The 576,716-nt window shown below is 41.4% G+C and overlaps 6 protein-coding genes across 10 annotated transcripts; 2 read left to right on the top strand and 4 right to left on the bottom strand.

The window, feature by feature from the left end:
- Positions 1-31,530: 31,530 nt before the first annotated feature.
- KCNQ1 (potassium voltage-gated channel subfamily Q member 1) lies at positions 31,531-391,888 on the bottom strand. Its single transcript, XM_076344173.1, has 16 exons — positions 391,549-391,888; positions 342,152-342,242; positions 300,664-300,790; positions 298,793-298,871; positions 297,736-297,832; positions 296,964-297,104; positions 286,672-286,782; positions 284,054-284,149; positions 281,649-281,771; positions 280,476-280,617; positions 273,307-273,427; positions 145,310-145,385; positions 137,597-137,691; positions 136,861-136,907; positions 135,925-135,986; positions 31,531-32,088 (listed from the first exon to the last, which is right to left on the bottom strand). Exons 1-16 carry the CDS (start codon positions 391,863-391,865, stop codon positions 31,888-31,890), a joined length of 1,926 nt encoding a protein of 641 aa, XP_076200288.1. The 5' UTR covers positions 391,866-391,888; the 3' UTR covers positions 31,531-31,887.
- Positions 391,889-417,882: 25,994 nt separating this feature from the next.
- TRPM5 (transient receptor potential cation channel subfamily M member 5) lies at positions 417,883-457,632 on the top strand. Its single transcript, XM_076343387.1, has 24 exons — positions 417,883-417,999; positions 419,001-419,181; positions 420,743-420,909; positions 424,308-424,488; positions 426,910-426,974; positions 428,830-429,021; positions 430,352-430,454; positions 431,302-431,420; positions 432,056-432,406; positions 434,839-434,970; positions 436,140-436,263; positions 438,321-438,466; positions 439,245-439,357; positions 440,840-440,935; positions 443,312-443,570; positions 444,739-444,857; positions 445,328-445,460; positions 447,903-448,077; positions 450,619-450,787; positions 451,457-451,635; positions 452,984-453,116; positions 455,250-455,322; positions 456,341-456,431; positions 457,532-457,632. Exons 1-24 carry the CDS (start codon positions 417,883-417,885, stop codon positions 457,630-457,632), a joined length of 3,519 nt encoding a protein of 1,172 aa, XP_076199502.1.
- Positions 457,633-459,818: 2,186 nt separating this feature from the next.
- Positions 459,819-464,663, bottom strand: TSSC4 (tumor suppressing subtransferable candidate 4). Of its 5 annotated transcripts, XM_076344177.1 has the most exons (4): positions 464,501-464,590; positions 463,896-464,022; positions 462,974-463,046; positions 459,819-461,945 (listed from the first exon to the last, which is right to left on the bottom strand). In XM_076344177.1, the coding sequence occupies exon 4, from the start codon at positions 461,855-461,857 to the stop codon at positions 460,817-460,819; it is 1,041 nt and encodes a 346-aa protein (XP_076200292.1). In that variant the 5' UTR covers positions 461,858-461,945; positions 462,974-463,046; positions 463,896-464,022; positions 464,501-464,590; the 3' UTR covers positions 459,819-460,816. The 5 variants fall into 5 exon arrangements, with proteins under 5 accessions (XP_076200292.1, XP_076200294.1, XP_076200290.1 ...); XM_076344179.1 differs by lacking the exons at positions 462,974-463,046; positions 464,501-464,590 and adding an exon at positions 464,621-464,663; XM_076344175.1 differs by lacking the exon at positions 462,974-463,046.
- A 5,984-nt stretch (positions 464,664-470,647) lies between these two features.
- On the bottom strand, positions 470,648-507,285 carry CD81 (CD81 molecule). The gene is made up of 8 exons (XM_076344180.1): positions 507,152-507,285; positions 495,429-495,543; positions 483,023-483,120; positions 479,970-480,044; positions 477,073-477,180; positions 476,032-476,133; positions 475,634-475,723; positions 470,648-474,920 (listed from the first exon to the last, which is right to left on the bottom strand). The coding sequence occupies exons 1-8, from the start codon at positions 507,215-507,217 to the stop codon at positions 474,858-474,860; spliced, it is 717 nt and encodes a 238-aa protein (XP_076200295.1). The 5' UTR covers positions 507,218-507,285; the 3' UTR covers positions 470,648-474,857.
- Positions 507,286-517,368: 10,083 nt separating this feature from the next.
- Positions 517,369-547,927, bottom strand: TSPAN32 (tetraspanin 32). Its single transcript, XM_076343388.1, has 8 exons — positions 547,862-547,927; positions 545,693-545,807; positions 544,275-544,372; positions 537,252-537,326; positions 522,737-522,838; positions 521,688-521,780; positions 520,000-520,083; positions 517,369-517,715 (listed from the first exon to the last, which is right to left on the bottom strand). The coding sequence occupies exons 1-8, from the start codon at positions 547,925-547,927 to the stop codon at positions 517,620-517,622; spliced, it is 729 nt and encodes a 242-aa protein (XP_076199503.1). The 3' UTR covers positions 517,369-517,619.
- An 8,294-nt stretch (positions 547,928-556,221) lies between these two features.
- On the top strand, positions 556,222-557,765 carry ASCL2 (achaete-scute family bHLH transcription factor 2). The gene is made up of 2 exons (XM_076343389.1): positions 556,222-556,862; positions 556,974-557,765. Exon 1 carries the CDS (start codon positions 556,333-556,335, stop codon positions 556,849-556,851), a length of 519 nt encoding a protein of 172 aa, XP_076199504.1. The 5' UTR covers positions 556,222-556,332; the 3' UTR covers positions 556,852-556,862; positions 556,974-557,765.
- The last annotated feature ends 18,951 nt before the right edge of the window (positions 557,766-576,716 follow it).

Consider the following 576,716-nt stretch of genomic DNA (forward strand, 5'->3'; position numbering starts at 1 on the left):
GCCGGGGCCGCCAAGCACCAGGCTCTGCACATGTTTTTGGCCAGACGAAGCCCAGGGCTTGGAAGGGGTCGGCTACGGGGTACCTTGGACCAGCACTCCAAATTAATTATTAGCTTTTTATGTTGGCTCCCCATCATTAAACAGGGACAAAAACACTCACCATTTATATTTTAATCCATTAATGTTTGGAAGGCGCTTGGATACTACCGTGAGCAGCACCGTATAAATCCGGCAAGGAAATTAATAATGTCTTTGAGCAGGGTTTGAATAGTGCACAGTTAATAAGACATAGTACCGTCCATTGAATGTTGAGAAAAACAAAATTGAGCAACTGCTCATTAAGCGAGCACCGTTCACTCTGTGCACTCAATGCGATCATTTAATTAAAAGATTTTATCATCGTGCACAGACACAAGGGGGCAGAGCCAAGGCCCCGTCTTCCCTCATCCTCGCCTGCTCAGCATCAAACACATCAGAGTATTTCTTGGATGTAACCTAGAACAGGAACCTAAAAAACATTCAGTATTTTTTTTCAAGCCCTTACACTAACAGAAATCAATACCTGAGCTTTGACAAGTCTTTTCACCTCGCCACATCTTTTTTCCCCTGCCTGTCATGCATCAGTCCCACCCTCACCCTGCCAACTCTCCAGAAGGGGGGAGACAGGACAACCTCCAAAACTCCTGCAGGCGCAGCACCTCAACCCCAGACTATGGTCTCCACCACCCTCACCATCACAGCAAGCCTAGGAAATCACCACTGTGATGAAGGAGAAGAGTTTTTCAGAGCTGGAAGATGCTTTGATCAGGGCCGTTTTCGAGTGATATTGGATTAGAGGGACATGAGCATGCAGCTCCCCTTGCTGTTGCTCTCTGCAAGGGCTGGTGGCAATACATATGCAAACCAGCCACCTGAAAAACAAACAAATGAAACCAAAACCACCCTCCCCCCCCAAGAATACACTACCACCATCCCATCATTTTTTATATGAAAACACCAAGGAGAAGTCCCTGTTTGGGTCACATTAAGCAGCTTGAGACATACTGGGACCTGAAGTCTACAGCAATTTACTCTGGAAGACAATGGGCATGAATTAAGTTGTTTTCATACATCCAAGGGTAACTTGTTTAGCAAAGCCTGCTTCTCCTAGGACCTTCATTCAAGAAGTTTTCAAACATGGCTCTAGTTAACATAGCTTCAGTTTTGCTGGGGCTGTACAACATCCCATATGCTCGCTGGTGGTCCCAAAAGCTTTGAAATTCTTTTTTTTTTAAGGTTTTGCTGTCACCCAGAAGAGTAAGCACCTGGTTCTCCCACTTTGTTCTGCACATCTTTAGGCCAAACCTGTTTCTTCATCCCGCTAACCAAGGGGGAGTCTGAATGCTTATCCCTCCAGAGAAGGAAGCCCGCCTTTTGTGCCAAGACCAAACCTTTTGGAGCTGTTATGACCAGGCTTTTCTGCCCGGAGAGCTGCTGGAGAGGGTGTGGTGGTACCTGAAACCCACCTCTGCACTCCCAGACTGTCATCCCTTCTCTCTGCCAGCCGCCACGCAGGACCGCTGTTCCATGCCCCGCGGCCAAGGAGCGCAGCAGGTTATTGGATGTTACAGGGGTTTGGCAGCACTGGGGAACACGCATGTTTAATTTGCACTGGGATGGCAGAAGGCACCTCCCTGACAAAGTCCACCTCCCTGTCAAATTTCACATTCCCCCTCCAGCACCTGGGGGCACGAGTAGGGCAGCAGGGCACGGCCAGGGGGGGATAGAGGGAACCCCTTCTCCCCATCAGCACAACTCCCGAGCTGGGGCAGTGCCCTGAGAAATGGCCAGGCACAGCCTTTCTACAGCGTAAATAAAGTAGCAGTTTGCAGTTGCTATTAGGTGTGCAGCACAGGACAGCACAGCTCCAAGCAGCAGCAACCACCTCTGCGGGGGAATACAGCAGGAGATTTGGGGATAATTTCCATAATAATCACTGTTACCAAACGCCCATAAAACACAGTGTGCAAAGACATTTTATCAGATGGAATTAGCTGCAAATTAAAAGATACACTTGTTGGTTTCGGGTTTGTGCCTGTCTGCAGGATTTCGAGGACTTGGTGCAAAAATTCTCTTTAACCATATTAAATTAAAAAACCAAATAAATCCTAGTTTCATTTGGGAGCTATTAACAAGCAGAGACAAAATACGGAATTTATATTTGAAGCTTGATCTGTGTTCACTGAACTATTCTGTCAGAGGAATAGAAGGGGAGAAAAAAAAAAAAGAAAGGAAGAGAATAAAACTTTCCCAATTATCATATTTCCTTGAAGTTAGGCTATACAGAACCAGGATAATTACAGGCTGAGGAGAAATATTGCAAAAAGTCAGCACAGAAAGGTTTTTTTTCTTGACCCTGCAGACTATAATGGGAGATAAAGAGATTGACCATTTTGGGAGGAGGATGCCTTCATTTCTCGACGTGACTGTAGATTATTTCGGCTTCAGGAGACAAGAATGTCCCTTTAACATCTGACCTGGCCTTTATTTAAGAGCAGCACTTCACGGTTCAGGAAAGACAGACAATTTTCTAATTCCCAGCTCTGCTGGAGGCTGAGGCAGCAACTTCCAGACAGGACACCTGCTAACACTAGAGAAATGGCATTATTATGTCTACAAGTTTACAAATCTGAGGATCAAAAAGCCTTTGCTTCTGCTGCTACTCCACAGGCCAAGGACAACGACTGCTTCAAAACAGAGTTTCACAGAGGTTTTTCTTCCCCCCTCCAAGAAATGGTTTCTTTTCACTTTCAGCAGATCGGTTTCCACGTGAAAAAGTCAATAGTCAAAGAGTTTCCTAAGTTTCATTGGTGTGTAGCAGAAAGGGGATTAGACCTGGGGCCTTTTTACTGGCAAGCCTTTAAGCAAATAAATGTTCTTGAATTCTTAGAGAAACAAATCTAACTTAAACAAAAATCCAGAATATATGGGATTTGCCCCCCCTGCCCCGAATTAAAAAAAAAGGGAGAGAGAGAAATAATTACTGAAGATTTAAGGGATACTAGAGTTAAATCTTTGTCTACTGTAATTTTGCTTTTATTTTTACTAGTTATCCCAAAGCAAATGGCTGTTTCCGCATTAGACCATATTCACAATGAGTTATTAAGCCCTAATATCCAGTGTAATGCAATTGTTCATTTTTAACAGATCAATTCAATCCAGAGCTGTGATTCCCCAGCAGTGAGAGAGGCAAAAAGCAGACTGCATGCACACTGCACACCCCCCCCCCCCCCCCCCGCCCAGTTCAGAGCCCTACCTGGTAGGCAAAGGCATCACTTAATTCCTTCCCACCCACAAGTCCCAAAGCTGAAGCCTGCAGTTTCTCTCTTAGTGCACTATCAAATCACAATAGATGATGATTTTTTTTTTAATGGGTGCTTTTCTTAAGCTCCAAAAATCACAATAGGCAGATCATTCAAAACCCAAAAGTTTAAAATGTATGTCTATATACATATATATATATATATATATATATAAACATTTTGTACTACCTGACAGCCAACCACTGCTCCAGAGCAGCTCCCCCAGGCTGCAGACACGGATCCAGGTGTCTGTGTCAGTAATTCGCCAGCACGCATAACACCTGGGTCAGCGTTTGCAGGCTGGCTTTAATGAGGCCAGAAAACTAAGGAGAACTCAGGAAACACAGTTGGCTAATATGCCCTGAAGTCAGCAAGAAAACATCAGCAACTTGCTCTAACAAAACAAAGCATACAGGAAAAATAAAGTGTAGATTTGTGACTGAACAGAAAATGATAAGCTGTCTGATGTTTGTCTCTCTCCACTGTTAAATAGTTTTAAAGACTTTTCTAACTTTAATATACTTTTCCCACTTCCCCTCCATCACGGGAACAGGCTTGTAGCATTTTTAAGAGGCCCATGTACCTCTGTAAGCCCAGATTGCAACTGTCCCCTGCCAAGCTACTACTGCTCTGTGAAGGTGCCACCTCTGTTTTCACTATGAGCCATCCTACAGCTCTGCCTCTGCAAGCCCCCAGGGCCCCCAGCCTTGGTCCAGCTGAAAAGCTTGGTGGTGCCTAATCATGTACAGCCCCATCTGCAACTGGGGCAGATCCCCGGACCTTGCCTGCCACTGAGGGATTTGCTGTTGAACACACTTCCAAACCCAGTGCCACACAAAATGCAGAAGTGCCTTAAAAATATGGCTGAGGGCAAAGGAATTGGGAGCTTTGCTTGCTGTGTTAGCAGCACAGCAGTTGGAATGCTTACCCGGCTGACATGCCCTGAATAAACCTCCTTCTAGCTGAAAATACAGGAGCCGAACCCACACATCCTACCCCAGGGCAAAATCATCCTGCTGCTGGGCAAAGAAGAGGAGCACAGCCTCCTTTCCTTCCCCCCACATTACAAAGCCTTGAGTGGGGGGCTTAAATACCCACAAGAAGAGGCAGCCCCAGCCCACAGCTCTGCCCTGAGCTACCCCTGCGCAGCTGAGCCAGCATGCAGTGAGACACGTTAATTTGTGCCCCGATGAAAAGGAGGCGGAAAGGAGTCTGGGTTTCATCCTGTGCAATTGCTGCAAGCACTGTCTAACTGTCTTCAAAGAGGGAAAACCCCCCACTTTTGCTCTTTTTGCACTTTTTCCCTTGTTGAGAGCAAGCATTTAGGTGTGACCACTTTTAAGGCATTTCAAAGGCCACAGATCCCATTTGGGGACAAGCTCATCCTACTAAAACTGAGTGAGACCCTGGAGACCCCCGGGGAGGAGAGCACACCTCTCTCAGCATCTCTTCCTGACCTGTTTCGGTGGCTCCCCCCTCTGCGCCACACGTTTGGAGGTGGTCGGGTCCCCCCAGGGGGTTTTGCATGCCGCAGTGCCGGCAGCTGTCCACGGCTGCCCTTCCGTATGCCCCGGTCCCCATCCTGATACCCAGACCTATGGTGGCACCCGCTCCCCTCTTCCCATCAACAGCAACACTTGCCTTTTCGAAAGGAAGTTTTAAAGAGAGAAAACACTTATTTTCATGCCAGATCCAGCTTTATGACCCTACTGATGGCAAGATGCTAGCTAAAGGAAGCTTATTTTCCCATCACCCCAAGAAGATGAATTTTCCCTGGATTCAGGCAAAATCTATGCTGCCTCCCACCCCAAATTGCTCACGCTAGCTCAGGAAAGAGAAGGATTTGCCTTTTTCCTGGGAGGAAAGTGGTGGGTGAGGCGGGGAAGGAGGAGAGCTTTAAAGGGAGGGAGCGAGGAGGCCGAGCTCATGCACAGATTTTAATCTGATCACTTCCCTGTCAAACTAATCCCTGCCTGACTCAGATCGGACTTTTAGAAACGTGCCTGGAAACCAAAAAGCAAACCTCATTTGAATGAAGCACACACTCCGCAGCCCCCATCTGCAAAGGGCCGCAATTAAATGCAAAAAAAAAAAAAAAAAAAAAAAAGAAAAAAGAAAAAAAAAGGGGGGGGGGAGAGAAAATTAGCATTTTCCGCGGCCATCTGGCATGAGGAGCAGGCGATGGTGAACAAAAGGAGATTTAGGCAAAGGGGAGAGGCGAGTGTGCCATGGCATTGACCTGCAAATGAGCCTTTGTGAGCGAATTAAAGCTTCCCGGACCCCCCGGGACACCCCAAAACAGGCACCATTACAAACCATCCGGACAAAAACCCACTCATCAAAATTGTCTGCGTTTGGGGCGGGGGGGGGGGAGAGAACATTTAAATCTGCACCTTCCCTGCCCCCACCCCCTGTAATAGGCGGTTAATAGGGGCTTGGCGGGGGGGGGGGCTGCCCCGCTGCACCTCTGGCTCTACACCCCGCTCTGACGGTATAACGGGGGGGTGACACCTTAGAAACGTGTCTCGTCCGTAAAACCCAACCGAAACGTTATTTATAGCCCTAGCGCTAAACAATAGGGAAGGAAAAAATAAAAGGAGGGGGGCATTTGGTGATATATTAGCTTCCAGATGCTGTTTATTTAATTCCGGGGGGGGGGGGGGGGGCGGGGAGGAAAGGTTGTTTGAAAGTATATTTCTAAAGCAAATATTAATCATTTTTTTCCCCGGGGATGGTAGAGAGGAAAGGGATAATCAGGGATGCCATGGCCCAAAAAGAAATGGAAAACCGTCACGGTTAGAGCTTTTGTCTCCTACCCCCTTCCCCCATGACTCTTGCCTTTAAACTGGGAAAGCTTGAGGATTTTGAAGTGAAAGCAAAGATTTTGGCCTGGGGTAGATACATGAAAAGGGAGGGGGGGGAAGACATCTCCCCCCATCCCCTCTCCAGAAAGGGAATAAGGACTAAAGTCGGGGGCCAGCTGGGGGAAACTTGTAAATGAAACGTGTTTCTTTTATGGTCCTCCCCCCCGGGGGACAGCCCCATTATAACCCACCAGCTATATAGACTCAGCTGCCGCCTCCCCGGCCTGCGGCAGGTACACGGGGGAGAGCAGGGCCGGGCCGGGCCAGGCCGGGGGGGGCTGCAGCCAGCCGGACCCCTCCGCCCGGGCCGGGGCTGCACGGCCCCCCGCCCTGGCTGGGCCGGGCTTTGCAAAGCCGAGCGGAGACCCCTTGCTCGGGGTGGGGGAACGTGCATGTGCGTGCGTGCGCGGATGTGTGCATGTAAGCGCGTGCATTTGTGTATGCATGCGTGCATGTTTGTGCGTGCATGTTTGTGCGTGCATGTTTGTGCGTGCATGTGCCCCTGCGCCTCCGCGCCCTGCAGCAGGTGAGCGCGCTCCCCCCTCCATGCCCCGCGGGCTGAGGGGGGGCCGGCGCTCGCAGCCCCCCAGGTGCCGCTCCCCCGGGGTTTGTTTGCAGTCAATATTCATGTGTTTCTGTCACCGGGGCGGCTCTTTTCACAGTGATCAGCCGGGCAGAAGGCTGAATGACAGGAGACTCGTGGCTCGGCTGCTTTCGGGGAGCGGGGAGGGATAGATTCAAGCCGCCCAACCCGCTGCCTTTGCGGTTTTTTTTGGGGGGGCTCTCAGCCCCTGGGGGAAGGGTTGCCCTGCTGGGGGCCGCCACCCTGCCCTGGGTGTGGAGCAGGCAGCGGTGCTGGGCGCCGGGCACCATGCGCCTGCCCCTGTGAGCAAACAGGTGGGGCTCCGGGGGGACCCCCACCCCAAATACACACACACACATGGAGCCTGTGAGCTGCAAGGGCTGTGGGCCTGGTCGGTCACCCCCCATACCGTGTGGCGTGGGTGACCCATGGGTGCCCGGGGATGGGGTCCTCCACGGTGGCCGCTGTGGGGTGGCTGGAGGCTGGTGGGGGCCTGCAGACCCACAGTGCAGAGGGTAGCCCCAGGATGGCCACAGGCCAGGCTGGCCTGAGCAGGTAGGGTGGCACCAGGGCTGGAAGGTGAGCTACCAAAACCTTTTGGGTTTTTCTAGGCACTGAGCACCAGGAGGCTAGCAGAAGCCTGCACCTCACACCCCCGTTGCGCAGGGCACTGTGGTGCCATGGAGTGGCAACGCTCCTCTGGGGTGCACGGCTCTCCTCCTCCCCCCCCCCCCCCAGGTTATTTCCAGGCTGTGCCAGCAGTGAGGGGGGAGGGAAGAAACTCCGCTCCCAGCGGGGCATGGCCGGGGGCTGCCTGCCACGATGGTGTGTGGATCCCTGCGATGGAGGAGTTGTGTTTTGTTCCTTCCCGCTTGCCCAGGCGCCTTCCCCTCGCCTCTCAGCGCTGCTCTGTGTGTGTGTGTTTTGTTTGGTTTTGTTGTTTTAAAAGTCCACAAACTTGTGATTTTCTGTGCAACTTGCGGGGGGCAAATCAGTATGAGGGAGCGCCCTTCTCATTGAAACCGGAGGTGAATAAATTATGAACAGGCGAAAATTGGAACAATGTCTCCGAGCGAGTATTTTCTAGAGAGTTACTATTCCAGGCTTTGAAATCAATTGATACATAATTAGATTCCTCAAGAGAGGACAAACAAGGGCTGTCATTCACCCCCTCCTTCTCCCACATACATCCCAAAGAGAGACTGGAGGCTTTAGCAGAAACCAGACAGCCAGCATTCTCCAACACTAAAAACATATTCTGGCTTTGGGTGTTCATTTAACAAACAGATCCTTGAACCTTGCTTCTGTTTTCAGTTTATTTCGACCATGTTTCTTTGTGTTCAGTTCATTAAAACATGTCTCTTTTGAGATCTATTTTTACATTTCAAGAATCCAGTATTGTACTTTTGTGGTGGCAGATGGCCCTAGACATCCAAGCATAAGCTCTTTCCTGCTTTTTTCCCCTCTTTCTTAGGTCCTTTCTGCGCCACACTTGAAGCTGTTAGCAGCAACCATTCCTCTTTGCAACGTCTGGGGCTGGCACGAGGTTCAGCACTGTAACACAAACATGTTACAGTCCCCACTGTACTCTCAAGGTGTATTTTAAGCAGAGCAGATGCTACTTTCTGTAAGATAAGAGCGCTCCACAGCTGGATAGATCCTGGTCATGTGGGTGGCATGCTAACTAACTTTACATCTTCACCTCATGTTTACCTCTTGTTAATGTTCTGTAGTCCCCCAAACGACTTTATTAGCTGTTAAGGTTGAGTTTCATTCTTGAGGGAGAGAAAAGCTAGGTACGATAGCAAGGGCACACAATAGGATGCCTGAAAATAAAGATTTGGGTTTGTGAAAGCGCTCTGAAGGAACGGGAAAAAGCATACCGCGATTAGAAAAGACATTTTTAGGGTTATTGAACAAAACAGCAGCACCCCTGGCCAAGTGGGCCACCTAACTGAAGGCAATGGCTTAGCTCCTCTGTCTACCCTCACGACTGATGTACTAGCAACAGCTGCTTCATAAACCTGGTATCAGGCATGGATTGGAGTGCTGCAGCCATTAGCATAATTTATGCCAGATATGAATAGGATTAAAAAAACCCACCTGTACCAGCAATGAGGAAAAAAAAAAGCTGCCTGAGCTGCCATAGACCCATCTCTTAGGTAAGGTGCCAGTATTGTAGCCTATGATGATTTGCACGTCTTAAAGACATTACAAACAGAATGACAAATTCCTACATCTTATTAAATAGCAGGATCTTTAGGAGGCGGTAAGGTAAATCTGACATAGGTGTCATTTGTAAACTTAGGCAGAGGTAAATCTGTGTCCCCTGTAGTAAAAAGAAAAAAAGGCTGAGAAGTTTTCCAACAAAGATATTTGGCTGGATAATAACCAAAGCAGAAGTGCTCAAATATATACAAGAGGAGACGATTTTGTTTATGTTTGATGCATAGATGGTATATATTTATATCTGCATGTGTGTACGTGTTTATTTCAGTATCTGATTTTGTGTGGTTCACTGTTTTACCTGGGTTAAGCAACAGGCTACAGGCAGAGCCAGCTGGTAGATCTTGGTCAGTGCAGGCGAGACTGGATTTTGCTGCTCCACGGACGAGGCACACACGTGCCGACACAGGCTGCTCCCTGGTGGGAAGTGGGACAAGCTCAGGAGCACGCAATGCTACCTCTGCAAGGCGGTGCTCTTCCTTGATGCCTGCTCCTGTATCCCAGCCTTGACCACAGCAGTCACAGTGCTCTGGCATAGGCAAAACAGCCTGCAGGCCAGTTTGCTGAATTGAGCAGTCCATTGCTTTAAGTAATTGCCCACTTCGTGTCTTGAGGCAGCCCTGGCAAACTCTAAAGGAGGAGAATATGGGTTTGAGTTAGCCTCAAAGGTTTTTGTTTTTTTCCCCTCCAACCTTAGTGTAGTCTAGAAATCCCAGCGTACATCTTTTTGCCTTTCTGGTGAATTAGGCCAGGAGATTAATATATATAACTTGGCAGAACAGGTTTCCATTGCTGCTGCAATTCCTCTTGTGTTGCTGGCCCCAGCTACAACATGGAGTGCAGCCGGGACCATCAGCAACTCCTGGCTGGATATACGAAATGCTTCAGCTGCACCAGGAGAATATAACCCAGGATGGCACAGCAGCAGAACCTGTACTGGCAATCCCAGGCTCCTCCAGGACGAGCCTATTTCAGGTTTGCCTTGGGTCAGCCTCCAAAGAGTCCCAGGTTTCTGGGAGAGCGCAGGATGGGAAACAGCAACACAAGCTCCTTCCTTTCCCCTCCATGTGGTTTCCCTCAACCTTCTTTTGACAGGACCACACTCAGAAGTGAGAAGTGGCAGAAGAAATCTCTGTGTTAGAAGCTATTTCCACCTCACAAAACACCTTGGACTTCTGCAGAAACCAGAAACCACTCTTTTTACCTCCTTTCAATCGCCTCCTCCCCCCACTCTCCAAGTTCAGGAGGAGCATGCAGGCGGAGACCATTTGGGAATGGAACAACCCACAGACTTACAGCCTGGATAGAGGGGACCTTGGCAGCTGGGAGTCTTAGAGAGGTCAGAGAAAGGCAGTAAGAAGACAGAAGTAGTAATCAGGAAGTGCTCACGGGGCAGGGAGTGTTTTGGGCTTGTCAGGAGAGGAAAGAAAAAAACCGAACAACTCTGCAGATCCAAGCTTGATTACTCTTAATCCTTCTCAAAAATATCCAGGTCTTTCCAACATTTGCTTTTTTCCTTCCCCATTATCTTTGTTATTGCTTGTCTTGATGATTCGCTTAAAGTATATTAGACAACTCTAGATCTTTACTGGTAGAAGCATCAAAATAGAAGATAGGTAGTATATATCTGCTACAAACTCTCCCACAGTTAGCACAGTCATCCAGAGAGACCTCCAGATAATGGCTTTTGAGAAGAGCTTAGAGACATCTGGAGTGGCTGTTTTCCCCCGCTGTACATAGAAAACAAAGATTAGATAGGGCATGAGGATGGGCTGAGACTATAATCAAGGGCAATGGACACACTGATGTCACATCGCTTATCTGTGTTGCTGACTTCAGGTCCACTCCTGCAAAATGGTTTGTGCAGACTCCCCTGAAGTCAGTGGGTTTCCGCGCAGGTGGAAGAGTTCACCGTCAAGCATCGGTTTGTGAGTCTGGGGTCTCAGATCACAGGCTCTTTGGGGTGGTTTTTGTCTACAAAGCAGCTGGTCCTTTCCAAGTGTTAGATGCAGAAACCATTTTTTTCGATGCATAGGTCTTTTCATAAGTCTTTTCTTTGTATGACCTGGTTTTCTTTTTAAATTCCGATCATTTTAATGCAAAAGACATATTCAAACCAGTCCTGCATCAAGGACCACTAGAGTTTGGGACTGAGGACAGTTGTTAGCACTGTTTGGGCCCTGTCCCCCATCAGAGCGTGGTAGCTCCAGCACCTGTAATCAGGGATGTTAACAGTGACCGCGGAGGTGATGGTCACCACATTTCAAGCACCAACGGCATATTGCAGATGGCATTCCCAGAAACAGCGTCTGCTTAAAAAGGAAAGTGTCTATTTGTGGATTTTTTAGTACGGTTAAAGAGATGCTCTGACAGACAAAGCACAGCCTTACAATTCTTAGTGTGACGTTTCGGCCCCGCAGCAGGAACTGCCCAAATCACGTCGCAACGTAAAATGATGGAAAAATCACATTGCGCGGACTACAGCCGGGGTGGGGAAAGGGCCAAACGCGGCGGTTTCGGAAATACCTCCGCTTTCCCCAAATACACCCAACTCCCGCCGGCAGCGGCAGCGGGGCCGGGGCCGCAACAGCACCGCGTCGCGTGCGCTCCCTCTGCTGGCCCCGCCGCGGCAGCGCGCCCCTCCGCGCCCCTCCGCGCCCCCGGGGCGGGGGGAGACCGATCACCCTTCCAAAGGGCCCCCGGCCGCTCTGCTGGGCGGCGGCGCGGCTGAAGGCAAACGCCGCAATTAAAAAAAAAAAAAAAAAAAAAAAAAGCACACAGCAAATTTCTTCTGGGGGGGATTACAATCCCCAGAGCAGCCCTCGGCCTCACTGGGGTGCTGCTGTGGGTGGGAGCGTGGCACCCAGAGGTGGGAGGGGATGGGAGTCTCAGTGCGCGGCCCCCGTACTTAGGCATTCTAGATAAAAAGTGGTTTGAGCCATTTCCCAAAATCCGCGTTGCAATCAACTCGCACAAATGCATTCCCCCCGAGGCTGCTGAGCATCCACCTCGAAAAGGAGAGCAGAGGAAAAAACACGTTAAGCTCACACCATGTCTGGCTGCAATCTCACCTCCCACCTTGGGTGAATAAGCCCAAAGTGAGCGAGGGGGAAGACAAGCAGAGGCACTACGGTACATTTTCCCACATGCTGCCGCGTTTCTGGGTGAAGACGTGTGTGTGGAGCCCCGCTTTTGCTCCTGTTGTGGAGGCCTTAATGTTGAGCAAGAAGTGAAGCTGCGATTCTGGACTAGCTAAATTGGGCTGTGGAGACAACCCGCCCTGTCTCTAGTTACAAGGGAAATGAGAGTAACAGGTGAAAGGGCAACAAAAAAGCAAGTGCATTTTGGGACTGAGACACATGTCCAAAGCCACCCACCAGGAATTAAAGTCACCTGCTCAACTCCAGTGAGATACAACTCCAGTGCCAGTGCTAAGCTTAACACAGCTGATTTTAAGAACAGCTACAAGATGCTAAGGGGGAGAGCTAATTATACTGGAGTGGGAAAATTTAAGTGTTTGTACTGCTCCTGTGCTCACAACAGTTGGACTTTTCAACCGAGATGTTTGGCGCTGGAACAGTTCGTATCTAATACTACCTTTTCAATGCAGCACTTCAGAATTACCCTGTCTTTGAGATAAAGGGGGCAAACGGCATCAGCTTTAAGACTACCAGTGCAGATCCTCAGGTGCACTTTCAGAACCTTGACAGTTCCGCCTGTCTTCTCAGACCAAAGAAGGCAATAAAAAAACCCCTTCTGACTCATTTGATATTGAAGATGTTTATCCACATGGTAGGGCTAGGAGTTTTGGTTTCTTAATTTTTTTTTTTTGTATTTCACTGAAATGTGTTCCTGTATTTTGTGCAGGAATAAACAGAGAAATTTTTGCCTTTGTTGCCCATCCCACATCCCACCTGCTCCACCCATCCCAAACCCCTCCAAACCCAGACTCCAATCTGACTGCTGCAATTAGAACAGAAATCACAGAAAGTGTTTTAATTGGCCACAGAGCATGTGGCATGTTTAAATCTCTAGTGATAACGTAGAGAACATAATGAGTAACCTTGATGATTTTTTTTTTTTTTTTAAGATGAGTATGTACAGTTTTAATTTTATTACACAAAGAAAACACCTGAAGTGATTTTAAAATGAGGATAATGCTTTTTCACAATAGCCAGGTGAGTGATGGTAAAATTAAAGCATTTAAATGTTCATTTTTTGGATAGATTTTAAATACTGTGTCATGTTAGATAGTGTTTCATTAACAAGAACTGATGTACATGTAATTTGGCCAAAGAGAGGTGGCAGAGTTGTTCCAGGAGCAAAATCTACCATTATACAAAACCAAATGCAGTATTTTCAAGGGGAGTATTTAGTAAAAGGAAGAGGTAATAAAATGTACAGAATCCCAGACTGGCAAATGGGGAAAAAAGGGATGGGAGGAATATTCAAACAGGGGAGATAAAGCTCAAATAACAAAAGCTACTTGAATAAACATATTAGAGATCTAAAAAAAATCAGACAACTAGTGAGGCCAACACTAGGATTGTAAAGAGAAAAAGGTTTTAATCAAAGTAGTGAAGAACTGAAGGGTAGGATTGTGACCGTGTTTGGAAGATTTGGGTGCCTCATGGGGGGGATCTCAACTGGTCCCAATTTTCAGCTGGCTGGTGCTTTGTTCTTGCTAAAATCCATCTTCAAGAGGGTTCAGGCTAGGTTCATTGAAACACAGGGACCTAACATTGCTGATTACGTATGGAAAACTTGCCTTAACTTGTTTTTGTGCTGTTGAATATGGAAAGGGAGGAAAAATAAGCAAATGGAATTGCGATGAGTGGGGCTGTGGAAGAGGCAGCAGCCCCAGGGGAGTGGGGAGCCCTGAGCTGGAGAAGGAGCACACAGGTTATAAATGGATAGATTGGGGGTCAAGTCATTGCGTTGTGAAGAAGGAGGCTCTAAAAAAACCAGCCCAATCTGATCTGTCTTGGCTCTTTCCTAGATGACAGCCACCCTCAGCTGAGCAACTGCTGAGACCCTGTCTAACACTTGAAATATTTCTCCATCAGTAGCAGCTTGCAGCATTGGTGTATCTGCCAAATAGCATATTGCAGGATACCCCTACACAGTATACCTGGTTAAAACCTAGATGTGTATCTGTGGATAACATCAGAGACGGTGGTGCTTTTTTTAACAGCTCAGTACATGTTTTCTGCCCTTGATTTTTGCCTGATAAACCAGCATGGAGTAGGTTTCTCAACTAGGGGCAAACCTATTTAGCTAACAACTCCAAAACACACCAAAAGGAAAATACCAGCCTAAACTCTCCTTGCTTGCGGTTATGAGAAAAAGGAGTTGATGAGGTGTTTTGTAGACTCTATATAAGCAAATACAGACAGATTAAAACAATAACACCACCCCCTAGACAGCTGTCCCCCCATCCTCCTTGGGAACAGCTTAGTAGTGCTACTACTCACCTAGGACATGGTCTTTTCCAAGGCTCCCTGCAGAGAGAATTAGGTAAGTAGGGTCAGCAAAGGATCAATAGGGAGAAGGGGAACTTTATTCACAGGGCTATTCCTGCTTCTCAAATTGCTGGCCATCCCACATCTGTGAGCACCCTGGATCTAGCAAAGGGCACAGCAGCACTCAGAGGCTGCAAGCTGAAGTTAATCACAGGCCAGGTGCATACAAATCAGGTTTTGCTGGCTTTCAGGATGCTTTGGAATCTGATCACACTTCCTAGCTTCTTTTTTTTCCCCAAATAGAGAGCTAAGAAGCTTTTTGTAACAAAAGACCTAAGACTTTCATGTGCTTCTATGACTTCAGAAGCTGTGACTCTCAGAAAACAAGTCACCAGATGATCATTGGTCACAAGTAATGGCAATGCTGCCATTTTAAGCAGCTGTGTTTTCCCTGTTCATAGCCTAAACACCATTCATTTCAAGCTGTAGCGTAATATCTAGCAGTGAATTGGTGTGGCAGGCTGGTTTCCTGGGAGACATTGACCTTCATCCTACAATTTGTGTAACCAGAAGAACACTGAGCCTGGCTCAGCTCCCACTGCATCCCCATACAGTATTTTCACCAACTCCAGCAGGAGGTACATCAGGCCTGGACGAACAGTATGTTTGTGCAATCTGTGCAATCTCAGCGAGTCCTCATTGCGACGAGAGTAGAAAACGCCTTTTTACTTTACCTGTGAGTAGTGAATGTGTCAGAGAGGAGGCACAAGGCAGCTGGAGGAGAAACAGTCCTTTCTGTTTTGCAGACAGCACGTTACCTAACAGGAGCTTCCAATATGTTTGTAGCTTTCTATCCTAACCTTTAAGGCAGGATAAAGCTGGAAGCGCCACCTATACTCTCAAAATAAGTCCAGAGGAAACTACCATCTGGAGAGTCCTTGTATCTGGCATTTTCTCAGTACACTTAGTAAAGGACAACACATTTTACTGTACGTTTTGCGTTTTGTGTAACGTTTTGAAGAAATACAAATTGTTCTCCTGATAAACCTGCATTTTCCCATGCACAACTAGTTTTGAAGGAATCCTACCCCTATCAGTTGGTTACCCAGCAACTTCTCAAGAACCCAAAATAGTATTGGGCCATAAAACACTTTCTCGTGCTCTTTTTCTGATGACAAGAGCTTAGAAGAGGAGGGACTGGACAGTTCTAAGTTACAGTTCAGTAGGCAGATAATTCTTCTAAACGTGTAACAGGACATTAACCAATACAGAAATGAGAAATTCTTATGGATAGCTTATTCTCCAGTTAGAAACTGTAGGGTTTTGTATGATTTTTTTTTTCCCTAAATATAAGCCGTTGTCTACTGCAGAGACAGCGGATGATGGACAACAGTCTGACCCCTCCTGGCAATTACTGTTTTTCTATAGAGAGGTTTTTGCAGGCTGGAGCCTGATACATTCACCATCAGCTGCTGGATTTTACACCATATTAAATGTTCTCTTTTGCAGAGCTGTTACTTACACAAGCTTCACTGGCACAGTGAAACTGTTGCCCTAAAATTCAGATTAAAAACAGTTTCCAGGAATCATCAAGTAATTTTACTGCTAGAATGATCTTGTATAGCTCTGCCCTACAAAACACGGAGCCAAATTCATGTCGATGTAAACCGTCCAAATCCATGCTGCATTTCAGATCTGTCCAGTGGGTTTATCTCACTGTACACATGATGCGTGTCTGCTCACTTCATAAAACTCCTTTTCATTCCTGGAATCGTGAAGCAAACTCCATCCTTTCCTGGAATACCTGTATTGGTAGGCTTATCCAACAACTTTAAATACTAATTTTGGTTACTAGGCAACTTACTCCTCAACAACAGAGAAAACCCCATCCCTTTTCCAGTTGTTTTTCTTATTTAAGTATATGGGTTACCTTGTTGTAACTCATTGGTTATGACAGCTAGCCACAAGCAGAGCAAAACTGTCATTCTCATTTTTGGGGTATATTAATTAAAGCCAGGCTTTTGACCAATATTTTAGACAGAACGAGGACTTAACAGCCTCTGCAGGGCAAAGGTGGGAGGATGCAGGGAGCGGGCAGTGGGAGGAGGACTGCTGCTGCTGCGGTAGGGTCCTGAACTCCTCCTGCAGGTAAAATCTCTCCCAAACTCTATCTGAAACGGCACTGGTAAACATAGCTACATCAAATACAAAAATCTAAGTTAAAACAATGTGAAGGCTTCTACAGTTCAGAACAGATTTTAACCTTACTGTATAATTTACAGGTTTGGCTGCATGCTTTCTAAAGCAATTGAAGACACTTGCTCTGTGCTTCTTACTTTCTGCTCATTTGTCTCTTTGCCTGGATCGTACACCTAGAGTGCCACGACCCATATTTCTACTTCAACCCTTAAAGAGTTATTTTTAAGTGAATGCCCTGCCTTGGCCCCATTTCCACACCAGCCAGCGGCTGTTTCCGGACGTGTTGTAATCGTGCCCCGCTTACGCTGTGGCAAGTTGGTCTCAAACTTTGTACCAGGCTTCCTGGATTCCTTTTGGTCTGGCAGAAACAAAATTCTGCAAGAGGATTTCTGCGAGCTTGAGATGAAAAGAAAGAATAAAATAATTTACAATCTCTGCCAGTGGTTTTGATACAAAATTCAGTGACTTACTCTGCCTACTCTCCTCCAGTTTCCTGGAGAGCTGCATGGTTTTGCAGTATCGGCACCCGGGTGTGCAGCAGGAGGAGGTCCGGGCAGTTGAGCAGGGACTGTTGGGGCATGCAGCACGTGGTGAAGCCCAGGGCTTGTGTCACGAGCGCATTAGTTGGGTAATCCTGGTATTATGATTGGCCTCAGAATCGTTAATGTTGGTATTATCATGGGCTCACAGTACCTCTGGGAGATGCCAAGTATGAGCACTCAGACTGGTACAATGTGGAGACCACTCAACACCTAACGAGGAAAAAAAAAACCCAAAGGATTCACCAGATTGTTTACAAATGACATATTTTAGCTTCTGTGTTTTCCCTCTAGCTTATAAGGCTGTGTTATACAGTGTCAATGCCAACAATACCATAGTCCGACAGCAGAAGCGCACATAATCAGGAAGTTATTTACTATTTATCAAACATTTCCTCCCCCTGCCTCCCCCTTTCCTGCATTTGCTGCTCATTTTCTTATCCAGCCCAGCTTGCATCTTGCAAATGGCATCTCATTTGGTAGGACACCCGCTCGGAGTGAATCCAGACACGTTCACCCAGTCACACAGATGTCAGACTTTACAAGAGCATCCATAGTGATGCAATAATATGATAATTAAATATAATAATGATTACAAGCCCAATCCAAACCTCCCTTGATGTGAGGGGAGCTGTATCAAGTCCAACGGCACTTGCCAGTGCCAATAGTCTGCATGGGACGATGTGTAGTTAAAGAGTAAGAGGATGCTGGTTACAGCTGTGGAGGTGACAAGGCTGATGTAGTTCAGGCTGTTGGAGTTTTCTTTCCACAAACCTAGAAACAGGACTTTGGAGAAACTATCAAGTTTTGGAGCATTCTCTGATGGTTTGCAGAAACATCTTTCATTAACTGCCACAAAAATGTCACCTGCGGCTCCCCTCTCACAGATTAGTATTGCACACAGGTTGTAATAGCATCTGTGTGGGCTTTGAAGGACCTAAATGTGTCATCTGGCACACTGCTAGTGCTGGCTAGAGAGCGGTGAAAGGTGGTGGGAACTGGAGATGGGAACCCAGCCTGGAGTGCAGCTGGAAACAGTGCCAGTTGCATTGCTGTGCAATTTTACAGACTATAGATGCTGTTTTGCTGCAGATGTTGACTGCAGTAAAACACACACAAATTGTACATTACAAATGCTGCTGGATTTAAAAGCTTCCTGGAGAAGCAATGCAAGTTTGCAACTCCGGAAAGAATATTGTTGGGACTTGTTAAAGTGCTTAATATGAACTGTAACATGCAAGCCATTAAAATGAAGATGTTTGGCATTTGCAGTCACACATATGGGCCTTTCAAAACCATTCTTCTGGTCTGGCAGCTCCTACGGTCCTTGAATGATGCACAACCTCCTTTTATATGTTCCTGTAAGATGCTTCTGCAAAGTTGGCATTTTTTTAAAAACTTGTGGAGAAGAAATCTGATGAAGAAACACAGATCTGGTCTAAAGGAAACTTGGGAAACCTACTTCATTTGCATGATTACTTTTGCAAATCCCAGCTGATATCTGTGCTTTATGTTCGGTTTTTTGTTTGGCTGCTTCTAGATGCGCAAATCTGGAAGCAGACTTGTTCGAAGCAGCCCTGAGCCAGGCTTTGCAAATGAAATGTCAGCACTCTCCGAGGCTGGGACACTTTCTGTGCTGATAAGCAACTCCTCTGAGTGGCCAAACTGATCCATCTCCTGCTCTGACAGTGCCATTATCTAACCTGACTGTTGAGCGAGGCTTTAAGGCTAAGCAGAGGATAAAACCCTACAATTGACCATGTCCAATGACTGCCTCCATCATGTGACGTTTCCCCCACGTACATAAAGGCATAATTGACACTTTGGACCTTGCAGATGTTTTGCAATTCATTTGGTTCCCACAAAGATACCAGAAAGTAAGTCTCGTGAACTGGCAATACTGTGTTTTCCTCTGAACACGTTCTTATCTCTAAAACGTGTTTAAGTGCAAATTGCATCATGTCTCATGGCCCCACTTGTTTTGTTTTGCCTTTTCCTCTAAACAGACTGTGCCATTATTTTTTTTAAAGTATAAAAATATTCAGATGTTCCTGAAAAAACTGAGCACATTTGACTCCTTAGCAAGTGATCTGCTTCACACGTGAACAGCAGTATATTCTTCTGCCCTCTGCTCATGGCACTCTGCTTTATGCTTCCTAATTTAATTTGCCTTTCTGACTCTTCAGCGATCCTTTCCAAAGAGAAACCTCTTTGCTAAGAAGCCATTTGCTGTGCTCTCAACAGAAGCAGATGTTGCAAACAACTGGTTGGCTTCCTCTGGGTCTCAGAGGTCTGGACAAAAGCATAGCAGCGTGGTCAGTTGTGTCCCTCATACAGTACAGAAATGTCTTAGTACAAACCTAGCAAAATAATGACCTCTTCATGTAATTGAGCAAAGCTTTATCCTCTGTGGCTTGTCCTTCCTCTGTAAAATGGGAAAGATGGTAATTCCCTCCTGATTCGGTTAAGATTTTTTCTATAAGCAGCCTTTGCTTTCACAGATGGAGACCCCTTGTACTTAGCCTTACGATCACAACTCTTTTCGCCCTATTTGCTCCTAATTAGCTGCCCTGAAGTGACAGGGCAGTAAAGGCAGGGATATTGCTAGATGCAGCGACTGCCTGGTTTACCTTTCTCACTCTGGATTTACCACAGGCAAGGAAATGGTAGCTCCTTTTTTCCACAAGAGAAATAAAAATAGCTCCTTTGGACAAACTGTTCTAGGCTGAGTCTGCAGGTGATAATGAAGTGAGTTCTGTGGTGTCTTTCCATACTTTCCATACTATCACTTGTGCCTCTGCCTGCGTGGCTTCACATTTCTCTAAATAATGATCAATAATAATATATATATGTGTATATATATATATATAAAAATCATTTCTTCTCTGATGATGGATACTACATGTGCACACATACATCCATATACACACACTCTCCTCACTTTCTCAGATGATGAAGTTAATGACAGTCTGACTGACACTCATTAAAACAGCTTGGATCAGCAGAGGACAGGGAACTCCCCATCATATTATACAGGAAAGAAAGCAGGGCCAGGCTTGCCCATCAGGCAGCACGATGCTCTGGCCAGTGAAAAAAAAAGGAAAGCACAGATCCCATTTTATTTTTCTCTGAAAAGATGTGGGGAGACCCATCCTCATTCAGGAGTCCAACTCTGGGTCTTATTGTCCTGCATATTTTCCTTTCCTAAGTATTTAAAAAATGTTTTCAAATACACTCAGTGCTGTTGTAAGTACGGACTGACAGCCATGGTAACTGAGGTCCTCTGGTCACTGCCTGCAGATAACCTGGGCAGCTGGCATGTCTAGAGATACTGCAGTATCTCCTTTTCTACCTGCCCCTCCCTTTCCTCTGCCCCCACAATGCACATGAAGAATATTTAAGGATCCCAAAGCCTTACCACTGAATTGTGCAAAACCCACAGTCACCAAGGCAAACCTGGGTGATTCTGCTGCAACATGGCACTGAGGCAATTTTATCGCTTTCAAACAAGCTTCTAAAATACCAAAGTACGTCAGAAGGATGACTAAACATGGAAGGTACAGCACAGAATGAATGGCTAAAATCTTCAACTTTTCTGGGTCAGTTAGTGTATTTACCCTAGTCTTCACTCGTAGACCAGGCTTATTGTAATCTTTGCTAAGGCAGGATCATTTCCTATGCTAGAAGGCTTTTTAATTTGTCTGTGGAAAGCCTAATAAGAATCAAAGATACTGGTGAACAAATTCGGACCAAAACAAGAAAACCTGTCTGTTTTAATAGTGGGGGGATTAAGGCTGTGACAAACCTCAGGGAAAGAAGTGGGTCTTGGTGTCTTCATGTCAAGACTGAATGACTTCTTGTAAGATAATGCTTAAGTCGGACAAATTGCTGGGCTCAGTAAAGAGCAACTGGGTGAGATCTATGGCCTGTGTCATACAGAAGTTCGGACCAGATGGTCTAATGGGCTTTTCTGCTTTTAAAACCTACGAAATACTGGAGCAGCAGGGATGTCCTGAGTCACGTGGACAAGTTCCCTGCCTTTGCAGGCAATCATAGCCTATGATCTCTTTCACAAATTAATCAAGTGGCATCTTAAAGCTGGGAGTTTTGGTCCCTGTATTTACACTGGGGTGCTGTTGCCCCTTCTCTGATGTTTAGAAACCTTCAAGAATGTATTCATGGACAGCTTACATATTTGTTCTTGCAGTAATATTGTCCTTTGGGTGAAACAGTGCTTTTCCTTCCTGTATATATTTATAGAGAGCAACCTTAGCCTTTTGCTTTGCTAGGTTAGACAGAGAAACTCCTAATACCGACTCTCAGTTGCTCTGACTGCCCTTGTTACCCTACTTCTGCTCCGTGCCACTTTCAGGAAAGACTCATCCAGCTCAAGTAACCAGAATGCTACACAGCACTCCAGCTGAAGGCTCAGTACTGCGGGCAGCTTCCACAATTTCTAAAGAAATAAGTCATTGGATACTAGTCTCAAACCAAGAGTACCTTTTGCAGGAGGGGGCTGCCTGCTCTGGTTCACTTTCAGTTGTTCTCATGCTCTGAAGCTGGAGAGATGCTGAGGGAACCTCAGGGCTGCAGCCCCCCTTCTCTGAGGCTGGAAGAGGGGCGGTAGGGAGGGCTGCGAGAGGGGGAGAAGGGTTGCACGACTGAGACCCAGTTTCCAATCTATGAGATATCAATGTACAGACCTTTCTTGCATACTCACAAACACCACAAGCACAGGTGCTTTGCCTGTACCTTCCCAGCTGGCCCTGCTCTGTTGGCCAGGACAGAGGGCTTCGCACCTACAAAGATAATGCAGAGACTCCGGTGGAGCAAATTGCTGATAACTTTCAATAGTTAGATAGAAAAATAGGAACTCTGTCCAAATCTATAACAAAGCGAGGATATTTCCAGCCCCTCCTCCTCACTATTGAAAGCTGCCAAGCAAAACACGGCTAAGCAAGCCTTGCTCACGATCAGCTCTATCTCCTCTTGCAGATGCACTCTAGAGTGGTCTCTACTTTTATGATCACGTTCCATCTCAAGCTTGTGATGAAGTAAATGCGCTTACTGCCATGGCACACCTAACAAACAGGTCAGGGGCAAAACATGCTGCAAATCAAAACTGAATTTCATGAGAATATTTAAAAACAGTCTTCTGGCTCAGGTTTACATCTCATTGTCATTTTCTGCCACTAGTTCTGAGGTCTACAAAACAAAGGTTGTTTCATGCTGGGAAAACCCTAAATTTTTTTCCTCTTTTCCTCATAGTAGATCTGAAACATTTTAGGCAAATCTTTTTTAAAAATTGCCTTTAGGTCATATATATATATTTTAAAAGTGTTACTTTGAAAGTAAAATCTCTAGGGAGTTATAAGTGAGTGAAAATAATGAATCAGATTTGACATTACAACAAACTTACCACCATATCAACATAGATATATATGTTATTATTATTTGATACATAGATACAGAACCTCTCTTAACTGTTACTGCTGGTTTTCTAGTACTTGACCTTAACCTGAGATACAATGCAGTATTTTAAAGTTACTCATAACTTGACTGAGGAAAGCACTTAGGCTTGCAGTTCAGCGTATTTATGCTTAGAGATCACTGGTATTTCCTTAATTGTGTGTTTTCAATACTTATTTAAACCTCATGCTTGATGTTTTAATTTTTTAAACAAGTACTTTCAACTCCATTGAATGAACAGTCTACTCCATGCAGATAAAAGATGAAGTTTGGGGGATTTTGGCTAGCTGCGACAATTACAGATATCTGAGGAAGGTAACACTGCTAATATAATTGTTCTGCAACAGAGTAAAGGATTCAGTGAGACATATGTCTTTCATTGACGGAGAATACATCTATCTACTACTTCTTTTTGCCGATGTAACTATCTATCTGACTTACATTGCTAAAACTGAATTTCAGAGTACTATGCATAGTCCCTGTGCTTGATCATGGTTATAGTCCAGACCTTGGCTCTTCAAATAAGCGGAGAATATAGGCACTCAAAAGTAAAAGACACTTCAGAAGAAACCTCTTAGAAATCCAAAAGGAAGGTGAAACCCATTATTTTTTTCAAATAGTTCCCAGCAAGGAAAAATCCAGAGACCTCCAGTCAATGAGCAGACCTACTTCTTCAAGAGCTGACTTATCTATGGAGGCTTTAAGCTTTTTTTTGGTCTGGATTAAAAGATGCGAGCACCTAAAAAAACTGAAGCAGACAAATAAATAAAGTCACCTCAGCACTTCACGGATACACTGGCTTTTGCAAAGGCTTGTCCAACCACAACCTAAATAATTCAAACCATCGTTGTCAGGCAGCAGCGCTGTCCTCCTCAATAGGCACTTGCCTTATCACTCTACAGCAGATGCTTCAGCCAACCATTGGATATTGAAAACATAAATAATGAAACAAAATTTGGAGACAATAGTTTCTGGGCCAGGGACAAAATACTGATGGATATTGTCAGTCTCGGAGTAACCAAGCAGCAAAAGCTCAAGTGACAACAATAGGGAGGAGAAGAATAGGGACAAGTGAGGAGCCCTGAATCTCAATAAGGCCTGGAGCTGCACATGCTGCTGTTACCCTAGAAACTAACCTCTCCCCTGAAGAGGTTTGCCGGGGCATTGTCCAGGGGACACAAGATGTGTCATACACCAGATGGTCGTGTGCTGTATAACTCAGTTATCTGGGCGTCGGAGTGGAGGAATGCACGCCGCAGAGCGCTCCGGAGGGCCGCCCAGGGCACCATCTGTTCTTTCAGACCCAAGGCACTGCTTTGGCTTTTTTTTTCTCCTTCCAAGAAAGCAGGGGAAAACAAAATTAAAATGATTCACCATTCAGCAGAGGGGAAAAAGAAAAAAAAAAAAAGCCTAATACAGTTACCATATCTAGCTTTCATTTAGCTAATTTTATCCCTGGGTTTTATGTCAGGTGAATTGCTTTTTTACGCCTGGGAGAGCAGCAATTATTTCTCTCTCAGGAGTCTATCATTTATAAATAAAACCCCTTTGAGACCTCATCGGTCATTTACCATCTGAAAACCTTCAAATGTTTTTAGCCATATGTTCTCCAAAGTCTCCTCTCTCCTCCCCGAAGCTCCCTGTGAAGGTTTCGGCAACGTGGGGGAAAGGGCATTTTTCTTTTCCAGGAATTGTTCTCCCCTTTGGCCGGGAAGGGGGGAAGGAGGAAAACAAAAAGTCAGAGTTGAAGCAGCGGTCTGAAGGACTGGTGTAGGAAGGAAATGTTAATCACAGGCTGTGCGATGCCAAGGAGCAATGACTAACGCGCCTGTGAGGTGCAGGCACCAGGAAACATCCTGGGGGTCCGTCCCAAGTGCCACCGGAGCCAGCCGAAAGCCTTGCTGCCTTCTGCCGGCTTTGGATTGAGCCCCGAATCAACTCATGTGAGTGGGAGAACCAGATGGAAATTAAGGTTCAGGACACTTCAGGGTACTTTAAAGGTGTATTAAGGCTTAGCACGTGGATGCAAGAAGATCAAGACAGGGTAGTAAAAGCGATGCTCATGTTGCAAGAAACAGGGACTGAAACGTGTGTGCCTGGGGCAGTACTTTTTGCTTAATGACAGGACCTGTCTTCTGGTGCATCTTTCTGCTCCCCTGCTTCTGGTTTCTGTCCCGTGGCTGCTGAGGATCCCCCACCTCACAGCACAGGAGAGAAAATAAATGGAAAATAAAATACTTGCTTGATTGCCAACTGAAATAACAGAGAAACATTTGCAACCGTTTAAGCAAACACGTTATTTAAAATCCACTCTGTAATGGCTGCAAGTGAGCACATGTTGTGCTGGCTGCGAGTCCGCAGCTCCTGCAGCACAGGCAGAGGAGGGTTTCAGCAGGGTAAGCACATCTTCTGTCATTCAGATTTTAAAAGACAAACTATGATTAAAAAGATGTTGCGGCTTGCAGAAAACTCCCTCGTGCAGTTGTGATCAGTTGTCATGTGTGTAACTCTTACCTGATGATTCCCAAAAGCGATCTGAAGGGCACGTATCCCTCTGCCCATCAAACCAGCATCCAGTGTTTCAATTAACACTTAGAAGGAAATCCCTAGGGAAATCAAGGAAAAGGGACAGAATCAAAGCAGAAGATTTACATGCAGAATAAGTGGGATGGATGCAAAAGGAGTAAAATCTGAATCACATTTACATTTAGGTTGCATTTATAGACAGCTCACTTAATAACCCCATTAGGCGATCATTAGGACTAACAGAGTATTAGGCAATGCTTAAACAACAGTTGCAGATGATAGCATCTCACAAGCTGCTTGTAATCCTAATACTTCATACATGCTTATCGTTCTTACAGCACTGGTAGTGCTTGTAACAACTCTATCTAACATATTAATCTTTACAAATTAATGATCAATATACTCCTAAGGATATAACATACAGCAGAACTGAAAATTGAATTTATTTTCCTCCTTGGCTTCTTATTTTTTATTTCCCTATAAGATTGCCAGCACAGAAAGCAGCAACGATGCATTTCAGCACAGCTGGCTTTAAAGGTTGTGTGAAACGCACAGGCACCAGGGGCTCGGAGCGTGACACTCCCAGACTTGAGAAATTATGGCAAGAAAATCTCTAAAGATTCACCTGCTCACTCCCGCCAGGGATTTGTCCCTCTCTGATCCCAAAGAGCTCGCTGAAGGCTGCCTAGCCCACTTTCTGCACCTGGCCGAGTGATTGACCAGCAACTCGACAGGGTCGTGGAAGCTTTATTTCCTTTGTTCCACGGGTGTCTGCCATGGAAAGCCAAGCTTGGATTAACTGAGCCTAAATCCCTGGGCAGCTCGCCAGAGCTGAAGCAAATGCAGCTTCAAGATGGTTTCAAGACCAGCTTTATAGATGAGTTCTTCTTAGGCGCAAATCCGCGGGCAGAGAGCATAATGCCTCATGTCAGGCCCCCAGGAAGCCTCTCCCCACAGGCAGCAGTTGCCAGCCCATGCGGGAGCAATGTGAACTTGGACAATGCCGTTTCTTTCAGGCCAGCCCTTCCCCGGGAGTGCTCCCTCGCCAGCGATGTAGACATCTTTTCACTGGACACCACACCATATTACAATAATGCACATGGATGTGTTTCATAATACGCCTATCCGGCACCTGCATTTTCTTTGTTGCAGTGCCAAGTATTTTGTCCTATTAGCTTTTAGGTCACTGTCATTGGGAGCAATATAAGAAAAATTATATTTTCCAGCATTTTTCAATAGGTGATCCAAAGGCAAGGTGCACCAAGCCTTGCAGGAGCCACCAACTCCCAATAACATGTCTTCTGCAAGTCTCCTCCTCACCCCAGGAGTTAGAGGATGTCTTCCGCTCCAAAGTGAGGGGTTACATCTCTTCCAGACCTCTGTTTTGTGGGGGGGGAGAGAGGACTTTTAGCCTACTTCCTGTGAAAAACAAGGTTAATGCACTCACGTTGTGTTTGTTTTGCCTCCCCCTAATAACTTCTGAACCTGTCGACCTTGTTCAACTCAACTTGACAGAAGGGAGAGATCTACAACATAATCAAGTTCTTGTAAGTTTTGTGAAAATAGGCACTGAAGTACAAGGGAGAGGGGCCCGGTACCAACGTCCTCGCCAAGGAAAGGCTGAGCACGAATGCACATCTCATTGGGCACCAGGGGAATGACACAGAAAACAAACCTGCTCTACATTGCAACCTCAAAAAAAAAATAAAAAAGCTTCAGCTGAAATTTGCACTCCTTAGACATCAAAGTCAGCCCATGGACAAGACAGAAAAAAGCCAGCGTTCATAGAATTACTTGTTATTTTCGATTTGAACGCAACAACTTTTGCTTATTGCATGGGAGCAAATCCTTCTTGGGACGTAGCTAAGTGTCACCTCCACATTGCACTGGTGTAACAACTCGCTGCCTTTCGTGCACCTTCATCACAGCTGCCGCTGCGCAGGGAGCCCAGGATGCAAAACGTTACACAAGCTGTTTTAAATTAAATTGGAGGGCATTTAAAAAGCCTTTGCTCTGTGTGCAGAAACATTACATTGCGTGTGTTCAAGTGTGGTAGGTAAGGAAATTCATATCGCTGAAGTGGAAAGAAATACCTCTAATTGTTGTGGCTTGAAAACACCAGTGGCATGCAAAAGTGTTATAAACCGATGATTTGAAAACAGAAATGGGAAACAGAAACTTGTGTATTCACATGGCTCTGTGACCACGAGGAAAGCAACGCTGCATACACAGCTGAGCCCAGCTTCCACTGAAAGACCATGGAAAGGTGTCTCTACTACACATTTTGAACTTGCAAAGGCTTACATTGACCCGCATGGACTGAGTAGTCCCACTGCAGGCAATAGCCCAACTCCTGTGCACAAATGAAGCACACAAGTACATTTTCACAGGAGTGGGACATAAATGGGAGTTGCATCAGACCTTTAATCTTTTTTCTTTTCTTCTCAATGCCCCTCTTCTTCCCAAACCATGACCCCATCAGTAAAATGAGAACAGTAATACCCACCTCAGCAGGGTACATGAGGATTAGCTTAAAACTGTTTTTACTTTTTCTCCTTTAAACTCCCAGAAAAGAAAATCTTCCTGTATTTTACATTTTATATTTCAAAAAGCAATTTGTTTCTTGCCCAGACCTTTTCAGCTCAGTGGTCTGGAATTATTTCCACCTTCCTCAGAACTGATGGGTGATAAATCAGCCCAGAGGTGTCTGCTAGCAACAACAGCCCTTAACTTGCTGCAGTAAAATGGCTATTTAATCCGCTGACATCCAAAGATTTCTGCCTCAGCTAGTATTCGAGCATAGTGCTGGCCAATTGCATTATTTGAAACGAACCTGCTTTAAAATACAAGAGTGAAAATGAGTGATGGCTGGACTTCTGGTCTTCTTTTGTAAGATACTATGTCAAAGGGAATCTAAAATCCAACATCCGCTAATTGTCAGTTTGGCAGCAGCCGCTTCCAACTCTGAAACACCTTGGGCTCAGAATAATAAAGGCTTTGCATATAGCAGGGCTCCAGGGTGGCTTTTACCTCCTGATAATTATTTATATGAGAGTGGTGCCTCAAGTCCCCAGAGTGCAGGTCCCTTTGTGCTAGGCACTGAGCAAACATATAGAAAGGGACCGTCCCTGTCCCAAGGAATTTGTGGTCTAAATAGGCAAGAGGGCTGAGCGGAGGAGAGGGGGCAACAGATGTGGCCCAACAGGTGAAATGACTCGCCCTGAGGTCACACTGTAGATTAATGCTGATGCCAGACACAGTGCTTCTCTCTCTTGAATCCCAACACAGCCCCCTAACCAGCAGCCCATGCTTTTGCTCACCTCCTAAACCTCCTTCCTTGCACACATGGCCCTGCTCCTCCCATTAATCTTTCTTTTTGCAAACTTGCACGGTCATCTGCCTCTGCTGTGGACTGAGACGGGGTGAGCTTTCATCACCACCTTCAGCTGGGCAGCCCCACGTTTTTCCTCCTCTCCTATTCACTGGCTTCCTACCTTCTGTATCTATCTGGCATAGCACCCAAACCCTGGTAGGCTGGGGAAGCTGAGCCAGCTCACATTTTTTTAGATGACTTTCTTTTAGCTGATCTTTTTTTTTTTAGGCAGGGATGGGGGTCCAGGCCTAGCTTACACCAGTCTTGAAATGCAAACTGCTATTGAGCTGCTTTAAGAAAGAGACTCCTTTCTGCGGCCTCAGATGCCTTTATTTTAACACAGTTTACAAAAACGGGGTAGAAAATTATAGTCAAGGCTTTGCCTACCTTACAGTTTCCTTAGCTCCCCTTCAAGCTATTTACAAACATTTCCTAGCCACTTAAAAAAACCACTCTGGACAGTTTGGATGAACAGCAGACACCAGCAGATAAGGTTTCAGCAGAAACACATACTCATTGCATACTGGTTACTTCAGGCTGGTCCAGCATTGAACTGTTCAGCTCATCTTCCTGCTGCTGCTGTTCCACAATGCTCTGTGAAAGAAAGATGCTGAGGCACCTACTTCCAGGAGAAGTCGTTGAGGTATGAAGCCCCAGCAGGCAACATAAATCCAGTCCAGTCCTCCGAGCAGAGAGGTCAGACCTGTGTCCGGTGAGCACTTGGGGATGGCTAGCTCCAGGCAGCTGCACAGCAAATTTGGATGGCTCATTTTATGACATCCCTCTTCTGCCAGAAAAATGGATCATCTTCTTTTTCTTAGGGTGAGGTGGATTATCAGATTTGAAGTAGCAGGTCTCAGGTGCTCTTTCTGAAAGGATCAGCTGGACCCACGCGAGGAATCAATGACCTTGCGACAACTCACCACCAGCCTTGAGAATCCGTAAAACCTGGTTATTCCCAGGATTCTGGTAATGGTGATTTTCAGATAGATATAGACCAACTGACACATCAAGAAAGGGAAATTATCTTTCACATGAAATGTTTGCTATGCCAGACTGTTATCACCAAGATTAGCTGCCAAACAGAAAATGTAGGTATGATCTTGGGAACAAACAGGTAGAAATGGATGCACTTTCTGGTTAACACAACGCCCCTAGAAATGCACAGACCTGGCTGCTTTCAGCAAGGACTACAAGACACACCTTTCTCCCCAAGGCCACCGCAGCTGATTCAGTCCTGTTTTTCTTTTATTTCTCCAGTAAAGAATCAGCAGGTTTCCAGTCCTGCATTGCAAATAAGGCATCTGTACACTGTACAGTGGACTAAGAGAAAAAAGAAGAGCAAAGCCAACAGCTTTCTTGTGTTTATCAAGTGTCTGGATTTTAGAATAATCAAAAGACATGGCGCTCTTGTCCTGTATTTTATTAGGAAATTAACAGGCTGATTGATAACCTGAAATCACATAGTGAATCTCATTTTAAAAATGTTCAAAATCATGACAATAATTTTGATTTCTATAAAACATAATGCCCAGATACAATTCCTGTTTATGCCTGTAAATTTCTACACCCTTAACATTTATCTAGGGTACAGCAGCGAGGCTGGATAATTGTAACATAATCTGTAAAGTTAAATACAGTATACTTTTCTCTGCAGTCCAAGTGAAAGACGAAATGTTGAAAAGAAAGCCCGGAATATGAGCAGCACTATGAGAAGGTTCCCTGCGATCTCAGTTCATTACACATCAGCATTTCAGACTGCTCAAAGATATTCAAGACTGGTGACGTTAACTGCTGTGCAAAGTTACGAGGCTTTAGGGCATCAGTTTTCCAGGAGAGGGAGAGAGACCGCTGTGGGGTACAGGCTCTGCAGTGAGGGGAATAGGGTGCACCAGATGTGTACGATGCTGAAAGTGCAAGATGTCTACGTCTCCCTCTTTTGCCAGTGGTATGGGCTACCACCACCACCACATTGGACTAAATAGCTTTTCCTGACACTCTGTCAGCTTTAAAGATGTTCCACGTTCAAAGCAGGGCTATTATGGTACAGGTGCTGACTATCTGCAAGGGCTGAATTTCAACCTTAGCAATCAAAGCCCAAATCCTGCTCATGTTGTGTATGTGAAAAATCACACGGAGCCAAACACTGCTGGCTTTATTGCAACTGTCATGTGGGGTAATGTGTTCAACTCTGTGGGTTGTAGCTGAGGCCCTCGGTCCTCTAAGTTAGAGCTGGCACTTTTCAATACCAAATGACTCTTGTAGAGAGTTGAATTTCTCAAGACATTATTCAGGAAACTATTCAAATTGTCATATATGCTCTCTGGATGAGAGATGCTCTCCTGAACTGGGGCCTCGATTCCTGCGAGGATTATGGATGCTCAGTAAGTGGCCAGCCCCAGCACTTGACCAGCAAGTCCAGTCACTTCAGCCTCTTGTACTACTTTTGCTGACTGTAAGCTAAAACCCAGTACATTTAAGAAGTAGTGGGCCTTCTTTTTAAAAAGCTATTTCAGGACAAGTACATTCAGACCACTGTGTTTTCTATTTATATATAAATTCTTTGGCAACAATTTTCTAGAAAGCAGAATCATTTTTTCTATGTAATACTTTATTGTCTCCCCATGAAAAACTGATCTCTTAAAAAATCTATAGCACTTTCCACTATAAATAGTATTGTTCCAGATTAAGGATTAGTTCCTCCCTGAAGAAAAACAGATTTAAAAAACCTGGTCATTTTCTGATAACTGTTTATGTAGTAACGTTAAAATAAAACAGAAAAAGAAAATCATTCAGTATGTGGTTTGTCATTCCCTAGAATGTTAGTGTACGTTTATACAATAAAAACAACATAAGTTATCCTAGTTTGTTTTAAAAACCTTAGTAGTAGAAATATATTGCTATCTGCAGATTCATAAACAGAATGCACTTCTTCCATCTAAGTTCAAGTATTATTAGAATATTATTATTACTACTATTATTATTATTAAAGGAGCTCTAAATCCTTGCCATTTTGCCTGCCTTTACATTGTTTTGGTCTTTCTGAGAAATAACGAGTTGTGATCATTTGTTCGTGAACAAAATCAACATGGAGCTTCAGTAAGTTTTGCCTGGTAGAAGGCAGCCTGGCAATCCTTCGGCTATTACGAGTGGCTTTAGAAGAGCGTATTTGAGACTAGTGGTATAGATAAAGTGGTCGCGTGTTTTCTTGGATGGCTGATGAACTTAATTCCTTCCAGGTTCTCAACATTCAGTCCCATTTAAAGGAGAAAGGTGGGAAGAACCCAACCCAGACTTATACCACATCAGGATATATCATCTTCATTTCTTCTCGGTACTGTCAGTTGCTCGTAGGTCGGCAGGGTGTTATTAGGGAGGAAAAGATCCGAATTGACGTTGTTGCCTCTCTGAGATGATCTGTTGTTCCCTTGATCCCCCTGCCGATGGGAAACCAGATGATGTAGCATATCTGTAATGAGGTTCAGTTTCTGGTCCATTTGTGTAACCTATGAAGGCAAAGGGAAGGTTTGTTTCGTAGCAGCACGTGAAAAAATTGCAGCAAACCATGTGATGCAAATGCAATATTAAAATTACAGTTTTCTTAATTAGGATCACAACCACCTCTACGAAGACACCAGAGAGTCGCAGTCCATCAAACAAAGCATTAGAAACTTAATGCAATAGGTCAAAGTCGGATGAGGACAGGCCTGTTAATACTCACCTCTGGTATGTGCTTTGACACTCATTTTATACCTGGATGAATGCATGACAAACGGGCTTTTAAAGAGATGTGCTGGGATAGAGAACTAAGTGCCAGAGTTTCTGTGGGTTTTTTGTTATTATTATGTCCCTATTTTTTTGAAACATGATAAACTTCTAACATGCTTATATGCCTTAATAACATCAATATGCTCTAGTAAATATCTGCTCTACTTGCAGTGATCTAATCAACTCTAAGCTAGGACTGACTGATGCTCTTTGTTACATTTGGGCCCAATTACCAGCTCAGGCCACAATATGCCCCACAGATAATTTTGCCAATGCAAGTGTATAGCAGCTGGGGTGTGTGGCAAGGGCTGGGAGTGGGGCATGGTTCAGTTTTACGCTCTCACCCCCCCAAAGACACAGTGTTCACTAGGATTGCCGTTTGAATGGCATGATTCACAGCAAGCCAGAAACTCTTCTAAGAGGGGTGAAAGCTAATTTATCAACTGGGGGGCTGCAGGGGAAGGTTCAGCCTAAATCCATAATGCTCATTTTCTTCTGCCTTTAGACAGAAGCCCCTTAAATTATTTATTTCCTCTTTTTTGCTTTTTCTGCTCTTTCTTTTAATCTTTGGGAGAAATATAATTAAAAAACCAGGATACTTAATAGAGACTAGGTTATGGATTTGTCCAAAATTTAGACTCTATTTGGTGTAAACTTGTGGTACTCAGAGGAAAATCAAGAACGAAATGTTTCTAGGAGCACCACAGATCAGCCTTTGGTTTCTTGCATTTTCCCATCAAGAAGTAATCTGTACCACCTCTTTTATCTGGCATGGGAAGCCTCCTCTCTGTGCTGCCTCCAATGTACTGAGCCAGACGTCCTGAGGGGAAGATGGGCACTTCCAGCTTCAAAGTCATGCCCACTCTCTGCCCCTTGGCATGGCAAGCATTGAAATTGGGCAGTAAGAGTCTTTCTTATGGCCTCCTACTCCCTTCTACAGGCCTAAAGAGAAAGCCATGATTTTGCCATTGTAGTCTCTGACCCATTGATCCCCAGGGATCCTAAAACACTAAGTAAATTCTAGGCAAAAAGATGTAATAGGTTTTAAAAAGGGGAAAAAAAGTAAGCAGAAAAAAACCTGATAGGAATAAATTGCTGCCTAAAATATCTGCTAGAAAGTAGTGAAAGGCACATAAAACCGCCAGAGAGAGCATGAGTGGGAGCAATTTATATGTGCCTGGCTATCATCCAAGTATCACACAGGATAGTAAAAGACAGTAAGGCTGAGCAGAACATCAACAAACCTGGAGGATTTCAGCAGAGACTAAAATGTTTTTCCACCGTAGAGAAAATGCTGTTTTTTTCAAACATTTTGTACAACTGGTAGGGAAGCAGATACAGTGATTTAAAAATATGAGGTGCCAGAGATTTATACTTTGCAGCTGGTTTTGAAAACATTAGGCAAAGCACTCTAGATGGTACATGAAACACTAGTAATTCTGGATGGAGCTGGCTGTTGAAAGATGAGATTCTTCAAATGAGGAAGCTGAAGAACACATAAGTTCAAGATTTCTAGAAGAAAATACAGATGGAAAATCGAGCAGATCATCAGGTTGTCGTTTCATCGCTATTTGTTCGCTCCCTTAAAGAAAGGCATGCTTTGCCCAAATGGTGCCCATCACAGATGGCAAACTCATAATGCTCCAAGCGTGACAGTACAAATCAGTGCTAGTGAAGCCTGAAGAATACCTCATTCCTCCATCCCCCACTGCCCAGGTATCACTTGCTTTCTGAGACAGCTGCGCTGGAAGGACTGCAGTGGAAGACTGCAGACAAACAGCTATCTTCAGAGTCCAAAGGACAACTTTTCCTCTAACAAGAAATGTCTTTTTGTTAATTATTCTAAACTAACTATGGGATTTTTGTAGATATATTTCTTAATTTGTGATTCCAGGCAGGGATTACCAGAGAAAACACAGACTGAAGATATATCTGGAAAATGTGCATTTATGAAACTCTTGCAGTGATGAGCTATTGAACATGACAGTAGATTGGACTGAGATCTGGATAGTCCTTCAAGAGCTGTGCATCTTGGTGATGAAGTACTGGAGAGAAGTGAGATGTGAATATTCTTGCTGGGAAATAAATTCCCAGAGATAATTGTCTAATTTTTTCTAGGGAACAAGGTTTGGCTGCTGCAGCTGTGGAGTGCAGGAGGCCCACAGAAGCAGAGGCAGAAGCTAATTACTATTGAGCTGAGCCATATGAGGTAAAAAGTAAAGAACTTCGTCTTCCACGTTCCTGCTTATCGGGGTAGGGCTCTAAAGCCACAAAGGTTTTGTGGAGGGAGGTCCAGATAGCTGGTTGTGTTTAATTGTTGTTTAATCAGTTTTGCTTTCCAATATAGCAAGCCATTTCCCAGGGAGTTCTGTGCCCGTGAAGGGCTTGCTCCAAGACACACTGAAGTCAGTGGTAGTTTTTGGCAATCACAGACTTCCAGTGACTTCAGTGGGCTCTGGATCAATCTTGGACTGAATTGTCAATCCCAAATAGTAACATATTCTTTGGATATTAAAAGAGAAGGAGCAATCTGGATTTCTGTTCATTGCTCTGCTCATGCTTCTTGGGGCTGGATCAGAAAAGATGACATTTGCAAATGAGATGGCAATACGACGATGGGCCCCCATCCTCGGTTCTGCCAAAGGGGTGTCTGCTTAAAGTATGAGACATTTTAAAGAGAGAATTAAAAGCCACCAGAAAGCAACTTCTACTGTCATCGCAGGCCTCTGATGTACAAGAATAAGAGGCTTGCTGGTGAACGGCCTTGCTTGTTAGCGTGCCCAATCAGCCCGTCGTCATCCAAACACACATCCTGAAATACATCATTCACTTGTTTGCTGCAGAGATAATTATACCCACTAGAAAATTGTCATTGTGTGCAATACCCTTTTTATTAAACTAGCTTTATGCACTTAGCATGGAGAAGTGTATCATCACCCCTGAATCATACTTTCAAACACATTTACTTAATTAGAAATTAGCTATGATGCCAGAATGAATAAAAGTAAAGCAAACAGAAAAACTGCTGATGTTGCTATAATCTTAACTGCTTTGGACAACTCTGATCCCTCTACTTAAAACAGCAAACAGTGTTAATTATGCAGAAAAATAACTCAGACTGATTTGTTTCTTTTATGAAAAACTAAGTAAGCTCTTTCTAGCTGATTTATGTTTCATTAAAGCATGATGTTTGGATGATCAAATTCTTTATATGCAAATAATTCCCTTTGTATTTTATAGATGTTGGGGAGAGGAAGCAGTGTTTGAAACTCTTCAGAAATTACACAACACAGTTACTCCTAAGTTTTACTGAAATATTGTATGAAAATGAGATTTTTCCATCCTCCGAGATAAGTTTTTTTAAAAAAAGATCCAAGGATCATAGATTGAGCACAGATGGAGAGAAGCAGATTTAAACAAGTTTTGAACCTAGCTCTTAGAAATGAATAAAAAAATCCCATCCATGCAGTGTGCTGAGAAAAAAAACCCCAAACCAAATAGTTCTTCACAAAGGCTGAAATATTAGAGCACAAATCTTAAATGGCACATCATGAAGAAATACAGCTATGTTACAGAACAGATTTTTGCTTTCCCTAAAAAGTCACAGAGGCACATGACTACTGTGACACTCCACACAATAGATTAGTGGTGATGACATAGTTCCTATGAACCACAAGGTCCTCTTAGGTCATGTTTTCAGGAGCAGCAGTCCTCTACAACTGGATATAAAGTGACATGCCAACTTTTATAAAGGTATCAAAGGCATTCCAGGAGGTGCTAGTGAACAAGACAGAGACTGTTCTTCTGATGAGAGGAGAGAACAAAATAACGAGCAATTTATCTATTAAAATTCTCCAGATCGTCTCATTATATTCTTTTTAAATGCCCTATAATTTTAAGCATTCATAACAAATTCATGGTATGATTCAGAACATAAAATGTAACAATGAAGTTCTTTCCTTGCTTTTTAAAAAAAAAAACAAACAAAGAAGCCTGAGTGGCTCCAGGGACATCTGGAGGAGAGTGTCCTTCATGCACACCTGTAATGGAGAACTAAAGAGCAGCACTCTGGAGACCTACTCCCAAAACTAATTATAGGGATTTACCGGGAAGGGGCAAGGACAGGTGGAATTACGGAGCTCAGGGGAATGGTATTTTCAGCCATGGCTATTCAGGAGAGTGGGGAAGCCGAAGGACAAAATTAGGAGTTTGGCATAATTTAGACTACAAAGATCACAAATTACTAATAAGTTATGCCAAGCGCTGCTCCATGATCTGGAGGGATCAAGGTTGATTAATGCTGTCGATTAAAGCTGTCTTACCTGCCCTTCATTCTCATTCTCAGAGATTTCAAAAGTAAATATTATTAAGGGTAAAAATCATAGTCCCTTTGGACAGAATGGTGGTTTATAACTACCTATGTTCTTAACATGCTTGACTGATTAAGCAAATAATTTGTGCTTAATCAAGAGATTTTTTTATCAGCACAGTGCTTACTCAGTGGGTTCAGGGGGACTGTGCTTGTTCTTAATATGGAAAGCCAAGCGTGAAGCTGCTAAAGGAGAATAGGAAAACCAGAACGCAAGCTACACTTGGCTGAACAAAAATGTGATAAAGGAAAATTTCAGCTACTTTTCTAACATTAGACTCCCAAGTCTGCTATCCTGACTTATCTTGAGTAGCATTCATTCCTGAGGGTGCAGCTTTTTAGCTCAAAGGAAACCAACTCTTTAAGGCACTTTTTCAAAATAGCTGAAGATGACTGGGGAGATCTTCATGTATTTATCACTCCTGGTGGCCTCTTAATAAGGAGGACCCTAATGCTCTGTAGCGTGGCAAACTTCTAGGGAAAGAAAACAATGCTTTCTTCATCTGTGCATCCTCGTAAGCGGTGTTGTATAGAATCCGTAATGTGTTCACTATTCAATACTATACTCAGTAATGAGCTAGCTTTATATTTCAGAAAAACACACAAAAAAGTCCTTTCTGTTAACAAAATCATCATCAGGCATGCTAATGACTCAGTTGACAAAAAGATTAGAGGCAAAAAATATTCCAGAATTTATGATACCTGTTAATGGCAATGATATGAAGGAAGGTATCAGTATCAAGCGGTACTTAAGAAAACAGTGAGTGTGTTCTGCAACAGAAGGTGTGGTTATAAATCATGTTTTTCTTTGGTGGGATCCGTCCTATTTAAGTACTGTTCTTGAGAATATTTGAGGAAGCCTCAGAGAGCAGCTTCCCTGGCTCCTCTTCTGCTAAGTCCCTGCACGTTTTAGTGTCTCAATATTTCTAAAAGTTAATGCTTTAATTTGAGGGCCCTGTGGACAGGAACAAATACAATGTTAGGAGTGGCTTTTTAGAGAAGCTCAGGGATAGGTATGGGAATCTTCATAGAGGATTTATTTTGAACATTTCTGTATAACTATAATAGTGGCAGGAGAGATCAATAATTTCAGCTTTATTAAAGAAAGTTTCTTTCTTCAGTTACATGATTCTTCAAAAATCTTGGAAAGACTCTTCCTTCCATTTACAGTACCCAAGATCCCAGATTCTTGCAAATCCCCTTATCAAAGCTTCTGGCTTTGATTTGTTTATTTTGTTGCCAGAGATTAGGCGGCAGTCTTGCTGGAGGTTATATACCTGTCGCTGAGGTGTTTATAGGAGAATGTAATCTGCATGAAGGAAGATTTGTTCTCCAGACTGTCTGTACTTTCTCTTGAGAGTTGGCCAAAGAAGGGAGTATGTGTGCAGTGTCTGGGGGAAGGATAGAGGAAGTGGAGCCAGTGAGAAAACACTCTCTTCTAAGATTAGTCATTGCTAGAAAAATATAAAGGCTGAGCTTCTGAGAAACAGAATTAACAGGTTTTGAGGGTTGCATGTGACAAGTCACTTTCTAGTCAATGAAAATACTATATGAACACTGTAACCACTGTCTGTCTTAACTGACAAATAAAATGGATAACTTTGGAATCTTTGGAAAGAAAGGCACTTGCTACACACTGTGTCCTAAAATCAGCTCTCTTGCATATAGCTATCATGGCCAATCTCTTCTTCGCTTTGAGATACTAAAAATTGTTCTGTTTTTTCAGTAAACTGAGACTGTTGCAGGTCTCATCTTACTCTGTATTTTTATAGTAAAATTTTTCTCCTACACTTATCAAAAGTGTAAAAAACCCCTTATTTTTTGTAGTAGTAACCCTTAAATGGCTGCTGATAATTCACCATTAATCAGGGTGTGCCACTTGTGCTTTCAACAGAGGGTGATGACCTGGGACTGGGAAGAAACTTCTGAGTCGTTGAGTCAGGGCCAGAGCTCAGAAACAACCAGGATTTATAAGCCAGTCGCTGGCTCCAGTTCTCCAGAAGCTATCTTGATATCAGTGAACGGCTATTAAAAAGAGCTGGACTTGGCATAGTAAATACCTAATGCATCGTATAGAAATTCAGTTTTGTCACACATTTTTCTTAATTATGTTGGGAAGTAAAACAAACTGGTAACACCAGCATGTGGCCATTTGACTACTGATTATAATACTTGTGGCATTTTACAGTAATTTTTGTTTGTTTGAAGAATTTTGTCCTGATTGTGCAGCACAAGGTCTAGGGTACCAGATGCTCAAGCTATAGGAAATGGGAGAAATGACAGAGTTGATTTATGCATTCTTTCTTTCCATTAGAATTGGGAAAGCAATTTTGATAAGCAAGTAACTATACTGCAGAGAATTATTTTTCTTTTCCAAATGTCCTTTTCCCCGAAGAAAGACATCTTTTTCTAAAAGCTTCCTCAAAGTTTCTGGAAATACGACATCTCTGGTTCACTATTCACTCAGCTCCATTTCTTTCATGTGGATTCTCATGATTCTTAGAAGAGCGTAGATTACAACCATAATGCCATTTTTCAGATTAGACATCTCCCTTGAATTCTATTTGAAACCGACAATAGTAAGAGACATGCTCCGACAAGTCAAAAACTGAAAAACTCATATGAAAAAGCCACTTCAGTCACATGTGATTAAATAAATAATATAATATAAAATACAGCATATATGTTACCAAACACAGAATATTGGCAGCATGTTTTTATAACTGCTTCTTTTATGATACTGCCATTTTCCCCCAAATGAAAAAGAAGATACAACCTTCAGGAACAGCAGTAGCTGAAGAAGATATTATGCAATAAAACAGAAACCTTCACAGATATCTTTGACTATTTCCAGCCACTTACTTACACACAACGCATGTACATAATCCTTATGTGAATAAACACTGCAGATCAGCAGCAGGCAAAACTTCAGGTACAAAAGGAACTATTAAGTGAGACCTACAAAGAAACAAGTGGCAACAACAGATGCTGTGCATATATGAGAGCAATTCCTTTAAGATCTTAAAAATTATGAGAAATAAATAGAAACCAAAAGTTACAAACAAACAAGTTGATTTGTTTTTTACAAGTCACCTTCATAAAATTATCTGGCTATAACGTGCTGCTTGACTAAAGGAAGTAAGGTAAGATGAATATATACCTCTCCTTCTAACAAGGAGGTCGGTAGGACACTGGCAAATGGAAGAATTAAGTTACTGGAGAGTGAAATACACTTGGCCATGGACTGTTATAGAGTACAAGACCTCAGAAGGTGGAAAACTTTTGGGGCAGTGCTTATTTTAGAAGTGGAGAGGATTCAGAAAGGCCTGAGGGTAAAAAAAGTTGGAAAGGGATGACCTAAAATGCTGCTAGTCAAGACAGAAATGAGGACCACGATGGAAGTGTCTGGAGGAGATGGTAAGAAGCAGAGACTGGATACGGCTGCTACTTGAGAAGAGAGAGCTGAGAACAGTGGCCTCGGTTCAGTGCTTTTGTTGCTGCTATTAACAACTTATTGCAAAAATATTTGGCTTATTTAAAACACCCAAACCGTTGGAAATCAGCTCTTCCTGAGAATATTTCTTTAGTTCTAGGTGTAGATTTGGGCCACGAAGCCCCTCTGCTTGCTCATCATTCCCCAAGCTACCAGGCCAGTCCTGCTAGCCTTGCAGTACTGAGTGCATGCCCAGATGTGTGCAACGCTCGCAGATCTATCTGGCATCCAGAAGGCTATAGCCAAGCAATTAAAATTTGTGGTTGACTCTTGTTGTAGATAAATGAGACAAGACTTAAAACACATGGAAATTTTCAAGTTAGGACAGTGTCCAAAATCTCCAGTCTTTGGCCCAGCACTGCCTCAGGATACAGCATTTTTTTCTCTAAAATATTACAAAGGTCAGATATTTATTTTTTTAACCCTTTCCTCTAAACTAACAGAGTATCGGTAGATGAACAATGGAGCTTGGAATGTTTTTCTCTCCTTGCATGAAGCCAGGAAAGTGAAGTTTAGGGTCTTGTCTCTAAATATAACTTTTATCAGAAGCTACTAAAGAAGATAAAATCCCCCTATCCTATTAACTGAACAGTCTGGATTTTTTAGAAATTTGCTTATCTTCATTTACTATAGCCCCACCTTCAGGAAATAATATGTCTTTGATCAGACACAACTGTCTTCCATCTCCATTTAAAAATAAGACACAAGTTGGCAAGAAGAGAGGGATCCTTTCCTTACAAGTGAATCAATGATACCAAAAGTATGAGAAGTTTATGTATCCACAAAAATCACTGGACATCCATCTAGCACCATCATCATAAACAGTTTCCCAAATTACGGTTAAATTGAAATCCAGCCTTACGGAGGATGTCAAACAGGCTTGAGATAACGAGAAATGTAAGGGAAGTATTGATCAAAGAAACCAGGGAAAAAAAGCTCCTTATCTTTATGCAATAGTTTGGATATAGTTACAGAATAAATGGCGGTCATTAGTGCATCTTATATCCAAAGCACTGTGTGAACCTTTGTGTACCTGTACAGTAGAACACTGCAGTAGATATTGCTAGCACAAAGTGGGGAAGACTGAGGCAGTAAAGTTAATGGCCCACCTTCAGATACGTTAAACATCTTTAACTTCAACTTGGAAGGAGGAGCTCTAACAAAACCTTAAAAACCTTTTACCCTGTCCTGGGCAGATCTTCAGATCTCAAAGAAAACTTCAAAGCACTTTTCTGTTTTTTTAATGAGACAGAAGGTTGGAAAACTGATTGCTTTCTCATTCTCAATCACATTCTTGTTCAGCAAAACATTCCTACGTTGGGTCCTTCTGGTTGAGCACCCCAGTACCTATCTGCAGAGGAAAGACAGACTCTCTGTTTGGCTAACAGGCACTTATATTTCAGATGCTTCAGTTCCACAGATGTGAAGAAAACTCCCCATGGTACTTGCCTCTGGAGGACTCTTTCTGCTGGTTTAATCACGGCAGTACAGCCTCTGAATATCACTCCATATTTTTGTTGTCAGAAGTTTGGCTATCAGACAACAGCTTTCTCCTAGCTGTAGATTCCCGTTTCCAGTGTGGAACAGTGGCATATTTACAACACTTTAAGGTTAAAAAAAGTAAAAGACCCAACTAGCATAAAAATATGTCCCAAACTCTTCTCCACAACAACATAAACCCCAACCCAACCCAACCCCCCCTACCACTCTCACCAATTAAAGAAAACAAAAGTGACTAATCTTGACCTCTCTCCAAAGGGGAATGTTTTGCTTCTTGAATCCTTGGCTCTGGCTCTCGTATGATACTGGGACTATGACTAATAACCTCTTGCCGGAGTACTGCTGATAATTTCACCATTGAGTAGCTGTTCTCGTTCTGGATCATCATAGTATGCACTTAAGTTGCCAAGATTTTATTTTAAAAAAAACAAAGAATAAGATATACACTCATAATCCCCAGTGTTAGAAATACATTTTTCAGCTTTAACTGTTAGGTTTTGCCTGACAATTTTTCCTCCTTCCTCCAAACTGTTATTTTTCAGATGCCTGCTACGAAACGGTTCCCTTTTTCCTTTCTTTCTCTCGAACACTTTTCCTAATTCAAAACAGATTTGAGACTGCTGCTCTTTTTAAAGCAAATATGCCATGTATCACATCGAGTTAGGTCAGAATCGCTTATGTTATGTTTCACACTTCACCCAAATGAGGCATCCATACTGCTTTTCAAAGGGAATAAAGCCAGACTAGGTGCACTGGGTTTTCTTGTTGGAACAGAAAGTGAGACACATCCACAGGTTATGGATCTGATCTTATGGCATGGCATCAGTAGGGAAGGGTGCCACTATCTGCTTTTTGCTTAAAATGTTAAAAAGCAAGATGACTTCAACTGTTTTTTCAAAAAAAGATTTTTGGCCAGTTCCTTTTTTAGCATCCATAATCTACTCATTATTTATGATTTGATAGTTACTGTATGGGCAAAAAAGGACATAAACTCCTTTGTACCTAAAATGAGCTTAAAAAATTAATAACCATACGGTGACTTCTGCAGCAATCAAAAATGGAAGGGGAAAAGGAGTCGGGGAGAGAAAGGGAGAGAAGCAATTATAACAACAGTGAGTTTTGAGATTCCCTGAGGGCTGCTGGTAATTAAACCAACGGCAACATGAATCTCTGTTTGATGTGGTCATGAATTTGTTTTCAAAAGAAAAATCTTTAAAAATATTCTTTCAAGAGAAATTTTTAGAGAACAAGCTCAGCATGAATAATTAGACCAGAAATACTTTGATAAATATTATTATGGAGAAGTCATTTATGGGCCATGGCATCTGAAGGTTAGAAATCCTGGTGATAAATAAGGTGGTGAGTTTGCACCCATTCTGAACACACAAAACCAGGGCTGTATTCTCGTATGCTTGAGTTTGCTCCTCAGAAAGAAGGCAGCCTCTTGTTTTGCCGTTGCAATAAGCTTTACAAAGACACAGATGCAAGACAGAAAATTTCAGTGGGAAAGCTCAGTGGAACGAAAGAAAACCACACACAATTCCAAAGGCACTTTTCATTCCCAGGGGCTGCACAGAGATCAGAGGTGAAATTTATTGGTGATAAAAAGTCTGTGAGCCCACTCTACTCCCCCAGCCTTTCCAACCACCATTCACTTCTGCTGAAATCATATCCTCGGAAATATCTCCTTCAGCATACTCTAAAAATAAAAATGCTTTAATTTTGTAGAAATGTAAGCACCCAGCAAAACCACTGAAATCCAGAGAAGATGCAGGTGCTCTGCACCCTCTATAATCAAGTTGCCTTGGACACCCCAAAACTGCTTTTCATTCATTCACTGATCGCTTCAAAAAGTGGAGGCAGACACAATCAATCACAAGCCAGCAAGTAACCAAGTGAACTAGAACGTAATATATTTACTAGTGGAAACCCATGTTTAAAACAAAAAGAAACTGCTTGTTGGCTGTCATGGTATTATTCATAAAGGCAAACTAGTAGATCTTATGGATACCAGAAGCAAAACTACAACAAAGGCAACCAACTGCTAATGAAGAAGGGTTTTCAGTCAAATTTCATGGGTCATACAAAGTCATTACCATGCCTGCAGGAGTTCAACAGCTCTGCCAGTTGAATTTGGGGGAAATAAAGTGATTATTTTGTTATGCATTTTGTAGTTTTAGACATTTTTCTCTAAATTCCGAGTTCTGAAGCCAACCAGCTATGCGAGAATACCAGCTTCAATTTCCAGAGTTAGCTTCTAACCAACATTATTGCAGAGGAAACCTTGAAAATAGGTCTTCTGTGTACAGCAAGGTCTCAGAAACTAGATTTTAAAGGCTCTGATATCTGTTTCTTTTTTCTTGCTTAAACAGAACCTTATGGCTTTAAGCCAATTTCCTAACACTTTGGAGGCTTGACTCATTTTGAAAACTAAGGGACAGAACATTTGGCTGCTGCCGGTAACAAGTTCTGCATGGGTTAACTTTCCAAATTGGTTCTATTGCAGGTTTCCCTCTGGTTTTGAGTCAGTTAAAATATCAAGGCTCTTCTCCATAACATTTTAAGCTATAATGACTTCAAAAGTAAGCAAATGTTTCTGATAAAATAATGTGTTTGAAAAATTTAATGGATGACAAAGATAACAAAAAATCCTTAGCGCTTTTCTTTGTCAATAACTTCTTCTAGGAATATAGCCAGGCTGGGCATTTATTTGGACTGGTAAACCGTGACTGAAAAAGTGAATCTATTGGCAGTGTAAGCAACTGCTCAGTGGTGTAAGCAACTGCTCAGTGGTGTAAGCAAAAGGCTCACAGTCTTTCCTAGCTGATTAATCATCATGACAGGCTTGAAGACTAAATGATCTGCCCAGCTCCAGATGTTAGATGTGCATCCACCTCTTGCTATTCTTCTGGTTCGTAGGCAGTAGCCTGGATTGTTCATTCTTAAGATACTGATGATCATTACTGTTCAAAACAAAAAGGATTTAGACTGTAATTTTATCCTATGATAGAGGAGGCTTCTACACAAGATAACACAGTACATATAGTCTAGACATGATGAAATACTGGAAGATCCTTCAGGCAGAGGTGGTGACAGTCTTGCACATAAAGCTTTGTGACATTTCCCTTCTCCAATCCCACCTCCTACAAGAACTGTTATCTATTGCACAAAGGAGGAGCATGAATATGTAGCTGGATCTCTCCCCTCAAGCCCCTGCCATTAAGGGCTGCACTAGCCCCTGTTAAATCAATAACAAAATGTAGCTACTCTGCGATGGGAGGCAGCATCTGTTTCACAGCACACAGTAACACTCCACAGCATTTACAGATAGGAACAAAGAGTAGTGATATGATGAAAGCATAGGAGAACATCATGGTGGCAGAAAGAAGCTACCCAACCCTGCCTAAGACAGACAAAGAGTGCTACAAGATCTTCAGTGGTTGCAGGTGATGAGAGACATCACTTTAATTGTCAGCTAAAGGATGGTCCTCCACAGAGGGACCAAGTTTGTCTTGGGCATCAGTCAGGAAGGACTTCATTGACAGTGGCACTCTGGGAAGGGAACACCAGAGAATCAGCACCCTGCTTTCTGAAGCAAGCTGCAGCCTGCTCCTCCTGGAAATTGACCATTTGTGTTCGCAGAAGCCAGATCGTGCTTTACTTGGAAGATCTGAGTATCACCGCACAAACTGGCTTAGCTGCAGGCATTTCTTATTTTCCCTTTGCATATTTTCCTTGAAAGAGTGAAAGCAGTTACTATGGAGTTATTTATTTTCTTTCTTCTGCTAATCTCTCTGCTAAGTAGCATCTCCCCCCCCCCCCCCCCCCCCCCCCCTTCAACAGAGAGAGTAATCAGCTACTCAGTGGATAAATTCATTCACTCCTAATCATGCAACCTTTGAAAAAAGGTTGTCAGGTAGCACCTACTAAGGACTTTACAGATTAAAATGCTAACACCATTCTGAATTAATTAAGACATTTTCATCCATTTTCATGGATGGCTTTATGTGATTCGGCTAACAATTTTAGCTCTGACACATCTGCTCTGAAATGTGAAAGGAGTTTAATTCAGTCTCAAGCATCACGGTTCCTTTCAGGTACAAGTTGCTCCTTTTTACTTTATAGTACCTGCATTGTTGATTTATATATTCAAGCAACAGTCTTTTCAAATCAAGAAATAATCTTCTCAAATTATATCTAGGTTTTAAGACAGATGATGAACAACAGTGGGAATAATAAAAATGATGAAAATACCAAGTGCTTCTGTTTTCATTTTTGACCTCCAAGCCTCAAAATGCTTTATGATAGCCAGTACTCACGGCTGAGGAAATGGAAACAACAGGAGGTGAAATGACTCGCCTCAAGTCCTGCAGAAAATGACGGCTGAGTCAGGAACAGCACCCACACTGCCTGAAAACCCCACAATAGCCACACCGGTGCATCTTTCTAGATGGGACATGGACTGTCGTGACGACACAAGTGTCTGGCACTGCCTTTTAAAAGCTGATTTACAAAGAAGGCAGTGGAGGTCTGGTTGCATTTGTTCCTCTCTGGCTCAGACAGTACTCGCAGTGTACATGTGCAAGGGAGAAGACCATGTGTGACCAGCTCTGATATGCATTATTTATATAACAGTTCTACTGACTGAAAAACTAATAAATCCACAGCCTGCAGATGATGTGCAGACATACAGACACATCATCACAAATATCACTTTATCTTGATTCTTTTGTCTTTTTTCTTTCTCCCTGCTGTGGCACAACAGAGCATCTAGTACAATAGCAAAATAAGCCTCTGGCTAAAAAAGAAGCTTGTTTAAATCACAGCGTTTCTCCACATACAGCTGACACCTAGGAATAAGTGTCATTTTCCAGGGAAACATTTCTATATGAATATTTCACATAGGTCAAACTTTGTCAAACCCGCTTGCGACGCAGTGCTGCAAGGTGCTCGACACTTCCCTTACTCTCTGAGTGCCCTTGACTCCCAGTGAGCTGTTTAGTAAGGAAGATCCATGTATTTGGGAAGAAGTATATTTGAAACACATAGTCTATAATTTTCTGTAACAGTGATTGCACAATACAAGAGGTCAAAACGAGGTTTCTCTCCTTATGTACTGTAACTATGGTCTATTTATAATTCTACAGTTAATTTAGGGCTTGTATATCCATGCTGGACAAAGAAGCTTGCCATGTGTAGAAAATGACATGAACTCAATCTTTGCAGACAGTCCCAGAGCCTAAAAATGCTTTTGTTAGTACAGTGAACACCTGTACTAATTACGCACTTCACTCACTCGGGGGTCATTGCTCATGGCAAAGGTTTTAAATCAGCCACCCCAGGAGACAGACATCATTATATTTCTAGAGCAGTCATTCTGATGCTGCAAAACTAGGCAACCCTGGAAATAGACTCACACTCTGAAGTCTCTAAAGGTGAAAGACTGTAATACCCCATTGCTGGGCACAAGAAGACAGTCCAGAATGTTTGAATGAATAGAGAAAATTAAGAGAGTAATCAGATACTGTTGTTGAAATCTGAAGTTTAGCATTATTTTTAGGTTTAAGCATACGTTCTTCTGACTTTCATGTAAACGACATTTTTTTCCATCTCTCATATACCAATACCTGACCCAGCAAAACTTGTAAGCATGTGAGAAACGTCAAATAATTTCATTTTATTCACTCTGTGATTCATAGGTGCTATTTGTGTACCTAACATTATGCTGGAACTCAAATGCCAAGGTCAGCATTCATTTTTTTTCACTGATGTAGTTCCCCAGCTGAAGTCATCTGCAGTTCTCCCCAGACCAGTCCCTGCTCACACTGGTGCTAATCAGTGCGGGTACTTCCCTTAGCTCGGTATGCAAAACTTGAAGAATCAATGGTATATAATCTGCAAACCAGCGTCTAACTGGTCAGAGGGGGCAGAGGTACCTGCATTTCACATTCCTCTTCTCCTAAGCTGTCAGACTGCACGTAAAACTCGTCAGCAGATTTCTCACTGGGAAATCACAGAGCAGAAAGTTACTTTAGGTAGGTGCTTCCTTCAATTAAATACACCCTGAGGTTTCATGCTGTCCTCAATATAAAAGTAACACCATTTCTACCAAAAGCAAGGAGCACTGACGGCGTGGGCAGGGTTCTCCACCCAGCTGTTTACAGCCATTCTGCACCGCAGTACCATACAGCAGGGTAAGTAAAAGGGGAGCGGGAGAAGAATTTGTTCAGAAACAGCAAAGAACAGGAGCAAGGGCAGAAAAATAATGGAGCAAGGGCAGAGAAGGGATCTTGGAAGCGTTCAGCATTTTCACAACTGCCTCCTAGATGAATGCTAAAAAGGTTTTCAAGGATGCAAATGACCAAATACACAAATTCTTCATAAGGTGCCTAGGAACTCTAACATTCAAGCTAAAGGCAATGAATCAATTCATTTTCTATCAAATTATCTCTAAACTCTTTAATTCGTACTTCATCTTGTAGTTTACCAGCACGCAGTATAAATTTTCAGGGACATGTAAATGCAAATTTTTTCTACCATTTGTGTGACCCTTTTCAGTCAGATCTTCAGGCAACATTAGGAAAAAAATAATCCCTTGAGCTCTGTGTACCCCATGAACCTCTCTTGCTCCCTCCGCTGTGACTCAGGAAGGGGACATGTTTTGCAACAATGTCTCCTAAATATACAATAGTCCCAGTTCGCTTCTCTTTCACCCCAGAGTAAATGAGGAGTAAATTTATTGATGTCAGTGGGATTAAGGCAATATAAATGGCCTGAAAACACGGATCACTGTTAGCACTCAGAAGAGTACACTCCAAAGGCTTGTCCACTTGCATACAACATGTCTCCTACAGTAACAGTATATAGTAAATAGCACACATCACTGCAAAGAACTCATATGACTAAATGGTGCGTTGTTTAAAGCAGATCTTTCTTCAGTGTGCAGAGACAGCGTTTTCTTTACTTTTTTAAAAACAAACCCAGTCATGCAAATTCTAGCTATGTCTTCATTCTTCTGTTATTTAAGTTTCCTAAAACTTCACAACTTCATAGGAAATATACATTAAAAGAAAAAAAAAAAAACAAAGCCAAACAGAAAACACCAAACCTGGCAGGTTATATTCAGAGAATCTATCATTTTGGAAAAGCAATTGCAAGGTTTTTAGCATACACTGTAAAAGTAACGATAACCAAAAGGTTATCTGAAGTGTAATTTAAAGAAATGTGTTTGCATTGTTTTCAGATAAAACAATCCTGAGGCCAAGTGTAAAAGTCCCGGACTGCAAGACAGTAATGAGTTTGTGAATCAGGACTGTAAATTCCCTGTGCTGCGAATGTGGGAGCCATCAGGAGCACACACGATTGAGTCAGCAGTTACCAAGACAGATACATACAGTACAGGCCACTCAAGTCTCCAAACTGCCATTTATCATTTCCTGAGAGAACAGTTTCTTGGCAAGCCTCCTTTAAAAACATTTTTTTTCCAAAACAACCAACCATTCCAGCAGGCTATGAATACCACTGTAATTTGGTCTATTTTTCATATCAAGTAGACTATGGCCTCTGGTTTTCAGTTAATTAAAGAAACCTTCTTTTCAGATTTCCAAACGTTGTTTGCAGCAGGGTAGATCCCACAACGAGCCAGCTCTAAAGCAGTGCCAGTCACAGACTGAACCATATGGAGATGGAGAAAAAAAAACCCATAAATAAAACCACGGTTTGAAGTTGCAAAGCCCAGCTTATATAACGCCAAATTCAGTCGCCCTGCCAAACTGTTAACTTTCGTCTCTGATGAAAATAGCTGTCTTGGGCTCGACTGTATTTCATACTCCCGAATGTGTAATAGCTCAGAGCTGTCTGTCAGAATCTGAACTCCATCTGTTGTTATTATTATTATTGTTATTATTATTATTATTATTACTACTACACACTAATAGCACTTAGGGGCCTCGTCTGAGATCAGAGCCCTGATGGGCTATGAGTTGTCCGCACAGACAGAGAGAAACAGCCCTTGCCTTGAAAAATGCATGATCTAAATAGATGAGATAAAAAAAGGGGTGGGACAGAGATCGTATTTTCATTCCTGTTTTATACATATGGAACTGAGATACGGAGGGATTAAATGTCTTGCCTGTGCTCACACAAAAAATATCTGGGGCAAAAGCTAGGAATTGAACCAAAGTTTTCAAGTTCAAATCAACTTCATCTTTCTTCATTAACCCTATGCTTACTAACTACAAGACTGTACTCAAATCTGTATTTATAAGCTGAGACATCAGAGCCACATTCAGCCTTTGGGCATACAGGGCCTAAGCACAGGAGAGGAACAACATGCCTCTAACCTCTTGCAAGAATATATATGTTCGCATAGCAATAGTTACTTGTGGCTTTGCTTCTTGAAGCTTTAGAAAAATCAAACTTAGGAAATAAAGTCCCATATTTTGATTTCCTATTTGATGAAGGAAGTCTGGATTCTGCTATTTCTCTGCAGAGTCCTCTGTGCAAGCAGTCACAGAAACAACAAACTGTGCCATGCTTCAGGAAAAAAGTAAATAATCACTTAATGGGTTTCTCAAAATATCTGACCTGCAGTTCACACATTCTTACTAAAAAAAGAAAAGAAAAAAAGAGCTATATGTAGATATACATGTTTTAGTAAAGAACTATTATATCACTTTGTCTTCAGAAGACTTTTGTCTTCTGAAAAAAACTAGTAGTTTTCTACTTCAGAAGTAGTTTCCTTCTGAAAATCAAGTAGTTTTATTTATTTTTTAAATTGTGATTTAGAATCATAGAATTATAGAATATCTCAAGTTGGAAGGGACCCATAAGGACCACCGAGTCCAACTCCCTGCTCCTCGCAGGACTACCTAAAACTAAACCATATGACTAAAAGCATCGTCCAGACGCTCCTTGAACTCTGACAGGCTCGATGCCCTGACCACGTCACTGGAGAGCCTGTTCCAGGGATCAACCACTCTCTCAGTGAAGAACCTTTCCCTAATGTCCAGCCTGAACTTCCCCTGATGCAGCTTCATTCCATTTCCTCATGTCCTATCGCTGGTCACCAGAGAGAGGAGATCAGCACCTCCCCCTCCGCTGCCCCCCTCTACGCTAAGAATGTGTGATGTTACAGGCTCTTACTTTGGCCAAATAAAAAGTGAAAGTTTTGGGGTTTTGTTGGTTGGTTTGTTTGGGGTTTTTTTAAGAGAAAGAATAAATGTACATGAAATTAGGACAACTTCCAGTTAAACTTCAAGTCTTCATTCCAAAGCATGGATGTAGGAGAGCATCTCAAAACACTTACAAGATTTAAAAATAAACACAATAATATGGGCGAAATTATGTATCTCTTCCTAACTTTCTTCTTGGAATGGCTGAAGCTTTTCAGCTGAAACATTCCCAAACATTTTAGTCTGAGATGCCCAAAATGCAAAACTTCAGGTCAGATGGTTATAGTTGCACACAACTAAAACAAAGTCTTATAGTGGGAAATGTCTTATAAAGTTTTGGTAAGGCTCCAAAGCACTCCAAAGCAGGTGAGTACACATAATAAATCCCAAAATACATTTACACGGGAGACAAACTGTGCTTCATTACTTGGCTTCAATACCACACTTTTGGTTACTTTTGCAGAAAAGACAACTGTCATTATTTGCCTCGGTCAGTATATAGAGTTTCTGTTGTATGGGAAATTATGGCATATCACAATTTTTTTAACCTCTCAAAACATTGAGGTATTTCAAGGAGTGGAAATTGCAAACTATTTTAATTTGGAAACACATAAATGGCTTCAGCTTCATAATGAATGTTGATAGTACTGAAACATTTCATTAAAAAAGTAAAAACACTATCACTATCCCAAAGTGCCTAAAAGGAATAAAAAGAGAACAAAACACACTAAGTGCAGCATTTCAATGTCCTTGGATTAAAATGCTGATCACAATGAAAAAGTCTAAATCAATTATTCCAGGAAGGTTTGACTGAAAATTTTATTCAAGTAGCCTTGTTCACATGTGACAACACAGAGGTCTCTAATGGGACTTCTGTTTTTTTCTAAAAGGCTAATTTTTGCCAGCTCTATCTAAAATAAGGCATTTAGGACTTCATACTTTTTGAATAACATCCCCTCTCCCCGACAAAACCCCACCATTTCTCAGTCCTTACTTGCCATTAGCTTGCCCTCCTGAGATGTTGACACAAGTGCCTGCTCATTGGGGAGGTGCTTTGGAGTGGGCCTCTGAAGAACCGCCTGTCATGAGGGCTATCAGTTTTAAAATCATTTACAAAACTGCAGAATTTCCTGTTTCTGTAAGTGGCTCTAACTAGCTCTTTCCAGCAGAAATCCCTGGAGAGGCAAATTGTTTTTCCCTGTACAGAACTGCAACTGCTAATGCTGCAAAGTAACAGGACTGCCAAAAACCTATGTATGGTCCTTGGACGGTTGAAGTGCACCTTTCCATCTTCAGCTTTGCCCAAGGTGAGCAGGTAGCAAGTCCTGCCTGGGAGCCTTCTAAACCAGACTGTGTTTTGGGATCACTATGTGAAAGTACGATAGGATGGGTGTCCTCTAAAGCCAGTGAGACCTTTGCCATTGACTTCAAAAGGAGCAGAATCACAGTCGAGAATAATTATTTTTTATCAACAACATATTTACTTTAGGATTAGCCACAGGAGCATTCAGGTCAGGGCTGGCCCTGGAGGTGCTTCAATCTGAGCAGTCAATTAGTGTCAATGCTAGTCTACTTTTTCAAGTTTTGATAAAAAAGTCTCTCCAAGACTTTTAGTTGTGGAAATGGATGGAAAATATAAATCCATCCAATTATTAGGTGTGAAAATTTTCCAGTAAACTCTGGTATTGTTCAGTTTCGGTGATACAAGAAACCATCTTGATCCTATAGCCCAATTTGTTAAGCCAGTCTTGTACACATTGATCTGATTACCAGGGAAAATACAGAGGGGAGAGAAAACAGTAAGAGCTGGTCATGTGGTTTTATGAGACACGGGTCAAAAATCTTAGCCCAGATTGTCTCTTGAGGACTGTATCAAACTGGGGTTTACCAAGAATATCCCCGCTCAAGAAGAAATGCAGCAAGATCTGTAAGCTGCACAGGCTAACACCGAGCTCCATGACGCAACCGGCAATACCAACGGAGATTCGCAGCCACACCTGATGAGACTAAGGTACCACCAGAAACACTGTGTAGAGGGAATTTAACATAGAAAAGGAAGATGCTGAGGATCGCTGTGTGGACAATCCAGTTGCACAGGGCAATTCTGGAAAACATGGGGGCATCGCCCTTTGAAGGAACCTTGTTTGGGGACTCCAGCATGTTCTGTCCACTTCCCAGGAATGCTGGCACCTTGATTTGTATTCAAGGAGTTAATAAGGATAACATTGCCTGGAAATCAGGGTGTGCCTGCTGACTGTCTGAAATGCTTTCTTAATGAAACCTTTACCTCTGTTTCTGATAGGACTCTTGTACCAGGCCGCCAACTCGGCTGCTGGAGACCCTCCTCCGCCATCCATAGGGATCTCCCTCTTTGGCTATAGAGGTTTCTATATAATTTTTAAAATCTTGTTTTCTAGACAGGCTCTCTACTCTGTGTAGTTATGACATTGTTTCTGATATGAATGGTTGTCCTTGCCACCAACCTCCTCCCTGCCTTTCCCCCAAAATAAAAAATCCTGGTTGAAAACCAAAACAAATAGTAGATTTTTATCACATAGAATTTGTTAATAATACTTTCCCTGAAATAGTTCCCAGGCCTTTTTTAATGCTCAAATAAAGGCCCAAACATTTACAGCCAGCACTCTAAGCCAACTAATAATTTACCTGAGCCATACTGAAAAGCTCAATAGGGATTTTGAATGAAAAATCTCGTGAATAAACTGATAGCCAAATACTGCCTTGGAGTCCTGCCACTGTAATACACAGGATGCATGGAGCTCTGTCGGTGACCAAGGCATATGCTGAAAAACAAACAGTCAATCAGATCATAGTTAAGTCTTATCAATCTAAAGCAGAAAAGATAATGTCTTCGAGTAAACTGTGAGCTTTAATATTTCCTAACTTCAGTGGCACACATGTGACTAGGTGTTAAACTCCTACTGCTTTAAATTTTTTTGTTTTTAAAAAAGATATTTAATCATTTGACAATAAGATAAGAAAGGCAAAACTCTGCTTTCAGAACTTCATGGGAAACTTACTACATGGAGAATTCCCAAAGATTTTACCGAGTGTTACAGAACATGCATGTACAGACCAGGATTAAATCTCATAGTATTAGATCAGAAAAGACAGATCTTTTTAAAGTCACTTCAGAACTTTAAAATTGCTTTGACGTAGCTAAAACAGGATGATTTTCAGGGCTCAGGCTGCCATCTTGCCAAATGTAAAATAAAATATATGTCAAGAAGTAAAGAATTTTAGGTCATGTAAAGAAACTATCTTCTCAACTTTGTTTAAAATTTCTTTAAATTCACTATTTTGCAGCACTGTGAACTTAAGACCATGAAAAGGGTCATTCTGTAACTGAAAAGATTTTTTCTTCCTCCTTTTGTTTTGTCTCAGATTTTTCGCCCTATTTTGTAGCTGAAAGAAAATGAATTCATATGAGAGCAGCAACATGAAAAAATAGTCTTTACAATTTACTGCACGGTAGTTTGTTTCCAATATTGCAATAGATTGGAGTTTCAAGCACCCTGTGGCTTTGGCTGGACCAAGAGGACTGGTTTAGCCTTGATTTGAACCTGCTGTTTACAACACACTGTAAGCCCTTTCCATACGGAAGACTGTAGTGAGGGCTGTGTGAAAAAAACCTCACTGCAAACCAAACCCAGGAAAAAGTAAAACATTTTGCATGTGTATATTTCTTTTTACAATTACATTTGAGTGCAAAATGAAAGAATTTATATTCTGAGAAAATGTACATTTTACTCTGACAAAATAATCGTGCTGCTCTTTTGCTTGCTTTTTGGCTTGCATATAACATACAAAAGATGTGAGAAATTTCAGTTGTAGCCTAAGAAGAGACTGGATGTCCAAACTGTTGCGGTCTTTGCAGCTTTACTGAACTGGGCTCCTGGTGCCTTTTAAACATTCTGCCCCATGAACCACCTCAGGGATATTCTATGCATGTGTGTATGCACATGAGTGTATTTAATTGATTGTTTCACCTTCTGAACTACTCGGAGATCTGGAAATTACTTTCAACAAGCAAACAAGCCGTTGGAATCATCTCTGGAACTTATCTCAACCTCTGGAGACTCCAATGTTGAGCTAAATACACCAGGAAGCCTGGATTTGTATTTCAGCACTTCTGTTTCTAACTAGAACCCAGAATCAGAGATGAAAATCAACAGGAAAAACGATTTATAGCTAGAAACAATTCAAAGATAATTTAGCAAGGCTAAATTGTATAGTATTTCATGTGTCCCAACCGTCCCTTTGCTGTGTACGCTTAAGCCCTAACCAAGACTTAAGGATGTGAACAACTATGTGCACTGAGAATATTCCTCATCCACTTCAACAGTATTTCTCAGGGTGCAGAGGTAAGCGCAAAGGTACGTCTTGGCGATGCCTGGGCTCTAGAGCACACTCCATCTGAGCATTGCAAAACAACTTTAAGAAGAAAGATGCTGTCATAATTGAAAGTATACAGCGTGGGCTCATGAGATTTGGGTTAGTAGGATCTTGAGTGGATTGTTTTAGAGAGAGATCTCTGAAATAGGTAAAGAATTTAACTACTAGTCCCATGGTTTCGCTTCAATTTTTCATCCTCAGCTGTGCACGCTTTTCCCTGTTGCCACAGTTCCCAAAGTGTAACATACTTCTTTTGACTCATAACGACACTGTCGTGGCCATAAACGCATCTTGTCTGCTGAGTGTTCACAATAGGCCTATAGACACCTACCAGCTACAGAGGTGGGAGGAGAACATATTTACAATTGCAAAGGTGGAGTTGAGCCTCCCAAATAGAAATGAACTGGAAGCAAACTTCTGAACTTTGGGAAAGTTTAAATCTGTCTTTTCTCAACTCACAGCACTCTGACTCAATACTCATCTCAATGGCTCACCGCAGTATGGGGAGACAGGGAATAATATTTTTATTATTCCCATTCTACAGATGGTCGAACTGAAGCACTGCAAGGTTTATTGACTTACTCAGAGTTGCACAGCATGCTTGAATGGAAGCAGAACCCCGGCTGGCCTGATTCCCACTCCTGGGCTTTTAGCCGTTACACTGTATTTGCTCCTTTTAACATCTGATTATTTTACTGCTCTAATCAGCTCCCCATTTTATACTCAAATTATTTCTTTAAGTTACATTAAACCTCTCTGTCACAATACCCAGACAAAACTCTAGACATTTTTTTCCAGCAATGTCTGGGCAGAAATTTAGTATCTTTCATTTCAACGCAAACATGCATAGGGTCAGTGAGAGGATCCAGCCACTGAGAAATTAATTCTCTCCTCATTTTCATGTTCACAACATGAATTAAATTAAGAGCAGAAATTAGTCACTAGTATCTTCCCTGTATTTACTGCAAAACTAATAAAACATCACATTTTAAGTGCTTGTTACTGCATACTTTTGTTAGCATATCACCTCTCCCAGTACCAATGACTAAACAACTAACATAGCACAGTAATGTTTTCCCTGTATGACTCTCTTGCTTAAGCAAATATGAAATAGCTGGATCTTGGCTGAGGCTGTTATATAACAGCAGGAACACTGGTGAAGCATCTTCCAAAACTGAGTTATTTATCTGGCCAGGGAGCTGTCTTTTTTTTTTTCCTTTCTCTCTTTCTTTCTGTGCGCGCTCATGAACCTGACCCAACTTGTTTCCAGAAGAGACTCTGCGGTTGTTGTTGCCAGACAATGCCTGCAATCATTTTTCTCCAGCCATACATCCAAACTGGGGGGAGGGCGAGGGGGAAGGAAGAGAGAAAAGCTCTTTTGTTTGGAAGTGTGAAGAGCTCTGTCGAAACACTTCTCTTCAGGGTAGTTTTAAGTTGCAGAACTGATAAGGAAAAAAACAACATAATGATTTCCTTCTGCTTGCTGTGCCTACCCTCCCAGCCCTCTCCTCTGCTCCTGGTGCCCATTAGGAATGAGATAACTCTTGAAGAAAAGACCCTCCCATACCTCAGCAGGATGAATACATTTGCTACACACTTTTTTTGTTAGGTTTTCTAACGTTTGACAAAAATCTTGTCCCTATAATTCTCCCCCACACCACCACCAGGTACTTCCCAAAAGGGCTTCTGTCTCCACATTAAATTGATGGAGTGTCCCAACGTATCTGACAATCTCTGCTGAGTAGGCTGTTGTGTTCAAAACTGATGGACTGTGGGGCTTCCACAGGGGAGGGCCAGTGCTTATTTGGAGGCTCCCTTCCATCCAGAGTCTGAAACTTATGAGCTGGGGAAACTGCTGCTGGCCAGAAACCAGCCCAGAGAAGTTTTAATTGAAAAAAAAATCTCTTAATGACTTAGCAATAAAACCATGGGATCTGCTGGAGCATCTGAGAGTTAGAGAGAGTTAGCTTGCTGCTGATTCAATTTGGTTCACAAAATTGAAGGAAAAGCATCATGCATAAGCAAAAAGGGAGTAGGTTGCAAAAGTGGTATGTAAGAAGCGATGGAACATCCAACAGGCAAAAGCTCTTGAGTGTAAGGAGAGCGGGGAAACAAGCCAAATGGTTCTTTCCACACTAATTAATTAAATAAATAATATTCCTGCCAAAAAGTTGCCAACCACCTTCAAACTGAAGAGTAACATGTTCACACTGGATCAGCCTAGGAACATAGCAGTTCCTGTCCATTCCTGTTTACAAATTTCTTTTTTTTTTAATTGAATAAAAAAAGCACCTTTGCTTTGGAGAGAATTTTCTAGTGTGTGACTACTGTAATACATAATAAATTAGTCTGCTTAATCTTCTTATGAAAGATGAACAAAATAGATCGGTTTTTGTTCAAGTTTGTTCTAGAAAAGAGCTGGACCTAATCCTTTCATAACAAGCCCTGAATCTGTTCATACACTACTTTAGCCATTTTTCAGAGAAAAAAATACATACCTAAACTCCAAGGTAGCCATGCCGCTAATCTGGATCCTGCTATGCTAGCTAATTTGTTAGACCAGGTTTCTTTTCTCTTTATGAACATACCAGAAGAAACAAACGGGAATGAACAATCAGAGGAAAAAGTACAGTTAGCTTGGGGAAAGGGTATTTTCTAGTTTAAATGGATGTGCAGCCAATAATAAGCGTAAGCTGTTTCTGCAACGAGCATCATAATTTTACCAAGCCTCTACCAGGCTGCACTGTCTCACTGTTTAAAATGAAAATTCAATGCATCTGTGTTACTCTTGTCTTTCTGGCCCAGGTGAATAATGTCCTTCAGAAAGGCAGGATGGCTTTTTTCCTAAAGGCTGTGGAAACCTTTTCACCTTTGGAGTGCTCGTCTGAACCCAATGTTCCTCTGAACCTTGGACATGTAGTTCTGGATTGATGAACTCTGCTAAAATACATGGGAGAGCCTTGAATTGACTAGAGTTTATCTCCAGCGCAGTCAAACCTGCCTGTACTAACTTTGCAAAGAAAAGGAAAATGCTTAGACTTCCCCTCCTCTCTACCTCAAGGATAGAGTTTTGCCTTTCTACATGGTTAAAACCAGGTATAAGGTAGTCTTCAGCTTTCCTCATGTGGTAGGGAGGAAAATATGCCTAGAGGATACTTCTCTCACCAATCTTAATCAAGTTAATCAGTTACTTCTATGGATTAGTAACTTAAGGAAAAATAGGCAGGCTGAGATAGGGACTTATGTAGATGAAAGTATCTACCACATCATGAAGAAACTTGATATATTCTTCCTTTACAAAGTATGTCTCAATAGTCTGGGGACATCTGGAAACTCACACGTTCCTTTTGAAAAGGTTTTACTTTCATTTTCTTCAAAATTACTAACAATTTTAATGTGGGTTTTTTTTTTTTTCCCAACTCGGGGAAAAAACCCCCACCCAAAATCCAGAAAAATTTTCATGGCTTTAAGGAATAGCCACAAACAACTTCAGGGGCTTTTCTTGGACATCTGATGCCCACAGACCTTTCTCCACAAATACAGACGGTGACGATAACATGAACCTTTGGCACTGATGGAACCAAAGGAATGCATAAGTTTGTACTGCTGCTGATACCATCTTCCTCCTCACAACTTCTGTAAAGGACATGGGAGAAGAATAACGTCCCCATCCCTTTACGCTGATCCAATGAGTAGGTCAGATAGTACGCAGCTGACAAACATTTCTTGAGGGCAGGGAAGATTGCTTTTGTTTCCACACGCAGCCCAGGGTCTTGGCTTCAGACCAGACCTCCCTCCTGTGACATCTCTTGGGCCTGCGGACTTTGCTCTTACCTAGATGCAATTCAGAGGCCAGTAGAACTCAACTAGAGATCAATATTTTTTTATTCTTCAGTTTTCTGGGGCAAATTGTACAACAACTTCATATATCGAGCTCTGCAGATGTGTCAGCACACTGCTGTTTTTACACAACATGCAATGATAAATCACTGATCCCAAACTAGCTTCTGTCCTTCACAGAAGTTTCCTGTTCTGAAAGCCCTCCTGTGCCTGATAGGTTCATCAGCTGCCAGAGAGATTGTGAATAAACTGTTCTTTATTTATGATGTGCTGTTCACTTCTCTGGACATGTGTTCTGCTTAGTTTTACAGCTGTAGAAATCCTTCAGTAAACGGATTCCCGTTTAATCATGGCATAGGACAAGAGTGTCAGAAAACGCTGTTACTCCAGGAGCAGAGAAGTGACTGATACAGGGGCTGAGTCCTGAGGCTTATACACTGTATACTACCCCAAACAACGCTCATGTATTTCACACCAAATAGTACCTTTGACACACTTACATGTCATGAACAAGCCACTTTGTAAACCAGCGCTTGGAGAGTGTAAATTTTTGCATTAACTAAATACAACAGTGGGAAATAACACTGTAAGTTCGCTGCTCACATAGCTAACGGCTAGACTTTATGAAGGGAGTTATTCAGATAAGTAATAGCCTCCAGCTAATCTTTTCCTGAAACCGTACAGAAGGCAATAACCTCATACAAGCCTGAGCCAGCTGTCCCTTCCACTTACATCTTCAACTTGCCTGACGGTAAATTTATTTTTCCTTTTATGAAAGAACCCTTAACTGACCATTTTATAGGGTCTGATCCAGCTTTCAATGAAGTCAATGGCAGTTGAATTGTGTCCTTAAAATACTTAGAGAAGAAATGAAAATTATCTGAAACCACTATGTAGGCAGAAAACATTGCAGTGAGTACATACATTAAGCAAAGTAACAGGCACATACAACAGTGTATATAATTCTAAAGGACACAGAGGCAAGTTCAGAAATTGTTCTGGTTCTACATGATAGCTCAAACCAAAGGTAGATTTACTTTCATCTTAGTTAAAAGACACAGAGGAAAATCCCTTCTCAATCATAAGTGAATAATCACAAGATGCTTCCAGTGACAAACATTTTCCATTTCAAATCCTTTCTTAAAAGTTAATTTCACAAGTATGAAGTCTATGTGTCAATGTCTAACCTAGCCCTCTTTTGAACTTAGTTTCCTATGAATGCAATGACCCCCAATCTTCCTCGGGAGTTAGCAGGTCTGCTCCCAACAACAGTAAACCTGGAGAAGCTTAAGAAGCCACAGGAAAAGTGCTGTGCGGAAATGCTGTGTGAATGTACACTGGAGGAGTCCTTTACACACTTATACCACGTGCATGAACAATAACAACCATTATGATCATTTGTATTATGTATTTATTATCATAGTTCCGGGAAAGACTAACCTGATCAGGACTTCAGGTATGCTAGACTCCATATTAAAAAAAGAAAGAGAACAAGGGGAAAGACAGTTCCTGCTTCATATATCTTCTAGTCCAAGTGTCATACAGTGACAACAAATAGATGGGGGACAACAAGGACATAATAGGCAGCACGATAGGCAGTTTTTACTGGCATGAGTTTTACAGAAGGATCTGAAAAAGCAGAATATCTTTAAGGTATTTATGGAGACCGACTCCGAGCAGAGAGAGAGAGAGAGAGAGATGAGACAAAGTACAAATGGGCTTCTCTAACGATCTAGGAAGTAGGTGATGCAAGCTGGTGTGAGTGATGAAGCAAAGGCAAGATGACAGACAGGAAGGACATAGATCATGAAAGGTCTTGAAAATGAATATAAGTGCCATATGCTCAGTATTGATGGCAAAGGAGTTAGAAGGATGCAAAGAGAAGGATGAAACATCAAAGCTGTGGACTTGAAAACAGCAAGAGATACTTTCATGAATTAAGCCAGGGTGAAATTGTTTCTTTTAACATCAGATAAAATAATGTTGCAATAACTGACATTTCGATGGCAACAGCCTAAACAAGCGTTAATATTAATTGACAACAATAATTAATATGGTACAATCCAACTGAAAACAAAATGCTAGAGATTTTAGGCTGGGTTTTCATCTGGGATAAATCACTATTTCCACTGAGTACATGGTGTTACAGCAGCTTACACCAGGTAAATACCTATGTCCTCACAATTCAACAAAATCAAAACATGTTAAAAAACGTATCAAGATTTTGAAGAAGTTACTCTGTCTTGCTTGGCAAGGGATAGGCTGAGTCTGCTTTTAACATAATTGAAGAAAAGTCACATGAGTTTCTATGCTGTTACTCAGTTTTGTAGTATTAAGTTCTGTACTATAAAAACACACCCTTTAAAGATTACAAATTCTGGCATCCCATGTCCATAACTCATGTTACAAATGTTTACAATTACAGCTATTTACTTTTCTTCTGTTGTTTTTTTTTTTTTTTCTTACAGTGAAGCTGATTTATGTTAGCACTGACAATAAGAAGTAGGAAGAAAAATAAAATTTTCATCATCTTTAGTTTATTCAGTTTGTGATGGCTATTACAAAGACAGATGAAAGCATGAAATAATCACCCATGGATTCTTCGTAGTCAATTGGATTTTAAAAGGAAATGGCATAGGGACTCTCTGGCAACTTGGAAGCTCAGTTGAAAAAGATTTGGAGCTTTGAAGAAGATTTCACCGTCTTCTTCATGGTTTGTGCTTTGTGTCAGGTTAAGTACAGTCTTTGGAATCATCTGTACTTGTGTGTCAGTACAGCATATTCCATAAGAAGGACTGGATTTAATGCATGACAGTGAGTCAGTATTAGCCTTTAAAGGCATGTTTTAACAAATATTTGTGTCAGCATACAAGTATATGTTTTAAGAAATATCTATTTTACATTCAAAAATGACAAAATGTATAATTTTCATACTTAGAAAATCCCAGTAATCAAAACCAATTACTTGAGAAAGCTGCACAGATGAAATAGCTATTAAAAGACCCAAACATGATGCTTTTGAAATGTAGAACAAACTTCATCCATCCAAACTTTAGAAACTAGCAAGTAAGTTAGGGAGATTCACACATCCTATAAAGCCTTGCTTTTAATTTCTAAGAAACACTTGTTGTTCAACGTACTCAAAAGCTTAACAAAAACTTCCACAGAGATCTTGTGTATCTTTGTTTTTTATATATTAATAAGTATTATGTATGTTAAACATATATTAACAAATCTACACTTCCAAATGTTGCACAGTCCATGCTTTTGGGAAATTGTTTTGTCTTCACACTGCTGAGGACACTGAAAGATTCATCCATCAAATAAAAATGTGGTGGCGTCTACTTGGTACAGTATGAATTTGTTCTGGATATAACACAATTCAGCACCTCTGGAGCAATGCTGTATGAGTGGTCTAGATTACTGGCAAAGGTATATAAAGAAAAGTGAATGATTTGCCAAGACAAATTGGAGAATAACCTATTTCTCAATGATTCAACTTTCAAGAATGTAAAGCTATGTCATCAGAAAACCCAAATTAAACTAAAAAAAAGTGAACATTATAACTTATAATAAAAGCTATGCAACTTCTTGCTGGGTGGAACTTGTTTTGAAATGGAGATTACCTTGAAGTAACCTCTCTTCCTTTTACAAGATCACATTTCCAGCCACGTCAGCTACTGTTGCTCACATGGAAAATTAGCACTAGAACAGTCGATGAGGCTTTCAAACTCTGCATGACTATTTACATGGTAAGACCACCAGTGGGAAACACACCATAGTTTGAATAGGCTATACTAATTTTATGTGCCTTATGTAACAATAGTTGGCCATTCATATGGACAATTCGCATAATTATATACCATGTTAACTGAGAAATCCAACCTACAGACAGTTTGTGTTTCTATCCCCTTTTTCACCTGAAAGAAATTGATTGTGATGTATCCTTCAAATTCCTACTGTAAAATTAGGACTTAACACTGTAAAATCTCACAGATTTTTACACCAGAGACTCTAAAGCAAACTCTGGAGCTGAGCAACACAGGACTGTCTTGAAGTTAGGGCTCTAGAGTAAAGCTTTACTCATAGCTCTTAACTACATCATATCTCAACTGTTTCCCAAATTCTGAGAGATTTCAAACCCAAGTATTGGCTTATCACCAGTTCATACTTTTAAAATACCATTTATTAAAATCATTGAAGATCTCTCCTTTGACTTCAATGAATTTTGAGTCAGACCCATAATCCATCAATCTCTGGTCTTCCCCCTAATCACAAAATTACCTGCAGGAATAAATTTTTGCAATACAGACCTCTGTTTACCAGAACACTGGCGTGGCTCCACAAAGCTCACTTCAGAGACGATACAAGTTCTTACCTCTTTCCATCCTCTTATGTTAGAAGAGAAACACTTGCTGAGTTCATGGCCCTCGGATTAAGAGCTATGACATGCACAAACCAACAATATACTTTTTTTGGTATTGTAGGTGCCTTGAATGTTAGACTATGAGAGAGACTGGGGTGTGGGAGAGGGGAAGGGACACAAAAACCTCCAATGGCCTGAAATACATGAAGAAATACAAGTTAAGAGTGGGATCCGAAAGTTGGTGTCTACTCATTGTGGAAAAGCCTTAAGGTTAATGTATTTATAGGAATTTATAAAAAATTAGTTCCCTTTTCGTGCTTCACTTTATTTTTGGAATCTGCAGAAAGCTGGATTTGGCAATTGATCAATCAATACAAGTGAATTGAGTTTCTGATGTCAAATAGCCCGTGTCAGTACTGAATCATCTTTATGTAACAAAACCACTACCAAACCCATCATGTTAGATGTCACAAACCAAAAGCCAAAGCAAACCCTTGGATAAATCTGACTTTCCTTCAGTCATGTTTTGTACTAAACTTCTCCTCCTTGCTTGGAAGTTCAGTTAAGCCTTATAAACATACCAGGGCAGAAATAGTTGCAATTAATTACTGGAAAATGGGGATCTATATAATTAATTCTTTTATTGGCAAAAACATACCAAATGCTTTCCTACACCTCATATGAATATAAAACAACAGTCGATTATGCCACAACTGACAGGCACTATTACTTATTTTGGAGAATTTCTTTCCTGTTTAGCTGTCTCTCAAGACTCCTGCTTTGGGACTGGAGAAACAGTGCTCTGTTAACCTTACATTACTTGACAAGTTACTTTTCATTGCACGTGTTTCTTCCTGGAGTTACAGCTACAGGCTCACAAAATCGCCTGAGCCTGGAGAGATAAAAATCAAAATAAACCCCAAAACAAACAACCTCCCCATCTTTGCCTCATCCTGAAATATCTCAGTTTGATAATAATGCAAATAAAGGGAGATACATCTCTCCCATGAATAAATTTTTTTCTTTCCTCTCCCTGCAAATCTTCACAGTAGTGGCAGGCTTTATTAAACTGCCTCTTGCAAAATTGAGTTGCTAAAGTGACTTGGGCATGACTGGAGCTCAAGATTTCTAAGTCTTTTGTCAAACAGTTAATAAGCGTGCTTTCCTCTAGGCAAGAAGGAACAGATGCAAAATCCTCTTCCTTCTGCTTCTGAAGAAATGACAGATCTGAGCTAGGAAATGAGCTCACTTCTGCACCGGCACGCTCCACTTCACTTCAGACACTAGCCTCCTTTGTGATTGCAACACCTGAAGTCAAAAAATTTCATTTCAACCACAGTAGTCATTCCAGTTCTCATAAAATTCAGGGCACTGACCCATTCAAGCAACCAATGGCAGTTCCATGTGGCAACATATGGCTCTTAGTTTTGGAAAGGAAATTTTAACGTTATAATCCTCACGAGGGAAATCAGTCTGGCAGTCGAGAGTACCATCTCCTATCATTATGGGGTTAAGGACATACTAAGTGGGTCTCATGATCTATACAAATCTCATTAAGTGGGCATAGACGTAAACATAATAGTAATGAAATACTTTTGGTGGAAATGTGACAGCTCCAAGCTACCCTATGTTTCTGCACTGATTATGATCTTGGAAAGAAACACCTGCTTGTCAAGGAAGCCTCTTCCAAGAAAAGTAGAATAAAAACATAGAAATAATTTAGTAATTCAATGGCTTGATTAACACAACAAGCATCATCACCAGTCATTGCCTCACCAGTATGTCAGACAGAAGCTCAAACATGGTAGTTTTATGGCTAGATGTAGACTCCCCATGATCTATTTGTTTAAGTCCTTTGGATGACATAATTTCCAACAAATAACAGGGCATTACTAAAAAGAAGCCAAGAACAATTTGACTTAAAGTGGGGTATATTTTAAAATTTCCAGTGCAAAGAATTAATCAAATTCATAAGATTTAAGAATATATCATCCTGACAGAGTTAAATCCTGGAGCAGCGGTGCATACTTGCTTGCTGCTTGCATTCCCTGCCCAGCTGGAGGATTCCCTTTCTCCAGGAGAGTCCTGGGTGGTGGAGAAAGTTGGCATAGCTGATTATATCACTATAGGGAAGTGCTGTGTGGAGGAAGCACGACCAAAAGCTAATGATTATTTGTGAAGCAAACAGCTCCTTAGCTGATGCTGCAGCTGAGGTTAGATGACAACTGCATGAAGGCTGCTCCATGTAATATCCAAGCTCTAGGGCACAGACCACCTATTTAAAGCTGCCTTTCCACACTTTTAGCCAGATCAGATGAAGTACCAGCCCCGAAGGAGAAGCAATAATGCTGGTCAAACATCACAAAGTATTGTTTTAATCAAAAGTTATTTAAAAGCACCAGTGTACCCACTTACTAGAGGACACACAGACACAATAAGAAATTAAGTTGCTTTCACATGGAGCTGGGTAGAAAATGGCTTCCCTATCTGTTCAAAACATAAAATATTTTTTATTTTTCCCTTTCCACTGGGGACAACCTCAAAACCTTGCAAATCTGTAAGCATAAAGCCACAGAGACAATCTCAACTCCTTCCTCCCTGGGACAGCAGAGTCTAGTGGTGAGGAAGTTATGGGGAAGGGGGGAAAGCCAGGCCCACATCGGTGCTCTGTGCAATTCCAACCAAGAACCAGCCTTTCGCACCCCAGGTGATGGCTCCAGCCACCATGACATTACCAAGTCCCACAACCTCCTCTTTATGCAAAACATTTGCTGGAGCAGAGATCTCAACCACAGCCTCCTCCAGTGCATGTGAACACTACTGGCTGCCCTAGAAGAGGCAAGAGGGGGAGGTCACTTACTTTCTGGTTTTCCAGGAATTCCAACCTGGGCCCCTGAATCATCTTCCCATTAAAGCTTTGTTGAAACTGGCATGCTCTTGATTTTTTTTTCTCCTTATTTTCAGTTTTTACTAATTTGACACTCTCTAAGGAAGAAAAACCAACAGCATGTTGCTGGAAAATTTTTAAACAGCTCTTGTTACAAAGCGCGGTGGTGCCAAACCCAGGAGCAGAACCTAGGGAGTCTAGCGAATGGTCACAGCTCTAATCACTCAGCTGCGTGCTTTCATACTACTAATTTGTCATAGAAAAACAGATGGTGATGGTGGTGAGCTGGGCCAGATTCTTACACCTCTTTAACATTTATGACTTGTATTGCAACAGCATCTTTGGGACTTCAGGAAGCCTGGGGCCCTGTTATGTTAGGTACTGTACAAACAAAGTAAGATACAGACTCTGCTCTTAAGAGCTTCCTAAGAGACTAAATAGACAAGGCAGATAAAGGAGGGAGGAGAAGCAGAGAAGTGATTTGCCCAAGGTCACATAGGAAGAGCTTGCAGAGCTAGGAGTAGGTCTCAGATCGCAGGTCAGTATATTTCCACTTGTCCAAACCCCCTCTGCAGACAAACAGCTGTGACCATTAAATCACTTGCTGAGCCTCCAGGAACTTTAATGCAACTCACCACTCCGTAACTACCCTGTGTATTTTTTCCTACAAAGATACCAGGAGAAGTTCACCAGCATGGCAAAGATGGGCATCATCGTTGCTGTACTCCCCAAGGACACAATCAATCCCAGAACACGGGGTATGCAGTAGCAAAGTGCTGTGCAAAGGGGGATTTTCACATCAGAGCAGCTTTATGCAGAAAGTTACATTAAAATACACTGACACCGAGGACTAGAGAAAATGCCTGCTTCCAGTAGACCCCAAATACCATATAAAGTCAGCTGGCCAAAGGCAGAGGCACCCTTTGCCCTCTGGTGTTTTGCTCTTATAACAGGTTCACTGGAGAGGCCAAGTGCACTTTAACCCCTTTTGTATCATGTGTTCATAAAAATACTCAGCAGACGCAGAAGAGTGTGCATAAAGTTTCCGTCTTTTAAAGGTTAAAAGAACTGTCTTATAATGAAGGCATTATTTTTTGTGTGGAATAACTGAAATGTAATCTTATGGGAGGCCACAACTACCTAACTGCAAGGATGTCCATTGTATTCCACAATACATGTGTTCTACTCAGGCTGACAAAAATCATGATTTTTCACAAGAATTTTAGTAGACGCCAATTAACAAATGCTTTCCCAGAACATCCTGAAAAATTACATATATTCTACTAAGTTCAGATGTAGTCCAAATGTTTCACTGTAGGCTTGCTCTGTTCCATGCTGTTCACTGCCGTGGGCAGGACAGTCAGCTAGATGGATTTCCCTTCTGATCAATACATCCCCTCTCATGTCTCATGATAAATAGGGACCTGAGGCATGATGGCACCAAGGCCTGGACTCATCCTACCCAGAGGTGCTTTATGTCAGAAGCGGAATTGGTTTAGATTCCCAGTGTGGCCAATGCGACACACTCTGGAGGTCCCTATTTCTAGAGGACTTTAGGCGACAGGAGGGTAAACTCGTATGGAATGAGTCCAGGCTGTGCGACCGTATAGCTTTGCCTACAATAATGCAGGAAAATATATAAGATTAGAAACTGAATCTAGGCCAGCTGAGTCCAAGGGGTTCTAACCACAGAGCTATCTTTGTTAGCTAAGAATAATAACTAAATAAAGCATAATCACAAAACAAGTCATGGATATGTGCACCATCTCCCTCTTACCCTTCAGACTGGGTATTCCCATGTGGTGCAGAATAAAAGGTAAGGGGAGAGAGTTTTCTGAGTTTGGGAAGCAGCAGCTGGCTCTGCATCAGCAAGTGAGGCAGTGCAGGTGAGGGAGATCTCTGCAGCAGAGCAGCTGGTGTGGCAGAGCCGTCATTGCCACCACATGCCTCTGGAAGTGGGTTTGCTCTGGACTGGCTGTAGTCCGGACCCAGGGCGGGAATGCCCCTTAGGGGTGGGAGGGCGCTAAGTGTACTCCTGGAGCATATGTACAGTTTGATTTCATTCATAACTCTCTCATGTTCTGAGGCTGCTCTCAACAAAAACAAAACCGTAATAAATGGGGATTGTCAGATGATTGCTTCAAAAGTGCATTCCTGCTCTGAGCTAAAGCACCAAGGCAACCAGTGAGACCTACACTGCAGTATTACCACTGATTTTTTAAACCCAAACAATATCAAGTAATTTAGCGTTCAAATTGACATTAGGTTCTGTTAAAAACAAAAGGCAAACAAAACCCAAATTCTTATTATCCTTAGGAATGTTTTCATCGCTCATTTAATTGACTTTTCCCCTAGAGCTTTTGCAATCCCACTGCACTAAATTGTGAAGCGAGAAAGCGGATCTTCACTATAATAAAGTCTGACAAGTTAAATTCTCCCAAATTGAGCAAGCAGAACAAAGCTAGACAAGATTTAGAACAACTGTATTAACCCAGGATATCATAAGCAAAAAAAAAAAAAAAAAAGCAAGCACTTAAAAAAAATCTTGATAACCATCCTTACAAATTATTGGAGTAAACAGTGATGGGTACTGGTAGCAGCTCTCATTGGGAAGTTTATGTCTCCCTGTCACCATACACTTGACTGCCCATCCTAACGTCCCACTGAGCGTGGCAAAAGCAACAGCAAGAGTTTACAGAAGAATCTTTGGCTCTCTCAGTTAACAGTATTTTTTTCTTCTACTCTTTGCTAGTTAGTGTTGTAATGCTTGCAGCATATTAGGCTATCACTAGACATTCCTGAAGCAGAAGGATCAAAAAGGAGTGTTTTTGGCACTTGGCTAGAAGGCAGCAAGATTCTCCTCTTTGCGTAAGGACACTGCCACACATGTAGTGCAACTGCTGCCCTTTCAGGCTGGGTATTTGCCCTGTGCTCCACTTGGGATGCACTTTTAAAGCACCTGGATACCTCTAGTAATGCAGAAAATGACTGGTTGTGCATTGAGCAGTATTTAATGGACCGAAACGTTACAGATACCGATTTTGATCTATAAATCGTTATGCAGCTAAGAGGAAAAGGGGAGGAACTACCATATTCCGTAATTGCCTGCAGCACTAAAGGCAGCTGGGATCTGAGTCCTAACAAGAAATGTTGAGCAGATTGAGGGTGCTGGCTTTGGGGAGTGGTTTCTTGCTGGCACGGGAGCTGGGTGTTGATTCAGTGCTGGCAAAAGCTTTCCTCTGCACCCACAGAAGTTAAATCCTCTATCACCTCTAAATGAGTACATAACAATGGCAGAAGGCTTTTTTTCCTAGCTGATGACAAGGAAGCCTGTGAGGCTTTTCGAGGATCAGAGGAAAAAAAACACAACCTGATAATGCCTTCTGTTTCTCTAAGGTGATTTTCAGCTCCACGTAATCTTGTTTGGGGAGTGAACGAGATACCATGGTGAGCTGGCAGGGAGCTGTGCAGAGCTCCTCTGAGTGGGAGCGGGGAGAGGATGGGTGGGCAGGATGTCAGATGGGAGGTATCACTCACAGCCCATGTCTGAGTGACTCCCATCCTGTGCTGCTGAAACAAGGAAGCTGCCAGTATGGATTTTATATTTTCAGAATTTATGACTTGCATGTTAAATTTAAGGAGGCAACAAAGAAATAAAGAACAACCATCCTTCGTGATAAAGCATGGCAAGTCTCTCCAACAGCAGTCACCTTGTGCTGCCTTAGAGAATACCTGGGGGACTAGCTGATTTTTACATGAGAGCATATAAAAAGTGACTGCAGGGTTGTATTTGTTACATGCACACATACCACTCCAGGAGTTGTGCTTCTGTGTCCGCTGCTGTTGGGACCCAGGGAAACTACTTTCTGCAGTGTGTGGTTATACTCAATAACCAGAAAGACAGACCTTGCAGGGGCAGAGCTGGACCCAAGAGAAAGATCAGGTGGCAAAATGCTGCCTAAAGGAACAAATTAGCCAACAGAAGATGAGATTAGTTTTAGTTTCTTCTACTACAGTATAACTTTTTCACCATATGTCTTTGGATGAGGTAAGAGAGATTAGCTGTATCTCAGGTGCAAAATTTCAGTATAATTTGCTGATCAAAAATTTAATAATCACATTTTTATAATTAAAAATTGAGGCTTAAAGGGAAAACTATTAGTGATCTGTCAAATTCAGCACCGTGGGACACAGCCTTTGTGTAAATCTTTTGCTTTGGTTGGGTTTGTGGGCTGAAAGTTAGGTGTCCCTCGGTTTCAGTTCGAGGTTTTGACCCACAAACCACGTGGGAGCTGGATTTTCCTCATGTTGCCATGTGAAACCAGAAATCAGCTCCAGTCTGAGTGCAAGAGGGCCCAGTTTTGCTGAGCAGTCTGGAGAACAGTCGCAAAATTTTCCACACACCTGGACTGAGCTTTGAGTCTGTAACAAAGCTGAAAGCTGGCCAAGTTTCTCCTGGCTTTGTAACCAGGCTTTTTGCACAGATCTATTATTCACTGCATTAATTTTTTTTTTCTTCTTTTAAAACTGAACCATTGGGGAAAAAGGTTTGGGGAGGCGGGGAGAGAATGTAAAAGAAACAAGAGCGCGTGTTTGCCTGCGGCAGGGAGATGCAACGCTGCAACAATCAGTACCACTGCACGCACCAGCAGCTACAAACAGGCTGATAGCTTCAAATGTAGGACAGTTCAGGGGAAGGAAAAAAAAAAAAAGAAAAAAAGATAGAAGGCAGCATGAGCGCTGTTTGTCTTGGCTGGTTAGCACATAATCCCCACCTGCATTTGATTCTGCTCAGTCTCCGGACTCCTCCCTCACTTTGGAGCCATGGCAATACAGGAAGGCGGGAGGGGAAGGGAGACAGAACACTTTGTACTAGCAGCCAGACCACTGTTTAACTTCTTCAGCCAAAAAACAAATATGAATATAGAAAGATTTTATGGCGAGATACATCAACAGACTGAAGTGGTTCTGAAAATCCTTCTACGGTTGCTCATTCAAGGTTTTCAACCTGCGGACTTTTCTTATGATTAATCCCAGTGTTTGTTTTGTAGTAGTAGTACTAAGTATTTACCAAGTGATGTGAACCATCAGTTCTGCCATACAGAGCTCTATCTGCTGCGAGTATTTTCTGGTCTTCATAATTTGTACTCATATCCAGCCCTCGTTGCTTTTTCAGTTTCACTATGGTTTGAAAATGAAACCCAGAAATAATTTCTGTGCTTACCAGCATCGAAGCCTGGGTGCAGTGCACTAGAAATACAGCAGCCTCGAGAAAAAGCACAGAGCAAGCAAAAATTCTGTTGCAAACTGTATTTTTGTATGTATGGTAAAAATTAAATCACTCCTTTATTTACTTTAAAAAATTCTTTTATGTCAGCCTGCTTTTGCAGATTTTCTCCCTCTAAATGCAGAGCAAATTTTAGCAGCACAACTGCTGTGCACAGGCCTTAACTATGCTGAATCTGGCAATATACCCCAAAATGATGCCGTGCAGAGCAGACAGAACGACAGGCATCTTCCTCCCTCATGCCATAAGAGATCTCAGAACTAAAAGTTCTTTTTTTTAATGGAGATGCCTCACATAAACAGACATCAGAGATATTAGAAGTAAAACCTGCAGGGCACCTGATGGTGCTGTGACAAGCGCTTTTCGTGAACCAGAAAGTCTCAGAAACTGGGGACAGCTAGATAACAACAAAGTGTCTCTCTGCATCCACAGGCATCACATCATTGAAATATCCTGATCTCTTCTAAAGCCTTGGGGATGGTAAACTAGTATCAACTTTTCATCTCACACACAGAAAAAACAAAGCTTCTGAAAAGTTGAGCAAAATAGAATTAGAAATGTGAAAACCACTATTTCCATGAGTCATGAGATTTTGTACAAAAGCCCGTCACTGCAAAACCATGGCATCTAAAAGCAATTGCTTAAAAACTGTTGAAAGTGAATATCCAAATAGATATTCTAGTACAACTTTACAGCTATCCTGCATTTTACATATAGATTATTGATTTTTTTCATTCATTTATTTTGAATTGAGGGAGGGAATGGCACTCTTTAGTGGAAGCTGCAATGTTAAATTACAAACATTTGAAAATGAGGAAACACAAAATTAAGATAAGTATTAAATGAAAAAAAAAAAACAGCTAGAAAGAAAGGAAGCAGGATAAAGACCAATTCAACATGCCTTCCTCCTTCCCATCTCCTCCCCCTCACAGGCACAGGGGAGCGTGCAAATGGAGGGGTTAGGAACCACAAACAAACAATCCTGATCCCTGAGTCACTCCTGAGTCTCACATAGAGGAATGTTGCCCAATATTGCTATACATACTGTATCGTTGTCCATAATGTAACACCACTAATAGGGTGACTTTCCAGCTAACTACCATGGTGGGACTTTTTTCATGTCATTTCAGTCCTCTCCAGCAAATGATCTTTCTGTTGGTATCAACATAGGTGTGTGTTTTGGAGCTAGTCATATTGATGTTTTTTACAGTCAGCAGACAGAAATGGGCAGCTAGGTTGTAGCTTATGCAATTTATTTTAGATGTCTATTTTAGGATGAGACGCATCATGCTCTAGATATGCCTTTTTCCCTCCCTTGACCATAAAGTCTAGACTTACAGATCAGAGGTCATCACTTAGAGTAAAATACCCAGAAAGTCAAGATGAATCACCCTCCCTCTGGGTTGAAACCTTTGCCCTGTTACAGTGAATAAGGTTCTGCCATTGATTCTGATGAAACCAGAACCTCACTTATCATTGCTGTCGGCATTTCAGCTGCATTGCCATACCATGCCGTATCACAGTCAACAGACCAAGAGTCAACAACCTCTTGAGGTTGTGGGCATAGCCTTTTCCAGTTTAGAAGCTAAGCATCTTGTCCAAAACCCAGTGGGAACAGGGATAAGCTGCGAGCAATAATAACTTGCCTCGGCCAAGGCAGTGGCTCCTACAGACCTGGAGCTCAGAGAGAGGTGAGAATAGGGAGGTAGTGCCTAGGTTCCCAACAGCAATAATCCAAACCTTTACACCTCAGCTGGAACTGCACAGCCAGGAAGCTTGCAGTGCTCATCCTTTGCCTTCCCCATTACAGGAACATTCACCAACACAACTTTCTAATATCTACAAGAATCTGGCTTTTGGTAGTTCTTTAACTGGAACATCTTGAACGCAGCAGTGAAAGAAACAAACGTGGACTTTCGAAGCAGAGCCATTTTTGTGACAGCCTTCCAAAAAACTATGAAGACATACTCATTTTTCTCAAATCAAAAATACCTTTTCTTATTCTTCCCAAATTTCATTATCAAAGCTTAAGGGGATGGGGTTGAACATAAATTTTTGAAGACTGGTGTCTAAGAAAAAACCTAAAGAGAGTCAGAAGAAGAAAAAATAGTTTTCTAATGAAAAAGTTTGACGCACTATTCAGGAAAGAGAAGCTATGGGATCACAATAACAGACCATTTTCAAACAAAATTTCATTGCCTTTCACTCAGCTAATTATGCTTCAAATTGCCCTAGATGGTGCCAGAAGCAGTCTTAGAAGTAGAATAAATGATGATAATAACGCCAGTTTGGTTTTGTGGAGCCTCCATAACTGGGTGGCACCTAAATAAAAGCATCTAAAGCACCAGAAGCCAATTTGCGGTTTGGTTTTGGATTCATTTACAATTTGGTTTGGCTTTCAAACAGATCTAAGTATGATTGGGGTAGGGTACGAGAACACAGGGCTCTCTTATTTCTGTGGGGTGCACAAGGTTTATATTTCACCATCACTGATTCGTGGTTAGCCTTTTCTTTTGGCTATTACATTTAATCAAGATTATAGAACTGTTGGTTGCTCAAAGCACTGCTAGAGTTAATGATGCTCTGCATATGTATACATCTAGACTTGTGCGTATGTGGTTGCAGACTCAGGCCCAGGATTTGGGTAGCCTTTAAGTACATACAGAACAGAATATGGTGACATTTACTAAAATACAAGACGGGCAGGTTAAGTAAGTGCTGACTGCCTTAACAAGGTGACCCAGGAGAAGTCATCCAAAATACCATTTTAAGTCTTCCACAACGTAGTAGTTTCAGTGCACAGCTTTGTATCACGAATTTGCAGGTAATGAAATCAGGGGAAAGTACTGACAGCTATATGAGCATTTAAGCCGTATGCATTTATAAGAGGCTTAAACAAGGAAAATTAAAACTAGAATGGCAGAGTTTAGTGTTTTTGACAATGTTTAAAATATTAATAAGATCCTTATGATTTGTGAAATCCCTTAAGATGACTGGAGTATGAAAAGTGACATGATAACATGCCTAGTTCTAGGGTTTCTTTATGCTGTAAGCCATACGTGTGGGGGCACATACCAACTTTCTAAAAATATAACTAGGTCAGGTTACACAATTCTCCGAAGAGAAGAGGAGGTGGTTATTGTTTATTGTATTTAGATCTGCTTTGATTGTCTTTGTGCTGCAGCTTCCATCTTGCTACTTAAACTGAGAAAATGGGGACTCCAAGAGGTCTGTCCAGCCCAAGTATAGGGGTAAGAGCTTGGCAAGACCCTGAACCTTGATACTTTTTCCTTCATTTTAAAATACATGTGTAGATATATGTGAGAGTGCATAATTTATATGTTTTAACACATGCACACACACAACTTACTGAACATTCATGGTCTCAAGTTTTCCTGGATACTTTTTTTCTAAATATCTTAAGGATGATCACAGCATTTTAGAAGAAACCATGTTTCAAAGAAGGGTCACAGAGATTATTAAGGGAGAGAGAATGCATCCTGTGACAGGAAAATAGGAGAAGTTGGCTTGTTCAGCCTCATAAAGCAAAGGCAGAGAAAAGATATCATGGCCCTATATGACTATGTCCGTAGAGCATAAGATCAAATTGCGATAAACAGGTCATGAATAAATGTAGTTAAAGCTAGAAAAAGGTTTCTAGCTGTCTGAAGAGTGAAATTCTGTAAGTTGCTTCCACATGAGGCTCATGGTGACAGAATGCCTAAATGCCTTTCAGATGGATTTTGAGGGGATTAGGGAAGGGACTGATTAATTTATAGAGAAAAATTCTCAGAAAATATGTTTCTGAGGCACATCTGTAGGTATCCAGTGTATTGGTACATACAAGGGAGTTTGAAAGGGGAATGTATCTCTGTAGTGTATTTATACCAAATTAACTTCAAGCTTTCATACTTTGTGGTGGCCAGGAAGAATTATTCACCCTCCTGCCCTTGTTTCTGATGTTTTCCTCCCTCCGCTGAATGACTGGAGACTGGCAATAAGAGACACACTCACACTTCACACCATTACATTCCCTTCAGTGTCTACTTGGCACGTCCCATTGGCACTCAAGAAACAGCACAGATTTTTCCTTCAGGTCATACTGGCAGGTGCCCTACTGGGTTTCCCTCTTTCCTCAGAAGCAAAGGTTATTAGTCAGCTTTCTTGTCACCTGGGAGATGTACTTCGCACACAATCTCATTTTTCAATGCCCTTGGTCTCTCCTGTTATCTTCCTATGGCACATTATAGCATGGCTTTTGACCTTCCACTATAAATTTGTATTTTTAGAAGCTGATAAGAAGTATTTTGTGTGTTATAATTACAGGAATGGAAGGTCTGTGCACTCCTGAACTGGGCATCTCTCTCATGGTTGCAACTGTAAGAGATTAGCCTCAAAGGCAGAAGGTGGTTCTTTCCAGCCTGATGTTCCTGAATACCATGACAAACTATTATAAAAGACCTGCATATCCATGAACACAGGGACTGGAAAAAAGTCAACAGACAAGTCTTTTTGGCTTGGGTGGCATTCAATAATTGCATCTGAGAAAACAGCTGAAAACAGGTTTAGCATGGATTCACCTGAATTAAGTAGAACATCCAGTTCCTTCCTCACTTTGGCCCCTCTGAGGGCAACTTTCATCCCAGACATTTCAGAGCCTCAGCTTTGAAATGCACATAAAGAGAGATAAAAAAGACAGCTATCTGGCAGGCAAGAAATACAAGTGGAACAGTGATAGCAAGTAGAAAAGGGAAAGCGAAGTCTGGCTTGGGAAGAGAAGACAATGAGGTTGGAACTGCAGTACCCCGAGGAATGGAAAGGCCAGGAGGACCCTGGCATTTTGTGATGTGCCTCTACTACGAAAAAACACCTTCTGGATCTTCAAAGAACCAGAGAAGCTGCAGCTAGTTTATATTCAGAGACATGCTTTGAAACAGGAACGTTTCATTTTAGCGTCAGGAGAAAGCAACAGAGAGATTTTCCTACCGAGACATGAAAAATCACCCAAAGTGCATATCAGAACTCAGGACCTTTTTCTCTCTGTCCCAAATATATTCCTCTAGAGGACACTGTTGTATAAGAGCAGATGCACAGTAAATGCTAAAAAACACCTTTTCTTTTTTTTCTTTTAAGAGACAAGACCCATGAATGTCTGGTATTCCAGGAAAGTATCACTCCTGAATGATGTCTGCAGCGCACATACATGTTTTTTGGGCATGAGAACTTGCTGAAGCTCTGGGTAGGTAATACGAAGGTTTACCTCTCTGTAACAGCACGCTGCCATTGCCATCACTAAACCATCCATGGAGCCGCCATATATGCAATGGTGCCTTCTTCAAAGCACCACCTTGCCATCCTGATCTTTAGTTGAGGGGGATTGGGTTGGGTGCAGTGGTCAGTCCTTCCTCTGTGCTCCTCTTTCTGACTTAAAAACCAGCACAATGACCACATAATTGCACCATGGAAAGAAATGTTTAGAATTTATTAATGGGGAAAGAAAAAGGAAAGAAAAAGCCTGTAGCTTCCTCAGGTATTAGGGTGAAAATGGGGTAGATGCTAACTTGGGTACAGTTCTTTAATGACTGAATAAATAGCAGTAATGAGGCGGTTCCAAAGTTTATCAGATGACTGTATTCATTTGCTCTAAATATCATATTTAGTGATTTGTGCTGATTCTTCAGTTTGTGGGATTAGTTACAGTTCATTGTAAGTTCTAACTGTATTTCCATGTATTGTGTTAAGACCTGATTCAAGAGTAGTTTTATTTGATAAAAACCAGATGTTCTTAAAAGAGACTCTCTCCTTCACAGTACAAAACATTATTCTTAGCAATTGTACGTACCTTACAAAATTAATAAGCACAGCATCTCCCTGCATGACATATGACATTATTATATTTTTCCCTGTTGAGGGACTTTTAAGCCGTTGGGGTCACGACCTCTGTGCCTTATGAGAAATGGAGAAGCACATGGTTCTAATTTTATCTTCAACCCTGCCCTCCTGCTGACATGTATGTTTACAATACGGTTCATCTGTTGACCCTTCACTCACATCTAAAATATTAGCTAACATTTTTTGGTCCCAATCACAATGGTGCATGGCAATTAGCTTTTAAGACCAGTTGTTTTCTTTATTGCCTTTTGACATGCACATCTTATCCGAAAGCCCTTGACTGTTTTTCTAATTTGAAAACAGTACCAGCCACAAAACCATCTCCAGTTTGCCTGGATGGTTCTGCTCTCGTTATGACGCAGGGCACTTCAGATCTTTAAATACATGATATCGCCCCACTTGCAGAGGAGACGGGAAACGTCCTGCAGTGGTTAGAGATATCCCTGAGGAGCCGCTCGGCTCAAACCCTGCTCTTGGCCGCCCTTCAGTCCCGAGCCAAAGCGGCTCGGGGTGAGCTCAGCCTGATGCATGTCCCGGGGGACACAGTCTGCCCCTCCAAGTGCCCCTGCACAAGGTTCCCTGGAGAGAATGGTTGGATCCTACTACAGGCAGGTCGGGAAGAAAACCCTTCCAGAGAAACTAGCCCTTTCCCTGGTTCGTGTCGGGTGCTGAAAGAACACGCGCTCACTTTTCAGCATGAAGCGAAAGAAAGTGCAACCAGATAAGGCTGACTTTTTGAAGGGGGGCCCTAAGAAATGAGAGAGCTGTTTATTCTCCACTCCGTTTTCCCTTACATCAGAAGGAAGGTGAAGGAAAAAGGAAAGAAGGAGGAGGGTGGGGGGGGAGAGAGAGGGAGAGAAATAATCTCATTTTATTTTCTTTTTAAAAAGGGAAAAATTTTAACAAGAAAAATAACAAGTACTTTCCTTTTAAATTAAAATAACAGAAAATGTAGAAAGATACCTTTAGCACTTGAATCTCTTCAAGATTTTTTTTTCCTATTTTAAATTATATTTTTAAATTTTAATCATTTACATCAACAACATATAACGTGCTCTGGTAACATGATTGTGAAAAGAGCATAGAGCACTTTCACTTATATAAAGCAAAATTATTTACTTCGTTATTTTCACCATACTGTATTAAATGATACCATATTAAATGAGCTCATATAAATGTATGCCTTAGTTTAACCTGCATAATAGGGCATCACATTCATAATTTCAAAATATTTTCATAATTCTGAAGCTCAGCACTTTCAGTTTCCCTATAATCCGCTGTCCCAGTAGGTATTTTCAATGTGTTTATTGAGGTATTTGGCTTCCCATAAAAATTCTGTAAATAATTTCCAGGCCTGAAACGTACCAAGCTTATTACACTGCTAAAGAGTCCTTCAGAAGTGTTAATGCCTTGTTTTTAGGGAGTGAGAGGAGGGTCTCTTTTCAGTGGTTGTTATGGGAAGACATTTCAATGAAAATTGGGCAGATTCAGGATTACCGTGTTCCTTGGAGGAAGGGATATGGATATTGCAGCTGTAAGTCAGGCTCTGAAAACACCTGGTTCCTGCAGGTTTCAACCATCACATATATGTCCTCAAAAACCTTTAGAACGGCTGAACAACAAGGTAGGGGAATGACAGAGAGAAAAAAGCTTCAGACAGCTGTAGGCTGGAGCCATCGCTTTGTACTGTGGAAAGAACCAGCAGAGAAAACTGAAGAAAGATGCTATCTTCACTCTAATAAGCACAGAAGTACATCTAGACACCATGGAGACATTGTTGTGTACAGCTATAATCTCATGATAACTGCAGAGAGATTTCCTATTCTATATATTCGGGTAATCCCATGCATCCCCAGGTTGTAATTTGGCTATATATACATACAAATATCCATATGTATATTTGTTTAATAGCAACTGATGTACTCCCAAGCTATCTTGTAAGAGTCCAATCCATAAATAATCCTGTTGAAGTGTTGAAGTAATTGCTGTTCACAGTGAGTTGATATTAGCTGGAGAACCAGACCCTAAAATTGTCTTGTTCATCACTCCTATAATTCCTTTAATCGGGTTTTTTCCCCGCCCTTTTTCTTGATGGCTCCAATTGCCAGAACAGCAGATATCAGCCAAGAGACTTGGCAACCCTGTGTCTCAGGAGCTGATGCCAGTGGCAGTTGGGGGAGCAGCACTGGTGTTCAGCATATTTGGCTTTTTTTCCTTTGAGTAATGAAGACATCATACTGCTTCTGCCCTTCCATCCCCATAACCTCTGATCCTGGATGTGGAGTCTCTGGGCATGAAACATGGAGCTTCTCACGGCTGCATAAAATCAATCAAAGCCAATGCCACCAGGGAGGCTGTTACTTGCCATGTTGGCAATTCACTAATCGCTTCCATTATCACTCCGGCAAGGAGGACAGATGGATGTAGCACTCCTGAGTCAGCTGCAAACTGTGATCAGTTTCCACATACAACTATTTCAAAAAACTTCTAACACAACCCATCTTTTCTTGTTTGCATCTTTGGCTTATGCAGAATTTAAAACTGCATCATTAGCACGTTGGATCTGTGCCAGTTAGACAGGAATGACAAAGCCGCATTTTTCCCTTCAATAGTTGGGTGCAACTCAGCTTTTGAAGAGGAAAAAACAATCCATAAATTCAACAGCTCAAAATTATACTGTAATTTATTAATCTGTCACTGTAGGAGGTTGGATTTCCTGCCTTCATTTCCACCAATACATAGCAATGCAAGTAGAGTACTTGAAGTTTTCTTAATGCCTGCTCGCTCACAATTCCTATAATCTCGTGACAACAAAGAGCAGATAGATTTGTTGCATAATACTGTCAATAATGATCAAATAATTAAAACATGGCCATACAAGTATTCTTTACATGCTTAAAGAAAGGGATCAGTAGCAGTAAGGCATAGCGATCACACAGTATTTCACATCAAAGCCTTTCTATTGTACCTTTTCCACAATTTCTGAGCTCACTATGGAACTACTCATATTTTATCAATAAGGAAAAAGACACAGAAATTTTTCCAAAGAAAATCTAGTATGTCTCAGCTCTCAGTCCTCTGCTCTTTGCTTTCCACTCTGTCATTCCACTCCCATAGCCATAACTTAATGGACATTTTACTCTTCATGCAATGGTTTACAATGCTGAAGCTACTTCCTAGAGTAGTTCATGGGAACATACAGCATTAAGCTATGAAAAACAGGCAGGAAAACTACACCAACAGCTACTTCTACTAAGGCCTGCCTTTATGCCAGAAAAGGTCTTTGACTGCTCTGGTTCTGATACAAATCTTTATTTTTGGTATGTGGAAGAAGAACAAGTTCTTAACCTTCTCATAACAACACGAGCATGAAAGCCATCACATAGGACCCTGCAAGATGATGAAGTGCTTTCATGGATGGCTAAGATACAGAAGGAGAGGCTGATGTACATGAATACAAACACTTCCATGAACAAGTCTACCACTATCAGCACAGTTTGCAAAATGTCAGAGAGTTGTCTGCATAAACTGAGTAAAAACATTACACAATATAAATTCCAATATAAAATAAACTACTTTCATATGTAAAAGTTTACCACCCTTGAAATAAATACTGTTAAGAAAATCCCCATTTTTGCTTTAAAAGAATCTACTTGTTTATATCCACCAACTCTTTAGAAGATGGAGTCTTTCTAGCTTTGTAGTCATGTGAACAGACTCCTAGAAAAAAAGATCCTCATACAGAACATCTCTCCACTCAAACCTTTGCTTCCCTGATGCTGAAGAGCACCACTAAGCATCATGTATCACTGCTGACCCATGAGTTAATTTCTGTTCCACTGTAACATGGATATTTATGTGATTAGGAAAGGTGATTAGTAAAACACATGAGAAGCCATGTTTTGCTCATTTTTTATGTCAGCCTCATGGTTTCAGGGCTTCTGTGGAACAAGTTCACTGGGAAGACACAGTAAACGGTGATGCTGTAGCAAGCAAAGTGATCTGCAAGAACGTGCTTTGCAGTCACATTAGCTAAGGCCCAGTATATCCAGAAATAAACAGGTGGGGCTGTTTCATCGTACGTCTTTATGCTGGTTGCATTTCCTTGTTGTCTGTCTCTGGTGTACAAATCAGCACTAACTTACAGTCACTCACACGGATTTACTTGCATATAGTATATCCCCAATTACATCTGATTTGAATTCGACACCACATGCTTCAAGCCTGAGGCTTAAACCATTAAACCAGTCCTTTTTGATTTCAGGTTGGTAAACCCAAACCAGACCTGCAGGGGCTTCTTTGAATAAGCCCTCGAAACAGAGTCCTTCCAAGGGGAGTGGAGGGAAGTCAGGCGCAAGGGCAGGTTGCTGGGTGCTGCAGGGAGTCCTGCCAGCAGGGAGGGGAGATGGGCAGCAGCAGGGACCCTGGGCTGGAGCAGGGACCCCGGGGCTGGAGCGGGGACCCCAGGGCGTACTGGGGAAGGAGCTGCAATGTCAGCAGCAACAGCACAGCAGGCTCTGGCTGGGAAGAGTGCACTTGTCCTCTGTACTCATAGGGGGATTGCTGAACAATTCAGTATCGGTTACTGCAGTAAGGCATACAAGATCAGATCTTCAGTGGGGATCAATGTAACTCCTCTTTAAGCCAATATATAAGGGATTAAGACTCATCCTTCTGTTTTTCATGCACTCTTGACAGCTCCTCATTGCCACAGACCTCCTCTCTGCTCCCACTGCTAGTCAAGAAAAGGATGTACAAGACTCCTAAAAGCTGCTTGACCTACTTAATTGCTTCTTGGCCATGGCTGAAAAGCCTGAGGTACTGATCTGAGGTCAATACAAGTACCAGCGGTTCAACCACATTGCTACAACACATGCAAGAGCATTCAGATGTATTTGACTCTCCAAATCAATCAGACTTGATTATTTCTCATTCTTCTGACACAAGTGGCATCATCACCATCGGCTCAGCTCTTCTCCTGATCTGCTGCATCTCACTGTTCCTCCTCTCCATGCTGGGTTTCCAGCTGATCTTTTGTCTGGGACGGGACCTTCTCTTTACTCTTTTTTGTAAAAACTTAGTGAGAAGAGGGCTGGGCCTTGAGGTACTACCATAATTCAAATATTATGGTTACTATTAACAATAACAAGAGCAACAAGAATACGCATATATGTCACGTTAATATTAGAAGCGCTGTGTTGACAGCTTCACTTATGCAGAGGTAAACACTGATGTTTAAAACCATAAAAAGCAAGGGAACGTTAAGTGTATGCTGACTTAAAAGGAGCTTGCTTGAACTGTTACAGCACTGTGGAAGACATAACAAGAAATGCTTCAGATACTACATACGCACAGATTTATGCACACATATACTTTATCCATTTTTGCGTGATAGATTTTCACACAAATCCTTTCCTGAAATTCAGAAAACCATCAAGTTTTCCATTTACTCAGATAAAACCATTACAAAACATTAACTCTACCAAGGGTGATTTCAGCAGAGAAAGGAACTCAACAAAGTGAAAAAGTACTTTCAAATTCTAACTGTAGCAGATGTTGTTTTGGTCATTTCTAGCTGGCTGTGAAGTTAGAGCCCCAGAACTGTGGTTTCGTATGTGGTTCAAGCGTTGGCTGCATTTATGCCGGGGGAAAAAAAAAAAAAAAGACGCTTGCATGCAGGACCTGGCATGCATTGTTTAAAAAAAAACAAAACAAAAACCCGAACTGTGGCTGTCTTCAATTATTTTCCATTACAGCATTGTCTGCATATAATTGCTCCATGTTTTCCACTAAGGAGTGCCAAATGAATGAGTATGTTAGAGTATAGGATGTACAAATTCCACTGGTAATGCTGCCCTGTATCAGTAAATAACATGAAACACAATCTCCCTTGACCTGTATGATGTTTTCATACAATTAATCTGTGTTTTTCAAGTATCCAACATTATTTACCATATCTTCCATCAACAGCTGAGATTGGGGACTCAGAGAAAATCCAGGCAATGGGAAGTTAGACAGTGATTTCAAAGAGGTCTTAACTGGGGCTAAATGGTCAAATGCCTTGTAAATGGGCTGTTGCCAGAACATGCAGACAGGGCTTGGGGGTTTGTCTTTTTTGTCTTGTTTTTAAAATCTGAGAGAACTACACATCGCATAGGTCTTTTCTGTGCATGACAGTAAACGACTTCCACAGGTTTCCACAGATTTGAAGATCAGGCCCCACATGTCATTTTGGTTGCTCCGCAAAATCAACATTTTTATCATTAGTCTTTCTGTAAAAGGTTTTGTCTGCTTCTATATCCTGGCTACTTGGATCAGACTCATTAGACTGAGGACAACAGGAGCCCCCAGGAGCTGGTGCCTAGGGATCCCTAGCAGCCCCCGATTTGAGCAGGGCTTGGGCATCCCTTCCCAAAAGCAGAAGGCATGCAGTAGCAATGCACACTAGGAAGCATATTGTGCCAAACACGATGCAGGGTAATTTCTATGATGGAAGAATCCAGGAGACATACTGTCATTTGCCAGCTGTTAACGTCCTCCTGCACAGAGCTGAGCCTGGACTCATCTCAGCTATAGTGAAGTTTTGCTTTTTAATGTCAATACTTATTAACACCTATAACCAGAAAATATAGTACGTGGCCCAAAATAATTACATTGTACAGCGGAAGTTAATATACCTGACCTATAACAATACACTCATGACTACTTCTGCCAAAGGGGTCTCAGTGAGCAAATTGGTTAGGCTTGGCAGTTCATAAATAAGTTGTAATTACACACTGGAAACAGCATAATTACACCTTAACTGCAACATAGCAATACCCTTCCCTTATCACTCTGACCAAGCTATCCAGATATATACGTCTAAACAAAATAAATCCACGATCTTCACATTATAAAGATTGTACAACTGCATCCCTTCCTTTTTCCTCACCTGTTCACTACCCCCCTCAGCAGTGTTAGTTGTAAACTCGAGACTGCACACTCTTGGGTATACCCAGCTGTGCTGCGAGATGGGAAATTTGAATGTATGCACACTCTAAAATGAAACTCAAATAACAGCAGAGAAAACGAAACAAAGCTTCTCATGTAGAAGAAGACACAGTCACACTATTTTACATTAATGAGGGAATGATGCCCAAATGAAGACTGATACTCCGTCATAGAAACAGCTGCAGAAGACGTTTTGAGAAGGTGAAGAAGTTATGATTTGCTATGGAAGAATACTCAACTGCTATCTGAGCTATTCTTAATTGAACTTGACAGAAGACGTGTGCACTGACACTACTAGGACATTCAGAAACTGAAGCTGGATCAGCTTCCTAATGGAGCAAGAGAGAAATATATCGACTGTTAAAGAGGCTGAATTTTCACTGGATTGGTTGTTTTTTTTTAAAAATTGATGTGATGAGGAACAGCAATTACAGCACACATTGAACAGAATACATTTTAAGTACAGCCACTAATTCTTACTTATTTTGAGGGGAAAAAATTAAAGATACAAAATATACACAGAGTTTCTAACCTAGTGGTATGATTGTAGCTGAATATTTGGTTAAAAAAACGTAATTGGTTATTTGTTCAGACTACTTCCAAAAAACAAGTGCTTACTCTGAAAGCAAACAGCCATTGTGCTAACAGAGCAGACTTTTTCTCTTACATGTACAACAGCTTTCTGTGTGCTATGAGCTTTGAGCTTCTTCAGGCAGGATAGCTGCCTTCTGTGCCTTCAAGTAACTCCTAATACAATGGGGTCCTGATGCTGGCTGGATCCTAGAGAAAAGAGAAACTATGCCTCCTTCCCCTCCTGCCAAAAAAAAAGGGGAAAAAAAGAAAAAGACTATATCTGAATCTATTTGATTACAAGGATCTGCTTCAAAAACACACTTACACTGCAAAATGGAACCAAGTCCTATTCTTGTGCCCATTTGGCATACAAATTGCATCTAGTTAGCAGCTAAAAACACATTCCTTAAATATTTTCCTTTCCAGAAAGAAGACACCTCCAGTATCAACTTTCTCTAGCCCTTATCATGGTGAAGTAGCCTTTCCCAGAGCTTTTCATTCTACCTCAAGCACTTTATTCTGTGAGCAATCTCACCAACTACAGAGAAAAACTACTAGTACTGCTCAGCATGTTGGGATGCACGCAAGGATACAGTTTTAGACAGCCAACTTTGAAACAGGCTAGCTGGCCTTATTTTTTTGAGATGGGAATCATTAGATTCTCTCCTCAGATGCATGTGCATAAAACCAGAACTTTTCCCATGGAAGGCAACAGTGAGGGCTGGTACATGGGCTCAGCTGGGTGGGGACCAGAAGACCCCTTGCAGCTCTTTGGGAGTATGCCGCTGTCTGCAAGTGCTTTGTAGCATTGGGCCTTCAGTGGTAGATGCTAACGCTTGCACAATCTTGCCATCATTTCTTTTGAGAAAGGGGTAAGAGTAAAATCCTGATCTAGCTGAAGTTAAAGGAATTTTTTCATCAACTTAATTGACTTACATTTGGATGTCCCAATCTGTGCTTTGGAGTTTTTCACAAAATGGAAGTAACAGAAATCAAAGGTGCGGAAGTGTGACCGGCACAAAACAGCACGTGGAAATGACTCCGACTGAAATGCAGAAGCTGGTTCCACATGCAGCATTCCCTGCCACGTCTGAACTTAAACCTGCCGTGTCTGAGCTCAAACCTGGGCTTCAGAATAGGGGATCAGAAAACAAGACATAAGGAACTCTGTAATCTATAGTGACCTAAAGAAGAACAAGAATAAAAGCCCCAAGTTTCTCATGGTAGGTGAAAAATAAGGTGAGTAAACCACGCGTTTCCTTTTACCCCTAACTCTACCAGTACCTTTCCATGTCTTTTCTACATGTAGGAATGGCATGTGTAACTGGGAATTAATCATTTTCTACAGCGTGCCTTTTTAGCAGCTGTTAGGACATCTGGATAGAAATCCATCTGGTGCTTAACATAGCAAATGCCACCATAAATTTCAGAGTCCCCTTCTTTTTGCACAGTTACATGAACATGAAACAGCAGCAGGACTCTGAAGTAAGTGCTGCTTCCAGGACAGGAGGTGGGGAGCTGTGAAGAGAAGGCAGCTTTCAACATGGAGCTTCAGATACTAACAGAAAAAGTCCTGATTCCCTACAGAGTCTCAGAGACAAGCTTTTGACTAGGTACTCCCTCCACCCCAGGTCCTCCCCAAAGGCAGCAGCATCTCCAAAGAACTGTAGAGAGTTTGATTTCATCTCATCCCATCTTTTCCTGGGTATTTTTCCATTAGGGTTTTGCACAGAGCCTGCAGGATTAGGGAAGAGCCAGATCTGAGTCTGTCAAGTTGTGGTTCTGTTTTCAATGGTTATATATATTGTGCTCTGTGTTGAATTAAAACTACAATAAAAGTCCTCTCACTTGTTACTGTATTTGTGTAATGTTCAAATTAGACAGGAACAGTTATTTGAGAGAAACTAATCCAGTGCATATCCAAAACCACATCAGGTTTTAATACAGAAGCTATCTACTAACACACTGCATGGTCGAGTGGGGAAATTCAACCAGATCTGTATTACTCAAAGACTGGCAAAATGGGCCCTTCTGACTATCATCTCCCCCACTGCCCAGGATAACAACATGAGTTCATATAAATGCACAGTGTGAAAATGTTCTATGCAGGATGATAGCTTAACATGATTTTGTGCTTCAAATGATCAGTTGGCTGCCTTCACGTTCATGATGGAAGTCCTGGCACCTGAGAGGTGAAATCTTAGGAGGTGGCTGAGCTATGCAAGAGTTACAGGTGTGTGTTACTAGAAGCAGAAACATCTGAAATCTGGAAGGAGGATACCAATTCAAGTTCCTGAGCAGTGTCATATTAATGGATACGGGACTGAGTTGCGAAAGAGCCATGGTTAGAAGATATGCGGAGGAGTTTATAGGCTCCTTGAAATATTTTGGCCCTTCATTTTCTGTATATGTGTAGCCTGGCCTATATAATTTGGGTGGGGTCCAGAGTCCCAGATAGCCGGCTGCTACAAGGGATGCTGATAACACAGGATCTGTTAATCAGGTTTTGAGTTCGGCTACGTTAAACAACTTACTATTTTAAGCCAAAAAAAGATTTGCTACTTTTTTTCAAAAGCAATGTGGATTGCCTTGCGTACACACACTGGACTTGCACTGCACACGCAGAAGTCAGGTATGCGGTTTTAAAAAATTATCCTTCATATTTACATAATACCTATTACAACAGTTTTTGATGTTTAAATTGGTATAAGTCATCTTTCATTAATGAGCTGTTCACTGCTAGCAGTAGAGATCAGAAATACTAATTGCAATCGAAAGTTAAAGATGACATGGGAAAAGTCCAGAAAGTTTAAAACTGGAACTGAACTGCAAAAATTAGGAACATATATGAACTGGAGCTTTTGTTCAACCATTCAGAAGATGGACAAAGACTGGGGGGTGTTTGCATTGGCAGTTATGAGTTGAGGACTTGTGGGGACTGGTACACTTGTAAAGTTGGATCAGAACTTCAGTACATTACTGAATATTCATTACATATACATACTGAATACATTACATATATTCAGTTTAAACAGTAACATCTCCAAACTGAACAAGCCTTTTGGCAGATCAACACCGGCACGGTTTTGTTTTTAGAAAGAGACAATTAAAACAAGCGCTGCCCATGACTACATTCTGCCCTGAAGCTCCGACTGAATTCATTTCTTATGTTACGTAGTTTATCAGGATCTTATCCATGGAATAGTTTGCTAAATTAACAGCTCAAATAGAACAGACTGCATTAAAACGTTGCGGGTCAGGGGAAAATTAACTCCAAAGTATTACACTCCCAAGCCCAAATCCTACACTTACGTTACTGTGGATTTACGCCAGTGTAAATGAGAGTAGAATTTGGCCCCTGACCTTCTCCAAGCAGGTCATTATAGTTGAAATAGTAACTGATCTTAGAAAAACATTTTTGCTGCGAGGTATTTATTTCTGTATAGAGGTTTATGGAACATCATATTCTTCGCCCTTTAAGACTGATACTGACATATGTAAACACCACTGGGCTTGGTGTGCCATAGCTTAATCCAGCCTCTCTAAATCTGGCTAAAACAATGGAAATATCTTCTGAAACCATTGTGGGTTATATCCAATATAGTTAAAAACATCTGACTGCAACCACAAATATGCTGGTATTTGGTTGTGCTATAAAAACATTTTTATGTCAAATACAACTGGGACTAATACAGTAAACTACAAGTACAGTTAACCCTTGGAATGAACCACATTTAGACGCTTGAAGGTTAAGGTAGTCTGCATTGGTTGCATTTTCTTATGAAGAGCATAAAATGAATGTAGGGTACAAAAACTAATTACTAGTACTAATAGAGTAATTGATATTTACATAGCACCTTCCATGCTATACTATAAACACACCAGCAATCAGCAATCACACAACCAACACACTGTCAGCTCACCGTTGTGTGGATCATTTATGAATACATTGAATAGCTCAAGCTCCAGCAATGTTTTACACTCCTGTAGCTACTAGCTATGGACCTGATCATGTCCTGTGTGCTTGAAGAAAATCCCCAGGAGTGCCCAAATGCTGCTTGTGTTAAGTGAATAAACTTGTGCCCCCTTTCCCCTCCACACCTACATGTACTCACGTGCAAACACACACAAGGACCGTTTCAACTCTCACCAAAATGTGGTGCTGCCAGAGGGCTAATCAATGCTTAGAAAGGCACAAATGAGGAGAGAAAGGGAAAGCAGAGTTAGGTGGGGTTGCAAGGGGAGCGTGTAGCTGGCAGAGTGGTATTACGCAGAGAGGCAGGTAGAACACCAGGGGCTCTTGGTTACAACTAAACAAAAAATTCAATTTAAATAGGAGTTACTGAGAAACTTTGTTGAGAAAAGTGTTTTCCAAGTAAGAGGTGTTCCAGCATGAGACAAGGGATAGTGCTGAGCATACTGCAGGATCTCGGTTTGCTGCTCTGCAGTTCAAGGCCCCTGGCAGCACTGTGCTGGGCACTGGCTCAGTAAGTGCATCTCTTGCGACAGTTCAGTCCACCATCTACTGTTCAATACACAAATAATGGAAATGTATGTGGTGTACAAATACTTAATGTATATTTTTAGATAAAACTGGTATCTGAAAGTTAAACTCACATAGATGCATAATCTACAATAACATGTTAAGACATGCTTAGGAGCCCATGTACCATTACCTAAATGGACTCAAGCACCGCAAATCCTACATCTCATCAAAAGCCCTTTTGGACAGAGGTTGCTGAAAAGTCTTGCTACAGTGATACAAGAAGATACTACCCCTAACTCCCCCCTCTAGGTGAAGTTGTTGGTCTTCTAGCAAAGTAGGTAGAAGGGAGCATTGTGCCACTCCAGGGACACCTCCCTGCTAGTACAGGCATCGTGGCTCAGAGCCCTGATCTGTCTGCAGTGCAGATACTCAAACACTTGATAAAGCAGGGCTTGCGCACCATGGCAATGCTTTGGAAATCTACATTTGTTCTGTATTATATTAATAAGATAATTATTATGTATAAAATGTGTGTTTCATTCTTTGTGCCGTTCCTAATTCTTCTCTGTACAGCATTTGGGGAGTGAATGGATGTTTTCATCTACAGCGACCCCTCATCTCTTCCCTGAGTGGTAACAGCTAATTCACAGCAAGCCTTGTATATAGCAAGAATGTTTCTCTCTGTGTACGTTGCCTTGTATTTATTTACACTGAATTTCATCTGCCAGTCACTCAGTATCATGCAACTCCACACAATTCGTTTTAATTGCCTTTAGCTGGAATAATCTTGGATCACTAGCAAACGCTGTCAGCTCACCGTTGTGTGGATCATTTATGAATACATTGAACAGCTCAAGCTCCAGGCCAGATCCCTGTGGGAATGCACCACTAACTCTCTAGCCATTTACTCACAGCCATTGTTTCCCATCTTTCAAATCTGTGGGTGATCCAAGAGACCATTCTGAGTCCTTTAGCAGGGATCTTGTCAAACCCCTCTGGCAATCCATGCAGAGCATTTCCAACAGGTCACTCTTGTCCATGTGAGTGGTGGTTCATGTATGTGCTCTTACACTATTCCCTGGCTAGGAAGTAATTAAAATAATTTCCTGCTATAATATAAATGTCAGTTTTACACTTCTAAAATATATAAACAGGGTTGCTACAGACTTCAGCAGTAGTCGTTTTACAGTTATGTGTAGAAACAGTGTAAATAAGATGACTTTCTCCAGCTGCCTGCAAATCCAAACCTGCCCAAGTTTCCTTGACCTTCACTACTAAGTTATCAGTAACTTATTTCAATTAACTTACAAATACTAGTGCCATCTGGTTTTGTATCAGGAAGCAGCCAGTGGTTTTTATTTGCACATTCGCCACAAACTTCTTCATCCTCACAGTCTAGCTACTTGCATAACTTCAGTAAGATTGTATGTACGGCTGAAGACACTGAATACCCTGACATCAATTCATCAAAGCAGGTACACAAGCAGGTTCCTCACTTAACTGCTATCCCCATCCAGCCACACACTGAGTCTCACTGACCTTCTTACACGTCTCTGCCTGTGAAGAACGTGAACAACACCCGGACCTGGACCTGATCCTACTCCATTCAAGTCAAGGGCAGTTTTTCCAGCAATGCTATAGAAGTACAAGTGTAATACTACGAGAGTTGTCAGCTGCTCAGTTAAAGCTCTCAGCACCTTCCAGAGTTAAGCCAACATCTCCCTAACAGTTACATGATGAACCTGGATGCTAATAACTCAAATTGCCGTGTCTGAAAATACTACTAGGAAGCACAGTTAATTGTTACGGAGTTTAACTCAACCATTCAGCCTTTTCCTTCCATAACAACTTTGTAATTTGATGGTGAGTACTGAGCTCCTGTCTTAGATCGATGGTCAATATCCACCACAGCGAGAAAACAAATAACATCCCTTAATGCACTTCATCATTAGGCACCCTTTTTAAATGAGCTGTCAGCATTGTTAAATGCTGACATATGAATTGCAGATTGGTTGATCCTTATTTTCTAGGTGGATAAAGCTGAACAGACCCAAACGTCAAAGGTTCTGTTATCAGTTCACATCATGGTTTACCAATAGCTTCAACTGCATTTTGTTAATCAAGAATATGAGTCTCTGGTTTAATACCCAACACAGAAGAACCAAAGTTATCCTCCACAAAATGACCAACAAAATTTTAGTAGCTTATCACAGTGATGCATTTGCTTACTTCATGTTTTGATTTGAGTATTTAAACTCATATTTATATGTTCCAGTATAGAAAAGCTTTGCGAACTAGGTAAGAAAGCATAACGTGTATTTTACTTTTTGATATCAATGAAATAGAGAAGCAGGCTTGTTGTGTAACTCCTCTGATCTTCATAATTGAGACCATCCCATTTGTACTGTATCTCATATGTAACTAATGAAAGCAAATGAGTGGGGATGAATTTATTTTATTTTCAGAACTGTAACAGCAGCTGGTCAGCAGGCTCAGTCTAGTCCTCTCTAGTAAAAGTAGTTCAGGAGCAATGAGGTTTAGATCTTTTATTAGAAGACGTTTGGGAGGAAATGCAAATTATTATTCAAAACCAGACAGCTGGAGGGCAGGAAAAGTGGGGAGCAACCATGAAGCATTAATATGTAGTTGCTGCTCTAATTAGTCTGCCAATGAGAAAAGAGTGGGATATGTTGTGTCTATTACCCTCTGCCTATATATATATTTTATAGGGTATTTATATATACCCTACTAAAGCTATATATATTTTAACTTGTTTCTTTTAAGCAAGGGTCAAATTATACCAAAATAAAAATCCTGCCAAGTTCTGCTGAAAAGTCCATCCCCTTCCTGCTTCTCTTCCTTCCCTCAAATGGATACTGCCAGCACGCTAGTGCTGAACAACAGCTGAGAGACAGACAAAGAAAGCACAAACCGATCTTAGTGTAACAGCAGTCAAACACTCAGATACAGGAGTGATCCCCCCAAATAAATATCATTCTGGCTTCCACAGAAGAAATTAGAAGGATGAGTTAGCACAGCTGAGCTCATGTATACGGAGGACAACACCACGTATCTCTGTAGGAAAGGAAAGAGCATAACAAACAGTCCTTTCTGCATTCATCTGATTGCCAAATGTCTTAGCTGTGTGGGGGCACCTTCAGTTTTTCCCCAGGACTGAGGGTAGGAAGCCCACAGCCTTCTGCTGGGCCTGGAGAGAACTTAAAAGTGGACTGCGATTTTCCAAACTGAAGGTAACTTGTCCTGTATTATCTCTAGGCTGCCTTCCTGGAGAACATGTACAGAAAATAAACTGCACGGTGGAGGAATACTTTTCATGCTTTCCATACTGGAGCACACAAAGACTCCAAAGATTTTATTAATTCAGTTCATCCGCGCTTTCAAACCTTTAGGCAGTAGGGAGTAAGCTATTTATCTTTTGGTTTCTTGTAAGGAATTCACACTAGACTCTCTGCTAAATCATTTTCCCTGTACTACTAGTACAGGAAATTAACTATAAATGAACTATGAAAACAAATCATTCTGCTACAATTTTCCACTGATATTACTTTACAGTTTTAATACATTTAGGAAAAGCAATATAGATTCAAAAAAAGAGTTACAACTTATTTATATACTGATCCTTAAATTATGCTTTTTCCTCTTTTAACAGGCCCTACTTATAAGATACTTCTTGCTTATTCTGCAGTGCAATACTGAAGTTGGAAGCGTCCTTATGACTACAGCATCATAGCATGGTTTCATAGATAATGCTGAACACGATTTTACTTTGAGACTACTATTTACTGAAATCTGTGGGGGAGGAGATAAAAGTCAGTTCCTTGTATTCTTTACTATAAAGCAAACCGCTTCTGACTGTTTATACAAATGGCGATATTGAGATATTCTGCGTTTTTTCAGCAGTTAGTGATTTTTTCATAATTTCCTCCCTGCACAAACACTACTGCATTTCTTTAGAAAGATTAAACACCAAAGATTTGCCTTCATTAAGGTCTATGTTTTTCACCTGTTTGAAGAAATAAGAGATTGCGTACTCTAAATATGGAATATGCAATTTGCTCTGAAAATGTTTTTTAAGCAACACACAGGGGTAATTGTGGAGAAGTTCTACAGTTCTGGTGGGGGTGGATCTACTCCATACTGTTTGAAGCTCCCTTGATAAAGTCTTCAACCAACAGATTGCCAAATTATTTAACATAGAATATTTGCCGAGAGATACTTACTGAAATTTAAGGTTAAACTATGAGTATGCTACAAGTTGGGGTTTTTTATGCGTATTTACAGGACAAAGAAATCAGAAATGACAATGCTCTGATCTGAACACAAACAACAAAATATAAATTCTGCTCCACTGTAATGCAGTCATTTCGGGAAATATAAAGTATTTAGCTTACACATTTGTGCGTTCGCATCAGGGCTGTGTGCTCTGAAGCACTAAGTGCTAGCTGGAGTGGAAGCAGTGGGCAGCAAACTGAGTGCTTTTGAGTTGATGGCAAGGGTAAGTCTCCCGTGCTGCAGAAAACAGGCAATAAATATCTTGTTCTCCACACTTTACAGTAGACGAGCCATGTGGAAATGAGGTTTTCCACTGCTACAGATTGCAGGCTGGGACTGGTGGCTACAGTTGTGCCCATCCATTTTAATGTAGTTTACCATTTAAATAGCTAGGGTCAAATTCTACAGTGAGGATTTGGAGTTGAAGTCTTTACAGGGGTGAGTGGGAGCAAAACGTGCTCCTGTTTTTTTTCTAGCAGTATGGTGGTAGCTGTTAGAACTGGTGGAGAAACCGATTTTTTTAAATGGAAAAAAACGTAAATCTGCAAATGTAAATCTGCAATTCAAAAAGCAGTTTTCTGTGATAAATCCTGAGGCAAATAGTTTTGTGTGAAATCCTGACTCCACTGAACTCATTGGAAAACCCTCACTTCCTTCAGTAGAGGCAGCGTTTCACTTTTTGTTGGAATTTCTTTCAAATTAACATTTCCCTGCAGAAAATGTTTAAACTACCTTTCCCCCCGCCCCCCTCAGTAGGAATTGTTTTTTTGCCAGAAGCATTTTGGTCAGACCTACAATGGAGCTGTAGACAGAAGCCATGAACAGATGTACTCTTCAGGACCCTGCTGTGAGTTGGAAGAGGTTACTACTCTCAGCTGCTCAGCACCGTTCCCTGCTCTCCTCATTAGGGATCACCCCCACTGATGTGCTCATTGAACAGTTTGTATGAACACTTCCTACGAGGCCCAGCTTCAGGCTGAGCCAGTTATCTTGGTGCAGACCAATGACGAACAAAACAAATGGAGCTGATTTTGCTTAAAACAAATGAGGGAGCTCCTACACAACTTGTTGCCTGAGTAGATGGAGAGGGCAGCAGCCTTTGACAGGGGAAGAGCAGTGAGCGGCTAAAGGCGGTAACTTCTTCCGGTGACGTGGCTGGATTTGGAGAGGTCTGTCCACGGTTTGAAAACTAGCAGTCCCTCCAATATGTAATGCATGTAGAGTTAGCTTGACTTCAGGAGGAACCTGGCTGCAAGACATTCAACTAAAAGAGCATTTGTCCCAGAAGTGATACTACAGACATTAAAAGCTACTAACGAATAATAGAAAGCAGCTACCCAACCTGTAGTTCAACAGGAACCAGAAGTAAACTAAATGACGGTGTAACCTCCCACTGAAAGACACATTCTTGTAGATTCCTCAACATCAGCATCCTCCAACTACTTTGCAACTCTCGGGTGTATTTTGGCCTGTGAAATCTGCCCCACGTAAGCCTTGTGCTGGAACCCAACTGCCTTCACCAGACAAGCAAACAAGCAAACCTCCACGGCCACACACTCCTTTCAGGAATCCAGAAACATTCATCTTCTCACATCTTCCTAACCACAACAAATAGTTAGTCAAGTTACCTTTGTTAAGCAAACCAATTTTCATTGCTTTCATTCAAACGGCCTTAAAATAGAATTCTTGCCTGCTTTATTTTGTCAGATGTAAAGAAAACTGAGAAACTGTATCCATTGTTCCTTAAAAGAGCTTATTAGTGAAACAAAGACCTTTTTTTTCCAGTGAGTGCTGTTTGTGCAGTTACTTCATGACATTTATTTGGATTCGGTCCCAGGGGAAAAAGGCCAAATTCAGTTTCAGCATTTGCCTACTACAGCATAAACACAGTCATTAGTTAACAGATCTTTTTTGGCGGTCTTTATGTAGCCTCCAACATCAAAGCACGTGATATTCATGAAATAATCAAAGCAACATATGTACACTGAAGTGCTGTACGTACGTTATTTTTCAGTAGCCTAGCAATCCTCAGAAATTTGAAGAGGTTCTCCCAGGCCTTGAGCCAAAGCTCTTGGAAGTTGATGGAATTTTTTTTTTTTCCTTTGACTTCAATGGATGCCGAATCTGGCCCTCAGATAATCACTGCCATGTTAATGGCAAACTACTTTCCATTTTTGTATTAATTTCCTGCTCGAGGAAGATACAGGGCCAAAAGCACTGGAGAATGAAATCATTTGCCCTGTTTCTACGCAGGGCAGAGAAAGCCTGGGTAACGGCAGTCAGATCACCCCCTTAGGGCTTCACTGATTCATCCTAACCACGGGATGGAAGAGCAAGTGGATACTTCCTTTGCCACAGCTCTTCCCCTTACTAAGGACACTGTTAGCAGTGCAAATAACTGCAAACCGTCATGGAGATTTTTGTGCTGTGTCCTCTAGAATTGGGAACAAGGCCAATTGCTTTTCTCCTCTAACACCAAGCTGCTGGTGGTCTAGGTGCAAGTTCTTAGGGAGATCCTAGCTATCTTATACCTGACTTTTCCTCCCATTTTTCTACATCCTGCCAAGGTACTGGCACTGCCTGTACTTTCAGCTCCTGTGTAACATCACAGCTCCTTTCCAGGTCCTTCAAAGCAAAAAAAAAAAAAAAAAAAAAAAAAAATCCAACCAAAACCAATAATGTATTTGCCAATCCCTCCTAACATGAACGAGTGACATTATTTGACATGAGTCAGGTAGGGGAATAACCCTTCCCTGCTGTTAGCATCAGAGGGTGCATCTGTCCCTCTGCTCTTGCTCTGCATCTGCTTTTGGGCACTGCTGAGAAGGTCTGGTTTTTGAACAATGCAGAAATATATCTATATAAGTGGGGTGTATTTCCCTTTAATGAGATTCTGAACTATCAAATTCCTTTTTGACTATTTAGCAAAAAACCAAACCAACAAGAAGGTTTGTTAAAGCTGCTGAAAGGGGGACCTTGAAAGAACAGTTTTTACAGAAATTAACTGGGTTGATTAGATCCTGCTTTAATGACCATTAACTAGTCTTGAGTCCAAGAAAACTGCTAAGACAGCAGAAAAATTGCAGACGTGAAAATTAGAGGATAATGGGTGGCAGACGGATTAGGAGGGACATTTGCAAAGGCACCAGTATGACCGACCTCTCTTAGTACCACTGTGGTACTTGAAGAAAGGTGATTTTTATATTGCTAGGAGTCTAGTTTGGAAGATTGAATGCACATTCAATCAGAAAAAACTACATGCTAGCACTGAGAGGTGGTAAGTGATAGCAGCCTTTAGGCTTGAAAGGTTAAATTCAGTTTTGCAATACTGGAAAAGAAAGCCAATGACTTTGAATTAAAAAAAACCCACCAAACCCCCAAACACACACATGGGGAGCCACACACACACACACACACACTTACTTTAACATGGAAAAGGAAGGTGGACTGGTAAAGATTTTATTTTGAACTGCTGGCCAGTCACTTCAGCTGTTTGAGAAGGAACTTTACTTTTGCTCTCACACCATGTCTGTCCTGTCTGGTTCAACACTGCAACAGGGGCTGCTCCTTCCCTGTGTGCGCGCATCAGTCCGACGCAACCAAGCACGGATCTTGGTTGTAGGCCCTCCTGCGCTGCAGTGTTACAACTAATAAATAAGGTGTTGATTAAGCAAGGTGTGGAAAACAAGACTAATATTTAATAAGGCTCTCAAGTTCGCTGTCTGAAATGATAGTGAATACCTGGCCTGGTTTGATTAAATGAAATCTATTTTAATGAAAGAAATCTGCAATGTTTACTGGCAAAGAGGCACAGTAGACAAGATTTGCTGAAGTTGAAAGAGGTGGCGGAGTTGGCTTGGGAGGGACATATATCCTCATGGAGAGTGAAACCTAAAACTAAACCCCCGTAAGGACCAATGATAAGTAGTTTATTGTTAGCTGAGTGAAAACAGAGTTCTGAAAAAGAGACTGAGAGAGCGGGAGAGTGAGTGCATGGGCAAAAGACTGCAACAAGGTTTGAATTTTACAAGAAGCAACTGATGGAATATAAAGACGGTATTCAAAAACATATAAAATCCATGAAGGTCAAATGGCAAATCATAATGAATTTTAAAATAAAATAACTTTGAGACGTACTTGAAGGTTGAAATAAAATGTATTTAGTGGAACTATTAAAGACAAGATCCAAGTCCCAATGAAGTTGGTGGAAAGACAATCACCGACTCCTACAGAGTTGGACCGGGACCAAAGAGAACAACAAAGAAATTTCCAATGACTGAAAAAGAATCAAGAAAATCTCAGTGGTTTCTTCACATCTGTGTTTGATAACAAAGAACACTGGCGACATTCATGAAAGATGTGTTTGTGGGTACTAATGAGGACAAAATAAAGGAATCTGTGAAGTAACCAAATACAGGAACAAAATAAAGACAGATAATAAGTAGTAATGGATTACACCCAGAGATGAAGCACAGCATTTTGTGAGTGCACGCTGTAATATTTGTCCTGCTCTGTTGAGGAAAGTCCTAGAAATAGAGACTATATAGTGTTTCTGAGCACATTGTGAACCTGATAATTAAATGTCAGTAGCTAAAAATCAAATAGAAGGCTAATATTTTTAAATACTTTGTGTTTTTAAAAGATTAATATATATTTTGGCAAGAAATTAGTAAATGAAATCGACATTTTTAGCTATTACTTTCAGAAATACTTCCTTCCTACAAAAAACAAGTCATGGTATGATTTGTGGTGAAACAGGAAGGATTTGGATTGAAGGTCTGGACTCCTACTTGTTTCTGGTGACTTTTTTTTTTTTTTTCATAAAAAAGATCATGTCATCAATACACAAGCTAAAACATTTTTGAATATGAAATACCATGTGTGATATGGGCATAGAGCACACTCATTACATTTAAATATGTCATTATCAGAAGGCGCTTAGGCATGTCTGAAAAAAATTCTCTGTATCTTTGTGTACGAACATGCCCACTGGCAATCCACGGTTCTTTGTCTCAACACATCTTTAGGAATTGCAATGAATTGGAGAAGTATAATTTCCTAGGCTATCACCTTAATCATCCTTTCCTACATGCTATGTTGTTCCTTTGTTCCTGCAGGACACTGTCACAGCTGAATGCAAAAGTCTGGACTGGTGAATGCTGCGGGTTAAGTGCAAATTGCTAAATGTGCTTTGTACTGTGCTTTTGTAGTGTACTTTTCCGTTAATCATCCTTTACCTGCTATGCCTTTTCCAGCTGAAGAAGTTGGGAAGACAGGACAGACCCCAGTAAAGCATGCATATGCAGTGTAGTGGAAGAAATAAAGTGGTATTTGCAAAGTCAGATGCTAACGCTGTTTAAGAGAAAACCATCAGGATGTTATTCCTTTGGGTAAAACAGAAAAGAACAGATCATTCAGTGCTACTCCACGAGCCCAAACTGACTGCAATTCTTCCATCAGTCAGTCCCTGTGAAACTGTTAAAATCTCATGACCCAACTGTGAACTGTTCCCTTCAAAAGCAATTCCTCTGGGCATCGGGCTTCTGATTATCCAAGAGAGCCAGATGCAAACAGAAGACCTGCACCACATAGTTTAGGTGCTATTGAAATGCAAATATGTATAAGGTATATTCCTCCTACTTCTCCTGGAGACACATATTTCAAGTCATTTCATTTGCAATGCAAATTTATTATGGGAAAATATTGTGCTCTAAAGTCACAAAGTGGTAGCTTATTCTTAAAGGTCTACAGGCATTATCCTGATTTCTGCCTTTCAAGAACCAGGAAGACTTTAGACCTCTGTGGTTTCATAGGTAGGATTGCAAAATGCCCTGCGGTACAAGCTCCTACGCTTCAGTCTGAGCTGTTTTAAATGTCCAAAAAGATGTAGCCTCTGGCTCTCCACCATTTCCTCCGGGAGACGAGTTCTACTGTGTCAGAACTTTTCTCCCTGTTCTGTAATGCATAGCCTCTACTGATATTTAATGATATAAACCACAACAGATGGCTAGCGGAGCACTGTGCTAAACTAATAGCAACTCTTTTAGGCATTTAGAAGCTTGAAAAATCTTGGAAGAATGCTCGAGTATGGATTGTAACTAACATAAAAGGTTATGATATTATAGATATTTTTGTCCTACTTGAAACGTAGGAACTGTCAGTGTTACCAAAAAAACAAGAAAGATTTTATTAATAAACTGAAAGGGAGTCAAGGAAAAACTCTCCCAATACATAAACTGAGTTTTCTTTGTGCACGTAGTAACATTTTGGCCTGCTTTCACAAAAAAAACCATTTTGTAGATGCTGCTCATTCAAGGAAAGGCAAAGTAGCAGGTGATGGTGTTTCATGGTGTTACATGTCCTGGCTGCAAATTCCTGAGGGAACATCCCAGTTTGAGACCCCAACAGGGAGCATCAGCCCAGTGTCTATTCCCGACTAGCTGACTGTGCAGATTTGGCGGGTGCCAGGTACAGGTTTGGAGCTGGATACCTGAACCAACGAAGAAGCACATCACTAAATCTGACCTTGAGACAAAAGCCTCCAACACATTTGCTCTATCAAGGTGAGGTGAAGTTCAGTGTCTCTGAAATCCTTCTCCTGAACTCTAACAATAACCTCTGAAAGATATTTACGTGTTCCACTCCCACTGACTTCGACAGCGTTTAGGTACCTAAATATCTCTCACTACCTGTCCGACAAGAACAAGAGCTACTTGCTTGAATAATTTAAAATCTCAATCAAGAGCCATTTTTGCCTCTTAGTCCTCCCAGTCCTTCCAAAACCCAGACATTTTACTTTCTTTAGACCAGAGCTACCAAAAATCAAGTACAGCATTTTAAAATCCTTTCCCTTTTGCTCCTCACGTTTCACTGGCTGTGAAAGAGGACAGTGATGTATTATGTGCTTTGCCTAACGATGCTCCAGCCTGCGCTGCTGCGGCGCTGCACAGCTCGGCCAATAACCCGTCACTGCGCCGCCCCAGCTCAATCCGTTTCATGAAATGCTACTGTATTTTCTTACATGGAAAACAAACAATGCCCCCGAGCTGCGTCCCGATCCCCAGCAGCAATGCTGGGGAAACTAATAACTCCAAAGCTCAAGCTACAGGAGTGCGAGGCTGAGTTTTTGTCATAACTTGCGTAGTATAACAAGGTCTGGAAAGCTGCTGATTTCTGAGCAAGAGTGTATTAAATAGACTTTTATAGCTTGAAGGGCGGGGGGACAACGACTTCTGTGAGATTTTAATGAACAGACATTAAGGCTCAGACTATAAATAAGTCACTTGGAGGACTGGTATGTACACACACTCGTGTAACATTTCTGTTGATTTTATTTCCTGCGATTACAGCCCCTGCGTGGAATGACAGCTCACAGTTACGGGGCAGGGGCTGGCCTGGCCAAGCACCCTCTCCAAGGTGGGAGCTCTCCTCCACGCAGGCTCGGCACGCAGAAAGGGATGGGCTGAACTCAAGCAAACGGAAGTTTAAAAAAATAAACACTTCAATATTTCAGTACTTTCAAAACTTCACAAGGTTTGTAAAAGGGAATATGAAATGCTTGTCTATATTTAGGTCACTTATGTAGGGCTGCATTTACTTTGTAAAACTACCACCTCTCTTTTTTTCCCCACTCCTCTCCATTCAAGCCAGGTGCCTTTCATTTTTCCTTTATATACTTAAAAGCACTGGTTTGGTGTCTGGCACAGTCTTCTGGCACGCCATCCTACCTTAAACTTTTGGTAGGGAAAGCTGGAAGGATTTGCAGGTAAAGCGTGAGAAAGTTCCTTTCTATAAAAATCCCCTTTTAAATTCAAAATTTCAGAAAGTAGCAAAACTTGTTATAGAAGGGTTCAGTTCTGAGGTCCACACCAGAGGCTGGAGGACCACTGGGTCTGGGCCTTCTCCTTGGAGCCTTTTCTCTCCCAAGCTACCAGCTGGGCTGGAAGAACATTCCTGAGATGAGTGGGTAAAGCTGGTGTATCTTTATACTTTGACGGATTTTCCCTCCTTTTTAGTGTTTGCCGAACCAGAAAATCTAGGTCATGGAGAAATGTCCAAATCAAATAGCAAACTGCATTGGCAAGGGAATCCAGAAATGACCACGCCAGGGGAAAAAGGTGCAGCTTTAACATATTTATCGGTTGGTTATATGATTTTTCTTGTTCCTGGGGACACCAAAGCGTGGAAAAAACAGGAAGGCAGAGATTTGAAAGAGAAACAGTGATAGATCAGTAAACACATAGTCAGTACTTTATATTAAGTACTTTTTTAGTGCTTTTCCAAAGTATGCCTGAATTTTTATATGTTCAGCTCTGAGATCTATTTTTGGTAGTTGAATTAAACAGGAGTTTTGCCAGTGATGTCCGATCAACTAGGGCCTGACCATGGCTTTGTCATGCATTATTTAAGTCCAAGTTTCTAAAGCATGGGGTTCCTTGTGCGTTAGAAAAATCCATGTAGCCTAAAGTAGTTTCCTTGTACTGCCACTGTATTGCTTTTTGCCACTGACTTCTACCACTTACCAGTTTATTTAAAAATTTTTGGAGAACGCATATTGAGTACCTCTGAATATTCCTAGTGCTCTGACTGCCGGATCTTCAGAGAAGTCTAAAACCAGCCTGGACTCGGTGAGAGTTACACACCAGCTGGAAAGTTTCTTTTTGGCTTGCTATTGCCAAATGTAGGTGCAGTGCTACAAAGTAGTTAGTCTCTTTCATTTTTATGTTCTCAGTAAACACTAACAGATGTCAGCACCCATCTACCCTTAATCTAAAAATAAAACTCATTCACACGCTACAAAAACACTCTTCACTATTACCATAACGTAAAACGGCCTTGCCTTCAAAAGCTCTGAACTGCTGATGAATGTAGTGGCATAGTTTTAAAGCCAGCTTAAAAAGAATGAACAGCAGCAAGTATTTAGCTTTTTTTTTTGGTAGCTCTTTCCACTTGCAGATCAAAAAGTGCTTTAAAAAGCAAGGAAAGTATCATTATCTTGGTTGCATAGACAGGTAAACTGAAAAAAAGGGAGGTTGTTCTCCTAGAGACTCCCCCACAAAGCCAGCGCTGGAATACAACCTCACGGACATCGCCCAGGCTGATGGCCTGCCTGGTTCAAGCAAGCCCCTGGGTGGTAAGGCACCTCAGCTGCCTGCTAACTAAACAAACATTTGCCTAGGACTTTGGTGCCTGTGCATCTTCTATGAAAACCTGACTATTCACGATCCCAAGTTAATGACGGGTCTAACTCCCCTTGTTCCTGCTGATTTCAGTAGAACCTGAAGACCTTTCAAGACATGCTCGGCACGCTGCACAGCAGGGCTTTTCTTTAAGAAGAGAAAACAAGGATGCTAAAAGTACAGAATAATGTACCTTTATTCCCATTTTAAACAAGAAAATGAACCGAGTCAAGCTAGGATATCAGTGAATAAAAATAACTTTCTTCAGTAACATGCAAGAATCACTCAGGTAAATTAAAAATCTTTCAGAACTAAAGATCATTCTGGTCAGAGAAGTTGTGAGCTGAAGGTTCCTCACTAGAGCAAACTCAGCATCACTACCTGAAGCTAGATTTAACAGAAACACAACCTCTCTGTGCGGCTGGTAGGGCTAGCCTTGGTTTCTTGAGTGGTCACTTTGATGTTACTAATTGTGCACTATATTTAAGAATTCAGAATAAAACAGTGACCAGTTGGCTCTTTGATGAGCTATTATTCATAAACAAATGGGGAGGTGACTGTGAGGACATTCTGGGCATAGCTGAGGTTAAACACACCAAAACAACCGTTCTGATTTCTAATTTGAGCAACACAGCAATTACTTCTCCCTGATCTACCTGGAAACTAAACAGAAGAGTTCATCCCCTCCTTTTATTGACCAGACAAGTTCAGTCGCACTTTTTACTTAAGCTATCATCACCACATAATTGCTTAAAAATTTTTGAAATTAGCCTGATACTCTGACAGACTTAATATGGAAATGGTAACAAAAATACATTATAGAGTTGCTGCCTTCATCCAAACTAAACGAAACGTAACCTCACTTTAGGGTCTTCATTTTTCCTTAATGTTAATGCAAAATTCTTTTTCAAATCATTATACTTTTACTCAGTTGACTGCTATATCCTTTGAGCGCAGGATGAGCAGGAACAACCCAGGAGGCAGGTGACCCTACGCTCAGAACCTGATCTAGGGGTTGGCGACTGTATGCTGCAGAGGTAGGATGCCAAAGAAACTACAGGCTGTATAATTCATTTATTCCAGAGCCCTGAAAAATCACATTTGTTAAGGAAAGGCAAGACTGCGAAAACTAGGGACTAGTATGGAGGACAAAGAGGACAGAAACAAAAGAACCAAAGCATACCCTTGGGTGAGAAGAGCATAATAACCCCTGCCTCTTCACTGGGTCTTGCTCATTCATTTAGCGGCATCTGGTTCAGTCAACCCATACTACCTCTGGTCTTTACCCCTGCTGTGATGATAAATACTGAGCCCGTTACTGTGGATGGGTTTGTGAATGCATCGCCCACATACATATGTCAGCTCTCAGGCACACGTATAGTTTTTGGCCCACTTTGCAACACTTGCTGCTAAATGCAGAAAAGGTGCCGGTTTAACTCAAGTTTCTAGCATACACATGACTTGTCTACTCCTGAAGTAAACAATGCTGATTGTTGAGGTATACAACTCTGATGTCCTAAGCCAGGAGCTTCAAAAGGACCCAGAGATATTGAAGGACCTCTTCTCAAGATACTCTTCCCTCAGAAAGCAGGCTGACATGGTTTCTAGCATTCCTACTTACTAGTCGCTTCAAGTTCAAGCCCTTGCTACAAGCAACATCACTCCAGAAAGCAAGCAGCAGGTTGACCTGACGTGCCACACAGGCTCCATGATATTGCCCCTGGGACAAATATGACCCCTTCGAACTGCAGTTATCAGTCTGCTGGGGCACACCTGAACAAGCAGAGCTTTCTCTTCTGCAACCTGCCCAGGCTTGCCCAGTGTGGACGTGTGCCAGAGGCTTTCTGCCCAGTGCTAGGGGAGGTTGAATTTTGTGGAGGCCAGTGCTTCATTTTGAACTTAGAGGTGGCACTTCCTATGCAAAATGGAGATACCCATCACAGCCCGTGAGGTGGTGCTCAGACCCCCGTCCCTCCTACATGCTCCCACTTTCAGTGGCCATTAAGAAGCTGAGCCCCTTAGATTTGTTTGGAAATCCAAGCCATAATCATAGGAACGACATATATTGCTTTTCTATTTCCAACCTGACATATTTTCTGCCATTGTATGACTTGCTTCCAGCCTAATAGTACCTGTGTTAAAATCCTGCCCGCCCCAGAGCTCACACCATGTATGTGGATGGATATTGTCCAAAGATCTCTGCGTAAAATGCACTCTCCACAGCGCGTCTTACTGGTAAAAACAGTTAAATGTTTTACCATCTGACCAACTGCTGATGCGCATATTTGATTTTCCTGGCATTGAGCAAATTTAAGTGTTCTGGGCACAGAATCAACATTCTGGTAATTTTCTTATATTTTGCCTTTCCCAAGGGCAAAGGCAGAAGAACACAGAAACTATTCCACGGGCAGAGTCGCTCCGGATTCAATTCTGCATGTTCAATCGGTATTAACGCAACAAAAAAACCAGGAAATCTTTTCATATTGGTATTGCAATGCATGCTTTTCTTTTTTGTAATGTTATTTTCATCCTGTATCAGACAAAAATTTACTACAAATCTGAAATACTGAACATATTTTCAGAGAATGTTATTAAACAGAAAAAACCCAAACAGAAAATAAAATCCACCCAAAGATAAATAATACAGCGTTCCTCACGCCATGAAGTAAAAGCCCCATTTACCTAGGCATGCAGAACTGAAGCTTTACAAGCTAAGGGAATGTCAGCATCTTTTAATTCCTGTCTTATAAACATCCTTTTCTAATACTGTCAAAACACAAAACAGACTCCGATCTTTAAATTAACTTGTCAGCATTTGTGAGATGCTAAGCTAAAGAGAAAAATACAGAAGCTGTATGAGGCCACATATGCAGATTTTGTATATTCATGATGTTTTCTTTTGCTACGTTGACGACCTCAGTCCTTCATTCCCATTAACCACAAGAGAGATGCACCTGTAGCAACTCAGAGCCTGGAAATCAAGCCTTTAAAAATCAACTTCAATTAGCATGCCTCTGTGTCACCTGATGTACCTCTGAGGCGAAAAAAGTGGATATGAAAGTGTGTTTGTTTTCCTTTGCCATGCCTTGCAATAAGAAATTTCATTCACTATTTATCTAAGGATTTCAGTAGTAAGTAGAGAGTTTGTGGCAGTTCAGTGAATATTTTCACAGCGCTGTTGTTACTGCAGTTGTCAAGTTTCACTTATGATTGAATGTTCGGGCCTAGTAAAAACCTGTGTCTCTTTACTGCTCACAGATGTGTCAGAAAAAAATTTACTAAATGCCTGGGTTTTATTACTGCTCCACTGATCCTTTTTCTGTGGACATTCCAAAATGCAAGTTAAATCCGATGGTGAATGTATCTTCCAGATATTCACATTAAAGGACGTAATTCATGTAACATAAAACATACTACCATAACAAAGCTGTAAGATTTAAAAACAGATTTTTTGGAAGCAAGATTTAATTTCATCTCTCACAAATGTTCTCAGTTCAATTCTTGAAATAAATATATATGTGTGTATATATGGTTTATATTTATCTACTTCATAAAAATATATGCAGATAAATGTAGCTATCTGCAAAAGGTACCCACAGTTTCTTGCCAGTTAGATCTAGATGTAACTGCCTGCCTCCGAGGGAGCGTTTTACAAATTCGTACACGGACATTAAAGTTGACTTTGGCGTTTTGTTCATTTACTTCATCTGACTTTGAATCATTTATGTAGCGACTCCTGATATTTCATAGCATCACAGCCGAATCTCAGAACTCATCATACATCCAGCGTAAATAATCCTTTGGTTGGACAAAGCTGCCAGGAATTTTCTGCAAGTCAAAGGTCAAACACACACTGACTGTTCAAGGTCCTATTTTTATAAACATTAATGACCAGTGAATACTGCAAATTTCTTTTCCTCTTTTAGGCTGATAACACATCTTTTTAAATAATAAATTTTAGAAGGATGGGGAGCCTGCCATCCCCTCCTGAATGATATCAGAGTCTATTCCACCAGTGACACAGGGCTATCATATCGGTTCATGTCTTGGGTTTTTTAATCCCATTATGACTTCTGAGGCCAATTGCACAGAACAGATATAACTGGACAGTTTTTTTCTGGAAACAGATGGGGAAAAAACCCCACTTTTTCAATAATCAGAGAGAAGAAATCATTGGCATCTCGCAAGACCAATTAATTTAATGAACTGTATTCGCCTATAACACTGATACTGGTAGAAAAATGTTTTAAAAATACAGCAGCCCAATACAACTTTACAGGCTCTTAATCTTTTATATAACTGAGATGATGTAAATTTGTAAAAATTTGTAAAACCTGTAATGTGTTTCATCTAATAAAGTACAGATAAGACTGAGACAAAAAAATGTCCATACCACCATCCAGACTGGATGTTGGATGTACCACAGAGCAATGCTACAATCAACATCTTGATTTAATAATTTTACTCTGCTTTTGTGAACATACAATCAGTTATTTACATTACCAAAATGGATTTTCCTGTGATATATGACTAATAAACACTGATGCTCAAGCACCTGCAAAGGAAACATTGCTGCTTTGTAGTCTCTGCCATGAACATTTCACCTTCTATCATCTGAAATGATCTTAAACTCTTCTCATCAAAGTATATGTTACTGAGGCGAGGAACCTACTTTAGTACATTAAACACATGTTATAACATCCACTCTATTTAATCTTCCTGCCTTTTCCCTCTGAAAAGGATGTTGTCATGTATGAATATACTGTTCCTTTATGCAACTTCTGCCACGAAGCCAACCATGTATTCCACGCAAGCTTTTCCCTTTGTTGTGGTTCACTGTCTTTCAAAATGATCTTTTCAGCTGCATTGGAATTAGTTGTCATCCATCATGCTACAGACCCAAACAATAGATTTAATGAAACCAAAGCTTAATTTCATAGATTTTGTTCAATGGAAACAAATCTTTTTTATGCCTATGCTGTTGCTAACTAGATGACAATGCAGATACTAAACATCCACTGAGGTGCTAGAGGGGGAGAGAAGTAGTATCTCCTTCCAGCTCTCAGGAAAACGATCTGTGTCGGTATTACAGAAAGAAATTAATGTTAACCATACTGAGGTAAATGCCATTTGTATAGTGCTAGCACAAGATAGAGCTGTCTTATCGGATTGAGTCTCCGTGACCAAGTACCTGCTTCTTTTGCTCAGAGCGCACTTACTGTCCTTTAACAAAAACATCTGTGAAATACATCAACTGTTATGAGATGAGATCTACCATATACAAAAAAAATGCTGCAGCAGTTCAGTATTAACTAGTTTTGATACAAATTACATGTGGCACACATCATCTGGCTTCCTCAAAAAAAAAAAAAGCAGACAAGACAAGGAATAGGCTGGGAGACTCCACCGCCTTTCGTGACTGAGTATGATCAGAGAAAAGCAAGCTCGAGCAGTGGAGATTTGCTGCAGGTAATGGTATCAGGGTATAAAAAATGGCAGCTGTCAGAGAGATCCTGAACTTCTTTCAAAAGGCGCAGAAACAGAAGGACCTTTGCTAATTAAATATTCTATAAAGCAAAGGAAAAGTACAGGACAAACAATAAATCACACAGCTCCTTAGAAGTCATTGCGCTTTGAAAAAAAAAAACCCGGTGATTTTTATGTGAGGAAAAATATTTCAAAGTGAGTATTCTGTGCAAAGCCATATGCAGAAAGTGTTTCTGTGTCATGTAAACTTGATAGAGTTCTTCTGTTCTCTGCTCTGTGCCTCTGGGACCCAGTCTGGCACCATTTGACCTCCAAGGAGCTTTAATGAAAAGCACATCAAGCCCAAGAGAGGGACTTTTTGATGTTAGCACTGCACATCACTAAAGAAACCAATGCTTTTCAAGTGGTGTTGCACCTCCTCTGGTAAAAGCAGCTTATACTCAAGACAGCAGCATAAGAATTTGAAAATGCAGCCACTAACTCTTGCAGCTCTCACGCTTGCACAGAAGTGCCCATGAGTCCACTCACGACAATTCCCACAGGGAAAAAGACTAGCAATGCGTTTATCTTACGGTCAAAGTATACCTCAGGACAAAACACAAAGTGCCACAGTGTTGTACGTGAATTCAAACTCCTTTTTGAATGAGTAGAATAGACATTGTCAAAATACTATTTCTGAGATTGGCAAGACATTACATGATGTCCACCTGTCCCATGGCTAAAGCAGTTCAGATGGTCAAACCCCACCCCCCCATCCTTCCAGATGGACCGGGCTCTTTAGCTGAAATGCATTCCCCGTAATGCACCTGACCGACCAGCCCTACATCACAGAAATCCCTAACCACAGAACTTTATAGGGTCTTAATCCAGAAGGGAACCTGATGGGATGGGATAATGAAGATGTGACTTCCAAACTGCAGTTAGATAATGCAGTAGCTCACCTGCACACGCCAGTACAAACTTAGCTGACCTCCGGAGACATTTTAAATAGTGTTTAAGCAGCAGGCAGCGTTGCCTGGTCATCAGAATTTTAGACTGATTCCTCAAATGAAACTTAAGCACTTCAGCCAAAATGTACTTTTACAAATATAAAATATACATTGCAAAATGTATTTTTGCAAAAATAATTTTTTTCTGATAAAAGTACCATACTAAATCTTTCTTGCACAAAATTCTCAAATAGCTTTTGAAAACAAATGTAAAAATAATTTAAAATTATGAAAAATGTAATTAGATATCTCCCAAGCATAATTACATACATATTTATAATCAGTGTTCTGTTCTCCTCAGAGCAGAATACAGGTCACTGAAATTTACTGGCTCTATAGGTCCTACTGTCCTGAAGTGTAACATTGCCTCATTGCCTAACTTGCTACTTGTGATCCTACTTCTGATCTTAGAAGCAAGGTCATGATCCTACAACCTTAAAGTTAATTGGCAGTTTTTCCACACACTTTGATGTGAACTGAACGGGGGCTCAAGGCAATCCTGGATATACTTAAGTTCCTTTAAATCAAAGTGACTGCGGGGAGGGGAAGATGGCAGAAGCACTGCTCTTCGGAGCCACCCTGTAAAAATGGAAATTCTCCCTTCCTGAAGCAACTCCCATTCCCTGCATATCTGGAGACTTTGTCAGCAGTTAGTTAATTAGTTATACTTTCTCTCCCATTTTTCTCTTTCGACTGTAAGACATATTTAAAAGTTCAGAGCTTGCACTATGAAAATGTACATGTAATAATATTCAGTGGAAAATGCTCAGTGTCATAGCTCCTCCTCAGTATTTATTTAACAAACTATTCTTGATGGACAAGTAGTTACTCCATTTAGAAAAGAAGCCAGCACGTTATCCAGAGAACAGTTGGGAGAAATGCCAGATTATGTACAAGCACACAGATGAGTGCTTTCATTGGAAAACAATAGAAAGAGATGTCATGTTTGGCTTAGGAAGAAGCAACAGCTATTGATATAATCACATTAAATGCAGAATTTGCCACTTCATATCAGTAATTATTATTGTTCTTATTTTTTACTCTTTCAGGGCTTTCTGAGTTGTATCTTTTTGAAGGAGCTGCTGAAGGAACCTCGTATTTTCAGTAAAATAGCGATTTCATTGTAAAATAATGAATTTTGGGGTTCAAATGTAAAGTTCACAGCGATTTAGCTCATGGCCTTTTTTTTTTTGCCATAATTTCTGTAAAGTTACACTGATTGCATGTAACCAAATGACTTAATTCTACAATAGTCCCATGAATTTGATACAGTTGTTGTGACTCTGATGGGTGCACCGCGACCCAGGTGTCTCTTTGAGCAAGCGGCATTTAATTCAGAGACCAGGGGTCAACAAGAATGAAATGATACAGGAAAACAGAAACAAAAATACCAAATGCCCAAAATGCCAAATGTCAAAACATGGGGAAACCCTCTAGAGAATGTGAAACTTTGGTTGGTTATGAGTCAATTAACACATTTGAAAAAAAAATACTATGACACAAAGTCTTTCCTGGACCGTGTGTGCTTCCCTGCAACGTCAACACCTTCTCCCATTCCAGCTCCTTCCCTGTTGTCTCAGCCAGCCTGGGTTCTCATACTCTCCTTTGGGCACATCCCGTTTCAACCTGCCTCCTGGGGATGCCTGCCAAGTCACACTTCATGCCTTGCACTGCTTCTGCACATGTCCGCCAGCAGATTCAAATCACTAAATGGTAGGAGCATGGAAATGACTTATTTAGATTTTTGGCCTCCCTCTCCCAGTTTTCTATTTATTATCAGTTACACTGACAGTAGAGCAAAGAGGGTTATCAGCCATGACCTGAATGCTGTTGAGCCAGCTGCAAAGAACTTTTTGGTTTAAAAAAACAAAGCAAGCAATAAGCAGAAAGAAGGAAATACCCCATCACCCATTACATAGATAGGGATTTGACACACCCATATAATGAAGACTAGATCTGCAGGTAGACTTGGGCCTTGCCAAACCTAGTGTCAGAACCCCCAACCTTTACATAGGTGGCCTGTGATTTGAGTTTGGTATTTAGGCTCCCTACGCAATGTGCGGTGAGAGACAGGTGGCTCAGACTGGGGATGCCATGTTTTGAGCTGTTTTAACCAGCCAAATGTAGCAGCGTTGAGAGGAGTGTGTGCCACATCCCACCCCTCTGCAGCTGTAGGGATCTAGCAGGCTGCTGGGAAACATCCAGCTAATCTCAAGGTTGACTGCCCATGACACACCAGGAGATGCCAACATCTGGCTCTGAATTTATTTACTGTGAAAAATATCGTCGGGAAGGAACTCCCATGCAAGCCTTCTGAGCTTTACTGATGCCTAAAACTCATCACTGTTCCTCCTTACACACCCAAGAAGCAGCAACTTTCTTATTTTTGTAACCAATTTCTTTCTAAGCAGCCTTCACAGATTTTTCACTATGAGAGATCCTTTCTTTGACTAAGATGTGATAAGACTTTTTCATTGCAGAAGACGAGAGAAATTACACATGGACCTACCTTGCAGACGTCTCAAAAGCACTTCCAGCTCTAATCATACCCTGTTTCCACTAATCTGTACTGCCATGTGAGATTTATCAGTGACTTCCTAAATACTATACAACAGTGCTGACTGCTGAAAAGGAGTAAAGGGCTGGAAGGAAATCTCATGAGTCCCACATAAATGAATGGGACACATGGGACTCTGCTGCTTTTCAGCAGTCAACACTGTAATATGTAACTTATTGGCACATAAAGCGAGCTTCTGAAGTTGTTTAGCCCTGATTTCACTGCAGTGATCTGATCTTTGGGAATCTGAAGTTTTTGTCCTGGCAAACTGTCTAGTCCTTATCCCCAGAGATAAGGAAGTTAAAAAATTCTAGCCATACGTAGATTTTAGGACATGTGGTTGGAGTCCTCTGCTTTCACACACTAAGCAGGATTTATACGTACAGAGACAAAAGGCCACGGCAGTTGTGATTCAGCTCTCCTTGTAAAAGCTGGAAGCTTCTTAAAAACAGTAAAGTCACAGTTGTTTTTAAAGTTAGGAAAGAAAAAAAGAAACCTAACTACAAATGAGGACCTTTGTTCAACAAGCTACTTAAGCAGAATATAAATCTGAAGCAATAGTACTTCCAACTGAAGTGGACAGTAATCATTTATACTTACACATGGCATGTACTTAAGTACCTTGCTGAATTAAAGCCAAGTGTGCAACATTAAATTTGGGAACAGTCTTTTTCAAACAAAATGTTTTTACAATGAGCAAATAACCTCGAAATGTGCTACGGCTTAAGCTAGCACTTCCAGAGAACACAATCTGCTACAGTGAAGGTCAGCAGAGTCCAGTGGGTTAAAGCAGCATAATTAAACCAGTGTGTAATTGTTCACTTGTAGTTCGGTCAGACTCGCAAGCAAACGCCAAGCAATTCTGTATTATCCTAATGTCGACTCTCTAGCTCTGATAAGTTTTATCAGTCACATGCATTTTATTTTTTCATGTTTCAGGGAAGTATTTAAAGGGGAGCATCTCTCCTTTAGATTAAGGGTTAAATACAGCTATTGCTGTTCAGTTCCTGGTGCTTTTCAGAGCCAGCTCTAGAAACTTAATGCCCTTTTCTCTTGCGTGCTTGTAGCCCTCTTGACATTAATGAGACTTACACACAGGAAGGTAGAGTGAAAACAATCTTTGAAATGGCTGGCTGATTTTTAAGCGCCAGTGTATTGCAACATCATCGTTAATACTGAGGAAAGAGCCCGGCAATTTTACTCAGATGGATTGTTGTAAAGGTACCCACAACAGTAGCACACGGCAAGTTTGCCTTTCTCTTTTACCTCCTGGCTTCCCTTTTACTTTTTAATTCCACTTCAGCTCACCCTCCTTTGAAGATGCTATCTGGCTGGTTACAAGGAGGCACAGGGACCCAGAGTCCCCCTGCATATAGTCTGCTGTGCTTACTACAGAGATGTGCTGCCTGACACAGTCCAAGAGGACAGTGGCAGATTCAAGGCACTTGCAGCTATGGATATTTATTTATTTATTTTTACTACAGCTAATGTTTCAAAATCTTCTACAAAAAACCAAGTAACACTTAGCTAGACATGTATATGTATGCATGTACACACACACTTTTAGCACAGAACTATTTTTTCATTTCACTAAATCTTCCTATTTTTTGAGCTTTCCTAGAACTATAGCCCTATTTACCCAGTGCAGTGACTTGCTTGTTGACTGATAAATAATACTGGCTCACCAATATTGGTTTTTTGGCAGAAGAAAATACTAAAGGCTTCAGAAGACTGACAAGAAAACTCACTTTCTACGGTCATAAAATCAAATCCTTAAGGAGCATTGTATTTCCTCCTTCAGTTAGCATTTGACATGCCCAATTGTAAAAGGTTTTATAATCATCATCAAAATGTATATTTAGAATTGTAAAATGGGTCACACAGTCACTCAGGTAATAAGAACGGTTGTAACTAATACATTAGCAGTTGTATAGTCTATCCCATGCTTCCTGTTAGATGATAACTCTTTAGTAATTCTGCCAAAGTACAACTCTTGGGCCCGATTTTGTTCACGCTGAATATCTGCCTCAAAGTCTTTGGGAAATTTCAGACAAATTAATTGCCTTTTCTAAGAGCGATGTCAGGGAAAAATGAATTCATGTAAAAAAAACCCCAAGACTCTTTAGGAAAGCTCTGGCCCTCCATCTTCTGAAGCAGTAACTTCAATTCTGATAAGACAACATTTTGGACAAAGGATGTGCTTTCTTGCTAGTCATGTGAAAACCACAGTATACTGTCTGGAAAGGCAGGTTTTACCTTCCCAGTACAGAAATGCCAGCGGCAAATATCCCTTAGCAGTCCGTTAGCCCATGCTCCCAAGCAGCAAAAACCCCGTGACTTTCACTTTGCCTGATATTCAGGTCTGGCGTGGATTATGCCAAGACTGAGATCACCGCAAGTGAGTGCAGGAGACTTACCCAGCACTGCCAATGAATCCTGTCTGAGCCAAGACAACACAGAAAAAAACTCTGATTCAAATGCAAACAAAAGAAAAAACACATATAAGGATGGAGTGGAAAGCACCTGGAAAAAAGTTATGGCAGAGGTGAGCCTGGGAACAGTGGGGAAATGAGATGATAAACAAGACTGGAGAGAGTAAAGGAAGTCAACTTCCAGGCCTCAGGGCTTCAGAAGAAAAAAAAATCTGGGAAAAAATCATTAAGGAGTACACAGTAGAAGACATCAAATCTGGCAGAAAATAGAAAGAAAAGCCTGCATCCATCGAAACGCCACTGCCTACGGTAGCCTTGAATGGAAACCACAGTTATCAAGGCTCACCAGTCCCTGATGGCAGCAAGCAACAGCAAACAAGTAGGTTGTGTGTCTGGCCCCGGGGCTGGTCTGTGGAGTGGATAATAAACCACTATGGTTTATTAAGCTGCTTTATTCATGTAGGCAATAGAAGTTTGTGTGGTTGGTAGAGGAGTCTCCAGCCCAGTTGACAAGACATAACATAACCATACAGCTGCATTTAATGAACTTTCTCCTTTGTTCTGTTAAATTTCTGAAAACCTAGTAAGTAACAATTTCACTGCACGCTTGTCTTTTATTTTTTTCCCCCAAGCTTTCTCTGTCTCACTAACACCCAGGATGGACAGCATTCAGGGAGTTAAATAGTAGGGACTAACAAAGAACATGTTACTTATGGGATCCTGCTTCATCCACTACAAAAACTGTAGGTGCAACTTTAATTTTGTTTTCTTTTTTTTTTTTGTTTTCTCCACTCTATTTAAGGACGTGCATCACGATATTATCTTGCAAATGTATTGATTCTGTAAATGAGATGGTCCACTTCTTAACACAACCTTTACTACAGAAATTTTCCTCATTCCCTATAGTCCCTATGGCTTACATCTGCTCCCATTGTATTCCAAGTGAGGTACATCACAGACCTATGTAAGAATGCTACTGTATTCTCATTACTGAAGCTATTAAATTGCATTTAATGTATTTGTGATCAAGAGTACTTCCACAACATGAGAAAACTCAGTAACTCTTTTCCCAAATCCTACTGTGTCAAGCAAGTTATTAAAAATAACTCCCTCTACAAACAGAAAGGCAGAATGATAATCTGTCTATTCAAGGATTTTCCTTATCTAGCAAAACAATTTTATTATTCACTCATAGCCTATAAGAATTTCTTTAGGAAAAACAGAACCCCAAATCTAGGCACTTCTAGATATTAACCGTAATCTCCTTTGCAAAATTAAGAAGAAAATGTTTCTTCAATAGGCAGTATTAAATTATTTCCTCGAAAAGTCTATTGAGGTGCTGGACAACATCATAGCAGAAAGCGACATAATAGCAGAAAAAGTCAGCTTTGTGGTGCCTGCATGTGATATTGTGTGGCACTTGCACCCAAAGGAAGAATTTGGACCTGAACACGGTATAGTCTGGGTATTCCCATACATCTCTGTCAATAGGAGGAATGCCTCACCAATGCTTTCTGTCCCACTTGTCATCATGTGCATTGTATCCCTCCTGTTGGCCACCATTTATCATTAACCTTGCGACTCTGCACCGACTGCTGACAAGAAACAATAAAATACCAATATAATAATAAAAAAGTGGTTTATGTGCTTTGACTTCTTTTTATTTATGCATTAACAAGCTGGAAGAAAGGAGTAAAAGCCTGAACTATGTGACTGTCCAGACCTCGACTGGACCTGAGTGGACAGCCCACAGGCTGCCTTCTAGAAATTGTTATATTACAGTATGTAGCTCAATATTGGCACAACGTCTATAGCTCAGGGGCTAGGATTATGTGATGCTACTGCCTCAGAACAGACAAAACTGTAGCTTGATCTAGACAAACCAAAGAGTGGTGGACCTACCAAAATTAGTCAGAAAAAAACCCCAAAACCAAAACCCTTCAGCTAGAGGTTGAAGAAACAAATCTCATGAGTTCCACATTTGTATAGTTTTTATCTGGATTTTTGCCCAACAAGAGAACACGAATAAGAAATAGATGAAGCACAAACTGTACACGAGTCAAGGCAGGGCAGAGCTTCTTTAATTCCTGGGGGATGGAGGGAAAGGTAGAAAGAGGGTATCAAGAATGATACAACAGGATACAAACATTAAAATGCAAATTCTGCTATATGTAGATGAAGGCTTTTTTTTTTTAATTTGGAGAAGATATATCTTTCAAACATAGCAGAAACACGGTTCTGATGACAAATTATATTTTTAATTGTATTATAATTATTGTGTATGTGAATTCAGAGCTGCTTCTCTGATAACACTTTATGTGCTTTATTGAGACAAGTTGTATCATCCCAGAAACCAAATTACTTGCTTCTTCCCCTCCCAGGAATTCCTCCTTGCAAGGCACTTGCAACACAAGATCAATATAATTCATTTCCCAGGGCTGTTCTGACTAGCACAGTTTTGTAATTGGTACAGACGCTAAACTTGTAACCAGAGATGTAGATAGATACATTATTGCTGAATAAACATCACTTAAGTGCAATGAAAAACAGGATGAATACTAGAATTGGGTCAGAATTCTCTGCTATAAATATGTATATTAAGAGTATGTGTGCGTGTATATATATATAAGAAACTGCTGACACAGCACTGTGGAAAGCACTGCTAGAGAGCTTTCGGCTGTTGCCAACAATGTCATCATAAATCAGAAGGATTCTCAGGAGCAACTCTGCGGTTAACCTGCATGAGGATACTGAACAACAGCCCATTGTTGCCAGAAGAGGACTACTTGACACCGCTTGGCATCACCTCGCACACTTAGTGAACTAGACTTTATACCCATTTCATATTTCTTGCTTAGTTTAAGCAGAGAACAAAAAATAATTAGTATTTCATAAGAATCAAAACAAAACAGGCACCAGTCAATATCAGGAAAAACACAATACTCTCTCCCCGATGGCTAGCACTTCTCCAGCCCATTTGTTTAAAGACAAATAGTCAAACACCTTTGTATCAGATGTACTTTTAGAAAACCAGGAACTGAGAGAAAAAGACCACAAGAAATGCTTACTTCTGGAAAGGTTTTATTGCAAGACGTACCATCTCCGGATATCCCTGCAAAAATCCAGCTCAGAATGGACCAGCTTGTAATATGAGCAAGATCAAGAGATTGCCAGGACCTCGCAAAGTCACCTGGCAATTGCAGCTCAGCAGTGCACGTTGCAGCAGCCTGAGGTTCACCCCACCTACTTTGCAGAAGCTGTCTTGAAGATAAAGTCTTTCTCAGCTGCCTGGAAAGGGATGTTAGGGCTATGGTTCCCCGTGACTGCAATTGCATGAAATTAATTCAGGCCTTAACCTCATGGTTTTACCAAAACCAAGGTCCCACAAATACTCCAAAAATACTGGGGCTTGCATGAGTTTGCTAAATAAACCATCATTAATTTGGTGATGTTTTCTGCGCAGCAACTGATAGTGGAAGAGATGCATGGTGCTCAGGAGCAGTGAAACATCAAGTTTTCTAATATTTTAAAGATACATACTGTAAATGGCAAAGTTTAGACAACTGTCCTGGCGGAGGTAACTTGCTGATATTCAAGGATGAGCTTACGCACATTGAGACAATTCGCAAACTTCTCCAAACCATGTGAAAAGATGGCCAAAATCAGATTCCTAGCATTTTATTTTCTTCATGATGGAATTTATTCTGTAAATTACTACAAAGAAAGAATCAAATAGTATGCAACTTGAAACTTACTGAAAGGCTACAATGTACCAACGGATAAATGAGCAAACAAAATAGGAGATGCATTTCCTCACTAATTTGATGAAATCAGGAAAACAAGATTACAAAAACACAGAGCTTCACTACTGCATCTGTCCCAACGGAACTCTAAGTTGTACTTGAATGCAATGTTTCTAAGAGCATGTTTCTTTTCTTCCTGCCTTCTATTCTGCCTGAGGCAAAGCTTCTGTACCCTGGAGTAACATATGAATATGATTTAGTAATTGTAGAGTGACACCTTCAGTTTCAGGAAGATGGGAGCAAGGTGAATCCTCTATTTGCAGGAATAACTATTTAAGATCCTTAATCCTCAGACTCAAGTTGCATCAGTGCATTTGCTCCCAGAACAATAGTGCATCAAGATATTTTGCATAAGATACCATTTCCCATGTGTATGCAAGTGAACAACCAAAGCACACAGGATTCACTGGGAAGGAAATCAAGATGTGGGTAGCCCTCACCTCTTCTGATTCCCCAAGAGCCAAGGAACTTCATAAGGATCATCAGATTTGCAAGAAATTTCTTCCTGTTTAGTATTTTCTGAAGTTTTGTTTTGTTTTGTTCAAGGGTGGTTATTTTGCCCCCCTGAAGGTTTTAGGAATTTTGGCTGCTCAACACTGTCTTGAGACAAGGCACTGCTGGGATCTTAAAGACCCCAAACTGATTTCATTGTTGAAAGAGCCATTCACCCTGCAGCCTTCATGTACCTTGCCTGGTTACCTTCTGACCGAATACAGATCTCTCTTTATACAGGAAACTTGAGACTCCATGGCACTGTTCCAGAGGCTAAACAAAAAGAGCTTGTAAACTTTAACCAATCTGCCTCCCTACAACTAGCTACAGAGACTAATTTTCTGAAATCAAATCCTCTTGACTGGAAACAGAACACACTTTTGGAAGGGCTTTAGGTCTACAGACTACCGTGAACCAAAACCAAGCTATGCTCCTCTTCTTGCCTCTGGTAAACAAGGATAATGTCAGAAAGTCTATGACAGAAGCAGTCAAATCTGAACACTTAGGGAAAGCATCACCACCAGCAGTCATAGGGAATGGACAAATCTGAGGTGAAAAGGAAGATGAGAAAAAAAGGATGCAACATACCGTTTCCCATTGTGGGGAAAAGCCCTATTCTCAGAGTGGAGAAAAAAAACCACTGGGGAAAATATGGAAACTTTTGATCACAGCCATCTCTTTCAATATTGTATTTTAGAGCAGTTGATTACCGATGCATAGGAAATAGCTAGGGATGACCAAATAATGCGTGCACAAGAAGTTCTCATTTGTAAAATTCTAATACTACAGTGATGGATCTCTAGCAAAAAAAGGCAAATAAAACCTCATTAGTCAACTCCCCCTCACCCGCTTTTTTTGGGGCAGTTTCCTGTACCTATATAGGAAAAGCAAGGTGTATTAGCAGGAGATACTCTTCCTCAGCCTCATCCCTAATAGCATAGGTAGCATTTACCAATTTCATACAATGAATAGAAAACAGGAGCAGAAAGGTCCCTCTTAGCTACTTTCCAGTTGAAGTTGGGTTTCCTGTTTGTGCTTGAATGGAGCCTGATACAGCTACCCATGCTTACACATTTCGTGCTATTATCATAAGGTTAATTACACCATTATCCCAAATTACAGATCGTTTGAGAGCCTTGTTGAACTCTACTCTTTCTGTTTTCATAGAGATTAGCAAGGGTGGGTTTAGCTCCTCTGATGCTCAGTGTCCTCAGTGTGAAAAGCAGCTGTCTCTCCAACCGTGCGCAGGCAATACAGCATTTTATATTCCTTTCCAGAGGAGAGGTAGGGGCTGATTTTTAAAGTGATGCTGAGCACCCACAGTGTCTGCCACCACCTCTGAAAACCAGGCTACTGGGAGATGAAATGAGGAGCAACAGAACTAGATCCTCCTATCTTGACTTTACTTCCTTCAGCAGCACGAACAATGGAAATCGACACAGAATAAATTGCGTCCATTAGATAATTCTTCTAGAGTAAGTCAGTTCAGCTGACCACTATGACAGCACATACTTGGCTTTTCAGGTTTTTCGTGAAAGGTTATCACTTATTTCTAGCTGTCCTGAGTGACCCAGTCACTGTAAGCATACTAGCAGAGGACCAAAATCATGGTAGAAAAAACACCTGGACAGTCTTGCCAAAAAAATCTCAAAACGTGCCCCACAATCATAGTGTTTCTTTTTCCTTTTTTTCCCCAGTAACTTTCTTTGTTCTTAAACATCTATAGCTGTTAAAGGAATATTATCAATCTAAAGGCAAAGAATGTTTGTTGTTGTGTTTTTCTTTAAAAAAAAATTCTTATACATCCAGTGGAGCTTTTTGATTCTATGCCCAGATACCTACATTACAAAATATAAGACAAAATTATAGGTACATAGCGTGCCAAGAAAATCAACCCAGCATGGCTTGCCCAGGCTTTTTGAAAGAAAGCATGCATACTGTGTCACCATTATGATTTAAAATAGCTGGGCTTCCAAAGTCATAACACTACTGTACTATAGTACAAGGTGCCTGCAGATGCCTGTAGCAGCAAGCCAACCGATTAGCTTCAGGACTGCGATGAAAGCACGACTTTGATTTCTGTTCAATGTGTGTATTTCACAGCTTCATTTCAGTACAAAACAAACCTATGATGAAATGAAAGAAAGCTTAGGAGGAGGGCGGAAATAACCTAAGTCTTTTACAATAATCTTCATTATTATTTACCATGGAGTACAAACTTCTCAGTTTCAATGGAGAGGGGGATTTTCTATGGTAAAGCAGAAAAAAATGGGGGTTTGCATTGTAAAAGGACTTCTGCTTCTTTTGGGTTTAAAACAGAGGTCAGAAAAGCTTGCAATTCTCTGAGCTCAAGGCTTGCTAGAGGTAAACAGGAGTGTGTACGTATGTGCACACACATTGTCCTGCCAGAGAGAGACCTCTCGCATGCTTTCAACGTTACCTTCTGCCTTCTGCATCGCTGAGGATGAGGACAACACCCAAGGAGCTTTTGGATGTGCTCTGATACTTTACCAGATAATTTTTTTGAAACTGGAAGGAATTTTTATTTGTCGGCACTGGTTTTTTTTTTTTTTTTACAATGCCCTCCAGCTGCTCTGGGATCCAGGTTAGAAGCAAGGTTCAAGCTGCGGCAAGTTCACAGATGTAACAGGATTCAATACAAATACTCACTAGCACAGCGAGGAGACATGTTCTGGCCCTAGCTCCCTCAGCCTCATGCGAGGGAGAGCTATTCAGCAGTGAGAAGAGGATATAGAAACAACAGAGGAAGGAGAGAAGATCCCTATTCCATGAGTTATTGCCCGATAATTGCCAGCTGAGCTTAGCTAATACAATTTCATCCTTAATTAAACCAGTCTCTGCCCTTACCTTCATACCACCTTCAATTTGTGTTAGCTTTCTTAGGTCATTTAAAAAAGATATCTAGCTGTCTCTTAAACTGATGGGTACCATATTCTTCCAAGGGCTTCCTGGATGCTTTGCTGACTAAAATATTGGTACTGTTCCTACACTTTTCCACCTGTGGCCTAAAAAGAAAGCATTTCTGAGTGTGACCAGTATGCACCCTACTCTGCAGACATCAATTTACTCTGAAGAAATACTTCTATGTCATTAAGGAAGTCGTCTAAATTACTCAAAATACTCACTTTTATTGTGAATTAATAATAGACTTGTGAGAGTTTTGTACTGGAAGGAATCTCAATTTAAAGTTGTCCTGCCTGCCTTTTCCAAGGTTAGCAATAACTTCCTCCAGAAGAAACAGTGATCAAAACGTCACACAAAATTTTTGAAATAGTACTATATATGTAGCAATTGCATTTTTCTGGACTTACATTTAACCCAATTTACCTCTAATAATTCATCTTGGTAACTGGTTTCCTTGGGGTTTTTTTCCTCACTACAATCATACTACAAAAATGGATGAATCCACGTTTTTCTATGACAATTTCTGAAGTTCTTTACTGCTTTTTAGAGTACTACTAGCTATCTACTAGTTATTTATCTAGCATAGAAAATACCTATGTTTTGATTTGTTACTGCTGTATTTACATTGTTTATATTTTATGTTTAAAAGCCTAGGCATCTATAATACAGAAATCTTCTGGGCTAGAATACTGTTTTACTGTTTGGCATTGATAATATCCAAATTCCAGCACCACTGGAGAACAGAAAAGTCCCATCTAAACACATGAAAAGGCTGGAGCTCAGAGAGCTTAAAGCCTAGATGAGCACCCCAGGCTTCACTCAGGAGAAGAAGTTGAGAGGGGTGAAGGTACCTATTCAAGGTTATGATACAGGTCAAAGCTGTGGAGAAACACAGGGCAGCTGGAGAGAAAAATAAACTTAAATTATTATCAGGTGGGGGCTGGACTAATTCCATTACATTATAATGTTTCTGTACTGCAAAGAAGCCATAGATCCCAAAGACTTCAACTCCCTGAGTGCATCTCTGTGCCTCTGAAGACAGAACAATTCATTTTTCTCTAAGTTTTTCTGCTGCATTTACCAGTTTAACACTTATTTGATTCACAGGTATTAATTAGCACAAGCCTCTCTCAGGAAAGGTGTGGGGAGTGTACAGATGGGGAACTTCAGTGCAGAAAAATTAAGGTCAATTGTTTTTAGGGCTTTGTTTCATAATATAATTCACACTCCTCTAACATGTAGCTCTTTGAATAATAATATAAATGTAGCAGCCACTGATGTATCTAATGAATTTGCTTGCGTCTTAATTTAATTATACCTTCAGATATGCCATACAATAAAAATGAAGTTGTAAAGGCTGCTGCTTTCCTCCTTGTATCTCACAGACCTTCCACCAGCAGTGGAAAGAAAAGATGCCAATCCTGTAGTCATCAAAATCAGTGAAGCATTTGTAAACAACTGCTGTGCATGTGCACTGTGTTTGATTAGGCTTTTATTACAGCAGCCATCTCAGGACTGAATGGCAGGTGGCCCGTGTGTTCACTGATAATAAATACCAAAGGGACAGGAGAAAAAAAGGAAACCATTTGTTTGGACTTAGCACAAAATAATACACATCAAGCTGGGCTCTCTGGATTTACCACAAATAACATAACCAAAAAACCCACTCCAAACCACCACCACCAAAGTTCTCATTTTGTTTCAGGTCTGATACGATGATCCATAATTGATTTTTCACTGAAGTTGTACAACCAGTGCACAGAAAACAAACTGAAGGTGACCTTGCTTGCAGGACAATCACTGCCCTTTTGGTTCTCAAATATAGCACCATTAACTGATCCTCCTCCTCCCCTTTCTCTATGCAAAGGAAATTACTCTCCACTACCTTTTTTTCTAGCTGCCATGAGATTCAGAAATTCCTCTGCACAGAGATTCAGAGGGCTCGGACTCAAAACCAGCTTTGTCAACCACTACCTTGGAGCAGCCTATGAATGACCCATTCATTCTGAGCATCGTGTCAAGTTGGCTACAATCAAAAGCATGCTGCAAAGATAGCTGAACCAGTGCTGCCCAAGCTTAAACCAGAAACAGCTGGACCTTTGCAAAGTATCATGCCCAAGCTAAAAAACTATGCATGGATGCAGTGCCACCCAAACGCTGCTAGATGGATCTCTGGGCCCCAGGCCAGCACGCCTGCAGTGCGCTGTGTTAGATGAAAGAGTATGGGGTTAGTGCTATAGCAGAAACCACTTCTCCTTTGCGTCGGTGAATAGGCACTGTGTTCCTCCCCAGTCACTTCTGCTACCAAAATTCTGCTGAGAGTTTTTGGCAGTATCTCTGTGGAACTGATTATTTGACCTTAAATATGAGGTCAAATGTGACCTTGGCCAAAACTCCCTAACGTAACATGAGGCAATCACAGAGGTAGAGGATCCATGATTATTGCTCAGCCAGTCCCTTTTTGAGAAGCAGCAAAAATTATCCTTACCCACTTCCTTTCTAAGGTGTTCTCCTGTAAAACTCCTCTGGTTGAAACTCTCTAGAAACTTGGGAGCAGCAGAATAAAGGCTTCCTTCTGTACCCTGACGACCACAGCATGCAATCACAGACACTGGTGGCACAACTGGAAAGTTTCCAGAAAACTTCAGCTATGATGAAGCAAGGACCCCATCTCCATTCAAGCTGACATTTTGAATATATTTTACTCTTGGGGTTTTGTTTAGACTGCCTCATTTGGCAGGATTATCATACATGATAATCAAGCCAAGTCAGATGTCTTTGTTGCTAACATTAACTAGAATGGCACAACTAATACTCACATATCCAATACCCCGGGACACATAAGTTATGACAACCAGCGACAAAGAAATGTCAAAGAATCTACACAAAGCTCAAGTAAACAGGAGGAAAATCACACATGAATGGTGGCTCCGTCATGAAATGATAAAACAGAAAAAGGACAGCCCAGGCAGGGCAAAGAGCCAACCCACACTTGGGTTGGTAGACATGTACAAACACAGACATATATGTACATGTAACTTCTATTGTCAACATTTTTTTAAAATAGGGATAATTTTAGAATATTTATCAGGCTGTACACATTTTCAGTTTTGAAACAATGTATTTATTCACTCTTTTTCTATGGCTGGACAAAGGGCAGTATTTATTAGGTGTAGTGTCTGACAAAGCCTTTAGTGCTGTTAATCACACCAGCTTCCTTGATATATTAAGGCTATTAGGACATAACTAGATAAAGATGCACATGTTACTAAGTGAATCACCTTCTATCTGTCTAATGGAAACCAAGTGTTGATTTAAGTGGAGTCATCTGTTTAAAAAAGAGAGAGAAAGAAATTGAAATAAACCCAAGATTAACAGATGTCGGAGAAGGGTCAATGGCGAGCAATGCTGGATCCAAGACTTTTTAAATAGAAACCTACACGAATATTTGAACACACTTGAATATTTCTCTCTGCTTGACTGTGTAAATATAGCATTTAATATAATTTGTTTAGCTTTAACTATTACATGCATAATTATCTATATGTAGGACAGTTTCTGTGTCATGTAAGCATGTTCAGTCCTCTCCACCCCTAGGCTCCTGGGCTACAAAATGATGTTAGGAGATTGATTTCTAGATGATTTAAAATCTACTGTCTAAAATAGTCCCAGTACATTTATATTGGCTGGGTTGGTGTGGCTTATGTGTTTATATATGCTGTTCTCAAGTACTGGATGGTTTTAGTATTAATGGGCTATGATTATGTTGAACACTGCACTGGCCAATATAACTATTCAAAACCAGAGGGGCTTTTAAACACAATAACAAAAAGGAATGCTGATTTGTGGTTAAGTCCCAGACACGGCTTAAGTTAAATTCCTGGCTGTGCCACAGGTGCCACTGTGATACCTCGGGCAAGTCACTTCCTGCACCTTAGCTGTAAGAGAGGGAAACAATATTTTCTTTTTCCCTTCCTTTCTCTCTTTTTTTGTGTTTAGTCTGTCAGAGCAGGAGCTCTCATGCTATGATGAACCTACTGAAGCTACCACAAAGAAGGTCCATCCTAAAGAGAGGCACCTCATCAGACTATCATGCCCATGGCATACAAGGGCAATCACGCTCTGCCAGGTTGGGCTGCTGGCTGATCACTGGAGCTACCGAGTGTAGCATCAGTTGCTTTGGGATAGAAAGAGAACCTGTGACACAGGTTCACAGCCCTGTGCTAACTGCTGAAACAGTGGGATACTTTAAAGATGTGTAAAAAGTTGTTGTAATCATATTTGTTCCAGATTTTTACAGAAGTAATGCAAATCTTGATTTTCTTATTGAAAGATGAATTGTGGTTTTGTCACAACCCCAGTGGGTAGGATGCAGGAACAGAGAAGGATTTGAGGAAACTATATTTGCCATCTTGGTTTCCTGAGCTTTAGGAGGGGTAGGTATACTTTGAGCCAGGTGTTCATATTCTACTTTTTATTGACTGCCTATTTTCCTTATCTTCCCTCTGACTCCCATAGCTCTAAGTAGGAGTCAGACAGCAAAGGCTCCTTCTCCTATTTCTCTTCCTGCAATCTAAGCAGCACAGGATCATTTCTGTTTTGCAATTTTTATTTGGGGGGCGGGGGGGGGGCAGGGGGAGCAGATAAGGTGACAGAAGGTATGGACTTTGCATAAGAAAGGGAGTATACCTTCCTTTACTCTGAATCTTTTCCAAGAGCTGAATAGATTCCAACCTGAAAAGACTGCAGCCTGAATAAAGTCCTTTCAACTCCATGCACTTTTCCTCCCTGATACTCAACTGCAAATGAAAATAGAATATTTTAATTCCAGTGAGATCACTCTAAAAACAGATCTTTGACAAGGAACAATTTCAACTTTGATGCAACTCTATCCCTGCCGAAACGAGGACACTTCAGTAGAGGTTCATCCTAGTATATCAAAACCAAAATTTGCCATTTATGTTAGAATACTTTTTGGTCGCTCATCTGCAACACCCACAAAAAAAATAAAATGCAGAGGTGATCTTATGGTCATTTCTTTTCCTTTAACCTATAAGAAAGACAAATAAAAGTCTTCTGTGTAGCACACTTTGAACATATGTTGTTCACTTAAATCCCTTTTCTCTGATCCGCTCTACAGCGTATTTAGTCCATACAACTGTTCCACATTCTCTCTCGGCATATTCACCATGCATTTCCATTCCACATCAAATGTAAACAGTCTATGCACAAGAATGATGGAGGCTACGTTTCAAATCTTGCTTGGGTTTATCTTTGAATGCCAGATAAAACAGACTTTATACGGTTTAATAAAAGATCGAGTCATCTCAATTTGCAGACCTTACATCCACTTGCATACCTACTCAAATATAAACACAAACAGCCGATCCCCAAACCAGCGACTAATCTGAAGATTGTTTAAAAGATTATCAACTGGTAACACATTATTTCATTCCTCCATTTCCCCCCACAAATTCCTAGATTTTATAGGATATATTGCATGTTACCTAAAATTCCTCTGGGATTTCTGCTCTTAACAAGCAAGTAGACAGCTATGCAGATCACACGCATGTGGCCGTTGCCAGTGTTAAGAATTCAAAAGTCATTAATCAGATCCCAAACAGGGAAGAAATCAATGAGATTAAAAAAAAAAAAAATATATATATATAAAAAAAACACTTTGTAAAGGTTTACACTCTGCCTTCAGCATCATGCTTCCAAACTACTGTCTGCGTCTAGACGCGTTAGAAATTCGGGGTAAAATCTACAGCAACTCACTTAAACAGGAAGTCTTTTCTTTAGGAGTATTTCACTTTTGCTGTTTTAATAAAATCTGTAGAGGAATATCACAGATGACTGCATGTGACCATATGACCAGAGCTTAATTAATCATTGCTTTTGAACACTAGCACAGCAACTGTGTGCTAGCTTGAACTACCTTCAGTCACTATTCTCTAGGATACAGTAAATATTTCATCTTGCTTAACTCTATTTTACAGGGTTGAGAGAGTGTATACTCTCAATTCCTGCAAATAAGCTGAGCTGCAGTATCCTCACCGTCTGTGGCTACTTATGTTCAGATGCTAGATTCTTTTTTTTTTTATCATCACATTTCCCATGATCCAAGAGCTGACACTACAGAAACAGACCATAAAACATCATGATAGCTTGTGTCCTAGTTTTGTCTGGGATAGGGTTAATCTTCTTCCTAGTAGCTGGTACAGTGCTGTGTTTTGGATTTAGCATGAGAATAATGTTGATAACACACCGATGTTTTAGTTGTTGCTAAGCAGTGCTTAGACTAGTCAAGGACTTTTCAACTTCTCATGCTTTGCCAGGTGCACAAGAAGCTGGGAGGGGGCACAGCCAGGACAGCTGACCCAAACTGGCCACAGGGATATTCCACACCATGTGACGTCATGCTCAGTACATAAACTGGGGGGAGTTGGCTGGGGGGCGGTGACCGCTGCTCGGGGACTGGCTGGGCATCAGTCGGTGGGTGGTGAGCAATTGCATTGTGCATCACTTGCTTTGTATATTCTTTTATCATTATTATTATTTTCCTTTCCTTTTCTGTCTTATTAAACTGTCTTTATCTCAACCCGTGAATTTTACTTTTTTTTTCTGATTCTCTCCCCCATCCCACTGCTGGGGGGGGGGAGTGAGCCAACGGCTGTGTGGTGTTTAGCTGCCTGCCGGGTTAAACCACAACAGCTTGTAACACTGCTCTGTAGGCCACGTCCGTAACTATATCTAAGCTACTGCACCTAGATAATAGCCTACAGGTTACAGTTAGTACTTAACACTGAGTATATTAAACAATTGCAGCATTAACACAAAAATTGTTTTTCATTTGTGCTGCAGCAGGATCTAGTGATCTTCAAACAGGTAAAATTAGTGCTAACAAATGGATGCAAGTGAAGGCTATTCCAAAGACCTTCAAGGCACAGTGCTGCAAAACCTCGCGTGAATGTCCTCTAGACAGGCATAGTGGTCTGCTTGCATGGCCTTCATAAACAGATCAGGTGTAAGACACTGTACAGCAACGTTCAGCTGCATGGGGCTGTATGGGTGACCAAATCCAGTGGCAAGCAGCTGTAACAACCTAGCGTAAAAAGGGCTATATCGAAGAAGACTAAAGTTTATCTCATCCAGTTATCTTGTATCTGGTGCAAGGCTTGTAGCAGAGCCTTAAAAAAAGAGTGTAAGAAAGTACATATACATAAAATCATGCTTTTCCTCTTTTTACCAACTCATCACTGACTACTGTTTAAAGTACTTGCTAAACTGGAGTTTACATACAGACATCCTGTTTAATAATCCTCAAGCAAGCCCTTCTCCATGACTTTCCCTCATCTGTCTCTCAGTTTGTTTCTATTCTGGCTACCAAAGCTTCTAGCAGCAGTGAATCCCACAAGTAATTATTTTTTGTTTTCATTTTTAACGTGTATGTCTGATAATTTTATTTCACTGTAGCTAGGGAGATGGAAAGCATAGGACACTGGAAATGGAGATCTGCAGTGTTTCTTTGTTTACCCACTGAAATATTATCAGATTGGTGAGAGAAAAGCTATTAAAATTTTAAGGCTGCCTAATGACCTAGATTGATGAAAGATGTGCTTAGCTGCAGTCCAATTTATAGAAAATGGGCATCCTCCATCACAAAGTTCAGCACCAAAATTGCTTCCGTATGCTTGTGCTTCAGCATCTGGAAAAAGACTAAGGATTAAATTAATAGGGATACTTAATCTTCCATATGCCTCTTCGTATTCCTCCACATCCCCCAGGTTATTACTTCTGCATTATTGCAAGATCCATATACAAGATGAGTAACTGCTTGGCGGTGGTTGTTTTGATTTTTATTGATTTTGCATATATTTTAAAATTTTGATCCAAACCCGCAGTTTTTTTGTTCCGTTTCTAGCTATCAAGAAGGCAAATCCTCACACAGCTATTGCAGAAGCTGCCAATATTCAATACCTGAGCTGCCTCACATATGTTCAGCCTGCAAAGTGCTGAATATTTCCACACCTGACACTTTCTGAAGCCGTCTCTTCCAACTGATGACTCATGGCTCTAACCATGGTTTCCAGCACTGACCAGAAATTCAGAAGATGGTTGGTTGTCAGTCTTTTACCATCCATTTTTCAGCATCATTATTCAATTAAAAATAAAGCCAAAATGTCCCTAATCATTACACACTGATGTGCAAGAAGGCCATCGTCAGTCAAGGCCTTTTTCGAAGTTTGCACTAATTGCTATGTTACAGCAGGAAGCAGAGTAACTGTTCCCACAGGCTACAGAATGCCATAAAAAATAGACAGAAAAACCCACCAAGGTTTGATCCTATGTTAGATAAGGCAGATATTTCACATAAAATTGGAAGACTGGCCACACACGAAGAATTCTTTTAGGTGAACAAGCTGTCAATATGAAACCTGGTATTTGTGAACCCAGGAAGAGGTAGATGAGATAATATTTTTCTAAGTAAAATGTTAAACTACCTAATGTACGCTCTTAGGATTGTAAATATGGAGCATCCAATAATGAGACACACATATATACAGATTTATGCCTTAATTTATGACAGAAATGCTGGCATGCAAGTAACATATTTGTGTTACTGAGCAAAACTGTATCACATGAACCAAAAGAAAAAATCCTCTCGAAGGCATACAACTTTGATAAAACTTAATGCTTCTGCCTACCCTGATGAAGGAAGGCTGAAATGTTGACTCATCGAGGCTACCTTCTGTTTTGATTAAAAGGCCTGCTTCACAGCCTGCCAGGTCAAAGGAAAGACTCCCATCACCTTTAACGGGCTCTGGAGTATGTCCTAAACCTTTCTGTGTTGAATGGGCTGGGAATTCATTATTATAAATGGCATGATTACAACTTACCTCGTGTTACAATGAAACATCGAATTTATTAACATTACAGTGAAATTCCTCTGCAATATATAACTCAAGTTCATGTATTTTTGAGCAAATCAACAAGAGAAATAAGTTAGATATGAAACCTTTTGCAATGGGGAACTATTACTTGATCAGGAAGCAAGAGCAGGAAAGAGCAAGAGTAAAATTAGTAACTAGACCTTGACTTATCAATGGTCATTCTGTTCAGCTGGACTGTGTTTAACAGGGTTCCAGCCAAAGTGGTTTCTGATACACGAATGGATAGAATCAATGCTCTGGTGAAACAATTACAGAAAATTATTTAGCCAGAAGAAAATATCATACCACATAGATAAATGTTGTAACATACAGGTCTCTACCACTTTTTGAAAGTCACCCCAAATAAAGCCTTTGCGCTTACTTCGCTTTAAAAGTTTCATACTCGGCACTCACAATGAAAAACGTATCAAATATATATCATATCCTTAGAGTTTTATTGAACATGGGATCTATACGTTTGACAACCAAAGACATTGTAGATGGAAGACAGAAAACCGAATCACCATAACCAGAACTCAAAAGAACTGTGCAAAGAAGAGAACTTCCTTTCAGTTTTGGTTTCCAAGATCAGTTCAGATTTCCAGTGGGCAACTCAAGCAGCACAGTAGCATCTATTTTAGGGCAGATGTTTTCACATGATAGATTTGTTTTTAATTGATTTAAAAAGTGGTGCAATCTGCTTACAAAGTGAATCTGAAAAAGTGAAATGATTCTCTCTTCAGTGCTGTGCTGCATGTTTGAAGTTCTGCATGTTGCTCTTTGGGTTGATACTAGTCAGAATACAAGGGTTCACATTTTCAGCTGTGAGCAGGAAAAATGTGCATATGCTTGGAATGAATATTGTCTTGCAGAATTGTTGGATTCATATTAAAAGTTGTCACATGTCTCACTACTACATACCTTCTGTATAAACAGAAATCTCCATTTAATTCTCTACAACTTAAAATTTAGCAGTAGATAGCATTACTCCTAATGTCCCATATAATTGAAAAATACTATTATAAGATGTTAGTAGTGACCTTGGCAATACTGATATTAATACTGTACTTCCTGTCAGGTACAGGACTAGTTCTGAGTATATAGAAGGGACACCAGAAAATTGTTTTGGGTTGCTATAGCTATTCTTAAAAGGCAAATTTTAAAGTGTCCAAATCATTGCAGAAGGTTAAGTTGTATTTTTAAAACAACTTAACAGATAATAGAGCATAATGTCTATTGCTCAGAATGGTTTTTAAATTTTTTTTGTAAATCTGGGTTCTGTTATTCTGCTCTGGGAGGTCCACAGGCAGGACCTACTGACATCTGGGGGAGTCTGGTATGTAGGCACAACAGACTGTCAAGAGTCCAGGGACTGCCAATTTTAGCCCTTGCTGTATATTCCAGGTTATTTTGCGCAGTGCCCATATTTAAGACTGAATTATCTTAGGGCAGCCAAGCAACAAGCCCAGCTGATTACCTGAAAAGTGCAAGTTGCGCCTGTTACATCTAAATTAATGGCCAGCAAAAGCTTGAAAAAGAACAGATTAATTTATTCTGAAAAGTTAGCATTACAGTCATTTATAGCCAAGCTACAATTAAAGCAGTGAAAAGAAAAGGGAGATGTAGCATACAGAAGTTCTTGAGTGCACCGTGGGCTTGTTCCTGGATCGAGCTGCTGGGCACACCCTGAATTAAACCACTGGCATGCAGTGCTCTCTGCGTGAGGATTAACAGCACTGTGCACACACAGCTGTGCCTATCTGGAAAAACTGTTTTTGATTTTGATTCTGGCAGCAAGCCAGCAGTGGGCAGGTTTCTTGAGGGTAGGCTGAGCAGTCATTCACAGATGTTTCAGGATAAAAAGAGAGAAGGCTGGTCACCACAAATAAATTGATTTGCTGCTGTAATCCTGCTCAACAGCATTCTCTGAGGGACCGGATCGGCGTATCTACATGCGCACACTTGGACCATTGCTACTCAGCGGGGTTTATGAGCTCAGTCCAGGCACTGCATTACTGCAGCTACTTGCCTTCTGGACCAAAGCTGGCCGGTGTCCCAACAGATCAGGGTGTGGGCACGGCGGGTGCCTGCAACTGCCTGCACTCAGCCACGGCAATACAGCTTTAGGACATAGCATTTGCTACACTCAGGTTTATAAGCAACAGAGAACAATGGCAAAGTCAAAATATGCTGTGATTACATGTTGGATTGTGTTTTCTTTTCACCAAGGCCTATCAGGTTGTGCAGTTTCTAGTTACACTTACAAAACCACCTTTTCAGTTGCTTGCCAAAATTAAAAAATTCTACAGGAAGGAATCTGCAGGAAGGTTCCTGCAAGTATGATTCATCCTCCTGGCTTTTGCATATTAGGAAACAATCTTTAATTACATTATCACAAACTGTATATATTACAAGGTCAAAGTTTCACTCAGTGCACAAGATGAACAGGCTCTACAGACATTGTCCCCCCCTCCAAATAAATATGTTCCTAAATTTAAAAGAAGAAAACATGATTTTTTGCTGATTTCAATACTTCGAAATACAGATTTGTGCCATAAAGTATCATAATTCCTGTCAATATACTGCTGTTTGACTCTAAGCATTTTCTTTTTAAAATGTCCCTTTCAGGTGCCGTCCCCCCTGTACTGCCAGCCACACATGGGCCTCTAGAGCGTGTTTGCTTGTGCCACAAGTACAAAAGCTTTGCAAGAGTGACATGATGTCCCAGAAAAATGATTAAATACACTCAAACACAGAATTAGCTTTATTTGTAAAAGCTTCTTGAGTTAAAATCCACCTCCACAAAAGCCTATCAGAATATACATAAAATTGGATTCTGCCTCTGTGATGTACAAGTAGCAGATCCTGTGCTGACAGCAGACATCCATAAGCAGAAGCACCCAAAAGTTTAAAAAATGAAGGTTCAGGGTTTCTTCTCTGACTTTCTGCTTTAACACAGACTTTCTGACAACCATACACCAGCCTTCTGCTGCAGTGAGCATACTAACAAACATTGAGGAAGATCTTTTAGAAGAACTCAGCTTATTCCTGTGGTGTGGGAAGTACCGTGTAATTTCTTGCTGTAGCAGGAGTGTCCAAATAATTTCAGAAGGCTACGGCTCATTTTAAAATGACTTAAAGGAGATTTTTCAAATGCACAAAAGGTGCTTAGATGCCAACACTAGCCTGCACCCCTGAAAATCTCTCCTTCAGAAGTCCAAGATTCAAAACTAATTCACAAACCAAATGGGATGTAACTGTTTAAAATATGTAGTCACCTTAAAAACCAGCTGATATAGATATCCTTTATATAGTGCTTAGTTCAGGAGGGATTTAACTGTATGTTGAAAGCACACCATTTTACGGGAAAGAGGCGGCCAATCTCAAAGAGCAAAAATACCAGAAAACTCGCTTTGGCCATCATCTGCAGCTGCAGCAAAAATGTGATCTCAGCACTGCCAGTGTGTTGTCATGTACACCACTGTTTGCCGAGTCCAACCGAAATTCTCTATTTTTAGCCTTTCAGCTACTTTCAGATAAAATTCCTGCAGATAGGACTAGCTGTATAGGGCAGATAACATACAACTCTGAAACCACAGATGACCTCATACAACTGCAAAGAAAGAAGGGTCTGTTACTTAAAACAAGGCTAAAATTTAACCCGGCTATACTAAAATTAAACAGGGAGTGTTTTACAGTCCCATTACAAGATATAAAACAACAGTCACTATAAATTCACGGTGTACTTACTTGTAAGGATGTAAAAAGAGTAATTAATAACCCCCAAACAGCTTATCTCTGAGCCAGTACAACACCAAAGCTTTCCCAGGCTCATTGGAGATTTTACAAATAGCACTGAGAAGCTATTTTAGCTGTCACTTGAGAATTATTTGTCCAAACTGAAAAGTCATTGCTCTTTGTCACAAGTCACAAGGCATTTTTTAGTGTTCCACACTTTTAGTTGACATTACGGAGAGAAAATAAATAAACGTAATCCAAACTTTCTGGAAGGGCTTCCATGTGTAAGAACACTTACCAACTACAGATCCGAGCGAGCACTGCACAGTGATTCTTCTTTGCGCAAAATGCACTGTACCTTCCTATCTTCTACTTCACCTTTTCTGTGTGTCACCCTATATATCAAAAGGCACCTGTTGCCTTTGAAATGCCGTTTATTTCCAATAGATTGAAGTACAGTTCAATAGATTGAGTACTATCATTCAAGTTTATCTTAAGTATTTAAGGAGAAATGTGTAAGGAACGGATATGTCACAAGCGAATCAATACAGATCAGGGTGATCAGTTTGCATCCTTTGGGATATGTTGGTCACACCTCTCCTGGTTTGCAGAATATTTGCTGGATATTTCTTCAGAACAAATCCTTCATGAGGTTATCACATCCTTCCAGTTGTGGAAGAAACTCTCTGAAAGCTCTTCTCCTCAAGAAAAATTTTCACTCCTTAATACCAAATGGACAGTTTAGATACAGGAGTGAAATAATCCTAAGGTAAAGAAATTCTTTCACCCCCTCACCAAATCACTATAAGAGATCAGTAAAGGATTCAAATCATTTCTCTTAACTCTTCCTTTCTTTCCTTAATACTAACATAGGCAAACCTATATTTTTTAACAATGACATAGCCTCTACTTGTCATCCAATTTTTCAAGCACAGCCAGCATTGAAATAAAGGGTTACAAAGCACTTAACTGTTAATTTGAGATTATAGAACAAGTCTGATATTTTCTGGCTTCACGTCACTTGAAAGGAGAAACTCCATTTGTCATAAGGAATGAAAACCAGGACAGAACAAGGTTTGCTATCACTCTCTCTAAGGAATTGTGGGTGGAGTTATATAGACAACAGAGAAACGATCAAAGGGAAATCTTAGGGACCGTAATATACTGAGGTCTTTTATCTATTGTGGAGGAAGGAAGTAGAGCATTGAGACATGTGTAATATATACAATTAAAAATCAAAACCCCAAGCGAGTCCCAAAAGAGACCAAAATCCATTAAAATCTTTTTTTTTCTTATTTTGTTAAAATGACAAGAAAGAACCAAAAATGCAATCCGCCACAAAAATTACGCTCCATCACCTGGAAAAGCCAAGCATTCAACTCTCTCTTAAGCTGAGTTTTTCCCTACATCCTATGAAACAAGCACTGTTCGATCACAGCCCATGTCCTCATTCACTGCCAGTCTAACTGAGGCTTACCTTGTCCTCCACTCTGTTCAGCCTGGCACCAATTGTGTTATTCCCTCGATCTTTGCTTTTTTCTGTGGATCAAGAAACATTTTCAAATTAATATATGGTGGTATAACAAAATAGCAGCAAGCCACAACAGGGTGTGTTTAACTAGCCCACCAACGCAGTGTAACTGAACACCTTTGTCAGGCTGGTAGTTCTATTCCTTAAAAGCAACTTTTTGGTTTTTTATAACATTAGCCCATGCCATGGCTTTTAATAGCCCTTAAAGTTTAAGGCACTTTCAACCTTAGTTTTATGCTTTAACCTGGGAGAACAAGGTTCTGTTCCCAATTGAGTTAATGTTTTAATTGCCATTTAAAAATAATCTGCCACTATGCAAAAGACTCTAAAGCCAACTTGAACAATGCATGTAGTAACATTTTATCTTTTTTCCCCCTATAAACTATATAGAAACATGAGTTTGAAAATGCCATTAACAGAGAGTTTTCATTAGCCAGGCTTGTCACAAACATAGTACTTTGTGCTCCTTTTCCACTCTTTTTTCATAGAATCATAGAATCGTTTAGGTTGGAAAAGACCTTTAAGATCATCAAGTCCAACTGTTTTGGAGCTATCAAAGCTCTATGTGAGTATTACTGATTTCATAGAAACTCTGTAATCATAGCATGCCATTTTATTGGAAATAAGGTGAGTCTTGGAGAAATTAGAGCCAACATTTTGAAAACTTCAGTGAAAGTAGGTGCTTTAAATATCTAAATAAGAACAAGCGTATTTTAAAGGTGTTGATGACTAAATATTATTGTGGATGCCTAAACTTCAGATCACAACTGGTTGGCACTGATTAAAAATTTGGCAACAAAATAAAAAGTATTTTTACAAGTATTTTCCATTAATTATATCTTCATCAGATTAACTTTAGACACATCGTTCATACTAACTTACCTGAGACAGAGATAAAAAGAGATGGTTTCCCTATGGATTGGTCTAACCTATAAAACAAAAAGAATCATTTTTAGTTTTTACCAGCCTGAACCAGCATCTTCATTTTCTCTAGCTGGAGTGGGGACACCTCTTCACAAACAAGCAAAGTGAAGTTCAAATAGTTCTGGTTTGTATCCAGTTGCTCTGGGCTAGGAATAGCTTGAAATTAAAAAAACAATAATAAAATGAGATTAGACTTAGATTGGTCTTTAGCTTCTTTAACCATTGTAAAATTTTACCATGCCCGTTGCTTTTCCATGTGAACAGCATTGTTTCCTCTTTTCCTTGTTCTTCTGCAGCTTACTTGTTGCATCTATCTGTCGTCTCTTAGTTTGCTCTTAAGTGCAATTCTACCAGAGCAGGCAGCAGTATTTCAGTCTGTACATATAATACAGCCCCTAACATATAGGGATTACAGTGTATAGTCAAAGCTAGCAGGGACTGAGGCAATACATGCAAATATAATGAAAATTGTAAGTCCTGATCATCAGATTTTTAAGCTCTTTGCCTTTTCCTTCCTTTGTGAAAAGGAAACTTTACTGGAATGCCATTTTACATTCCATAACTTTGCACAGTTCTACCAATATGGCACCTGTAACCCTGTCAGTTTTTGATCCCTGGCCCCAATCACTGACTTATTTACGAACATCCCTCTGCTGGTGTTTACAAATACAGACACTGAACTTTATTGACATACCTCCTCTGTAACTCCTTGATTCGCACCATCAGGTTGAGGTGACCCTGCGAATACTGCTCAATAACATCTCGGACATCATAGGGCTTTCTAGCTTGCTGTAAAATAAAAACCCATGCCTTTAAGACACAAGGATGTAGGAACGGTCTATGGTAATGTAGATTTTTTTCAAGATGTCATGGTTTAACCCCAGTCTGCAACTAAGAACCACCCAGCCACTCTCTCACCCTCCCCCCAGCCCTGGTGGGATGGGGGACAGAATTGGAAGAGCAAAAGTAAGAAAACTCATGGGTTGAGATAAGAACAGTTTAATACTTGAAATAATAATAAAATAATAACAGCAACAACAACAACAACAATAATAAATTGTAATGGAAAGTAAAACAACGAGAGAGAGAGAGAGAGAGGAACAAAATCCAGGAAGCAGGAAAAAAAACCCAAACATAAAACCAAGAGGTGATGCAACTGCTCACTGTCTGCCAACCGACGCCCAGTCAGCCCCTGAGCGGCGACCGCTGCCCCCCCAGCCAACTCCCCCCAGCTTGTATACTGAGCATGATATCATATGGTATGGAATATCCCTTTGGCCAGTTTGGGTCAGCTGTCCTGGCTGTGCCCCCTCCCAGCTTCTTGTGCACCTCCTCACTGGCAGAGTATGGGAAGCTGAAAAGTCCTTGACTTAGTATAAACACTGCTTAGCAACAACAAAAACATCAGTGTGTTATCACATTATTCTCATGCTAAATCCAAAACACAGCACTATACCAGCTACTAGGAAGAAAATTAACTCTATCTCAGCAGAAACCAGGACACAAGAGAAAACAGTAAGTTCTTTTAACCCCTTTTAACACTGTGTAAACATTTGAGATATTTTAATTGTTGCCATGATCATACATTTTTTGTGGAATAATTATGACAGTCCTGATTTCATCCACCTTTTTGTTACTGCAGGTCTACATGCCTTTCAAGACTCTATCCACCGAGCTCGAGGCCAAAAGAACTTGGGGCCAAAAAAGTATATCTGACACTTTGCTCAGAAGTTTGTGGTCCCTCTGGTTTCTTCTGGAAATAAGGTTCATACTCCTTGGCCACCGAACAGTAAAGAGGTCTTTCACACGCACAAGCCCTTATTCTCAGTCAGCAGCAAGACAGCTGGAGTCCTCAGTTCAGCTCTTACCATGGGAAGGTTAAAGCAGAGTTCTGGCTGAAGAGACATGACTGATTTCCTCTTCCAGAAAGACTGGTTGAGCTTTCAATACTGGGAAATACTGGGAAAATATTGGTGCAAGGAATGACCAGGGAGAAAGCCCTGTGTCTGTAATTTGCACTTCGTACATCGGAAAGCCTTAATCTGACCTATTAGTAATAAAAACACTTTTCTGTAGTATTAAAGATAAAGAAAAAGACCATAATTTTAACCAATAAACACCAAGACTAACTGGAAAGCAAGTGAATGAACTTGTTGAAGTGCAGTGATAAATTAAAAATATCTTAATCCTACATCTAGAAACTAGAGTCCAATTAGTGCCAGAGCTACATATGAGAAGCAGCAATGAAGCTCTAACACAACCGAGAAGAGGAGAGAGGAGAGGAGTAGGATGCAAACTTCACACATTAGACTGAACAGTAACACCTGAACTTACGGTTTGGTAGAAAACTTTTTCTTAAAGGTAATAATATACCTTGACTGATAATCAAATCAGTCAAACAATACAGTAACAATCAATTATATGCCAACAGGTCAAGGGAGGTGATTCTGCCTCTCTACTCTGCCCTGGTGAGACCCCACCTGGAGTACTGCATCCAGCTTTGGAGTCCTCAGCACAAGACATGGACCTGTTAGAGCAGGTCCAGAGGAGGGCTGCAAAAATGATCAGAGGGATGGAACACCTCTCCTATGAGGAAAATCTGAGAGAGTTCAGGTTCTTCAGCCTGGAGAAGTGAAGGCTCTGGGGAGACCTTATTGTGGCCTTTCAATACTTAAAGGAGGCTTATAAGAAAGATGGGGACAGACTTTTTAGCAGGGCCTGTTGCAATAGGACAAGGGGTAGTGGTTTTAAACTAAAGGGGAGTAGGTTTAGACTAGATATATGGAAGAAATTTTTACAATGAGGGTGGTGAAGCACTGGAACAGGTTGCCCAGAGAGGTGGTAGATGCCCCACCCCTGGAAACATTCCAGGTCAGGTTGGACAGGGCTCTGAGCAATCTGCTGTATTTGAAGATGTCCCTGCTCATTGCAGGGGGGTTGGACCTTTAAAGGTCCCTTCCAACCTAAACCATTCTATGATTTTATATTTCTGACTCATTCATTATGCTGTCTATATATACTCTGTAGATAATTTTCAAGGTTTGATAAAAACCTTGGTAACACTAAGTTACAACTTTTCCTTTCTTGCATCTTTTGAGAACAAGGAAAAGAGTTTACAGCGGTAGCTTCTAACATACCAGAATTTGTATCCCATTTGAGGTCTCAGAAATATTTTATCACCTGTACTTCAAAAGCAGGAGATGTCTCTGCACTGCTTAAACTTATTTCTTATGCTGCAGGCTTTCCTCAATTCCATGCCACAAATACCTTCTTTTTTAAGGCAAAGAAAAGTGGGATACAATATAAAAACCAGGCTGAGGCACCTTCATGCAGTCTGCACCTGCCTGGGAGGTAGCTCCCACATTTTAGGAATCATTACTTTAATAATCATTATTTTAATAATATCACTTCATCAAACAAATTATATTTCAGTCTGCCAGATTCCCCAAAGTCAACTGCAAACCTTGGGTGAATGTGAGATGCTCCCTAGTGGAAGGCTAAACAGGAACGGGAATTACTTCAGTCTAACCAAAGAGCACACAGAAGAATTCCCAAGAACCCCGACTGCTTACACACATATAAATCATAACTAACATCCACAAAGAAAGAAGTATGATTTAATGATGGCATAAGCCCATAAGTCTTTCCATGGACTAGTACTGTAAACATTATGATATAAAAAAAAAAGAATTCTTGGATTATTTTTGTACTATAAATAAGCAAGAGAGAAATCTGCAGGATCAGCTTGAAAACTCCAGATTCAGAAAAGCAGTTCTGTAAGAATAAAGATGCAGAGCTTTCTCCTGCTGCCCTCGTACTCTGATGCAGGTGTCTGACAGTAGAAAGAGTAGGTATGTCGCTGCCTGTTTTTCATTTACTGGGCTGCTGCTTTCTCTTTAAAACAAGAACTGAAAACCTGGAGTAAACAGAATTTATGAATGAAGCTTAATTTCTGAGTAGGATAGGGTATTTAATAGTCAGTACTGATTATTCTGTAATTACTACATATTGAAAGCTGATCTTTCAAGAGAAAATACTCTTGATGTTGACAATGTGTTAGTTTTGTAAAAGGAAAAAAAACTGCAGCAGGTAATGGATGAGTATTGAAGAAACAAAAGTAGAAGCCAGCACCACGGCTTTCCTTAACTACTTTGCTTTACTTTCGTCCCTCTGCTAATTAACCAATACTCATGGCAAAAATCTTCTTATATGAGTTAAAATTTCCCCCATCATAGATGAAAGTTTGCAAAAGGCACAAAAGCCAAGGCCAAATAGTAAATGTGCACCACTGGCTGTTGCTGTTCCCTAGTAACTGCATGCGCAGGGAGGCAGACCTGGGAAAGGGAGAGGAGAATCCGTGCAAGGGGAATTTGTGGGAAATGTAACCAAATAACAGTCAAATAAAATGGGTAGAACATCCTTTGAAGCACAGGACGCTCTGAACTACATTGTTTGGTACAGCTCGGTACGGAGATTAGAAAAGATTACACACACAATTCATGATTCATACCATGACAAATGAATTACATAAGGTGATTAATTATAAGACTATAAATGCAAGATTTTCCAGTGAAATCGTAACAAACCAGGCAACAGTTACTCACGTCATCGGTGAAACTCCAACCTGTATTTTTAGTTTATACTATGTATAGAATATTCGCCATGGTGAAAAACATAACACAAGTTAAAAACATATTTTAGAAGGAAATTGATTTACTGAACAGGAAGAATTTACATGGAAAGAGAAAAAAAAGATTTCAAAATGACAATGGGAAATCAGATCAAATCCCTGGTGTCTGGATCTGTGATGGATATCACAGTTGTATGCATGTGCATAAGTCTTAAGACATGTAGAAACTTTCCTAATTGGAAGACAAAGGTTATTTTCTCATGAATCCGGCTAATGGAATAACCGAGTATGGTGATTTTCTTTCTGAAATTCAGTTGTAAGCTTAGACTGTGCCAAAGACATCTGATTTATAACAAATATATGAAATTCATTTTTGGTAGGTGGAGTGAACAAAGCCTAGAAAAGCATTAATTTCTAAGTATTGTTTTCCCTATAATCTACAGGATCTTTCCTTAACCGTGAGCCATTCACCTTAACAGATGCACAGGACTTGTATTGACTACTAGCAGAATATAATCTTTCCTGCAAATTTGAAACAGTCCTACAGACTTTACAAGAGCATAAACACATCCATAAAAAAGGTATTAATTCTTTATAATATTATGCTGGGTTCTTACATGGACATCATCGTATGGACAGTATTCAAACCTGGACTTTAAAGCAGAGCATAAATTTCTCTCCTTCTTTTAAAGAGGAAATGATGCCCAAGTGTAATGCTTCACAAAGAACTGCTTTTCATGTCCTTTGAAATTTCTTTGTATCCCTGTTTACCTTCTCTTTATTTTATTTATTTTTTTTAAACAGGAAGTCTCTGCTTTCTAACTGACTTTTGTTCTTGTGGTGCCATCACCCCCCGTTATTAATTGAGCTCTTAAAAAAAATGTATCTACACAAATTCAGGCATGCAGGTGTATCCTGCAAACAGCTGGTACAGTTCAAGAACCATGTTGGGTTCATGCTGGGACCTATTTTGCAAAATCTTCCTCTTCCTCTCCTTCTTCCTATGCTTCCCCTCCCCAAAAGCTTCGGAGGCACCTCTAAAAAATACTCCTTTTAAGTGCTGGCCTTGCAATTACTTATGTTCCAGCTAATTTTAAGCATAAATAGTCCAATGGACTTCAGCTGGTTTTTTTTCAATAGATATAGCAAAAAAATCTGAATTTTCTTTTAGGAAGATACATTTCACATAAACACAAAAAGCTTAGAAGGCAAATACCTACCAGAAAACACCTATGCAGACCTCTGAAATGCTGAAAGATAAATTTTTAAAATGCATCTTCTGCTTTACCCTGATTTCAGATATTGTGTTGGACTGGTTATTAGAAACTGTATAGTGATTACTTGGCACATGTTTAAACATTCCAATTTCTTATGACTATTTTATATGCATACAATAGAAGAAAGCAGATTTACAACATACTTTTGAGGAAAGAACAATGACAGTGGTTATCTCTTAATTATAGGAGAGATTTTCAAAAGCACCTTGTGGCTTGAATTTCAAGGTGACTTTGTGCATTAATTTACTTAGGTGCTTTTGAAAACTGTACCTTTGGTGCTCTCCGAATTTTTAAACTTGGGCATAACCTTGTATTCAGAAATTATGGAGAAGTATCAGATATCCCCCTATTGGAAGATTCTGCTTCTGACAGAAACAGCAGCGTATCACTTGTACGCAGGAGTGACTTGAGATAATTTTCACTTCAGCTTAACTGACATTTTTAGTTCTTTAATAACAGCTAATATTGATAGCTCAGGATGAAGAAAGACTACTAAAGAAGGATGAGAGACAACCTTGTTGAGGGATTTTGTAGATGGCCAGAAGCAGGTCTTTTGCAGATGCGAAAGTGAGAGTACAACTGAGAAGCCAGATTAGCAACCGGGATACCGAGTACAAACAAGTTTTAAGTATGAACTGAATAGTCCCATTCTATTCAGTCAAATGCTTTCTTAGCTTCTATCAAGTCATCTGCCGCAGGGGAGTTTTGTTTATTTGCCAGGTGGATAATGTTGCACACAGCATTCAGGCATTTTCAAAATCTGTTTTTGACAAATACCATTTGGGAGGTAGATATATAATGTGTAGATTTCTTGTTTCTAAGCGGTTTAGTTAATACCATGGCAAATATTTTATGATCTGAATTTATGAGAGCAATGATTCAGTAATTACCACAGAGCAAAGGATCACAATCAGGTTTTAGAATGAGAATAAATCAAAGTTTAATGTAACTGGCCACATTTAGGCAGTTTTCACAGAGTCGCAGTGGACACATCACTGGAATGGGCCACGTCCCTTGTCAAGTTACAAGTGCTGAGCAGCAAGTGTTAAGGAGCTTCTCAACAAAATTACTATAAAAATTATTTTCAAGTAGTCCAGACATTGTGCCTTTCTTAATTTTAGTCTAATAAAAAAAAAAAACAGGCGAAATGTGCTAGCAGAAACTTTCTGAAAGTGCTCCCTCCATGACCCCGGAGATGGGAGAACCCCGGACGTGGGAGACGTCAGCCTATATGGTGACAGTCTGAATACATTATATATAACTGAAACACATTTCTGAAAAGCTCAGGCAACCTTAGCCATAAATTAGCTCATCAATTTTAGTAAAAATAAAAAGATTCAAAGTAGGAAACTGCTCAAGAATTCAGGCAGTTCTAAATTTCAGTGAGGAAGTCAGAATCACAGTTTTGAAGTAGCAGCAAGCATCGTCTTACAGAAATGATGCTCTCTTGGACTGTTAGTCATCATCACCATCATCATCGTCTTTTTGATCCTAAACTTTTGCGCCCTTCAAGTATTTGACAGAAAAAGGACACCCCCCTTTTTTGGGGGGATAGATTAAGGGCAGGAAAGCTTTTTAGTCTATCGTAAGCAGTAGTGCTGCGGTCATATATGAAAATGGATGTTAAGGGGGGGAAGTTAAGCCCCTCTGTTTCTTTGCATTTTCAGTTGTGAAGCCTGTTCTCCAGGGATTGTCCCTTATTAATTAATTTTAAGTAAAGTAATATATTTCTTACATATATATTCACCTGGTTTAAATCAAGCTGAAGGCTGTTGACACATGGATGTTTACTGGATTGATGAAATTGATTTAGAAACCACATTCTTAGAAAGTTTGCAGTCAGAATTTTTTATTCAGATGAGTCAACAGGGTTGATTAGCTACTGTTAAATGCTTATGGTATGGCAATATCACAGCAAGTGAAGTGGCACACAGGAAACATATGCCAGTGAGGGCTAGAGGAGTAAAGAGAACCGAGATCTCTCAAACTCGGAAGGAGGTCTCCTACTTATGCAGAGGGGTGAAGGGAAAAGGAAGGAGAAACCTTCCAATACGCTAACAAATTTCCACCCCAGTTTCTTATCAGGACTTCATTATCATTGAGTAAGAGACAGAAACAAGGCTGAGGTATTATTTTAATCTCTAATCCTACTGACTCGGCATGACAGTAACATACAGCTCAGAATTAATGGAGACATATGAGAATGTTTGCACTGCGAGAAAGAGACAGCGATAACAGAGGGTTAAGGGTCAAGTCCATTAGCAGAAAATAATGTTTTAATTCAGACTGCATTTCAGAAGTTTAGCCTATTTCCAGTGCATCCACAGTTGTCTAACCTGCTGCTAAACAACCACCCTATTGAAGGAGGGAGAGAATAGTGGGTGTAGCTCACCATTACTGAAATGAATTGTGTTAGTCTCTCTTAAGTTTCTAAAAGAAACAACGAATCAGGAGAATAAAAGGGTTTATTTAGAAAAGAAGCTTTCTATTCACAACTCACCTGAAACTTTTTCTTGGCCACAAAATACTGCATCCTACGAATCACCTTAATTGCAGCACGGTGGTGTTCTCGCAGCCTGTGGGAAAAAGGAGGAAGGTGGGTGGGGGGAAAGAGCATCTCCATCCAGACAATAAAAACAACAGCCTGCAGTAAATGCTTCACTAACATGTGAATGTGTAATGTAAGCAGTTGCGATTCACCCTGGGAGCACAACACTCTATTATGTTGACCTTCCCCACCTTCCAAGGGGGCTATAAAAATCCGGGATTTTATCTGACCTATGCTAGGTATGCATACCTTTGACAGTAAAAAGCAGTGTCCACATAACCTCCTCCTATGTCTAAGCAAACCTCCACGCATCTTTCCCAATTTCTTCTCTGAAAAAAACCCAGCTATCAAGTTCCTGCATATTCAGCCATACACAGCTTTTATACACGGTCACTCTAGAATTCCAGCTTTTGGTTTTTTGGTTAGGTTTTTGTTGGTTTTTTGCTTGGTTGGTTGGGGGTTTTTTGTTGTTTTTTTTTTTCCTAAGTCTTGTACAATACGTTTCTTCACTTATATGAATTTGTTTTTCAAAATTTATTAAAAAAACCCCATTTTGAAGATTTTTGCATTGACTGCTAAACAATCCAAATGATCTTGTGGTAGCTGAATGTACATCTACATACACACGTATCCCAAAACCAAACTGTAAGTGTATGTAAAGACAAAATAATCTGGAAGGTCTTTAAGCAAACTTATCTCCCTTTTCAAGCACATGCATATGAACTGAAAACAGAATTAAAAAATAATCATTTGCTCTTTGTACTTTAAAATAAGATTTTCATAGTATCTGACATGAGTTTTTAAACTATTCATTAAGAGCAGAAAAAATTTAAATTTTTCAAAGTTTGCAAAGATGATGGATTTTTCTTCTTAACATTAACATATGAAATCAAACATTAAGCTATGCTGATGATTTATTCTGCTTGCTCATTCCATTACTCTTATCAGACACGCTTGTATGACATTATTGCACAATCTTTCTTTCCTTTTTAAATGCATGAACGTCTAGTATTTCTAACTCTCATCCCAAACAGACTTCTAGTGATGGTTTTGGGGAAGCAGCAGTAAAAGCAGAGTTAGATATTCCAGATGTTTTGTCTTTATAAAATTATTATTAACAATGATGATAGACAGGCATATTGAGATGTCACTAGGCAGTACTTTCTGTCTGTACTGAACCTGACAGCTTTCATACTCACTATGGGATGGAAAAATCATATTCAAGTTCTGTACAGGTTTGGGTCTTTGGTATGATATAGCATGGTATCACCCAAGCCTCTTCAGTTAAACATAACCTGGAATTTTAGTGAGTATTCACGTATTTCCTCAGGACAAATTTCCCCCAGCAAACAGAAGTTCTGCATGTGCAAATGGTGGATGTCTGTCCTCTGAACAGCATGGCAAGTGTAGCTGGGGCATTCCCTTTCTGAAAACTCACACTTTTCAGTGGGAAAATAGCTTTCTGCAAAGCCAAAAAAAGCTCTCATTTTCTACTTGTAGATACTCACTCTCAGGTGGTTTCTTTTTGTTACAGAAAGTGTTTAGATTTAGCAATGACATCAAGAAAAGATTGCTTTCTCCAGATACAGTGTAAAATATGGTTGCTTTTCAAACTAATGATGTACAGCTTTTCACCACAGGTCTACAGATCGCTAAGAGCGTAAGTGCATTTATATAAAGTGACTGTGCCTCAATAATTATGCACCGATCCATGAATCTGCAGTTGGATCTATATAGGAAGGCCCTTCCCTCTTAATACCTTACTGAGGTGTCTCAGTGAGACTCTCTCTAGGTCCCTGCTCCCGCAGATTTGACCGCAAGATCATGGTTCATGTTATAAAAATGGAAATTCGCTCCTCCTAACTGGGATGGCTGCCTGTTTGGATCGAGTCCCGGTGAACGGAGTTAGCCTGATGCTAGTTCATGGTATTCCTGTTCTGTGAGCCCTGGCTGCATCACTCTGCTGCTAGGGACAAGGACGACTTCCCCAAAAACCGAAGGAAATAAAGTGTTTGGGCTTTTTAAGTTCTGCTTCACAGAGATGGGACCTAAAAAGATAAACGCTGCTTAATTTGCTATTAAATAAGGTGTGAAAGTGTAACTGTCGTGCAGCTATACATCCTATACATAAACGCACATAAAAACATCTCATGACAAATAGAAATAAATTTCAATTGCAATAAAACTGCTTGTAGTATTTTGGTTTATGCCTCATTTCCTCCGGGGTGTTCTTCACAGTCCATTATTTCTGAGTAAAATATTTTTCTTTGGGACAGACGGTCACTAGTAAATTACACCAAATCCCTCGTTCTCTATCTAGATGATGAGTCTCATCTATAAGCAAGACAGCCAGATAATAAAAATTATATTCACCATTCAGTGAAATAAAAAAAACTATGCCACCAAAATGACTTTCCAATGCAGCTATTTTACATCAATCATTGTTCAGTGCTAACATGAACTTCCATGCCAGGAGGGAAAGTTAATATTCTCATTTTATTCCTTCCCATTTCCAGCTCCAGTAGGAAACCTTACAGTAAGCTTGTTTCTGCTTATGCTGTAAAATCTAATTCTGCACAACAGGCTGTCCCGATTCCCCAAGATTAAATGCTTCAGCGATGAGGGAAGGGAATAAAGGATTTAATTAGTAGCCAAGGTTATGATTCACGGTTGTTTGATCTCTTTCGCAAACTAGTAACAAATGCTTTAGTAAATTGAGAGTTTAACCATTAACTGGCGATATTTGTTTGTTCAGCCACTTGTGACATCTCCAAATTCTGGTTACAGAATGTCTGTCTGCAACCTCTGGGGACATACAGCGTGCTTAGATGTCAGATAGCCACTCAATACATTACCGTCCTCAGAGCAAGAGTTTCATGAATACTTATTTTTTTAGGAGTGTGGCGGGAAATGACATCATCTGAGAGTGCTCACAGACAGCAGCAACATACCTTCGCTGTGCATGCATCCCCACAGTAAGCGGGAGACAACACCCTTTGGAGAAGTACTGCCGTGCAGAGCGAGTCTCCGATGCCAAAGTCGCCCTCCCTCAGCCCCTACGGACACAGTTTTCAGGGACTACTGGGGTACTCCAGAGAGCCCGCCTGCTTCAACGTAGCCGTGGGAGCTAAGCTCTCTTGTGATTGAAATCCCTCATTTTTTTTACACATTTGGTTTTGCCTGACTTTGGGAGAAAGCTTGTTTGATAAATTGTTATACATTTATAAATGCCCCAAACTATTGCAATGGAGCCATTTGTACATTTGATTGCAATATTATTCATTTTTCATGACACATCCAACCAAAACCTCAATAGGTTTCCCAAGGTGTGGCTCATTCCCCAGTCCAGCACTCACCAACAGCCATAGTGAATGTCACCGGCTTCAGCCAGCACCCGCCTGCCTCCTTCCTGCAAGGGGACCTGCAGGGCCACCCCAGAAGAATGCTTTCTGGGACCAAGGCTAAGATTTTTAGTTACAAAAAACAGGTGGCTTTACAAAAAAGGAAGTAAGCAGTTGCATGGTTTGGTGGTTTTATGTTTCAAGAAAAATAAAAACTTTTTTTTTTTTAAATGACGTTTTACAAGATTAATCCCTATTCTGAAATACACAGTTCTTTCATTAAAGAACAAGAAAGGAAAAACAATTACTAATTAGAAATATTTATTGTACTTATAAAGCTGCTGAATTTTATATCAAATCCTTAGTAATGCCATTAGAAGTTTGTTCCCCTTTTCATCTCAGGAAGGTGTTCTACATATTGGTTTAGTGTTAACAGAAATATTGAAGCAACAAGACAGAGGAAAGGTGGTGCTAATTTCCCATTTATAACACTTGCCTTTTTGTTCATGTGTAGAACATTTTATTATGAGGACCATAATGTCTGGCACAGACCTCCCAACGTACATGGACGCTGATGTTATCAGAGTTAAAAGGTCAACGCTGTCTATTCAGAATGAGTTTAACAAGAATGAAAACTCAGTAGGAGAGCGCCACAGATTTGTAATATCTTTTACAAAATGCCCATTTCTCAGTAAACCTAACACTGATTTGAAGTCAAGCTCAGTTTTCAAACATATTTAAATTCTCTGCAGTCATCTTAAATTTCTGACTTAGGACAGAGCTAAAGTATTAAGAAAGAAGGCTGAAGTTGGTTGGCCTGGAGTTTTTGGCACTAATCATTATTTAGACTTGAACTTTAACACATCAGATTTTAATAATATGTTGTGCATGTGAAAAATATTTTTTCCATTCAGGCACTAGAAAGTGTTCCTTGTCACAGAATCTGGTGGACGAGATTCAGAGTAACTACATTAAGCCATTTCATTAGTGCATTTATGTCTAATTAAATCTGTCATCATTAGTCCTCCAGGGGCTTTTGGTATAGAATTTGCTGTGGCTCGAGGTTATTCTTGTCTTTTCACACATTCTGTCACTCCCTGCCCATTACAGTTGATGGGAGCCTCTCTGAACTGGGCAACATTTTAGATGCGATAAGGTGGAAGGGATTAGGTTGCATCGCTGTGTATTCTGTAATAGGAAATGCTTGATCATCGTACCCAGGAACAAAATCAGAATCGCTGATTATTTCAAATAATGTGGGCTACCCAGCTTTTACTTTCATTTGTTGCTAGAGCTTGGCAACTGTTGTTTGCCATCATCATGATACATTTATCGGGGGCTCTCAAAATATACCCACACCCATAAATGATTCACAAAAACCATCTTAAGGACAAACCAGTAAAAGCTGCCCAGAAGCGTTAGAAAAGCATGACGACGCTTGAAGAGCAAACCAGTTACAAAGCTGAAGTTTTATTAAATGGGCTTCAGCCAAGCTTAGTGTTTACATAAATGCTCCCACAACATTTTCAACGTATGAATGTGTTTATTTTTAATGGACAAACATTCTTTACTAGACTTTGCCCTCTAGACTTCCCATCCATTCGTGAATGTAAAATTAGAAACTAGTGACAAGACAAATGAAATTAATTCAGCTACCTCCAGTCCTCACCTCCAGGGTCTCCACAGGTTTAAATGCAAAAGGAATACAGAAATAAAAGATATATGTAGAACAAGGAGAATCACAAATAGCTGGTAAGCTAGATTTTTAAAACTTCTTTGGTCTTAGCAGTCAAAGGCATTCTAGTAATTATTGGCAAGCAAGTCATCTGGTTACGAAAGATCTGTCTACTGAACTCTTATTCATGCTTGCAAATTGGTCATGAACAGGTAAGACTTCATCAAATGCATTTGTCCATCTAAGCACTGGATAATTCAATGTCAGCAGCAAATAATTTCTATGAAGACATTTGCTTAATAATTTCTATAGAATAGTATGTTTTGAGTGTTTAATTTTGAAAATATCACCTGCTTTGACTTAAATGATGTGTCTTATAATGCAATTTCTGTTCCCCACCTAGGGGAATGCAGGGGCTAACTTCCCACAGGAGTATTAGCTATTATAAATTAAAAAAATTGCTCTGCAAGGATACTCTGTAAACAGAGTAATGTCAAATTCACTCGTTTGGTGAACCCTTCAGCCAGTAAACATCTTGGTTATTTTTTACTGAATGTGAACGTAGCCCCAGGGGAATTAGCTTAAGCTGAATTAACATTTGTAAGCTCCTCCCCCCACTATGTATTCTCCCAACTATTTGTGGTTGGTCTTTTTTTTTATTTAAAATATGTAATTTTAAATCCACAGTCATCTTTTAATGGATTTGTATTTTATTTTACAGCAGCTTTCATGTCTCCTTTCTCAAAAGTCATGGGCTTAACTCAGAAATTCTTTCATGTAGTTACAGCAATCCTCTTTTCTTTACAGATAGTCTAGTTTAGCTTGGTTTGTGGATTTTTAATAGATACACAAAAAAGAACAAGTTTAAAAAATAACATTGCCTTTGGAGGATTCTGATGTTTTAATATCTTCAGTTAGCAATAAAAATAGTCTACTAATATAAGAAATGTTTTAAAAAGGAAAAAAATTGTGTAGGTTTTTCATAGTCATGCCATTGGAGCATGGTATATAAATGGAGGAAGTCGTCGGAACAATGCAGCCTCCCCGTGGGGCGGGCAGCTCAGCAACCACAACTTGGAGCGTGATGTGATCTCCCCAGCTCTCAGCTGCATCTCAGCAGAGATGTAACACTGGCGTACAGCTGGAGAAGGGCACACACGCTGGCTTCAGCACAGCACTGGGGATTTTCTCCTGCTTTGGGAGCCTTTGTGCCGCTGGTGGGAAACCTGATCAGACGCATTTGGCAGCTCAGGAAGAATCCCGAGCTCTGCATCGGTGGACTGGAAGAGGTGTCCAAGGGGCAACGGGCAAGCAGGAGGTGGGGGTTCATACGGAAAGGGGAAAACAAGCTCAAGTGACTTGACTTGTTTCAGGCATTAATGGCAATTTGAGACTCAGAATGACTCTGGAAAATACAGCTAATCAGTCTAGCCCTTTAAAATATGCTCGTATCAAGGCAATCTGAAATGAATATTTAAATGCAGGCCTGAGAAGGGAAAGAACCATTGCTCTCCTGACCTGGAGTTAACACAGGTAAAAATAATAGCTGCCATGTGGATCAGCAAGAGATGGCACGAAGTGCAGAAGTTTTTGGAAGCTGTTTTTCTGACAGGGAAAACAAGTCTCACAAGGGGCTTGGCTTTATAACTCACCCGAAGTCCAAACTCTCTAATATCTATACTGCTGTGCAATGACTATATTGCTATAACTCAAGGTGGATCATTTTACAACCGAATTTTCAAGAACAGCTTTCTGCAAAGCATTCAGGTGATACTGGGAGACTGGACATAGGATAAGGACGATAACTGCACCATTAAGAGCAAAGTTCTCAGCATGCTGACCCTCTGCTCCATCCCCAGTTGCCCCTCTATTCCCCAGCACATCCTGACAAACAAAAAAAAACCTGGTTTCCAACTAAACAGAAGAGATCCAGAATAGCTAAACAGCACAGGATTTTGGAGTGCAACACTCAAATTTATTCAACTTCTCTTAAGGGAAATGGTCCAACACATAGTATGTCTAGAACCAAGACAAATTGCTGTAGCTAGAATAAAGATCATGCATACGTTTTCAGAACTAATGGTATGCTGAGGCAAACAGATGTAGCATCAGAGATTTCCTTTGTGGTCTGCCCACAATGATGCTAGCTAAGAACATAACCCTTACTATAAAAGTTTGTGTTGAAATCAGGCAAGAGCATGAGATTTCTTGTACATCCTAAGTCGCCTTTGTTCTGTTTTTTGTTATGAAGAGTTGCGCAAAGGACATGGGGGGAAAAAAATAGGAAGGCAAAATTATTTTTGGAAAGGGCTGAAATACCCTGTAGAGAAAGCAGGACAAATATAAAAACCAGTTCCCATTTTGTCAGAATTGGCTGTTGTTCCCCAACCTTGGTGATATCATTATCAAATACCGATTGATATTGATACCCATATCCAATCACAGTGAACCTTTATTCAGCTCTTCACTCTGCATCTTGTTGAGTCAGAAGGCAGTTGCTTTTTTACACGGTTTCAAGACCAAGCAATTTGAAATTAACTAGACACAAATGCGAACACAGATAAGTAAATAATAATGTACGGCATTGTCTTACAGACATAGTCTGACACGTTAAACTCCTTTTCTAAAGAAGTTGAAGACAGAACACAACTGTTCTGAGCTGTAGCTCAGTGCACACAGAAAGCCATGGATATTATTATTTTGCAGCATCTGGTTAAGAGCAATCTTTTCAGATTAAAAATATATTTTTTGCAGAGCTTGTCATTCATGGCTCTGAATTATACAAGGTTATGCAGGGCTACGTTCAGTGATACTAGGAAGAAATAACCATATTGCCTATAGTTACTTGCCTCTCTATTGTTGGCCTATTAAACTTACAATAACCTTTGAATATTAAACCGGTTGATGTTACACTACTTCATTATGCTCAACAAGCTGTTAACACTACACGGTAGCTCTTTGTTGTATTCGCCGTAGGGAGTTACAAGACCACTGCAAACTAAAGGCTGAGTTTGGCTTTTCTGTTTGGCTTAAATTGCACTGCCTAGAACACACATCAGATACAACCTGTACACAAAAATATCTAATGTCGAGTACAAGATGTAAAAGCACCAAAATTATGATCAAGTCATTAAGAATTCTCAATTATTTGTTTCCACTCTACATAATACTTTAACGTGCTAATTTAATATATGCTGTATCCCACGTCTTAATTCAGACTCATCATGTAATACTACTAATAACATCCCATTTAACCTTTTGTTTTCAGACAAAAGAAATGAGCTTTTATTAGGTCAACTACTGACGCAGTTCCTAAGGGATCCATAGAAGGTCAAAACAATATTGCATTGCTACTTATTTGACCTCACACAATGACTTTAGCCAGAACCTCCTTCAGTTTTTCCTTCATCTCAGTAATCTGTGTATTTTTAAATAATGGTGAATAGAGACAAAAAAGTTGTTTTTTCTTTGTAAAATCAATCATAGGCAAGAGGTTAGATTCACTCATACACCCTCACAAGTTCAGGCTATTCTGCCAAGGCAAAGTAGGTAAATTGAGAAAGTATCTCAGCTGTTCAACACAAATGAAAGTCATTACACAGTTATGACTGACAAAATAAAGCAGCTCTTCTGTTGCAGAGAGCGGAATTACAGCAAAAAAAGATATCTGGAAGGAAAAGGCCATTGACCTGAATAGCAACATTTACATTACCAAAATCAGTGATAATACTATTTCAGAAATCCTAACATTTTCCATGTTGTTTTCTACTATAGAGATGATTGGCAAATTCTCCTGCCATTTAATAATGAAAAAGAGAAATGGATGTTGCTGCTGTGAAGTTGTCTCTAAGCACTATATTCTGAAATCATACCGTATCAAAAAATACCCCATCATTGCCACAGAAATCAACTGAAAAACACAAGGCCAAATTCTGCGCTGATTTACACCATGAGACACTAGAAGGGACTGGAAGCTGATGGACTGTTAGGTCACTGTGGCTTCTGGCCTGCCATCTCTGTAGGGGCTCTGGATGTAACTTATGAAGAATGATAGAAGTGTCTGCTCACAGCTGCACTTTTTAGTGGGTGTATCCTCCAAAAATAAAGTGATAGAAGACTATAAACATAAGGCTGTCGCTACAGTTTGTGTAAGCTGCAATGAAAAGCATGGCAAACCTTGAACACATAGCATTAGGACAAGGGGACTTCACTTCCCATGCCAATGCCATCACTTTTGAAAAAAAAAAGCAGTTACAAATGTAGTTCAAAACTGCAATTTTTGCAACTGGAAGCATTCTCAAGGATTTGTTATTTTACAATGGTGGAGAAACACATGGGATTTCAACTTGTGGAGAACAGCCTTTTCCTATAAATCAGAGAGTGTAATCTGAAACCTAGAAACAGCACAGGGGCTCACATTTATGGATTTAAAACAGATGAAGAGCAAGCATGCTCTTAACCCTTTCCCCATTATTTCTTCCCAGTACAAAATGAAAATGAACATGCAAGTGCTGAACAGAAATTAACTTGGTAAAAATCAAGATGAATACAATTCTGTAAACACTGAAAACTTCAGCTCTTCGACTGACTTCCCTAAGGACACAAGCACAGAATTGTCCTAAAGCAAAGCACTGTAAAACAGTTAGAGCATAATCCACTATTCGGACTGTTCTTTCATCAACTTTTATTTAAGCAGTTTATCTTGTTGAGATTAGGATCTCTCTTATAGAGCAAGACCTGGCAAACACAGGCCTCTGGTTTTGAATATCAGGCTATATTTCACTGGGAAGGAAGTAACTAGCAGCCTGTAGTCTCACCATAAAGTTATAAACTCCTTAATCAGGCAATAGGAGAACTAATACTAACACATTAGCGGTAAATTCTCTTCAGAAATATGTAAGAGCATTAAGACGATATAAAGAGCGTTTATTTATTGTCTTTTAAGATCCCCAGCCATTTCCCTATCATTTTAGCCTTTCTTATGGCTCACTGGACAAAAAAACCCCAAACCCAGCATAGCCTGTTCAATCTTGAATCCTAAGATCCAGCCTTTTTTTCCTTTTTTCAATAAAAAACAGTGTAAAAGAATGGATTGGAATATCAGCATTGCCAAGAAGCGTTAGTCTATACCTTGTCAGGGTCAGAGTTCCAGTACTTCCAGAAATTCACTCACATACATGACACAACAGTATGATTAAAAACAGGAACAGGATCGTACTGAAATGAAGTATGATGGTATGCCATATTAAATCTCTACACCAATGTAATACTTTAGAGCAAATCCTAAACCAACCAACCCAGGACAATTGAAAGGAGAAGAGGAGAGAGAATTTTAAGCTTACTGCAGCATCACTCATCTGCATACACAATATTTGCCCGTGTTAATCCAACCCCTGTCCCTTTATTGGCTGCAGTTCAGTGAAGTGGTACTTTTGTCCATGTCTCCTGATGAAAATCTAGGGTGTTTCTGTACTTCAGTGAAAAGGTTGCAATTCATAGGAAAAACGTCTCTAAAGTGGCAATGATGGGCAGTTGAATCTTTTTCAAGTGAAGAAGTAGCTACCTGAGAACACTAGAAAAACACTGCATGAAAATTAATTCAGTCTTAGCTACTGGGCATGTTGTGGGAGCATCCAGAAAATGCAGTCATAGCTAAAATTTTGTGCTACAATAATCAGAGAGACAACCTAAAAAAATCTGAGTCCTTTTTTTTAAATAGCTTGCTAAAACTGTTTTATGTAATTGTACTTGCAAAGAAAGATTTGGGGAAAACAGAAAGTATAAGAGAGAATTTATGTTATTAGCACAATTCTCTCTTATGACCAACATTTGATATGTCAAATCATGTGTTAGCAAATCTCAATAACCAGAATAGTCACCACATCTTTTTTTTTTGGAAATTGTTTCAAACCAAAGACTGACTTTTTCACAGACTCCTACTTTGTTGAAAATTTAAGATTAGACCCTCAACTGCTTCACCTTCATCCTATTATTGCTACAAGTTTTTAAAGCCACAGTCCAATTTCAAATACAATCTCCCTTGCTTCACTTTAATCCCGCAGATGCTCAGATCCAGATCTCATCTTTGTCTCTTGTGAACCCAAGATCATATTTGTATACAGACACTTATAGATGTCCCCACTGGGATTTCCAAAGATGTCTATTAGCCCATCTAATTAGTTGGGATACATAGCTGTGAAAAATCTCATGAGGTACCTAAATTATTGTGACAGTCTGACCTATTCCATACGTAACCAGATTTGCAAATTGTGTGAGTATGAAGGAAGAGGCACTTTGCAGCTTGAAAGCCACTAAAAATATGGACTGTATCACATTTACTGAATTATCTGTTCAAAATAGCTAACTAGATAACCCTTCTTTAAAGCACATCCTGTGCAAAAGTTCCTGCCTAAAGGTATCAAGTTGCTTTGAAGCCCCCTATCTCACCAAAGCGGGTGTAGGACTTGATGTGCATGAGCAGCCCTACTGAAGTCAAGGGGAGAACATGCACCTGAACTTACACACTTGCTTAGCATATCGAGGGATCAGCAGAAACTTGAAAAATTTGTACCTATAAGAAAACTTTTAAGATAGTAAATATAGGTTATATATTGAGGAGAATTCTAGATACACACTTACTAATTAGGTTCATATCTTTTGTGTGGAAAATCTGACCTGAAACATCTGAGTTCTCCTGTTCCATCTAATAGTTAAAGAATATGCTGTGTTATTACTATTGCAAAAAGACAGGGGAAATTTTATGAGCTGATATACTGGAGACAGAAACTGGCTGGGACTAACTACTCTGGAATGTGAACTCCGTTTCTTTCCATGGCTTCAAAGCACAAGCATAGCTCAACAACGTATTTTTTGGACTAGAATTATTCTCTAGTAAGTTAGATACAGAAAACAGCATGTGTTTTAATTAATTTCTCCCTCTCAATTCAGAAACTGGTAACAAACCTGTTGTACCTTTCAACTTAAGTTCTGTTACACAGAAAAAAATATTTGCTTACTATTCCTATCTCATTGTTTAAATATGTGGTGATGTTTATAGAATGATTTACAGTCAAGTATTTTGTTAAAAATATCATCCCACTTTGTAACTTTACAGTTTTGCAACACACATTTCTGCAAAGCAACATTTCCTCGATAAGGATTGAGCATCAGCTCAAGTACACTCAGCATAGCGGACAGGAATCTCTTGATCCTAGCCAGTTTTAGCTGGGCTCTATTTATTCTAGAAATCTTCTTTCCAGTGTTATCAACACAGTCAAGGAATCCAGTATTCAAAGAACTAATAGGACCATGCGTTTCTCTAGGCAGTATCAGCACAGAGAGGGTTAAATGGAAATGAAAAGTAAACTACCAATGTTCAGAAGAGTGACTACAGTCCAGGATGTACAGTCATTCGAGGGAACATACTGGTAGTGGAATTAAGGAGGGCTCAGCATTGCCACCATTTGTGTTATACCTGTCTGAGAATCAGGAGATTCCCACCTCCAGATTAATATTGTACATCATACCACAAAACACATGGCAAATGTTACCTGGGAAAGTGGAGAGATATCTTGCTTGGCTATGATACTGTGAACTATTGTGATAATTTACTTTTTTTGGGTGTGAGATAAGACACATATAACGTGCATATATATACACACACGTATATATATACACACACATAACTCGCAAATGTCTTACCTGCAAAAGAGGTAGAATCAGAAGCAATTAGCCAAACCCTCAGCTGGTTCAAATCAGAGCTCCACTCATTTAATTAGATAAGCAATCCTGAAAGTATTTAAAAGAGCACTGCATCAGACTATCATCTCCTCTTTTCCCTCCATGCCATTGTGAGCCAGCTCTCTTCTCTAGCTGCCTTCCTTCACATTAGCTCTTGGCCCCTCTCTTCTTCTCCTCTGACTTTCCTACGCTTTCCAATTACATTTTTCTCCCCTTTACCTTTATGTTTTCTGCATCTGTCCTGTGGTTCCTCCTCTCTGTTGCATCAGTCGTAAGTTACTTATCTCCATTTTCACAGCCCTTCACAGCCTACTGTGACCCTAGCTATCAAATCTCATGCGTGTCTTCCTCTGTGTGCCATCGCTCAATAATCATGCAGGCATGTTTCCACATGTCCTTCCTTGCCATCTTTGTACCAAACAACACTGCAGTATAACTTTTTTCTATTTCTCCTTACTCTTTGGCTGCACGGCATCTCTTCACAAGGGAACACAACTCAGAGAATATACCCCTCATATTTTGAGGAGCCCAAATGCTAAATAGAAACATAGCAAATTTAGGCTTTCAATGTAGTTATTAGTTTTGCAGCTGTGCTTTCTGTGTTAAACTAATGATAGGGATGCCCTAAAACCAAGCAAAAACTTGTGCATTCAAACTTTTGTGAGATCCCAAGACCAGGGGTTTTTTTGAGGGAAAAGGACATAACAAACCACACTAGCACTTCATAGTAAGCACTCTACAGGTACACTGGTAGTACAAGACCATAAATTATTTCCAGTTTTGAATGATTATTTCATAAAAATATCCATTTATATAAGCTAACATACACAGTAATACCTTTATATGAAAGCATTCATTTAATACAAGGCAAGTAGGTTAATGCAAGTTGCAGACAAGAACTGGAAAGAAAAGGAGTAAATTTTGATTTTGAAAATACCAGAATTGAGAAGGTATTTTAAGGTGATGAGAAATCAAAATCATGATTAACAAGAAGACTTTCAATAGACATCAGCAGTGATTCCTCACTGAAAATCTCCTGAGAAAGTGGGGAAAATCAGTAGTACTTTCCGACCAGCTACTTTTACACCTTGTATATGCCTCTATATCCATGAGTTCTGCACAGGCCGAGAGGAGAGTAGGCTAAGCATACGCAGGACCACTGAAGCAAAATTAATCTCCTTTGTATTCTAGTGCATTATAGAGTTTTTACCAGCACTGAAGGTGCTAATATGTGATGCCACCCTCAACTGAAGAGCAGAGAGTTGACTTGACAGTTTACATTATTCAGGTCTTTAATTTTTGTCTTTATTATTACAACTTCGCTCACTTTGGGGATTGAAAAACAATTAGGAATTTTGAAACAATGCTGAAAATCATGGGAGTAGGCATGTCCTTATTGAGTCCATTGAGCGGCTTTCTGTGCAGGTTTAATACCGCTTTCCTCCCTGGCTTGTATGGAAAGAGAAAGCAAGCCAAGTGTATTCTGCCTGCGGATGGTGCAGTTTCAGCTAAGCCAGGCTCTGAGGCTGTATTTGTTCTTCCCCCTCATACGCTCTTTTTATTCATATTATTTTCCTCTCCTTTCAGTTTATGAAAGCATACTCTCACTGGATTAATCTACTGAGAGCTTAACTAGAGCCTGAGCAATACCATAGGTATTTGTGCAAATAGATAATCACGAGGATCTAGGATTTTCCACATTCAAAAGTGGAAGCGCATGGGATATTCCCCCCCTTTTCTCTTCCTCTACATATTTTTATTACTTAACTTTTGCAAGGCATTTAAAATACAGAAGAAAGAACAAACATTAGAAGAAAATTAAAGTTGCCTTTTCTCCCAGCGTTTCTGAGTTTGTATTAATTTTCCTGGAGATTTGCTGATGAACAATTCATGTATCCTGAATTCCACTTAAAAACCCTATTATATGTCCTATAGTAAGCAACTACTAGGTTATCATAAGAGTTAATGTCACATCATTAATGCTGTTTTAAATATGAACTGACAGCCTGGTCAGAACACAAGGGAAAACACGCTGATAAATTGCTTAAAATTCAACCAAAACCAGACAAATCGCAAACAAGTTTGGGTAATGGAGTAGGTGACTACAGGCGGAGACTCCACCCTGGAGTGCTGTAATGGGAAGCTGTTAAAAATCGATGTTTGTTTGCTGGCTTACGCAAAAAGGCAGAGCCAGGCACAGCCAGCTCCTCGTGGGCAGAAAATGCCTGATGACAGCGTGCACGACATGGTGACTCCATTGTGCATTTCAGAGGTCAGGGACTCAGCGATGACTTTTTTCAAGCCAGGCCTGATGTCTGTTGGCAAGCAGCTTTGTGGAGCTGTGACTGCTGCTCATCTTGTGGGCAATTTATGCCTGTAGCAATGCCAGTGTGAGACCTATGAAAAGTTACATGTCTTAAGAATAGCAGGGCTTAACACACAAGGCAAATGTGCTTTTTGCAAGTAACTGACAATTTCAACCTCTAGCACTTCTTAGTAACATTGGATTTTTTTAAACACACTTAATAAATTCCTAAAGAAGCAGACAGACAACTAACTACAAAACACTTAGGCAAATCCTACCTATTACCCATCTGTCTTAGAGTTGCTTTGCACCTTTAAAAGTCTGGTCTTTCATGCAAACAGAAATAATTTCACTTAATCTCAGACCAAACCAGAAACAAATGGTTTGGTCTTTGGAAAAGTCTTGGACTTTTCCCATTTAAAAAGGTTTAAGAATCTTTTCTTCATACTATTTTTTCTGTTTGCAAGCCAAGACCTAAAGCACCAATGATGAAATGCCACAATAAAGAACATTTTCACAGAATTTCCAGTCTGAATTGGAAGCAGGAAAAAACAAACAAAAAATCAGCTCAAACTCTTTTCCCACAAGACTTTCATGACCCAGATTGAAAACTCATGAGATTTGGATGTGTCTGAGAGACTCCATATGAGGCAATCTTTACTCAAATCTCCAAATGTTTATCCACTGCTAATTTTACTGAGAAGACTAAGATGACATTGCTCTCTAGAATGGATTATCAATTTGGTATTGTTTGTCCTGTAATCAGATGGCCTCTGCCTAGGTTTAAGTGGAAGTCTAAATATACCTAACTATACTTTCCTCCCCATTTTGTAAGTTTAAATATTGTTCTCTTGAACAGCATTTACATGTGTTGTCTGTGTGTATATGTACATAAACCACATAAAATAGAGCAACGCCAAATGAATTATTTGTATTTGTATAATTAGGTGACTAAATTGAATTTGTGCTCTTTATTTCATGTGGTTCCTTTTTTCTCCAGCGGTATGGAATGCCCTGAAATTTTTTATCCTACACAGGAGCCTGTACTGACACCTCTAGCTGCTGCTTCCCAAGGACACATTAATACCAAGCTATTAGGGCAATTATTTGCTTGCAGTCAGGGCTAAAATAACGGCCACATAAAATGATTTTTTATATTAGAATGTTTTCCTGAATCTGGGCGGAAGCGAATGCTGTTATGACGTATATTACCGAAGGGCAACTGCAGGGTCCTTAAACAATACTTGCTGCTTAAGATTCACATTCAGATAAAATTAAAGCGCTAATAGGCTAAAGACAGTTTTTTATAGTACAAAGAGCTGTCCCAAAGCTTGTTTTTATTCTTATACTTGAAATTATTAAAGCAAAGCACTGTAAAAGTTCACCTTCAATTACCATAATGGGCATTTCTTAAAAAATTATAGCTGCATCACAAATTAAACTATGTCCAAACTATATCCAGACAGTCCTTTACCATATTGACTTCTTACAAAATAAGTGTATCTAACAAGGCTAAAAAACCCTATCTAGTTTTCAAAAGATAGTTTTTTATTATTTTGAATTTCATCAACATGAACGTCTAAATAAAAAAATGGAATCTCACTTCCTTTCATGTTAAACAGTACACCACAAAATGATTTATCAGTAGCAATAGCACAATCCTCACAGTTTTAACAGAAAAACAGCTTTATTTTCTTCTCCTGTGTGTGTATATAAATGTATATAAATTTGCTTGATTATTGTTGGAGTTTAGTTCACTTTTTTTCATGTAAGGAGAATATTAAAGCAGTTGGTTTGAAGGAAAAAAGAAGTGGAACACAAAATGGAGGAAATGCTGTATCCTGTAAATGAGCTCAGTCCCTTTCAAGTTTGTTGATTCTTGCAAGGATTTTATATACAAGACCAATGTGTAAGCTTCAAGGTGCTTTTCCACTTAAAAACAAAGCAGATATACATCTAACTCGAAGGCCCAAAAGACAGAAGTCCAAGTATCCTCTTCAGTCGGTGGCAATTCAGAGAATTTAAGTGAGATAGCTAAAATAACTGTATGAATCCACTGGAATAAAAAACCTGCCCTATTATGTGTTACTCATATGTTACTCAGTTACTAAGACAGCCTTAAATAAAAACATGTGGATTATATAATAACATATAATTGTTTAGTTTTTGTAATGTACTCTCACCTAAGTAGATAATTGGCAACGAGGACTGAACATGAGAACTTTTGACCTGAAAGCACATAGTTTTTTTCTGAATTCAACAAGAACATACTCTCTCTTTTCTCAAGACTTCAAACAATTTACAATGGTAATGAATTTTTTATTAAAAAAATGTGCTTGGAGAAGATTGAATAGTTCTTGGAAGCTCAGGAAAGGTATCCAGCATGGTGGTATCTATCTTTAAATAGGAAAAATGACAACATAGATGCTGGCAGTGCCAGTGCTCAAATCAGTGTTCAGGAAGTATCAAATCTATAATCACCTGTTAGTGAAAAAGAACCAAAGGAATGTCAAGAAGAGCATTTATGCTTTGTTTTTCTCACACATCCTAAAGTTAAGTGTTCAACTACGCATTCACACCAGTTCTTGAAGAGAACATAAAAGGCAGAGAGGTCATAATACAAGAGGATGCGCTCTAAAATTATTTCGCATCTTCATCCATTTGCAGAGAGCTGTTCTTTCACAAGGGTTAGCACAGATCTGTGACAGGGTAAAATCTTGGCCTGCCGAAGTCAATAAAAGTTTTGCTATTGACGTCACTGGGTTGGAATTCCTTCTATTATCTTTAGATACCTGGATAGCTGCCTGAACATCTGCTGAGGTTGTCTCTAAAAAGGCAAAGTGCAGTTTCTTAGAAATACTCAGATCTGCTGGTGAGGATAATTTCATCCCATTAAAGAACACTTACAAATTCAGGGTTCATTAGAAGTTGCTGTGTCTGACTTGTTTGGTAGATTTATTATGGAGATATCTCATTTGAGAAAACATAATCAAATACTTCCTTGCTTCATTTAACCACCTTTTCCAGACCCTTGTCAAAATGTGATATATTAAGAAACTTGTCCAAGGTTACACAGGAAGCCTGTGGCAAAACCAAAAATTCTGAGTCCCATGGAATTATTTGAACACCTTCCTTTTTTATGAAATACTAATCAAGAATGAGATCATGAGGAAAAAAAAAGGGAGGTATATATTGGTGAACTAACATTTTTCTAGCCCAACATTTCGTACAAACACAATGAATTAAAGTGCAAAGAAAACATTGTACACGCATATATACACAAATATAAAACAGGTAATTTCCAAATTTATGATCAGATATATATCAATATTCAGCCATAACATATCTGGGCATCTCTGCTTATAAATACACAAAGAACAAGTAGTGGTCTGCACAGGAAGAAAGCCTGGTTTATGGTTAGAGCCAAAGCGCAAAAGCCAAGTGCACCACTGCATCTGCTCTCAAACCTGCCTCTACAACAGATTTTCTCAGTCCCCAGCTCTCCTACCTTTTTCTGTGCCTATGAATGGCAACATTTGTGTGACCATTTATAGCACGCTGACAAAACAAGAATGCAAAATCTGTATTAAAAGAAAAAAGAGAGTTTAGATAGATTTCTTTATACCTGCTAATATTCTCTCCTATTAACACCTCTAGTCACTTTTCACTTCCATTGCTCACTTTTTCTATTTAATGTAGTTTTCTTAACTAAGCTTTGCAATTATACAGATTTCCCTTTAAATTTGTTGTTCCATGCAAGAAATCAATGCATTTTCTAAAAATGACTGGTTTTATAAAAACAGGGTCATTGGCAGGAACACAGCCTCACTACGCTCGCTGATGTTAAAAATAAATGAATGATATAGTCTAAGTTCATTAGTCCAAAGCAGAGTTGACTGATATATAGGTGACATTAAACACTGTTCGGCCACACGCTCTTGCTATGTTGATGTTCATGCAAACTTAACAGTACTTGCCTGTCTCAAGGGTGCATGTCCTGAAGAATGTTTTCATTCTTTTAACATTTCATTTTATCTGCAATCACTTCAAGCAACTTGTATTCAGCTGAGCTAATACAAGACGAGTAATTTGACAGAACATTTTCAGAAATATAGCAAGAAACATCCAGCCTTGCTACAAGACTGTTCAATGCTTCAGCAGGACATACAGCCCCTCCCCAGCCCACAAATCTCCTTTTCCCCAGACTGCAATGCACTTGCTTAAGGGAGCATAAGGCATCACAACAGCAACAAAACATACAATAGTGTTTAAACTCTGACATTAAGCTCAACCAAGTATGTTCAGGGACTCAAGAAAGATCTTGGCTGAGAGAAAAAAAAAATTGCTCGGAGGACTGAGGAACATAAAATTAAAAACTTCTGTAAATGACCATACTGTCAGCATGTTGGAATCAGACATGTATAGGGCTCCAAACTATGTGATTTATTTCCTCTTAAAGAAAAAAAAAAAAAAAGAAAAAGAAAAAGAAGTGTTTCCGGCATTTAAAGCATTAGGGCAAATTCAATGTTTTCTTTCAATTACTTCTTCATGGGAAATTACAAATCAATTGTCTTGAAGAGCTGGGACTTGAACTGATAAAATGACCCAAAATAGACATGATGAGACTGGCCACAAAAAGTCATGAGAGTTGACCCACGTTAAAGATAGAAAAGCAGGTCCCAAACTATCTTTTAGCAATGCATTTACCACCGGCTGAGGAAAAGCAGGATTAAAGCTGGGGGGTCGCATACAGATGACTTCCCTGCTCTCTCCATTAAAACATGGCTCCCAGTACGAAAAGCAAGATGTTAATACTCACTGCATACAATGATGTACACGTACGCTGAATTTTTAAGTTCGACTCATTTGGACTGCTTTGTCACCTAAATATCAAGAGTCATTCAAAATTTCCATGGAGTTTGCACACACAAAAGCTTGATGCGTTTATATGAGAAAGAGTTTCTCCAGGAGTCAGAAACAAAAGATATTCTAATTTAACTAAAAAGATCTTGCAGTTGCAATTCCATGTTGCTTTGAATATATGAACACTTCCACTAAGTGCACTGGGCAATACCTCATGCGAGGTAAAGCACCCTTGTTAGATTTTGCAGGGATGAGGCCTAAGGTTTTTTGCCCTCTTGTAAAGAGGAAACAGCTCACCGAAAGATTGTTTTAGGAAAAAGCAGGTTAAACAGAGGACTAACACTAATTTTGCAGATCTTGACATTAACCAAAAGCCTGTGGACTGTGCTGAGGTACAAATATTCAGCCTGATAATATTTATATAGTGAAGTTAACACTTACAAATACAGTGATAAAATACAAAATACACAAAGCCCATGCAAGAAGACCCTCCAGATAAAGAGGCAGTGTGAGATGGCATGTTTCTACTTGAGGCGTTTTGTCACCTACTTTGAAATTTAAGAAACCTCCGACACACCTTCTATCCCAAGTACCGAGGTCTTGCAATGTCCAAAGCACTTCAAGACAAAATTTACAGCTGCTTGGGAAATGCTGGTGCGAGTAAAAACTTCACAGCGGAAGCATTAATACAGCGAAGGGAAATACCCCTGGTAATTTTAAATTCAGATCAAACCTTTGTTCCAAGCTCATTTTCAAAGTGCAGTATGTCACTAGCAATTGTCTATTACAATGCCATGCTGTTAAATTTAAAGTGGTTTACCAGATTTATGGAAATCTGATATACTAAAAAAATACAAATAAGAATGCACTGAATAATACAAATAAGAATTGCAATGAGTAATAATCTTTTTTTTTCAGCTTTGCCTTCAGCATATCGCTGTCACTGGTAGGAAGGTAGAATTCAAGCAAGAGAAAGCAAGATTTTACTTTTGTCCTGCTTAATTTGCCAAGCAATTCCGTTTCTTGTGAATTTAGTAACATACTACAGCCTTTAGTAATCATTGGAAGCATTAGGAAACAGAAGCTAAGGATTAACCTTGCATTAAAACTACTGTTGACCTTATAAGAGTGATTATTTATTAGTCTGTGAAAATCATGACATAACCTCACAGCTCATATAACTATTCAGGTGTATTATAAAAATAAATAAATACCATCCTTCTCCCACCACCACCAGTACTACACTTGAAATCACTTGCACTTAAATCACTTGAAGTTTTAATGTTGATGTTTAACAGGTCAACACAAATACAGCATTCAGATGATTGTTAAGATTAAAAAGTAAGTTAATCAGTAAATTTAATAATTGCTGCATGATTAAAGTCTGCCCACAAAAAAGAAAGACTCAAGCTTGCTTTGTATTTAAGATGTGTAAGGAATTTTGCTTAGAATATATAGAGTTAAAAAGCAACTACTTGGTCGTACTCAGTTGTTTGTGCAGCACCAAATTTAAATCCAAGAGAGATTATGAGAAAATGTGCTGCAGGCTGTCAGACCTCATTAAGTTAATGGAACTGGTAAATTGGCACATTTCCAGCACATTGTAGAAAGAAAAGCGCTTTCAGCTCAAGAGTGAAGGAGATCTAGTTTCGGTTTGGCAGCTAAAGGAGATTATTAGCTATAAATAATGGCTGCACTGAGATGACTTATATGGGATCACTTGACCAAAATGAAGGCAAAGAGACAAAAAACATTAACATTTTGAAATGAAGGATACAGTCTCTTTGTTGGATGGAATCTAGAACAGTTTTGTAGACGTTTTCCTTTTAAAGCCTTACTATTTACAAAATAATCTAAAAGTCTTCGTAACAAGCTTAGCTATCACTACACTCATTAACGGAGAAAAAATTCTTCTCTTTGTTGGGTCTTTGAATCTCTTTAAAGGATGTTATGAAACCAATGGTTCAGTGTGAGGTGGTGATGTGCTGTGATGTACTCACTAATATAAAAGTATTATATTATTTTGGTCTGAAATACTGTGGAGTGTTTTCAGAGCCAGGACAGCAGAAGGGTATCGGTACCCAGGCAGGGCAGGGAGCAAAAATCAGTAGACTCAAGAGATGCTAGTTTCCTGAGCAACCAGGGAAGACAAAATGCTGAAGAATGTGACAGAGAGAAATTTCTCTTCGGACAATGAGATGTGCGTGGTAAGACATTTTTCTTACCCAAATTTCTAAATGGTAAACAGGCTTTGAACTAAAGACGACCAGATTATCCTCTGAATTTATACCAATAAACCCAAAATTGTATATGCAAAAATTGACAGTAGAACATGTGTCTGGATTGCAAACACTTCAAAATTCTAGAGCTTACTTTGATACTGAGCTGCAAAGTTCAAGTCAAGATTTTAAACATCCCTATGGCCAGGAACTGGTTCTATTTATTTATTTATAGTTAGATGTATCTCTGCTTTGAAGTCAACTGGGTATTCTTCCATTCTTCAGTGGTGAAGTTTTTTGAAACAGGTGTTGATTCACAGCACTAAAAAAAAAGCGCAAGCCCTATTTCTTCTGCATAAAATGAGAACAGGAATTCTACTGTTTACTTAATTCATTCTTTCTTTGTCCTCTTACTGTTTCTCAGGAACACATTTTAAAAGAAAATTAGGTCAGTTTCTATGTGTACTTTGGCTTCAGCTTCGCTGTCAAGCAGTTGGTGCAGGGGTGCGTATGCGCCCGTGAGCTAGTCAGGTAAGAGCACCTGTCACCTTGCAAACTGGATTAACATCACATAGATCCCTTGTCAGCATTGCACGGGAGTGACTTTTACTTCTGAGCAACTCAGTCCAAATTGAAGCCAACTACCTTCACTCATGATACGACCAATTTCCCCAGGTACCCAGTCACAGTGGGTATAGGAGGCACTTCAATATTTGTATGCGTCTGCTTTTACTTTAGATTTACTGGTGAGTGACTGGTGAATTCTGCCAAAAAAAGTAAACATCAGGTTCCCTCCTTATGAATGAACGCTTTATTATGCTCTAAAAATTTCCGCACAGAAAAGGCTGCCTCCAACAACCAGCTGAGCGAAACATGAAAAAAACCCCAATAATACATTAATGCGGTAACACGCCCCGCTTTCACCAGGGATCTGGGGGAGGAAGGTATCAGACCGTAGGAACACCAGTCATGTTCTGATGCTGTGGTGCCAATTTGAAGAGTTAGGCATACTAAAAAAACCTTAATTCACTGCATCCCTTATACACACGGTGGAAATTCTGCATCTAACACTATTACTTACACTCCCACCCCCCAGCCCAAACCCAACCTGAAACCACATTTTATTTTTTATGCTGTTCTAGAATAGGTTACCTCCTGTAGACAATAAAACACAGCGTGTGAATGTTTCTGGAGGCATACTCACTACAAAAATTTAGTGCTTAGCTACTCTGAAACATGATACCAATTTACGTACATTAAGAACAGCATTCCTGCATAAAGTCCTCTCTACCCTTTCGGAAAGGATACATGAAGATCATAGCTAAATAGCTTACCCAAGTATTCAGTTTGAATAGAAAACAAAATTGATTGTTTCTTTTCTGAGCGCCCTGCATGACAGAAGCCAGAGAGAAGGCATATAGAATTAACAGCTACCATCATGAAGACTGAAGATCACACATCCAAAAAAAGCTACTCTAGCTTTGAAACAGTTTTAACCTTTTTCTTCCTTACACACACAAAGGAGTGAAGAAAGACTGACCACAGTTTCAACTTAATGTTAAATGTCAATTTAATATTCAAACAACTAAATAATAAAACCTCAAGCAAATATAAACAGGTAGTTTGTCCTACTCATCTCATCAAATAATGCACGAAAACAACTTTTTCCCTTGTAACTTTTCAAGTACATAAGTAGACTTAATTCTCTCCCATTACAAGATTATACACTTTGTGTACTACAGATTTATAACAAAATATCTCACTAATATATCCAAGTAATGCACACAGGATCCTGGTCAGCAAATACACCCCAAGAGACCTGAAGCACTAAGTACCTTCTGATATTCTTCTCTAAACATCTAAAGTAAATGAAGTAAAACATAAATGACAAGGTTCTCCAAACCTAGCAGCATATGAGATTTTGCAGCCTAGTCAACCTCGTCTTTTAACTGAACTTTTTTGAACACTTACGGATTATGCATTAAATTTAGGCAAATCTTCTAAACAGCTGAACATTATAAATCTTGACAGGAGTGAGGACTGTTCATATTTCTCATGATAAAGTTACATCACTGCTTTATATGGATACTATAAGCCAGAAAAAGTAAACAGATGCCTGAAGGCAGGAGTCTCCTAATGAAGGTAAAGAGTAAGAATGGTTATTGAGGATTATTAACCTAGGTTATTAACCTAGGAGAGAGGGAAGGAGACGATGCAGTCCCATCCGCAGGTGGGGCGGGAGCCCAGTGCCCAGCCACAAGGAAAGAAAGGCAGGGAAACAGGGTGAGACAGGAAGGAGTAGAGAAAGACAACTGAGAGCTGCTTGAGTTGAGGGAAAACAATTCAGGAAGATATTCGAGCACATGTATAGACTTACTTGATAGAGACTCAGTTATGTAGTTCATTTCTTTGAGGAAACAAATTTATAACAACCTGAATAAAGTGTCCTATTTTGAGTGCAGGATATTCCAGAAAAAGCAATATTCAAAGAACTGTAACATTGTTGCTTTGATATGCACTGTTTTTTCTGTAGCTGAAAGTGTCAGTATACTGAATTTTACTGACTTTGTAGATCAAACTATAACCTTGCATACAGCAGCGTTACACACTGCATTGTATCAACTGCCTTCCTACTTGGACATATTAACGGGGCATTCTTTGACCACCTGTCTACTGTAATTACATTGATTTCCATAGAGTTTTCACCCTCTTCCAGTTGCTAATCATGAACTTTTCTGTCTTTAATGTATTCCAAACAAAACAGAAGCCAAAATTACTTGTTTGCTATTCCTCATCTGTCTTTCGGGTGCATATCAAGACTGCTACCCCAAAGATATAGTCATTAAAGTCCACGTGCTTGTTCATTATGACGATGACAGATAAACAAATAAGATTCTTATGGTAAACTTAGTTAAAAATAAAAGTCTTCTTCAGTCACAAATTGCTAATTAATATACAGATAAGCAATAGGAAAACAATAGGATACTACAGCAATCATACAACCTGGTGACTCAGAAATATCCATCTGGCTGTCTAAAATATGGGTGAGTGGTACCTGAATGTCAGCTTCCATGAAACATCTCAGTGGTTCAAGGCTGATACAATTTATCAATGTAAATAAGCTGAAATAGTTCATTCAGCTCTACCTCAAACACAGAAACGTAGTAAAAATCTTACACCTGCTAAAAATTTCCTAGAAGAAAAAAAACATTGATTTTGCACATCCTGAATTTTAATCTGAAGTTATTCCAGTCACTTCCATACATCCATTTCTTGATGACATTTAGTTTAATTTTCTGCCTCCATATAGACAGATACTCATAAATAGTAAAGAGTGAAAAAATATTTTATAAATAATATATACCTATATATAGCCTAAGTGTGAAAGATTCAAACTATTTACAAAAAGGAATACATCTAAAAAAATAAATTACAGCCAAACACGTGTTTTCAAAGTGCCACATGTACTGCTTTGCAGAAGTCTGGACATGTGGAGGGGAGTTTTTATAAAAACTATAAATGAGGAACTTCCTTCCAGGAATGAATTACTGTGAGTATGTATTTAGAGATACTTGAAATTAAACTGAGAGTAGAAGAGCATACCAAATACATCTTATTATAGCCACTTCTTTTAGAAAAATAAATATATCTGGCACCAATTGAAAACTAATGCCTGCATACACAGATCTAGGACACAGAAAACGTACAGATATCCTACCCTCTACATATAGTCAGATATGTTTGAAGCAATGTATCACTTATACTCAAGGTAAGATAGGACAAAACGAATAGGCCTACATTCCTTCACAGAACTTAATTTTCACCATTGAAATTAATTTTTTAGAACTATTCAGGATTAAAAAGAGGTCAATAAACCAATTACTTTGGGCAATGGCGCAAAATAAGTACTAGTAAAGTAATTAATGCCCTTTTCATTGTTTCCACATCATGGAGTGTTAATAAATTGGGCTTTTGTCACTATCCAGTATTTTCTTTACAACAAATTTCTTCATTCCAATCCATCTTTTTTATGGCTCCCTGTTAATACTTTAAAATACCAGACTAATTAGATTTGCATTTCAACTGTTAAGTCACAAGCTCCATTTTCATCTCTGTTCAGACTCTCTATTTTCTGATATTCCTAATGAGGCAATACTTTTATTTAAAGGATGTGATCCTTTAAAGAATTTCTAGTGGCTTATTAGTTATGTGAAGAGGATCTTTCAGGAGTTCCCACGTATATCGCTTAAGCACAGCGGCACACGCATTAGCGATGAACGCTAGCACACCATTAAATCCAAGACCTCCTATAACCTGGAGTTCATCTTTTTACAGGATCAGCCTGTTTGTAACTGCAGCACTCTAATTACTCCCTTCCTTGATATGATATTTTGATTCATTTCACGCATTTGAAATGCATTCGCTTGACCATGGCACTAGTTAAACATCTTATTTTCCTCCAGGAAAGGTGAAGAGAAAAAGCAGGACTGGGCAGTGTCATCACCTATGAAGACTGCTGGGCAGAAAAGAGTGCTTTCCCTGTATTTCAACTGAGTTCTGCATCTTCCACGGGAAACATCAATAAAGACACAACTCAGTAAGGAGGCCGGTGTCACAGACAGCAATCCACCCAGGAATTTTATAGAGCCACCCACATAAAAAAGGTTCTTTTCTGTAAAACACAACTTATCTCTCCTGTCAGGAACAGGAAAATGGGAAAAGACAGTGATTTCTCTTCTGCAACATGAACTGATGTGAATTTTTACTCTGAAAGGGACAGAAGTAAATACCTTAAGCATCTGCCTTTGAAAAGGGAATTGCAACAGTAAGAGGAGCCCTTTTGCTGAAAACACTGCATAAAAAAATCTTTTAAGGAATTTTTCTTCCTGGTAATAAACATAAAATTTAAAAAAATGCTAAACTCTTCCACCTAGCTGCTACTACTGAGATTTACAGAGAGAAAACCAAGGTCACACCAATAGCAAGGCTTGGACCTCGTCATGTATATGGAAGAGTGAGAAACCTCGCTCCAAGCAGGCAAGCCAACCAAACTGCAGAACAACTGGGCTTCCTCCAGTCCCTGATGAAAACTCAAAGATCTCTGCAATCCAGGCCTTTTATACCGTAAAATACTCTGCATGGCAGCATCATGAGTTAAATCAATGGTCAGTATCACTGTACCCCAAATGCTTCTCATGCCTTGGAAGCATGTTTGGAATTAGCCCTTCATCATCAGATGCTGAGATCCTACACGTTGACATAAATGCTGTGATGAGTTAATATACAGGCAGCACTGAGATCTGAGCACACACGTCAAGCGTTTCTGAAGCCAACAAGAATTACGCCTGTATCTTAAATGTAACTTTGGCTGATGTGCATTTCTGGTCCTTCTCCCATTTCTGAGCGGCTTGCGGTGAAGAGAAGGAAGGGATAAGAGCCAAGCATGCCAAATGCAGCCTACATCACCACCTCTGCTTCACTCAGTGGTGAATGAAGTCATTAGCTTGAAAATCTGGATCTGGAAGAGGCTTTGAAACCACTTACAGCCTCCAGAATTCCACCTGGGAGATAATTTGCCAAGGTGCTAAGTGGAGACAGAGCCAAAGTTCCTGGTTCAGCCAACCCAGCTGCATGGCAAGAGCCTCCTGCCAAGAACGTGGAGGTACAGAATTGCAAAGTCAGATGTAAGACTGCGCAATTCCCACAATCATACACCCTACTTAAATCCCTTCACTGATGTTTGTAAAAGGCCTTGAAGATGAAAAGTACTATGCACAATAAGCCCTAAGTAAAATTATTAAAACCAACACTTCATGAAAAGAGATTAATTATGCTATTACTGTTTGCACATGTGAGTTTCCCATAAAAATAGAAATCTGGGCCCCAGTTCAACCAAGCATTTTAACATATGTCTAACTTATAAGTACACGAGTAGTCCCATTTAAGTTAATGAGACCACTCCTGCTTAAAAGTAAGGCAGGTGCTTCACTACTTGGGGCCTTGGGATTAGAGACACAGGCACAAAGAGACAGGTAGCTAACACCTCTTTAAGCATCTTGATCTCAAATAGTGACGTGTTTTCTTACCTCAGAGGAACGTAACTACCTAGATACCAAAGTTTCTGCCCATAAACGTCACCTACACGCCTAAAAGTCTGCCACATGGAATGTGCTAGTATGTCCTGATATTGTCCCACAGGTAGGCATCTACAGATTCTCAGGCAGACCTCTCCAAAGGTGCCTACTGTTAAGGACATGACTAGCAGATGAAACCTTGCCCACACCTTGGCTTTGAAAAGGTAGTATCAACTCCTACCACTTGCTGAGTATTTAAAGCACGCACTTAAGAAGAGTGAAACCAAATTTCGCTCTTCCTTTTCCCAACTTTGCTCAGTACAAACAAAATTGAATGGAGATGACTCCCGTTCTACAACTGCCCATAAAGCTTTTAGCCACTGTATTGAGTTTAAAGGGTGCAGAGCTACCTTTGAGGGACAGGGTTAAATACCATTAAAATTCAGGAGAAAAATGAAAACAATGGTGAAAAATTATTGTTAAGTTCTTCAAATAAAAGCTGTTAGCATATCCAATTCTGAGTGAATACTGTCCTTTAAGGAAACTGAAGGAAACACAAAATTCCCTAGACAATATCTTTCACTAGTTCCCATTGCAAATACTGTTCTTGCAGTTCCTTTATTGTATATGCTTTTTACTGACTTGAAAGCACAGTTAATACTATCTGCACTTACCTTGCTTGTTTACATTGAGGATGAAATGTAACAGCAACCAGAACTTTATGGCCTATCCTATAGTTTATATTTCTGAAGATATTTATTACTTTTATGCTCTTCATTCTTTAAAGGGTTGCTTGGGCTCCTTTTGAACCTTTTTCTTTAAAAGTTAAATTCAAGGTGGAAAACAAATCACAACGCAAAAAGAGCTCAAGACTTTTCTTTTTTTTTTTTTTTACTCTGAACAATGCACAATAACTGCCCTTTCCTGTAGCCCCAATCATTGCAGAGAGACCAGGAGGAGGTTCTTTTCATTGATTTATATGCAATTGCCATCCTAAGAGACCCTACAACTGAATTTTCTTTCCTGGAATGGCTTATGGATTATGTACTGTCACATGGATTCATTAAAAGAGAAACAAAGGAAATTTCTCAGAAAAAGAAACCCTTCTCTTCCTTGTTTTAGTGATGCATATATTATTTCATGACACATAAAATCTGTCAGACACTTATTAGTCCTTCTAGTGTAGTATATACTCTACTCCCAGAGATCAAATACTTTCTACATTTTCAGATCAATACAGCAGCAATTTTTTCAATGTCCAAATAACCTGCAAATTAAACATACACAAATGTTGACATTTGGCAGCCAGAGCTCTCTTTACTGCTTGAGGAATATCTGTCTTGCTTTGCAAGCATCCTTCAAGTGACACAACTAAGAGCACCCAAAAGCCTTCAAGAAATAATAATGGGAGAAAGAAGGCAATTCTGGCAGACAGAGAATATAATTTTAGGTAAAGAAACTTTGCACCTGGCACCCTCTTTGTAAAAAAAAAAAAAAGTAATTTATCTGGAAATAAACCTCACTTTGAAAGAAAAATCTGGATCAAGTGAATACTAGAGAGAAAGTAAATCACTTATCTTTTTGGAATAAGAACAATAGGGCTTTTTAATTACAGATATTTTATATAGAAGTAATTCAAATGCTATGTAATGAAAACAAGAGTGAAGCACAGAAACTAGCAGGAAACTTGTGAATGCTGCATTTAACAGCCACGTAAAATACCTTTATTACTTGATGTCCTCTTGTGTAAAAGCCATTGATAAGTTTTTCTTCCTACAATTAATAATATCCACTTGCCATTTTACTCTGATTCAACATTCTCTTACACACACACGTGTAGATACACTCCTTATAGCCAGCTCTGTGAGAACTCTCCATCTGGTCTGCAAACTGTAGAATTTCCTTTCCCATCTATCTCAGAAATATAGTCCCATGACCCACAGGTCACCATCTGCTCAGTTACACTGGCACAATGCCTAGTATGCTTGAGGTAATGCCACCATCCTTTCCTCCAATTGTAAACTCCCAACAAGGCAGACATCTACCAGAGTGTTTGCACACAATGAGGCAGCTCCCAGTGAGATTATAGTTAAGACACCACAGAAATTCCCTTCATCTACAGTAGCCTAGGATGTGGGAATGACCAAAGACACATGCAGTCTCTCTTGATCAAAGGTCATTCTAAGGAACAAAGCAGTCAGTGCTGATGTGTCCAAGATAGCATAATATAACACACACACATAATTGTGTCCAGCATGTGTGGTTCCCCCCCAGTTCCTCTCTTAATGATCTTTGGTTCACTCAGTATTCATTTGCGTACAATCTCCTATTCTCAGGATGCCCTAGAGCAGAACAAATTATACTAAACATAAGTGAAATCAAACAAAGTTTTCATTGAGTACCATTCATAACATTTACAAACAAGTCGCTTGTGTTAAGTTTCTCAGAAATAATTGGCAGGTTCAGTTTTACACAACCAGATTTTCTTTTTTTTTTAGATGTACCTATGCAATACAGTAACAAAAAATCTCACGTGACTTATTTATTAAGAATAAAGGTAGCGGAAAATTGAGACAATTTTTATACCATAAAAACAGTAGATAGGAATAAATATAAAATTTCACCAAATTAGACAATGTGTGTGCAAAGATATTTCCCACCTCTTTTTGCAAGTGTTATTAGATATAAAGAAAACCTATGAATGAATGTTCACCAGTTTCTGCAATAGACATCATAGTTAAACATCTTCTTTTAAAGTGCTCCAGTATTTTAAGTCCAGAGTAACTCCAGTGGCTTAAGTGGAATTACTGCAGGTTGATATACTTACTTACTAAAAGCCCTCATAAAAATTAGAATTCAATGTTCTGAACTTGAGATAAACACTGTATTTCTTTTAGCTTTTAGCTTCAATAAATGCCTTTTTGCTTTTCTGTACATACTGGGCTTTTGCTACAGAGGTATGTCTGCTAACGAACAGAGAAGTGCGTTTGCAGTTTACCTCTCTATTGTACTTCCCTTTTCTGTCCCACTACTCAGAAACACTCCCTGCAATTTTTGTTATGCACTTATCTGTGGCTCACTAGCTAGCGTTTTGAAACAGCAACAAGTCAAAAGCCCGCTGGCAGAACAAAATGGAAATCGGCCTTTTTCTAAAACATTGTGCAATTTGTAGCATGTGCTTCTCCCTAAGCCATCATTTCAGCTTTACTCAACTACGTAACATTTTGTTCAGGTAACATTACACTGGCAGAGTAATTTCAGCAACATTATGTTTACTAATCTTCAAGAATGCCAGAGCTAAAAATAAAATCCAAACAGTGTGAGAATCTAGGCAGGGTTACGACAGCATTCCTCAAGGGATCAAAATGTCATTACGTTTACTCCTTAGAGGGAATTTTCTTTTCAGCCCCTAAATCTTGCGAGAGGTCAGACATCTAGCCAGCTGTGCATGCATGTGCACATATGCCAACATAGGTGTTTTCATCTGTATAGCTAAGCACATTGATAGGGATGATGCAAAGTTTCAAGGACTGTAGCCTGAATTCAACCCACACGACTGAAGTGGGTTTGGGTGAAAAGTAATACACACCGAGGAGATTGCCAGCAACTCTCTCCCTTTTTAACTGTAGGAAAATGATCTAGTCATCAAAATAACACAGAAACTCAGGTCCTTCTTGGAGCATTCCTTGACAGCACTAAATAGTAACACCGGTGATTTAATGCAACGCTCATCTATGTTTTTCATGGGAAAACACCTTTTTCTTTCTAACTGGGATTTAGCCATAGCAAACCACTTAAGCTGCACTGTCAGACGAGGCTCCTGGGATTCATGGCATGTTGGTCTCCAGGAGGTAGATTCCAGCTTGCAGGGACAGGGGAGAAAGCTGACTACAATGACCTGTTTCTAAGTGAGCTGAGTACCTAAATAGATTGACTATTTTTGGTAATCCAGCTAAATATGCACTTATTTTGGTGTCTACCTTTGAAATAGTCTAAATTCAGAAGAAGCAGAAGTATAGATTATTAGAGAGAGAGGCAGAGCTGGAGTTGTTGGTGGTAAGGATGCGTGTGTCACTTCTACATACACGTTATGAGAATCATCAAACATCAAGGAATGAGGAACAGCTTTCTTAGCTGGAAAACAGCTGTAAGTGAAATCACTTGACTCCTAGAACCTTTTCCTTGTTATATATTTAGAGTTAACTGTTGATTTTGCTAGTTAAGATCCATATTATTTCTCAACCTTTACTAGTGTTTCCACATGTGACTGGACCATATTTTCTTTTCGTTATGCTAATTTGCTAAATTGCCTTACTAAATTTTAAATTAAAGGACAGTTATGGCAAGTGATTGGCTACAATCTTCCTAATTATTTCCTGCATTGTTACTTAATATTCAACATCCAGGTGTCAGTGAACATAATAGGAAAACAGTCTGAGTAGATAACCAAGGACTTCACATGGGCTATAAAACATCGTAGGGTAAACTTCAGTGTCTTTCAGATAAAAGCATACTGTAAACGTATTAACATTAAGCAGGTATTTGCAGCAATTACTATAGGAAATTAACTTTGAAAATATCAAATTTCATGGAAAGCTTACGACAAACCCTTCTGAGCAGAATTTGGAAGGAACCAGAAGTTTACTTCAGAGCGTGACATGGATCCACATTCTCACGTATGTGCTGGTGCCACACCACGCTCCCTGCCCCAGGGGACATCATGACTTGTCCTCGCTGTGCATTTCTCTGAAACAAGTTTGTTACAGGATTAACTGGTTAAAAGAAAGGTGACCATACAGAGCAGAAAGATGGCTGAAAGATGAAATTCATTTTTTTTTGGCTCGGTGTGTTTATTTTTTTGCCTTGTTGAGACCATTCCAGTAACATCGTTGGAATATAAATGTAATCCACAAGTATGAGACTAGACCGAATGCTGATTAATATAACTGTCTTAGATCCACAGCCTCGTGAATGAGCTAAGCTTGGGTCAGAAATGCCAAGTTAAATAGTGGCACAACTCTTAAGAAATAACTTGTGACTTGGACAATCCGTAAGGAATCAATAACAAATTAAAACCATTCAGTAGCAGTGAACTGAATAAATGAATCATTCTTCCCACAACAAACCCAATAGTAAAGTTCATTTTTCTATCAGGAAATTAGTGCTGTATTTTTGAAAGGTGCTAAATTACTTTTTAAAGATATCATGAAGTTAATATTGAAAACCAGAACAGTTAAAAGGCAGCTTTCCAAACTGCTTCATTCTTACTTAATAGGTACAAGTACCATGTTTATGCTTAGTATTTCATTCTTCAAAAATGGGTAGAAAATTCTTTTGTTTCACTTTTGAAATGTTTACACAGCACAGCTTTCCCAAGAAGCCTTCTCAAAAAGTTTCCAAAGGATTTGGGAAAGATTATAAAATAATGTAATTGTGGATTAGCTCTGAAGCAGTAACTGAACCCAGAACACCACTGGAAAATGGGCAAAAAGTAAGATATTCATTATGCAGTGTTAGCTGAAAATCTAGTTTGAGAAGAATCAGAGCTAACAATTTTGAAATTTTTCCAGGAATTCCAGGAATTGTGACTAAGTATGAAATAGTTGTTCAGATTTAAAGGAGTAAAATATTGGGTTATTCCACATCAAAATAACATTTAACTAATTTTAAATGCATGCGTATTCAAAACATTGGTAGAAGGAAAAAAAGGAAAGACTTGTATTAAAGGATTTTAATAGCAAATTTGTGCTAATAAACTGTGCCTTAATTGAGATTAATTGTATTCTCCCTTTGCAAAAAATTCTGAAGGATACAACTAAAATCATATTTAGCAATTGAACAACTCTTTGTTTTGCTGACAGTGAGCTCACCAGGAATATTTCAATGAGCTTGGAATCAGTTCCTAACTCCTGATTATATTTCGGGTATGGTAATGGATTGAGCAAAATGTTTTCTTATTCTGTCAAAAGACCAGTTCATGTAAAACTGACCAAGAACTTCTTTTCTTTTGGATGTTTAAGTATTTCCTCATATCCTTTCACATTATTACACCTAGAGAGCAATCTCTTAGCTGAGGTAGCTCTACCACAACTTACAAGAACTGTCAAAGTTGGGCAGATACATGCAACCAAAGATCCAGCCCCAGTGCTCAACCCACAGGATAAAAACACAGTGCTATTCAGCAATAAGCGCCATGAAATGTACTGCAAAGGGTACCATTATGCAACTGCTGGCTTTTTCCTCCAAGACCGCAGTCTATTTCTTCTTACTACTGCGGAGAAAATTCTAAATATGTTCACACAAAAAAACTTACTCAGTAGAAAACACTGGCTTTCCAATGCTATTTTTTTCTCCCAATACTCCATTGAAAACATTCTATAAATATTTTTTTCCTCCAATTAACATGTGGTATAAGAGCAGCAGAAAGATCATAAATTATTGTAGCTGTAGCCTTTTCATTGTAATTTATTACTGAAAAGTCACGAGCACCGCTTTGGAAATGCCAGCCTGTGAATCTGTAAACCTAGGAAATTATGAACTAAGCTGGTCTCTTTTCCCTGAGGTCAATTAGAAATGACACCAGCAGACTTCTCGGTGACCTGGGGAGATTTATAGCTTACCGTGTTAGGCCTATGGTTCAGCCAGAAGATTAAGATCAGAACAGCACCTGGAAGACTGTCATCAGTTAAGACAGGCTGGACCAATGGCTCCAGGCTAAAATGTGCACAGGGAAAGAGGTCATATCACATAGCCTTTGTTTTTACCAGGGCTAAGGCACATGTGGAAGGTACCCGTTTGAGAGAGAGCTGGGCTAACAAAGGTCTAATATACGGACATTGGACTGTCCTGTAACAGGAACAAAGGCAGCAAGTTGTCAAGGCACTCTGACTTCTCTCATTACTAAAAGTCGCCTCCAAAGATATTCGCTACTTGATGAGGCCTCATGTGATTTGCAAATCTTGTTCTTTATGACTTTTCCGTTGTAATTTTTACAAGTGCAATCATTAGCTACCGAATGCCTCACGTCATAAACCCTCATGATTTAGGATAAAAATTTGATCACTTCACTCTGCCGTGAGAATCTTATAAGAAAACAAAAAAGGCTGTGTCTTTTAGCCACTCATAAATATTTTATAATTTGGTAAGAACAATAGCCTACAAGGTTAAAGTTCAGCTCTCTAGTAGTCAACGAGATCCTTGCAAGACAATAAAAGGGAAAGCTACCCTTTGTTTTATAACAACTTTAGAAACAACTTCACGGAGGCGGTGGAAGCTTACAGACTTTCCATTGTATTCAAGTCATTTGTGCAAGTTGCCCTTATTACAGCTTTGATAAATGATGTTAGCAGCAGAAAAGCTGTTTAGTGTTTCTGAGCATCGTGAATATTTAGATCCATGTCAGGTACTCAACAGGGACATACAGAATAGTGCACAGCTTAGAAAGCAAATGTCATTTTCTCAAGTGACCACCGTTCAGGCTCAGAGAAATATTTGCTTGATTTCTTCCACTGTACGTAGGCCCAGATAGGAGGACAGTTGGAGAAGAGGAGAGCAGATCATAACGTTTGGGTTCTCAGTGTCTCACTGTCTTTAAAATAGGGATAAAAGGAGACATCTGACTCACAGTGCTGCGAGGCTTAATTAATGCTCAGAATGCTATTTACAAGCTGGATAACTGAAAACCCTGGACAAGCAATTACTAAATTTTGTTGCTTTTGAGAAGTCAGTACAACAGGTAAATTCTTTGTCTCCATTTTTTTCTGTCTTTCACAGTATAAAATTAAGCCCTCTAAAAGAAATCTGAAAATGTCCTAACTGAGGATTGTACTAACTTAAGCCACGGTGTTCCTCATTTTGTTATGCTTTCTTGATTTATAAAGTCACAGGCAATAACTCTAGACATGAATCTGAACACTAAGCTGTATTACTTATCTACCATATTAAAACACATCTTGCAACATGCCATGTGCCCAGAGAAGATGAAACCTAAACTTTTCTTTCCAGCTTCAGATTTGTGGATGTCACTTCATAGCCTACCATTTTTGTGCACATAATTTCTCATCTCTGCATCAAAAGTTGGCACTCTCACAATACCTGGACAGGTAGATTTATTCTTGTAGTTAAATATGGACAAAAAAAATTGCCTTGATTTGACCTTGTTTGTATTCTGAGCTCCTCCTAGAATTCTTTGACCCAGCTGAGCACTACTGTGGTCTTAGATGGAACGGGAAATTATGATCCTTAACAGTGCTTTAAATTAAAATATATTTTTTAAAAAAATTACTGAAGCTTAACAAGTTTTTGATAGTTTTTTTTTTAAATTGTTTTTTCTAGGTTTTTTTGATGTCCTTAGAATCAAATAATAGTTTGCTCAACCAAAAGAACTGAAAAGCTTTCCCTACCCTTCCCTCACCTTCATCTCTAGGAAGGAGAGCCAGTGCATGCCACGATATACTTGACATCAATCTACTAAGCACTGGAGTTTTGAAATGGGTATCTAACAAGTCTCTTTAAAGTTCTATACATGCAAATAAACGTACCAGCTATAGAAATAATACTAAATTTGCATCTGCTTGATAGAACTGACCAAGAGGAAGAAAAAATATTACAATGAAGTTATAGGCTTAGCCTTGGCAAAGTCAAGAAAGACGTAGGTCTAACAGTGTCAGCTGGATGCAGCGTTCATACGCTGTGGCTTTCCCAGCTGTTTGATTAGACAAACATCTGATAATAATTCTGGAATACCAAATAAGAGCACAGTGTAGTGCTTTTCTTGCTGTTTATTTGAATCAATTGCAAACACCACAAGTCTCTACTTACTATCTTTACAATTATCTGTTCAATATGGACTTAAACTACACTTAGAATATTACTTTTTCCTCAAAATTCGATATTCCTTACAGTGTATTAAATCTTTCCACAGTAACCACAGTCAGTATAAAATTTAAACGTTTTTAAATGTTTCAAGCTGTCACATCTATGTCCTCCATGAGATCGGCGAAGGAATAAAGTCAAACAGCTCTTCTCCTGAGGCAACTTTTCCCAAGTGATGTAGTCCAGAGGCTAGCTTGTTGGCATTTGTTATTCTAATCAACTTTCCATAGCTTTTACCAAGGCATAATCCTTAGTTTTTGTTTAACCAATGCAGATAGATTTTCAAGTCATACAACATAAAACAAGTGCACAGGGTGTTATGCATCATCAAGAACACAGTGGATAATGTTCAGTTATCCACTTCTTTCCTACTCCAATTCCATCCCCTTGGATGCTCTCAACTCTTATTTGAATGACCCCAGTGTTTTAGTCTTAATAACCTTCACAGCAGCCCATTCCAAACATTTATTACTCCTGGGTTAAAAAGTATTGCTCAGCTACATCTGTTCTTAATTTGCTTTTGTAAAAGTTGGGGGGGGTGGTTTGTTTTTTTTTTTTTAATGCACTATTTTCAATGGAAGAAAAATACCTAAAAGCTCTACTTAGGGAAAAAATTACACAGGCCAATGCATGTAAAAGGGTGTGGCAAGCATGCCTTTTGTCAGAAAGCCTAATTAATGGGCACTGGCTGATATTAAGAGCTTGTGGGCTTTCTTGCCAGAGAAATGCCTGTCATTTCTGTGGACGTCCTTCACTCAGAAGTTGAAATATATACACACAAAGGAAAAGGTTCATGCTGGGAATCCTACTGTTGCTCTTATTTAAGTATGTGATGAACAAGATATCTTGGACACATTCAGCTCTTTTTCCTTGCATACATACCACAGACAGCATGTGGCAGACAGGTCTGGTACTGCAAAGATACCAGGGTAGGTAGGGATCCTGCAGCTCCAACTGCTGTGGGCTTTGGGCAGCTACGCAGACCATAAGCAATGCTGGGTAATCTGATGAAAATTAAATTTTCTGAAAGTGTATTAATAAAGCAATCCTGTGCTGTGATAGCCCAGAGTGTGATTTATATATGGCCAGCTTTGTTCCTACTTGCTCATCCTGTTTTAATGCACAAGCTGTGCTCATCGCTACATTGGGGACTGGGCAAGGAGCTCTGATCAGCTCAAGAGGGCTGTGAAGGTGGGACAATAACCCACCTCGGCACTCCTTTGCTCATGGGCCATCTGCAATTAGTTGTTTTTTTCAGCATTGGCAGGGCTGTCTCAAAGATAAGCCATGGGCATTGTCACACATTGACAGATTCTGCAAGTTAACTGAATTGTTCCTAGCATGGGCTGCCCTGGATAAGCTGTAATACGGGGGGTGGGGGTGGGGGGTGGGGGGGGAACAAACAAAATCAAATACAAAGTTCCTGCTAAGCTACCAAGCAAAACCAAGAAGAGTCACATAGACACATTTTCTATTCCATTTCACATATCATGATTAGTAAGGGCTTCTGCTTTCCTCTGAGTCACTCTTTGAAAGAGTACTTTTTAACGCTTCATGGAGCAAAAAGGACTCTCTGCCCAGCGAGAGGGAACTTTATGAAAGTTCACATCAATCGACAGCAGCAAAGAAAACTGTGCTCCATCTTGCTTCAGTGCCCTTCTGGCATTGCTCTGATTGCAGCACAGACAGTAAACAGTAGTGTGTTTGTGTGCAAATAGCATTCTCCTGAATGATGTCTGCACCTGTGTAAACTGACATCAGTATCTTTTTTTAAAATTCAGTTTATTTAAGGAGTTCACAAGAGACACCTGTTCCATGCACAGGCACAAATGACATTCAAGGAGCTGAAAAAAAGAATGTCGGGGGAGGGGGGGCAAAAGCAACTTGCAGGGCTCTATATGCAGGCATGTTTATTTCTCCTGGTTCTACAACAGACAGCTGCTGTTGCTTTAATTTCTGGTCGTCTTGGTCTAAGCTGGTATTTGCAAAATAAAATACAACCACACTGAGTTTTAAATACTGGCATGTTAAAGTGACTACCTAGATAAATACTGGGGAGGAATGGAAGAGAAGGGCTGGAGGAGGCAGAGGACAGCCTGGCCCCAACCATCATCTCTGAGAACAGCAGCCCACCCCGTCTCCCAAACACTATAAAATGAAGATGGTGAAAGCCTCAGCCTGACGGCTTATACAGGAACTGCTATGCAGATTTTTCCGCTTCCCTCGCAGTGGCTGTGCTCTGTTCTTTTCTATGTCCTTTTACAGCTGGCACACTACCTGGTTTTGGGGTGGTTTGGTTTTTTGTTTTGTTTTGTTTGTTTGGGGTTTTTTTGAGAAAGGGCACAGTAGGCTCTGAAGGTTTGGTCTCCACAGCAGTCACACTGTTCTGCGAGGACACTGCTCCCATTCGGGACACCTGCCTCAGATATAACAACACAAGAAAAGACTATTTCTACTCTGGAGGGAATGGAGAGACAGAAGCTGCTCACATCCCATTTGACTGAAAGCATTTTAAAGAAAGCGACATCGGTATTCACAATTGCTAGCCACCTGGTTGGTTCTCTTTTACTGAAGTAATAGTTTCAAAAGTGTTAGAAATGTCTTTTTCAAACTCACTGTTAAGATGTCAGTTTTTTCAAATACAGTAGAAAATGACTTAAATAAGGAGGGATAATTATCTCTGGCATATTGAGTGCAAAGAAGAGAAAATTTCTGCATTCATTAACAAGTGGCAGACCCTATCGGGTGGATATTCTCCATACACTATTCCCCACCCTGCCCAGAGGGAGCAGCAGGCATCAGACCTGCGCCCCCAATATGCAATACTTTTTAATAGAGGATCAATGAGACAAGATGATTTACAGAAACTGAATCCATTAGTAGTCAAAACTGGAGGAGAAAACTAGCTGGAAAGATGAGGATTTAATGTAAAGAAAGGTGTTTTGAGGAAAGTCAGGTGGCAATGACAAAGACTTCCAGATGACCGTGGTGGGTAGTGAGGAATTAATTCCCACCTCCTCTTATCTCTGCGGGATGAGAGACAGGGACCACTGCTGCAGGAGTACAGTGAACACGCAGTGGAGAAACTGAAAGAGTCAGACAGACGCTCAGAAGCACTATGGCAGGAAAATTAGGTAAAACTGAAACATAGCAAGGTGGAACAAGACAACAGAATGTGTTTAAAAGAGAAAATTGATGATTTTGAAATGCATCACGATTTTGAAAATTAATATAACACCCACAAAGTAGCAGAGGTTGAGTTGCCGTGTACAACCTTTGTAATACACCTGTCAGAACAGTCAAATTTGCAGGAAAAAATGGATTTGTGCCTTTAGACAAAAGCAGCCTTCCTGCCAAAAGAACAGCCTTGTTCATTTCAGTGACATAAGGATGGAAATCAGGTTTGCACCATATCAGGACTATGCATCCCCAAAACACTGAAACCTTTTGCCTCCTTCCTCTATCAACAAATAGCACATCTCACGTCAACACTTTAGACTTTTCAAAAATTAATGTAGAGCATGTCATCACCTGAAGTAGGGCAAACGCAACAAAAGATAACCAGAAGCTTATTTTAAAGGCTATCAAATGTACCCATTTTTATCAGAAAAGTACACAAGACCTCACACCTCATTCACTCGCTACTACGTCCCTTCTTTGCTGATAAAAAGCATTTTCCTGAGCAAAACATCACTAATGTTTAAACACTGAATTTTACTTCAATGGAATTTGAATGTTTCCATTTTACAAGTAATTTTGGCCATAGTACTGGATTAACAACTCACATCCTCCTGATGTGCCATTCCAGTGTCACACCCTAGTCCTTTCCAGAGACTGTGCCCTTCCCTTAAACCCCAGTGCTGTTCCCAATCCCAATAAGCCAGTCCTCTGTCTCCATAACAGTAATGATGGGATGCAGACACACAACTACTTTGCAATCACTAGGAGGACCACATCACAAAAACAGCGATACAGAAACAACAGAGGTTTAATAGTGAAGATCCCCAACTAACTTTACAGTATATAGAGGTGCTAAAAAAAAATGCTTGAGAAATTAAGTCTGAAGTATACTTTTTCATGGAATCACAGAATAGCTGAGGTTGGAAGGGACCTTTGAAGATTTTCTAGTCCAACCCTGCTGCTCAAAGCAGGGTCAACTGGAGCAGGTTGCTCAGGGTTGTGCCTAGTCAAGTTTTGAATATCTCCAAGGAGGGAGACTTCACAACCAGCCTGGGCAACCTCTGCCAGTGTTTGAGCATCCTCACAAGCGAAAATGCTTTTTCTTATGTTTTAACGGAATTTCCTGCCTTTCTTGACAATTATTTATGGCCATAAAAATACAACAAAATACAGTAGAGCGGGGCAACTGTTCCTTGTGAAGAGTAACCCCTTGTAATTTGTCTTTAGGTCTGTGCCCTGCCATCACTTAACTGCAATACCATCGTGCTACCTAAGTGAGAGCCCAGGACTAACAATCCATTCACAACTTGTATGCTAGCAACAAGTTTATAGCACGGAAAAAGACCAAGCAGATTAATGGCTTTTTAATCTAGGCCTACATTCACGATAACACAACGCTCTCTGCACGGATTCAGCATGCTATATTCAGCATGCTGTAGATGCTCATGGAAATTGAAGACAAAGTTCCTTTCCTTTGTCTTGTGCCAAAGTCAAGGCTTTGACATTTTGCAGTGATTTGATTTTATTTAGATTTTTTTTTTTTAAACATGCAGAACTGCCGAAGTCAAGTCCGGTTCTACAGAAAGAGCCCATCTCCCTCTTGAGGATATTTTAATTCTTTGAGATGACAGTCTGGAGAACACCACGATTCTTAGAGCTCTCGTCTCAGCGTTTCACATACAAACCCTTTTGTGCCCTGTCAATTTTAACACAGTTTATTGGGAAGTTCAATCTAACCCAGATGTTTGCTGACAGAAATTTTACAGGTGACGACAAGATTCCATTAACTCAATGCGCATGATGTTAGTTAATGTGAGTTTCTGAGAAATCTTATTCTATGCTCCTGGCCCTGTATCCTCATCTACTGCTGTGCGAAGCCTTTTTACTGAGGCAAAATACAAAAACAATGTTTGCATGATTACAGAGATTTACTTACCCGTATATTTCTTCTTAAAGTGTGAAACAGACATGTTATGTGATGGTTTGTGAAATAAATTGCTAGTCTGACAGCCAGATTAAAAATAAGAGTAATTGCATGCTTATAGATGCAGAATTAGACAGCCAGATAGTATTTACAAAACCACTTAAGCAAGCCAGGTTCCTATGTTTTTTCTGGTATTTCCCAGATGCAATCAGCTTTAGAGTGACTCTGCATGACGGTTTGGTCTTCCATTTTATTTTCTGACTGTAACACTCAGGCTAAAGAAGGTAGTGACTTGTCAGTGTGGGAATCGATTACCTGGGGCCAGACCAGCTTCCCAATACCTGCTCTGCTCAAAGGTTTGGGCTGTGAGGGGCTCGCAGTGCTTCTGAAAACAAAAGCCTCCTTTCTTATCTAACTATCTCAACTCAGCTTGATAAATTAAAAATGCATATCTTTAAACTTTCTGAACTATTATGGGCTATTTTTGTCCAATGTGAGGAACATATGCCTAATTTCAAAACCAATACAGTTAATTCTCTTCCAATGCACATCTTCTCTCTCACTGTATGTTCCTATTCCTCCTCCTTCCTCACCCTCTGAAATTTCCTTATCGCTGCAATGAGATATGTCAACTTACATATTACGATCAAGTAATGACACTTTGATTGCTCATGGCACAAGGCCAGACAGCTCCTAAGGCAAGACATTATAAGCATGCAATACACACCAAGTCAAGTTACACCGCTGAAATGGATGATGGAAAGGAACACAATAAAATGAAAGCAGAGGCACTAATTTAAAACTGTCATTTAAAGCAGTTAGGAATCCTACCATGCGCAAGAGAACATGCTTCTCACTTTATCTTGGAACCCTTAAACAAATGGATGGCGGAGCAGAAGAGATGTTGAGATACTACCCTTACCCTCTCAAAAATATAAGGTATATATCAACTACACATGCACCTCAGTCACATGGAAGTGTAGTACAAGAAATGCATCTTCTTAAAGAGTATTGATTCAGAGAGTATTCATTCCCTCAAAAAAAGCCAACAAAAAAAAAAGCAGAAAATTCAGATTCTGATGCATGTAAATCTGATATTTAAAACAATCACTAGAGCACACCTGACTAATGGTTTAGGTTTAACTGTCACTGAGAATTTCCTTGGTTTAACATTATTTCATTGTCATTTATTTTAAATTTAATTATATTATCTCAAGGGTGCAACAATGTAAGTCTCATTTCTTGACCATTATTCTTTCACATAAAGACAGAAGTTCTTCAATATACAGTATCCTAGATAAAGAGATTATTGCACAACTCTCGCTTCCACAATCCCATAAATTACATGGCAGTTATGAAAAAAAAAAAATGCTTCAAATGGCATGGAAAACGTCAAACAAATAATTTGCTCTCACACCAAGCTCTTTTACCTCCAGTCACTGCAAATTCAGGAAGTCAAAGTTGAGGGAAAACCCTCAGGAGAAATCCTAATTTTTATCCTTTACGTAAGCGTGACGACACTTGCAAGGTTTTTTTTTTAAGCCTCAGTTTTGATAGTGGTGTGACAGAGGAAACCTGGCAACTCACACTCAACTTCTGACCTTCCTCCAAGCTATCTGTAGTGAAATGTTTTTTATGAAACAAACACTAAAATATTCCTAGTGACCCCTGGTTTCAGAATTAGGTCTTTTGGGGAGGGGGCGGGGGAAAGAATCAAATGTTGTGAAAATTTTCAATAAAATCATCAGAACTGGAAGGCTTAAGCACAAGCTGAGATTTGATTTTCTGTCCCAGACAGACTATAGAAATTAAAGGCTCTGAAACCTGCGTGTATGCTAACAGAGCTGGTCAATGGTAACAGAAGCCTCCAGTATTGTTTGTTGTGAGACTTCTGTTTCCTAAATTTAAACTTTCTATGTGCAGTGCAAAGACACCTTAACAGTACAAACACAGGGTGGGAATAAAAAGAAAAGCAAGCAACAAATGACACATGACTGTGGAGCAATACACAGGATGCATCTCCAGCCTTTCATGACCTTTAACTTTTGGTGGGAATTCTTCCCCTTCTTCTAATTCCATTATTCCAAGGAAAGGCAAGAAGGTAAAGAATAGAAACAGAAATTCGAGGAACATTAAGAAGTAATTTCACAGTCACATTTTACCCTAAGCCAAATAAGACATTAGTTTTCAATGATGAGTGAATTTGAGCCATTTAAATGGAAAAACCTGCCTTCCTTTCTTCTTAAAAGGCTGAGCAAAGTTTTCAGCAGACGACATTTCAAAGTTTCTAAACATGTGCAGATCACTTTTTGGATCTAACTGTTGAGAATACAGACATGCAACATGTGAGAATTTACTTGGTAAGGGAGACTTCATGTACCAATTAACAATTTTGCACCTCTTAAGCAGTAAACATAGTGGTCATTTCACAATTCATAACTCACTATGGCTGCCCCATTTAAATTAAATATATCCCCAAATCCTGCCTCAGGAAATAAGTTGCGAGTTCAGTTAGTTTCTGAACAGCTTAAGTATATCATTAGTATGAAAATGATCCCTTTTTATGAGGTGCTGTTATGTCATAGGATATACTTAATGTTTAGGAATGTGTACATCATATACTGAAATTATGTACAACATATAATGAAACACATATAAAATTGCAGTAGCACTAGGAGCACCACTGCGGTTCAAACTCTGACAGACTCTCCTTTATAAACTTATATTTTAATAATACAGAATTCTGAGATGAAATCTTAAAAAAACCCACCAAACCAAACCCAAAACATTTGGAGGTTACGGGCTACAATTTGTCTTTTCTTCATACAGAAGCAAAGAAATGCAAACAAAATTTCTGTCCGTATTCTGTGGTACATTTTCTTGTTGGAGGGCCAAAAAAAGTGCTTTGCAGATTACAAGGTTTCCAGTTCCTGGATTTGAAAAAAAATATATATATATTTCCTCCCCTCCTCCTCCCCTCTCCCCCCCCCCCCCCCCCCCCCAGTGAAACTCAGCAAATTTACCGTCTGCCATAAATAAAAGCCTGCTTGTCTCTGTGCTTCCTTGAGAGAAGACCTTGGAGGTAAGTGTGACTATGATTCCCTATAATTCCAAAAGCAAATGTTTCCGCTTTTCACTAGGTCAGTAGAGATAAGCAATTTAATCAACAAAAAGAATGTCTATGAATATACTTAAATCATGACATTGGTGGTGTGTGTGCATGAGTGTAAAAAAAAAAAAATCACAACACACATACACTTTAAAATTTAATAGTTTGAATAACTATTTGATTAATTATAGTCATTTTTAAATGCATATTTTTATGACCAAAAGCAGGATGCTAAGTACATAATCTAAGGTGGTGAAGGGCAAAGAATGTCTGCATGCCTATAGGTATAGATATTTCTCATTTCATGGGATCATTCAACACACACCTCTGTTACTTTCAAAGATATGGCTCAAGCCATCTTAACCAAATCATATAGAAGTTGCATCCTCTAGTACCTGGACAAAAGTTAATTCAGAAAATAACCAACTACCTGGAAATAATGATAGACAGTCTCCTGGGAAAAGGTTAGTGAAGAATAACTGTAAAGCAGATTTTTGTGCAGTGACTTTAATAAATGCATTTTCTCCTGTAAAAACTCTTGCATGTCTGATGTCAAAACCAAGCCTGTTTATGCCTTAGTACATTGGAGAAATTGTTCATGCCTATGTAAAGATTGCCCCTATGGCGTTTCCAAGGTCAGTAATTTGCATGGAATTTGCATCAGAACTCAACAATGCCTGTGGAAAAAAGATTACTTTCTCCCTATTTTATGAAGAAGTTCAATACTCAAAATATGTTTTCCAAGTTATCACCTCTAAGAGCCAAGGAGATTTTACACTATCCTGTTCGAGATAACGCTTCTCTTAATTTTATAGAAAACTGTTTATGTACCACTGAAGTAGGCATCTGTCTAAAACTCCAAGGCTTCACGTCATCCTTTGGTAAGAAGTTAGGTAGCAGAATCACGTTCCACATATTCATATCTTTTTCAAGAACCAGATTTTCTGTCCTTTACTCAACCAGCAATCAGCCATCAAGGACAAAGGCCCTCAATTAAGAAACCTCTTAAAGTCCAACCGTGTATACAAAAGCAAATGCATGCTTAAACCTTTTGCTGAATCAGCTGAGTGGAGAGAAGCAGGCTACGCTGCATTTACACAGGGAGAACTTTCTTAAAAGCAAGCCCTATATTGTTCATTTTCTCCAGAAGTTTACTAAAATATATCTACCCATATGAGCTATGAAGAGAAATACTTAACATACTTTCTAATTACAAATAGGACACAGTGGTGATCCACAAGACTCTTAAAATTCGGGGGAGGGGGGAAGTCTAGCCTCGTATGTTGTAAACCATTAGATCATTTTCAGAAAAAGAGTATTTTTCAGAATTATACATATGTTATCACTCTTCCTCAGTAACAATCCCAATTTTAATAATTCATTCATTCTTACAAAACATTCTATAACAGAATCTTCAAATTTCCAAACATAAATTCCCACTTGTCTCGCCTATTTATAAGCTAAATTTCAGAGACTTGAAATGGAAAGTGCTAGGTAAATAATTATATAACATCTAGAAAAGTATTTAAAGTGTTCTATTAAACCATGTTATACTCAAAAGGAAAGTTGCTTACAAGACTCAGAAGATTTCCAGAATCTAATACTGGAAGTTAATGTTTTGTTCCAACTGTTTCTCTTTTGATTATAATACTTACACAGCACTCACCAGTAGGCAAAAATGAACTGTGTGTTTAGCCCTCTCCACAGCTTTTGAAGCAGGGAAAAGCATGTTTCTCATGTTATAAAAGGATAAAAAGAGCCTACATCAAACCGGTTCTAGCTAAACGAAAGGGAGACCCTGAAAACAGTTAGTCCTGAGCAATCCTCCTCTTGATGGCATTACCTCCAGGCAGGTCAGCCGGGCTCCCTGTGTTACTTATAGGTGGGGAAGGAGCAGCCACACTCCCCAGCTAATCTAGTGAAACAGTCCGAACGTCTGCTGGACAGAATGGGCGTGTTTTCCTATGGTCCACAAAGAAAAATGGTCATGTTCCTGCTCAGTGTTAACAATAAAAGCAGAGAGTAATCACTGGTCCATTGATTCAACAAGGGAAAGCCTTAGGTTTTCTATGTCCCAAAATACTATTGCATGACAAATTCTGCCAAGTTTCAAGCAGCGTAAGTAACTGGAGAGCCCAACAGGTAATTCTCTTTCTAAAGCTCTAATATTACAGATATTCTTGCAAGTTACATCACTGGTGACTTGCAGCCCTTAAATGCACACTCAGGCTGTATTTCACAAGAAGGAGACCAGACCCTGTGCCAGAATATGAAGCAAAGAATGCTAAAAAACCAATCGTGGACAAGCTGAAAACATAGCCAAAAAAATGTCAGGGAAAAAACAAAGAAGAAATCAAAACATGTCTTAGATACTAGTAAGTCAACAATGCCTCAAAGGTATCATATCAAAAATATAATACCACCCTACAAATCTAAAAACAGGTCTAGTATTTCACAGTGAAAATTAATGCAACAGGTTGTATGCTATACAGTTTTAAGACAAATTTGTTTTCCATTTTCTGGCTACTGGACAAAGCTATTTCTACATCCAAACGTAAAATCCAATACTCTATCACAAAATTTTTCCTACTCTCTTTCGTTGTGGTCTACAAAGGGCCCTGGAAGAGCCCCAAAAGCAATGTTTGCCCTTACTGCTGTACTTCGTTATGTTGTGCACTCTGCAATTATTTAGATGGTTTAAAAAAGGAGAGGGAGAACAACTGTGAAACGCATTGTGCAACCGCAGATGACTTCATGTTAACCCCTGTTACTGGGTTCCACCCTCGGGTCAAATGCCTATGAGTCAGTGTCTAGCACAGATGAATGATGTCATCCTCACACCACCTCTTTAGCAAGAAAATGTGGTGGAGCCTTTCATTGTCTGATCTTAAGAGACCCTGGGTTACTAAATGAAGTTCCCAAGATAAAAAAGAATGTGCCTGAACTTAAAAAGACAGGAAATGAGCACATCACTCCAACACCTTTGAAATATGTTCTAAGAAAAAGACGGTGATGGATCATATACAGCAAAAATGACCAACAGGAAGCATGTGTTAAAAGTCAAAAAAAGATTTGCATACCCTGCCCCCCAAAAGCCAACATACAAGGGCCATAATTATCTCATCTATCCATTTTAATACAGGCAAATGACCTAAAATAAAATAAAATGGGGCAACGGATGCAATCTCTCTTTCAGGTATCCGAGTCATGATAGATCAGATATGCAAGGAACAACTTGAGTTCAGTGAAACCTCAATATAGTACACCTGTGTGGATTTAAGGAGATAGTTCCATATTGGTTTAATACACTGCAATGTACAAATAGTCGGTTTGATTGCAGTGCAGTTCTTTGGTCAAAAAAATCTTTGAGAAGAGAATCTTCAGATGCAGAATTACTGCAACTGAAGCCATCAACTAATTAATTACTTTTTTAAATACAAGAAAGTATAGAAGTGAGAAAGAAGTGGAAGGGCTAAGGATACAATAAAATGTACTCCTGGATGAAGAACGCATAAAATGACTCAGAAAATATTTAAGGTGGTATTAGGTGGAACTCGATGCAACTTTAAACATGTTCCACAGTGCCTTCCTGGTTTGTGAAATCTCCTCTGTATGAAGGCTAGTATGACACATCTTTGCAGGAGTTGAGATCTGCAAGAAGGGCATCCTAATCTCCTCAACTCCAAAAGCAGAGTTTCACAGGGGAAGGAGGAAGATGCACCAAGTAAAGCCGTGAAGGGGAGCCTTCGTATCATGACTTTATAAAGCCTGGGTGAGACTTCAGAAGTATGGATTTAACAGAGTTCTTATTAAACAGATCCAAGGTGATCCAGCTGCACATGGAAAGAAGCAGCAGCAACTCCTGCTTTCTGTAAAGTTGTGATTGTAGGACAGGATTTTTATTTTTTTCCTAAATGTAAAAATCTGTGTTATTTCCAAAATGTACTTTTAAATAATGTGACAGTTTGTATAGGTACTGACAGACTGGCGTCTCCATGAGGCTCTAGCAATCGTTAATGTAACATTGGTTAGGGATACTGTTAGGACGCTTGCTTTCTCTGCTAGAAGAAATATCTTGTCTTCTTTTACTCTATGCTCTGCTTTCTGAAAACAAACAAACATTAAACCAGACCAACATTCAAACACACCATCTTTCAGAGGAATTCCAGTAGGAGTGAAATACGTATAACTAGGAATATAAAGTAGCAAATTCCATTTCTGTTTGACAATGTTGGCAGCTAATGAATTCAAATATATACATACATAAAGGTCCGCCCTTATTTACATCTTCTTTTCTTTTTTTGTCCAGCTGCCATTTTTTGGCATATAGAAAACAATCCTCTTCTTTCGAGTTAGATTCCACTGTAACAATGCCCTTTCTTGGTAGTCCTCCCTCTCACCCTACACCCACAAATCATGATACAAAGCTGCTCAAAAATTAATCTACACTTGAGCAAACACAAGCCCGTTGTCTTTGTGTTTTTCAATCTTGTCTCTATTCATACTAGGGTTTTTTCCTCAAAAACCCAATCAATTGCTTCAAAGAAGAAAATCCATGCAATTTGCCTGGATTTGCAGCTTTCCCTTCCCATTGTCATGACAATTCCTATCCCTTGTTTCCCCATCCACCTTTGGTAGGTCTGTGGTTATATAGTCTTTCTCTATTTCCACAGCTCCTGCAGTTGGCTACAGCTTGTCATTCTCATCCTAGGTCTGAGTTTCAGTCTTTCATGCTATACTGAAAGCCCTCCCTCGTCCTTCAAACAGGTTTGTATTTATGCTAAAACCCTAATTTTCACATTCCTTGAGCTTACTGTCCTCTATAAACCTTGGTAGCAACCAAAATCATAGGCCTCGATAGCTACCAGAATCTGTCGTGCATCTTCTCCAAACTGAAGGCTTCTTCCAGTCCATAAGGATAATTTCCTTCCTTCTCTCTGCAGAGTCTCTTTTAAAAGATGTGCTGTACTAATAAACAGAGAAAGGCTATCTAGAACCAAGGTTTACTTTAAAAATGAGCTGGACGTATCTCAACCTCCACAGTACAGAAAGTGGCCCCCGATGAACCCTCTAGAGCTTGGTATATGTGTTGTATGTAAAGAAAAAGATAACTATTGTTGTTGCTGCACCACATTATTGTCATTTTAAAGTGACTAGTATCAGATGAGAAACACTGACGTTACATAATGCAAATTATTATTCTAGCCTAAATCACTCAGACAATTTAATTTTTATGTATATTTTTTACACGACATGAAGAATCATCTTTCCTCCAGTGGTGTACCTCTGTGCAAAGACGAAATCAACACAGGACTAAGTGCATGGGCTATTTAAAGACATAATTGTGTACTCATGTCTAATTTTAATATAAAGCCAGGTGATCTGAGTGTGCAAAAATTCATTACTAATGAAATGACACTTCATATAATATTAATTATTATTATATCAATAATATTTCTTTTGTTTATGTATCAGCTTACACAAGTGTATCAAAGCAAAATGTAGTAGTTCTGGGTTTGGCTTAAAAATATTATTAATAATTTATTATGTGTAAGCAAATGAACACCACTTTAGAACAAGTAGAAAAGATCTCTATTTCCAGAACTAAATGCCAGGATCTGAGGCAGCAGAGTTTCAGGTGTGGGTTCTGCATCATCCCTGTGGTAATTTCGTCTTTCTCCCCAACTCCGGGTAGATTACACTTGCACTTCTTCAAAATCAGTTTTGCTAAATTATAATCATTGAGATGCTAGCTGGGGAAGGAAGGGTTTCAGGCTTGCTTCTTTATTCTTAAATCAAAGAAGCATGACCACAATAAGATAAAACTATGCTCTGCTCAGTTCATACATTCAGTGCCTAAGTATTCCCATAACCTGCAAGCTCTTCAGTGCACAGCTCAACTTAAACAACTTAAAATAGCGTAACAATAATAATATAACGTTACTATGCCAAACTTCTGACTGTTAGGCTTCGGGGACCAAATATTCACCTTTGAGAACAGCAGATGCTCTAGTTATTTTGAGGTCTAGTAAATTTGATCTTCTTGGATGATGTTGGTATTGGTAAGAAATCTGGTGCACCTGGTGCTCTTACCCTTGGCAACAGTATGAAACACTGAAAGAGGGCTTGTGCAGTCTGGCTCAAAAAGGAGGGTTTAGCCTGTGATGTCTCAAATTTTAGTACAGCTCTCAGATGAACTGCAAAATAAAGCTAGCCGTTCTAGTGCTCAGCTTTTTTTTACTGTAAACTTCAGATGACAGTCAGGCTGAAAAATTCCACTTGCTTTTTTCTGCACCTTGGTATAGAACTGAACTCTTGAAGCACTGAAAATGTTAATGGATGCTTTCAACCTAATAGGAAGCCAGAAACTGTAATGCTGGTTTAGAGGCAGACAGGGATGTATAAATAAGACTATTGTTTCTACAGAGTAAAGCTTAAATATTGTTATATGGTAGTTAAAGTAGAGTATAATAGTCTATTGTTTCTATGAATAGGTTCTCTGAAGCACCAATCAACACCTTATCGTTAACATTAATCACTGAGATATCTTCTCCAAGATCAAATAAACACTTCTTGAGAGTTCAAACTTTGACTTCAGAAAAGTTTCGGTGTAATAACAGATTAGATTTAAATATCAGCAACTATATCTTTATTCAGTCAGTCTTATTTTAGTTATTAAATGTTACATAAAGCTATTTGAAAAGGTTTAGGAAGATAGTAAACGTGAAAAAAAAAATTCCAGCAACCAAAAGTCTATGTTAGCCAAAGTATCTTTGGTTCTGCTCTTAACGTCTGGTATATGGAACCATAATCCCATTTCTATGAGGTAAGATTTTTAGAATTGCTCTTATTAACAGTATCAGCAGCTAACAATATTATTTTATCAATATACCAAGTTATTTCATTTTACTATATTTGTAAATATGTTTTAATCTTCTCTTGTTGTGAAGCGATGAACAGGCTTTTACTTTTAGAAAGAGGAATGTGATTCTGGATCAAACTAGTCTGCAGGGTAGCCAGGGCCAGATGATTCAAAGAAAGAAATCCGATTTCCAGGCAGTTTTGACAAAACATTTCCCAAGAGCTTGTATAATCCAAGGCTCAATGGTTCTCTGCAAATTGGTATTCCTTAAAGCATGAGCATTTATACTCCTGGGATTTTTTAAAATATTGATTCTGTAATTCCAAGTTCTTTTTATTGATATATATTTCCAATTTAGCTCAATACTCTTCTCAGATGCTACAGTCTTCTATTCTTCTAAAAGTACAAGTCAACCTCTTCTACACAATGCAAAATTTGACAATAATTCAAACCTGTTGTATGTAATTTACAGTTTCTGTAACCTCCACTCAAAAATTCTCTACTTAACTTTTCTTATTTATGTTGTGAATGTTGTTGCACTGATTTTTCCCTTAAAGGGAACATTGGTATAATACTGCTTCCATCTACATTTTTTTCTGTAGACCTCAATAGGATCACATGAAGGTCAATGCCAAGTACTTCCAAAGAGTTATTCTTATAAGTAATAATTTTGTTCCTCTGTCTTTTCATTATTCTGCATTGAGGAGCTTTTTTTACATTCCATGCAATACAAAATTAGCAGGAAAGAATAACTCTGTATTAGTAAGGGTTGCATCAGTTTGCAGAGGTAGAATACATACTCCCAAACAAGTCCAATCTTCCTGTTACTTTTATTCATCTCAAATAGACAAAATGATGTGTTTTCCAACAGGTAAAGGTGTATTTCCCATTAATGCTGGCTTCAGTACTGTCCTTGAGGCTACGGGTAGCTGACATGTATTAGAGAGCAGCCCAGCTCTGCTCCCCACTGCGTTAAAAGCATCTCACCTCATATAAAAGATACCAACTGCCCTGGCTGGTCATCAGCGCACTTTGAAGAATACGGGTCACAGCAGGACAGGGCACAAAAGGCTGCCTTCCAAACAGCCCTGCTTAGCTCCCGGGCATAAGCAAGGGGCTTAACCCAAACAAAGCACCAGCACAGCTTCCTCCTCGCAAGCCAACTTTTGCAAAAGTCAAAGAGTGCATGCTTTAGCACTCCAATCTTGCATGAAAAGGGGAGAATATAATTATTCCTTAACATCATTCCAAGGACATACTTCAAACTGATGCAAGACAATGAAGATAGTTGCAAGTTCCATTTTATCGCAATAAAATCCAGATATCTTGATTTCACTGAGTTTTCTTCTTGAAAAGTTTCTCTGCATCAGTAACCCTCAGGTAACAGCCCCCCACAACTTCATGTTATTTTCTTGTGGCCGAGAGTACCTGGAGGCTAACTGCACAAAAAATTACTTAGCCTTCTTTCAGAAATATCTTTTCCTGAGATAACAGTAGCAAAATCCCTTCAAAAAAAATTTAGTCCATCCACCTGTAGCAACAGAATGTAAAATTGTTTGCAGTTCTCTATGCTTTCTGACGGAAATGAAATAATTTGAGAAATTCTTGAAGACCACTACTATACCAATGTTTAAGCCAGGGAAGAACAAACTTTCTATTAGAAAACAGTTCATATAGTACTCCATTTCTGCAATATGTCCTGTATGCTTAGGAATGAGCATTTTTATGCAACTGAAAGACAAGCTTCTTTAATGGTTTAGTGCTATTATTCAAATTAGCAACGAAATCCTTATCTTGCAGTGGTTCAGCGGACTCCACAGAGGAGTGGGCTGACTAGGACTGTGCTCCTTCCAGTTAGTTTTCTTTCCAAAGGGGGTTTTGGGAATCAGCTTTTTTTAGTTTATCAACCTGACCACATATACTGTGGGCATGAAAAATAAGCAGCATTTTCAGATCTGCTATACATAGTATACTGATCACAATGTAAAGAAAAAAAAGAGAGGGTGAGTTGCAAAGTGAAAATGAGGGTGAGTTGCTTAGAAAAAAAAAAATGACATAAATGAGCATCAAATAGCGCAGGGAAGCAACAAAAGACACAAAGCGACCAACAATAATTCTGTTTTGTTGACAGTGGTTTTCATTGATGAAAACAATATAAAATGATAGCCTGTAAGAAACAGGAGGTAAGCTCTGTTAGACAAATCTTAAAGACAAGTTGTTGCTATGGTAAGGAAAAATAAGTTGTGGAAATGGAGTATTCTGTAAAAGAAAGGAACCTGTTAAGAACACACCATCACACTTCTGGTTTAGGCAGTTTCTGCATTTGATTTTGGCTAATGGAAGGAACAGCTCAACAGGACACAACTATTTCTTTAGAAGTTGCTTTAAACTTTTAAAGCTCTCTAAATTTAAAAAAGAAAACAAAAAAAAAAAAGAAAGGTCCTCTCCTTCCCACATTCACATCTCACAAGAGAGCCTCTAGCCCCAGCTTCATCAGTTTCTTGCTAATCCTTCTTTTGTGCCTTAGAAAACTGATAGCAACCTTCCAGCTAAAAGTTGACCAGGATCCTTTCAAGAATCCACCAAACAAGACATGACAAACTCCCTCCTTCATGGAGGACATAAAAATTCAATGGTGTCCTATGATGAAATAAGTCTTGGTTTTCTTCTCCTGAAGGATGAGGAGGGAAATGAGTGCTGTGGGTCAGCAAAACACCGTACAAGATAAATAATGAACTATCCAATCTAAAAGGCTCTCAGGTAGGATGGGAGACCCATCCCATATAGAATATTTTAAGTTTTCTTACAGAAAAACCCTTAACCTTATCATGATCTCACAAAAAGTCTTGCTTTTACTGAGAGTGCATTTTCCACTGATGGAAATTTAGCTGGAAGTTTCCAACAGGATCATTTTTAGGATGTATGCCAGTGCAATTTGATGTCCCTGATGTCATTTGGGTTGATTAGTCCAAACGTGTCAAACACAACTGCAAATGAATCCAGTCTTCAGGAAGAAGTATCAGTTGCCTCCTGTAGCTAACCCAAACCAATGTTTATAACAACACAAAACCACCATATGCCTCAGGTAGTTGAGACAGTGAATAAGGGCACTTGGAGCTCTGAAGCTTTCTTACTGGTTTCTTCATATCTTTACACATACACTACACTGCCCTGACAAGAGCTTAGTACACTGTTTTTCTTTTTTGAGCCCTCATTCTCAAACCTTAGAAACTTTTTTCTTATTTACTACCTGTTATCCACATAAAACTGAGCATAAAAGAATTAACAGTCCTGCTCCCTCAGAGTCTGGACTGAGGATCCTTCGTTTTTTACCAGTATGTTTGTATGGAAATATTTGCCTCAGCCAGCCACTAAATCCAGCAAGATTTTAAGTAAAGAACCCCATTCAAAAGACATCATATCATCCAGTTCCCATGATGGCAATGAGGTCTTTATGTTTGTTTTCATTCCTCCCCAACAGCTGAGAAGAAATATTTTGCTCTGAAAGTTCACAGAAACTAACATACATTGCTGCTAGAGAAGTTCAAAACTGCGTGACAGTGAATCCATCAGGACATACTTTGCAGGCAAACATGCTCAACACTTTGTGCCATGAACGAACACGATTTGAGGTAATCAGCTACTTTTCTCTCATTCTCATCAGGCTCCTCTAAATTGTGAGAAACAAGATATTAGACACACGTCTCGATCACTGAATGAGTTTCTATTTTTGGAATTGCCAAGTGAGCAATCATCTCAGAAGAAAGATAAAAGAAACAACGCCAATAATTTTGGGATCAATTCAGATCAAGTTGGCCACAATTAGGTAAAGCAGCAACTATTTAGTTGTTGCCTCGTAGTCTGAACTTACAAGCAAATGGTGCTTTCCGAGCTCCTGCCATGCACTGGATGCTAAAGGCAACCCATGGCTGGGGTGATGCATCAAGCAGTCGTACAGACTGCAGCCTCTCGCAGCAAGGATCATTTTTGTTACTACCGAATCACCTTTACAAGTATTTTATAAACCCTAACTGCATTTATACATGCATATGAAGATACCCCGAACATTGGAGAACGCTTGCTGATTCACATAGTACTTGCTACTGAAGCAAGGAAGACTAACAGGATTAAAACCTTACAGAAGGAACATGTTGACCAAAGGAATGATTTAAGGTGACACTTTTAAGTTGAAATACTGGACACAGCATTTAGCTCTGCCTTTGTTGAAAACCACCTCTGACATTTATAAAGCTTGTAAGCTGTCAAAATTTCACTTAATGCTTCACCCAATAATGAGACATGAAGTAGCATAGTGCCTTTTCCTACACATCAGAGCAGGAGCTTAAACAGCATGGGATTTAGATGCAAGCACAGAGGCATGTAGTGCTATCTTAGGCACTTCTATAGTATCTAAGACACCTGCATAGAGTTGGCAGATACGACATCAGACCCTTCTGGAGAGGTAGTTGTAGATCAGGCAAGATAAGTTAGGTCACCTAAAATGGCACTAGGTGCTGACACTTGAATATCTCCCAGTAAAGTCACCTTCTACAAAGCCACCGAGACTGCTATTAAATTCTCCAAAGCGTAAATTCTGATTTGAGTTTTGTTTTTAAAAGATGAAGAGATTTCCATGAGGATGATTGGCTGCTGCTCATAGAAAGCTTGCCACACCTATTTGCTGGTTAAAATGAGATATCTGTTTTGAAAGTATTTTGCCAGTGCCTGAAAGGTTAATTCCTGCATATGAAGGGCAGCTCGCTATAACTCTATATTCCTTGCTATTTTCTGCAGGGACATTGTTAAATATAGTTCTTCTTAAAGTGCTCAGTCTTGAGTTTATAAAAGTAGATGGGCTTGCCACTTGCCTAAATTGGGAGGCATTAGTGTTGTGTGCAAATGGACTCTCATAGAGTCCTCTCTGTATGTAGCAGCGGGGGGAAAAGGAGGAACGGGCTGAAGCAGAGAATGCATTGAAATGAGCCTGACCCCAGAAGGAAGCTGAAAGATGCTGGCAGCTGGCAGCAGTGGGAGTAAGGTGGTTTCCTTCATATTGAAGGAATTAAAGTAGCAGTGTATGAAAAATACAAAACAAAGTTTATTCTTAAGGGAAAACAGCACACATGCTTTATTCACAAAGCATACATGCTTTATGCATGATGCCAACTCACTCATTAGCATCAGTATACTCACATGAAAGGGTCAAAGCCCACGCATTTGAGTGTGACCGAATGCTTCTCAGTTTCTCCTCTTTGGGAAATGATTACAGGACACTGGCTGCCAAGAAAGGGGGATCTCTTGAAACAGTGGACAGATGGACACTCTAGGTAAGGAATGACCGTATCAGAGGGTGGTGGGAGCTATCCTGAGGGAAAGTAGGGAGGTTTAAGTGAAAGGGTGTAGCAGCACTGAAAAATACAAAGGGAGCCTGCTGACAGCATGTGTCGTATACAGGCCTGCCCTTTCCTTACACAAGCTGTTGGCAGGGTATCTGCTTACCTTTCATCTTGCTGAGTCCTAGCTGAGGTTTATCTGAGGTGCCCTGGCTTCCTACTTGTGCACTGCCCCCCCTTTTGTCTAGTTAAGAAACCAAGCAGTTTTTCCTGAAGGTGCTCTGTAACTCTTCTCCTGCATGATGGCTTATTTCGCGTAGCATGTAAATTTCCCTCTGTTCCAGGGGTTTTGCTGAGGTGTGACTAGACTCTATTCAAGATCTCCCATCAGCAAAGAAGGTTTGTGTTTAAAACTGTGAAGGTAAGAGGCTGTGTCAGCTGCAGGCTTGCTGCAGGCTCCTACAACTTTAAACCACATTGGAATGATTGCATAAGCCTGTCAAAACATCATTTGTCAACCTTTACCTAAACTTTCTGCTACTCTGGTCATGGATTTTTTTTGCTCAGGTTAGTTTTGTCCTTTTTCTGTGAGCACTGTTTTGAAGGCATAAATGATAACACCAATTTTACACCTACGGTTATTATTGGGTCGAAACAATTTCATAGCAAACAATTCTCGTCAGAAATATTACTCCAGGAATAGAGCCACAGAACAGACAGACAGATACTTAAGTAATATCATTTGCATCTACCAGAATGACAATTTCTGGGAGAAAAAAAAAAAGTTCTCTTAATAACAACAAATTCTAAGTGCTTTTAGATGTGTTGGTTATTCCCCATTTTGCATGAATAAACTGAAACTTGGAAAATTGCTTTTCTGATATTTGACAGCGTCTCTTATTGAATGCAACTTAACTAGGAGACAGATACGGACAGAAAGGACTGTATGACAGTCTGTTTGTACACAACACTAATCACACTTGACATGTTTGTTTAGACATCTACTTGTATACTTCAGAGCTTGGATATACACATTTTTAAAAGTCTTAAGAATAATTATTTATCCATGGTACCACAGCTATATGCGTGAAGTAGCAGTCTGACCTGGTAAAATATGGATATATTTTGTTTCTCTCTATTTGTTCCAAGCCAGGCTACTCTTTGCTAGAATGCTTCGAATGAGGACATACCCTTTCATATCCTTTTAGTTACACAAGCAGGAGTTTCTATTTCCTTGTTTATCCTCAATGAAAGGGTGAGCAGTCAAGTCAAGCATTGGGCAATGCAGCAGATGTGCACAAAGCACCCATCTGACAATGGCCAGGGTTCCCACTGAGACTTTTGAGTAGAGAATAATTGTACTTTCTTTTGGCATGAACCAGGGGTACAAAATCACATTTACGTGTGCAAGCCTTTGCCCTCTCAACATGTGTTCTCAGCTACATTAGAGTAGCTGGCGAAGGTCAGTTTGATTTTCAGTCCTAAAAGCAAAGAGTGATGGTAGAAATGTGGCAGATAGTAACGATTTAAAATATAGTATTTCCTCTCCCTCCAACTACACTTAGGTTTTATTAATGAGGGTTTGCAGGAAAAAATCTTTTAGAAATATCACTCAATAATAAACAAGCTCAGGTTTTTCAAAACCCAGAAAGAAAAAAAAGAAAAAAATCTGATATTGCACAGAATTACATTTTTTATGCTATCATTTGCAAAAAAATTTCGCAAATTGACATAAAAGTTCAGTATTTAGTTTCACAGGCTATGCGCTGTTTTCATATGACAACTCCTCCTGTGGTTTTTTTGATATTATTTCCCTTTCTTCATCTCAATTCTTTCTAAGCATAAAGGACTCTCAATCTAATCTTCCATCTGTTACATTGTCTGCCCTCTTTTTCCTTCCCATTTTTCCCTCCCTTGATCTACCTTTTTTTGTCTTATCTCCTTTTCCCAACCCCTGAATTCTCTACTACCCCTTCCCATTTGCACCTCCGGTTCTTGGACTACTTAGCTGTTTTCCATCCATTAGCAGCACAACAAATTTTACCTGAATCTCACTGCTTGAAATGGAACTGAAGTACATTTTGATTTGCTACATTTTGGATAAGAATTAAGCTGCAAACCAAGAACAAACCAAAAAAACCCACCCCAAACATTCTGCAGACAACCATACACACAACACTCTGGAAATAACAATTCCTAACATATTTATGACAGAGCAAAGAGTTCATCCTTTGAAGTAAATGTGTGTGCTAGTTCCACATCTGAGTAGCTATAGATTCAAAAACAGTACTCAGTCAGAAACAAAGTGAAATTTGTGTGACTAAGTTCTCCAATACCTAGTGTAAGACTAGTTCACTCACCTTACAATTAATAGCAAGAAATAACCTGCTTTTCATACCTTTATAAAGACACAGAACTTCTGACTTCCAACTGTATGCTTAATTTTCATGCTATTTTGATTTCTTATAGATATAATTTTGAGAAGACAGTAGCAGATATCCATCAGACTCCCAACTTTTTTACTTGGCAAGACCTAATCACATATGATCTTATCAAAACAGAAACCCATAGAGTGCTTATAGGTTCATACAACCCATCAAACCCAAGACAGAGAAAATAGATATATTTCTTGAAAAGTAGATGAGAAGACCAATTAGAGTGAAAACCCTTGACTATCTAGCTTCTCTGCCCTCCCTGCAAACTTCTTAAAAGATCACAAACTAGATATTTGAGACTAATCGACCCATTTCCTGTCCTTTTAGTGAAGAATGCCCAACCCTTTAATAACAGGATTTTGCTTCAGCTCACTACTAAATTGATGGTACTTCATACTTCATCCAGCCTAACTTTCTCCCGCACGAGACCCTTCCCTTGTTCTCTCTAAGTAACATGCTATCCCATACTACCCTCACCTACTTCTTTCCTGTGTTGTTAACACTGGAAATGTGCCTGGACAAATGCAACCAATGCTCAGTGAGATATGCAGCACCACCACTTCATTTCAAATGACTTCTAACAGAAACTGCAACTATTTTAAGCTCACTTGAAAGGATGTGACTTGCAGAGATGTTTAAATGATTAGGTGAGTGTTTAGAGTAAAACCCCAAACAAAGTAAGTTTTGCAGAACCTTTGCTTTGTCTTTTTTAATTTTATTTTAAGAGCTCCCTCTGGCTCTAGACACGATCATACCAATATTTGTCAGGACAGCTGTTCTGAAGTCAAGGTGCATTGACTGTGCATGTCCATTACTCCCAGATCACTCAGTGCTGGCCATCCTACAGGAGTGGCAGTTTAAGGGTTAAGCAGCAAAGGGCACAGAACACCACCACCTCGATTACTGATCCCTGAAACAGAGCTGCCCACATGGACCTAAGCCTGGTGGGCAGTGCTGCCTGCCCAGCCCCGACCACCATCACAGGCATGTGATTGTTTCCCACCAGAAGGCGGGAGATCCCCCTTCTCCCCCCTTCATTCTCTAAGCTCTTTCTAGGTACAAAGGCAGTAAACAGTACCTTGCTGGGCTGGCAGGGCTGGAACTGGCCCATTGCAGCTGCTCCCTCATGTCAGACCTCATGGATCGCAAAATTAACTGAACATCCTCCCAAACCATTGCTTGCCAAATCTGTAATTTGCCAAGTGCAAATTACTTGGCATTTACAAGTCCAGGTACTGTATTTTGGTCTCATCTGGAAAAGCAGGGGCAGAAACAGTAGGCAGACAAATATGTTACTAAATGATCGGTCACATAACTGGGGACTCGGGGGGAAGGAGATGGATCAGCCAAACCCCAACTGCACAGAATAATGTGTCCTCATGAACAGTCCAGATGTGACACAGATTCATATGGGTAAATGTATCCTTGCATCTGTAAGATGCTTTAAGAGGGAAAGAGACGTGCACTCGGAGAGAGACAGGCAGAAAGACAGCAGTAACCATCAAAAATCTCAGCTACTGAAATGCTTCCAGTGATTTCTGTGCTTTGACAAAAATTGCCAAGCAGGGTGTTATGAAGCTGGTACATTTATAAACTCAGGCAATGAATGAAAAAGCTCAAATGTGAGTTAGATACACCATGTATTTAAGAAAAAAAACAACTCACAAAGACAGGGAAACCAAAGTTGATGGAAGCTGAACTGAAGTTGAATTAAGAGTGAACTCAAAGCTTCACAGCATGGGATGGTTTATTAGCAGCCTGAAGACAAAGGCCACAAAGCAGTTTTACTCCCTTAGAGAGAGGAGCCCTATTATGGAGCCTTTCAACTCCCCAAGAATTGCCTTTTAACTCTCCCTCCACAGTAGGACAAACAGGGGGAAGAAATTAGTCTTGGATGATGTTAGCTGTTTTGTAACTTGTAGTACTAGTCCCACTGGAGCTCTTCTGACTCCTGTCAGATTTATCCTCTTGACATTCGAAATGGATTAACCTCAGGTATCTTTTTATAAATAAAAAAAAACCCCAAACCAAAACAAAACCCATAGCATTTTCTCCCTCTGCCCCCGAAAATATGGGGATTAGTTAGATGGCCAAATGCTATTTCCTGGATTTAGTAGTAATCTCTCCTTGACTGTAGTGCTACTATTAAAGGAAATGCTATATGCTAACACAGAATCTGCCCAATCAGCTACGTCATGCTGTCACCTACCTACAGTGTAAAACTACAAAAATATCCAAAAACTCCTTCTGCTTTCAGAGATCTCTAAGTCATTGGGCCTGAAACACTATCTGTAACAAAATGCATTCAATACATCAGTATATCCCGCTCAGCTTAAAATAGTGCATTCTTACTAAGAAAAGAGAAAGTGATTATTTTTCAAATCGTGTAAGAAGAACTCAGACAAATTACTCAGCCTTATTCTGGCTATCTGGTGCTGCTTACTGAAGAGAATTTTCTTTAGACGTGCCCAAATTCTGTCGTCCTGAAAACATCTCATCCTTAGGTCTTTTGCTCTAATGACTAACATACAGCTAAGTCATATGGCCTGTCACCTTATATTATTTTGTTACTGTAGGATTGTTTGGGCAAAAAAAACCCAAAAGCAACGTGCTAACTTCAGCATCAGTTCAGAGCAAAAGTAATAAATATATATATCTTTGCTGCTGTAAGAAATGGATATGTCTTATAAAGTGGTGTAACTTGGGAGTGAATTTGCCTCATCTAGGCAGGTAGAGCTCAAAGCAGAATTTGGCCCACACCGTATGGAAAAATACATTTACTGTTGTGGAGAATAAAGCTGCATGTTAGAGGAAAAAGAAAATCCACATGCCTTATGGTGGACTCAGCTGCAACATAATGATCACGCAAAGAACTTGAATCTACTCTCACAAGACAAATTTCATGATCTTGTGTCTCTGCTCACAGGCTGTAATGCCCCACATGACGTGCCACATTGCTTTAGGAATATTTGCCGTAAACGCCTCTAATAGTATAACACATTTTTCACCTGCAGGGCACCAACTAAACATCTCAAAACAATTAGCTTTTTTGCATTGTCACAATAGATTCTCACGGGGCTGACATGCTGAAAAAAATAATCTGACACCGTGAAAAGCCTTCAGAGGCAGGGCTATCTGATCAACTTCCCAACTTTTATCATGCTCCTGTTTTGATAGCATGCCCAGCACCATAGCATCTGCAAATGATAACTGTGAAAATGGTCAATGTGGATTTTTCCATGTGATTAGCAACTATTGGATTCATGGAACTAAACCACTGCACAATGCCCTAAATATCTAAGGTAGCAAGATAAGTTCTAGAAAGACAATAGTATCTTTCTTTTTCAAAAGAGGAGCATAAACGTTTAAGTGCTGAGCCAATATATAGTGGATTTATATTTTAATAAGAAATGCCCAGTATTTCAAACGTCCAAATTTGAGGTGTCTGTTGCAAGAGACATCCTGAATTGCTATACTTTCAGCTATAATAAGGTGGTCTAGTCCGAGTGCCTTGTCAGTAGTCTTAGAAGAAGGATTGATGAAGAACAGAAATTGAAACAGCACAGAAACATGTGAATGAGGGGAGAATGGAGAAAAGAAAACTTGCACTGGCAAGTGTTGTTTCACATTTAAACAGTATTGTGTTAAAGGAAGAGCTAATGTGAACTTGTCGTCCCAACTATTCATACAAAAAATAGTATGAATAAGCAAAAAGTAAAAAAAAAAATTATTACACACACAGTGTAAATAAAAGCTTACTATGATTTTTACACAAATGCATGTGCATCCCTATATACACCCATACACAGAAAGGACAGGCAGTCAAACGGGTCTGTCACTTAGGCAACATTTCTTTAAAGATAGAGATGCTACTTTCTGAACCTTCAAAGCACATGTTGCAACTGTATTGAACCTGTGAGGATTTAGGTCAAGAATACACACTAGCAAGGACTCCTCCAGGATTATGGCATGATAAGATGAACAGGTTAAACAAGTCCTATGCAGTAGTCCATGGGAGTATTTAGGGCTCCATAGCTGGCCCCACACGTTTTAGTTTTTGCTAGCAGGACATTAAACTTGTTTTCCAACAGCATCTCCTCTCAGTGTCTGATTTGTTGTCCCTGATAATGCATCTGTTCACACAATTATTTTCCAGCAACCCCACAAAATAACAAGCATCAGTTTTGCTGATTTGAAGCCCTATTTATGCTAACCTCAAAATTCACATTAACAATTACTGTTCAAGTCTGACACTCATAGTTCACACCAGCATTTATGCATTACTTTGCTGAAACATATTCACATGCATCCTTCCTGTTATTTCAAAGCACGCAGAATAATCTTTTTAACAGTCTCTGCTGAACAGCTAAAAGCACGTACTTCATGTTTTGATCAGTATTCATTGTACAAAGTGTAGCAAAACACTGAAAAGTGTGCTAATCATTTAGTCATGTACAAAAACACCCTCCAGATCATCTGTATGAGAAGTGGAGAGTTTTTAAACTGGATTTCATTTCTTAAAATGTGGGGTCTTCCATTTTTATGACTTACTATAATTGCTTCTCTCTTCAAACTGGTGATTTTGTGTAGTAATGTAGCAGTGGAACCGATCAGTTAAATGAAGCATGAACTGCAGCCTGCAGAGAGCTGGATTAAAAACTGCTGAGTTTTCAACATGATCCTTAATCAGAAAGGGTTTCTTTTAGAGGAAAGAAAATGTAAAACATAGGGGGCAGGGAGAAAAGGGGTAGGGATGGGATAATAGTGTGCTTTTTAAAATAGCAATGCGTTTTAATTTTTATATAATACGTAAACCCACAGCACCACAGTTCATAAACATGTACTTCCATTGATAATTATTAAAGACTACAGTCATGGCTTAATTCTGGCTTTTTATGTGTTCATACTGCAACCTGTCACACAGACTGCCCACAAGACATGCAAGAAAAATCATTTAACAGCAGTAGCAGCCTTAGCCTGTTTTCACCCGTTCTAGCTATAGTCATCATATACATTCACAGACGACCGCAAGATGCTAAAATCACAATGTGTGTATTTTAGTTTTGCATTGCCCTGGAATGAATAACCTTAAAGGATCAGGAGACATCTGTAAACTGTGCCTTTTGTGCAGATGAATAAAGTCCATTTCTCGAATAGCTGACAGAGTGAAAAGAATGGGACAAGGAATGAAATGAAGAAAAAAAAGAGAGAGGAAACGTCACGTTGCTTGCCCGCAAGTGCTGCCAAATGGACATACTTGGAGAGCAACCCATTTCGCCAGTTAATGTTGAGGCCATTTTCACTACTCTTGAGCTCTTTTTTCTCTTTGTTAATCCTGTGCCTTGCAAGGTTCATTAACCCTGTTTACACAGAAAGGTTGGGCCAGTCTGACATGCTAACAAAATGCACGTATATCTGCACATACACATATATACTTCAGTTTCTTTTTAACAAGCTTTCCAACTAACAAAAAAGCCCTGGAATGTATGTGGGTTTTTTCCCCACTTCATATTAAAAAAAAAAATCTAGCACATGTAGCACTTACTTTTACAGAGAGAACTAAGCAGGAAGCATGAACCCACAAGAAACTTTTCACTGATACTTGGTCCCTTCCTTCTATAACGTTTTAGAGAAGCAGCGCGTTACTCCAACAGAACGGCAGCTACAGATGGACCAGAACACTACCTCATCCAAAGGGGCCGCAGAGCATGGTATTAAATCCAAAGACCAGTGCAACCCCAAAGCAAACACTGAACTGCAATTTGCTGGTTTACCTGGGGCAGAAAAGGGATGCTGCAGGAATTATCAAGTTGAATGCCTCTAAACCAGTACTGGTATCTGGGCTAATGCAAAACAATGTTTTGAACATCTCTGTTTTAATACGAGTATGTGAAAGCCTGAGATTACCTCAAACAAAATCCTGACATGGGGCTTAACAGAGATTTTTCCCTCATGGACTATACTAAATCACGTGTAATCCTGTTTATTATAAGGGCACTTGGTAGGTGCCTTCCACTGGGTCTGGAGGAGCTGCATGGACATTTTATGAGACAACTCTGCACAAACAGAAAGGGATGCAGCCCAAATCTAAACAGACTTTAAATTGCAGATCTTAACACTTCTGGCTTGATAGAGGGTGAAAGCTCAGAGGTCTGCCTCTCAGGAAGTACAATGACAAAAAGAAGGGATACAAAGCAGTTCCCCGAGAAGAGAAGCATCTTTCCCTAGAAGGTGGAAAGGTAGCAGTGCCTTTTCACTTTAAAAACATAGCATTTTTTTCTTTCATTTTCCTGACAGAATTGTCCTGTTGTTTCACAGAGACTGAGGTATAAATAAAAGACTCCTAACACAAGCCTGTTGGCTTTGTTAACCAAAAATCCAGTTTTACGAGATTTGCAGGCTCCTTCATGTGGGGAAATAAACTTACCATGATTTTAAACAACCCGAAGGCTGTTGAACAAGAGCTGGATGTCAGAGGTACTGTGGTCCAATGTTGTACACACTCAGCGCCCCGTGAAAAGTAGCATGTGTTTTTTTGGAAGTCCCTTCCCACTGCTGATTCAATAGTCCATGGTTATACAGTAATATACGGAAGAACTGTGCCTAAACGTTAGCACAGCAACAACCTTACTGTTTATTCATCAGATCTGCTATGCTGAATTACCTCAGCCCGGTAAGGAGTCTACCGGTAGTCTGCAAAAAGGTATTTGGAGAATCTACAGAAATCCCATTTATGACTTTGCAATATACCGTCTGTATGTCTTGATCTTGCCAAAGTTCACTTGAGTTTATGGGAGGAAAACTGCAGTCAAATTCTTCTTAGCCAGCTCCATTATAAAAAGAGAAAAGAATAGGATACTGATAGGCAAATCAGGTACAATTCTGCTCCACATTAGCCTTGTTTTAATTAAGTCAGCTATGATCTCATGGCAGGATAATTTTTTAACGTTGGTGTTTAGGAGAAAGGCTTACATTGAAGGCTAGTTTGGCTGCCTTTAGTTAAGAATGTGATTCATGTGAGTGGGAGAAAACAACGCAGCAAAATCTACATTTTTGTCTGCACACAGAAAATGGGAGATCTGTATGCCAGAGAAAGAAACCAAAAAATAGAGCATACATCTTATATTTATTTACACTGTAAGAAAATTCACTACAGGAAGCGTTAGCTTGTCCCAACACCACCATCACTATTGGTACTTGTTTAAACATCTCTCCATCATCTGAATTGTGCACATTTGTTTCAATGCTCTGAATTAACAATAGTATACCACGCTGTATATTTACATTTGTGAATACAAAAATAACTCTGACCCAGAATGTTTTTTTTATGAAACATAACAATCTGAACTTCTTACCAACTACTATAGCTCACCTTTCATTCTTTACAGAAAATCTCTTTATAGAGAAAGTCTGAATATTTCATTACTGAGGGTCATTCATCTCTAATAAGAACAGATAATCTGATGATTTTTCAAAACACGTGTTTCAAATTTTTAATCTTCTTATGTAACCAATTTTCAAGGCAATAACACACCTCTTCAAATAGCCAAGCTGAACAGTGTCCTATGAGCTATGCAGATTTCCACTGGTAACTTATACAAGTGAATTGGATAAAATGCATTAAGACACAGTTTGTAGTTAAGTAGAATGTAAGCGCTGAGTTTCACTGTCCTGAAACTCCTGATTGTAATGAATTTCCATGTACCTATTTAGTACAGGGAAAAAATCCCCTCATTATAAAAAACAAGTTTTCACTGTAATGCAAACAGTATCATTTACAATATTATTCTGTCACAAATGAAACTTAGAATTTGTCTTAATTTTTTACATACAAGCAGATGCAGAACTGAGGCAAAAAACCTTAAAGCAGTAATCATCTCTCTCAAGCCACTTTCTTAGTAAAGATACTCTAGAACTGTTCAGACTAGTCTCTTCATTTGAGTTGTTGTATTGAAAATTGCTATTTTGCTGTACATTTTTCTTGTTTTGCATCATATTACCTGGGGGGGGGGGGGGGGGAAAGACACCCCTGATCTAGCCTAGAACTTCCAAGACCAGCTGTGACTTAAATGTTTTTTTCAAAACAATACTTTTGATAAAATTATTTAGATTGTCCTTTAATAACACAGGAAACTAAGTCATGTTTTCAGAAATGACTTAAGAACTTGCTAGATTAAAGGACTGTCTACACATGGAATTATTTAGTAACGACTGCTCAAGAACAGCTATTCCTGAATAACTCCATGTGTAGACACACTTATTCCAGAATAAGGTTGCCTTATTTCTGTTTAATTTAGCCCATCAAAGTGTGTTAAGCTAAACAGAAATAAGAGTGTCAGCACATGGAGTTATTCAAGAATTGCTGTTCCTAAATAATTCCATGTGTAGACAAGTGCTTGCAAAAACTGAACATCAGCTCTGATGTTCAGAGCTGTTATCCCCAACCACGTTATCTCTGGTATCACAATTAACACAAGGCACTTCTGGTATACGTACTGCTTCTTATTCTGTCGCTTTCATTATTTCAGTTCAAGAAAAAAAAAATCTTTTTAAATTCAATGTTCATTGTTAAACATGAGCTGAAGAAATACAATTATTTAGTCAATCAAATACAATTCTTTTAGAGATTAAGTAAACACTTTGGCATATTTTGTTTTCTGAACAAACAAATCTTTAAGGATGGCATTTATTCTTGTAAACTGACTGTGCACAAAAAAGCCAGCTCTTTAGGAAGTACTAGGGACAATTGAAAGTAATTGGGATTTGGTTTTCCTGAGATGGAACTAATATGGCTAACTGCTGAATTAATATTTGGATAGACGTTCTGTTTTGTTTCAGGTAATAAAATAAAGAATTTCTTCATCTTGTTAGAGAGACTCACTACCGGGTAATCAATTACAGCACATGCTAAAATTCACATTTTCAGTAAGGTACAAATCTGTCAAAGTGTGTAATTAGTATGGAAAAATTGTCACAAATACCTATAATTATTTGACTTAATAGTAACATGTTAGGCCTGGCTGGAATACAGTGTTAGTGACCTCTAGGCTTTTACCTCTGGAAACCAAAGTTCAAATCCAAAGTGGTAAGAAGTAAAAATGGATTTTGATAGTCCTACAGCACCCAGTAGACCAAATCACAAAACCACAACCCAGCTGGGTGTTATTGGAAGCCTACGCTGAGGGAAGACCCCTTGCTGGAATATCAGAGGTAAAGCAGATATACTTCAGTGCATCCCTGAAACTTCCGCAAACTGTGCTTGACTCTAGCCATCGTTTTTAATGACATTTTCCACGACCGTGTGAAGACGTGAACTACAAAATTGTGTCTTTTATATTTACCTATAATGCCCTATGTAATAAAAACAGTACGATAGCACTAGTGTTTCATCTAACTGGATCATTGTTTTGTATTAGCTAAAATAAATGTATGTTCCTAAAAACTTTCATAACTTTATTCTAATTTTGTGTAAAAGCATGTGCTTACAGCGGAGAATGAATGTGTGCCCATGATTTGCCCTAAATATACTTTAATAAGAGAGAATCTCAGAAAGGAATAAATAGTTAACAGAAGAAAAAAAACCCCTAACATTGTCATTGTCATAATAATTTTATCTGAAATTGAAATTAACTACTTTTTTTTTACCGAGAAGGTTTACTACAGGTACACAGTGAAAAAAGTGCTACAAAAGTATATGCATGGAGGGTTATTATATATAATCTCTTATTGCTGAGACATGCACTCAGCAGCTGAAAAGCACATAGTACTAGTCCTCTTTCCTTTAGCATTGTCATCTAGACTTTACCTAAATGTTCACTCACAGCTTTTGTGCAACAGCCCTAGAAACCTGAGTTCACAGGGGGGACCACTCATTCTATAAGCATTTTGTTTTCTTCTACTCATGAATTGTGAGACACCTTCTTTATTTGCTTCACACTCTCCAACCCTTATGATGAATACAGAATGATTAATTACTTTTCAATGTCCTTTCCATGAGTGAATATAAATACTTTAGAAATATCAATACATTTAGCTTCAGAACACTTCTGGCAGCTGACTGGTATGACACCACTCTTGCTTTGCAGATCAAAACTAGAAAGGCAGAGTGTTTATGGCTGAAAACATCAACTGACTTTACATGTGTAAAAGCTGGATTTTTCAAAACGAAGGTACCTCTCAGTTTCCATGATCTGATCAGCCTGAGGACAACTGCAGATACTCAAGGTAATTCTACCGGAGTCAACACCAGGACCCACTGAACATCTATGCTGAGCCCCTTGCATGTCTTTGCAGCATCTTTTTCAGTATCACTTTACAGTATACCTGCATTTTTGGTCGTGAAAAAGAAGAATCAATTGCAGTTAGCATCACATGACAGTTGATAGAGTCAAGTACAGCTTCCATTGATTTCAGCTGCAACTATTAATGTCAACCTTTCTCAAATTCAGATCTTTAGATCTCACATTCCACCTCCAGAAAATGGGAGTGTTTTATATTTAAAAGAGTTCAGATCATAAAAGAATTCAGTAACAGAGACGAGATAAAAAACAGTGAATGCTCCCCTGGGGAACCAGAATATCAGTGTTTAACTTTTTACCCTAGCATTATCCTAATACCAAAAAATGAGTGTAAAAATGTTATAAAAGCCACATGTGCAATATTTTGTTACGAAATCTGAAAACAGTGTTGGTGTTTCCAAAAGGTTAACTAAGCTTACACAAGAAGATATCAGGGAAAATGTGATGGCATTATAAGCGCTATTTTAGGAGGAATCACATAAAGAAAGTGTCAAATAAAAAGTATAGAACTATTTTTTTCTAGTTAGAATTGTGACTTAATACATGCTTTCTAAAAGCTGAACAAACAGAAGATAAAGGACTAACTGGGGGGATTTCCACAAAATGCAAGCCTGTATTTACTTACTCAATCTAGGTATTCATTTAAAATAGACTTCTGCAGTGCAAAGTGCCATTAATGCGCTGCTAATTTCAAAACACTTTAGATCCATGCTTAGTATAAAACACTTTATATACCAGATCTTTACTCAGTCATTATTGTCACTGTGTCCAAAGAGGATGCAGCTTAATGGTTTACAAGGCTTTTTTAAATGAAAAACTAAGCACAATCTTTTGCAGTTTAATGAAATCTATTCACTACCAGAGACGCTTAACATGGTTTTTAGTAGAACTGCCATTTCTGTGTTTTAAAAAGTACATTTATAGCTCTCCACTTCTGAAATATGGGTCTGGATTTTACATTTATGATTTGCTGGGCTTTTTTCCAGTCCAGAGCGCTTACTCTGAATGGATGCCTATAAAAACAGAGATGAATTTAGATTACCCGCCTTGTAATTATAAATCAGAACTACCTCCTCAACTTAGGCTTTGAGTAAATTCCAAGAGATAATATCTGAATAAACTGCCAAGATTTTCTTATGGCAGTATTCAGAAAAAAAGTTAGTGTTAGGCAATTTTGACTTAAAAAACTTCCATAGGCCACTGTGGCACAGCAGTGCCCAAGCCAAAGAATGCTTTGCTAAACCTGAGGGGGGAAAAAAAAAAAAGAGGCTCCCTACTTTGGTATCTTGAGTGAAGCCAGGATTAAAAACAAAACCTAAAAAAACCCCCACAAAAAAAGAATTTTCTGTATTTGATATGCCCATTCTACTAGTGAAAGCTCATCTATCACAGAAGCCTGACTTGTCATGAAATAAAACAAGCTAATTATACAAATGGAATACAATCGAAAGAGATAACACCTATCATCCTAAAAATAAAAGAAAAAAACCACCTCAATATCAAATGTTTTCAGGTAAGGATCTCAAACCTGGGTGTTTATAGTCAAATTCCCATATTCATAGATTGGTATTAAAAAGGCCAAGTAACTTGATTTAAGAGCCAACCATATATGAATCCTAAACGTGTCAGGAAAAAAAAAACCCAACAACTTTTAGAAGTCAGATTATTTTTATTTAATATCTACAGAGAAGTTTAATTACCTGACTCTACCCTCCAGGTTGGAAATCACTGCCTCTCTCATTTATTTCCTGAGCAGCTCTAGGTAGTATTTCCAAATTCTACACTTTGAACACCCGAACAGGTCACCCTACTGCAACAACTGGCAACTCCAGATGTTTCTTACATTGTTTGCTCTGACCTTTTATGATTCTTCTCCATTAGTCTAAGAGCAGCTTACTACCCCACCTCTCATCCTACTACATCCAGGAAAAAAAAACCCATCCCATTCTCACTTCATTGCATGGAAAAATTGATGGTACATCCTGTTCTCAACACTCCACCCCACCAAACATGTCCCTTCTCCTCCTTCCTCTTCCAACACCAGCAAGGCTTATTCCATAGCTTTCAGGGAGGAAAGCTCAGCGTGCCCCTCTATCAATGTATTGCACTCACCTTTATAATGGACAAACTTTTTTATATTGTTCTCAGACAATATTATTAAAAAGCTTGAAAACGTCTATTGTCAGTAGAAAAGTGCAAAAACATAGAAAGGAACACAATTTTCTTAAAATACAGGACTTTCAAAGTTCAAGTTAAATGTGCAGGAAATCCAGCTCAGTAAAAATTGGTTTTAAAAGTTAATGGTGTCATGTTGATTCCACTCTTCCCCCTTTCTTAAAGTCCCTGCCTTTTTTCCTAATAAGCAGGCATGCCTTTCTTGTGAGAGTTACAGGTCTTGCTGGTACAGTAAACTGAAATTAGCAGGGCAAGGACATTCTGTCCTATTGCCATGTTCACATCTCTGAAAATTGTCAATTGATCAAAGATATCAGCAGAAGTCTAATGGATTTATCCCTCAACTTAATCTACTCAAGTAAGTTCAACACTGATGTTTAGGTCAAAAGGAAGAGAGCAAGCAAAAGAAGCAGCAGGTAAATGCTTCTATCAAACTGTCACAAGTGGGAACTCCTCTGCTCTGTATTTAAATTAGGAAAAGAATATTTATCTCAGGAACAGGCTGCTTCTATCAGTTTGGAAGTAGACAATATAAAGTATTTATAAAGAACATTGAAAGAGAAAGAATGCCAGAGTGAAATGTATACGTGAAATATTTTTTTATAACTTGAATCTAATTCAATGTCCAAATTTTACCTTTATTCTCAAGCATACAAGGCTATGCCTACCATTCACTGTAGTTACCTCCCAATATATAATAAAATTAAATTTCCACCTCAGCTGCTACCCTTCATTCTCCCCTTCAGAATCCAAAGAAATGCAGAAATGAAAGCACATGACTCACTCCCACTACTAGCAAAACTGCTTAGCATTTATATATTAAATCAGAGTCCTCTGCATTACCTCTTCTATCAGACATGCTCTGGGTTTGTTGGGGTTGGGTTTTTCTGCATATAAAACATGCCATAAATTCTTACTTAATCTACTAGAGTATATCTATAATTTACCAGTAAATCAAACAAAAACTAACATAAGGGTGAATTTGAAGTGTAACTATTTTATTTCACTATTTTTCCTCTAAGTATAACAACAACTGGATTTAGAAGCAGTTAGCTGAAGTATCGCTTGAGTTCCACGGCCAAAACTAGAGGCATTATCTCTGGAGTCAATGAAGCCTGCAGCTGCTGGAATCTGGAATGGAATGCATCTTTTCATTAGGCTGGTGCCAAATTAGAAATGCCTGCTCATCCAAATGAACCATGAATGCAGTACTTTAGAAATATCTGCTCTTCGCATGTAACTCAGCATGCTAGAGAATGTGACAAGCCTAGTAACACTCCATCTTTGGCACTTGCGAGGGAATGAAAAATGTCACTGCCAGTGCCCTTGACTGAGCACTCACACTGCTGCCCTGTCCTAGAGGTGCAAAAGCAGACTGACACTCAGCCTCCATTTTCAGCCCCACGCTGCTGCTCAAAATAGAATATTTTATTGTTAGATTACTTATACGGAGAGAAGATCATGAAGCCCCAGACAACTCAAAACAGAGCTGGAAACCACAGTAAGAACCAACAGGCTGTTACCCCGCTTAATTAAAGAGCATGGAAATATAACTTGCCATACACCATGGTACAAACAAATCTCCCTCAGCTAACACACTGATGCTTGCTTGCTGCCATATCAGCCTAAGACTCTATCTGCTCTTTCTCATTCTTTCTCTGAGCGTGTTAGCCTAAAATCACAGGTTGCAGAAGGATTCAAGGTACCTAATTATGCCTTTTCTTTTCCTTTCTTTTTTTTTTTCTCCAAATAGACTAGAACTTGCTGCCTTGCTAGCATTTTGTACTAGCTGAAATTTCTCAAGCAGTGAAGGATTCAGTGAGTCCAGGTGCCTTTACATAGGCACAGACAGAAACTGGCAGCAACTTGCTGAAAAAATAATAGGGGAGAAAATGAAATTAATCAAACTCTTTTGTCTATCTCTCAGCCAATGTTCAATGTATATTATCCATGAACATTTTATAGTGTTCAATTTTAAAGGCCTCTAAGCACAGTGATTTCAAAGACTGCTCTGGGGACATCATTCCATAGGTTAAGTGCCCTTATGAAAAAGTCTTTCTGAACTCCTGAATTACAAATAAATCCTTTAATTTTTATCATGTACATCTCAGTGGATCAAAACTTGGAGTTTGTATGCTCTGGACCATATCCACGTAACTACAATAAATTAAAAATAAAAGGGTTATTTAACCCAAACTTGCTTACATGCAATTCTGCTGATATTTTACTGATTATATCTAGACTTATTATTAAGTATTAATCACAGAGTATGGTTAAATTTCTCTGACACTTGCACATATAAAATACTCTCATTAGCTGATGCAAGAAACTGTAAGGGCCAGAGCATGCAAACATCTATTATACAGAGTCATGGTGTTTATTATCACAGGCAGCCCCACTGAATGTCACAATTCATAATATTAACTAAAAGAGAAAGTGCTACAGTAGTGAACATTACAGCCACTTTGACAATGCTCATTTGCAACAAGAAGTCATTTGAAAAAGTCTAGTCTTTGAACAACTCTTTAGTCATCTCTTGTTATTGCATATATATATATGACAACTTATACTATGAAACAAACCTTAAAATTTGTTCAGTTATTCCCAGAATGACTGAGAATCTATTGTACATGGTATACCACACCGCTTAGGGGGAAAAATACAGCAAAATAAGGGCAAGGAACCTGCCAGCACTTTCAATAGACACCTAAAAAAAAGTCAAATATTTCCTATAACTATGGTTGACAGAACTAAGACACAGCGTGGCCTTCCCTCAAGAAACAGCAGAAATCGAACCTTGAGAGCTGTCCATGTGTTTCACGCCACAGCCAGCTTCAAACAGCCAACCCTATTGATGCTACTTTTCCAATATTTTAAAAGTTTACTGTAATGAGAAATGGAAGGAGAATTCGGTGCGCTCCTTTCTTTGATTTTACACACACATACACACAGTGATAAATGTATTAAGCAGACAGTGACTCAAAATAAGAGGCCTATGCTCCTGATGCTGCCATGGAAGGAAGCACACTAATAGATGTATGTAAAGTACCAAGTGGTTGCTGCTTGGCAAACATCCGTTCGTTTGGCAGACTGATGATAGCTAACAGAAAACACTGCCATTTCTTACCTCTAATACAGAGCTTTCAATCAGTAGATCAAAAGCACTTTCGACAAAAGATGCATCACTTCCACTTATTCAGACAATTGAAAGTTGCCCACCACTATTGCTTAATGGCAATAACATGCAAAACTAGTATTACAACCGACAAAATCTTATCCTAACTGGAACCAACAAAAATACTGCATGTTGCCAAAGAGAGAATGTGCAAGGCATGCAACCGCTAAATATGGAAGTGGAAAGAGAAGATCTAAGAAAAATCTGAACAAATAAAAAGATTAAACCCAAATCGCTGGTTTGTTGCAGACACTGAATTAAGAGTCAGCGCACCTGCACTCTGCAGTGCCAGAGACGAGGGCACTCTCATCATGCCCTCTGTCACTACTAGGAGCTCCAGAGACAGTTTAGGAAAGAAATATTCTTTCCATTTAGGAAGGAAGTATTATGTAGAAGAACATATATAAAGAAATACTGCTCTTGTTATTCCCATAGTGCCCCAATGAGCACTGAAGCATGGGAAGCTGTCCACAGAATGCAGAAGGTGCCTCCCTCTTGTGCCACAATACAGAGGAATCTCCTGGTGAGTCATGACCCATGTTGGCCATGCAGTGAAACCCATAAATTACCCAGAAAGGCATGCACAAAATTTCTGTTCTTAATACAAAGCCAAGAACTTCAGAGTGTGCCACAGGGTACCTATAGCATGAGCCTAAAATAAGTAAAAACAATTACAAATGTAATTAATTAATTTTCAATTCCACTATTCATGAGCCTTCTGATTTTACTAGTTAATTATCATACAATATTATATCATAATGATAGTTATTATATCTTGTAACTATCATTACCAATAAAAGACCACATATTGCCATTTAAATTTTAAGAGATTAAGAAATGGACTACTTGAGTTAGGTATGTGATTTAGCAGGTGACAAATCTTAGCTTTTTTATTGCTGCAAAATCAACCAGAATTCAAGAGATATTGGTTCATTTATGTCCAATAAGTTTTACCCTTAGGCATAAAATTATTATCATAGACATCATTCCAATCAACTATGAGCTATAAAGACATTACAGAAAAGAAGTTACAGTCTATACAAATATATAACAGCTCCACTAGGCATAAAGATTAGATCCACATGCGACTTTACTAAATGCTTCAAACGTTACATCACTAATTATGTGATACTGTCACTTCTGGTAAACCACAGATGTAACATGAAAAATATTCAGCTTGGTCTCATGTAGATCTTATCTCAACATGCAGGTTCCAAGAAAAAATGAACCAACCCTTTTGATCTCTGCACTGTATTAGCTGTTAGCTTAAGAGTGAGCTTGCTGACCTGAGGAATTTTTGCAAGACTTGCTTCAAATCTCCACATGATAAAGGCAAGAGGTTGCACTTAAAATATGAAATGCTAACTTTCATTTAAATCACATATTGTAGCATTTATGTAAAACATCAAGGTTAGCTTATCTATTTGATATTAGATACAATGTCCCTTAGAGAAGTCCTTGTCTCTCTCATGCCTCTGGATTTTGCGTAAACAAAAGCAAAATTCAGTTCAACAGCTTGTTGTCATGTAACTAGCTTAAAGTTAAAATTTCTCCAAAGGTTTCAAGATTCAACAGCCACAGAAGCACTACATCAAAACATTTTATTGGAAAAACCTGCAGGTACAGGCAATACTGAATTAGCTGTACCTCCTTTAAATAACAAAGGTCAAAACTTCATCTAGGTTAGTATTTCATTCTTCTGTGTCCAGCACCATTGGCACCCAAGGTTTCATTTGCAGTGCATGTGAATGAGGTTTCAATGGACAATGAGATTTCACTTGGACACAGCAAGTCCTGAAGCAGACACTAATCCAGCACGTGGAGCATGGCTGCTGGGCGGGCAAAGGGACAGACCAAGAAATAAAAAATGTGACAATAAAGGTGCAGGAAAGGGAGCCAATGTTCAGCAGAAGGAGAAAAACATCAAATGAGCAGAGCCAGGAGAGAGAAAAGCAAAGGGGAAACAAACATCAAACTGAACAAAACTACAGGAAGACAAACCAAAATTCTCAAGCTTTATGTCCAGCGATTAAGCAGCCCATTTCTAACAACTACAAAGCCGCTACTCTTCAGAGCACTGCCTTTTTGATGATTCAGAGTAGCTTACACAGACAGTACTTCGTACCAAGATTTTATTACTCCTTCAGGTACAACATATTTCCTATGCAGGCCCCTTGGCAGCTGAGGGGTTACAAGTGATGCCGTGAGAGCTGTTTGCAATCTCTGCCCGTCCCAGGTCCCAGCGCGTGGCATCCTGCCCACGGAGATAAGAGCTCTCACTGGCCCCCGACCCCTTCTGCTTAGTGGACATAAACACATCTGAAGCACCGATGGAAGTGGCTTAGCAGACAGAAAGCTTGCTTCTGGTGGTCATATAATGCCAACATCCCACAACGATGAGCAAGATCCAGAAAGGTGTTTTTTTCTCTCTATTATCTTCCTCCATCTTACCAATTTTATTTTAACATACAACTGACTATTACACAAATGTTCACAAATAAACAATAAAGAGAGCCCATAAAGCAGGTTGCTAATAATTTCTTTTGTACTGGAGAATAAAGTAAACAAAATTCAACAGTTACTCTATTTAGGGTCTTCCACCCTTTTGTAAATCAAAGTAAAGAGGAATAATGCCAAGGTGTTGGTCAGGCAGTGCAGAAATTCTCCTGAGAACAGTAATCTGTAGAAGAAACAACCGTGGGCAGTTTTGCAAGGCTGAGCTGATTTTTGCCAGGGGTTTAATAACTGTGTTATGTCCTCTGCAGCAACAAGAGGAATAAACACAGGGAAAGAATGTCAAAAAAAGGAGAAATAAAAAGCTGCAGAACAGCAGGCAAAGCAGCAAAGAAATCAGAAAAAAAAAAAAAAAAAAAGATAGATGAAGTTTCCCCTCTTCCTCTTTTGCTGCAATATACATTAATCAGGGCTCCTGTCTCTTTTTGGGACCTTGATGAAGATGAGGTGAAACCAGATATGTTTAATGATGTCCGAAATGAGGCATGAAATTGAACCATTGTTTGATTCTGTGTTGCCTTTGCTTTCATAAGCAAGGCAGTTCTTTAAGCCTGGGTGGTACACCAGCATTCACTGGGAGACTGCTAAAGGGAAATATATTTTGCTTTCATATATGGTTCTTTTTTCCTTTTTAAAGCTTAAGCTGAACAACTTTTTTATATACATCATCTGAACCTGTTGCATAGATGACAAAATGTAATATTTAGGATAAGTAGCTAGGGACAAAGAATGTCACAATTTCATAACCTGATAGTAAAATTGGAGAAAAGAAAGAACATAAACAAAGAAAGGTTATCCAGGAAAAACTCACCATGAAGTGATCTAGAATAGAAAAATTCTAAATGCACTGGAAAATTTTGGAATTAAGTTATTTAAAAAAATGAGGTTTGATGCCTTTAAAATACTACTCTGATATAAAAGCTTAAATTGGGAGACTTACACTTAAACAACTAAGTTTATATCCATTTGCCTCATACCTGACTTGATTTTTAAAGATACTGATATGATAGACCTGGAGCTACTCTGTAGTCATTTGTTATTAGTTTATGTCAACCTCAATGCTGGGATTAATAGCAATATGATGGGATTAATAGCAGGAATCAGATATGGCTCTGGATTTGGTATACTTTGCACTGGAAAAGAAAGCAACAATTGCCTTTTTAAAAAGAACTGTGGGGTGAGGGAGGTGAGGACAGAGCAAGGTGTTCAGAGGATGGGAGCAGACTTTAGCTTTCTGCTGTGGTGGCTGGAGTTAAGCCTGCAATTCTGGGAGGGGACGGTAAGCCTTATATAAGAAGGATGTATACATTTAAAAGGAGTAAAAATTATTCCTTTAAAACGTTTTGTTCCCATCTTTGTTACTTTGATTTAAGAAATGCTAATCCCACTGTAGGTTACCAACAGGAAGGCTCATCTTGATTTCTACTTCCATTTGAACCTGTTGGGGCAGCATAGGTCATACAGAGGGTACAGTGTCCCTGAACCTGATAAAGCACACACCGGAGGGAAGGACCACCTGCATTTCTATGATTTCAGCAACCACACAGGATTCCTCCATCAATTGACTCAAGAGCTATGCAAGTACCAGTTTGGTTCCTGCTGTTCAAATTCCTGTTGGAGGGCAGCTCGAGAGCCTCACTTTCTTGTAGTCATATTTTTTCTCCCTTTTTCAGCCTCAATTCATTCATGGCTAGCTGATACCCATTTGTGCTTTTACTAGCAGTTCACTCTGCAAGCCTCTTCACTTTTGGTTGCTTTTTCTAGCTATTATTAACAGAACATGGCTACTGATTGATTTTCTCCATATATACTTCAGGTTTGAGTCCTAACACCTACAAGCACAGCTATTCTATTTCTGGCTGACAAACAGGCAAGAGATGCGTACAGTTCAGTTCACTGTATAAACCACACAGGACTAATTACCGCCCTGTTAGAAAAACAGCCCGAAAAAATAAATGTGGTAGAGTTTTGGATAAAAATAGCAGCAGCAATGTCAACTGTTTGAGAATGTTTTCAAATGAGCTTTCTATCCCTGTTTAGCCACAGAATACACACATCAGGGATAAGCATCAGATATGTAAGAAATGCATGTTACATTTACCCTGGCTTTTTTTTTTTTTAATGTACATATTTATGTTAACTGAGTACATATAGATGTACACCCACACATATTTTAATATGAATTTTTCCTGTTAGAAACCCTGCATATTGATGCATGCAAATGCAGCAAATTTTCCCATGGATCACAGCAGTTAAATTTGTAGAACTCAAGTACTGCATGTTTGCATGCAAATGAAAGAAAAACAGAGAAACACAGCAGGAATTGGCATCTTCCATACAAATGATGTGTTGTGTGTATTAACAAATGAACAGCATACTCCCAAGGGAGTTAAAGTGCATGGACCAGAAGTTCACTTCCTTGCCAATTTATTTAAAATATTTCACTAGTTGTTCTTGCTGCAAAGAACACACAAATACATTTGATGTTCAATCAAATCTCTTCAGTTTTTAAAAGGTTTGCATTCTATTTTTAGAAAAAAAATATGCACTAGAGAAATAAAGAGAACACTAAAAATTAATTATTCCACATTCTGTGGCAGCATAACACGCATGCACCTTTGATTAGCCAATGTAAGTGAAGTTAAATGTATCAAAAGGTTATATTATGGTTGTAATTAATTCGTAACAATGGATTTGAATAGTTACCCAAAGCAATGGCAGTCACAACTGAATGTAATAAAGCAATTCCAAAAGTAATTTGCATGCATAGTTTATAAAGGTCCTAGAACTCTTTTAAACATATTTCTTTGATTATAAATAGCTGACGTACAACAGTATATTCAATTTTTCCAGCTATACTTCCAAAAAAATATTACATTCATAGCATAAGGTGAACTAAGTCATACTATAAACACAGGCTTTGTGCATGATTCTAACAAATCATAGTCCAGCTGATTTTAAGAATCCAAAATATATCAATGCATAAAAAGCTCAATATCCAAAAAGTTATCGTAAAATTTCCCAAGCAAGTTCAGTTATACCAGCTTTCCTTAAATGACAAGCCTGCTGGATTTTAGCAAGGTTTTGTGACTCAGTGGCATGTAAAATATACACAAAACTACCAGTGTTAAGCCTCCACTTTGCCCACTGTCCTCTCTTCAGAAGAGGACTACACTCTAAAGGACCAGTCCTCAGTAAAAGCACAACTGAAACAGATCCACTGCAACTCAGAACTTTTTTGAAAACATCCTCTAAGGTGTCAGAATACATACATTTGCCATTGAAGCCAGAAGATTATAAGCTCCTATTTGCAATATGATTTGAAAGTCAATATAATGTTAAACTCCACATAAACTAAAGCTTTCAAATGCAAGATACGTTCTCTTACCAAAGTAACAACATTAAAAAAAAAAGCATGTGTGGCTGAGCAGGGGGTGGAGAGAAAGACTACATTTTCCTGCAGCTTTTGATCCTTAAACTAAAGCAGCATAATATCAGCGACGACTTCTGCATCTTGTCCAAACGTATGGTAAGTACCATTTGTATGTAAGAATTTTTAAACATATAGGTGTCTATTTATGCTGATTAAGACTTTCTTCCATGAATGGTTTCTGTGAAATCAGTGAGACCTCTAGGCAGCACAAGGCACTACTTCAGCATGAGCATGGACATCAGAATGTGACCCTACATCTCTGCTTCCTTTGAAAGTGATATAGCTAACCCACACTTCAACAGAATATCAGGTTAATACTTCAAGGGGCTCATAGAAGTGTATGGGGCAGATCCTCAGCTAGTGAACAGATTCAAGAGCTGAGTGAAAGAGAGTCTTTTTGTTCTGTGAAAACATATATGATTTCAGAAATCGTTCCCATCCCACAAGACGGGAAGAGAAAAAAAAAATCAAAAGAGGATTTTCAAATAAAAATGTAACAATGCTCTAGTTTTGGTCAATCAAAGCACTTTAAAAGTTGGTTTTCAATTCCAAGATAGGTTAGCTTGTACTTCATTACAAAGTGTTGCCTGAACATGAAAGATCTTTTTATTTAAAAAAAAAAAAAATGACGACAGGGACATTTTAACTGTCTCAGATCTTTTTTCCCCTCAGTTTTTTTGAGTTGAGCCATAGATCAAAACAGACTGTGTTGTAAAAGCTTTTTTGAAGATGAGCCATATGTCTTTTTTGTCAGCTCTCCCCTCTCAGAAATTCACAACAAATTGGTGACTAGTTCTAATGATTGAACTTTCCTGTGAAGATTTTCCCAAATCTATAGCTGAAGCCAATCTTCATCAACAGTCATCCAAAAGCAAGCCAAAAGCCTCTAAAGTAATTTAAATGACATTCTGTGAACAGTAAGGGATTATCATAATTGCCAGGAGGAAAAGAGATGTTCTTTCCTGGAAAGTCCTGACCAAGTTTCTAAAGAGACCTTCGTACTGAGAAGCCTAGACCTCAGACTAAGTCAATGGGATTATCTTCTTTGGGGCTTTTTCAACATGGAATGTGTGTTTCAAAATGGTTTAGGTAGTTTTTCAAATAATACATCCCCAAATTTCAAAGCTTCTGAAGAAGAACATATATGCAGATACTAAGGGACAACATGCCTAGGCTTTCTGACTACTGAGGAAGGAAGTTGAAGGTGCAGGATGAGCACTGAGTTGGGAGCAGTCCTCCCGGAACACAAGGATGAACGGGAGATGACAAGTTGGTGGTACAGTTCGTAAAAGGATGAGAGCAATAGTGCTGTGCCTAAGCTAATAACCCCATCTGATGCTGTTATGAAGAATGTAGAGACATCAGAGAAGCTTGAAAGAGACAGCCTAATGTTCAGCAGGGCTTATACTCACAATGAGCTAATAAACACCTCACTAGAAATAAGGTCACTGTATGGTCAAATAACTGCACAGCACTGCCTACTGTGAGTTAACCAGAATCTTTTAGCTCATATTATCCCAATATTAGGGGTTCAACAGTTAACAGTTATACTGGTCCACCCTACAAAATACTTGCAGCAGGAAGGACACAGGGATGAACAATCCTTGACCATGCATGAACTCACCAGACTTGTTTAGTATTATCTACCGAATGAGGCAGGGAATTACAGAAGAAGGGAAAGCCTTATGCTTGAGGCAAGGGTATATATTCATCCAATAAAACTCAATTCCCTCTTTACCTTTGCAACACTGAGCACAACATTTCAATACAATTTTTGGTTTATAGCCCTTAATTGCAGATGCACAAATTGAGACACCTGGGATCTACTACAGACCTCCAGTGGAAGTCAGCAGGACTTGTAGATGTTCAACATTTGCAGTAAGGAAATGTAATTTGGGGGAAGTCTTAAATGGTCTTTAAAAGATCTTGAATTTTAAGTCTGGATTTGTTATTGAAACACTTTGTTAGTTTTGAAAGAACTCTTCCTGCTAGGGTGACAATATTAATGGAGATAGAGCCAATAATACATGGATGGTGCTCAGTGATGAGGCCTGCAAAACAGAACAAGAGTACATGCTCTGGATTCAGTATACACTGAATGTTGATGATAAACATCATCAAGCAGCTGTCCTACTAATTAAGTCCTGATTCTCAAAAGCACCGAAATCTGTGCATCGAACTGCTAATCATCAATGCTCAGCCCTAAAGGAGCTTTTGCACTCAACCCCAGCCCTTCTACCTCCCCCTACGTAGCCACTGAAACTACAACAGCCTCTGTATATCACAAAGACCTCTGGCCCCTTCAGCTCCAACTCATGAGCTCAACAACTTCCTCAACACTGCACCTCACCAGACAGCACCATTTCTATCAATTTACATCTATTTTGAAAAGACAAGCAGTAAGAAAATAATGATCACTGACACCGGGTTACTGTTAGGCAGAATATCTTTTCTCAGACGAGCCACCTGAGCAAGAAACAAAGCTCTTGAGCTAGAATGCCATCAAAGGAAAGTCTGTTACACTACAGAACAGCCTGCTCGCAGATTCTCTGCTAAAATCCATGAAGCATTTGTCAAGTATACTGTCTCTGGATACTTCATCTTGTCCAACTTGTCTGTTTCTCTTTTTGCTTGTATATTTTTTCCCCTTTTACTGTTTCATGATACAGGTTTTAATTGCACAATTTCTTTGAAAATTGCAGGAAAGGGAGGAACTGGGTGAAGCATAACCTTTAATAACCCATTTAGTGCTTTAATAATCCCCTACACAAGTTACATTGGGACAGCATATTTTTTTAGCAGAGCATCTGGTACAGAGGTGCATGTTTAGAGATTGTCCCTGTGTCCGAATGAAACTTGGAATAGAACAAGTCACCATTCACTGCAGAGATGATCTACGGAGTTGTGTTCCTGGCTGGCATTCACAGGATTCTCCCAGAAACATTTTTGATATGCTGTTGTATGTCAAGCTAAACTTCAAGGGTGACAGGAAAGGATTGTCGTCTGGAATTCCTGATTCGCATGTGCTGAAGCAGAAAGGCAGATATTTTTTGACCTAACCAAATTGTTCTAAAAAAGGTGTGTTATGATTAATGCTGTCTTTTGCTGACTTCTTTTAGCTATTTGGCTGAAATGACTTTTGCTTCACCATAGAAGCAAAATGATGTTTAAAGGGACACTCACTTGAGTCAAACATATCTGATACATTTTCCCCAAAATCAACTTCCTTAAAAAAACCAAAACGCAAAAAAGCGTTTCTTACACCACCACCACCACTCAAAAAAACCCCAAAACTCAAATGAACCTGAAATACTGAAAAAAGTAAAAAAGGTCTCACTGGAATCAAGATGGGATGAAGAATATTACTGAGTTTAGCTGTGATTTAAAAGCTGCAGTTCAAATGTCTACTCTAGAGATATATGCTACTGCTGTCAAACCAATTACTGAAACCTACTTGAAGAGGAATTATGCTAAATATTTTATTACTCTATAAAGAATAGATATGAAAAATTCTATACTCTAGACTAAGAAAAACTGTAATAGACCAATTCTGAAAAGTGAAATGATAGAAAGACAGACAGCACCTTCTGTACTAATGTATTAACTGAGTCATGGTGTTGATGTTTCCCTGTATTGGTAAAGCCTTTTGCAATACTGCAAAGTTGTATTTCAATGGAGAAGTAAGAGACTGGCATATTACTGAGGTCTGTCTGATATACTCTCTATATGAAAATTAAGAGAGAAACTCAATCTCTGGGCTCAGCTTACAGGTTTTGATTACTTCTCAGAAAGATTTTTAAGTTTAAAATTTTATAAAACAAAATGAATGATGAAAGCAAAAAAAAAAAATAATCATGTTAAACACTGTAGCCCTAGGGCACTGTTGCCTACTCTAGCTATAAGGAAATACACAACTTGGTTTCTGTTGCAGATGATCTGTGATGTCCTTTCTATGCGTTATTATGAAGCTGATAAATGACTCGCTAGAAACATGGTGAAAGCTTTTGGAATTCATTGTGCTGTGGAAAACAAATTAGAAACTTAACTTGTTGCATGAGGGATTACCCTTCACAGCATGGCCTTTACAATGTGAAACTGATTACTGCAGGGAAGATTTATGGTGTTTACAGTCAAGAATTCAGGGTCAGTTTGACCAAATTCATGTAACTTTAGACCTCAGGCTTGTCTGACTCTAAATAGAATGACTACTTCAACAAATTTAAAGATAAAAATAATACGTTTTTCTATTGAATTGCTTAGCAAGAAGCTGGGAAATAGGCACTAAACAAATCTAGGTTTAAGTATTTACTCTGAAAGTCTTTTCTTTCTGAATAGGCAGACAATGCAGTGCGTCAGAAAAATGTGTTTAAATTTCTGTAGTTAATTTCACAGGGATCCACCAGAGTGTTAAACCCTGGAACCCTCCAGGTGTTTTGATACAATCATTCAATGATCAAAATATGTGCTACTGATCTGGAAATATGGCTGGCTGCATAACCAAGAGGCCAAGCTGTTTATCTTAAGCGGATCATTAAAAGTGACTTAAATTTTAGAACAATTATAAAAGCAACATTTAATACACAATATCTAACAGGAAAATTGGTTTATCCTAAATTATAAAGTGAAACAAACACTTAACAGAATAGCAAGTGATTCGTGTGTCAAGAAATTATTTCTAGTACATAAATATTTATTTATTTTTAAGTGTAGAACTTACAGCATTATATTTTGTTCTTAAGATATATCAAATGTTTTCTACCTGATTTACTGTCCCTTGAGAATTATTTATTGTTTTGCTAATGGCAGAACTCCTAGCTTATGAGCACAACTTGAACGTGCTTGAAACAAGTGTCTTGTACTTAAGAGCATCCTGTAACGTCGTACTGTAGCTGACCTACTATACATTTCTCCCGGACCCTCACACACTCAGAAAAGCATTTAAGCTTGCACTTAATTTAAACGATACAGTAGCTCCTTCTACATGATTTAAGAACCTCCTTAAGCTTTGTTGAACTCGGGCTGCTGTATCTGAACCTGCAGACGCTGGCTACATCCAGTGGAATATCTTCAGCTTCTGCGAACACACATGGGAGTTAAGCAGCTGTATGAATAATACTAATGGCAATAGCTAACTGTGATTTCAGTTATGCTTCCAGCCACGTTAAGAACTTGACAACTGCTGGTGAAAGCAGATAACCTCTGAAGTAAAATGCAGGTAAGCTCACCAAAATCAGCATCACCATTTTCAGATACAATGTCTTACCTTGCTACTGTTGATACAAAGACACATCACTGTTTATGGAAGACTGAATTCAGTCAAACCACTCTGGTTTATCTCTATCCAGAAGAAATGCAGGTAAGTGAATCTTTCAGACTGAAGAGCTGATGCATAGCTAATACAATTTAGTTAACTGTTTGTCTAATAACTTTTCCCTTTTAAAATAAAATTTACAATGTTTTTCTTGGAAAACACTAGCTCATAGATTTAGCAATGGCCTAAGCATGAGCTGAGCTTTTCCTGTAGCCTTACCAGGAAGTGATACCCACTGAGTAAATAATTTGGAAGAAAGCTGGTCAAAACCAAGAACAAAATACTGACTCCAAAACCAACACACAGAGGAGAGTTACAATGGGGCCATACTCCTATATTCCTTAAAGTGCTGATAAAGACCTTCTGCTGATTCTATAACTTAACAAATATTACAAGCTAATAGTAATAATTATTACTGTGACAGGTTTTATTTATCATAACTTATATCCATGTTATTGCAGGCTGTGTGGAACTGTATTGTGGTGCATCAAAATAAGGTCCTATTTATAATTACTTATTTATCACCAGCAATGACACAGGAGCAAAGAAACAACTCTTGACTTTCAGATTCCTGGATGAGTTTGCAATATTGACAGTATACATATTCATTTAGAAATCAAACCATTCGACAGGTAGTGAAGTGATGCCCTTTTTATACTTTTTCATTATACAACGACTTTAAATCAGCCACTTTCAACAAAAAAAAAGACACATATGTATTACCTGTTATCCATATAGCAGCTAACAAGAAACAGAGAAATCAAGGGGAAATGCCTTTTTTTTTTTTTTTTTTTTTTTTTTTAAAGAGAGGTCCACACAGGGGTAAAAAGATGCTCTGGTTTACCTGAAGGATCCCACCCTTTCCCAAGCCAGTTCCTCCGCCTCTATCAGGAGTAGTGCTACTGTATGTCCACAGATTTCAGTAAAGGCAGCTCCTTTCTGGGCTTCTGGAATCATAGTCAGAAGCAAGAGCAAGATCTCAGTACTGCACTGATGGCCAACGCAGGAGCAGACTCCAGCAAACAAGAGAACACGGTGCCAGCGACAACAGGGAATTTGAGCACTGGGTCTAGAACTTAGTGCTATGGGGACAACACAGCAGGTGACATTAACAGCAACCAACTTTCATGAGAAGCATGGGGCAGAGAGACAGGAAAACTCCAGGGATCTGAGGCAGACCAGAGGTGCCAGGGTGATTTGATGAGGAATGAGAGAATAAATAACTTTGTGGTAAGAGGGGTGAAAGGAAAGGGTACAGTTCGGGGCTTGTAGATACTTTAGAACAAGGCACCGGAGGACAGGAGGAGCTCTACAGTGGAAGGAGGTCTAGATTAAGGAGGGAGGTCTACTACAAGAGAGTTGGTAGAAATGCAGTGGCTTGGAGCCTCATGCATGTAGCTACTGCTCAAACAAAAGTTCTGCCTCTCCCCCAACACACATTTGTGTCCTGCTTTTGATGTTAGGGAATATGATCCAGAAGTATCCTGGGTCTCTAAACTAATAACTGCACCTTGACCATAAAACCTTCAATGGCCCCATGAACTGAAAGTTGAAAGAATTCTTATCAATTCTAATTAATAAATGTAACATTTTCTGATTAAAAAAAAAAAGCTATAAATCAAAGCCTCAGTCTCATTCAGTTTTTACCTAATTATTTGTAGAACTTATTAAGCAACACAAACTTAGTATTTCAAAGATCTGACTCCTATTTAAAATGATCAACCCTTCCCCCCTTCCTATGTACACATACAATTAAAATTATACTTGCAAATATAATGTCAGTAAACCTGACAGGCCACATACTGGCTACTCCTACTTTTCATGGCATCACACATTTGGGTTATGAATCACTAAAGTCAGGTTGATGAACAAGCACCGTGCTATTCATCTGAGAACCAGACACTTCGTAGCAAATTTCCTATTTGAATGGAAGGAACAATGCTGGCAGAAGTCCCAGAACTGCTCACACCACGACAGGAACAATGTGACAACAGCATGGCAGGTTTATGATAAATATTTCAGAAATGTGTCTTTTAGCAAGAAAGGATTAATATAGACCTTGGGGAGAAAAATATTCCCAGTAGTGTCTAGTTGGCATCTCTCATGCAAAATAAAAAACACAGCACAAAGGGTAATTTCTGTTTGTTTGAATGCTAATTCATTACTATTAGGACCAAAATAAATTGTAATTAATTTTAAGGTCTTTCACTGGGAAAATCTGAAGAAAATTGTGTCATTTAATTTATTGTTCTGAAAAGCTCATCTGCACATTCTTTTCCAGGATTTTTAATGTGCATCCAGTGCCAATGAGCAGGAAGGAAAATCACCTTGATAGGACATGGGTGAACAGTTCACCATCACCATTTCATTTCAATATATGATTAGCAGTTTTCACTTAATTTTCACTTAATGGGGAACAGGGGTTATACAGAAGACACTAAAACGCAGAGGAACCTTGCAACAAACCCAAAAGGCATTCCATTCAAGTCTGTTTTGCTAGTCACCATCATGAACTTGTGTCCCCAAGTAAATAACAAATAAACCCCTCAATAAAACAACACATAAATGAGTATTTACAACATTCAGGTGCAGTAAAACAAGCTACTGTCAAAACTGTAAATGCTTCTGTGTGTATGGAGCAAACATTGCTTAATGTAAGCCTCCTGTCACAAACTGGTAATGAACATGAGATCGTACTATTCGGCTGTACATCAAGAACAGCTGTCTGAAAAGTAAAACTACCACAAACTAGATCTAGTTACAATCTGGAGGAGGTATACTGAACATACAATACAGATTATTTTTTTCCATTATATAAAATGAAGGCCCTGTACTGCTAACTCAGGCTCACAATGACTTTAAAATTCACTAACATCTCTGTCAGCATTTCAGAGGAATTACATGAAAAGCACAGCCTAAGAACAAGCTGTCCTTCACAGTGAAGTTGCACTGGAAACAAAGTCACACATCTCCAGAGTGGTTTTTTGCTCTTCTCTATAATATTTAAAGTCAACATTCACTCAATGTTAGGCAATGTAAAAAACATACAAAAGAGAAAGAGCTGGTGAACAGCTCACTCTGACAAAAGCACAGATATTTCAGTAACAAAGATGTTTTACACTGAAGTTCTAAGAGCAATATTTATTAATAATGTTATAATTACCAAAATTTAGTCTCTTAATATTTATTTTAGTACATATTGTTTTAAGGCAACATTGTTAGTAATGAATTTGTGTTACTTCCCTGCTGGGGGGTAAGAAAGAAAGGTCTTTAAAAGGAAAAAAAGAGGCAACTATTTTAACATGAGCTTTTGCTATCCAGTGAGGTTGAAGCACAATTAGTTGATAAGGCACTGAACAGTATCTACACATTGCTCTCTTGTTCAGATAAATAAAATATTGTAAAGTGATTTTTGTGTTTTGGACTATTTCATGCACTACAGCTCCAGGTGCCTCTTTTTTTGCTAACCCTACATACAGTTTTAGGCTTCTGGACTGCCTCTACAAATGCAAAAATGTTGATTCTTTGTGCACAGGTAGATTGAACTCAACTAATAAATATGTATGTATGTATGAGGCATACAAGTCCAAATGCATTTGATATTACATTTTGAAACTAGAGAGAAAAATACATGCTATTATAATCAGGGTTGCAAGGAATACATAAATAAAAGAGCAACATGCACCTTGTTAAAAAAAGATGAGTGACAAGAACAGGTAACACAAAACAACCCTTAACATTAACCCACTATTACAAATTCAAGACCAGTTGTCTTTGATCATATGGACATTGTTTGCATTATTTAGTGTATACAGTTTGATTCAACTGTCACCTTTAAAGAAATGTATTGAGTTCAAATATATAGGCACTTTATGCAGCATGGTGGTATTGTGAACTTGCCAAAACTAGCATTTGTTAATAAACCTGGGCAAAGCTCTTCATTGCTACTACATTTAATTTGTCATATGCATAGCTCTTCTTGGTGAGCACTGGAACTATTCTCTCCTGTCTGCCCTCTTCCTCCAAAAATGCTCCAATTCCTTCGTGCGACAGTAACACGTGAAATATCGGTTGAAGCTCGCACTTTGTCTAAGCTAGCTATTTCTAGTGTGTGTTGCGAGCACAGTATTACTGGTTCTGCTGATCTGCGCCTATACACATAGGGCCAAATTCATTTTTTTGTCACATTGATTTAAATCTGGATTATTTTCCCAGCTTTGAATTAATTGGCCTGGATTTTGTCAGCACAATATAATGTGGGTTTAGTTTCTCCTAATCTAGCGATCACACGTTTTCTGATAATTTTCTAATTATTATCCGAAAGTAAAGTTTAAACAATGCTTTGGAATGACCCACTGACAGTTGGATAATACATGATAGTGAAGAGACACACAAATGATGGGGCAATCGTCGCAGCTCCGTAGATGGCACTAAACTACACTGATAAGGTTGTATGTCAAAGAGACGGATCTTCCTGACCCTGAAATTTTCGTGTGATCAAAAAATCCTATAATACATCACATACTCTGGAGAGCCAACACAAAACAGAGCTTTGAGAAAGGTTCACATACAGGGAACAACTGCAACTCATCACCATGGTGCCATCCTGTAGTCCCTCTGGTTCAGTCCTGCTTTTGCTGGTAATAGGATGTATTCCCAGTGTAAGAGCCACATGCATCTCAAGTATTTTCTCACGTCATATGCTGATCACCCTGATATATTTAGTACGAATGGTCTGAGTATGTATTAAAGAGAATGTATGGCAAGAAACCCTGTGGTTGTACTATGCATGAGTAAACAGGTTTGGAATGTGACTTTGAGGGTAACCACTCATTATCAAAATGATCACTTAATTTTGCAAAATTAATCTAAAACCCTTCAGCAATAAAACGATAACACAAGCCCAAAATATTTAGGAGACTTGGCTCTGTATGCACTTGTAATCTTTTCTTCTTTAACATGAATCATGGTGGGAAAGCAGTGTCTTAATTTCTTCAAATTTCTCCACCCTGAAGTGTTTGGCCACACCAAAACACATAATTGTACGACATCCCAGTCACATAACCACAGCAACCAACTGCTGTGACCTAAAAGCAGGGCTGGACATTTATGCAAGACTGCCTTTTATACAGCAGTTAAGCAATTATACAGTAATTAAAGATGTAAGATCTATTCAATACAGGGGATATTAGTAATTTTTGTCCACCTTTGTTTTGTACAAAGTCCTAACAGTATTTGCACTGACAGGAAACAAAGGCAGGAACAAGAGTGCAAACACAGACCTTATCACCGGGATTATCTAAGTGAGAATTTCTTTCCTTAAACTATCTCCAGTTCCAAAGTAATTTGGAATAAGGATGGAGACTTAGTGAAGAGAGTGAAGAATCTATAAAATGAAGACATATATGAATGCGTAATTGGAAAGGCATAGGATGAGAAGTCAGTTTGAGTTTAGTGAATAAGCACACTGCTGATTTATGCCAGATTTAAACCATTATCATCGGCCTCCTGACTAAGAACACCACTGCCATATTCCATGGATAAAGCACTTCTAGAATGACACAGTATGCAAAAGAAACCCCTCCCTGGTTCCAAGTGCAATTATTAATCTAACACTAAATCAGCTAGACTCAGTGTAGTCAATGCACAGGGAAGGAAGGACAATGGGATAATGAATGCCTTAATGAGAAGTGAGAATTGTTGAACTCCAGATTACCAGCCAGTTAAGTGAACCTAAGGACCCTTGATGGAAGCAGTAGATGAAGTGCTGCAACATACAGAGTACTTTGCCATTGCCTAAGACAGGGTTTTGAATACTCCAGTAACTGAAAGTCCTGAAATAAAACCAAGACACTTTCTAAGCAGATGATTTACTGGTTAAACAAATAAACAACTTATATACAAAAAGTAATACTGCAATTGCCCATTCACAGATTTTTTTTTTTAAATTTCAATTATTTTTTAAAAAAATATTTATATCAAAAAATATTACTTTTATATTTTCTGAAATAATTCCCTATTTTTAAAACCATAAAGGCAAAACAAAGTATCTAGCAATAGCATATCACAGAATGAGAGAGCAGCTCTCCATCACACGTTATCAGCAAGTATCTCTGTCCCCAGGCTAACATTTAGCATGTTTTTTTAAAGAATTAAAGGAAAGAGGAGATACGGACAAACGTAATTCTTCCTCTCAAGAGGATGGAGATTCAAAGCAAGGACATAAAGAAGGTGCATATGTTCTGCTGAGGATACCTGAAGAGGTGAGGCATAGGAAGATAAATATTCATACTCGCTTCTAAAGTACTAAATATTATGCATCCCACTGGAGTTGGCTGTCTAGAAAAAACAACTACAGGGAGTGAAATAAGAAGCTGTTCAAACTTTTGCCAAAGCCTGAAAGTGAAATTATTTTCTTTTTAATGGTTAACAAGTCATGTTAAATTTAAAAAAAAAAAAGTTTTATCCTTACCCTGGTCCTCCCCACAGGGAGGGAAGGATGAAAGGACTGACTTATGTGTAACACCCCCCTCATATGCTTCACAACCCCCGTATACAACACTTAAATAGACTGATACTTGAAAACTTCTGTATTCGGAAGTCTGATGACTGAAACCATCACAAGTTAATTAAATGCAACAACTGAGAATGGAAGGAGAGACTAACACCTTTCAGCTAATAGTAGGAAAGTATAAGCACTATTTCTTTACTAGTTCTGCACATCCACATGTAGAAAAGGCAGCTGAGAACCAGGGCTGGTGACAAAGGTCAACCCTGACTTACGTAGCGTGAATAAGGTTTTCCCATTTTTGATTCAGGGGTAGATGTGTTCTGACCATATCTTTTACTCCCTCATTAAAAACATGAGTATATGCTTAGCTAAATGTCTGTCATGCACCTTCATATATACTGATGCTAGTACTTAAACAAATCTTGGATTATGCCATAATGAACTGGGAGACAGATTTGTGTCCACTTACAAATTCGGTATGCTTTCACCAAAGCCTTTTTGTCTTTCAACATCCAAGTCAATTGTTACCATTAACGTGGCTTTGAGCATTTATTCTGTATCAAGAATTCAGGAACGCCTGGAAAGCTGGGGCAGAGCAGTCTCAGCGCACTGATGGTTCCACCTCAGAATAGCAATGGGAGTGCTACTGACAGTGCCACTACCTTGGAAAAATTCTTTGGCCAGAGGCTAAAAGAGATTCCAGCCTGGAAATTCCATGCATAAACACAGGGACAAGAGGTACATGGGAGATTTAGACGAGGAATGTCCTCTTAAGGCAAGCAGGTCATTGCACCATTGCAAGACAACAGTCAGGCCAAAGGAGGCTTGAAAAGCTTGTTTGGCTTAAAAAAATTCATTTCACACCCAGGACTTTTGAGGGATTGCTCTGCAGAGCTCAATGGTTTTCAGACACATAATTCACCCAGATTTTATCCTGTTTTTGTAAGAAGGAAGCATGGGCCTATACATGCTAAACTTGCATTTCCCTGCTTTACTGACACATTGCCTCTGAAAGATGTTAAGTAGAAATCAGAGTTCTGAACAGCCAGGGGAACCTGGGAGGGATATGCGCAACTGATGGGGATGCTTGTAGCACTAGTTTTCTAAGGCACAGGTTGCTGGATTGTTCCTCTGCCCTGGAAAAGTGTTTGCTCCTAGGAGTTTACTTGAGATAGAATAGAATAGAATAGACTATTTCAGTTGGAAGGGACCTACAATGATCATCTAGTCCAACTGCCTGACCACTTCAGGGCTGACCAAAAGTTAAAGCATATTATTGAGGACATTGTCCCAATGCCTCTTAAACACTGACAGGCTTGGAGCATTGACCACCTCTCTAGAAAGCCTGTTCCAGTGTTTGACCACCCTCTTGGTAAAGAAATGCTTCCTAATGTCAAGTCTAAACCTCCCCTGGTGCAGCTTTGAACATTCCCACACGTGATATCACTGGATCCCAGGGAAAAGAGATCAGCACCTCCTTCTCCACGTCCCCTCCTCAGGAAGCTGGAGAGAGCAATGAGGTCGCCCTTCAGCCTCCTTGTCTCCAAACTAGACAAACCCAGAGTCCTTAGCCACTCCTCACAGGACACTCCTTCCAGCCCTTTCACCAGCTTTGTGGCCCTCCTCTGGATGCATTCAAGGACCTTCACGTCCTTCCTAAATTGTGAGGTCCAGAACTGCACACACTACTCAAGGTGAGGCTGCACCAACACTGAATGCAGCGGGATAATCACCTCTTTTGACCGGCTGGTTATATGGTGCATTCAACTCCTGCATCCAGCTCGTTGACAAATATATTGAACAGAACTGGCCCTAGGATTGAACCCTGAGGAACACCGCTGGTGACCGGTCACCAGCCAGATGTAGCCCCATTCACTGCAACCCTTTGAGCTCTGCCCTTCAGCCAGTTCTTCACCCAGTGCACCATGAACCCCCTCATCCCACACTTGGACAACTTGTCCAGAAGGATGCTGTGAGGGACAGTACCAAAAGCCTTACTAAAATCCAGAAAAACTACATCCACCGCCTTCCCTTCATCCACTAGGCGGGTGGCCTTATCATAGAAGGATGTCAAATTAGTTAAACAGGACTTTCCCTTTGTGAACCCATGTTGACTGTGCCTGATGATTGCATTATTCTTTAAATGCCTTTCAATAGTACCCAGTATGATCTTCTCCATAATTTTTCCAGGAACTGAGGTTATACTAACAGGGTCTTCCCTCATGCCCTTCTTGTGAATCGGAATAACATTAGCTAGCTTCCAGTCAGCAGGGATCTCCCCAGACTCCCAAGACCTTTGGTAGATGATCGAAAGGGGTCCTGCCGTAACATCCACTAGCTCCTTCAGAACTCTGGGATGAATCCCATCAGGCCCCATGGACTTGTGAACATTCGGCTGATACAGCTGGTCCCTTGCAATTTCAGTGTCCACAAATGGAAAGTCACTGTTCCCGCACTCACAGTTCTCCAACTCAGGGGACCGGGCAGCCCAAGGTATTATTAAAGTATTATTGAAGACTAAGGCAAAAACCACATTGAATGCCTTGATTTTTTCTTCATCCTTATTAGTCAGATGACCATCTTCAACAAGTATCAGCCCAATGTTTTTAGACCTCCTCTTGCTATTAACGTACTTTAAAAAGCCTTTCTTGTTATCTGTAACAACACTGACCAGTTTCAAGTTTAATTGAGCTTTGGCCTTTCGTGTCATCTCCCTGCATACATGAACCATGGCTCTATAATCTTCCTGTGAAGCCTGACCTTGCTTCTAGAGATACCCAGAGCTAAAAGCCATTACCCAGACCCAGGAGTTAGGGAGCTATTAACATGATCAGTACAGACTAGTGTTTTTCCAGGAAGCCAAACCAGGTTACGACATCAGCCTTCCAACTCTTTATTCTCTTCCAAACAGAACAAAACCTAGAAGCCATTTGATTTTTTTCCAGAATACAATACTCAAAAATAAATCAGGCATTTCTGAAGACATCATTCTAAATGGAAGAAAGGACACTGCCGACAAAAATTTTGTTCTTTGAAAGAAAATAATAAAAGGATCTGACACTACCGCACTGCCTAACTGTTGCCAGCTGAATTTAAACAAAAAGTTGGCCCAAAAGTAAGTGTCAAGTCTATACATCCTCTAAACCTGGGGGAGGAGAGTTTAAGATTTGGATCCAAATTCTGCAGCAGAAGCCCATCTCTAATTAAAATGAATTAGATTTAAGAAGGAAAAGATAATAAATACATAACTTAGACTCCTGTGTTGACAGCAGTCTGTGTGCCAAGTTCTTGCCGAGGGCAAATTTCTATGGTCAAGCTATAAGGCTATAAAAATAAGGGTTTTATTATAAAAGTACTTATAGATGCTTAACTACAGCAGTGCTTTCAGAGACTACTATAACAAATGCCACCTTGAAAAGACAAGGTCCGCAGTCCATTCACTGTATGGACTGTATTTAATTGCAACGTTCATTCAACCTTCCTCTTCCCAAAGAGAAAACAGAGCATTGCTATCAACTCTAGCATCTCAGATGTAGTACATTCCATCAATTCTGCAATGTTCTTCTACTTATAGATCAGTTGCAAGAAGCTTTCTGAACTTTTTTCTATCTAAAGATAATGTACATAAAGCATAGGTATAAATCAGCTCTTGCAAAGTCAAATACCTAAATCAAGCACAATGATTCCACAAGAAGTACTGAATAAACACATAGCAAAAAGGAAAGCAAAACGTTCAGCCAAAGACATCTCAGAATATGGAGCATAAACTTTTTACAGCTCTAATTTTGGAAGACAAAGCTTTTCATTTTGTAATGGGACACACTGTTTATAACAGACTAGAGAGCCAAAGGTAATAAAAATGAGGCATTACAACCTTGATGGTTATCCACAGCTGCCAGGAAGCTTCTAATTAAGATGAGCCATTTCAACCAGTAATCAGAGGGGAGGCAGTAGGGAAACACTACCACATTGGCCTTGCATCTCCAGGGCTCTTATCAGGCCCTAATTCTCTCTTCCTGACTGCACAATAATCACCTCTCCCTTTTCTACCAGGGAAACACAATGCTGGGTCTGTATTAGACATAGAGGTATATATTTAAAAAAGTCCATCCACAGCCAAAGTAAACCAGAGATGTGGTTTCAGGAGTATTCAAACTTCAGAGGAGTTCTCCTAGAAAGCAGCTATGAAATATGACTGCAGACACCTTTATCTACTCACAGTCATGCCACACAGTGCAAAAGGGTACCTCCAAAAGCTGAGCTGCCAGGCCAGTGCCAGCCATATGTCCATGCAACTTGCACAGGCAAAATGGGGGCTAATGCGAGCATTGTGAATCCTATCCTTGTGTCTGTGTCTTAGACACAGTCCTTTAGATCTGTGTCTTAGAGATCTGTCAGACCTCACAGAATCATTTCCCATTTCACATTCTCCTGCAGGTGGGGGGTTGAACCTAACAGTTTAGGAACTGCACTTTGGTCTCTTTGTCCAGGTATCCCTGTGTCCTAGATGCAGCTAGGTGGCGAGGCTGATGGTTCAAGGATATCTGCTGGATTCCCACTGAGTTGATAGCAGTATCAACAACTGTTTGTTTTATCCCTTCTTTCTATACTTCTTCCATACCTACAGGTCAGAGATGCTGCAGAGTCTATGTAGATCTCACTAAACTGGGAATATGCCAAACAGTCAGTTTTATGGCTCTTTTAAGTTACCAGGCTATTGTAAAGGGGCTGCAATTCCTTTTAACATCTGGATCCAAGCTAAACAGTCCAATGTGTGATTAAAAAAAACAAAACAAAAAACCCCACAACAAACAAAACAAACCACCAAACCACCCCTGCCTGCAGTTTCATGTCGTCTGTATTTCTGTCACTGTGTAAACTGTTACCTTTAAACCAAATATATAGCATAGGCTACATAGCTGAGCCACAAGCGCTGTTACAAACACAGGGTTGAATTTAATCACAAACTTTTACATAGTTACAATGGAAGAACACCAGGTTGATGAACACTCAACTGGTATTTTGGGTTTTGGGGTTTTTTTGTGGTTTTTTCAGTGAAAAAATTTATCAGTAGCATTGTTTCTTTAATAACACAATTATTAGACTTACAGGTACCTGAATGGTGTAAACTGCCAAGGACAGTGATGGGAATTACTTAGCTTAAATTCCTGGAGATTTGTCTCACCGTAATGGTCTGAATTTAAACAAAGTTAAATTTAGTTTACTGAGCAACAGAAAATTTCCTAACAGTAAAATCTATTAGACTGTGAAACAGTCTCTTAAGGAATGCATTATCACTTGAGTCAGATAAAAATGGACAGTCTGACACCAGAGGGAAAATATAGTAGGACACAATCCTGCATTGGCAAGAGTATTAGCCAAGATGATCTAAATGGTTTTTTTCCGTCTTTGATTTCTGTGAAGTGTGAATTGTTCATAATGTGATTGCAGAGGAATATGTTAAAATAAAGTACCCAGGACCGCAGACGCACATTGGCTACCAGTCGTTCCCTTTCAGCTTTCCACAGCCTTCTTCCTACCAAATATAATAGTACCTTTTAACCAGTCCAAATGGAACAGAGCCTTTCTGCAAGGCTGCAACATCACCCTTTCAAAGCCTGTGCACCCTGGAGTCACTGCATCCTACTGAGTACGCACACTTTGAACTTTTCAACAATTCTTAACACCTACTGTGTCTCTGCTTGGTCTCTTGTAGTAGGATTAACACAAGTATGTGTGACAGGAAAAGCAGCTTTGATTTGCTTGTCTTCAATTCAACGGTCAGTGCACTATTTCTGAACTGCTCAGACTGCAAACTAGCAGTGCACTAGTTCAGAATAACCATCAGAAGTTAATTATTTCACAAGCATCACAGACATTTTTTGGTTGATTTCAAGTCAGCATTTGAATTAAACCTGAATTTTTATCTTTTCAAAACAACAACAACAACAAAAGACAGAACCCAACAAACCTGGTTTCTCCTTTGCAATAAAACCATTCTTAATTTCTACTAAACCAGGTACATACTGTTCATCAGTCTCCTTCATGCAGAAGGGTTTACCATGGTTATGAGACATTTAGAGCAACAAATTCTTTATTCCATTCTGCTTGCAGAAGTGACTAAAATACTAGTTCAAAGGAGTAAAGTCTCAGTTCAGAAAAATATTCAAGAATGTGCTTAATTCTAAGCATATCAACAATCCCATTAACTTTAATTAGATTTAAGGAGACGCTAAGTTGTTTTCTCAGTAAGGATGCAATTTGTAATGTGCTTAACCTTAAGCATATATCTATACGTCCTACAAAATGTACATACCACTTCAGAAATTTACCCAGAAATCATGAAGGCAGTAAATACTAGCAAAAAGTATGTAAAGATGCCACAGAGAAAACCATTTCATAGAAATAAGATTTTATTTTGAAAGTCCATTCCTACTTTACTTGAGGATACTGCTTTAAAAAGCTCTTGCAGATGTGGAAAAAGTTCAGGCACTGGAGGAGACACAGGTGACTCAAAAATTCTTTCATATTCAGAGGAAAGAGAGAGAAACAGTAGAACAGTTCAGGTACAGTTCTCTGCCTGAGGCCACAAAATACAATTCTACTACAAAACAAATGGTAAACATCAAACATTGTTCATTAAAGCACACAGTAAAATAGTCCAGGACAGTTTTTGGCTTTGCTGTAAGCTCCTTCTCAGGGTTTAACATCCTTTGATAATCTGTACAATATTTTTCACTAGCAGAACATAAAAGGATAGTAAAAGTGGGTATTCTCCTTAAAATTATCCAAGGGCATCAGTCACAATTTCCTATCCTGAGGCTTTCATTCTACAGTTTTTAAGGAAAATTTCAATCAAATTTCTCTTAAAAGCTTACTCTAACATTTGCTAAATTAAGATTTTTAACTAAAAGATTAAAAAAAAAATCCTTTTCATCATCATCTTGTCTTTTGCACATGTTCCAAAGGGACAGTTATATTAAATTTCTTCAGTTAGAGTTTAATTTTACATCTTCATTCTCAAGTGCTAGAAAGCTCTGCACTGCTTAGCAACTGGAATGAACACCCTGTGCATGGTCAGTACTGCAGTGCAAACTTTTCATGCAACTTTGTGTTTAGCAGACATATATCATTTAGCAACTCTCTCCTATAAAGAAGCTTTTTTTTTTTTAATACAAATTTAAATCTATTATTAGCTTAGAATACTATTTAGGTATCATGAGAACAAATGAAACCATGACTGCTGTAAATAGCAAATAAGTTGTGGCAAACCAGTACTGGCAGAGTTACTAAGAATAAAACCTGTACTTTATTTCTTAGTTCATATATGTTCCTAATTTAGCATGAAGTGCTTACTTTATTGATGTTTTGTTGAATAGAGACTTATATCTTTGAACTGCCCTGTTCTGATGCTCCTATGCACTCCAAAGCATGTGTCTGCCCTGCATAGAATTACACCACGCCAAGTACTGATTCAGAAAACTGGATGTGTTAGAAGTTTCTACTGTCCCTAAGGAGAGTATATGAAGCTTTTTATTTTGGTCTGTATCTTTATATCCAGCTTTCTGAAGGCTGGTTTCTAAGAAACACATCCATCATGCTTACCTGCACTTCTACCCCGCTAATCAGCCCCCTCCCTTCCTGCAGCACCATTCATTATCTTGAGACAGCTGTTGGGTTGTTTTCTGGTACGTTCAACTTCAATTCCAGCTTCAGTACTAAAGTAATTCACAGTACATTGCTTTCAGGTCAGTTTAAAAACCATAATCACAAGCACACAGATCCTGTTTAGATTAGCACCATTTCTACTGCAGCAGTGTCCGAGACAAGCGCTAAGCTTTGATTGTGCCATCCGCACACTGTACAAAGCAGCTACTAAAGACAGCCTGGCACACAAGGTTACAGTTCGGGACAAATCCTGGAAACAAAACAATGCTGGAAACTGTGGATAAAATCTAAGGCCTGCTCAAATTTCTGGCAAAACCCTCGCTGACTTCCATGAAGCCAGGAACTACCCACCTCCTATCTCACAACAAAGGAATGCTATCATTGAATATGAATTTAAATGTTGCCTGCACTGCCGGAGACATTTTTGTGCAAAATACACATCACCGCTTTGCAGCACCGAGCTACCAACTCCCAGGGCTGCCCAATCTGCCGAGGCCACTGGTGCTGTTGAACTAAAACCAAGGTAAACAAGTGTCAGCCAAACTTTTCTTTTCCCCTTCCCTTCCGTGAGTGCTCTATTCAAAACACTGGGGGAAGGAGAGGGGGAGGAGGCACAGATTATGTTACAAATGAAAATAAATGCAGTTGTTCCCAAACCAGTCTGCAGCTGCCATTTGTCATCTTCTCAGAGCCACAATACAGTTTGTCACTACTTAGAGCCACTGACTGCCAGCTCAGAAGAGTTCAAGGACAAGAATACACAGGTGACACTACTGAGATACAGAAAAGCTGAGTATGGGAAGCCCATACCAGCCACCTGTACCATGCACTCGGAATTTCCTGAGCATCTTTTAATTAAATTACGTTAATGAACTAAAACAAGAAAAGCTGAGGAGAGGAGGGAGAAACAAAGAAAAGACAGTCAAAAACATATCCACCAATGGGGAAGAAACAAAAAGGAATTCTAAATTATTTTCACACTTTTGGGTTTTTTTTAGAATGAATTGATTAAAAAAAAAATTTAAAGGCCCTTTAAGCCCATTTTTTTAAAAGGCAGTCTATGTTAAATACAATATTTCTCAATGGAAAGCCTTTTACCAGATTTTGCTCTAGCATGTAATGCTGGTCCAAGACTGCTGACTTCCCATCAACGTTTACCACCAGGATTATCATCTTTAGGAACTGCAGAAATAATTGTATAATAAATAACAGTCAATGAATCAGGCATGACTTCACTGCCGAATTATGCAGCTTCCCTGACAGTTGCCTACACTCACAGAACCTTAAAGATTAGAAGGTTTAGCAACAGAGTTTAGAAGTGTCATTGGTAATAGAAGACACATTTTGGAAATTAAAAAGCTTTCAAGCTATTACTTTAGTTTGCTTCGAATCCCAGACAAAGGAATGGAAAAGGCGGCAACTCTTCCCTCTGAAAATAAAATTAAATGATTCTTACTTTTTTTTTTTTTTTACAAACTCCCAAACTGCACTTGTAGTATTTATAGTAAAGTTGCTTTCAAGGCCACAACATGTTCAATAAATGCACTGAAAACTGACAGCAGTGTGGATCTGCATTTTGTAAAAGAGGGTCTGTGGTTACATCTTTAATAATTCTAGTGAAAGAAGAAAAAAAAGGAAGTAATTTGGTGAAAACGTCGATATGCAATTCCACATAGCCCTGATTTACCACACAACGTTCCTATTGTTGAGCTAGCACTTCAGCCAGAGCTGATGGCACAAGATATAGCTACACATGCACACAAAGAAAGACATAAACACATCAATTAATTATCGTGAATTCTTTAGAAACAATCATCACTGTTAGCAGTGCCAATATACAAATGCCCTACCTGAAATGCAAGTTGCAAAGTGGCTCTGCTTTCACCATAGCTTTATATTAAAAAGTAAACAACATTACTTTGGGAAAGATTTTAAAAAGAAATGAGTGATAATTTATTAAGTGTTTGCACTACTGTTTTTCTCTTTTGTGAACTTTGCTTTGGCTGGTTTGCAACAGTAGGGAGTAAGGGGAAACCAGCTGAACATAAACTGTTTGATTTGAAAGTTTGCATCTGTAAACTTCTGAGACAGCCTGAGGGAGGAGGTGATAATTCAGTATCTTATAATAGCAGGCAGCATAGAGATCAAAGAGAAGGAAGACTTGGCTGAAACTAACTATGACTGCTTGACTGTGTGAGGTACTAGTAAAAATAAGGTATTTTTGATGCCTAAGGAAGACTGTCTGAAGCGCAGCCCTGTACACCTTCCACTTTTCATGCTGTTTTGGGCTTTGTTGCAGCCACACCACACCTCCTGCTGACATATGTGTGTCATATGCTGACATATCAAAGTTTGGACTAGACGTGAAGGCTTGTCATTGCTACACTTGCACAGTCTTTTAATTGAAAATTTGGACTAGATGTGAAGGCTTGTCATTGCTACACTTGCACAGTCTTTTAATTGAAAATACAGTTTTGTGTATAATTAAAAGTTGGGGCTTTTCTTCCAGCATACAAAGACAGAAGCTAGGAAATGATGGAAACTCAAGCTCCTCGTGGTACAGGTAGAGACTGTCTCACTGTGTAACACAGCGACAGGTTCCTAATGCACCACCTCAGCATACGGACTAAAGTCGCAGTACCGAACACTGACTTCTTCTAAAAAGTCAAAGCAGACTATTTCACAAATTCTGTGTTCCATTTGGGTTTTTTTTTTCCTGATGTTCATTAATTACACCAGACTGCAAGCCTCAGGGTGTGATTTTGTATGTCTCTGGGAAGACTCTGGAGGCTGGCTGACCTGTACACAAATACACTACTTCTTTCTGTAAACCTAACACAGTTGCATGTCTAGTACTGCACGTGTTTATCCAAATGCTACTTAAAACTTCATTCCACAATTTTTTCAGGGCATGCAATTGCCAGAGTGGCTAGACTACTTGACTTCAGCTTTCCATCTACATCCTACCACAACGGCAAAACAGCAAGTGATCCAACCCAAAGGTAGACATTTCTCGAGATCAGAGAAACATATTCAGGTAGAATCCATAGGGTTCGGGATCCCATTCAACTTCATACATGCGTTATGCTGCTCGTTTTTATTCACAAAGTATCTGAAAGGATTAGGGTCTGATTGCCTTGAGGCACTCTCTTCTTTTTTCACACCCCACTGCATTGCACAATGGTGCTGTTAGGATGGGCAGATCTTGGAATGATCCAGGGGTGTTACACAGATGTGGAAACGGCTTCTGTTTTAATTCATATCCAACTTGTTATAGGCATGAGCCTGGGGGGCGGGGGGGAATAGCATTTGCTTATCCATAAGCTACAAATCACCTGATGCTCTAAAAAAGCACTTAAGATAGTGCTTAAATCCTACCCAAGCCAATAGCTGCCTAACGTCCACTTTGAGCAAGCGTGTCGAAGCATTTTGCTGAACTATGGCTTTGGAAAACAATGCAAGGCCCACTGAATTCCACTGGCGTGACCTCAGTAAGTGAAAAATAAAACAAGAAAAAATTTCCTCCCCAAAAAACAAATGGAAGTATGACAGAGGCAGAAGGAATGACATCATCATCTATTTATTTGTGCCATTATAGCCTAGGTGCTAAAATGATGACTCCACTAAAAATAGCTGTGAAAAAGTGATACCACATTACATTGATATGTTGGGGAAAAATAATGCAAAAATAATGCAAACACCACCTTAAGGCTCCATGCAAATAAAGGAAAAAAACCAAAAAACTTACCTATGAAAAAGAATTTACTAATTAACGTGCTGATAAATAGGTTCTTTAAAAAAACATTTCTTATTCTTCCCCAGATTTTTCAATATGTATACTGAAGCAAGATTGCATGTTTCTGATCAGTAAGGCTTTTTTCTGCCCCCCTTTTTTGTTTGTTTCAAAGATGCTGATTAATCTAAATTACTACATATCAGACTTGTTAATTGTGAATGTTTTCAAGCCAGTGTCTGCCTTACATCTGCATTCCCATTTAATACATAAATATTACCACAGAAAATACTTTGTATATAAAGCACTGAAAAAACACATCACACAGAAGAATAGCCTGTGTTGTATATATACGACAGACAAACAAAATTCCATGGAAAAACACACACTGTAAACATCAATGCCTTCCCATTGAGGACAGCTGCTGTAACACAATCCAGGGTGCCTGCTGCCAGGATTTTCCACATGAGTGCATCTTCTTTTAACCGCTGCTCAAACACTGGCTGAAAGAGGAGCTGCTAGACTGAACATGTGTCTGCCCTCGGATGACAAATACACGGCACAGCAGTGGAATGCAGAGCAAACCTCGGGATTTGGGCGGGAAACGAGCTACCCGCTGCCTACCTTTGGGTCGAGTTCACAAACACTTTTGCTCTGGTTTTCAGAAATGCATTTTATACTTCCTGATGAGAATTAAGTGTGCATGTTTGTGAGAATGCACGCAGTCACAGAGATTTTAAGTAGAAATTGTCAATAAATGAATCACAATTTATGGCAACAATACAAAATTTACATCTCCTATTGCTTGCATTGGCAGCTGAGTAGAAAGGAAGGATAACCCTATTGGACACATATATTAATTTTCTTAGATTAAAGAAAGTGGATATTGGCAGAAAACTTCAGAGATATAAAATGCTAGGGGGAGGAGGTGAGAATAGGTCACTGCAGAGAATCTGTTCATAATATTAACAAAATGCAAAGCAAGTCGTAGATTAGATAGAAAACGGAATCAGGTTTCCCTGCACAAAAGGCACCTCAGCTGCCAAAAGTACAAGAGCAATTAAGGAGCACAAATCAGCTTAAAAGCAGAGAGGAATAAATGGTGTAGAAAAAGGGAAGTGCTCACTTGAATTAATGAGTTTGTAAATGAACATACACACACATTTACACATACACACACCCACAGCCTTCCACACCGCCAGGGTAAAGTGTCCTCACTGGACATACACCAGGCTGCGGGGTCTGCTCGACACTGGGCTCGGATGCTCTCTAGTTTCCCCCAGCTCAAAGGGCTGAGGTGCTGTTTTTTTTCCTTGACTTCCACTGCATACTTCCTGCTACACCATTGCAAAAGTGGAAGCCTTTTACCTAGATATCCTAGGCAATAAAAAACCACTGTCACTTCTTGACATATTTCTCACAGCTCAAGCTCACAAACATTCGAGATTTAAAATTCTAGATATGTACCAGCCAAAGCAGACAAAACAACTTTTACTATGATTTTGTAACTAGTGAAATAATAAAGGTTTCCTTTTTCTCTGTGCCTCGGTTTCTTCACTATCCTTTAGTCTATTTTGTGCGTAGATGAGAATCCTCCAGGATGCCAGAACCCTCCTCCCTCTCCAAAGCCATCAAGTGATCTGGTCCCCTCTCTCTGGGTGACGAAAGTAAACAAAGACATAGGATGTATGTGTGTGTGACAAAGATGATATACAGATCAAGAGAAAGAATTCAAGAAAAAACTTGAAGGATTGAAACTTCAAGGATTTATGGCAACATCTTCAATTTTTTAAGTGTATTTCTAGCTTTACAGAAGGGCCTGAAACTATGCGTAGCCTAAGTGTTAAGAAAACAAAAGGTTAAAAAGAGATGCCAATACTTCCTTAAGTCTTGTGATTCAGCAGGGCCGAACTCAAAATTTACGACTTTTTCAAGGCTGGCAATGCTATGATTACTCAACCTGGCTCATAGTTGGCAGACACAGTCCAAACAATTGAATTGGAGAATCTCAGTTCTAATCCCTGATCTTTTACAGGGATTCAGCTGGATCTGATTCAGCAACACATGCAGGCACATGCTGTTTGTTAAACAAAACATTACCTCCATTGAAGCTATTAAGACTCAGAAAGCACTCAAAGTGCATGCTTAACCAATTACCTAAATCAGGGTCTACATGTTCACAAGACAGCTACTCCCAGAAGTTGTGTATTCTTCCTTTGGCTTAATTACCAACTCAGCTGAGTGTGTTTGGCGTTTTGTGGGAAGCATGGGATGGTCAATACCAGAACTACTGTCCAATAAAAATGCATGCTACAATATTTAGTTGTAGCAATAAACAAAATTATCAGTGTAGCTACTAGGGCAGAAGCAACAGAAAGCACAGCCTGACAGCTTTCTGCAACCTTAGAACAACCCTTTTAATCCCACCATACCTTGTCTAAGAAAATGTTTCCCAAAACTTCCAGCTCTAACATATCTTCTGGTTATTGACTAACCCTGCTAAGTCTAGTGGCTTCAGTCTTGGCATGATTTAGTCCTGCCACCTCTCAGGTTCAACAAGTGGGGAAAAAAACCCATGAAAAGAAACTGTTCACAATCTTAACAGAAGCCAGATGGAATCCCACATTGATCTTAAGATTCTTTTGGCTATAAATGGCATCATCATGTAGGTAAGAGCTAAGAAATACATGAGCTTCATTTTAGAATGAAGTTTCATTAAAGAAGAAAACTAAATGGAACTATGATGTTGAAAAATTAAAAATCTGAATACAGGAGGTGGATAAAGTAATATAACACAGAACAGAATAAGCACAAGACGTAAGGTCACAAATTCCAAATATACGAGTTGTTGAGCACCCCTTGAAATACTAAAAATCTATGCTTTCCTTTAATGTTATAATTGCTTGTGATTCCCTCATTGACATGGTGGTGAGCATAGTAGGCCAGTAAACACTGGTACTTTCAAAAATAGAATCAGGTACAGTTGGACATTAAAAAGCCCCCACTTTTTGGATGTCTTAGAAGATCACCTAAGAAAATGGAAGATCCTCAAACAATTAAACAGAAAAGTAGTAAGAAGCAAGTATGTGTACAGGACCACATTCATTCTTCTGTGAAGCCACACCACTTAGAGACCAAATTCCTTTTGCATTTCACATAAAAATGTGAACCCCTGCCTATAAAGTTAAAGGGATCATGGCATACTTTACTGTGGGGAGGACCAGTGAAGTCTGCATCCCTGTAAATGAATATCCACAATATCAACCAGAGACGAGAAGGTGGCTGGCGGGGGGAAAGCTCAGCATGAGCACCAAGGGTCAGACATAGCTATGCACAATCAGACATTTAATGAATTTCTGCAGACAGCTGCTTACATAACTGTCAAGCTGTCCTACCAGCCCTTCAAAAGCACTGAGGCATTTCCCCTTCTTTAAGGAGGGGGGAAAAAAAAAATCCCCACTCTGAAAGATAAGAAAAGCAAAACTCATAAGCTGCAATAGTCGCAATTACTTATAATAGCTTATGACTACATGGATTAAGCTTTAATTATTACACTGTTGCTATTTGTCTACTATTGGATGTGCAGAAAAACCAGTTCTAACCTGTCAGATATGATGGACTCATGTTTTCTAACATTTAAAGAGTTATAGATTGCCCTTGCCTTTTGCCAACAGTATATTTCCACAATTAAAGGAAGTTATTTTATACTATTTTAAACAAAGGTTGAAGAAATTTGCCGTAGGAACAAACTTCCTGACTCTCATTATCCAAAGCTTAAAATGACTGGCAAGCTTCACTTTTGAGTCATATAAGTCATAATTGATGACACCATAATCATGAGGAGTAATGCTAGTCTAGTCAGGTATTCTTTCTTCCTGGTAAATACAATCCAGGATACCCTGAGGGATCCTGCTAAGCAGAGATGTAGAGAAAAGCACACAGAAAAAGAGGACAGGAACACATTTTTCAACATGTCTTTTCCCCTTATTCAACTGTCGAAGAGAACAAACGCATTGTCCAACAGGGATTATAAATGAGCCTCTGCCCAAAGTTAAAACTGAACTTCTGAAAATATACATGCTACCTCTTTGAATTTCATCCTTCAGATACTGACAACTTTTATGTTACGGCAAAGATTTACAAGAGAAAAAGGTAGTTTTTAAAATCACTTAAATCCACAAGACAGATTATGAAATTATATACTTTGTCTTTCCAGTGAAAAGGGACAAAAGGACAAAGGAATCCAGCCACTGATTTATCCACCAATTTGCCAACTCCCATGACAAGCTGATGAACAAACCTTCAACTTTATTTCCATTTGATAAAAAAATGTAGTTTAACAATCTTATAGGAAGGCCCATAAGAATATGTTCACCTACTTTTAATTAACCAAGACTAATTAGCTGTACCTTACTTCCTTGCCCATAATGCAGCAGCACTTTCCCTTTCATGAATGTATCAAGAACACGGTTAAGATGCAACAGCTTAGAGGAGCATATTGGAGAAAAGTCAATGATGGACTCATACACAATCCTTATGAGAAGTCATTTCAAGAAAAAGAAAATTCTTCAAGCCCTGTCAGAGAATATGGATATTTTTGGCACGTACACCTCGCTTGTTCTGTCCTTTCATGGAGATAAGTAAAACATATTGCTGTCAGAAAAATGGATTACTTTGATACTCTAAGCCTTACATTGTCAAAGAACTGCTGCAGTGTCTTTCTCCCCATCTGTTCCAAACAGAGCTGTTACATCTACTTTTCCCCCTCTATAACCTGGAGTAGAATATACACAATTTCACACTGGGAGCAGATAGATGCTGGAAGTGAAAATACCTAGTTCAAGGTAAGTGTAATCTCACTGGTTAGGCTTTGAGTGAGAGTGAAATATTCATTCTCTGAATCGAAACATCCATCAAAGCATCGCATGAAATAAATCTGAACCTACTTGTCAAGAAGAACAGAAAAATTATGGGGAGGACAAGGGTTGTCCCCAGGTGTCAAGCATAGAATAGAATAGAATAGTTTAGGTTGGAAGGAACCTCTAAAGGTCATCTAAGTCCAACCCCCCTGCCATGGGCAGGGACATCTTCAACTAAATCAGGTTGCTCAGAGCCCCGTCCAACCTGACCTTGAATGTTTCCAGGGATGAGGCATCCACCACCTCTCTGGGCAACCTCTTCCAGTGTTTCACCACCCTCAGCGTAAAAAAATTTCCTCCTTATATCTAGCCTAAATCTACCCCCCCCTTTAGTTTAAAGCCATTCCCCCTTGTCCTGTCACAACAGGCCCTGCTAAAAAGTTTGCTGCCATCTTTTTTATAAGCTGCCTTTAAGTACAGATAGGCGGCAATAAGGTGTCCCCGAAGCCTTCTGTAAAGACACTGGTTTACTACAAGAAGCGTAAACATAGTTGAGAAAACAGCCTATCGCTGCAATCTTCCTTAACGGTTTCATTGCTCATGTGGTGTACATATGTATACTTACTGTAGGGCTTCACTTCATTAAATAGGCATTTCCCAACTTTCAAGCTTAGATATCATCTCATCCTCTCTCTAATAGAAGAAATAGTTGTATGCACAGGAGAATTTACAAAACTTGGTTTCTTGTGGCTCCCTGTATGGATTGTGCCTTGTCTAACAATAAGAATGAATGCAGACTAAAACCTTTCACTTCAGTGGAGGAACCACCTGTGAGCTTTCCCTCTTCCTCCTCTCCTACACAACTACTTATTTAATGAAATTGAGTATCATTTAGACTTAACTCCTATGAAATTAAGGTAAGACCAGACAACATGTTCAAAAGCTACCTGGGGATTGGTGACTGGTGACATGCAGACAACAGGATCGCACTGGCCTTGCATCCTTGCAAAAAAAAAAAAGATGATTTATGTAGCGGTGCATGCACGTCTGCGTATTTTTTTCTTGTTAATCTTACCTAAGGAGGTTAAAATAAGGGAACTCATGAAGGAGAAAACATCTGAACCTTTTTTTTCTTTTGTGACAGCAAAGTATGCCATACATGATGAAACTAATACTCAGCCCCAAAAAAATATATATAACAAAATGCTGTCAGCCATGATAAGGAAATCATTAAAAAAAAAAAAGCAACTTCCAGGTACCATAGTTTTCCAAGTAAAAGCCCACATTCTACAATAATGACCTCAAGTGAGACACACTAGGAGATGGCAACATAAACTTTAGGATTATCACCCATCTGAGTCACTTAGACCCTGTTTACTCCTCGTTGAAGGCTCAGTGGTTCCAGTACTATTTATAACATTTTTGTCTCATCTTTCAAGGGCTTTTCCTCCTTCTATCAATAGTTTCCAGAAACAAGGGAGATTTCTGACATGCTAAAGTGACAGAATGCTATAGGTAGCTTTGTTCAGCAGCAGAATACTAAAGTAACTAATGATCAGGTCTATCAGCTTTTAAATATGTGATCTCTCTTAATAGGAAACAGGTTCCAAACTTAGAGTTAGATAACATTTTAAGCTACTAACTATTTTTTCTGCCTGCATTCTCCTCTGAGACCTATTCTCACCACGGACCTGTGTTTGAAACTTCTATGCAAGGCTATGTTTGAGACCTATGCTGCAAGGCTTGTTCATGATGTATCATGACAGATTAGGACTAAAATCACTTGACTTTAAAACTAGAGTTCTGGAACTCTGTGCTCATGCAACCTCACTTCCAAGGCAAATCAAGCAGATTCACTTGCATGTTGAGAGTAGTTGGGATCTTTCAAACAAAAAACAGAAGAGGACCATGACCCAGGTAAAACACTATCGCTATCTGCCAACATTAAATTTTAATGCTTCCCATCAAGCACTAAACACAGTAATTGTACTGAGTCTTCACTAATTGTATTGAACATCACCCAGCTGGCCTTTCCAGGAATGCAATGAGCAGGGATGCAAAAGAGGGAAATGAGGCTTCTCGAGTGCTATCCTATCTCCCGTCCAAAACAAATTTGGAGAGATCTCCTACTCAATCCCTCTCAAAGAATCAACAATCTTTAAACCAAGTCCGCTTTCCAACTAAAATCCTTTGTATCCAGAGTTTTTAAAAAATATATTATGTTTGGATTTCCTCTTATTCCCCAGCCCTGAGGCGATATTAACGCTTGAGAGAGATGCCTGTAGGTGACAAGTGTGGAAGTACTGCAGTCATCTTGTCTAACACTTACATCATCATATACATACATATATATATATATATTTTTAACCTTTAAGAACAAAACAGTTTACCATATACACACAGACTTTTTTTCTTCAAAAAAAGATTACAAATAAATCTTTCCTAAAATTCTGGCAACCATTCTACTTGGAGCATCAGTGAATCCTACTGAAATGTAAGACTGCACTCATGCCACCCTACAACACTAATTTTGTCACCCAGTTGACTATTAACCCATGGTTGAGTAACTCAAGTAGGCATAATTTCATATATAACATGACTGCCCTCTTGTGTCAAACTAGTTCCCCTTCCTTTAGCAGGGGGATTTCTCACAACATCTAACTTACTTCACTTTTCTTAATATGAAAAAAAAAAAATTCAATTAGTTTCTTGAGTATGAAACTAGAGCTCTACAGTTCTTGAAACCATGACAAAACAAAATGTAAGGTATGGATGACAGAAAGCAATGTGGAAAATAGCTACACATATTTCCAAATTGATACAATCCTAAATCATTGACAAGTTTATTATCAACAAAAAAAGGAAAAAGCTGTTTCCCTCTCAAAGGCTGTTTTCTTTACATAATCCCTTTTTTTCCTTATAGGTCAGTTATAAAATTAATTATATGAAATCATATAGCAAGATTGTTAGCTAACTTCACCAAGTTAGACATACAGTGTAATTCACTAGTAGCTCTGAATACAGAAGCCTACGTCAATATGTGCAACATACTATACTACAAGGGGAAAAACTCAAAGGACATCAGAGGTCCAAGTGGGCACATAGACATATACAGGATATACGGTTACATGTAAAATTATTTGCTCAAACAAAACACCACCTTTGCTGAACACAGTCAGTTTGCAAGTTCTGAGGGATTCATAAAGGTTGTAATATTTTTCTAATGAGAATTTGGTCCCATGCATAATTTACATATATTAACACACTATGCATGTGTTTGGAAACTTAGAAATTATTTCAGATGTGTTACGAAATGTTATGATCTGTCCTTTAGCATAAGGGGCCAAGTTAGGTATGTGAGGTTTACGCAGCCATCGGTAACATGTGTGGCACCTGTGAAGTGCTAAACAAGGCTCTGGACTCAGGCCAGATAAGAGAGCACTGCCATCAAGGAAACATGGACAGTTTTTTATGCTTTTTTTGCCTCCCCCCCCCCTTTCTTTTTTTTAAGCCAAGAGGGTGAATGTCAGTGAGAGCCTGTCGATGATGCTAGCAGATGGCAGTCAGTCAGAGCTAGATTAGATGTTTGCAATCAAGAACCAAGGGAAGAACTGGGTGCCTTTCTTTATGACTAAGATAAAGGAAATTTAAATAAATAAATAAGAGACGCCCTCTGGCCAAGGAAGACAATCTTTGAAAAGCAGCGTAAAAAGTGAGTCAGAAGACTGAACTAGAACTTTCCCCCCCTCAAAAACCCAGACCACAATACAGCCACAGAAAATGCCTCATTTTTGCCCATTTCACCCATCTATCAGTCTTTGGCAAAGCTAAAACAAAAAGCACTGTTATATGAATTGTTATCCAAACTACCAGACTGCTTGCCCTCTGGCCTTCAGCACTGACTTCAACTCATGGGTCTCCCCTTCAGTTTTCCCTTGGTGCTCTCTAAAGCTTGTGGAGCCATCAGGCACTCCCGCCCTTTCTTCTAAGGAAGCAGCCATCTCTCTGGCCTACTGGTACATGCCCTGTGTGAGCACACACACTAGTTAGGAGTGATGGTAGGCAAGGTGAACAGGGAAGAAAGAAATAATTTCCTATCTGCAGAACTCCAATGTCTTCCCTACATAGAAGTCTGGAGGCAGAACGAAGCACTGGCACGGGGAGAAATGCTGGGCCAAGGTGTTCCACTGAACCTTGGAAAGGGAAACACCGAGGTGAAAAAGTGAAGAATTGAAACTAAGCAGGTAAGAACTGAGTTGAACTGATGGAAACAAGCAGCATATTCTAAAAGATCAGTATTGTTCACAGCAGATCTCACAGTTCCGTATCAGGAAACTGGAAGCTTTTGGATAGAAATGTAGGAGGAAAAAATGATGAAGTTAATTTCCTGGAAGTTGCTTCTGAACATACACCCACATCTGCACAGTTCCTAGAGGAGTACCAAGTACTAAGGTATCTAGAATGCAGTATCACAAATTTAATATCTGAAAAATACGAAGCCATCAAGACAACTTTAATGATCTGAGTCTCTGAAATACACCAATGCCAACAGAATTAAAGGCATCACATTCCAAGCATAAATGTGTCCAACGGTATCACCAAGATCAGCCAACTTTTCTCCCGTATCCTCAGTTCGTTTCCTCCTGTCACTGCTGACATGATTATCCTTCCTGTTCACTGAAGCTTACATCCTTCAATTACTCTTTCCTCCTCTTTCCTTCTCCCACAACCCATCTGCTTCTCCACAGCATCTCCAAGACTTGTCCCCTTCCTCTCCAACCCTCCCCCCAAAAAATTCATTTAGGCATTTGTAATGCTCTGGCCTTTCAATGAGCTGACCAGAGGAAGTACAGATGGGACAAAGGTAAGCCAGTAATTAAGGTACAGCTTTCCAACTCGTTTTGCTTTTCTACTATCAAAACTCTATCTTTTTCTTTTTTTAGTCTCTGTGCTAGATCTGTCACTACTGCCATGTGCACTTTGAATGTTTTCTCCATCACGTGTAACTCTGTATAGCTATCAATCTCATCTCTCTACTGCATGTTTTATATGTTCTGCATTCTACACAAATGTTCTGCTTAATCAGAGAGGAACAGAACTCGAAAGCTTGCAATTTAGATGTGAATATTCCCAGACTTCAGACTCTTGGCTTGCTTTTATCCTTTCCTCCCTTTCTCTATTTTTTTTTTTTCCTTCTTTCAGTTCTTTCTGACACAGGGACACCTTGCATACATAAAGAAGTCATTAACAAATTACAGACTCCTGCCTTCCAAATATTTCTAATAATTCATTCTTCTCTCAGGGGATCTGCAAACTATAATGACTACAGCTCCATTAGGTATGATTTATATTGAACTGCTTTTGAGAAGTTCATACCTTTAAACTGTACTTCCCTCAGAAAAAGAGAGATCCTAGATGTACCGTGTCTCAAATATGCCATTGGTGGTAATGCTACAAGACCTATAGTATACATTATTTGCCAGTTCATAATTTACAGTAAAAGACCAAAAGCCTTCAGACAAAAAGACAGAAACAATTAAGAGCTCTAATAATCTGATCCTGCTGTTTGCAGCACACAGTGATTTAAAATTATTCATGTGTTTCAATATGGAAGTGATTTAACATAATTTAGCAAACCTGAGACCTACATTAAGATGTAATAATGATGAATGGATGAGAGACAGCACACACACTTACAGAAAACTTCAGAGTCCTACAGAGTAAAGGAAGTACCCCTGAAGACCTGTCAGGTGCCCCTGTGTGGGTGGCCTAAAAAAAAAAAAAAAAAAAAAGGAAGACTGCAAATAGCTTTTTTTTAAAAAAAAAAAAACAATATATAAAAGATCAAGATTCTAGAGTGTAACAAAGGGTGTGGATAAGAATGCATTCCAAATTAGTATCTGAAAATTTTACATAGACAGGACTGGATTAGGTTTCTAAAATAAAAAGCAGATGGACTGAGAACACTTACTAAATTCACTAAAGAACAAATACACTGTGGTTGCATCCCTCCATTATTTATTATCCCAGCAGCCATTTTAGGACTCAAACACAGCTATTTCTTGTATAGTACTTTCCATGCACGCGGTTCTCAGCATAGGCTCCGTATACACCAGCAAGAACAGTGCAAATCCTCTAGGATAAAGCACATATGCAAATCTTTACCTTTCCTTCTAAATATAGACATTTCTCACAAAGCCTAAACATTCTGAGGTACTAAGTAATTAAACAAGAAGAAGAATAATGACTGACATTTCAACTTTTTAGTGTATTTATCACAGCTAGAACATGCATGAAGTTTTATAACATCTGTTTAATTACGCACCTGACTTCCTATTTCCCCTGCATTATTTATTCTATAGAATAGGTAATAACAAGAACCATTAAATGTTGCACAGTTTGAAAAATAGCTAAGAGTATAGGGTGGCAAGAGAAGAAAGAGAAGAAATTAATGTTTGTGCTGCTGAACCAGATTTTTCTCAATATCAGAGTGTGATTTTTTTCTAAAAACAGATGAGTACAGGAGAACAACAGCCCACGATACAGTCTATTAATCCCAGTTTGCCAAATTTTCCTCAATACTGTGCTAAGATAGAGTAGTGCTTTCAAACCAAGCTTTCTGTCTCGGTCCCTTTTCAGGAGGAACAGGTACAGCATAACATCTCCAGACAGGACTCATTTTTGTTGTTTGTATGCATACTGCCAACCACAGCAGGACTCTCAATCCAGAGTGGGGTTTCTGGAAACCAATACAATGAAAGCACACACACGTGGCAGCTCTGCATCCTAGACTTTAGGTAGGAAGGGAGAAGGAAAGGATGCATTTCACCTCTGCAACCTCCCTATGCTCCCAACACAAAGCCCTTGAACACTTTACATTCAGCAATGGAGGGAATTTGACCCCTGACTTGCAGACCTAGGTGAATAACGAATGCTTCATACAAAGCTTGTTTCTTTGGTTTTTCAACCCCAAGTGTGGTCAGCTAAGCACTGCTGCCAGCTCATGTCGCTAACAAAAGGAAAACTGACATCCCGCACTGCTCTGGTGCTGTCCTGCATATCCCACCATCTGTGGGACAGCCCAAGACAAGCGTCCGTTTTGTGTTAAAATCAACTTTAAAATAATGGATTGTGAGGATTTTCAAACCATTCACCACTGCCTAACGCCTCTGAAGTCCACCATGCCAAACCTACAACTTGAGAAGACTTATGCTGAGTTCGAGCACTTCTGGATCCCACTCTTACTGCAGAATGTTTTTTAAACAAGCAAGGTAGGGCACAGCAGTCATTGAACAAGGGGCTAACTTGCATGGAGAAAGCCTGTATGGCAAACGTGAGTATAAACTGGTTGCCCTGAAACTCAAATAGTACTTTTCTTCACACAATATTAAGGAATGTTGTGATATTTTGGGGTTCTCTCATCAAATAAAAATGAGGAAATAATTTTTAAATACTAGACTTATTTCTATAATAAAATAATACCCTCAAAAAAGCTGTTTGTTCATAATTTTTTGTTTGCTTTTATTAAAAAAAGAAAAAATCAGATCCCATACATAAGGGGGTCACATTTTCAGCAGCACTGCTATGACTTTGGTGTCTATGATCTGTTCTCAAATTCTAGCCAGTGTCTAAATAGGTGTTGATTTAAAAAAAAAAAGCTACAAAGGTTGAACTGCTTTCCAGAGTAACAGTTACATGACAGGAAAAAAAAATAATCATGGAGATGATTCAAATAAGTTTCACTGCCGGTACGTTAAAGGTTTCATCAAAGTGAACTTACTGTCAGATGTAGACAAACAAGTAATTTCCAAATGCGAGATCTCACCAGATACAGCTCTCTGTTCACCGCCCTTCATATTCCTGCATGTAAACGAAACTTTTGTAGTGACCGCAAAACATTTTTGGCATCCCCTGGTATTTTCCATTCATACACAGCCTGTATTATGGATCTAGCCTGCCTGAAAGTGCCATCCCTCAAAAAACACACTGCACCTACAAAATGCAGCGTGACAACCTCTTGTAAACCAAGAATCACATAACGAGTGTTACGTTTTTGCTGTGCTCTGCTCACTTCATTGGCTCTCTGCAAGACATTGTGTCACACTGAACATCCCCTGCCTTTATTTTCAAGGCTTTAATTCATACGGGCCCAAAATTCCTAAAAGATTAAGTCCCTGGGATCCCCACCACTCCCAATAACTCCCCTTTTCAGGAACAGTGACATTTCTATACCAATGACACTTTGCTGCACAGGAGACGGGAGTTGGTTGCGGGGCAGGCCCCTGACCAAAAGCACGTGAAGACAGACCGACAACAACAGTTACCACTTTCTGATCCATTTCCCTTTTGACATTATATTTATGCATTTTACATGTGGAGAAAAAGGGAAAAAAATGAACATGAACACATCTTTTCCTTGGGAAAGACAGACATAGAGGAGTAACTGGACATAGCAATGACTAGCTTCTGTATTTACTTTTATCCCAAGAGGCACCCAGTAACCACAGAAATGGGTGTGATACAGGAACCTGAGAAAAACACAGAACAAAACACAACCATGAGCAACAGGTCAGTTGCTTAGCTTTAGTTTGCTAACAGGCTGACAACTTCTGTAAGGTATTTAAAGTATTTTGTCTGCAACACAAAGAAAATTCTTTAGCTTTTCCCAGTTTAACTTCCTGCGGTGAGTAAAACAAAACATACCGTTCTACACATGGGAACAACAGAAAGTCCCCGAGACACTGAGTGAAATCACAACTATTTTCAGTCCTTGCAGTCACACAAAGAAAGTAGATTTCAGTCAGCAGCTCCATGACCTCCCATGGGCTCCCTGTCCAGGGCAAGCAACCAAGGCCAGGCATGCTGCACTTCACGCATCCAGCATCCAAGATGATGCATAGAGCTCCCTACTTTATAGCAAATGTTTCAAACAAAACCCTCCATTGCAGTAAGCTTTGCTACATCAGTAGGGTGTCAAGCATACTTGAACACGTTTTTAGCTTTGGAAAAAAATCATCAATAGTGATCAGAAACAGAAGCTGCAGAAGAAACTCTTTAATGTGTCAATGCTGTAAAAGGATTTCCAGAGAAGTACAGCAAGAGGAAAATACTACATTAATTCTGAACTGGGTCCTGGTCATACTGGGAGCAGCATTTACTTGTGAAAAAACCTGCAACTGCAATATTTATCTTTGTCAAACACTGTGGAATGAAGTTAATAGGAAAAATCAACTTGTATTGATAATATGTTCGAGCAATTTTCAGATCACTTTTACTCACAGAATGTACAGCATACAATTTCCTGAACGATTATAGTATTACAGCAGGTAAACTAACCCATTTGCACCTTTTGGAATTGTTTCCCTGTCCATTAATACTGTTACAAAAAGGTACTTTCCTTCAGCATTGCTGTCCCATTGCACTATTCAGCAATATTTAAACCACCTGTTGATTTCCGTTTTTCCAACTTTACTACAAAAGATGCTCTCACAAGACCTCATTAGAAATTAAATGTTATCCAAGTATTAAAATACAAAGGTCCCTTGGGTCACACGTGCTATTGGTTTTTAATACCATAAGGTTTCATGCCTGGATTTGATAGTTGAGCTTGGAATTAGATGATTAGATCAAAAATACATTAGACAAACTATTTGCTTGTTATGCTGTGTTGGTTTCCAGCTCTGCCTGCCCCAAACACAGATATCTGTAACTACGCTCACATCCACAGCCATCACTTCATTAATAAAAAAAAGTAATTCACAAACGCTAACATTTTGACCAATATTAGAATTATAATTTTGCTAAAAAATGTTCATTTACTAGTTTGTACCTGCACATGGAATAAATCTCAGTGGTCAACTATGTCTCTTGTTTGGCACTTATCGATCTCGACAGGCATTCCTACAACCTTGTACTGATATCAGATCGACTCTTGCTGGAGAGCCATGATGCCAAACCCAGGTATGTTTGCTATGCTGATTAGCATAGTATATGCAGCATATGTGGGCATAATGCTGCCCGTAGATTTTGAAGTATGCTAACTTAACTGCTATTTAAAAGTATTAAATTTTACAACTTCATAATGAATATTTTGTTACCACATTAGTAGAAAACTATTATTCGTCATAAAATTAATAAAACATTAAACCAAATTTCTATCCTGTTTATTGGATAATATAACTCCCAACAAAAGAAGCGCGCACATTATAAACTACTCAAGTTTTTAGCTTCTTTTAGTATATCCACCACATCTAAACAAAAAGTAAAGCCATCCTCCATCCTCAGAAAGAAAATGTTTATCTATGATTTGAATTTTAATTCTGGAGTTAACTCAAGTTAACTCATAAATTTAACTTTTTAAAATGATAGATAAAAGTGGGACATTTTTACTGTCTCCCCCCTCCCCCCCAAAAAAAGTTTTTGCACTTATTATTCTGCATGGTGCCCAAAGTAAACAATGATAAAAGTTAGTAAGTGGGGAGTTGCTTGTTGTTTTTACAGCATAGGAGCCCTGTACTTCTGAATCACTAAGCAGCTGGAGTCTGGTTTAATTACTTAACATCAATCAAGATGTAAACCAGCACTTGGAGACCAAGGAATGCAACGTTTATCTGCAACATAAAAGAAATAACTAAGCTATCTTAGCTTCTGCCTAGATAGTTTGTACACTAGGAAAAGTCAACATATTACTTTTATAATATGTCAGTAACATAAAACAGCCAAATAGTAATTTTACGCTGTACCTGAATACATCAGTGACAATTTGTAGTAAGGGAGAAAAGATCATGAGAATATTATTTAATAAAGGCTTGTAACCTCTAATACAGAACATACTTGTCCAGTACTACCTTCTGGCAAATAGCAGCACCGGTATATGATAGCACTTCCCTCTCCAATAAATAAATAGATAGAAAGTTAAAATAAAATAAAAAGGAGAGATGAAAGTGCAGACTCTTGGCTCTTGCCTGAATTTTTCACCTGTTCACTCTCTAAGCTTGTGAAATACAATTCTTTCACTGTGTTTTTGCTCATATTAAGAACACAGCACAGCAATGCTGCATTCAACTCGATGGAGCGCTACAGCCTGTCTTTTACAAGATCAAAGGAGATGATCTAATTATCCCTTCTGGTCTTCAGATCTATAGATGTAAACTACACACTCTATCTAATCTATGAAAAAAGCAACCACCCACCATAGTACATAAGAACTTCTCCCTAAAGATAAAAGAAACAAGTAACCACATGGGACAGATGTTAGCCACATTACTTATTGCACTGTCGGAAGCAGCTCAGTTGCTACAGTGTTGAGGGTGAAATAAGACACCATGAAGATCTGCCCAAGTCTTCAGCACATCTCAGGTAATCCATCTATAAAAACCAAAGATTATAAATAACTGCCTGTATCATGGAAGACACAATCAGTCAACTTTACCCAACTCTGTAGCAGACATCGGATGCAGAACACAGAAACAGTTCGTGTGCTGGGATCCCACCTATTCGATATTATGCAAACACAGAACAACAACAGTCCCCAACTCAAAGAGCTTCCAATCTAGGCGTAGGATGACAGATTAAATATATACAGGCAGATAGATGCAATAGCACCTGGAAACAAGGTATCACGTTTGTCTCAGCACAGCAGTGGCTGCAGTACTCTTCAGGTGCAGGGAAGATTTTACAGTGATTTTGAATCAGGGCAGCTGCACACGGAAATGCATGACACTGGTACTATTAGCTCATTGCTACAGTGGGAATGCCGTAGCTATTTTGGCAGTGCTTCTAGCTGGTATCAATACTTGTAAGCCAGAAATGAAGTTCTTATAAAGTATGACGAACATACTAAAATACCCATTTGCCTTTCAACAGTTAAGAGACAAGTTTTCTTATGTCCTGCTCTACTACAACCACCTAGCTCTTGAGCTGCAGACAAGCTTTGCAGCCCCCTAAAACTGGGACTACCTAGCAAACTAATAATTTCTTAACTTAAATCAGAGACACTTTGAGTCCTTTTTGATGAGTATACTGCGTTGATCATTGCTCACTTAAAGGATTAGCCATATTTAGGACTGGATTGCCGCAGCTCTTTTCCCCTCCCATGCAACCTGCAACAAGAAACCAGAATGGGATGACAACACTGAAATTATAGTATCTTGTTTACCACCATTCTGGAGTTTCCTTCTGAAAAAGGAACTTTCCTGATGGCTTGTTAAACCAGCTTTAGGGACACTTCATATCCTCAAGTAGCTCAAAGCAGCTGAATAGATGAGAAAAATCAGATTCCTGATACGTCCAGAGTTCTGGGGTCAATTTCTATGGCCAAGTTTATGGTCAATTTGTAACAAAAACACAGGATATAAAGATGCTTTTCCATACCAAAGGGAATAACTCAGGGAAACAGTCCTCCCCCTTTTTAGCAAACTATTCAATCAGCAGAGATTGTAAGCAGCATGCCTAAGGGAGTTTGATGACATACTGGAGTGTGCCGAATTAAAAAGGCATGATGCCCAGCCATACAGCAAACACTGAAGACTTCCCTGTTGCAAGTTACGTAAATGACTGGAATAAAAGCACATAACAGTAACCAGCGACGTTTGAACACTAAGCTCTGGTCTTAACTCAAGCATGTTCTTACACATAGTTGCTATCACTGTTATTCTTCTGACATGCCCTGTCATTAATGATAAAATGGACCCCAGGCAAGTCATGGTTTAAATATTGTTAGCAGCATTTCAGAGAGAATTCTTGTGACAGCAGAAGTCAGCTGTTACATCTGGCCACTCGAGAGTGAAAAAGAAATATTTGCTCAGACTTCAGAGGGTCATTTTGGCATAGAAGAAGATAAAAGCAGGAATCTTTATAATATGAGCTAGCAAATCAAAGCAAATAGGGATTCCACTCACTGATAATCCAACAGAAGAGACAGTTATAACACACATTCAGCACTGTTTGTTCTAGGCAATGTGGTTATATCTCATGCCTACAGATTATATGCTGGTAATTAAAACATAGAACATTTAATAAAAGTCTTATAGAAAAAAGAAAGGAAATATTATTTCCAAGAAAAGCCAGTGGTATCTGCAGCACCATGGACACTGCACTCGGTGTTTACCAGCACACTTTATTTCAATTATTTAAATTATATTTCAAAATGTTCAAAAACATTCATTTCAATCATTCAGAAAGATCCATCTGTTATAATTTCCTCTTAATCTGGAAGTTATTAAAAAGCACTAAATTTGTTTGCTTAATTATTCCATTTATCACACTGTTTAACAAAGAAGGGTTTATTTTTAAAAACACCTCCACTATTAGAGCCCCCCATTCATGCCTAATACAATGCCTAAAAGGCTCTCTACCACACCTGAGACACTGACGGAGATAGTAGAGAAGATAAAGCTGATGTCACAACACAGAATTTTTTCAGGATGGAAATACACTTAACAAAAAGAAAGTGCTTTTTGTTTTTAATCTAATGCTTTATTTTAGTGTAAGCCTACTGGTCTAAGATCACAGCAGCATACCATTGCAAGAAAGTCTCCACTGAGAAATTGTTTTATATGTATACTGACAAAAACAATCCTTAACTAATGAAATGTATTTTCACCATGAAACATGTGGGGAAGAGTCATTAAAACATCAAGAATTATTGTTATTTTGACCATATAGACAATAACAGGATCACAAATGTGCGATGTTAGCAACTGCTTTCAGCAAGAAATACATTCCCTAAAGTCAGCTGGATCCACAGTAATTCTTTAAAAAAAAATTAGAGAGAAAAATGTATAAGAGGGAATACCATACTCACAATTTAAAGATCAAGAATTTTGCCAGCAATTTGCATAGTTAGAGAGTATATTGGTTTACATAGTCTTATGACAGCAAGTATTTGTTTGGTATGATACTCAAGGTGACAGAACTAGGTATGAGTTGTTCAAGGGGTCTCCCCAGTTTCCTTAAACTTTGTGAAAAATCAAGCTACTTCTTATATATGAAGAGTTTAAATACAGTATCCAGAGACGACCTTTGATTTGTGTTTCAATTTCTGCAGTAAATTTACAATACATTTAGAGACAGTATTTCCCTAAAAAGTTACTCATATTAAGCAGCAGAAATACATTTATACATCAGAACTGATTAAACAAACCACTGTCCAATGAGCTGCTGAACCCCAAGAGTGGGAAACTGTAGAAATAACAGACATGAACTTATTTTTGAATCAGTAGCATTTCTGAAGGATTCACAGAGAATGCAGAGCTCTCTTTAAACTTCTTTAAAGAGATGAGAAATATTTATATAAAGATATATTAGATTGAGAGTTCTTAATTATTTTCTTCTCTCCCTTTTTCAGCTCGATTCCACCCACTTCTCCCTTTCCCTCCTATTTGTATGCTTAGAAGCTTGGTTAATTTCTTTTGCTACTTCAGCTAATGCCAAATGTAAAGTTAAAAAGGGTGCTGAAATTAAACAATTATACGAACACAGGGAAAGAACCTCTTGGTAGCTGAGGCTCAGCTACAAGTAACATCGATTTTCCACTGCTTTAAAATGCAAATAGAACAAAAGATCCAACAAAGTGAAACAGGGAACAGGAGACAATATGGGAACGCACTGATTAGAGAGAAAGAAAACAGGGAGAAGTCCAAAGGAGAGGTGTGGTATTGCTACAGTCCAGTTTCCTATTTCACTTTTACAACAGAACAGACCACAACAGTCATTAAACAAACCATTGAGGAGCCAAGTTTTATCTCAAACAACACACTGTGTACTGCATTCTTCAAACTGTTACAGTTCATTTTATAGGTGAGATCCATAATAGCTAATTACAAAGATTGCTCTGCTCAAATCTTCATTTTCTGCTTATAAGACTTCTTCACGTAGAAGGAAAAGTGCAATCACTCTTCCATGCACTGCTATGTTATTCTATATTTCTGCATGCACCTGCTGCAAATCTGTTTTTGCTATGACATTTTAATCACTTTCCTGTTTGAACATCAGGTCTCAAAGTGCTTCTATTATTATTTTAGTTTCCTCAAAGTGGTACTGACAAACAATTAACTGGTGCAGTAATCTTTCCACATGAAAGATTTCCCATTTCTAATTCCACAGAAATAGGGCCACAATTAGTACAATGTTTATTTCAAAACAGATTTAAAATGGAGCCAGAAGTATGTCCTGCAAAAAACCCCACACCTGCATTTTTGTTATTAGACACAAAACAGTCCTATTAAATTCAGTGAGAATATGCACCTACATTTACAAAAAGAGAATAATTTTTGCATAAACAAGCAGGGCACTGAAATTCAATTTAAAGGGGACTGTAGGCCTGGAAGCCTAAAGCCCTTTGCCATAAGGGCTGAAAGATGGCATTTTCTTTCCATGACGTAATGCAAGTGAGAAAACAAACTTAGCCTCATTCTTTTTTTAAGCCACAATGATGCCAAGTGTTTGCCTGTCAGTAACACAGTAGGTACCCCACACTTTTGCCAGATTTACACTACCTGTCAAAAGGAAATATTTTTCATACTGTCAACTAAAAGTCACTTTCTAATTGCATGTCTCCAATTAACTATGTAATATTTACTCATGCATTTATGACTTTCAAAAAATTAATGTTTATTCTGGAGTCACCTTTCCGTGGTTTATAGATAAGCTAATTCATATGTTGCAATAAAAATATAATTGACCAGGAAATAGTTCTACGAATCCCAAATCCAAGCATCCTTAGATCAAGTGTTTTATATTATGCTTCCACTTCTGAAACTGTCTTCATGCTTCTGTTCCTCTAATAGAGTATGAATTGCTTTTAAGACCTGAAACTAGAGATATTTGCACTTAATTTGACTTTTCCATACTAATTTGTTGTCATAGCTGGTGCTGTATTTTTGTTAAGTACTTGGGTTTAGACTTGCATATGGTTGCTTATTTCCTTATCAACAAATCTGGAGCAATCATACTGTACATATGATGGCTTTAAGGAAATAAAACTGGGGACATCAGAACAAAATAATTCATCCTAGATTCTCTCAGGCAGAGCATAACTTTCAAGCCTGAATTAAAAACACACAAAGACAAATAATAATTTGACTAACCACTTTTACGCTACAGAAAATTAGGACATGGCTTTGCACAAAGAGATATATCTATTGCACAATTCTAAATTTGATCCTTAATTCTATGCCCACATGTCTAATATGCAGGTCCTACTAACGTGTAACCAGCTTATAAATATTTGTTCCCTAGGACTTTGAAATGAAGAATGAAAAAGAAGCATTTGTCTAAATAATTCATGGAAATTGACTGGTCTTCAGCATCCAGCGACACGGGTACCCAGTGAAACGCAGCACAGCAGCTTGCTTTTCAACTGCCTCAAATGCACAACCCAACAGTAAAACAAACATTAGAATATTTTGCATTTCAAAATATTTGGGAATATCTGTTACCTGAATGCCAATACTCCAACTGAGATTACAAAACACAGGGTTTTCACTAACTTTTTGCCAAACCCTTACATCTATAGTAGGCTGATCTGGCATTGTTTCAGGCTTTTTAATAAACTGCGTACAAAGTAAATGCACTTCTAAATGAACAGTTCTCAGGCTCTACAACATTTGGGCACCCATGCTTCAGAGAGACACATTTTGATTAATATTTTATCCGGTTTTGCATTTAATCCAATTTATCCAGTTTTGAATCTAAAACCAAAGTCTTAAAAGAAACAATGACTTCCATTTTCTTCCACTCTAGCAGAGACTCAATTCAAGCCATATGTGGGGACATGTTTTGTACCATCCCATCACTCCTGACCTAGAGCAATCTAGGGAGATTTCAATAAAGGTTACAACCAAAAATTAAGAAAGTAAAAGAGAAATTTATAAGTTACTAAAAGACTAGGGTGTTAATTTGGTAAGGTTCTTCAGGTGATACACATTACCTATATCCTAAGGTCTCCCACAAGTAGTTCATAGAAAAAAAAATCTCAGCTGTTACACAAGTTGGACTTAAAAGTGATGGAGCACCTTATTATTAGAAACGTATCAATGAAGGTCACAATGATAAATAACTAAATCATTCCCAAATCCAAAAAGAATAATGAAAACTCCTAGCACCAAAGCTTATTTCTCTTAAAGAAAGCCTGCAATGTTGTGGTAAATTAAAGTTTAAAAAAAAGCTACGCGAAGGAAACTTCTAGATCTGGTTTTGCTGCTCGGTTGTTCTTGTCTAAGGCTTGAGGAAATTTATGACTTCCTCCTCCTGCTTGTACCACTAAGAAATCTTCCAGAATACAAGTCTCCTAAATCCTCTGACTACAAATATATGTACCTGTACAATATTCAGCTGAAAATGCAAGCCCTTTCGCTTGGGGGCAGGGAAGACTCCTCCCAAACCTACTTTTTTAAAAAAATGCCCTTCTAAAGTGGCTATAAAAAGTATGTTTGTGCTTCTCTGCTATTTATACTGTATAGGAAGAAGTCCTGAAAATTGGCAGCAGGCGTTTCTGCATGTTTTGTACCTCAGAAATACAAGTATGCCAAGAATTTTCATCTGTGGTTTCACTGCAGAAATCCTCAGATTTCTAGGAATAGGAGGGGAAAATATTGTCTCATTCCTCTGCTAGAGGACACACTGTCACACATCTACTATGGTAAATGATAATAATTTGTCAGGAGTTTGAATTAAACAATGGCAGAATTTTTTTTTTTTTAAAGGCATTTGAATAAAAATCTTTTGCAATTCTCAATTTTTTAGAATAATCTGAGAACCTGGAGATAACATTTTAGCATAAAAGGTATGTGGAAGATCTTCTTTTAAAAAAGGAAAACAACAACATAAAAAATACAGGCCTATTTCAGATCATTTTTATATATATCACAAAGCAGTAATAAAGATCAAAACAGGTCTTTTCTTCCAATGCAGATCATCATTTGACCATTAGAGAAGGTGCTGCTGAAATAGAAAGGCTGGTATTTCATATGAGTAGTATTTAAAAATTTGCACTTCACAGCTATTCCACTGGAAAATGGTGGAGGGAGTAATATAATTCTCAGCAGGCAACTACTCCCACACATTGTCTCCATGCGAAAATCTTGAGGCTATCAACCACCAGCTGCCCAGAGACATTAGCTAAAAACTAAAGCCTTGTGTCACAGCCAAGTGAACTTTTCTTCAGGTCAACACGAAGATTTACTGGCACTCGAACATTATACACCAACTTCAAGGTAAAAAGAGTTTGACGCAAATATCTGAGATAGCCCTATCAGCTCTATATTTCAGCTCCTCCCACCTGAATTGGCTTCTCTTGTCTAAGTCAACTAATGCACAATTCACTAGCCTTGACTTACTGTGAGATGTGAGTTATTGGGGTCAACAGTGTCTCACCCTCCAGGTCAAGCTCATCGGCAAAGCTGTTGGTCCTGATGAAGGGTCCTGTGTTCACATCTAAAAATGTCGGGCTTTTTTTCACTGTGAGGAAACATGCAGATAACAGTTAAAGCAATAGCATTCATCTTTTTCAAGAAAGGTCTACCACTCATTTGGATCTCTGAAATTCTGTACATTTTAACAGAATATTGAAAACAGAAGTTACTACAAAAAAATTGCATATACCGCAGACTTCATGAAAAGTAAAACTTTAACTCTTCTTCTACCTAAGGAATTTTAACTTCTGCTGAAGACTTAAAGCTAATACTTTTTTTATTGTTCATACTCCTCATACACTAGAATGTCAAGTATATCACAGGCAGCTTCATGCATTATAAAACTTATTGTACAATACTCAGCCATACCATGGACCACCGCTTTACAGCGACAGTACATGACTGCAATTCAATGACAAGATCAGTTCCTTTTTATTCCATCTCTACTTCGTGTTTTAGTTTATAATACCAGTTTCTGGGATGTAATTACTGTGACTAAGATCAAGAAGCCAGGCCTAGAACAACAAAGGTGCCTTTTCACGGTGAGCAGTCAGCTCCTGTCATGCACTGTCTACCGGTTCCCAATCCCTCTCATCCTTAGGCACAAGGATGCCTCATCTTTGAGCCCAGACATGAGACAGGTGGCAAGATGTTCAGTTCATCCAAGATGAGGTCCTTAGTGGGAAGGCCATTTCACAAAACTTCAGTTATTGAAAGTTTTTAGTGGCAAAGTTACTTGTATACCAACACTTTCATGCATCCAAGAAATTAGGCAGAGAATTACAGATTTCATTTTTAAACTCAGGCTCCTAAATTCTGCCAGCCTCTAACATTAAGAACCCTAAGTGCTTTTTCCAGCATGGTCCTAACATTTGTTAGAGAAGCCACAAAATTTGCATATAAATAAAACCACTATTGTATTTATACATGACTGTAAATGAATTTTATAGAGAATAAAAACAGCAAGTAAGATTCTGTAGAAATCATAGGTAGACTGTGACACCTCCATAGAAATCTTTATCTGTGCAACTGGCTGGATCATTCAATGAAATAATTGTAATGTTGTAATTTATAAAGTCTCTACAGTATTAAATAAAATACTTTATAATATAACAGTAAATAATGCCCTGCCAAAATGCAACATGAAAGCTAAAGGAATACAACAGAAATAGCTAACTTAAATGTAGCTGAATTTAATGAGAATAGAAGTGGGCATATCAGGAAACAGATTTTTTTTAAAATGCAACCACTTTACTCAAGTAAGTAGATATCTTCATATGGCAGAAATGGATTTGAACTTTTACAAATAATCAGAAGAGAAGATGTTATTATATCATCAGGCACATGGCCATTCAAAATTACAATGAACATGTAATAGGAGAGGAAGACCTCTGAAATCACAGTAAAAGAGACAACTGCTAGGAGACAAAATTATTAAAAGCAGGAGCCACTTGCAGCACTTAAAAATGAAAATTCTATAGTAAGTTTTCGCAAACGTTAGCTTCCTATTTTTGGTTTTAGTATCATGTTATTTAATCACTTTGCTGTAGCCATCATCCAAGATAGTGGCTGTGAAACAAGCAAAATTATTCCAGATTCAGATATGCAGCAAAATGTCTTTAAAACAGACTCCTTTTGGCTTTAAATTAATTTTCACTGTTTTAATTTCTACAAGATACAAATGAAACTTTTCCAGTTTCTAGGAAAGGATGACTCACAGCCTTTTTAGTTTTCCTGATGACAAGTGATAAAACTGCTGAACTTAAAACCATGTAAAGTGTTTGCTGAATACTCACTAAATCATGCTTATGAGAGATAAAATACACACAGTACACAAGTGGATTTGCAGAAACAGCTATTCTTGGATCATTCACAGTTATTGTTTTTCAGTTTCATGGGAGTGGAGAGAGGGAGTGGCACAATGAAAAAGGAACAAGAAAGTCAAGACTGTACCTCAGCCTATTTGAAAGCGCTGTTATCTGAGAATACAGAGATGAAGAGCTGCTTAATATGAGGCAAACATGGTATCTCCCTCCCTCTTTTTATTTTAAAATTTTCTAAGAAGATCATAACCAAGATCAGCCTGTTCTGGTGACCAGTGCAGCCCTTGGCTTTTTATGCTCTTATTCTTAAATGTATGTTGCTACTTCCAACATGAAGGAGGAACGACTCCAAAACACTACCATGCAACCTGCTTGCACAGAGAGGGAGGAGGGACCAAGAAAAGAACATGGCATTAATGAGAGCTTCCCTGCCACAAAGTGCCTTGAAACAAGGCTCAAGCAGAGCACTAGGGAGCATATGCTGCTGCAGCATATTTTTTTTATTTATAAAAACAAATTCATAGCCATTTGACTTTGGAGGAGTCTTACTCACAAAGCAGTGTTAAAAAAAGACACTAAATTTCTAAATAAGTAGGCTAAAGGGGAAAAGAAAAAAGGAAGCTTTAGAAACTCATTTTCAATGGATAATAATGAGTGAAAAGAAACAGGAAACAGGTGTAGCAAGGGATATTCACTATAATGCAGGGGTCCCCAAGCTTTATTTTCTCTATTTTTGATGAGTAGCAGCAGCAACTATGGTAATAGGCATGACTATCCAACTGATAATGTTGAGCCAAGTACTACTTTGAAATGGCAGAAAATACACTCCCCTCAATATGTGAACCCCTGTTTTAAAACAGAAATTCTGAACTTTCTGGAAACATTCAAGGTCAGGCTGGATAGGGCTTTGAGCAACCTGCTCTAGTTGAAGATGTCCCTGCTCATCGCAGGGGGGGTTGGACTAGATGACCTTTAAAGGTCCCTTCCAACTCAAACCATTCTATGATTCTATGAACTTTCAATCGAGGATTATAAACACAATAACAAGAAATTACTGATAGGTTTTCTGTATTACCAACACAACAATTTTATATGCAGTATGACATGTATGCAGATGCTTTTCTGGTAGTATTGGGCTAGTAAGACAGAAAATATTTTACATTGCCTTTTTTGCAAGCACAGACAAAAAATTTAAAACACTTTAAAGCATCTTTCATGGAAAAATCTGAGTTTTAATTAATGCATTTAGAAAATACCTCTGTTCTGCAGAAAATTTCTGGTTTTATTTAAACATTTGTAATTTACAACCTGAACAACTTTCCAAACTCAAAATTCTACTGACATGCCTATGCTTTCTTTAAAAACCAGCACTACAATTTTCTTTGCCACAGCAGGCAACTCCGGACAGAGCATTGCAAAGATTTAGTAATTAACAAAGGTGATGAAGCAATGAAATATTATGAGCTTTACCTGGAGAGGAAGGAGCACTGGAAGACTGCTGGTCTGCGGAAAAGGATGGCCAGGAGCGCTGACAATCTGAGTCAGAGTAAAGATGCACATAAAATAAAGAGACATGGGGGGGGGGGGGGGGGAGCTCCAGACAGGCGGCTGAGGAGATGTAGACATACCTAAAATATAGTATGTTGTACCTGACATTTTTAAAAACAAAATAAAAAATACTGTGGAAAAGAGCTTGTATGAAACTCTTCTAGTGAGCATTACATGTTAGCAGAATATCAAATCACCACTAGGGGAGGCATCGTTGCCTCTTCAAATCCATTCTTCATGACAGTGTCACCTGCTGCAAGATACTCCTCCCTACATGCCAGTCCCATTTTGAGGAACGTAATCTATATGTTCGCCCCTTCCTTCCTGACTTTAGGGTTTCCTCAAGCGTTTCCCTTTCCAAAGCATACAACCTCATATGGGTCAGACCCCTCTTGCTCTGGTTCATACTGTTCACGGTGTAGCTAGCTCCTGGTCAGATTTCAGTGCTGTCAAGTAGACAGACCAGTACTGCCACCCATGTTTGACGCTGCCTGACACATCCCATAAAAAGCATTTGAAGCTGCCCACTTCAACCATTTAAGCCAAGTGCCTGCCTCAGGCTGAATTTCTTGGGGAAAAGCTTCAGGCAAGCAACAGAAGTCAATGATGAGAAAGAGACTCAGCCAAATGTAACATTTATACTATGTTTAGTTCTTTTGAATAGCATTATCCTTTTAATAACTATTTCATTAAGAAATGCCTGTGGACTCACACACTGGGACAGAGTGATATTTTTCAGAAGTGTTGCCTTAATTTTACACAAAGAGAAAAATCTCTCAAAATATAAATGTATTGGAGTTTAAAAATCTGAAAAAAAACCAACCCCATTTTGCAAGTGTTCTGTCAGTGCTAGGCACGCTCCAGCCACTGTTCTTGGGTCTTTGCTGAACTGATGATGCCAGGAGAAAGCAAGAGGGGAGAAAAGGAGGTGGAAATCTCTGGTTGCATAAGGATACTGGCAGGGAAGCCAGATGGGGGATCCAGGAGTGTGAAGACTTGAATATAAGTGGGCAGCCCAAAGAGAGAACCAAAATTTACTGAATATGAGAAAGCAGCACATGGATATGTGACTAGAGACTTTCTGAGGACCAAATTAAAGCTGAATGAGCATCCTTTGTTCTTGTACTTCCTAATTTCTTGTTTCTGAGCTTTTGACTTGGCAGCTTCAGTTTTCTGTGTAGGTAATCTTATTCACAGTAAGTACAAATACACGCTTCTTCTCTATTTCTTTGAGTCACTGTGAGAACAGTGTTAGGTAACCTCTCAGGTCCATTGAGCTCATGCTGCCTGGCTAGGAAATACAAACTGAACCTATCGTGGCTCGCAAAGCTCCTCCGATATTTCCCCAAGATGAAGGAATTTCTTGTTCATGTAAAACAGCTGACTTCAAGGCTCTTGCTGCTCTTCCTGAGCTTGTTCCACCATGCTCACCCCCAACAGAGATGCACTGCTTGGAGTACAGGAGAAAAGTGGAAACTAGAAAATGGGCAAATCAAGGATTGGTCAGGGGGAGTCAAGGAGATTCAGTTTGTTTTCTGCTGTTTTACCAGCTTAATTGCACCTGTGTTCCACGTGGGTTCAGAGGAGAAACTGAACCTTCTATTTTCAGACAGTTTAATCCAAGCATGAGCATCCTTGCACTCGATCACCAAAAAGAAGCCTCTATTGTCTTTAGTGGATGCAGAGCAGACAACTTACAGGTAGCTCACAGCACTCTCACTAAATCACAGAGGTTTTTTGCCCAGACCTAGCTCTAATCCTAGAGTCTTTGGGGAACACTCAATTGTTAGGAAAGTGCCTAAGCAAGCAGATCAGAAACATCACAGGACTACATGGCTGCTTAAGTGATCACAGAATCCAGACAAACCAGACAAACCAAAGTAAAATAAATTATTTAGTTTATGGGTCCCCATCTGTTCACAAATATCTACAGAGCATTTTTACAGGAACAGATGCATGTACTTCAGAATGCACAATATTAGAGGTCAAATCTGGAAATTTTTCTTCCATCCCAATCTACTTGTTTAGAAATTAATTCTCAGATATATGCTCAGATAACTACTGGATGAATTATACTTTATTTATACGTAGATTATATTTTCTATTGGTTATATATACATGAGCAATTTTTCTCAATTATTAAAAAAAAACAGAGATCATCTACTTATATAAACGAGTGCTCACTTTTCTCTTTCTAATAAAACTGTGGGTGCAATTGTGATTACAAGTGTGAGAATGTACATTTTTGTCTGTCTAAGATCTCCTTGGCTGCAAAAGATTTCTTAGAAACTATATGGTACTAGACACACATGAAAAGCACTGCAAACATTACATTGTCATAAGCTGGCATGCCATAGATAGAATTATTTTCCTCAACTTACCAAGCAATTTTAACATTCCTGTTTGTCCTGTATACTTGTAACAGTTTAGAGAGAGCAGAACACAGATAAAAAAGAAAAAAGATGAGTGTCAGAAGAAATTAGAGAAAATCCTTTTATTGACAGCTATAGAGCTGATTTTTGAAATGGCAGTAGTAGGCTGTCTGCAGATCATATTGTCCTTTACTCAACTTAGAAACTTAGTGATAAAAGGTGGGACTTTACAAATCTAAGCATTTGTACAGTTCATTCATTGGATTGTTTTGAAGAAAGGTATCTGTACTCAAAGCCTGAGACACAAACTAGACTTAGTACTTGTCCACCTTTTAACAGCTTTGTCATTTCTACCACCAGATGCAGTTCACAATCATTCTTTAACAGAGGTCAAAGAGTGGAAAAGCATGGATGTTACAGAACAAGACAAGACAGAAGCGTACCAAGAACTACACAGAAGGTGAGACTTTTTGCTTGAATTAAAATATGCCCGGTGCCAGCCCACATTGCTATCTTATTTTAAAGGTCATTAAATTTAATCAGGTCAGCCAAATTCTTGAGGAGAAAAACCATAAGTACTTAAGGTATCTATAATCAATAAAACACACCTTAAAAATTAAACCTCATTCTTGCTGCCAAAATTTGAGCAATACACATTAAAAACTTCTAATAAAAGTACATTTGTAAAAAAGCCACATTGTAAATTCAGAGTTATTTTGGAAGTTCATTACAGCTAAAGCAACTATAACTAAGCTGTTAATTATAAGATGACTATCAAAGTCCTTTCTTCTTTTTCCTCATACTGTACCATTTTGTACAGTGACAGTTAATACGGATGGATCCACATTTATCTTAAGTACTTCTGCTTTCAAAATTCGATTCACAGCCTACTCCACTGAGCAGATGGCAGGAGCACATGATGGTTTCATGTGGCAGACTATGTTCAGTGCAGCCAAGACGTGTCAATCCTTTTTGGTTGAGGTACAAGCACAATAGCAACACATCTTGGTTAAATTTCACATGGAAAAGCTGACAGCTAATCCCTGTAGTTTCAATCAGTTGCAGAATTGGGGAACGTATGCGCACCAGCCTCAGACAGTAGCTCTTCTGACAGGCAGAAATGACAAATAATCTTAGTTTGTCTGCAGTGGAGTATGCTCATTAAAGGAATGGTTGAATCTCATCCAGACAAGCCAGCAACCAAAGTCAAAAAGCAAAGTATTCTTGCTTTAGAATGGCAAGAGCTTGTTCTGTCCTCATCCTCTCTCCTACAGATATTAAAGAGGATCTGTGTGTAAATCACTAATAGAAGCCATTACAGTTACTGGCATTTTATAATGGAATCTCTTACCAGAATTTTCATATGCTTCAAAACTGAAATCGGGTTTCCTGTCCTCTGTCACATGGTCGTAAGTGATGTGTGGAACAGTTAACATCCTATCTGGAGAAGAAGGCCCATTGTCCTTGTCTAACTTAAATTTCTTCTTTTTAACCTAAAAATACACATACATTAAATTACTCAAACCAAGCCACATTTAGTTGTCTCTTCAGTAATGTCTTCAAAAATAATGCAGTCCCCAATGAGCCGTAACCAGTCAAAAGAGTGCCTGATCAATTACATTTTCATGATGCTACACTGTGTGTTTATCAGTAAGATTGCCCCCCATCCCGCCAAAACTGGCTAATCACTAGAATTCTGCACATTGTCATTAGCAAATCCTGCACATTGTCATTAGCAAATCCAGTGCCTGCAGTAAAAAAATCTGCTAGCTCTGCAACAGTTTATATAAATCAAACTATTCTAGAATATCTTTACCATTTTATGGATGCAATAAATCATAACTTCAGCAAAAAGCAAATGGATATATTGCTACTGAACTCAGATGAACCTGGGATACTAGGGAAGATTTTTGCACATCCTCTCTTTCCAGCTTGAGACTACTGTGCAATACTCTTAGAATATGTAATACTTCATCCTCTCTAATCTAAAGATTCTAACAAAGATTTTCTGTTGCTGCTTTGTAAACAAAAGAATTCTTAACTTATGGAATCAGTTGATATGAAAATACTACTGTATGTAGGCACAAGATGTCTTTACCATAGAAGCTTAGAAAGCCACAAAACTCAATAGCTGAGAGAAGCAGCAGGTTTGCTTTTTTTAAAAAAAAACAAACAAACAATTAAAAGTTACTGTTTTGGAAATAGTAATTTTCTTTTCTTCCTTTGCTTATAGTTTTCCAAACAACAACAGTAAGTTACTGATTGATGTGCCTGAGTTAGGTCATTATTGCTCTTTTCTGAACCCATAGATACATTAAAAAAGTCAAGCTTGGGAACTGAAGCAAATTAAGTTATAGTTTAAAATGTTTCTATGCTAAAAATCTCAAAACTGAAATGAAAATAAAACTTTGAAACCAAGTAATAATCTGTAAAACAAACACAACAAAGCCTCTAGAGAGTAAATAAATTCAATCTAATTTAAAAATTTTAAATTACTATAATAGGAAATGTTAGTTACTGGTACCATCACTGATTTCTTCGGTTTTGGACTGGGTGACAGCAAATGATAATTTCTGGCAGGTTTTCGAATGTATATTTTCCATGTAGAAGAGTCTGGGTTTTCTGCTGCATAGCACCTCCATGCAGTCTAGAACAAGTGTTTTAAGCAACAGAACAATTAATGCAATCAGATGTGTAGCTATCTGTACTACAAAGTAACTTCCAAGTAGCACGTTAGTCATTCTTTATTTAATAGTATTCTTGAATTTCCCCACTGGAAACAAACTCAGCATGGTTTAGAATCCTTATTTAGTAAACAGAAACCACATAGTTTGAACTGCGCAAACCGGAAAGGAAGATCAGTCTTTCCAAGTGCAACTTTTGTTCGCATTAGTGACAAACAAATAATAAGAGAGAATTCTAGACTGGACTCAAGAGACTGGGGTTGAATTTCTTGCTCTGCCCCAGTTTCCCTCTCTGACTTGGAGCATTTTCCCTATTGCATCCTGTGTTTCAAGCTCCTATGCAGAAAAAAATCATTCTTCCCTGCCTCACAAGAGTACTATCAGAAAAAAACCCAATTGTGGTGTGGTCGGTAGGGCTATATTCATACAAAGAAATAAGACTGAGAGCATGAGGGAACAGCACCAATGGTTAACCAGGAGCCAAAACCCAAAACCAATTCTCCCTCCTGCCAACCACCAATGATTAAAGTACTATGTTCTAAAACAAAAAGAAGGAAAAGCAGGGCTAGGAAACAAGACCAACCAGAGACAAAACACTACTGCATTCTCTCTTAAATCTGTAAATATATCATCAGAATTGATTAATAATTAGTCTCCAAATTAAAAAGGCAGATCCTTACTTAGACACTATGTGAAAAAGGACACACATATACATACACAAAATCTAAAGTGGGAAAGGCCAGAAAATACTGGATGAAAGAAACAAAGCAAGCAGAATGACAAAGGAAAACAGACAGCAGTTGGAAAGTAAAGGATCAATCACTATATAATTCCCACCATGGTTAATAGGATACTGGAAGAAACAACTGGCCTTTAGAAGAAAACAAGAAGGAATATAGGAAAAAAGTACCGCTCATTTCAGCTGTTGTCTTGTCTTGTACTTATTTCATAAACTTCTTGGTTTAAGAATAATCTTTTTGTAAGTTATTTGTAGAGCACTTATTAAATTGGGCCTTTAGAAGTCTGAGATTATTAGTAAATCTTAATTACCACTATTAAGAACAGGTAGTCAGCAACTCATTGTCTATCCTCTACTCCTCCTTAATATTTCAGATGGAGCCAAGTACAACGTTCTGGACATGCAATCTCAGGCTTCCCAATAATTTGGGGTTGATTTCCCAAAAGAATCAGTGGGAACACTAAAAATCCATTCTTTGCAAAACCACACCTTTTTCTGACCATGCAATCCAAACGAAACACACTGAGTCTGAAGATTTTTGGCTAATCTTTGGTTATAACCAGAGCCCTAAATTTAAACCTTTTTCACATTAACTCTGGGACTGTTTAGTTTCAAGCATAAACTTTACAGTTAGCTACTGTTTCCATAAAGAGCCTGACCTGGAAATCTCTAGCTTCATGAGTGAATGTGGAAGTCAGTCATATAAGAATGCAAAAATGATATGGCTTAGGTGTACACCTAGATTTCTTTTAAATTTGATCCCTGTGCTTCTAAAGCTACATGCAGATACTGAGTGAGGGAGGAAAAGCTGGAAAAACGTAGAATGAAACAATATTAATACTTCTCCAGGGTGAAATGCTGGCCCCGCTGAAGTAAAGGATAAAATCTCATTGACCTTACTGACACTGAACTGCAACTGTATTTTTAACAGAGGGGATCAAAATTTTTCTGCCTGTATGTTATCCTACACAAAAAGGCTGATTTTGCAGAATCCCAGGGGTTCCCAGCCACCTATCCTGGAGCTGAAAAGTTCAGACAAGATTTTCCTATTTAACACTCTGACTTAATTCTCCTAAATTTGAGATATTTAAGAATTTATTTGTCCCAAGGAAAATGAAGCATATGTGACATTTGTCTTTATAAGCAACAATGTATTTTTTTTAAAGTACAATTTTACATGAAGCCTCCTCTCTGTTTTTCACTACTGCAAGCATGGTATTTCATAACATTTTCCCCAGGTAAATTTTTCGATAACTATAGGTTAGCTTTCAGTTTTGATTTTAACCAACTGAATTAAAGAGTTTGCACTGATTTGGGAGTGAACTTTTCAGCTTATTAGTTTACATTAAAGGTGGGATTTCCAAAACTGTTTAAAATACTTCTGTCTGTAACCCCTATACAATTTTTAATGGGAATGAGGCATGGAAATATTGACAACAGTTTTGAAAAAAAAAAACCCTATAAATGGAAAGAAATGATAGTATGCAAAATGCAGGAACTCAGTACCTGTATGAGAGAGGCAGCAGCTGGAATTTGACGGTTGAAATGCTTCTGTCTTTGTTTCTGTTGTACCTTTAGGGCAAAGCCTGAACCAAGAATTCCCTGTGGGAACAAAGAAAACACAGTCCTAATTTTTTTTTTTTAAGGAGGAAAAAAAACACACATAAGCTTGCCAAATTATGTTGTATTAATAAACTTCCATTCAGCATCATAAAAACCAACTAATTATTTAGAGGAAATGACTTAATACTGTTAAGTTTTTAGACTCAGTATTACTTGTTGAAACAAACTATAAATGCTATCATGCCCTAATCCAAAGCCTATTTAAGTCAGCTGGACTCAAATGCTAAAGAGCGAGCAGAAATGATATTTCATACCCTCTAAAAGCCTCATAAATGCTTGTGCAGGGGAATGACAGAATAGGGAGAAATATTAACCTGGTGTACTTAACTTCGTTTTTATGAGAAATAAAGCTTTGGCATGGCATGATTCAGGTCACAAGAAAGACCTTTTAACTTCAGCACAGTAATTTCTATTTCCATATGTTAACCCATGCTGGGAGGGGAGGACAAAGAAGAGGAATAGGAATATTACAAAATGGTCAGGACTTCAGTGAGTTCAACATAAGGCCATCTAATCCACTCTCGGGACAAGGGACATGGACTAATGGCACTGGATGGTGTACAACCCAAAATAACCTCCGAATATAGTATAACTATTATGTCCAAAATTAAGTGTAGAGCAAGTAATTTATGTAGTCATTTGCATAGCTATAGACAGATTTAACAGAGGTTTTAGTAACAGATAAAAATGAGGTCTTCTATAAATCAGCTTACATGACTACACCTACTCAACAAAAGCATAATTCATTTTCTACACATGGTAGTCAAGGTGTCAGAGCAGCCAGTGATCTTGGCTCAACCTCTAAGAACTGTATTAATCATCAAGTGTTTTGAAAGGAACAGGAAAGGCCCTTCCTATTATGTTCATTTAGTAAAGATCAAAGAGTTAATGGTGCTCAAACATCACTTACTTGGGAAATGAAGGATCATTGCTAGATCCAGAACCCATACCAGTTGTGTTTAGCCACAACAATTACTTTTGACTGTGATCTCAGCCAGCTCCCCTTATTTAAAATGGCAACAAGGCAGCGTGCAATAGTTACTACCCATCAACTATTTACTGCTGGAGCTTCAAACCCTAAATTTCCCCCTTGGGCCAACTCACAAGAATTACTGAATTAAGTTGTAAAATCACACAGATAAAGGGGTGTTTGTTGTTGTTTTACTTCTACAAAGGACTAGGGAAACCTGACAGGTAAACATAAAAGCATTGCTGTGAAGGTGTGGCTGCTGCACAATTATTTATAAAACATCTTTGCTGGCATTCAAGTCTGAGAAAAAAAAAAAAAAAACAACTCTTAGCCAAAATAATAGCTTTTGGCATTTTTCTTACAGATAATTTCATTTACCAGATCTCCCTTCTAAACAAGGAATAAATATGAAAGAGATTAGAATGAGGAGGGGGGAGGAATATGCTTTAAAGGCAAACTGATGCTGGAGAGTCTGAAAATCTACACTTAATTACTCTCCTCTGCAAAAAGTTGCGTACCTTTCAAGTAAGCGACTAATTTTAAAAAGCCACTGGAGTTTTAATAGTTACTCTTTCATGTTGTGAAGAATTTTTGTGATGGTACTGGCATAAAAGTATTCGTCTGATCCATCCTGTACTTCTCCCCACCACTTCTCTGCCACAACTACTGGAACATCTGCTAACACAACTGTTTGTGTCACTGAACTGAAAAACTTGCCAAAAAAGTAAATATTTTAACAGCACATTTCAAGTTGCACAAACATTTTAACAGCACAATTCAGGAGTATTGCTAAATTTGTGAAAAAAATACCCTTAATTACCCTTGGCACTGAACATTTGGGGTTTTCAAACCACACTCCAGGTTTCGCTGATTTTGAATTTATTCTTGGTACTCAAGTGCCTTGTTTCTTGTTAGAAAGTACTTGGGAACCTGTTTTCAGTACAAAGTGCCATAACACCTTTAAAAACTCAGCCCTAGGTCACTTTTGAAAATGGGACTTTGGCCATGGACAGCTGCTAATTTGGCAAGGAGCTGCATCAGTGTCCCTGGCTGTTTATTGTTGTCTCTCTGCCAGTGACTCCTTTTTGGCAGCTTTGCTAGAAGAAAGATGTGTATGAGAACTCTACAGTTCACACTGGACCTAATCAGTTGAGTAAACTATGAGTGAATGCCTTAAAAAGCCAAAACATCACTAAGTCACTGAGTCCAGAAGTAATTAGCATGAGAAATAATTTCTTTTACCCTTCTGAGATGGGCAGAAAAAGTATTTTGAATTAAATGTCTCTTTCTCAAATACATACCAAATCTAGTGTTGCATACAATAAACACTGCATATTTACTTTTTTTAGCTACTTATAGAAGCCCTTTTGCTTCTACAAGCTACATATATTTTAACTACAATATAAAAGTTTAATACAAAGCTTTCATAACATCAGGTTAAATGAAAGGTTAAAGAATCAATAACAAAAGTTTCCTCTGATCAACTAATGAGTCAACACCAAATTGCCAGCAAAAGCACAAGATAACCTACCGCAGGTAGTGCAAAAAATGAAATCGCGAACACTGAAAAACAAGATGCAATGGTCTTTCCTATCCAGGTCTGAGGCACTTTATCCCCATAGCCAATAGTTGTGACAGTCACCTGTAAAGAGAAATACACAGAGCATTACAGCAAGTATTAATGTGGCAGTTTTGGGTTCTTGTTCTTTGTCCTTTTTTATTTATTTTGAAGAAACATTAGTTGCATTCCTAATTCTCCCAGTGACAGTCTGTGTGACATTAATGAAGGTAATTCTCCCCTCCAGGTTTGCTTCCCCATCTATAATAGATGGAAAAAGGTACAGGAAATTGAATTACAATAAAATACATGTTTAAAATCTTGTAAAGTAAAACCATTAATTTAAGTCTTCATGACTGAGGCAACTTTACAGCATACGAAGTTACTGGGATATGGGTTGCTGCCCACGTCATACACTTTCCTTAGGGGGAGGCTGCCAACAGTTCTGAATTGCTGATTTTCTTTATGGGCAGGAGATGTTTGCTGAGAGTATTACAGGGCTGTTGCATAGAAAGAGCATGGATATACTGTAACCATGGACTATGACTGGGGTCAGACATGAAGTATTCTAGAGAATAATATTGGTATAAATAGCAAGAGAAGCTGAAAAATTTCCATGCAGTAAAGATCCTGAAAACAGTCTAACCAAATCACTAATTCATATAATACATCGAGAACAAGAACAGATAATTTAATACACACATGCAGGAAACATCTGTTGAGTTTAAGTTTCAAAACACTGAAGTAAAGATTACCACTGCAGTGATGTAGCGTAACAAGGCTCAATAAGTCATTACTTGCATGAGCTCAAGGAAAGAATGGATTTATTTGAAGCAGAAAGATACATTTGGCATCTGAGAGCAATTTCAATTCACCTATGTCACAAGCTATTTCCGAATCTGGAAATTAGAGAGATTTTTTATCTGTGACTTTGAAGAAGGCTAGCCAAATCAGAGCATGTGAAACCACATGAAGCTCTCGAGCAGTTGAAGCACACCTCAATTGCTGGCTGTTCAGGTTTTCTTCTGACAGTATGGGCTTCAGCTGCCCAGGACACAGAGGATGTTAGTCCCAGACAATAATATACACAGGCCATCCCCACCTTGTCCTGCAGTTGCTCCTAGTTCACCTGTCTGCTGTAATGCATACCACCCAGCAACTGCAGAAATGCAGGCAATGCCCAGGGCAGCAGCTCTAGGGGAGGAGAGAAGGGAAGGGCAGATTTATAGAGGCAAGATGTTAAGGGGGTGAAGGGGTGGAAAACCTGGGTTTGGGGAAATAAAAGGTCATGACAAGTGCTTCAGGAAAAGTGTGGCTGTCAGCTACTTTAATAATTGTCCATTCCTACTAAAAGATGAGACACCAGAGGGGAATCCTGTGGATGTAAGTCCCGACCTGAGCTGTACCTCAGAAATACATGAAGCAAGCCATCCATACTCAAACTGTCCACCTTACAAGCAACATCATTACATGTCTGTCAAACACACAACAAAGGGACAGCTCTAGCTGCTTGAGGTGGTGATGTTAAAAGTTTATTGCAAGTTCCTGATACTCAAAACATTCAAGTATTAGCATTTAATTTTTAATACAAGTTTTAAAAATATGGCTTATTTCCAAAACTGTTTCATATCCTACAAAAGTATTTTAAGAATTAGTAAGGTGAGTTAAGTACCCAAGTACCTTTGCCTGTATTCCTGAAACTGTTGTTGAAACACCACCTTAATTCAGGACCTGATGAGGAACTGAAAGGATGACATTATCTCCTTATCTACATAAGAGGGTCAGTTTAAAAAAAAAAATCCTAAATTCTAACTACAAGCTCCTGTTCAAAAATATGGTATAAAAAAGGAAATATAATTACAGGAAAAGTGATGGCCTCCAATACCTTCTTACATAAAAGATTATGAGATAAGGTAGTGGTTTATGCCTCAGTTTTTAAAAAGATTTACAAATCATTGTCACTGAAAAGTTTTATCAACTATTCTGTGTTACAATCTTAACATCATGTTGAAATATATACATTAACTAGAAATATGAAAAGAAACAGGTGCTTTTGAGCTGACTGAAGTATAACTGAAGAAAATTCATATACAACTAAGAAGTATTTGTCTCCCCTTTCCCACCATCACCCCACCCATCCCTTCTGAATTGGTCTATATGAAGCACCAGTGACACAAGAAAAGTATTTTCTGTGCTGTTTGTTTAGGAATTTTTTTAAAAAACATTTTGGAAATTCGGTTGCAAATCAAAGTGTGTGTTTAAGTTAACATTTTTTCTCTTCCCTCATAACTCTAATCTATCTACAAATGCACTGTATTCCAAAATTACATTTTCTTTTTTCCCCCAAGATATATGTTGTTGAAACCTTACATGCCAAGTTTCTGCCCTAAATGAATTTTTACAGCCAGATTATAACCCCCTAAAGAGTACAATACTAATTTTACAGTTGTAAAATAGGATCTTATAATGGAAATACTGACTCAGCTTCTACTCTAGCATAGTAAATATGTTGGCATAATGAAATTAAATTGATACAAGAGCTCACACATTAAATTTTCATTGAAAAGCAGCATGTAAAACTAACTGTTTTAATTAGGAACAAAATCATATTCATCCATTGACTATTTCAGAACTTTGATCTGATGTACATCACCACAGGCTTTGGTATTAAGACTATTCTTGTTCCTATTAAATATGCATCAATAGTCTGAAGGAGGAAACATGAAGCAAAAATCCACACAGCAAGAAGAAATAGTAATGTTGGTCAGCACTGAATAGGCAAGGGATTTTATTCAAGGCTATCAGGCTAAAGTGAGCACAGCAAACTAATCAGGTGAGTAACAATGCTCTGTTGATGAAATCCTTGCTGTGTGCCTTGCAAAAATTTGGATAGTTTGGATAACAGCTACAAAATACAAGAACGCATGATTCAGAGGTATTAAAAAGGCAGACATCACAGGACTGAGGGAGCAAACAAGCTAAAATATTAAAAAAGCAAATAAGGGAGAGTCACCTTATAGAAAATACCTTAACTACTTTGTTTCTACGTTTGCAGCACTGCAACTTCAAAATCAACTGCACTAGGTATTGTTTTGCATACCAAATACCCCTCAGAATTTTCTGACTCACTCGCAATATCCATCTTGATTAAATCAAGTAATACAAGAACATCATCCAGCGATATGCCAGAAACATCGACCAGCTCCCTTACTTCTTTGCAACTGAAGTATAGTAAATTGCAAAATGGTTTGAATGCTTTCCTGTACACCTAAGTATAATGAACACATTAGAAGCCTTTCTACTGCTTGGCATCTTATTCAGTCAACTGCATTCCTGCAAGTTGAATATATAGTAGAATCTTTCCAAGTTGCTGAAATCCATGCAGCACAAGTGCAAACAGATTAGGCACTCATGCTTTTATTTTACTGTGAAGTAGGCAATCTGTGTAAAGCTAAAAAAAACCCCTAGTGATCTTTCGACATTTTGAATTCTTTTCCAAATGACAATATTTTTCTTCCTTGTGCATATAAGGATGTGTTGTGGTTTAACCTGGCAGGCAGCTAAACACCACACAGTCCTTTGCTCACTCCCCGGCCCCCACAGTGGGATGGGGAAGAGAATCGGGGAAAAAAAAAAAAAAAGTAAAATTCGTGGGTTGAGATAAAGACAGTTTAATAGGACAGAAGAGGAAAAGAAAATAATAATAATAACAACAACAATAAGAATGATAAAAGAATACACAAAATAAGTGATGCACAATGCAATTGCTCACCACCCACCAACCGATGCCCAGCCAGTCCCCGAGCAGCGGTCACCACCCCCCAGCCAACTCCCCGCAGTTCATATACTGAGCATGACTTCACACGGTATGGACTATCCCTTTGGCCAGTTTAGGTCAGCTGTCCTGGCTGTGCCCCCTCCCAGCTTCTCGCTGGCAGGGCATGAGAAGCTGAAAAGACTTGACTAGTGTAAGCACTACTTAGCAACAACTAAACCATCGGTGTGTTATCAACATTATTCTCATGCTAAATCCAAAACACAGCACTGTACCAGCTACTAGGAAGAAAATTAACTCTATCCCAGCCAAAACCAGGACAGGATGTTAGCAATAAGAACCAATTCACACAACGGAAATTTCACTGTCTGCTCCCAATCACCTCTATGTGCATTGCAGCACTCTGAGAAGATTCAAGTTACATCTTTCAGATGAACAAGTAAAGAGACTATGTTCTACGGGACACAAATGTTTTGATACATTGGAATTAAAATTGTAATCCAAAGCTGAAGAAAGGACTTCCTGGTCACTATTATTACAAACATTTAAATGGGACGTTTAGATTATTTTTCTTCTTCAAATTTCTAAGTCGTTTTCATACAGTTATCATTGCAGGCTCACACCATCATTACTGATGCAGTTGAAGTACATAACTGAGACACAACCACATCTGAAGGACACTGAAACACTTCTAATAACTTCGAATATGAAATAAAATGGAACTACACATCCAATTGCAAACACAACAAACAATATATTAACTTCAGTGCCATGTCTTTCAAATAATAGGTCCTCAGTGCTGCCTAGCTATCGCTCTTGGATCTTAGTTTAATACCTCCTTAAGGTGTCATTTTCAGCCATCAATCAGTTCTGACCAAATTACTGGCCACTCTAAACCTCCTAATCAAATAGTGGCTCAAACTAAACATCTCCACTTGTGAGATCTCAGAGATAAAACTAGAAGAGTCTTAAAAAAAAAAAAGTGATTAAAATTAAGTTGGAGCATTGAGCTCACCTAAATTTGCAAAGTCTGTTCTGTGCAATGAAAAAAGGGACTACAGCAGCTTTAACCAAGTCAGTAAGAATGCAAGGGTTGAAGAGATTTTCTGGTTGCTATTCCCAGTTTCTGGCTAGTTCAAGTCAGCCACGTTATGTCATCTCATTCACTACCTCTTGAAAATGCAGCTCCGTCTGAAAACTAATTGGCTTTCCCCTCACTGTTCCTGTTGGGACGTTATTCCGGAACCTCATGTTTTTGACAGTACCAGACATTCTTGGAGGCTCCTGTCTTCATTTCTGAAAGATGGGTTTCCAGCTTTGTTTTTCTGTTCCACCATTTCATGGCCTCAGTTTATCCCCCTCCCCTCTTCTGTTCCCTCACTCCTGCAGTACACACACCTGCAACACAGCACGCTCCAAAGGCCACTGAATCCCTTTCTCAGTGTGTTTAGCCTTACAAATAAAAGCTGTTTTCACTTGCTCTTGTAAAATAGTCTATTCATCCCCTGGATCATCCTGACAGTAGTTCTCAAGGATGACAAGATACAGGACATAAACTTGCATAAAACCAGGGAGAACTGTTCATTATTAGTGAAGGTATAGGTAAAGTGTTGGGGTTCATCTGAGCTTCCCCCCCGCCCCCCAAGCGCCCCTACCAAAACACAAAGGTAACTAAATTAGGAAAACATAGTCCAGCAAAAAGACCTAAAACCTCCCAGGAAGATGGTTATTTGATCATTTTTTTCATTTGATCATTATTATGATCATTTTTACTTGGAGTGAACAGACAATTTTAGATCTGAACTCAGTAGTAAACGTATACATGGACACAAGCAATAAAACTCATAGGAGATCCAGCAGCTTTGTATCCTAGCCTGATAGTTAATCCATCATCTGTTGTTCAGGTTTTACAATACAGCGATACCCACTTTCTTTGGGAGGCTGCAGTATGCCAGCCCTTCTCTGCTTACTGATCAGATGAATGGGAAGTGGTGGGAGGTCTGCTGGCCACCATCAGTCATGCTGCTGGCAAAGTCAACAGCCAGCTCTGCCTATTGGACTTGATCTCACCAGTGTTGAACTCGAGCACATATAGGTATAATCTATAGCAGAGGAGTTTCTTTTATCTAGACCTTGCTCAACCAACCACTTCTGTACAAAAAATGTCAGAAAAAGCAGCCAGTTGAAGTAGTACCCTCTATATCTCAGTGTGATATTGAAGGAAGTGCTGGGGAAAGTTATCAACATATGCAGAGAGTTTGACTGCAGTTTCTGAACTGTTCATGGAAATTCTCCAGCTATTTATTTTCCATTCAGTACTATATTACACCTCACAAAATATAGTAATTATACTGAAAAGAAACAGCATTATCTAGGTACAACAACAGAAAAAAAGGACTGCTTAAGCATATACAAGGTAGCCAAATATCTTAGGAGGGAAGTTTTAAAACATCTTCCTATGAGGATAATTCTAGCCATATGACAGGGGAAAAATCAGAGTGAAGTTAGTTTCAGCCTCCTACAGACCCATTTCAACAGGAGCACAATTTGTGCTAATTATTGAAATTTAAATGAAAGCTAAATTCCTTAATTATAATTATTTTTTCTAGATCCTGACATAGAAAATTATCTGTATTTTGAAATACTTTACTTTTGTTTCATCAAATGGAAAACAACTGCTGAAAATTTCTGGATTCTTCTACATATAATTTTTTTCCTAGCTCCTTGATATCTTTTGATAGATGTTTAAAGATTTGGGAATTAAGAAAATAAGTCCGAAGAGTGTTCTGCAGATGTAAGAATATCTACTTCTGTACTTTGTAAGTAAGAATTGTAAAAGGTTTCTCCACATCTACCCCACAGATCTTCATTAAATGAGAACAAAATGTAGTTGGAAATGCTCATGGAGATAAAGCTCTGAGATGAGAAGGCAGTTGCAAGATGCAGAGATTGCATGCAAAAAGCATTTAAAAATACTAACCCTTACATCTTCCGACCCCCGCTCTAAAAATTCTTAAAATAACCAACTCCCCCCAAAAACCCCAAACACTTCATCCCAAAAATAAAAAAAAAAAAAAAGAAAAAAAGGATATAACAGGCCTATAGTTGGTATTCTTTACTTGTAAACCACAAAGAATAAAAATGAAGTGTTGCCTTCTGTCTAACATTGAAGTCAGTGTACAGTCCTCAACAGCTTTTTTAATTTAGAAGGGGGGGGAAAAAGGGTTCTGAATAACACAAGATCCCTTTTATGTAGCATTTTTTCAATATTTATGTTCAACTATTTATAAATTAAATCAGAACTGTTCTAATTTAGCAAAAGTTCTATGCACGTGTAGTTTCAAGTGGTATTTCCTGCAATTTTTCAGCAAAGCTTTCCCACAATTTTGATTTTCAATTTACATTAAGCACATACTGATAGGCTTTGCTAAGTAGGAACATGTTTTTATGTATGCTTAGAAGTAAGCAAACTTAACAATGTTTTGTTGAATTCGGTCCTTGGTGAGAAAACATGTATAGATGAATTAAAGGAACAAGAAACTCTTAACTAAAGCTGGTACTTGCAGACAATTGCTCGATACAATTCAAACAAATTCAAAGGAACGGGCACAGTGTAATATCCATGCATGGCTATATTCAATAATTGCTTGTGGCAAATAGTGTTCACGATCAAAGAGACTGTTAGCACAATCCACATAATGGTTTTCCTGAAGGATGTTTGTTCAGATGTGAGGGTTGGAAATTGTGTATCATTCAGTGGATATCAAAAGAAAAGAAGAGCTCCCCTCAGTCTGCCTGAGGCATGATTGAATTTAATGCTTAAGGGGGGCGAACACCAAAAAAACCCACCACGAACAAACAAAAAACACACAAAAAACCTCAGAGACGGTGAGCCAATAACATTCCCTGAAGGTGGTCATCTTTGACAGATTTGGTGAGAAATTTATCATCTTATTTTTTATTTCTTTAGCTTTTTTTTTTTTTAATTCTTGTTTTTATTGTCCAGAATCTATACTAAGTTTTTAAGACTGTTAGTCTGGACATGAAGGACAACAAAAGCAGACTAATTTTGAATACTTGCACTGGGGAACTGAAAGATGCATCACGTTACCTGTATTTTACTTACAAATATTAAACTTGTCTTTTAAAAGACATACAGATATGCAGCCATTGGCAGAATTATTTATGTGCTGCATTGAAAACCAGCAATAATACAGACAAGCTTTTACTCTGTGCCACAAGGTAACCTTAGAAGCCCATAAACTGGAATGGCGAATAGCTACAGCCCAGAGTTCTCAAGAAAATTCAAATAAAGACCAGGAGGCCAATTTACATATGGAAATGGAAAAGCAATATAGGTTTATAAATAACAACAATGACAATGAAGAACATTTAATTAAAAGTTATGCACCCTATGGGTATGTCTATAGTCAGCAAAGCACAGTAGTATAAAAGTACCCAATTCCAGATGCAGTTTAGTTGTGGTAACACAGACATTTTAATATGGTTTACTTTATGCTATGCTACATAGTCTATTGCTGCTACCCAAAGAACTTGTTTAGCAATGTAGACTTACACTGAGATAACCAAAAAAGTGCAATGTTGTAGAGTGAGAAAGGGGGTGTGAAAGCGTTATCAAGTACTTTTCTTTTAGAAGTATTCTCTACTACGTAAGGTAAGTGCACTTTCAGAGAAGTGAGATCAGCTACGTTGCCAGGCAGATCATGTATCTATGATGGTGTTTGAGACAGAAGCTGTGAATTATCCTCTTCTGTGTGTCCACTTCCATGCAGACCAAGACAGGTTTTCAGTGACCAGAATTTGTGGTGTTTAAGCAATTCTGAAAATTCTGGCGAAAACATAACCGAAACTTTTGAGACCTAACACTTTGAGAAGGTTTTCGTATGAGTTTGAGACCTTAATTAGGAAGCATTCTGATACTTAATGACCTCCCAGTTATTGTCCTAACTTTACAGGGCTTTTTCCTAGCAGAAAGCATGAAGAATATTACAGTATCAAAACACCAGAAATGGACGGACCTGAATCCATTTCAGTTTTGTTTTGCTAAATCCTTTTAGCAGTTAACAGAAGTATAGCTTCTGCGTTTAGAGCAGAACAAGGACACTAAATTCTATTTTTAATATTAAAGAAATTACATTATGGGTTTGTTGAATGCAGTCTCATGCTTTGAGTGCCATGCTGCGACATAATAAAAGTTATAACAAAGCAAGAATATTATCATAATTAAACTTATTGATTAAAGAATTTTATTGTAATTAGAAAGACAAAATAACCAGTATGCCTATTAACTGAGCAATGATTCCCTGAAAGAATATTTCAATATCCTGACAGATCACATCGCTTCTATGGAAGGTTTTACTGTATTTTCAGTAGGCCAATCTGGTCTGTCATATACTCAATTTTTAATGCCAAAGCCAATGACAGCATGTGTTTTTAAATGCAGCTACATCTGCCACTGTTAATTACCCAGTCATCTGACTGCTGTACTGGAAAATAAAAACGCTGTGATGACATGAAAGCATTGAAAAAGCTACTTGCCAGAAAGCAACTTCCTTGTGCTACACAGCAAGTTTTCTGATCCTAAGAGAGGCTGTATTTAACCATGGCAGACAGCAAGAGGAAAGAATTCTGCAGCAGATCTTAGTAGCAACCTAAACAAAACCTGTTGTATTCAAAAAAGGCTACATACGCATTTCAGCACCAGGAGACCTGCAGTAGACTTGCTCATCAATAGATCTTTCCTTCCTGAAACAGCAAGTGGTACTGTTTGTAGAGAGAAGACTATATAAGCACACACACGCAGAGGTTTATTAAAAATATTTCTTAAAAAATATGTTTTATTAGTGAAACGGAGGTGCTAGTCCTATTGTTCTTGTACATAAAACTTACTAGTAGTCTCATTTTTAACAAAAAAAGAAACAATGCCTTTTAATTTAAAACAGCAAAGAGAAGACTCTAGAAGAATAGCACATTTTGAAAATGCAAGCATGGAATCATTAGCGATGCCTATGCATTTTAAAGATCTATAGCACTTAATGATGACAGTTTGTTTTATTAAGCTACATACAATTAAAGCAGATAAAAACCCCAAACAACAAAAACCACACACACTAGCCCTGATTTAGCAAGACTCTAACCACCTTAGAAGGTTGAACCCTACCATGAGAAAGGTAGCAAGAAGTAATCACTATAACAGAAGGGAAGACAGGAAAAAGAAATAAGAATAGATGTTTCTACATCTTGTATACATAATTTGATCACTTCAGATCACATAAGACTATAAACACCAAATAAAACTACTGATCATCTATAGTATTTTCTTAGTTTCATAGAATTACAAAACCAGAAAGTGCATTGAAGTAATAAGAGGCCATTTCAAAGTGCTGTTCTTACTCCATCCTTGCTTGAACTTTACTCCACATTTGAAGGTGTTAACTACTTTTAGTACATGTGAAATGGCTATACTTACTACTCCCCACCACAGGGCATCTGCATAGCTGCCAAACTCTGTTTCTCCAGAATCATTTACTGCATCTTTTTCAGCGAGGTACACAAAATAAGAGGAAAAAATCAGGCCCAGAAATCCAATGTAGAGTGTAGTTATCAGTTCCTGCAAAGAGAATCAAAACAACTGTATTATGATATTATTGAGACACTTAAATTACCTGTCACTTATGTTTTTTAAAAGATAATTGGAACAGAAGAATGTAATTTCAGCAATTAATAAACATTGACACCAACTCCTGGCTGTGCAAATTAACAAAAATCCACTGAACTCAACGGTGAAAGAATTTACACCATAGCTAATGACTTTGTCCAGCATGCACATTTCAAACACAGAGTCAAAACAACCTCCTCACTTGCAAGCGTGACTCATTAACCTTTTGGTCACCAAAAAGTAGTTGGGTAATTTTTTCAGACAGTGCCACATTCAAAACAACTTTGGAATTTAGATACATATATTTAGAAATATTCAGACTACTTTTCAGAAGTCTCATTTTCTGTGCTTAAGTCCAACTACAAGTCAAAAGTTTACCAAAGTAGAGCTGAATATTTTTAATCTTTTAGGAACTTTTTGTCCCTTGAACAAGGCAGAACAACCATACTTGGTTAAAATAAATGACTGCCTGCCTCCACACTAAATATATTTGACATCATCAGCATGTCAGCACACATGCTGTTCTGAATATAAGGACTTTTGCATCAATTATTATGCCATTCCTCAGAGTACTCAAACTTACTTGTCTGTGTATGAACACTACTGATCCCAGCAGCCTCCATGTACCACCCTGACGGTCAACATGCAGCATTCGTAAAATCTGCAGAAAACGGATGCCCCTGGAACACAATTTTTAAATGAATGAAGAGACTTAAAGATACAAGAGAAGAAATAGAGGTGGAGAGAGGAAGTCTGCCTCTTCCAAAGGACCGTTTTAAGAGAGAGACATAGTATTTTATGTTAGACTTAGCAGCCTGTCTCTTTTCACTCCATTCACCCATCTTTCATCTTGTTTGTTATGAAGACAGCATGGGGAGATTGCACAAGAGGACAGACCTTTGTACACATGGCTAGTAAAGATAACTCAAGGATTCAGGAATTTTGGACAAAAACTGTGAATGCTCTAGAAATCATTCATCAACTCATATTTGACCTGCTCGCCAGGATGGGAAACAACATACAGAAACAGCTAACTAAAAATCTGAATTCCTCACCTTTGAGGAATTTCATAGGCAATCTGAACTAGACAGTCCGATAATATTTTAAAATATTCTTTTTATGAGAGTCACTGCAATCCTAGAGCATCGCTGCAGCTAGTGTGCAGAGCACAGTACACTGCCGTGCACCCTCTCATTCAAGAAAACCAAGTGGTGTGACCTTCCTGAGCACAAAGTGAATTCAGTCCATCAGGAATTCACAACCACTAACCCCAGGCATTTTAGGAAGAAGCAGCTTGAAGACATCAGAGACATGGAACACGAAAGAGTTGCTATAAAACTGAGCCAAGAAACTAAAACAGGATTTGGGTAGAACCCACCTAGTTGGGGAAAGGGGGCGGGGGTATGTGCACCTCTATCCCCACCAGACATAAATGCATTACAACCGGACAACACACGCAAAATTTTATTTCCCCTACACTTAATGGGATCACTGTTTCACATACATGATTGGTGATCTGCTCTGTTACATGACTGAGCAGTGACTCGTTTTCTCCTTCAAGAATTGAAACAGGAGGTAAAAAAAACCCCAACAACAAAACACCTTAGTCAGCACTATTTTCTTCTGTTGCATATAATTACCTGATAGCTGAGGTTGCAAAGACTTGACCTTTAGAGCCCACACAAAGAACTATCATGGAAGCGACAACTACAATTAAATCTGGAAAATAAAAGTCAATTGAAAAAATGAGTTAGCAGCATCTTGCAATACTTCCGCAAGACTGTTACTAGAACCAATGCCAATATTACTTTAACAATGTGAACAGCCAGCCCAAATTAATTTTTTTGTTTACATATCAAGACATCTCTATTGTAACATATAAACAAAATATAATTGTGTGATATGATAGAAAGGTTTTACTGGGATGGGTCCAAGATGGCCACATTCTAGATCAATGACAAGGGTGATATGAGTTAATGTAAAGCAGCCACAGCAGCCTGGAATCCTTATTAGCTATAACCCATGAGGACTTCCAGCAGTTTCTACCTATTATCTCTTCTGTGTATCTTATTCTCTCTGCTGTTTTACAGACAGTATTTTATTCATTGAAATAAACCCCAAAACCTCTGTCATATATGAGACAATTGCCTTACTATTATTTCATCTGTCCAGGTCTAAAAGGGAGACAAAAATTTGAATTAGTGTATGAGTCTAATTCAGTTTAAGTTGGTCATTACCCTAGGACTGTACTCTAAATCTCTGTGCCTCAGGCCTAGTTAATTTTGGAAAGGAACTCTGTATTTTGGAGAATGAAATAGTTCTTGATACGTATCTGAGAAAGTGGAACTTTGTTTTGCTTTCCAAGCTGAAATAAATTGGATGATGTTTCAGAACCCCTAGTGTTATAGGTCTCAGGAGAAATGTATTGTGGACAGAGGGCAAAGAGGCAGTCAAAGCCATTTTGTAGTTGCAGTCACACCTGAGATACAGTTGTTTGTTTCTTTTTTTATATATATATATATGCACAGAGAAGCTAAACTAAACTATTTTATGATTGTAAAAATACCCAGGTACAAAATTTTGTAATTTATTTTCAGCAAAATTGTAGATAGTTTATGAAAAACTATATCCTCTACTCAACAACAGATAAAGTTTCTCAGTACTGGAAAAAACTGTCACAGAAAAAGAATTACTATGCTTCTATAATAATACTCCTCTTCCAAAATCTGGTTTGTTTAATCCATTTATATTTTAAGTGCTTCAGGGCAAGGGTCTTTATATAGTTTTCTCAATATTGGCTAACAAAATACAGATTGATTTTGGATTATTAAGTTTCTTTCAGTGAATTTGTTAAATGCATGACAAGCATTCTAAAAAAAAAAAAAAAGGTTTGTTACATATATGGAATCTATGGATGTAATTTCTAAGAACACTGAAGTCACATTAGGAAGCCAACTGCAGTGAATATCAAGGGAAGTCAGGTGCCCAGTTCCAAATGCGTCACTGAAAACCATGTTTTAATCCAACAAATAGAAAAAGTAACTACAGTGCATCTGTCATGCTCCACCATGCAGTATGTAGCTCAATTAAAGTGCAAAATAAACTCCATAAATTATTCAAACGGCTGCTGGGGGGAGGGGAGAGGGGAGGGGGCAGGGGGGGCGGCCGTTCAGTATTTTTAAAAAAAATACAGTTGTAGCTATTGTACAGTGTCTGGGATCCCAAGGTCACAGGAGACAGGACTATGGCCAAGACTTATTTCTGGCAAAGCTTCAGATCACTTGTGAAAAGAAAACACCCTGCTCTTCTGGAAAAACAAACCAAGCTATGTTTGTTCTCAAATGACAGTGCCATGGATTCCTGAAAGGAAATTCAGATCTACATTAACGCTAATGACAAGAGCTCTTGCTCTAACTTGGCTTCAACTACTGCAGAAATTCCACTTCTCAAAACTTTCAAGGACAAGTTTTACTCATTGTTTACGTCAACTTTGCAAGCTGTGCATACTCACCAATGATTGAAATAGGCTTCCTAGCAAAACGAAGCCTTCCCCATATTCCAACATATTTACTGCGGCATCCTGCTGACCATAACCGAACCACATACTCTGTTCCAAAGAATACCACTAATACAATTTCCTAAAAGAAACAGAGAACTAGATTAATTCTCTACTCTATGTCTTTCATCTTTTTTCAGAATGAATTAGGAAACGCTAAAATAAAATGTAAAATTTGGAAGGTGAGAAAAATGTCAACTATACCAAAATGATCTAAAGTAATATAGAAAAACCTGTCAAAGTAAAGAAAGAAAAGATTAAAAGCAAGTTTAAATACTTTAATTGCATGCAGTTTGGCTTGTCTACACGTACTAAAACTGAAAACCATTCTGTACAATTCACTTGGTCTAATTCAAACAAAAGGTTTCCTGACTGAGCCAAAGAAAACAAGCACAGTCTGTATTCAGAAGATGAGTATTTTGCTAGCTTATTTCGTTTCGGGAAGAGGTGTGCTTCACATTCCATTTACAATATCAGCTTAACCTCCCACTTATTTATACTTTTTCAGTCTTCCTTTAACCTCACATGAACTGAAGAAAGATTTCTAGTACCCATTACCAATACGTCAGTCTCCAGGTGCTCTGAAAACGTAGTGAGATCTCAAGCACACCTTTCCCATCCTCCTGTCAACAATTAGAGATTTCAGCAGAAACAGAGGTCTAGTCCTGAAGCACTGCTGGTATCAAGCTATGTGTCAACCACAGACCTATGCTAGGGTCTGACTTTGGAAATGCCTATAAAGTGATACATGTGAAAGACATCTGACATTCTTGTGGATTAGACAGAGGTACAATTATGTCATATTTGGAACTTAGTCAATGTGCAGATACACCTTGCTTTTCTACAGACTGGTTGAGCACCGCACACTCAGCATAGTTTCTTCAAGTATCAGGGAGCTGCAATACTTCCTTATTGGCCAACTTGATTAATAACTTGCCACATTCTCTATCAGAGCCAACAGCAAAATCTACTAATTGGAATGGTAACAGTGGCTTGTAATTGAAAAGACACAACACATGGCATATGGGAAGAATAAAGCAGAGAAACCAATCATAAGGTATCACAGTTATATAGGATAATGCAGATTAAGAGAACGAGCTGCTTATTTCATAGAATGATTTAACATAAAGAGCAACTGCAGAGAAGACATGCTACTCAACATTTTATCCAGCCTCCTCACATTTCTGGAGGGTTCACTGCTGTTTTTCATAACAGATTGGCAAACGGGACTCAAGATGGTACCTATGATTGTTTTCTAAATTAACCGAAATAACCAGGATACAACCCTAGTCCAGTCAAGATGAATGGGAGCCATATTATTAGCTTCAAAAATGCATGGGACATTGCCCTGAGTACTGAGTAAAATAATAGGTCTGTATACAGCAAAAAGAGGGGAAAAAAACATTATGCATCAGTTGACTTTGCTATAATCTTTTCGCAGCTCTAAAATGCCAGTCTCCTGATGGCATAACAAACTGTTCATCTCAGGGCACTACAGTGTTGAAGTTCGACTCTGTGACACTGCTAGAAAAGCTAGGAGAACATTAGCCAGTACTCTTTCCCTTAGTTTTGACAATCTCATAACCTGTGCAAGATGTCAGATGCAGCAGAACAGCTATCACAATTGTTTATAGTCACTTATATTCCAGTTAGATTTTCAAGATATAATGAAACTGTCTACATCATTGGTTGTAATAAACATGAAGCTCAGACCCTTCGACCCAGCCAAGAATATCTTCTACAGCTTCGTTCCGAAAGGAGCCACCAGAACTCTTCACCTTTTTTTTTTTTTTTTAAATTGGACTACTATTAAATATTTTTCAATAAAATAAAGTCATAATGAACGGCATAAATCTAAAGAAACAACATCTGCAGCAGACGCTTTAAGGAAAGCCTGTGTCTTATGACAGAAGCTTCAAACACAATGAAACTCTCCCTTTGCCCAATTTCACCTGATGTCATTTACAAACCTACAGTGAATGGCAAAATTATGAGCCCTGCTTTACATGAGGTGCTGTTGAATTGTCACAGCAAAATAAAACACCAGAGGCCGTCTTTTCCAATCAGGTGATTGTATTCATTTCACAGACATGGTCAATAAACTCTAATATCCAAGTATTCTTCTGTGTGCAGAAGGCTAGTACATCTCCTTTCATTGCTACCACGGAGAAAACTCCCTTAACAGAAGACAATAGCAACCATACAGGGAGGAAAAAACTGTCCTTCATTCAAAATAACTAATTTGAGGAAAGGATGTATGGCCTCACACCATATGTGATAGCACAGATAATACTGTTCAGATATCCCCAAAAGCAAAAGAACAACAAAAAAATTATCTTGATAGGCAAAGAAAAACCCAGAGAAAAGTTAATGTTTTAGCACAATGAAACCACAAACAGCACTCTGACGAGACACCGTGGCCTTGTCAGGATCATAGTTTCAGTTTTATAGCAAGAAGGTAGAAAGTGAAAGCCTGGATTGTACTTTAAAGAAGTGTGTATTCTCTGCGTAGAAAATTTGCATCAGAGTTGTGCGCGTATGTTTTTTAAAGGCCCTCCATGGTTCATTGGATAACAGGCACACCAGCAAGTATGCAAATGGGGGCTGTCCCAAAGACAATGCGACAGACACACAGTCAATGGTTACTGTCATCGAGCTCTTTGCGTGACATGCAGACAAGCTTAGAGAACATTGATTGTCCTATAGACTCCGGTGACTGGAGGGAACGGCCAGTCGGCTTACACCAAGACACATTTTTCACTCCTGACGTTTTGATAAAGGCTTATTGACCTAAATGAGACCCAAGTTATTCAGGGAACATCAGGGGTGAAAGTGCACAAGCTGTTCTTCATGGTCATACACAAAAACTTCAGGTATCCATTAGCAACTGGCAAATTCCCCCTCCCCTGCCCGTGGCTGTGTGATGGACAAAAGTGGTTTTAATATCTTGCACTGCATAAGTCTAGTAAGTAGTCTCCTGGGGGTGGGGGAGGCTGATGAATTTCTGTCAGTACACACTTATGTTAGCGGCCAGAAACTTGCAGACAACAAGGAAAAAAATACATTTGAAAATTATGCCTTCCTGAGCTACTAAAATATTGCCTATATTTTCCCAATTAATAGCTTAACATGAAATTTTACATTACCTAGAAGGATGCCAACCTGATCCTTAGTTCATTTAGGCCGGTGGTAATTAGGGCTAATTCCATTTAATAGGAGTTACCCTCACAGAGAGCAGCAATGCCTCACACCTGAGAATTTCAGCAAATCTGAGTTGCACTACAGATTAATTTGGTCCACTGTTTCTTTGATACTTTCTTCTAATTGCCTGCTTAACACATACCTACTAAGTGCACTGTATAAAAATTTGTGCTTCTCACAATGTATCAGCTAGACTGAAACATAGCTTTGAGAAGCTGATATAGGAAAATGGAAGAATAAAGTGCTGAGCGGACAGATAGGATGTAGAGAATGGGTGAAATAAACAAAGCAACATTCAGCACAAGGGAAAAATTAAAATACAGAAAAAATAACTGCCTGCAAAACACTAGTAGGAGTGGGGATTAAAGCTAAGTGGAGGAGTTTTCTTGGTTAAAATTACAGACACACAATAACTGCACTGTGCAAGGACCCACTCAACCCTATGTAACTTAATTGTGATCTCCTTTTTACAAGGTGAAAACAGAAATACTAAACTGAGATAAAAAACTTATACTGACATGGTAAAAAGAGGCCTCTGAGATGTGACAGTCGTGTACCTTCATACTGTAGGCATACAGGAGCCCTCTTGCTTAAGAGGAGAGACATTTTTTCCTTTTAATTATTGATTTGTACATGGTACCCTCACTTCTGCCATCCTTCCTGCTCAGCCCAGGCATATGCTTAATGCCATCTTCATGCCTTCTCAGCCACGTACTCCCAACACAGCCAAGTACCAGATTAACTCTGGATGAAAAAGTAGAGAAGGTGAACATGAGATACACAAGATACACTTGTAGATTGCTTTTCTTGAAGAACTCTATCAGTGTCGGTAACTCTCCAGCTGCGAGCAACTTCTCACATGTAAATTCACAACACTTTCAGCTAAAAGGAACAGGCAGACAAGGCTAGTGTAACAAGCTTTGGGCATTTCTGCTGTGGTACAGTGCTTGGTGAAACTACAATAGATCTCCAGGTAACCATTTACCAGATGCCAGGGAATGAACTGTTTCTCATAAAGACCAGTAAAGGAGCTTGAGTCCTCACTGCTGCATTGGTGCAGGAGTGGGGTCAGCGTGTGAGACCCATTTCAGAAGTCTCACAACAGATCTTTCAGTGCATCTCACTACTCACTTTCACGGTTTTGACATGGAAACAGAAGTTCCTTTGAGTTGATCAGGTACAGCTTTGGGAATTGCTTCAAGTATAATGAAAGAGCCATCAAAACATAAAAATCATCCTCAGCCCAAGACAGATATGTCATAACTCAATCACCTGGCTAAAGTACAGCTCTCATCACCTTATGAAGGAACTTGGGCAGGATCCATAAAAACATAGTCCCCTGACAAACATACCCACGCTATCTGTCATTACAGCCCATAACACCACAGTTCCCATGGATTAATCACAGTTTCATAATTAAACCCACACAGGGAACACAGAGAAGGGCTCAACGAACAGCTGTGATGAAAAGCCCATGTATTAGGTTTGACTTACACCAAAGAACTGGACCTGTTATGGGTAAGGACACTTTAACTATCGCCTTGACAAACTTTGGGATGCCATTAGGCAAAAGAACAAGAAAGTCCCTTCCATCAGAGGACAACAGGGAAAAGTTACTTATGAAAAGGACTGTGACCGAGCTGAAGTAGGAACCAGACGTCTTCAGCTCTGTGACTAGAGAGTCAGATCTATGAAAACAAATACACACAAGTATATTAGCAAAATGAATATCTAGTTTATTTTGCTAATAAATGCATCTTGAAAAGCCTTTCCTTTACTACTCCACCCCCACTGGATTGGAAGAGCTACAATCCGATGTTGGGAGGCATCCAACATCCACACTGTGAGATAAAGTGCTGTAGCAACTCCAAAAGGAAGGACAGAGTCCCTAAACTTAGCTGAAGGAGATGTTTTTAAGCAATTAGACAGATTAATAACTTGGGGGAAAAAAAACCCACAACAAAACCCTGAAATAGGATGGATCATGACACCATAACAACAGCTATTTAACAGATAAAGAAATTGCCTCTGGAGGCTGAGAAAGCATCTGCATAGAGAATACATTGCCTGAGGCTCTGCCTGTAGACCTCAAAGCTGTAACTGGTCATGGAGCATCACAAAAGTTCATGCAACCATTTAATGTGGGAGGACTAGATGAGGTCATCTGAAACCTGTTATGAATAAGAATGCCTTTAGTCTGAGTCTAGACTTTTTTCAATGAACTCCATAAACATAAGAGAGGTAAAACACATGTTTTAGGAGCAAGGAGGCAAAGCATACCGCTATGTTATTCTGATTGGCTACAGAAGACTGAAAATCAAAGACGACATACAGCTTATTCCGTCTGCCATAGAAGTGGCTGCCCTAAGAGGAAAAGGAGATAACAAGCACAGGAAAACAAGAGGCATTGATAAGGGGGATGACTTTAAGCCTCATAAGCACACACTTCTTGTATTGTAAGAATTTCCTCCCACCCCAATGTTTTACTGGGAATAAAACTCCTACCCATCTCTGCCATATCACAAGCTCTATTACATTATCCTCATTGGAGGGATCAGCCATGTTATTCCCACAATTCTTTCAAATCTGTCTTCTTTCACATTCTAGCTTCAAGGATGATAAAGTTCCCATGAATTCCTTTAAACAAGGAAATAAGCTTTCCCATCGCTTATATAGGGATTGCATGCCAACCAGCATTACCTCAGCTATAAGATTCCTGTGGCACTACCTGCACCGATACCTATTTGTAAGGCAAGGCAACAGAAGAGCTCTGCTACAGAGCTAGCGTGCCAACAGTAAAGTGGAGCAGTAACCTCCTCGGAATCTCAGGCAGCAGTAGTGGAGCGAGGACACTGCCAAAAGTTTTACTCAGAAGTCATGACAAGGAGGTCTCTGAAGGAGCCAAGAGAGGGGACAATAGATCTGCTGATACTAATGCAAAGTGACGAATGGGGCACTTGCCGTCAGCCAATGGCTGTGGAGCTAGATTGGGCAACAGAGAAACAGGCTCAGCATCTTCACAAGCAGGGATGCAGCATATCCTGTACAGCCACCGAAAGGTCAAAAAAAGGCAGAAACTTGTCTCTCATGTAGAGCAATAGGTTGTATTTACACTCAGAGAAGGATAGCATGCAAAATCCGAACCGCTGCGGGCTACACGTTAGTTCAGAGAGAGCTAGAGTCCACTTCACAGCACACTGTTCACCTGACACCTCAGGGCTTACAAAATGCTTCAGACAGCACTTGTGTATAGCCCGAGCAGGGTATGCAAATTAACAGCAGGGAAGGCAACTGTTTCTTCTAATCTCACTCACTTTGTACAGAGAGGCCCCTCTTTGTTCTGTTGAGAAAGGCAGGATTTTTTCCTGAAAGCTGTACTGTGTTTTCTAAGATACACAGAACAGCAAAATCAGATGGCCTAGGCAAACAGACAAAGACAGACACCAAGCTCCACAAAGTAAAAATCCCAACTTGATGAAGTACAGATCAAAGATAAAAAGATAAATGGTTTTTCATATATATAAACACTTACCGAGCAACAGCAAGTGCCAAAAGCGCTATTTAGAATTGGGGATTTTTCTCTCCCTACTTAATCTCCTCACTTCCAAAGATCTTGTAAATTGCATCTTTTCAAGTGAAAAACAATAATGATAAGTTTTTAAAAAATGTTTAAAGCTAGAACACTTGGTGTTCCTTCCTTTCAAAAAGTCTAGTATCATTTGCTAAAATTCTTTATCTAGCATATTTGGCACCAAATGATTAAGCAGGCAACAAAAAACAAAAAACATGATATCACATTTCTATCTTCAGAGACCCATAATTAATCCTAAGAAGTTACTGGACATCATTGAAGTCCCCTTATTAATGTTTTTAATTAAGATGAAATAATATTTACATAAGTGTTCATGTTCTGAAAAAAAAGGATGCTTACTAGGAGACAGAGTTAGAACAGTTGATTGTGCTGAAGCTTTTCTATTTTCCCTTAATCGGTGCCGAGAGCACAGAACAATAGCACTGGGAGCAATAAAGAATACTGCAGGCCTGCAATTTTAGGTAGATATATTCCAAAGGCTCCAAGCAACTAAATCCTATTGAATTTCAATAGGAGTCAAGCACCTAACTCCCTTAGGTGCATTTAAAAAGCCTTTAATTGATTTCCTTAGCTGTCTTCTCACTAGAGATTTCAGCCAAATCCAAACACAGGCAGTTGAAATTTTTCCACTGACTACAAAAGGCCTCAGATGTCAGTGGTGTAACTTTGCACGTGAAGGCATGGTCTCAGAGCACGGCTGCGTTAGAAGAACTTTCCACACCGTCACCCCTGCACAAGTCTCTTCATAACACAGTCATCTTTAGCTTTTGAACTTAGTTGCTGATGATATCCACCAGGAATTTATAGAAGTAAATGAAGCTGGGCTTGCACATTTAGTTTACGATACTTGTTTTAGCGTGGAGTTCTCCCCCAATCACAGAGTATGCTCAAGAACTACACTTTAAATCTGAAGTATTTGGCAAGAGAAAGGAAGTGTCAACATGCTAACACTGGCACAAAAGTGATTAAAAAGCCCCACTCCTTTCTGTTTATTTCATGCACCTCTTATTCAGGGCTTCATAGAAGTCTCTAGAAGGAATTCATACAGGACCCTCTCCTTCAAAGCGAAAAATGCTCTGGCTTCTACCCAGTGCAGCATATGCTTAATTTTATATCTCACTGAATTCAGAAGAACTATTCACCTACTTAAGATTAAGCACACATACACACAGTTCACAGAGATGCATACTCATTCATTAGTACATACAATATGCTAATACGAATAGAAAGGAACTGTTACAGACTATTAAAAAAATCAGTCTAAGCCAAGTAGTCTATATTTTTATGTTACAGAGAACTTTTCACATTAACACTATTTACACAGTGGCTACTTTCCCTGATCCGATTATTTTTATCCTGTCAAGTATCTTGTTGCTTTTTGTTAAAGAACCTTCCTCACTCATTTTTAAAAAAGCTACTTCATGTCCACTGTGTCCTACACTGAGCAGTTCATAAGTCTTCCCTTTGCTACACAGCTAACACTGAATTTATTGGGGGACCTCATGAAAAGGCTGTATGCCTGGTTTTTTTCCAGCTATAAATGGCAGGGCAATAAAAGCTATTGTGTCTTCCAGCAAACCATGTTTCTCTTATACACTTCGACTATCACTGTTACAACACTATTCCTTTCTGAGAGAAAATAAATATTGCACAATATCTCTTACCTGAAAGCAGAGCCACACGAAAGGAAGAATCTGGCCACTATCAGCACAGCTTAACCTGCAATAGCTTCACTTTGTATACTTAAAAGATAATGTAATGGTAGATGGCATTTTTAAGATGTAATGGCCAAGGCCTGGTCACCTGCTATACAGTTTGGTAACAGCAACACTTGAAATCTAGTGGTTTCAGATATACTGATGTACTTTTTTGTTTGGTTGGTTGAGGCCACACTGTGGTAGCAGCCAGGAAGCAACAATACATTTTAAAACAGAAATTAGAAAGATTATTGATGAAAAAATATTTTTGTTCCACTGGTTTTGAAAAATGGAAAATAACTTTAAGCTTTCTGTGATTATTCATTTTTCCTCCTTACTCACATCTTTTCATTCTATTAGAAAAGGGCAGAAGAAAAGAGGAAAAAGACTGGTAAGGATGGGAAGATAGAAACCTCTAGTTTTCAATTATCTTTTACATAAAATTAATGTTTGTTCTTGAAAAAATAGTGTTTTTCAACAGAGTCATATTTTTACACAAACTGCAGCCAGGTTTACTTTTAGATTTAAATTTTAGTGATTTTTTTTCTTTTTTTTAATGTATAGAGTTTTTAAACACAGGATGTATATCTGCAGAATCATCGCTAGATTTAAGGCATGAGAGGGAATACTTTTTTATTATAAAGTAGAAAATTCAGGAGCTACATTTTTCTCCCTAGAAATTTGCAAAACAAGGACTGTAAGAAAATAAGCTTTAATGAAATTAATTTTCCTTTTTTGTCATTTCTCTCCCCCTGTAAAGTCAGCAATTGACCAAGGATATCTACATTCCCACTCTGCAGTAAACCTGACCGCTGAAGCTCTACTAGTTCTTTGAGCGTCTCACTCCTCCAAAGTTGGCAGCACTGCATGTGCATCATCTCAAACTTACCCAGAGCTCAGACATCCTGACCTATGAAGATTTCTCAACTTAAGGGCACTATCCAGCGTCCACACAAAGAGAAAACATGCCTGCAAGCTGTAGCAATGCCCCTCTTCGTTCCCTGGGTAGGCAGGAGTCAGGAAGACTGAAAAGATGGGGGAGATCAGAGCTTGACTTGCTATTCAGCTACAGGTTTCTCATATGGCTTTGAGCAAACCACATGCAGTCTTTAACTCCGTTCCAAATCAGAGAAACCCACTACTCTCACCACCCTCTCCCACACAAATGCTCCAAGACAACGAGATAGTAGCACTGTGGATGGATGTATAGCTGCATATGCACAGCGACATCATGAGGCCCCCACATCTAAATCCCATGAGCTATTATGAGCTGTTTCAACAATGTGCTCCTGCAAAAGCAGGTACAGAGTACGCTGAAGAGGAACTCTTTCTGACGAAGTTCTAACTTCTCACCTCTCTTGTGTAGACAAGACATCCCCCCCAGCCCTGCCCTCCCTCCAAGAAAGGAGTTACAAAATGGTACTATGCGCTAGACAGCCTTGCTTCAGGATTCTCAGCTCTACCCTTCCAGCTCCTCTACGTGGTTTTCAGCTTTATGGGACCCTCTCTGGGATGTGACATGTGTTCCGCAAGTAAGACATTTCCAGAAGAGTGAGAGGTCACCAAAAGCAGGACATTACCTCTACTTCTACATATACTCATGATACCCTCTTTCTCTAGAAGCAGCATGTTTTCAAAATTCATCCTCCAAAAGTAAGATTTCTGGCCTGAGCAATGACTGTGCTCTTCAATAACAGTTTAACAAGAACTAAATTTCAAATGGACTAACACTGGTTTCAACTACCTCCGGATAACAAAGGGAAAAAGAAAATTTTCATTTTTCCCAGACTGGCAGGACAGCATTGCGGGATAGAGCCATCAAGTTCTGAAACAAAATCCTGCGCGGTTAGAAGTGGGGCATTCCTTTCACACACCTGGGCGACCGCCGCTCAGTTACCGGTATCAGGCTCAGTGTTGATAAGAGTTCAAGTGCCATATTTCTGTTTGACATTCCCATAAACACAACCTGCTTTTGCCTCAACATACTGGAGTCTCTCCTAGGCCTGCTCCAGGGAATACGCATCATGCTCTTCCACACAGCTGCAAAAACAGTCACACACTAAACCTGTAGTCCAGGCACTTAATACTTCTCACAGGGAAACACATGTGCTAGTTTAAGCTAATAAAAAACCTCTCAGATGCCATATGTACACAGCCCATTCAGTCAGCATTTTACAGTTGCCTCTAAAATTTGTGAAGGAGGAGAGGATAATTATTTGACATGCAAAATAAACCTAACCGAAGGCAACAAAGTCAGCATTTTCAGCTAAGTGGCAAATACATTTCACATACTGAAGGCAAGTAGTTTCCTCCTCATGCCAATTTCCTGCGCTCGTTCCAATCAGCAAGCATTAAACAGTTGTGGCTATCATTCAGCGCATCAGGATTACAGCATACCAAAATGGGAAGTTAATTTATACCAACCAAAGCATATGATTAACTCAGTGCAAACTCTCCCTAGAGCTTTGATAATGTTCCAAACAGACCAAACTAAACTTACATTTGCAAAATGAAGATATAAGCCAGATCTCTCTGAAGTTGCATACCCCATTAACCAAGCTACCGTTATGTGCAAAGACTTATATTTTTACTTGGATTCATGTTTATATCAGTTTTGGATCCAACAGAAATAAATGGTGCAACAGAGGCAGCTCTTTGCAGAATTCAAAGTTACGAAAGGAGAACTCCAGCTCTGTGAAACTCCCTTCACGCACTATCACCTTTCCCCTGCTCCCTTTACAAATAAAGGACAAGTGCACTATTCATTGCAGGAAGAAAAAAATTCTTAAAAAAGCCATGGCCTTCTCAGTGGCAGCCGGTCTGAGCTTCAAGACATCAAATACCTCAGGAAACTAATAGGCATTATATGGAACGAATTTAACAAAAAAAAAACCAAAACGATATTTGGCAGAATTCAGCAACACTGTACTCCAAAACTCTTTGGAAAAGGAGAGACCCTATAAAAGCAATGCCTAGGACATGTCAAGAATAAACTACAGGCTCTGCAACAGTACATAGGCTAGCAGGCAGCTGATGTAGCAAGCAAAAGCCACCCGACCAGAAGAATCCCCTCTGTGGAGTGGTACTTGAAGAGGGAAAAACAATTGCAACTTAAAGGAAGGGGCACAAGAAGCATGGTTTAGAGACAGATGAGCCTTTTCTGTGCTGAAACATTGGGCAGTGCAGGACAAATTTAGAGTCCACTTTCAAATATACATTATTAGAACAACCAAAGCACCGGTTATGCATTTTAAATGCATTAACATATCAGAACATCAAACTGGTAGCAGTGGAGTGGGACTTCATATTATTGCATTACTATTGCGCTCATTTTTCTAAAGCTTGAGGCCTATCTGCTCTTTATATGAGCTATACTTCCAGGTGATTCATGGTACGATTTTTTCTAGGAAAAGCTGAATTTGCTAGGGCCTTCTCTTTGATCTGAGATTAAATGAGCTTAAATTAGTAATTAAACTAAACACATCTTTGGAAACGCCCGATTTCCAAATATTTTTTCCCAATACCTTACGTGATAAAGCAGTCTTACTCCACAGCTAGACAAATTCTGTTAGTAATCATAACAACTTTTTTGTTTTGGGTTTGGTTTTTTTTAAATGCCAAAAGATCATCCAATTTTTTAGCCTTCCCTTTACACCTTCTCTGCAGTTCTCAATACTCACTGTTTCAAAACATTTTTTTAGTATGTGTCTCCTATTTAAGCCTCTCAAGATCCCATTGTGTTAGGTGTGATATTAACACAAACTATAAGTCTAGTCTGGACACCAAAGGTCTTACTGCCAAATCAGAGAGCTAAGATTACCCACTGGAACCGAAGATCCTTATCCCACCCAAAAAGATACTTGTTCAGCAACGGAGGAACTAGTATGAACCAACACTTGTACCAGTTGTCTTAACAGAAATGAAGCAAGAGGTTACATTAAAGAAAGGTAACTTCTTGCTTTAAAGCTACTCAAACTTAGTATTTACTAACCCAACATGCAAGCCACCACTCTATGTGACAAACAACTGAAACGTGTGACATTTTTCACATCATGTCATTACTGAGAGGTGATAATGTTCTTTCCACTGCAAAATGTTCTTTTAAAGCAGTTATTTTCTCAGTATGCAAAATAAATAATTACCAGGCTAAGTGCTTCTCTAGGACTAAGGGGGAGGAAAAAAAAGGAGGCCTGATACACAACAACCAATTACTGACACATGAACAGTACATGTAAAGAGTTTGGGTTACATCCTTTTTTAATGGTTTTACAAAAGAAAGAGTACCTCAAGTGGCCAAGACCTCCAGAAACGACCAAATATCAAAGGTTTTAGCCAACCTTACAGATCTTACAGGAGGAAGAGGCTACTTAAACTGCAGTTCAGTTTGGATAGTTTTCCAGTTTTCTTAAAGCATCAGTAAAGGTGGCTAAAATATGGAAACCAGAGTCAGAGGCCTGTCCTCCTCTACTGAAGGGAGCAAGGCAGCAAAACCAAACTCACCCATTTGGTGAGTTCTTTCTCAGTGGATGAAACAAGTGGGTCTGCCATGCTTGGATCTGCATCCTATTTCCAGCTCTGCTAAAAATGGCTTTAATGACAACCTCGTGTTTCCCCTTTCCCGAACATAACACATTGCACATTTAACTTTGTACAGAAGTGTCAATTGCTAGTACTGTTCAGGGTGTAATTAATAACAATTACATTACACTAGAAAAGCACATAAGGGACTGCTTTGTGTACAATGTGCAATTCCTCATCAGCTGGATGGCCAAAGGAAACTTACTAGACATGAAAGTATGGTACAGCTGTGTCCCATAACTGGGTATTTGAATATTTATAAGCTATTGCACTTGGGATACAAAAGGTGATGACATGAATGCATGTTTTAATAAGTCCATCAATAAAGCTTTCCTCATTAGAAATCTGCCCCGAGCATGTTACATCAGAGAATTCTGTTATCATGAACCATATTACTTGTCCCAAATGGCATACTGTTAAAGCCAGAAACATTGTGCCTATTTAAACAGCATGCTTTACGGTACTCATAAAGTGGTAGAAACTCTCTGGTAATACTATCTGTGGTTTCACACCTTTTGAGTAATAGTAATGAATATTTCATTCTATGAAGACATGAAATGTGTTCATCTCGGGTGCTAAATCACTCTGAAACATGCTACAAAAGACCTCTTTTTAAACACTTTGTGAATTATTTGCAGGCTGTGGGAATTATCTCTTCAATGAATTTGATTATTTTTTATGTTTAAAAAGATAGCAAACAATTGTGGTTGTACAATAAGCAATCAGTTCTCAGCACAACACCAAGTGGTTACCACCACGTGACTCCTAGTATTGCTATGAGAAGTCATGTTTGACTGTTTCAATCTTAAGCATAATGTTAAACATGGATACATTTTTTTAACATGGAGAACAGGGTGAACAAGCTTTGAGGAGGGGAAAAAAAAAATCCATTGCAAACTGGAGGTATTTGTATACTAACTGGCTACTGCACTGATGTTTTCCATGGAAATTCCAGCCGCATTAGTTTTGGCAGCAATTAAAGACTGCTTTTGGAATCCTTAACAACATTCAAGGAGTTCCTTTTAACTTTACTTCATGTTCTGTAGTTCTTTCTACTCTTTAAAGCAGGGAAAGCAGGTTTTTTTCCAACCTTCAACTTGTTTTACTGTTAAAATAAATACAAAGATAAGTCAGTCAGAATTCAGGCTTAAAGGAACCCCACTGAAGTATTTATTCCTCTTTGAGAGCTGAGAAGCTCCTCTTTTGCTCAGGTTGTACCTCTTACTGCTGCTCAGTACATTGTGCAACTCCGCCTGTGAGCCAACATGATCATAGGACTCAATGATAAAAGAAGCTATTCAGAGTTTTGGCAGGAAGGATACTTCTGACATTTTGTTTCATCTGAATCACAGGATTAGACTTTGGCTCAGGGCTTTAACACTAAGTTGCCTGTGCTACATCACACAGCGCTGATTTCTGACACCTCTTCCACTGTATATCACTTTATTCTTGAATATTCCCATCCAAGTCAAGGAATGACCCTTGAAGCAAGCTGCAATCCGTAACAAACAAGCGCAGCTGAACCTATCTGTTGAAAAGGGAAGATTACACCCTTACACTACATATATCTAAGTACTGAGCCACAAAATCAATGATTTATGCTTCTTGAAAGGAAAACACAAACAAAAGCCAGCATGTATCCAGGCATCAGAAACGTAATTGTACCATATTCCAAATACCAGCTAAGCTGTTAAAAACCTCTGTGACCACATGCGACGTATTTCAAGCATGTTCATAACTACAAAACAATTATTAGTATTAATTAACATTAGTATTAATACTGATTAACTAAGTTAGTATTAACTGCCTGGCTAGGAAGTGACTTCATGGAGAATGAAAAGTCCAAGTACTTGAATAGAGTAAACATGCATAGCTTTTTCTATAATTAATGGAGAGAAATAGGCATATACAAAGGGAAATTAATCTCAAGTGTCCTAGGCACCTTAAGATGTAATAAACTATACTTTCAGGAGTACTTATCCTTTTCCATGAAGGGAAAGCCTATGTGATTGGCTTATACTACCTAACGTAACTTTTAGACAGCTAAAAGCTGCAAAAACATTCAGAGTCAGCCTAGAAGAACTGCTTTGAATTATTCAATAAAGTATTCTCATCTTGGAGCAATGGTATAAACAGCAGAGGAAATTTACTATCAGTTCTCACTTGAAAGAGAGGTTTATGAGGGGTTTCTATTTTTGGACTGGTCTCCCTAGAGAGGTCTATTGATTACCTTGTCTACTTCCAGTTTCCCCTCTCAAAACTCCCAAATCCACTAGTTGATCTGGACAGATCAGAAGGTCAGGCATGTCAGAGGAGATTTAAACTTCCTGAAAGTGTTGTGAAAATAAGAGGCCCGGCAAAAAAGAAATACCCTTCTACACCCTGAGAGAAAAGACTTCATGTTAATAATCACACTCATTGGGATTTTCTAATTTTTTTCAACATCCAGCTTCAGGAAGACTTATTGCAAGTTTCAACTGAAGCCATTCGGCTTCATAAAAGCAAACAAACAAACAAAAAAACACAACAGATAGACAAAAAAAGTCCACCTCAAGACCTCCAAAGTTCCCTAGCATCATAAGTTTTTCTATAATAATATCATTTTTCTATGATTAAGTAGAATTTTTCCTATTGATTCCTGTAACCTATGTTTAAAAAAAAAAAAGTGACTAAATGCAAATCACCTTCAGGAAGAAATTTTTTAAAACTATGAAACCAAGAGATTTATTTTTCAGTTTCAAGGACAGTTCGCTTGCCAGGAAACTCAACATGAAGTTAAGAGTGAAACAGAAAAGACTTCCTCCATGCCCTCTCTACCACCACCCACCCACATATTTCTTCACATTGTTACATGACTGTGCCCAGGTAGGAAAGGGAAGCATTTTGGGGAAAAAACCTGACACCTAGTTTCAATGGTTTAACTCCACAGAGAGATGTAACTCTTGATTCATCAGAGCATGAGCTCAGCCGAGAAAGCAAACCAACAAATCTTCATTCAATAAGGAATATGTATTCATCATGTAGTCACTTCTTGAATCAACTCAGATTGATTAAACTTCCTTCATTAACTGATTTCAGCTCATCTGGTTTATTAACATCTATATAACCCACCTGGGGCCCTCGAACATCTGCTGCACTTGTCTGACTTGTTTTAGGAAGCTCAGGCCCCTTTATTATAAGCATTTCTCAGATTTCTGTTAAGACCTTTAGATTCCCCTGATCTTTCTTAAGAACTATGGCAGCTAGCAGCTCTTATCCTCCATATAATCATTTATTGCTGTTGTCCAGCAGAGCTGAACACACTTCTCTCATTCAACCACACAGGCTCAAACAGAAATCATGGGTAGGGCTTCTCAAAGATTGACAGCTCTGCTGGTCTTCCATAAAGGGAGACATATGGTTCAGGCTTATGCCTGTCCACGCATTTTCATTTTCTAGTTGGTGATGGTCACAACAACCCACTGAGTTCAAATATTTAAAACCAGGAGTAGGTGTCAGTAGTGGGCAGGGGGTGGTGGCAGATCAAGCATTTATTTGAGCCCCACACATTTAGGATTTGCTCTTCAGCCTCTCATAAGCCGCTTTCCTGCATGCATTATACTTACAGAAAAGCTATTGTCCACTACATTCATTTATTGGCATATGAAAAACACATAATGATGTCCTCGCGTGCAAATGGAAAAAAAGTTTCCATTCTTCAATTTCCTCCAAATTTCTGAATGTTACACAGGGTAGCATGAGCTGATAAATTTTATGGTAAACAGAAAAAAACAGCATACCCAACCACCATATCCTCAGTATAGTCTCTGCATATTGGATGCAGAATTTGTTCTGCAAAAATCAATTAGGAATTTTCCTATATTATACACAAAAAATGATCTGTAATTGATTTCATTGATGTTAAATAGCTCAAGACTTTTACACATATTCACCAGTTATTTTGAGGTTTATTTGTAGCCATATGAGCTGTTCAGAATATTTCTTTTGAAAATAGTTAAGAGTTAACTGACTCAAGAATTTGGGGGTGGGCAGTGAACTTTCTAGAGCACAAGCCATAGTATGTTAACACAGACGGTATCTCACGCTATAGTGAGCTCTACTAAGATGAAAGGCTTAGAGAGTTCACTGTATAATAAAAAGAACTCATGTAAGCAAAAGAAATAAATATTTACAAAGAGAAAACTGCCTTTAAATTCCTAAAACACACCCCACACTGAAGAATCACCATCATATTGGACAGAAACATCACCATGGGGAAAAGTGGGGGGTGGGGGAATGAGCACAAGCAATAGCCTTCCTTAAAAAAATATTTATCTAAAAGTAGTTAGATAATCTTTGACTTTCGAAACTGCTGAACCAGTCAGTTCTATCTCATGTTCAGCATCATACTATTAAACTAAGTCAAAAGTTTCTGTGGTTACTATCAGATTAAATAAGCTAATTTCCCCTGAGAATTGGCTACACTGACCAGATGTCTTTAGCCAGCTACTCCCCAGATCAAGCAGGAGCAGCACATGCAATACCTTCTCTGTTACTATGGAGATGGGTTTTCCCATCCACTATGCAGCCGGGCTTATAGTAGCTACCAGCTGTTGTCTCGACTCATACTGCATCAGGAGAGACTGAGGAAAGAAAGTGGGAGACGCAGGGCTGAGCTTCTCCCAGCCCTGGACCTCATAAACTTTAACCACAGCGTCCAACCCTCAATCTTCTTAGCCGCCACCTGGGCTCATTGCTATTGTTTAAAGCCACTTTACGGTGCTTCCTCTGCTGGTTTTACAGACTTGTAATAGGTCAGCAGCAGCACACAGCCGCTTGGTATAATATGTTCGATTGCTGGGCTGGAAACTTAAGGCTTCCCCAACTCACGCTTCCAGCCCAACATTCCCATCTAAATGGTTTTATGAGCTTAAATCTAAATCTCCAGCAGTAACCCATTTCAGGCTCCTGACATTATTCTTGCTCCATACTTTCAAAGAAAAACTTTGTGGATTAATGGCTCCCTATCCTTCCTGCAAGGCTGGTTAATGCCTTCAATTCCCATTGCTTTTTAACTCCTGTGGAACTTTAATCCGTCTCTGACCATGCTGATGAGCTGCAGAGAAACAACACTGGTTAGGATTTTCATTCTTGCTTTTTCTTTTTGAATGCAGCCAAGTTCAAATGTCTAATTATAACATTGCAGAGTTAATGATCAATTTAACAAAGGCTTTAGAGTATCTTTGAAGTCATAACAACAAGCCAAAGGGGGGTTTAAAACGTTAACAGGGAGCCTACGTAGAGAGCTTTCTTAGGATTATCTCTCTCACTTAACAACAAAGTTGAGTCATTTCAGAATACTTCCAGCAACCCCATGGCTCGATCTGGTTGCCACATAGCACAGAGGTCTAGCTAGTGTTTATTTTATAGCTCTAAGCAGCACCAATCATTACCCTATTAATTCAAGCATGTTTAATTCAATGTCCTTCAACTACTCAGTCATGCCTATTTGTAACTTTTAAGCAACTACAGAAAGGTACAGCTTGTCACCACATTTATACCTAACAGGCGCTAATCACTAAGGTTAGATATGCAATGTAAGTAGGGTATATATTAAGACAGCTACAAGTGATGTTCACTTAAATGTATGATATGCAGCCTCTGCTCTTTTTGCTTAAGGCACACTTTTTTCCACTTATCACACAGGCTGAATTTGCCTTCAGATGCATGTAGCTCCTGCTGATGTAAGTGAGCTATAAATACACATCAGAGGACACACTGACCTGTTTACTTTTTAATCTGACATACGTAGCCACTCATATTTTGTATACATTATGCACCATTGCAATGCTGAATCAGCACATCCAGAAATAACAATAAGGGCATGCTCAGCCTGGAGCAGCACACACAAAGCAGTCGGGCTCCTCCTCGCTTTCCTTTTACAGCAATCCTGCCAGTCAGCTTCACTGGACATGTTTTGCAGAGGTTTTTTTGTGTCCCCCCTCAGGTATCAGACAAGGGTGAAGGTGAAAGGCATTAACCTGTTGATAAAAGGTTAAGCAAGGAGTTAGGACAGCAAAGGACTTATAGATGAGGGGGCAGCTATTGCTGGTCCTCCAAAGGGAGCTGAGGGGATAAAACCCCAAAACCTCAGGCTGCCTGCAAGATCTCCACGAACACTTTCCTTTGCACTACACTGAAGAACAGGGCTGGTCATTTTTCCTGTTTAAAATTACAAGTGAGGAAAACTTCCATAGCAAGAAGCAGAGACAATCTCTAGAGCTGGGCATTGTAAGAGGAACATTTCACAGGTTTGACCAATCAATTTAACAGCCACCCTGTGGCTTGTGCGGAGTGACAGGGCTGTAATGAAGAACTTCTAGGCACATAGGGGTTTATATATGGGGCATTATCAACACAGAAAATTTATATATCTTCTTTTCCCAGTGCTGCAGTTATAGACCACAATAATTGTATGGTGACATGTAGGATAAGTAAAAGCTGGATAAACTACATCAGCAAAAATGAGTGTTTCCTCTCTAAATCAGCCAGTGCAATCAGATTTCCTTTCAGATCTCCTGGGAGATTACATCTTACTGCTTTCTTCATTTAAACTCAACTTCCCTAGACCTTATCTATGTGGGAATTTCCACTTCATGGTGAGTTTGTTCATTACATTCAGGTACTTACCCTTACAGCCCTGCCAGAGCAAAGGATTATGGATGCTTGAGTCTAAAGATCACTTAAGCTCTGATAAAATGTAAAGCAATAAAGAAGTGAGAGCAGTCACTATGCATCATGCTAAAAAAGGCTTTCAATGAATACCTGCGTACAACACTGCTGCAACAAGACCATGGAGCTGGCTTCCCATTTTGGGGGGGGGAGTTCACTTAAACTCCAAAGAATGCTAGTCTTTTCAGAGATGATCAGGGCACTTATATTCCACAGAATTAAAGGGATGATTTGTTGTTCTATTTTTAAAGCAGTTTTGCCAGAAAAATCACATGATGAAATGGTATTTGGACATTATATCACAACCATCCTTACCATTCCTTCAGTGTACAATACATTGTACTGCAACAGCAGTACAGAACTGTGTATTTTTAATAAAATACAACTGCATCCAACAAAAGAGAATGAGGTATCAAATTTGTTTGCTTCTTCATGCTTTGAAAGCATAAGGACTTTGTTTAAATCAGAAAAACAACCAAGCTCATTAGCTCTCCTGAGGATGTATAGGACCCTGAAATCAGGGGGTGCATCACAAGGCACAACATTTTTGGTTGATACGGCTACACAACAGCTATAAATATGCATTATATCCTGAGATAAAGTCTTCACAAGTGTTTCAGTGGTTTAGTAACCCCCTAACATATCTTCCAAAGCGATGTAAGCACTGGGAGCAAAATTTGCACACCTGTAAAGAAAGCTAGATTTTTTAAGCATAAACTGTGACAGAGAGATGGTAGTGACAGGACATCTGTCAACTAACACTTCTTCACCTACATCAGAAAGATTCACGCCAATGCTTTTTAGAGATTTTAGAAGCTTATATTTCATTTCAGAAATGCAATTAGGCCTGCATTCGTCCCACTTCACTTTCTGCTCTTAGCTGGAAAACTCATGGCTCCACCCATTAAAACTGTGCAGGAGAGGGGCACCTCCAGAAACATGCTGAGACCTTAACTTTGACATCTCAGCCTCAGGTTAGATGGCATGTGTTCATACTTGAGCCTCAAGCAAAAGCAGCACTCAGGTTCCTGAAAGGTATGAAGTACAAACAAAAAAACCCACCCAAACCAAAAAAGAGCTTTGCCGTACCACAGTGAGGTAAATGCACTGATTTTCTGCCAGATCCAACAGCAGGGATAAAAGAAGTGAGTGCATGCCAGCTCTTCAGTAGGCCATAAAATTCTCATACTATGGTATTAAGTTAATCTGAGACCAACAAAAGTTTAAACCAATGATTCAGACTGTGAACAACTGCAGCAGCAAAGGAGCCACTGCAGATGACTGTCTCCCACTTTTATGGGAACAACTTACACCCAGGGGGACGGGCAGGTGAATTTTTGCATCCATTGATACTAAATTCAACAAAAACCGTCTCATAGATGCTGGTTCAAAGGTTTCTTTTTCAGACAGAACCACCGCAGTGCAACGCAGCATCTTACAGTTCCTTCTCATCATTTATGCAGCTCAGATTTTGAACACCTAAAAAATTCAGGGAGACATCCTTCATTTTTAGGCATTATGTTTTGTGGTGCAACGTATATTGAAAAAGCTGCTACTGCTAGCTTGTCACTTTTTGTGCCAATTTATCAAGTGGTTTGTATCTAGCAGATCATAGCTTTAAGTTTTTGGCACAAGAAAGCTCCTTAACATATTTATATGATGGCAAAGGCCTCTCCCTGTTTAAAATCAACAGTTATGTCTTTCTCTGTCAAAAAAGGACACTGTTTTGAATCATGATCACTGCAGACCCTACAAGTACAAAAGAAGTGGCAATTAACATGACAGTATCTCATGAATACTAAGAGAACAACCCGCAATACAAGGCTCTTGTAGCTGCAGTCTTTAATATTTCCCTCCAGAAGGTTGCAATGTACAGGTGCTCGAGACAGTATAAACACTATCAAAAGCTGAAATCTCTATCCAAACTGGAATAAGTAGCTAGGTTCAATAGACATAGAAGAGGTTAGACAACATCATCATTTCTCTTAACCTTTTCCTTAAATTAATGGTTTGGTTATGTAACTAATGATGTATGTATTGCCAAATGTGTTTTTAAATGCACTTACCAAAAGACATGCACATTGCACTACTATAATTCTTGATTAATCATACCAATTTCTAAAACAGATAGATATATAACTTTTAGAATCCACCTGTTTTGATTCATCTAATGCCATGCACTACAGCAAGACAGAAATAAAACACGTTATTTAAAGCTTTCCATAACAGTACATTTGTCAACAATACTTGATCAAAGCATTTGCTTTGACTGTGCCATATTTATTTAACTACTACTACTGCTTATTTTAGCCCATACTAAAGAGTTTTGAAGAACATAACCTGGGCAGATGCCAGAAGAATGTAGCTTTTAAACATAACCTTACAGTCAAAGAGCAAAATCAAGCTCTAACAACATAAGCAAGCAAAATTCTGTCATGTACACAAACCTTTCCTGTGTGTTTTTTTCTTTTTCGAAAGATTTAGTGGCAAAAAAAGGATATAAGTAGTTTTCCTTATAAATATTTCAGAAGACAGTAGAGAAATTCATGCAAGGCTGTTGCTATTGCAAGAGCTATTTGAACAAATTTAGGAGTTTTACTTCAGTATTTTGATAACCAGAAGATTAAGCATTTCACATCAGAGTAGATTTCACTGACTTGTGTGGCTTGTTTTCTTGAGATCAAGTCTTTTGGAAGGGGTTTGTTTCTTTGTTTTTTAATCTGGTATGTTTATCTGTTTACCAGAATCACATTCTCACACTTCAAGGTGTTTTTCCGACTTGATTACATAACCAGTAATTAATTGCCATCATTTTTCATTTGATAATGGTCATTGATTCTGACACACTGCTTCGAATAAATATAATATCTTTCTACACTCAATGTTCTCAATTGCTCTTAACTGATCTTTCTAAACTGTAGGGTACACTAACCCAAACGACTGCAGAGTAAGAATCATGTCATTTAACAAAGCACATTCGTAGATAAGCAGACTGTTCTGTGCACATGTACTTAAACTGAAGGGCAAAGATTAACATTTACAGCAAATCACTAGGTTATAGGACAGTATTTTACACACTTATTGTGTAGAAAGATGTAAACATATTTCTTTACTCGGAAATGGCAGTAATGCTACTCTGAATCAGACAGTAGCGATACTTCTCTGAACCCCAAAGCTCCACAAAAGGCCACAACTTGATTTCAAGTGCACTGAAAAATATAACAGGTAGGTACCAAACCTGAATCTAAAATCCAACCTGTGTGCGAAGAGGGAATAAGCATCTGTAGCTCACCATTTTAAATTACAAGTGAAACCTTTGTATCTAATAAAGCTTAACAACTGTGCTGCGGGCATTGACATTTTGGGCTTACAAATGTATTTTCAGGTCTGGTCCATATATATTCACGATGCAGCTGGCAGGGAAAATCAAAGCAAAATGCAGCTGAAAATGCCACTTTTCATCTGACTTCAAGGTTTGTCATGTTTCACAGGGTTTCCATTGCTAATAATAAATCTGTCCCTGCCAGCTGAATTAATTACACCAAATGAACACAGATTTCACAGTGCAAGACCACTGAATATTTCAAAACTTGGAAAGATGCTCCAAATTTCAGGTGGTGACAAACACACAGGAGACTTTCAGGGACAGTTCCCGACCTGCAGTGGCAGTTACCTGTTAGGCTCCTGAGGGCAACCTCTCTAAACAGCACCTACATCAAGACTGCTGTTAGCACCAATCCTAACAGCAGCACTACAGGGAAGGAAATCAAAACAAATACGACCCATCATTCTTGAAAACAGCCACTGAAAGAAAGATCTTAACGTAGCTGTTCTAGGTCACCCCACTAGCAGCATCTCTCTCCTTTGCACTCATATTAAAATGATATTTTGTACAATTCCATTTCACACAGAAGAGGACTCCTGGCAATCCAGGAGTCAAAAGCAAGCTCGCAAATATTTTTGTGTCTTCCAGACAAAAACAAATCTCCTCAAACCAGACTGCAAAGAGCAAAGGCCTTTGCAAACATAGTAAATGCCTTCAGCTACTTAAAATACAATGTTTATTTTACTTCAAAGATTTTTAGACTAAATTACCTTAAAGCAAAAAGTGCAAGCAAAATAGTTTGGTCTTTTTTTCTTTTCTTTCCCAACCTCTTAAAACATGCCAGTTAGTCTAGACCTACATATCACAGACTAACATAAATAAGTGCATCTTTCATAAAATTTATTCCACAAACAGGAGCTAGTCCACTGGACAGATGCAGCAGCTGTATTTTAAACATTTTGGCATCCTTTTCCACCCCTCTTTCCGTTTCCCTGCACCTTCCTTTTGATCTGGCCCCACCCTAGGAGTCAGTCATCTTCCCTTGGGGGTGGATGTACTGGCACAGCTCAGCCAGATGTTTCGAGGGAAGTTTCATTACCTCCCTGCTACTTGCTCAAGAGACAGAAGAGGTACTGCTCTGAGCTGAGCTTCCCCCTCACTGGCTCTAGTTGAGTTTTCCAACTTGTGAATTAATACCTAAAATAACAAGCCAATTCACAGGATAAAACGGAGGGACAGCATATGAGAAAAGATACCCTACTTATTTGATGGTTCAGACCTCTGTCATTAGTGCTAACAGGTATTTTGCCACCTACAAAACAGAGCACAGATCTGGGGAAGAGTGTCCTTCAGTCCAGCCCGCCTACTGCTTTTATTTTTCAATACTTTTAAGTCTCCATATTATGTTGGGGCCTAAAGCACAAAGGGGCCCTCATTTACAGCCAACTCCCAGGCACCACAAGTAGCATATGAAATAGCAGCAGCAATCACAGAAGCACGTTCTTGGAAGCTCACAGGAAGCCCGGGGTGGAGATTTGGTTAAACATTGGAACAGGCTGCCCAGGGAAGTGGTGGAGTCCCCATCCCTGGAGGTATTTAAAAGACGAGTAGATGAGGCGCTTGGGGACATGGTTTAGTGGACATGGTGGTGTTGGGTCGACGGTTGGACTCGATGATCTTAGAGGTCTTTTCCAACCTCAATGATTCTATGATATGTGAATTTTTCTCTTGCTTAAGGACAGGCTCGCCTGCTTTCCTCCAAGGTCTTCCCCAGCTAGGAAAGCAAGGAATACCTACAGGCACATTCCCAGAAAAGCCTGACAGCCATAAAGGTACTAGAGGAGGTAGAAGGCAGGTCGTAAATTTTAATAGCATTTAGTACATTAAGTATTACACATTTTTCTTTCAAGAACTGACTCTGCGAGGGAGGTTGAGAACCCAGCTGTAGACTCTGACACTTGTTCTTAGTCTTTCCTGCAATCACACTTTATTGTTCCATGGAAACATTAGCCTTCATTTTGTAAAACGTTAAAGGAGACTGAAGAACCACTTTTTTAGAATTGGCCCATGAAATAAAAAGCTACATATTAATCTCAGAGACATGCTCAAGCATAATCCCACAACTTTCTGCTTTATTATTTATTTCTGCTTTATTATTTCATCTTGAGGGCGCTCACAAGGCATAAGCGGGACAACCAGGGGATCAGGCACAGCCAGCACGGGTTCATGAGAGGCAGGTCCTGCTTGACCAACCTGATCTCCTTCTATGACCAGGTGACCCACCTAGTGGATGAGGGAAAGGCTGTAGATGTGGCCTACCTGGACTTCAGGAAGGCCTTTGACACTGTCTCCCACAGCATTCTCCTAGAGAAGCTGGCGGCTCACGGCTTAGACAGGTGTACTCTGCGCTGGGTAAAAAACTGGCTGGACGGCCGGGCCCAGGGAGTTGTGGTGAATGGAGTTAAATCCAGTTGGCGGCCGGTCACGAGCGGTGTTCCCCAGGGCTCAGTTTTGGGGCCGGTCTTGTTCAATATCTTTATCAATGATCTGGATGAGGGGATTGAGTGCACCCTCAGTAAGTTTGCAGATGACACCAAGTTGGGTGGGAGCGTTGATCTGCTCGAGGGTAGGAAGGCTCTGCAGAGGGACCTGGACAGGCTGGATCGATGGGCTGAGGCCAACTGTATGAGATTCAACAAGGCCAAGTGCCGGGTCCTGCACTTCGGCCACAACAACCCCACACAGCGCTACAGGCTTGGGGAAGAGTGGCTGGAAAGCTGCCTGGTGGAAAAGGACCTGGGGGTGCTGGTTGACAGCCGGCTGAACGTGAGCCGGCAGTGTGCCCAGGTGGCCAAGAAGGCCAATGGCATCCTGGCCTGTATCAGAAATAGTGTGGCCAGCAGGAGTAGGGAAGTGATCGTGCCCCTGTACTTGGTGCTGGTGAGGCCTCACCTCGAATACTGTGTTCAGTTTTGGGCCCCTCACTACAAGAAGGACGTTGAGGTGCTGGAGCGTGTCCAGAGAAGGGCAACGAGGCTGGTGAGGGGTCTGGAGAACAAGTCTTATGAGGAGCGGCTGAGGGAACTGGGGTTGTTTAGCCTGGAGAAAAGGAGGCTGAGGGGAGACCTCATCGCTCTCTACAACTACCTGAAAGGAGGTTGTAATGAGGCGGGTGTCAGTCTCTTCTCCCAAGTAACAAGCGATAGGACGAGAGGAAATGGCCTCAAGTTGCGCCAGGGGAGGTTTAGATTGGACATGAGGAAAAATTTCTTTACTGAAAGAGTGGTTAAGCATTGGAACAGGCTGCCCAGGGAAGTGGTTGAGTCACCATCCCTGGAGGTATTTAAAAGACGTGTAGATGAGGCACTTAGGGACATGGTTTAGTGGGCATGGTGGTGTTGGGTTGACGGTTGGACTCGATGATCTTAGAGGTCTTTTCCAACCTCAATGATTCTATGATTCTGAATTTTCTGGCTTTTGAGGTGAAGGCAATGAATCCAGTAGTCTAGTACAGTTTAACAAGTGATACAGTTAAAAAAAAAATTTCTCTTGGGAAAAGGCTTGTCTGGTGACATTGGCAGCACTGGTGACTGACCCCTAGGGAAGTGGGACGGTCATACACAGATGGGAAATAGCTGGGAAGGAACTGCATGGAAGCACTGAAACATTAGACCCTACCTAGTGGCTGAAAACTCAAGTGCGAGGTCCAGATGCTAAAGTCTGAATGTTTTAGCATCATTGTTAGAGAACTGATACTAAGGGACAGATAGATTATATTACAAAAAGTTCAATTGCTGGCTGCCCATAACGGCTCCTAATTCAAACAAAGGCCTGACAAGCTACCAACAATAAATAAATCAAAATATAACACATTGCTTTGAAACTTTAGCCTTATGGCTGGGAACATTACAGTAAGCTCATTTGTTAAAAGGACTGCTTGATTTTGACCTAATACTACTTTACCAAAGCAATTGAAAGTTATTGATTTCCTGTGTTATGAATTGAGATGAATAAAAAACTAAGAGATTACAAATAAAAAGCCGCCTTTGTTCTGTATATCACTTCCGCTATGCTGGTCAGTCAGATGCCATTGTTTTTCCTCCTGGTCCCACAGCACATGAAAGTTATCTTACTGGGAAATAAAACAAAATGAAAAGAGAGAAACAAAAATCTTTTCCCAGATTTTTACTGTTTGTTTTCAGCCTTACATCAAGACTAAGAATAAACAAGAAAAACAGTAACAGTTTTAAAGAATGCCCCACACTAGTTCAATTTTCATTTTTGTTTTAAGATGTTCACAATTCTTTTGGTCCTGAAGCCTCCTGGGATGAAGATTGGGATTAATATTTTATATAAAAGTGATTAAAAGACATTTTAATTTTAAAAAGCTGACATGCAAGCAAAATGATATGGTGCATGAAAGCTTAGATGCACATTCAGAAAGGCAACGCGAGTCACTCACAACTCTAGAAGGGCAGAAACCCCCCTCAAATTTTAATCGACATTGGCTTTCTGTGTGTTTGAATTCTCCATGCCTTGTAGACTGCTTCAGTCGGTAACGATTTTTAAGTTCAAGCTAGGGAAGGAATCACAGAAGATACAGTTCCACGATGAGTGACATCTGAAATTCACTAAGGAATTATAATACCCAAGAAGTCCGTGTTCCAAGAGGTGACAGAAAAACGGAAATGACAATAAGTATCTCATCATGTGCTTCATCCCTCATCCAAGCCACTTAGCATTTCTTCCTCCACCTCTTACACCTTCACATGAAAGGTTTCACTGACAGTCTCCATCATCTTCCTCCAACTCTCTAAAGCAACTAGCTTTTGTAAGTTAAAAAGCTCTAGCTCAACATCTCCTTTAAATATTAAGAAAAAAGAAATACCTCTTAGCAACTTTGTCAATGCCACACCAAAGTTAAGAGCAAGGAGAAAGAGACAGCTTTCAAGGAACAGACAACTCGGAGTGAGGTAGCGGTCATCAGAAAGAAGAGATGCTTCTCCTGCTTGTCTCCTTGTTCTCTCCATAACAAATGGCCATCTAACCCTAAGACTATTCATGATGCTGTCTTGCATCTTTATGCCATTCTATGCTCAAAGAGGCATAGCAGCAGAATCTCCCACTTCTCATCTGCTATTTTCCAGATTATCACCCTACCAGATGCAAGTAGCAATAATCTACACATTTGCGGGAAATCTACAGGAACCATAGCACTGAGGAGTTCTTATATCAAAAAGACATTAAAATCTAGGCCCCTGTTACCTGACTCTACTTAATGGAGATTTAAAGTGCCAGAGGATATTTCTCTGAATTAGCATCGATTCCCTCTCCCTAGCAAAGAGCACAAGTAACACGTCAGTGAGAAAAGGACCAAAAGAAAATGCCTTACCCTATGCATTTACAAACACTAGTCTCTTCTTTCCAAATGAAAGCTAATTGCAGACACAAACTCGGAAGAAATCAGCAATTTAGATACAGATCACAGAGCTCATTACATATCTACGAAGATACGATTTGGTTTTAAAGAAAGAAGCATCCCTGCACAAAAGCTACGAAACAAATGAAGCCGCCTGGGACATGAAACATAACGGTCCCTTGTGTCCAAACACTTAGAAACCAGAGTTCAGATGCTTTCCAAAAGTGGAATTAACTCCTGAAACAGCTTTCTCTTAATGGCTTCACTAGCATTTCAGAACCACAGTTTGTTGACCTTGAGAAAGTAAAGACTGACAGGCTGCCTGTTTGTTTTGGGATTTGTCATTCGACAGAATGGCCACAGTGCACATTTTTGTGTGACTTGACGCATGGCTGAGCTTCTCACCTCTGACTCTCATTGGCCATTAACCTGACATAATCAATTAAGAAAAGAAAAGGAAATTTCATGTTATCACTATACTACTTGAAAGCATTTTTCCAACATTTTAACATGGAGGTTCATATTTTGTTACCAAAATATAGAAATAGGTCTTTGTTTACAAACGGTTATTCATTTTGATTACTGCTGCAAACCTTGTTCTGCTTTCAGGGTCTACAAGATCCCAGATCTATTCCCTCCACCATACCCACCGTATCACAAATGTATTTGTAAGCGCATACCAGTGGAAAGTTTGACTTCAATACAGTCAGTATACTGTCCCTAATTTTCTTGCATTTTTTTCCTTGCAGATGAGGAACTCACTAAGCTTCCAGTTCAGAATTGGGAGTAAGGGAAGAATTTTTTCTTTATGTCCTTTTTAACTCCGTTTGCTTTGAAAAGGCACATGACTCATAGTGGTTAAATATTTAACTGTTTTACTAATGAGCTGAATCCTAACATGCAAGTATGAAAAGACATGTCATTATGTCTGAAAAATCCCACTCATATCCAAAGCAGCTTTTTATTTTTTTAATATATATACACACACGCACGCGCTAGGAATCTATAAGGTAAGTTGCTATCTCAGGACTAGTCTACACACACATTTAGTACTGGTATTCTGTGTAGAGATATGTGGGGGTTGGGGTTTGGTTGTTTTTTCTTTTTATCAAAATAGTTGCAGTAATTCAAACCCAAATGTGCCTGTTATTGTATTAATAATAATGACATAATAGTACAATTATACCCTATAGGACTAGGCTATACTGACGCATGCAACCACGTGCTCATGATGACTTCAAAGACAGTAAGAGATTGAAGATATTACCACACCCAACTCCTCATTACTGCACCTCTCATCTTGGCGATTACCACCCACAAAGCTGAACAATGGTAACCTGTTGTGGAAGTGCTCTTAGCCCTCTTCAATCTAACCAAATTAGTTTTAACCATCTTTACTGGTAAACAAAGCTTTCTGGGGCAACTAGGCACTGCAGCAGACTATGAGAGCAAATGCAGTACAATCCATTCTGGGCAGAGTAAAATCCCATTGAGGGGCAGCAGCGAAGAGCTAGCAGATGACTGCTTCTTAAGCTTTTTCAGAGAGATGTGCTTCTGCAACCCTATCTACACCCTGTCTGTTCTAGCAGAGTTTGAACAAAACAGCTTTTGTTTGTAGATACAGCCTAGCTGCCAATTCAAGTTCAGTAACTGGCTCTGGATTACAGTAGGCATGCCTAGACCTGTAGGATAAAATTAATTTCAGTCAAGTTGGTCTCAATCAGCTGTCAGGCTGATATCCTGCTGTCCTGCAGCAAAACAGATGCAAAGTAAACATAAAATGCTACTTAATTCAATAGTCAGTCAAATCAATACAAGAGAGGCACAAACAGAGCTAAGTATGTAAAATAAGGACCAAAACCTCAGCTTTCGTATTAAAAAAAAAGGTTTCGAAGTTCTAAATTAAGAAATGAGACAAGAAATTAAATATATTTCTCTTTTCAGTGTTATGATTGCTGAGGCCCATCACTGAACCTGAATGCATGGAGCAGGCCAAAGCTGGGACTTCTGTAAGTTATGTTCTTTCTCTGCTTCAGTGCCTGGCTGCGCAAGGGGCTAATCACACTTCCTTCGGCTTGTCACCACGTTGTCTGTTTAGGCTGCAAAGGTCTATGAGGGTAGGAACTATCTTTTAGAGCGTGTGGGTCCCCACTCTACTAGGTATTGTACTTGATCTTACAGCAGGGCCCTTTCAATGGGCTGTAGTGTAAACAACAACAATAATATCCTTTCTCAGAAGGATAGCACACAAGTCTGCTTGTAAATTGCATTGCAGATAAAGTTTCCATCACACTTTTAACTATCAAAAGCTAACAAATCTTACTCTACAGTTCCACAAACACTTTAAGCCAGCACTGCTGCCAAAAGAAGCAATCTCATCTGGCCAAAAAAAAGGTTAGTTTGAACCCATCTGGGTTCTCCAAGGCAGTTTACAACATAGCTGCACAAATGCTTGTGTTGGCACAAGGAATGGAGCAGCAGGACCATTTCTTCAGGTGGCAGTGCCAGTTTATGTAGGCTGAAACCAATTCTTGAAAGTGCAGCCTGGGTTCTCTGAAGGATTTATCTCACAAAGCCAAGTTAGGGTGGAAAAGCTATGGGTCACCCAATTTTACTCGTAAAACTGCTAATACTCACGTCCCAAGAATGCTGCGAGGTTAAGTACATTCGTGTTTGTAAGACATTACAGAAGTAAGATTAGTAAATATTTAATTTTTTCTCCTCGCTTTTCCCCTGCCCTGGCCACTAAGTATAACTCGTTCCGAGTTTCATATACTAATGACTTGGAGCAGCTCCTAGAAGGTAGCTGTCAAGCTCCCTGCCTGTAGGCCAGATGGAAGTCAGTCATCATACACACATATTCTGATTTAAAACTGTTCTGCAACGTTGCAGCCAAAACAACATCTAAATACATTGTACCCACCCTGCTGCAGGGAACCATGGAATAGTCAGATTACCTCTACAGCAGACGTCCTTTCTCACCTTGATCTGGGGAACAGCTGCAGAGGGATAAAGGACAAGTAAATCAACTCCTTTTGCATACATTCCACATGTAAACACATCCTGTCAAGCTGACAGTAAAAACCAACAACAAAAAGGAGTGTTTCTGAAAGGTACCTTAATAAGGATGTTAACAGCATGCTGGAGGAAAAAAAGGGTCAGCCTCGGTGTCATTAGCATAAGGGAAACCATCAAAGTGAGGCAGTACATAGCTTGCTTTCACAGACTGGGTGTGAAAACAGGTATTTTGGTTATTTTGTTAGTTCTTCAAAGTCCTGCTGTTTCTGAGAGCTAATAACAATTCTTGACTCCCCATCGTCTTAAAAATATGCTGATGTTCGATGGGTTAGGTGGAAATACCTGATGTAACAACACACTAAGGTACAGGTCCCTGAAATCAATGAACAATTGGGATAGCTGAGCAGTGCAGAAGTTTTAGGACATCTGTCCCAATGTTTGGTCCTTAGAGGCAACTCAGAGAAACCTACAGAACTTACTCCATTGCACAGCCTCTGACACCCATCCTTGTTTGCGGCCAAGGCACAGGATATGCCAGGAATGCAGAACAGAAAATGCAGTACATGGCAGCTCTCTGGACTATCAAGACTCCTCCAGCCTCTCAGTACAAACACCAAGTTCTAAGCTCTACAACAAAATTAATTTATTTTATAAGCTGAGATAAAGTGTAAATGCCCATGCTATGTATTACTAGTCACTGAATCAACAGCTCTAATAAACTCTTTCACAAGACGTTTCTGATTATGGAGATAAAATAGGGCTGGGCCCCATATTACAACAGGAACAATCCTAGAAACTCTTTGTGCAAGACAAGTCTAACAGAACTGACACTTCAATCATGCTTACAGTTTTCATACTACCAAAGTAAATGTAAATTAGATAAAAATAAATTTAAAACATTAAATGTGAGGTAAATACAGCTTGTAGTTACATAAATCAAACTCTCATGCTTCCTAGGTTATCCCTAAGTACAAGCAGACACTGTTCAAGAAACCTTTCCTATTACGCCCCTGTCCTGTTAATATTCATGCACACAGGAAGCTCCGCTGAAGTCATGATGACTACTCATATGCACAAAGTTAAACATACTGCCCAACTGCAAGTCTCATGCCATAAAAACTTCACGTATAAATGTAGAACCTAATTTGGTCGCCTATACCCATATAAGTAATTGATTTTTTTTTTTATTTTTCCTCTCCTAAAACCATGGAATAAACTCTCAGTAGGGTGGAGTTGCCAGAGGCTCTACTCAATACAAATGAAATACAGCTAGAAGTGTTTTTTCTAATCATTGCTAAAAATAGAAATAAGTTCTATATATAAATATATATATGTAAAGAAGCATACACACAAATGTACATGAAGAAATAACAGGATGACCTCTATATCTTCTTGTTCCTTCTCTATGCACAAAGTCAGATATTTGTCACTTTTTTCATGGCATGCCAAGTTTCTAACAGGTTGTTCATTTACTCATTCCCCTTCCAAGAGCAGTTAGTGCTCAGTGCTGAGATGCACTTTCTTACCATCAAACACAGAAGTCAAGAAATGAAATAATGAAGTTTTTAGAAAAGGAACTCATAGAAGCTTACTTAGAAACCGCCGAGAAAAAGAAAGCCACCAAGAAGTCCAATTGCTTTTGGTTTTTAGCCAGTTAATTGAACCCACTTAATCCAACATCGCAAAATAAAATTCTTAATGCATTCAATTTGTTTAAGTTACCTTCTCTCTACTAACTCCTAGAACCTCCTTTCTCCTAAGACATTGGCACTCACTGCTCTTCTGCACTACAGTTACACCACACCTGCAGAGTTTATTCCAGTTTTGCCTACCCAGGGCCACTTAAAGCCATTCAAGAGCCACCAGCTAGTGACAGCTGGCAAACTCAAACCTGTCTCAGTAGTCTATCATATGTAATCAATTGCAAATAGAACTTCGACAGACTCATCCCATTATTTCCTAGCTAATTCCCCCTGGGAAAACAAGCCAGCAACCTTCCACTTTGAATCATGAAGCTAGTTTTGCCCCTGTCCCTCCTTCCGAACTTCTCCCTTTCCTCTCTCTTTGCATCAGTTCACTGCACTGTTTCAGTTTTTCAGCTTGATATCCGTTATGTTATGTCAGCTGTTACATTACGCTTAAAACAATAGACTCCAGCTGGCTGAGGTCAGATGTGAAAACAAGGACCTAACAAAGCCATAGACCCTCCAGTTGTATTGAAATTGAGATACACCCTGAATGTAGCACTTAATGACAAACTACTTTCCAGACATTTGGGTAAAGCATAAAGGAAACACCTGTCACTGCAAACATTACACACTAATCCAGATAAATGCTAAATTTAAAAATCTTTCTTTTCACTGCTGGGCTCTACTATGCACCAGTATTTCACAGTTTTAATTTTTTTTTCCAAGATGGAATTTGTATTACTCTGCTTGTTTACTAAAATATTAAATAGTGAAAAATGTGTATAATTTCAAAGAAAATATGTTTACCATGTTTCTTTTAGAGTTTACCAAGCAAATGCTCTGAGTTTTACATGGATTTACACCCCAGAAAAGTTTAGTCAAACTTTAACCCTTAAGTAGAAAGCTTGACGAAAGTGAACATTAAATGTAACAGTGAATGAAACATACTTTTTTCAGTGATGCTATTTTCTTAGACGCACCGTTGAACAGAATTTATTGGAATGCAGCTATACTAAAAAATAAAGAAACAAAACACTGGTATACTATGTGACTTATGAGAGCAAACATAAGCTGTTGAGAACAGGTGAACTACTAAAAACTCTAGAGCACATATCCCCCTGTTTTTCAAAATGCTGCATACAATATAAAAACAATGTTTTCTGAAAAGTATCATGCTATTGTGGTTCATCTATGAAAAGCTGGGAAGCTTGCTCAGCGCAAAAGGACAACTTGGCACTGTGCTCATTTCAGTCTTTGGCCAACACCCCCATGCTGCCAACGAGGGAGATCATCATGTCAGACCATGTAGGCCACCAAGCAGCCAGCCGACAGCACCAGTCTATCACTAGTGGCTCGTGCTGGCCTGCAATCTGTCACCAGCTCTACCGTGAGCTTGAGGAAGGTCGCTCTTCCCAGAGCCTTAGTCTTCAGAGTTTGAGCCCCAATAAATGCTTGGTGCTTCATAGCCATCTCATCCCAAAGTACCGTGGACATAAATGCTAAATTCCGATTCCTTTACTCACAACGACGTAGCTGCACACTTTATTTTAAATGACAGTGTTCAGGTATGCCACCACAGAACTCCAGGTACAGAAATCCAAGAAGAGACATTATTTTTTTTTCATAGTTCTTAGAAAAGGCAGAAATGGAAGTAACCAATTTTCTGCATCCAAGCTTATCTTTATCAAATACACACTCCAGTGTAGCAGAATAAAATGAGAATTCAAACCCAGAACTTTTGAGCCTGCTAGAAGAAATGTATGCAATACATGTAAAAAGAGTTTTCTATAAAAATCACTGGTTATTCTTATCATATACATCTAAAAGTCATTTTTGTGGTAACTTTAAAGAATTTTAGTCAAATAAACTTTTTCTTTTTTCCCCACTGAAAAGGAAACACCTAGGACAATAGCAAGAGCATATCTGGAAGGACATAACATACTGGAAATCTTTCAGTGTGTTAATAAGTTTAGTATCTTTTTCTTTCTCCTCCATGCAAATAGTTGTCCAATTCATTTCACTGAAAACTTTAATTGTTCTCACTTTTTTCTAAAAGCCATCCACATGATGAGAAATCAGGTAGGCCAAACAGTGTGAATTTTGTGGCTACAACCACAAAGTGGCCAGAGTTGTCTCTGGCAGCAATGTTTACACAGCCCTTTTCTTCCACCCCTCTCTCCCAGAATTATTTTGTTGATTACTTGTATAAAATTCCCCAAGCCCATGTGAAAAACCATCTCTTTATTAATAGTTCACTTCTTCCAAAAGATATTTTTATCTACTTCAGGACACCATCCAAGGGCTGAATCCAGCCACCCCAGATGGGACACAGCGTGGTCCAATGCTGCCCTCTACAGATTTTAAAGGCAAACTATAGCTGCCTTCTACAAGTGTGTGATTTTCAGCACGTGTAAAATTAAAAAGCTGCTCATCTTTCTATTACTGGTCTTAGCACACTTTCCTTCCATATCACCTCTTCATTCCTTCCTGGCATTCCTCTTCAGCTTAGACTTCGTCTACACCAAGCAATAACAAGAGGCTTGTCTTTTTTTTTTTTTAAAGCCCATTTCATTAAACTCGTTCAGCTGTCCCTAACAGACAATCTTATTTCCACTTTAGAAGCATCTGATTTGGCTCCGTCAGACCTGTTCAGAATGGACATAAAGCAGAATTTAAGCTGGACTAAAAGCATGTTCACGCAACCTTCTGAACCAAATTAATTAAATCCCTTTAACATCACATTTACATTAAACACATAATTCTCCTATACAGACCAAGGGAGTTGACAAGGGATTGCTTTGAGAACAGCTGGAACAAGTTAAGATGTTACTACCAGCAGCACTTCAAACCAACGCAGCTGATTTTGCAGTGAAGCAGATTAAAAGCACTCAGGTTATCTGCCAGCACAGCTCAGCCACAAACATCAGAACCACAGACTGAAGTGCAGCGAGAAACACCTGGGTTCAGATTCAGAGGAAGCTCCTTGTTCCAGCTACTAACTATACTGTCACCTAATTAAAAGTGGGGAGGGCAAATTTCATTTCTATTCATGTTCCTGAGCCTTCGAATCACTCACATTTGGCCTTTTTACTACAAACTAAAATGTAGAGAAGCTGATTTTAAATGAAAGCTGGGATTCTCAACTTCAGCTATCGATGGAGTGCAGAAAGGAAATGCTGCAGTGAGTGATTCCCTGGACAGGTCTATCTGCAGGTCCAGTAAAGGAAAAGGATTAACCAGCACAAGTCCACCACACACACACACACACACGTCTTCTACACCAGCTGACCTCGCTCTGGGTCAGACCAGGGGACATTGCTGAGGCTGCAAAGACAAATTTTTCACTTTCTTAGCTACAGTTGTTCTTTAGAGAGTCTGTAGACTAGATCAGTCTGTAGAGCTATCACCAGGCATCCTTTACAGACATTAATACCATTTAATTTTTCAAAAGAATGAAAATGCACCCATGTCCAGTTTGTGAGTCTCTGTCTTGGCCTTCTTAACCAAGGAAGATAATCAGAAAAAAAAAATGCTGGAACCACTTCAAACTATTTGGAACATTTGTTCTCTGTGAAGACAATCTTCAGAATCAAAAGCTGTAGGTATTTTTCTCTTTCTTTCTCACAAGACCCACAAAACACTCCAGCAAACAAAACCCAAGGCTTATACTCAAAACAAAAGTTTATATTAAAAAAGAAATAAAATCTAGATTTCTCGTAGGCCTAGACTCTGTGCCACTTTCTCTCAATTGTAGGAATAATTTCAGTGCCAATAACATAAATGTTAGCCACCCAAAACTATTACTTTTTATCCTAATTGATAGTCTTTTTAATTTTTCAGAATTGTTTAGTCTCTTCAGTAAGAAGTATGCTAAAGTAGAAAAGGAACTCAGAAAACAGAAAGCTGGAAAGAGCTTATACTTTCATCATAAAAACATACCCTTCCTTTTTTTTTTGTTGGAATCAATATTGAAATGAGATTCCTACCAGAAAATAGCTTTTTCAGGCATACTAAATATCCCTTGGTTCAGCAGAATATTTAATCCCCTTGGATCAGGCACTTGGATTTTCTTAGATCACGCTGAGATAACAGCATTCTGCTGTGTTCTGGCACCATAAAATCCTTGCTTATGAAAATAAAAGAAAAATACGGCCTCTCTGGGAACATACATCTCTGAATTACTTTTTTCCATAGTTTAAATATTGTAGTCTCAAAATCAATTTTTACACAGATATACCACATTCTCTTTATGAGTCATGGCAAAAGCTCTCCTGCACCACTATTTTAAATGGGCCAAGTGTACATATACCCTTCAAAATGATGATCCTTTCACAGTCTTGGCTCAGGCTCCAGCTCACACTGGGCAAGTGCCAAGGAGTAACTGGAGTCAAACCCCTCCAACAGCACCATCTAGTGAAAAAAAGATAAAATAAACACATGCAAATTTAAACAGTTTTCACTGCATTCTGGAAACTAACAAAAGGCCAATTCTCTCCTAATCTCCCATTACAACTGCATTTAGGTATAGCTTTCATCAAGGCTCTTTGCCTTGTGAAGTGTGGTGACAAGTAGAGAAAGATTCAACAGCTAATTGTAAGCTTTTTGTCTAAAACTGGAACACCACTTGGAACACATATAAACTTTCCCTTGTTTATTTTTCCAATGTTAAGCTTGCATTTTTCTTATTGTTATGAAAAATAGAAGCATTTTAAAATGCTTTAAAATTATTCATAACATAACATCTTCTACTTCCTCCTCTGGTATTGGGAGGTGGTATTATAAGACAAGTGGCTCCAGAATAAAAAAGAAATTATATATACATAAAATCTCAACAGCCTTTTCAGCTCTTATTTTCATATAATTGTAATATCTTGTATGACTATATCATTGAAGCATGAAATTCTTGTTCATGAAAAAGGGCACACTCAGCTTCCATCTCTAACTTTAATGTGACCAGTCTCCCTGGTTTCAAAAAGACTATCTGCTGAAGTTGTGTAGGTGCTTAGATCTTTCACAGGGTCAGAGCAAAATACTTTGGCTATGTGGAGGAAATAAAGTAGTATAGCTCTTAATTGTGGGTGTTTTCAAGGGTCTTGTTTGAATAGTTTTTCAGTCAGAAGGAACAGATTCTGTACTTTTCCCAACACGCATCTTCAATGACATGCAACTCTCAAGTGGGCTGTAGAAGGGATTCTGTAACAACAGTAGTTTGCAGATAACACACACGTGCTTTTACAGTTATTCCATCTAATTATCAAGATGAATCAGATTTACAGTGCCCATGCAGTAAGCTCATCTGAATCAGACTTGTTCCATGGGGCTGTTCAGCTCAGCATACCCGCATGCTAACTTTGAACACTCATTTCCAGACATTGAGCATGATACACTCATTTTTTGCATTTCCAGACCTATGGCTGCCTGGTCAAAGCCTCCCCCCCCCAAAATACAAGTCCACAAATCTCAACTAGGCAAAATTTCGAAGCATGACACTGCACATTTGGTACCACTATCTCAGCCTTATATTTGATGCACTACAAAGCATAATTCATTTAGAGAGCATTCTACCCTACATAGGAAATTATGTCTAAATAAAAGGCAATCTGCTCTTGACAAAGCTTCAGTAATTTTTCCTTTGGAATGCAGATAGGGAAAGGTGGACTCAATTTTATAATCTTCAAAAGAAAGAGTTAAAAGGTCTCTAAGTGTTACTTTAATTATTTAAATCTCACAGAGCACACACTAGGGCAGTATAACTCAAGTTTCATGGAATGACTTGAGATCTCATAAACCTCAAATTCCACATGGCCGAAGGTTCCCTCCTTCTCACTGTCACAGTTAAGCCCAAGCAGAAAAGCCTTCTTCAGGATTCCCATACTCCTCCTGGTAGGTTGCTGCTACACTGCTGCTCCTTTGAGGTCTCTCTCACTCAGTATTAGTTTGTAAATCAACTTGTTTGCCCTTATTTGCTCACATAAAATGACAGTGTTACCTACTTTCATTGTCTGGCTCCAAATGAAAACTCTTATTGCGGTATAACTAAAAGTCCCTCTACAAATACAAGAGAGAAATTAATTCCTACTGCAAAGCAGTAGAAAGAGTGCTCTCCTAAGCTTTAGTAAGTCTCCTTACATCACCATTTGGATTGGAAGCTTGCACTGTGTTTTTTCCTGTTTTCTTTTTTAATCCCTGTATGCTGTTACATTTTCTTTTACTACTTTCTTTGCATTTTACAGTTTCTCTTCAACCAGTCATCTGTGATTAACTCCCCCCTTAAGAATTCAGTTACATCTAATTTTGCGAGCTTGTAATGATATATTAGAGTGAAGTAAAATCTTAAAATAAGAACAGAATAGGAAATTTTACTGGGTAGACACTAGCAGGAACCAGATTCTGACATTTATATTTGTGTTGCAAGGTGCCACAACTCCTTTGAAAGTCCCACCAAAACTGGATAGAGCAGAGAGCACATTGGGCCATCTACTGCTTTGGACCAATAGATCACCATAATCCCCTTAAGTTTCTTGAAAATTACCACAGTTAATCCTTTAAGAAAACAATATCAGAATATGCCAATACTGAACAAACAAACAACCGCTGAATTCCCAAGAAACCATGATAGTAGGATTTCAATGTTAAAAATTAACCATAGTTTTTCTCATTGTATAGAACAGGAACACTGATTCACACTACTTAGAAAGCAAGATAATACAGAATAGTATGAACACCCAATACATACTGGTTATTACATACGTTGTATGTAATCCTGAATGCATTGCATACATATTACATTGAATGTATTACACACATACAGACAATACATACTGCATACAGTATGAACACACAAAATGAGTTCCATGATTTCACGGGGGGAATGAAATATCACTGGTTATGTTGTGACTAGAAGTTATTTCATTGAAACAACACGCATGTAAAATAATATGATATATTGCAAAGACGAGTGAGATATCGCAAGTGAAATTCATCACAGAAATTGGCAGAAGTATCCACAACTACTGGTTATGGATAAAAAAAAAACAAACAAAAAACCAAAATAACACACAAACTTAAATCTGTACAAAAAGAAAACCCCAAACCACAAAACAGAAAAGGTACTGGATGCAGAAATACATGTATAGACTCTCTTAGCTGGCAACTAATTATAATGTTACACCTAGGAGTTCAAATATCTTACAAGTTAGTTAAAAATAATAGACCAGGCATGAAGATACCTTAAATAGAAATAGTGTGATTGACACTAAATTTAATGTACTATATTCTTATTCTTACAGTATTCATATTAGGTATAAAACCTTAGCATATTGAATAAATAAACTGACAAAATTTATTACAATTCATGGGAGTTTTAAGTGAACTTTTTCATGTTAATAATGATATACATAACAATGATATTACTGGTGCACTGCTACAATAACTATTTTGAACAAACATCTGAATTGCTAGTTAGCATTTTCTCAATACAGTGACAGTGTTTTCACAAGTAAAATAATGATCATTTATTTAAAAATACAGAGAAATCAATGATTTAGCATGGGGTACCCCACCACTGAGGTACAACATATTTATAAATTTTTTGTATGTTTAAAATCATGCCTCTTCAACTTCAAAACTAAGGCTCTTCAATGAAATCTGAGCTGGCAGGACATTAATACTCTTGGAAAATTTCTTGATACACAGCTGTTGCAGCACTAGTGTACTATAAACAAGAGGTAACTATAGTTTCTCTGCTGAAGGGAAAGTGCGTAAGACAGGTAGAGCAAGTTGTCTTAACTCTAAAGTCAATGAAAATATGTGAGTTTTCCACTTGTGAAAGAAAGCTGGATCTGACATCAACTAAAAGAAAGGACTTCCACTTGCTTTTTTCCTCCCCTATGGTCAGGTGTCTGGTCTTCAGTATGGCTGAAAAATGGATTAACCTGAGCAACATGAGGGATTCAAGCTTAATTAGAACAGCCGTGTGTGTTGGACACAACATAGATGCCCTCAGTATAGGCCATATAGGGCAAGACTTGGTTTTTGTGCTACCATGACTTTTGGTGGTTCTGCGGCTTTACAGACTCATTAGGGAAAGGCAGAAAAGCCTCTTGTCAATTAAACCATAAGGAACATTCTGCTTGATATGGTATTAGCTCAGAGATCAGGATTTGCACGTTAAGAACAAGCATGCATCAATCACATTAACATCCACATACATACCATCCAAAATAACGTCCCTGTAGCAAGAGCTGCATACTGTTCAATTGTAGAAAGCACGCTGAAGATAAGGCATATCAGCACAATAAGGAAGCTGTAAATAAATAAAAAAAATAAAAATAATGTAATGCAGTCTAGTAAGAACCTAGAGGGAGGACAGATAATTATGCCATTACAAATTATCTGTACACACAGAAATGTCATTGGTATTGGATTATCTTAAAACACAGCTGGTAACTTCTGAGTGATCCTGCTTCATGTTGGATAGTTTATTTCTCTTCAGACACTGAGTTTTTGGGTTGGACATTATCAAATGAAACCACACAATAACATTAGCTTTAGCCTACCTCTAAGACTTGCTGTTTCCTAGCCGCTCAGGAAAACAGCACTCCTTGTCCTTTCCCATTGTAAGGGCTACTACAGCTGAATCACCACCACACAACCCCCCCAAACATGTTTCAAATATTTGCCTTTTTGCTGTTCCAAATTCTAATAAACTGCAAAGAGAAATCCCAACTAAGCCAGAGCTTAACAGGCTCTGCCCACACTGTCTTTCATAACCAATCCCCAAAAGGCCCCAGATAAATAAAATCTGACATTCGGCATCTAAAACACAATCGAGGACTGATTCCACTTTTAAATAAAACAAAATTTCAAAGCAACTATCAGAGAGAGTGGGAATATAATGGTTTGTTCCCCGGTCCCCCCTGCCCGAGTGAGTCCTTAGGGAGGGGGTCCTGATTCCCAAGGTAAGATTCGGGACAGCCAGGGAGTTGCAGCAAACTCAGCCCAACTGCCTGTAGACCCCAGAGAGCCTCTTCCCCCAGCTAGGGAGCAAGGCTGCCCAGCCCTGCAGCCTCTGCCTTCAAACCCCTTCCCTGAGCAGCTTCAGCTGTGCCCACCACCCCACAGGACTGCTGCTTGCCTTAAAGGAACATTAACACATTTGGGAAGCAAAACATTTAAAACCCAAACTGGATGCTACCCACTACACACTAGGCATAGGCAACTTCCAGTTCCCAAACAACTGCGTGTTTCCTTTTAAAACATGACACGAGCAATGAAGACTTAAAACATTCACTTATTAAACACAGAGCTAGCTAGGGATATTTTTCATAATTCTGTTGAGACAAGCAACACCAATCCTTTGCACTTGACAGAAACTTGCTGCAAAATCCAGTAACTAAATCATCCCCCCCGACACAGATCTCTAAAGCGGTTAATCAGGTTTTTTTCCTCAGAAAAACAACAACAAAAAAAGAATTGACATAATGAATAAAACTGAACTCAAGAGGAGAAATATTAAAACAGGACATCAGCGGCTGCAAATTGGCATGGCTCAGCTGAAGTCACCCAGAGCCTTTATCTTTTTTCACATAAGTGAGAACTTCATTGGGTGAATCTTTTGAAAGGCTGAGGACTCAAGAAAACAAAAATGTGTCAAGGTTGACACTATAAGCTAGACTGCCCAATGATAGCTTCAAAATACAGCGCATATAAGTCCAATGCACACATAGACAAATGATATTGTAAACACATTACAAAATCGTGGAGAGGAAGTTTGTAGGTAATTAGGTACAAAAATCAAATTAGTAAGTGATGACAAATTGGAGTTAATATGATAGAGATTATCATATATCAACACAAACACACATATGAGAATATACTTTTACCTAGGCAAAGTATAAATATGTGGGTGTTTCTGATTTATCTCTCAAATCTTCTCATTTTACCTTGTATGTCTAACTTTGGCCATTCTTAAATAGAGTAAGGTGTGCAGACAAGGCAGGGGAACGCAAAGATGAGCCAGTCATTTGAAACATAACATAAATGTTCCCCAAGTGTCCAGTCCTTCTATCTGCAATATTCCCACAATTGCTTAAGACCGATACACATTGCAACATGAACATAAATGGGTTCAGTTACACGGAGGTAGTTAAGGGTCTCTGGATAAAAAGTCCAACATACATAGAAGTACCAGTTCAAAGCAAACAACAAGTCACATGGGATGGTGTAAGCTGTCTGAATACACCTTGAGCAGTAACAATTAATACTTATTAGATCCCTTAATAGTAGTATACCTGTTAAAAGTGTAACTCGGCCAATACATGAAACCACAAGAGGGCACTAAAGCAAAGACTATCCCATTTCTGTACTTCTCCTAAACAGACACAACTAAAGAGAACCTAATAAGGATTAAAGGTGAAAGTTTGTGTGCCTAAGTGACAGGAAGATAAACTTAGGGTAAATCGTTTGCCAAATCTCTTTGCTTGTTACTATTAGAGAAATTGAAGGCTGACATAAGAACTGCATCAAGTGCCAGTCACCGCACTACCTACTTTTATGGGTTTTCATGCACATGGATCTGTGTCAGTCTTACTAATTTTTTTTTTTTCACCCCCAGAAAAACTCTTGAAATTTATTCTTGTGCTCTTTCCAGGCTGAAGCATGAGACACCTTCATACCCACAAATACACATTATGCAAAGCGAAACAAAGATGTTCAGTCAGATATTGCTGCTTCTCATCTGTTTCTTTGGCATTACAGAGAAGATGCCCACAAGCCCCACTAGTACAGCCATGCTAGTGGAGCACCACAGCTAAGCTACTAACCCTGTCACACTGGTATCACTATTTTGTTTCTGAGACTAGACCAATTGCACATAAGTAACAGAGGGTGCAAAATTAAGAGATTAAAAAAATACATGGTCCTCCTCTGACATCAGCCTGCTGTTCATTTCCTTCTAACACTCAGCTCTTACCCTGTTTTTGTTTCAGTATTAGTGGCTTCCTCCTCCACTTCTGACATGTAAGAAGGGAGTGAGGCACCAGGAAAATGAAAAACAGGAAGTTTGCCACTTTTTTTTTTTTTTCTTTTTTTGACAGCTACCTCCCCTCTCTTCAGCCAGAAGTGGAGCAGAGATTCTCAGTTACTGCCTACTTTCACTTGTTGACAGCAGACAAGTCCACAGTAGTTAAACAGTTATGAACAACAGTTGCAAGGACAGACTCTGCCTCAAACTTGAATTTGCTCTGTGTGAAAATCATCCTGGGGAAACTTCACTGACAAGTCTCAGAAAGCTTCCACTGCTCATGTGAGAGCTGTGATTATTTTTTTTTCCCCAAGTAGTTAGAATCTAATTGAACTTGTGTGAATTTTCACAGGGAAAATCAAAAGTACAACCCTGACAACCGAAGATAAAATTTTAAAGCCCCCAAATCAGTGTATTTTTTCAAAGCAAATGTTACAGTTTTCACATGCCCAGAATAATCTTATCATTTTACTGTGATCACTATTACTACATCTTCCCAAAAAAGTACTCACCTAAGCATGTAAACTCTTCATCCAACCAGTTAATATCAGACAAACTGATGGGCAACTGAAACCAACCTTACCATAAGAAGCATTAGACAAATTACTAGCAGACAGCCCTACCCTAATCAACCACATAATTTGAGACAGCTAAGTTGAGAGCTTTGTTTCAGACAAACTAAGACTCACCTGCAGGTCAAAGCTCTGTTGTCAGTGGAAAGACACTGGACACCTTCAGGGAGCAATTTATAGCCCATGTGAAGCAAGTTACTGTGCAAAATGTTTAGTTATTTCAACTGTTGAGCAGGTGAAGGCTCTAAACAGGGACATTTAAATTAGGGAAACAATGTCAGCTATCCAGTGTGCATACTAATCCGAAAACACTTATTAGACTTCACAGAAAGTCATTTACTCTTCACTGAGTTGTAGCCAAGCTACTTTACTGTAACATAACAGGTGAAAAAGCATGTTACTTAGCCAGCCTTGATTCTCTGTCTCACAGTAAAAAATTAAAAATACCTTAGCTCCCATATAATATCACTTAGGGGTTTAAAGATCTAAGACAGATGAATGGCTTAATCAGTAGCATCAGCCACTCTGGAACACTTTGCTAAGCATACAGTCCCGTGCCGATTTCACCAGTTGTATATGGGGTAGCAGAACAAACATTCACCATCTGCCCTAACAACTCCCGTATAATACTTTTTTCTTCTAAAGGAGAGACAGACAGCAGAATACTGGAATTTCTTTTAACTCTAGCAGTTAGAAAAGGCTTAGTCTCTTGGAAACCACCAATCTCTTATCTCCTGAAACCCATTGCTTGTTTACCCTCTAGGCACGAATGCGACCATTTTCAAGAAAGGAAGCAGAGCGATGAGGAGTACAGGCTTTCATCAGCTCTGATCTAACTCTCAGATTGTGGGGCCAAGGAAGCATTAGAGATGAGGCGATAGCATGTGAAGTCTTTCATATTGCCTGTTCCAGGTTACAAAGTAGCATCTGCCTGCATGTAGATAAATCACAGATACTGCATCAGTAGATGCACTCAAAAATACTTAGCTTTGTGGTTAACTTGTATCTAACAGTGCTACATTTCTTTTAACACCAAGAATTTTGCAAGTGTCTGATCATCTCTGTACTTCTGGATGTGAAACCATGAAACCACTATTAAAGCAGCATGGATGCTAACACTGACAAAGCAGCAGATGTTTTCTTTCATGGACTCCGCTTTCAGTAGCCTATTACAAGGTGACCTGTTTCCTCTCAGACAGCCAGCACTGTTTTACTAGAAGCCAGTTTCTGTGGTTGTCTTTTCAACCCAATGTTTACAGGCACTGCATACCTGGTGGTCATACCCAGAAGTGGAGCTATCTCAGTGCGCATGAAACGACGTCAGCGTGTAGCCCTCCAGTAATACTTTGAGCCCACATACATCCAAGCCTGTATATAGAATTGGGATGTGTGTCTATGCTACACTACCCATTAAACAGAAAAGCACATATAGACACAGGTGTATATAGAGTTACATGAGACCGTGCATGCACAGATGTGTCTATGTGGGCAAACGTATAGTAAATAATAAGATTTGGCTTACTCCATGAAGTCAGCCATATGATTTAGATACCTTTTTGTCTGAAACAGGTTTGAGAAGTCAGAGCATTTCCAGGAAAGAATCATACAGCTGACAGGTAAACATGACCAGCTAGTACATGCACTATATTTAGCAACATATAGGAAATATATAGGGAATATATTAAGAGCTAAAGGTGGATTTAATGGTTTCTGACTATTCTAGGATATATTTCGACTTTCAGAACAGACCCAGACTTAGGGCTTTTTCACTGACCTCAGTGGCAACTGCAGAAACTTGACACATTACAGGTAGCTATCAGTACTTTGCAGCCTCCAGCTCTGAGCTGCTGCTTTTTTTCCTGTATTTAACTATGGGTTTAGAACATTAGCATGTCTTTTTTGTGGTTTGAAACAATATGTGGAATGATCAAAGGAACAATTAACCACTTACTGAGAGATAACAATGCTCATTTAGTAAATGTCACAGGTAGGAGAACTGATAAAGGTTTATAAAATACATCCAGTGATATGACCAGGAACATTTCAAAAAAAAGGAGCATGAGACAAGCTGGAAGTACTTACTCACCAGATTAATATAGTCTCATGCACACGCAGCCATCATCATCAAAATGAGTATTAAAATGTAGGTAGATTTTATTCCTTCTTGCAGTGTTTCTTACATATCCTCAGTGGGAGTCTTTCCATGAACCTGGAAAAGGTTGGCATTAGGCCCTAAATTAAGCTGAAACCTCAAAAACATCTAATAGATGAGAAGGGAGATGCAAAGTTCAGCTCAATTTATATAAAGCCAACTTGAGTTCTAACCCTCCAGGAAGACAGCCAGTTTTTCCTTGTTCAATGTCACATAAGAGCTGGCTTACATCTGCTCTTTCAAACAACTTTTATTCATTACAGCTATCAATCTTGAAGGTATCCAACTATCAGTGCCCTGGCATACAGGGAATACTATTTTAGCTTATAATTGCTGGATCTGTGCTCTTTATTTTGGCATGAGGTCAATGGCTAGTTGTAGTTCATCCTCTCTGTCTACTGGAGAAAATGACTGAAACTGAAAAAGAAATAGTCTGTAAGTAAAAAAACATCTTTTGCGTCCTTCTACATCTTTGGTAACATTCTGCCTAAGCCTCCTTCTTGAACCTCTGTCTGTACCTTACTTTTGGGCAACTGGATTGTCTTTCTTTGAATGTACAATTTTGTTCAGTCACATGCGTGATCAATCACCAACCGTGCAACTTCCTCACCAACCCTGTAACTCAGGGAGGGGGGGCAGTGGTGGTGGTGTTTTTTTGTTTTGTGGGGCTTTGTTTGTTTGTTTTTACAGGGTGAATTAATTTTTTGCCATTAGCTTTTAACTGTGATAGGTTTCATAGGTAAACAAAGTTTAACCTCCTCTAAGCATACAGCTTTAGAAGAACTGTCAGGATGACACTGAGAATGAACGACATGAGTGTGCAGATTAAATATGGGCAGATTCTTATCTTGATCATCATCATTTGCAAACTACAATGCTGCTGCATATCCAGTTCATGTTAGTTCATTAAAACATATGACAGCATCATTATTTCATCTTTCATCTCCATAGCTTATACATACTGACACTTTTCAGATTGTGAACACAAAGGTCAATGGTATCATAAAAAGACATTTTCACACAGCTTTCCAGGCAACAAAAAGAGTTATTACAATGAGGATTTAGACAGACCACTTCAGGTAAGACAGACACTGAAAACAGGGGATCACTCTTTCACTTTGTCATATATTTGGTCCCATTCCAGGCCAGAGAAGCCAATCCTTACTTAATTTTCATCAGGAAAATCCTGATGAAAAACCTGAACAGGTTTATATTACTACAAGTCAATATAAATCCCTAACTACCTCATGCAGTACTGCACAGTCATTTCCATGGTGTAACTAGGTAAACATTCATACTAATCCGTATCAAGTAATTTCTTACTGAAGCTAGGCACCAGGTCTTTCTTGTTCTTTCATTCAAGGCATTTTGGGATTGCTTGAGGAAAAAAATTCTAATAAAAGGTAGAAGTTAGAAAGGGAATAGGTAGAACTTGTCAAATGGAGGACAGCTGACAATAAGAGAGAGGAAAGGACTCTAGAACATAAACAGCATTGCCAGGAAGCTAATACAGGATGGCAATTTATTTTATGGGATCATCATCAAGTACAAATACCAACTGGTGCTTTTAAAAGTGAGAAACTCGGATAGGGTTGTTTTTTCAAAAAGAAACAGGATTTCACCATGCAGAGAAAACTTTCATCCTCAATGAAATTCACACACATAAATATCCTGTATACGTAGGTCTTACGCTGAACTCTTTAGCACGTCTGAACTGAACACTGGAAAGACACTAATTCTGTTACGACTATAAACCACCAGAGCACAGTGCCAGTCTACTAATAGAAGACTAAATGAGCATTCAATTACGCAACTGGTGGATGTCAGAGGTCCTCCATCACTTCCTCCATTAAAAAAAAAAAAAAGTGTTTGTTTTTAAGAGAATGGTCTGGTGAAGCTACATGATTAGAATGAAGGAGCCCTGTACTTCAATTCATCTTTGCCCGTACTTTTGGCCAACTTTGAAGTTTTAATTAACACTGTGTTTTTCTTCCAGAGTATGGCTGTGAACTCTCTAATCTTTGAATGAAAATTGCATAATAACTGCATTAGCTATGCTGCCTAACCAGTTCAGCTAACTTGCTTAGGAGAGAATCATTTAAGTTCCAAAAATATATAAATTTTAATTTGGGTCTAGATACATTAAATAGGGCAAAGTACGAAAAAAAAAAAAAAAATCACTGTAGCAAGGAGTTAGAAGAGACCAGCAACTTACACAAACCATAGCTGAAGACGAAACAAGTTAAAAAAAAAAAAAAAAGTACCTTAGTCCTGATAAAAAAAAAAGAAAGGTAGGGGTTTAAACCTCCGGCCATGCAGGCTCTTTGCATGGTTTTCCTCTAAGGATTTGTCTTATCTTTTTCTGTTTTGTTTTTGAGGCAGGGGAAGGAAGGAGGGGTACAGCCCCTTCCCATATTCCAGCCTCTGTGCAGCATGAGGATGCCCAGCAGAAGGGGAAGTACACTTGTATTCATGCAGAGAAGCATGATTCCCGCCAGGAACTGGCTACAACCATTTCCTGTACAATGCACGTTTCCTCTCATGTCCTACACAGGTCAAGCTAGTAGACAGATCACTATTCTTAGTTGTCACTTGCCGTCAAAAAACCTTCAACAGACAAAGTGCGAATGCTCTGTTTGTGTTAGCTTAGGTCTATCAGATAGAGCTTCCTGTTAATATGTATTTGTTCCAACTGTAAGGCAAAGTATAGTTGGTGCTTCCTGAAGGAAACAATGGCATAATTTTTAACCAGCTCCTTGACTCCTTGTCAAAGAAATACTGTCTTCTAGCTCCCGTGTGAGAAAGCAGTTTTACTGTACAAGAAAGATCATATACAATACAGGGTAGTCTGATACTAAGAAAAACAGGTTAGCTATACAGCTAAATAAGCAAGGTTTCTATCACACTTATGTGGCTCTTCTGGGAGATTAGAGTCTGTAAAAATAATTTAAATTATGGGCAGTGTACCAAAGCACAAAGCACACAATGAATCAAAAGTAATTTAGGATACAGCACCAGGATTATTGCAGAAAAGGCCTTTAAGGTCTTGGCAAAGGGTATAATTGCAGTAGAAATGCAAACCAGACGTCAAGATGCTTCAAGAGGAAAGTTTAACTGCTCACAAAAAGCAATGTTATTGCATCCTGCAACAAGGTATTGGTTTCTTTGAGAATAGGCATGGTTGAACAGGAAAAAGATGATAGGTACTGTGTAAGAGACTGGAAAAAGTACATGCTACATTTAAAACAAGTGCATGACCCAAGAGATGTGAACACTGGACTGCAGAAGACTCATCAGGGGTCCTCAGATGGTTCATAACGAGCTTCCAATGTGCCCGATCATTAACATGAAACCCCAGCATAGCAACATGACAGCCATGGAAGGAGTAAGCGCACATGCGCAATGGGGAAAGGATGTCACACAACACTACAAATTGAAAGAATTTTTGCCGTTCTTTTCACATGCACCTCAGGCTTAGCAAGAGAAAAATATGTCATTAGTGCTCTTACTTGAAGACTAGAAAAGTACAGTGAGTATACTGTAAAACAATGAAAGATTTTCTCTTATTCTTGTGGTTTGATGAAACACTACAAAGCAGGAAAGAAAAATGTAATTTTCACAGCTTATTTTGCTTGGAATATCTCATCCTCACTTTTTGTCACACTAAAATACCGTTAGGAAACCAGTACAGTCCTGTGCGCTGTCCTCATCCTCTCAATTCCACATTCAGGTTTGCTCAAGTCCTGTAGCACCCCATCATTCAAAGCAAAACCCATCATCCAGCAGCATGTTCCAAAAGACATCCACTGCTGCGCACTCATTGCCTGGAGCTCTAACACACTGCCCATCTCAAGGTGAGCATCAATGCCAAATTCAGCCCATACTTGTTTTAAGCATACATGCAAGCATAAGCAGAGCTGAACCATGGCTTTTCAGCTGCCCAGGCCAAGTCACTGGGTGGTGGCGGCACCAGCAAGAGAACAGATAGCATCCCTCAAGGCACCCTTAAAGGATTTGAGACTAAATCACCCTTACACTGTGCTGCAGTCGGGGTGGGGGTGGACATCTGCCTTATTTTACACACAAGGCAGATTTAGGCAAAAATGTGAGTTGCAAATGGGAGCTTAGGACAATACATCAGTTGCACACCACCGCTGAAAGCAAACAGTTTATTCTTAGTGCAATAGAGGACTTTCCTTTTTATCAGCCAATTCTGGATAAGTTTTCATTTTAATGAGGGGGGGAAAAAAAGATAGGAGAGGTATGTTCTAGAAACTGAGTGACACAATACCAGTAAAAATTGTTTTCTAGGTGGAGTTTTATACAGTTGGTCTGAGGGCTCACTACATCACTATTCCACTTTTCTTGTAACAGCAGATTCAAGGTAGCAGAGTTTAAAATAATTTAGTATCCAAATATTAAAAGAAAAATACTAAAAGCTCTCTGAGACTTTGTAAAACCCAGCTTCTGAAAAATTGCCAAGCCTAGACTATTGCTCTGCTTTGCTTTTATCAAGCCTAAATTAAATAAATTTTTCTAAATAAAATACTGTACTTTTTTTTTTAAACATAAACTTGAAATTATTTTCCTTAAATACACAATATTTCTTTAAATAAGCAACAATATTTACCCCTAATGGCTTTTCTTGTTTGAGCTGGCTGGACACTATTTTGATAGCTTCATCTAACAGAGCATTTTCAAGAGCTGTTATGTATTACCCCTCTTTTTTTTTTTTTTCGCTATTTACTTTGATCACAGCAGTACGGCTACAAATCACTTTCCCTCCCCAATTAAAGATCAAAGGACATTGTATTATGCCTCCTAAAGCATATTCATCTTATAATACTGCAGAAAAACTAGACTTGGTCAGCTTCTCAGCTCACAGAATTGCTTGCTTGCTAACCAGCTTCTGGATATTGCATGTAGCCAAGTAAGAATGCTATCCTACCCCAAAGAAGTAAAACAAGGCAGAAGGAAGGAAACATTGTCTCCAGACCTAAGGAGAGAGGCGCTATCCCACAATGTTGTACAACTGATTTACTAGTGCACGTAAACTTGTATACTAATTTTATTGCAGTACAAATCAGGATTTATGCTTCTATATGTTCTATAAAGAAACACCCACATTGCTAGCTCACTAAAAACCCTCCATGACAGGAAAACAATATTGACATTTTTGACAGCATCCTTTATCTTTAGTTGTGAATAGAGTGAAACAGTGACAGGGACTAAAAAGCCACAGATAGCTAAATATACAAATGGGGAAGAAATAATCATACCTTGAGCTACTGACCTGGATAGATGCTTAATTTGATTTATTCCAAATATCACAAGAGTGATACCAGACCTGAGCAACTCTGGCCTACCCCCTCACCTGATCCCCCAAATGCCTTTTCACGCTCCTTTCTCCTGAAACAGCTGTGTCTGAAAGGCACTTTCATGAGTGCTGGCAAGTAAGATGAAGACCGTGAGAAAGATCTGAAGCTGGGATAAGTACGCTCACCACCGTTTCCATTACAATCCTCTGCTTTAATTATCTAAAGGTACAGTTGATAGATGCTTTCACAGAAATCAGTATTGATGCCTTCTTTTGAGCTTTTCCACATTCAGTTCTCTGCTGCACGTTTCTAGGGGTGTTGGGGGGAGAAATGTGGCACCCTTAATGCATCACAGCTTAGAAACAAGGAAGAGAAACTACATGACAGGTTAACATTCCTAAGGTGAAAGCAGAGGAATTCAGACAGACAGACATATTTCTAGAGAGGAGAAAGTGTTTGCTGAAGGAAAGACATAATGCGTGGAAGCTATGGCAACTTGACTTTCTTAGTTTGCTTTAACCACGATGGAAATTTCAAGTGCCCCTGGAGAAAAAGAATGAAAAGAGTCTAGAAAGTGACAAGCAGCTTTTACATTTACAGCAACAGAATCTTTCTGTAAATACAAAAATCTCTATAAATACGTGCCATGAAATACAGAAACGTTCAATACTCCTTTTCCTCAAAAAAGCCTAAATAGATTAAATTTGCAAAATGCAATCCATGCTATGCTTAAAGAGCTTTAGCTTTGTGCCCTCATCACTCAATAGACAGTTTTCCAGGCTGAAAATTATGAGGATAATTATTTCCATCATTCCAGCATTCAAGTTAGCTGTTTGTGGAAATTCCAGTTGTCTATCACTGGGCTAAAAATTCTGCTGTATCATTTGAACTTGCATTAAAACCATTCAAGACTTTGATCTATAAATTGATTTTACCCTTCAAGAAATAAATCTTGCATATCTACACAACATACCCACAGACACTGGCATATTTGTTAATACCATGCACTTTATGAGCGATAATACAAGAATCGGTGATAATACAATCACCCACAGATGAAACTGAAGCAAAGCAAGTTTGGCTGTATCAAAGAAAAAAGTATTTTCCTGAAAGCGCAAAAACAGCATGACTTGGGTCATGTTTCTTGTTTACTGCCATCACTAATCATTTGTAATCCAAGAACAGGTTGGCAGTGTCAGCATATGAGAAAATCTAAAGGTCAGTGCAAAATTATAAGAAACTTAATACTTCAGTATATCAGTAGCATTCCTCCAATAGCAATCATCTATTTGCCAACCTATGGCAGTAGCTGTGGTGGTGTGACCATAGCAAGCTGAGTACCTGAGTGAACCCAGATTCACAGAGAAAAGTAGCATCTTTTAAAATGAACTGATAAAGCTGGAAGAAAATTAGGCAAACTCTCAAGCATCAAATGGAAGACTCACTTGACTTTGAGCTTGTCTGTCTTTTCCAGCCACACCCGCCAGCCAATGTACTGAACAGAAAAAAAATGGATTAAATTCTAATAGGATACTAAAGGAAAGCAATAAAATTAAGAAAGAAAAAAAAAATCCTCTGCCCCAAAGAAAACAATGTAACATTAAAAGAAAATTGTTCAGGAAAATTATAATCAGTTCTGAGGCCTGCATCCAAGTGACATTACAAAGTGATTTAGTGTCCAAAATACTGGAGTTTCAAAATGGGACTTCAAACTTGTACATTCAACTACCAAAGAACTTCCTTGTAAGAGAAGTTAAGATGAAGTAATCAAAGGTGTGAGATGCTTAATGCACTGAACCTTACAGGAAGGGCTCCTATTCAGAAATACAGTGGCTTTACATAACATAACAAAAAAAAAAAATCAACTATTAACCGGACGCACAACCCTGCTATGCTCACAGTAGTGGCCTCACCACTGAAGCTGCCAGACATGAGCTTTATTTTTCCTCCTCCACAAACTTTTCTGTAGTTGGAATTTTAAAAGATATGCCCACTATAATGATCAGAAAGTTTGGTTATAAAATGCATATTTTATATTATAAATATTAGTATATGCATTTAGACTGTTTTCCCCCACCAGCACCAATTAAAAGCATAGTTACTGTAACATTATACAAGAAATACATCAGCATGTGTATACCTAATGCCATTGTCAACTTCAGCTGCCCAAACATCATGCTTCCACTCTAAAAACCATGAGGCATCTAAACATTTCTGGGAGTTGTCTTTTGATGCTGCAGAAGAAAGAAACCCTATTTATTTTGTAGCAAAATCTCAAATTCTCAGTCAGATACCTTCAGGAGCAAGGATTTATCAAAATTGATTAATGAAAAAAAGACCTGAGAGATGGTAACATCTTGTGGCACACCTGAAGATGAGCCACAGCCTAGGAAGGGAAAGCTAGCACAGTCCCTTTAGTCAGGCATACAACACCAACTCTACCTCCGCAGGGAGCTGGCAAATATTTTGCTATATGTATAAATGCTATTTTTCACTTGTAAATGAGACCTCAGATTCAGAATTCCGATGGATAGTTTTTATGTGTTTTCTTAAGATTCCCAACTTTTGCTGCTAGTCCTGTGACCTCCACAGTAGTGGAAAAGGTCAGTGCACTCAGGTAGACCAGCTACAATCAAAAAAATAGACACACAAAAAAGCCTTGGATGGAAACTCTCTGAACTTTGTTGTGCTATTCTGTCTCCCTGAACTTAAAAAGAATTGTTCCTAAGCTGCATCATTTTAAGGCTATGATTTGACACTATCCTTGAACATGTAGTTAGTCTCATCCGAATTCAATTGGACATTGAGCACTTGATTAAATGCTTGCTGAATTTGGGCTTCACTCAGGGCAGATTCCAGCTCAAAAGTATATCTTCAATGGAAACCGCAGGGGAGCTTAGCTATGAAATTTAGTTTAGGATTATTAAGATCTTCCAATATTTCTCATAATTCTGATATATCACTGCAAGACAGTATGAGGAAGCAAGGGTGCAGTGCATGGGAGACTGCACACTGCATAGTCTACTATTCCAATGTTAACACAGACATAAAATGATTTCTATTACAGCTCTTACTAAGGCTTTCAAACTATACATAGCAAGTGCTTGCTAACATCATGGAATACATTTCTTAAAACAGTGTGATACAAGTCAGAAAAAGGCAAAAAAAGATTTTAATTCTTTGGCACATTAATTGACTTGAATAATAAATGAAATTCCAGTTAATTGTTAACATTGCAAGGCCTGACATCATACGTAAAAGTTTGAATATGAACTTGGAGGAAAGCATGTAGTACATCTGCAACATTAAGATGTCAAAAATATTAAATTACTCAAATTTAGAACTCAAAAGAATTCCACCTCATTTAAGCTTTATAAATAGCAGAAGTATTAGGGCAGTAAACCACAGTGCATATTATTTAAATTCCTGCATATTTCTTTTTGAAGCGCCGATATTTCTAAGTATGTACTTAGTTTTATATGTGGTCCTCTGCAATGAATAATAATCATAAACATAAATTTGTGATACATAAAGCTAAGTAGGGGGGTACAAGCCTTTATGAGAGGCAGACCTTGAAGAGCTCTCTCCGGGAAGTCACCGTTTCATGGCTAAACTACTAGGAAATATAAAATGATGATTTTCTGTCAAAGTTCAGTGCCCTTGAGATTAAGCTGCCATTTCAAGTGTATGTTTAGAAAGTGTCAGTAAAATGTATTGATATGATCTGCCAACGTATTAAGAACATCCATTTGAGTAACATATGACCTCATGGCAAAATTATGCTTTACAATACTATTCTTGGCCCTAAACTACTAGACATTTTAAACAAGTATTAACAACATTGCAGCAGCATCCAAAACCCTAAGAAAACTGCAGGGTCAAGTTCACCTACCTATGTGACACTGCAGTAGATGCACACCCTTCCACGCGCATAACTGGCTGCCAGTCACAATATTCAATAAGATACCATGAAACAAATGGCTACCAGAGAGTATCTATTAGTTCTACCCGTTTAGTTTTCAGTCGTGAGAATTTATTGTTTAGAACTACATCCTGTAGATTCTGGTGGCAATTCTGGAAAAAAGAGATGAAAGCTGAAGAGAGAAACACGGTACCATAGAATCACCTGTCAAGAACACTGAACTTTTTGCTTTGCTTTTTAACAAAGATTCATATGATTATAATGAAAGCTATTAAAAGCAGTCTAATATTTTGAAGGCACTTCTGGGAGTGCATCATAATTAAACCATTGCACTTCACATGCATTAAGTAATCCAGAAAATTCTTCCTTGTAAGGATCAGATTTCCATGTATGTTCATCATCCAGGAGCTCAGCCATGATTCTTTTGAACAGATTTTCAGCTTAAAGCACTGATCCTTTTTGAACATGTAGATCCAGTTAGAGATTCTAATCGCTTTTGACCACTCAGTCCCTAATGAATTTAATAAACTACAAAGTTAGTCAAGTAGAAGATTCAGGATCCTTATTCCATGTTAATCGATAAATTTTACAATAACTAAAAAGAGGTAAAAATTTTGATATTCAGGACATACTAGTCACCTTGCAAATCACAAAACAAAGAAAAGAAAGTTACAAAGGACAAAAATAGTTGACCTTCCTTTTCAAACTGCAGCTTTAATGAAATATTTACTTCTTATTTCCAAATTATTTTAGCAACAGGCTTGCCCAGATTAAAGCGCAACTTCATTTTTAATGGACTTTTTTCAGAACAGGCTAAGTCCTATAGAGTTCAGAATTTCAGGCCAGACCATGAAGATTTTAAAAAAAAAAAAAAAAAAAAAAAAGCTTAAATAGTACCATGCTTCATTTCCCTGAAGTCCACAGGACCAGTTGGACACAGAGGGGTTACTCTGTTTATCAACGTCAAAACCCAACCTGAAATAATTAATATTGTTTTTAAAGATGCAAAGCACTTCAAAAGCTGCAGAAGGCTGAGGAACACCAGTAATGCCAAACAGCATGAGAAGTCAGCAGTACAGCGTAAGCCTGAAGGACATGGTTTGATTACGGACATTATTGAAATGGCACCTGTGCCATTGGAGAATACTTTTCTATGGCGTTTCACCTTCGTCAGTACAAACAAAAGCATTGTTCTACTTGGAAAGTCTTTGGCAGCAGATTTGGGAAAATAACAAAAGTATCTCTAATGTGCATAGCACATAACATTTGTTTCATAATCTGATGGAGCAGAATTAATTTCTTGACCACCCGACAGGATATGCTTAATTAAAAAAAGTGGAAGGGAGCTTTCTTAGTCTATGTACTCCTGTTTTTCTTCTCCAAGCAATGGCTTGGGTAGCTTCCTACTCTAAGCAGTCTGCATGTGACTACCACATAAAGCAGCACCGAATGCCAGAAACGGGATACCAGTGCAAGCCTCTGGCTTTTACATTTCTTAGATATTGTTTATATTTTTCTTAATTTTTCTTAGATAAATACAGTAGATGGTGACACAGTTTTCGACTATCTGCTGCTCAAAGGGCCACAATCATTAAAAATATAAGCAATTAAATAAATACCAAGTTCCCACACCCAAGGTGTCTTCCCCATAAAATAGTCACTTTTAGAAAAGAGAGTTATTACAACTGGTCTCAAAAAAAAAAGAACCTAAGGACAACTAATTTATAAACTTCACATTTCCAGATTTCCTTTTATATACTGTTTCCCATTACCCAACAAATACCAAAAGAAAATCATGCTACTGCAAGATATCCTAACAAATTCTGTTGATGTGAATTCTTAGTTGGGAAGGAAGGGGCAATTTCACATCATCCATCTCTGACACAGATTTATGGGAGAACAGTATTTTATAATAAAAATATATTTTTTTCAGTAGAATTCTGGCTCCAGACCTTCATTTGAGTTCAGAAAAACCTAGCATTGCAGATAAAGAAATAAGTGGGGCACATCAGCAAACAAAATCTTTACGTTTGAGCAGTGAAATCATGAACTCCCTTAGCAACAGACTTTAAAAAAAAAAAAAACAACAAACCCAACCAATTATTCTGAACAGTGAGAAGCTTCTTTATCTGAAACAATCCCTGAACTTTTAAAAGTGATCCATGAAATTTTTGTGCCTTGCTCAAGTTGGCACAGAGACATGTTTCTCATTCACCTCAGCCACTTAAGCATTAGTTAAAATAATATTATCACTCCCACAGTAAAGACGACTTCCAGAAACAGGCTCCTTTTCAACCAATAAAAATGACCTGTTCAAAAGATTTTTTTTCGAGACTGACTCCTTTACATAAAGGTAAATTGTCAGATAAATTGTTGCTGTTCCCTATCATGATTAAGAGATAGGAGCACAGGAACAGTTTGGGGGTGGAAAGTGTCAGAAGTCGAGCATTCATAAGAGTCGGGGAAAAAAAGATTCAGTGAAGAAACAAATAAAGTCTGTCTGGAGTTAACACAGGCATGGGAGAAACGAGGCTCTTCAGGGAAGACTCCAGCAGATGGCCCCAAAACAGCAGCAAGTTTTCTCAGAACAGCTCATGGACAATGAGTGCCATTTCCAGTAGTTTTCTGTACACGTTGCAAAGGCAAGCTGAAGTCCCAACTCCAGTTTGGTCTGCTCATACTGGTGCATTTGAGAAGGCACCCTTGTTTTATTAAAATGAGGGAAAGCTTTATTTTATTTATGTGTTTATTTAAGAACATAAATTAATACACCAAAAAAAAAATCTCATTAAAAGTTGTGATCACTTAAATGGACATTTGTTTTTTTAAACTTAAATTTTCTATGCACATGGTTTCTATTTTTTGTCCTTCCCTCTTTCTGGCTTAGGCAATAAAAGACAAGCCATTAACTGTAAGAAAAAAGCCTTTTCCCCTCCCTTTTTTCCATAAAAATGGAAATTTTACATTTCAGAGAAAAATGAGAATTATCTACAGTAAGTTTTCTTTTGAGACAAATGCTTTTATATTGAAATGTTTTTCAGTTGATATCCTGATCCTGCCCTTCATAAGCCATTAAATAACATTTCAATGTGACAAAAATCACATGGTTACAGTGCTGCACAGCTTTTCAAAAGCTTCTTCCATTGTGATTAAAAAATTTCAAATCATTGTAGAAAGTATTTTAGGCAGACATTTTCCAGTAATAACGGGTCAGAAAGAGGGTACTGCACATATTTCATTACATGTCATTACTCACACACTTCCAAGGTTAGTTGTGTCAAAGCCCTTTTAAGAAACTTAGGAATGGTTTCTCCTAAAAGAACATCTAAAAGGCACATACTCAAAAGCAATGCATTCTGGTTAAAGATTACTGCACTCTGAAACGGGACTTTCAGGTCTCATGAAAATATCTTAAATCTATTCCTTCAGAAAATTTGTTTCATTAATCACAGCTGAAAACCAAACTGGCCTTCCTCTGTGTTCAGGAAGGCATGCTTGGCCCCAAAGCAGCTGTGCTGATTAATGAACTTGCTCTCTAAGAAAATAAAAAGATTAAAAAGAAAGAAGTTTCCAATTTTTCTTTTTTTTTTTTTAATGTGACAATGGGATAAAGAGCAGCAGATGCTAGCATATTGTCTGGTTCATCACCTTGTTGTGGTTTAACCTCAGTCGGCAACTGAGCACCACACAGCCGCTCGCTCACTCCCCCTGCCCGGTGGGATGGGGGAGAGAATCAGAAGAGTAAAAGTGAGAAAACTCATGGGTTGCAATAAAAACAGTTTAATAATTGAAATAGAAAAAAAAAAATAATAATAATATACAAAGCAAGTGATGCACAATGCAATTGCTCACCACCCACCAACCGATGCCCAGCCAGCCCCCGAGCAGCAGCGCCCTGGCCAGCTTTCCCCAGTTTATGTACTGAGCATGACATCACATGGTATGGAATATCCCTTGGCCAGTTTGGGTCAGCTGTCCTGGCTGTGCCTCCTCCCAGCTTCTCGCTGGCAGGGCATGAGAAGCTGAAAAGTCCTTCACTAGTGTAAGCACTACTTAGCAACAACTAAAACATCAGTGTGTTATCAACATTATTCTCATCCTAAATCCAAAACACAGCACTGTACCAGCTACTAGGAAGAAAATTAACTCTATCCAAGCTGAAACCAGGACACACTTATATATCCTTTAGGCAGACAAGTCTCTCACAGGGTAAATAAGAACACTGTACAGAGGCAATTGCAGCACTGCATCAGCTAAAACACTGTCTATAAAAAGCTTTTAGAAGTCTTGGAAAGCTGCTTTTTTTTTTTGGGGGGGGGGGGGGGTGTGTTTTTTTTTTTAATGTTTACTCAGCCTGGTATTCCTGTTTATGTTATAGCCACCACCACTTGTTTTATTATTGCTGCACCATGAGAAGGCCTGGAAGAGAATTTTGTTTTCACCATTAACAATCAACCTGTAGTTCATTAAAAGTAGAAAAACCTATTCATAAAGAGCCATTTACAGCTCACCTCTCTATCTGTAGTAAACATACATACACTCATGATTATAGAGAACCTCAGAGCTACCAGAGCAATTAACATAAATTAAGGATGGCCACCTTTTCCATGCTTTGCAATATACACTGTGACAAGATAGGTCTAGATCTAGGTGAATTAAATTACATTAAGAGATCTCCCGCTCCATGGCCTTCCCTACTTAGTATTTTAAAGAAATTCGGTAGTATCTAGTTCTCTTGCTCTACTTTTTCCTAAAATTCCACCACTTTCTTATTTGGCAGCTATCAATTATTCATGCATTAAAGTCTGTTACTTCAAAAATATGTTACAAACCAAAAAAATCAAAGTTCTGCATAACTTCTACCCTAATATACTTCCTGATCTCAGGTAGTTCCCTTGCTCTTACAGACTGACCTTTACTGAAAGCATACTGCATACTACATATTGCAAGTTTGCAGGCACAGAGCGCATTCTTTGGTCAGGTTAACACTGCAAAAAAAAAAAAAAAAAAAAAAAGGATGCTAGCTACTTCCCAAGTGCATGCAAGCTTCCACTGCAGTGACCTATGTAGCAATTATTGTCTTCATTGGCTAGCAAAGAAAAATGAACAGCAGAGAGATTAAGTGACTTGTACAAGGTCATACAGCAAGTCTAATGCAAAGCTGAAGATAGATCCCCAAGGACCTGGCTTCTAACCGAGTTTCACACAGTTAGATTTCCACATGCTGGCTGGGCCACCTCTTTGCACCAAAGAAACCAGTAGTCAGGGGGAGAACAGCCTCCTGTCCTCGCCCGGTGTGGCTTACATTTAAGTTAGCATCCCCCAGCCATTCACAAATTCCAGTGCAGGCACCACCAAGCCTGGGCACAGACACTGCAGGAGATGTTTCTTGCCAGCTCAGCAGGGACAAAGGTGGCTGCATCCCAACAAGTCCAGCACACCCACCAGCTTGCTGGCCATCTACCCTGGTGCTGAATGCTGAGCACCCTGCTGGTCAGTAATGTCAAGGGGGGAAGCCTGAAGAACTGGGACCACCCTCAAGAAAGACCCTGACCCAGTCCTTACGCATCCTTGGTACCCTCTCCTCCTTGTCTTCTAGGGAAGGGCTCCATACGGGGAGGGCAACCCCTGCATTCCCCCTCAGCAAAGGGGAGACATCCTGGCTGGGGGTATGGAGGATGTGGGGACATAAGGACTAAAACTGCTTTGGCCACAAAGGTTCCCACTCTCATTTTTAACATCCATCTCTGTATTTTCCTTTCCTACAATAAACACCACTGACACTCCCTGCAATGTAACATTGATTATAGACCGTGGTTTCCCATCAGAAACTGCTTAACTCCTTTGTCATGACAGCTAGGAAGAAACTTGACAAGCTACGAAGGTGTTTAAATAGTAAGAAATTTACATTTTTTGGAGGAGCCTTACAAAGAGTCACTCGTAAGCATGGAGAGAAAGTATTTGCTTGATAATTTCACTCAAAGGAACGAAAGCAGAAAGCAAAAGTTGATAAGAGTCCCTAAGCTGGCCTTCTGATGTTGAGAAAATGATAGAGTGGATAAGCTGAAGGCCTTAAAAAACAAAGTCATGTAGCTTATATCTGAGACGAACTGAAAGGGAGAGACCACTGGTAATGCTAACAGAACAGTGAAAGGGAAAAATCATCTGATTAAAAAAAGGAAAAAAGTGCTTTATAGCAGCATCATGTATGTTTACAAGCAGAGCAAGGCTGCATTCAAAGATAAGACAAAGTAGTAACTCAAATACAAGAGGATATTAACTTAGATGAGTTTTATGTGCCAAAAGGTACACAGAATGCCTTATCTCTCCTTGCATCTTATACTAGAAAATGCTCAAGGTACAGATGTATGCAAGGACTTAAGAATCCATGTTGAAGACAAAACCCCATGTTACAAACTTGAGCATTAGGGAAGAATCAGTATTTCCGAACAATATTTGGAAAGACGACTGTGCAGCACTGTAGCCAGGTGATTTTTGCTTACTAAATATTTTGAGATTTAGCTAACGAAGGGCTGAAACACACCATTCTCTGAAGAAGCTTTTTCCATTCCATTAACCTCCCAAATACCAAGGATATATTAATTTTGCACACACACTGCGCAAGTCCATTGTTTGATTCAGGCTTTTGTGTAAGCAGAGATCTCTGCTTACACAGAGATGAAGAGTCACACCACTGCAGTAGGCACAGACACAGATCCCTTTGCACCACCCAGTCTCTGGAGCAAGACAAGTCCTTGCCTGAGCATTCTGTATTGGGATAAATTAATTTTTACCTATTATAAGGCAGTCAACATCTGTTGAGGTTTTCATTTGCTTTTTTTAAACCTGCGTGACCTTTCAAATGTTATGAAGGACAAATCTTCCAGTACTTCTTTCTAGCCTTGTTAACGCTGTAACAGGTTTTGGAACCATGCAATGAGGAAATAAGCATTTGAGCAGTGGTCAAGCCCATCAAAGAGATACAGAGTGCCAAGATCTTCAAAGCTCTATCAGGTACACAAGAAATCAAGGACAGGTGTGAAATATGAAAGATTTTTTACTTCAAATAAACAACAGGAAGATTTAAGTTTTCTGATTTTATTTTGGGATAAGGGGAACAAAGGAGGAGAGAAGCTAAAGCAGGGACTTCACTTCAGGTATTTTACCCGTGTCAGCAATAAAGCCATCTCTAATCCAAAGCCAAAGTAATACAAATACAGATACCTGTATTTGTGCACATCGTACAGAGAGAAAGAGAGAGTGGCTGACTTGCAATCATTTTAGTGTATGATAATACAGCATTCTAAGTTGTTACAACATCATGCAGTACCAATACAGAATAATTAGCCACTGTCTTGTCTTCACTCAGAATGAAGTTTAAGACTTGGATTCGTTGTGTGTTTAAGGATAGAAGGAAAGCAGGATTAAAGACTTTAGCCATACCATTTGTTCTATCAAAGATTAAGCTTTATAGGAATTACTGTATAGCTCCAAAATCATAGTTCAAATTATGTTAAAGTCAACTTCTCTCAGTTCCATGGATCAGTGTCCCAAGTCAAAATTTATCTTTCCTCAGCTACCCAACTCCAGTCTTAGAAGGTGAAAGACAGCTGGTTGCTGGTACTGCACAGAGCCTGAAACTGAAACCACAGCATACCCATATGCAGGCACACATTTAAATTTTATATCACATTTCCTTTAGAAGCTGAGGGACTATCTTACTCTCTGAAATTGCAGAATGTTCTTAAAGTTTTATCTCTTGTGGTCTATCGTCACATCACCCTGAGCACACTTGGTATCACCCATCTTGGAAACTAGACAGGGTCAGGCCCAGTTACTGCTTGGACAGGAGACAGCTTATGAATACTAGGTGCCATAGACTCCCAAAGCTTGGCTGGGGTTGACACTTGGATGCAACGTCAAGGGCAGCCAGAAGAGCTTCTACTGCTACATTAATAGCAGAAGACTAAACAAGGGAAATACACGCTTATTGCTGAACGGAGTGGGTGATTTAGTGGCAGTAGAGACAGATAAGGCTAAGGCACTCAATGCCCTCTCTGCCTTAGGCTCCACCAGCAAGGTGTTCCTAACCTCTCTGCTTAAATGCAAGGTACAAGGAGGAGATAAACTACCAGGAAGAAATCAGGATCAAGTTAGGGATGACTTGAGAGAACTCATCCTACACAAGACCATGGGACCAGACAGGTTGCATCTGAAGGTGCTGAGAGAGATGGACTGTGTCACTGATTTGTCGCTCTGAGGGTAATGGAGGTGGGATAAAGAGTCCCCTGACAACTGGAGAAAGGTAGATGTTGCACCCATCTTCAAAATAGCCCAAAAAGAATACAGCAAAGACTTTTCTCTATGCAACAGCTAGAGCTGAAAAAGTCACAGCTTACACCACTATTTTCAGTGTTCTGCTGTAGCTAAGACTGCCACAAACTGTAAGCACTCTCATTCATCTCTACTGGAAGTTCACCCTCAAAAGCTATATCCACCGAGCCACAGACACAAGGGCAAGAAGCCAACAATGGAGCAATCAGGAAAAAGGAAATCCCTTGCATCACAAGATTCATCTGCCTGAAACCATCTGGAAATTGACTCTTCAGGATATAAAGTTCACAGCACACTTTCTAAAGAAATCCAAGCAAAAAAGATTCACAAGTTTCCTGGGCTTTGACCCAGAATAGACTTGAACATCCTTCTCTGGTTCGATATAGTTCAGAGGAAAATTTAAGTGAGAGGTAAAAATTTTCCACTCTAAGACAGATAGACCCTTCCTCATCCTTCTCCAACCAGTCCCACTTAATCTAATTATTTTCAAAAGGATGAAATCCTGTTGTTTCATATCTCTGGGGTGATATGGTGAACAACAGAACTCCATGAACTCAAAAATCAGGGAGAAAGATGCAACAGCTACTCCCTTCAAATCAGAGATTTGGAGGAATACTATGAGGAACTTAGCAGCTAGCATGCAATCAGGAAGACTGTCTGCCTGGAGTAAGCCTGCTGGCATTTTGCAACTTCTAAGGTTTTTAGCATGAAAGATGCAGAGGATTCATGGTGCAAGACTAATGATGTCAGACTCAGTAGAGTCTCACAAAATCCTAACAATCTTTTCCCATAGGTTTTGGGAGTTAGAAAAGTGACTTTTGTTTCCACCAGCAGAGAAATCCTTGCATGAATGAGTCCATTAGGTTTAGTATAAGAATAAAGCCATCGGCACTTTTACCTTTGTCCACAAGCCCAACACAAATATAGCAGGAAGTGATAATTGTCACTCCCCTGTTCTTTCCTCTGTGAAACAGTATGTCAGACCTCATAGGGACCAGAAAAGAAAAAAAATATGCATTAATTTTGTCAGAAATGGCTTGATATTTTTCTTAAGAAAAGCATCATTTGTTGATGGCAACCCATCACAATAGCTGCTACACTGAAGTTTAAGAGAAAAAAAAAAAGGGGGGGGGGGGGCAGGGCAAGTACACTTAAAAATTAAACCTCACTTCAGACCAAAGAAAATAGAGTCAACATAATGTGCTTTAACCAGCAGGCCTAGAAAAGTGTCCTGAGGGTAAACAGGACAGACCTGTCAGGCAGCATGCAGGGGTTAAAAAAGTTGCATCAAGAATTTCCTAACTACCAGTTATTCTTCCAGAGAAGATCAGCCTGGTATACTGTCAGGTCACAAACGTTCAAACACACACTCCTTTAGCAGCAGAAGTTACCAAAAGGTCTTAAATGGTAGGCTTCCAGGGACTGCCTCTGTCATGTTTTGAGATGCCCCATCATACACTGTGACCAAATTCTACCCAAGAGATTTGGGGCATTTTCCAAAAAGCTGTGGGATCTAAAACCTGTCTCTGTCATGACTTTAGGAGGGAAAGAGTTGGTAATAATTTTCTTTTCTCCCTTCCCCATTTTCTAGTCTTCTAAACTCACTTTTTTCCGCTTTTTCTCCTGTTCTGTCACTGCAGCAAATGGAACAAGCAAGCACGGAAAAGTGACCAACTGAAAATATTTTTCATGGCCCGCTTTCAGTAATTTTAAAAATAAAAAGAACAGAAATTTTCAGAAAGGGAATGTTCAACAGGGGGATGTTTGGAGGTTTGCAGTGTGTTTTGGATTTTAAGTAGCTTTCTAACAGCATTTGTTAGAGTTAGGAAATCTTCAAGCCAGGTTAAAAAAATGCAGATATAGTCCAAGGGGTGCCCTCAAATGTTAATTATTTGGTATCTCTGGAAACAATATCCAGTATACCTGGGGAATTAATGAAATTTTCAGGCAATCAAAAATAATTCATTTAGTTTTGGCTCTTTCACATGCTGTTGTTTATTCAGTCTCTCAAAGTAAACTAACTTCATTGCACTTTTGATTCTAGGCAAAGCAGATAACCAAATACTCAACAAATTCATCCGTTCAAAGTGCGTTCCTCTTTTAACACAATTAATCAGCTGCAAAGACACTGCACACACAGCAGCTCAGGGAAGACTGGGCTCAAGTACACACAGATACACCATAGTCACAAACTGAAAGAGACAGCAACCATGGATTACTCCACTGAATACTGGCAGCTGTAGCAGGCTCTTAGGTTTGCAGATGCAAATGGCAAATAGCTAAGGGCACACCATACTTATAGGGGGCAAAGGGAAAAAAAAAAAAAACCCTCCAAGCCCACAGAGCAGTGTAATGCAAGAGCATGTCCATTTGCAGAATGCCACACATATTTATTCCTCTCAGGTACATTGATGGCACTCAATAACAATCCAGCTTAGATGAGCACACACCGAACAACACGTTCTATCATCATGTGCTATTGTTCACACACAGGAGTTCTTCCCAACGCCGTTTAAGTAGACAAAATGGAAACTCTTGACGCAAACAGCCTTTGTTTCTTCTGCAAAAGATTTGTAACATTAACTCATTAACCATAAATATTTAAAGTGCAGCTCATAACATTGTTTCCCCTAGACCACTACGCTGCTGTTATTAAGGTGCCGCCTTCAAACTTGTGTTTTATCTGAATGGCTTTTTACCAGCAGTTCCCAAATAAGGCAAGGAAGCAAGTCCAACACGTTCAAGGCCACTGTTCGCATGTCAGATTGCACTGATGGTTATAACTGTTGCGGTTTTCCACCTTGAGAGGGCAGGAAACTAAAGGTCTTCTGGGTAATCAAATGCACTTGTAGAAACAATAAAATAGACCCATAAAAAGATGAGTGCCAAGCTTATTAATACAGTCTGCTTTGCCAGAAATAGCAGCTAGCTCTAAGTGTTCTTAGACACCTTTTGCCTATTTTTTTTTTTTAAAGTACTACCGAGGTGCAAACAACCAACACCCCTAGAAGCCACGACAGCATAAAGCAGAAAAAGGACATCTGAAACTTTCGATGTGTGACTGTTATCTGCATGCACTGTATTTTTCCCTCATTCCTGGAATATTGCGTTTAACACAAGATGGATAATGAATGGGTCATTTCTGCGTAACACTTGTTAAACAACAAGTGTTATGAATGGGTTATTATGAACAACAAATATGCCAAACCAAGCAGAAGAAAGCAGAACCTTTTTGAAGGAGAGTTTATCAATTTCTCTTGTAGCTGCTTTTCCAATACAGCATCTCATTTTTGCTTTCATTTGAAAAAACAGTTATAAACTATGGTAAATTATTTGCAACCACAGAGGACAAAAAGGAAGCACAGGGACTCCACTGAACCAGACATCCTACAGGCACACCCAGAATAGAAAGATACTGTGTCCTCTGAGGAACTCGGGAGTCTAAAAAAGAAACAAAACTGCAAAAAAGTGGCAGATAGGGGACTGAAAAGCAACACCACGATATTTGCTAGGGACTGGTGGGATTTCTACATGTCATCAAGTCCTTTTAGGCATCACAGGACAAAAGGCATAACAAGGGACTTGAACAATAAGGTAGCCTTGGGAAGAATACATTTAACATCCTGCTTCTTTCAAGAAGCTATGAGGAATTGATTATATGTGATCTCCCCTCAAAAATGTTCCAAATATATTAAAAAAACCTAGAAAAAAGTCTTTCTATAGTTTTTAGTCTTTCTTGAGGATTTTTTTTTTGTTCATTAGCTGAAAGATACAAGAGTTTAACTTGAATGCATACTCAAAGTTCTTCAAAGAGAGGAACACAAGTGTGTACAACTTGCCTAAGGATGATTTTCACTTTATTCATGCTGCTGAACAATTTTCCTTTGAATTTTCAATCATTAGCATGCATTTATCTTGAGGTTAAATTGACAGTGCTGAAGAAAAAAGTTTCTCGTTCCAAATTAGGGCTTTAATTAATCATTAAGTACAAATTAATTTCTCATTTGCCTGGTTTGAGGAGTCTTAAGATATACTTCTATTATCTTATAATTTCAGTCATCTAATGAAACAGTTTGGGGAGTTTTGAGTTCTTTTTTTTTTTTTTTTCAATCCTCCTTTTACAAGTGTCACTTGTTTCATTAATACAGGGAAAAGTTCACAATTGCTTGAACTGAGCATATTGTTCTTGGACGTCCGATCACAAGACACAGGCTGCTAGCATTTCTACTTGCTTTCCCTCTTCTCTTCCAAAGTATCCTCCCCCAAAAGAAAAACAGGCACTGAAAAGAGAGAACAAAATGTAGGCCAAGCATAATTTAGTTTCGCTGTCCCTGGTTTTATGTTACTTTAGAGAAATAAAACCAAAAACGCTTTCCAACATTTTGAGTCAGTTTTCACCATCAACAAGACTGTCTTTACAAGAGACTCAATAGGGTGTTCTAGTTCTAAGTACCTGAAGAATACATAACAATAGCTATTCAGCCTAGATTATTTCAATATAAGTTTTCTTCCTCCCTCCAACTTTGTCACCTCAGCTATTGTAGACCCTGAAACTAGATTTAAACATAACTGTTTCCCATCACCCCAAATAAATGGGAAAAATAAATTAAGCCTGAAGATTAGGTAATGACAGGTAACTTTCAACATCTTAACTGTCAAGATTTAAATCAACAACATTAATGATTTGAGTCCCAGTGGAGCTTGGCAAGAAAAATCAATATGTGGTAATATCAGAACATTCTAAATATTTAGTGTATACACTAGAGAAGTCATTAATAATTCTAACATGTAGGTGCTTTCCTGTATCAGCTGTAATGCTGAGCAGTGAATACAAAGGTGAGTTTTTTAGGGGTTTGGCTTGTTGTCATTTTGGTTTTTTTCTTTAGTATTTAAGTATTTCTTTAGTTTTTAAGTTATTCAGGATGGGTTTTTTCCAAACTCCTAAGTGTTTGGAACTCCTTTAACTGCCAGCAGAACTATGTTGTCTAAGGAGCAATGAAAATGGCACCCACAGTTCATATAAATCAATTAAAAACCTGTCCACTACACACAACGTATTATTTATACTCTAGATAGATACAAAAGTACAGCTTCCTGTAGCAAATGAAATTGCTTAAAGTTCATTTGTTATCACTGCCTGAAGCTTTGCTGATCCAAAAAGCATACCAGAAACAGAACCATTGGCCAGCCTGGTTCCCTGGTCCCTGTTTGCATCAGGCACCACAAAGGATACAGCCTTGAGAATGACAGATTTCTGGATCTGATCTTTCCCTCAGTTGATACGTTCTCAAAATATTTGGAAAATATCTCCGAGTTAACAGTACAATATATACATATTGAGTTCCAAAACCATTTTTAGTTTGACCCAAAAGGAAGCACATTGTTTTCTTCTGTTTCTGGGCACTTTCTTTCAAACAAAGCAAAGGATAGGTTCACACAGGGACTCGAACACTGTTTACACACAGGAGGAACCGATGACAGTACTACCAGCGGTTAAGAGGTTCATATACTGATAGGCAATTTAGGCTGAGTGTCTGCAACTGCAATATAGCACTGCAATAATCCACGAGTGAGAACTACAGTTCTCACTCAAGTAGCTCAAAAATTTGGAATAAAGATGCCTTTGGATTTTGAAGTGCAGTGATGCAGACAGTAAAGTATATTTTACCTTAGGATGCTTTCAAATGTGTGTAACAGGAAAGAAGGGAAGATGATGATCAACCTTATTAAGAGTTTCACTGCAATTAGTTGAAAGTTGCATGCATATGCAAATCTATTTGCCAGGTAGCACAGAAATTTACAGCACTAAACTCAAGTTGACTTAAGGGAACTCTATGCCAAACAACAAGAAGTTAGCCAGAAGCCAGCATGGGTAGGCATATAAGTACACAATACAGACACCCTACAGCAGTATATACACAATACCCAATCACCACCAAGTAAACAAACAGTCACTGTACGATAGGGACACAGATGTTTTAAAGAGATCTGAGAGAATGTATAAGCAAAATTAATGATGAGTTCTGGGCTTCTTTAAGTTTAACCTTGGTGGAATATTTTCCTTGGAAGATGGGTTAGTTTGATTTTTGGGGCCTCTTACTTACCGAAACTTTGGACTTACCAGAGATGGTTCCTGCCAGCTGCCTGAAAACCACATAGTAATAGCGGATTCATAAAAGCCTTCGTCACACACCTGAAATAATAGCTCTTAAATGGCTCAAGAGCTAGAGGATTATAAAAGAATGCGGACAGCAGTCTTCAGGTGTGGTAGCTCCATTCAGCAGACACCAAGGAGGCTTTCCAAGCTTTTGCACCCCTGCCTCAGCCTCTAGCCACACACTAGAAGAGGCTTTCTATGCTGTCGAAACACATCTCAGGATGATAAAGGAATAGGGATAAACAAGTACCCCCCAGTGTGTTACTGCAGTTATCTGGCCAACAATGTTTGAGAGATCTTGAAGTGCTCTTCAAACAAGGATATCTAGACTTAATAACCTTCCTGTTGGGCTAACTTTGCCACCACACCGAAAACTTACCTGGTTAACTTTACTGCTTTAGCTGGTATTACACAAACCTCTGCCCCTTCTTCACTCTGCATTTCTTCTCTGCTTTCTCTCTCATCTTGTTTTTCCTAAGATATGTATCGTACAATCACAGAGCAAACATGCTTTTGGCAGGCCCACGTGGAAGACCCACAGGTCAAGAAGATGGAAAACAAATGAGAGTGCATCTCATTAGAGGATAAAGTATGTTTGAGTACTCTTTGAATGAACACTTATACAGTGGCTTTTGATTACCTTTTTTTTTTTTTAGATACTCAACATTTCAAATATTGTATCACACTGAAATCAGCAAGAGTCTCACCTACAGCAGAGAACTAAAACTGAAATACAAATTACCACAAAAGGAAAAAAAAAAAAAAAATTAAACAAAAAAATCACTGAAAGCAAAACAGATTGTCATGCATAACTCCCTGGCAGACCTCAGAAACGGAGTTATTCAGTAGCCTGGAACCTCCATCCCACCGGCTGAGCTGCAGGGCTCCACATTCCCCAGGGTACAGGCTTCAGCTCACTCGGCTGGCTCCAGGCAAGGTCCCTTTCATGAACACCTGTCAATAATGTCTTCTGGTTGCTTACAGCACTTTTCATTCCATGCACTGCACTCTGTTTTGAACAGGATGTGTCCCAGCCTTAGAGAAGATATCTGTGCTTGAGACTAGAAAAAAAAGGAGCGGTTATTGTGGAGGCTGTCCCATGCTACACTTCATCAGGACACTCCAGCATGATCCCTATTATTTATTGTTTGCATTGCCCTAGTACCTAGCAACCTCTACCATGAAGCAGTGTGGTTTGGTGGTAAACACTGCACGCACACACACACAAAAAAAAAAAAAAAAGGATGGGAACCTGACAGTAAAGTTGTTTAAAAGATCAGCTGTGCTCAAAACAGATTACAGAACATCTAATATCAGCACAGGCCTGAGAAGGTAAAGACTTGGTGCCTTTCAAAAGGTGGCTACATTCAGCCAATTAATCTTCAGAATGTACACTCAGATATTCATAGCTACATGTACCATACCTTCTGCAGAGCTCATATTTCTTGAACTCCCAGCAAGTCTCCTGGCTAAGAAGACTGGGTATGTAGATGCATTTGTATTACATATTGGGTTAGGGAGAGATTTTCCAATCTAGAAATAGTGCATGTATTAAGCATTAAAGTTTGCTCTTCAGAGTTTATGTTGACACCAGAGCTTACAAGCAGTTCAGAAAGCATTTGGTTGTCAAGCTGTTGACATTACAGAATTGCTGTACTGGTTATTTTGTGGTAATTACATAGCAGAGATCCGGCGTCTTTATTAAAAAGCCACTCCTGTTTCATGAGTAACAGGAACTGCTTGCTCCAAACGAAAATGCAAATCCATTCCCTGGCTAGAATTGTGAATGCTTAGAAAGATTTTGCTCGAAAGGTAAACATTTGCTTTTCATGTCAGAAAAATAAAAGCTAACAAATACAAGGAAACAGTAAAAGAAAAATTAAGATGAGAAGTAAAAAAAAATACACACCTCCTATCCATTTAAGCAAAGGCAGCAGCATAGTAATGCTGCCAGGGTACTCCAAACTAACAGACTTGAACTGGTGACCTCTTGAAAACTGACTGATTCCACCTCCTGCTTCTACTTAATCACGCACAGGTAGCCAGCCAGCAATAGCTTGGCTATGTATTATTCCAGTAGGAGTGTTCCTCTCCATAAGCTAACTGAAGAGACATCAGTAGTTCAGCATTTCATAAGCCAAGACAGTTTCAACTATGAAATTCCTCATGCAGGAGAGGAAAAAAAAAAACCACAAACCAAAAAAAAACCCAACAAAAAAACCCAAACACCCAACCAACACTAAAATCCTGGCAACTGGCAGTCACAAGGAAAAGCAGTTTCCTTCCACTTTAAGCGTGGACAGAGTTTAACACAGCAAGTAAACAACGGCTCTAGCTTCCCATTGCTGCTTTTTCTAATCTAATACACAACTGCTCTCCCAAGAGTCCAAAGAAGTTGAGACACGTACAAACACACAAGGAGAAACAAAAATGCTGAAGGAAAAAGAATTTCAAATTAAGACAGATATACATACAAAGAAAGGAAATAGAGAAATTATGTGCGTGTGCTACTTCAAATACCAGACATCGAAACAGCACATTAACAGGCATACACATTTGTAGGAGAGGTAATGGCATCTATTCTCTACATGTACATGTGTGGCACCAAAATAAAGATGCCCTTGTTATCACCTCTTTTAGGTGCCAACAGGACTGTTCTACACGTTATTTTCTTCCCCTTCCCCAGTTCATCTACATGTCTTTTGGGAATAGACAGTTGCAAAGAAATTGCCCATCAAAACAACCAGCTTCCTTGACCATCTCAACAAAAAGGATGAAGCATTAAATGCAAACAGCCACACTCACACTCCTAGAATTGGTTATTTCTGGTCATCTCATTTAAAGACTTTCAAAGCTACTACAGAGTGAATGAACGCAGTTCTCATTTCAAGTCAGTGAGGGACGTTCCAACATATCTTCCCTAGCCATGTGTGAAAATCCCACCTACATACCACACTGATTACTCTGGGACACAGCTGCTATTTAAGGGGTAAGGCTGAGATCAGAGAAGTGGCTTCCACTGCAGCTACTCCTGATTAACTAACTGCTGTCAGTCTGCTCCTTGTCAGCCGCCATAAAGTACACAGTTTTTTCATATCAGCTTCTTTTTTGAAAGTTGCAGTTCCAGAGTAATTTTCAAACTAAAATCCAAGGAGTTTTCTTATTATTATTTTGTTTAGAAGTAGCTCAGATGCACTTCTAATTGCATTTAAAATGCTGGCTTGGCATTTCAAAAACCTGCACATCTACCAGTTTCTAGTGATCCATTTGTAGACCCATGTGGAATTTGATGCCTGCTCAAATCCAGCAAGCTTACTTCAAAAAAAAAAAAAAGTAAAGACACTCTCACGGGCAAAACCATCTACGAACATCGATGCTACTGTTCAAAGTGACTTTATCTTTGGCCCAGTTCCCTAAAGGTGGCATGAATTTTGGTTTTAAGTGTGTGGCATGAATATAGGACCATTCAGTGAACATTAACTTTGAAGTTCCTATTTGTACATAAATGCTTATCATTAATGCAATGTTTAAAAATGCAATCTAAAAAGATTAGGTAATACAGAACTTAGTTTCAGCAGCAATGCCAAGTAATTACAATATAGGAGCATCTGTTTTTTTCCTAGTTAAATACATTTAGCTAGGAAAGAAGTTCAAAAAAGCAACTGTCTAAAATTCAACATCTTAACATTGCAGTATGCACCTCCAGTCAATCTTTTCTTAAGACACCATTTTGCACTTCTTTACTTGTTGAATTCAGTTGTTCAACCTGAGTTCTTCCTGAAAATAATGTATTTCTGTTGAATTTAATTTTACATTCAGCAGAATATTACTTGTCAGAAACATCTCTCTAACACACAGTGTAAAACAGAATTGCTAATACCAGATAGCATTAAACAAACGGCAACTCTCCACTGCCCAGTAATTAAAACTGATAAGAAGCCTGTGTTCTTCCGTGTTCTTCAGGACTTCTTTTCAAGTCTAACAGTAAGCTCTGGAACTGCCAGCCACTGAAGGTTTTTATGACTTTGCTTTTTATGAATGCACAACCTAACAGGAGATAAGCACTTTTGTGCGCTTGGCTGGTGTTTGCCTATGATCAAGACTGTTGACTGGGGGTTTATTGCTGTGAAAGATGCCAACAGCACCCCAAGGACAGACTGGGACATTCCAGCACTTGTCAGAGAGGTGCCAATTTGCCCCTAAATCAAACACCACTGTGATTTCAGAGCCACAGCAGTGCTGATAACAGCTTTAGACTTGGATGGCAGGGGAGAGAGCAGTCAGATTGTGTTATTTGCTACAACTAGAAGAAACAGCCTACAACTTCACTTTAACTTGTGGGTCAGGGAGGAAGAAGGATCAAACCTTATCTATGATACAGTTGTCGGTCACTCCCTGCTGCCACTGCATTAACACATATCGTGGGGTACTGAAAGCAAAGTGCTCTAAGGTACTAGTGCAGTATCAGAGCAGGGTAAACTCAGAAGTACAGACTGGCTACCTATTTGTATTGTCACTCTACCTTAGAGCCATGAATATTGCCACAGAACTAGATGCTATAAAGACATCCAAGTTGTGAAGATCCCTGCCCTAGAAGATTATGCTATAGTACCCAGCGGCAATGTCCACCCAGTTAGGTGTAGTCATTACCTCTGGCAGGCTCAGGGCAAACTTTGGTCCCAACACCAGCTAGAATTGTTAGTGTCTACCTATGCTAATAAGCCCTGCCTCTCAGAGGCTTTGCTAGCCCAGGCGCAACCCTACACTGTTGCAGCTGTCTAGCTTTTGGGCCAGAACCAACTCACACCCTGCCAGTTGGGCACAAGTGCAGGGTTTGCATACATGTTCCCTCTACCGTTATGCTTAACACAGCTTTATCCAGCCTGATCTAGGAGTCACAGCTCAATTATAATCCACATTTACGTCCAGGAGAGCAGTGGAGATGCTTACATCTTTTAAAACCATCTGGAGTAGTATCAAATTTCTTAGAGATATGAAGTGGAGAGAATGCTACAGCCAGTAAATGTCATTGTTTCATTCAGGTCCATGGAGTGTTGATAGAGCTAGTCTCTTCCTCTCCTCTTCTGTAAACAAAGTGATATGAAGCAGCCAGTAAAGCTGTCTCAGAGGAGTTGCAAGGAAGAAGTAAATTTATAGGCAGTCCTTATTCCTTAGTGTCTAGGCTATTTTTCTCCATTTCATTCCATGTATTCATACTTATTTCAGCTCATTAATATAAAGAAGTCACATTTACACTTTGGGAATGAAAGCGTACATTGTCTGGCTTTCCCATGGCTATTTATCTTCCTTGCATTGCAATAGCAACACCTTCCCTAAAAGTATTCTGTAAAAACCACTTCATTTTTCCCTACATTTACCATAAGATAAACAGAAGAACAGGGAAAAGTGAAGAAACTATTTTCACCACCATGGCCTCTCCTAACTATATAGGGAAACCACTTATTCAAAGCAAAGCTCAATTACTAAATATGTTTTAAAAGACATGCCCTGCAATACCAGTTTTATTTTACAAGGTAGGTGCTAATCTCAGTGGTGCAGCCAAATTTTATTTTGGTTAATCCTTTGCTGCCTATTACCCCACTTTACTCCAATTGATTTGATTTCTGCGTTCAGTTCCTGTCCTAAACTCGCACAATTTTCCCATGGCTGTGGTATTCCACAGCCATTGGTGGCTAAAATTCAGCAGAATACAAAGTCTCTTCTACACACCTCATGGCTCGAACGTTTGGGAGGGGTGGGAGGGTGGGAAGCAGGCAAAAAGAGGTACTATAGAAAAAGGGCAATGACAATGTAGTCTGCTTAACTAACACATGTGGGGGAGAGAGAGAAAGACTGCAATTCCAATGAACACACAGAGCACTTCATTTTAGCAACCAGACAGAAGCATCATCAGACTACACTTGTTATAGGGGGCAGAGGAAACCAAAGATACACATGGCTGTTATTTTCCTAACATCGCAAGACTGCTTTTCTTCCTTCCTTCTGAAACTGCATTTGTCCTGAAGGCAGGTGCAACCAGTACACCTCACAGCTAGTGGCACTTGATGGATTCGATCAAGCTCCCTATTACTGAGTTTTGGATCATTAAGTAAACAACTTTAAATGAAGGTGTATTGATTCTTTTTTTTTCCTCTAAACAGGTGGCAATTGAAACATGAGGAGCTCATAAAAATATCCCTTTTAACAGAGGAAATATAATTGATAAAAACAAACAGGAGGCATGACTAAATAATTGCTTAAGTATTTAAGATCAGTTGAACTACCACCAAACAGGGTAAAACTTGAGTTTAATCTTATGCTTTGAGTTCCCATTTGTAGAAAAAGACAAGAATGATGGCCTCAATCTCCATTATAACGATTTTTGCAAAGTGCTTGGTAACACTCTAAGAGTTATGTACACATATGTGCACATATAAACACAGAATCTGGAACATCACGTAGCTTACTGCACATCAGAGATTTACCTGACAAAGAACCAGAACAAAAATCCATTGTTATTTCTTGATTCAGCTATGGCAACAGACTTTTTTCTTTTATTAAGTATCTGGATGACATTTTTGCCTTCACCTCCCTAAGTTTTCATTGATAAAATTAGCAATTCAACGTAGGCAAGCACTAGTTAAAAACATCTGTAAAATTTCAGTGTGAGGAGGAGGAATTACAAAGTTAAAATCCAATTAATACTCTATTTTTTTTTAAATCAGAACAAAAAAATTACTTAAAAAAATACTTAGAACATGTATTTGTGGATTTTTTTCCCCAAAAAAATTTACACAGAAAAGAGGTTACTAAGCAGTAAGCAGAGCTCTTAGAAATGCATAAATTACATGTACAATCCATCCACTGTAGATGTACAGGCACCCCACCATAAGCTGAGTAACACTGCAGCTTTGTGATATTTGGCAAGTGAGCCCATGTGGTGTTCCCTCTACTCAGGACACAAGTATATCTGATGAAAGGTTTATCTTTCCTTTCAACTCCCTATCAAATACAGAATTCAGTGCAAACAAATTCTTTTGGGAAAGAGAGTGGACACAGTGAAATTTCAGCATCTCGGAAGTCTTCAGCTGACAGTAGATAACGTTATTACCCATTGTTAGAAATGGTTCTCGATAAACACTTTCAACTAGCAACTTTCACATACTGAGTCCTACCCATAGGCAAAACTCAGAGTCCTTCAGACCAACAATAACCACAGAACCACTCAGTGAAGTACCACACAAGCTCTAAACATAGGTGCAACAGCACAGAACTTAATAAAGGTAAGGACACTACTTCAGGTCACCATTTGACAGGTCACAAAAAAGGAGACATTAAGATAATTAGGTATGTTGAATTCTGGTGAATTTTGACAACAGAAGGATACTTCATTTCTGCAGACTTGTGAAAGACCTTAACATACTGCATTAACTCAGACCCTACAGAGAGATTACTATGTTCTTCGATCTCTTTCAGCTTCACACAAACAACCTTGAGGATTATTGAGAAGGCCTGAGTTTATCTGCCATGGAGCATCATACAAGTGCATGCCACCACATATCTGTGACAACCAGGCAGTACCTGGTTAAAGCAACTCCTGCACATAGGTACATCTCAGCTGGAGAAGGACCAACCACTAGTGAGTCAAAGGTCATGTCAATTAACCCTAGTGACTGAGCAAGAGACAGAGTGATTTTGTCACCTGTTCACCTATTACAATGCAACTCTTGATGCTGGGTAACCTGTCTTGATGATCCCTTTAACCAGCTGAATTTCAGGGACACAATTGCTACTGTTAATACCTTAGAGGTGGCTCATGGACTAACGGAAAGCCTAAAAGAGCCTCATAAAAATAGTCACATGCCATGATGAAACAAGTACAGCTCACAAAATAATCTTCTGGTAAAATGAGACTCAAAGGCTGAGAGACACAGAATGCCCTTCTTACAGATTTTCAAGGGCACAGCTATCACCCATCACTTGTGGATGAGATCATTCAGCTCTGTTAAGTCCTAGATGGGTTGACACCTCCTTTCATGCTGAAACTAGAAAGTTCTTGCAACAAAACCCATCAACCCTGAGATACAGGAAAATCTATTCAACGGCGTACTCAGTTGTGAGTCTATCTATCTCTTACAGAGAGGGGTACCAGAAAAGGGATGGGAGTAAACACAGCACATGGGAGAGGGGGGAAGGGGGGAGGGGAGCACTTTGGAGAATGACAGAAATGAAGGAAATTATTTCTGGTAACTCTATCCAAGATCCAGGCATCTGATATTTGCTATCAAGGATAATAAACTAGGCTATTCTCAAAAAGATGGAAAACTACTTTGGGATGGGAAACAACCAAAGTAGAAAACAGTAGTGAACAATGTAGACCCAACTTCATGCATGCTACCAGATGGAAGATATCTCTAACAATCAAGATGCTCTCTAAACTTCCCCATAGTGAGACCGAGGTATAGATCCACTTCTCACAAGATAGCCAAAGCATGCAAGGTCTTTGCTTCAGCAACAAAGCTGTCACTGCTAAGGATTATGATGCCAAGAGAGTAAACAGAAAGGAGACATTTCCTTTGAAACCCTGATACAACTGTCACTTTTCTTAGCTATGTGAGAAGAGCCCCCCACCCACCACAACCTGCTAGATCTCCATGAGCCACTCACTGTTAAATCAGCCTGTAAATTCAGAAATGTTGGATTCAACTAACAATCTACGATACGTAATATTTAATCCCAAAGATCTTTGCCAGTTTCAACAGCAAGACAGAAGAACCTGGATGGGAAAGGAGTGGTTCTTGTTACCACAGCAGCAATGCATTGAAGTCTTAAAATTTGACTCCATCTTGCCGTAAGCGCATTGGAAGGATCAATAGAGGAAGTACCTAAACAACACATATCCTTTGTGTATCCATGCAGCTAAAGCCCCAAGAGTCAAAGGAATCTGGCCATCGCAGGTAGCGCAAAGGCCAGAAGATTACCTGCAGAGATGCCATCAACAGCAGAGAAGGCGGCATGCTTAACAAACCCATTCTCAAAAAACTCATAGCAGGTTTTGGACTGAGCTAACATGAAAGGAGCAAAGGTACTTCAGGGGAAGAAACAGAAAGGCTGGGGACAGAGAGAGTGCCAACCCTCCACCTTACACACACACATGCCAAATGCAGGAGAACTCAAGTGCTGCAAGGTTAAGAAATTGCCCAGCTCCCAGGATCTGCACATATTCCTTTCACAGTGTGAATGCAGAATCCTGGACACCTGTCCCACAGCACGTTAATTACACCTAGATGAACCCTGATAAATATTCGTCTAGCCTGCGCTTAAAGCCTTCCAGGGAGGAGATTCTACAGCCTTTCCAGGCAATGCAGTTCATTGCTCCACTATCCCTCCCATGCAACAGGAGAAATTCAGAGTATGCTTTAAAGACCATTGCTTCTTATCCAATTCATCTAAACATGAAGAACAGATCTTTTTCCTCCTACCTAGGGCAGTCTTTTTTTGAAGACTTCCAGTCACCCACCTTCCATTCTCCCACTGTTGTTCTTTATGCTAAGCTATCTTTCCTTAGATCACAGTATCAGGTTTTCTAGTCCTTGGGTGGCTCTTATTCTCCCCCAGATGTTTTTTTTTTCAGTTGGTCTACACCCTTGCTGAAATACAGTACTCACAGTTTCCATTTCCTATCCACACAGTACCAATTGCATCAACAAACCATGTTCATAAGCAAACAAGGGAAGTATCAAGAATCTGATAAAAGATATATATGGCAACATCTGGTTTTTCTCTAGCCACCAACCCTTTTATTCCATCACAGTCTGAAATTAAATTGACAGATTATTGGATTTTGACCAATCCATGTTGACTGCTAACATATATTGTATAAACTAACAGACTGATTTCCTCCAAGTGCTTAGAAATAGTTTGATTACTTGCTAGGTAGTTTCCAGCAGAATCCCTCAAGAGAAGAATCACGTGGCACTTTGCATACATTATTTCAATAATGACAAACACAAACCACATGCAGGTTTCCTGAAATGAACACCGTTTGTTTGAAGAGAAAGGCATTTGATATGAAACTTTCCTCAGAAAAAGGAGACCACCTCAGCAGAGGCTAACAGCTAGTATCAAAACCTGCTTGAACACTATCTATACTATTTTATATAAGAGATATAAGCTAGTGTCCCTTTACTCTAACAGATACTATCCACTGAAAATTTCTAGATATCATGCTCGTCTCATAGTACATCACATTTTCGCACAGTCTGCTCAATTTCTCAGTCTCATTTTACAGTGAGACTTGATGAATGTATGTTTTATATTAAAACCACCCAAAAAAACCTGGCACAGACATCATCAAGAGATAACCTCAGTGTTTGACAATCAGAGTGCAACAAGCAATTCACATGCCCAAGAAGGCCTAGCATTAACACAGTACAGCTACAGCCATGCATTTGCTGCAAAACCTGCAGAATCTGAAAGCCTTGTTTTCTCCCTCATCCTTGTAGCATTTTTCTCATTTTTATGGTTCAAATACATAGTTGTCCAAATAAGGTCATGTCATAATAGTAAAAAAGAGCTGTCTTGAATGAACAGAACTACAAAGGCGTACAACCAACATGACCGTGTAAGACTTAGATGTCTGTGCCTGTCATACTTTACATACTGTTGAAACAGGGAGCCCAGACTGTTTAGCACAGGGATGCTGGATGACCTGTTGACATAGACAACATCGTGAGCAGGTTTATTTTGTGTGAAGTGCTGAGATAATCCATTATAAATACTTTCTGGGTCACAGATAAGATAACAGCATACAATCACATGAAGTTTACTCACACTACAGATAAAGCAATACACATTTATTTACTCATTGTCAGGTTTGACGGCATTTCGGTGTCTTCTAAGACAGGAGTGAAAAACAAACAAATCAAATAATCTCAACTAGATCTACTTAGGAAGAATATTAGGAAAAAAAAATTAAGAACTATTTGCCAAAGTTTGTAAAGGACAGATAAAGCCTTTGTTCTACAGAATACAAACACCACTGATTCTTAACACGATCAGTACAGGGCGTTCTCTTATTCTGAAGCCACAGGATGGAAGATCTTTCCTCTGGTATCTGTCCCCTATCTCCATTTCCCTGCACAGGTAATTGGGCAGAGGCATTTGAAGGGTGTAAGAATGAGATTAGCAGCAGCAACTATTTCCTGCATCCATTCTCCTTTGCTCTACTTGTCAACATCCTTACTGGAGATGAGGCACCTTTACTTCAGCTCTTATTTGGACTGTGGTACTCTCGAGGGTTATTGTGAAAAAGTAGAGTCTAGCCAATTCCAGCCCATTTTCAGACGATGCGGTTTCACTGGGAAGGGGATAGCTGCTGCAGGAACAAACATTCTTTCAAGGTAATTCCTTACTTTGCAGAAGGAAGATACTTTCACTACAAAGACTGCAGTCTTTGTTGTACTAGGGATGAGCAAGGGTTCTGTAATCTTTGCCACCAGTACCATGCCTCTGCTATTTAACCTAGTGTCTTTGGAGAGAATCCAGGGAAGTAACCTGATGGACAATTTACATTCTGTTCTCGAACTGTGACCCACTTTTCTTCCCTATCCAACCCATATAAAATGATGTAATATTAACACTGCAATGAAAAATATTGTTAAAAATTGAAAAAAGTTAAATGTATCCCCAAGGCTTCAGGGAGTACATTTGCAGTGGAGACTGGTGACTTCTGAGCACTGGAGTTATACATATCCAAGCTAGCGCAATCTTCTTGTGCCAGTTCAAGACTGCTGCCAGACAGTGAGCAGCTTATTGCAAGTGTGACCACTCTTTGGTCTAAACAGAGGGGACACGTCTGTGTTCTTGCCCAGTCTAGAACACATGCAAGTAGGGAAGGACAGAGGGAGGACCATTTATTTTTAGAAATCTACAACAAAAATACTAGTGAGATGGTGAAAAACCTGGGTGTATATGTTACGTAATTTAACATATTTACTAAGAGACAACAGCCATATGGACAAAGTAAAAGTTCATACAGAATTAGCACCGTAAGATGCTTAGTCTCTCAGAAAAAAATACCTTATTCTAAATAAAATAATTTTAACTGAGTTCTACGCATCCTGTGAACATTTTCTGGCAAGTAATTTTAATTCCTCTAATTTTGGAGATGTGTATACAAGATTTTGTCTTTACTAGTTGGTCCTTACCTTTTATCTTTACTAGTTGCTCCCACTGGAAAGTAAATATCTATTTGCATAGTGAAGTTAAACACATGATGATAATTTCTTGCAGAATCTAAACAGATATCACTTCAACAAATGTATTATAGTTTCCTATTATTGTAAAAGAAAATGTATTCTCTATTTTTTTCCAGGGTGTGTTAGAGTAAAGCTAACAGATGATAAACAAGAGCACAACCTGTTAGGATAAACAAAGATAAAGATTTTCTATTATTTCAAGATACTCGTTCACTGAGAATGGTATATTTCTCATTTGCAGTAAGCACTAGTCAAGTTATATAACAAAGCATTTACTTTTTAAATAACCACAGCAGAAAGCGGCATGCAAAAGAAAAGGGATTTTATAGTTAGGAGTAAAACCTTTCAGTTTTCTACCACAAATATAACAAAATCGTATTGTTAAACGACATATCCTAAGTCCATTGGCATTAGCAAGATGTGTGAGATTTATGTTCCTATTGAAAACTTTAATATGAAATTCAAAGATCAAGATCAATATTTGCAGAAGCAGAAGAAACTTAAAAGGATGCAGAAACCCTGTCCTAGGTTTATTTCGGCTTTGGTTAACATTTTTCATAAAAATATTAAAGCATCACATTGATTGTGAAGAACATATGAGAAAAACTAAAAAGACCTACTCTAGGCACATTGCTAGGAACATCTAAAGGCCACCTAACAATTTCAGTATAATTTCTTGTTTTCGGTAGTTTATAGCTTTCAAAAGGATAAAATTCCAAGGCTGCAGTTTTAGTGCTTGATGTATTCCTTGCATAAAGTCCCACACACAGACACATTCTTCTCTTAAACTCAAAAAGGATTCAGCCAGTTTTGAGAAAATGTGTGTTCATTAACTTACACCACTGGCAGTTCTGACATTAAAGCAGTTCAGAGTAAAAACTTGCTTTTGTCATAGTGGTTGTCCTAAGCTTTAAGAAATCATTGGCTTCCCCTATGCCTGCCTATTTTTATTGTAATTTTTCCAGGTTCTAAGTTTTCTGTTGTAAAGCGTGGGTGTTAAGGGAGGAAACTGCCATTTAAGAACTGTGGGACAGTACTTTTGGTTTTTGTGGGGTTTTGTTGTTGTTGTTTTGGGTTTGTTTTTTAAAAAAAAACAAACAAACAACTACTTGCACTATACCTACACACTTACCCAGGCCCTGCTTTGCACTCTGTGCAATTTCTTACAGCTCCTTGAACACAGATAACAGCTGTTACTTTACTATTCTGTACCACAAAGTGGGGAAAAGAGGAAGATGAAAATCCATGTGTCCTCAAAAACTGATCATACCAGACAACGGAAGAGTTCACATTAAGCACCTCTCTAGTCCTCCAGGTGCGCACAAACTGGTGGGCAAGGAAAACTACTTGATCTAGAGCAGCTTTAGAATTTCCTATTGAGGGAAAAAGAAAACCGAAAACAAAAAATCACTCTCTAAAAACATACGGTAAAATTAATATTAAGTTTGACTACTAAAGCATTGAACACTCCCTCTGTTATTTAAAAAAATATATATATACACACACACATATCTATATATCTATCTTTCTGGTAGGAGGTAAAACACAGTAGCTACTATCATAGTAGAAGCTTACAAATACACATGCTCTCCCATTATCATTACTGGTATTATAATGGTTCTCACAGGCCATTATGCCAGATGAAGCATGACTGTATGAGGAGAGCTAGTACCTTACCTAAAAACTTACTAATCTACACATTCTTCTTCTGTAACTCAGCCTACCCATCAGGCTTATTTGCAACTGGCAACTTTCCAACACATTTGAAACTTGTGTTGGACCTCTTGGTGGCAGGCAGAAAACACCTTGCCCCCAACAAGACACTATTTTCCATCTGGAACTGAACGAGCAAGTGTTCACAGCTTTTGTGTTCAGCCACTAATGCACATTAAACAATCTATTAACACACAAAATTAATGAGGTACTACCAAGTTTAAAGTCAGCAAAGCACTGTGCCTGTGCATAGCTCCCTACAGCATATGTTGGCATTGTTGTTTGTAATACATCCAGCGCTCAGGCATTTGGAGCTCAGCCTAATTAGTTCACTGCAATTGAATCTCAACTCTAGCCTTGATTCAGCTGCAATGAAAGTTTTGAAAGAGGCCTATCTACACAGCCTTGCACATTTTTTCCCTGGCACTTGAAGAGCCAGGGCAAGAAAGTGTGCCAGAATTGCCCAACCAACCATTTGACAGATATACAGAAATGTGAATACTGCACTTACTGTTTTTCTTAAGATCATTCATGTGCAACTTTTAAAGGTAGAATAATTCTTTTCCTGGAGGAAAGCAAACACCAGAGAAGGACTTGAAATGTTATACTGGAAGGATGATAGGAAAAGAGAAAAGGTCTACCCCCAGGAAAGCCTGCCCAAATTTAATACATTTATAACTTCTATGTGTGCATTCCACAGAGTTGTTCCTCCACTGCACACAACCTGTCTCCATTGAGCATTAGTGTTCAGAAGTTTACAGCCTTCTGCTTCCATCAGTTTCTTGAAAACCTAAACATCAGTACAATTACAGTCTTTTTTGCCCCCACAGAACTCCCTCCCCTCACACAGCTCCTTTTAAAATAGAAGTAATAATCTGAAAGTCTGACTCCAAGCCACAGAAATCTCTAAACATCCCAATATTCATGTCCAAAACATAGTACTTTATATGTTTTGCCCCTTTTTTCACTCAGTTTACTCAGTCTGAAAGAAAACTTGGTCATGTGTGAGCACATGCACACACTAATTATTTTATGGATCTTTTTCCCTCCTCACAGTTTACACACCAAGTATGAACCAGTAGGTTTGGAAGTATGTTTGCAGTACATTTGGAAACATGACAAAAATGGGATTTTAAGTTGGAGTTATGCTTCTTCCTCACAGTACTGTATATAAACAGCACTATATAAACACTGTATTGCCTTTAATAATTGATTACTGTAAGTCGTGATACACATGCAGCTGGAATATTCTATCTACCCTTGCTTCTTATCTTTGCACGCATACACATACAGCCACGCTTCTGAGAGCTTGCCTGTTTCAAGAGACCAGTCTCCCAAATCTCAACCACTGGCCAGTCCAAGCTTATGTAAACATCTTCGGATTCGAACAAACTCAATGACAATCATTGCTGATTAAACCAAACGTATACAAAAGCAAAGTAAATTGAACCAGGTACACACATGCAAAGATAAGATAGAAGCTGATTATCTTGCATGGCAACAAAAAGTCTGCCATACCAGAACAGACCAATGGTCCATCAGTTTCCAAATTGTTCTTTCTGGTAATGGCCAACACTTCAAAGAACATGGGGAGTCAACATGGAGTGTAGGTTGCCAGAAGTCATTATTTGCCATACTGAGAAAAAGAGAAATCACCAGAAAGCTCACAACTTAAGTTTCTTCAGGCACATTTTAAGATATTTTAAATTACTTAGAGAGGGTGAGAAGAAGCTCTTCCCTCATGCACTTAAATCTAAAATAATTTTTTAAAATATCTGAAGACCTCACTTATTCTTTACAGTCATTTCCAACACTGGGACAGAGTCTCAGGATTTCAGCAGGCCACTATGAGGACAGAATTTAAGCTTCTTTTGTCCCTCCACTTCTCTTCACGTAGCCTGAAAACTTGATTCGTTAAGGCCACAGAACATTTCACCTCTCAAAGCCACTATCTCAAGGTGTACTACTATGATAAGTGTGATAAGATGCCCTAGCTCTGAAGGTCATTGAGAACAGTGGCACTCAGTCATTTCCTCACCTCTGACAGACAAGGGGCGTTTGGTGGCTCTGGCAGGACCTTACCATACATGCAGCCATACAACAGGGCAAGCTCTTCCTTGCAAAATCCAAGTTTCCAAGCAACCACCAGTTGTGTTTGCAGAAGCCACCCATGTAAGTCTTCAGCTATTGAGCACAATTTACTTGCACTGGTAGAATTAAGTGTATGTATACTTATATACTTCATATATTTAAATGAAATTTAATACAACAACAAACCAAGTCACGTAGCTGAAATGAAAGTTTCTATCATCTCCACTAGTACTTTTAGGCAGGTTTTTTGGGTGGTACATCAATAGTGAATTCCCCTTTCCTTCTCCCCATAGAGACTATTTCCACAGCCTATAAAAATCTAGTATAAATGAGGTACAATAATTCATTTCTTATTCTGCTCACTTGAGATATTTCTGCTCTTTGGTCTGAGCAAATAAGACAAATCTTAGAAAAGACCTGTGCATAGTTCAATTGATTTAATCAGTGACTGTGATCTCCAATTATCCTGGAAGATTAAAAACATCAACAAGAAAGAAAGAATATACATTTTGCATCTTGGAAAATAGGTATTTCACTCACCTTTTGAAAGAAATAACAATTTAGAAGTAAACAGGTCATTGGCCTGATGTAGTACAGCAACCCTCTATTGCTGTACAAGATAACCAGATTCCACCGTTTAGATCGGGGGTACACAAGGGGCTTTGCTGCACACCAAAACATACAGCAACCTAAACAATATGAAACAAACATACCAACATAGAATCTGTGGATTAAAGCTTGGTGTTCAACTTGCCTTTTCTAAACATTATAATATAAAACTGAGGAAAATCAGTTCTGAATATCAGTTCTTAGCTATTAGTATTCTAGATACCACTGACTAAGATTCCTGAGCAGGAAAAGGGTGTGACAGGCAATCAGTAGATGTAGCTCTTATCACTTGATAAACAGTGTTTCAACAACCAGCCAGAGATACAGGTCCAGAACAAGTTACATTGATTATTCCAGGAGTTGTTTCTAAATTTAATCATTTCAGCATATAATTAAGAACACAGCCACACACTCCGCACAACACAGAACAGTGCAATAAATAGAAAATGAAGAAGCCCGCAGTGCTCGTTGCTCCCATCTTTGGGCTAGATCTTGGCCAGGACCCTCTACTCAGCTTTGGACTTTATGCCCTGATTTAACACCACTCCTGTTCCCTTTCCTTCCCCTCTGAACTTTTAAGATAGCGACCGAGACCTCCCAGGCAGCTGAAAGCCCCCAGAATAAAGCAGGAGGTAGCCAGCAGAGGGAGTCACAAAGAGGCAACAGGCAAATGACATCAGTCTCTTAAGCTCATTTTGGCAGGAGAGACAACCACCAGGGTCTTTGCAGATCACAAGGTAAAACCCAGCTTAGCTCTCTATGAATGTCTGTTTGCATGCTGACAACAAAATAATCAAGTTACTTCCTCCAGTGGGAGAGAAGTGCATGCGTGACGGGTGTGTGTGTGTGTGTTATAATTGAGTCCTTTTTAGCTCTGCAGCTCTGCAGCTCTGCATGACTTGTAACCAACTGCTTGAAAAAAAGCTAGCAAACCAAGTGCAAAAATCAGGTCCCATGCCGCCTCCAGAGTAGAGAGACTGAGACACAACAGCTTCTCTGGATCACACAAACTGTCTACCTTGTCAGTTGATTTTAGTAACAAACTTCTGCTTTGTAGCAACTATTAATCTATGAATACTCAGCATCTGGCTGGCAGGGGCTGTACTCAAAGAGAGCATTCATTGGTGCAGCAGAAAGCAAGCATCCCAGGAAGTTGCTTTGGGAGCTCAGAAAGCAAGAGAGTCAGAGAGGTATAGACCAAAGATCAGTAACCTAAAATGTTATTTAACGGGCATAAAAAGTGCAGGCTTATCTACCACATAAATAAGGAGAAGCTGGGATGGCTGAGGACAGTACAGACTCAATTCCCTCTGCTGGTGGAAATCAGAGTGAGGCTGCCTAAAAATACACACATGGTACTCGTAGATTGTCTTTCAAGAAACATATGAGGGTGTTAATAACCTCTTCCATCTCTTCGGAGTCCTGAGAGAAGGAATTTGCACAATGCTTAGTTGGAGACTTGAGAATATTTACTGCCGCTGTCATTCACCATCGCATCAGAAGAGCTCTTCTGGAAAGAGGGGAAACGCTGGGACTAATGCTTACACCACGGATAAGCATGTATTGGGGGGAGAGACAGCCAATGACTTCCCATACATATTACAATCTTTTTCCTAAAGTAGAATTACAAAATCTTAATTCTTGCACAGATAGGATTAATCCACACTGCTAATACTTGCAAAAAAAAAAAAGTTAACATTCAGGCTAGAATCTTAGGTAGATAAAGGAATCTAACAGGTTTTTTTCAGGATTCTCCTAGGCCCACTGTTAAGGTTTAGAGAAGATTAGTTAAGATATTGAACACAATTTACTGTCACTTCTATACATTATTTGAGACACCTGAAAGAGGTCAGAAATCATAAAAGATGGCTGCCTAAACTCCTTTTTAGAGAGAAAAAAAAAAGGAACTCCTATTCCTGAAAGTGTTTTACGTTGTTCAAGCACAACTGTTAGACACTTCATAATTATGGCCATTGACTGTTTTGTCATCTAATGGCATTATCATAACGCTAAAGAGAGTGGAGCACACAATTATCTCAGCAGCTGCACACAGTCATCTCCCAATTAAATACATTCAGATGACAGCTGTTTTCCCACCACTAAAATGAAGTTGATACCACTTACCAGACTACCTAAAGACTCCAGAATCCTCAAATGTGGAATATAAGCACACAATCCTGAATTGACTTAAAATAATACTTAGAAATAGAATTTAAAATCAAAATACAATAATTAGATCATAAACCCTGATTTTTATCAGTCTTTTATCTTAGGATTTTGACCATAAAATGTCTTTACCTCCAGCTGTTGTAGTAAGCATGTATATATGTAGCATATATATACATATATGTGTGTTTGTGCATGCATACAATAAGCAGAAACCACAATTCTGCCTGACCTTATTACCTACATTTAACATATGCAAATTGCTCAAGGGTCATGCAAGCCTTCCGCAACATCTCAATTAAAAAGCACTGATTTCTCACAGAGGCACTTGTTGAGATCCTTGTGCACCACAGACCTACCACGCGCTGGCTCAGGGTGGACACTGTGCTCCATAGTGAATATTATACCCAAAGCAGTTTTCAACTTGCCTGCAGCTACGCGCCTTTAACATCCTCCAAACATCGTCATCCTCCTTCCTATCTAAAAATAACAGCAATGGCATTCATACCCGATAGGACAAGGAGTTAGAGCAAGGGGCAATAAAAGAGGCAAGGAAAAGGAGCGTCACCTGTCTCTCATCCTCCTCCAACAGGGCTGCAACACTGATAACACACCTATCCAGTCAGAAACAGATGCTGTGCAGTAAGCTGGAAAATCAGGAGTCGATGCATTAAAAATTACTAAAGAATGGACGACACTGTTACCAACTTCATTTCCACGCTCAGAATGAACAATTTATTTCAACTCCCAGAGAATCTTTCTGAAGAAAATTGCCGGAAGCCAGCTCCTACTCTATCTAATAGGTATACCTAAGAGCTCCTGAATTGAAATACAACATTACTGTTTAAAATAAGAGAAACTTTCCCCCAGAGTGTGACTTTTGTTTGTTTTGCTTCCCATCTGTGAAAAAAAATCCACCTCAGAAGACTGTATCTGCAAGACACTCAAGCCTTGAGCACCGGGCTGGTCTGGAAAGCTCCGCGACTGAGGGGACAGCCAGGGCTGCCGCTTTCCCGCCTCCGCGGCGAGGACGAGCCCTGTGAAGGGAGGCGGGGAAGGGGCACGGCGGCAGTGCGGGAGCGGTCACCTCACGCTTCAGGGACGGCGGGCAGGTGCGAGGGGCAGCCCTGACAGCCCCTCGCACCGATAGCCGCGCCGGGAGACGGTTTCCCCGCTCCGGGCAGCCGCGGCTCGGCGCGGGCAGCGGGGCCGCCGCGGCTGACAGGACAAGCCGCTGTAACGGGAGCCCGGCGCGGAGCAGGTGGGCCCGGTGGGCGGCGGGCCGGGTACTCACACGGTGAAGTGGTACACGAAGCACTTCCAGCCCGTGGGCCGCTCCAAGAAGTTGTAGACCCTGCCCTGGACACTGCTGCGGCTCAGCAGGGGCTTGCGGAGGCTGTAGATGGAGACGCGGGGGTCGAGGCTGACGGGGGGCCGCGGGCAGTCGGTGTTCACCACCACCACCTCGCTCCTCAGGCGCAGCGGCCGCTCCGGCTCCGGGCTGCAGCCCGCCGGCGGCTGCCCGCCTTGGGCGGCGGAGAGCGGGGCGTAGTGGGCGTTGGGAGTGCTCTCGGCCAGCTCCAGCGCCGAGGGCTTCTTGCCGGGCGTCATGCTGCCTTTCCTGGGCAGCGACAGCCGGCCCAGGCTCCGGCTTTTCTGCTCGCCCGGGGGGGAGCTGGAGGACATGGCTGGGGCAGCTTGGGGAGGCCGGGCGGCGCGGCGGTGTCGGGGCTGCGCTACCCCAGGGAGCTGCCGGACTCCCTCTCCCGCCGCCGCCGCTGGCCCGGCCCCCTCGGGGGCGGCTCCTGGCCGGGAAAGGTGAGGGGAAGCCGCGGCGGGGGCGGGCTCGGCCCGGCCTGCGGACCCGGTGCCGCCCGCCGGGAGGCGCTGCACGGCGGCCCCGGGCCGGCGGGGCTGGAGCTACGTTAGCTCAGCGAGGGAGCCGGGGCGTCCCCTCAGCCTCGCCCCTGACACGCCCTCTAAGGGCTGCACCTGCCCAAGGGCCCTGCCCGCAAGCCCTGGAGGACACGGGCCGGGCAGCGAGCCTTGTAGACGTCTGGACCCCCTCTCCATGTCAGGCCACTCTCCTCATGCTGACCTCGACCTGTTTCACCTGTCCCCTTGTCACTGACATGCCTGTGTGGAGGTGGCCTCTTACCTTTGCGAGGCTCAGCACGCTGCAGGAGGTTATAGTGTAGGGACCAGGGAGAAGCCTGCCAGCTCCTCAGAAGCCCAGCAGCCTTTCCCACCTTCTCAGTCCACTCGGCATCTGTGGGGACAAAGTGCTCCAGTAAGTGTTTCCCAGGCCTGTGGCCTGTTGGTGGCTTGAGCTCCTGGGGTACAACCCCTTACCCCAGAGCCTTCAGGACCTGCTGCTCTGTCCATTTTTGCAGAATTTCAGCGTCTGGGAGCAGCAGAGCTCTGCCGGACTTGGGATCCTCCAGGAGGCTCTTTTTAATACGAGTAACAAGAATAAGGGCCTGACCTACAGGCCTTGCAGTTCCTGGTGTTACTGTAACATAAGGGAGCAAGTAGCTGAGTAATTGGGCAAATTGTAGAACACAATAAACACAGTTCTGCAGACTTATATCCTCTACAAGTTTGGTCTCTCACCAACACCAAAACCACTGTCTTTGTGGAAGACAATGTGTTTGGCCATTAATAACAGGTTGTTTTGAGGGCTTGGATAACTTCCCTGTGTAGTGGAGTAAGTTATGACTTACTTAACTGTGGTGTGAATCGATTTGTCATGGTAATAAGAGCCTTTTTTGCACCAATTAGTTAACAATTTCTATTCCCAGAGTGAAAGAGGAGGGTGCTTTTTGATCTGGAGTGCTGGGGTTTTTTCCTTCTAGCCCAAAATAGAACAGAACTAGTAAGAGCTATGTTGAGTTCATGGTTGATGCTGGTATTCGGACAAGAATGTTGCGGGAAGATAAGGTGCTAAATAAAGTTAAACAAAAACAACCCTGCTAATTGCACTTCCATTCAAATGTCAGGCTGCACATATGGTAGGGGAACTGGGCAAGATCCTTCACTAGTGTAAACAAGCAAGACTGTAGGCTCTTGTAAAGTACTAATTTACACCCGTGAAGGATCTGGCTCCTTCTTAGGAATACAAAAACAGAAGTGTTAAAAAGAGAATATGCAAAACTTGTTTCTAAACCAACAATGTACTAACCAGGCTTTTCCCCCCTCCAGCAGAGCAAGAACAACAAACTAGCTTAATAAAAACAGCATTTCAAAGGAAACTTTTCCTGCATCTGGTCAAAATAGAGCCAGGTTTCTCTATTTTGAGAAATTGTTCTTTCTTGCAATAAGCCTGCAAGAAAAATGACTAATGGAAGAAAAAATGTCATTGCTACCCTTGAAGGCTCATTGTTTGAGGACTAGCCTGGTAAAGTCTTGATATTAAAGTTAACAAATGTGTTTCTTCATGTAAGTCTTCCACTTTATTTTAAAGACCAACATATTGTCTGGGTTATACAGGACCTTATCCTGGAGCCAGCTGCAAAACATAATTTACAGAGTTCAGCAAAACAAGATATTGTACGTTCATATGTACATTATGCTGTTCTTCAAAAACCATTTTCAAAATCTTTAAGAAATATTGTGGCATTATGTTGTTATTTATCCATAGATTAACAAAACAGAGAATAGAAACCCCAATATATCTGAACCTTAGAAAATGGAATTTCTGTGTTACTTATGAAATTTCCTTCCAAAACAAAAGTTAGAGAGGTATTATGTACTTAAATAGCTAAGCAGGGAAGAAAATTGTTAAGAACTAAATTTGATCCTCAGTGTTCAATAAGAAACTGTTCAAAGTTTGTTTCAATAATTTTCTTACTGCAAAACAAGAAAGTCTCAAATATATCCCATAGCCTAATATATTGAACTGTTTTTCAGGTCAGAAATATTTTCATAAGATTTTGGTTTGGACCTCTAATGTTGTCTAAGTCTTTCAAAGAATCATCACAAATAAAGGAATTTTTAAATATTTAAAATTAGTATTTAAGCAATATCTAAACATCTTTTCCCTGGCATCAAGGAATTAATAAAAATCCACTTTTTTTAATGTGTTACTGATGGATGATGACGTTTCTTTTGTATAGTAAAAATCATTTTGTTAGATGATTCCCAGCTAGTTCATGTTACTGAATGCTAAAACATCTGTCTGGCATAGGTGAAGGCAAGAGGATACTCAAATAAAAGTGTCAAATGGATGACTACTTAGTGATGAGAATCCAGGGAATAGTTATCTTAATATATATTAAAGTTACCAAAACTGTAACTGTGTTATAATTTGCAACATTTTCAAGATTAATACTTTAACATGGTAATGGCTATTCCATGTGGAATTGATACCAATTCCAATATGTATTGGATATGTATTGGATACCAATATCAATTGGTATTAGATCATTGGTATCCAATTGATACCAATACCAATGAAGCTGATGGTAAAGCTCCCAATTCTAATAATTTAATCGGAGCAGGACTGGTAAAGCATTTCTGAAAATCCCACCATTGGGCTATAGTAGATCAGAAATGTTTGTACCAACCTGGGGCTGTGTTTCTGTTTTCCTGCACCAAATTATGACCGATATTATGCACGCATTGTCAGATATGCTCATTATATGCTACATTTTCACTTTGTGCCTGCCATAGCACCATGTATCATACTGCTAAATCACTGCTGAATGTTTACAAGCTGGAATTGCTGCAGCCAGTTATAAAGAGACACCTTGATCTTTTATGTGATTACTTCCCTGTGGAAGCTAAGACTCAAACAAACAGTAAGTATCTGAGTGTTCTCTGTCTTCTGAAAGCCTTTAACACTCACGTTGCAATTACAGGTTGCACCAGTTCTCCACTGGCATGGAAATCATCTTGTTTGCTGTTAGATTACTTTGGGAGATGGGTTTTGTTTGTTTTGTTTTTTAAATGCCATTTTCCATTTCTGCCCAGCTATAGTAGGGGACATATTAAAGAACTTTTTTCAAGGAGAGGAAGGAGAGAGTTGTTTTGTCTTAGTTTTTGGATTCTTTTTCTTGAAATAGAGCAAATATTTTGTTGTATTCCATTTCCTGGAGAATCCACAGTTTAATCAAGTCAGTAGATCATTTTAAATACACAGCCAGTGATGAAGGTAAACGCGACTCAGTACTGAACTGAGAATAAAGTCCTAGATTGTTTATTTACTTTCATATAGCAATAATTGTATGACAATAACTTTTGAAATATTCTCTATCAATTAAAAAATTCTGTTCACAGAGGTATGTCATTAAAATTAGTATTTAATTAAAATTATTAAAAGCTGCAAAACAACTAGAGTACCTAGAACTCAGACACAAAGAAAAGCTTGAAAACGCAACAGTAACATGTTGAACAAATAAACCTCAGCCTTATGATTCAAAGCAGAGGCAAGGAAAGTGGAAAGAGATAAAAGAGTTTGCTTCATTTTTTAAATCCTGGGAAGACTATGGCTTAGTCATTTCAGTGGGGAGATGGGGAGATACATATACGTTTTCATTCCTTCATCAAGTTGCAATTAAGAACAGTTTTCTGAGTACCTGTACACATTTTTCATTGGACACCTTGGTAATCTTATTTACCATTCTTTTTAATTGATCACAATCTATTAATATACAACTGGTATGCTTTTATGCCAGCTTAACTTTAGGTTTTAAATTTAAGCAAAATCTTTGTTACAGGCTCTTGAATACATTCATGCTTCTTGCGTATAAATCTAGCAGATTTTCCCCGATGACAGGCATTGCTAGTCAAACAACCTAGGTAGCACACCAGTATAAACTCCAGGTATGGAGAGCGTAAGTCATTTGAAACAGCAGTATGCCCCAAAAGCCTGACCATTAAGATAAAATTCCTATAATGTGCAGTAATAACTTTGTCCTTCTCCACCAGTGCCTTGTGGTTCCATAGCTGTATGGCTAGGGAGAATCCTCAGGTTAGTTCAGCTCACTTTTTCCTTCAAGTGAATTTATTCCAGCTTCCTTGATCAGGAAGGTCCACAGTTACTGTGTCATTGTTCTACCTGCAATTTAGGCATCTATTAACCATTGCTGTCTAGGCTTTCTCTGAGTCAACAAAAGCAGTAGCATCATCAAGAAGTACCAGGGTAAGAATGTCTAGGGAAGGCGACATTCTTTGCCATTCATTTGAAAAGCACCACAGTACAGTGCTGGTAATTAGGACAAGTGCTGCACAGAAAGACACAGATGTTCATCTTTAAGAATTACAGAGATTGCAGCAGCCTAGTCAACGGGCAAATATGTATGTCCCGGACCATACGCTCATAAATTGTTTCTTGAAAACCGGACAATACAGCCTCGTCTATTCTGAAATGCTGCCTTCAGTGGCAAATTCACTATGTACAGACAGAATAGGACTTGGAAAAACAAAAAGAAACCCATGTTCCTCCTCTTGAAACAAATTAACAAAGCAGGAGCAACCTAACAAGTTAGCAGTTGATGAGTCATAAGTCAGAGACCACATTAATGAATGACTTCATAAAAAGACTAATCACTGTCAAAAAAGACACACTTTTGAAAGGTGTTTATGCAGCCTGCTCTTCTATCAGTCTCTTTCGGGACAAATGGGGCAGACAGAAAACAGCAGATAACTTTCTATTCAGAAAGTTTAAACTGGCTTTTAATTCTCTCCCCTCTTTGTTGTTGGGTTATTTTTAACTGTGGATGCAGTAAGTTTAGGAATCTGGTCGGTAGAGAAAAGTAACGTTGCAGAAGATAGTAGCGTGCAACAGATATCTGGAGTTTGGAGGCTATCCAGTCCAGCAGCTGACAATCCTGATTAACATTATCTGTTTGAATGCTATCTTACTGCATGGTTTATAATCTCTTTTTACATTGTTTCATAGTTTTTTAAAGCATATTGGTGCTGTTCTAAGAAAGAATATTACTGTCTACCAATGCTCAGGTTTTAAGTCCTAAAGCAAAGTTTCAAGAAAGGTTCTGAGCATATATTTAGACTTACGGCACACAAACCATTTTTTTGTTTTGTTTTCATGTGTTCGAAGTTATGCATATGTTTAAATGCTTAACTGCTCTGCAACTTAAATTTGAACCTTGCAAGGTGAAACAAAAAAAAGATATTTGCTATTTGTCCATAGGATTAGTCCTGCTGTTTACAACAATATTTCTATTCTTTGTCTTCAACAAAAGCATCCAAAAAACCCCTTCCAAGTAAGACTGAGCAAGTGTATATCTGCAACAATACTTGGTAGACTCTTAATTTTTCGTGTTAATGAACATTCATTTATATGATAGGCCAGTACCAGCCAACTGGAATTTTGGTTTACATCAATAAAGATCCAAATTTTTTCTACAATGTTAGCCTGTTTTATTTGCTATTGTTGCTGGTCGACCAAAAGCTTCCACATATAAGTGATTCTGAAGAATTCAGGTCCTAAATGTTTACTTGTTTAGGAGCAGGACTTCAGGGCAGAGCCCTTGAAGGGGTCACTGGCAGTAAGAAGAAAAATGTGGAGCTAGAAATGTAGCAGAACTGCTTGGGTGCATCACATCTTGTAAACATCCCTCTCAACACCTTTTTCCCGCTCCCAACCTACTTGCAAATCTTGAATAAAGTGTCAGTAGGAAAAATAAAAATCTAAAACTTGTGAAAGCCTGATAAAACTAAGAGGGGATACCTTTAGGAGATCTCAGTCATGATTTCTGACAGCCAGACACACTTGTGCACACATGCATATGTGTTCTTTCCAGTCTGTTTCAGCAGTTGCCTGTGGTGTCCCATCCTCCCCAGTTCTTTGATGTGGTTAATCATTCAGCAATTTTCATAACTGAAAAAGGATTCTTTGAGTATCACTCCAAAAGGGAAAATTAAAGAGGCTGACAAAACGCTGCAATATTCTTTTTCATCATTAAGGCAGATATAGTATATTTTAATCTCAGAAGCATGTGAGACTCAACAGGCATTTGATTACTCACATAATGCCATACAGGATACAGTATGCATATTCTTACACATGCAAAGGTATCTGAGGGCAGAGTGACTAATGGCATTCTTCAAATGAAGAGATGGTTAACTCATCTTCTTGCATCAAAAGAAAATTCTCCTCCTTGCATTAGTCACAAACCTTCTCTTGTTAGACTAAAATCAGTATGAAATAACACTGCTGAATAAGCTCCAAATAAATTAACTGAACTTTTGAAATTCTGAAATCCCCCCAAAATTTTTGCTCCATAGTTACTTATGGAGGGGACTGTGCTTAATAAAAGGATGTTCTGGTATTTCAGGAAGTGTTTCACTCTTAGCAGCTGAGAAAGAAATCACTAGTTATCACTAAATCTCTTCCTGGTCAAGGAACACTTCCTGCCTGTGACCGTGTTAATCTGTAACATATAATATCCTACTTCACACGTATGGGATGACATGGGATAGATAATCACTATTCTTCAGCAAGGCCCACTTGGCAACCCACTTCTGATGTCAGGAGTCATCAGTCTGCCAGTTAAGCATAACTGTGGTTGAATGTGTCTTTTAATTGCAGGTAGTTCACTAGAAAACTTCAGTGGGAGGTTATACACATGCAATGCAAGGAATATAATGCTAACTCTGTGGCAGAAGCGAAGATTTTTCAAACAATAATGCATCAAAGAGCTTTCTAATGCCCCAAACAAAAAAACAACAAAGAATAATAGAAAAGGTAATAGCAATGTCTCCTCCCCTGCCACTATACCTTTTCTCAGTAAGTAACCTTACAATGCAAACAAAATGGAAACTATAAAACTCAGTGGGTAGACCACAGGAGACCTGTGCAACAATCAGCTCTGCCAAACTGGAATTTCAGGTTGCTTTCATCTCACAAAATAAGAGTTTTCATTTCGTTATACCATTCTAACAGGTGAAACTAAACAATGCAACATAATTTAAGGTCTTGCAAAAATTCTTTTAACCTGTTCCATAATTGTGATTTAATGCCAAACTCTAGTCCCATCCCTGACCTTTTGCTAATTGGGTTAATTGCAGTTCTTGTCTTTGTGTCCTCATCTTCAGTGTCTCAGAAGTACCGTCGCTTATATTAGCAAGATTTCATGTTTTACAGTAGCTGTGCTAAAGCTAAACCCTGCTGAATTTGTGCTCTGCAGAGCCTCAAATCTTTGTGTGTGAAGAACACCACAACCTCTTCTATAGTATTGCAGAAGTATAAAAGGGAACAGCAGAGTGCCCTCATCATCTCCCTAATTACAAATCCAGTGATCCAAGTGGTAGCATAACTACTTTTTAGAAAGTACTTGCATGCATGGTGAGGCACTAACATTTGTTAATTGGGCTATTAAACTGCTGTTAAAATTTGAAATAAGTTGAGTACCGTTCAGTGAGAAACTAAGCTCACTTATTGCAGACTATCTGAATCACATCCAAATCCTATTCTTCTCAGAAACTCTGAAAAGAGAATAACTGTATTTGCTTTGTGCTCCTCAAAAGAGCAACACATAACCTTACTGCTAAATTACAAATCTCTTGAAAGCAGATGGGCTAACCTCACTAATTCAGTGAAGAGGAAACAACCCTCCAAACTGATATCCTACTGGGGAAAAGAAGTTGCTTTTTCTTGACAAAAGCTATGAGATAATGAGTTAATTCACATTTCCTATTATTTCAGAGCTCATTATAAGCAAACAACAATTCGTTTGACCTGCAAAGCTTTCTTGTTTTTCTTTAAAGACACTTAATACGTCAAAATAGCCTTTGCAAATGTTTTTTGTAGATTCTATTCCTTGAGGTCCCTCTAGTGGCTGAAGTATCAAGTTTCTCTGGTCTGGCTTAATAGGCTACAGGTGTTTTGTCTCATTTTTTTGTAGATATTTCTCATAATAGACATAAATACTTTCTTAACATTGATAACTCCTCCTTCTAAATATATTGAAAGTGAAATAAAAAGATTTGTCACATTAATAAAAAGTAAAAATAGTTGGCACTTTAAGGAAGCTATTTCATACAGTTAGAAAATTATGTGTTACTGCTTGCAAGCCTGCTAAACTTTGCCATTCAACCACAGACACAGGTTTGTTTTTTCTTTTACAGGTCTGTTTTAAGACAAGGAGAGGTAATACCTTGTTATCAGAATGTCCTCTGACACAGTAAGTCTTTTACTTGAGAAGTCTGTCTTGCTCAGGTATGACAATTAATTGAATAATCTGATGTGTAAACTTTTTTTTAGGGTACCTATCTTTTTAAAGAGAAGTTGAGATACTCTCTGAGGAGTAAGCTTACATTTAAAATTCAGTTTTTTAGAACCCAACAACTGTGGTTCTAAATTATAGGCGGAGGAAAGACAAAGTTTGTAGTAGGCAGTAATTTGTTGCTATGTTTTTAAACTGGAGATACCTATGTGACTAACAGACAAATCTCCATGTGAGCTCTAGACTAGAATTTATCACGCTAGTTAAAATGCCTTGACAGCTGACTAGCAGTGTAGACATACTAAAATACAGTTGTGCAGAGATGACATCTTAAGCAACACTGCTTCTCACTACTCTCCCAATTCCTCTAATTCTGCTGTAATAAGAGCGAGGGCTGTTTATGTCAAGATCCCAGAAGCATCTACAAAGACTGAAAACAGTATCATCTGCTTGCTGTTATTTTGTCCCCACACCTGGTACAGGAACACTGTCCCTGAAGGGTACTTCCCTAGACCTCCCCTTCACTGCTCAGAGGAGCATCTAGCTCCTTTTTCTTTTTTCTTCATTCACCCGAGGAGCTCTGCTTACTGTACCGCTGTCCCCAGTTCAGCTGCACCCATTTAATATTAATTGGCCACAGACACACATGCCCGTTTCTAGTAGCATAGCTAGCTGGTCACAGCCTAACTGGTCCTCAATGGGACAAGCTGCCTTATTACAATCACATAAATGGCAACAACAGAATTGTTCATTGAAGTGTTACATTTTAAGCTAGGGAAGAAATAGGACAAAGTAGCTTATAGAAATCATCCTCTTTTTTAATATGGGAGACCTGATACTCTAAAGGGAGGGTGATTCAGTGACTTCTTTTGATGCAACAAAACCCAAAATACAACTCGTTTACTTATCTGCTATAAACTGACTCATAATATGGTAATTTGATGCAGCTGGGGATCTGACCCTAGCATCTTTTCAGTACTGACTTACATGGTCTCTGCAGGGTCTTTTCAATATAGAGGGCCCTCCTGTCCAGTTTTTACATGGTGCTGTAGATTATGCTTAATAGCAGATGAATCTCTTTACACTACTTGTAAAACAGTGGTCTCTCCTGCACTAGAAGTTTAGGACTCCCAAAATGCTGGTGACAGGGTAAAGAACATGATAGTATTTTCTAAGAAAAAGGCTGATGGCTTAGCCCATGTTTCCCATTGAAAACATGTCTGTGATTTGACTTCTGGTAATAATCTAAGCAAATACTTGAAAGAGAATAGCATAATATTTGACATTGTTGTGGTTTAACCCAGCAGACAGCTAAACACCACACAGCCGTTGGCTCACTCCCCCCTGCCTCAGTGGGATGGGGGAGAGAATTGGAGGGGGAAAAAAAAAAAAGTAGTAAAATTTGTGGGTTGAGATAAAGACAGTTTAATAGGACAGAAAAGGAAGAGAAAATAATAATAATAACGATAAAAGAATATACAAAGCAAGTGATGCACAGTGCAATTGCTCACCACCCACCAACCGATGCCCAGCCAGTCCCCGAGCAGCGGTCACCACCCCCCAGCCAACTCCCCGCAGTTTATATACTGAGCATGACATCACACGGTATGGAATATCCCTTGGCCAGTTTGGGTCAGCTGTCCTGGCTGTGCCCCCTCCCAGCTTCTCGCTGGCAGGGCATGAGAAGCTGAAAAGTCCTTGACTACTGTAAGCACTACTTAGCAACAACTAAACCATCAGTGTGTTATCAACATTATTCTCCTACTAAATCCAAAACACAGCACCATACCAGCTACTAGGAAGAAAATTAACTCTATCCCAGCCAAAACCAGGACAGACATTTACCATTACAAGCAACGATACATGAAAATTAAACCCTAATAAACTTAGTAGTTTGATGGGTAGCTGGCAATGCAAAAGAAAAAAAAAAGAAAAAAAATAAGCTGGACTTTAACTTGATACACTACCCAGATTTGCATAATAAATAATAAGAAATTATCAAAGAGAGCACCAAATTCCTGTAAGTATATTGAATTTAAGAAAGTATTTTCAGTCCTCCATCAGAGAGGAAAGCTCCAGTCTCCAACCTCGGACTTGAATGACCAGAGCTCAGCTCCCAGTTCTCCCACAGACTTCCTGCGTGATCTCTGGTGTGCCATTGTTCTTATTTGTGCCTCAGGTTCTTAATTTGTAAATGGGATAATAGCACTGTCCTCCTTTGCAGCTGTGATGATAAATGCGGTTGCATATTAAGCACCCAGATTTGCTGGGGAAGAGGAGAAACAGGATTAGTCAGTATAAAGGTAGGGATGCTTTGGAGCACTGTACAAAGTTCTGGTGTGCAGACAGAACTAATAACATTGGGATTTTAAGTCACGACATTGTGTTTTGAATGGAAACACAAACTTGAACGAATGCTTTAACTGCTGCTGATACCACACAGAGATTCCTCCTCTTCCTTGCATTCGCTGTCGCTGTGAAACTTCACCACGTGAACAAACACGGAAATGGACATAACCTGGCTTATCAGCCACATAGTAACAGACTTAGTTGTTACCGAGAACACTGATCTTTTAAGTTACAGGCCAACCATTGTACAAAGAAAAAACAAACACAGCCCATCGCCACACCAATGGCTGGGGTTAATAATCGAAGGGGGAGAAATGGGAATCTGTTGAGGATGCAGCAATTCAAATGTTACGTTAGAAGACACAGTTCAACTCAATGCACATTCAAATGAAAGTTTCACCTTATAAGACAAAGGAATGTAAGTAATAAGTCATTGCACATACATTGGCAGCGTGAGCAAGACAGTGGGAAGAGCTGAATAAACAGGGTCGTGAATTTGCAGTATAGCAGGTGCATTCAGCAGCTTACAAAATTTTTCATCTCAAGCATCTGTAAGATAGCAATCAATTATGAATCTTCATATTCAAGCATTATTTCCCTCTTAGCAGATTGACATGAATGCTGGAAAGCTACCAGGAAGGGAGACAGATGCACAGGTATGATGACTGGTCAGAGTGGCCAGCAAGCCTTATTAGAACTCTCCAAAAAAGGTAATAAAACTGTCTAGGAAATGGGTTAATAATAAACACATCTGTTTTGAGCAGAGGGGAGAACACGCAAAAAAAAAAAGTTTGCCTGACAGAATACTGCAGTTTAAATAGTACTTAGAAAGATAAAAATATACAGGATTTCAACAGAGAAGACACTTGCAGAAGAACGGTCCAGGAGGGACTGAGGTGGTCTTACTCAGGGTCTGGTAGATGAAGAGTTTAGCCTCAGACCCAGTATTAATTGCAAATTAAGCTAAGCAAACCACTCAGTTCTACATTAGAGGAGAACTTCTGCTTGGGCTATGACTTTCACAGTCTCAGCACCTAGCGCTTTCTGACAAAACCGTTAGTCAAATCTGGACAAAAATAGCCAGTGCCTTCAACACTGTACATTACACTCTGGTTCAGCTTTCAGAGGACATTTCTTGATTAAGTTCCTGCTTAATTTCAGGGTTTTATACTTCAAGCAACTGTCACGGTTCTAACAAAGATCAAAGATAAAGGACTTTTTATGACGCTGATGTAATGGAATTTAACACAATTATATTCCTAGAAATATAAGCATTAACAGAAACATGGATAGTTAAAAAATAGTGACATATGGACATATAAAGGAAATTTTAAAGCAATCCAGAATAATTACACAGGTCATCATGAGAGAAACAAAATCTGCTGTTCTCTTGAACAGATAGAATTTGGATATCTGACTGTTTTACGTCATTTTATATTCTAATCAAAGGGATGTGTCAGAGATACATTTTCTAAAGGTTTTAGAAACAAAGCACAAAGGAATCCAGACTTGCAGAAGAAAGGCAAATTTAAAGCCTATGAAAATAGCAAAATCTGTATTGAGGACACTGAATATTTATGGCATACATCAACTTACGCCAAAAAAGCCAAAGCCCCAGTACAAATATATATAGGAATCATACCACTTATTTGATAGTGAAGGACAAAAATAATTGAAGAAACACATTACTATGATCATGAAAAAGTTGAAAATCTTGGGCATATCTTTGGCTTCTTCAATGTAGCTTTGATTCACGGCAGTCAACTGAGCTGCAATAATTTATACCAAATGAGGTCTGTTATATATCAAAAAAGCCCCGCGGGCAAATTACCTAAGGAAGCATGGTGATGCAACATTTGTAGTCTAAATACAGAATAAATCCTTTAAATTAATTTACTTTTAAGGCTGATATGCTGTGCACCAAAATTTGAAGTTATCAGTGAAGATAAGTGGACAGTGTTTGTTTAGAAACCTAAATCATTAAGAGAGCACTTAGACTGCACACGTGTGCTCTGGGAAATTTGTTAAAGATTTCTGTAGCTGGGGAAAGCACGTGACTCTTCTCAAAGGGAATGAAGGATTAGTTACTGATGCAGTTACTCAACATCCAAGTTATTGCAATAATTTGAAAAGTTAATTTAGAAATTACATTCACAGCTAAAGTCCATTCCTGCTGGTTGTCTGTTTCTGATAACTCTATGCTCTACTACTGCTGCAGAGATGCTTATTATTTGCATCTCTGGGCTTATTTTCATCCCAGAGAAGAGCTATCAGTATCATTATACACTAGCAATGTTTACTTTTATTATCATAGGGTCCGGTGTGCTAAGTAGTCTGGTAACATCTTCCTCTTCCCAAACAGGAAAAGGGAGCAGCAGCAAATAGCATTGCTGGTAATAGCCACCTCAATGCAACTTCCGCCCTGCAGATGGATGGTCATGCCTGTTGCAAAGACAGCCAGCAGGTAGGAACACTAACTATACTACATACATTAAGAGATGCTTGTGATTCAACCAAGAGGAGATCATTACTTACTCCACATTTTCTTTCCACTTCATCATCTGTGAGTAATCAGCAGCGATATAAAACAGTCATTGCTACTCTTTCTTCCTTTTGAATAATGAATTATATGTAAAACTTCCAGATTTTCTGTATCAGGAATTTCACAAGCTATTTGTTGCTGTCCTTTGTTTATGTTCTAGATCGCTTTCTGTAGTGTTTTTTCTGTTCAGTACTTTGGTCTTCTTACATAAATTGTAACTAACTTACTGTATTTGTCCTGTTCTGCAATCAGACATCAGCAATGTTCTACTATTGCTCTCTCCACTGTTTAGACAACCTTTTAGCTTGCACTAGGAATAAACCTTTGAATCTTCATAGGCCTTTATATCTAGCTGATCCTTGGTTACTGTTTTGGCCTGATATTAGCAGACTACAGAACTGTTACAGTCAGACAGTTGTCTACTATACAGCTGTTTCTGAGACATTAAAGTACAGAGGTGAACCCATGACTTCTGGTCTCCTTCACTGTAGGTTTCTATGCTATGGGATTCGTCTACCAGCCCCATGAGTATAGGACATGAGCATGCGCTAACATAACTGTACGCTGTGCTACTCTGTTTTCCTCTTTCATGTGTTTACTGTTCTCTCCTCATCCTTAGCCCCTGAAGACAATTCCCAACAGTATCTTGGGGCACAGATGATGTCTTCAGCTCTGTGTCTATTATAATATTTGATTTTCTAAACTTTTCATGTAATTTTTATAAGATTGCATTCAGAACAGCAGATTATCTGAATGGTAGGTGACAGAGTTAAGGTAGAAAAAGCCCTCTTTATTTGAAGGTTTCTGATAAAAGGCAGTCAACTGCCTGTAAAGACTCTACATTCAGACAGGATCACAGGGAACACAGCCCGAAATGCTGACAAGCCAGAGTTTGGCTAATTTTATTCTTCATTAACTCTTCATCTTCATCTGGGAAAGCATCTTCTCCTAGTGAGTTAAAAAAATAAAATCAATAAATAATAAAGGTGAAAGTCATCCTTGTCTTTGGTAAATTCTTTGAACTTTGTATAATTCTTTTTATTCTAATGGATAGCTCAAGGGAACTGCTCATGTAAATAAAATTAGGTACACGCATTCTCAAAGCACTAGGTCTATTATCTTCAAAATAGGCTAAGACCTTCACAGAAGTAAACTGAATGTTTGCTAATTAGCATTACCCCAGATGAGTATGTAGCCTGCTTCAGTTTTATATTTAATATTATTCAGCATTTTATGCTACATATGTTTTTGTTTCATCAATATTATAATCATAGCCAATGTGGAATAGGACACAGCATATTGATAGTAATAGTAGAAGTTACGCATTTCTATAGCTACATTTTAACTTTGCACTTCAGTAGCCAATAATAATTCCATAGAGTTCTCATTTTTAGCTGTTTTCATGAGACTTGTGGCAAGTGAGAAAGGGATTTTTTAATCTTTTCTAGACTAGCATTCTGTAATTAGCTAGAAGTTACCTGTTCTTCTACATGGGTTTTGTTCTTTTTTTAAAACAACTGTAAATAGCACTGTTATATCCTCAATATATAGCTCCACGCTCTTGTAATTGTAAAAGCTTTACCCCAGCTATGTTATGATCCAACTTTATAGCAGAAATATTAATAGGAATTCTGTTAAATTTCAAACATGAGCACCTCTGATAATGTAATAACTACTGAAGCACTATTCTCAGCTCTTGCCTCCTGCATAGCCCCACACTGTGACATAACCTACGAGGAGACGGCTCATGGATCTAACATCAATTGTGAAACCTTTTAACTTCCTGGAATAAAAAGCTTACTTGTCAGGGTTGCCGACTTAAGCTTCTATTTGCTTGCCTGAGGAAACCTGTGACAGCACGATAAAGTATACTGTGTAAGCATATTTCTAGTTTTATTTAACTAAGGGCACTTTACTGTATCTTGATCATATGGGTTACTTGGACTAATTGGGACTTTTTAAACTCTCTTTTTGTGACAGATAAAAATTCATCATCCCTTTTATCTTTAACATATTAAGTATTCCATTGTCTAGATAAGAGTCTTGCCTGTGTGGCAAGTGTAACAGTAAGGCATCTCATTAAAGTTGTGGTACATTAGAGCACTACAAAACTTGTCCCTGCATAGCATCATGTATTTGAGATCTGTAGCTACATTGCTACTATGATAAAGCAGGACCTTGCACTTCCAGAAGCAATGGCATCTCTTTACTGAAACCGTGCATCTATCCACCTCTCTGGAGAGTTCTATCTATAGAAACTGGAAACCGGATTGATATAGTGGTTTTTTGTTTGTTTTGTTTTTTCTCTCATCACAGCACCTTGGATCTATAGGTATTGAACCTCACCCCACCTCAAAACCCCAAACCACCCAACATTGTATTATACACTATAGAATGGGGGGGGAAGCATCTTTTGTAATAGCAAGTTTGTTCCATAATTGCTCTTTTCAGGACGAAATTGTGCTGGGTGAGGCAGAAGCCAGTTTAACACAACTCAAAGTTTGGCTGTTGAAGAGGAAGAGGTATTTCTAGAGAGGTCAGGAGGCATATAAGGCTTAACGGTTTTGTTGGATGGTTTGGACTGTAAATTTAAACAGGCCTTGATGAAATACAAACAAACAAACAAACAAATCACCATCTACTGTCTAAGAGAGGAAATTTTTTGTTGCATATAGCTTCCTTACAGCCATCTGAGGACAGTAAAATTCATCTACGATTTACAAATCGTTTTGGTCAGTTATGGAGCAAACCTTTAGAGATGACAGGGAATTTTTATAGATATTCTTGTTCATTCCTTCACCTCCAAGTTTCATCTCAATAAAAAGCAGAGGTTGCAAACAGGAAAAAAACTGACAACTGGCAACACTTTGAATGTGTATAAACATCAAGTGAAGGGAAGCATCTGTTATTCTATTTCTCTCCTACAGCACATTAAACTCTGTCAGGCACAGAATTCACCACGTCTGAAGATTTACCTCCTGCTTATAACTGGTTATTGCCATGAGTACAACTGCCAGCAGAACTGTTACAGACATAGGGAAAGCATGTGTGTATGGGGAAGCAACAGAGGCTTTTAGTACACAGTGAATTTGACAGACTTGGAATCCCTGTGCCAACACATGCCTCTTGTCCATCTGCAGGCAGAGATATTCTTAATATGTTTGGGATACTCAAGAACACGTGTGGTCCCTCTTTCTCCTACACACTGAAGCAGTCCTTAACAACCTTAGGTCAACCATTTTCATCTATATGCCACGTTCAGACACTTTCTTCTGTGCCTTGCAGTTTTATAATCTCCTCATTCATTTGGATCTGATCTGAACCTATCTGATAAGTAACCTGAGGAAGAGTGCCAAAGAGCAAATCAGCTATTATTTGCTGCAACTATGGGGTAAAAAAAATCAATACATCCAGAGGAAAAAAGAAAGGGCAGGCTTTATTGTAGTGGGTGATAGGCATATATTTAAAATCTAAGGTTGGCAGGGCTTGCTATATGCAGGAGATCCAAATTTCTGAAAAAAGTTTTAAAAAATACATCATAGTGCATTCAGTGGGTCTGATTTCTAAATGTGCAACATGGCCGAGTGAACTCAGGTGCTTAAGCCTGAGGCTTCCTGCAATTCACAACCACGTCCAAATGCAACTTCAGTTTGGAGTTAATGGAAAAGACAGAGATAGATTCATATCTTATCAAGGGAAAAAACTTAGAACAGTTGATGAACAATTTTGCCACTACCATTTTTGCACAATGCACTAAGTTCAAAATTGTTCTCCAGTTTTGTTATATTTAAGAAACAAAACAGACTAAATTATTTTCCTCAGTTCTCTCAAAGTACACCTTGTATATGTTTAAGCAAAAGAGATTCTTGGTTTTGAATATACTTCCCCTTCGAGCTCACAAAATTTGCCTAATGCAATGAACAAGCTCTTATAAATAGGAGACGATGAAAGCAGTCCCACAAGGAAACACAGTGCAGGGTTGTTTTTTTTTTCCCTGTAAAAATTTGTCTTTTCTATTAAAAAAAATGCATGGCTACAGGCATGAAATTGCAAAAAGAAAAATATTGTACAGATGAAAAACTTGAAGAGGTAAAGATTATTTTAGCATAGCTTGTAAAGTGGAATTTATAGAGATTGGTACTTAGCTTAATGCTAAGGGCTAACTTTGTGAAGTCAGCTGTTGGCATCAAGAGAAACATTTGTGAATTTTTGCAGATTCTACAAGTATGATATATTAACATCTTAACAAATGAAAAATACTAGCTGACTTGAGCAAAACCACACTAGATTATTTCAAGCCTTTCCAGTTCCCAAGTGGTGGTCCTTTTTATTTTCTAATACTTCTGCTTTCAGTAGTATTCATTGTGTCCTTTGCTTTCAATAGTACTCATTTGCCAGTATCCATTTTCAGGTATGGTTTTGTCTGCGTTATCTGAACATTGCCCTTCCTGAAGCACTTGTTTTGAATTGGAACTATTCCCACGTTCCTGTATTTTCTTTCAGCATGAACTATGGTTGTGGTTTCGCAATACATCATTTTCAGGAGTTTGCGTGTCATGATGTATATCACATTAGTGAACTGATTTTGCTGAAAAATGACCTGGCAAAAATGAGTGAGTTCTTTTTTTCACCAAAAAACTCAGTCTGGTTCACTGTGAGACCACACAAAGAGTTGTGTTGGCACAGCTACAAAGTGGCATGGCATGCTGTGGGAACAGAGCAGTGAAGGTCCAGGAGTATTTGAAGCTAGCGTCAGCCTCCCCCCACACCCCATATACAATGTGCTATGTAAGCACAGCCATTCCCTTTATTTTAATCGAGCAGTGTGTTTTCTCTCATCTGTTCCATCTGCTCCTTCCATTGTTTACTTCCCTGATGTCTACATTTCCCTTTTATCACCCCTCCACCCTCTCAGGTTTTCTCCCCAGAATAAATCCACTTCTATGAAGTTCAGTGGCTGACATCCGTATGCAAATTTCTGCAAACTCACTAAAAGTACATTATTCAAATAGCCTCTGATGCTTTTTACTGTGTTAAGCAGATGAAGACAGAAACAAAAGAGACAAAGTACCTATATTTGCATTAGCATTTTGCACATTCATTTGTTAAAGGCTTGGTGCTAACCCTATCCAAACCAAAGCACAATCCACTGTCCTAGAAACTAATGGGAAGACTCCTGCGAATACTTGATTTGCCTCACATCTTTGTGTCCTGGCAATTACATGAAGGATCAGGCTCCAGAGGCATACCCTAGAAATGTTAAAACAAAGCCTATGCTGGTTCAGTAACAAGGCTCTCTTCCCACACATCTTTTTATAGCTTGCTGGTGTTGATGGGGTTTTTAAAATAATTTTTTCCTCCTCTGATATTTTGTTTGATTATTGACTATGCACAGATACAGTAAAGAGGAATTACTTGAAATAACATTCCATAACAACTGCTGTTCTAGAAAGGAAACTGACACCACTTATGTTTTTGAAAGCTTCTAGTGGGGCCAATTCACATAAATTTATCTGGAAACTTAACCCAAACTTCTATTTTACGAGGCCATTTCTATGCTACACTTCTTTGCATGATTTTGCTTCAAGTTCCTTGTTTCTATTAATGTTTGCCCCTGTCTAGCCCTGTGTCTGCAAACTCATAAAATCTCCGGTTAGTGAACACATTCCCAAGGTTGCTGTCAACCTCAACTAGCCTGCCTCTCTCTGTCCTAGTCAAAGTATGGAGAAACATTTCCATGGGTTATCTGCTGTGTACTTGTTACATCCCTCCAGCTCTCATCTCTGGCAGTTAACAACTTTTCTTAGCCCTCCTGTCTGAACAGGAGAGAAGGATAATGTACTACAGTTCAAGCTGCACTTGCCGTGACAGTCACATTTCTTTTGTTCCCTTTTTCTATTTCTGAAATTCTCAAAGATTTATTTGCTACAGGCATGACAAAGCCCTGTGCAGGACAGCTGGCCATGCTTTCTGCTGGTGTATTTCACCATCCCTAGGTCTTTATGCTTTATTTAGCAATTCCTTGGCAATCATGGCAGATGATTCTGCTTTGTCAGTAGGCTGTGATGCAGAAATGTTTCATGCATCGTTACCAGAATTTGAATGTGCTAATTCCTCACAAACGTTTTCCAAAGCTGCAACATAAATATAAGCAAGATAATGTGTATAATTGCACATAGATGTATATACATCAGTCTCTCACACAGATACGTATGCATTTAATAACATTAAACTAACAAATTCTTCTTTATGTCTCACATCAGATATTTATATTCCCACAGCAGGTTTACATATTTTTCCCTTCCTGGATTCTAGTTAATGCCTTCTCATACCTCCTCTGCTTTGTTGCATTTACTTTTGATTAAAATACTGGGTTTGTTTCTTCACACTTAAACATACACACCAGTTAGAGTCCATCCAATTCATCTTTGGAGCACAGGCTGAAATTGAGCATGAATTTTGCAGTCTTTACTCTGCTCGTTGCTTCTTTGGTTTTCTTTATTCTGATCCCCTGCATCTGCTTTGTTCTTCATATTTATTATGTTTTAATTCAAAACAGGAATGAAAACGTAGCTACTATTGGAAGCAAATAATTCCATTACACTGTTGCTGGCACTGGCCCAGTAAACTCACTGATGCAATTTTCCTTGAGTGAGTACTTGCACTAAAGTCAGTAGGAGCATTTCCATTAGTAAAGTTACATAAGCATATGTATATCTTGAGGATCAGAGCTGTGGACACATATCCAGCTCTTAGGGTTGCGATAACATGCAGGTTAAGGTCAAGTTCTTTGGGTAACAATATACAGACTCCATCACAATCGAGATCTGTGGCCTGGTTGCTTTACTTCCTCCCTAACCAGTGGTAGAAGGGTTTCACTCTCTCCAAGGAAGTATTTCTCCAAGTGTGGTTACTATTGTATCCCTGAGCAGCCTTGTTACCATTCTTCCTTTGAGCCCGTTACTTGCTGTCCTAGCCATAAATATAAAGAACACATCTTTCCTATCATCCTTTTGCATTGGTAGGCTATTACGGTCTCCTTTTCCCTTCCTGCAGTCTTCTCTGCTTTTTGTTACACAATTCTAACTAGCTCAAGCTTTCCTTCTCTTTTAGTGCAAAGTCTGTCTGTTCTTGTTGCTCCTGCTCAAACCTTCTCCAGCTGGTCTGTAATTCCCTTGAAACCTGGCACCGAAACCCAAACAGAATATTGCAGCTAAAGCTGTTCTGACGAACAGCTGAGTGACTTCACACAGGCTATCCTGTTTATACTGTCTTATAAAGCATTTCTCTCTTGCAAGAACAGCATAGCATTGCTCACTTATGTTTGCTCTGCCTGTAACACTTAGATCCTTTCCAACAGGACTCCAATTTAGCCAATGGTATCCCATTACGTGTGTTGGAAGCTGATCGTTCCTGCTCAAGCAAAGTTCATTGCATTTGTCTCCGCTGTCAGTTTCCCCCTTACTATTCACTTGCATCATTACTGTAAGCCCTCTCTTTTTCCGACCAATAGTTAAGGCTCGTTAGCATTGCTAGCTCACCCTGCACCAGTAAGGGCACAGTAATTGGTGTAGTTTTCTTTTGCTCCACATGAAAGCTTCCCTTAAAGTTTATAAACCAATGGATTTGCTCCATCTGCCACTGGAGCTAAGGGTAGGCTTTGTGACTTATTTAACATCAACAATACTGGGCCTACTGTATTACTATATTTAATCATTTCACCTACATATTCAAATGTACGCCTTGAGTGGGTGGAGGAATCTGATAGTGATTAAAAGTCAGGGTGTGGTCCCAGCCTGCTGATCAGCATGCTGGTATGAAGAATTCGTACTACTGCTGAGTCCTGAGAGGTAATGACTACCATACGCCTACTCTCTTAATCGAACCATTACCCTTGAAGACAACAATTGAGGTCAAGCGATCCCTTCACTGGGCCCATTTTCACAGGATATGTTTGAAAGGCTCAAATTTGACCTCTCTTCCTTCCATGGACACAACCTAACCCTGGTTAAAATCTAAAGGAAGGATGAAACAGACCCACATTCTTGTCACGCATCTGGAGGTGAACCATCTGTCATTTGGTACCACACAAGGAAGAAGAGCTGCACATTCACAGTGGGCTAAGTACACTGCAAACTCCAGCGTCACATGCACTGGTTGTACAATGGTACAATTCTAACAGCTCCCGTTTACAAGGTTAAAGAAATAATGATTCATGAGACTGGTTAACACCTGGAATGATTTAATCAGGCCACCCCTAATGTAAACGACATTGACTCACATTTCCAGACGTAGGTGGAACTGGCAATTGTCTTTTCCTCATAATTGCCTTAACTTGCTTTGCTAGTTAGAAATAGTTTTCTAGGTTATATTTCAAATCTGGTAATCATTAGAGCTACATTCTTTCCATAGATGTTTGTATTTATAGTCAACGGGAACATCTAGGACAGAATTTGACCTACAAACTTAAATATGTAGCAGCAGCCTAGATAGAAAAATCTGTACTTGAGTCTGAACCAGAACTAAAGTAAGACTGCTTGATATATACATATGTACACAAAATTTAAAAATATGAATGCACAGACTGGGGCAGGCAAGATTTTTGTGGCTTTTTCCCCCACCCCCCATCCCTTAAGTATTGCTTGCCTTTAATTAATCTTTTCATCAAATTTAATACAATGGCATTCTCACAGATAGTGGAGGGGAAAAAACTTTAATGTTAGGATAAAAAAAAATAATTGGAATTTTCTAAAAAGTTTAACAGAAGATTGTATATGGAAAGGAAGAAAGTTATGAAGTACTGGTCATCCCCCATTGGTTTTTCATCCAGCTGTGTTTATAGCCTTTGTCTCTTCTTTGCTTTCCTCCCTACCTTTCCTCTCACCCAAAAAGTGCTTAGACCATGCTCCTCTTTCTGGCTATCTGACTATTCTTTCCCAAGGCATGGATTTATTCCAGACCCTTGCAATTAAACAATTCTCTGTGATGTTACAGTGATGCAAGCTGACTGTAGTTAAGCTGACTGCAGTGGAATGTCATGACTTTGACCACAAAGATTTGACCCAATTACTGTGACCTGACACACTTGCAATCTAGTACAGCCTGAAGTCTCAAAGCAATAGCCCCTGAAACCAGTAGAGACTTACGTGAAAGCTGGAACCAAGCTGAAAAAGACTGAATTAAACCCAGGAGAAAGGCACTCCAAAAAACTGTAATTATATTACATAGTTTGTTAATACATGATTACTTTGCTTGTTAGGGGACACTGGGTGAGATGTCCACATGCTTTTTAAGAACAGAAGTCTTAACAATCCAGGAGGAAATTACAGAGCTGGCTGTATCCTCTTCTGAATATATATTCAAATATTAGGGACATAATGCACTCTGTATGCTGACTGATCAGTATGTAGTGAAGCTCCACTGCACTGCAAAGTAGTGGTAAGGCGATGTGCAGTACTTGAACAGATCCATGCAGTGCTCTGCAATCCTGCCCATAACAGTGAGGGCTTACACTGCAGTAGCTGAGACAGCTATAGAGGAAGGTAAGGAAACATTTAATGTGGTCAGCCTTTGTGCTTAAGAACCACATCTGCAAATCTTATGCAGCAGGTTTTTTTCTGGTGATTTTGCAAAATTCATAATATAAGGAACTCCTGGTTTTGTTTTTTTCCACCTGTATAGTATCTATAGAGCAGCCTTTAAAATCTTCTTCCCCACCCCTTTAAATACCAAAGCAACATTTCCTTGCTCCGTTAGCACCACTGGGTGGAACATTGCACTGATGTGGAACATCTGCATCTGTACATTACTGCAATCATATTGAAAGTCACAGTATTTATTCCTTGGAAGTCAAACAACAGGTAGAAGATAAAGCATAAAAACTGTCAAAGTGTCAAATCTCACTACAAACAAACAAACAAACAAACAAAAAAACCCCAAAAAGCAAGCTACTTGGCATTGCTCATTGGCTTTGTCTGTAAAAGCTCCTGAAAGCTGCATGCAGAAACTTAGGAAATATCACTCCATAATAGTCCAGGATCTCATCTAGTGTAGATTCTCAGCTCCATATAAGGCTACACTATATTCTTGCATGGATACCATTCAGAATCCTGCATAATTTTTGGACTTGTTTTGCCATTCTGTCAGTACCACTTTTCTGCTCTTGATGCTGGAAGACTTCCTGGCTTAGAATATGAACACAAGAACAGCTGTAGAAGATCATAACAAATTCCACTTAGCTCTGTATCCCATCACAGACAGCGGCCTGCAGGGATGCTGAAGAAGTGGTACAAGAACAGGATGGAAAGATGAAGTAATACTTCCCCAAAATAAGCTCTCAGTCTCTAATGTCACGGTTCAGAGACTGCTTGATTAAAAAAAAAAAAAAGGAAAAAAGTAGTGCCCTGTGCAGTGCCAGTTACCAGCTGCCTTCCTCAGTTTCCAGTCTTACAAAAGCTTGTGAACAAAGCTTCTGTTTCTGCATCTTATCTATTTTTGTCTCCTTCACTGTTGTTCGCTACCATTAAGAACCAGAATTCCTAACCTGAAAAACCAAATAACATGCTATTTCTGGAAAAAATTAATTATCTAAATGCAAGAATATTCCTTATAAATCTCAGCAGCTCAGTGTCTTTATTCCAAAAGAGAAGTCACGGATAACCACATCAAACTTCACAAGCTACGATCTAGAACTAGACTTAAAATTAACCACTTGGGGCCTATCTATGAGGCCAAATTAACCATCAGATTACTTTCTAAATTGCTATCTATTCCACGTTCATTGCTTGTGTGTAGTTATAAATAAATGTCTGCTATCTTGGACAGTGATGAATGGTGACTAAATGTACCCTGGAAGTTCAGCCCTGAATACTTTTTTTAATCAAATCGTTTGTTCTGTCAGCAAGTTCCAGGAAGTGATTTCTGTACTTTAGAATAGTCAAAATGTGCTATTATGACTCTGTATTAACTATTTTTTCCCAGAATACTGTCTTCTGTGCTCTAAGGAGATAAAGCTGCATCTCCAGTGGAAAAGTGGACTCAAACAAAAAGGTGGGCTTTGCTGTGACTACTATTGATAATCCAAAATAAGTTCTTTTAGGTAAGACTCTTAACTGGACTAGTCTGATATCCCAGTGTTCAGAATAAACAATTCTCTCCAAAGTGACTAGCATGCAGGCAGGGAGAAGAATGAGAACAGCATCTTTAAAACAGTGATCTCTGACAGAAGTTCAGCGGTTGGATAGAAAGGTGTGGAATAACTGTAGGGGAAACAAATCACGAGAGGGTCCATAACCACTTTTCAGAGGCAGATCAGAGAAAAAGGCAACTCCAAACAACGTTTTCATAGAAAACATAAAAGGAGAGAAGAAAATACAGAGGCAGCAGTGGTGAAGTAGCCAGGATACAGGCTCCCAAGAGACTTCCCAGCCCAAGGGAACAGCTGGAGGGCTTGCTCCCTCTACTGGAGCATCCTAATAGACCCACAAGAGACTTGCTAGTTTGACCCACTTTTAAGTCCACAGCAAATCTCTTGGACTAGGAAATAAAGATTAATTCAGGGTTGATTACCATTGCTAGCTTACTATCATAAGGATTTTTTTAAAGGACTGAATATGTACTTGAATATGCAGATGAAGGCAGAGGGGAGAGAGCTATTTCATTGCTTTTGTTTTGAAAAGAAACAAAATAAGGCTCACAAGTTGAAATCTGTATTTTTCAAATCATAATTATATCAGTTCAGTCAAACTGGAACATAGGAAAAGCAAGCACATCTTTTCAGTGGCTCATGTAATGCAGAAGAACAACTCTTGTTACATGACCTTTGCTCTAGGACAGATTACTCGCCATCATTCCTGTAGCCACGTATAGAGAAAACCACCTGCCTTTTTGAACTGTATGTTCTTGTCAAGTACAGCCTGGCCTTAAATACTTTGGCTTATGAATAAATAGCCTATTCCTACAGCAGAGAGTAAACCTCTCCTAAAGTATCTTCAGATGAATACAATGTCATCACTTAGTTATTTAGTGTTCATGTTGGATAATGTAAGTCATAGTAGCACAATGCATAACGACATCAAGAAACCGCAACTCAGACACTCACTGACACAGCTCTACTCTTGCTTGCAATAGTTTGTGGCTGAGGCTCGTCTTTCTCTCTTGTAGAATTAGGGTCACCTTTGAGCTCTGAGACACCCCACGTGACTTTGGATAGATCACAGGATCTTGCACCTTGCAACTCAGCTTTCTGTCTGCTAAATGAGAGTCGAGAGAGCCTTACTCCTTCATGCCTTTTTACAACTTGTTACATAGCTTTGGTGTGGAATCTGCCTCCTCCCGTATGTAATGTCCAACATTTGGTACAAACACCTCCAATTTTAGCTGAACCTTATAAGCATAATAGTAGAAGAATAAAATATTTGCCTAAAAACTCAGCTAGATGTAAATTAATGGATTTTGTGGCCTCTCCAGTTTAAACAGCTTCTCATTTTCCAGTTTTCTGTTGTCTTGGTGAACACCTTGGTCTACTGATTATCACCTTACAAATTCAATGGAGGAAATGGAAACCAAGCTCTGCAGCAGTGACAAAGAGGAAACTTTCCAAAGAGAACTACCATACTGTATAGGAGAAATAGACTTCACAGCTTCTGGGAAGAAACGTGGAAAGGTACAGCACTGAGGAGTTTTAACCCTTTAACACTATTGCTGTTGTTCAGCTGTTACTTCTTAGCATTAAATCTAGAGACTGTAATAGTGAAGGTATATACATATATAATACTATGCCACAGTGCAAGGCACCACATTGTACTCAAAGTAGGGACCGTACCTTCCTGAACATGAATGTGATTTAAAATAAGGCCTATTAATATACAGAAATCAATCACTTGACTTGCACTGACATGCTACAAGTACAGTTGATAACTTTTTCCTTTTTTTAAAAAAAAAAAATCATGTGCCCAGCTTCCTTCATTTTGCATCATTTCCCTGTTTTAACCTGTTTCTGCCAAAAATTAATCACTATGGATTTCAACATTTTAAACATACTTTTGAGCTGTTTCAAGACTCTCCTTAAAGTTTTCTCTCTCTGTTCTGCTAATAGGCAGAGAAGGACGTACATAGACAGACCCACCTCCTCGCTAGTCCCTTGCATACATTAGTGCTAGAGCAGAAGGAATTCCTAGGATCAGAAATCTGCCTTAAGATTTTGTTTCATCGTAAAGTCTTAAGCACAAAGCCAAAATAGATACAGAACAGGAAGCAGCAATAGATTCATGTAACATGTCCTTGAAAAACAGACATGAAATCAGGCAAATATTTCAGCTAGTACAGAAAAAAGAAATGCCTAAGAAATTTGTTGGCTTTGCTAGACTGCCATGGAACTGAAGGCGGTTCAAGAAGAATAGCAGCATTAAAGAAGAGAGCAATATGTCAGTCCGCAACACAGAATTAACCCATAGAACTGACCCAATTAGTGAGATGATAACAGTTACACAGAAGCCTGCTAAATTCATCCTAGTATTTAGTTCTCTGTCAGGTCTTGCTCAAATAAATTTTTCTTAAATAACCAAGTTGATGATAAATTTCCCTCTGCGTTTACCATGAACAATAGTCTACTGTATCCTACTGTCCCATTGTTATTCAGTGTTTTTTTTGTTTTGTTTGTTGAAGTTTATTAAGGTCCCGAGTACCATTCATCCTGGAATTATATTCGAAGTTATGCTCAACAAATGGAAGCTACCCGCTCCCAATTTGGTTGTCTCTTTAGTAGGGGAAGAAGAAAATTTCCAGATGAAGCCTTGGCTACGGGACACCTTAAAAAAAGGACTTATAAAGGCAGCTCAAAGCACAGGTTAGTGCTTTAGACTTTAAAGGAGGAATTTATATTCCTGCTGGATTCTCACACCTAGCATCCAGCGATCTTTTAATGTCAATGGGCCTGCTCACGTGATTATTTTTGGAAGTTCAAGGCTTTGCTGAATGCAACCTACAACCTGTATTTAAATAGCTTTGAAAATGAAAGTTATTGTATTAGAAATAGCAAAAATAAGTTATTTCAAACCAAATTACTCTAGGCAACCATTGCTGAAGCGTAAAATTACCTGATGTTATTCCCTCAGAGATGACACTAGAAAGATAGCATGAGATGGGACCAAATACATTGTCCCTCTTTGGTGCCATAGCAAAATAATTCTTAAGAGAGCATAGCAATTTGACTTCAACAAGAATGAATTTAGGTCAAAATAAGAATTCTTGTTTTCTCCATTCTCACTTTTTAGTTACCAGTCAAAATCATGTTACAATAGTTTTTATTTTTCGAAGATTGTTTTCTTCAAATCTAAGAGTTGAACAGACTTTGTTAGTAAAACAGCCTACGATTAGACTCTAGTTTAAACAAAAAGACCTTGGTAATGTATAACGCAAAATAAGTCAGTTCACTTTTCCCCTGGCTGTTCACATGAATGACAAGAGCAGCGAAAAGCATTTAAAAACAAAACCAAACAAATCAATGTGTGGGAACATGCATGGAAGTGGCTTTCATTTAAGATGACATTTTTTTCCCCATAGCTTCATGAAAATACCTGCAAAATGAAGTGAAAATATCTGTAAACATTTCACAGCAAGCTCTTGGTTTAGCTTCACTGGTCCAGACAAGATTGTAACAGTTTTGGTTTTTGTAATGAAACAGCCCAGTACCAAAACTCTTTTGGTACTTTTGTACCACAGAGATACTGTCTATCTCCAGCTGCCTTCTATACTTAAGACTAGACAGCACCAAGATCTCCAGTTCCTTTATGTTACATATTTGAAAAAGGTTGGTTAGCTGTTTACCTAGGGTTCTCCAAGTTCTTTGTCACCGTAACACTACTGCTGTAAATCCTACTCTCCTGAAGAATTCACTCTCCAACACACACAAGAACAACAGAAAGAGAACACCAGATTAGGCAGGTTATGCCCAAGCTCTTCTGCTACCAGGTGATTGCATGGGACTGTTTAGTCCTCAGTTCAAGCCAACAACTTCCTCCACCCCATCCCTTTGCTCTTCCTCGTGCAACAATCAGACCTGCTTGGTATAGTGATGTTTCTGCTCATAGTTAGACAGTAAGTGACTCTAGACTGGACACAGCATTCTTGATTGGCGTATTGACATCAGAGTAAAGATGGCAACGTTGCATCACATGATACGGGAAGCACGTTTGCTTGGGCATATAATTTCTTCTTGTTTTCCTTATTAAAGTCTTACATACTTTGTATGTATTTTAATTCTAAAAGCTACAGTCCATTAAAACCTGTCTACAGTTTATCTATCTAAAAAAAAACTTAAATCCAGTACTGCAAGTAATGTTACTTGACACACAAACATGTTCAGTTATGAAGAAATTATCTAACTATTTTTTAAAAAATCATTTCAGGTGCCTGGATTTTTACCAGTGCTTTACGTGTAGGAATAACAAGACATTTAGTGCAAGCAGTCCGCGATCATGCACTGGCTAGTACTTCATCCAAAGTAAGAGTGATTGCCATAGGAATATCTTCACTCAGAAAAATTCAGCACAGAGAAGTTCTGGACAACACAAAGGTATTTTTCGCTTATTCTACTCATCAGACAGGATTGTTCAGAAGTAAGCTGCACCTTTACAAAATGTGGAAGTAGTAGGCAGAACAACGTTGATCTAACTTAAAAACAAAAGTGGGGTTTAAAGTGTGTTTTGGTGGGAAACAGAAATAAAAAGCAGGAAGAATTGTTAGAACATAATGATTCTGTGCCCTGTGCACTCAGTACACTTGGCAGCAATTCTGCAAATATCCAGCAGGTGACAGCATTAGACATTAGCTCAGCAACCAGAGTAAGGCTGAACGTCAGGAAAAAATCATGCATCATGTGGTAACTTTAGTATTTTTTCCCCTAGTCCACTTACTGCAGAAGCACTTTCTCCAAGCTATTTCATAAATACTGTAAAAAGTATATTTTCTAGTATGGAACACAAGCCATAAATACTTCAAGACCAAGTTTTCTTAAGTAGTCATTGAATTGGTGTCTAATACATAAAAACTTGCTCAACGCACCAGGCCAAAAATGCTAGCCATGTGGGATTTTGTCTAGTTATTGGGAGCTCTAGGGACTTCACAATTCAGGTCAAAGCAATCAAAGTTCTTGGGGAAAGAAAAAAAAAAAAAAAAACAGGCAACAAATAAAAAAATCTCACCCAACAAAACAGTTGCTGAAAAAAGGACAAGTTGATGCTGAATTGACCTGGAGGTGGAGGGAAAAAAAAATTATAGCATGACCTTCTTGTCACTAGATATGCAGTCTGTCCTAAGCAGAATATTATAACAATAAAGTAAGTATGTAATGACAATGAATGACAGTTCCTCTGTGCTATTTTACTTCCCTGCAGAAGCTAAGAAAAAAATTACAAACATGGCCCTTTGAACTCACACCTAGTTCTTCTCTGATAGGCTAGCAAGTACCAGCTAGCAGCTGGGACACTGCCAGACCATATCAGCAATTTATTGTCATTGGACTTCCCCTTTTTCCATCCTTTTTGCCAAGCACAGCTACCTGTGTGCTCTACCAGGTGGGACTCTTTAGCTGGAAGACTTTAAGCTATTTGTGTGGCTGAACTGGTCTGAAAGGACCTCAGAGGAAAGAATTCTGTTTATTGCATTTGTGAATTTTATTCAGAAAAGTTGCTTTGGCAAATGCAAACTAACTATTTCACCTCCCTCCCAGGCTAAGTGATCAAAATGCATCTGGATCTTTCCCAACCAGCAGCTACAAAACAAGTGCACTGGTCTTTCTATTGCATTAGATTTTCTCCCCTTTAACTAAAGCCCAAATTCTTTGTCAAGGAGTATTTCGTGTAGAGTCCTTTATCAAGGAATATTTCCTGACCCTATGACTTCTGGCACTGCTTCCACCCAAAGATATTCTGGATTTTAGTCAGTAACTTTAAGACAAAGGAACTATAGACAGGGATGTTGATCTAAACCCAGTTGTCTTTATACTTGGCACTAACACAAGCAGCTTGTTGTATAAAATAGAGCTAACAATCCACACTAGCAAGGAGAAAAACAAGCCCCGAAATCAGTGGATCCCTCCCATCTCTTCTGTGTTAATAGTATGCTTTAAACATCATTGAAAGATCACTTCCACATTTTCAGAGAATAAATAGGAAAATCCCCGAGGGCCTTTTTCAATTAGTTGTTGTGCCTCCCGGTCCTAATCAAAGGCCAGATCTTTGGCAAGTAGGTTTACTGTTACATGGCAGCAGAATATAGGCACGCCCTCTGCCAAAACAAAATTTGAAGGCAAATTAATGGTGTCAAGAAGCTTTCCTCAACAAATAAGAGACAGAGAAGGAGGTAAAAGAAACTTGTGGCACTTGCTGTTTGTAAAGGACATGCAAGTTTACTGCTTTTTTTCCCTGGAACAGCCTCTGATGTTCCTACTCTTCCCAGAGCTGCTGACAGAGAAAGAAGCCATAGGAACACGTCTGATTCACCTTGCTTTGAAGGAGATTTCTCTTCTCCAGTTTGACTGTATGCAGCTTCATTTCAGAAAGCCACTTAGGGGCATGCTACGCAGTGTCCTCAACTCTTCTACCCGCAGCATGAAGGAGCTTGTCCTCTGGGCTACTTAATGTTTTTATGCACTAGTAGTGCTGCTACGAGCTCCTGGTCATATGTTCACTGCGTCTCCAACATCAGCCTTAGCCTTGGCTGCGGAGAGGAACCTGGATAACCCCTGATTTGGACTTTCCCCAGGATTCAACTGGGCACCTGCTCTTCCTAGCAGACTGCCAAAAGCTGAGATTAAGGAAGTCTCCACATAAGATCTGGCTCTTAAAAACCCAAACATAAATCTCTCTGCCATACCTTAATGATAACTAGGTTACTTGCATAGTTACACTGCTATGTCTAGAAAGGCTTTAACACCAGTCCGTGTCCACAAAATTATTGGGAGGAAAATGCAATACACAGGCACAATAGCCAAACTGACAGTTGGAGTTTTGTTCATCAACTCAAAGGCTGCAGCAGTTGGAGAAGAGACATAATAGAAGGAAATGCAGATCTTAAACAATTGCTTTAATCTGGCTTACTTGCAACATGACAGTGATTATGAAGATGAAAAAGAACACTAACCAGGCATTTACAGCCTGGCTTGCAGCTAGGAATGATATATCAAAGTGGATGTGCAACAGTGGGAAAGAAAGATTTATTAAGGAAGTAAGGGGAGCTTGAAAAATTGTGTGTATGGAAGAATATATGTAGCACAATCCTTAGAACAAAAGACTATTAGAGGCGTTCTGTTTTACCCAGACAGTGATTTGATGCAAAAATTCATTAATAAATAATTTCAAGATATAACACCCCTCACCCAAAATAAAAGAAGATTGCACTTTCTAAAGTCTGCCTGTCACGCACTCTTTTAGAATGCAATTTCCAAACTGAGAATAACCATTAAACCTCATATAACCCTGTCAATTAAATAAAGCTGCATTTAAATTGATATGGACATATAGCAGGCTAACTTATCTACTGGGCTAAACGTGGACAAAATGCTACTGAAATGAATAGGTTTGCCCCTGTTTATACTGGCTGAGACTTTAGCCCTCTGCAACATTACAGCTCCATCCACAATTATCGGGTCTCATGGCCCCTTTCCATTTGTCCAACAAACATTTCCAAAACCTCTGAATGAATGTCCACGTTCCAGAGATGATGACTAATGTCACTATATTTCGCAGAGCCCAGGAGGGAAATTTCAGGGAGTTCAGCTTTCAGTCCTGTCAAATCTGGCACCTTTCAGAAGGAACACATTCTCCTTCTCTACCCTTTTCAAAGGGTCTATTCAAGTGTCTCAAAAGTGGTGTGTTATGTCATGGCACAGACAACACAAAAATGGAGATGAAGCACATAAAACCATGGACTGTGTTTTGTAGAGAACACTAACATTTCTCCTCCTCTCTCTAGAATGAAAGTCTTGTGCACTACCGATCAGATGATAATATCCAAGGCCCACTGTATTCCCTGGACCACAACAATTCCCATTTTATTTTGGTGGATCACATAACACCAGATGAGCCAGATGGAACCACTAAGCTACGTCTCAGCTTGGAAAAGCATATTTCAGAACAGCGTACTGGATATGGTGGTAAGTAGACTCTATATAGGCATGCTAACTTGAATAATACTGATATTACAGTGATACTTGTGGGCCCCTGGCCTTATCAGAGGCAAGTCCAATTCTCAAATTGGGCAATCATCTACATAGGCAAGATCAAGTAAACATATTTGTCATTATGTAAGAGGCAGAACTAAGGTGACTTCTGAAGCTGAGAAAGCTGCTCATTGAAACAAAACCCCTGACTTTTCTCGCATCTTCTTAAACATAGCTCAAAGCTGATCTTCAAAGCATAGCTCAAATTGCCTTAAAACACAACAAATGGAAACAAGTCCAGCTTTAAGTACCTTAACCAGTGGCTCTAAGAGATGGATGTTCATTGTTGTATACTTTTATCCGCTTTTGCGCACAGGGTCTTGAATTGCTCCCACACTGGAAGAAAAGACTTGTCCCAAAGCCCTGTGAAATATTTTAAGCCATATTTATTTCAGGATAAAATCTTATCCTAGGTAAACAACATAGCATCTAATGGCCGTCTAAATCTATGTGACCTTTGTTTATAATGAGAACTGAGTATTGGGCAGGCCTCCTACTGCTCTCTGTGGAAACAATTCGGTTGTAGTGCTAATACAATTACTTCTACCTTTCCTTTGTTTCTGTAATACCTGCAGTGCTAACACAGCTGAAACAGAAGGGAGAGCTCACTTATTCGCACTTGTATGCATCAATGGAATATTCAATTACATAGCCCATAGTATGGTTGCACAGATGTACCTGAGGGCATGAATGCACCTGAAGAATGCTTATCTGGTGACTCAAATAGGAAAGACCACAGGTGGACTGTAATGGTAGGCTGAGGTTGCAGTGCTGAGAATTAGAAAGTAGCCTCTTTCTGCTTGCAAACCAAATCTGATTGAACAAATCTCAGTGGAACAATTTTCTGTCAAAAAATGCTGATTCATTTGACAAATATTTCACTGGAACATACTGAATTCAGTGATATCTTCTATAAATAAAACCAATGTCGTCCATTTAAGCTCATTTATATTCAAGCTGAGCAAAGCTATGTGACGTTACTGAAGTAAAACACTTTAACAAAGTCATGCAGAATTTCCCTATTTTAAAAAATACCTAGAAGTCATTCAGAGGAAGTTTTTCATATGCTGAATATTCTTAGCAATTAAGGACTTCCCACCTTCCCAGCATAAAGTCAGAATTCCCCACCCCTCCTCTGGCTAAATTTTATTTAAATCTATGGTAAATGAAGACTATTTGAAGCCATAAACATATCTTGAGGAACCTGTAGTCACAGAGGTCACTCTTCAAACTTCATCACCTTATAGAGGTATGGCAATGCTATATACCATTCACTAAAACAAATGAAGTTACTTGCCAATCATGTCCTGGCTACAGCTCAGTTCTACCTTATCTCTGTAGTCATCCCACAACAGATCCAACAAGTAGTAAGTGGCAATCTGTATACTGCTCCGAGAGACCTACAAAGGGAAACATCAAAAAATGGTTTGAACCAAATGCCTTTTATTTTCCAACTGAAAGAGGCATTCATCTCATGACGCTACTGTTTTGATTGAGCTCTTTTAGGCCAATCTATAGTCACCTTTGGATTACAGAGTTCAGCATTTACAGTATAAACCATCTAGAAATAAGTGGGCCCCTGTGGGAGCATGGCTAAGGACAGGGATGCCTACATCATTTCTTCCCCTGCTGCTGTGAGATGTTAAATATTTCTTCAGCATTTCTTTTAGATGTATAAGATTATGTTATTAATAATCACCACAGTAGACTGTGCTGAATGAAATTTTAAGCTGTTTAAGCGGAGTAATAAAGAGTATATGTTTCCTGTCAAATCATATCTGATTCATCTCACCCTAGCTGGTCTATATAGTCAGCCTCTTCATATTTTTAAATCCTCCTTTTATCAGGCTTTTCTCCTGGATTCCACTACACCTTCTTGCACATGCTAGGCACATGCATAACACCTGGGACAAACTGACAGCTTTTCACTTCTAACTGTATCTTAATATAAATAACAGCAGCTGCCTCTCTGAAAACAACAGTGAAAAAAAAACAGAAAAAAATCTGAAAAAAATCTGAAAAAAAACAGACATACAGAAGTGCCAATATCCATATTTTGCAGCTGAGGTGTACTGAGGTGAGAACATACTGGACTGCTTGACAGGGATCATGCAAAACATCCAAGGCAAAGGTGCCTTTGTCCTGAATCTTAGACTAGGACCCTATCTGCTAGGTCACAGTGTTATTATCTTCCTTTGCCACTTGCTTCTGCACTTGCCTGCCTTCTGCAGGCTCATGTTCTGGTGGGTGTCAAAACAGCACATAACAGGAGAAGTATTTTCAAGGGGTTGGCAAAAACACAATAATTTTGTGAAAGCTGTTACCTTTTTAAAAATTAAACCATCTATTTCACAGGAACGGGTAGCATTGAGATCCCTGTGCTTTGTTTACTGGTAAATGGAGGACCAGGCACACTAGAGGTAAGAAGCTGCAACTTTTGAAAAATAAATTAACTGGTGCTAAGTAATTAATAAAAAATTTGGCTGGATGACAAACACATGTCTTGGCACTTTACATAAAGTCAAAATTCGTATCTATACACCATTAAGAACTGAATTCTGTTAATATTAAATTTGCCAGTATTTGTTTGGGAGAAATATTTCCTTTTGAATAGGTACCAGCTGATCATTAAAACTTCCATTGCCAGCTCATACAGTGGGAAGAAGGAATCCAAAACCAAAACAAACCCACAGAAGCCAGCTCCAAATCTAGCAAAATATAAATATTGTGCTATTACTCGAGATCACATACAAAAAAAGATTAATCATTCAGTGCTGCCCAGCAGCAGCGAGACAACTGTCTCTGTCACAGAGCTCCAAGGAAGTACAAGACCAGGTTTGCTCGATATGCCATTTAAAACTATAGTGTCCTAGTTCCACTAAGCAAAAATACACTTTAGGATGATGACTGGAGAGTTGTCTGCTAACAATCCCGTATCTTCTTCAGCAAAAGATCAGTTTTGATTTTTTCCTGAGTAGTTCTACAACTTAAAGAACCTGTTAGCTAGAAGATACTCTGATTTCTATTTTACTTTTACTGGTATTTTATTTTGCTACTTTGTAGCAGCCTGTATGTCCATATGGCTTTTTTTTTTTTTTATAATACACTCAGATGAAAAGGAATACTCTACAGTACCTTTAGAGAGGTAACATTAACCATAATTTAAAGTTTCCAAGTGATAAGACTCTGCCACACAAGCTGGTAACCTCTTTGAGAATAATGACTCATTTCTGGTGACGTTTTCTGGTTTCAGTTTCCAGTCCCTGCATCTTGTCATATCTTTGTCAGCTGGACTACAACACACTCTGGTATTAGAAATCTCACTGTTTAAACTAGGATTATGTCACCTCTTGAGCTTTCCTTCTAGAAGCTAAATATGGCAGTGTTTTCTATATCTTGGTGTTGAAAAATCACATATCGCAACCTATAAATCCTCTTTTCAAAGTTTTAGAGAACAAAGTGACTTGGAGACCAAAGGTGACTGGCTGGAGCTGCCCTAAATTTACATGGGCTGGGAATGGATAAATGATTGTGCTTTTTTAGAATATCAATTTCTTAAATACAAATTGGATAATACACACCAAGGACTATAACAGTTGTTAAAAAAACCCACTAAACTAAAAAAAAAAAAATCATATGCAACAAGCAAGTCAATAGTTAGATTCTTAGAGTCTCATTAGCTTCTTGCATAACTCCAGAGTAAGAAATAGATTGGCAGCAAGTAGTCATTGTTGCAATTACGATGCCATGGCCTCTGCTTTCCTCTCTCAACAACCTGCCTGACTCATTCTAATTGCACAAGTAATAGAATTATCAGCCTTTGACTCTTGCAGTTGCTATGCTTCAGTGTTTTTTTTCCTGTGGCCCAGTGTTGTATTCCCACAGGCAAATTCCTGATTTTTAGAATGTATCACCAGGTTTAGCAGCCAGAAGAGCCTGCTGAGAATTTCTGTATGGTGCTCCTTTTGCACTTGACTATGCTGAAACACAAACTGGGGGGGGAAGTCAGGGACAAAGAAGTTTTATGCATTGTTTGTGCAAATCAGGTTGCTCAGCTACTCAGCAGATGTGTCATGAAAAGGTATAGTCAGGGGCCTATACATGGACAACCTGCTACAGAATCAGGAAAATCCTAATAGCTTAGAGGAGTCTGGACTGACTCCATAGTGAATCTGTTTTAGGTACACATTTATTCCTAGTTTGCAAGAAATCCTTCTGTTGAATAACATTTTCTTTCCATATATGAATTCTTAAAATTTACTTTTTAAACTACAGAGAATTTGCAGCAGTTTGGAAAATTCTGCTCCCTGGCTTATCTTAGCAGGGTCTGGAGGTACAGCTGACATCTTAGCTGCATTCATGAATGACCCGCAGCTTATCACGCCAGAAGCTGTTGAAAAGCAATTTAAGGAGAAATTCCCTGCAGAAAGCTTCTTGTGGAAGGACATTCTCCAACGGACAGCAACAGTGAGCTCATATGTTTGATAATTACATACATCATGTTCACAAGCTCTCTCCTACCATTTCGAGCTTTGGTAGTCCATTCAGTATGGGTTTGACAAGAAGCTGCCCAAAAGTTTTGGGTACTCCAGTGCTCTGACACTAGTGTCATAGAATACCTCTCTAACATTAAAATCAAGTGCTCAGTTGATCATACAAACTACTTTGTCCTAGTGATTCAGCTGAACACTTAGGGCTCTGTCCTTCCTCAATTATTTCCTCAAGTAACAGCCAGCACCCAGGAACCCCACAGTCCTTCTGGAGGAAATGAAGCATTATTTATACTCCACAGCTGTGGAGCTTGTGCAGCTGTGACAGAAGAGACCTAATTCATGATCTACAGCTGTTAAATGGAAACTTAATTGTGGATAAGCATGAATAAATTAAAAAGGATGAAGGGTGTTTAGAAATTGTCCTATCTATTGTCAGTTATGTGTGTTCTTAAAAAAGAATGACAAAACAGATTCACAGATTTTCCTTACTCTTTGTCTTGAGGCACACTTGCTGGACTTAAACCACTACGCATAAGTATTTAAGAAACAAAAAACCACTTTGAGATTGTCTTTCTGTGAAGATTGAAGAGCACTGTGTGCCTCTGAGATAAACCAAGTCCATTTGACCTGATCCACTACTTATTCTTTGCAGTCCCTGCCATAATCCTTAGCTTTAGAAGTTCCACATATTAATTCCGTTAGGGAGAACTTTGCCAGATCACTAACACAAGGGGATGGAAGGGCATCTAGAAGCAATATTGCCAGATGCTCACAAAGTCTCGGTGCAGCTGCACTGTGAGAAAGAAAACTCAATAAATAGAGAAGCAGAAGGAAAGACTACTGTATATATCAATATTTGATGACTTTTACTCAAAGAAGATTTAGAGACTATGCTTTTAAATAAATTACTCCAAGAGCAAAACTTAAATGTCAAAGCAGGAAAAGGTAAAACAAAACTAGTGGTATGCTGGCTGCCACAGCATGACTATGAGTCAAATAAATAAAAATGTGAGTTAAGGAAGGATCTTTTAATTAAAGTACTGCTCTGGTTCTCAGGATATCCAAGTTCTGTTACTTCTATCCTGCTAGGTGATTTTGGAAAAGGCAGTAACTCCCTCCTTTCCTTAGGACTTATTTATATATGGGAAAGATAATAATGTTTGTCTTCTTGCCAAACCTCAGCTTTACAATTAGAACCTAAGTTTTTGGGAAATAATGTATGGGTGATCTCCACTGGGCTCTTAGGCATTAGTATATAGCAGTAGGACAATGCGTAAAATTATTTTTGTTTCAACTCCCAACAGATTCAGAACATTATTTCACACCAACATCTTCTAACTCTGCATAACTTTGAGCAAGATGGTTCAGAAGAACTAGACACAGTCATTTTAAAAGCTTTAGTAAAAGGTAAGAACAATAAACACAGCACAGTGTAATACTTGTCTTATTTGACTTCTTCTATGCCATAAACGTATTTCATTCTTGTCCAGAGCAAGTTCAGTTGGCTGTTGGATCAGATTTCATTTCTGATGCAGAGTTCTTCTGTTTGCTTATTGACAAATTAACTGTGGCAGTTACCACAGCTCTTGTAACCTTGCTTTAAACTAGTGTTTGCTTTTTAATCTCATGCTACTGTATAGTACTATTTTAATCACTCCTTTATTTCACTGCTTGCTGCTCTTAGTAGTAGAGGTTATAAAGAACTGAAACATACTGGAGCAGTTATTCCAATTACAAGCCATTTAAAAAAACGCCAAGTAGAACAAAGGCAGTTCAGGTCTAGAAACAATGCATTTCTCCTATAAGAAATCTTCACTGTATCTTCTGAAAGAAGACATTACTTGCTCTGCCACCCATTTCAGTTTGTGTTAACTTCATGGTTTGAGTTAGCCTAAGTTTAGCATGGGGGGGGGGGGGGGAAAGACATTCTATTCCTAATGTGTTAATTGAAACAAGACAAAAACAATAGCCAGTCCTGCCCCCGCCTTTCTACAGGCCAGGGTCCCTCTTAAAATCCTAGACATTTAAACTTAATGTTTTAATAGAGAATTCAGCTAGCAAAAATAAATTTTTAATATTAATATTTCTTAAGTTAGGAGAAAAAAATGCTGTGAAGGGTTGCTGGTTAAACAACCCACAGATCTGTGATAGCTGAAGGACAGCTTGTATTGCTAATCAAATTACCAATACTATATTAAATTAAACATAACAAGTGTAAAGTACTGAGTTTATTTGCATTTCCTATTTTCGCCAGCCTGTAAAAGTCACAGTCAGGAGGCTCAGGAATATCTGGATGAACTGAAGCTGGCAGTGGCCTGGAATAGAGTGGACATAGCTAAACGTGAAATATTCAATGGTGACGTGGAGTGGAAGGTACCACGTTTTATTGCTTTAGGGGACAATCGGTGTATAATCCAATGCGTACAGGACACTGAAACATCCTGATAGAAGGCTTGAGTTTTTAACACTATCTGCATTCTCCACTAAGAGATTGGGCAGTGGTAATATGCTTCCTTAGGCTGTTTGTCTTTCTGATCCCCTATATGATAATGGCTAAAGATAGAGGAATAATTCAGTGGTCATGGTCTCTTTCTTGAGCTCTTTGGGGGCAAGAATCTTCCCCCCACACTTCTGTCCAGACCTTTAAAGCAAACAAACCTGAGCTTACAAAGCAAAAGAAGCTTGATATGCAGATATTACTGTTAGAAGATGGTAGGAAGAATGTCACTGTTTCTAACTGCTGTATAAATACCCAGTGCAGTGGGTACTTAATATCACCACAACTCCTACAGCATGCTATTTGTGTTGATGTTTTGACATTAATGCTTATATAGACATTTTGTCACAGAGAAATGAAGAGAGTTCTACCTCTTTCTCATTGTACCCACTTTTGACATGGTGGAAGACAAAATGTACATGTCCTCATGTTAAATGTTAACCTCCCTCCTCATCCATCCATGATTACCCCCAAAAACTTCTTTTTTTTTTTCTCCCCTTCATCAATCTAGTCCTGTGACCTGGAGGAAGTGATGATGGATGCTCTGGTCAATGACAAACCAGAATTCGTAAAATTATTTGTTGACAATGGGGCTAACATATCCGAATTCCTGACATACGGTCGTCTGCAGAGACTCTACTGTTCCATTTCTCAGAAATGTCTCCTCTATGAACTTCTACTGAAGAAACACGAAGAAAGCAAGCTGACCTTGACAGGGCTCACTGGTCAACAGCATAAGGAGCAGAAAGAGATCTGCCCACCCTTCACTCTAAGTGAGGTCTCTAGAGTTCTCAAGGATTTTCTCCAGGATGCATGCAAAGGTTTCTATCAAGACTTCAGACACGGAGGCAAGAAGAAATCCGTGAGTTACAACTTTCCATCATAGTCCTGCTCCCCTCCAATTTAGAATTTGAAATATTTTAACTAGGTCTAGCCTTTGGGGGTGGGGCAGGGAAGGAAAGGGAAGATGAGAGAAACAGTCACTTCAGTTTCTCATTCCTTTTTTCAGCTCATTATTATTACAGCTAAAATGGTTTGATCTTTTTAATTTCAAACTTAAAAAGGAAAAGAAAGGAATTTCTAAGATAGGTTGTGATTCTTCTTTCTCCCCCTCTGCACATGGGCTTTTATGCAAAGTTTTACTGTACCTTGAACTAGTGCTAAGATATGGCCTCCGTTTCAGGATCTGCAGAGGCCCCTGTATCTCACACTCTTCTAGTGCAACTTCCACAGACCACTCCTCATTCTAGCACCTTGCACGTGGAGAACAGTTTGTTGATCTTACTAGCCTCACATGTGTAAGAACAGATTCAATGAAAGATATATGGGGAATATGAAGAGATAGATTTAAGTTTACTTAGGAGTAATTAGACATAAAAATAGCAGTCTGCATTTCTCATGTGAAACTTCAAGCAGAAGTACTTGAAAGACAGTATTTTCTAGGAGAAAGACAAGCAGGCGATGGCCATTTGCAATCCTGGGTCTGAAAATGGTAATCTTTGTACATAAAACTATTCCCAGATTTGTACTGTGTAGGAGTAGATTGGACATTCAACAGTGTGCAGTACATGGTATTTGCCTTTAGATCATTATAGTCTTGTTATTGAGTGGCATAACACACAGGAAGAAATAAGAACGGTTGCGTGAAGTGGCCCTGACAAGCACCCTGGCCAACAAAAGACAAGGATAACATGTGATGGGTACCACTGTGAAATGTCTATAGTGCACTGTCCACAATTGTGCAATAGATATATCATCATTTTTACATTTTGACAGCATATTTAACGTAGAAACTCATAAGTACCAAAGTTCTTGCAAGAGCATTGGAAATAAGTTTGGATGCATGATTTCAAAACAGAGATATAGAGAAAATTCATTAAGATCAGAGTTTTAGACAAACTAGACAATTAAACCAATATTTGCCAAGTTCTAGTTTCCTCTTAAAACTGTTTAAACTAAAAAATAAATTGGAAAAAAAAAATTTCTCACTCAAGAGCTTCAATCACTTTTGCTTTGATAAAGCCTAGCTAAATTAATTAGTAGTATGAAAAGCTAAGTCTGAATCTAGTCAGGATTTCTTTGTACACAAGGACAGACAATTTGGGGCAATACCTTTGAAGTCATTAGGCAGAATCCAGACTTACAAATTTTACAGAAATAAATTTTGCCCCTGAAATCTCACTTACCTTTGTGGGATTTGGCAGTAAGTGAGCTAAAGCCAAGCGCTGTAAATAAGGCCCAATTCAGATACCAGATCACACTGCCTACTAGCTTCTCTTCTTTAAAAGCTTCTTCCCATAGCTGCCACTAGTGGCTCAATCCCATTCTCATTGGCAACAGAAAGAGCATTACTGTACTGGGATACCAGTGTCACTGCTGCTAAATTGTGTGTCTTATTTCAAGTTAGGAACTAGTGGTTACAAAGACTGATAAGACTTCTGGGATATCTTTGTCTCCTGCAACGTTTTCAATGCAATTCAGTTGATTAAATAGATCACTACAAACTGAAGAAAAAAAAAAACAAACCACCAACACCCCCAAAAATGCCATTAAAACAAATTTGAACAGGATCCCATAGTTTAAGTGATTAAAATATATTCTCACAAAAACTTGTTTTATTAAAAGAAAAAATCCACTCTGGCTGCTTCTAATTAACACAATAGATATAAAGGCAGTTTTTAAACATAAAACTCAGAACTTGACCTAAGTTGCCATACTTCCTCTGGAGAGTTTTTTATCAAATGCTAAAGAAATAAGCAGTGTTCTACTTAAAATACTCCCTACATGAGGGAGAGGTTTCTCAAAGGAAAGACTTAAAAGAGGGACTTGACGTACTCTATTCTTGTCCTGTACAGGGCCTTGGCGAGATTTATTTCTGTTGAAATAAAATGCCTTTTGTTCCCTTTCTCTGAAACCATGTCCTCTGTGGCAGTTGAGCTGAATCCAATATAACTGAAGGCAAGCTCAGATTAGTTAATCACAGGTTTGTCTTGTATGATATTACACACCAGTGGTGCAACCCCGGCCTTAATAAAATCAGTGAGAGCTTTACCATTGACTTCAATGGAGCCACGGTTTCATCCAGAATGTTCTCACACATATTGAGTTATATCGGGGACACAAGGGTCCTTTGATTCAGTACAGAATGAACTAATTACCTCTCAGTCCTACAGAAAATAAAAAGAAAAATGAAAAGAATATGAAGAAGCTGTCAAGGCCAAAAGCAGCTTAGATGGTCATTTGCATGGAATGAGACTGCAAAGTAGGTTTTAATTTCTACAAACCATATTTCAGGATAAAATGAATGCAAAGCGATTACCTGGGCCATTGGATATGAACCAGAAAAGCGAAAATCCTTGGAGGGATTTGTTTGTATGGGCAGTACTTCAAAACCGGCACAAGATGGCAAACTATTTCTGGGCTATGGTAAGCTTTCAGCTGTAGCTGCTTCAGGTGAAATATTGGCATATTTCAAGTATATGAGCTGTTTTTTGCTCAGCCTTGCAGCTCAGACAACAGATAGGTTTGTTTCTAAAATACAAGATGTGACATTTATAGCGCCTTTCATCTCTATGTGGCTCATGCCAGGAGGGGCCAGAGGGCCTGACAGAAAGGGAGGGCAGAGCAGCAGCAGTGTAAATCAGCACAGCCTGAAACACTTCTGATTAACTTCAGCTGCAGAGTTGGCCCTCCTCTTCCTTGCTGCTGATGTCTCACCACTCAGTCTCAGGTTTTGTTCCTTCTACAATAGGTCAATTGTTTGGGTTCTAGCATGATCAAGAGGGAAGAGGTGCAATCAAGCATCTTAAGCTTACGTGCTGTATGCGTAGGGAACAACAGCATCACACTCAAAGGCTGAGCTTCAAGCTGGCATAATTGGCCCCTGTTTTACAATCCTCCACAACCAAGGCCCTGTATCATGCATCTGGAGTGCAGTGCCATAGCTTCCCTCCCCCCGCATAGCCAGACGCAGCTATCAGGCTCCATCCCTGAGCTTCCAGATGGCTGCATCTGGCACGGGGGAGTCATGGGGACGGACAAACTGCAGCACAGCTCTTCAGTCAGTGAGTGTGTGTGCACGTGTGCATGCAGACACATCTGCACCTTGCAGGGCCTTGTGTTTGTGGAGCCCTATTACCAGAAGGCACATTTCTCTGCTGTGTGCCACTGTTGTGCCTCTGCCAGCTGTGCTCCCTCCTTTCCTATATGTCCTTATGCAGGGTCTCAGCGCTGCCGTGTTAGAGGTATCTTGGCACTGTGAGACTGTTTTGCGCTATTTCCATAACGTATTATTCTCCTTTCAGTCTTTGACTGCTACCCCAAATCAGGCCCCTCTAAGGTCAATCAAACCCAGAATCTCCAGCCTTTTAAGGCACAAGAACTACCAATATGTGTTTTTCAATTCTCAAATGCCACCAAAACTGTCATTTCGATTGACATTTTGGACTTTCAAGTCCGTATTTGAGGGAAGATTCTTTGAAGGGGAGACATGCATGAATTTTTTTTTTGGTTAGATGTGTTCCTTGGTGAAGTCTCCCCAGTTCAGAAATGCCCTCCAGTGTATGGTAACAGCACCCCCCCTTTCAACTCTACAGGGTCAGGAGGGTGTAGCTTCAGCTCTGGCAGCTTGCAAGATCCTTAAAGAGATGTCCCACCTAGAGACAGAGACCGAAGTAGCACGTATAATGAAAGAGGCCAAGTATGAGCAGCTCGCTGTTGGTAAGTAACGGCACCTTTTTAACAGCATCAAAAATTTAAGAAGTAACTGCCATTGGAAGGCAAGCAAGTGAAAAAAAATAGCATTTCAGTTGTAAAAGGTCAACTGTGATGAATAATTTAACAGCCTTGCAGCACAGGCAGTCCCAAACATTCAAATACCACAGAAGAAGGACTTAAAAACCAATCATTTTGGAAAAATCAGTGTTCCAAGACTGGCCCCTGGGATGCATGGAAGAAATTACTCTCCTGCTGCACGTTGGTATTTTAAGTGTCTGATCTTAGTACAAGGTGTGTAACAGCGATGGGCAAGATAGAATAACCAGAACACTTCCAGGCTCACAGCAGACTGGTTTTCCTGCAATATCAAGCTTGCTCTGTAAGGGCCACTAGAGCAACAAGTTTTAAGGTTTGTCTTCAGTGCTAAAAATAATTTGAGATTACCTCACCCAGAAAAGGGCTAACTGCACTGCAAAACTGCAGTGAGGCTCAGAATGGTTTCACAGCGGACAAGCTGCCCCTCCCTACAGCGGTAAGCATTCAGGCATCTGCGATGCTGGAATGCCAAGGCCTCTCCCCCTTGCCTGGTTTAAAAAACAGACGTCTGTACACAAACTTCTCTGCTGATCTGACTTCAATCTAATCCGTACCTGAAGGTAGCACTGCTGTGAACAGAGGGCTTTTAAAGTGTGCCACACGTGGCAATGCAGAGGCTCTTTCTCTCCTCTTCAAGCTAGTATATCAAGCAGCTGAAGGCTCATGCAGACGTTGCTACATTATTTATACACAGATAACATTTTCCCCTCTTCTCACAGGGCCATTATTATTTACAAACAATAAAAGTCAGGTTCTCATATAATCATGGGGCTCGAGTAATTTAGTCATGGAATTACAGGGTCTAATCCAACACACAGAAGTCTGCTCCTTGGCTTTGGTAAGTATTAGATCAGATCCTCAATTTTAATTTCTGGCCCAGATAACTGTCAATATTAAGTAGAGCAAACATTCTTTAAGAATTATAAATACCACATCGACTGCAAAAGAAGTCTGTATATCAGCTTGCTTTAAGTGAACTTGATTCTTTCCCCAGCCCTCATAGTGTAACAACAAGGTGCAGGCTGGCCTAGGAAAGGTACTGAGATAATCAGGTGAATCAGCAGAATGAAACAGATACAAGAAGTCAGATGTTGTCTAATGAGAAAACCTTGACTTTTTGGACTGTTTATCCTAGTTTCTGAGCTCCAGGAGCAGCTTCTCTGGAAACAAAACTATGCCACAACACTCTACCAAGTCTAATTTTATTTTATGTCAAATAGCTATGTCTTAAAACCAAGGATTTGTTGGCTACAAGCCAAAGCTGAGCTGCTCCTTTTGTTTAGTCTATTCAGGCGAGTGGGGGCAGGGTGGCAACTCATCCTTCAAAGTATAAGAGGATCACCCAAGAGGTACAGTTTTGCTTGATACTGCCTGAAGCTCCACATGAGGCAGCTACAGATGAGGGACTATAACAAATACTGACATGTTTCCAAGAAGTTTCTTACGCTGTCTGTAGAATAACTGAGAAAGAAAAATGTCTCCTCAGATCAAACAGCAATAGGAAAAAAAAAAAACCAAAACCCAAACCTGTTAGAGGCCCCAGGCTGAGAAGGGAGCACGCAGATAAACAGAGGTGAGAGGGAGGTACTGAGATACTTACTCCATACCTTTCTGCAAATAGTGGGAATTTTAAAATTACAGTGATTGTTTTTCACCAAGGCAAATCTCTTTCATCTGCCCTCTGCCCCAACACATGTACACACATGCATAAAGCCATAGCGAGTTATTCTTGTGTCCAGCATCATTCCTCTCTCCCTCTCACCTCCTTTTAGCTCTCTCAGGCTCTTTTCAACTACTTCAGCCCTGCAGAAGTCTGTGGTGCAGCAAGGAGCATCTCGTAGTGCTCAGGCTTTGCTGCCACCGTGCTGCACCCTACACACATCACTCCCTTGCCTTACATTCATTTTTTAATTTCTTCCTTTAAATTACAAGATCTGTTTGTCTATGTTTCCTTCATTTGGCAGAACTGTTTAATGAATGCTACCACAACAGTGAGGAGAGAGCGTTTGCTCTGTTGGTAAGGAAAAATCAGTACTGGAGCAAAACCACCTGCCTTCAGCTGGCTACAGAAGCAGATGCGAAGTCTTTCTTTGCACATGATGGTGTCCAGGTAAGTTTTACAGACCCTTCCCTCATCGCCTCTACCCCCAGGTCCTTTAAGCATGATGTTGGACACAGAAGAGGGTAGCACAGCAACTGAACAACCCCATGAAATGTATTCCCCTAAGAGACATTCTTCGGAGAGGGGACTCTTCCCTCTCCCTAGCACCATACGAAGAGGATGTTATACCGCATCCTTGACAAAGCAACACAGTTCCCCCTTTCCCCTCCCCTTCATCCAGTTGGTCCGCAGACCAGTGCGCTGAGGAGAAGGTTTAGCCCTTATTCCATCCTGTGCTTTTTCTTCCTTCCTTGCTCACAGAGAAGCATCAGGAAAGCACTTTAAATCTGCCTGTGGCATGATGAAGCTGCTCCAAGATGTGAGGTAATTCCTTGTTCAGATTCAAGGAAGAGCTCACTGGTAAAAGTTAAATCAAATTACTATTCAGCTTTGCCCTCATGACCTGAGTTCTTTCCACATACACAAAGCTAAATTAAGAGTGATCATTCTTTTAGCTCCCAGTGCCTGACTGGCACTTTCTTAGTACTACAGATGTTGCTTAATTCCACTTGACTTGCTGTTCTTTCCACTGTCCTCCTCATAACTCTTTGCATACTCAACAACATCTGCAGAAAGACATGCAGAGCACCTGTTTGCTCTGAAGGTGTGCCTGCTCTTTAGGTTTCCAGAGCATTCACTGTCTTAGGAGCCACAGAACATAGGTGCACTTCATCTGCATGTATGGTTTTATGATGTTAAAGCAATCCCTTGTTTTCTTGACTTTCAGGCCTTCCTTACAAAAATATGGTGGGGAGACATGTCTACAAGCACACAGATCCTGAAGTTAATCTGTGGATTCTGGTGTCCTTTCCTAATCTACACAAATTTAATAGCATTCAGGTACAAACATAACTATTTGGGTGCAAGAGATAAGTAAGAGATGAAAAATAAGCCATAAAGAATACCCAGACTCAAAATTTCTCACCTAAGTGATAAAACCAGTAATATTGCCTCAGAGCATCAACAGAAGGACTGCACCACTATTAACCAAATCAGTTTTCTATGGGACTGAGTGATTTGTGTATCCTGTGCTAGTGCCTATTTTAATACTTAAAAGATCAATGCCAAGGTTTCACATAAATCACTTCTATTTTGCACAGTCCACAGAAAAGCCCGTTGGAATTCTGTCAGCTCCAGATTCTACACAGTCATGTATAAAATATCTCCAGGCATAGCACCATCTATTTCTAGATTTGGAGATGCCTGGTTCAAACCTCAGTATCTTATCTAGAAAAACAGCCATCATAAAGCAGTATTCTCAGCCACAAGCCTTGTATCTTATCAAGGAAAACAGCCATCACAAAGCAGTATTATCAGCCACAAGCCTTGATAACCATAAGCCAAGCTTAAAAACACAGGACTGACATGAAATCAATTAAGATTTTAAAATTCAATGTCTTATGAGATCTCTTTGTTAGTCTCCTGCAGGCATAGCTTTGGAGTTCGTAGTTTTCAGCTTTTTGTCACAGTGAAGATGGCTAGAATCTTAGGTTTTCTTAAAAAACAAAAACCAAACCAAAACAAAAAAAACAGAAGAGAAAGATGCTGAGCCAAGATGCTCAGGCAGTCATGAGAATCCAGGAACTGACACTTTAAGAAAACCTCCTAATATTGCAAGAATCATGTACAAATCATCAGAATTGGCATTATGGAATGACATGCTATCATGAAATAGATGTTTCTTAACCGTTAAACTACTTAAAAAGCAAGAGGAAAACTTGTTTGGCACTGCTGACTTAAGACTTTCCTTCTGCCAGTATCACTAAAGATGACCTTCTTGTCATAGCGGCTGCCAGATTCACAAATTCAAGTAATTTAATGTGAAATTTTGGCAAAGTTTCATGAAAAGGTTTAAATTATGATTCGTAATCAAAGTAAGCCTTTCCAAATTTGTTCTGTTGAGGACATTTTTTGCCTCCTTTCCCTGGAAATGCAGGAGTTGACACCATGTTCCCTACTGCTTCTGGCATTTCCTCTCTTAATCGCTACTAAGAGTAACCAGGAATGGAGCATTGGGGTGTTGTCTTCTAGGACTGACTGAGGGGTTTATTTCTGCTCAAGTCCTAAGTAATTTGAGGAAACTGAGCATCCTGCTCCATTTTTGTGAAGCATGCCAATTATCACTTCTCTGAATCTTGAGGGCGACTTCAGCTTTCTCCTTACAAATAAACAGAATTTGCAGAGTTAAGGATTATGCATTATTTGATAGCTTCTCACTGGAGCAAGTCCAAGATAAGTACATGCTAGCAGTTCTGTATAAATGCCAATTTAGTAGTGAAAAATTGCTATCATCTTTCAACTAATGAGTTTATTTCCTTACAGTGATGAAAAACAATCAAAGAATGAGCCAGAGCCATTTAGAGAGCTGGACAGTTTAGATACAGAGAGGACTCTGTTTTTTTCCAAGGAAGAAGATAGGTAAGTTTAAAACCATTAGTTAAAATAACTTTTGTGACAACAATCAAAGAACAGGACACTTCTTGTGGATTAGTGACCAGCTGAAGGACCAAGAAAGTCATTACTCCTCAGAAAGTGCTGTGCCCTCTGATTACTGCTGTTATCCTCTCTAAAAGGAATATAGAAAATAAGGAGGGATATATCACTGTTTTAATGAGACACAACTTCACTTGTTCTGAGCAGGTAATTTCTATAGAACAAGGAATCTGCTTAATACCTGGGGAATCACAAAGCATTTCCTAAGATTCCCTTCAGCTCATGATGGCTGATATAATTGGATTTAGGAACTAAGCCCCTATCAGATTACTGAGCTAAGCAGAAAGAAGGTTCTCAGCAAAACCTTACATTATTTAAGTGCATCACTACATACTTTCCTACAAAGGCAGCAAGAGAAGTACTTGCAAACATCAGTACCTGGGAATTTTATATTAGGTCAGCTTCCTACCATACTAGTGTTCTTCCTTTATATTTTAAAAGATGGGTCATGGGGAACCTGAAGTACAACAACAAACTTATGAGTTAGAGGGAGCATTACACAAATGGGTAACTGAGCACAAAGATTTTGTCAGTTGCTTGTGGTGATTCACAGATCTGTGATTCAGAACTTCTGAATCCCACCCTATACCTCTGCCACACACTCATCACCAAAACCTGGGAGGCCACAAGGACTTAAGTCAGGACAGGAAGACTTTTGATTAGCACAAAGTCCTCTTAATGGCTAAATAGTGCTAAATAGCCACTTGTATTAAGCATGTGCTTTTCAATGATTTATAGAGAACTTCAGAAATATGTGAACAGCAGTAGCAAGGAAGCATCATCCGCGGTATGAAGTGCTGGACCAAGTCAGAGTTATTAGGTTCTATTTTTACCTCTGGCATTTAACTGCTGGTAGATTGGAGAAAATCATTAGTTGTTCTCTCTCCCTCCCTAACCTACAAAATAGGTGTAAAAGCATCTGCCTCTTGGGAGCTATTTGTAAGCAATGTCATAAAGCACTTCCATATCCCAAGTGAAGCGTGGTTTGGTCATTATGTTGTGCGTTCCAATTGCTATTATCTTAGCAATTTATTTTAACAAAGAGGCTCTCTCCCAGATCTATTTCAGCATCTTACAGTAAAGCTGCAATTATCTGTTTATGATATTAGCCTGTTACCATGGGAATGTATCTTATGACGTCATAAATTGAGAGGTAGTACAGAATCAGGCACATAGAAAAGACTGGCTGTGAGGAGAAACTTCTCCTTCTAACAAATTTATTTAATAATTAGCAAGAACGTCAAGGGAAATTAAAAAACAGTGAAGAGTCATTGTTTATTTTTTGTGAGGTGAAATTGAAAACATACCCTAGTGCGCACATCCTTCGTTAGAGATCACACCTCTCAGAGTCACAAAATTAAAGATCCAATAACATCCCTAGCTTACACAGGAGAGCAACTTATGTGGAAACAAAACCTCACGCTAAGATCAAATTGCTATCAAATACAGGGAACTTGCATTTTCTGCACAGGATAATTTCCATTGCCAATAGATAGCACTTTATGTTCCAGAACACAGCAAAAACAACTGTATATGTACAGGTCAAATTTCCCTTCAGTTACCAAAATATTTGCGTAATTCCACAATAGTCAAAGACTACCTTAGTAAGTAATTTATGAGGTCAACCTTTTTTGCTAAAAGGCTTCTATATTACTTTTTCTGCAATTTAATTTAATCGTAAAGGGCAAGATGCCAGCACTTACAGTTGTGTAAAGGACTAAAGTATTCCTTCAGTAGTTCTCTCAGACTTCAGCAACGATAGTCAAGAAACACATGCTTAGTATGATCCGGCACTTTTGAGACTGGGTCAAAAAGAGGAATTGTTTAAAGTCACAGCAACAACAAGAACTTCTGCATGCAAGCCCTACAAGAATTTTTTAGAGGCAAAATAATTAAGAACTGACTCGCAAACTACACTGGCCATTTGCTTTTCTTTCCTATTATTTAGGATGATGAAGAACAATTAGCCCACTTCCCCCTCTCCTTGTGTATTTGCACAGTGTTTCTACTACATGCAGGAACACAATGAAGTTACAAATAAAATTAACACAACAAAACTGAAATAACAAGAATATGTATTCAAGTCTGATGTGACTTTGTTTTTCAAAACCTTCTTTTTGACTTGAAATATTTCTGCTACGGTAATGTGGTTGCTCTGACTTCTACAGCCTTCCTTCTTGCCACCCCTGCATCTGCCTGTTACTATCTTGCAAGAATCTTTGTACAGAATAATACTAAGTCTATTCCCATTAGCTTATTTTAGGAAATCGTCACCAAGCCTATATTCTTTTTGTTTTGCAGAGGAAATGGTAAATTGGAAAAGCAGAACCCTTCTGAAAACATAGCGTGGGCAACATTCATGTTTACTAGGTGGAGAAAATTCTGGAGTGCCCCTGTAACTGTATTTATGGGGAATGTTATAATGTACTTTGCTTTTCTGTTTCTATTTACTTATGTCCTTTTACTGGACTTCAAACCACCTCCACCTGAGGGTCCATCTGCTAAAGAAATTATACTTTACTTCTGGGTTTTTACCCTGGTCTTGGAAGAAATCCGACAGGTCAGTAACCTACAACATCTTAGTAGTAACACAGTAAAACTTAAGGCAATATTTTGAATAGATTTGCAATCTGTATAACTGTAGAAGCTTGAAAATTTCAAGTGTGAGGTACAGTTTTGCACAGAAGAGCAATACAGACCTTACCTTATCTAAAACACTCCACCTCTCTCTCCCAGAGCAAGCTCTTCCTCCACCATATAAAGCTCCACCTCTGTTTTTCCATGCTGGTCCAGCCGCAGCCCAATCAAGTGAGCTGCTAAGATTCAGGTGTCCTTCACTTTGCAAAGTATCTCTCTGATTTCACTCCCCAGAACTAGGTCCTCCTACCACAAATAATGTAAGTTGGAAGTTATATTCTACACCTGGAAACACAGCAGACAACTCTACAGCCTTTTAAGAGATTCTTCCCCACTGGGGACTGTTTGACTCTCCCAGTTACTGGTTTTGGAGTGTCCTCAGCTGAACAACTGAAATCATGTGTGAACAATGGTGCTAATGTGTTGCCAAGTGTGGGTGCATAAAGCTGTCCTCTTAGACACAAAAAAGCGGTTAGAAACATTTACTCTGGAAGAACAAATAGGTGTTCATTATTTAAGCTATAGAGACAGTGAAGGGGATCCCAGTTTGTTACAGTTTATTTGAAATTATGCAGCAAGGCCATAACCAGAGGAGGACATGGAAAATATTTGGATCAAAGAACATTTCATTATAAAACTGTAAAACATGGAGAGTGCCAGGCTAAAACCCAATTAAGAAACCCAACTGTTTGCCTAGATAATCAAATGTGCACTCACTGACAATTCCAGTATACAAACGACAAATCTGTTCATGCTGTTTAGATAGCAATGTCTAGAAACTGAACTTTGACTGGAAGTTGTATTGTTTAACAGCCCGAATGCTGACAAAATCTTAAATCAGGCCTCAAAAATTCTTAAGGCTAATATCACAAGAATAAAAAGATTTGTTTTTTTTTCTTTTTCATCCAACTTTTGTGTTTTAAGACAGTGAACTGAGCTTATGTTTTCAGGCTTTTTTTCCTATTACACTAGGAATTTGTTTTTGCTCTTTGCAGTGAAAGAGATAAAGGAAACAGGTATTATGTTAAAACTCACAGTGAAATAGTGAAACTGGAAACAGATCAATACTGATGATTATTTCTCTTTTTCAGAGTTTCTATACAGATGAAGACACAAATTTAATGAAAAAATTTAAACTGTATGTGGAGGATAATTGGAATAAATGTGATATGGTGACCATCTTCCTCTTCATAATTGGGGTAACCTGCAGGTATATATCTGTTCCATGTGATGTGGTCAGCATCAGTAGCAAGGGCTATGTATGTCAGCTGACAGGAGAGTCTCATGTGCATGTGAGGACAGGCTGTGACGTTTACTTTTACAACCTTTGAGACATGTTTCTGCAATAAAAGCCTCTAAAATTCTGTGGAATCATAGAAGTTGCTCCAGAGACCACAAAAAGACATATTGGTATATTCAAATGCATCTACAGAAAAGCTCTGCTTTTTTTGTTTGTTTGTTTTTGGCAATCACTTTTACTCAATGTACAATATCTTTTGCCTATTTCTCATCAATGTACAGACATTATGTTACATTTTCTTACAGGCTTATGCAACCACAGCCCTGAAGCACTTGCCTTTTCCTAACTGGGCTATGCCCGGAAACTGAGTGTAATATATGAGAAAATACTTCTCAGCAGTACTTACTGAGATCTGATATTTCATTTCATGTGTTCTGCAGGATGCTGAACTCAACTTTTCAAGCTGGCCGTACAATACTTGCCATTGATTTTATGGTGTTTACACTTAGACTTATACATATTTTTGCAATTCACAAACAACTAGGACCAAAGATCATAATTGTGGAAAGGATGGTAAGTGTGCAGTCTTTCTCAGATAAATACTTGTGCTTTCTAAAAAATGGAGAGTAGGAAATCTTCTCTTTACAAAGGAAATCAGTTTATAATCTACCTTTATTTTTATATTTTTAAGACTTGTCATTTTGCATATATTCCCTTATTTATCATGAGTATTAGATGCAATAAGTTTGAAGTAGATCCTTCCAAAGAGCTCTGTAGTGTAATACATTGGTCCCAATTTACTAATCTTTGTACATAACCTAATCATTTATCCTCAGATCTGGCAAATGAAGAGTAGAGCGTCTTTGACTTACTGCTGTTCCTCCTACTTCATAAGCTGTGTGCATTCAGAGCAAAGACCTTAGACAGACGACAGGCCATTTACAGAAGGGCAGGGCATTTACTGAATGACTCTGCTCCACTTGGGGAAATAGATTATGTTATTTGCAAGAAGTGTGAAAAAAAATCTGTGAAAAAGGATAGTTGCAAGTTTCCCACAGGAGTTATTCTTACTTGTACTTTGTAGGTCCCAGTTACAATGAAAACATATTAGTGCTTTGTAAGCATATGTTGGAAGATGTTGATAAAAAATTTTTATTTATTACCACTCTCCTAGGAAATGAGACATTAGGACTATAGTTACTGTGCTTGGGTATGCGTTGGTATGTTGAAGTAGCTTTTTATTTAGGCATGTTAATCCTCTAGGCCAATTAGGTCATGGTAACTGATTAATAGGAGTTAATCTAATTGTAAGTTATTATAGAATCTACAAATATTTGATTTGTGACTCACAGCAGAGCTCAGTAAAAGCCCTACAGTCTAAACAAGCCTATACATAGAATAAACATAACTACCAAGCTATTTGGATTTGTCTATAAATGCAGTAACTGGAATTCTAACATGACATTTGCTTGGAGTAGCAAAAGGGTAAATGGCAAATAAATATTTGTTCTTGAACATTATCTAGCTTACACCATTAGCAGACTTTTATTGTAAGAGAACAAGCCAGATCTACAGGTCCTAACCCTTCCTTGCTGCATACCAAGCTAAACCAGGGCCTTGAACAAATATGATGATGTGTCTACTATGTTGGCATCTGAAGTCATATGAGATAACACACAGATTAAGAAGATGCAAATAAGAACATAAACAGCAGCCTAGACAAAACCATAAAATGGGACCTTTCATCTTCCCCCCATCCAAGCCAACACAATGCCTTAGCTTTTGTAGTTCAATGTTGAACCTTACATCAAATAAAAGAACAGTGAAAGTTACTTCAGTAAATGATACCTTCTTGAAAGGTTCATCAAGTGGGTTCAAGCAAGATCATTTCCCTTACTTAAACAGAGAAGCAATTCGAGATTCTCTCTTACTGTCTTTCTCCTTTTTAACCTTGCTACAGAGTTGCTGAAACAAGTCTGGTAGCTGCTAAAATGGCAGTTCAATGCCAGAACAATGCCCGTTCACAGAGAGACTGCAGATTGGGAAAAAATATTTCCAGACTTTCCACTGCTCTCTTTTAACTATGACACCATTACAGTCCTGCAGCATTGCTAAATTTTAAATCATCCAGAAAACAAAATAGATTGATGAAAGTCAGAGAGACATCAACTACATCTTGCCTGGCTTAGATACCATGTTTCTTAACAGAACTCCAGGTAACATCCTGAAGGTCTGAAATGCCTATGCTTTTGGGTTACTGCACAATCCAATAATCTAATTGAAATAAATCTACAGTCCCTAATGAACTCTGTCAGATTGATGGGAAGAGAATGAAGTGTTCCTCTTCCATCAGGGAAAAATTATTGCACTTGAAATACATATTAGATTTTTTTAAGTAAGTGTTTTAGGATTCAATTACTTCTGCTTCTGTAGAGAAACACAATGCTTAAAAGCAGGAAGTCCTGAAAACAATCCCTCAGATGCATTACTTACCTTGAAAACCCAAGACAGAAGCTACCTGATCCTTGCAGCCTTCAATGTCTGCTGTGTCAGTGGTTCAGTATTCATCAATGAGCACCAACTATTACCAGGATTCACTGCTGTAGCAGAACCCTTGTAATTCACAGTAAAGCAGTCGATAGTACTGTGAGATCTCACAGAAAATCTGCATTTAAAAGGTACAATGAGATTCACTTAAAAGATAAAATGTGTTAAACGTTAGATGATTTAAAAGCAAGGTTAAAACCTTGCTATAATAATTTAAGACATGCCTTTATCTAAATGAGCTATCAAAAGAAAAATGCTGATTACAGGCCAAGAACAATATGATAACAGCAAGGTCCAGAGAGGAATTCTGTGCATGGAACTATATCCCATTCCACCTCCTTTAATCTACACAAGCTTGTAAAGAAACAGAATTATTTGAGCCATTTTCATATAGAAAGACTACCATTCTTTGACTATGCTATTACAGTCACCTCTCCTCCTTTTGTCCCCTCCCCCTCTCTTTTTTAGATGAAAGATGTTTTCTTCTTTCTGTTTTTCTTGAGTGTGTGGCTCATTGCCTATGGTGTGACAACTCAAGCTCTACTTCATCCGGATGACAGCCGAGTGGAATGGATATTCAGAAGGGTGCTTTATCGTCCCTACCTTCAGATATTTGGCCAGATTCCACTGGATGAAATAGACAGTGAGGAAATTTCTTTCCCCCCTAACTTGGCCATTTTTGAATGCACGCTTCTGATTAGAGCATGGAACTCCTTCCCAGTATTGTCGTCTTTTTTATTTTTTTAAATCTTTGTCCTGCAGGCCAAAGCTTTCACATTACTATGATATAAATAGTGTATTTGCAAAGAGATAATGTGCATTGTGGAATTACATCAGAGCATAAGGGTTGGCCCTATTTAGATAAGCTGTCTGAAATATTCACACAAGGATTTGCAGTTTTAAAGGCTGGCATAGCTTCTTTCACTTCAATCTATTTCCGTTCAATTTAAGCTAGACCCAGATATCCCTTTGTAAACAGAAATAATAGCACCTCCATACATTTTGGCAATAGTTTAACGTGACAGTGTTAAAGCAGTACAGCTCTGCCCATAAGCAAACACTTATGTTTTAGAATACTCCTTCAGAGCATTTATTGACTCTGGAGGTAAAGCTGCCCAAATCAAAAAAAGCTAGTAATTGCATATGTGCAACATTTCAAACAAAACAACATAAAAATAATCACAAGACATGGAAATGCTTGGACATAAAAGTTCAAAGGCAACATTTCTGATAGGTAAGCAGGTAAAATATAGAATACGTCATTTCCCAAAGAAGGCTGAAGTAATGCCACAACATTTAGCCAGAATAACGGTGCTAAATGTCAGTGGCAATATTGAAGTAGGAGTCAAACTTGAGGTAATATAGATGGAACCAAAAAAATCCCATAGACAGAAGCAAACCAGTAAGCATTCTTTCATGTTCACTCTGCTTAATAAGAAAAAGCATATGTCTTAGAAAAGACAAAAAAGTCTGAATGAGACAAGAGAGCAGGGGTGTGATTCATCTCACTTAACTTTAAATGCCTACGGTGTAAGCATGCACAGCACAACCAGTCACTCTTATTTCCATTAAAGTAATTGGAGAGAAACAAATATTTCTGGAATAGGATTCATCTCATTTGGAAATAGGTCAGATGTAGCGTTCCCTAGAAAGGTGTGTTTCTCTCCATTGAGACTCCGAAAGGTGTCTTCACCTGGATAAATAACTGGTTAAAAGACAGAGAAAAAAAGAATTAACTACACGGGCAACTTCCAGAAGGGAGTCATTTGTCCTGGGGCCCTCTGGGGCTTATTCTGTTTAACATCTTTATGAAACATATGGAAAAGGAGATGGGTAATGTGGGGACAAAATTTGCTGATGAAACTACATTACTGGGTAGTAAAGACTAAAGCTGACACCTAAGAGTTGCAGAGGGCCCTCATGAGTGCTAAATCATCAAATGAAATTCAGTGTAGATAAATATAAGGTAATGTACTTGGTGAAAGCAGTCCCAGCTGTGGTGAGCTTTGATATAACTGCATGCTCTAAGCAATAAGATCATGGGATTATTCGTGGCAGTGGGGAAAAGAATTATTAGTGAAAAAAATGGAGAACAAAAAAGTAAATATCATTATGCTACTCTAAATTTGTGGATTTAATTCATAGCTGGAGACAGGATACAGGGCTAGACCTCTAGACTTCTGTAGTAGAACCATTCTTACTAACCTTGACTGCAAGCTCAGATGTACAAAGTAGTTCAAATTTAGAATGAGGAACCCCATTCCCAGCTTTTACTGAGTTTTCTCCTCTAACGTGTACCAGCGTGAGGACTGCAAAGACACCAAGTATGTGAGGAAACACAAGTGCTAAATACTCAAAGGTGGTTTGACTTTGGGAACTCAAAACTAGTGTAAAAAGGATACAGCCTTTTCAGTACAATCCGCCTTTGCTGAATGCTACTAAAAAGCCAGTTACAGCCTTGTCAATACAACCCCCCTTTGCTGAACAGTTACTAAAAAGTCAGGCGTAACAGTTATCTTGCCACTGAATGAGCAGTCAAGTTCTGGAGGTCTGCATTGTCCTAGGGTTGCAAACCTCTTGCACATTAAAGCAATGTCTCTTCATGCACATGACATGATTACATTTTCACAAAATGAAAGACATTGGATATTAGTTCACATAAATGATCTTTCAACTACAAGAATTAGCTCAGTAGCTCAAGCAATCAAAGAACTGTCCTTTTAGGGTTAAGAGAGTCTCGTATTTACGGTCCTGCTAGTAGTCAACAAGGGCAGTACAAAAATACTACCACAATATTGGGTTTAAACTTTTAATGATTGTAAAATATTCAGAACAAAATTATGCTGCTGTTTATATGCAGCCAAGATTAAATCTAATTTTAGTAATCAATTGCCCTTGATTTGTATCTTAACAGCAAAGGTACTAAATATACGCATCCATCCATGTCACTAGTTCTTAAAAAAAGACATGTTTAGAGATACTAATTCAGTTTTTATTTGCATTGAAATAGCTATGTAATGCATTACTTCAAACCTCAGGAACAATTTGTAATTCTTGCCATTCTTTGTTGAAAGTCAGAGAATTTGCTCACCAAAATGCAAAGCTTTTGTCTCCACTCTAAGAAATAGATGTGGCAGTAGGATTTGTCAAAACTATTCTTTTATTTCTCTATCTTCCTTTGCAGCATCACAAATGTATCCCAGGAACTGTACATTTAATCCACTGCAGATTCTGCAGGAGAACTCGCCATCATGTCCTAATAGCTATGCCAACTGGCTCGTCATACTTCTGTTGGTCATCTTCCTACTAGTCACAAATGTTCTCCTTATGAATCTCCTGATTGCTATGTTCAGGTAAGAGCGATTTCAGTAAGTATCAAGGCAGAGGTTGCAAAGGTTTAACTGAATGCCCACATTTACTACATTGCTGTTGGCTATTCATTTTGGAATACACTAGTAATTTTCCTAATGAATATTATTTGGGGATTTATAGGTAGACTTCTGTGGTCATATAGTTCTTAAGTTCTCATCATCCTTACTCTAGCCACATTAAAGACAAGAAGAAAAGAAGCCTCTTTTACTGCTAAAAATGCAATTAAACATGCATAGAACGGTCTGGATCCCAGGCTGTGCTGCAGCACAAGTCTGCAGGTGCAAAGCAGCTGTAAACTTGGCAGACTTAACAGTGGATAATCTGCACATAGGGGAAATGCTTAATGTCAACACCGCTAATAATGATTCATTCAGTTGAAGAACTGACGTGGCATGTTTGCTGATCTTGCCTGAGTGAAGTGGAATTACCTTTCTTTTAAAAAAACCCCTAATGTATTTTTTAACATTTGAAGACTGCGACTGCAATTATTTTAATACCTAAGAATTTGCACAAACTTTAGATTAAATTAACACTAGTTGCTGAGCTCACTGTTCCTTTGTTAAAGTAAATGTGGGACCAAATTTTGTAATAATAAGCTTTAGCTTGTTGAGGTAAAAACAGTTATATACTTTTTTTTTCCCCAATTACAGTTACACTTTTCAAGTTGTTCAGGGCAATGCAGACATCTTCTGGAAAATTCAGCGCTACAAACTGATTGTTGAATATCATGGCCGGCCTGCCTTAGCACCACCATTTATCATTATCAACCACATAACTCTGGTTCTCAGAAGAATCTTCAACAAAATAGAACGTAAAAAAGAACATCTGGGTGAGTTGTTAACAAACATCTGGCAACTGGAGACCCTGACACTCTCCTAGGACATGCTGCATAGGCAAAACAGAAGAGTGATTAAGATTTCTTTAAGCCAAAAGCCACAATTTATTTTTAACAAAGAGTGCCAGGAGAGTACCAATGAAAAATTAAGGCTTATAATGTATCCTCTACTATAAACAGTTTCCCACAATGCATTTCTTTATGCACCATAGTTATTACAACAAAGGTGTCAATATAAAACTGGTTAAAGGGATTTGATTTCTGAAAGGATAACAATGGATAGGTTTAATCAATAGTTATTTGATTTGCTCCTGAATTTTAGTAATTATTAAGTACGGACAACCCTAAAAACATACACCAAGTCTAAAAATCTACTAGGATCAGTGGAATTTCCCAATACAGAGACATGGAGAGAGAGAGAGCACGCTTAGAGAAATGGTGGTCCCTTAAAAGTTTTAATTAAAAAGGCAGATGAAGTTCAGCTAATTACCGAAGGCATTTGAGGGCTTTCTATAGTGATGGCAAACTTGGCCCATCTAGTTTAATAGTGTCTGATAACAAGCCTATTTACTCCTCATGCGCAGGCTGATAATGGGCTTTGGAGCAGAACTGTTGTCAGACTGGACCAATTCAGAGCCCTTTGACTAAGCTCCCTTTCAGACACACTCCTTCTGGCTATCAAAGCATACTGCTGAAGAGTCTTAAAAAAAAAACCAAAACTCTCTTTTCCCCTAAGAAAGCAAGTACCTGACTGCTCAGGTTATAGATTCAGTAGTGTTTGGAGCATGCCGCAAGTGTGCCCTTTTACCAACCTTTAGGAAGATACAAAACTAGTATGTTACATTCAAAATATGTCTGTGAAATTGAGGTCTGTTGTTGGCTGGGACACGTGACAACAACAACAACAGGCTTTATAACTCAAGGTGGAGGGATTTATTCACAGTTTGTCCTCCCTATTTGTAATTGTTCTAATAATGAAGCTTAGGTGATAAAGTGCATCTGAACATAAAGCTCTGCTTGTTAAATACTTTGGGGCTAAAATATGTCAGAAGTCCAGTAAGGTTGTAAATGAGTTTAAATGGAACCACAAAAATTGGTCCATGCTGTTCTTTAGAAAACTCAGGAGTCATATCCAACTGCAAAAAGGTCTATTGCCTTCCATTACAAGAAAAAAAAGTAGAAAATACTTACTTTATACTGCATTTTCATAACATGACACTCCTGCAATGGCAAAGGGCCTGCAACGGCAAAACTTCATTTTTCTTTAGCATAGCAGCCTTCCATTACTAATATAAGAGAAAAGGGAGTAAAATATAATTCTTTTTTTTTTTTTTCCCTACAGAAAGAGATCTTCCAGTTGGCCTAGATCAAAAAATCGTAACATGGGAGCTGGTGCAAAAAGAAAATTATTTTGTAAAACTTGAACAAGAAAGGAAAGAAAGCAATGAAGAAAAGCTGAAGGCCACATCTAATAAGTATGTTATTCTGACCCACAATAAGTGTATCTTGCAAGTCTTCAGCTTTGAATGAGATAAACATTCAGGTGCTTGTAGAGTTTATATGAAGAGTCCAACTAGAATGCAGTTAGGAAATACGCAGTCCATGAAAAAATGTGAGAAGCCAACATCACTACAATATTAGAAGAGTTTTTGGCACTCTTGAAGTATGTACAATTACAGACCTGAAAGCTCCAGCCAAATCTGCAGCCAAGCTTAATGAAAATCATATTCATGAAGAAATGGTGGTAGAATAGTTCCTTTGCTATACTGCAGTGCATGTACTTCAATCCCCTGTAGGAATACAACATAGACTTTTGAATTAGACTTTTGAACGGCTTAGACTTTTGAATGGAAGTTTGAGATATCTCGAATTACCCCCAGCCCACAGATGCAGAAGAACAACTATTTACAGCTTTATGGCATGAGACTACAGTTTCCACAAGAAATTAATGATTTTGGCTCTAAAATTGTATTTAATTAACTGAGTCTCCATTTAAATACTTCTCTAAAATATCTCCCCACTAGGAATATCACTTAAATTGGTTTAGTATTCTAAAGAAAAAGTCCTAAATTACTATTCAGAGGTTTAGTCCTTTAAGTGAGACACAAAGTAGTTATATGCAGGGAAAACAGAAACGTCTAAGGCAATACTGAAAGCCAGACAGCAAAGCATTCTTTAAAGAAGCTTTTAACACCTGTTTCAGCTGTTTCCTTTTATGATAAAACTGACTTCAAATAGAGAGAGGCACAATGGGTGTGAAAGTTATCGTAATAAGACAGTTGCATGGAAATGTTCTTGTGCTGTTTTCTTCCTGAGCTGTCTTTCAAAACAAACCTCTATCTGTCTAACTCAGAGAAGAGCTGGAGACCAGAACAGCATATTTGAGTATGTTCTTGGAAAATACTCTTCTACCTCTAATCTACATAGACTCTTAATTCATAATAATTTGGAAGAATTATGTTGGTTTAAACTTTATTCTCATAAGCAGATCACTGACAAACCCTAGGAATGAGAGCTCAATTGTTGAGATCAAGCAATAAATATGTGTGTAATTGCTTCCAAACAAAGGGCACAATTATATTCTTCCTAGCTTTAAAGCCAGAAAGCTTTAAAGATGGTACGTTGTAGATGAAATTAGTGCTTGGAGGGGAAAAGTAAGAATCAGTCTAGCTTCACAGTATTTCAGGTATAGCAGAGCCAGAAAGAGACTGGAAAAGGTTCAGATGAACACCACTCAACCCACGGCTTTTTATCGTTGCTCTTAGGTGGTAGCAGTGTGTATTTGAAATCTTATGAAACCCTCAGAAAGTGATTCTTTGAACTTTGCATTGAACCAATCCCAAAATGCATTAGACCCATCCAGCAGCAGCTTTTTCACACAGACCTGAATAGAATGTAACCTATTAGAGGGAAACTTTGGAATAGTAGTTAGGACAAGGCAGAGAGGGATTTGAGGAGCCTATGGGGAATCAGCTGCTAAGAATAAGGAACTGATGGGAGAAGAGGATGTAGAAAGCATGTGGACAATATTATTGCTTTTTGTGGACAATAAAACAATTTAGAGGCTCTATATGGAAGATCTTGACACAGTCTGTTTGGACTGCATGGAAAAAGAGATTTGAATGTCAAGCCAGTTTCCAAAAAGGAAACCACGTTTAAATTTTAAGTGGCTTATCTTCCCCGTGTTGATGGAAAATATTGTGGCCTCAGTTGTCACACCAGGATCAGTTTACATTTGGTACAGGTAGGACATAAAGTGGCTGGAGGGACAGAGCTGGACATAAGGCTCCTTTCTGCTGTCATTGATTTCCACAGTAGCTGCGGCTAAGTGGCCCTCACCAGAAGCTGAACGGCTGCTGTAATCTGTGTGAGTTTATGAGTCCCTGGGCAACAGGTGTATGAGAGTGTTCCAGAAATGCTGCTCTGTTCAATAAATACTTGCAGGAACACCTCAAAAGGACAAAACTTTTAGGGGGCTCTGGGATGTCTCAGCAGCACAGAACTGCCAGCGAGGGGCCATGACTTTAAAAAGTTACATGGTTTTTGCGGTTTAGGATTTCTTCTGAGGCCTTTCCTTTTTGCTCAGCGCGTCTGCTTTGTTTCCACAGGGTGGATAATTTGTCTAAATATTTTAGTGGATTGAAAGAACAAGAAAAACGCTTTAAAGTTATGGAAGCCCAGGTAAGTAATAGTTTTATAGGCATTTATATCAGCTTTAGGATTTCACCATGTTTCTCTCATTTAATGGTGGTTTGGCAGACCCTATTTAGGGATAAAGGGAAGGAGAAATGGATCTGTATTATGGTTTCACTTTCCTTATTGTCTTCTCTCTGGTGATATACATACATAAAGAAAGATTTCTGACCTCCGGTAGAAAGCAGAAACGGCAATACAGCATTTCTTGCTCTCTTTGCTACACTTGAGAAGTGTTTATTTCCTTCATTAAGGATGCTTCTGGAAGGAAACACTTCACCTTCCCCCTCCATTCTCTTCCTTTTCCCAAACTTTTTTTTCTTTAAAACTGTCAACTTTGAAAATACCTGTATTCTGTCTGATCCGACCTAGACTAATCTCCTCAGACATCAGTTTTTCTAATTTTCTTAGATATCAGATACCAACTTCTCGAAGGGAAGTGTCTAACATACAAATGTGAAACACAAATAATAGAAGGAAACCCTATCTTCAGCTTTTGATGACAAACCCTTGAAATATAAACAAAGATTTTTTAAACAGTCTGAAAATGCTCAGCATTACCATGTGCTACGTAGCACAACTGTTATTGTTTTCTTTGTCCCTAGAACTCTCCAGTGCTATTTTGGCCTCGCTGAAAGTTCCTTATCTTAATACTCCCATTGCAGTTTCCCTCCCCTTTCTTATCCATTTTATAGCTTCCTGAAAAAAGTCATGCTATTCAATGAACAATGTTGACACCAAATACAGGTCCAACAGGAACACACAAGAAATGCTTTAGTAAGTTTGTGCCAGCTTGAGATAATGCGATATACTCACAAAAAAGGGAAGGTATTTAACACAAATCTTCCTCCAAGACAGTTCAACTATTTCTTTAAAAAATAATAAATATATGTGGCATCTCTGATGCTGCTTCAGTCTGCTGCCTAGGTTATCTTTCTTGCAAATTTAAGAATGGATAAAGTACTATAAAAATTAGCTGATGTAGAAATCACTACCTATTTTGTAGATGTGCTACTGTACAGCTGTTATCTCCTCAATTGCAGAGGTTTTAACCAAAACCAACCTCTTGTGCAACCAAACAGCTCCAAATGATACACGTAAGTATTGAAAACAATCATGGAAAAGCTAATTAATACAGCTGAACAATTTAGTTAAAAAAATGCAAGGGGAAAAAAAAAAAGATGGAAAAAGAACCACATAAGGAGGTACCTAGAGGTAATGGGAATATAAACAAGGAACAGAATATTCATCCTTCAGAATGAAAAAACTACCTTTTTCCAAAATATATTTAAAAGCGTTGGGGAAAGGACCATCACATAGTGTGAGTTAGAATGATCTCACCCAACTTTAAGCATGTAAATAAGTATCTATACTAAATAAGTATCCATCAGGGTTTCTTGAGAGGATTGTCTTGGGGGTTTCTTGAGTCAATGAGATAGTACTACCAAAGTATTACCAAAACATTTAATATGGATAACAATAATCATTAAAAATGAAAATAAAAATTGAGCAAGCCTCCTACTTTGTTTTAATCAACACAGCTCATTTGCCTTCAGAGCTGCAACTATTTCTGTCAGTTAAGAATCTTGTCCTGTGTCCCAGGGCTCCACTGTTTGAAGTTTAAAACATTAGAGACAGAAACAGACTATTTCTCAGTCACCACAGGATATCCAACACAATAAAGATTTTGTATATTCTTCTTAATGATCTATTTCAATATCTACCTATTACTGTGTATTACACAAAAAGCCCTCCAAAAACCATAAACTGAACATATATATACACTACATGGGAAAAAGAAGTAGCTGGAAACTCCAGCAAAGTCGTGACATGACAAGACCTCAAGTCACTCAGACTCGAACTAACCTCATACTTGACTTAACTCTGTTAGAACCTTATAAAACACATATGTAAATTGCTTCATTATCAACATTCCAGTAAGAAAAAACATCCTGTAGCACGTTCCCCAGACATTTTAATACAGTAACTGCATTAAAAATCAGAGACTTAAATAGCTGAAAAATAAAGAAGAAACCTGGTTTTATCATTTACTGAGCAAATGCGAAGCAATAGAATCTACAGTATCTTTTTATTGTGGATTATTTTTAACATTTTAAAGTTTCTTAAGCAATTACTATTTATGTGCCCCTTGTCCTAAGGCTTTTAAACAAGCACATGGCTTTTACAATCTTATTAGGTGTGATGAATGCCAACACAGAAGTGCCTTTGCCAGAAAGAAGTGAAAGAGAAGAGCCTGCAGATCAGTCCCAGACTGGTATCACATACATTGATAATTAAATTTTCTTCTCATTTCTTCAGATTAAACCTTTTGTCCTACTGAACTACTGTAGAAGTAAAATCCTAATCTCATGAAGGCCTAAGGCCCAGCTCTCAAAGCCTTTATGCCAAGCACTGTCAATGACTGACACTACTGAGGATTTCTTGGTCTCCCTCCTTCAGTTTCTTGGGCTTTCTTCCCTCCTGCTCCTGTATCGCTCGGTCCTTTCTCCAAAACTCCATTCCACAAATCGCACTAAAAACTTTCTCCTCCAGGATGACTCTACCACCTTATTTTCTAAATACAATCTGCCTTCTGTTCTCCAAATACTACACCCTCAATCCATCGTCATCATTGCCAATTTTCACATTTCTCAGTTCAAGGGAGACTCCCTTTGGAAGGGTGGTCATTTACGCACTAAAAACCAAGCCACTTCCTTGGCCGAGAAAGCAAGTTCCTATTTCTGAGTTGCTTAGAAAGGAAATCGAGAAATAGTTTCCACAGGAAAGAGCCCGGGATACTGAACTGTTCCTGGAGTTCTTACAACCCTCAAGTGACTGCACTCACCATCTTCTCTTCCCACACTGGCTTCTGTGAGGTATTCCTTTGTTGGTATTCCTTATTGAGGGCTCCTCCCCAGAAACTGGAAATCTCATCGCGTGGTCCTCAAGCGTGCGGTGGCTTGCAGTCACTTTCCAAACACAAAGCAGGTGACCCTCCCGCGGTCAGACCCCCAGCCTCTCTCTGCTGCTTGCTTTTTTGTTTCAATGCCAGATCCCAGCTGCTGTCAGCTTGCTGCTGTTAAAGGAGACTTTGCCTTTATGTATCACGCCACATGGAACACCGCACCGACACCTAAGCGGTTTTCTGATTTCATTTTACTTTTCTCTCTCAAAGGTCGGGGGGGGATCACTTAAGAGACTTTAAAGCAAGAATGCGTAGCAAGAATTTTCCTACAAACTAGGAATTTGGACTGTTTGTCATTTTTTTCATTACTTAAACTGGCATGTACATTTTTAGCATACAAAAGCTAGCTGGCTTTATTAAAATTTTATATGAAAAGATACACCAATAAAATGAATATTACTACCGTCCTTTAAAGCGCAATTTCTTTGGGATAATATAAACAGCATCAGAAGGGGAAGTATTGGGTTGTGGTCTTTCTTACACCGATAAGCTTCAACTGAACTTAATTTCCTCATACAAATAACACTGCTTCTATGCAACATAAACGTAGGTTGCGCAAAAGCTTTCTCTGTTACCAGAGGCGGGGAAAAAAAAAATGTCAGATCTGATAAAATACCTTTCCAACATGAGTCTTTTATTAAGAGATAATAATCTTGTTATGATGTCTTCATAAAATAGCCATTTGTCCAGTTTATTCAGCTGTGCCCCAGACCTCAGTGACCCCATTAACAGTGATGGAATTTTGGTACTGTCCTACCCGTTCTTCACCCTAGGCAAGCAGAAGTTATAAAACCAGTGTGTGTACTGAGCTACATTTCTGAGAAAAGACATTCTGCTTTTAAAATTAAAAGGTGAATTTCAGAAGATGGAGCAATATTACTCATCTTACACTGTTTTCTGCTTCTGCTGCCAAATGACGCATCTGTTCAAACACAAAGACCCAAATGATTTGGGCCTACCAGTCAATTATTGATAAGATGCTGATACCCCCACAGAGGAAGTAACTTCCTCAAATATCCTTCAGAGTTTGAGCAAGCACAGTCTAGCAAGAAAGATCACAAATTCTAAAGTAGTCTTTCACTACACGGTTATAAATACTAACACTAGGGTTGGTTAATTTAGAATACTGGCAAAAAAAAGTCAGTCCAAACTGACCTGAACTAATCTGAGTTTCAAATCATATAACCTTTCAAAGAATTGAATCTCTCAACCTTATTTATAAAATTTATTAACATTCTGTGTGAAAAAGTACTATATTTGACATTCATTACAATGTGATTCATTGTATGAGATGATTCATCCCATGAGATGATTCTCTGTATACTGTAAAACGACTGAAAATGTTAAAAACGTGAATTTTAGAATCTAAAATGTAAGACTTGAGGGAGAAGTTACAAGATGGTAAGCTTAGAGTAACATTCTAGAAGATTTTCAAGAGAATTCTCAAATCAAATAAACTGAGTATTTGTTAAAACTCCTATAGCTGCATTGATCAGCATGGTTCAAAGAGATGAAGAAATCAAGCTACAACTGAAAGTTTATTGAATCCCAAAGAACAAAAAAGTATACAGTTCTGGTATAAATTCCTCATTCCCACCAAACCCGCACACAGAATCAGCGTGGAAGCAGTGCCACCTGGAAAGGACATACAGACATACAGGCCAAGAATCATCACATCATAGACCAGTAAGAGGAAAAGCTGCTGCCCAATGTAACAACTGAAGCTGTTGCGAATTCTGAGCTACACTCAATGTGGTGAGACTTTGCTGAAGCCATCCTGAGCGTGTCTTCACCAGGATGTATCCACAGTTGTACCTCTCCACAGGAAACATTGTGTTTTTTGAAATCCTTATCATGTAACACTAATAAGGTAAATATTAAGCCAACCTTAAAAAAATACTGGTTTTGCCAGTTCCCACCTGGGCCCTCCAAACTCATGATAGGGCACCGTTGTGCTTTCACTCGCAACGGCAATGAGAGAAGGATGTATTTAAAAAAAAAAAAAAAAGGTTAAAAAAAAAAAGTTTTCCTCCCTGGGACAGGGCCATGAGAAATCACATCTAGTGGAAGACTAGGTTTTATTTTCATTGTTTAAAAATCTCTACATAATGAGCTCATCATCTTTGTTCCAGGATTCTACAGGATTTGGGAACAGCTCTAAACCTGGGGGTTAGTAGGAAACCTTGCAGCCTTTTAGCTAACACATCTTCTTCTTTGGCTACTTCAGCGCCAGAGCAAGTCCCAGGAAGCTGCTCAAGCAAACAAAGCACACCTTATTCTCTCCTGCTAGGGTGCAACTATCCTGTGCCCACAGACTTCTCACGAACAAAAAGTCTGGAGTGTATTTTAGGTAGCTTAATTTCTAAAAATATCAAATGTTCTTGGTGGCTACGATGCAAACCGTTGGACAAAAAGCTATCACGTGGTTTCCAGACCAGAAAAAAAAAAGTCAGAGAAAAAACCAAACATACCCAAAGACAATACAAGTCCTTGGATGTCTCAAATGTCCTCCAACCTTCAGGACTCTTCCTCCTCCCCTTCATTGTCTACTTTAGGTCGGAAATTTTTCCTGTTCTTCTTCTTACTGCAATGGAATCCAACTGTTTCCACCGATGGCTCTTCACCTGCACCACTAAACCTTGCACTAAGCTTACCTTCTCTATTCAGGTCCCCCACCATCAGGCACTCCTCCTCCTCTGTTGCCTTTCCACTTCCACTACCTAAGTGCCCCAGCTCTACCTTATCTTCCTCCCTCAAGTCATCAGTCTTCTTAAGAGATTTTCCTTTCAGATCTGTTTTCATGTGTTTCTTATCATCCTCCCCTGCTGATGTTTTCTTTTCCAGTCCATCAACACCCCTTTTTGCTGGTTTGGTGAAGACAATCCTCCCAGCTCCACAGCTGGAAGGGTCCTGGTTGAAATATGGGGTGTAGCTATCTTGGGTAGCTGAGCTTTGTTCCTCCCCTCTTTTCTTCAAACCCTCTAGAAATTCCATGGCCACTGCCCTGTTAGTCTTGTCACTAGTCTCTGAAACTCCATCTAGGCTGTATTTGGTCCAGCGCTCTGGGTGTGCCACATAGTCAGGCACTGCAGGAGAGGTTTTGGGAGCCTGCACTGGTTTGGCTTGCTTTCCCAGGCTTTCTGGAACCATGTTACCTGAAACTGTGGTTGGAGGCAATGGACGCTTAAACCTCCCATCAACAACATTATCTTCAGGCATCGAGGGCACAGACAACTTGGCCGCCTCTTCCAGGCAATCAAAAATGCTCTGGCTACGGAGAGAGAACGTAGAACTCATGCCCCTCAGATGGAATGGCTGGACAGGAGATCTGTGACTGCTGTCTGAAGAGTCGAGGGTCTCCCCTGATCTGTAATCCCCATCATCTACAGATGGCTCCTCAGGAGATATTGTATCAACTTCCGCTTCATCCGCTAACCCTAAATCATCAGAATCAGAATCGCTGAGCGACACTGTGTCTGAGGGCAGAGCTCCTTCATAGTCTGTTGCACCACTAGCCGCTATCCCCAGAAAGGGTTCACCTGCATCCTGATCTCCCATCTTCAAGCTGTCACTCCACCGAGGTCTTGGACATAGGCCCAGGAACAGCTGCAAATATGGTTTTCCAAACGCCCAGCAAGTTTAGTGCCTAGAATACAAAGGAGCATAAAAATTCAACTGTGAAATGAGAACCAAGTATGAGACTATCATTCTGTGCTGTGCAAAATAATTATTACTGCAATATAACAGGCAGCTGTACTTCAGGGATTCCTAAGCAATTTTGCTTGAAATAAAAACATTATTTAATGAATGAATGCACATTAAAGACTTACACAAGACTCAATACAAGAATATGAAGTAATTAAAAATAGCATTGCACACCAAATTTCATTAAAGGTTATAGCAGGTCCAATTACTAAAACACGAGCATAAAGTTTTTTGAGCAAATCTGAATACCCCACAACTGCCTTACACATCTTCCAAGAAACAGCAATGACCTCTCCAGATTACACCCTGCATTTGTCATACTGTATAGATCCACAAAACCACATCCTAATCTCTCACACTTTCTTTTGGCCATTACGATCCTTTATTGCATTAGCCACTGTACCTCCTGTCCCACTAATCATCACGTTCTGAATATTATAAAGGCCACTATCACTGACCGAGGCCAGTGGCAGAGAAGCCACAACAATATAAGGGCCACACTCCTTCCTTGGGTTTAAGCTCTCATGTCATTGTTAGATTCCTGGAATCAGAAAACGAGCCAGCTCAAGAAATCAATTTCACTGGATTAAGAAAACTAATTGCACATGCCATGCTTGTGCACAGAAACAAGGGGAGGGTGCAACCAAGGGTCTGCAAGAGCTGGGCCTTCAGTCAGTAAAAAGACACTGCGATCTGAAGCCTGACTTCCAGTAGAGGCTGGAATATCTGATTCACTCTGCCACCTGCTTGAAGGGAACCTTGCAGAACTGAGGTGGTTAATGATCACACTACCACTTGCTGGGCAATCAGAAATAGAGTTGGCAAACACACACTTCAGTTCAACTCACAAAAATGTGAATTACAGAAACAGTTCTAATATATTATTAGAATAAGCTCATAGTTGAGCTCATTATAGGTTCTTCTGAAACAATGCAGTAAACAGACATGGAAAGTCTGTTAGTCACTCACTTTCTCTTGAGACTGAGTCAGCTTCCCCTCCTGAGGGTCAGTTAAAGCCACCAAAGATCTCAGCACTTCCACCCTACAAAACAAACATTTCCATCAAGATACTGGAAATGTAGTTTTAAAATGAGTTTTAAAAATAATTCCTTCCCCCTGAATCATCCAAAGCTGCAGAACTAAGTTCTAAATCTGACACAAACTCATGTCTGCAGATATTCCTGGATTTTTGGTAAAAGAACAACACACAGCCTAACAAGGCAGGCACCACTGTATTTACTCGGTCTCCACATTCACATCGCCAACCTTATTCTGTAGAATAGAAGAGAGGTTTTAAAAAAATAAAACTGTAATTTGAATGTATCTTAAACCATTACTAAATGAACAGTATTAAATGCAGCTAAGAAAATATAAAAATGATAGTTATGCATTGCAAGTACTAAGTGCTGCTAAGTACTAAGACCACGGATACTACAGAGTTCTGTTTACAAAGAAAGGCCATATTCACAGTTAGGGCCAGATCTTCATGAGGCATTAAAACATAGAGAAACTTCTGAAGAATTCAACAGACCAAGTGCGATGTTCCATGTAAAGTCTGGTTGTCTTCGACAAAAGGGATCTGATGACTGCTTTTGAAAACACTGCCCTCAGTGTAACCCCGAAATGAGAAATAATCATCTGAAAATCATACGTTCTTCCGCTTAGTTTTATAACACATGAAAACTAATGACTACAACCCAAAAGAGACACTGAAGTGCATAACTGACTAAAATAGCTGTTTTCAGATGACAGTGTAAGTGTTCATCACAGGCTGTGAATCAGGGTCTCTCTTGTCTGAGGGCAGGGAAAAATTTTGTTCTTAAGATGTTTTAGCCTTAACAGCATTAGTAGCCAAACACACTGACCCTTACAGCATACCAGACAGACTCACAGGTTTGTTATGGTGATGTGATCACAGCACAACTTGGATAGGATGGTGTCTCTCTGGATGGGAAGGTCCCCATTAGATTCTTCCATTCTGGTCTTACTCAAACAGGCTCTGTGCGTCTTCGTGCAGCCTGTGAGGAAAACAGAGACCCCAGTCACTCCAAACTACGGCCACGAGTCTGCTCTCATCGCAGAAACAGCACTGCAGCAAAGCCTGCCAGCAATCCCGTGCCAATAGCACGGTCCTTCGGGACGGTGCTCACACAGGCCGCCACACCAAGGGAGAGGGCAACAGCCCCCGGGCCCTGGGTCACACCTCCAGTGGGCACCCCACGCCAGGGAGGGGGAAACGACAGAGCCCACGGCCTTGTCCAACATCACGGGTGCAGCCCACAGCCTCAGCCGTCCCGCCTGTCCGCCCCGACCACAGCTCCCTTCCCCGGGCCGGGATCCTGTTGGACACAAACACGTCCCCGCCCCCCGCAGGCTGCCACCCTCCTCTAGCCCCCACACCTTTCTCCTCACGACACAGGGGTGCCTGGAGCCCCCCGCCCGCCGCCCCCCGCTCCCGCTCAGCGCTGCGCACGGAGGCCGCCAGCCCCTCACCACCTCCGGGCACACAGCTCGAACCGGCGGGGAAGGGGGGGAAGCACCCCGTACTCCGACACAGCACAGGCCCAACGCCTCCTCACAGCGGCCGCCCACCTTTCCCGCCTCTCCCTCCCTTACCGTCGCGGCGACGGCCCCCGCGCGGCGTGCGCTGGGACACTGAGTCCCTACCAGCCGCCACGCGACTGCAGCGCGCGGCGGCGAGACTACAACTCCCAGCAGGCAAAGCGGCACGGAAGGGGCGGGAAGCGGGAGGCACCTCCTCCTCCCCGCACCGCCTCTCTCCTTTGCGTCCTGGGAGTTGTGGTCAACCGCCTTTCCCCCGGCGGGGGACATTTTGCGAGCCGGGTCGTGGGGAAAGTATCACGGGCCTGCCGCGAAACGGGGCTGAGCTCTCGCCGCGGCGACGGAGGGACTACAGCTCCCAGGATGCACCGCGCCCGCCCGCCATTTTGCAGCGTGTGAGGAGATGCGAGGTGCTGGCGCTGCCGCCTGCGCGGGGGCGGGTTTGGGGCTCTTCTGTGCACCCCGGGGGGCCTGTGGTGCTGGCGGCTGAGGATGGCCGCGCTGGCTGAGGCACGACGGCCACCCCTCGGGCTGCCCGGCGCCGTGAGGAGGGCACGGCGCCCCCTCCCTAAACAGTCTGGAAAAAAACTATGTCAGGCAGAGCTTTTTTTCTCATCAGAAAAGCGGGGTTTGGCCACAATGAAAACTTCAGAGGAAGTGTCTTTTTTTTTTTTTTTAATTTGTATTTATTTTCTAACCAGAAAACTCCAAGTAACTTGGGGCATAAACCCACTATTCATTAAAAAAAAAGTTTCCATTTTCTGTCCCAGAAGGACATTTTTTGTGTGTGAGTCGAGATGTGGAATTCTGTCTGAAAATGTTTTAATTGGTGTTGGCCAAAGATGCCTGATCTATTTTTTTCCCCTTCTTTCAGCGAAAAGTTTAAATTTTCAGTGGAAATATATTTCCCAAGTGGCTTCAATATTTAGCTTGTTTACCTGATGTTAAGGAAAAAAGAAAAGGCATGGTTTGCTGTGCCAGTGGGCTGCACCAGCATGGCCCAGCAGTCTGCAGGGCTCGTCTCCACCCTTTCCCCGGGCTCAGGCTCTCTTACTGCCTTGCCTGGCCCTGGCACTTCATCATTAAATTAAATCAATGCCTGCAAGGGGCCTGAGCCTCCAAAGATTGTGCCTTTACCTCTTCAGATCACCCTGCTCTGAGGGATTTGCTACAGGCCATGAGTATAAGCAAAGCTCATCTATGCCATCATTTTGCAACAAAAGAAGAAACTGCCATGTAACCCCACTTTGTCCAATTTTAGTGGTGCTTTAATTTTCCTCCCGTGGCATCCCAACCCTGCTGCATCACTGATTGCGTTGCCAGTGGGTGTGCTAGAGGTAAGGCTGCACCCACATCTGAGGAGACTTCACTGGATCCCTTCAAGCGGGGCCTCACTGTGAGTCACCCGTAATATAAACTGCAGCCACTTCATTTGCATTGTCAGTTTTTAAATACATACTTTTGCCTGCTGGAGTGTTGCTAACTATGGTAATTTATGAGACGAGGGCTGCGTTTGGAATACATTTGGCAGCAATGATGAGGTCAGCGCAAAACGTCTTCTGTCTGGCTGGAGTTGTGCTGTAGTTTCAAAACAACAGCTCTAGAGGTGTTTCCCTGTTTGGTGATTCTATTTTTTTTAATGTATACGCATATGGTAGTACAGTCACAGGCATTCAAATGGGCTCCTGGCTGGAGGGGGGAAGGGAGGAAAACATGAGTCCTCTGGTAGGTGAGCAGGAAGGGATAGGAGGCGGGTAGTAAACGGGCAAAGGGAGCCAAGAGTAAACCACTGATGAAGGCTACCAGCGCTGTGTAACACTGTCCAGGGTGCTGGGGACACACCTGATGTGAGTCTCTGAGGGTACTGAAGAGCAGACAAGAACATGCGGAGTAAGCAGTAGCATGCCCCATTTTTGTAAGGCTGGAGACAAGCAGGGTATGCCATGCACTGGTGCAAACAATGGCACTCTCGTTTTGAACGCTGGTTTTAATGCTAGACTAGGGGCTTAGAGGGGCAGAAGAGGGCTACACCACCTCCACCATCTCCATCACCTGTGGATGTGGGTGCCCTCAGAGACAAGCCCCATTCCTTCATTTCCAGAGGCTACAAGTTCTTGTTTTTTGCCTGGATGCCGTGTGTGTTGATGACCAAGGTCACCTTCAGAAGCTGGCTGTACCCTTTTTCTCCTTCCTGTCTTTTTGCAGAAGATTTAGTATCACAGACTGTGGAGAAATGGGGATGAGCTGCCTTTTCTCTGGTGGCTGAGAACAAGACGGTTTGCAGCGGTGGATATGCTGGTGTGTTGGGATTTTCGCTATTGCTTGGCAACAGCTGAAATAAAAATAATGAGTCAGACTCTGAAGACAAACAGATGGTAAAGCGTTTTCCCCTCGCTGGCATGAACTAAGGTGGCTTGAAGAGGGGTGGGGGGCTGGAAGGCGGATCTGAGCTGCAGCGCAGGACATCATCTAAGTGAGCGGGCCGCATCCGGTGCACGGGCTCTGAGGGGCCGGCTCCTTCGCAGACATCCCCACACGTCTGCGGGAAGCCAGCATGTCCCCACGTGTGGGGGCGGTGTGTGCAAATGCATACCAGTTTCAGCCCCGTTACTGGGCGCCTGGCGCTCCTTTCTTGCAAATAAATCTGTCGTTTGGCCCCCATCCGGTAACTTTCCGCTGCTCACTGGCAGGTTCCTGCTGCTTCTGTGCTCAGAGCATGGGGTAGGTGCCTGGCAGGGTCCGCTGGCCCCTCTCCTCACAGCTATAGGAAAGTGGCAGGTGATTCCCTAGCAGCCACCCAGATCCTGCAAGCCAGACAGAGCGATCGGATGCATTTTCACCATCTCCCGTGTCCAGAAGGAGTATGGAAGTTAGTCTGGTATGGCCACACGCAGCTGATGCTGGAGCTCCTGAGGTGAGGCAGGGAGGGAGAGGAGTATTTTTATTTTCCTGCGAGCAAAAAGCAAAAGCGCAGTAGGGACCACCGCATCCTTCTCTGCTGGGAGAAGGCAGTCACACCAAGCCAGAATGGGTACAGGCTGAAGGAAATAATTCAAATTGCCCTCTCCCATTTGCAGGAAGGAAAGCCTACAAATGGCCTTGAAATCCCCCATGGGGTGAGTTTCCAGGATTCAGTGCTTGACACCGCCTCTCTTCTACACCTGTTTTACTTTGCACTTTCATTTGGTCCTGACTCACCTGCAAGCAGGTTTGATTTATTCCAGTGCTGTTTACCCACATTGGTGCTTTTCCCCCTAAGGTAACTACATCAAATGAGTTCCCGTGGAGTGAGTTTTAATGCAGGCGGGCTATGAAGGTCTTAATCAACTTGATTCTTCACAATAACAATGTTATTGCGGGCCTGGAGAGGACCTGCAGGGAGAACCCGCAACCCCTTTTCTGTTAGAGACACTGCATGTGTGGCAGGGAACTGAAGTCACTTAAGAGCAAAATTAATACTCTACAATTATTTGAAATTTTAAAAAGAAACAAAAACAGTTGGGGGTCTCTGTTCATTTTGATTTAGCTACAGAATATTTGCACTAAAAAAGCCCTTCTCCTAATTCTTGCTTCTTTTTTTTTTCTTTCCTATCATTGGCCCTAGTATACCTGATACTAACAGCAGTAGCGAAGGGCTAAAAGAGGTCGTTGGAACCAGCTGAGGGCCTTGGAGTTAACATTAAGAAAAAACCCAAAACCCTAAAACTCCCCAGACCTCTTGTTAAAACATGATCTGTAGGAGTTTCATTAACCAACCCAACTTTGTAGCCAACACAGGGCTTTGCATTTAACACCACTAACCCTTGCCAGAGGAAATCTTACAGTTTACTCGCAGATGGCAGGCAGGGTGTTCTGTGTGCACCATCTCGCCTGGCCCAACACCAACACCTCTTTGGTACTCAGCAAAGCTGTGTTCTAACATGGGGGAATGCCCTAGTAAAGCAGGGCCAAGAAACACCTTTTTTTTTTAAAGGAAAATGTGTGATTAATTAGAAATGTTACTTGGAACTACTGGCACTTGAGCTGGGTCATCTAAACCCAGTCAGAAAAGCCAGGCGATCCACACTAGCATGCCTGACTGCAAAGTTTATGTACCCTCTAATGTATCTGCAAGTGTGAAAACAACGTGGGTTTCAGTTATGCAGCAGTTTTAGTGGCTGGGAGGTGTTTTCTGTTTGCTCCAGGTCCCTGGGCTCTGAAGTGAAAGCATCAGGCCGCCTGCATCAGACAAGCTGCCAGAGGTTGGCTGAAGAGCTCGCACCGGAACAGCGTTTCTGCGCCCTCCTGTTTAGGTTATGCCCTGTGCAAGCTAATCTGATGTTCCCCAGACTGAAACTGAGAGGAGTGGTCAGACAAAAATACACAGATTAACACCGCACCTCTAGTTCAACTGCACAGCATGGTACATATGGGATTTGGGGTTTCTAGCCTGGGTCTTTATCACTTAATCAAGAGCTGGTCAGGTAGTTAATTGTTTCCCTCTCCCCTTCGGCACCCACTGATGGCAGATGTTCCCTCACTGGGGGCTGTATTTCCACTCTCGCCTCCTCTCTGGTGCAGCCACAGCCTCCCAGCCCTACCCCGGTCCTGCCAGAGGTTGTTGCAATATTCACCTTTTTTTTTCCAGAACAGTTTCCTCTGTTGTCAGCAGCTTGCCCTGGAGCTGAAACTCCCTCCTCTGCCCTAACTGGAAGGGCCACGCTGCCATGCCCAGCGTGCTCTGAGGTTCAGAGCAGGAATGTGAGCACAGCCACTAACACATCCTTCATCACTGAGCCTGGCAAGTGGAGCTGGCAGACAGAGGGAGCGTGCAGCCAGGATCCAGCAGCGAGGGTGCTTTTCTCTACAGAAACCTCCACCATAAACAGCTCTTGCATGGGAGAGCTGGCTGTTTTTTTTCCCTCCTGTGGGAATATTGCAAATCTTTGTTAAAGCTTAGACAACCTCTTATTAGGGAATAGACATAAGCAATTTATACATGTTAGTTGCAGCTGTCTTAGTAGGAAACAATTAGGCACATTGCTACTTAGAACACAAACAGCCCAGAAGAGGCTTACAAAATAGAGCTCGCCAAAGCAAAAAATACTTCCAGAATGTCTCATTAGCAACAGCCTAGAGGGTTTTTTAAAAAAAAAAAAAACAGTTTGGGAGGAGGGAAGAAAAGAATTCCACTGGCAAAAATCCCAACTTGGTCCAGCTTAGAAAAATTCATGCTTGTATTTTTGTTTTGTGAAAACTGTTGTTTTGCAAAAAAAAAAAAAAAAGATTCCACAGTCATATTCCTAGGAATTGGAAGCCCACAATAAGGTCTCTAAGTGACTTTCCAAGTCCTTCAGACCTCTGGAGAAAAATGTTTAAGAGAAGCATAAGCCAGGCTTGTCAGTGCAATATGAGAATGGGCGGGCTGCAACCGTTCCACCCACCCCTTCCCCTCACAGTGGTTTATCCGCGTGGCCTCACATGCTCCTACACAGCAGGACTGCTGTTTTCCAAGAACAACCCATGTCTTCACTTAACAGCACCTTAAAGGGACCTGGTTTGCCCAGTCCTCTCCCAGCATCTCAGCTCAAGCATCACGTACAACTCATCTGTTTCGAGCACATCAGTGTTAATGTTCAGACCTGAGGTGCAAACAGAGGGGACTGCATTTAGGCAGGGAAGGTTTAAGATCTCAGCTATGCTTCCAGGCTGAGGTCCCAAGGCACACGCCCTGGATGCCAAATACACACTGTGCTTTGCCAGTTAGTTTCCACTATCATTTCTCCCCCTGTTGAACACCCGCCTGAGTCTGACCGTGACTCACATCAGCTTAATCCTAGCTCCAGAGGCAGGAATAATTTTATCCCCATCTGGAGCAACAACACAGCACCACAATACAAATGTTTTAAGGCATGAAGCAAAGAGCATCAGATTCATGGGAAACCACCTAGAGGGTCAGCTAAGGACTGCACTCCCTGCCGCCCCTTGCTTGAATACAAGAATGAGAGAAGCCTGTTCCCTTGGAAGACGTGGCAGAAATCTGTACGTGATGGAAAGAAACAAGATCTGACAACACATCATTAAAAATCCACTAACAAGGGGTTTGGCTTTGTTTCTTTTTTTATTGTTTTTAAATATCACTTTTTTTTTTTTCTTTCCAGAAGTCATTATGTCTGACTCCATTAACATTCAGGTAAACAAGTGAAAGAACAACAGATGGGCATGATCTTGTAGCACGGGCACAGCTGCTGGGCACAGGGCTTGCCTTTCTTTGCAGGAGCCGAACATCACTCTCCCTCGCCCAGCATTCCCTCCCTCTCCGTACCGGTATGGGCAATGGCTGGTGGCCGCCGCAGGACATTCCTGCTTCAAACGCAGCGAGAAGTCCAAGACAAGGCAGAGAAAGGCAGGCAGTTGTAGGATCACAGCACTTGGCCTCCCGCCTCACTCTCAGCCAGGCTTTCCCCTGATGGTGTGGAGGGGCAGGCGGTGGCAGCAACAGTGGCAGCAACGGTGGCATTACCCGACCATCTGCAAAAATCAGACCAGCTTCCGGCCAGATGTCAGCAGAGGGCATTTTGGGCCATTTTCCGTCACTTTAGGAGAAGACCCTTGAGTGTGCACAGTACTGCCACTGCAGCCCGCCCTGAATTTTAGCACAGTCACCCTATTTTGCAATCCACGTTAGCTCCCCCACAGCTGTGCCCCCCTTCCCTTGAGGGGGGGCACAATTGCAGCAGCCACTGCTGCCAGCAAGCAACCTTTTTGCCTTCCCTCAGCACCATTCTGGATGCGTCCCCAGCCCGCCTGCAGGCCCCCCTCCCAGAGGCTGGAAAAACCCATGCTGTTGAAGCCTGGTTCACAAAGCATCCTGGTGTTAAGGTTAACTGGTTGTAAAACTGCATGGTTCATCACACTATGCACACTATGAGAAATGTTTATTAAATTGATTTTTGTTTCATTTCTTTAAAAAAAAGGCAGAAAGAAGTTAAACACACTGCTTTGTGGCATGCTCCACAGTATGAAAAATCCCAAGCATTCAGTTAAGCTGTCAGCAGCTCTGTTTGACCTTTCGATACAGTCTTTGAACTTAGACCTGGACAGTTGACTCTCCTCCTCCCCACCTCAGCTCACAGCCATTTTCTCAGCTGTCACTACCTCCAGGAGGATGCTTCCCTGGAGAGGGAGGGGTTTGTATTTACAGCTCACAATTTCATCCTTTGTTTTTTGGGGGTGCGAGGGGAGCAGGACATGTTGCACACACAAATGCGCAAGTATTCAGGAGAGGGTCTGAGGCAGGGCAGGGGTCCTACCTAGTGTTTTTTTCCCCTTCACCTCAGCCAGCTTTGGGACCGACCAACTGGCAGAAGCGCCCTGTCGCTTTTGGATCCTGAGTGCTTGCAACAGGGTGAGTCCCCTCAGCCCTTCACAGCTTCCTCTCTAGTTTGTTTTAACTCAGGTCCAGCTTCGCAGGAGACCAGACTAGGGGAGACCCAAGTGGGTAGTTTTTTCTGTGAGGGTTTCTCAGCTACTTCATTGTTCTTAAGCATGACAGTTCTTCTCTGTCCCTCTTCTCCCAGGGCTGACCCCTCCTGCTACAGCTGATGACCATTCCATCGAACATGGGGACTGTCAGCTAGTAACTCTAAAGAAAGCATTACCCTCTCCCTGCAAAACTCATTCTGCCCCCTCCCACGACCTTCCCAGCCGCTGGCTGTTCCCCTCCCGCAGCACCTTTCCCACAGCAGCCACAGGGACAGGAGGTGGCCCAGGGAGCTGCCTCTGGAGCTCCCCACAGTGACAAGCCACCTCTGAAATAAGCCAGAGAACAAATTGCAGCCTGTGCAGGACGTGGTCTGAGCAAACATCCTGCTCTTCTTCCTCCCACAGCTCTCAGACTCCCTCTCCAAGTACCACTTTCTCCCAATTGCTCCTGCCTGGGACAACCCAGACCCCTAAAGCTACAGTGTCCAAGGACGTGTGTCTGATCTGCATCAAGACGCAGTCCGTCTTCAAACAGAGTTCCAGCTACATACATAGCATCAACTGAATACTGAACAATATCAAAAATACAGTATAAGGAAAGAAAACAGAATTGAAATGCTTAATGGCATATTTATACACATTTATCAACAGTCAACAAAAAAGGCGGCAAGTTACACATCCATTCTGTATGCTAACGATCCTGATGCACATATATGTAAACACACATGCTTGGTTGATGCATATACATATAGCCACATAACAGAGTAGATGACCTGAAGGAGCTATGCTGGGGAGCAGGGGAAGGGGCTACCTATTGCAAAACCTCGTCTCATTCTTGACGTGCACAACGTGGACATTCAGGGCAGTGTGGCTTTAAGGCTATTTCTAAGGCTGAATCTTTTCTTGTCCAACCCCTCAATCCGAAGTTCTGTTGAAGCACTTCCTCCTCTTACCCAGCACAACTTGATATATATATATATATTTACCTATATACTTTTTAAAGGCCCTATATACTAAAAGGCAGGAAGAAGAAAGGGGGGAGTGGAAGGGGGGAAAAGCCTCCGAATGGATCAGTTTGCCCCAGTGCAGGAATTTCCTATCCTGTAGCGGCAAAGGCCACGGCAGCCACGGGCAGTGGACAAGGTACTAGTTTAAAATGATCACGGGTCTCCCTCCCTATCCGATCTGAAGCTCTTCATTGCAACGAAGGGGGAGAGTGAAATACTTTAAGAAACAGAAATATTCCTGAAGTGGGGAAGGTGATCACTAGTTTCAACTCCTCCCCTTACCTGCTTCGAGGTGGCAAAGAGCTGAGAGATACTATCATTTCCAGCTCAAGTGCCCACACAGCTAAGGAAAAGGCTTTGCTTAAAAATATATATCTATAGAACTATACATATAGATCATCTTTTTAGAGACACTCTGATTTTATTACATAGCTCCTGGGTCACTCTCCCCCTCTATCTACATGGTAACGGAGTGGCATACAACAGAAGCCACGTACATCGAATTGGCAATCAAAGCTTACCAGGTCACAAGAAAGTGTTTCAACTGGTGCGATCTAAAATCCTGAATTCCCTTGCTTTGATAAGCTGATCTCCTGCCGTTGCTGTAACTGGAAGTGGAAGGTCTTAAAAATAAACTTTTTTTTTTTTTCCAAATCAGGTTATGACAATTTCCGAGCAATGTTACAGTGTGCGACAATATGCTATAAGTAAGGAAAATTTCATTGAACATGACAGTGATGCAAAGATGAAATTTTAAACATGTATGCATATGGCTGGGAACCCCCAAGTGTCACCCTGCAATACATAAATGCAGGATTTCTAAGGTTAAAGACTTTTTTTTCAAAAAAGTTTTCTTCTTTTTTCCAATACCATTTGTATGCAAGCATTAGCGTAACAGTGAAAACTTAGTACAGAACTAGACTCTCCCAAAAACATGTCTATAAAGAAACAGTAAAGGAGGTTAAAAAAGTGACTTAATTTTCAGTTTGTTACATTTGAAAAACTGGGACTAAAATTCCCCCCCAGCCACTGACCCTTTAATTTAACAAATCAATGGAAATGAGCCAATTTATAAAGTTACAGCTCCAAGAAAAAAACCCCACAAAAACAAAAAGCCAAAACCATCCCCACTCTTCAGAGAATAAAAAAAATTAAGCATGACTTCTGTTAAGGATTAACCTTGCGATGCAAACAGGTCGGAGAAGAACAACGCACCTGCGTTTCCCCCAGGACACATCGCACCCAGGTGACAGGGGCTGTTTCCTCTCCTCTCCTCTCTCCCAGGCTACTGGCAGTCAGCCAGGCTTCCCTACGGACAGCTTGGAAACGCCAGGGAGTGGGGGTGATGGTAGGAAAAGATGAGTACAAATGAACAAAAATGCTAAATCCTGCTTCAGCATCCAATTACATATATAAAAAAAATTGGTGTTGAAAAAGAGAGTAAAAACCAAGGCAAAATTTTCTGATAACAGGCTGCAGCCTTCTCCTCTGTACATCTTCCACCAGCGTTATTTCTGAGTTACAGGGGGTGGGGAAGGGGGAAGGAGGACTCGATCTCCTGCTACAGCAGCTTTCCCCATCACACAAAACTGATGTGTAACTAACTCAGCCACAAGGATACGGGAAAGTTTTATTTATTAAAAAAAAAAAAAGTACTTCAAAATAAAAATGATAAGTACTGTATGGTAATATTGGAAGTATTTATATACATAGTTGTCTTCGTCTTTTGTTGAAATGTCTCCTGGTCACTTGGTGGCACTTGGGGTCCCCTCTAGCGCCGTCTGCCCTGCTCCCCCCTTCCCCTCCCCAGCTCTCACGGCTCAGTAGATGGAGCTGTTCCTTATGCCACAGCACAGCACCATGCTCAGGATCATTTCGAAGATCTGTCGGGAGACACAGAGGCACCAGTGAGGTGCCGACCAGTAGGATGCAGGAGCTCCCCCCCGTCCCAAGGTCCCCCACTCCACATAAACACTCTCATGCCAGAGATAAGGGCAGAGATGCTGTCTTCACCACTGTTTTCATTAGGAGTTGGCCAATTTGAGATAAGATGATGTTCTCCCCTCTCTCGCTGGCAGCAGTGGTGGTATGCTGCAAGCCTCCTAGCTGCCAGCTACACAGCAAACGCTTCGAGATCCCTCTGGCATTACAGCCCAGCCTTTGCACAGGCGCTGGGTTACCAGCCCACGCCACCCACCGCTCACTGGAGAGCAAATGCACTGTGGCAAAGAAAGCAAATCCCTTCCCACTGCAGACCCCAGCGACAAAACACGGCGGCCTGAGAAACGAGCAGTTTTGGAGGCAGTGAGGAGGCTCAACAGTGTTCTGCCCTTCTGGATAGGGTTTCAGGTGCTCCTGGCTTTACTGCGCTCGCTGGGCACCTGCCCTAACATTCCAACCCCCCAGAAGGATGACGAAGCCCTTGGTCTCGCCACATCCCAGAGCAGCTGGGGTACAGAGGGCTGGTGCTGCACGCTGAGCCGCAGAAGCATCTGGAGGAGAGGGATGGATCCAGCCCAGCTGGAACAGGACTGAGGGACCCCGAGGTGGCTTTTCCCCATCCCACAACAGCAGGGCGCCGCGCAGTCATGCTTACCATGATCACAGCAACCACGATGGCAGCGATACCGATCAGGTACAGCTTCCCGGAGAACAGCTCGTCAATTTTTTTGTGGCAGTTTGAGGACTGAAGCAGAGAAGCACGCCGGTCAGAGAGCCTGCTTTCCCCTCGCCCACCCCTGGCACTCAGAAAGGCAGGTCTGCTATCCCTCAGTCCCGCTCGCGTTCCTGGGTCCTGGCTCTAGGACTTCCTACCAGACTTTACCCCTCCACGCCTGCCAGCCCCCTCAAGCAGTAACAGCAAAGGAAGAACCGATGATAACTTCCAACATCCCCAAATAAATGAAAACTCTACCCTTTATCTAATCCCCAAATTTCCCTGGCAGCTGAGTTTCCTTGCAGGAGCTGTGCTGAGCGAAGAGCAGCCATGCCTACCTCAAAAATGTTTTTCAGGATGGATTCCTTCTTTGGGCAGAGGTCGTCTCTCCACAGGGGAGTGATAGCTCCTACTGCGTTATCGGGACCACAGCAGTCCAGCTACATGGAGAAAGGAAAAAAAAACCCAACAAAAAAACAGCATTAGCAGACAACAAACACTCATGCAATGCTCTCCCCACCATTAAACATCCTTAAAGCCACCCAAAACCGAGGCGGCGTCTTGGAGGGGGAAACAAGGGAGGGGAAATAACTCTCCAAATTCGATTTTTTTTTTTCTTTCCATGCAATGCAGCTGCTTCCTACAATAATCCCAGACAGGTCTGGGATTGCTATCCTGGAGGAGAGTGAGCCCAACTCTCTCCAGAGATTTTGTTTCCTGCTGAGCAGAGGAAGTATTGGGATTAGTTCCTCAGAGCAACATTTTTCCTTCATTGAATTTTACTTATATCAGGGGTGCTGAGGTAAATGAAAAGCAACTTAATTAGCTCAGGCCAGACTTCCCAGCACAGTGCGAAGGACAGAATTTTGAAGAGGGCGCAACTCTGTTTCTTGATATGTAAGAACAGCAAACTTGACAGGCTAAGACCTGCACGCAGCATCATCTGCTTTAGACCCTGCTTTTCCCACTCGTTTTACTGACCCCCATTTTTAATTCTCTTTCCTCCCACATTCTCATTTCCTCTGGCTGCAAAAAACTCCTATGGAGAGGAGATTTCTTCATAGAGCTTGGAAAGCAGGCAGCAAAATCCCAGTGCTGAGAACACATTTGATCCAGTTTGTTCCTAAACATCAAAAAATCCAGCACTGCCTTCATTCCCTGCCCGAGGACTTGTAGTTCAACTTATTGCCTCTGCCTTGGTGGGGAGGATCAGTCTATGCACAGCGACAGTCGCTCCTCACCACTTACCCACTAACAAGCCACATGCAGAAGTTAACCGGGTGTAATTCGCAGCATGCAGGATCCTATCCATCAGTGGTTTCTTTGGCCAACTGCACGTAGCCTAAGCAGAGCGTGCAGCAAGACCGCCGACGTCTTACCGTTTCATGAAAGGTCTTCACTACAGCCTTCCCGTTGTTCATATCTGATTCTGCCATGAGCGCTTGTTGAAATGCTTGATCGTAGAACTGCTTCACATCTTTGGCTATCTAGGAAAGACAGGGGAAAAAATCCCTTTCAGCCAGAGGAGAAGGAGGAAACCCACTCAGCAGATGTGCCTGAAGGGGACAGGTTCCCTCTAATGGCACTCACAGGTAGATAAGCAGTTTTTTAAATAGATTTGGACCCTGTTTATTTGCACAGGTGCATGAAAAAAGGCCTGTCTTTCATAGGGCTCAAGTCCCTCCAGCGGTAGTGTGTTAAGAGCAGCAAATATTAAGAACCTCATCCACCAGCCAGCAGGTTCCAGCCAACGCTATCCAAGTGCTCCATGAGCTCTCTCTAGCAGGCAAAGGCAGCCAAGGCCCGGAGGGCGAACCACAAGATCTGAGATAGCCTTCAGCCCGCATGGATTTGCTGTTAAGGCTCAGGAATGCAGAAATGGCTTGTTCTGAACCACCCGACACATGGAGACAAAGCAAGCAGGCAACACGTTTCCCACCGAGGCTGCAGAGGCAGGACACACTGGGGAAGTCAGGAGGAGGTGGGGTGCGCAAGCAAGGCCATCTGTAGGTATGGGCACCTCAGCTGACTCTCTGGCTCTGAGGGGATGGCAGGAATTTGGGCGAGACTGCACACTAAAGCCTAGTGAGGCAGCTCATTTGGTCAGGAAGCTTAGGTGCTTTTAGATGGATGTCAAACTCTGGCTGGGTCCCTACCTGGAGCCGAGCACCCCCATCCTGTAAATGGTTATATGAAAAGTCTCATCCGTACTCTAGCCCTGCCACCTGGGCTGGTAAACTGCAGCCACCCATGGGGGTCTGCTCCACAATGCAGAAAACCCCTCATTTTCAGGGAAACTGGCCTTGTGGCTTCTCCTCTAGCACCCTCCAATAATTTGGGAGAGACAGATGAAAGGAGGACAGGCAAGAGAAGCAAAAGAAAAAAATACGAGCAAGTATGAAAGGGAAAACGCTTTCCAGAACATCTGCTCTTGGCAGCGCAGGCTGGATTAGCACACAAAAAAAGAAACTGAAGCAAGAAGAAGCGTGATTTCAATCAATTATCCCAGCATTTCTCTGGCACTGCTCAAAAAAGTTTGCTTTGGAGGGCGATGTTCTCCGGTCAAACCATTTGATTCTGGTACATGGAAAAAAATAAAATAATAATCCTACTTCTTGCCTCCCCATCCTGTATCTAAAGCATCTCCAAGAAGGCAGGCTGAGGCATAGACTGCCTCCAGCTTCGTGGAAGAGCATCCTGTGCCCGTGTGATAGGAGATGACTGTCCCCCCAAGGGGCTGAAAACCCAGGTGGAATGGAGTCCCCACTGGGAGCAGCTCTCGGTGGCTGGGATCATTCAGCACCTCCTTCCCAGCCCATGTTGCTCCTGAGATGTCCCCAACCGAGGCAGGGAGAAGCAAGCCACCTGCCTTGTGAGTGGGGACTTCCAAACAGCCCATTCATCATCAAGGCTGCAAAAGCAGCCGAGGCCAACAGACTGCCACTGTTCACTTTAAACTGCAAAATTAATTTTAGGGGCTGAGGTCATCGCTCTTGTATTGGCAAATCCTGAATTTCTCAGCTTTATGCTCTGATGGCCAAGCATCTTCTCCCCAGCATGGAAAGCAACAGCCATGGGGTCCCTTCTTACTCAGGCTTCACTTTTCTTGCTGTCGGTTCAGGCGTGCGTCTTGGAGTCTTCAGGATTCACAAACTAACATCTGCAGGAGGCACAGCCCCTCTGCAAAGGTTAATTAGCTTGCCAAAGTTGCTAGGAAACAGCACCCTGCCTGCATAATAACATGTTTAGCCACGGAAGAGTTTATTCTGGTGAAGTCATGCTCTCTCTGGTGAATGACTACAAGGGTGTTCCCATTCACAGCCGAGCTGGTCATCTGTGGCCTACATGCATGTGAAAGCTGAGCAAGCCACCACCTACTTACACAGCTGGCTTACGTCTCTTAGTAAAGTAAACACATTTCCTAGTCTGCCAGAGAGTCTAACCTTGGCTTTGAGCACAAGCAGTCCCCTTCTCTCCTCCAAACCCTCGACGGCTGAGCGATCAACACCCAGCCCGCTGCTTGCTGCAGCATGGCCATGTTTCCCATACACTGATAGTATTGCTCTTCAAGACCAAACTCTGCATGTGTGCAAGCACATGTGACCGTAGTGAAGGGAAGGTGAGCAGAAAGGGAAGGTGAAAAGCTGCAATTTTCAGTCCTATCCATTAGCTAACCCCCTCCAGCCAGAGGACTTCATCCAAGCAGTCCCTAGCAGGGGCCTAGGACAGACACAACTTCTACCCCTCACGCGTGCACAGCGTATTCATCAGCAGCAAGCTCAGTCCTGGCAGACGAACAGCCCAAAGTGGGTTATATGATACCGGCAAAGAGCAGGAAGCGTCAAGCAATCCCATTAATGCAGACGCAGGCTCTCCCCGTATGGTATTCCTTCCCTTCGGGGTCACACGGCTGGGTTCACTCTTTGGCACCTAGGACATGCAGATGGCTTTCCTTCATGACTTCACACATGAATCAGCTCACACTGTGACTGACAGTGTGGCAGCAAGGAGGAGACCCAAGCAAGACGGGGCTATTTTTATTCCAGGCATTGCACTATATACCATAAGGGGTAGCTGCTACCATCAAGTGCTCACATTTAAAGTTCATCAGCCCAGCCAAGAGGAGTCAGGTGACCTGCCCAGGTCACACAGCTAATCCAAGCCCCCATGACTCAGTCTGGGAGCAGCTTGTGAGCAAAACAGCTCGTGCCAGGATCTGCTGTGGTTCTGCCCCAGCCTCCCAGTCCCACAAATGCAGGTTTCGGAGTCATCTTACTTGGTCTTTGTTGACAAATCCCCAAATTCCAGCCGCAACTTCGCAGGCAAACAGGATCACCAGGCAAGTGAAGAACTGCAGACAAATCAAGAGACGGACACTTAACATATTTGGCTACAGGCAAAAGCAGCAATTAGGTGGGTAGAAGTGTGGAACAGCAGTTCTACTGATGGAGATCAGAGCAAGGTGTTGCCCGACTTCAAACCATTTTATCTCTCATACACACGCTTAGCCCAAACACATTTTCCTATAACTCATCGGAAGCCACCCCATGTCCAGACGTCCCACTGGGATGGCTGAGCGGGGATTAGCAGGGCCCTTCCCACACAGGGACTGGCAGGGATGAGGATGCCCTGTGCACCACAAGACACGTTGCTCCTCTTCATGCACCTGCAGGACCATCCAGACAAGCTTCTTGCTCTGCCACAGATGCTCTGAGGATGGGAATTGCCAGTGCAGGGTTAAAAGCACATTTCAGCTGCTGAGGAGCTGCGGGGCATCAGGGTATGATTTATGGCCAATTCTCTTGGCATCCACAGCCCTGCAAGGCTTCTGCAGTTTTTTGCATAAATACTAACACTGATGATCTTCCACAGTCCCACCCTGTTCGTGCAATTCCAGCACCCCTCCTTGCCATCCCCCCAAAGCCTCCCTCCATCCTTTTGTTCAGATCCTGGGAACACGTTGTGACAGTCAGTCTGTTAGACTGGGAATGGGAAGCTGTAAAGCTCATACATCAGAGTCAAGTGGGAAGGCGCAGACAGGCATGCTCCACACGCAGCCAACATTACCTCTGTGACAACATCACCCTCAGTGACTTCTTCCCGAGAAAAGCCCCAACTGGGAGAGTTGCCATGGAAGTAAAGAAGCAAAAGAGGTGAATGCAGTCAGGGGAAGACACAAAATCATGGTACGAGGCGGGACAACAGCTCCTGGATTCTGGGCAGTCTCTGTTCCAGACACATTCAGGACATTTTCTTCAACAACAGAGGAAACGGGAGTTTCCAGAATGATGCTATGACCTGGCTCTCATGTGCAAGAGCAAAGGGTTATCAGCAAAATGGAAACAGGACTACTCACCTGACAGCAGGAAAGGACTTCCAACATCCTTGTCCAGTCCCAGAACAATGAACTGCTATTTAAATACCTATCTATCCCTGGTTCTCCAGGAACATCTTTAGGGGACTGGGTCCCACATCCTCCCCAAGGAATCACATCACCCTAAATCATGGGTGCAAGGCCACTGTAATTCTCTGGTTAAGGACTAGGGTTCACTCTTGCAGTGGTTACCCTCCAGTGAAGGATGGCTCATTTATCCCAGATTTGGAGGTACAACGTCCTGCAGACTCAGTTCTGCTGGCTGGCTGCAGAACATCAGAGATGCAGCTTGACGCTATGGAAACATGGCGGTGTTCCTGGCCTGGTGTTTGGATGTGCCCCTGCCCCTTCCCAGGGAGCAGCCCCGCTCCATGCCAAGCGGCTCCCTCCTGCCTTCCTTGGGTCTCACCACTTGGCCTCCATGCTGCCTTCAGCACAGGATTTTGATAGCGTGGAGGTTCCTGGTACTTTCCCGTTTTGCAATAAGCCTATAGTCACTCAATCAGCTGGCTGCAGGAGAGCGGAGAGCGGCTGCTTCCCTGCAACACCCTAAGGACACTGCCTGGAAATGTCCTTGGAGCACGGTGGGAGCTTTGGCCAGTGGAAGGCATCATTACAAGGTGTCTCCAGCCTTCTCTTGACAAGCCAAGGTGTGAGCAAACATGGGCAGCGCACAGCAGCTAGAGCTGCTAATTTCAGCCAAAGCAGCCGGTTTCCCTGTCAGGCCTCAGGTACGTTGTACCATCTGCCCTTCTAATCCTCTTTCCAACTTCAAAAGGGAGTGAGGGGTAATTCAGGTTCTGTAATCGCTTACATTAACAAAAAAAGATAATCCAAAGCTGCCAGACCTCCCTACAACAACCCCTGTCGGATTTGTGCACTGGCTCCTCCTATTCTCAGCAGCAGTGATAATGCCTGCAAACTCCTACAGCAGCTCTCATCCACCGACATTCAGAAGTGCTTTATAAAAGCTGGTGAGAAGCACCCCCTTCTTACTGGGAAACAGAAGCAACTAGAGGAGAAGCCATCTGCAAGAGCGAGGGAAAGCAGCTCCATTTCCCTCTGTCCCAGTTGAATCCACACCCATGGGTCACTACACCACCACGAAGAATCTTCCAGCCCAACGAAGCCAAGTGCTAGAAAGTCCTTCCAATTTTTTTTTTTTTATGTTTTACCCCTCCAATTTTTTTTTTTTTTTTGCACTGACTTTAAAGCTGAACCACATGTGAGAACTTGCTTTAAATAAATGGGTCTCCCTCACTCCCAAGACAAAGGCTTTTGGTGTGGCTACAGTTTATACAATTAAGCTCATCCCGTGCCAGGAATCCCGAGCTGCTGCCTCACATCAAGGACGCCTGTAGCACTTCAGTAATGGATTTTCCAGGATGCACCTAGACGTCCTCACTAAGATATTGTGGGAAATCTTTGCTGTTTCCTTGTCCAAACAGATAAAAATAGTAGATGATTCCTTAAAAGAACCAGAATCACCACAGGCAGCCTTGAAACGGAGTGAAGGGGGAAGCTGCAGGGGACATCAGGTAAGAAAGAGAATTTAGTGGGTGCTTGGTAAGACAGCCAGACCATAGCGGGGAAAAAAGCATGGGGGGGTGTTTCACATAGAGAAAATGAATCTCCAAGAAGCCTGCTGTTCGCACCTCTTCTGCTATGCTGCTGGCTTCAGCCTCTGTCCTGCAGCCAGGCACAAGCAGGAGCTTGCAGCATGCCTGCCAGCTCAGCTGGAGCTCCAGCATGCCCAACAGGGATGCCCTTGGCCAAACAGCGCTGCCTTGCTCCTTGCAGAGGTCAGCTAGTTCCCACCTATGTGCTCACGCATCCTCCCAGCCCCGTTTGTTGCAAAAGTTGCCAGCAAGGGAGGCACGGCTGTGAGCCACCCGGCAGGGCCGTGGCAGGGCCATCACGGTGCCAAGTGGCATCCAAAACTTTACACCTCTTACCGTTCCCAAAAGGCACTGAGACTCCTGAATAGCACCGTAGCATCCCAGGAACCCCACAAACATCATGACGGCTCCGACCGCAATCAGGATGTAGATTCCTGCAAGGAAGAGCAAGAGGCAAACGCATTACTGCAGAGCTTTGTATGGCAGCACCCTAGCGCCTGGCCAGACATGCTGGCTCCCCGGGGCCGCTAATTAGGGGTGTGCAGAATTAAGGCCTAGGAGATATGAGTAGGGGTGGCGGCAGACATAATAGAACAATACAACATACACGAGTCAGATCTCAAAGTGTTTGAAGCTGCTAACACCAAAACTTAAAAACCCCATCACCCCCAAAATCGGAGGAAACGCAGAGAGCTCGAGCAGTAATAGGCAGAAGATGTAGCAGGCAAGACAAAGGCTTTTCAGCATCCTCAAAGCTGCAGTATGGGAGTTCCCATGGCATACATACTGTTTTAAATAATTAAGCAGAAGAGATGAACATTATTAGTTAGCATATCTTTAAAAATAAAGAGTAAGACATATGGTTTATTTATATTAAACATCATACAAATATTTATCCAGCTAACATTTTAAAGACAGATGAGCCACAAAACTAAGGGAAAAGCACTGATTAAGCATCTAATTTAATATAATCTGGCTTTTGTTTGTTATAGATTCTTCTACAGAGAGGAAGACATTTTTTACTTCAACTTACTAAATTTGCACAGTCAACTTACTCCATAACTAGTTCAAAGCTTGGAAAATAGGCATTGGGGGTTTATTCATTCAGGAAACAAGAGCTTAGCTCAAGGGTCAGGTCTGCTGCCACTAGTAATCACCATGGTCTCACCAACCATGAGAGTGGTGAGACCATGGTGATTACTCAGCCAAACGCTACCAGCTCAGTTAAATTTGTTTCCTTTTCCAAAAACCCAGCTTTCTCCTGATGTATCCTGTATATTTAGTGCATTTTTGGTTAACTAATATTCTCAAGTATTGTGGTTCTACTACTTTGTAAGTGAATCCTACTTTCGATCCAAAAACAATTTGACACATGCAAAAAAATAATCAAAGAAATAATTACAAATGAGGCAAGACTGCAGTCACCATTTTTAACTGACAGTGAGGAAAAAAAAAAATCAGGATGAGAATAAATGTACAAGGGGCATCCCAGAGGTTAACAGCAATACAGTGCATCTTGGTAGTGCCTGGGGGACACATCCCTTCAATTAAATGTTTTCTTTTGCTACGAGTCAAAATGTTTTTATAGTTATTAATCAGTCTGTCAACTCCCCTTTAGGAACAGCACTAAAGTATAAACAGAGCTCACGATTAAAACTGCTTGTACATGCCCATTGTGTTTAAGGTTTTTCTTATCTTTGTAGCTTTTAAACAACTTCTGATAATTAAAGTGCAAAGTCTAAAGGGCATGCGCTGAGAGCAGAGTTAAGCCAAGTTAAACCCTTCTCTAAAAAAACAGATACGTAATAACGGTCTCGACTTGTTTAAAATCCCCTTACGGACATGTCAAACTTGGGAAAGGGTCAACTTTGGCTCCTGCTTCTTCCCTCTTTAAAACAGAAGTCACCAGCACCCAAACAACATAAGCGCCAACGCAAGGGCCAGCTTGGTGAGAGGCGGCAACGGAAACACCACCCCAGCAGCCCTGGTGTTGGGACCCTCCGGACGGTGTTTCTCACCAGCACCGTGCTCACACAATGCCTCCCGCTATATTTAGGCACTGCAGGAGGGAGGAAGCCAGCTGCAGGGGAAGCGCCAGCACAATGGAGCGCGCTGACCCCGCAGGAAGCCCCTCTTCACAAAACCTGACGGGCTCTGTGGCCAGTGACACCAACATCCTCGTGGCAAAGCTGCCAGCAGAAGGAGGAAAAAAGCATGAGTTGCACCTCCTGATGCAGATCGAAGGGGCTTCAGCAGCACCCCGTAGCCACAAAAACCCAACAGGCAATTGGGCTGCTGAAGCTCCCTAAGAGGGGATGGGACACCTCCTTGCTTGAAGGTGCGAAGAGAGGGGAAAAACAAAGCAAAAGAAACCCCCCAGTAGAGTTTCTTGGAAAGGAAAGGCCAGCAGTTAAAGTTTTGCAGGCCTTCCTGAAGCAGAATTAGGTGATTTTATCCCAACGGTTGGCAATGACGTGGGGTGGAGGGACCGGCGGTGGCAGCCGGGCAGAGAGCCAGCATGGTGAGCAGTGCGCTGGGATGTGTGTGGGGAAGCGGGGCCCCAAAGGGGATAGAGGTGATGGGAAGGCATGAATGCATCCTGCAAAATGAAGGCTGTCTGCTGGACGCCTGCCAAGCTCCAGAGAGACTGATGGAGATTTTTGGGCTACATAACTGCTGTTTCAAGAAGAACAATGTATCAGTAGTGTTCTCTCAAATAAAGATCTGCTTATTGTCACCAGAATCTGCAAATGCCCAAGAACCAGCCCTCACCACTCCCACTTGTACCAGTGATGCTGCTGGTTTAGGTTTTCAACCCAAACTGCATCAGGTTTTTCCATCTTACAGTCTTGGGTGGCTCCACTGGAGAGTCTTCATCACAAGTCCCTCTGAGAAAATCAACTTTGCTCATCCCCGAGTGCAGCAGCTTCTGACCTCACATTAGGTCAGCAGAGAGAAGACAGAGCTGGGCTGGGGGCAAGTCATTTCAACGTCTGAGAAGTCACCATTCATGCTAACCACCCCAGTAGATGGGTAACAGGCAGATGCAGCACATCTGGAGACCAAGCAGCATGGTGCTGCAGGGACCCCAACGACCAGGTCACTCCCACGGATGGACAGAAGATTTTATTCTCAAATTCTTTCAAATAAACACTGAAGGAAACTTCAGGCTGAACAAACATAGCCAGGAGATCACAGAATCATAGAGCAGCCCAGGTTGGAAGGCACCTCAAAAGATCATCTGGTCTAACCTTTTGTGAGAAAGGGAGCCCAGGTGAGACTATCTAGCACCCTGTCCAATTATATCTTGAAAGCCTCCAGTGATGGGGAGTCTACCATAGCCCTGGGGAGCTTGTTCCAGTGAATAATTGTTCTCACTGTAAAAAACGTCTTTCTTATATTGAGATCATCAGGAAAACATAGGAGCCACTGGCGGCTAGGAAAGTTTTGCTCTGAAAACCAGGAGATAACAAGCCCAGCGAGAACCTCAACTGATGGAGGAGACTAAGAGGAAACAGAGACATTTGCCATTTTATAGAAGTCTTCCAGAGGCCTCTGTACTTGCTTCTTGCTGGGATTTGTGCAGCTTCAAAAAAACAAAACCAAACCCGACCTGCTGAACTCCCACCCCAGACAGGCTGTGCAGACCTTGGACAGACAAGGAGGTCCCAGCTTCCCGCTTCTCTCCGCTCAGGCTTTGCCAACTCCTTGCCAGAGCCAGTGCTGCTGTCAAGCAAGCAAACAGCAAGAAGTAAAGGAGGGAAGGGAAGAAGACGTGCACCACGTGTGGTTTCCTGACCGGAGCTCAGTGGATGTGACCGGTGGGGTGGGAGCCGCAGGAACATGCAGCCAGGCAGGGGAGACAGCGGCGATGACTGGCCTGAACTCTGAAAACCACAAAAAACCCTGGAAGGCTTTTGGGATAAAGGCCAGCTTCATTCCCAGGCACAAACAAGTGAGTGGCTGTTACGGAGTCGCCTTTTGTTACCGAGGGCCAGAGCACTACAGCCTCCTGGGAGGCAATGGAGTGGGACTCTGCTCCGGAGTTTATTTAAAAACAAGCACAAAATATTTAATGCAACAATAGTGTCTTGTACGATGAATGCTAGCGGTGTTTCTCCATGGAAATGCCACGCTGAAGGCTGCAAAAGCAAACGAAGGCAACCAAAACGCCCTACCACACGCTTTGGATGGTGTTTGTTTTCCCACACCCATCCTTCCCCTCAAGGGACAGGGCCGGTGGGGGGTCTCTGCCTCCAGACTGGGTGCCAGGCAGCTGGGGGGCTATTTCACGGCAATCACAGCCCAGATGGGAATGACCAAGCTCTTTTCCCAGAAAGCAGCCTGACACATCTTAGCTTTCATTCCTGGCAGACAGCGAGGATGACAGCCAGCATGGTTTTGGACTCTGTGTCTGTGAGCAAGGCACCTGTCATCCCCATCCTGAATGGCACATTATCCACCTTAAAGCCAGAGGAGACTTCCCCCCAGCCCAAGCCTCCTCACTATTTAAGCATCAGAGGTGGGATTAACTCCTGCTAGCCTGTCCTGGGTATGAAACTTCACCAAAGCAGCATCCGCTCCTTCAGGGCTCCACCCAAACTGGCACAATTCTGCATGAGCAAGGCTCCATCTGCCTTTCGCATGCCACTTCCCAGCTCATTTGTATTGCAGCTTTCTCAGCGGTTTTAAAACAAGAAATGCTGTTTGCCATAAACAAAAAATAAAATCAGAGAGGTATAAAATGCAAACCGCAGTGCCTACAGTCATGCTGCTCCATCCAACGGCAGCAGGAGATAACCCTGGAAATAGCCAGAGCTGCAGCAACAGGTACAGCGAGCAAATAATTTCTAGGTGTTCATGGTACCAACTTGCCTCCACATCCTTGAGCAACATTACAGTGTGATTTCTAACCCTACGTCACAGTTCTCAGATAAGGCAGCAGTAAGCATGATTGCTAAAGCTGCCACATGTAACCACCTGCCTGCAAAAGCAAGCCGTGAGCTGCAGGACCTGTGTCTTGGAGTTGGGGAAGTCACAGGAGGACTCGCAGGGACAGGTGCTGTCAATATTGCCTGGAGTCCTCTATCTTCCTTTTGAGATGGAGCCTTAAAACAGAAAGCTTTAGGGAAGAAGGCCAACCAGTCTTAGTTTCACCTTCTCGTTACAGAGAGATTCAGGGTCCTGTCTGAATTCAAAGAGGGAGCACAGCAGCCATGATAGGATCTCTTCACTCAAGAGCATCAGGATGTAATGCATCAGAAAAAGCAGCAGCAATGGACCAAACATCATTCCCCCTTCCCTGATACAACCAGGGCGCACGCTGCTTTGGGCTGCGGGGACCTCCTAAAGCTTTAGCCACATGGAAATCCCCTGAACATCAGACCCAGGGGACCAGATAGTCATTGAGCAACTTCTCTCTGGATGGTGCTAGGTGGGAAAGAAAAAAAAGCAGCCAAGAGGCCAGCTTAGCTCTCGACTCACGCAGATGAGGAGGAGGCCCTCCATGGAGGGCCCTTTGCCTCCAGGCCAGGTAGGAAGCGGGATGCTCAGTTCTGGGAGCAGGGAAGGGAGAGAAAAAGGAAGTACTCAATGTCAGTACTTGCTCTGGCATTAAAGCAGCACAGCTGGTGCCTGCAGGGTTGTAAAACCCATGTCCTGTCCCTGCTGAGAAGTAAAAAAACAAGTAGAAAAAAGAGACTTAAAAAAAAGGAAATAATGAAAAACAAATAAAAGGAAGAACAAGCACAGCAGAGTCCCTCTAAAACAAGCAGGGAGCGGGCCAGCCCCGGCCAGCCCCCCTCCTGTGCCCCAACATCCCCATCGGAGATGCTGTGGAGCTCCAGGCATGGGCATTCCCAGGCAGCATCCTACCTCTCCCCCCATTTTGCTCCTCTCCTGGCAGCTTTAACTCGTTAAGCTAATGGAAGCCAGTCTCTTCCCCCAGGTCACCATGGCAATGTTTCCAAAAGACAAAAAAGAAAAAAACCACCCCCCAACAACCCCAGCACCACACCATGCTTCCCAGGAAGCCTGGGCGACTCTCCAAGCCATGCCTGCCCTCCCCGCGGGATGTGCTTTAAAAAGGGGCTGAGAGCAGAGGGAAGAGAGATTTTCATGTTTACTCTCCCGACAGACAGGCTCCCGGGGGGAGACTCTGCACATCCAAGAGTTTTGCAAGCCTCCGAGGGAGGGAGGACGGGCTGCGGTGCCTCCGTGGCTCCTGGCCTGGAGATGCTGAACATCAGGAGGCTCACCACCACCCCTGTTGCAAGGAAGGGTGGGACCATGAGATGGTGGTGGGAGGGAGACTCCTTCCTATGCCACACCACGAAGTCTGGAAGAACATCCTCTCTGTACCAAGAAGTCCTGACCACGATGTGCTTCCTTGTGACTTGGGGACAAGATACAGGCAGGGAGCGGAAAGTCCCTCCAGGATGGGGGTGGGAGTGGGGAAGGGGTGGCTGTACCAGCCAGCCAGTGAGGGAGGGTCTACTGGACATTTTTGTCCAGCTGCCCAGTGGAATTGGCCCAGTAGAGCCAACAGTGCTTTCTTGGAAGCGGAGCAAGAGAGAGGAGGTGGAAAAAGAGAGGGTTTGCTGGAAGACCACAACTGGGAAGCCCCTCTGTTCCCCTCCACCCCCTTTCCCAAGAAAAACATTGCTGCTCTGCAGCCGCTAATGACTTCCAGATAGAGCAACAGCGTCACAAAGCATGAAGAGCTCTCCTGGGGCCGCGTGGCTCACACCGGGAGATGAAAGGCTGTACACGCTGCCCTTATCTGCCAGAACAAGGCAAGGAGGAAGCAAAGGACACACCCCTGTCAGAAAAGCAAAGGGGAGGTGGAGAAAACCCCAAACAACGTCCTTGTGTGTGTGTGCACCCATGCCCAAACAGACTCTACACAGAGATGCCACAGTCAGATTTCTTCTCGTCTGCCTACCCGGAAATGCTGGAAGGAGGCTGCTTTAGTTTCATAACGTCAGCATGCCCGTGAGAGCTGGGAGGAGGTCTACTGCACGTCTCCAGGACTGGGATGGACAATGGTGACGCAGCGCAGGAGACCCAGGCTGGACATGCCAGCTCATCCTCTGTCGCCCCAGCCTACAACACTTCTGGACATCTCTACATGCCCTGGGGTCTCACCCACTGTCAGAGCCCAAATCCCGCTGGAGGATTTCTTGTGGGCTTTGCATGTCTAAACACGTGGCAGGTTTTCAAAGGAAAACTGTCAAAGCTACAGGTTTAAACAGCTCTAAAGAGCAAGAAGCCACCTTTGGCACAGGTCCCCGGTGGCAGAGCCAATGGGAGGGGACAAAGGAGGAGGACAACTACATTATTTGTAGTCGGATAGATCCGAACCCAAAATAACCCGATGGCACCAATTTATGGCCTTAAGTCATAATCAATTTTAGTCTGCAGAGTAAATGAGTCTCAGGAGCTGGTCACAATGAAGGCAGACTGAATTACAATTAAATACAAGTTGCTTTTTTAATAGAAATTGAATTCTATGATAAGAATATAAAAAGGATTGTTTGTATTGTCAACTATACGGTGTAAGCCAGATACTTAGAGAGAAGTACTGACAAAGTGTTTTGCCTCAAAACTACTATTTTAAAAAGAATTCCGCTATTATTGGAGGAGTTGAATTGAAAGTGATTAGAGGAAAATCTAGAACCAGTAAATCTCAGCCTTTTTTTTTTTCTTTAAGGGATTAAACAATTAAATTGCCCTTAACTGTAAATAAGTTTATTTCCAAGAAAGAAAAATGCATGTACTTCTATTTAAAAAAAAAAATCCACATATATATTAATTTTTAAATAATACATTTTGCTCACTGTAGTTCAAGGCCAAATGTAAACCTCGGTTTCCTCTCCCAAGCACGCAAGCCTGGCCACAGCTCGTGTCTCTACTGGTAAACCACTGACACACAGAGCCTTGAAGAAGTAGAGCACAAACGGGTGAGAGAAGAACCCGGTGCTGACCCAGCTGTGCGCATCCACAGGGATCTCTGCAGCGCTTCACGCCAAAACAGAAGCTGGTAAAAAACCCACTAGTGTTTATTACAGGACCTAGAGACCAGGACTCTTGGGCTCTTCTCTAGCCCTTTCCCAAGTTTAGCATAAGATTTGCTGTTGAGTCTAACCCCACAATACACAGAAGCTGGCACCACCTTTGAAAGATGCCTAATATTTCTGGAGGGATGGGGACAAGGATGGGAGCATAAAGAGAAACCAAGAACTCCCCATTGCTCACAGCAGGTCCGCACTCACTCTAGCACTGCTGGCTTCCAGAACATTTGCACCACACAAGAGCTCAGTGCAACCCCCTCTGCAACAAAAACCACATCTCTCGAACCCTGGACATTACTGCTTTTTGTCCAAGGCAGTCCTGAAAAGGCTAATTAAGGAAAAAAGCTGCTGTTATGGATAGGAGGGGCAGCTCCTCCATGACTGCTTAGCCAACACAAGCCTGTTTGGATGATGTGCCGGGATGCTCTGCACTGCTGGCTACATCTGGGACCCACAGCAAGAGTGGCCGAAGCATCCTCACATACTGTCCGTAGGCATGCCCTGGGGAAGCTCAGGCAGGCGTCCCGCACTGCTGCTCGGCAGTCCCTCCTCTCTGCGAGGGTCAGACCCCCCTGAGGCCAGCAAAGCCTCACGACAGTACTTCCAAAAATCCTGAGGACACCCACGAAAGCTTGCCAGTGATAGACACTGCACTGACTTCAAGGACAAGTGTGCAGATGTGATTGCAGTTCAATTCGGATGCGTACTCGTTTGCGAGAAAGACTTCAAAGAATCCCTGTGCTTTCTGGCCCATTTCTTCCAGCCCAGTCTGCATGAAAAGCAGCCTGAACTCATTTCCAGGGCAGAAATTATTATCCTGGATTGTATTTGTACGGAGCAGGATGGTGAAGAGAGTCTGTGATTCACCTCACTAGAGAGCCTGCTCTCCCATTAGCCAGTCTTCCCTCCAGTGCTACCGCAGCACACTGCTTCGCAGGCATGATCATGACCTTAAAATTAGCCCGAAGCCGTTGCTGCCCCTAGCTGTCTCCCCCTTGCCTCCCCCAGGCTTCGCTGCCTGACCTGCTCGGGAGCCAGATCCACAATCATCAGCCTGATTGCTATGGGGAAAAAAAAAAAAAAAAACAAAATAAAAAAACCTGTTGCCTTTCTATCGGGGCAGCGATACTGAGCAGGACGGTGGAAAAAGGGAGCGGCAGCAGCAGCCTTTGTGTCCAAGTTTAACCCACCATTGCATGCCTGTCTGAAACCTTACACCCCTCCCAAGGAGGGCCCGTGCCACCATGCTCCGGGGAGGAGACACTGGCCAGCAGAGGATTTACTAATAAAACATGAAAAAACTAAACAGAAGCAAAACCAACCCGCTCCTCACCCCCAAAGCTACACAGAAAACTGCACCCCAGCTCTGGATGCCTCTGCACTCTTCCTTGCTGCTGGCCCCACTCCCAGGGCTGAGCTAATTAGAGCTGCGGGTCATGTCGCCCTGTCACTTGCTGCGAGCAACTGGACACAGATTTCCTATTTTGGATCTGGCGGGCGAGAGCGAAGCCGAGACCATCCGGCTGCCGCGCTCCACTGCTTGCTGGGCAGCTTCAGGGAAAGCACAGGAAGGGCAAGCAGCGGGGACGAGTGCCCGGCGATGCTCCCAGCGCACAGGCAAGCCCAGCAAGGGGGGAAATGTGAAATCCAGATGAAACCGAGATGGGGCAAAAGCAGTAAGTCCAGTGTCACTTGCCTCTTCAAGATCCCCAGGGGCTCCTAAAACCAGTGACACCGCAGCACCAACTTACTGTGGAGAGATCAGACTGCTCCAGTTTGTACTGGTATCCGCAGGGATGGACCAGCTCAGCCTCTTCCCATGGGCTCTCATAACTCATTGAATCACGCTTTTTTTTTTTTTTTTTTTTTAAAATGGTACTTTATGCGTAGGGTCAATAAATATCTAAGAAGTGGTTAACCAGTTGTTAGCATCCAACTTATCAATGCCTCTAGCTATCTTGAAGCATGTTTTCTGACCTGCTGTCAACACCTTGCCCGGCCTCCAGACATGCAGAGCACTTCAGACACAGTGTTATGCAAGGGCAAGAGGCAAGAAGGATTTTAGTTTTTCAACTACAAAAAAGCAAACAAATGCATATTAGAACATAAGCCTAGCTCTGATGAAGAACAAGTATTTTCCTTCATAGTCACGAAAGCATAAAACTATGGTGCTCCAGCTATTTCCATCCCTGGTACTGCTCGGTCTTTACAGCGCTGAAGCGGTTAACTTGCCATTTGCTGGAGCATTGGGTCCACAGCCAAAATGGAAGTGCCAAAAGCCAAGACTGCAACAAGTGGTTAGGGGATCAGATGGTTTGCGAGCCATGCTGAGGAAAAGCCCACGAACAAGAGCTCGTTTAATACCCTCCCAAGCCAGCTCACAAGACAACTCGTTGGATGCCGTGCCAAAGTGCCGGGGGGGTGGTACCACTTGCAGGAAATCCCAACCCCAGGAGCTCCCTCCTCGCGGGCTGGACGGGTGAGCAGGGGAACAGTTGCCTGTGCCTGCAGAGGCTGCAAGAGCAGCTGCCTGCGGCCATCCGGCTGCAGGGAAAGCTGAGAGCAAGGACAGCTTCTCTCGTCCTGCTCCCTTGCATGACTGGACCCTTTCTTTCCCAAGCAGCTCTCCCCTTCGCTGGCAGCAAACTCTGGCCTGGAGGAAGCCTGATCCGCGAACGAGAGCTGCAACCAAGAGACCTGAGCGTCAGCTCGCCGTGGTGAAAACCTGCCTTGTTTCTGAGGAGAGATCAAGCCCTGCAGCAGGCTGAAGGCAGATAAGCATCACACCTGGTACGCCAGTAGGTGCCCTGGTCCCCACATCCTCCTTCTCCCACTTCCCCATTGCTGTCAAATCCCACACACTGACCAGCTGTGTTAATTATTTTTCCTCTCCTGTAACACACAGACATCCTGGGAAAACAGCCTTTACAAAACAGCTTTAACTTTAGGGCAGGGGAAAGGACAGAGAGAGAAACCAGGAGACACCAAAGCGCTGCTTTCCCACTCCGCCTCCTCACCAAGTACAAACCCCACAGCGCAAGTTTTCCTCCTCTGACAGTTTTTATTGCTTCCCCCTGTCCTGCAGCGCCATGGCAAAGCCTGGCTGGCCTTTAAAAGCCTCCTGACAGATCCTGGGACCAGCACCCTGCGCCAGACACCAAAAAGTGGTTTGCAAGGGGGGGGGGGGGGGGGGGGACAGGGAAACCAGCTCTGGAGGCCAACCGCAGAGAGATTCCCGCTCCCGAAGCAGGAACATTGTGTGCATGTGTATGTTGGATGCCAGAGAAGAAAAAGGAGGGAGTATTGGTTGTGGAGGGGGGGGAGGGGGGGAAGGGAAAAAAAAGGAAAAGCAAAAAGAAATCCCAGCCTTCAGACTCCAGAGGGCTGGCTGGGAGAGGCAGCAGCTGAAAGAAATGCTCTGCTGTTATTACTGCATGGAAATTACAGCTGCCAGAAGGAATCCAGGCCGACGCGTTGCTGAATATAACTTTAAAAAGACAGCCAGCATCAAATCATGGGCCGTTCATGAGCGTCAGAAAGCCAGCGTGGTGGTAGGACCCGCGGTCCATTCCCCATCGCCTTCTAAATAGCAAAGGCCGAGGACAAAGACAAAAACAAAAAAGAGTGGAAGAATAACAGATGCCCAAGAGCCGGGAGGGGAGGACTCGGCCCCCGCGTTCCAGGTCCCGCAGGTTTTGGGAGAAATATGTTAACTAGGGAGACATCAGTTGTTGGCCCCCAGAAGGAAGGAGATGTTTGGGCTGGTTGCTGGAGACAGTTTAACTTCTTAAGAGTTCCCCTTTCTCTTTTTAAAATCAAAAATCTACAAAGTGGAAATGCTGTAAATACAGCTCTGAGTGTGAGGTAGGAGAGGGGAGACAGCAAGAGAGGAAAACCCACTGCTATTTACAGCAGGAGCATCTACTGTAACCAGGCACAGCCAGGGAGAGGTCTCAGGCATGCCGTTTCATGGGCAAGCAGGGAAAACCAAAGGAAAACCCTTTCCAGAAGGTAATTTCAGCTACAGGTGAGAACAGGACATTGGATCAGATGGGTCCGCAGCCCCAGCAGCTTGCACTCCAAGCCCCTGCCTGGCAGCCAGCCCCTCCTGCAAGCTGCTCCCCCTTGTCTGCGATGGATTGTTGGAGAATAGGGCAAAAATAGGGGTTTTCATATCCCAGCAAGCCAGCATGCTGTCAAATTAATAAAAATCATGCTAAGCTTAACCATAACACACAGAGGCTCCACCTGTCCCTCCTGGAGAACATGAGTCACAAGCTCGCCGAGCCACTCCGTCAGCTACTTTTACATCCCTTTGGATAGGAAACGAGACACGATTCCAAGAAGTCCCCCTTCTTCCCAAACGTGCTCCGGGGGAGACCGCAGAGGATAATGGCACTGGAGAAAACTTGTTATGCCACGACATGTCTTTTTGCACTTTTAGCTGCCGTGACCTTGGATTCTGCAGTTGGGCCACAGCCAACATTTAATGAACGCTTTGATTGGCATGGCAGGGGATATTTTGGGGAGTACGGGGGAAGCAGGACGTATTTTTAGTCCAACCTCTTTGCTGCTTACCCAGAGCTTCCCACCCTGCTTTTGGGCACACTGCGGTCCACCCTGGGGCACAACGCCCACGCAGCAATGCCAGCATCCCCAGACCTACTTACCGACATAGAAGGTGTTGGGGGCCTGCTTGTCCCCCAGCTGCAGGTAGAGAATATTCGTTGTCTGCGAGTCATGCCGGAGCCACAGGGCCACTCCCAGGATGATGCCTCCAGCCAGCTGGGGAGAAAGCAGAGGGAAGCAGGCGTTACCCACTGCTCCAGCTGCCCCGGACCCCGCGTGGCAGTTTTCAGGTGGGAGCAGAAGGCTTGCTTTTCATCTTTCCGCAAATTCTTATTTACTCCTTTCATGTACAAGAACATCCTTCCTAAGCATCGTCCCACCCCTGCAACATGCTTTGTGCCCCATACCACATGAGCCACACGATCTTCCCTGCTTTATGAGAAGACCCCTCATTCTGCGGATGTGCAAAGCCCTTTCCAGTTCCTGCAGGTGATTTCTTTCCTAAGAGCTATTTTATTACTCTATTATGGAAGGCTCAGCCTTACCCAAGAAGCATGAGATGTGTGACTGAGGCTTTTAGGAGAGCTTTTCAAGAAGTTAGGATCAGCCCCAATTACTCCCTTTTCCCAACAGGCTGTTTTCACCCCATTTCATTTCTCTGTGATATACAAACAGGGGTTTGGGTTTTGTTTGATCTGCCGAGAACTGGGTAGGAAGGACGAGGAGACTGTGGCTCAAAAAGTGGGGGGACTGTCAGTTTTTCCCTCTGCCCCGAGTCTTGCGTGCACACTACTTCCTATCCAGGGTCAAGCTTCCAGCCTGAGCAGACCTAGTGGGACCGAGCTTTCTGCACCCCCAAAAGCTGCTCTGCCTCGGGCAAGACTTGTCCAACCAGCACGACACCAAAAGGCAGTAAAACTGCTAGTAATGCAGAGCAAGAGCAGAGACATTGTGGCTTTGAACTGCCGCTGCACCCACTCACAGGGGATGCAAAATGCCTCCAACCCCCCCAAAACACACTCTTCACGATGTCCACATCTTGACATTTAGCACAGTGTTTAGGAGCACACAGATTAAGAAACCACACTCAATGGGACTTGGTAACATTTCCAGCAGCATCTTTGTGTTATGTCCGATTACTCCCCTCCCCATGGGTCTCAGGGATGTCCCACATCAGGAGGGGACAGACAAGGATTCACACCAGCTGCCCTCGTAGCATCACTTTGATTAATATCTAGTCTTCTTCTAAGGTGTCCCATGAGCACGGGAACCCCTGTGACCATCACTTCCACTGCTCAGTTCACTGCCTGTTTAATTTCATAACGTGATAGAAAAAGAGAAACTGTAACGCAGGTCCCCGTGGGTGGGCTGTGAGCTGGGACCACGCTCTCCCACTCCTCCGGCACGTATGGCTTTCCTTAACGTCCTAATACAGGGACTGAAGCAGAGCAAAGCCTTGGTTCAGGCCAAGGCACAACCACACCGCTTTTGGAGGCTACCATGAAGATGCTCAACAGAGCTGAGCAGCTCTATGAGCCAACAAGGCTGAAACCGCTGCCTTGCCCGCGCTGTTGTCCAGCAGAAGAACAGAGTACTCGCACACACGTGTGCATGCAGACATTCATGACGGAGCCCCCACAGGAAGGATAAAAACATGCTTCAAACATGGGAGATGTTCAGCGTATGGAGCATCAACCCAGCCTACCACAGGAATATTTATGTCCAAATAATGGGAAGTTTTATGACTGAATTCCTCACTGTTTTCTCTTCCAGGGAGGGGTGCAGAATGGCAGTGGAGGATGGGAGCAGACTGGGGCACTGCAGCGGGGAAGGTGTCACTGAGAGGAACTTGAGCGAGAGCATTTCCAGCAGGACTCACTGTGTTCTCCATGACCCCCCCCCCCCTTCCATTTAAAACCATGAGAGGGGAAAATAAAAAACCACACGTAAAAAAAAAAAAAACAAACCCTTAAGAATTCAGTATCACTTCTGTGAAAGGCTGGAAGAACCTGTTCACATGCCAGTTTAATTCTGAGTGTCCTAAATCCTTGAAGCCATTAGTCTTAAAAAAGGGAAGATAACTACCAAAGAGGACAGAAGCGGAAACACAATTTTTTTCAAAAGGGTCTGAGTCAGGTCGGCTACAGGCATGAGAGGCACCATGAAGGTCACATTAAAAAAAAAGTTTGTTCAGTAAAAGTGCAAAGTCACTGGTTGTGCAAGCGCAGCAGAGCCTCGGTGAACGCACGAGGACTGGGATCTGCAAGACAGGCTGTTGGTGGGAGTCTGGCTTTGCCCCTCGGGAGGTCAGCTGGTGGTTCTCCTCCTTGCTCATTTCTGCAAATCCCAGCCAAGAGATTTTTACAGGCGTGCCATCAAAGTTGGGGCAAAACCACACAATTTGTGCAAAACTCACAGAGCAAGCTGACCTCAGGGCTTTTCCACTTACCAGAGGAAGAAAATCCCCACCAGCTCCCTGGAGAGGGCGGGAAGATTTTACAAGCCTTTTCACAATTTGTCACCAAAACAATCAGCTTTTAACACTTCTCCCACAGAACCAATGCAACTTCCCTGCCGGCACAGTCCCTCATCCCTCTCGCACTTGGGAGAGCCCAAGGTTCTCCAGACACTGGCTATGCAGAAAAGTCACGAAAGCTGGTCCATGCTCAAATCCAGCTCCAAATAAGGCAGCTTGTGGCTTTGCAGAAAGTTACCCAAATCCAGCCTGGCATGGCTCGTTCATTGTCTGAGGGCATAATGAAGCCCGTGTTTATCCTCTTGGGAGAAGGAGAATGTCCCCAAATTAATCAGTGCCACTCCTAAAGTAAAGGTCTCTCGGTGGCTCCCAGGGGAGAAGAGACCCTGAGGAAGACTGGTGTTTCTGTGCTGGCTGGGAGAGGTGAAGAAAAGACTGCAGCCCTTTTTGTTTTGGTTTTCCCTCTGCAAGGAAACATTGCTCTGCCCTGGCACACCGCCCACTGCACTCAGCAGTACCCACCCCAACACCCCCTTGCCACCCACGGCGAGGCTGGGGTGACACCAGTGCGAGGAGCAGCAGCTGCTTTCCAATCAAATTTGCCCCAAAACGCCCAACACAGAACTGAAAGCAGGCTGCAAGCTATCCTCAAAATATTTCTTAATCATTTGGGAGCATCGGCTGAAGGGATAGAGCCTCTTCTGACTCATCAAACCCACCCCAGCGGCGAGGTCTGCCTATGGCAGCCAGCTGAACCATCTCCAGATGTTCCCGGTTTCAGCCCGAATGCGCTCCAGGAACACCCCACGTCTGTCCCTTCCGCACTGCCTGACTCCATTTGCTTTTTTTAACAGAGCACAGAGGACCTCCGAATGGAAGTTTTAATCCAACAGCAGCTGGATTTCTTAAGAGAAAGCAACGTTCACTTACTAATGAAAACAGGGTTTAGGCTACGATGAGTAACTTTTTCCATGAAAACCATACATCCTTCCACCACCAAGAAGCACAGAACATAATTAAGACATCTTTCTTCCCAAAGGAAAGACGACAAGAGGGAGAAAACCTCATCGGCTCGCCACAGTAACCCTGCCTTCCACTGCAGCTTGCTTGGAATAATCTCATTTTTAACACAACTTGTCCCAGATACAAGCTTGGTATTTTCTTCCCTCCCCATCCTACAATCGCTGCTGTTTGCTGACACGAGAGCAAGAAGAGCTCCAACCACCGATGGCAGCTGGTCTCCAGGCTGTGTATCCTCATACATTAAATATCCCTTTTTTTCTCCCTTGTAGGTATCCACAATCTCGTGCAGGTTACTTCATTGCTCTGTGCTTGCCCGGCTAGCCAGACAGTAATGTCTCAGAGGCTGGGGCCATCACTCATTGCAGATATACCCTGAGTGCAGTACAGCTCTCCATTTAAATTTTTGGGGATTGCTTTAATGAAAGCAGTAATCTAAAAGCTGCAACTTCATCAACGCCAGCACTGCATCACTCTTAGATCTGCTTTCCACAAGCTGACCTCCCCAGCCAGCCCTTCGCCTGCCAGCATGAAGGTGCTTGCAGAGGTGGATGCCGCTGAAACAAGCAACTGCTCAGACGCCAACTCGGAGCATCCAGATTATTTTCCAGCATTTTAAGTGCTACTAGCTTTCTCAGCTACTTTTACAGCCTTGCACTTCTGGCGTGTTTTAAGTTCTCATTCTGCTGCCTTCCTCTACCTGCACTTTTGTATGCCTTTGTTTAAATTAAAAGAAAAAAATAAAATCCCACAGACATAGCCCCCCAAATCCCAAAAGAAAACAACCCCTTGATGAAAATAACACCTCCTCCATCTTCCCTGCCCCTTCAAATATCCACCGCGAGCCTAGAGGGGCACCCAGTCCACAGTACAGGATCCCCATCACATCACTAGTGCTGCCCAGGATGGGGCCGACCCTGGAGATTGCGCCCCAAGCAGCCTGCCGGCACAGCAGAGGCGGCACAGCATGCTCCAGCGTTTCCTCTTTACCGCTATTTTCCAGCTTCCAGAGATTTATTGCTTCTTCCACAGACAGCCAGACTTTTCCAGCTGGATCCTGCCTGCCCAAGGCTTGCTTTTTGCAGGGACGCCATTCCCGCTTGGCATGACAGGGGAAAGCCCCCATCAGATGCTGCTTAGGGGAAGGAAAAGGCAGCTTCCCAGCCCCCTGAGAGGTAACAGGGTGGTACCCCACATGATGGGGTATCACCGTCTGAGCATCACAATGATGGCAGGTGTGCAGCCCTGGTTTGCTGCCCCATCCACTGTGCACATAGTGGGGCTCCCTCCTGGACTGAGCCTCACCAACCGATATGCCGTTCACCCTAAAATTTCCCAGATCCAGCTGTGGGGCAAGGGAACAAGCCTGTCTTTCATGGCTTAGTCACTCCCCCCCTCCACAAGAAATTCCCATGATTTAGGGGTGCAAGAAATGTCCCTGTTCCCCCCCTTAATGCAGGGCATCCCGTATCCGAGCAGCCCCCACCTTTGCCTGCTGCTCCCCAGACACTCATGTATGCCAGGACATGCATCACCCCCCCGGTCCCTTCCGCTGCCCCCAGCCCTCTTCCTCCTGCTCCCTTCCCTCCGCCCCTCTCCAAAATAGGTTTCCTGGCGGGGGGGAGGAGGAGGAGGAAGAGGAAGACATCCTGGCTATAGGGGGGCTTGCCAGGCATGTCAAAGCGAAGCAGACATCCTGCGGCTCAAGCTGGCGGAGGAGGGAAACGGAGGTGCCAGCAGTTTCACAATGCTGTATTTTTAGCAGCGCCGCTTCCCGCAGCCACGGCTGGTCCTGCCACTGGGACGCTGCTTCCCAACCCGCCTGAGCCCCCGGGCCGGGAGAAGCTCCTGCCTTGCTGCAAAAACGCCGGTGGCGGAGCCCGCACTGCGATGCCTGTGAAATACCACAGTTACTTACAAGAAGCAGGATGGTGCCAAGAAAGCTTAATGGATTTTAGCTGGTTTATGATTCAGGTAGATGATTAGAGATTTTTAACAGGTTTTCATGCTGCACAGGCTTGCGGCTTCCCTTACACCGCCTGGAAGCTGAGCCCTTTGCAGGGGCGGCACCCGGACCCCACTCGGGGAGCCCAACCAGGGCTTCCCACAGCTCCTCTCCAGCACAACCTGCAAAGCAGCCGGGATGGAGTAAAACTGAATCCCCCTCCTTTTAGGCATGGGGAACTGGGGCACAGAAGGACCAAGGCTGAAGCATCTTGCCACGCAAGAAGCCCCTCGCATGGCCAGGAATTAATTGCTAATTTGGGGTTGAGTGCTTTGATCCCAGGTCATTTGTGGGTCTCTAGGTGGAGCAGCAGATATCATATTCTCCAATATGTGCAGTGTAAATAATGAAACATCATTTTGTCACCTCACCTAGCATAAGTAGGGAAAAAACCGAGGAGCTAGAGATTCATAACTTGATGGAAATTACCTTTGGAAGGGCAACACAAGCCTTTGTAAGATGTGTGCTAGGACCTTACAGGTTTTCACTACCACCTCGAGGACCGAGGCGAGCAGGAGAGGAGCACATGACCGTTGGTGGCAGGCGCACACGTACAGGCAGCGCCAAGCCTGCCTGCACCCTGCACCTTGCTTCCTGGAAAGCAGAAGCTGAATTTCTTTCCTACTGCAAATAGATGCGCCCTGTGGAAGTGCTGAAAGGGCTCGGGGTGCAGCAGTGGGCTGAGAGCTGAACAGCAGCCCATGAATCTGGGAACTTCGGTTTGATGCTGCGATGGTCTTCATGTTACAATGGTGGGACTTCACGCCAAAAATTCACTTCAAATTGTAAGGTGAGAAGCACTACAGGTCTCCCCCGTGCTGCTTGTCGGGGTGGGCTGTGGGATGCCCTGGAGCACCAACACGTCAGGATCCCTGCAAGACTTTTTGGGGGGGTGTAAGCAGGGGAAGTGACTTAAATCAGACAAATGCGGTTGCAGTTTGACAGCCATACAACATAAAAGCTTCTCTGCCGACCTCGGCACAGGCACTTGCAAACCGCAGCAACAGATAGGACTCTTCTTGCAAAGCACAGGCGAGGTCTTTCCGCTGCCTTCCACAGCGATCGCGCTTGGCGGCCACCAAAGGTCAGGCTGAAAGCTTGCAGGCAAGGCCTGCCCAGGAATTGCAGAAAGGGTGTTTGCGAGGAGCCTGGTGTTCTGCAGGCAGGAGGAAGAAGGCAGCCTGTGCTCTGCGCCCAGCAGCGCGGCCACCACCACCTTCTAGCAGCAGCTATTAATAGAGCCGCCGGCCAGGGCAAAATTCTCCGCTGGTGCCTATAGTTACCAGCCCCACAACACTGCAGGGCTTTTCAAAACAAGGTCCAGAGGAACACTCCTGAGGAGCAGCACACCAGAGGCCAAATAAAGCTTGATGGACGGGAGGAGAGCGGGAATCTGGCACCAAAATCCAGGAGTGGGGTCCTCCGACGGGGAACACTGAGCCCGCAGGCTGCTCCTTGCCTGCCACAGTCTGATCCCCACCGCGGACAGAAGTATCACTGTACATTTACATCTACCAGCAGGGTTTAATCACCCTCGGCAGAAAGGAAAACAACTTCAGATATTGCTTTAAAATTAATTTGGCCCCATACATAAGCATTTAACTACAACGGTAATACAACTGCTTTCCCTTTTCAATAATACAGTGAAAGGCACTTGCACAGTACAGGATCAAAGCGTTTCTCAAGGCATCGTATGTGGGTTAATGCTCTTGCAGGAGATAAGCATTACAGTGGTTGACACAAGAATAACCTCAGGAAAACAGAGCAATCCCCCCTCCAGCCACCAGCGACGCTCCCTCCGTGCAACTGCAGTGCAGCCCAATTAACTGAAATTGGGTACCCCCACGGGGCAGGGCACTGGTCTCTTCAAAAGACCTGCTTAAATAACCTTCGGCATGCAGAGACTTCAGAAGAGGTTTCGTAGGTGATGGTAGGATTGTGTTCACCTGACAGAGAGCCCAGAAACACATCCCAGAGAGTCATCAGCAGGAAAACTTGGGTCCAGGTACTGAGCCTACTAAGAAAACCTCTCCCTTGCCCTTCAAAGACAGGCATTAAATAGCTGCAGGGTCAAACACACATGGAAATACACTTGCCTGTACATCGTCCCAGGATACTGAACTGAAAGTCATTGGAGACCAATAAGCAAACCAAACCCTGCGCTCTGCAGCAGAGCAGCCTGCTAGCCGATATCCCTAACAGCATTTCAGCAGCGCTCAGTGCAAGCCTGCACCCGAAACAAAATGCAAGCTGCTTTGTGAGTCCAGGGAGTTATTTCAAACCTGTGCTGCTGAGCTGCGCGCTGCATGAACCACCAGCTCTTCCATTCTCCGTTTAAACCTGTGAATAGCAGTAGCCAGCCTCCCTCCTCATCGCATCAAGAGGGACACGAGGCATTCAGCAGAGTTGTCACCATGGGACCACCACCACAGAGAGCTGCCACCTCCCTCCACCGTCACCAAAGCCAAATATCTTTGTGCACACTTTGCAGACTCCAGGGGACAGCCAGTAAGATTTTCCAGCGTTGCACAAGAAAATACTCGACTCCTCCACCCCTTCTCTTCTGATCACCACTGTTGAGACAGACTTTCACTTCCACCTTCCCTCTGCTCTTGCCCTTCCTCCCCTTTGCACCCCAACTGCACCACATCCCCTCAAGACAAGCAAAAGAAAAGAGTTACGTGGTGCCTGGAAAATGGCATTAGGAGCAAGCTCTTCCTTTTAATTAGACACCTCTCTGGTAGGGCAGTCAGCGGTGCTCTAGATCTGGAAGGCTGCCACGGGCTGTATTAGCTAATAAGCTGGGTGATCCTTCTCCAAGCAAGCCAATTTCTCCTTGGTTATGTTTAATTACATTTTAAAATAGCTCTCTGGCTTCCTTTGGCCTCTCCAGGGACTCTTTGCAGCGGTGGTCAGTTCAGCCCCATGCGCTGAGCTCTGCTGTCAGATTCGGGTAATTCAGGAGAGCAGTCGAAGTCCGGTCGTCTACTTAGAGTGGGATGGAGAAGCAGCTCCACCCTGCCACATGCCCAGCCCCGCCCCGCCCCGGGCTGCAGGCTGAGCTGGGACTGCCCATCACACCAGCAAAACCACCCAGTAATGGGTACCAGCAATGCACCCTCTCACAGGGCAGGGAAGCAGAGCATCACCTCGCCACCGGCCACCCCAAGGTTTCAGGAAAAGTTTGCAGCACAGAAAAGCTTTTGTCTTACCAGCCCTGTGTTTTAGTAACTGGGTGAGATCCCTAGGTGCTGCCCGTGGCAACCTCCACTGCTTCAGTCAGTGGATGCCGCTGTGGAAGATGCAGGGACCCTTTCTTTCCCGGGATGGGCACCCATTTGTATGTGTGGTCCATGCGGTGGTCGCTGCTCCCTCCTCGAGAGCCACCCTGGACCGAGCAGGTAACCCTGGCAAGCCTGCCATCTTCTTTTCAAAAATGCATGCACAAAGGAAAAACAACACCAAAAATAAAATAAAAACGAAACATCTTGGGCAGAGAGGGCTGCCAAGGCGCCCCGGGTAGCTGGCAGCCAGGCCGCCTTTTCCTTTTGCTTTTCAACACAGCAGCTTTGTGAAACTCCCCCTGCACTGCCAGGGGAAGGAAGGGGGGGGGGGGGGCAAAGCCAGAGGGGTGTCAGTTTATTGACACTCTGGCAGGACAGCAGGACTACTTTAAAAAGTTATCAGTTTCTTTCTTATTTGTTAACACAGCTAAGGCTGAGAATTGCTTCCTTTCTTCCTCTCAGGCGCTGGAGCAAGTTCCATGCAGCATGATCCAGCATCTGCCAAACTTTGGGCTCTGCCTCCTGCTTGTTTTCATCAACAGCGCCCGACCTCAGCTGGGTGCAAGGCAAATGATAAGCAAATGAGCATGAGGAGCCCAGCAGCCCTTGCATGCTAACCAGCTGGCAGGACCACAGGGTCACGAGGGGCCCATCTTGCACCTCTCTGGGGTCAGAGCTGGGGTCCCGACACGGCCACCCTGCAGCAAGGGTGCTCAGCACCACGTCCAGCCTTTAAATGCCACCCTGTAAAAACGACCTTCATGCTACAGTGGCGACCAAGGCATCCCTCCCCAGCTGGGGATGTAAGGTTGGCTGCTAACCATGTTCACTTGGTGGTAAACCTAAAATTCCCCTCGACTACTGGTTTAAAAAACAACACAAAAGGGCTTGAAAACCGTAAGACCTGGTGCTCAACCACCCTTCAGCTGGTCAGCCTCGCAGAAAGCATCATTAATTCTAACGAAGCCCACGCTCCCCATCTGCACAGGAGGTGGTCTGAGGGGACTGGCCACAGGCAAGCCCAGCACTGGGAGGCATTTTGGGGAGCTGGTAGGTCCCAACTCACAGGCACCCCTCCTTGGGAGGAGCTGGAGCATCTCCCCCCAACGCTCACAGGGAGCAGGCGTCAGGCTCCCTCCAAGGTGTAGGGCAAGGCACCAGGAGTCCTAACAGGGAAATTAAACGGATCAGCTATTCCTCTTGGAACCAAAATGCCCATTTATAAAAGATAAGCTGTTTTGCAAACACATACTGGAGAGCAAGCTTGCTCAGGAGCGGTGGCTGTGCAGAGCCCCCTGCATCCTTCCTGCTGCCCAGGAGACCCTTCCTCTCTCACATCCACACCCGGCGGCTTCAGCGACAAGAATGGCAGGAAATCAGGACCAGAAGGGAAGAAAAAGTCCTGGGATAAGCGTGATAACTCGGAAGGAACAACACTTCAGAGAAAAGCCTACCCGCCTCCGTCCTGCCATTTTAAGGGTGGAGGAAGAGGTTAAAGAAAAAAACCCAGGACTGTCCCGCATTCATCTTGCAGCTGGCAACGCATCAGGTATCAATTAACACCACTGTCGTCAAAGCTCGTCATCTCTCCCTTGGTCAGTGTTATACTCAGAAACAAGGCGAAGAGGCCTGAAATCAGGCCGGATTTGACAGTGCTCGCTCCCATGCAGGAGTAAGCCCTACACCTCCCAGAGGTGGGGACCCCCCCCAAGAGCTTCACCGTGCACCCCCAGGGAGAAGGCGGCAGGCGAAGGCTCCAGCCGCACAGAGTAGCTCCAGGTGCCGAGGCAGGGTTTGCTCTGGAAGGCATTGCTCCCCTCCCCACCTCTCCAGCCCTCCTTGCTGTGTTTGCTGCTGCAAGCAAACATTAAGAAAAACCCCAAATTCCTCATCAACAGAGTGGGGTGTCAGAAAAGGGGAGCATCCTGACCACGCAGCCAGTGCTCAGCAAGCGGTGCCTTGCCTCCATGGGGTGGGCCTAGGCTTGCTTGCGAGAAAAATAGCATTTGGGGAAATGGAAAATAGCCTATTTAAAAAATAAAAAAAGCAGCCTGCTTGGGCACATTTTGTTGCTCCCGGGCGCAGGAGCAGGGAGAGAGCATTTCTTGCCACGCCAGCCCCTCGCTGCCGGAGGGTGTTTCTAACTGGGACAAACCTGGTTTGCAGGGAAACTGGGATACGCTGCTTTTTTGCTAAATTAGCCGCATGTCTGGATGGATTATTTCATGAGAAACTTTCTCAGGAAAGGCAACCTCTCCAGCCTGGGTAAAATCTGCATCCTAAAATAACTTCCCAGGCGGTGGAGGCAGCGGTCCCCAGCTCGGGCACGACCCAAAACGCAGGCATCGAGGCCGGCTCCCAACACGGTGCCAGGGCCATCGAGCCCCGTCCACTCCCTGCCAGCTCTCGGGGCGGCAAGAGCAAAACCAGCCCCCATCACCCATATTTTTTGAACACCCTCTCCTCTCCGGCTCCTCTGCGGCGGACGGCTGGACCAGCGCCTCTCCTCCCTCCGCCTGGCAGCATCCCTCCCTCCTTCCCTCCCTCCCTCCCTCCCCTCCTCGGCTGGCTGAGAAACGCCGCTTTCCCCAGCGCAGACCCAGAGCAACAGGGGGTTTGGGAGCGGCAGCCCTCGGGGAGGGACGCCGACCCGCTGTGGTCCCCCACCCCACCCCAGCTCTGCCCCCCGCGCGGGAGCAAGGCAACCCCCGCCCTTCCGCTCAGAAAGGATACGTATAAACATCTCTCTCTATATATATATATCGATATAAAAATATATAAAAATAGATATGCATGTGCAAATAAACATATATATGCATGCATAAAAAAAAAAGCTAAGGATAAGCAGACACCACCCCCCCCCCTAAAAAAAGCAACCCCTAAGGCATATCCCAGGCAGCAAGTCTTAATACTGGGCGGGGGGGGGGGGAAGGGGGGGGAAGAGGTTAAAACCAGGCGCAGGCAGACGAGCCATATTGGAACCCCGTTATTTAAAGCGCTGAGGAGGCTCAGCCCCCCCCTCCCCGTCCCGGAGCTCACCCAGAAGATGAAGTTGAAGACGAAGAGGAGGTATTTGATGCACTTGGTACAGCCTTCCACCCCCATGGCGGCGCGGGCGAGGCGGGCGGCGGCGGCGGCTCCCCTCAATCTCTGCGGCCGGGCTGGGGCTGGGGCGGCGGCGGCGGCGCGGGCGGAGATAACACGCCCCGCCCCCCGCCCCGAACGCCCCGCCCCCGGGCACGCCCCGCCCCGCCGCCTGCTCTGGGAGCGGGGGTCGGCACGCACCGCCCCTCACCCCGTCCCGAAACCTGGGGCCGTCTGCTTCTTTTTCCCTTTTCTTTTTTTTTTTCCCTTTTCCTTCCCCGCCTTTTTTACTTTTTCCTTTTTTCCCTTTTTCTTTTTTCTTTTCTCTTCTCCCCCTTTTGTCTTTTGTCTTTTTTCTTTTCTCCTTTTTTCTTTTTTCCTTTTTTCCTTCCTCTTCCTCCCCTTTTTTCCTTTTTTCTTTTTTCTTTTCTCTTGCCTTTTTTTTACCTTTTTTCTTTTTCTTTTTTTTGTGTTTTTTTTTTTTGTCTGTTTTCCCCTTTTTCTTCTCTTTTTCCCACCTACCGGGAGCGGCTCACAACAAAGAGTTTCCTACATGCAAGTGGCAGCCACGGGGAGGGGTGTTGGGGGGCTGTGGCACCACCATCTCCTAAACCTGACCACCGTCTCTTAAACCTCACCGCCGTCCCCTAAACCTCACCAGGCAGCCTGGGGTGAGGGGAGAAATCTCTGTGAATGGGTGCAGGGTGCGGCAGGATTTGTTTTTCTATATACAGAAGTTTTAGGGTGCATCCATGAGGGGACAACCCCCCCCCAAAAAAAAAAATAGATAAAAGGATTTTTACATTAAAACTTGCAGTTTGAAATTCAGAGAAGCATTTCCTCATCCATTTCCCCCTCCTATTTTATCCTAAGCTCTGATCCGCCAAACACTTTTGGCCTAAGCTTGTGGCTTTATTACTGCAAGCAATTGCATCAAGCTCAGTAGAACCACTCAGGATGTTTTCCCTCGGTTATTGGGTCGCATGAGCATCTGGGGGGCTTCAGGGCTGCCCACCAAAGAGATTTGGGTCACACGTGTTGACAGTTCAAGTAAGCCTCACATTATGGCTTAGAAATTTTAGTTAAATTTTAGTTAAAAATAATCAAGGCTGTGCAACAGAAGCACGATGAAATTTCCCAATCTTTTGGCCGAAACCCACTTTGGCCCACTTGCTCATCCCTAGAAATATAAATTGCTCTCACCCCACGTTATGCTTCTGGCAAGCTCATACGCTTCTTGTAGGGGCAGGACAGTCAGTCACATAATCAGAGCATAAGAGGACTTCTGGTAAAGGCAGCACCCAGCAGCTCCAGTGAAGGTCGGGACCTTACCATGCTAAATATGAACTCAGCGCCCGCCTGCAGCGCTGTACGTGGAAACCTGCCCTCTTTCTGCCTGGGCACTTTCCTCTAGTGAAAGCATTTCAGGGAGCAGCTTCTGAGCTGAACATTTTCACACTCGATGGAGTCTTCCCTGCCATGCATCCGGTAAGCGGCAATGTGCTGTTAGGGAAGCACACATTTCCTACACATATATGCTGAAAATGAGTCAACTTGTTCCAAAATCATCCCGTTGCCTGCGGGGATGAGTTGGTCCAGGGCTCCGTCATGTTCATCAAGCCCTTCTTTGCCCCTCAGTAACAGCACACGGCACTCTGGGGATGAATAGAAGTTGGCCCTGTTCCTCAATTACTTATGCTGAGTACGTCCCTGATTGCAGGCTTGCCATGGATGCATAAACCCTTTGTCGCTAAGCCACATTCACTCATCCAGCCTTACCAATGAAGCCAGAGGTTCACAAGGCTATTTATGCATGTAACTGCTATCCCAAATTATCAGTACGACCCATCTGGTTATGGCAATAGCTGTAATCTTGTGTGGCCCCTGCTCATCAATCCAAAGGATAACGGCAGGATCCTGAAGCTGCTCACTTGCTACATCATAGCATCCCACAACGTCTGTTATTCTGCACCTTCATCCTTTCCAGCTATAAATATTAAAACAAAAATACCCACCCCAACCAAATGGAGAGGTTGAAGATAGGAGGCTACATGAACCAAGGAGCCTCTCGTGCACTTAGGTGGCTGTTTGCAAGAAAACTCTCGGAGGCGCCACTTGGAGAACCTGTGCGAGGGAGAGGAAGGAACCAGCTGCAAAACGATAAGGCCTTCAGCAGCGGCAGCCCTGCCAGCTATGAAGGAAAACAACTCTCAAATCAACTTTTGTGCACTAGAGAGCGGGCAACCCCAGCTGCAATCACTGCCACAAAGTTGGCATTGAAACTACTTCTAGGGAGCTCGGGATTGCTTTTTTTTTGTGTCACTGTTGCTTTTCTTTTCTTGCTTTCTGCCTTTTTTTTCTCTTCTGTTGGGAAGTGAAAAAAAAAATGGAAAATGATAAATAAACCTTTTCAGTCCTGTTTCTGGGACCTTCCTTCACGCTGTGTTGGAGCCACGTACTGCCCCAGGCTCAGGTACAGATGTGGCTCTGGTAGGGGGAGCAGGGGCACAGCCCCACCATCTCCTGCATCGAGTAGCTCCCAGTTACAGTCTAAACTGGGTTCACCCATCTGGCCGTACCAACAAAGTCCTCTCCAAAACTTGGAAATGGAAAAGGATTTCAAGCTTCGTCCAAATATTTTTTTGTTTGGTTGGTTATTTTAAAGCAGCGCAGCTGGGTACATTTGAAAACTTTGACCTTAATGTACAGAAAGAAAAAAAAACACCACTGTGGCACAGTGTTAAGATAACATGTACTGTTTCCCAAGATCGCATGTGATTTCAGATGTTATGTGTTCATTTGTCTGTACTACTTGCTGTATAGTCCATAAAGTACCAGAACCGCGTTTCAAAGACTCTCAGCGGCTTTATCAGCTCTTTATAAAATGCTGCTGTATAAATAAGTAAAACTGATTTGCACAAATTCAGTTCATGTATCAGTGTCACAAGCTGGTATTGAGTGTAAGCGCTATGAATAGGGCTGATGACTTCCCTCTCTAGGAGGATAGGCTCCGTTCGAGTGCTCAGCAGTGCGCCATACTAATGCATAGTCGTTTACAGAGCAGCCAGCTGCAGGCAGGTCTGTGAAGAAGCTACCTACCTCCCAAGCCTTGCATCACTGAAAGAGAAAAGTAAACTCTAAAGAAGTGAAAAAAAAAGGCTCCAAAACCCCAAATAAAAAAATCCCCCTGCCCCCGAGTGGCCGTTTGAATTTGCTTTCGCAATTGGGTTTGCGGGCAGAGTGAAGCAGCAGAGAGCGGAGGCGCTTGCAGTGTTTTTCCTCTGTCTGCTGGGCTTGGGTTGTTGGTTTTTTTTCGTGAACCTGTTTATAAAAGTCAGTGTCATGCTTGTGGGTTTTGGCATAGCTGACATCTGTGGGTATGACTCACCAGGGCCCGTTAGAGCAGATGCGGCTTGAGCTGCCTCCCGGCCCCAGATTTAGCCGGCAGTCCCTTACCAGCAGGACTCAGTGAGCCCAGTGCCTGGGGACCTTGAGACTGCTTCTCACAGGGAGATGCCTGCCAGCCTTCCAGCAGCTCCACCTTAAAAAAAAACCCTTGTGTTTTATAAAAAGTGATGGAGAGGGATGAAGGGAGAGGACAGACCTGGGTCCTCCTCACCTTGTACGTGTGCCTGGAGAGCTGGCGACCAGGGTGTGAAATGACTAGCATCAAGGCAGGCTCTAAACACCTAACACCCAGGGTGTCCAGGAGATTTGGGAGAGCAGATGGGAGTCCCTCATCCGCCAGGGACCGTGGGATGGCCGCTGACATGGTACTCTGGCTGCATGTCTTGGGTTTGTGTGGCAATCCCCCTGCCCTCCTCACAGCCAGCACAAAAATGATGGACCAACCATGGGAATAAAATGCACGTCATTTTGCAGCGAGGTCCGAGTTAGCTTTTAACCACCGCATCTTATTTTCGGTGGAAAATATGACAGAAATAGCCTGGATTTCCAATTTACCTGTGGTGGTAAAAAAAAAAACTCCAACAGCAGCATCACCAAAAATCTTTAAATAGAACATTTTGGAGATGCATAAAAAGAAGCTCAGAAATTCATCCTGCGGGAGGCTAATAGTCCCGGAGCGCACAAGATTAACTTCCTAGGCAGCCAACACCCCGCAATACTGTTTTTCAAGGCAGGGACTGAGCAAGGGCAAGCTGCAGGGCATGGACTAGCCTATGGCAGTGGGAAGGTGGAGGTCCATCGCCTCGGGAGAGGCCCGCCTGCACCCCTGGGGAGCCAGACAATGCCTTCATTTTGAGTAGAAAAAATAATATTAAGAATCTCGTCCACGTATCTAAGGGGACATCTCCAGAATATTTTTTCTGTGGGTGCTGCTCATCCGAAAATCCCTGTGCCCAGCTCTGCAAATTCAGCCAAAGCACCGTGATAGCCCGGGGGGTCGCGTTTGCCTTGCAGCCTTTGGAGGAGGGGTGCGGCAAGCAGAGACCTGTAGCTGCACCTGAAGTTTCTGTTTTTAATAAACTCAACAAATGGTTCCCCTCTGCGCGGTCTGTCTCTCTGCCATCTTTAAATATTTATGTCAGTGTATCTATGGTGATGGGTCAGGTTATATAATGAGGAGGAGGAAGGGGGGGGCCGTGGGGAAGGACAGCATCAGCTCCCACCAGAACTATGGCAGAGGGAGAGCAAACACAAGCAGGTTTCCCCATCCAGTGCAGATGCTCCCTCTTCTCAGCTCAGGCTCTGCTGCTCCTGAGCCCAGAAAGTGAACGTTCATTTTTCTCAGGGCATCAGAGAGGGCCGAGCCGCAGCTGGGCTTAGCTGCGCTTTGCGAGATGCCATGTGAGAGAGCAAGAGCCCAGCCCATCGATGCAGAGAGCTTCTATTGTATAATCAATGTATAATTCATTAGTAGGTGAATAAAGACTGGAATTGCTTATTGCTGATGTAACGGGGCTAAAAAGAAAGCGAGCACGTCCATGAGCAAGCTGGTGCACACGGGAGTTAAAGAATAGCAGTTAGTGGTGCTGAGGGGAGAGAGGGGGGATTTTGTCTTGGGATAACATAAACAACCCAGCTAGCCGGCTGCCAGCGGCTCCAGGGAGAGCAATACAGGGATATGCATCTTCCTGGCAAAAATGCTGGGAAGGGCCTTTCCTTTTTGCTTGCTGGAGTCCAAGGGAATAGCACCTGGTAGACAGGAGGGTGTTAGTTGTGGGTGGGCACCCCTGGGCTCGGCTGAATGTATTTTTCCCAAGACATGCTGATTCCTCACAAGCTGTATCTCTTCCAGATAAAGAGATGGGGTTTTTTTTCCTCACAACCCTCCCGGCAGGGGCAGATATGCAGATTGCCTCCAGGCATTAATTTGTTTGACGGACCCCCAAAATGCTGGGTGACTAAAAATAGGACTGGATTTGTGCTGGGGGTGAGAGGGACGGCACGGTGAGGAGTGGAGCAGCCTCACTGGCAGGCCTGCAACTGGTCATGGGTTTGGCAGCTACGGCCAAAAGCTGCAAAACACGCACCATGTGTGTTTTTCCAAAACAGCCTCCGAGGCTGCTCTGGGGCTCCCCCTTCTCACTCCTGCGCTCTCCCCCGCCGTCCCACCCGGTGCTGCTTCTCCCAGCGGACAGGGTTGACGTGTGCTGCCGGTTGCTCAGCCTCCCAGAAGAGGAACTACACAGTTAAGAAAAATATCCCTTTTTACCCCAATATAATATTTTACTAAAAGAGAGAACTGCAACGACAATTCATGTGAAAGTTTCTGGGCCTGTGTTATCCGACCGTGTATTCAAAGCAGCTTCTGACCTTACCCGCCTTCAGCTGTGCTGGTGGAGATCTCCTGCGTGGAGCATCTACCACCTCTGGCTGCATTTCTAGAGGAGAATTATAGCCAGCTGCTTTTGCAAACCCATTGCTTCTGCACCTGGTTGAAAAAAATATGTCTATCAACTATTTCTTCAAAAAATATTTCCTATGTCTGCAGCTCAGAAACGCAGCTTTACCTTGGCAGGAGATGGCTTCCTTACCACCCCAGCGCTGCAAAGGTCCACCCAAATTTGCCAACTTAGAAGGCTTCAGAAGTACTTGCTCAGCAGTATCTCCTTTAGGAGCTTGCTGCAGGCATCAACCAGAGTTGCACAGTAAATGGGCTGTTGCATGAGGAAGTTATATTTTGACGGCAGTGGGAACTGGCAGACACACAGTCAATAGGGCAGGAAATAGCAAAACATTTTGGAGCCAAGCCAGCACACCACAAGGCTGAAAGATTCCCACTCTCCTCACCACTGAATCCCTCTAGAGAGTCAGTAAATTGCTTAACCTGTGCTTTTCACAAGTGCTCTGAGCTCCTCAGTTTTTTTTCTGGGTACTGAAAAATGTGATTTGCAGAAGCCCTGAGCATCCTCAGCTGCTGTGCAAAGCTGCGCCCTGCTCACCTGCAGTTCTGCATGAGAAGTACATTGAAAAAGTGGCATCTGCGGCCCTCAGAGCAGGCACTGGGAAAGCTCCCCTGACTCGTAGGCAAGTGTGGTCAGGCCACCCACAGGCATGCGGTGAGCCCCACGTAAAGCCTCAGGGGAAATTAATGCTCATGCTGGCAGAACAGGACCTGAGCGGTGCGTGGGCAACAAAGGATGGAGAGCAGCAGAAAAGGCTTCTTGCTGCTGACATGGGCTGATGCTCCCCAGCCCTGTAGGTAATCACCTGGCCTTAGGTTGCTCCATCTTCCCGTGTCCTCAGATAGAGCTGGGGGTTTGTCTAAAATAAAAGGAAAAGGGTAACGCATAAGCGTACCCACAGGGAGACCAAACTGCAATTGCCCACATGACCTTAGCAGAACTAATTGATAATTGCTGGAGCTTCAGTGACAATTAATTGGAGCCAATTCACAATTAAATATTTAACTTGGCACCTTTGCTCTCTTTTTCATTTTTTTTTCCTGTTGTCTGTGCCTACATAAATAGGGATTTCTTTACTGCCAGAGTTTGAGTGTTGACATGCTTATAACAGCCAGCTTCTGCTTGTGCAAGCCCCGGGAAGGCTCAGAGGGTCTGCAGGTGTTTCCTAGCCTGGCTGCTGGCTTTGCATCCCCACCGCTCAACTCCATGCTCTTATCCCGACAAAATCTCTCTCTTGCTCTTCTCAACACCGGGTAAATCTCAGCAGCACTTACAAATAGGTTCCTGGGGTTTTGCTCTGGTTGCACAAAAGCTGTAATTTGCCCATAGCGAGCAGCAAATTAGGGACTGGTAAGTGCAAGCACATTGACTGCAGGACAGGGAATTTTTGTTGGCTCAGGTATTAAAAAAAAAACCCACTTGACACCTGCCCGCCTTGCAGCTTCCATCCAGCCATCCCCGGGTGCTGCCATTTCTACGGCTGCAAACAAAATGGCAATGCTGCACTTTTCTGCAACAGGTTTCTAAAAACTGAGGGGTCAAAGGTATCTGCTTTCCTGCTCCTGAAAATGACAGTGGGATGCCATTGCAGGGCAGCAGGAGCCCCTCCTGCCACAAACAGCACAAGCTGTGGGCACTGCTCTGCCACCTGCTCGTTAAAGGTGCTGTTCCTTGCAGGGGAACTCCAGCAGTGGGTGCAATGGGAATAAAGATCAAGAGGTGGCCAGCACGTAGTTTGCTTTTTTTATTATAGTTTCTTGGAGTATTTTGTACCAAAAAAATTACCTAAACCCCATGGTTGGCTATCAGAGAACAAAAGGGAACTTCCAGCTCCCTGGGACAAGAAATTGCACGCTTCCAGTCTGCTGCTTATTGGGAAGAAGAAATGACGACTGTCCAGGCACATCCTTTGTGAGATGGTTTGGTGCAGGTCATGTTCTCATCCCTGCCGCAAGCAGCAGAAATCATTACAGAGGTGTGAAAACAGCAGCTACGCACATGCACACCTATATGACCGGTGCTGGAAACGTGCCTGCTTCTTCTGATGAAATTTCAGTGATCACAAGTGATTCAAGGAAATGAGAGCTAGGGGAGGGGGATATGATAGCCTTTCAGGTTTCTTTATCATATATGTGCTACTCCTGTCCATAATCATCCCTTTACAGTAAAAATTGACCCGGGAAGGAGGAGCACCTAAAGCTTTAGCAGTCCTGGTGGTGAAGCTTTAACAGAGATCTTTTCTACTAGTTGACGAGGCTTAAGCAGGTAGCTCACACCCATAACATAGACTCCACTGATTTGCTCGATCTCCAGTGTTTTTTAATATGGCAAAACATCATCAGTTGTCCAGCAAACACAGAGCGGTGGGCAAGACCTGACTACCTAGTGTTTAAAAAAGTGAAACTGTAGAGATCTATTTCATACAAATACTCCAGTCTTTATTGCTTGAACGTGTCCTTAAGCTTTTTTCCTGCCCCTGCTTGCAATAATCCTTGTGAGGTACCTGCCTGCTGCCCCAGCAGCTGGCTGAGTATAGGATGAGGCTTATGAGCAGCTCCTTTTCCTCCGAAGGACCAATGCCATCCTCTTCCTGGATGAGGGAGCACCAGCTGCCCAGGGAATATCTCTTCCCAGCACTGAAAGAATTACTGAGCGCTCTCCATGACGCAAACCCCTGAGCAATGCAGGCAGCCTCATGCACAGCAGAAAAAGAGAAGGAATGATAGCCTTTTGCAAGAAATTCGTCTTTATTGAAGCAACCATGAGTCACAGGAGCTGCCAGCTGGCCTGAGGAATAACAATAGCAGTGGCCTGGACAATAGCAGCTGGAGCTCACAAGGGAGATTGTCTCTCTCCAGAAAACGATATACTTATTAGTGCTTATATACATATAAGTGAATCTTTTCCCACTGCTAGAAAGTGGGTGTGTTGGCAAGTGCGTATCATCACTAAATTGCTGCTAGACCGAGGCATGTTGGTGGCTGCCAGGAGGTAGCTCGAGTGATACTCTGGAGCAATTTGAACTTGATTCTGTTTCCAGTAAAGTCAATGGTGAAGCTCCACTGGTTCCAAGGGAGTGGGATGAGGAGTGATAGCCCTCCCCTCGCCCCCAACACAATTCTTTCCAATGCAAGATATCTGCAGCCATGTTAAAATGCTAACCAGGTGCTGTAGGCTGTACTGCTGTTCTTGTATGTGTAGCAGCCCCTGCCTGAGGGCCAGGACCTGTCCTGAACATCAGCACGGGGTTTCCACATTTATCTCAATAAACAATTGCTACTTACTGTTTTTCATGGCTAAAAGCCACAACGAAGGCGAGGGGGGAAAGCTGTTGTTGGTTCAACAGACATTTCACATAGCCATATAAGTTTGCAGCAGGTTTTCCAGCAGGTGCTAAATCTATTGCAATGATGGGTTTCAGCTCAGAAGCGGCTCTGCCTCCTTGCAATGAGGGCAAAGCACACTAGGGAGCCATCATTTAAGCTAGACTGATTCAATTGATTGAAGCTTTTAAAATTTCTGTTTATTATTGATAAGGTGACGTAAAGAGGATGTGGAGTTGGACATTGTATTGTTTGACTTGGCTGGAGATCAGTCCTGTTCTCTTACAGATTTAAACTTCAGTCCTGCATGTACGTGTAATATCAAAGTCCTTTTGTATTGCACAGCAGTGCGGTGGGTTAGTGAAGCTAGATAAACACAGAGCTAAGGCTGGAAGTTGAACAAGCCCCTGTGAAATCAGTGTGGCATCAAGCTCTAGGAGGTTGACTAAATCCTAAGAATTAAAAAATAATGGTGTATTGCATTAGCAAGAAGGAATAACAGAGGGATATGTCTTTATGCTGGTCATTTGTTTCAAATCTCATGCACTGCTTTCTGATTTTTTTCCTAATCTCTACCAAAAGCTCTGTAAACCTGGCAATATTTGAAAACAGGGGAAAAACAGTCGATGGTCGTTGGATGCCTACATACTCGAGCACGATCAGAAACGTGCCCAAAGTCAATTATTATGAGTGTCCAGGCTAGGAGAGCACGTTTCCCATCAGCAATGACACACTTTGTGTCCATGTATTTGCTGATAGCACAAGATCAGTCCTGGGCTGTGATCCAAAGCCACCTTCCTAGAAATATTGCATCTTTGAGGGTTACAGGGAACTGCTCAGATGACAGCGCAAGAGAAGTTTGGTTTAATGCTGTGATTTTTGCTGGGCTTTTCTCTCCATTTTTGTCCTAAGGGGCTCTTTGTGTCCTGCTTGTGGAGCTACAGCCTGTACGTCCCCCGGCGAGGCGATCTGAATCTCCAAGCCCAGGTGCGTGTCTCAGTCCTTGTCCGTTTTCGGTGAAGGTGTGGGATGGCTTGTCCTCAGAGCATCATCTGCTCTGACCAGCTCGGAAATGCACGACAGCTAGTAGTGCAGGAAGGGGAAACGTGTGACACATCCTACCGCATGACCCCACTCAACGCCTTCCCAGGGGATTTTGTGGGTGACTTCAGACATCTTCCTGTGCCAAGAGCTGGCTCTACCTGGTAGGGATGCTCGGGCGGCGGGTTTCTACCTCTCTCGCAGGGTGTATTTGCCTTTCCGGTCCAGGTTGCTGCTGAAGTGGATGGAGAACCAGAGGAATGAAGTCAGGATCATCCCATAAACCTAAAAGGAAATAAATGAGATGGGCACACAATTAAATGCCGAACTGATTGTGATGCTCCATCTGTGCAAAAAAGCGATCATAAATGTTGCCTGTTAGTCCACTTGGCACTTCTGAGTTTACCTAACAGGTTGTCACATTTTTCTTAAGAGAGCTGTTTTCCGGTAAAATGGTGAACACCAATTCCAGCATGGGAGAGAAAAAAAAAAAACCCAACACGTGGTTAAAGCACCTGATTGGAATTAGCACAGTACAGCTCAAACCCAGTCCTAAAAATACCAAGAAATGAGATGAAACCAGGAAATTCAGATTTCAAATTCCTGCCACAAAACATTCCTCTATGCAAACAAACATATCTCTCATAATAATAGCCTTTTATAAAGATAACATAGGGAGAAAATAAACAAACCTCATGTATCGTTTGGAGTAAAAAACCCAAGAAAACAAAAAAACCCCTAACAAAACCCAAACCCCACCCCATGCACGTGCACGGTTGCGAATGCAGAGGACAGTATACTTACTCTGCATTGTGATATTCTGCCTGGTATATCACACATCAGGATTTACACAGGCAACGCGTCAAAGGTAAGGCTGCTGTGGGAAGGATAACAAGGGCTGTAACAACGTGCTCTTTCCTAAAAGTCTGCCTTAACATGCAAGCGCCTTTGCTTGCAGCTTGATCTGGGGACATGTGTGCATTGTTGGCCGAGGGACAGTGACATCAGAGCAGCTATAGCCCTCATTGCGCACTTCCTTTGCATCCTGCCATCACAATAGTGAACCGTGCAGTGAGATTTCCTCTAGCACACGCTTCAAAGACAGCCGCCTTATCTGGCTATAGCATCAAGCTGTGAAAAAAAGGTAGATATATAGATATATATATATATATAACAAAAACGCTCCTGCTTTTGTCTGAGTATAGCTGTAGTGAAATTCCTCCTATACCTGAGAAAAATTAGAAAGCCACATCAAATATTCACACATGACTTTACATTTATAGCTCCATGGCTATGCCTGATGGTTTTCCTAATTTACTACTAGCAGTATAAAATACAAAAGTGTTTGTTCCTCTGGGTTTTATTTAGATGGAGAAGAGTCTTCTAACCCATAATTGTGCCAAGGTGGACACAAGTAGTAAAACAATCTCCACATACACATTCAGTCAGGAAAGGTCGCCCCAGCTGGGGAGCGGCTTGGAGATATCACAGCAGACCAAGTCTCCCTTCATGGTGAAGAAACGAGTCTCCTGATGTGTACTCTTTTCTGGCATGCTTCACCACATGTGCAGGGCCCTTGTGTAGGGGTAGTTACAGTGATACACCTCTGCCAAGCAGTGGGTGGGCATATGAGCAGGCTTGTTTTAATTAGTGGCACTCTCCAGCTCTGAAGGGACTGTCCCCATGCAGCCACCGAGCCCCCTCACCGCTGAAGGACACACTCCTCTCACAGCATTTAATTTTTTCTTTTGTCCTCCCCCAAATAAGACTCACAAATTCAGTACAGACCCTCTGTACCCAAGCCATCCTCTGAAGATGATCCTACCCCTCCTCTGCAAGATCCTCCTTCAAAGCTGATGCCTGGGAGCCCAGGCAACATGCTCTGCTCCTCTCCTTTGCAGCCTGCTCCTTACAAGCCTGTGCTTCACCCACCCACTGCCCAAGATGCACCTTGCCGGGTTCATTACTGGTCATTAATAGGATGAGACCTTCCCTTTCTGCACAGCTTTCCAGCTCCACTGCTGGTCCTCAGTATCTTTCAAGACCTTCCAGCTCTGGCCGCACAAAGTGACTTCCCAGGCTGAGCTGGGAGGAAGCCAGCAAGCGCTGGGCAAGGAGAGGCAGCAAGTTTCCTAAAATACGGAGCTTTTATTGCATCTCCTTTTCCACAATTGCTGCCGGCTTCCTACCTGATCTGCAAGCCCTGCGCCAGGTGACATGGCCTCTCACTTGCAGGAGAAGACGTGCAGGCAAGCCTGGGTGGATGAAATGCAAATGCTGCTGCAGCCTGCTCCCGCTGCTCCCCACTCCCAGCTGCCATGCCTAGTTTGGGCACAAAAAATACACAGCGAGCCTATTCCTGCAGGAAAACCCCTCCATCTATCAGCCTGGCCAAGACAGGTCCTGGCCCTTTCCTAATTTCCATGGTGGAGTCCACCACCGCTTGTTTCTCTGCTGCTGGTCTCCAAAATAACCCAAAATCCTAGTTTCTGGGCGCTAATTTAGGATATGCTTTCCCCATTGGAGCCTGCCTCTAGGGGCCAAAATGCGAAGGAACAGACATAGCTACCGTGAAGCCAATGGTGATGCCCAGTAGCATGGAGACAAAGTCCATGTGCTTCTTCAGGAAGTCCTGGATCTCTCGCAGGCAGTCCTGGGAGGAGAGAAACATCCCTTGCAGCACAGCAGCAGCTCGGTGGGGGGCTTCATCCCCCCAGCAGCACTTGCCACAACCCCAGATAGAAAGGGAGGCAAGAAGGGGATGCAACATTGCACAGCTGGGCTGCTCTGTGGGCAGCTCTCCTTTTTTCTACTGCTTGCTGCAGTTTGGGAAGACAAACACCTGCGGTACATTTTCTGTTACTACAATATGCCTACGATTTTCTTGGTGTGATGCGTTTCGGACTGTGGGGGATGTGTGTGAGCACAGGTAAGTGGGGTCATGCACAAGCTTTCTTCTTTCCACCCACTGGAAAATGGAAAGAGGGAAATGAAAAAGTGGAAAAGCAGAGCACACCATAATGCTAAATACGTTCCCCAAAGATACTAATGAACAGCTCAGTTTTGCAAGGTGTCGCAAGCATTAATATACATTAGCCTTAAGCATGCCAGCAGCCCCACAGAAATCCAGGAGGTGTTAGCCAAGAGAGCCGTTTCAACAGTGCAAGAGCATGCCCTCGATTAAGTGATTTGCAGGGTGAGGTAAGAGTGCTCAAAGCCAGAGAGTGAATGTACTGCAGCTACCAAACTGTGGTTCCCCAGGTTGCAAAATTCATCCTCCCACCCACCTCCCCTGGCTCGCCACCAGAGGAAACGCAAACCATTAGCCCGGGGGGAACAGAGTCACCCCCACAGTGCCTGGTTTTGCTCTGCTCTGCCTTCCTGCTCTTTGAGCCAAGTTTGACCCTGCTTCGAGATGTGACGGGCTGCGCATCACGGCGTCCTGTTAGTGCTTGACATCTTCACCTAACAAGAATGTTTTCGTATAGCTGTAGCAACATGGTTTTGTTTTTCCTAGGGACAACATACATATTGATGCTAGCAGCTTTAGCTGCTTCAGCTGATTTGGCTACTCCTGTGGAAGAAAAATAATCATACAATAGATTTGCTCAGAGAGTATGAAGTCTACATTGCAGCTTCAGCACAGAGGCAGTCTAATACTGGTGGCTTCTCCATCAACTTCACTGAGATGCTGCAAAGAGGAGGAATGAAGTGTACTTGATGAAGCTACTGCTGGGCATCATCATCCTGCTTCATAAGTCTCTCATTTAAATACCTATTTAATGCCCTGGGAAAAAGGAATTAACAGCAAATTCCACATTTGCTGTTAGTGGGACACTTTTTAAGCCTCAGAAACTAGCGTCACATGGAAAAGTCCAACAGTTTCTTTGAGCTCAGACATATGCCCGTGATATGATATTAGTATGATATCTCATACTCTCTGCAGAGGTAGGAGATGAGAAGGAAGCTGGAGGGAAATGACAGGCTGCAAACACAAGCATTCCGAAGGCTTTCTAGAGCTGTGAAGGAAACCGCATCTGCACATCTGAGACCTGCTGATCCACTGGGGCTCCTCCAGTGGGTGAGACACCTCCTTATTGAGACAACAAAACCCCAACAAAACAAACCCCAATCCATAGCAACACCAAACCATGAAAAAGCCACAATTCTCATTAACACTTAAACACCAGTGAGGTTTTAACAGTTAGCGAGTAGCAGCACAACCCCACTGTGGGGTGGAAGAAACCTTTCCCTTACCTGTCCTGCATCGCGCACTTGGCCAGATGGGCACGTCTTGCGCTCGACGTTGGCCGTGTCCCCAAATGGAGAGCGCTTCCCGCAGCACAGGAACTGGAAGAGAGGGAGAGGTCTGCCAGCTGCCTGCTGGGCTCTCCCCTCGCCACCAACTGCTGCGGCAGGAGATGTCAGCGATGGGCCACCCTTCCTCCCTTGCTGCCCCAGGCAGGGCTATACAACCAGGGTTGCAAGGAGCGAAGCATGTAGGTATGCAATCAACAACTGTAGCAATGGAGGTTAAATTCAGAGGAGGTGGATGGATCTGGCCCCAAACTTTTCTGTGCTCCTCCAGGACTGCTGCCTGGGGCTGGGGCCAAGCCCTCCCTCCATGGTCACACCAGCTCTCACAGTGGCTGCTCTGGAAAACCCAGGGATGCACAGACTTATGTTTCCAGTGTTTGCTATGGGCTGGGGGGGGGTTCCCAGCAACACCCACTGGGGAGCTGGTTTCCTACAGCCAGGGTGAACTGGCCAGCTTGGAGCTCTAGCAGAAGGGGAAAAAAAAAAATAAAAGGAGTAGAAGGACTGTTTCTCCATCAATTAAAGTGGCTAAAATAAGCAACTGATGAAGCTGGGTATTGTGTCTGGTTCTCCTTGCCAAAGGGGACTCTGGGTGTGCTGCTCCACAGCCCTGCAGAACAAGCACCACCACGCCTGGTCATGGCTCTGAGGGCCACCACCATTGTTGCAATGAGAAACATTTGCCCTTTTCTGTGTTTTGAGAAGCACAGATGAAAACAGCTTTGGAAAGCTTTGAAGATCTCACACCAGAGTGATGCTCAGGTAGGTGGCCCTTTCCTCCTGTTGATAACCCAGGTTGGTCAAACCTGGGAAAGGAAGAATAGGAAGGGAGGAGCAGACTTCACAGCAGGCTGGAGGACTCACTTCCTGAGGGAAAACGGCATTGCAGCATCCACAAGGCGGAGCACAGGCATCAGTCCCAGCCTGCTGAAACTATTGGGAAGATACCCCAGGACAAGGTTTTCCGCTAAGGCTAAAAGACAACTTACTGCTTCGTGGATGGCAGTCAGCTCGTGCCTCCTGAAGCTGGAGGCGTTCCTCCTCACCTCCTCGTACACAAGATCGTACACATCCATCATGCTGTCTTCCACCTGTGATGAAAGCAGATGTGTACATGGAAAACACTGACTGCAGTCATCTCTGGAGGGAAATATGCTCCTCTCACATCCCCCCAGAAGGTCTCCCAGGTATAGCAAGACAAGTAGTGCAGCTATTAAATGACCACCATGTGGCACCAGCAGCTGGTGTATGACCCACCACGCACCGAGGGGCACCTACAGCATGGCGAGTCTCATGAGAGAGGCTGCGATGCTGCAGGTGTACCACCTTCTGCTATGCATGGACCCTTTGGCATCACGTCAGCGTCTTACCAGCTGATGGCTGGAGCTTTTGGCCAGTTTTGGATTTAGGGTCAGAGAAGAACTCTGGTGCCTGTGACCAGTGTGCTTCCAAGTCCCTCTGCCAGGCAGGGATGACACCGTCTCCCTGTTCTGATGGGTGACTGTGAGGACAGGCATACATGACTGTGAGATGCTAAAATAAAAAGGTGAGAGGACCTTAGATGGCTGGTGTTATCCCAGTGATGGAGGAGTTCCTCCAAATAGAGCCAAAAAAATAACAGAGTGATTCAGTGGTGAATCAGACGCTAAATATTTACCAAATGTGTGAGAACTTGCAGCTTGGCAGATCCCAGCCAACTCCCGTTTGGGTTTCAAAGGGAAAAAACATGACAATTGCCTTCAGCACCTGGAGTCAAAACCTTATTTCTTCCTTTCGTTTTCCTTCACTTCCTCACCAGCATTGATCCGAGAGGGCCTGCAGGCACCGTTTGGCTTTCAAGAGGGAAAATCGATCGGCAAGACAGACGGAGAGGGTGGCCGCGCAGGGAGGGACGGGTGGTCTGGGAGCAGAGCCATCTCTCAGTGAGGCTTTTCAGCTCAGTCTTAAGGGGCTGTGCTTGGAAATTACTCTAGGGGAAAAAAACCCCACGCCGTGTGCTTGGGGGTGAAACCAGGGTCATTTGAGGTGATTACAGCCATCACTGCAATATTGCTCTACCCCGCCTGGCTGTCCAAAATGCAAGCAACTAATGGAGGTTGATAACCAGGGAGGGGAGAGAGGGAGGTTGAGAAGATTACTTGTATCCAACTCAGCTCCGTGCCACCAGGAATAGAGTTTAAAGGCTCACATCGGAAGATTTTCCACAGCTATCAACATGGCATAGAAGTGGAGGGACTTGGGGGTTTCTCTGCGTTTATCTGCAGCAAAGCTGCTGTCCCCCCACAATGTTCCATCGCCTGTCATGGAGCAATCAGTAGGTGAGGCAGGAGCAACCCAGCTTTAATGAGAGAGGTCCGATGATGGACAGGGCACAGATATTCTGAGCCAAGGAAAAAATCCACTGTAGCAAGGTGCGCGATGCTGAGCTGCCCCACACAGGTGAGGAGGAAGGATGCTCATTTTGTCACCCCCATGTATCAGAGTGCATCGAGTGGGATGGGCACAGCAGTAAGACAAGATCTCTAGCAGATTTGTGCACCATCCTTCCCCTGAACAAACCTTAAACCCCAATAAAAAGGAAAACATCCAAGCTTTTCTAACTTCTTGTGGGCCATGAAATAGCTTTCCAGCAGCAGCAATTAAGTAAATGGATTAAATAAAAAAAGTGTCCATTTCCACTGAAGAATTGGATTAAGAATAATGAAAAAAGAATAATCTTTTGACCTCCTCTTGCGGTCTCATGTTGCTGAGGAAGGAAGGAAGAACAGAGCAACCGGCTTCTTAAACCAAGAGATTATTACCTTTTGAATATCCCAACCCCCGTCTAAGATGAAGGAATAAAAACTATTTTGTGTTGTGACAACATATATATGGATCTTGGTAAGGTAATGGTGCTGCATGTGCTATTTTTGCCTTTTCATATTTATCATTAGGCTCAGGATGCTGAGCTTCCCTCCAAAAGGCCTAAATTTTGATGATTTAAAAAAAAAATAAAAAAGGGGTTCAAGCAAGTTGCTAGGTTCAAGCTAGGGTTCAAGTGTTGAAAACAATCCAGAAGTTTAATGTTAAAGTTCTACTGAACACTGGGCCAGGAAATGCTGGGACAGGTAGTTTTAAGCCCTCTGCCTTGCCTGGGCACATTCCCTCAAACCTCACAAAAACTGGCAAAAATGCTCCTGTGATCTGGCTGCTTACTTTACAACTGCATTCAACTTAAACCAAGGTAACATGAGACTTTGTCCAGTGACATTTCATCTGCAAAGGCCATCACAGGCTCCCTAGCAGTAGAGCAGGCTCTGACCATGCCACCAGAACCAATTCACTATGCAGGAAAGTCAATGCTCAAGTGTTTTGTCCTGCTAATAAGCCTCAGGGCCCAACTGAGGCTGACATCCTCCTCAGCAGCTTCTCAGGTTGTCATGCTACACTAAGCAACCTGGGAGGAGGGCAGGTGAGCTGCCCAGATGTTGGCAGCTGCTGGCCGCTGCCCATAGCCTGTGGCAGCTGCCACACTGGCAAGCTCCTGCTGGCTGTGTGAAACCACGAGAGGATCGATTTGACCAGGAGAGGTCCTGCCTGAAGCAGTGGTGCACATTTGCACCTTCCTCATTGTTTTAGGTACCATGCAATGACATTAAACATTGAGACTAAGGCTGTTTGAAGGAAAAGAGTGGCTAGGAAAGAATTGAAGGAACAAGATTGTCATAACAAAACTATGGCAGAAAATTATTCCAACTGTTGGAAACAATAAGGGAAGAAACCACGAGCAGTCACCGTTTCACAGCCAGCTCCACTACAGTGATGGTGATGATGATAAGGGTAATCTCCAGGTACATAATGACTACTTGTCGTGGTTTAACCCCAGTCAGCAACTGAGCACCACACAGCTGCTCACCCAGTGGGATGGGGGAGAGAATCGGAAGAGCAGAAGTAAGAAAACTCATGGGTTGAGATAAGAACAGTTTAATACTTGAAATTAAAAAAAAATAAAATTGTAATGCAAAGTAAAACAATGGGGGAGAGAGAGAGGAACAAAACCCGGGGTGGGGGGAAAAACAAGTGATGCAACTGTTCACCACCTGCCGACCAATGCCCAGTCAATCCCTGAGCAGCAATTGCTGTCCCCCGGCCAACTCCCCCCAGCTTATATACTGAGCATGATGTCACATGGTATGGAATAGCCCTTTGGCCAGTTTGGGTCAGCTGTCCTGGCTGTGCCCCCTCCCAGCTTCTTGTGCACCTCCTCACTGGCAGAGTATGGGAAGCTGAAAAGTCCTTGGCTTAGTATAAACACCGCTTAGCAACAACAAAGACATCAGTGTGTTATCACATTATTCTCATGCTAAATCCAAAACACAGCACTATACCAGCTACTAGGAAGAAAATTAACTCTATCCCAGCCAAAACCAGGACACTACTAAAGACTTCAATTGCACCCTGTTTCTGAGCTTGCTTGTGAGCTGGCTTCTCAGTTATTTACTGATTTTTTTCATTTTGTCAAGCAGCCTCCAAGAACATGCACAAAGGATTAAGTGTAAAATGTTTTATAGCAATAATTTCCTTTTAAAATGTGTGTCTGGGCAAGCCTAAGAGTACAATTTGCTGATTATTCTCAGCATTTCTATCTAGCAATTATATCTCGCATTTATACCCAGGTATTATCTGAATACGCTACTCAGGTCCTGGTAAGGGAATATCAAACTACAAAACCATTTTGTAGAGTGAATTGACTGTAGTTCCTCCACTTCATCTTTCTGATTTTTTCTAGGATCATTTGATTTTGGAGAGGAAAATTGTCTTCATACAACGTGCCGGTCTGTTTTCAAAGGTTACTGCAGAGAGCTTTCTCATTTAAATATTTCAGAGGTAGGTATAAAGTACGAAATCTCAGTTTTTATCACTGGCTGTTTCCTCCTGTGCAGGAGATCGTGCCACAGAGCATACGAGAGGTCTGGTTTAACAAGGAGACATACAAGAGCAAAAAAGATTACACTAACGAACCACCATCTTAGCAACTTTTCTGTCTGGGATGTGGTTATGTTTATACTCAGAGCTGCAGCCGAGCTCTGAAGCACTGGTCACAAATGGCAGCATCTATCCAGCCCAAAATGGCATGCTAACTCATGCATGGCTAATGATGTAAAAAATAAAACCTGAAAGCATGAGACAAAGTCACCACGTGGTTTCACGACCTGTCTTTATTTGCAACATTATTTTATCCAGCAGATGCAAGTTCATCCCTGTATTTTCCTTTGATCTGGGACATAACACAGTGAAGAGCTAGACTGCAGCACTGCTTTGTGCCATCCTCAACAGATTCCCATCGCGCACTGCACTGATGGGCAATTTTCAGTCCATTGCCTCAAAATAATTTTCTTTTTCCATTTCTTACACCAGGTATTGGAGAAAAAAATATTAAAAATAATCAGAGTGCTTTCTCTCATGGTTAAGCAACAGGATGCCTTTCGAGTTTGAGTGGTTACGCTGACAGTGTTAGTAACATGCTTTAAGAAAACCACAACTGTGCCCCATCCCTTAACTCAGACAGTAGTTAGCATGTAATGGACCAATACAGCTGGAGAAAAGAAAGTCTGTCTGGGCTTCTTTTTGAAAGGTCCTACACTCCCCCACACATTAGCATCATTATGGTCAAGTGGATTTTCCTGTTCCTAGTGACATGCTGTGACCTACTGCTGGAGGAGTATTTCTGGATGAAGCTCTCCCTTGGAAGGAGACTGCCTGCAATGCTCATCAGTAAAAAACAACAACAGCTGAAGGTGAAGCATCAGCTGAGCTTTGGCTTAAGAAAAATCTCCAGGTTAAGTGATATGGAGGTCACACCTTACAGTCATTCTTTTCCTGGAAGATGCTGGGTGAAATGTTCCAGCTCTAAATTAGTCAAATAATTGCTGCCTCCCATTTCTGTCTGCATTCCTTAATGAAACATTCATTTAGGGATGATATTGATGGGTTGTTGGATACAACAAATGGAAAATCACCACTGAGACTGATGTGGCTGACTCCAGCTGACTCGATAGAGTAGCATTTTTCACTTAAAGTAAAAGGAAGAAGGAATTTTGAGCTTGTTTATCATCCTCTAAGTCCTTTATCCCCCAAGAAGCAGAATTTATGACTGCAGGAAGGCATTTACGCTAAGCCATTAGTGTTCTTGCCCTTGGTTATTAGAAACTAAAGCAAATTTCAGTCTTACCTCCTTCAAGAGGAAAATTGACATTTTTGACTTGGGTTATTTATCAAGGATAATTTTTACCTGTAACTGGATTTGGAACAGAAAGATCAGATGAGGAGGTCAGCCTTCAGTTCCTGATCCCTTTGCAAGCCAGAGGTGTCAATGAATCCTCCTCCTGCTGCCAGTGAATACCCATGCCTAGGCAACCTGAGCTAGTTGCTTCAATGTATGTCGGAAAACTAATGTAGACTCATACCAAGAAGAACAGTCTGAGACCTACTCAGTGAGCCATCTTTGCAACAGTTGTTGGCCAAAAATCTTTCTGAAGAGCTGGAGCTCAAGGAGAACATAGCGAAAGGAGATGTCACAATTGTCTCAAAGGCAAGCCCACCTCTCTCCTTCCTGCTTAACAGGAACGCTCTTGACATGGCAGAGGAGGAAGGCAAGCATGGCAAGCAGAAGGAGGATCCTCCTCTCCTGTGGCTCTTTGTGCCTTTGAGGAACCAAACCGAGCACACGCACCGCAGCCTCAGAAGAAACTGCAACCTCAGCACTTCATGTTCTTTCAGCGTCACCAAGAGGGTTGTACTCACTAGCGCCACTCAGAAATATCCCTTCAGCAGTGGCGACCGCAGACCTCTCACTTAGCTATAAACTGCAAGTTAGTCAGTTAAGATGTGAAACTGGAATAAAGTGGTTGACCCACTCGAAATCCTTCCTCCCTCCAGTAAGAAAAACACTTCTGCATTTCACTCTCTCTGTCTTCCCTTTCCTCCTCGGTGTGCAGAAATACACGTGTTCACAGCATGTCAGAAAGGAGCGGGGTGGGAGGGGTGGACAGATGCAACTGCTTGGGTTTGGATAAAGCAACAATGCAACTGCAGTGAAACAGGGAGAGAAAACTGCTCCGGGTGCTTTAGCCAGGTTGCAGAGCAACTCCCACCACGTGAATCGAGCACATGGTAAGATGGGCTCCCCCTGCCCCATGCTCGACCAGGCCTTCATTGCCATATCTAACACAGTCATTACAACTTGCTGCAGCTTTATATTTCCTTAATAGCATGTCAGCTCCCCACCTCTCCAGGCTTCCTGAAGCCAATTAATCCTAGCTGCAGAAATCCGGCCAGCACTGCAAACCAAAGCAGCCTTTGAGGCCCCTTGTGGAAAATCGCACAAGATAAGAAGGTGCTGCTCCCCCTCTGACTGCTAGTGGTCACTGGGGACCACTGATGCGAGAAGAGCCAGATGAGGCTTTTAGCTAAATGGTTTTCACCTTTTCTTTCCAGTATATATAAATACATATATATTATATATGCATACATACATGCACACATATATAATTTTTTTTTAATAACTCATGCACTTCCCCCCACTTTCTGGTATTGGAAGAGGACCAGGCAACCCCTGACCATCTTTTGATCCATCACTGAGTGAATACAGAGAACGAGAGAGAACAAAAACCATTGTGGAGCGAAAAATTCAGGAAAAGCAAAGCCTTACAAAGCTGTTTCTCTCTCATCCCAGCACTTCCATCAGGTCCTTGTGCAAAACATTTAGAACAGGAGAAAGTGCTGAGCTGTTACACTGCTCACCTTCTCCTCATTTCCCATCTCCATGCCCCAAAACAACAACAAAAGTCTAGCTGTATGGGCGTTATACAGCCCACTCAGCCAGTGGGCAGGGGGACATCACAGCCTCATGCTCAGCCAAGCCATAAACCCCCGAGGCCACCTCTGTGCTACTCAGATGCAGCCAGGAGCATCGCTTTGTGACTGTGGCAGAGCACCAGATGCTTTACAGGGAAGCACAGAAAACCCAAGCAAGCAGTTAATCAACACCAACAAGTTTTTTCCCCAAATCCTCCGGATCTGGGGCTGCATCCCTTGTGAGTAACACCAGCCTCAGTGTACCAAGATCCTCTTGGGGTTTTGGTGTTTTTGTTTGTTTGCCTTTTGTTTGGTTGTTCTTTTAAACAAACTTTAAGTATTTCAGTCCATTTTATGACAGAACTGCAAACCCAACATGCTGCCAAGGGCCCACACCAATCCTTTGTGCTCCCATTGTTCAGACACACAACCCAGCAATTTATGAACCTCCCAACATTGTGGTCAAATTATCTCAGTCATCCCCACTCTCTTGCCCATAGTACTTGAAACCACTGCCAGGCAAGACTGCTTCCCAACAGAAAGTATTGGAAAATGTTGAAAAGAGTTTTAGCTTAAAAAAACCGGTTGTATCAGCAATAGAGCTGGCCCCTGGGCCGTACTGCCACCTCTGAGCTGGTGGTGGCTGCCCTGCTATGGTGAGCATCCTACAGCCACGGGAAGGTTGGATGTGCCACGGTGCCAGCGACCATCCGAGTGGCCTCGGGTACCACAGCTGAAGTTGCTGGAGACGGGAGCTCCAGCTAACACTCTGCCACAGAAAGCGGCAGAAATGGGGCCATGTGGGTTCAGCGTCAGGGCAGTGATAAATTATAAAATCCATGAGTGCGAATGCCTGTGTGGCACATCAGACAAAGGACAGCAGAGTCTCGCTGGGGGGAGTGGGCCGTTACTGTGTGATGAGAACATAAAAGCTAGGAAAGAGTCATGATATTTAAAAACACTAAGGAAGGGGGAGGGGTTTTCCCCCTCTTTTGTTTTTTCCATAGACTTCAGAGACTGGGAAAAGCCCGGTGCTTACTTTAAAGTGATTGTGCCTGGCAGAATAACAGCAAGATTATTCAGTGTTTTGGCAGCCAAATCACTGCTTTTTGAAAATGCTCTTGAAAGACCCCCCGTGAGTGGCTACAATCCTGATCCAGCCCCACTGAATCAGAAAACAAAAGGAAACTAGCTGTATGCTTCGGGTCTGGTTTCAGAAAGCACTTGAACACACCTTCAGCTTGTGTTTAAGTCCCATTAAAATCTCCAGGACTTAAGCCTGCCTTTAAGCATTGCCTTCAGATGAGACGGACTGGACCCTGTAAGAATTTGCCCCAACTCACACCACTAGCGGGAGCGACAGAAACAAACACACCCTGGAAGAACCACAGACTTGGTTTGCCACTGGAAAGACCTCTACAATCCCACTTAAGAAATTACCTGCGAAGTGCTGGGTCAATCCTTGCATACCTGCAGAAACAAGCAAGGCACATGCACGTGCTGGTTTTGAGCACAAAAAGACAGGATTTGCCTCCTGGGGATCCAGGCAATGTTGCGTCTGGCATTGCAAAGGTGCTGGTTAGGAGGAAGAGCCGCAGACAGGAGAAGACCAGCACTGATCCCACATGCAGGGAAGGAAGCAGGGAAGCTGCTCTTTTCAAGCACAGGCCCGGCTGTAGCAATGCTCATTATTTAACAGCTGCAACTGTTAATCCCAGCTTTGCACCCCACGCCCTGTTAGAAAATCACCACCTCAAAAGATACCACCTTGCTCACTAACAACGCGTAAAAGACTCTGTTTCTCCTTCCCAGTATGAGGAGGGAAGAACAAACAGGTTCCTCTGAAGAAAGTTTCAAGCAGAGCAAGACTGCAGGAGAACCAGTGTGCACAGGTGGTTTGTGTTCCCCATTCCATAAAAAGCTAAATCCTCACGTTTATTCTCCAAGTACATGCCGTGCAACGCAGAGAGGCTAATGCTTTTCTACGCATGCAGAGCCAAAGCCTCTGGTAAAACCTCCTTTTGAAATCACCCAGCAACTTGAGATAGCATTTGAAAATTAAGAGATTGCCATATCATTGCAGCCAGTGCAAATCCAAGCGACCTCTTCATCCAAAGAACGTGGGAAATCGGGCTTTTATGCCAGAAGTATGGGCAACAACAGTTAGTTTCAAATTTTCCCCTGACTTGGGAAATCATAATTTAATTGGTTTTAAGCTAACGTTTACCTGCAAATGAATCTCTGTAATTAAAAAGCTCATTCTGTTGTAAAAGTCCTTTCACGTTGCAGGATTTTATTTTTGTCAATACATCCTGCCACGCTGACTGGCTTATGGGGCCGGCGTTGTAGGGCTGCTGGAAGGATCTTCTAAGCTGCTGCAGAGAAGGTGAACCGCAGCAGATGACATGACATTGAAACTCCTCTGGCCTCTTTCACAGCAAGACCCAGAACGAAACCCCAAACCTATTTTTGTGTTGGCTAGCAAGGGTACTAAAAGTCTTTTATACCGCAGCTGCAAGGCTACTCTGTCCTCCAGCCTCTGCAGGCAGGTTTTTAAAGCAGCAGCTAATGGGTTAGGAGAGAAGGAAAGCTGGGGAGGAGGAGGAGGAAGCAGCAGCCTTCCCCACCAGCTGTGCCAGATGTGGCATAAGTCTATCCTATGTCCTTCTCCGCATCCCAGGTCCCAGCTGCATTGGGCTGCGCTGGGAACGACTAAAAGACCTCACCTAAACAGGTAGGGGTTTGTGGTAAAGGAGTTGCCATAAAAATAACTTTGGAAAACAAGACTCAGCTCTTTGGCTTCAGGAATCAGGACTTCCTAACGTGGCTGAAAACCAGCCAAAACCTCATCATTTCCGTGGTTACCACAGCTGTTGCATCAAAGGTGCTCTTGTAGAGGTCATCCTCCCTGCCCTCTCTTGTACGTCGTTCTCTCATTCGCTTTGATTGCACCACCGGTGTTGATCCTCAGACAGGTTTGTGACACTTTCCTACCAAGATGACGTTTCCCTACCAAGACGACATTTCCCACCAAGACCACATTTTGGCCAGATGGCCCATAGGGAGGGCAACCAAGTGTGCTTGTCACCCTTGTGGAGACCCTTGTCTGCGCTAGGTTGGACATGGAAAAGGATCAACTCTCTCAAGTGATTCAGGCCGGACAGAAAAGCACACTTGAGTTTCACAGGGGCTTGGAGGCTGGGCTGGGATGTTTCTGGAGCTGTGGGCTTGCGAGCGTGATGGGACAGAGGTGAAGGAGGAATGTTGGGCCCAGCAGGTGAGGATGGGGCTCAGGAACAAGCCGAGCTAGAAAATACTGAAACATGAATGGCTCAGCACTACAGCTAGCAGGAGAAAAGGTCCTTCAACAACCTCCAGATTACAAATATTTTCATTTCAGATTTTCCTCCAAGCAGCTGACCTGCCTAGAGAACTTTTCACACCTCTGCAAGTGACAGCAGCACCTTTTCTGTTGGTGCTGTTGGCTAAGAGGCAAAGTGTTTCTTTGTAAACTGCAGGTAGACCCTAACGGAAAGAAAGGCTGCATTATACATGCTGGCAAGACAGGGAGAGGATCTGGGATGTTACTCTGACATATTTGTTCTTCCTCATTTTGTTCACCATTTCCTTTGCAGAACCTACCAAGCAAACGTACTTTGGGAATGAGTAGTTTATTAGTTCCTCATTAAAAGTACTTTAATGCAGACAGATGGTAGCAAAGCAGCCTGAGAAGACAGTACGGTGGAGGCCTGGACCTCACAAAACCCATTAATTGGTCACATGGATGGGTCAATAGAGCAGGAATAATTATGATGCTGAACAGAGGGATCAACCTTTTAGGGTAAAGCACAATGAACCTCAGATTCATGATTTTTGCATTTCTGGTATATGTTATTTTAAGAATAAAGACAGGTGACTGAGCCTATCTGGGATGCAAGTAACTTGAAATTAAAACACATGGCATCTATCTGAAAGAATTCGTTCAGGATCTACAGAAGGTCACAAAAGCAGAAAAGAATGGGAAATGAGAAGATTCATATTTTGTTTACAGTGCCCTTGTCTGAGAATATTGAATATTTACAAATAACTTCTTTTTCTCCTGTTCTGCATAGCTTCTCTGTAAGAAGTACTGTAAACAGGTCTCTAAAGGAGTCACAAAGGCAAAAAGGGCATCTTGCTTTCATCATGTTCAAACAATACTTCTATCTACTGCTTCTTGAAAATAACCATCAAAACAATTTTTCAGCTGAAAATTGGGCTTTTCCATTTTAGATGATTTTCTGTAAGAAGGGTCTGCTTTATGAAGGAAATTTAGATTTTTTTTTTTTTTTTTTTCATCAAGAGGAGTAAACCACTGAGAGCATCTGCTGTGGTTTGGTGCAGGAGGGACCTCCCATCTCCTGGCTTGCAGAGGGAGGGGAGAGCTCCGCTTTCAGCGCTGCCTGTGTTCGGCACCTCACCCGTGGGGAGAGCGAGGACGGGATCTACTGACGCCAGCTCCCAGCTGGCATTTCCAAATGGAACAGGCTGATTTTCTGTCTGGCTTTCCACTGGAAAGTCAACCTATTTTGCATGGGAAAAATACAGATTTTTGTTTTAGCCATGAACACGGGGGCAGTAGCCCCTCGGTGCTCTCAGAGGCACTGATTCAGGCACGTGTGATGGGCATATGCATCCATATTCAGTTTTACATCCCCAAATTCTCTTCCTTTCTTGGTAGCTGTGTACATCCCATCAGGCTTACAAGACACCCGTCAATTTGGCTGAATTTGATTTTCCCCCCCCTATTGCCACAATTAACTATTTCTGACAGTACCGACACAGTCGGCTGGGGGAGGACACCTGCTTTAATTTTGCTCTTTACTTTGAGAAAGTCAGACAAACAAATGGCTCTATAATGAGACTTCACGAGTCTTCCCCCTGCTGCATTTGGTTTTCTGTGCCACTGCACTACCTGTCTTTCTGTCCTGGAGGGGCAGTCGCATTTCTCTCATCTGCATTTCTCTCTCACATCTGCATTTTTCTCACTGGTGAGACAGGTTATCTTTCAAGTGAAACCGAATTTCCATATGTTTCGTAAGTGACACTCCGAATTAAATCTTTCCTCATTTATATTCCCTGTTTCTCTTTGCATTTTAGAAAGCAGAGAAACCCAAGATGATCTCTAATGGTATTTTAATTTTTCTGTTGCCAGAAACACTGCTGTTTTTCTTTACCCAGAAAGTAAACATTTTACAAAAACCCCTCATTTTGCCTAGTGGAAACTGTTTTGCTTAAAGAAACCCAACCAACTACTAAAGCTAATCATAACACATGGGTGCATTTATGGGCAGGGCACTCAAAGCAAAAAAACAGGACAATAATTTGAAGTAAAAACAGATGTAGTAATTAAGAGATATACAGAGAAAGTAATTCTCCTTTAAATATTTTCAGCAAAATATTTTTCTGAATGGCACATCCCTGTGTTAACCCAATATACAACTTTTTCTTGAAGCATTTTTACACCCTGCTCCATGTTTGTGGATTTAAAAGTATAACTAAATCGTCTATTTGGATAACGCAATTTCACAAGACCAACCAGACACACTTTCTGGTGCCATTTCTCCTTTACTAACACAGCTTTTGTTTCAATCCCTCATTACAAGCTTCTGCAGAAGAAGGAGGAAACTGTGCTCAAGGCCTCCCTTCTATGTTGATCATGAAAACAAAATTATTTCCATATTAAATTGTTAGTGTGAAAATAAGAAATTTTGATAGTTTTGCCTGAAACCAGGGAAAATATTTGCAGAGGCTGTGGAAAGACTCTTTTTCATAGATGTCTCAGGCAATGTCATTGATTGAATCTGCTTCAGCCAGATAAGTGTAGAGATAAAAGATGCTGCTGTGCCGTCAGCACTCACCCTAATGTTTCCAAAGCAGCTGGACAAATTCATGGAGGAAATATCCACTGAGAGCATTGAAGTGGACCAGCAGGTGCCACCAGCAGGCACCTGAGCCACAAGCTGTTGGCATCTGAAAAAGCACTGCTTTGAGCTCACTGGGTTTTTATGCTCCTACCTTGGCCAACAATGGGTGTGCCTGTCTGAGAGTGGGTACCTTTGATCTGATCCAGCGTAGCCATCTGCATATTTCAAAGAATTTTCAACTACTGTGGCGACTGGTTAGCTCTGGACAAACTTTCTAGAGAAGCAGGACCTTACCCCTCACCTTAACCTTGACTTTGCCCTTTAAACTTCTGCTTCCAAAAGGACTGGATTTTAGGTTTTGCACAGGACACCGAACTGTTATGGGACAGGGCTTCTTGTCCCCGAGAAGTGCAATTGCTGCAGTCCTAGCATGGATCGAGTCTCTGGGGTTTTGATGGAGTGCTCCTCCAGCACAGAACGAAATCCCTTCTCATGCTCTTTTCCTGACACACTGGTCCTCAATCCCCCACAACGTCTGTAACCCAAAAGAGATGAGCTGGCAGCATCAACGTGACCCTAATCCATCGGGATGATGTTTCACATCACCCATATCCTCATCACTGGCCAGAGCATTCCAAGTTGCGGCACGTGCCTGGGGCTGGGGGAGGAGCAAAATGGAGACGAGGACTGACCCGCTGCATGAAACATCTAGCAAAGTCCCGAACGCTTATCTGAATTACTGTTAGATAATTTGGATACTTGCCTAAAATATCTGTGTTCTGCTTTCAAAAAAAAGAAGTCATGATTTTTTTGCATGCCTAAGTCTCTTAAAATGTTTTTTATTTTCAGTGCGGGGATGCAGGAAGGGGAATTAAGACCAAGCAGCAACAAATTCCTCTGAATGAGAAGAGGAATAAATATACAAAAAGCAAATTAGGAAAGGGTTAAAAAAAAAGTCTAAACTTCTTTAGGCTGCTAAACACTAAGTTCAATTTCTGCTTTCCCCAGCAGTCTGCTGCCCCGGGGTAAGGGTACCCACTGCGATGCGCGGGGCTGTCCCTTAGCAACTCTGCATGCCTTGACTCGATTTCTCCAGCACTTTGTACCTCCAACACCATCTACCACACCACCAGCAAGCTCTGGGTTAACAATTCAAACCCCAACTTTCTGGCAAATTCAACCTCATACAATCTTCTCTTTCTGGTCCAGCGTGACAGCGAACCAAACCACCATTTTTCACACCAGTGTTTTTGCTGTACCACTGCTGCCGGTTAATAAACACACCTCCTGGGTGTTTCTCCTGCCATTGCCAGAGACAACCTGAACAGTCACAACCTGCCACCGCCTTTGAATAGAGGGTCCCAACTGATGTTAGCAGGAACTAGACCTGGCTGGAAATGACTTTTCAAAAGTCAAGCATCTCAATTAAAACAAAACAAAACAAAACAAAACAAACAAAACATCCCCTGCAAAAAAATCCCAAAGCTATTTAAAATGAGACTTGCATTTTGTGTTGCCTTCAGGACAAAGCATTTGCCCTGCATGAGTGTTTCCGTGGCTTCTCCCTTCAGACAACCCCATCAGAGAGGCAGCTGATGAAGGTGGCCCGCAAAGGACGGATGCGACAGAGCATGCATCTGACAGACCTCGGCATGGACAGCTTAATTACCACCAGATGTCCCTTTTATGGGAGAAATCATTGCTACAAAAAAATCTCCATCTGACAAGATGCTGGTGGTATTTCCTTGCAGCCAACGCTTACCTCCGTGCTGTGCGTGTATCTCCAGCAGGCAGCTGGGATTAATCCGCAGAAGGCCAGAGCAAAACAGAAAAATCCCTGAGGATAAAGAGGAAAAATACCATCAGTTACAGTATGGGGAGGAAAACAGCCATTTGAAAACACCGTTGGGACACATTTAATATGCTCATTTGAGTAAGTTTAGTTAAAGTTAGAGCTAAACAACCCCTTCTTTTAATATCCCTCATAATGCTGGTTATTTAAAAGAAATTAGATGGATAATAATGTGATTCTCTGTCAGGAGCCCTCTAATTACACTGTGGCCATTTGAAGGCGTTGACCAAAAAAGCATCCGGCTTCCTGCGGAGCAGTTAACCTATTCTGCCCAAATTCTCTTTGGGGAAAAAAAAAAAAGGAGAGAAAAACACTATATTTATAGTATGCTCCTCTTCTGCAGCAGGACCGTGCCCTGGACTAGCACCTCCTCACTCATGGGATTCAATCCCCCGTGTTTAAAACTCAGCTATCGGTTTCAAAGAGGGGAAAACCCACACGAATAGTCCATAAAGAAGCGAGTAACCGGGATGGAGAGCAGGCTGCTCTGGAAAAGGAGTTGAACTTTACCCTGTTAGCAAGGCGGCAGCTGCACGGCCAAGCCACCTTCTTTAAATCAGCACCATCCTAGTTAGATAAAAGGATGACAGAAATATAATCAAGGCCAGCAACTGACTCTGAAGTGTCTAAACAATAACGGCAACGATGCAGGAGGCGGCTTGACTTTTGTCTTCTTCCCTAGGCTTGCAGAGCTGGAAGTTAGATGCGTTGTCTCTTTATTTGAACAAATGTGATAAAAAAAACCCAACCCCGATGTAAACAGCGCTTGCCTGTTGTGACAGCTGGACCGAAGGATCTTGTTCACATTAAAAAGAATAATTAAAAAAAGGAAGAATAAAAGTGCCTGTAAAGTGTTTGAGGGCCAAATGGGCTCATCAAATATGAATCCACAGCTTGGTCTTGGAATGGCAAAAGATGATGAATAAGCACCAGTAGAAAATTATTGCCCTTACAAGTTTTTCTGTGAAACTGTCCCTCTTCCAACAGAAAGTCATGTAGCAGGGGAGAATTACCCAACTGACTGCAGCTTATTTTGGTTTCTAATTTTTTCTATGAGTGTTTTAATAGTATGATATAGCTGAAATCACTTAAAAAAGATTAAATCTTTCATGAAAGCTTACCAAATTCAAGCTTAAGGAGAGGAAGAAGAGCATTGCTGCTACCAATTCTGCTTCACCAAAAAACTTTTGCTTAAAAACTATGGTTTTTAAAAAAAAAGCCCCAAACTCCTCCATATGCAGCAAGAAAGGAAAATGTGTTACTTTAAATCCTGGAAATGAACATGCCAATAAACTGCCTTTTGCTGGTTCTTGTCCATCTACTGCCTGCTGTGTTTCTCTGCTCGTGGCAGGACGATGCCCTGCCCGGGGGCTTTGCTCCAGGAACAAGACTGCTGTTGGCATTTCCCCGCTATTCCGGGGCTGCCTTGTTTCAGGCTCTGCATCAGACGCTGGGGAAAACCCTGGTATGGCTTTTACGAAAACCCTTAAATTATGTATGTCTGATAGCTCCTTTTATTTTTTTGGCAGCTGCCTGGCCCTATACGTGGTGAGATCACTTGCTGCCTTGCCAGGAGCTGAAATGGGATAACGGGAGAAATGGGACCCTAAAGGAGAGGAAAGTCTGATCAAATGCTGATGTGAAAAGGGGGATACAAGTAGAGAAGATGGGGAAGAGCACTCAGGGCAAGATGTCATGGACCAAAGCATGGCAGGACCAAGCCCAAACCCAGCTGGGGTGGGCGGTCCAACCCTTCCAGGTACAGCACAAATTGGAGGGGGGAGGAGGTGAGGTTACACAGGCATTTCAGGTTGCTCCTCACTAGGACAAAATCAAGCTCAAAGACAAGAAAAAAAGAGAAAATTATGGCAGATGAAAAAACTAGCACTGATAGCAATGTGAAAGCTCTTCTGCACATCTTTCCGGTAAGGGTTTAATTGAGAGGACCCACCATGAACCTGGAGAGTGAGAACAACAGCGTGCCAGTAGCACCACTCAGATTTCTCCCCCCGTGCTCTTCTTTCCTTCCTCCACCAGCTCCAGCACTTATGACATCTCTCTGGGGCCAGAAACCCCAGAAGATTAAAATCCTCTTTCTTATCTTCTCTTCCTCAGCTCCACCCCACATCTCAGTCCTTCACCTCCAGGATCAGCTCTCCCTCTATTTCTGTCTAGCTGTCTAGCTTCTCTGGGAATACCGAGATGCAGCCCCTCGGGAAGCTCCCCCTTCATCCAGCCGGTGCAGAGCAATTACACGGCTCCGAGACCATCTTATAAATGAATTATAGACTGCTTTTTCCCTTCCCAGCCAAAAGGCTTTTGGAAGAGCAACTTTCTAATTACATTAGAAGACATTTGGAGGAAAAAAGAAAAAGGCAATGCGTAGTTCGCATACAAAATGTGGAAGGGTTGAGGCTGGTTCACCATCTCCTAGACCCTTGGAGCTCCTCGGAGCCAGCTGCAGGCTGCTGCCTGCTCCCTTTGCAGGAGGCAGCCACACCAGCCCCGCGGAGGGCTGTCACCGGCCAGACATCAATTACTCTTTTATGAATGACCTTGTTTCCATCCTTGCTGCAAGGAACAATTTGTCTTCAAGAGACTTGGCAGAATCCGCAGAAACAGCATCTTGTCTGTTGGCTAGTGTATCTTTTAATTCACCTTTCTGATGCTTCCCCTTTGGTTAAGGGGGTCCACTTCGGACGAGGGAGGGATCCTTTATCTCAGACTGTGTTTGGTAGCTCTGCCAAACCCCTGCACTACCAGGGAAGGAGCAGACCTGTGCCCTGCTCAGCTCCAGCTGTTTTTTGGTGCTGCTGTGGCCATTGCAAAGGGCCAGCTCCCTCCCAGACTTCACAGCCTAGGGGCAGGGGAAGGGGGGAGCTAATTTCAGATTGCTTCCATCAGGTTGCATCCCTCCCTCCCTGACCCAGTTCGTCAAAAAGCACATGATGTTTTTGCCTTTCCACATAGCAAACATGAGCCAGTGATCTCAGTCTGAAGGAGGAATCCGTCCTCGACTCCAACTGAGCACATCGGCTCTGCCCGCACCTGCTCCCCAGGGACCAGCGGCACACAGATGCCTCGCTCAGGAGTGCTGCACCACGAGGGAGAACACAGGAGACAGATTCATTGCGAAAGCAAGATGCTGAAGTGTGCTGCAGTGTTATTAAGGACCCTCTACACACTTGCCTACAATGATACACCTGGGAACAGTAAAGCAAACAGCCTGTGCTGTGTGCTGGCCCTACTGGCACATCACTCTTGGTGAAAAACTGGGTTATATTGGGCATTCACTAAGGCTTTTTTACCACAGAAATTGTTTGGAACTGGTGCTTGGAACAGCTGCTGCATCCTGAACACAAATTTTGCTATACACAAGTGTTTTTTAGGCTGGAAAGTTCAGGTGTAAGAATTTCAGCCAGCATATTCTGGTTGGCATGTTGCTCCCTGCTTTTTTTTCCTCCCCTCTCTCCATCTGACCAGGTAACAGCACACAGTGCCTTAAACCCCACTAGAGCCAGAGTCTTTCCTTTGTACAAGCAGTACTAGCAAAACTGCAGTTTTCCTTCCTTCTCCTCCCCTTCAACAGCGACATCGCCTTCAGGGGCCGTGAGAGCTGCAGGATGTTTACGTTCAGGACTGACTGCATGAGGGACCATGGATCACCAAAAAGCAGGGTTTGCCAGAACTATGACTGGAGGACAGTCAATAAACCTGTCACTACTCTCCCTGTTTAAGAGGAGCTTTGGGGATAATAGTCCAGGATTTTAGAACTTTTTTTTTTATCCTTAAGTTCTCAGTTACTCTCTAGAAACCAGCTTCCTACAACCGTCAGTGGATGCACAGTGGCGTCTATCAGGTCTGGTGATGCTGTTAATGCAGCTAATCTCAGGACAAGCTCCTGAGATTTGTGTGCTTTAACCAATTTGACCTGTTCTGGTTTCTAACCACTGTACACCCATTATCATTATTAGGACAGCACCAGTAAAGCCTGCAAAGACCGAGGCCCCTCCTCTGTATATACACAAACCTCCGGATAGCCAGGCAGGGTGAGCACTTATAATTTAAATAGAAAAAAAAAAAAAAAAGTCAGTAGGGAAACCGAGGCACAAGAAGGAGATGGGATCCACCCAACAGGTCAATGACCAGGGCAATGCTCCTCCAAGCCCATCTGCATCCTGGCTAGCATTTCCCCTGTGTAGCTGGTTTACCAAGTAGCATTGTGGTGATTAGCCGCATCGATGCAGACATCCCCCAAGCGTGGCTCGGTTTCCTATACAGCCATAGATGTCAGGCACCAATACTCTGGTGTCTTCCCTCTTTGATTAAAGAGTGAATTAAATGGTCTTCTAAACAAGACACATGCTTTGCAGGGAGGAAAAGTCCTTTAAAATCAATAGCGGGGGAAGGTGAAAAATCCTCTCTACTAACAAGCAGAAAAAAAGCTACAAGCAGGGGGCTGATCATTCCTGTGAGCTGCAGCCCAGCAGGCATCAGCAGGGCTGGACGTGACACCAACAAGAAGTTTCGGAGCCCCACAGGGCTGAACCCCCCTCCTGCCTGCGATTACATCTCACCGCAGGCATCAGGGGCTGGCTCTCCCTGCCTGCATTTCTCGCTTGCAGATCAGAGATTAAATATGAGCCTTGGGAGGGGCTAGGCACTGGTGGGAAAACAAGCAGCGGGCTGGCCCTTGCTGTAAGATACTGACAGTTAGAACAGGGGCAGAAATTTATAGGAATAAGCAAGGCTCCCCTGTGTGATTTGAGATGCTGACGAGCTGCTTGAACAAGGAGAAGCAGAGAATAAGGTTGCTGGTGACCAGCTCTTGCGTATTTCCCAGGGCCCCTCGTTAATTTCTGCAGGGCTGGGGACATGCCACCCCCCAGCAGTGGTTACGGTGGCTGGTCCCTTACCCGGTGCAATTGCCCGGCACCTCCCGGCGCCGAGTGCCGCGGCCCAGCGGGGAGCAGGGAGCGGGGAGCGGGGAGCTCGGAGCTCGGCGGGCCCGCGGCCCCCTCCAGCGGCGGAGGCGCAGCCGGGCCGGCCGCTCCCGGGGAAGCGCCGCGGTGGAGCGGCCCCTCGCTTGGGTGCGAGCTGCCCCCTCTCCCCTTGCACCCTGCCCTGCACCTTCACGCGCCCTGCGGGCCCCTCACGCTGCCAGAGACGGTGGAAACGGAGCTTAAAGGCAACCAAGGGGCATCCCGTTATCCCCCCGCTGAGAGCAGAGTGGGATGGATGCCTCACCTCCACAGCCGCGGGGAAAGCACCTCGCACCCTTCCTCCTCTTCCTACAGGAAATGATATCGTGTCTTCACTGCAATGGTATCATCAGAGATCCAAAATGTCCTCCCCCAGAGGACCCAAACTGTGAATGCTAAAGCAAAGTGAACAGGATGCCCTAGGAACCACAGAGAAAAGTAAATAGCTACTTTGGGGTTTCTGCCAGCCAGGGGTTTCTTTGGTGGCCAGAGCTTGGCTGTGTTACACCAAACGGGCTGGGCTGGGGGTGTCCACGAGGGGCTGGAGGAAGGGACCTGCTCGTCCTCACCCCCATGGCAAGGGAAAAGGAGAGCAGCATCAGGTGACTCTCGGAGGAGGACAGCAAAGCTGGAGTTCGCTGGATATGGTTTTCTTCAACTACCCCTTCAGGAAACAGCTGTGATTTTAACAACCTCTTTTACCTAGTGGCATGTCCCAAACCATACTGCACACGGAGTAAGGCAACCGAATAAACATTACAGAGAAGTTCAACTGTATTTTCAGGCAGCCCTGACAATCTCCCCTAGCCTGTACATGCCCATCTGTTCTTTTAGATGTGGTAATTGCAGGCACACACTAAAGTATACTTCAGCAAAAGAAAAGGGAATTATATGTACCCTGCTAGCAGTATTCATGGGAACTGTGTCACTCGGGTCCCTTTGAGCATCTCAGACAGAGAGAGGAAGACTGCATATTGAGAAGGTGAAAACATTAACTTCAGTAGCTGCTTTGCACTAAGTTTTAAAGGTGTCCGCTTCTCATTTCCACCATCAGTACCATTTTCCCCAATTACATATATTAGATAAAGCTCTTGAAAGCTAGTTTATGTATGACAGCAATGCAATTATTTTATATTAAGCACAGCTTCTTGCACAGCAACCTACCTGTTAACTCCTGCCCTTCACACAACATGGGCAAACATGCAGGGAGCAGCGCTTTTCCACTCATCCCTCCAGCCCCGAGGCTGGAAGTTGCTCCATTCAGACTAAGCCCTGTATGCAGGCTATGCTTTTAAATGGAGCTGAGCTCACAGTCAAGTTTACTAATGCTGGCATGGTCTGGGCCCAAACAGGCACTTCGCTGTGGATGATGGAAAGGAGAAAGGTGGCATTTCAGCTTTTGTGGTACGCCTCCACCTTCTCCTTGGAGGCTGAAACTGAGGGTCCAGCCCAAAGCCCCTGTGCCTGCTGCCATGCTTTGTATGCCCTGCACCACCACTGTGGTGGATGTTTGCAGTGAGGGAGGGAAGAAGGGAGGCTAACTTTGCTGTCACAAGTCAGAGGAACAACTCAAAAGCGCACTGCTAAGGTTTCCCCACACAAACCATGTGTTGACTTGCTGAGAAAAAAAAAATACGCTGGGAATCGTCATCACTGCAATTGCTTTGGCAGATAAGCACCTCCCTTTGACCCCGCTCTGAAAGCTGCATACACAGCACCTTGGCAAAAGAAACAAGGTGCAGAAGGATGCAGTCCTCAGCTGGAACAGCTCTGCAAGGTCATGCCTTTTACAAAAATGTCCCCTTGCAGCACAGGGTGGAACAACAGGACGTCCTTCCCCAGGCATGCATACTCCTGGGCACAAGGCAAAACAGCCCCCAGCACCACATTTTAAGGTTATCAGCCCAAGGTTACAAAGAGCCCCTCCCAGGCAGTCCCTCCCAATACGCACCATGGCGGTGAGGCACTGCGATTCCTGCACCGTGGCGGCAGAGCTCAGCAGGGCTGCAAGGATCAGGGTCATGCTGAGGCAGATCCCAAAGTAGAAAGCTGGAAGGAAGCCGGACATGGGAGCTGTGGTCAGACACCAAGACTTTAGGGCTAACGGAGGCCTGGTCTGCTGCTTTTGCCCAGAGAGGGGCCAAAAAGTGCATTTTGGGGAGCTGGTCCAAGAGGACCAGGTTGCAGAATAGAAATTGTTTTATAACTTATTAGTACCCCCCATCTGCGTATGCTTTGCTTGTCCGGCAGGGCTGTAAACCTCTGAGTGGTTCCCACAGCTCCAGCAGAGCAAAGCACCCTAAAAGGGTGTTGGTCCACCCGACAGACCACAAGCTGTCAATTATTTCAGCACTCCGATAAGGATCCCCCCAAATGGGGGGGTGCTGATGTGCAGCAGCTGTCCCATGGCCCTTATCAGGACTTCGTGTGCTGCTAATCTGGTGCAACACTTGCCCTCCAGTTTCCTCCTGGCTAAGGCAGGGTCACAGCCAGTACCCCAAGGCAGTGCTCAAGGACCACAGCACTGCGAAGGGCTTTGCAACCCTCACTCAGGACTAACCGTGCAAAGAGTTAACACTTGCAAGCAAAGCAAGTGGAAACGAGAGGGGTGGCTGGGAAGGGAGAGGCCTTCAAGGCTGCATTAAGTGCCAATCTATATAGCCCCTGGTGTGTATAGGAAAGGGGGGGGCTGTACCTTAGCTTTGGACTAACATAGTTTTCACACCTGCCTTGTTAAACTGAAATTGAGAGCCAGGATCTAGAGACTGTATGAGCATGTTTAAGCCCAGAGTATAGCTTGGGAGAAGCAGCAGATGCGAGTGCAGCAGAGTCGAGCGGAGTATTTTAGTATCTGGATTGTTTTCATCTCTTTGCTCTAGCCTTGTACCCAAGACTGAGTTTATATTTCTCCCTTGTGTAGGGAAAACCCCCCACATTTCCTCCAAAACCAGGTGTTTCCATGCATTTCTCCTCCCAGCCTCAATTTTCTATGCTCTGCTTCAACTCCTGTAACAATCCCTCTTCCCACATCCCCAGGGCCCTTCCAGCCCCACTGCACCTTTAGGTCCATCTTTGGCTGAGCCTCCTCTATGCTTTCATTGCAGCACAGGGGAAGGATGGAGAGACAGAGGACAGGAGCAAATGCAGCAGCACCTGAGCACCCTGTGCTCCCACAACACCCTTCAGTGCCAAGCATGCGGGTCTGATACAGAAAAAAGTGTCTGTGGGACTGCGTTAGCCCTAGTACATCCTCCAAAAGCCAGCCCCTGCCTCTTTCTGTGATGCCTCTGCATTTCCTTTGACTGCTCTGGAAGACTTTGCAGCTCCTGGCTTCACCAAAGGTCTTGCTGAGATGTGACCGTGACGTACCTGCGTGGTGGATGACCCTGTAGGAGTTGCTCTCCAGGGAGATGTCGCTGATGAGGGTGAAATGGAGCCCGTAGTGGGTGACTGTGCTTAGTGTGGCAATGGACAACCCCAGCAGCTGGAAAAGAAGGTTTTTAGGAAGGGATTGACAAAGCAGCAGCTCCTGCTGAGTGCACACAAAGCTTTGAGGTGTATCTGTATACTCCTGAGCCCCATGCAGGGGCAGACAGCCTGATCATCCAAAGAACACTGCATGTACCCCAAAATGCACATAAAAGGACAAACCCCGGACACTTAAACATACTAAAGCTCTTTTTCTCTCTTGCATAACGAGCGCACATGACACTGCACAGCCTGCAGTCTCTTGACCGGTGTCTGTGGATGAAATTCCCAACACGTGAAGAAAGCCCAGAGGATCGATGCTCTTGCAGCACACCTGTGCAGTCCCACCCTGGTCTGCAAAGTACGCACGTGCAGTTATGAGGGCTGCCAGCTTCAAGAGTGGTTTTGGGCTGGGATGATGTTCTCTGCTTTACCCTTTGCAATGCTAGTCCCATTGCCTGCTGTTGGCTATATTTCCTGTTGTAGAGTGCAAAGAACCGAGTCTTGTACTACTCTAAGTAATCTGTGCTGGTTTCTGTCTCCACAACGTGCTGCTGGGCCGTCTGTGCTTCTGTCCCATCTCTGAGAGCACTCGTATGCCTAAGGCACGGGGTGACTATGAGCACGTTACCCTCCATGTTGCCCAGAGCACGTCCAGGCGATGGAGAAGGAACATTTCTGATGGCACCTGGCTCTAGGGCAGGGCTCCCTGTAGCACGACTGGTGGCAGAGCTGGGACGGAGGCACCAACAGCAGGACAGTTAAAAACCCCTCCAACTCTAGTGTAAAGAACATGGAAAATACAAGATGTGAAGCCGCTCCTAGCTCCTAAGATAAGGTTTCATCATTTTGTGCCTTTACAATGTGGAAACACAAGGCAGCTATCCCTGTGTCAAATGTGACATAATCCCCACTGTATGACATTTTCTAATAGCTTTTGCTGGAGACTTACAGTTTTGGAGACTAAATACATCCAAACCATAGCATTTTCTCCTTATAAATAACCTAATTTGTGGCACCTACTGATCCTTCATGCTGTGCATTACTGCATATCTCGACCCATGCCCAGCAAAATGCTAAGTGCAACACCGGTTAGCTCAGATTTCTGAGAAACACCAGTCTAAAATCCTCCCAACAGCAATAACATGATTCTAGCCATCCATAGTGGCTGTGCCTTAACATCTCCTCTAAACATGTTTGGTACCAATCCTCCTTTGATTTCCTCCAAATGACATATTTTGTTATTTGGAAGAGACAACAACGTACAGCCACTACAGCCAACGGTCTTGAAATGTTGAAATTTGGGCAAACTATAAATTTCACGTGTGGCCCAAAATAAGGTATTACCTTTTAATTACACTCTTTCCAAGCCACCAACCCTCTTTGAACTAAATACAGATTATTATTATTATTATTTTTTAAGCTTGAAGGTTTTGATTAAGTGAAAAGGCAACAAGCACATACAACTCGAAAACATCCAGCAGAAGCGTTCCCCAGTTTCCACCGTTTCCCATCGGCTCTAACAGCAGATGTCAAGAAGCTCCCCTTGAATTTGCTTCAAAAGCTGATAAAAAGGATCCCTAGAACTGCTTTCACTTTGCGGTGCAGATCCACAGGTCTCTCACATATGCTTCCATCGAAGCCTTGCGGTTTCATATCCTCACTGATCCCACCTGCAGCCGACCACCCTCCCAGCAACAAGTGTGACTGCAGCAGGTCCATCCTCCCTCCTTTGCTCCAAGGAGACAGGAGCAAATACCTTTTTGCTGAAAGCCACCCATTCTGCCGGCAGTGACCTTTCCTTTCTCCTTCGAGGCAGCCGCTGGGTTGTGAAAGAGCTGCAGCGGCATGACAGCCCTGAGAAACCAGAAGTCTATCAGTGGAGGGGGGGGGATGCTGGCGGCCAGTGATAACCACCCAGGGTGCAACGATAACTCGGGCAGTTGGCTTTGCTTGCCCTCCGCCCACGAAAAACAGAACGTGGGAAAACCTGACCCTCACCGAGTGGGGATGGGAAAGGCAACGGTTCACCTCGATTCTGCAGAGATCCCCCCAAACCTGCCTGCTCACCATGACACAGAGGCTGGTCACCAGCAGCTGGCACTTGGTGGTCCTCATCCCGCACCTCAGTCCCATGGCTGCTTGTCCCCAGAGAGAGCTGGCAGTTGGTCCCTCCAGCTCTTGATAAAGCCTAGGTTTCCACCAAAGGGAGGCATGGCCACAGCGGGGCCTCTCGGGAAGTGTAGTCCCCACCACGTGCCGATGCACCTCCTCCTGCCCTATTATTAAATCCTGTTTAGAGCAGCCGCCTTCTGCCTGGGCTCTCAGTGGGCTGCCATCAGCTCCAACACACAGCCAGCTGGGAAAGAAGGAAAGGCATACAGAAAAACAGCCTTTCACGGAGTTCGGAGCGAATCTCCTTAAAAAATTTTTTGAAACTCTTAAATCAAGAGTCAGTATCAAAATACCCTGTTTTTCGCTTTCCCTGGGACGCAGTTTTGCTTAAGGAACATTGTCACTAACTATTTTTTTTTAAATCTGCATAAATAGTATCTTGGGAAAAAGTTTAGGAAAATGTTATTTAGAAAAAAATAACCTGTTGTTTAAAGAAGAATCAAAACACCCAAATAGATCTGCATAAGAGTCTTTCCTTCCCCATTTAAAAAATGTCACATGGCAATAAACTTTGGCTGAGACTCTATTAAAACTTCTGTTTGCAGACGAGGGAAAAAAATCCCTTTGGTAGTATTTTATTCAGGAAAATGGCTATATGTAAATATAACCCCCTGCTCAGGAGACCCTCACTGTCCATGGACATTTTGACTCTGTCCTTTCCCCTCTCCTAGCACTGAAGACCCCATGGACCCACGGCTACAGAAGACTCAGGTGACTTCTGGTCCTCAAAAGCAGCTGCCTGCTGGATGCGTATTTCCCGAAAGTAAATCGCAAAGAAGCCTCAAGAACCATCTGGCCAAAGGGAGACTGAATGACTGACTGCCTTAATCATCCTTGGTTTCGGAGTGAGACCGGTGGAAAAGAGGTGAAACAGAATAATGGAAAATAGTCACACTCCCCCCAGATGGCAAAGAAAGGGGGGGGAAAGGTAAAACCATCCCACATCAGTAGCTGTAGCTACAGGAAAATGACAAAGAAGAAGGAGGAGGGGAGTGAAAAAAGGAAGGAAGATGCATTTTGTAGAGCAAAGAGAAGCAAGAGAAAGTGAGTTGCACAAAACCATGTGCACAGGAAAAAGCATGTCATGACTTTCTGACTACATCACCAGCTTTCTTGGAAGCTTTCTTGCAAAACATCGTGGTTGCAACCTCCTGAGACACCAATGAAGGCTGCCACAGCTGTTTCCGAAAACAGGTGTCCCCCATGGCTTGTGGGTGCCTGCCCTGGTGGGGCTGCCCGTTGCCCAGCAGGAGACACTGATGTACCCATGGGCACACAGAGACCTTCCTACTCCAGCCACCAGCTAGAAACCACCTGAGAAAGACCAACAGATAGGCAGCAGGGAAGGAGAGCAGTGGGGAGAGGACTACAGAGAGAGGGCAACAGCCTGGGGAGGCAGCTGATGCCCAGCCACACATGTCTAGGAGCAGGAACCAGACACCACCTGCAGCAGCGCAGACCCCCCCGGGGACAGGAGTACAGCTGCAAGGTGACCATGTCCACTCCCCACCATGGGCCAGGTGGGGAAAGTGCCTTATAAAACACTGTGGTGGAGTTAGGACTGCATCCAAATGCAGAGCTGTTAGCACCCGTCATTTCTTCTGGCGCTACGGGACAGACGGTTGTGTTGTCACGTGCATTTTCAAGGGGAATGACCACCAAAGAGGCACAGATATAAAGGCAGCAGGGCTGGTCCACAGGTGGAGTTACAGGTTAAATCTGGAAGGGTTGCAGGAAGGTATGAAGCACAGCTCTGTGTGTAAAACCAGCCTAGAAGCCCGACCAAAAGCAATGGTGAGATTAGAAGCGAGGGCGCAGCCGTGGTGCACACCGTGAGCACACCTGGAGCCTGTTTCACAGCAAGGGACATGAGAAAAACCATGCAGCCCATCTTCATTTTCCCCTAGACCCCAGTTTCCTTCCCCAACTCTAAATGCACGCTACCGGAGACCTGTGCAAAGCCAGATCTCACACTAGAGGTCCCCACAGTCCAGCAGAAACCCTTCCCGAAGGCCTGCATGATTCAAGTGGGCTTTCTGAAGGGAATAGATGGGCAGTTCCCTTCCCAGTTCCCCAAAGGTCTCCTCTGTCCGTGCAGGAGCCTCACACCTCACTGCAGGACCACCTGAGAGGTCACAAAATCATCATCTACACCCCTTGGAAGTGCTCCTAGTCTCTCTACAAAAGATGCTCTACCTCCTTTTGTCTCCAGCCATAAAAACAGGCAACTTCACTGCCTCACCAAGCTCTCAAAGCAGGTCTGTAACTTTAAACACCTGGGTTTAAACAGATGTTTCCTCTGGTTTGGTTGCGAATGCCTATTCCTGGGTAGTTTGCCCATGTCCTCTGATGATTCAGGTGCTTCTCCCAACTCCAGCGCTTGGTGCTCTGCCTTCATGCCTGCTCCCTCGATTACCTGCTGTATTTGGGGGTGGAGGCATTTTCTGCTGTTTCTCTTTCCTCCATCTTACACTTCATCCCATATAGGTATGGCTTGAAGGATTTCTCTCTGAGGCAGAACATATGTGAATTTCTAACATCAAAAAATAATAAACGGCAAAAGAAGTTACTCCCTCCCCCAAAAGAAAGTCAATAGTAGGAGCATTAGACGACCTGGGGCATTAAGAGGTTGGGCTCTGATTGAGGGAGGCACATTTGGCACATGCAAGGGCACTACCGAAGTGAGCGCAGAGGGAGCATGCGTGCTCATCTTAACTGTGGCCATCAAAAGGGGATCTTTACAACACTTCACTTTCTCCAGGATTAAATTTCCTCTGGGTGCCGTGCCATTGGCATACACCTGCCTTGGCAGCTCTCTGCCCAGGGAGCCCTGGAGAGAAGCAGGTTGTCCCCCCAGCCCCATCCCAGCGGGAAGAGAGGCAGGGCTGGAGGCACGCGGGGGAACCGTCCCCACAGCCGGCATGCGGGCTGAGCAGCGTGGCTTTTCCAGCAGGACTAGGCCTCCTGCCTGCCCTGCCGAGTTTTATCAGTTGGTCCCCTTTGTAAGAGCACAACTTATCACTCCCAAACGCAGTGCAAAAACCACAGGTGACCACAGCTCCCACCTGCAGCTTCCTCCCTTATCTCTGGTTATCAGCTGGAGCACGGAAAGAGGGTAGCGAGGCTGAAAATACCCCAGGGAGCCCAGGTGCCCTCTTCCTCTAGCCTTGTGGCAGCTTGCAGCCTTCTGTTAGGCTGTGAAAATACATACTGGAATCCCCAGCTGCATGGCTGTCGGTGGCACGTGCCACCTCATCCAGAAGGAAAGGATTGATTTAAAAAAGGGAACAAAGCCAGATAATATTTTTTGCAGAGCTAAAAACCTCCAACCCTCTTCTGAGCTGGAGGGAAATGCTGCCCACACTGTCAGATGGACATCCTAAAAGAGCTGCGGGATTTGATGCATTAATGGGGTGAACTTGGGAGACTGAACATAAAAGAAGAGGCTGAATTCATGCTAGTGCTTTCTTGCTGTCCACTTTTCTGGCTCTTGCTCCGTCGATGCAGCCACCGATGATGCAACAGCAGCACCCCAGCCCCAGCGGCTTGAACTCCAGCCAAGACAGCATGTAGGAGAAACCTCCCCCTCGGCTTTGGGGCACTGCTACTCGTGCTCCCATGAAAGGATGGGCTGGAGGCAGGGGAGAGGAGGTTGCCCCAGAAGGCAAAACTACACCTGTCGTGCAGGCAGGACACATCTGTGCCAGGTCCCTGCCGCCTCTTGGGAGCCTCCTCCTTTGCCAGCCCACACCACCGTTAGGGAAAATACATCTCCTCCATGGTAGAAAATAGCTCCAAATGTGGCAGATTTACAAGTGTCACTGGCTCAGCCCATTCAGTCCCTCAGCTACTGCCCATAACACGGCTATATTCACCCTAGAGCTCGCTCGTAAATAAAACATGCCCATATCAAACTGCACCGAAGCCGTATGAATGACGGGAAGCCAGGGAGACCTCACAGCCTGTGTCTGCCTTCCTGGGCGCATCACAAGGATGCATTGTAAAGGCTGCTTAGCATTCATATAGCACATACGCACAATCAAAGCTAAAAATCAACTTTTAAACCCGGGGCTGTCTCTTTTCAAGAAGGGAAGGAGAGGAGAAAAGGGGGAGGTGCTGGGCTTTGCCAAGCTTCAGATGCTCCATACAGCTCTGCTGTGAAGGGAAATAAGGCTGGCTGGAGGCTGCCTTGGAAGAAACAAACCGGAGAGAAATCATAAAATCTCCAAAGGACTTCTTTATTATTTCCAAATTGTGTCTCAGAAATCCTCCAGTGATTCCCAGGCATTTTGAAATTAATTGTAGGTGAGCAAAAAAAATGTCAGAAGAGTTATTAAAAATGTACATCAAGCCCAAGAAAGATTACATTCGAGAAGAGCATAAGCTGAAGACAGGGAGTTCCCTTCAAAGAATAAACTCGAATAAACTTCTTTCCCCCCAAAAGTGAAACAACTATACTCATAGCTCTAAAGCACACCCCCGACTTAAACTAAGTTCTTTTTTCTTTTCCATGTGGTATCTAATTGCAAACCGTAACTGCCCAGGAGCCAGCTGTGCTGGTGATAGACCTAAAGACACAACTCTAGCCCTGCTCTCAGCAAAACCAGTGCAAGCAGAGCCCAGCCTGGCAAGCAGAGATTCACCTGCTTGCCAGGGAGAATGGGGCTGCTTGACTGCCCCTCACCATTTATTTCTGGCATTTGCTCTCTCGAGCCTTATCACAATGGGATCTCTATTGCTTTCCACTGAGGTCCAGAAAGTTTTGGCAAAAAACCCCAGAAGCTCATGTCAGCTGGCTGTAACGCATGGGTCACAGCGGGACTGACCCAGCACTTCATCTGCCACGTTCCCACCGACACACGTGCCAACTCAGGTGGCAATGTTTTGCCCTCACCTTTGGCAGACGCAAGAAATAACATGTAGTGTCAGGGCTCGGAGGCCCTTCACTGCAGAGTTACCCTCTCTCCGAGCAGAGTTCGCCCACCTTGCATCACGCTGGCTGTAGCCACACAGGGCTGCGAGGTGTCCTCACCAACCATGCGTTTATCACTTTTGCCTTACCTGTGCCAGGAAAGGAGAATTTCTTCTCCCCACCCTCTGGGGACGGGTAGCATATTGCTGGATGCTCTCTCTCCCCAGATTACAATCAGGAAGTTGATTGTGAACACAGTGTTTAATGATGTCTTGTTCTACTGGATCTTACATAGTCATTAACTTTATAAAGAGATTTCAAATAAGATTACATTTCTCAGAGTACGAGATGTACCTACCTTCCTTCAGACTATCTGGAAACCAGCTGTATTATTAAGAAAGCGTAAGCAGTTGCTTTGTGCTGTACTCAGGCCCACACCCGACAGCCACATCTGGCTGGAAACACGCGTCGCGATCAGCAGCCCTGAAGCCAATTCGGACAAGCCAAGTTTGTCCCTGAGCCGAGCATGGAATCACTGGGGCTGGAGGCTGCACGCTCTCCCTTGAGACTGGATTTACTGGTGTTTGAACTGTGCGTTATTAATAAAAAAAAATCCCTGTAGTTATTTTTGTATGATAAAAATCCACTTATCACTCTTGAGCGTGGCTCTTCGATACAGAAGGTTTTCTCTTGAAAAGTTTCAAAGACAACAGCTTCCTCTTTCCTGTGAGAAAGGCTTGCATCAGAAATTAAAGACAGGGTAATAAAAGACCATTGATATTACTCCATTGCAGTGATGCCCTTTCTGCCTAAGCCACTACTGCTAGTGAGCGCAAGGTAAACCCTGCGCCAGCCAAGCCAGCTTTGCAGATGCTGAAGACAAGTGCCAGCATTACATAGCTTGAGCTGAGCAAGTGATCCTGTGACCGCTCGTGCACACAAGCACGTTCATACGTGCAAGCAGCTCCCCTGCGCTTCCCAGGAACCCACCAGGCAAAATGCGCCCACCTGCGCCACACGCCACGAGCTGCTCCTCTTCAGGCCAAACCCTTCAGAGGAGCCGTGCGGCTGCTCACAGTTTTTCCCCCAGGTCTATGGCGTGGCCAAGAACGTCTCAAAAGCCACTGAATTTGGGTGCTAAGCCTGATGCATGCTTGAGTGGGATTACCAGAAATGCGAAGCACTCGCAGGCTCCTTCCTGTCACTTCCAGGAATTTCGCCTGGCTGCCTGCGACGCTGCAGTGGGGCTCGCTCCTTCAACCCGCCGCCTTTGCAACCGATCCCCAGGAAAAGTATTTCCCATCCAACATGGTGGAGCCTTGCTACTCCCTAAATACCCCATGCAGGTAGAAAAAAGCCCCCTCCATGTCACATCTAGAAATCACGGATGGCTCTTTGGATGACTATCCGTCATCCGCCGATGAATGGCGGGGCCCTGCCGCCGCTGCCCCCCGCTGCCCCCCGCGGCCGCCGGCGGCCCACCTCCCCCGAGCTGCTGCACTGCAAGCGCCGCCTGGCCTTCGCCGCCCTGCCGGGCACCGGAGCGGCGGCGGCGGCCGCCGTGGCCCGTCGTAACGAGTGGGAGCGCAACCGCGTGCGGCTGGTCACGGATGGCTATTTTTGGCCTAGATACACCCTAGGAGCAGCACCAGAGTGGTTCAGGGTAGCCAGGGGCATACAGATCCTTACTTTGATACCCAAATCGTGCTGCAGAGCATCGCTGTTGCTGCCAGAGACACCGGCTTTGAGCATCTTCCTGAGAAGGGGTTATGTTCCCTGCCAAAAAATGAAGCCCCATAACTGGACTGCCTCAAACCTCCCTGCCTGCACACCTCTGGTTGGAGACTCTGCAGAAGGCAATTAGCACTTCTTTTACTCTAATTAACAGCTGCTGCAAACCCTCAAGTGGATGAGCGCCCTCCACCTCCTCTGGGTGGTCACACCGAGGGGCTGCACGAGCACCAGCTTGGTGGCTGGCACAGGGGACAAGGCAGAAAGGGCCTGAGCCGACCCCACCAAAGCCAGTGAAAGGGTCTGTTGGAGATGTTTTAGCATCACACTGTCTTGGTTTGGTTTTGTTTTTTGTTTTTTTTTAAAGGCTGGGCAGGAGCAAAGCCCCGAGGACAGCATATCTTGCAAGCTGTGCTGAAGCTGAGAGCAGACTGCAGCCCCTGGGCAGTGGGTGCACGTAGCACACCCTCCATCCACCCTGTTTGTTTAGCAAAACACCGTGCAAGTTATTTCTCACCACAAGCTCCCAGGGTACCAAGAAGCAACTCCATTGTCCTCCCCGTTAAATTCAGCTATCCGATAGCACCTTACCCTGCTGCTCTTCCCCCCAGAGCTGGAAGCAAGGCTTGCTTGACAGCCAGCCAAGCGGGATTGCTTGCCACGGCAAAGGGAAGCCCGGGCGCAACGCCCGAGCCACAAAAACTTTGCATTTTTCTTCTCCCTTCCATGCCTTTATCCTTGAAACTCTCATTTAAGCCTGAAAAGTCGGCCTACAGAGAACGGCCTTTGTAAGATGACTCACGCAACTGCTATAAATTTTTATTATTATTATTTTTGGTACATGTAACAAAGCAGAGTGCCGGTGTATCCCTTCGCTTTGCAAACCAAATGCCAACCGGCAGCAGGTGCCCGCACCGCTCCTACCCAGGTGTTTGACGGCAGGGTCGCTTCCACTCACCGCTCCGCGGGGAAAGCCCCGCGGGGGCAGCCGCCGCTCCTCGCCTGCCGCCGCCTTCCCCGACACTGTCATCCACGAGGTGCCCGGTTTTTTGGGGAAAATGGCACATTTGAAGGGAGAGGACCCGGGGCTGGCACCGCACCGGGAGCAGGGGGAGCCCTGGCTGCTTGTGCGTGCCCGCGCCGGTGTGCGGGGGTGTGTGTGGGGGTGTGGAAGGAGGCGGGGCGAGAGGGGAGCCCCTCCCCCGAATAATAATAAAAATTAAAATAAAATATTAAAAATATAAAAACAGAAGCGGTGATTAAAGGAAAAAGTTGCAAAATGAGGGAAGGGAGCGCACCTCCCTTCCCGCGGGCGGGCCGGCCGCCGAGGGGCAGGGGAAGGGGAACGGGGGGTTTGCAAGGGCTGGCGGCGCCACGCGCCGGGCGCGCGCGGGGGCGGGGGCGCGCGCGGGGGGGTGGGGGGGGCGGCGGCGGGCGCGCGTGGCGCGGCGTGCGCGGCGCGTGCGGCCGGCGGGGGCTCGCGAGCGGCGGCGCGTTGATAAGGGCCGTCCGGCGGCGGCGCCCGCCGCAGAGGCGCGGAGCGGCGGCGGGAAAGGAGGGGGGGTGGGAGTAAACACCCCCGCGCTGCCCACCCCCTCTTTCCTTTTTTTTCCCCTTTAAATCTGGGGGGTGTGTGTGTTATTTTTTTTATTTTTATTTTTTTTTTTTAATTTTGAAATATTTTTGCGCGCTTTCCGCCAGCCGCCGCCGTGGCCGCCCGGCGATGAACGGCGGGGCCCTGCCGCCGCTGCCCCCCGCCGCCCCCCGCGGCCGCCGGCGGCCCGCCTCCCCCGAGCTGCTGCGCTGCAAGCGCCGCCTGGCCTTCGCCGCCCTGCCGGGCACCGGAGCGGCGGCGGCGGCCGCCGTGGCCCGTCGTAACGAGCGGGAGCGCAACCGCGTGCGGCTGGTCAACCTGGGCTTCGCCGCCCTCCGCCAGCACGTCCCCCACGGCGCCGCCAGCAAGAAGATGAGCAAGGTGGAGACCCTCCGCTCCGCCGTCGAGTACATCCGCGCCTTGCAGCGGCTCCTCGACGAGCACGACGCCGCCGCCGCCTCCCCCGACGGCCGCGGGCGGGCGGCCGTCGGGGAGGGAGGCGGTGGCGGCTACTCCTCCGCTTCGCCCTCCTTCGCCTCCTCTGTGCCCGGCTCGCCTTGCTCCTCCGAGGAGAGCGGCTACGACGCGGCCCTCAGCCCCGAGGAGCGGGAGCTGCTGGACTTCACCAGCTGGCTCGGGAGCTACTGACCCGGCGGGAGGTGAGGGGGGAGCCGGAGGGGGGGGGGGGGGGGGCGCCGCTTCCCCCATCCCGGGGCGCTCGGGGGAGCGGGGCACGTACCCATCGGGGCTCTCTCCAAATCTCTCCGCAGCCGCGCTCAGCCTGCAGTACCTCAGCGCCCTCGCTCTCCGCAGCAGCCAGCATCCCCTCAAAATACTCGCCCCCCACCCCGGCGGGACCCCGCTGGCTGCTTTCCTCGCCGGGTTCACCCGTCGTCTTCGGGCTGTGGAAAGTGCAATGGTGTAAATGACTGGCGGGGCTCCGCTACCTGCTCCGGGGCAGCGGCTCCTCCTGCCCTCCAGGAGCTGCCGACGGAGAGGAGGCCCGAGCGACCCCGCACCTCCCCACGGCTGCTTTCTGGTATTGCTTTGGAGGGGTAGAAAAAAAGAAATTAAAACCACTTGATGCTTCCGTGTTTCTGGAGTGGGAGGGAATTTTTTATCATGTCAGATTCTATTTTATATGTAACTTGAACTGCCTATGGGAACACTGGTGTATGAAGACTTATTTTTGTACAAGAAACTTTAGAGAAAAGGGGTGAGGAGATGGGTCTCTTTTTAGCAAGTCCTATTCCCTTGTTCTTGAACACTGCCAGCTAGAATGTTTTGGGAACATACACAGTTTAGATAAAAAGGTGGGGTTTTTTTCTCTCCAAACGCTTTAGTAAAAGACTGTAAAGTTATCCTGTGTCTTAATGTGGTGCCCGAGTTTGCCTGGTGTGAAGGTCCACTTACCTGAAAACTGAAGTTTTTTTTAAAAAAAAAAATGTATTGAAGGCATTTTTGTATGCACTTGCTAGGATTTCTTAAGTTGTACATATGCAGTTTTTAAGAGAGTATCATATTTTATGTAAATTGACTTTATAAATAAAAATCTATTTATAAATGGCTTCAGGGCTGTAAGATGCATGTATTTGCCAGAAATGCCCAAGGTAACTTCTGCCTGAGGGTGGGAGAGGGGAGTAATGAGTGATAGAGCAGGGAGACAGTTTTCCTGGACCAGGTTCCATGTGCAGAAGGGAATAAGGAGCAGCACAGCATAACCTCCAGGCTTGCTTTTTTTCCCCATTCAAGTTTTATGAACTCAGCACTTGGTACAAGTACTGCAGAGATTATGTATGGGGACATGCAGATGTGCATAGGAGACAGGGCAGGTTTAGTGCTGATAACTCCTTTCCAGGGCATGCAGAAGGTGTTGCAGGCTGTGTTGCACTTGCCTACAGTGATGGGAGAGTCATGGGAAGGTAAGGAGAGAGCAGGTGTCTGAAGTTGTTTGTCCTGGCAGCTACTCTCAGGAGTTAGGTTGGGGTGCCTTTATTTAGGGGAGCTGCATCTCTGAGAAGTGTTGTCATTTAAAACCCACACATAATCAACAGTGTCCCACTGACCTACTCTAACTTCAGCTGCATGTACATATATTTTATCTAAAGGCAATAAGCAAACATGAATTGCTCCTTAGAAACTGTTGTCAGAGACTGCTAAGATCTGTCTTTTGGGCTCATGCTGAAGAGCTGCTTCAGTGCAGGTGAGCCAGAGGTAAGACAGATTGCTGTGAAACAAAACACAGTGATGATGGCATGAAAAACTACAGCAGAGGCTGTTGCTTCCCTTAAATAGCTCTAGTGAATGTTACTAGTCGAATGGAGCAAAATGGGCTGGCCTATAGAAGATGCTGAGTGAACACAAAGCAGAAAGGGTTATTAAGATTGACCTACTTTGCAGGGACTGTGTGTATAATCTCTCTGCTGTGTTAGTACTGGGAAGGTAGAAGTTTTCAGGAGTATGATCACTCAGCAGTCCCAAATTCAGTAATTGCAGTGGGTGTTCTGTAACCCGGATCTGTGAGAGTCATTCCACATACATGATTCCATTTGAAGAGGAAAAAAAAAAAACAATGCATGGGAAAACGCAGGCTCTAACAGCAAGTAGCATTTAGGAGCCTGCAAGCAAGAGCAATGGTTATTGTGCTTCAAGTTCATTCCCCAAAGTTGCTCTAATAAACATGCCCTTTGAAAGGCCCTGGGAACTGAAGTGCTTAATGAATTGTTTGCAAAGGTTTTGCCCTGTATGGCTCTTCAGCAGCCCCACAGGTAGAAGCGAGAGCTGTGAGCTGACCTAGGTGTTAAGTGATCTGCTACACTTGGCAGTGGCAGATAGGGCTGGTGGGGTGGGGGTGTAACATGGTACCTTTCCCCGGTGGGGGTTTAGGGGCTTCATCCTCACAGATGACCTCCAAAAATTCAGTCAGGTATAAACCCATGCAGATTCCCACATACTTATTCTCAGCCTAAAACAACAGCATGCCATCTTTTCCAAGCAATTTAGGAAAACCAGGACTGCTGTGTTTATCTGCACAAGTATCCCATTATGGCAGAATGCATTTGTTTAGAGAGTTTTACCGTTGTTTGGCAGGGTGTTTGTTTTCCTTCCTTAGGAGCGCTGATCATTTTTGTATTTCCAAAAGCAATATTTAGCTCTCAGTCAAGCAACTCCTGGCATCATTACTGGGTTCATGAGATCACCCAAGATAGTGTTGCAGAACATTAAAGCAGCACCAGCTGTAACTGTATTGGCAAGAAATTAGCTGTGAACAGTTTTCACTTAAGCAACATTAATATTAGGAAAAAGAGCTTAGTCAGCATCACAAGTTACCTTAATGCTGTCAGCCAGTGTTTCAGTAGAAACTAAACGGGGAAATCAGGAATGTACAATTTACTTTGAAAAAAACCAAGGTGGTCATGAATCTTCCAAGCACTTGAGGGGAAAGAGGGTGCAGGGAGAAGGATGTATGCCTGTTTTAGAAATGCAAGATGGACAGAGGGACTTCTTTCCCCAACCATGGTGACCACAAGTCACTAGCAGATTCTCAGATCAAGCTGCTAAAGAGGCTACACCAGAGAGAAGGGTACTGAATCATTCTGTCCTTTTAAGAAAGCATTAGGGAGGATGCAAGGTAGGTTCTTTGGCAGTTGCAGAGACAGCAGGTACCTTCAGCCAGCCCGGCTCACTCCTGTTCAACTGCAGCCACCTGAAGACTGCTTGGACCAAGTTGAGAAGATTCCTGACTGTAAAAGCTCACACCTAGAGCTCTCTGCTCCATTTATGCAAAATAGTGCCAGAGCAAAGACTTGGAGATGAAAGCCCTCTGACCATGAGAGTCACCTATAAGCAGCAAGAGTAACACTGGATCTGCCTTCTCAGCCAGGTGCTTCCCCTGCCTGGAGAAGCCACCTCCACGTGACAGTGGGACTTTCAGTGTCCGGGTTAGCTGCCATCAACCAAGGGCTGCTGTGGGGGCTTCCGGGAAGCCTGGGTGCCTGCCTAAACTGCTGTCCGAAACGCTTGTGGCAGGGATGGGGAATGTCTCTGACAAGCACACTGTTTCTCTTTAGATGTATAACTAGAAATTCAGTGCCTAAAATGGAAACTCCAGCTCCCCAGGAAGACACAAACCCAGCCCTAAGTACAGGGCTGCAGGAGAGTCAGATTCAGGCAGAAGAAATACGCTGAGGAATTCTGAGAATTAAGGAAAAAAAAAAAGCTGCAGCAAGCCAAGGGCGCCAGGAGGCACAGGCTTGTCAATGTGCAGCTACAAAACACACTTCGGTAAACCTCTCATATCTACGTCCACCGACGGGTTCCCATTTTCCTGTGTAGCATTTCACAGGTCACAGACATGTCTAATGAAGCAGAAACAAGTTGCAGGATAGTGTCAGGATTAGCTGCCCCTCTCCCTGGGCTGAAAGAACCCTTCAATTTTCAACCACGTTCCCTTCCTTTGGCATTTTGAGTTGCTTAGGCTGAAGCTTTTCTTATTACCCAAAGCACATAAAGCCCAACACATGGTAAAAATAGTCCCTTGCAATGAACCATGTGTTCTTGCACTGCAGTGTTTAAATGATGCTGTCACCCCTCATGGGCAACCTCAGGTTCAGCTCCATGGCTACACTCCTTCCAAATTTTTTCACGTTATTAAAAAAATAATTTTGTAGGAAAGGGCTATGCATCCTACTTGAAGGCTTGCACATCATGAGAAGCACTAGGAAGAAGGCACAAGGATACCCTGCAGCATCTCCACGGCAGGATGGCATTGCTGGTCCTTCTTGCAGGGCAAGTGGCTGCAGCAGAGCCCCAGCACCGCAGGGGTCTCCAGGAGATCGCTGCCTCAGAGCACATTAAGAGATTAGAGTCCAATGGAAGAGGGCTTGCTTCTGCTCCTACCACCACATGTATCACCAGCAAATACCAGCTTTACCACAGATCCTCCTGCAGAGGACGGCCAACGGTTGGTTTCAATTTGTAACAACTCACTTTTACATTAACACCTTGTAAAGATCTTGTTACAGACCAAGCACAGCAGGCAGCGAGGCGAGCTTCTGCATATCAGCTTGCTCTGCCTCCCCTCACATCTGTGGGGAGCAGCTGCGAGGAAAATACTTGTCTTGCCAGCCTTTGGTCTGCGTACCAAGGCTTTTTGCCTGCCACAGTTTGTGGCCAGACGGCTGTGTGCTAAGAGTAGTCCCGAGGTCATTTCACTTTTTTCATGCAGGTCACAGAATAGCCGGCTAACAGTAACAATTTTCAGTCATTTCTTATCTGGATTGGATGTGGGCCAGGAGCCTGGGAGCGTGCATAGTTAAGAGAGAAGGGCAGCCCCTTGCACAGTCAACAGCAGGCAGAGCTGGCCTGGCTTTGCCCAGTTTGGGCATCAGCCAACAAGGGTTCAGTTTTCTTCCCAGAAACAACCATCAACGAAGCATTAGCCAAAGGTATACCTGGGAGTAATGGGACTAACAATATTAAAGCAGCACCAACTGTAATCACAGGTTGCACCCTTTAGAGGCTATCGGGCAGTATAACAAATGACTTAAAATCTTGGGGACACCACGAATCCCCGGCTCCTTTTGAACTCTGTGCACGCCCCACCACACATGAACAGAGGAGCTCTGCCAGGTGCTTTCAGAGCATCCCTTGGGACCTCACCACAGGTCTTCCCAAGTCAGTCCCTGGGGCTAGCTTTTTGGAGAAGTGAGTGGATACTCCTGTAGCTGAGTCTGAGGACATGGAGGGGTTTTACACTTACCAGTGCTCAGTCTTTTTATTATATCCAAGTAATTTCTTCCATCCATTATTTTCCCATAATAAAGATCTAATGAGGAAGAGGCTAAAGCTAGTACAAGAATAGGAGAAGTGGCATAGCTAAGGCACTTCCCAGTAAGAGGGGCTGCTTTGCACCTCTGCTGTCACCATCATCAAGAGGGGAAAAATGAAGGGGAACATCAGCATCCCTAGCTTAGGGAAAGTGTGGCAAAAACATCAGAGACTGGGATTTCTACTGTATTTTAATGGAGATTCTCCCCTGTTCTTGAGAGCCTGCAATCAGAGATCATTGTTCAGATCAGGATGAATAAATCCTCATTTTCTGCAGAGTGCTGCTTGCCCCCTCACTCCTGTTGTCACCTCTCTTTTGTCCCAAGGCACAACAAGGTGGCAAAAGAATAAGTGAAGTGACCCACAGAAGTCCTAGCATGGCTGTGCTACATACAGGTGAGGCAGGAGAGAGATCCTCAGAGAAACCCCAGCCAACTGGTAGGCTCCAACACCAGCATCCACACACAATGAGCAGGAAAAACCCAAGACAAGACAGACATTTAATATCTGCCCAAGCTACCAGTGTTGTTTTACAATAGAGGAGAAATAAACAGTCATGTAGAAGAACATGGAAATGAAAAGGAGAAACAAGTGCAAGAAAGTGGTCAGCAGTGGAAGGCATAGTGCATTAAATCAGAGCAAGAAACAGAGAAATGACTTCAAGAATTAGGCTGTGACACACACACCCCCGCCCCCGACTCTATAAATGCTTCTGTTTATGGGTAGATGTTAGTAAGATCAGAGGTATAAACAGCAGAAAAGGAGAAACTTCTGGTAAGACAATTGTTTGGCTGCAGGGACCAGGGCAGCACTTCAAGCTTTGACCTACAAACATCCACCTTGCTGCTGGAGAAGCCTCAGTTCTCTCCCCTCTTGATCTCCTTTCATCTCCTGGCCTCAGCCCCACCACTTAAAGCCTGCAGTACAATAGTTATCCAGTCACCAGACCCAGTAAATTGTGCTTTCTTTTTAAGTAAGTTGTTTGTTTTTGTTTTTTTTTAAAGGTGAAGAAAAAACAACAGAGAGAGGCATGATAGCCCCAAGGGGAATTTTCTGTTAAAGTCACTGCCAAAAGAATGACCAATTTGTAAGTGAAATGTTGACACTCTTATAACACAGCAAATATCTTTCCCTTGAGTGAAGTACTTCAAGATTTTTTTTTTTAAAAGATGAATTTTGTCAGGATATTAAATACTAGGGGGAAGTGTTTGCAATACTGTAACACATTTTCTCTTTCTCTCTGTTTCCCACTTTCACACACTCAATTCCTTCAAGGCTCCACAAAGGACCCACAGTCCCTTTCACAGAACCATACACAGAAAGAGCTGGTAAAACCCACTGGGTTAATAAAAATCTAGTTTAGAAGTATTAGTAAATACCATCATCCTCTTACCAGCACAGTACCTGCAAAGCCCTCCTCAGAGGCTGCTGGCTCCCACATCCCTGGCACCAGCTTGCTTTCAGCATGGGCTTGCTTATATTGAAGGGAAGCCAACTGGTGTCAGTGGAAGCGGCTGCTCCCCTTGGTGAAGAACCTGAGCGCGATTCCCTGCTGAGGGGGCTCTGCACCGGCCAGCCGGCTGCCATCACTGCTTCTCCTTCCCCGGGAGACACCTGGCACCAGCACAAACTGGGCAATGGAGAGGGTGAAACGTGCTTTAAGCAGCTTGAAGTTTGCAGTGCACACCGTATTTGGGTCTGATTTGAATGGAGGCAAGGATGGGGACCAGGTCTGGGTGCGCCCTGGCACGGCTCTGCACCATGTCCTTGCCTGATTCCCCCAAAACCCCTCTCCAGCAGCCCAGATGACTGTCGGGCAGGCTGCATCCCCGCGTGCTGCACGGACCTGGGACGCTGCTGAGACAGTTCATACCCTTTGGTCTCTGGTCTTGCTAGAGGACAGCCAGTAAAGAGGAGTGAGAGCAGAAAGGCTTTTGAAGTGGGGAGACCACAAAGCTCACTTAGGATGCATACACCACCAAAAAAACCCCAACCACCAGACAGTAATAACTTCAAACCAGTACTGACTGGAGTTGAAAACAGCGATTTACTGGCAGAAAAACTAGCGCCTAAGCCAAGTTCAGACGTGGTGTAAGCTGAATTTGACTCTGTTTACAATGCTGAAGAGAGCTAATGGTTGCCGGCGGGCAAGTCTTGCCATTAAAGAGGCGCACACACTTGTTAAAGGGACCTCTGAGCACTCTTTCAGGCCCAGCAAAAATCATAACCAACCCCCTCTGTGCAGCAAACCCCACTGGAGAAAGCAAGGGCAATGTCCATGTCTTGCACATCCCGTGGCTGCTTGGGCCTGAGCTACATGGACAGGACCCTTGGTGGGATCTGGGGTATAGGACAGGGGCTGCACTTGGTGTGTGTGTGGCAGAAATCACCCAGAGCTGGACAAGGAGCAGAGGACGAGGGCTTCTCGGGCTGCTGGGGACACAGGCTAGGGCTGGGGGTGAGGCAGGCTGCCTGCAAGTTGTTTTCTGCTGCATTTGGGGGGACAGGATTGGGGACCATTCTTTGCGAGTGAACCAAACAGCCACCTGCATTGTGCTGCCGCCTTCCCATCCCAACCTCTCACTGCCATCAGCCTTGACCCAATGAAGTAGCATCATCACTGTGTCGGTGCACCATTGCATCACTGCGTCCTTGTACAGGACATGATAACCAGGTCTTCCGGCTGCTCTCTTCAGCCACTGCGGAAGGCACTCGGTACAGAGACAGCAAGGAGCAGCTTACGCGTTGCTGAAGGAGTTCAGCATAGGCTACTTCATCCCGCTAGAAAGTCACACTGCATGGCTGGATTAGCCCTGGCTCCGGAGCGAGCTTCTGCATAGCCGTCGCGATAGTGGGTCGTGATGCACACCTGCTTGAACACAAGCAATCTAAACAGCTGTATAGCTCTTTCCTAGCAAATTGTTATAAGCCAGAAGAGTTAAGATAAGTGCAAAGCAAATTTCTTGTGTTAATTTATTTGTGCCCATTTAGATTTGTTTTGTTCTATTTTAATAAGAGAAGTGAGTTGAGACTTCTGTTGGAGAGTTAAAATAATTCACTTCAAGCATTGCTTGTTAGCGTGCAACAAAGCAAGTAATGAACTTCTGACTTGAATAAGTCAGAATAAATAAGTTCTGACTGAGCATTATGGAAGCTATTAGTTTGCCAGAGCTGATTAAGTTATTTATTGAAAATAAACTAAGTGGGGGATTAGTCGCTGCTTTCTTTCCCCTCATAATTTATTGTCTGAATGAAGATTTTTTCCCATGTAGCTTTTTTATTTTAGTAAAAAGAATATACAGTGAATAAGAAGCATTTTGTAAGTGCAGCATTTGGGTTACAAAATTATTCATTTTGGGAGTCGTTTGGATGGAATGACTTTTGATTCCAAAACGTTAAGCATTTTATTGAAATCTCCAAAGTTCTGCATGGTCAAAATGTACAACAGACCATTTGCTGAAGCAAAGAATCCGCTTTGGGTCAGTTTATTTTAAAATTTCAGTTCTCTGGAAATTTTGAAGCACCTCTGAATTATAGCATCAAAGTACAGCAATGATATCTGAGCTACCAGAAAAATCCTGGGCTCTGCCTCTTTCTTAACAAAGTGCTAGCAAGTCCATGTTGGAAAAAGTCAGGCGGCCAGCCGAAAACCAGCAGGTTGGAAGAAATAACATGTATGGTGGGGTTTTGGTTTTGTTTGCTCACCTCGTGTCTTGACTTGAGGCAGTAGGACTTTGGACCTCCTTCCTTACTGAGGGGCTAAAAACGTCAAGGAGATTCAAGCCAGGAGTGAGCCTGGGCAAGTGAGGGGGAATGCCCCAGGCTGCAGTCACCCCCGCAGCAAGAAACTGCCCCCAGCAAACCCTGTAAGAGCAGCTGGGGGCATCTGTAGAGGTGTGGATGCGTGGGACAGCTTATCCCCAAACTACTCCAGCCGTGGGAGTAGCCTTGATGCTCCAGCTTTATGCTCCTAAAGCATCTCAGAGGGCAGGGGCCCTTATGGCATAACAGCCCCAAGCATTCTGCCCAGGATTCAGCCCTGCCATAGGATTTGCAGTGCACAGCTTGCACCGGGGCCCAAAAAACCCATGCTTAAACACAGATGTCATGGCTCATGTGTATGGAGGGGGTCTCCTCATAGGCTCCCCGGGCCCATTTTTCTCCACTGCTGCGTCTTCCCCTCCCCACCTCTACTTAAAATTAACTTTGCATCATATATCACCCCACTTTCTTTAACAGTGCTTTCACTACAGGAAAAAAAGCTGGAAGCAGGAGGGGAGAAGGAAGGGGGAGTGAAGGAAAGAAAGAAAATGGAAAAAAGGGAAGAAAGTGAGAGGCTGGGGGGGGGAGGAAGGGCTTCAAAGATCTGGGAGGGGGGGACGGGGCGGGCTGGCCCCCGGCCGCCCTGCATTATGCCCGGCTCTATCCATCTAAATAAAGGGACCGTCCTGACTCGTGTCCCAGCTGGGAGAGGTTTTGTTGCCTTTCGGGTTTTGGTGTCGTCCCCTCCCCCTGTTTGCTCCTCCTCCTCTCTTCTCCTCCCCCCCCGTCCCCGTCCCCCCCCCCGCCCCCGCTTTCATCCAGGCTGCATCAAAGTGCCCCCGTCTCCGCGGGCCCTTCCGCTCCCTCCCCGGACGCACAATGTTCCCTTTTGTGGCCGCCACCCAGGCGACCTTTTCTACCTCCTTATCCCCATTTATCCCCGCACTCCCGGGTAAATAAACCCCGGGGCGAAGGGAGGATGGAAGCTGGGAGGGAGAGTGCTGGCACTGGGGCAGATGCGCCCTTTTGCACCCCCACTTGCCCCGGTGAGGCAGGGGTGGCACCGGGGGCACGAGCACGGGGACGTTATTAGGGGGTGGCGCGTCCCCGGGGGTGGATCAACCTGCCCAGCGTCCTGCAGCGAGCCAGGGGGTGCAGAGGGCTTTTGCAGATTTGGTCCCGGAAGAGAGCATGTCCTCTTTTCTACCTTATATAAATGCCTCTAGCAGCCGGCCCTGGGAGAAGGGGCAGAGTCAGGTTCGGGTTGGGGTGGCCAAGGGCACTCTGGCATGGGCATGCGGGCCTTCGAGAAGCAAATATCCAGCCAAAGCCTGCACCAGGGATGTTTGCTGGGGGAGAAACAAAAACATTTGCTGGTCTTGGCACAGCAAGAGCGTACCCACAACTCATCCTGTTGTGCCTGCGGGCTGCTCGCTTCCCTCCTGGCTTTTCTCCCCCCCCCCATTTGTTTCCCTTCAGTTCCTGCTGGTTTATCAATCTTTATTAGTCTCTGCTCGTTTTGGAGGAGCTCAGTCACCTGCTGGGGCTGTGGCCCTGCATGGAGGCTTCACCTTTGCTGGCTGCAAGGGATGGCAGTGCATCGGGGTTCCTTCAGCAAGCACCACAAACAGTCCCACCACTCCTCTTTTTCCATTCTCAGGTCACCTGAGAAACACACCCTGTCCTGCCAGCCCCTTGCTTCCCTGCAGGCAGGCAGGCAGGCAGTGATGCGGTGCAGGGCACCTCACCTTCTCACTTACCAGGCAGGGATGAGTCTGCCCATAGGAAGCCGAACCCACCGTTGAGAGTGATGGCGCAGCATTAGATGTGGTGAAGAAGGTGGTCTTGTTTGTAAGTGCTTTCCACAGGGTTATTTTTCTCCTAGAACAGGGTTTAAGCATCCACTGACCTGGGCTGTCCTGGCATATAATGTTTAAAGCCAGTGAAGGTATTTAGAAGTGGTGCCCTGGGCCTGGTGTAGCTCCGCTAGAGGAGTGAGAGGCACATATGTCTGATCAGCCAGAGGCAGGGCCACACTCACCACTGCTGAGGCTGCATGCCTAGGGCTAAAGCTCTGCATTAAATGGAGTCAGCCTTTTTCTCCAGGGTACTTAACAGGCTTCAAGATCTCCAAGAGATGGATAACACCTGTGCCCTGAAGTTTTTACGGTGGGTATTTTCTTTTAGGAAACCATGAGCAGCTCTCTGCTTTGAACCCCGTATTTCCCAGCCCCCCCAGCCCGGCATGTGTCCCTGAGCAATCACAAATGCACAGAGGCGCAATACAGTGCTCCAGCTATGAAATCTCAGTAAAAGCCCTTATTCTGCATGTTTGATGCTCTCAGGCCTTGACATTCAAGTGGCTGTGCCTCTGCTGAGCTCTGCTCCAGCTGTGCATGCTGGCTGCCCTGGAAAGGCAGGGCTGGGGTGGGTGCATGAACAGCTCCTGTCCCCCGGGGCAGTCGGGGACATAAGAGGGGCTTGGGTGGCTCACCCCGGGTGAGCGTCTAGCTCGTGTTTCTTCGCCGTCTTTATTTGTAAAGGGAGAGCTCAGATCCACATGGTGCCCCAGGTTGTCCAAAACGGAGGAGAATTCTCCACCCCAAAGTCCTTGTCTCCATGTGTTTCAGATCCTATTATGGCTGCCCAAGGTGATACAGTCAGATCCTAAATTAGCCTCTTATAATCTAAATTGAATTTAGACCCAGAAAATCCCCTGCTTTCAGATGTTTCTAGTTACACAATAACCCTGGCTCTCCTTCTCAGAGGAGTGAAATGGCAGGATTTTGAAATTCCTTGTTGGTTCATGTTTGCATATAAATGCTGATTTTATCTTTTCTGTACACAAAGTAAACACAAAGCTGTTTTACAATAATGTTGCCGTTGAAACATGCACCCAGGATGGCAAAACAACCCTGACTTAGAGATGTTTCCAGGCTCAAGGACCATGCCTGCCTTCACACAAAGAAGCCGCCCGCTCTGAGATGCCCAGCCCACCCTCATCCCTGTTGATGCAGTTCAACAGGCAGATTTCATAAGACAGGAGTAAGATCCAGAAGTAAAAGTGAGGCAGCGATGGTAAAAGATGTCGATTCACCCAGGCTGCCCGAGCTGGTGAGCAAGCCTGAGTGCAGGTTCCCGATGGAGCTGAATTTTTCCATAGACCCCTGTGAGCCGTGGACCAGGCTGGAAGTGCCCAGATCCACTGCAACTGGGCAATGATGGCACTCACTTTAACAGGGACTTATATCTCTTATCTTTTTTTAATGCCGGTCTACACAGGGAATGTAATTCAGATTAAAATAGGGGCTTGAAGTAAGGCAGCTATTGATGATTAACTCTCTGGGAGAAAACTCTTATGCTAAAACATCCTCATTGTGAAAGGACTAAATGCAGTCCTGGACAGGAGCAAAGAGAAAGGAAGAAGTGCTGCTGAGCAAAGAGAAAGGAAGAAGTGCTGCTGGGAGGAGATAACTGACATTGAGTAAGTTAATTCAACATAATTCCTGAATTACAGGGGATCAGAGATGGCTATACTTAAAAAACGACCATGTCCACCAGCCTGACAGCCTTAGTTATGGAAGGAATATCATAAAATCAAAGAAAACCACATTTTCTGACGATTTCTTCTCTGTCAGTGGATGTTGCAGAAACTCTGTTTGAAAGTCAACAGCCTCTGGTGAAAGAGGCACTCTTGGGTGCAACTGGAAAGGATAAAAATCCAGCCCAAATATCTCCCTTCAGCCATCTAGGAGTGTGGTGTCTAAGTTAGTCATTTGACTAGTCATCTACTTTAATAGCCCATAAAGACAGAGGCATTTTCTGAGAGCAATTCATTCTGCTTGCTGTAGGATGACTATTTGACATGGGATCAACCGCCCCTGGGTGATGCTCATCCCTCCTGACGGCTGTAGGTGGGTCTGTGGTGAGAGCATCAGTCGTAGCCAGCTTTAGGTGGTCACGGGTAGATGAGTTGCCTCCTGCCCTATATAGCTGAGTGCTCATGGAGGCTGAAGCACTTCCCCCCATCCAAGAAGTCATATCTGAAATAACACGTATTCAGCCCAAAGTTCACTGAAGTCCAGGTTGCTGTAGCTTTCAGTAGCTTTTGCATCATGTCTGTAGTAACGCATCTGAGGCAGTACCAGAAATGGACCCCGCTTTATTGCTGGTGGTCACCATACCTGATCTATAACATGGATCAGACTGAAAAAGGCCACAACGTCATCCACTGGCCATCAAGCCTTCATCTTTAAATGGCGCTAAATGCATCCAGCAAAAGCTGGGTAACATGTTTTTCATGTCCTAGCAGTCATATGGGATTCAGATGCTACTGCCTTTGACATTGCAAGAGCAAAACCTGAAAATGTCACACAGCTATCTCATGTGAAACAATTAAAAAAGTGAACTTGCAGGATATTTCTGTTAGAAACCACACTTTCCTCGTTGCTTGGACAAGAGGCTTAGGAGAAGGACTGCACACATTCTTGAGGCACTAACTCCTGTAGTCAAGGCCAGGGACATCAGGAGGTGGGATGAAGAAGACAACTGAGAAATGTCAGATCATTTAGCAACATGAGTTGTCCTGCAGTCCATGTCAGAAGCAATTGCAGTGGGACAAGCAAATCATCCCAAGCCTTCTGGCACAGCTGCCTGAGCATGGCTCATACCTCTGCAGTGAAAATCATGGCTTGCTTCCATAACACAGCAGGTTACATTGCAGTGTGTTAAGACCTGCTGCAAAACCTTGCTATCATTTGCAGCCAGGTAGTTAATGCCGATGCAAATTTCATTACTACAGGTAGAGCCTCAGCCTGCCTAGAAATATGAGCATCAGCTAGCACCAGAACGGAAGAAAAAGTATATTAAATTGTCAGGAATGATAGAAAATTCACATGCTGGTATCCTGTCTCTAAATGGAGTCACTCGCCTACACAAGCGCCTCATCTGACTTCACTTGGATGGTTTTTACTGCCTTCATTGTTCCTATAAAAAACTCAGATAGATTTCAGTCCATAAAGAAGACGGAAACTCTATTAATTGACTTACGGCTGTGAGACAAGCCCACTCCTACCTTGCCCTGAGCCCTCCTCCTTGCCAGAATCCCAAATCCTGATCCCTCACCCGTAAGCCATGGGGAATTTCAAAGGGCTGAGAGACCTTCTCCTCTCTGCCTCTGCATCTATCCTTTGCATTGCAGGAGGGCATGTATATACCACACAGTGAGCGAAGGGACAGATACACTTCTCTGCCTTTAAAGAAGCCCTATCATATGTGTTTTCTGTAGGCGAGCAGATGTGGCAGCTGTATGTCTCCCAGCCCACGCTGGCTGGGTGTCACTGCTCCCGTCCTGGTACCCTCTCCCTGTCCCCGCAGCCCCCCCAGTGCTCCTGCCTTACCTCCAGCCTCTCTGGGCAGTGATTAATGGTGCCCATCAATCAGGCACCGCTGTGATGAATGCGGCAGGCAGTTTGTGATTAACCTTGGGGAACCTTGTCGTCATCCCCCCGCCCCGCTCCCCCCCCCCCCCCCGGCCGTCCATCCCCCTCCGGAGCCCCCCGCTGAGATTATCGGGTGAAATGAGGCGGCATGCATATGTATGGGGCCCTGGAGAACAGGTCTCCTGGTCTTTTCATATTGAAATGGAGAGGTCTCAGTTGCTCCTTTGAAGTTTGTTCTGCAGGGGTAAAAAAAAAACCCAAACCCCAGTGTTTTCCTTCAATAATACAGGAGGGAACCAGGATTGGGACAGTCAGTGACAACGGCGGTGCCGAAAGGAGTTGGCTCACCTGCCTTGTGCAGGACATGAGATTTATTTGGAGAAGAGAAAGTGTAAAACCGTGGGGCAATTATCATAGGGGACAGAGTTTCACTTGACCTCTCCCTGTTTTCCCTCTTGTCTGGGTAGTATCAGATGACCCTGGCTCTGCTAGTGCTGTACCAACACAGGATGAAATATACTCCTTGCTTTCAAGAAATGATGGCAATGATTTCTCAGTTTATTACAATGCCATTTAATGGCTTCAGCTGGGATTGTTCATCCCTGCCACGGAAGAAGGGTTGAAAGGGAAGGTGCTCCCATTTCTGCCTATGCCAAGTGCTTATATTCAGGGTTGCTCGGCTGAACCCAGACTGATGTCCTTGCAAACATCAGCGTGGCTTGCCCCAATGCGGCATGGTGCACCTCACGTGCTGTCGGGACAGATGTAGCGTGTCTATATGAAAACAAGCCTCCTGTGATTTTTTTCAGGTTCCTGGTTAAAATGGAGCCGCTGTCCTGAGCTCGGCCCTGACTTAGCAGTATGCATGGGGCTCCCAGGCGGTGCGGCTTGGCATGCTGTGGCAGGCTGAGGAGGAAAAGCCAATGAGACCGTTTGAACTACACCTGCACTTAACACCCAGCGTTTCGCTGCTGTGCTCTGTGTTAACACAGGGTATTTTCTACTTGAAGGTGTTCAAGGCCAAAGTTTACACCTCTGGGTGAGAGGGTTTGCTCGCCTGCCTGTCTACATGGTGGCAGCTCATTGCTGGGGTTTGAATTTCTCGGGCAGGCAAGGCTGCCAGTTCGGGGTGAGCATCCGAGGGGTCACGCACCGGCTGTGGCAGCAGGGGAGTGTGTGAAACAGCCAGCACCTTCAGTAGAGACCAACCCAGGGCTTGTAAATCCAGGAGGGAAGCTCTGGTGGGAGAGATCATGCTCTGGCAGGTGGGATGCACTTCTCCTTTCCCTCCTCCAACAGTCCTTAGCGCTCCCTCATTTGCTTATAATCACCAAGAGGCTTTGTTGGTAAGAAAGCAAGCTGCACGTGCTCCCATTGGAGGCCCATGGGGCCCTTTTTGGTCTTGTCCCTTGCTGATAAGTATGCAAAGTAACAAACGAACTGCAATTAATAGCCAAATCCCTTTCAAGAAACAGCCTCATGCTCGAGCATTTCTGAACAGGGTTTTGCCAAATATTTGTCTGTTATTTGAATGGACATTATGAACATTTTGAACTGTGTTGTTCATATATATATATATGTATACATGCAGACCTGCATGCATGCAAATGTTTATGCATCCAGTCAGTGTTTTCATGCTGAGGAGGAGGAAGGCTCACTTTGCTCATGGATTTTGGGGGAGCCACTTGGGTTAGCATCAGTTCAGGGGACGGCCTCCAGCATTAGCCTGTTTCATCTTCTTCTCCAGCCACCCCATCCCTCCTCACCCCAGATCTCGGGTGCTTCAAGGGTGCCATGGGGCTGCCCCTTGCAGGTGAGCACTGGGGGGGAGTGGGCTGACTTGCCACCCAAGGAGCCCGCCAAAGAGGCTGGAAAAGCAAGGCCAAGCTTCACAATGGCACTCGGGGAGGTGGGGCGAGGTGGGGAGGGTGCATGGCTATTAAGATCTCCCTTCAAATGTTATTAAATAATATTTTGCTGCTGCAGCACGACAGGTGTGGAGGCGCAGGCAGGTAAACACAGCCCGGAGCAGGGCAGCCTGCCAAGTCTGTTTCCTTACATAAATCTCTCCACTTCAAGGTATGCAATTAATCCTGGCTCCAGCCTCCATTCACCACAGACCTTCTTTGTACACATGATGTATTAATCACCAGAAGGACTTTTGCACCTCTGCTATCATCCTGCTTTGCAGGCTGCTGCAAAGAACTTCTAGGACCAGCAGAGACCCAAGGACTTGGTGGCAGAGGTGGGTTGGGGATGGCATCTCACACCAGACAGCCGGAGGACGAGCATGCGCGAGTGTGTGGGTATATGCACATGTGGGTGTGCGTACCTCTGCCGTGCTATGGTGTACTGCAGCCCATCTGATGTGGATTTTGCCAGCAGATCCCCTGTTCCACTTTCCCTGGAGACAACGGATGTTAATAAGTAACAGCTCCCCACCCTGGGTTTTACAGGGGTGATTACAAGAAGTTCTCATTAAAAAAACAGGAGGACAGCAGATCCCCATCAGGAAGCCTGAGCCTGCAAGCGCCTGCATGTACGTCTGCATCCCTGGTGTACCCAGGCGGCCGGGTGAGCCACAGCCCTATCTCCTGCATCTCAACGGAGGGAGAGGGCATGGCTGGCAGACCGGTGGAGCCTGCCCGCACCACACTGGTCCCCAGCACCACCGTCCCGGCCTTGTTTTGGCAAGCCCAAACCCTTCGTGCTGCCCAGGGTGAGCTCTGCTGGGAAATGGCTCTGGGGCCACTGCAGTGTCCAGCTTAGACTGAGAGCCCAACGCAGCCAGGTAGCTCAGGTGTCAAGAGCTCTCTATTTTCCCTTATATTCCCCATTTTGCCCTCCACAATGCATGCTGTGTATGTTTTACATCCCTTTTTGAACAGGTAGCAAGAAGACCCTGGGAATTACAGGCTCACCCGGACCCTGGCGCCAGCTCTGATGGCCCCTCTGGTCCATATTTCCCCAATAAGCCCTGCAACAGAGCAGGGCATTTCTTGGAGGTACAAAGCATTAGGGCGATGGCAGAATGAGGCCAAGCAGGAGACACCCGAGCGCCGGCCTTGCTCATCTGTTTGTCCCTCCACCCTTTCAGCCGTGGATGCTGCCCGGGCTCCTGGCATGGCCGTCCCTCCGCTCTCCTCCCCTTTGTTATCTCCTTCCCAATTGCCTTAGGAAGGAGCCCAGGGCCTTGAATTTACCTGGCTTGCTGTCGGCAGGTACGGCCCTATAAACCTTCACTGCGATGGCAATGACTGCGGCTCGGATTGGGTCAGCAGGGAGGGATTTGGGGGAAAGGAGAGGGAGAGGGGAGCAGATGGCCGGCATGGTTTAGCGTGTACCCGGAGCGCTCCTATCTCCAAGGCCTCGTAAAGATTACAGACGCGCTTCTTCAAAGCAGCAGAGATTGGAGCGTGGGGCAGGCAAACGCCCACCCTGCTCCTGCCGGGGCCGCACGAGCCCGCAGGGATGCCTTTCTGCCTCATCTGCTTGCAAGGGGTCAAGGGCTGAGCCTTCAGCCACCCCGATAAGTGGGGTGGGAGGGAGTCGTGAGGAAGGCTGGAGCTCCTTGTGTGCTTCTAGCTGTCTCAGCTTGGCGTTCTGTGCAGCCAGCGCAATGTGCCTGTCCAGGAATACATTTGCACGGGGCACCTGGGTGGCAGGTCTCCTGCTCTGAAGACTTTACCCAAATGCTGCCCAGAGCCCCTCAGAAATCTGGCTGTGACCTCAGGGTGAGGGGTGAGGACTCGACACCTAATGCTTGTGGCTCCCCAGCTATACCTGAAGTGTTTTTGGACGTTGCCAGCCAGTGCCTGGTTTATGCTGGGGAGGCTCTGCAGCCCACAGGTAACCCTTCCACTCCTGAACCTGCAGTGCCCCTCTGCAGCGCTATGTTCCTTAGGGGAACCACGTACGGCGTACAAATGCGTGTCCCTTGCTCCAGGGGGCTGCCAGCTTCTCACTTCAAGCCATGCATTATTTTATGAGCCTCTTTCTAAGCCTGCTCACCCAAAAGTTTTCCACTTCTTCTTTTCCTTTGGCTCTAATGCTTGTCCCTGGATGTACTCAGCCTCTATTCCCGGCAAGGTAAAGATAGCTACCGGGCTTCTCCAGCTGCTATTTTGCTTGCCATAGCCTTTCTCTCACCATAGCCTTTCTCTCAGGTGAGAGGCAGTCTGCAAGATGCTGATTCGAAGTCATTCGGTAGGAGCTTGAGGGAAAAAAAGACTTTCCTATTTGCACAGTGAAGACTTGCCTGCCCCAGCCACGGAAGACAAGGCACGGTGCGAAGGCAGAGCACCAGCAAAACAGCCACTCACCCCAAGATAAAGCTGCTGAAGACCAACATTAATTAAAAGGGGAGAACTTTTTTTGTTTCGGCATGTTTATTAATTATTATGATGACTATTCGCAATTTATATTGCAGTAATGCGTACAGGTCTAAATTAGCAGTGTGGAGTCACTGTGCTGTCCAGTGAGCAAGCACCCAGGTGGGCAGAGCCCCTGCCCTGAAGAAGTTACCCACAAAAACACTGCGAGCTCAACGCAGCTTTTCAGCCCAGATCCTGACAAACCACCCGCAAACTGTTCTTTGTACCTCTGGATGCACCCGAACTGCCCTGTTTTAAGCAGTGGGGGACAGAGGTGTGTCCATGGATCTTGTCCTGAGGACCACGCTGGACCACTTCTGCCATGGGGCCACCAGTGGGGACCCAGGGTGGGGGACACCTACAGAGCTCACTGAGCAGCTGGGAACTACCTCCAGAAAGGACACTGAGTCACCATGTCACCTATTTTTGCCAGAGTCATTAGTAGCACAAAGGACTTGTATCCTCAATGCAATGTTTTCTCCCCTCAGGCTATTTTTCACTGGGTTGTGATGCAGAGGCCACAGAGAGGGAGAAGCAGGAAAAAACAAAAAAAGAAAAAGGAAAAACCGAAGAGGCATGACCTTCTAGGCCCTGCAAACATTGCAAAATTTGGGAGCCATTTCTCTCCCACCAAGGGAGCCTTTTCTCTTTCCAAACAGGGCCGAGACAGGAGCAGAAAGCGGGAGTGGATGCGAGGGCATCACGGTCCTCTGCAGCTCCCTGTCACCGCTGGTTTCCATGCAGGACAGGGTGACAGGGAGCACCTTGGAGGTGAGAGAGTGGCGATGTGGCTCCCTTGCAGGGCAGGAGGCAGCCGGGGGATGAGCGAGTGAAGCCCCACAGCCTGTGGCTTGTAGCCCTGGGCAATGGCAATGGGTGACGGCTCCTGCTGCCTCTGGGGGTTGAAATAGCAATCCCAGAGCTTGGGAGATGGCAGAGGCCAGAGCTCCTGCTACTTTCTAATTTCCTAGGCATCACTAATTAAATTGGGAGTGTTTCCTCCAGCTGCTGTCCATCACTGCTGCAAAGGAAGGCAAGCCCTTGCCTGGCACCCTTGAGCAGTGATGGAGAATTGCTGTTGAATTCCAAAGCTCCTGCATTTTGGATC

This window comes from Aptenodytes patagonicus, chromosome 7, assembly GCF_965638725.1.
Source record: "Aptenodytes patagonicus chromosome 7, bAptPat1.pri.cur, whole genome shotgun sequence".
Lineage (NCBI taxonomy): Eukaryota > Metazoa > Chordata > Aves > Sphenisciformes > Spheniscidae > Aptenodytes > Aptenodytes patagonicus.

Bases quoted from the DNA above. Each gene is read 5' to 3' on its own strand.
- KCNQ1 (XM_076344173.1), bottom strand. From the start codon at position 391,865: ATGACGCCCGGCAAGAAGCCCTCGGCGCTGGAGCTGGCCGAGAGCACT. The intron at 281,772-284,053 runs GTACTGAGTTCC...CACTTGTTCTAG, and splicing joins CTGCTGCCTCTCTCATACAG to ACTGCATGGAGGTGCTATGC. The intron at 145,386-273,306 runs GTAAGTCAAGGC...TTTTTCCCACAG, and splicing joins CCAATAACTCACATCTCACA to GCTGCGAGAACACCACCGTG.
- TRPM5 (XM_076343387.1), top strand. From the start codon at position 417,883: ATGGAGGAAATGGAAACCAAGCTCTGCAGCAGTGACAAAGAGGAAACT. The intron at 418,000-419,000 runs GTACAGCACTGA...TGTTTGTTGAAG, and splicing joins CTGGGAAGAAACGTGGAAAG to TTTATTAAGGTCCCGAGTAC. The intron at 431,421-432,055 runs GTACCACGTTTT...TCATCAATCTAG, and splicing joins ATGGTGACGTGGAGTGGAAG to TCCTGTGACCTGGAGGAAGT.
- TSSC4 (XM_076344179.1), bottom strand. From the start codon at position 461,857: ATGGGAGATCAGGATGCAGGTGAACCCTTTCTGGGGATAGCGGCTAGT.
- CD81 (XM_076344180.1), bottom strand. From the start codon at position 507,217: ATGGGGGTGGAAGGCTGTACCAAGTGCATCAAATACCTCCTCTTCGTC. The intron at 483,121-495,428 runs GTAAGTAGGTCT...TCTTCCTTGCAG, and splicing joins CCCCAACACCTTCTATGTCG to GAATCTACATCCTGATTGCG. The intron at 476,134-477,072 runs GTAAGACGTCGG...TTCTCCATGTAG, and splicing joins TGAAGACCTTTCATGAAACG to CTGGACTGCTGTGGTCCCGA.
- TSPAN32 (XM_076343388.1), bottom strand. From the start codon at position 547,927: ATGGGACTGAGGTGCGGGATGAGGACCACCAAGTGCCAGCTGCTGGTG. The intron at 544,373-545,692 runs GTACGTCACGGT...GCTTCCTTCCAG, and splicing joins CAGGGTCATCCACCACGCAG to CTTTCTACTTTGGGATCTGC. The intron at 520,084-521,687 runs GTAAGGGAAAGG...CTCTCCTCCCAG, and splicing joins AAGTGCGCGATGCAGGACAG to GACTGCCTGCGAGAGATCCA.
- ASCL2 (XM_076343389.1), top strand. From the start codon at position 556,333: ATGAACGGCGGGGCCCTGCCGCCGCTGCCCCCCGCCGCCCCCCGCGGC.